Source organism: Phocoena sinus, chromosome 8 (assembly GCF_008692025.1).
Source record: "Phocoena sinus isolate mPhoSin1 chromosome 8, mPhoSin1.pri, whole genome shotgun sequence".
NCBI classification, from domain to species: Eukaryota; Metazoa; Chordata; class Mammalia; order Artiodactyla; family Phocoenidae; genus Phocoena; species Phocoena sinus.
This window is the reverse complement of record NC_045770.1, coordinates 46250840-46794199: the sequence shown is the minus strand read 5'-3', so window position 1 is coordinate 46794199 and position 543360 is coordinate 46250840. Positions and strand designations below refer to the sequence as shown.

At 42.8% G+C, this 543360-nt stretch overlaps 5 protein-coding genes and 1 long non-coding RNA gene across 14 annotated transcripts; 5 read left to right on the top strand and 1 right to left on the bottom strand.

Moving 5' to 3' along the window:
• Positions 1-16103: 16103 nt before the first annotated feature.
• On the top strand, positions 16104-48728 carry HIKESHI (heat shock protein nuclear import factor hikeshi). Of its 3 annotated transcripts, none has more exons than XM_032640936.1 (5): positions 16104-16988; positions 18551-18788; positions 41752-41903; positions 47601-47719; positions 48649-48728. In XM_032640936.1, exons 2-5 carry the CDS (start codon positions 18638-18640, stop codon positions 48701-48703), a joined length of 477 nt encoding a protein of 158 aa, XP_032496827.1. In that variant the 5' UTR covers positions 16104-16988; positions 18551-18637; the 3' UTR covers positions 48704-48728. The 3 variants fall into 3 exon arrangements, with proteins under 3 accessions (XP_032496827.1, XP_032496825.1, XP_032496826.1); XM_032640934.1 differs by having other exon boundaries at positions 16128-16383; XM_032640935.1 differs by lacking the exon at positions 16104-16988 and adding an exon at positions 31930-32065 and having other exon boundaries at positions 18595-18788.
• LOC116758182 lies at positions 34334-36317 on the top strand. The gene is made up of 2 exons (XR_004351156.1): positions 34334-34792; positions 36004-36317. It is a non-coding gene; the product is annotated as an uncharacterized LOC116758182 (long non-coding RNA).
• Positions 48729-75948: 27220 nt separating the features above from the next.
• CCDC81 (coiled-coil domain containing 81) lies at positions 75949-113044 on the top strand. Its single transcript, XM_032640759.1, is given in 16 exon segments — positions 75949-76046; positions 82296-82357; positions 83745-83901; positions 87873-88129; positions 90812-90891; positions 92946-93067; positions 94770-94893; positions 97667-97760; positions 98181-98327; positions 99142-99246; positions 102134-102306; positions 103508-103586; positions 103812-103995; positions 103998-104031; positions 110317-110442; positions 112751-113044. Coding segments are annotated over 16 exon segments (1917 nt in total). The 5' UTR covers positions 75949-76015; the 3' UTR covers positions 112893-113044.
• Positions 113045-121690: 8646 nt separating this feature from the next.
• On the top strand, positions 121691-125752 carry LOC116757968 (protein tyrosine phosphatase type IVA 1-like). The gene is made up of 2 exons (XM_032640513.1): positions 121691-123131; positions 124666-125752. Exon 1 carries the CDS (start codon positions 122195-122197, stop codon positions 122711-122713), a length of 519 nt encoding a protein of 172 aa, XP_032496404.1. The 5' UTR covers positions 121691-122194; the 3' UTR covers positions 122714-123131; positions 124666-125752.
• A 4148-nt stretch (positions 125753-129900) lies between these two features.
• On the bottom strand, positions 129901-427010 carry ME3 (malic enzyme 3). Of its 6 annotated transcripts, none has more exons than XM_032641778.1 (15): positions 329821-329906; positions 329247-329444; positions 232295-232428; positions 229177-229326; positions 195393-195468; positions 184754-184915; positions 175033-175136; positions 151786-151895; positions 139298-139395; positions 138684-138797; positions 136944-137049; positions 136216-136358; positions 135485-135658; positions 131613-131711; positions 129901-130225 (listed from the first exon to the last, which is right to left on the bottom strand). In XM_032641778.1, exons 2-15 carry the CDS (start codon positions 329427-329429, stop codon positions 130064-130066), a joined length of 1815 nt encoding a protein of 604 aa, XP_032497669.1. In that variant the 5' UTR covers positions 329430-329444; positions 329821-329906; the 3' UTR covers positions 129901-130063. The 6 variants fall into 6 exon arrangements, with proteins under 6 accessions (XP_032497669.1, XP_032497668.1, XP_032497671.1 ...); XM_032641780.1 differs by lacking the exons at positions 329247-329444; positions 329821-329906 and adding exons at positions 401813-401962; positions 426950-427010 and having other exon boundaries at positions 129988-130225; XM_032641777.1 differs by lacking the exon at positions 329821-329906 and having other exon boundaries at positions 329247-329738.
• A 33120-nt stretch (positions 427011-460130) lies between these two features.
• Positions 460131-470519, top strand: PRSS23 (serine protease 23). 2 transcript variants are annotated; one of them, XM_032641660.1, is made up of 3 exons: positions 460131-460278; positions 469008-470064; positions 470139-470519. In XM_032641660.1, exons 2-3 carry the CDS (start codon positions 469021-469023, stop codon positions 470190-470192), a joined length of 1098 nt encoding a protein of 365 aa, XP_032497551.1. In that variant the 5' UTR covers positions 460131-460278; positions 469008-469020; the 3' UTR covers positions 470193-470519. The 2 variants fall into 2 exon arrangements, with proteins under 2 accessions (XP_032497551.1, XP_032497550.1); XM_032641659.1 differs by having other exon boundaries at positions 469008-470519.
• The last annotated feature ends 72841 nt before the right edge of the window (positions 470520-543360 follow it).

The window sequence follows — 543360 nt, the reverse complement described above, 5'->3', positions numbered from 1 at the left end:
CTGTATTGTTTCCCTCAAATCCCTGAAAATAGCTGGCTGCAACAGGGTTTGTAACTCTTGGAAGTCAAAAAACCCTTTGTGAAGGGCCTTCTAAAATAATTTATTACCTTTGCCTTAAAATGTGAGCTCCTAGTAGACAGGAGACAATCACTCATTTATAAACTTAATTGGCCAGGTGTGCAAAGCATAGCATTCATTAGGTCCCTGTATAAACCTGTGCTTGCAGTGGTTCCCAGATGCTGGTCAGTGGAAAGAGTGAGTGCACCAGAATCGTGAGCATATGACTGATCTCTGGGCCCCAACCTGAGAGATTTGAATTCGGTATTTTTTTAAAAACTCACCCAGATGATTCTGCTGCACAGATGATGCTTATCTTAACCCAGCCCCATACAACTTTCCACAGTCATTTGAAACTTCCTCTCTGTGGCTAACTAGTACCTCTCAAACTCATGTTCAAGGCTACTGGTGGGAGTGGTGGAGAATTCTTAATACTTCTGTCTGTTGGGTCACCTCTGTGTCTGGGATTTAGCATTGTTTCTGTCCCAGTTCTCAGACTGGGGCCTGATTCAGCTTCCTGCCAGGCCTCCCCTCTTTCTACGGCCTTTCTCTGTAGTCTTCTCGGCCACAACCAAGATAAGGACATCCAAGAGAGACAGCTGTGAACAGACTGGGACTTGACAGGGACTGTTCAAGACCCGACATAGACTGGAGTCTCTTCTTCCTGGCCAGGGCCCCTCACTTAGCCAATGCCCTTTCTCTTTTCTTCTGGTGGCCTTGCCAGGCTTTGGCAGAGGCTTTCCAGGTAGCTGAGCTGTTTTCTGTATTCACATTGTAGGGGCTCAGTTAAATGTCCTCCGGAAAGAGTTTCTACGTTTCCCAGTTACTGCCTTTCTTCCACTTCCCTTCATAATATCTCTGGTAGAAACTCATTTTGGTATCCCACTGAAATGCGTGCACTGTTGTGTTTTCCTGTTATGAAATCAGTGCCAGAGTAAGAGCTATTGAAACAGAAGTGTTTCCTTCTGTTTTTAATCTCAATCTCAACACACTGGCTCACAGTAGGCACTCAGTGGGATGTTGAATGAATGAAAAATGAGCTAAGAAATCTTTGCTTAGATGAATTTCTGATGGGTTTTGGGCATATGGACTACAAACACACACACACTATGAATAGAGAGATGAACACCACTAAGCCTTATGTAAAGTCCTGGGAAAAGGGAAGATTTGTGCCTTATTGGCCTTGATATTCTTAACCCCTAGCACATACAGTTCCTGGCTTCTTATATTCTCTTTAGTAGTGTTTTCCAAATTCTAACATGCATCAGAATCATCTGGAAGGTTTGTTAAATCACGCATCGCTGTGCCCCATCCCAGAGTATCTGATTCAGTAGGTTTGGGGTGGGGCACAGAGAATCTGCATTTTTAACAAGTTCATGGGTCTGTTGATGACACTGGCCCAAGGACCATACTTTGAAGACCACTGAATTTTCAGTAGTAGTAGCTATACTATTAGTTGAGTACTGACCATTTTATTCCCTACCAAGGAACTATGCTAAGTTCCTTATATGAGTGATTTTATTTACCATTCAAGAACCTCATGAAGTATAAATTATTGTCCCAATTTTACAGAGGAGGAATCTGAGGACTAAAGCTGTTAAATGCCTTGCCCAGTGTCGTAAGTGGCAGGGCTGAGATTTGAACTAATTTCTAACTGCAGGGTCCCTGTTTATAGCCATGGTGATAGACGAAATAGTTTGTGTCTTAAGTAAATACCTGACAATGTGCAGGCCAGTAACTTCTCAGATGGATGACCAGTCATATCTACCCCAGATAGCCACTAAACATAAGCTCTGAGAGCAAGGGGCCTGATCATCCTTATTTCTTGTTTTATCTCTAGAGCCTAGAAACAAGCTCTCACATAGTAAGTGCACAATAAATGGATAATTGTTAAAAAAAATAGTGCATATTTAAAGTATCTAGTTTTGGCAAAAAACCCTTTTGTGAATGAAGGAGGAACATGTTCACATGTACAGGCTGAGTGTTGAGATTCTTGAGTTGAGCTGGTGGGTATTCTTTCCAGCTTAAGACCTCTGAACTAGCAGAGCTCCAGTATGTAAGAGATTATACAGGTCAGTGTTTCTCAAAGTGGTTCCTGGACCAGCAGCATCAGCATCTCTTGGCAACTTGCCTAAGGGCTGTCAGACTTAAAGTACAGGATACCAAATTAAATTTGAATTTCAGATAATAATGCAATACTTGGGACATACTTAAAACTAAAAATTATTCACCATTTAACTGAAATTCACATTTAAGATATACGGGGCATCGTGTATTTTATTTGGCAACCCTAACTTCTTAGAAATTAAAATTCTCAGCCCTACTCCAGACCTACTGAAAAACTCAGGTGAGGCCCAGCCATAAGTGTTTTAACATACCCTACAGGTGATTCTGACAAAGTTTGAAAACCACTGCCTTAGGCAGTGCCTGTTTACCTAAAGCAGGACTCAGCCAACTCTGGCCAGCTGTCTGTTCTTGTGGTTTTCTTTTTTTGGCTGCGTTGGGTCTTAGTTGTGGCACGTGGGATCTTCACTGCAGGATCTTTCGTTGCAGCACACGGGCTCTGTGTTGCAGTGCGCGGGCTTCTCTCTAGTTGTGGCGCACGGGCTCCAGAGCACATGGGCTCAGTAGTTGCAGTGCACGGGGTCAGTGGTTGTGGTGTGTGGGCTCTCTAGCTGCGGCACACGGGCTCAGTAGTTGTGACACACGGGCTCTCGAGTTGTGGCTCGTGGGCTCAGTAATTGTGGCACATGGGCTTAGTTGCCCAGCAGCATGTGGGATCTTAGTTTCCTGACCAGGGATTGAACCCATGTCCCCTGTGTTGGAAGGTGGATTCTTAACCACTGGACTACCAGAGAAGTCCCCGTCTGTTCTTGTTAATAAAGTTTTTAGGACAGAGCCACAGCCATTCCTTTTACTTATTTTACTTATTCTTTTATGTATGTACTTATTAAGTTTCCTGCCCTCTTGGAATTTTTATTCTAGTTGTGGGTAGTTAATTATATCTTCAGCTATAATTAACAATGAAGCCAGCTAAAACTGGCTTAAACAATAAAGGAATATATTATCTTGCATAACCAGAAGTACAGAAGTAGGGCAGTCTCCCAGGCTGGTTGGTTCCACAATTCTTGGTGTTATAAAGGCATGTCAGCACAGAGACCTTACGGCTTAGGAAGCCCAAAACATGTACTATTTGGCCTTTTACAGAAAACATTTGCTTGACCCTGACCTAAAGAGAACTTTCTCTGTTTATAGAACATGTTCTCAGCTTTCTCTAACAGGTGCTGGAAGCTGGGACAGGACAGACACAGAGGTTCTGAATATGGAAAAGCCCCTTCTCCTGGGCTTCCCCATAGGCATTGCTGTGGTCTTTAGCTCCTTGTGGGGAAGGTGGAGGGGAAGGTGGCAGAGGAGAGACTGGTGAGCCGATAAAGGAGAGTGCCTAGCGCCCAGAACACCTAGTTGTGTGCACCCCCTGCTGGAAAGTTGGCAGAATTCAGTATCATAGAACATTTATTCAACAAACGTGTAGAGAGGATCTACTGTATGCCAGGTACTTGGGAGCAAACAGAGTCCCGTTCTTGAAGGGCTCACAATCAAGAAGAGTCAGGCTCCCTAATTAGATGTTTATACTATCTAGTCAAGTGTCAACCGCAGATGTATTTAATGATCATTGATATCCTTTCATTCATTCAGTAAATAACTATGAAATGCTTACTAGGGGGTAGATGCTGGGCTTGGCACTGGAGATACAGTAGCAAACAAAACAGACATGGTCCCTGCCCTCTCGGAGCTTATATTCTAGTAAGAGTTGTGTTAATTATAACATCAGCCATAAGTAACAACAAAGTCAATTAAAATTGGCTTAAGCAATAGAAAAAAATATATTATTTTGCATGACCGTATGTACAGAGGTAGGACATTGGCTCCAGGGCTGGTTGGTTTAACAGCATAAGACATTAATAAAGACTCAAGTTATTTTCATCTCTTTGCTCTTCCTGAGTGTGCTTTTTTTCTTAGGTTGTTCTCAAGATGATTGCTACAACTCTAGGTGTCACTTTCAGATATATCAATGTAGAGGGAGAAAGTGACCATCTTTTCGTGTGACTTTCTTAAGACCAAGAAACCTTTCTCAGAAGCCCCCAGCAGACTTCCTCCCAAGTGCCACTGACCAGAATTGGGTTATGGGACTGATCCTAAACCAATCACTACCAAGGGAGTGGAAATTTGTTGATTAGATCAAGCAGGGTCTTCTTCTGGGGCTCCTGAGTCTCATGGAGGAGGGGTGCCTTCCTGAACAAAATTGGGGTTAACAAGGAAGAAGGGGGGAAATGGATATTAAATAGATAACTACCGGTATTTGTTACAGGGAAGGAAAATTAATAAAATGTAATCACAGACAGTGAAAGAACTACACAGAAGTTAGCTTTTGCTGCATAACAAAACATCTCAAATTTATTTATCTCATGATTCTATTTGGGCTGAGCTCAGCTGAGTGGTTCTTCTGGTCTTGACTGGGTTCATTCATTCATGTGTCTGGTAAGCTTGCAGTCAGGTAGCTCCGCTCCGGGGGTTTGACTGGTTGTTGGCTGAGGCAACGGGGCCAGGTGTCTCTCATGATCCAGCAAGCTATCCTTGGCTTGTTCCTGTGGTAGATTGGCAAAGTTCCAAGGACTAGAGAAACCACTTGCAAATATTTTTGAGGCCTGGGCATGGAAATGGCACAACATCACTTCTGTTGCATTCTTTTGGTCAAATCAAGTAAGAAGGCCACGAGGGTAAAGAAACAGAGTCCGTCTGGAAAGTCACACTGCAAGGTCATGGACACAGGGAGAGGAAGGATTTGTGCTATTTCTGCAATCTACCACAAATGATAAGATGAGTAACAGGAGAAAGCCATTCAGATCTCCCTTCAGGACAGAACTATCATTTGGAAAGTTTCAAATCACCAATATGTCTTTTTCTGAGCTGAAATTCTTGTACCGTATGATTGTTATTGATGATTTTCTGACAGCATTGGTTAGAAGAGGATTTTAGCTATCTACACTTCCTCTTCCTTTTTTCCCATCTTCCTCTTTTTAAATTTATTTTATTGAAGTATAGTTGATTTACAATGTTGTGTTAATTTCTGCTGTACAGCAAAGTGATTAAGTTATACATACATGCATACATATATATGTATATTCTTTTTCATACTCTTTTCCATTGTTGTTCCATCTTCTTAATGTAGTTAAATAATTTCTAGTTAACCCACATTTGGAGTTTTTATTAAGATAGTGTTGGGAGGCTAAATAATGCCCTCCCCAAATAGTCAGGACCTGTGAATGTTACTTCATATGGCAAAAGAGATTTTACCAATATGATTAAGCTAAGGATCTTGAGATATGGAGATTATTTTTAATTATTTTGTTGGACTTTAAATGCAATTACAAATATCCTTATAAGAGGGAAGGAGAGTGATATCTGACAGAGAAGAAGGCAAAGTGAGGACTGAAGCAAGATGCTACACTGCTGACTTTGAAGATGGAATAAGCAAAGAACTCAGCTCTAGAATCTGGAAGAGGCAAGAAAACAGATTCTCCCCTAGAGCATCTGGAAGAAGTGCAGCCCTCATGGCAACTTGTTTGCAGCCAGGTGAAACTGATTTCAGACTTCTGAATGTATGCTGTTTTAAGCCACCAAATTTGTGGCATTTTGTTACAGCAGCCATACGGAACAAATACATTCATGTAAATATTGTTCTGTACTAAGTCATTTTATTGGCACTGGCCTAAGTAATGGCCCCTTTTTTGGCTTTAGTTTGAATATCTGACTTAGGTTAAGTCTTCATCCATCCACCAGCTCCATGAAACACCTCTCTGTATAACTTTTGCATGTTGTCAGACATGTCAAATAATCTATTCATTTTTTTTGAGGATTCCTGAATTGGGTGCTCTTTGCATTATTTCCTGGGACTTCTTTTTGCCATTACCTTTGAAATTCTATCACTCTCCTTAGTGGAATCTCTTGTGTTCTGAATCTTGTCTCATGTCTTCCTCTTTATTCCCTTGTTTGGAAGGAGCACATCCAGTAACTTACTGAGAAAGGACATATGGGAGGTAATTTTTTTTTCTTAGACTTTGCAGGTCTGAAAATATCTTTAGTTTGCCCTTTACTTGATTGTAATTTTGGCTGGATATTTAATTCGATATAGGAAATAATTTACACTCAGAATTTTGAAGGCACCTTTCCTTTGTCTTTCAGTGTTCAGTGTTGCTACACAGAGGTCAATTCACTTTGGCCTGCAATCATTGTACATAATTTTTTCTTTTAGCTTCATGGAATCTCTATTTAGTTCCATATTCTGAAATTGCATAAGGATGAGCCTTGGTGTGGGTTTTTTATTCATATTGCTGGGTAGTCCGTGAGCCTCTTCTTTCTAGAGACTCATGTTCTACAGTTCTGGGATTTTTTTTTAAAGAAAATAGTATTTATTTGACAATTTATTGTCCAGTGTTTTCTTTATTCTCTCAGGAATTCCCACTAGGTCAAATATTGAAACTCTTGTATTGATCTTCTAATTTTATCATTTTTCTCTTCATTTCCCTTTCTTTCTTTCCCTCACTTCTCTGGGAGAGTTCCTTGACCTTATCTTACAACACTTCTAAACTCTAAAAACTGTCTTTTCAGCCCTCATGTTTTCAAGTTCCATGGGTTCTTTCTTGTTCTCTGATTTTCCTTTTATAGCATTCAATTTTTGTTTCAGTGACACACTCTATTTCTCTCTCTGGATAATACCTACAGCGTTTTATTTTTTTTGCTCCTTGTACTGTTTTGTTTCTACTGAATTCATTCCCCTGCCCCTGCTGCCCCGACTATTTATTTGCCTTGGTCTTTCTCTTTCACGATAGTGACTTTCCTCAAATGTGTGTTGATCCTTAGTAGCATGTTCCATTTACAAGCAAACAATGTGGGGAATTCCATGATGGTCCAGTGGTTAGGACTCTGCACCCCCATTGCAGGGGACATGGGTTCGATCCCTGGGCGGGGAACTAAGATCCCATAAGCTGCACAGCACGGCCAAAAAAAAAGCAAACAAACTGTGAGGAGGCTGTTACTTGTGAATAGCATGTTTCACTATTATTAGGCAGCCTGTCAGTTTTGTCACTGGAGATTTCAAGATATCTGTAGCTCTGGGGTGTTCACTTTTTCCTGAGAAGGATGCTTCAGTCTCCTACCTGGCAAATATGAGCCTTGATGTCATTGTTGTGGAGGAGGGGGAAGACTTTCATGTAATCCCCCTGTCCCCACTCCAGCACTACCCACTTGCTCATAGGTACTTTTGCATGAGTTTTTTTTTTTTTGATACTATTGTAAATGGTACTGATTTTAATTAATTAATTAATTAATTTCTTTTAACGTGAAAGAAGGTTTATTCAGGGAGATACATACTCCACAGACAGAGTGTGGGCCATCTCAGAAGGTGAGAGGCCAAATGGTACTGATTTTAAAAAGAGTTTTCTTGAAATATAATTCACATACCATACAATTCATCGAAGATGTATAATTCAATGGGTTTTAGTATATTCACAGATATGTGCAAACATCACTAGTGTCAATTTCAGACCATTTTCATCACCTCAAAAAAGTCTAGGGGTGGGGGAACAGGGCAATTGTTCAACAGGCATAGAGTTTCATTTTACAAGATGAGAAAATCCTAGAGATCTGCTGCACGACAAGGTGATATTGTTAATACTACTGTACTGTACACTTAAAAAATAGTTAAGATGGTTAAAAACAACCATGCTCTTTAGCTATCTATCACCCCCACCTCCACATCCTCACCTACCCCAGCCCTAAGCAATCACTAATCTACTTTCCATCTCTATAGATTTCTCTATTCTAAATATTTCATATGGGTGGAATCATATATAATAACATATGAATAATTTTCCATTGTACGATATACCACATTCTGTTTATCCATTCATCCATTGATGGACATTTGTCTCCACCTTTCGGTATTATGAATAATGTCGCTATAATCATTCATATACAAGTTTTTGTGTGAACATCTGTTTTCATTTCTCTTGAGTATATACCTAGGAGTAGAATCACAGGGTCATATGGTGGCTTTATGTTTATCTTATTTATTTTTTTATAATCTTTATTGGAGTATAATTGCTTCACAATGCTGTGTTAGTTTCTGTTGTTCTGGATACAAGTCCCTTATCAGATCTATGGTTTGCAAATATTTTCTCCCATTCTGTGGTTGTCTCTTCGCTTTTTTGATGGTTTCCTTGGAAGAGTTTTTAATTTTTATGAAGTTCAGATGATCTATTTTTTTCTCTTTTTTCCTTATGTTTTTGGTGTCATATCTAAGAATCCTTTGCCAAATCCAAAGTCATGAAGATTTACCCATATGTTTTCTTCAAAGAGTTTTATAGTTTTAGTTTTTACATTTAGACCTTTGATCAATTTTGAGCTAATTTTTATATATGGCATGAGGCTTTTCTTTTGCACGTGGCTATCCAGTTGTCTCGGAATCTTTGTTGAAAAGACTCTTCTTTCCCCCGTTGAATTGTCTTGGCACCCGTGTTGAAAATTCAGCGGACCGTAGACGATATAATTTATTTCTGGACTCTCAATTCTATTCCATTGATTTACATATTTATTTCTGTCTCAATACTACACTGTCTTCATTATCATTGCTTTGCAATAACTTTTGAAATTGAGAAGTGTTAATCATCTTAGTTTCTTCTTTTCTTTTCATTTTTTTCCCAAGATTGTTTTGGCTATTCTGGGTCTCCCTTCTTATACATTTTAGAATCAAGTTGTCAGTTTCTACAGAAAAGTCAGCTGAGATTCTGATAGTGCATTGAATTGATAGACCAATTTAGGGAATAATGCCATCTTAACAATGTTAAGTCTGCAGACCCATGAACATGGGATGTTTTTCCATTTACTCAGATCTTTAATTTCTTATTTTTTATAGTTTCCAGAGTATGAGTTTTATGCTTTCCTTCTTAAATTTATTCCTAAGTATTTATTTTTTGGGTGCTATTATTAATGGAATTGTCTTCATATTTTTATTTTTGGATTGTTCATTCTAAGTGTTTAGAAATACAACTGAACTTTGTATATTGATCTGGTATCTTACAACCTTGCTGAACTTGTTTATTACTTCTAATAGTTTTTAGTGGATTCCCTAGGATTTTCTATATGCAAGCTCATGTCACAAATAGAGATAGTTTTATTTCTTAATTTCCAATCTGGATGCCTTCTCTTTTTCTTGCCTCATTGCTTTGGCTGGAAGCTCCAGTACAATGTTGAATAGAAGTGCCTGGAGAAGACATCTTTGTTTTGTTACTGATCTTAGGAGGAAAGCATACAACTTTCACCATTAAGTATGATGTTAGCTGTGGGATTTTTATAGATGCTCTTTATCAGGTTGAGGAAGTTCCCTTTTATTCTTGGTTAATAGAATTTTTTTTTTAATCATGAAAGGGTTTTGTATTATTACATGAGTTTTTAAAAAGTGACCCTTATCCCTTGTGGATGACTTAATAAGAGATAACCCTCTCTGCATGGATGATATAGAAAAAGGCACCTCCATCCTCCAAGTGGATGTTTTAGAAAAGCCACCCCCACTTTGGGTGGCACAGTACTGTTAGTGTGTTTGAGCAGGTGAGCAAAATGCTCCTCTCTCACCCCGGCACTCTTATTCAGGACCTAATCTGTACATGGAGGCCTTGCCCCACAACCATTTTCTTTTTCAGTATCTGGTTTCCTAGTGCCTGGGGCCTCTCTGATTCACTTTTTTTCCAGAGATTTCATACCAATGGCTGAGGTGTTGATGAGAGTCAGACACAAAATCTTACATCAGTTTTAAGCAATCTACATGTTTCAGTCTACTGCCTTACCCCTGCCTTCTGTGGCTCCTGGTGTCTCCAATTCCTGAACTTCTCCGGTACTTATTATCTTTCTCTATAGGTACTTGAGTTTGACCTTCCTCTGCTCTGCTAAGTCACTTGTCTTTCTTCTATCCACTTTCCACTGATATCTTTGTGATTTGGAGTTATAGATATCACTTAGGTCAAAGAAGATAGAGTTTGTGCTCTTATTTCTTTCTTCTTTTTCTTAATTGTATTTTAAAATTTTTTTTAATTTAATTTTATACAGCAGGTTCTTGTTAGTTATCATTTTATACACATCAGTTGCCCAATTGCCCAATTCATCACACCCCCACTCCCCCAACCCCCCCCCACGGCTTTCCCCCTTGGTGTCCATATGTTTGTCCTCTACATCTGTTTCTCAATTTCTGCCCTGCAAACCGGTTCATCTGTACCATTTTTCTAGGTTCCACATATATGCATTAATATATGATATTTGTTTTTCTCTTTCTGACTTACTTCACTCTGTATGACAGTCTCCAGATCCATCCACGTCTCAACAAATGACCCAATTTCGTTCCTTTTTATGGCTGAATAATATTCCATTGTATATATATACCACATCTTCCTTATCCATTCGTCCGTCGATGGGCATTTAGGTTGCTTCCATGACCTGGCTATGGTAAATAGTGCTGCAATGAACATTGGGGTGCATGTGTCTTTTTGAATTATGTTTTTCTCTGGGTATATGCCCAGTAGTGGGATTGCTGGATCATATGGTAATTCTATTTTTAGTTTTTTAAGGAACCTCCACACTGTTCTCCATAGTGACTGTAACAATTTAAATTCCCACCAACAGTGCAAGAGGGTTCCTTTTTCTCCACACCCTCTCCAGCATTTGTTGTTTTTCTGATGATGCCCATTCTAACTGGTGTGAGGTGATACCTCATTGTAGTTTTGATTTGCATTTCTCTAATAATTAGTATGTTGAGCAGTTTTTCATGTACTTCTTGGCCATCTGTATGTCTTTTTTTTTTTTTTTTTTTTTTTGTGGTACGCGGGCCTCTCACTATTGTGGCCTCTCCCGTTGTGGGAGCACAGGCTCTGGATGTGCAGGCTCAGCGGCCATGGCTCACAGGCCCAGCCAGTCCACAGCCATGTGGATCTTCCCGGACCGGGGCATGAACCCGTGTCCCCTGCATCAGCAGGCGGACTCTCAACACTGCGCCACCAGGGAAGCCCCTGTATGTCTCCTTTGGAGAAATGTCTATTTTAGGTCTTCTGCCCATTTTTGGATTGGGTTGTTTGTTTTTTTAATATTGAGCTGCATGAGCTGTTTTTATATTTTGGAGATTAATCCTTTTGTTTGTTGATTTGTTTCCAAATATCCTCTTCTGTTCTGAGGGCTGTCTTTTCATCTTGTTATGGTTTTCCTTTGCTGTGCAAAAGCTTTTAAGTTTCATTAGGTCACATTTGTTTATTTTTATTTCCATTACTTTAGGAGGTGGATCAAAAAAGATCTTGCTGTGATTTATGTCAAAGAATGTTCTTCCTATGTTTTCCTCTAAAAGTTTTGTAGTGTCTGGTCTTACATTTAGGTCCCTAATCCATTTTGAGTTTATTTTTGTGTATGATGTTAGGGAGTGTTTCTAATTCATTATTTTACATGTAGCTGTTCATTTTTCCCAGCACCACTTATTGAAGAGACTGTCTTTTCTCCATTGTATATCCTTGCCTCCTTTGTCATAGATTAGTTGACCATAGGTGCTTGGGTTTATCGCTGGGCTTTCTATCTTGTTCCATTGATCTATGTTTCTGTTTTTGTGCCAGTACCTTATTGTCTTGATTACTGTGGCTTTGTAGTATAGTCTGAAGTCAGGGAGTCTGATTCCTCCAGCTCCGTTTTTCTCCCTCAAGACTGCTTTGGCTATTTGGGGTCTTTTGTGTCTCCATACATTGTAAGATTTTTTTGTTCTAGTTCTGTACAAAATGCCATTGGTAATTTGACAGGGATTGCATTGAATCTGTAGATTGCTTTGGGTAGTATAGCCATTTTCACAATATTTATTCTTCCAATCCAAGAACATGGTATATCTCTCCATCTGTTGGTATCATCTTTAACTTCTTTCATCAGTGTCTTATAGTTTTTTGCATACAGGTCTTTTGTCTCCCTAGGTAGATTTATTCCTAGGTATTTTATTCTTTTTGTTGCAATGGTAAATGGGAGTGTTTCCTTAATTTCTCTTTCAGATTTTTCATCATTAGTGTATAGGAATGCAAGAGATTCCTGTGCATTAATTTTGTATCCTGCAACTTTACCAAATTCATTGATTAGTTCTAGTAGTTTTCTGGTGGCATCTTTAGGATTCTCTATATATAGTATCATGTCATCTGCAAACAGTGCCAGTTTTACTTCTTCTTTTCCAATTTGTATTCCTTTTATTTCTTTTTCTTCTCTGATTGCCATGGCTAGGACTTCCAAAACTATGTTGAATAATAGTGGTGAGAGTGGACATCCTTGTCTTTTTCCTGACCTTAGAAGAAATGCTTTCAGTTTTTCACTATTGAGAATGATGTTTGCTGTGCGTTTGTCATACATGGCCTTTATTATGTTGAGGTAGATTCCCTCTATGCCCACTTTCTGGAGAGTTTTTATCATAAATGGTGTTGAATTGTGTCAAAAGCTTTTTCTGCATCTATTGAGATGCTCATATGGTTTTTATTCTTCAATTTGGTAATATGGTGTATCACATTGATTGATTTGCGTATATTGAAGAATCCTTGCATCCCTGGGATAAATCCCACTTGATCATAGGGTATGATCCTTTTAATGTGTTGTTGGATTCTGTTTGCTAGTATTTTGTTGAGGATTTTTGCATGTGTATTCATGACTGATATTGCTCTGTAATTTTCTTTTTTATAGTATCTTTGTCTGGTTTTGGTATCTTTTTAATTGTATTTGTCTCACCTTTTAAAAAATTATTTATTTGTTTGTTTATTTATTTATTTATTGGCTGTGTTGGGTCTTTGTTGCTGTACGTGGGCTTTTCTCTAGTTTTGGAGAGTGGGGGCTACTCTTTGTCGCGGTGCGCAGGCTTCTCATTGCAGTGGCTTCTCTTGTTGCTGAACATGGGCTCTGGGTGCGTGGGCTTCAGTAGTTTTGGCGCGCAGGCTCTAGACTGCAGGCTCAGTCGTTGTGGCTCACGGGCTTAGTTGCTCTGAGGCATGTGGGATCTTCCTGGACCAGGGATAGGAACTGTGTCCCCTGCATTGGCAGGTGGATTCTTAACCACTGCACCACCAGGGATGTCCCTGTGCTTTTATTTCTTGTTCTCCTTGTTTTGAAGAGAAAAAATATTTCTGCTCTTGAAATCAGAATTCAATGCCCTCATTCTAGAATGTGAAAACCTAATGCCTAACAGGATAAAATAAATTACTTCATCCCTAGGCTAGTTAATGGAAGAGTTAAAACCAGTATTCAGTTCGTGATTCCCTGGCCAAAACTGAACTATGATTTGTTCTTTCTCCACAGAAGCAAATGTAGTCTGAGAGCTGGTAGGTACCTTTGAGGTCCTAGGTAAATTTTCCCAAGTTTTCCATGAATCTCCTTAACAATATAAGTGGATTTCAGCTTTGGTTAAAATATCAATGTGAATGGGAGAATTCACTATTCTATATCTACCTATTCTTATTTCAGAGAGCTCTGATTATCGGAGACATATTTTCCTCTGAAACGCTTTTCTTCACTTCCATACATTGTATCTATTTCTGCTCTCTTTAGTTACAAAGAACTTTTGTATTTAAAAATAATATAGTTTGGTGAATAGAAGTCTGGCTTTCATAGTCTGGAGAAAGGTTACTAAACTCACCGCCTCCAATTCTTTGTCCAACCTGAAGAAAATATTTGAGCCAGTTGGGAGAATGTAAAAATTTCCAGGTGAATATTACAGGCAGATAAAACAAGTTGCATAAGCACAGAAAGGTGGAAAAATACAAGTTGCTCAGAGAATACAAATACATAGAATACATAGTTACAGTATGTAAAGGAAAAATCCCTGTCTTCTTCCCATGTTTCTCCTTTACTCTCACACTACTACTGTACTCACAGTACTTCTAAAACCAGATGTGTGTGGGTTTTCCCTACACTGAGCAATTCTGTGACACCAGCTTGGTGTCCTACAATTGAACTCAATCCTGACACTGTCAACCTGGAGACAGCACCTGGAGATAGCATCAGATCCCACAGGTTAAGGGCTCAGTCCCACAATACTGCCCCTACTTCAGATGCCAACTGCAAGTAGTTAAGTGCCCAGGTTACCTACAACTTCTGTCCAACACAGCTATAATTGGAGGTTCCCATGACCTCCCCCCTTAGATTTGATTATTGGCTAGAACAACTCACAGAACTCAGGGAAACATGTTTACCAATTTATTAAAGGATATGATAAAGGATACAGATGAACAATCAGATGAACAGATACATAGGCAAGGTCTGCGAGTGCAGGAGCTTCTCTCCTGGTGGAGTTGGGGTGCATCATCCTTCTGGTACATGGATGTGTTCATCAACCTGGAAGCTCTCAGGTTGGGATTTTATGGATGCTTCCTCATGTAGTCGTGATCAATTAACTCCATCTCTAGCCCCTCTCCCCTCTCTATAGAATGTGGGGAGGGGCTGAAAATCCCAAGCTTCTAATCAGGCTTCATCTTTCTGGTGACCAGCCCCCATCTAGGAGCCACCCAGAAGCCCACCAGAGTCCCCTCATTAGAACAAAAGATGCTCTTAGTGCTCTTATCACTTGGGAATGTACAGGGGTTTCAGGAGCCCTGTGTCAGGTACATGAGGCAGAGACCAATATATTTATTTACTATTTCATAGTAAGGTGGGTATGAAGACATGAAAAGTTAGTCAGGAAAAGTAATAATGCTAAATGCTAACAGTTTATTAAGCTATATTCTGGCTACTACTTAGTACTTTACATGTAATAACCTTCATTACAACCTTATTATTATCCTGTTTTACAGAGGGGGAAAAGGAGGCATGGTAGTGTTAGGGTAACTGGCCTAATATTATACAGCTAATAAATGACGGAGATGGGCTCTGAATCCAGGCAGTTTGTATGCCCCTCATGAAATGGTCTCATAATGAGTGGCCTTTTTATTTTGAAGATTCTGGCACTTCTTAGGTAGAAAGTTGGAGACATTGGTAGGAAGATCCTCTTCTATCTATTCATCTTTGGCTTTCTCAAAGGAGAATCTAAGACAAGATAAGTGGTCCAAGTTTATGGAGCCAGAGTGGAGACCAGAGGACTGTTCCAACATTCTGATCTTCCACATATAACCTGGGGTTAGGAGGACAGACTTGCTGGTGGCTGGTGGACTAAGCTCAGATATTTCAAGTTGGGCAGAGACCTTCAGGGAGGAGATATCTTACCTTCCTATCAAGAGGAAAGGGAACTGAAGCTGTGAAAGGGAAAATGAGTAGTGTTGGCAGTCAGTACTTGATGCCAGTTCTTCTTTTCTGCAAATGCATAGAGGGAAAAAAAGACATTTTACAATTAAACAGCCATTAGTTAAGTACTGCCAGGTTCTAAGTGGTTGTTTATAAATTCATCTGAGCCTCACAGCAACCCTAGGGGACAGGCACAATTATTATTCTTATTTTACAAATGGCGCCATTAAAGCACGAAGATATTATATAACTTGCTTAGTGTTATTTGTTTTCGGCAAATAAATGGAGGTGTGAGGCTGGAAAGAACTACAATAAAGTTGTCATTAAGTACAAAACAGCTGATTAAAAATCAGTACTTTTCAGCTACTGTGTAGCAGAAAGAACCCTGGATTAGAATCAGGATTTGGATTCAAGCCCCATCCCTGAGTGCTGTGTAAAGATTTGGGGCTGGTCACTCTGGGCAATTTTATCGCCTACAAAATGCAGATAATAATACCTACCTCCTAGAGTTTTTGTAAGGATCTAGCGAAATGACTGTAAAAGTGCACTGTAAACTCTAAAATGTTAGACAAACGTGAGAAACCTTTCCTCCCGGCTCTGGATTCGTAAATTTGGGCTACGGACTACCAGTCCCAACAGGCAAATCCTCCGCGTTCCCTTCCCGGAAACCCGCGCAGGCCCCTCTGGGACTTGTAGTTTTATACGGGATCTGGCCCGCCTTTCCCGTTTAGTAAGGGCGGTGCGGCGTGAGACCCGGAAGTACTCGTCGCCTGAGAGGCGTTCTGGTTAGGAAGGCGAGGTTAGAGGTCGCGGGTGCAGAAGGCGTTCCTGCCGCTGGCCTAGTCGCTATGTAGCGGAGGGGTAGGCACCCTCCGCCACGTTCTGGAAGGTTCTTGGGCTCGACTAGGGCAGTAGCCCTAGGATTTCTAGTCCCCGGCTTCGGGTCCTTGCCGGCTGAGCGGAGCCGCCGCCGCCATGTTTGGCTGCTTGGTGGCGGGGAGGCTGGTGAGGATGGGGCCGGGTGGTCTCGGGGAGGGGGCAGGATGCCGAGGGCGAGGCCCCGGGAAGGGGAGGGTTCGTCGGTGCGCGGGATGCGGGGAAACCCCCTCACCTCTAGTTGACTGCTGAGAGTGTGAGGGTGGGCAGTGGGACGCTGGGATGTTCGCTCTCCTTTCCCCACAGCTCTTTTCAGAGCAGCAGTCACACCATTAGCTGCCATTTATCGAGTGTGCGTTATCCTAGGCAATGCACGCCTTTTGTCTGTTCCTAGTCATCTCAGCCATCTATGTAGCGCTTATTTGGCACTGCACACTTGACCGTAACTCGTGAGATGGTGGTTCTCATTCTCATTTTGCAGTTGAGGAACTAAAGCTCAGTTGGTAGTATAAATACTCGCCTGAGCTCATAAAGTGAGTTCGAGGTAAATGTGGTGTTTGAATCTAGTCTGTAGCGTCCTGTTTGTCGAAGATGAAGGTACTCGGGCAAAGTATAACTGCTGGGTCCTTTTGGAAGGGCCCTAATAAAAATATGCTTAACGTAATTGGAAATGGGCTGATAGAAACGCCTGCAACTTAAAGCGTGAGCGATATCTGTGATGACCCCAGAAGGAGGTGAGCAGTGAATTTCCTTATTGGTAAAAAGAGATTACCTTCCTTGATGAATTGTTAGGTAAATGAGTTAAGTACCTGGGATTGTTCGAAGAATCTGGAGGGTGAATCTTGCTTGCCTCCGTAGAAGCCACTCAGAAATACATTTCAGACCTGATTCCTTTCACCTAGAATTCTTTCTCTTTATTTTTTTATCCCTCCTTTATTAAATGTTGCAGCCCCTTTGCTGAATTTTTTCATCAATTTTTGATAATGTAGTGTGTACACAGTTCTAAGGAACCACAGAGATAAATTGGAGATGGCTATCCTCAGAAGATTTATTGTCTGTCCCTTGAATGACTGGGAGGCCCCTTTTGGTGATGGTGGTAATTGATAATACTGGTGGAATAACTTTGTATTGCTTCTGCTCCGGATAGGAAGAATGAAAGGACCAGCCTGGGATTGAGTGTGGGACGAATTTCGTTAACGAACAACATTTAAAATGTGTGTGTTTTTCTAAAGAATAGAAAGGCCCTATGGAATCCGTGTTGTCTACTAATTTGGAAGGAATTTAGTTATAGCAGTGCCTGTGTCTATTTACCTAACACCTAACCTACATAATGGATATACAGTAGGGGTTCCTTCATGACAAGATTTTCTTTGACGGTGTTTGACTTTTTAATTCTGGAGTATTTGAACATGTTAACCAAATGAAGGGCAAATAGACCTAGCGATGCCTCAACGTTTAACTACATTATTCTTTGACTAGAAAAATTCACCAAATCTAAAGTTATGGACTCAGTAAGATGTACCCTTTTTCCTAAGGTCGAGGATTAGGGTGTCATAATACAGATTAACAAAATGTCTGGTGCCTTTGACAGAGTTGACATTTAAGAAATATTTATTTTACCTGATGATTATTTCAAGACTTGTAGATACCATGATTTTATGTGCCTTTTAAGATTATGCATGCCAAAAACTGGTAAAATTGAATTTAATACTAATAGGCATTTTGGTTTATATTTATGTTCTTCCTTCCTTTGTTTTATTCTCTGTATTTAAACTGGAGGGTTTAATAATTTGGGGGTTACAAATATTTTTCAGTGAGTAGGCAAAATGACAAATAATGAATCTGCAAATAATGAGGATTGACTGTAATAACTTCTGAACTGCTTACCCATTTTAATTACCCGAGGTTCTTTACCTTCAAACTAGAAGATAAAGCTTTGGTGGCATGGTGTTTTGAACAACCTTTCATTTTTATAACATTCTGAAACTGTAGTGATTTATTTATGTAAGTAAAATCCTTTCAGGGCACTTCTGAAATAATTTAGTTATGTTTTTGAAAGATTACATTCATTAAGTCATTTTAAGGCTAAATGTATATTTTTAGATTTTTCTATTAAAATAAGCACTCTTTTTGGTGTATTTGGTAATTCCATAATTAGAGTATCAGACTGATCCAATGTTATACTTGATATAATGACTATAATTGACTATATTTGGTAACAGAGCTTACAGCAATACTAAAAGGGCTATAGAAACTTACCAAACCATTTCACTAAGGCGAGTTTCTTATATTCTAGGTGCAAACAGCTGCACAGCAAGTGGCAGAGGATAAGTTTGTTTTTGACTTGCCTGATTATGAAAATATCAACCATGTTGTGGTTTTTATGCTGGGAACAGTCCCATTTCCTGAGGGAATGGGAGGATCTGTCTACTTTTCCTATCCTGATTCAAATGGAATGCCAGTATGGCAACTCCTAGGATTTGTCACAAATGGGAAACCAAGTGCCATCTTCAAAATTTCAGGTCTTAAATCTGGTAAGAATAATATATTAAAACAGTTTCATAATTAAACTTTTTTCTTAAATAGCATAACACAGAATGTGGCTTTTTTACTTTTCATTATATTTTTCTGATTGCTGAAGTAATATGTAACATTATTCAAAAAAAAAAAAAAAAATCAGGGACTTCCCTGGCAGTCCAGTAGTTAAGACTCCATGCTTCCACTGCAGAGGGCACAGGTTCCCTCCCTGGTCAGGGAACTAAGATCCTGCATGCTGTGAGCATGGCACGGCCGGAAAAAAAAAAATCAAATGGTACTGACATATTTGAAAAATGGTAAGTGAAGAGACTTTACACTTACACTCCCATCCATCCTCTGCCTCTGGAGAGAACCACTCACTGTGGTTTTCTTTGTATGCTATATACCTTTGTAAAGGGATTTTTCTGAATTAGTGGGTGTTTTAATAAAAATGAGAGGAATCTTCTCATAATTTGTAATATGCACATCAGTGTTTAAATAAACAGATAAACCAAGGAGACTTGTATAGGAAATACAATGAGAGTCCTTTTTTTCTACGAAGATCTTTTGAGCTCTTAGATTTGATTACCCCTTCAGTGTTCTTCTGTTTGTTGTATTGACATTGCAGGTGTTATATCTTACAGGGACAGTCCTTGCTTTGATGCTTGAGGTATTTTGTTTAGAAATTGAGAATGATACTAGGTAGCATTTACTCCCATTGAATATCTGGTTCCTTTGAAAGTCTAGATAAAAGCAGACATGAAAAGTCTTAGATTATAAATATGTGTTCTCCTGGAAATAGTCTGTAAAGTCCAAGGCAAAGTTATATTTAGGTAACATGTTTATATATTTAACAAACATTTTGGTATCTACTATAATGATTAAGTTCTTGCCTGAGATCACTCATATTCTTACAAAGGAAGATAGTTCTATGGACCAATATTTAGAAGGGTGAAAAGTAATTGCGGATGTTTGTACAAAGTGCTGAGAGAGACTAAGTAAGGGACAATTAACTCTTAAGTAGGTTGGGGAAATTTTCTGGGAGATGATATTGGACCTTTTGAGAAGATAAGTAGGAGTTTGTCAGGCCTGTGAGAGGCCTATTGGGCAGTCTTTTCTAGGTAGAGGTAATATGGATATAATGATTAAAGTTTGAAATCGTGGTATGCTCAGAACGGCACAAGGTATGGTGTATAAGATAGGCAGGCACGTATCATGAAAAGCTGAAAAGCTTATGTATCACACTGACTCATTTGAATTTAATAGGCTAGCAATTTTTAACATGCTTAAATCACAGACCTATTTGATAGTGTCATAAAAAGTATGTGTAATATAATATAAACATAATGTAAATACTAAAAAATTTGCATGTACTCTGAAGCCCATCCATGTGTCCCTCCCCATAAAGAACTGTCCCTGTATGTATAGAGGAGCCAGTGAACAATTTCACGTAAGGGAATGATATGATCAAATTTAATTTTTGTCCTGAGGACTGTGAAGAATGAACTGGAGCAGTTCTGGCCAGATGATGAACTGTTAGCTGCTGTTATTTATGTAGTTGGAATTCTACAAGAAGAAATGGGAAAGAGTAATATTTAAAGCTAAAAATTGTTGAGTTTGATGATAAATACTAATCTCTAGATTTAAGAACCGGGACAGATTCTTACAGTCCTTCTCAGTGGGGGTTCCCTGAGTTAATTATCCCTAATCCCTAAGGCAGTGGTTCTTAAAGCCAGAGTCCCTGACCAGCAGCATCAGCATTACCTGGAAACTTGTTAGAAATGCAAATTTGTGGTAGGACCCCAGACCTACTGAATCAGAAAACTTGAATGGAATCCAAGTATTTAAATAGGTTCCCTAGGTGTTTTTGTTGCCTTCTGAAGTTTGAGAATCATTGTCCTAGGGCATCCACCGTATGTAATGAATTAATACTTGTACATATAGCATAGTATTAGTTCTGAATAGTTTTTGGGAGAATTAAGAAAACAGTCATTATCAAATCACTTTTTCTCTTTTCTGTAGCTGCGCCTAAATAGAAAAAATAAGTAGAAAAAAAATGTGGACAATTCAATACACTTTAATGAAGTTAAATATAAAGAGAAAGTAATAAAGACACCAGAGAGGGAAGACAAGTCATTAATAACTGAACAGCAATGAGTCAGTTTAGCATATTTATCAACAGCATGAATAGAGGTCAAAAGTCAATAGATGAGTATCTTCAAAGTGCCAAGGAAAAATAAGATAACCCTCAAAGCTATCATTGTAAAGTGAAGGAGAAATAAATGTGTTTTAATGTGGAGATGTAGAGTTTACTACTAATAGCCCATTACTGAAAGAACTACTGAAGGTAGTTGTACTTTAATAGGAAGGAACTGAATCCCTGAATGTAGAAGGGTATGCCAGATTCAAAGTTAGCAAAGAAATTGGTAAACATATAGACAAATCAGGACAACCTGATTACATAAAACAATACAACAAATAAATGCACAAGAATTAAATACTGTACTGGAAAACAGTGCATATGACAGGAGGGGTAGTGATCTGAGTAAGCTTTCTGAGGTCCTGTGGTTTAGAAAGAGTAATAAAATTGATTCTACTTTCAAGTAATCCTGTTAAAATTTTAAGGAAAACTTAAAAAAAAGAAAGAAAAAGACGGAAAAATACATGGTATGTGAAAAACAAAATGAGATGGTAGAAATAATTTCACATATATCAGTTATCAAAATAAATCTAAACCGACTAAACTTACCAGAGAAAGCATGGAGACTCCAGGATGGGTTTTTGTTTTTTAAAGGCAGCAAACTAATAATTATAGTGATGTTTATCAGTAACATGTCTAACACAAGGAACTCCCCAAAAAGCTGTCATAGGTGTGTTTTAGAAAAATGGGACTAAGGCAAAAGCATTATCAAGGATTAAGAGGTTCATTCACTAGGAATGAAATAATTCACTAGGAAGACTTAAATATTTCTCGGAAAAAGTGAATGTCATGAATTTGTGTGTATATAAAACATAACTTCAAATATATAAAAAAATGACTTTACAATGATAAGTGGACAACCTTACAATCAATATTTTTTTTTTTTTTGCGATATGCGGGCCTCTCACTGTTGTGGCCTCTCCTGTTGCGGAGCACAGGCTCCGGCTGCGCAGGCTCAGCGGCCATGGCTCACGGGCCTAGCCGCTCCGCGGCATGTAGGATCCTCCCGGACCAGGGCACGAACCCGTGTCCTCTGCATCGGCAGGCGGACTCTCAACCACTGCACCACCAGGGAAGCCCACAGTTAATATTTTAATATACCTCTTGATAATTAATACATCAAGTAAATAAAATACTAGTAAAGAAGGAAAATTTGAATAAAGAATTAACAAGCTTGAGCTAATGGACACTGTAGAACCCTGAAACTAATAATTAGATCATACACACTTTTTAAGTACACAGAACATTTATGAAATTTGACCACATGCCAAGTCATGAAGCAAGCTGTAGCAAATGGAAGATTATCAGTATGCAACCCACAATGCAGTGTAATTACAAATCAAAAGATAAAACATTGCCATGTTTAGAAATTCAAAAATATTTTAACTAATGGTTCATAGAAGAAATGACTGTGGAAATTAAACTTCCACAGAAACCAAAGCAAAATAAAACATCACATATCAAACCTTTTGAATGCAGGTAAGGTAGTACTAAAGAGATTAACTCTTAGCCTTAAATGTGTGTATATGAAAAGAGATTGAAATGAGTGGGTTAAGTATTGAACATAGCAATGCAAAGAGAGTAGATGAAAAATGGTAATGCTAAGAATAGAAATTAGTGACAAAGCAAAGAAATGATAGAGGGCCTTAATGAAATAAAAATTTGATTCTTTGAAAAGACTAATAAAATGATGAGCTATTGAAAAGATATATTTAGGAAAAAGAGAAGACAATGTTATTGAAAATGTGAAAATGGAGACATGACTATAACTGTAGTAGAGACTAAGTAAAATTTACAAGAAGTTTTATGCCAATACATTTGAGAACAACAAAGGAACTGATGAAATTGGCTATTTCCTGGAAAAATATACTAAAGAAAACTGACTCAAGTAAATTTAGGGCTTCCCTGGTGGCGCAGTGGTTGAGAGTCCGCCTGCTGATGCAGGGGACACGGGTTCGTGCCACGGTCCGGGAAGATCCCACATGCAGCGGAGCGGCTGGGCCCGTGAGTCATGGCCGCTGAGCCTGCGCGTCCGGAGCCTGTGCTCTGCAACAGGAGAGGCCACAACAGTGAGAGGCCCACGTACCGCAAAAAAAAAAAATTAAAAAAAATAAATTTAAATCATGAATAGATACAATATCAATAAAGAAATTAAAATGAGTAATTAAAAATATACCTCTCCCGATGTGAATGGACCTAGAGTCTGTCATATAGAGTGAGGTAAGCTGGAAAGAGAAAAACAAATATATATTAATGCATATATGTGGAATCTAGAAAAACGGTACAGATGAAACTATTTGTAGGGCAGGAATAGAGATGTAGACGTAGAGAACGGACATGTGGACACAGTGGGGGAAGGGGAGAGTGGGACGAATTGGGAGACTAGGTTTGACATAAATACACTACCATGTGTAAAATAGATAGCTAGTGGGAACCTGCTGTATAGCACAGGGAGCTCAGCGTGTGCTCTGTGATGACCTAGATGGGTGGGATTGGGGGTCTTGGGAGGGAGATCCAAGAGGGAGGGGATATACATATACATATAGCTGATTCACTTCATTGTACAGCAGAAACAAACACAACATTGTAAAGCAGTTTTACTCGAATTAAAAAAAAAAAAAAACCTCTCCCTTTCACATACAACTATTAGACCCAGATGGTTTACAAATTTCCACTATACCTTTATGAAACAGATTGTTCATATCTCATATAAAGTGTCAGAGAATAGGGAAAGAGGCAGAGTTACCCTAAGTTTAGATTTTGAAGCTAATATAACCTTATCAGAAAGGACAAGGACAATATGAAAGAGGAAATTTGGCCTAAGCTAGTTTTATTTATTTTGGATTTTTATATCTTTGTACATATACAAGTTAAAAAGTGAATTTAATAAGATATCTTTATTTTTAAAAACTTCATTATAGAAAATTCAAGATGTACAAAAGCAGACCAAATGGAATATTGAACCCTTCTCTAGTCATCACGCAGCTTCAAAAATGACCAACTCATAACTGAATCACTTTGTTGTACACCTGAACACTTAAAAACAAATAATTTCTTAATATCGGATTGAACATTTAATCAGTGTTCAGATTTCCAGTGGTCTCAGAAGTCTTAATGTTTATATATTTTAAAGTTTTAAAATATTTTCAGTCAGCACCTGCATAGTAAAGTCCCTACATTGCAATTAATTGGTTGATAGATCTCTCAAGTATCTTTTATAAAAATCAAAGATTTAATGTATTCTGTCTGTATTTCCAGTAAATTATCTGGATTTAGAGGTTTGATCAGATTTCATTCGAATGCATTTAAAAAATTTTTTGGCAAGTTTATTATAGGCAATGGTGTGTTCTTTGATCAGGAAGTGTATTTTATATATATGTATACACACACACATATAGTTATCTCTTTGGGAAATTAGCAGCCATTTATATGCAATGCTTAGATTCGCTAATTCAAAATGATAATATTCTAATTGTCATTTATTAGCTGTAAAGAGACATTTGCTATGGGTAGCGTCATTATAAGGCAGGATAAATGCTTGATTGTTAATATATCAGTGTTCAAAAAAATGAGTTGATACTCTAACGTACTCTGGAAGTAATAAGGTTTTTTTTAAAGAATTATATCATTGATGTGTGTGTGTATTTATTTATATTTGACGTGTTCTAACCATTTGTGTATCATCAGAATCCATTGGACCTAATTTTAATTTTTCAGTTTCTCTTTTAGGCAGATATTGGTATTTCATGACTTTTGTTCTTTCTAAAGAAATCCCCCAAATAACAGAGAAAGTTAAGGTTTTTTTTGTGACTAACAATTTTAATAGCTTTATTGAGTTATAATTTACATACAGTAATCTGCATATATTTAAAGTATACAGTTTGGTAAATTTTGGTATATGTATACATCTGTAAAACCATTACCGCAATCAAGATAATGAACATATCCATCATCCCTAAAAGTTTCCTAGTGCTCCTTTGTAATCCCCTCTCCTATCTCTTCCTCCACCCCAGGAAACTACTGATCTGCTTTCTGTCACTATAAAACAGTTTGCATTTTCTAGGGTTTTCTTTAACTCAGCATGATAACTTTTACAGTCATCCATGTTGTAGTATGACTCACTACAATAGTAATTATTTCCTATTTATTGTTGGGTAGTTGTGTGGTATACCACCATTTGTGTATCCATTCACCTGTTGATGGACATTTGGATTGTTTCAGTTTTGGGCTCATAAAAATAAAGCCGCTGTGAACATTTGTGTATAAGTCTGTATGGACATGTGGTTTCATTTCTCTTAGATAAATATTTGAGAGTGGAATGGCTGGTACTTCTGTGTTAAACTATTTAAGAAACTGCCAAACTATTTTGCAACGTGGTGGTTCCATTTTACATTTCAGTCTGCAGTATATGAAAGTTCCACTTCCTCCCTGTCCTTGTCAACACATGGTCAGTTTTACATGTTCTAATAGATGTATAGTGGTATCCCATTAGGTTTTAAATTTGCATTTCCCTAATGACTAATGATACTGAGCATTTTAGTTTTTGAAGTGCTTATTTGCTTTCTCTGTATCTTCCTTGGTGAAGTGTTTATTCACATCTTTTGCCATTTTCTTTAAATTGCGTTTTCTTATTGAGTTTATTTTTTTATTTTATTTTTTTGGCTGCGCTAGGTCTTCGTTGCTGCTCGCGGGCTTTGTCTAGTTGCTGCAAGCCGGGGCTACTCTTCTTTGTGGTGCACAAGCTTCTCATTGCGGTGGCTTCTCATTGTGGAGCACGGGCTCTAGGCCTGCGGGCTCAGTAGTTGCGGCACATGGGCCCTAGAACATGTGGGCTTCAGTAGTTGCAGCACACGGGCTCCAGGGCACACGGGCTTTAGTAGTTGTGGCTTGCAGGTTCTAGAGCACAGGCTCGGTAGTTGTGGCACATGGGCTCAGTTGCTCCACGGTGTGTGGGATCTTCCTGGACCAGGGATCGAACCTGTGTTCCCTGCATTGGTAGGCAGATTCTTAACCACTGTGCCACCAGGGAAGTCCCCGCTTACTGAGTTTTGAGAGTTCTCTATGTATTCTTTTTTTTTTTTTTGCAGTACGTGGGCCTCTCACTGTTGTGGCCTCTTCCGTTGCGGAGCACAGGCTCCGGACATGCAGGCTTAGTGGCCATGGCTCACGGGCCTAGCCGCTCCACAGCATGTGGGATCTTCCCAGACCGGGGCACGAACCTGTGTCCCCTGCATCGGCAGGCGGACTCTCAACCACTGCGCCACCAGGGAAGCCCTCTATGTATTCTTGATACAAGTTATTTATAAGATATGTGATTTGACATGTTTTTCTAGTTTTTGGATTGTCTTTTCTCTTTATGTCTTTTCTCTTTATGTCTTTTATAGAGCATATGTTTTTGTGTGGTTTTTTGTTTTGTTTTTCTGCAGACATCTTGTATATTGATTTGTTCCCTTGCATCTTTTTAAAAATATTTTATTGAAGTATAGTTGATTTACTTAGAGCATGTTTTTAATTTCAGTGAAGTTCAGTTTTTCAGTTTGTTCTTCTCTGGATTATGCTTTTAGTGTTGTGTCTAAGAAATCTTTGCCTAACCCAAGGTTACAAAAGTGTTCTCCTAGATGGTTTTAGTTTTAGATTTTACATTTGTATCTGGGGTCCAATTTGAATGAATTTTCGTATTTAGTGCGAGGTGTGGATTGAAGTTCGAATTTTTTTTTTTTGCAAGTGGATATCAAACTGTTCCAACACCATTTGTTGAAAAGAGAAAGTAATATATAGATGTTTATATGAATATATATTGATTTAAAAATGAAAGAGAAATGGAAATAGATACCGTTATACAGTTTTTTAATCAAATTACTAGTTGGAAAGCATGCTAGAAAATTAAATGGGTACTGGTAGATATTAATAGTAATAAGCAGTATAGGCGGAGGAGCAACTAACTTGGGACAAGAGAGAGAGATTTTTGGTTTGGGTGTGAGGAACCTTTGGAACACGATAGCAATGCCTTAAACATAAAGTGGTGGGTTTTGTTTGTATAGCAATAGGCTAGTAGCCAGCCAACTATTAACCTTTGCATAGTTGGACAGTGCAGGCTTATTTTGTACCCAGACTCATATGCATTGATTAAGGTTAATATTGGCCACCATCTAGTATACCAGGACCCACTGGTTGTTTTTGGAGACATACTAATTAAATTGTCAATTTAATTGTCCTTACCTTACCTTACCTTCTCTTCTCTTTGCTCTAGCTTTGCCAACATTTTGAGTAGGGAAAGGGGTGCAACATCTCTTTTTCATTTATGATCATCACTATATTCTGTGAAGGAGATGCCTTGGAAATAGTGAAAAGTGCTTTCTTCTGTCATTTTTGCACTGCCTTTGGCTGTCTTTTCCCTTTTCTTTGTGACACCCAAAAGGTTGGGGGCAGTGGGCATAACATTCTGAGATCATAAAAACCCAGACATTTCCTTATTGTGTTATCTCATCCAATCTGGAGAAAATTCAGCAATCAAAAATGAGTTAATACAGTTGCTCTAACCAAAACTTTAACAATAATAATTACTCAGTGACATATTTTCTGTGGAGTTAGCTAAAACAGTCCAAAATCCAGTCCCAGAGTGATATGTAATCCATTATGGGAAAATGGATTTATTTCCATTATGAAAAAAGTAATTCTTTTATTCTCCTGCCTTTAAAAAAATAATTTCTCATCATTTCCATTATAACATGGCTTTTGATAGCTTTTATCTATGAAAACAAAATGCAATTTCAAGGCAGTATTTTTAATGAGTAAAGCACAATGCTTTATTAAAGGAAAAACAGCTTAAAATATTTAGAGACTTATTGATTATCAACATTAAACAAATGATAAAATGCTGTTAAAATGTTTTGGGTGGTTCTTTCCTAGTGTGTTTGGACAATGCGCTTTTCGGATGTTTAAAGTATTAGAATTCTTAATTTATATAGAGAAGATTAGACTTTTTATTCATATTAGGGAATTTTGTATTATTGAAATATAAGAATAGGTGGACTTGTAATGGATTTATATTTTTGAACCTTTGAGATGCCCTTTATAAGTTTTATTACATTGAGCAAACCTAGGTAACTAGCACATCAGGGTGGAAGAGAGACTTGCTGAAGTAACTTTAGGCAGTTGTGATTGAACTGAGAATTTATTAAGTAAGAAATCTAGAAGAAATTTATGGGAGTAGGGAGGGTAGACGGTTAGTTGAAGTGAAGCAAATTTCATGTTAAACTTTGGCAGTGTTTGGTTTTCTGCTGGTTCGTGAACAGATTTCTTAATTTTGCGCAGAAAGGTTTTGGTCAGAGAGGGTCAGGACTGCTCTCTTGAGAGAATTGCAGTTGGTAGGACATCTTAAAACAAGTTACTGTGAGTTTTATTTTGTTTGAGAGAAGATTCTTTGTAGCTCTTGGGTTTTGAAAAGGAGTTATACGATGAATATACTTTTCGGCTGATGATGGAACAATCTGGGGTGATGGTTGAGAATTAGGATGGGACTAAACTTGAAAATATAGAAGGGAGGGTTTGATGTTAAGAAACAAGAAGAAACTTCCCTTCTTCCTTCCTCCCTCCGTGGGATCTAGAAATCCTAAAAAAAGTAAATAAATAAAAGGCACAAGCTTAGATACAGTTTGGTGGTTAGAGACTTGGGGAAGTTTAAATGAGTCTCTTGCAATTTTTATCTTTAGATGCTGTGCTTGCTGTTTAGTGTGGAAGAGACATTTAATCAAAAACTTAGTAAAAATCATGAAATACTGGGAGTATTATATAAAGAGATTCTTTGCTTTACAGAAATTGTATGCAAACTCAAATTAGCACATAAAAGGGAATATTAACAAAATTAAAATTTGTTTGTATGGAACTTATATTTTAAAAAGTGGGTAACTATGTCTTTTGCTATATCATGATTTTTAAGTTGTCTGTTTACATTGTGAATGCTTGGGAAATATACTAGAAATTACATTTCCATTAAACAAGTTACAGAAGAAAAAAGTACTTGCTTATGTAAAGACTTTGTTGTATATCAACTTCATTCTTAGCACATATATTTCAAATTGATGATTACTTTCATTTAGGGTCTCTGTATCTGTGTATGAATATTAAGATCACTCCAAGACAGTATTCAAAGGAAGCAGGTTACTGAGCTGAGATAATTGAAAGTGGCTCTATAGAAGATTAGACTGGAGCATGAACCTGAAGTATGAATAGGTTTGGATGGGATGGAAGTGGGAGGATGGGAATTGCATTTGGAAATCATCAGTCATGAAAGTAGTAGTATACACTGCACCTTCAAGTGACAGTGAGGAGGAGACTTTTTTTTTTTTTTTAAATATTTATTTATTTATTATTTATTGTTGGCTGCTTTGGGTCTTCATTATTGTGCGCGGGCTTTCTCTAGTTGCGGCGAGTGGGGGCCACTCTTCATTGCAGTGCACAGGCTTCTCATTACGGTGGCTTCTCTTTGTTGCAGAGCAGGGGCTCTAGGCGTGCAGGCTCAGTAGTTGTGGCACACGGGCCTAGTTGCTCCGCGGCATGTGGGATCTTCCTGGACCAGGGCTCGAACCCATGTGCCCTGCACTGGCAGGCGGATTCTCAACCACTGCGCCACCAGGGAAGTCCCGAGGAGGAGACTTTTAAAGGTAGCTTGATAGACTTCTATTTGGGACATGTGGGGCAAGGGGTAAGGTTTAAAGGTAAAGTGGAGCTGTTGTGTGCTGGTTATGCTATAGGGGGTTTACTTTTTTTCTGGTAGGCATGTGTTTGAGCAAGAGAATGATATTTTAAAAAATGATGTTTTAGTAAAATCATTGTCTAGGATGGGTTGGAGAATCTTGTTGAGATTAGAGCCAGAGCAGACAATTAGGAAGATTTTATAATGTTTGAAGGATGAAGGAAAGGGTAACATTGAATATCTGCTCATGCAATGCATTGTACTAGGCTTTCATGTGTATTATCTATTTAATCTTTATTATTAGCTTCTGGTTTTCAAGAGACTGGATTTCAGAGAAATTAAATACTTTGCTAGCATTTGGTGTTGTCATACAATTGATTTTTGTATATTGACTTTGTATCCTGGAGGATGAAGGAAAGGGTAACACACTGAATATCTTGCTAAACCCCCTTATTAATAGTTCTAGTTGCATCCTAGAATTTTCTATATAGATGATCATAACATCTATGAAAAAGACTTTCATAGATTGGAAAGACTCTCTTTCCAATTTTTTGCCAAATTTTATGTCTTTTATTTCTTTTTATTGCCTTATTGCACTGCCCAGACCTTTGAGCATCATGTTGGATAGAAGTAGTAAGGGTGCAGTGAGGCAAGAAAAAGAAAAGAAACATAACAGTTGTTCTCTCTTCCTCTGTTTTATGAGTGTCTAAGATTGAAAATGAATTGCCTTTCATCAATATGAAATACCCCTTATTATGGTAATGCTTCTGTCTTGAAGTCTACTTTGTCTAAAATTTATGTAGCTTCTCCAGGGTTCTTTCTCTCCAGTGTTCACATGCTATATTTTTCCTGTATTTTTACTTTGAGATAAATCTATGTATCTCTTGTAAACAGTGTATAGTTAGGTGCTGCCTTTTTTTTGGACCTCTGTCTTTGCCTTTTAAATGAGGTGGTTAGACCATTAATATTCAGTGTTACTGATATGGTTAGGTTTAAGTTTTTATCTTGGGTTTTTTTTTCCACCTTCTTTTGGATCGAGTATTTTTAAAATCCATATTTCTTCTATTGGGTTTTTACTTTTACCTTTGCATTTTTTTTAGTGGTTCCTCTATGGATTATTATATGAATCGTTAACTTTTTACACTGTACCATGAATTAATATTAACAAAATAAACATCTGTATTTGACAACTATGAACCTGGATTTGGTCATTTTTATAGCGTGTCATCTCCACTTTTCCTTGCTATGTCAGCCCACTTAGTGAAATTCTGAATATAACAATGAAAACTTTAGGGCAAAAATCACATTTTGGTAATTTATTTTGAATTAAAAATATTTATCTCCATTCTCATCATCTTCATACTGAAGTTAAACATTGCATCTCTTAGTAGCATGTGGGAGAATCAGATATGTGTAATAGGAAGCCAAAAGATCTGTTATAAATACTCTACATTTTTTCCCCAAAGTTCAGAATTTTCACATCCTTCAGAGTTGAATAGCAGAGGCAAAAGGATTATTTGCTCACCTTTGCTTTGTCTTAATCTCATCCAGAGAAACATTTCATGGTTTGTACTGGGAATTTTCTCAGTGGACTGCATCTTTCATTTTCTTAATGAAGTCTTTTGGGAGATAGGCTGCTTTTTTGATGTATGTCCATTTTTGATGTATGTCCATCTCGTTAACACAAAAGGTATCTGTAATTAGAATTAGAAACTCATTTTCCACATAATTTTAGTATTTCTTTCTAGTTCTATGATATTAAGTATTATCAGGTCTCACAGTACTTTTTGAATTTTTTTCACAGTAATTTTGGAAAGTTTTTCTTAAAATGTCTTACCTGAGTTCTGAAGTTGATATCCAGCCTTAGTAGCATTATTAAACTGTAAGATGCACAAAAAAACTCAGCATTCATATAGTAGGTCAGCTGAGTGCTGGTGTTGACTTATAACTTAAACATCTGTTAAAACCTGTTATATATGAATAATGAGATGCCAGGTAATGTGAACATGAGCACACTATCTTTTAAATTAAGGTTTAAATTTTTAATTCTGAACTTGGAAGGTGGAAGCAGTTTCTTTTACCAAAAATATGTAACTGAAAGAATTTATATTATTCATATTTATACATGTTTATATGCATATGTCTGTCAAAGGTAATTATTTGTAGAGTTCATATCCTATTTGAAGAGTTTGTTTAAGCCACATCCACATATTCTTTCATACACATACTTAAGTTCAACTTAAAACCTTCCTTTTCTCTGTAGGTTAACTATTTTAAAGTGTTTCAAGATACAATGAGGAAATGGCTCAATGCCTCAGTCAGGGAGAATTCCAGTGACATCTACAGTGGAGAATTATGTGGAGAATGGGCAACGGAAGAGGCCAAGATTGGAAGAGCAGGTGGGGGAGTAGGACATTAGGTCAGATATAATAAAAACACTTATGTGGAACTTAAATACTTTTTTGTGTGTCTTTAGCACTTTAGTATGTGATTGTACTTAGTAGAAGAAAAAGAAATAGTTGATTAAATTTCCTGTGCTATAAAGAGGGATTATATATTTATATGAATAAAATAGAGTAATGAATGCAGTAGAGCTTTGTAGAATACTCTTGTTATGAGAAAAGGCTGATACTTTGTGTTTTAGGCACCTGAACTATGCACCTTATGGTGGGGTTTTACCTTTTTTTTTGTTTTTTGTTTTTTATTTTTTTGGCCAGGGCCCTACTGTGAGGTAGTGTTAGTTTGGAATGAAATTCTAAAAGTATCACTTCTGATACTTAAAAAAATTTTTGCATTAGGGAATGAGAGCAACTTTATTTTGAAATAATTTTAAAATTAGAGAAAAATTACAAGAATAGTGTAAAGAATTTTTTATATTCTCCCATATTCATTAATTTCGTTACTCTTTATCATTCTCTGGATATTTTTTTTTTCCTGAAACTTTTGAGAATAAGTTGTAGATATCATACCCCCTTACTCCTAAATACATCAGCATACATTTCCTAGAACAAGGATATTCTTTTATAATCACAGTATAATGATCAAATTCAACAAATTTAACATTAATACAATACCTTGTCTGATATACATTCTACATTAAAGTTTTGCCAGTTTTCCCAATAATGCCTTTTATAGCAGTTTCCTGCTCCCTCCATCTAGGATCCAGTCAGTATTGTATGTTGCATTTAATTGTCACACTTCTTTAGTCTTTAATCTGACACATTGCTCAGCCTTTCTTTGTCTTTCATGGCAGTGACATTAAAAATATCTATGAAAAGAAGGCTTAGCACCAAAAAGGAATTTTTAAGAAATGTTAAAATTAGAGTTTGTCATAAATCATCACTTAACTTTCTTCTTTATAGTTCTGCTCTTTTCTTTTTGGGTTTGCTGCCATATTTTAATGTCATTGCTTTGGCTTCTACACATGACATATACAGTCTCTCATTTCATCTAGCTCAGTTGCCAAGAAGAAACTTTTAAACTTATTCTAGTTTTCATTTTAAGATTGGGTTGAGCTTGTCAAGGGGATTAGAAAGGACAAAACAACACCTCAAGATACTACGATTAGTCTTTTTGCATGCGGTGGAACTAGAGCCAGAATGGGAACCTTTTACTTCCTGATGTTTCTTGATTTCCTTTCTTGAATGGCTTATTGTGAAGTAAGTAATGAATAAAAAGCAGTTAAGAGTTCATACTACAGAATTTGGTGTAAACAGGTAGGATAATGGATGGGAATGAGCATCAACCTTGGAGTTTGCTAGACCCGTTTGAATCCCAGTGGTACTCATGACTAGCTGGGTAGTCTTGACCAAGTTCTTTAAGCCTTAGAAGAGAATCCAGGTAAAACGGGGATAATAATACCTACAGTGCATGTGTTTTACGGAGCATTAGAGATAATGCAAAATGCATAATAGTGCCTGGCACGTAGTTGGTGCTCAAGGAATGGTTATTACGTTTTTATAAAATCATAGAAAGACAGCTGTACGAGGGATCTTAAAAATCACCCGGATAATGAAATCTATTCAGAAAGGTTAAGTAATTGTTACTGACTTATTAGAGTGTAAGCTCCTTGAGAGTACGGACTGTTTATGTATCTTTTACCTTGTGTTCTTTAGAGTGTATAGAGCACAGTGATGGACTTTAGATACTCGGTAAATATTGATAGTTTAAATACATTTCAGACAAACAAATTCTAGACATATTACAATGTCAGGTAAGTTATTTTTGTCTGGTTTAAAGTACTTATTATTGATAGACCTTTGGAAGTCACATAGCTCTTAGAATATGCATGAGTAAAAAATGTAATTTCAGGCTTGTCAGGCTATCAATAGAAATAAAGCAGCGGTTTTAAGGATATATATACATATATATGATTTCTAAATATATTCAATACTAAGAGGATTTTCAGCAGACATAATTAAGTTGTTTTTCTGTAGCTTTTTTTTTTTTTTTTTTTTTTTTTTTTTTATGCGTTACGCGGGCCTCTCACTGTTGTGGCCTCTCCCGTTGCGGAGGACAGGCTCCGGACGCGCAGGCCCAGCGGCCATGGCTCACGGGCCCAGCCGCTCCGCGGCATGTGGGATCCTCCCAGACCGGGGCACGAACCCGCGTCCCCTGCATCGGCAGGCGGACTCTCAACCACTGCGCCACCAGGGAAGCCCTTCTGTAGCTTTTTAGCATATGTCATGTTCAAATGCCACTTCATAGTGAATTGCTTATTTTTGGCATAACAGTTTTCTTTAGTCTTCATCCCTGCTGCTGTGCACACCAAAAGTATCTTAACCAGTGGACTCACTTTTAGTTTTTTGGTTTCTTTTGGGGGGCTTAGAAAGATTGATATTTCATGAGTTTTATTCTTCTGTAGAGGTCTTCCAGAGAAAACATTTACTTATATATTTTTTAAACTCATTCTATCTTGCAGTTACCATATGGGTCCACTGGACCATTTTATAAATTTAATGTGCATTTGAGGATATTAGTGATCTTATTTTGTCTATATCTTGAAACATTTTGCTGTTTCATCCAAGGAATTATTTCATCGTTTCTCATTAATTCTCAACTATGGAAGAAAAGAAAGGCTGAAACAATAAGAAAAAGGAAAAATGATGGAATTACTTGAAGCAGAGGTTGGCAAACATTTTTGTAAAGCTTAAGATAGTAAATATTCTAGGCTTTGTATACTACATATGGTCTCTGTGACATATTCTTCTTTAAACAACCTTAAAAATGTGAAAACTGTTGTATGACCTATCCTAGGTCATACAAAAACAGGTTATGGGCCAGATTTAGCATGTGCACCTTAGTTTGCTATTGCCTTATCCTATGGTTTTCATATTGCATTGTCCAAAGGATTATGTCATGTTTCAAGAAGTATAAAAGGAGACTGGAGACACCATCTTCATTGTCTGCTTTTTGCTTTTATTGGACAGAATTAGGAATTAATAATTTTTCATATTTTGTTCATGATGGCAAAGAGAAGAAAATTGACAGGGGAACAAGTTTCACAATTTTGTGTGAATCAGAAAATGAATACAGGGACTTCCCTGGTGGCACAGTGGTTAAGAATCTGCCTGCCAATTCAGGGGACACGGGTTGGAGCCCTGGTCCGGGAAGATCCCACATGCATGCAGAGCAACTAAGCCCGTGGGCCACAACTACTGCGCCTGCGCTCTAGAGCCTGCGAGCCACAACTACTGAGCCCGTGTGCCACAAGTACTGAAGCCTGCGTGCCTAGAGCCCATGCTCTGCAACAAGAGAAGCCACTGCAGTGAGAAACCTGCACACCACAACGAAGAGTAGTACCCACTTTCCGCAACTAGAGAAAGCCCGTGCACGGCAACGAAGACCCAACACAGCCAAAAATAAATAAATAAATTTATTAAAGAAAATGAATACAATGAGGCAGATAGCAGCATTCTACAATCATGATGGTGGTGAAGTTGATCATATAAGCAAAATCTCAAGATTGAATCTTCAGATGATGGTCTCTTAGGTGAATTTTCTCAAATAAAAAAATGGATGATTGAACAGTATATTTCTAAGGGCCAAAAGAAAGTATGGTATTCTTATCCATTTAGTCATCCAGCAAGGAGGAATTAATCACGTAGTATTTTGTGACAAAATCTTGGACATGTGGTAAAAGGATGTGTGCTGGTATTCTTTCATCTCTTACGTTTGGTCTCCAAATTTGGATACAGTTTGTAAGTGGATATTGCTGAAAGTGGGTGTGTATACAAAGGTGATGAGAAGATAATGTAGAAATGAATGAAACTAATTGGATTGATTATTCTAAATAATGTTTATAAGTCTAAAAATGACAATGTTTTGCAAATTACAGATCAAAGAAGATGCCCATTCTTTCTTCAATAAATTATGAGCCATTAAAAGTTTCAAAATTTCAAGGTTTCAAGTATTGCACTTTGACAATGCAACTGCCAGAAGAAAGACCAGAAGTGATGATAAGCTCGAATCTATTAGAGATCCACATTTATTAGTGACACTTGAGGAACAGTTGTATTCAGAGAACGTGGCCCATTTTGGCTATTTATAACTTAAAAACCAGGCAAATGTGGGAAATCTGGAATGGATGTTTGAGTTTGCTGTACTTTAGTACTTACTAAAATTCTAATAAAGTTTTTTAATATCTCTTCATTCTTTTGAACATTTTTTGTGAAATGAAGTGTATATAGTTTTAAAAAGAGTCACACCCAGATAGTAAATGATGATGACTGCTTTTCCTTGTATACTGACAGTAAAGCACTAGTTTCCTATAGGATTTTCTCCTCTGAGTTGTGTTAGGCTAGTGAAGAGGGATACTTTGAGAAACAACCTTAAAAGATTTGCTGCTTCTTTTACTATTGGAATGTTACTGAGAACTTTTTGTAATGTATGTTTTTTTTTAAAGACCAGGTCAGATGTTTTACTTTCCCTGCTCTTTTTGTTTTTTAATTTTTTGGTTATAAGACTCAGTGTAACTGATCATGTTTTTCTTTTTACTTTGGCTGTCAAGAATTCATATCCAAAATTAGACACTCACTTTAAGTTTGTACATTATGTTCCAGTGTTTCTTTCCAATATTTTATGGTTTGCAAACAAGAACCTTTGTACTTGGAAGGTACCAATTACTGTGTCAAGCCCGTTTTGAGAATAAGATTGACTAAAGGAATGGTTTAACTGCACAGTGGATTTCTTTGAAAATATAGATTAAAGATTACTGAAGACTGAGGGTTTTTTTGTTTTTCCCATCTTAAGTTGTCTTAGTCCCAGAGAGCTTTAAAATGAAAGAGTCAGAATATTTCCTTAGCCCCAGTTTTTTACAACAGATCTTAGAGAGTTTTCCTTAGGGCTTCACTTATTTGCCAAGAGCTTGTATGTGATAAAGGATGGAGGTTAGAGATGACAGGGCTTTCTGCTTGGGCCGATTACTCTCTGGGTAGTTACAACTAAGGCAGTAGTAGGTTGTATTGACACTACTTTCCTTGATTGAGATCATTGGAGCCTGTTATACAGGCAAATAGCAGTACATTTTCTGGACTTAGCATAATTCTAGGCTTAAAACAATTGAAAGGATGGAGTAAGGAACTCCAGAAGTTCATCCCTCCATAAAAGCAACAACAGCAAAAACTGGCAAAAACTCTCAGAATCAACTTTTTCAGGACTCTGGAAACTAACCAAAGGCTTGTCACAACCAGAGGGACATTTAATCAAGAAAAAACACTGAATCTCTGTAAGAACGGTGAGCTTTGTGGTAGTTAATCTACCCTGCTCCCAACCCTTGTTCCTCAGCTCAGTGGTAGCCTTGAAAATAACAGACCATGTTCTTGGTACTGGTACTGATACCAGAGGGAGTAGAATGGACCTTATTCACAATTAATTGTAATTAACTTGTTTTGTTCTGTGGTTCCCTGGAAGACTGATTTAAAAGGCTCACCTTTATCTTTTTTAACTTGGAACTCTTCCACTGCTAAAATGACTTTCTGCATATGTTTGTCAAAAATGTTTACAGGTAAATGTATTAGTCACTGCTGCCTGAGGCAGTGACAACAGTTGGGGCAAATAACAGACTAACCAAAAAGCTTGGAAGGAAAGGCTGGGAATAAGATACTTTGGGGAACAAGGGTTTTGAAATTCTCCTGGAGATTCCTGGGAATCTAAAAGACCACATCGGTGTCCAGGGCTGTGCACATGCTTGGGAAAGACCTAAGAAGGTCCTAAGCTCTTCCTGCTGGCTGACCTTGAAGGCATGAGTATTTTTTAAAATAAATTTATTTATTTATTTATTTATGGCTGCGTTGGGTCTTTGTTGCTGTGCAGGGGCTTTCTCTAGTTGTGGTGAGCGGGGGCTACTCCTTGTAGTGGTGCGCGGGCTTCTCATTGCAGTGGCTTCTCTTGTTGCAGAGCACAGGCTCTAGGCGTGCAGCCTTCAGTAGTTGCGGCATGTGGGCTTCAGTAGTTGTGGCACACGGGCTTAGTTGCTCCGTGGCATGCGGGATCTTCCCGGACCAGGGCTCAAACCCGTGTCCCCTGCACTGGCAGGCGGATTCTTAACCACTGCACCACAAGGGAAGCCCGAAGGCGTGAGCATTGAAGGCATGTCTCAACACACAAAGCCCACCTGCAAACACTGGGAGAATTTTTTGGTTCCAGGCTTCTAAGGAAATCTCTTTCCATTCACTAGCTAACCACTAACCTAATAGAACAGAGACTTCAGTGGTCACAAATGACAAAAAATACAGACTTTATAGTATTAGTTCAGAAAAATCATTAAACAAGGAAACAACCACAATAAACAGTAGCAATAAACCCTAAGGAGAGGTGAAATATCTGATTGCTGGAGTTGCCACATTATTCAATATCCAGTTTTCAACAAGATGCTATGAAGCATGCAAGAAACAAGGCCCTTTCACAGAAGAAATGAATAGAAACTGTTCCTAAGAAGTATAGACATTGGACTTAATAGTCAAAGACTTTAAGGAAGCTTTCTCAAATATTCTTGAAGAGCTAAAGGAAATCAGGAGAATGATGTATCATCAAATAGAAGATACCAATAGAAAAAAATTTTAAAGGAAATAAGTTATGGAGTGGAAAAGTACAGTAACTGAAATGAAAATTTGACTAGAGGGTTTCAGAAGCAGATTTGAGTAGGTGCAAAAAAGAATCAGTGAATTTGAAGATAGGTAAAATACCTAATTTGAAGAGCAGAAAGGAAAAAGAATGAAAAATGAACAGAGCCTTAGAGACCTGTGAGACACCATCAGGCATGCCAACATATGCATAATGGGAGTCCCAGAAGAAGAAGAGAGAAGGGGTAGAAAGAATATTTGAAGAAATAATTGCCCTAAAACTCTAAATTTGATGAAAAACATTAATCTACACACTTAAGTAGCTCAACAAACTCAAGTAGGATAAACTTCACTCCAAGACATGATAAACTGCCAAAGACAGAGCATCTTGAAAGTGGCAGGAGAAGCAGCTCATCACATACAAGGGTTCTTACTAGATTATGGCTGATTTCTCATCAGAAACATTTAGACCAGAGGCAGTGGGATGACATATTTAAAGTACTGAAAGAAAAAAGGTCAATCAAGAATTATCTAGCCATCAGAAATGGAGAAGTGAAGACATTCCCAGATAAACAGAAATTGGAATAGTGGCTAGAGGACTTACCCTATTGGAAATGCTAAAGGGAGTCCTTTAGGCTGAAATGAGAGGACCTGGGATAGTAATTCGAATTCATGTTAAGTAAAAAAGAACACAGCTAAAGGTGACTATACAGGTAATTATGAAAGCCTTAATACATACTTTGTAACTTTGCTTTTTTTCCTATGTGATATAAAAGACAATGGCATAAAACAAAAACTCTTAAGTCTGCTTATGTGCATACTAGGTATAAAGATGTAATTAGTGACAATAACAACATAAGGGAGAGAAGCAGTTACATAGGAGCAAAGTTTTTATATACTATTGAAATTAAATTGGTATTAATCCAAACTAGAGTTGTTCTATTTTAAGATGTTAATTGTAATCCTCAGTGCAACCATTTAAAGACTATAATAAAAAATATATATATAGTAAAGGAAATGATAAGGGAATTAAAATGGTACACTGGCATGTATCTATTTAACATGAAATTCAGCCCTTCAATTAAAAGGTAGAGGGCTTCCCTGGTGGCGCAGTGGTTGAGAGTCCGCCTGCTGATGCAGGGGACACGGGTTCGTGCCCCGGTCCGGGAAGATCCCACATGCCGCGGAGTGGCTGGGCCCGTGAGCCTGCGCGTCCGGAGCCTGTGCTCCACAACGGGAGAGGCCACAGCAGTGAGAGGCCCATGTACTGCAAAAAAAAAAAAAAAGAAATACCAGAAAAGGTAGAGATTTTCAGAATGGATTAAAAAACATGATATAGCTGTTGATTCAAAGATAAAAATTGGTTGAAAGTAAAGGATGAAAAAAATTATGCAAACCGAAACCAAAGTGTCACTCTCAAAAAGATACAATTACAAACTTTTGTGTACCTAATAGAGCCTCATGAAGCAGAAATAGAGTTGAAAGGAGAAATAATCAGTTCAACAATAATAGTTGGAAACTTCAATACCTTACTTTCAATATGGACAGAACAACTAGACAGAGGATCATCAAGGAAACAGAAGACTTGAAAAACACTATAAACCAACTAGACCTAATAGACTTATGTAGAACATTCTATGCAACCAAAGCAGGATATACATTCTTCTCAAGTGCCTATGGAACATTTCCTTGAATAGCTGTATGTTAGGCCACAAAACAAGTCTTAGTGTATTTTAAAGGATTGAAATCATGCAAAGTATGTTCTCCAACCACATTGATAGAAATTAGAAGTAACAGAAGTAAACCTGGAAAATTCACAAATATGTGGAAATTAAGTAAAACAAATAATTTAAAAATACCAAAAATATCTTAAACCAGTCATGTTTAGTGAAGTGTGTGTATTTTTAAAGCACAGAAAAATACAGTTATGTTTGTATTCATATGCTTGAAAATTTAATGAGTCTTGATACTTGCAGTAAGTGTTCTAGTTATTAGGGATGTGTGTTGTCCTAGAGTTCTGTAGTATTTGTTTAGACATAGTCATATAAAAAGAGCAGATAAACCAAAAATCTATTCATTGTATGATTTTTTTTCTTAGACTAACTTTTCTGATTATGTCTTATGTGGATTAATAAAACTGGTATATTTTTTCATGTATAAGTTAGCTGACACTTAGAGGCTCAGATATATCAAATACACATTTGATATATTTTATATATTTATGATGTATTATATATTTTACTTGTAAATAAATATATTGTAAAGGCGAAAATTACTATTTTCCGAATAAGCTGCAAATTTCTTTATTGCCTATTTGATAACAGATCATCAGGTGTTGAGTGGGGTGATTTATGACATTTAGTAAAATATGCCATGTCGTTATCAGTATTAATGGCAATGAAATCTCTTTCTTTAGTGGAATAATCAGAAAATATTAAAACTAATTCTAAAAATTTTTAAAAATATCCTTCCCTCAGAGTTAGCATTGAGAATCTGTTATCTAATTAATGCTCATTTATTTATTTTTCTCTTAATTTCCATTTCTAGCTGCAATAATTTTGTAAGTTTTAGAAAAGTAATAGCTATTTTTCTGGTGAGGAAAACTTCGGTTTTCTTAATTATTAATATGGTAAAAGCTAGGCATCCTTTTACATTTATCTGAGAAGAGACAAACTTCCATGTAACAGAACTTTTTAGTGCATATAGATCAGAGGTTCTTCACATATTTATATTATTTTTTTTTTTTAATTTATTTTTTGCGGTACGTGGGCCTCTCACTGTTGTGGCCTCTCCTGTTGCGGAGCACAGGCTCCGGACGCGCAGGCTCAGCGGCCATGGCTCACGGGTGCAGCTGCTCCACGGCATGTGGGATCTTCCCAGACCGGGGCACGAACCCGCGTCCCCTGCATCGGCAGGCGGACTCTCAACCACTGCGCCACCAGGGAAGCCCCACATATTTATAAAGGAATTTGTGTGTATACAAGTTAAATTTAAAATATGTGGCACATGTTAATTTTTTTCAGGAGAAGGAAGCCAGCACCCTTTTGGAGCCATGAATATTGTCCGAACTCCATCTGTTGCTCAGATTGGAATTTCAGTGGAATTATTGGACAGTCTGGCTCAGCAGACTCCTGTAGGTAATGCTGCTGTGTCTTCAGTTGACTCATTTACTCAGGTAATGGAATGTACATTTCATTATTTTCTAAAATAATTTAAAAATCACATTCTGTACTTTAGAAATTAGCTTGGTGGTAGAATTCATGTAAAAATGAAGGTAAACACATATGATATAAGTTATTGGCTTCCATGTATATTTTCAGTTTGTCTTCCTCTCTATAGGTATTTTAAAATTTATAAATGCTTTGATGAGACTTAAGTTTTTATAGTGATAAAATAGCTCAAAGTGATTTTTTAAAATGGGTTTAAATATTAACTTTACCTCTTTTCCTCCCACAATTAGTATGCTAGGCTGTGAGTATACAGTTGTAAACCTGATGAGCAAGATCCTTGTCCTCGTGGAGCTTAAAGTGACACAATTCCATAAGGGTTGACTTTTAACCTGTCTGGCAGAGGCCTGAAGGGGAGAATGATCTAGGCAGAGTTATAGCTATTACAGAGGCCCTGTTATGTTTGAAGAATAAAGTGAAACTTTGTGTCTGGGGTAGAGTGAACAAGGGTGAGAGATGGGAAATGAGGTTGGAGATGATGGGGGACGTGGCTGCAGGATAAATCATATGTGACCTCATTGGCTTTTGTAAAGACTTTGGCTTATATTCTGTTTGGAAGAGAAAACATAAGAGAGTTTTGAGCAGGAGAGTAATATGATCTAACTTACATTTTTAAAGGATCACTTTTGCATCTTTGGAGAGAAACTGTAGTGAGGCAGAGAGGAAAGGAGGAAGATCAGTTAGGAGGCTCTTGTGAAAATCTAGGTGAGAGGTTTTAATGACTTGAACCAGGAAGTATGGGGAAGTAGAAATGGAGGTGATGAAAAGTAGTTGATTTCTGGAGATAATTTGAAGATGGGGCCAATAGTATTTCATGGTGTGGATCACATGTGAGGTCTGAGATAGAGACATCAACTATGGCTCCAAGGGTGTTGGATCCAGGAACAAGAACACAGGAATATTGTGAAAAGAACAAGTATGGGCTGGGAGTGGAATCAGGAGTTGTATTTTGATTGTACTATGTTTAGGATGCCTGTTAGATATCCAGCTGGGGAAGACAAGCTTAGAGTCCAAGAGAAGTAAAAATTTGGGAGTCATCAGTGTAGAGGTGGTATTTAAAGTTGGGAAGGGGATGTGATCACTGAGAATTAACTGTAAATAGAAAAATTGGCCAGTGACAGAGCTTGGGGCCATTTCAAAGTTGAGACGCTTAAGAGATAAGGAGAAATGAAAGGAGCAGCCTGAAGTAGGAGGAGACCCCAAAAGTGCTGTTTTGGAAGCCAAGCGAAGACTGAATTTTAAGAAGGAAGAAGTGATCAATAGTATTCACTGCTGATGGGTCAAGTAAGATGAAGGCTAAGAATTAACCATTGGATTCAGCAAGGTAAAAGTTATTAAAGATTTTGACAAGAGTTCATAGAGGTGGAAAGGGTGTTTGCAGCAAGGTTGAGTGAATTGGAGAGGAGGAAATGGAAACAGTGAATATAGATGACTCTTGACGAGTGTTGTCATAAAGGACAGCAGGTGAATGGTCTGGTTGCTTGAGGGGGCTATGGGGACAAGGAATTTTTTTTTCTTTCTGTTTTTAATCGGAGATATTATATCATGTTTGACAGGAATGAAGCATTAGTGAGAGAAAAATTGATGATGCAGGAGAGTGGGGAGGCTTGTGAAAGTGGTGTCCTTGAGTAGGAAATAAGACCGTATTGGGAGGTTTTCGATAGGATAATGGACAGTGTTTATAGTAATGGATATATGGGCACAGACAGACACAGGAGGTTGGTAAATGTGCTGATGAGAAGTTGTGCAAGTTCTCTCTTAATTCCTTCTCTTTGCTCAGTGAAATAGGAAGCAAGGTCATCAGCTAAGATTGAGGGGAAAAGAAGTATTGGAAATCTAAACCAAAAGGATTATTAAACAAGTCCTCTAGGAGAGGAGGAGGGTGAATGGACTAGGGAAACCTTTTGGGCTTGCTAGGAAGCACATTTTTGAGGATTGTGGCCATGAATTTAAGCGCCGACTTGTCATATGATCTCTTGAGAATGGGCCAAATTAAAGAATGGCAGAATCTGGGTGTTAAAAATTTTGTCAGTAATTTAAAAAATAAACTATACTGAAAAAAGCAAGTTGTAAAACAATACTTATAGTGTCCCATATAGATTGTATTTGAAAAATGTCTGGAAAATACATGACAAAGTGATGTTATCCCTGGGGAGGGGCAAGAAGACTTTTTACTCTATAAGTTATTTGAGCTTTTTAATGAAGCATATTTTTTTTATTAAATGTTTTATTATGAAATATTTTAATATATAGAAAAGTGCATTCCACAAATATTTATTGTATACCTATTGTGTGCGAGGCATTTTTTAAGAACAAACAGATAAAAATAGGTAGACAAAATAAAATAATACCCATCCTTACAGAGCTCTCTTTATAGTGGGGTATATTTGAAGACTTCCATATGTCTTCCACCTAGATTTAACTGTTACATTTTGCTATATTTGCTACTAATTAAAAAATTATATAAAGTGTTACAGATACAGCCCACTGCTCTCTGCTTCTCTTCTTCCCTTTCCTCTCCAGGTAGCTACTCTTCTAACTTTATATATCTTTCCTATCTGTATTTCATTACTTAAAAAAATTTTCATATTTGTTCACAAAACATGTATAGTACTATTTGTATGTGTGTTTAAATGTGTTTCTAATTTATGCTTAGTTATTCTTACTTCACTTTAGTTTTTATCAGTAGTACATGGTTTAGAAAGTCAAATAGTTTTACATGTAAAACAGCTGTCCTCTATTATACCTTTTATATTCTGCTTTATTCTGCCTCTCAGCAGCAGTCACTTTCAACCTCCCCCTCATTTTTTTTCCCTCCTTCTCCTTGTATTTATTTCCATGTGTCAGAAGAAACTTGCTTAATCTTTCTTTATTAATTTATTTATTACAGGTATTTTCCATTGACATACCGATACATAACATGATTTAGCTCTCTTAATCCTCTGTTCTCCAAAATACACAGATATCTTTTCTCCCCACCTTTCCAGTATAGATTTTCATTAAGTTAGTATTCAAAGTTTTCAGTATTATGACCTGGTAAATGTTTTTCAGAACTGAGCCATGTGTAGTGCTATGATTATATTTCTTGTTCTGTATAACTTTTCATTTATCCTGGTTAATAAATTTCTCATTTTTTTCCTTTGCATGGATTTCTGTATTTCCATTTCTAATAATTTATGCCCAAACTCTGCCAATTGTAAATTCCCATTCAATATATTTAAATATAGCAATTTAAAATTTGTCTTGGAAACATTTCTCTTGGAACTCTCTTTTTTGTTCCACTGTGGACTGATTATTCTCTGGGTCTGTTGCATAGCTGTTGTTAAGGTATGGTTTTCTTTCACCATTACTCCAGAAATTCCTTTTATTTCTCTTCTGTGTTGAATCCCTTTTTTTCTGGTTCTTCTATTTTTACTTCTTGTTATTTACCCTTTCGTATGTTTTTAAAATGGATATAAATGTTTGTATCATACTGCACAAACTTCTACAACTTACTGTTGTTCACTCAGCATTATTTTTAAAGATTTATCTGTGTTGATACATGGAATCGATTTAGTTTGTTTTAATTGTCATATGTCATATGTACGAATGAGCCGCAGTTTGTTTTTCCATTTCCAATGGTAGATGTTTTTATACATTCTTAGTAATATTTATCAGACCTTAAATTTTTGCCAAACTTGATAGGTGAAATTAGAATATTACTATTGTTTTGGGGTTTTTTTTGGACTGTTGGTGAAGTTGAACATTTTTTCAGATTTTTGGCCTGCATTTGTATTTTCTTTTATAGGAATTGACTGTTTATATAATTTTCCCCAATTTTCTGTTGTATTAATTTTGGCACTTTTTAATTTTAGCTTTTTGGGAAAAGGCCTTTATGCGTTCTGGATAATAATCCTTTGTTGTATATGTTGTAAATTTTTTCCCCTACCTTGTCTTTTAGTATTGTTTATGGTGTCTTTTGCATACAGACATATTTTTCTGTAGACAAGTTTTATCAGTTGTTTCCTTTATGATTTGTGGGTTTTTTGTATTTGAGAAATTCTTCCCTATGCTGATATGTAAAGATGTTACGTTCTCTTATAGTTCTTAAAGCTTTTAACGTTTTACTTTTTGAATTGTGTTTGTGTGTGGTATGGGAAGGGATCTAAAGTCATATTCCCCCCTATGGAAAACTAGTTGTTCTAGTCCCATTAAATGAATAGTTAGTCCACATTTTTTTTATTGCGAATAATAGCATCTTTGTTATATATCATGTGTCGCATATGCTTAGGTTTGTTCCTGGGCTTTCTCTTTTATTCCAGTTAATTTGCCTGTTCCTCTGCCAGGAAAAATCTTAATATCTGGAAGGCCAAGTCCCTCCTCCTAGTCATCAAAATAGGCTTAGGTATTTTTCATAATAATTTTAGTATCAGCTTGTCAAGTGCCATGAAAAATCTTGTTGGAATTTAGTTGAAAATAACATTGGATTTATAGGTTTAATGTGCCTTTATCACATTAAGTATTCCCATCCGTGAACACATTGTATCTTTCCACTCGACATGGTATATAAGTCCTTTCATTTGTTTTCTTTCTTATCTCTCAAGACAGTCTTAAAATATTTTCCACAAAAGTCTTACTATTAGCTTGTCTTAGCATTTCCCCTAGGTATCTTACAGACTTTGTTTCTGTCATGAATTGGATCTTCTTAAAGTTACATTTAAAAATTTTTCTTGCTTGTATGGAGGGTTGCTGTTGATTTTTTTTCTCCTGGTACTGATCTTTTAGTTAGTGATCTTATTGGTTCAACTCTGATATTGGTTCAAGTACCTTAACAGTAGAGTCTCTTGGACTAAACTACCTCGATATTATTAAATAAACAAAAACCCTAATAAGATGTTTCTTCCATGTAGAAAAGAGACAGCAAGAACCTTCATGGCTAGTTTTGTGTTTTGGAGAAAGTGATGTTGGGAAGATTATTTTTGAGTGAATAAAAGGTAGTATTATCGTTAGTAGTTCATTAATTTTGGGGTTTAGTGCTTAAACCCATTTGATTCTCAAGAAATGTCAATCAGTTTACTTCTTGCTTCTACAAAGGAGTCTTGGAGGATGTTAGTGGATTTGCCCATTTGAGGGTCAGTGAGAACGAACAGACCAGGAAATAGAAATGAAATAGTGTTACCTTTCTCTTCTTTGTAATTGATGGTGAGTAACCACCATCAGTTGTTCCTTTTTTATACTTAAGTTTTTATCTTTCTGGTAAGAAAAAGACTTCTTGGATATGGTTACTATTTTATATGAGAAAATAGGTTGATTTGATGAGGGTGGTATTTGAGGAGAGGGGCATCTCCAAAGGTGGAGATAAAAGAAGATATTTTGAATGAAAAAACATTTTTTCTTTTTTTTTCCCAAACTGAATATGTTATAAACTTTAAAATATTTGATAATCATAGAAATTCTTTGAGATATAAAGAAAGTACTAAAGGCAGATTGTTATGATTTTGTGGCATAATGTCATTTTATGACTTGCCTTAATGTTCAGCATTAGATTGTCTCAGAACTCACAGTCCTTAAACCAAGTTAATATGACAACATTTTAAATTAAAAATATTAAGGTCTAAATGGAGTGTTTAGTATAATCCATTAATCTATTTATTATTAACTTTTAGTTCACACAAAAGATGTTAGACAACTTCTACAATTTTGCTTCATCATTTGCTGTCTCTCAGGCCCAGATGACACCAAGTCCATCTGAAATGTTCATTCCGGCAAATGTGGTTCTGAAATGGTATGGGGCATTTTGTAGCTCTCATATTAAGGCTTCTAGTAGCCTACAAAAGATGTGTGTTTTTTGCTTGTGAATGTATTTCTTCTTTGACATTTAAACATATTCTTTTATTGTGGACATCAGAATACATTAACATTTGCATGCAATTAAAAAGTATGTATTTTAGAGTTCACATTAGGAATAATTTTTACCCCAAATAATATTTTGTTATATAGTAGCCATTTTGGCTGTATAAAGACAGGAAAATAAAATTGCTTATGTTTTAGGGACCACAATTAAGGGCTGTACATTTTTTTATATTTTGAATTGTAAGTACTGTACATGAGGCTTGAAATATCAATGAACTTCTTTTTCACTAGTAGAAAGTCTTGATCTAAAATAAACATGTATGAAACATCAGAGTGGTTTATACTGCACCCTGTACATGAATCTATTTCTTCAGCTTTTCTGTGTTTCTGTTTTATAGATATTTCTTTTCACTTTGAATATCCCAGTGTTGGGGAGATACATAAGGAGAGTTTGCTGAGAAGTGGTAGCATGGTATAGCATGGATTGTACTAGAATGTATTAGGTTTGAGCTTTGTAATAATGTAGCTATGTGACCTTGAGAAAATTATTCTCATCTATGAAATGAGGGAGGAGTTAGATTTCATTTTTTCTTAGGTCCCTTCTAGCTCTCAGATTTGCAAAAGATAAAAAAATTAATAAAATTTATTATGATTTGTGCTTTCTGATACAGCCAGTTAAATCACTATGCTTGCTGTCTTTTATAAATTAATAATTAAACTCCCAGATTAACTTAACTTTCTAAGTTTTTAATCTTAGCATTTTAGAAATGACATGTAAAGTTATTTGCTTTTTGATGAGTCATTTGTCACATTATGAAAGATTCTAATTAAATTTCTTATAAATATGTTTTTCTTTTGTAGGTATGAAAACTTTCAAAGACGACTAGCACAGAACCCTCTCTTTTGGAAAACATAATTTGAATAAAATAATTTTTAATGGATTCTGAAATTTGTCATGTTTTGAAGATAATCATTCTATTTGAAAGCATGAAGTCAAAAGGATCATGAAACCTAAGTTTAAAAACTGCTTAGTGACTATGAAGGTTAATTAAAATCTTTATAAAAAATTAAAAACACTGAAAAATGAAAATATGTTCATCATTAATGACTTTTTTCCCTTAAGCTGGAAATATTCAGAGGCAAAACATTTTGTTTTGGCTATGATTCATTTTTTACTTAAAAATAAAGCATAGGGGCTTCCCTGGTGGCGCAGTGGTTGAGAGTCCGCCTGCCAATGCAGGGGACGCGGGTTCGTGCCCCGGTCTGGGAGGATCCCACGTGCCGCGGAGCGGCTGGGCCCGTGAGCCATGGCCGGTGAGCCTGCGTGTCCGGACCCTGTGCTCCGCAACGGGAGAGGCCACGGCAGTGAGAGGCCCGCGTACCGCAAAAAAAAAAAAAAAAAAAAAAAAAAAAAAAAAAAAAATAAAGCATAGTCACAATATTGTGCCAAATGCATTGCATTTATAATCTTTCATTTATATTTACAGTGGTTTGCTAGAATAGTTAACTTAAAATCAACTATATCAAAATTTGGGGACTTTTGGAAAAACATATCAAATATACATTTTGACATATGGAGAAATTATTTTCAGTTAGTATTTCTTTAGATTAAAAGTTTTTTCAGAGGAATTCCCTGGCAGGCCAGTGGTTAGGACTAGGCGCTTTCACTGCCGTAGCCTGGGCTCTATCCCTGGTTGGGGAGCTAAGATCCCACAGGCTGTGTGGTGCGGTCAAAAAAAAAAAAAGTTTTTTCAATCAACAGATTTGTTGTCACTTTTTATATTTGCAAATTCATATGTTTTTTATTAATAAAATTGCCATAATACTGATCAGGTTTTGTTTAATATTGGTAATGTTACACATTTGTGTATAGACTATAGGATTCATTACTTCTTTGTATGAAGGTAAAGCCTTTGTGTCTCATTCAAAGGGAGCCCTTTGACTTTTACTGGTGATGCCCATTGACCAGAAACCACCAGGATCTCACCTGTCCAATGATCTTTATAGAGATACAACAGGAAGTATTAACTAAAAACAAAGTGTCCCTTGGCTTGCCAAGAGGATATAAAGACAGTGTGATTGTTCATGACAGTCCTGGGTAGTGGTTTTTTTTTAATTAATTAATTATGGCTGCGTTGGGTCTTTGTTGCTGCGCACGGACTTTCTCTAGTTGCGGTGCACGGGCTTCTCATTGTGGTGGCTTCTCTTGTTGTAGAGCATGGGCTCTAGGTGTGCAGGCTTCAGTAGTTGTGGCTTGTGGGCTCTAGAGCACAGGCTCAGTAGTTGTGGCGCACGGGCTTAGTTGCTCCGCGGCATGTGAGATCTTCCCGGACCAGGGCTCGAACCCATGTCCCCTGCATTGGCAGGCGGATTTTTAACCACTGCACCACCAGGGAAGTCCCCTGGGTAGTATATTTAAACTGGTTTGTTGGGCTTTCACAGCAGAGGATGAGGCAAAATTTGGACCACTTTTCTAATTGTATTCTTGCTGCTGGAGTAGTAGTCTTGCACAGTATGCATAAAGAGGTTCAGTTATCACTTCTGAGAGCTCTCCTGAGCAGCCAATACCTACTTCATTTTGGAAGTCTCTTGTTACCCTTCTAAAGGATACATGCTACACTGGAGAGAAAAGGGCTTTAAATATCAGAAAGCCTCTTAATTATCCTATACACCCAAGATAGGTTTGGGTGTAGGAGGTGGGCAAAAGCCTGATTGTTGTTGGAATTCCTGGTGAGTTATAGATAATATCAGGAATATAGATTTTTATCTCTGTTTTATTACAACAGGAGTAAGCCAATAATTGTTTCCTTGTGGTGGGCACATTCTCAGTGGAGCTTAGTTCCTTCATAGACGTCTGGAAAATCTTGGAGAAAATAACCAGTACAGTGAGAATAACTCCAGCATTTGTTCCTCCCTTGGTGATGTTGGTTCTGCTGACAGTGCTATAATGATTATAGCAGAAGTATTTTGTTGACCTGGAGTAAAGTTCCAGTTTTTACAATAATGAAGACTGGGGCTAATGGTATGAGGAAAGCTCAAATATTAGAAGGAGCCTTTGGGAGGAAATTTGTCTCAGGAGTTTAAAGGAACAACTATTAAATCTTCTGCAGTGGAATTTAGCAGGTTCAGAGTCAAATTTCACCGTAAAAGATTTAATATCTATTCTTTTAAACTCCTAGGAGACCAATTTTCTCCTAAAGGTCTGTCCCTTCTGCCATGTGAGGATATATGGAGACCTCTGTTACCTGGAAGAGGGCCCTCAGCTGACCATGCTGACACCATGATCTTGGGCTTCCAGCCTCCAGAACTGTAAGAAACAAATTTCAGTTGATTATGTGAGTCTGTGGTATTTCGTTATAGCAGCTTGAAGGGACAAAGGCACATTGAAGCATTTTATTAACAAATTTTACTTGCACACAGTTTAACCTAGGAAGGCTAAACTCTGGATTTGTCAATCTCTTTTTCTTTTAAGTTTGATTTTTTAAAAGGGCTTTTAGAATAGTTTTGAATTTATTAAAATTTGGAGAATGCCAAACTTAATTTTTCCTATTATCATTTTTTCCATAAAGTGAAGGAAACTCAAGAGAGTTTAGGCAAAAAAGACATCTTAACAGTTTTATTATGCCTCAATATGGGAAAGGCAAAATCATAGTGGTCAGAGGAGACAAGATATGAACATGAGTGAAAAATATCCAAAGGCAAGAAATAGTCTCAGCCGATATCTGTATTTAGTATACTGGGAAAAATAGTAACACCATTTACCATCTGTGCCTAAAGGATCCACTTCTAAAAATGCTTCTGAGTCACTTTTTGAATAATTTACTGAACAAAAAAAAAGGATAGTAAGGGACTTTATTAGAATGTTAAATAATGAGAAAACAGCAAGCTCAAATATGTGTTTCATAGTTTCATGATATTTGTACCTGATAAGGGCATTGTCTTCTGAATTTAACTAACTATACTTGAGTTGTCATGTATGAACCGGGAACATATCCATCTTGTAAATGCTGATTCTAGATTTCAAGTACATGTCTAATAGGTTCTACCTTATTACGTTTTGGTTCTTGTATTGTCAAAATGCAATACATGAAGAATTAATTGAAAACTGACAGCCAATAATTTTGTTGAAGAGAGGATAGCTGTCTTAGGTCAATAGTTGTAAGCCATTTTCATTTTTAGATTTGTGGATTTATTAGAATGATCAAATAATTTTTTATTTCCACATCTTCTATTTCCATAACTTTTCTATATATACCTGCTTTCAGCATTTGCCTGCTTACAAATCTTATTAAGATATAATTCACATAACATCAGATTCACTCAAAGTGTACAATTCAGTGTTTTTTAGTACAGTCACAGGATTGTGCAACCATCATGATCTAATTTTAGAACATTTTCATCCCCTCAAAAGAAACTCCATACCCATTAGTATTTAATCCCCAGCCTCCAGAAGCCCCATCAGCTCTAAGCAACTATGAATCTACTTTCTGTCTCCATGGATTTGTCTTTTCTGAGTATTTTATATAAATGGAATCATATAGTATAGTGGTCTACTATAAGGCCACTATAGTATAGTGATCTACTATCTAAGACCACTGTAGTATAGTGGTCTTTAGTGACTCACTCCCTTTACTTAGCATAATTTTTCAGGATTCATCCATGTTATAGCATGTATCAGAGCTTCATTCCTTCTTATTGCTGATAATATTACATTGTATGATTATACCACATTTTATCCATATATCAATTGGTGGGCATTTGGGTTATTTCCAGTTTTTGGCTATTATGAGTTATGCCCATATGAATATTCATGTATCAGTTCTTATGTGGGTATATGCTTTCATCTCTCTTGGGTAATATACCTAAAAGTGGAATTACTGGGTTACATGGTAACTATGTTTAACTTTTTGAAGAATTGCTAAACTATTTTTCAAAGCTTTTACTTTCCCATGAGTGGTGTATGAGGGTTTCAATAGCTCCACATCCTTGTCAACACTAGTTTTTTTCTTTTGATTGTAGCCATTCCAGTGGGTGTAAAGTGGTAATCTCCTAGTTTTGATTTGCAGTTGTCTAATAACGATATTGAGTATCTTTGTGTGTGCTTATTGGCCATCTGTTTATGTTTGGAAAAATGTCTATTCAAATCCTTTGCCCATTGTTTGGTTATTTGTCTTTTTATTGTTGAGTTCTAACAGTTCATTATATATTCTGGATACAAGTCCCTTGTCAGATATATGATTTTGCAAATATTTTTCCCATTCTGTGAATTGTCTTCATTTTCTTGATGAGAGTAATAGTCGCAGCATAGACGTTTTTAATTTTGGTGTAGTCTAATTTATCTTTTTTCTTTTGTCACTGATGCTTTTGGTGTCATATCTAAGAAAAGATTTTTTCTGTCAATCTGTAAAGGTTTATTCCTATGTTTTCTTTTAAGAGTTGTATAGTTTTAGCTCTTACATTTAGGTCTTTGATTTATTTTGAGTTAATTTTTGTGAATGGTGTGAGGTAGGGCTCCACTTCATTCTTTTGCATGTGGATATCCAGCTGTCCCAATACCATTTGTTGAAACATAGTCTACTTTTGTTAATTTTGATGCATAAGCATAAAAGATGAAAGAGTATGTGACTGAGATTATTAGGAACTTTAATATTTTCAAAAGTGGGGAACTTTTTTCAAAAATGATTTGAGTATATCAAAATGTTCAGAGTGGTATTCTTTAATAATGAGAGAAGACAACTCTCAGCTGAGCACAGAGATAGCTTTGCTGTTTTACCAGAAGAAAAAAAAAGTCTAAATTATAGTTTTACTCTTTCTGTTTATCTTCTATGTAACAACATCTAGTAATGGTTTCATGAGCCTATCTTTGTGAATACATTCATCATACTTAACCAACTTTGTCAACAGTTTTAACATATTTATTAATCATTCCAACCTATTATTTGTAGCTCATTATGAACCCAGACAAAGTTCACCCTTCAAACGTTCTACATTTTCTGTATACTCTTAGATTTGTCTTTACAAAAAGTACTCTTGTATTCTAGCACAACCAGACACTTTTTGTTTTAAGACAAAAAAAATTTTTTTTAATCTAGGTAGAAAAAGTGTTTATTACTCTGCATGGACATCCCCTTACCTACACAAAATCTTTTATATTCTTTCAAAATGTATATGCATACCAACATAATATAAGGGCATCTGAATATCCTTTTGAACCTGGTAGCTAAGAGCTACTCCAGTTATTAAATAAGAGCACATGTATAGTAAAATTATATTGTCTCTTTATCCAAGATTATGTTTCAATTAAATTGATGTTCATTAATACTCTTAAAGATAACTAAGACTCTGGAAATTACAAATTAGGCTGACAAAAGAAGTCCTTATGGCAGTCTTATGGAAGCATAAGAATTCCACAAATTTAAAACCTCTCAAAAGACACTTATGGGGCTTCCCTGGTGGCACAGTGGTTGGGAGTCCGCCTGCCGATGCAGGGGACACGGGTTCGTGCCCCGGTCCGGGAGGATCCCACATGCCGCGGAGCGGCTGGGCCCGTGAGCCATGGCCGCTGAGCCTGCGCGTCCAGAGCCTGTGCTCCGCAACGGGAGAGGCCACAGCAGTGAGAGGCCTGCATACCGCAGAAAAGAAAAAAAAAAAACCCTAAAAACATTGTTTCTTGAAAGTATATTGTGATATCATTTTGCATTATATTGTAGCCTTGTAGAGTTAGATGTTCTCAGGCATTTTTTACTTCCACTGATTTTTTAGCATATATTCCAGACTGATATTCAGTCCCCTTGTCCCATTCCTTTTCTATCACCTGTACCAGAAAAACCTGAGTTCTGAATAAGTTCAACCACATGTACTTTTTTATTATTATTATTGGTAAAAGGCCACTGAGTATTGCATTAAAAAAATCCTGTAACCACAATCTCTAACTTCACCTTGGTTGTCAGAGCTGCTCAGCAATCTTATGTTTTTTGATAAGCTCTTCCATCTCATTCACCACAACTGTTGTTTTTCCCTTCTGGGTGCCTTTAAGATTCTCCCTTTGTCTTTTATTTTCAGCAGTTTGAAAAATGATTTGCCTTAAGTGGTTTTTGTTTTTTAATCTTACTTGGTGTTTTCTGAGCTGTTTGGATCTGTGATTTGATGTCTGTCATTAATTTTGGAAAATTCTTGGTGGTTATTTTCTTCCAGTTTTTTTCTGTTTCATTCTTTCTGTCTTATCTTTCTTTAATTCTAATTACATGTATGCTTGACCACTGATATTGTGCAACAGCTCTTTTATTTTATTTGTTTTCTTCTTCACATTTTTCCCTCTTTGTGTTTCAGTTTGATTATTTTCAACAGACCTATATTCAAGTTCACTAAATTTTTCTTTGGTTGCGTCAAGTCTACTGATAAGTTGGTGAAAGCATTCTTCATCTCTCTTACTGAGTTTTAAAATTTCTAGTATTTTCACTTGATTTTTTTTCTTATGGTTTCCATCTCTCTGCTGAAATTACCTATCTGATCTTACATGTTGTCCATCTTTTCCATTAGTGCCTTTAACATATTAATCATGGTTATTTAAAATCCTCTATCATGGGCTTCCCTGGTGGCTCAGTGGTTAAGAATCCGCCTGCCAATGCAGGAGACATGGGTTCGAGCCCTGGTCTGGGAAGATCCCACATGCCACGGAGCAACTAAGCCCATGCGCCACAACAACTGAGCCTGCTCTCTAGAGCCTGCGAGCCACAACCACTGAGCCTGTGCGCCACAACTACTTAAGCCCGCGTGCCTAGAGTCTCTGCTCCGCAACAAGAGAAGCCACCGCAATGAGAAGCCCATGCACCGCAACGAAGAGTAGCCCCCACTCGCTGCAACTAGAGAAAAGCCTGCGCGCAGCAACAAAGACCCAACACAGTCAAAAAAAAAAAATCCTCTATCAGTTCCAACATATATATGTCATATCTGAGTCTAGTTCTGATGATTGCTTTGTCTCTTAGGAATATGTTGTTTTTTTTCTTGCCTTTTCCCATTCTTTGTCATTTTATTATTGAAAGCCAGACATCTTCTTTAGGTCTAGAGTCTGAGGTAAATAGTTTTTGTGCTAGGCCTTTATTCCAGGGTTAGTAGTTGTCCTGGGTTTGAGGCTTTGAGATTACTGTCACTGCACCACAGGCTTAAAATTTCCCTAGCTATACTTTGTGTTTTAGGTGGGGGTAGTTTGCAGAGGTTTTCTTTTTAGTGTTTCTCCACCCTCACCTTTAGATTTTCCCTTTGTGTTGCACCTTAGAGAGGGTCTCTCTTTCAATTTGCTTATTGCTTGATGCTAGTTAACTGGCAGTAGGGATTGGAGATTGAGGGGTGGAGATGTTCTCTGTTTTAATGAAGCCTCAGTCTTAAGCAGTCATCACGTTCCTGGGTCTTGGGGATGTGGTCTTAGTGCTCCTACCTCTGCCAACATAGTTCTGAGCCCAACACATATTTCTGCCTCTGCCCTTGGGAACAGATTTTTATTCTCTCAGCCACAGTGAGTTTTCACCAGTTCCCTAAGAGTGACAGCTTTTGTCTGCCACAGATTAAGGCTTTTTTTCCCTAGGCAGGTAGGAGTGAAGAGTCCCAGCAAAGTATTTTCTACCTCCAGCAAAGACTGTTGTTTCTGTCCCTGAGTTTTGCACAATGAGGACTTTTCCAGTACTCTCAAAATCTTTTATGTGAGCACTCGGTGGGATTCATGAGGAAAAAGCCTGCACCAGGGTGGAGACTCTCCTTTTTTCAGTAGCGGAGACTTCACCCTTTTTGCCAGTCACCCTAGCTGAACTATTCTTTTCTTTGTACACCTATGCCTTTTCTATGTAAGCCACTGTCACACCTGTTTCCTTGGTTGGTTGCCCTACAACCTCAACACTCGGATGGATTCAAGAAAGTTGTGAACTTGCTCCTTTTGCACATTGTAAGTTTGGCAGCATCTGTTTATCCAGCTTTCTTCATCCCTAAAAAGAGACCAAACGTCCCACAACAGTTTAAAGAATCCCCTTGTTCTCTTTTTATAAAATTCCTGCACACTACATCCCTCTCATCAGGTGGCAGTTGGTCACTTTCTGCGAAAGTAGACACTATCAGACGGGAATGCTTTCCACTTCCTGCATCCCAGCATCTATAACTATCCTCTTCTCCATTCTTCCGCCTGTCACTGTGGATGAGGTATTTGTTCCACCTATCCAAGGCTCATCTCTGTACTAAAGGCCATACTGAGTTAATTTCTCAGGGATCTCCCTTTATCAGTATTCCCTTTCTCTTGTATATCGTATCCCTCTCTTGGCACCTTTCCAACAACATTTAAACAGATTCAAGTCTCTCCTCTCAAACAAAAAGCCCTCTATGACACATCTGTACCCTTTCTTGGTCCACTCTTCTTCGTAGACAGATTTTTCAGTGGAGTTGCTATCTCTACTTCCTTACAGCTCAGTGACTCTTCAACCTCTTGCAATCTGACTTTAGTCCGCACACTTAAATTAATCCACAAAGTCATTATTGGCCTCTTTGGACACTTCCATCTTAATTTTACTTAGCATTACATGTTTAATCATATCCTTCTTAAAATGATTGAGCTTTGTTTTGACTGTCTACTTATGGCATCCCTTGGAAACCCATGGAATTCTATCCTAGTCCCTCTATGTTTCACACTGTATACTTCTAAAGCAGTGCTTTCCAATATAAATATAATGTGAGCCATGTATATAATTTAAAACTTTTTAGCAGCCACATTAAAAAATAAGTGAAGTTAATTTTAATAATATATTTTTAATCCAATATATGCAAAAAATTACCATTTCAACATGTAATCAATTAAAAAATTAATGAAATAGTTCACTTTTTTTGTACTAACTTTTCAAAATCTGGTGTGTATTTTGTATTTACAGCTCATCTCAGTTTCGATTCCAAATTTTCAAAGGCTAAAGTGAAATGTAGTATTACCAAAACAATGAAGTTGTATTTATGGGAAAACATTTTACTCTGCTTTAACTTTTAAATTTAAATTCATTAAAACCAAAATTTAAAAATTCAGTTCCTCAGTCACACTAATCCCATTTCATGTGCTCAATGTGCTAGAGGCTACCATATTGGAAAGTACAGTTCTAGAGTGATCTAATCTATTCCAACACATTTTGATGATTCCAGATCTCTTTTCTGAACTCCTGAAGAGCCTCGTGTCCTATAAGAACTTCAAAATCAATATATACAAAACAGAACTCATCTCTTTCTTCTGCCTCTTCCCATATCCCTTATCTTAGGAAATGACATTAAGGAGTTCCCTGGTGGTCCAGTGGTTAGGACTCTGTGATTTCACCACGGAGGGCCTGGGTTCAATCCCTGTTCAGGGAACTAAGATCCCACAAGCCGGGTGGTGCAGCCAAAAAAAAAAAAAAAAAAATGGAAATGGCATTAGTTTCTATCAAGCTAGTTGCCCACAGCTTAAATATCACTATTGATTTCTCATTCCTTCCCACCTTATCCATTCAATGATTATGCTAAGTACAATCACATCTCGCTCCAAATAGTTCTTAAATTCGTTCACTAGTCTACTTCTGCATCTACTAGGCAGTTTAGGCCAGTGTTTCTCAAACTTTACTGGACCAACTAATCATTTGGGGAGCTTGTAAGTGTAGATTCTGATTCAGTAGGTCTGGGGTGGGTCTGCACTTCCAGCAAGGTTCCAGGTGGTACTGCCATTGCTCCTGCTTCTCCATTAACCATATTTTGAATGGGAAAGGTTTAGCCTGTCCTTGAAAGAGTCTCTTCAAGAATCTCTTTGCTACTTTTTTTTTTTTTTTTTTTGCAGTACGCGGGCCTCTCACTGTTGTGGCCTCTCCTGTTGCGGAGCACAGTCTCCGGACGCGCAGGCTCAGTAGTTGTGGCTCACGGGCCCAGTTGCTCCGTGGCATGTGGGATCCTCCCAGACCAGTGCTCAAACCCATGTCCCCTGCATTAGCAGGCAGATTCTCAACCACTGTGCCACCAGGGAAGCCCCTATAAACATTCTTATACAAGTTTTTACAGACATTTGCACTCAATTTGTTATTTGGGGGAGGATATACTTAGGAGTGAAACTGCTGCATCATAAGGTAGATGTATGTTTAGCTTCCTTTTTTAAGAAGTTCATGTTCAAGTATTTTGCCAAATTTAAAAGCTTTCTTATTGATCTGTAGAGTTCTTTATATAAATATTATGGATATAATCCTTCATCAGATATATCAGATATATGTATTACAAATATATTCTCTCAGTTTATGATTTGCCTATTCAACTTTCTGCTGATGTGTTGTGATGATAGAAGCTCTCAATTTTAATGAAGTCAAATTTATCAATTTTGTCTTTAAAGGTTTGTGCTTTTTCTGTCATGTTTAAGAAATCTTTACCTACCCCAAAATTGTCAAGTTGCTCTCCTGCATTTTCTTCTAGAGCTTTATTTTTTTAGCTTTCATGTTTAAATCTATGATCTACCTTGAATTAATTTTGGGGTTTGATGTGAGGTAGGGTTTATTGCTTTTCCTATATGAAATTGTTGAAACACCTTTTAATGAAGAAGACTATCATTTCCCTGCTGAATTGCAGTGATACTTTTGTCATAAACCAAGTGACTCTATAGGTATAGGTGTATTTCTGAACTCTGTTTTGTTACATTGGTCTATTTGTCTATCCTTGCACTAATACCCCACTGTCTTAATTACTGCAGCTTTACAATAAGTTTTGAAACTCTGATAGTATAAGTTCTCCAATTTCATTCATCTTTAAGATTATCTTGGCTATTTTAGGTTCTTTGTATTTCCGTATAAATTTAAGATTCAGCCTGTCAATATGCACCAACTATTCATGCTGGGCTTTTGATTGCATTTACATTGAATCCACACATCAAATTGGGGGAAACTGAAATCAATATTCAGCCTTTTGATTCATAAACATGATGCAGCTCTCCATTTATTTAGGTCATCTTTAATTTCTTTCTATGGTAGAAACTTGCAATATTTTGTAGTTTTCAATATTAGCTTTATGGAACTTTTCTTAAACTTGTTTCTAGATATTTGATTTTTTTCATTCTACTATAAGTGGTTTTTTTTTTTTTTGCGGTATGCAGGCCTCTCACTGTTGTGGCCTTTCCTATTGCGGAGCACAGGCTCCGGACGCGCAGGCTCAGCGGCCATGGCTCACGGGCACAGCCGCTCTGCAGCATGTGGGATCTTCCCGGACTGGGACACGAACCTGAGTCCCCTGCATCGGCAGGCGGACTCTCAACCACTGCACCACCAGGAAAGCCCGAAGTGGTATTTTTAAAACTTTCATTTTCTGATAGTTTCTTGCTAGTATATAGAGATATGTTTTTTTTGATATGTTAACCTTATATCTAGAGAGCTTGTTGCTAAATTTACTATTGATTTTAACTGCTGATATATTTTCAGTTTTTCTTTTTTTACAATCATGTAATATGTAAATGAAAATTGTACTTTTTGTTTCCAGTGGTGTACCTTTTATTTCTTTCTAGTCTTACAGCACTGTCTAGGGCCTCTAGCACAATGGTAAATAAAAGCTGTGGTAGTGGACATCCTCATTTTGTTGGGGAGAAAGATTTGACCATTGTACCACTGAGAATGATTTAGCTGTAGTGTTTTATTACTAGATGACCTTTTTAAAATAAAAGATTTTTCCTTACATTTCTACTTTTTGAGGATATTTTTCCCCCTGAAATCGTGAACGCATGTTTAGTTTTATCAAATGTGCTTTCTTCATCTATTGAAATGATTGTGCTTTCCCCCCATTTTTAAAATTCTGTTACTGTTGTGAATTACACAGATGGAATTTTTTTTTTTTAATTTTTTTTTTTTTACTTTATTTATTTATTTTTTTGCGGTACGCGGGCTTCTCACTGCTGTGGCCTCTCCCGTTGCGGAGCACAGGCTCCTGATGCGCAGGCTCAGCCGCCATGGCTCACGGGCCCAGCCACTCCGCGGCATGTGGGATCTTCCCGGACCAGGGCACGAACCTGCGTCCCCTGCATCGGCAGGCGGACTCTCAACCACTGCGCCACCAGGGAAGCCCTACACTGATGGAATTTTAAAATGTTAAACTGTCCTTTTATTCCTGGAATAAACCCCTCTTGGTTATGATGCATTATGTATTTTTTTATATCCCTGGAATCCTATTTATTAATATTTTGTTAGGATTTTTACATCTACATTCAAAGGAGACACTGACCTGTAATTTTTCTTTTTTGTAATGTCCTTTTTAGGTTTGATATTAATGTTTTACTGGTCTTAAAAAAGTGAGATCAAAAGTATTCCCTCTTTTTCTATTCTTTGGAAGAGTTTTTGTAAATTTGGTATTATTTTGCCCTTAAATATTTGGAAGAATTCACCATTAAAGCCATATGGGTCTGCTACGTTTTTTGTGGAAAAGCTTTTTAAAAATCTGGAAGTAATTTGTTTTGGGTCAACGCATCAGATTTTAGTCATGGGTCATTTCCTTTTTCAAGATAAATGTTATATCTTAAGTGATGAATTAAAAGTTTATATAAAAATAATAAGCTATAGATATGTCTTTATATTAAGAAAATAAAAAACTGGTAATCCTCAACTTAGTTTTTGCTTCATGTATTTTGAAGCCCTGTTATTAAGAGTATAAAAGTAATAGGATAATTAGGATATAAAAATTAGGATTTTTATGTCTTGTTCATAAATTGACCCCTTTATCATTATGAAATGACACTGTTTATCTCTGGTAACATCCTTTGCTCTGGAATCTAACTTGTCTGATGTTAATATAACCACTCCAGTTTTCTGTTGATTAAAGTTAGAGTGGTATACTTTTTGCCAACCGTTTAGTTTGTTCCTATTTGTTTATATTCCAAATGTGTTTCTGGTAAGCAACCTATAGTGGGGTCTTGCTTTTTAACTAACCTGACAATCTCTGCCTTTTTATTAGGGGTGTTTGGATGACTTAGATTATGTTTAACATGATTATCGATATGGTTGGGTTTAAATCTACCATCCTGCTGTTTTCTATTTGTCTTACCTGGTTTTTGTTTCCTTTGTTCTCTTCTTCTGCCTTCTTTTGGATTAACTGGTTTTTAAATTCCATTTTAGGGGGCTTACTTGTGATAATCCTTTGTTGTATTATTTTAGTGGTTAAGTACAGGATTTATAGTATACATATTTAACCTATCACAATCTATCTTCAAATGATAACATACCACTTCACGTATAGCATAAGAACCTTACAAGTGTATAATTCCATTTCCCCCTTCCAGCCTTTGTGCTATTGTTGACATACATTTTACTTTCATATATTTTATAAATCCTGAAATACATTGTTATAATTTTTGCTATAGACAGTCAATTTCCTTTCTAAAAGAAGTATCAGTCTGTTAAATTATGTAGAAAACTAAAAGTGAAATCACAAACTGTTGTTACAATAGTACTGTGTTGTATAATTGCCCATGTATTTACCTTTACTGAGATCTTTATTTCTTCATATGGCTTTGGGTTACTTCAAATGTCCTTTCATTTCAATTTGCAAGATTCATTTTAGCATTTCTTGCAGGGCAGGTCTAAAGGTAATAAACTTCCTCAGCTTTTGTTTATCTGGGAATATCTTGATTTCACCCTCATTTTTTTTTTTTCCTGCACTGCACAGCTTGTGGGATCTCAGTTCTACAACCAGTGATTGAACCCGGGCCCTTGACGGTGAAAGCATGAGTCCTAACCACTGGACCACTGGAGAATTTCCTCTCCTTCACTTTTGAAGGACCATTTTGTCAGTTAAAGGATTCTTGGTTGATTGTTTTTTTGTTTGTTTTTTCTTTCTTTTAGCAGTTTGAATATACTGACCCACTGCCTTTTGGCCTCCAAAGTTTCTGATGAAAACTCTTTTAATTTTATTGAGAATCCCCTGTATGTGATGTGTCACCTCTCTCTTGTTGCTTTCAAGATTCTATCTTTGTCTTTGTTTTTCAAAAGTTTGATTACATTGTGTCTCAGCGTGGGTCTCTTCCAGTTCATCCAACTTGGAGTTCGTTGAGTTTCTTGGATGCTTATATTCATGTCTTTCATCAAATTTGGGATGTTCTCAGCCATTATTTCTTTAAATATTCTCTCTGCCCCTTTCTCTCTCTCTTCTCCTCCTGGGACTTCCAAAATGCATATGATGATCTGCTTGAAGATGTCCCACAAGTCTGTTAGGTTGTGTTTACTTTTCTTCAATTTTATTTTCTTTCTGTTACTCAGACTCAATAATTTCCATTGTCCTATCTTCAACTTCACCGATTCTTTCTTCTGCCTGTTTAAATCTACCTTTGAATCACCATAGTGAATTTTTCATTTTAGTTATTTTACTTTTCAGCTCCAGAATTTTTTTGGTTTCTTTATAGCTTTTCTATCTCTTTATTGATATTTCCATTTTGTTCATACACTGTTTTCTAGACTTCCTCTATGTCTTTCTTTAGTTCTTTGGGCATCTTTAAGACAGTTAATTTAAAGTCTTTGTCTAGTATATCTGCCATAACATATTTTCAGGGACAGTTTCTGTTGATTTATTTTTCCCTTTCAATGGGCCATACTTTCCTGTGTCTTTGTATGCCTTGTGATTTTGTTGTTGTTGGAAATTGGATACTGACTCTAATAAAGTGGTAACTCTGGAAATCAGATTCTCCTCTTTTATCAGAGTTTGCTGTTTTTTGTTTTTGTGAGTTGTTTTTGTTTTTTTTCTTGTAGGCTGTTTCTGTGCCAAGAATCAACCTGAGGAGAAAACTTAAGATCTTCTATGGTCTTTTCTGAGTGTTTGCTTTTCCCTGGGCATATGTAGTGACTTGCTGATTTCCCCCATGTATGCAGTTGCCTTTGAATGTCCTAGTCTTTAATGCATGGCTCCCAAAAGGGGAAAAAGAGAAAAATGAAGCAGGGAAACAGCATGCTGGCCCTTAAATCTCGTGGAAGTCACTTCACCTGGAGGGAGAGGGGCTTGTAACAGTGGGGTGGAGGAGGTGTAACAATGATTGGTTGCCTCTTTGTCAGCACCTTTGTGATCAGAAGCAGCAATCAGTGGTCAGAGAACAGAGCACTGATTTTTGAAGGACAGGTTCCTTTTTGCCCACCCTGACTGCTGCAGGAACACAGGTGCCTTCTATGGGATGGGGGGGGGGGGTGTAGATAGCAGCTACTGTGCTAAGAGCTAAAATTGACCAAAATTAACTGCATTTTACCGTCCAAGCCTTCACCTGGTAGATGCAAGCACTTAATAGACTCCAGATTTCCAAAATAGAGATAGATTCTGAGATAGATTCTGCATTGTCTAAGTGAGGAGACAGATTTCTGGTGCTTCCTACTCCACCATCTTCCCAGAATTCTCTCCAGCTGATTGCCTTTTAAAGAGATTTAAATAATAAGAAAAAAGTCTTTATGTTTACCCATGTAGTTACCATTTCTGTGCTCTTCATTCCTTTGTACAAATTCAGGTTTCCATCTGGTATTATTTTCCTTCTATTTGAAGGACTTCCTTTAATATTTCTTGTGGTGCAGGTTTTCTAGTGAGGATTATTTTAACTTATCTAACTCTGAAAAAAGTCTTTATAGTTACTTAATTTTTGAAAGTTATTTTTGATGGGTAAAATATTTTAGGTTGACAGATTTTGGTTTTAGCATTTTAAAGACATTGCTTTAACTTCCATTGTCTTCTAACTTACATTGTTTCCAACAAGAAATTTACTGTCATACTTATCATTATTTGTTGTGAGTAAGTAGTCTTTTCTCTTTGGCGGCTTTTAAGTTTTCTCTTTGTCATTGGTTTTAAGTAATTTGAATATGATATACCCCAGTGTAAATGTCTTTGTTTCTTGTGCTTGATGTTCACTGAGCTTCTTGGATCTGTGGGTATATCATCTTCATTAAATTTGGAAAAAAACTGCTAATTATTTCTTAAAATATTTTTTATGTCCCTACCTTTCTTCTCATTCATGGACTCCCATTATATTTTTCTGCTTGAGGTTGTCCTACAGCTCACTGGTACTCTGTTCACTTTTTTTTCCAGCTTTTTTCTCTCTGTACTTCATTACGGATTTTTTTTTTTTTGGCTATGTTTTCAAATTCACCAATCTTTCTTTTAATGTCCTTGTCTTTTAATGTCCTTGTCTACTAATTCTACTATTTTTGTCACTGCTGGGTCAGTTTCAGTTATGTGATTTTTGGCCTCATTATGGATAATATCAATATTTTCCTGCTTCCTTGCATGCCTGATAATTTTTTACTGGATGTTAAGCATTGCAAATTTTACCTTGTTTGGTGCTTGAGACTTTTGTATTCCTACAAATACTGAGTTTTTTTCTGGGAGGCAGTTAAGTTATTTTGAAACTCTTTGGGGTCTTCCTTTTGAGCTTTTTTGGGCAGAACCAGAGCAGCATTTAGTCCAGGGTTAATTTTCCCCAGTATTGAGGCAAGACTCTTACTACTCTACCCAGTGCCCCATGAATGATGAAGTTTTCTACTCTGACTGTTGGGAACAGGTACTTTTCCTGCGCCTGTGTGATCTTTGGACACTGTTCCCTCTGATCCTTTTGGTTGGTTCTTTTCCTGGCCTCGGGGAGTTTTCTCACATGCATTCGCTAATCACTACTCAACTGAATACTTCAGGGGATCCTCTAAAGATCTCTGTATCTCTCTCTTTTTGTGGCTCTCTCCCCTTTCTGCACTGTGGCTTGAAAACTTCCTGCAGGAGGTTAGCTGGGGCTATAGTTGAACTTACCTGATCTATTTCCCATCTCTCAGGGATTCCTTTCTTACCTGATGCCTTATTTTGATTTTCTTATCATATATTTTATTTCTACATGCTATAAAACTCAGATGATATAGCTATTAATTGTTTCCCTTAACAGTCAATAATCTTCTATTTTTTTCCATTAATTTATCCTCCCTAGGGCTGTTCATTCCTTCTTGAACTTTCATGGGATAATTTTCCTTTAATCAGAAGTACATCCTCATTTTTTTCTCCTAGATTTTATCTGAGAAACTTTGGAAATTTTGTTTTTGATTTTGAAGGATATTTCCTAGGTATAGTATTCTAGTTTGGCAGTTTTTTCTTTCAGCACTTTAAAGCTACCACTCCATTGTTTTGTGCTTTGATGTTTTTGTTGTGAAATCAGTGGTATTTCTTGCTATTGTCTTTTTTGACTGATGCTTTTAAGGTTGTCTTTTTAGCTTTAGTTTCATCAGGTGTGGTGTCTGTGTATTTATCCTTAACCTTGGAGCTGTGGTTAATATCTTTCATCAGTTTGGTTATTTCTTACATTGTTTTTTTTTTTTTTAATTTAATTTTATTTATTTATTTGGCTGTTCTACATGCGGGCTTTCTCTAGTTGCAGCGACTGGGGGCTATTCCTCAGTGCGGTGTGCGGGCTTCTCATTGCGGTGGCTTCTCTTGTTGTGGAGCACAGGATCTAGGTGCACGGGTTTCAGTAGTTGTGGCACATGGGCTCAGTAGTTATGGCTCACAGGCTCCAGAGGGCAGGCTCAATAGTTACGGTGCACGGACTTAGTTGCTCTGCGGCATGTGGGATCTTCCTGGACCAGGGCTCGAACCTGTGTCCCCTGAATTGGCAGGCAGATTCTTAGCAACTGTGCCACTAGGGAAGTCCCCATTGTTTCTTAAATAACTACATCTTTCTCATTCTCTCTTCCTAGAACTTATTTGCCTAACATTTCTCATACTATGTGAGGTTCTTTTTACCCATTTTCCTTTTGAGGTTCAATTTGGATAATTTCTTCAAGTTCATTAATCCTGACATATGCTGTTCTGTTTTCTGTCTGCTGTTAAGATCCCCCAATGAGTTCTTTATTTTGAGTTTACTTATGAATTATTTATATAAGCTTACTTATCCCAGAACTCTGGGCTACTTCTCATTAAAAAACCCTCATTGAGATATATTTTATGTACAACAAACTATACCTATTTAGAGAGTACATTTTGATGAGTTTTGACAGTTGTATACTACTGTGAAAGTATTACCGTACTCAAGATACTGAATATCTTCATTACCACCAACCCAAAAGATTTCTCATGCCCATTTGCAATTCACCTCTGCTTCTGATCCTGGCCCCAGCCAGTTATTGAATTGCTTGATCCCTCTAAATTAGTTTGCATTTTCTAGAATTTTATACAAATAGAGTCACACAGTAAGTACTCTTTGTATCTGGTTTCTATCAATCAATATAATGATTTTGAGGTTCATCAATGTTGTTGCCTGTACCAGTAGTTCATTCCTTTCTATTACTGAATAGTGTTACATTGTATGGATATACTACCTGTTGTTTATTTATTTACCATTTAATGAACATATGGGTCATTTCACAGTTTTAGCTATTGTGAATAAAGCTGCTGTGAATATTTATGTATAACAGTTTGTGTGAACATATTTTTTTTTTTCCTGTTGAATGCTTAGAACCAGAGTGGATAAGTCATATGGTAGATGTATATATTTAACTTTGTAAGAAGGGGCCAGTTTTTCAAAGTACATTGAACCACATGACATTCTTACCTGCAGAATATAAGTTCTAATTACTCCATATCTTCATCAGCACCTGTGTTATCAGCCTTTTTAATTGTAGCCATTCTAATGTTGCAGTGGTATCTCATTGTGGTGTTAATATGTGTTTCCCTAATAACCAGTTATGTTGAGAATCTTTTCATCTGCTTATTGGCCATTTGTATATGTACTTTTGTAAAATATATGTTCAAACATTTTGTCCATTTAAAAAATTGAGCTGTTGGGCTTCCCTGGTGGCGCACTTATTGAGAGTCCGCCTGCCAATGCAGGGGACACGGGTTCGTGCCCCGGTCTGGGAGGATCCCACATGCCGTGGAGCGGCTGGGCGCGTGAGCCATGGCCACTGAGCCTGTGCTCTGCAACAGGAGAGGCCGCAACAGTGAGAGGCCCGCATATTGCAAAAAAAAAAAAAAAAATTGAGCTGTCTTCTTATCATTGAGTTTTAGGAATATTTAAAAAACATATATTTTGTATACCAGTTGTCAGATATTTGCATTGTGAATTTTTTTTCCTGTTATGTCTTTCCTTTTCATTTCATAATGGTGTCTTTTGAAGAGCAAAAGTTTTTAATTTTAATAAAGTCCCATTAATGAAATTTTAAACTTTTATTATTAATGCTTTTTGTGTTCTAAGAAATATTTGCTAAACCCCAAGATTGCAAGATTTTCTCTTACATTTTATTCTAGAAGTTTTATAGTTTTTACTTTTAGATTTAGGTCTATGATCCATTTTCAGTTAATCTTTGTGTATTATGTGAAGTGAGTTGGCTGACCAATTTATCACACTGCCAAAATCAACTACATTTCGGTTCTTTTCAGAGTATGTTCATTTATCAGTAGTCTCCATTTAAAAAACAGTCTAGAAGTATTCTTTTGTCTATAGAAATTACATTTTGTTTTGGTATGCAGAATGGTACAATATAATGGTAAAATTGGGTGAGTAACTGCGAGTTTAGTATTTTTGGAAGCCAACATTTTTTTCTCATTTAACTTTTCCCAATGTTTCTTTAAGCATACTGGAATTTCCTCTATTAGCATTATTATCATTTTTCCTATTTTATGAATGAAAAACTGAAGCTATGAAGTATTAACATTTTTTTCAGTCATACAATTATTTATGCTAACATCAGGTATAAACTCAGGTCTTCAATTGCAAAATTTTTTATTTTAGCTTATGTGAAATGGAAAAAAGGTGCAATGTGTTTATAAGAATGACAGGTCAGATGAGTATAGCATAAATATTAACTTAGTATTCATAAATAGGTAATATTATATACATGGGTATCATTATCATATTTATTATTCATTGAGGTCACATCTATTAAACATGGGAGAGTCCTATTGTATGACTTTTATCCTGCAGATTGGCCAGGTAGAATGGTGATAGTGTGCTATCTATTACTTGAAATATTTTCTTTTCTTTTTTTTTTTTTTGCGGTACACGGGCCTCTCACTGCTGTGGCCTCTCCCGTTGCGGAGCGCAGGCTCCAGACGCGCAGGCCCAGCAGCCATGGCTCACGGGCCCAGCCGCTCCGCGGCACGTGGTATCCTCCCAGACCGGGGCATGAACCCACGTCCCCTGCATTGGCAAGCAGACTCTCAACCACTGTGCCACCAAGGAAGCCCGAAATATTTTCTTTTTAAATAGTCTGACTTGATGAATTTTCCTACATTTCTCCCTTGGGATATCATTCTATAATTTAGTCTTAAAGTATTCTCATTTGTCATATTATCTAATTTATCTTTGGTCTGTTGTGTTACATCTTTGCCATTTTGTCTGTCAAAAGTTTATAAATAGCAGTCACTCCCAATGACATTAATCATTCTGGGGCCAGTCTTCCCAAGACTAGCACTTATCCTTTTAGTTGTTTGGTAGCTTCCCCTCATCTGTCTCAGAAATATCTCTGATTGCAGTTGACCCTTGAACAATGGGGAGAGGGTGAGGTGTGGAGTGCCAACACTCCCTGCAGTGGAAAATCCCCCTATAACTTTACAGTTGGCTCTCAGCCCCCACCCCACCCCCACCCCCGCCCCCATATCTGCTGTTCTGCATCTGTGGATTCAACTATCCCAGGATCTATAGTACTATAGGATATGTTTAGTGAAAAAATCTGCATGCAAGTGGACCCGGGCAGTTCAAACTCATGCTGTTTGAGGATCAACTGTTTAATTGCCTTCTGACATATGGATTCTTTATGCCATGTAATGAAATACCAACTCCATTTTAATACAGTACTGAAGAATATAATAGTCTGTGTGAGTGATCAAGTCATCCTCTTATTCCAGAGCCTTCAGGAACCATCTACACCTTCCAAGTAAATCCCAAACCTCTTTACTAAGCATTCAGACCAATCATCTCAGAAGTAACCTCCCTCCCCTTGTACTCCTATTACATTGTCTTTATACCTCTAACATGAGAGTTAAACATAGCTTTACAATAGAGTTGCAGTGCATAAGTGCTTAATTTATGTGAATTCAAGTCTTTGTAAAGCTGAAAGAGAATAATTTGATTTAAATATTTCAGTTTTAACCACCAGTCCTTTGTCAGTTAGGGTTAAATCAAAGAAACAGAACCTCTATAACTGATAGAAAATATGGGATTTATCATGAGCATTAGCTCTTACAATTATGTAAGAGCTAGTTAAGCAGACTGTGTCTGGTGTTGGGCCTAAAGTCAGCAGGGCAGTAGTCAGGAAGGAAAGTGGTCATAAAATGGGATAGAGTAAGGAAAGATTGAAACTGGAGAGGACAAGCTGGAACCACAAGGACAAAGTGGAACCTGCATGTGTCTCTCATTGCATCCAACTTCAGTGATATGAATGACCTGTAGGATAACCTGGTACCTTTGGCCACACTGTTGAACATGCACCTAGTTGAGGATTCAGAAAAGCTGAAGGAGAGACCTGGTGGGAGCTGGATCGCTGCAGGACAGGCTGCTTGCCCATGCCAACATGGTGAGCCGCCATGATTAGTGCCTGGCCCTAAAGTGATTTTCAGAGCAAAATAAGTCTTCTGCTTTACTTCTGCCTTCCAAATCTCACATAAATTTATCTTTTAACTAACCCTAGCCTAGAGTCATACAGGGAAGGGGATTCTGAGAAATGCAGTTCCATCTTAGCTAACTTGACATACTACAAAGTCACCATAAACCCTTGAGTTAGCAAGGGGTTGAAGATATACAACTGGTAATTTTCTTTCTTTCTTTCTTTTTTTAATGTATAAGGACATTCATTCTATTTTTTTAGTGTAAATTTATTTATTTATTTTTATTTTTGGCTGTATTGGGTCTTCATTGCTGCACGCGGGCTTTCTCTAGTTGTGGTGAGTGGGGGCTACTCTTCATTGTGGTGCGCAGGCTTCTCATTGTGGTGGCTTCTTTTGTTGCAGAGCATGGTCTCTAGGCATGCGGGCTTCAGTAGCTGTGGCATGTGGACTCAGTAGTTGTGGTTTGCAGGCTCTAGAGTGCAGGATCAGTAGTTATGGTGCACGGGCTTCATTGCTCCACGGCATGTGGGATCTTCCCAGACCAGGGCTCGAACCTGTGTCCCCTGCATTGGCAGGCAGATTCTTAACCACTGTGCCACCAGTGAAGTCCCACATCTGGTAATTTACAATCTGTCTCAGTTCCCAAGTACCTCTCATAGTATAAGCATCTCACCATGCTGAGTTCAATTCTACTACTTGGTTGAATTTTTCAAACAAGACTGCTTTCCTAATCCCCAGCCAACTGCTTCATTACATGCTCACCTGAAGAAAGTGATCTGATCCAATGCTGAAGAGAAAGACTGGCTGTATTGGGTTTATGAACCAAGAGGTGGTATATGGGTCTCCAACATGGTACTTTCCTAAAAAGGTATTTCTAGAGTAATTTTGCCCATATTCAATTTTCAATTTATGCTTTGTCTTTGGAACTAAATCCTGGTTTTAGAACCATCTTCAATAAATATTTATTAAATATGAATGAATTGTATATAAATTGTGAATGAATTGCAGTAGGGATTTTCTACTGCTGTATTTCTCTTAGCAAATAGCAAAGTACTTGATACAAATTAGATATTCAGTAGATATGGATTAAATTATTTATTGAAGATTTTTATTCTGGTGCTGTGTAATATCAAAACAAGAGTATGTATTTTTTTTTCAGTGAAAATAGTGTCTGTATTTACATTTTTAAAAATTGGGGTAAGACTTACACTTAGTGAAATGCACATGTTTTAAGTGTACAATTCTGTAAATTTTGGCAAAAATATACACCTGGAACCGACACCGCAGTCAAGATATGGAACATTTCCATCACTCCAGAAAGTTCTCTTATGTCACATTGCAGTGAATCCTTACCATTCATAACCAACTACTGCTCTGATTTCTATTACTGTAGAGTAGTTTGATCTGTCTTGAACTTCAAAAAAATGAAATGATATAGAATGTACTTTTTTGTGTCTGGCATCTTTCATTCAACATGTTTTTGAGATTCATCCACGTTACTGTATGTGTCAGTGGATTCATATTCCATTGTATTCTTTTGCATAAATGGTTTTCCATTCTTCTGTTGATGAACATTTGGGGTTGTACTTAGCTTTTGGCTATTATGAATAAAGATGCTATGTACATTTGTGGACAAGTTTTGTGTGGACATAAATTTCTCTTGGGTAAATGTCTAAAAGTGGAGTTGCTGGGTCATGTGGTAAGTGTATGTTTAAATTCCTAAGAAACTGCTAATTTTCAGAGGTTGTTTCCTTTTTAACCTCCACAAGCAATGTATGTTGTTTTACATCCTTGCCAGCATTTGGTGTTGTCAGTTTTTTAAATTGTATTGTAAATGTTTTCTTTTTCAATAGGTTTCTAAGTTGCCCTGAATATGAGCCACTGAATATTGTGTATGCTTTGGGACCTGGGTAAAAGCGACTGCTCATTCAGTGTGGGTTTTGCAAGGCAAGTTGGAGCTTGCAGAAAAGTATATGTACATTGAAGTACTTTGGAAAACTTTGGCCCAGTTTGTCTGTTTCAGTGTTTACATGAATCTCTACACTCTGCCTGTACCTCTCTCTCTCTGTCTCTCTTTCTTTGGTAAATTATCTCTAAAATATTATTAAAGTAATCCATGTTCTTGGTAAACAGTAAATAAAGGAGAAAAGTGAAAGGTTTTCTGAACTCTTGTACTTCTACACACAATTTTATGGTATCCAGAAATAACCATTGTTAATATTTTTTGTGTATCTTTTCTCAAATTTTCTATGCATTTACTAATATATATATATAAATATGCATGTATAATTACATATATATGTGTTTTTGGAACAAATAAGATCATATTATAAATACTATTCTGCAACAGGTTTTTACTTAATAATCTTAAAACTTTTAAAATATCAGCACATAAATGTAATCTTTCTTTTAAGCAAACTCTTAAAACTGTATTTCAAAGTACAGATTTATAATTTTACCAGTTCCCTATGCTGGTTATCTTAGGTTAATTCTAAGATTTAGCATTACAAACAATGTTGCATACACATTTTTTTTTAATGTATCATGCAGGTATATCCAAAGAGTGGATTATTAGCAGTGGAATTGCACAGTTTGCTCAAGCTTTATTTTCAGCTGAAGTGTATGTAGTTTCAGGTTATGAACAGCTCATTGGAAGTTGCTAGTAAACACAGGGTCGTGTGTGTTTCCACAGCCTCTTTTGTCAAGAGACCTTTGACAAAAGGAAAAGATGACCTTGAAAGAAAGGTCTTTGTCTTTATCTTTTGTAGATCCTCCTTTGGCCATCTACAATTCACTAATAATTAGCAGTCATTCATAACTGTCTTCTGAAACTGAAGACAGCTTTTCTAGAGACTAAAATTGTCATCACCATAATTCACTCAAAATCTAATCTATTATTCTAGGAAACTAATATATTTTTACAATTCCATTCTTATCTTAAGATAGAACAATAATGCTGATATTGCCACTAAAAATAGCTGGCTGGGCAACTGTTCAGACAAATGTCACAAAAGAGTTTGTCCTTTGCTTGCTGCTGATCCATTTAGCAATCTTCTCTGCTTATTTCCCCAAAAGATTTGAGACATCTATGCTGCAAGGACAAGTGCTTCAAGACACAACACCATAAGCAGACTAAAGGACAAAAGGCAGATTAGTAAAAGGGAGGGTGAGGGGAACTTATTTTTCTAAGAAATTAGCTTAAGGCCCAGAACTTAGTTCTGAGCTTCTTAGTAAACTAGGTAGAGAGAGAAAGAGGCTGAGTTATAGAGCTTGCCATTTTCTAGCACAGAGGTTCTCAGTTTTATGAGATAGAACAATTCTTCTTTTTATTAATTAAAAAAATTTTTTTAATTTAATTTATTTATTTTTGGCTGCATTGGGTTTTCGTTGCTGCGTGCAGGCTTTCTCTAGTTGGGGCTACCCTTCGCTGTGTTGCCCTGGCTTCTCATTGTTGTGGCTTCTCTTATTATGGAGCACGGGCTTTAGGTGTGCCGGCTCAGTACTTGTGGCTCCTGGGCTCTAGAGTGCAGCTCAGTAGTTGTGGCGCATGGGCTTAGTTGCTCCGAGGCATGTGGGATCTTCCTGGACCAAGGCTCGAACCCGTGTCCCTTGCATTGGCAGGCGGATTCTTAACCACCGCGCCACCAGGGAAGCTCGCTTTTTTTAATAACAAATGCCTTCTTATTATCCTGAAATGAGGTTTATGGGTAATATACCATATAATACAGCATACCATTTAAAATGAATATAAAGTCGTAACTCTAGTATATCAGAGAAATTAAAGGTAAGTACTGTATAGTAAAATAATTCATATTTTAACACGTATATGTCCAGGCATGACTATGTTGGAAGGCAAAGTTACCACATGCTTTATCTATAGGAAGAATCACTTTGAATGCAACAGCTACAAATGCAGCTTAGTTCAGGTGTGTTGGCTACTCAGCTACCACCAGCCTAACTGATGGTGATGATATAATTTTCCTAACTGCTGAAGAATTCTTTTTAAATTCTGAAAAAGAGCATAGTCTCCTCCCAATTTACTTGGGTTTTAAATTCTTAGGAAATTAAGTGATATTGAAATTGAACAAAAATCTCTTTGTATTTACATGTAAAGTGGATTTTTTTTCTAGGCTCATAAGCAGCCTTTTTATTTTTTTCCTTCTTACATGGAAGTCTGATGAGATATGAAAAATGGTGCAGAATGTGGAACAATTTTCACTGTGCAGGACTGCCCTGTGCATTGCAGGCTGCAGAGCATCTATGGTCTCTGCCAACACTACGTGCCAGAAGTTCTTCCCTCCCACCATTGGGACAACAACTTTAGAAATCCGTGTGGCATTATTTGTTAAAATCTGCATTTCTCATAACCCAGTCATCTACTCCTAGTTATATACATATCAGAAATGAGTACATATGTGCATCAAAAATTGTGTTCAAAAATGTTTGCAGCAACATTATTCCTAATGGCTCCAAATGGAAACAACTTACATCCCCTCAACAGAGGAATGGATAAATAGTGCCATAGTCACACAAAGGAATAACATGCAACATTGAAAATGAACAAATTGCTACTGCAGAAACCACGGAGAAATCTCACAACGTTTAGTGACAGAGCCACACACAGAATACATACTGTATGATTCCAAAAGTTCAAACACAGGTAAAACTAATTTATAGTATTTGTTGGAATAATACCTGGTGGGGGAATGAAGTGCGTTTCTGTGGTACTGATGGAGTTCTATTTCTTGATCTGGATGGGGTTTACATGCGTGTGTTTGCTTTGTGATAATTCATTATCAGCAGAGGAGAGAGTATGAAAACAATTCTACAGGATGAGATTGGTTAAGTGTAAAAGAAAGGGGGAAAAATGACTGTAATGAAAAAAAAAAAAAGTCAACTCCCTCCCCAAACCTCCTGCCCTCCATTTCCTATGAAGGGAGCCTAGGAAAAATCAAACCCGAGAAAAATTCCAGCTCACACTCAAACCGTCAAACAGACCCAGAGATTCAAAAGTCCATCACTCGGGGCAAAAGGTTTTCCCAGATTTTGTCCAAGGTGATTACAAAAGCGACCAAGTCTCTTCTCTGCTCAGGGTAAGAGGGTAAGGAAAAAAACAAAGTTTAAAAACATTAAGTTACTTCCCAATCTCTTCCCAGGATCACCCGGGCCACCTGGCACCCGACCCGATCCACCTAAGGGGGCGGGGCCGAGGCCCTACTCTGACTCCCTGGCAACGGAGCAAGCCTTTGTCGCGTCCTAGCAACACGCTCCTCCCTCCCCTTGACTGGCCTGCCCTCCCTCGGTCCCCCTACCTTGCTCACCGCTCCGGCATACACTCTCACTGGGCCACTTGGTGGTCCCGAGGGCTTGGATTTGCACTTTCTGATTCAAGCGCCAGACAGCTCTCTGAGTTCCTGTAGTGGGAGCCTTTCTGGGAGAGCCAGAGTGGGGGAGGGACGGCGAGAAAAAAAAGTTTAAGAAAGAAAAAAAAAAATCAAGATTTGGTAATTTTTATTTTTAAGACATAGCCAAATTTCCCAGGAGCGTGGGAAAATCACATTTGTGTAAACTCCATATAAAGAAGGAAGAAAAGAGACACTTTGAAGACCCAGCCGACTGGGGACTGGAGATTTTGGACACCATCGTCCCTTCCCTGCAGGACCTAGGCAGGCACGTGATGCACACGCTGCCCTCGCTGAGCAAGGAGGGTAAGCGACATGGGGCAGGGGGCCCTGGGAATGAACCTTTACCTGCTTGGGGGTCAAGGCGGAGACCTTCCTTATCCCTTGTCTCTGGCAGGCCTTGAGTGGCCGTGTGGCCTTGGCAGCCTCATGCTGGACGTCCAAATACACTTTCTTTATTGACTTCTTTAATGAGAGAAAGGGGCCAGCTGAGGGTTTCTATAAATTTATTTATTTTACTTTTGGCTGCCTTGGGTCTTCGTTGCTGACAGCAGGCTTTCTTTAGTTGTGGTGAGTGGGGCTACTCTTCCTTGCCGTGCGTGGGCTTCTCATTGCGGTGGCTTCTCTTCTTGCGGAGCACAGGCTCTAGGTGCACAGGCTTCAGTAGTTGTGTCTGGCGGGCTCTAGAGCGCAGGCTCAGTAGTTGTGGTGCACGGGCTTAGTTGTTCTGTGGCATGTGGGATCTTCTGGGACCAGGGCTCGAACCGGTGTACCCTGCATTGGCAGGCAGATTCTTAACCACTGCACCACCAGGGAAGCCCCAGCTGAGGGTCTTAGATTAAACAAGATAATGTATACACAGGGCTTAGCTCAGGGACTAGCACAGAGTAAGTGCTCAATAAACGTTAGCTAAAACAACCACCCCAAAGGGCTCCTTCTCAGAATTCATGCAAAGACAAGGCTACTTTTGTTGCCAGTGGTATCTTGGGGTTGTGTTAAGAAAGTGAGATAAAACAAAAAAACAAAAAAAAACTGGGTGTTTGGAAGAAGACCCGACATCTTCTCATAGAAAACTTACTAGGCTTGGTTAAAAACATAGTTTCTTAAAAAAGTGACCCTAAAGTGACACTGAGATCTGTCTGCAAGCAACAGGAGCCCTTGGGAAGAAAGGTGCTCCAGAAATGCAAACTATTATTGTTATTAAGTCATTGTAACTTAGGGATGATGCCTAGGCTTTAACCAAATGATTTTAGGAGACAAAATAAATAGGAGTACATGCATCTTCTTTCTCTTTCCTCTGTATCCCTCCTATTTTTCCTGTTAATTCTAAAAGAAGTGTTTAAAATAATGGTTTTATGGATTTTTAAATATTTGCCATATTTGTAAATTTATATATAATTTCTTCAATTCAAGTATTTTGAGAACTTACTATGTGCTGGGCACTAGAGTACTGATGTTGAGCAAAACCTTGGAATTTACAATCTAATGGGGAAGATACACATTAACCAAGTAGTCACAGAAATAAATATAAATTTACATTTAGTCAGTGCTCCTAAGGAGGTGCATGGTACAATGAGAACTTTTAATGAGGGTGAGGATGCAGGTGTGTATCAAGATTTGCTGAAGAAGGGAAGATTTGAGATGTGAAGAATGAGTTGGAATTGTTATGAAACCAACTTGGGTCCATTTGCCCAATGTGCAGCAAAGTCAATCTACTGACACCAGGTTGTGGTGAAGGAAAGTATAGCCTTTATTGCAGGGCCAGGCAAGGAGAATGGGAAGCTCATGCTCAAAAGAACCGAATTCCTCGATGGCTTTCAGGGAAGGGTTTTTAAAGACAGTGTGAGGGAGAGGGTTGCAGGGTACATGATCAGCTCGTGTATGATTCTATGCTTCATTGATGTTGAGGTAACAGGGTGATGTTTCAGGAATATCAGTCACCAACCTTCTAATTCCAACCTGTCTGGGATCTACATGCTTGTGGTCTGCATGCAGTTAACTTCCTCCACCTGGTGGGGCTTTTAGTATCTGCAAAACAACTCAAGGATATGGCTCAGGACATTATCTTTAGCCCTTGAAGAGGAACTGAAAGTTCTTGACTTTGCTTTATGGCTAAACTCTTTTTTTTTTTTTTTTAATTTATTTATTTTTGACTACATTGGGTCTTCATTGCAGTGTGCGGACTTCTCATTGTTGTGGCTTCTCTTGTTGCGGAGCATGGGCTCTAGGCACGCGGGCTTCAGTAGCTGTGGCTCGTGGGCTCTAGAGCACAGGCTCAGTAGTTGTGGCGCACGGACTTAGTTGCTCCGTGGCATGTGGGATCTTCCCGGACCAGGGCTCGAACCATGCCCCCTGCATTGGCAGGTGGATTCTTAACCACTGCGCCACCAGGGAAGCCCTATGGCTAAACTCTTATTATTTTGTCTTGCTTGACTGTTTTCCTTCGTTTTTGCATTTTCTCACTTCTTTGATTAAATTTGCTCTTTGGAACTCGGGGAAGGCCTAGGAGGCTAAAGCTTTCCTACAAGCAATAGGCAGGGGACACAGAGGGTGGGGACTTTGTCCCTGGGAAGGCCCCACAGCATCCTGCTAAGCTTCAGAATTTAGTAGGTGAAATGGATCAGTTGAATAGGGAGTGGAGGGGAGGTGAGAGTGTTCTTGGCAGAGAGAATAGCAAGAGCAAAAGCTCTGGAGGGAGGGAGCATGGTGTGATTGAGGAGCTGAAAGAAGGTCAACATGCTCTATAGCGCGCTATAGCTGCTAGGGAATGTGTTCGTAAAGGAGGCTGGAGGGAAATGGAGGGGTCAGGTTAGGCATGGCCTCATAAGTCACGTTAAGGATGTTGGCTTTTATGTTCAGCCTGAGGGAAAGCTGTTAAGTGTTTTGAGTGGACCTAAAGGAGGAGCTGAATGACATGGTCAAATTTGCATTTTGAGAAGACTGGTCTGGTGGCAATGTGGAGAATGAATTGGAGGGTCAAGAATGCCTATAACAGTAACCTAAGTGGGAATGAGTCATCTGAATTCACTCTTGGTTTGAATTGGTAACAGTAAAAATGGAGAGAAGTGGGCAGACTGAAAGGCTATTTGGAGAAAAACTCTACAAATTATAGTGATGGCCTGGATATAGAGGTGACAGAGAAGGGGAGTTTCAAGGATGCCTTCTGAGTCCCCAGCTTATGTAACTGAGTAAGTGATGGGACCGTTTGTTGAGATTGAAACCCTGGGAAAAGGACAACATTTAAGGGAAGGAAAAATCCAAGTTAAAGTGCCTTTGTGAGATATCCAAGAAGGCATTTGGGTACACAGGTCTGCAACCTCAAAAGACCAGAGGGCGTCTGGGCTTCTAAGTAAACATTTGGGGTCATCTGCATATTGGTGGTCATTAAAGCCCTGGGCATAGATGTGACTGCTTAGGCAGAAAGTATAGAGTGAAAAGGGAAGGCGGCTTGGGGTTGTGTCTTGAGAAACTCCAACATTTAACATCTCCTGGGTTGAGGAAGGTAAGCTTGCAAGGGAGACTGAGAAGAAATACCTAGAGAGGTAGGAAGAAACCCCAGGAGAGAGTAGTGTCTCACAAAAGCCAAAAGGACAGGGGCTTAAAGGAGGAGGGAGTGGTCAGAGAGGTGAACAATTAAACAAGTCCGTTGAATTTATTGACAAGGAGACCATTGGTGATTTCAGCAAGACCTTTATTGATTGAATGACAGAAGCAGAAGTCAAATGACTATTTACTTAACTTTCACAAATGACCCACTGTAAAGGAGATGAAGATAAACTCCCAGTATCAGCAAAACACACAAATTAATTTTTCATCATTGTGTGTGTTAAGGCCTGCTGCTTTCATATGTTTCACCAAAGTCTAATATTATGTAGTTATAGTACTTAGAGGGTACCATCATCATTTTACAGATGTGAACTGGTTGAAACTATTGAAGACTACATAGCCAGCAATCCATGAAGGCAGGAAGGCTGTAGGTCTTCAGACACACAGCACACTGGTGTTTCCACTGTACTGTGCTCTGGGAATACGTTTCCTTGTCCAAATCACTCTGCAATAATTTGCTTGTCTTTTCGTATTAATATCTATTTCAAGTATATATTATTCTATAATTTACATAATGGGCACTTGGCCCTTTTTTTATAATGATATATAAGGTACAGTATTCCTGTTTGGAATACACTTGGCATTGTGTTTAAAACTATGGTCTTGAATGCACAAAATGTTTAGAATTTGAAGTCAGATGAATGTTGAATTGAATATAGAAGGTATGTTCAGGGATTATTTCTTGTGATTCTTGGTATTTCAGTATTTGATTAAAATAAATAATAACCTCAGCTTTCCTAAAAAGCATATGCTTTAATTTGCTTTTTAGACTGGATTAAAATTATTTTTCTTTTGAGATTTAGTGATACCTTTTCTGACACTTTGGGATATAGAAAACATCAAAGTTAGAAATCACAGTCTGTAAGATTTCCACATCTCTTCCATTTGAATTGCAGAAGTCTAAACCTTTCTAAAGGAAATCTTGTACATGTTTTCCTTTTCCTTCAGTGAAAAATATCAGATTTCAGTTTAGAATAATAACTCTGCTCTTATATGACTTTGCCTATTAGATTTTATAGAGTAAAAGGACACAGGGGACTTGAATGTATCATTCAAATGAGGAAAGACAGTCTTCAAATTTCTAATTAAGTTCAGTCAAGTCTTTCCACTAGGGTTTGGTTGCAAGCTATCTAGTTTCTCCTGGCCCTAATTAAATCATTTCCTTTGGTTAGATTGTTTTCCTGAAATTTGAGCTTCATATCATGAGTCTAGGTGAAAGCCTTCACAGTTTTGCTTTGAAAAGTCTCCATGTACGTCTGGATATTGAGATTCTGTATCATTAGTGAATTAATAATATTTTTAGTCATGATGAAAATTTGAACTCAGAAAACAGTTGGGACTGTTTGAAATCCCTTCTTAGTTCTTAGCAGCCAGCAGTAGAATCCTTTTGTCTGCGGGGGAGGGGGAGGAGCAGTGGGAAATGCAGTAGGATGGGATGGAATAGAAGAAATACCTGATTATCGTAAACTGTATATCCGTGGTTTGGAGTGAAGGGCAGAATCTTGGCATTTGGCTCACTGTAGCATGCAGCCCTAGTTTTCTTGGTGACTGAGTAAGTTTCCATCACCCAACTTGTTCCTAGATGCTCATAAGAGTCACTGCTACTTCTTGTTGCCTAACCTGCTCTTTCCCTGGCATATTAAAAATATTTATAACCCTGATATACTGGATTAAAAGACTGCAATTTTCTGCTGTAGGTAGTGGTTTGAACCATTAGGGAAAACAGTTATACCAATAAATCCAGCAGTTTCTAAAATGGGGAAAGAATTGGTTTTTGTCTCCAACTGCATCTATGACCTGAGGTGGCAACCTGGTAAATGCCACTGTTCTTGATCCTTTATTTTGAGAATTAAAACATACTACTCTTTTCGTTTGTCAAGAGTTCATCAGTGAAATGTATCTGTAATAAACTCCTGACTAGGTTTGGAATGGAAATGTCAATACAGACATAGATTTCTATATTTATGAATATTAGTTATAACTAGAGTATACCTTCATATCATACATTAACACTTGAGTTATTGGCAACTACTTATTTTTCTACCACAGTTTTTTGGGAACACAGCTCAGAACAAGAAAATAAGCCTAGAAGGCCTCCCTTTGACCATTCAAAAGCAGAAAGTGCAAAGTACTAGTAGCAGAAAGAAGCAACAGCTGGAGGCCAACAGTGACAAATGAGAGTGAAAAGCAGAGTCAAGAATTTAGCCAAAATAGAAGTACAGAAACAGTTAGTGTACAGACAACAGCCTTTCACGCCTTCGTGGCCCCTGGCCGTCTTCCTGTGTTATAGAATGGTGCAAGAATGAATGTTCATGTTAATCAGATACTAGAGTAGACCCTTAGAGGTTTGTTGAATGGGTCATTAATAAAAGGCTATATTATACTTGGTTAACTCTATTTATAGAATAAACGGAAAGGAGTTACAGATTTCCCTTTATTCTAGGAAGATTTTCTTCAGAAATTTCTTCTTCTTCCCCTCCCCCTCCTCCCTTCCTCCCTTTCCCCCATCCTCTTCCTCCGCCTCCTTCACATTTTGGGAACTTAAAGGGGTAGCTTTACTTACCAGGAAAATTAACTTTGGAGAATGACCTTATTTTCTGTTAATTCTAAATTAACTAGAAAGTACTGTTATTGTATTCTGGATTTACATTTTTTATTTTATTTATTTATTTTTTTGCGGTACGCGGGCCTCTCACTGTTGTGGCCTCTCCCGTTGCGGAGCACAGGCTCCGGACACGCAGGCTCAGCGGCCGTGGCTCACGGGCCCAGCCGCTCCGCGGCATGTGGGATCTTCCCGGACCGGGGCACGAACCCGTGTCCCCTGCATCGGCAGGTGGACTCTCAACCACTGCGCCAACAGGGAAGCCCCCTACATTTTAATTTATTAACACTAAGATACTATTACAGGGGTGCTCTCATAAATTATTTTTTCTTTCCTTTGAATTTCAGAAGTCTCTACTATTTGGGGGAATGTGTCAGAATTTGTGGAACGGCAGCTATCCCTACACAAGGTAGGATTTATACTTTAATTTTAATGTAGGAGGTCAAAGAACCTTTCCTCCTTTGTCTGGGAGAAGGATAGCAGACTTTAGAGCCACTCAGTTTAACTTGCAGTTTTGGGATTTTATGATGCTCACACTTAGGACTTGTGGGTAGTAGATTTAACAAACATGGATTTCACCCTTAGGTAATGAATTTGAAAGTTCTGCTCCCCTGGTGATAGGAAGTATATCGCTGGTCAGCCTGGGTGCATGTAGATGAAGTAGGTGAATTCTGTTCATCTGTGATCTGATAGTTCCTGGCGTGGCTATAGAAGGATATGATGCTTTTTGTTTTGCCTCTTTGCAGGGGATGGATTTTAATTGAAATATAAGAAGGCAGTCAGGAACTGAACTCAACTTGCCAAAAGTGAGAAACTTTGCCCAGGGCTGGGCTATTTCCTCCCATCAAGTCTTAAGTTTGGATACCAAAGAACTGATCGGAGATTTGGGGAGTTTGGAGGGAGCTGGAATGTTGTGAAAGTTTTATACCCTGCTCAGAGGTCCCAATATGACAGCTCTTGAGCTGAATTCATCCTTGAAACCGATTTTATTTGGTCTGATAATTTGAATTAGTCCTGAGCACTTAAAATTGGAAGAGTTTATACAAAGGTTTGTATTTATTTTCTCAAAAAATCAGCAGATTAACGATACCAGTTTTCCTTCCCTACATGTGACACTTGGCTGGAGCTGACAAGGGGCTTTCCCCTTTAGATGAGACATGCACTCCTTAGCCATCACATTCTCTGGCTTGATACCTTCACTCCGTTGCATTCTTTCTTTGCTCCTGTAGGCATTTGAGTTTGTAACCCTTGATGTATGATATTTCCAGGGAGACAGAGACCCAGTGTGAGAGCCAGGAGTGTTTGCTTCTACCCTCAGCCAAGATCACCACACTGCAGCATGTGTCTTGGATGTTTTGTGTTGTCTGATTTTAAGTGAGGGACATAAAACCTAAAAGAATGAGAAAGCAGAGATTCTCATGACCCCTTAAATCCCCCTCTGATGGCAAGGGATTAAAATTTAAAATGTCACACAATTTAGGACAAGAGTAATCTTAGATATAGATTAAAAGCAGCTATGGCATCCATACAAGTTTTCTTAGTCCTCATAGCCTTTGAATGATATGGAGATGAAGGATCAGAAACGCACCGTGGATTGATATGTTTTATACTTATTTGAAAACTTAGAGTCATAAAATACTAAAGTAAGTAAGTAATCATAAAGATCATTGAATTTTAAGGCTCACGCCTTAAAATTTTCTTCATGTTTTTTGGGATAACAGTGCTAAGGATTATTTTTCTTTACATTTACAGTGAATTCTCTTTGTTGTTCTTTTTCCCCTTCTTTGTCTGCTCAGGGAGTTCAGATTCCAGGACTTGGAACTTTCACTTTCACGAGACAAAAACTGGACGTGGGAAACAACAAGTTTATTCTAATTCAGAGGCCCATATTTATCATGGCGGAGAAGTTAGTACAGACCCATGGACTCAAACAAAACAAAGTATATACTCCTGGTAAATATATTTCATTTTTAAGACTTTCCCAGAAGGTGACCAGCCTGGGGATAAAAATGAAAGGGCAAAGCTTGCCCAGTTGCTGCTTTATTGGTTTCTGATTTGAGGAGCTCTCTTTTCACGTGGTACATTTGGCAGAGCGAGCGGCCAAGGTAGGAAATTATATACAGTCTTCCTGCGGGCCATTTTAAACCTCAGTAGCTTAAAACCTGATGTGACATCAAGGCAGATTTATATAAAAGCGACATCACCAAGTCATACAGATTTTTATTCATATTTCAGATCGTAAGAAATTAAAAGTGGTTATAAAGAAGAGAAAGTTAGGGTCACAGGTTGGAAGAATCACAGTTAATATCAGCTAGGAAAAGATTACTGTGTTTCTATTGTATATAATCTAAATTATTAAAATTTAAAAGTTATTAGAAGCTTAATAATTCCGTAAAGACTTAATACCATATATACCTCTCACACCCTAAAATCTTCCTTCTTTCTTCCCTTCCTTGTTCCCTCCCTCCCTCCCTCCTTCCCTTCCCTCCTTCCTTCCTTCCACAAATATTTACTGAGGGCCAGCTATGTGTCAGGCCTTGTTCCAGGTGCTAGAGACATAGTGGGAGACATGATGCCTGCCACAGGACGCTTGAATTCCAGCTTTAATGTGTGGCTTTGTGACACCTGCCCTGGTTACTTAGAGGCTTTTGGGGGCTTCCTTCCTAATTTCTGGTTGTATTCCTTTTGATCTTCCTTATCATGCCCTTGTGCATGACTCATATATGGATGAAGAGAGATCGTCTATCCCCAATGCCAACAGGTGAAAAGGCTGAAACTTTCCTTTATGTTAATAACCCTGAAGGTCAATTTTCAGAGTAACTTTCCACCAAAAAATGATATATTGGAAAAACAAACAAACACCAATAAACTATACTTAGAATTCATGATGCATATATTCTGTATGGTGAGTTTGACGGATTTTCCATCCTATTTTTTAACCTAGAATTTTATGACAGAAGAAATATAATATCCTAATTCATCAAAAACCTACCAAATGAAGTGAAAATAAAGCCAATTTTTTTTGCAAAAACATTTGTGCTTTAGAACAGGGCTTATTTTGCATCTTGGATTTTGTAGTGTGGTCCAGAAGAGTACTTTAGATTTATAATTAATTTTTTAACGAGGTGGAGGAAATTTCAGAATTAAACATGTACGATTGAACTCATTCATAAGAACAACGACAGGGCTTCCCTGGTGGCGCAGTGGTTAAGAGTCCGCCTGCCGATGCAGGGGACATGGGTTCGTGCCCCGGTCCGGGAAGATCCCACATGCCGCGGAGCGGCTAGGCCCGTGAGCCATGGCCGCTGAGCCTGCGTGTCCGGAGCCTGTGCTCCGCAACGGGAGAGGCCACAGCAGTGAGAGGCCCGCGTACCGCAAAAAAAAAGAACAACGACAGTTTAGCTTTTATTTTTGGCCATGCTGCACGGCTTGTGGGATCTTAGTTCCCCAACCAGGGATAGAACCCGGGCCCTTGGCAGTGAAAGCATGTAGTCCTAACCACTGGACCGCCAGGGAATTCCCGACAGTTTAGCTTTGGGGTGACGATTCTTCATCATTAATTAGGTAACTAATCAAACATTGTACAGTGATTCTTAAAGATTATTAAGACATGGTCCTTGCTTTGAAGAGCTCAGAATGTAGCATGGTAGATAAATATATAAGAAAATGATGCAACATGATTAAGTCCTGTAAAAGCAACATTGATCGAACTGGATCATTGATCAGAACTGGATCAATGCCACGGGAGCCCAGAGGGGAGGATGCCTTACTCTGCTTGGGGAGATTTAGGAGGATGACATGCCAGGAGGTCTTAAAGGATGATAAGATTTTGCTGACAGTGGAAGGCATTTCAGGAACAGTATGAACAATTCAAGCATAAGGGAAAGAGTGAAGCCTGTTAAGGGAATAACAGGTGCTTCTGTGTGGCCAGGGCATTTGACTGTGGAGGCAAGTAGAGGGAAGTAAGAGGTTTGTAAGTGTGAAATTGTGAGGAGCCTTATATGGTTTGATAACGACTATGGAATTCATCCTCTAGGCACTTAGGAGCCACTGACATTTTTTGAGCAGGGTATTATCTGTACTGGTCCAGTTTTTAGTTTAGGAAGGTAGCTCTTTTAAGTAAAGTAGTTTGGTAAAATATGTGAAAGCCTGAATGAAGGCAGTGGCAATCAGGAGGAAGATGAGGGAATCTACTCAGGAGATATTTCAGATGTAGAACTGGTGGGATTTGGTTACCAGTGGAGAGCGGTGGGTAGCAAGAGGCAGGAAGGTATTTAGGATGACTCAGATTTCTCAGAGAATAGATGGATACTCATGCCATTAACTGCCATAGGGAATGAAGGGGAAAGGCAGGCTGTGGTGGCAGATAAAATAATGAGTTTGCTTTTGAACATGTTGAATTTGAGATTCCTGTCAGGATGTTTTTTGTTTTCTTTTGTTTTTTTTGGTGGTACGCGGGCCTCTCACTGTTGTGGCCTCTCCCGCTGCGGAGCACAGGCTCCGGACGCGCAGGCTCATCGGCTATGGCTCACGGGCCCAGCCGCTCCACGGCATGTGGGATCTTCCCGGACCGGGGAACGAACCCGTGTCCGCTGCATTGGCAGGCAGACTCTCAACCACTGCGCCACCAGGGAAGCCCTCCTGTCAGGATGTTTAGGTATAGATAATTTCAGAGGTCAGGAGAGGGTTGGATACTAGAGGTCAGGATGAGGATAAATTTACCCAGGAGACAATATAAAGTAAGAAGAGGAGACCGACAAAGACAAAATCCTAAGATGGTGTTAAAACAAACACCATCTTATAAGAAGCAGAAGGGGAAGGAAGCCAGCAAAAGAGACCAAGGAGGAGGAAATTGGAGAGCCAAGAGTGGTGCCATGGATACAAGAGAAAAGTGACGGTATAGCCCACAGAAGTTACAGAGAAGTCATGAGAATGAGATTTGCAACGTCTCTGCTGGCTTGTCCATCATGAGATGACAGCATCCTTATATAAATGGGCTGGAAGACAGATTGCAGATAGGCGTTGGGCAAATGGGAGGGGAGAATCTAGGGGAAGATGGTATAGAATCACCATTAAATTGTGCAGGAGGCTGTGGGCTGATATAGGGAAACTTGTGTACTGTAGAGCTGGTAATTCTCATCATCCAGCAGTAGTAGACATTGGAAAGGCTCTAAATTAATGTTTTGCTGAGTGAATGTTTAGAATGTCCCTATCTTCTCTCTGTCCTGGTCCTCTATCAGTGGACCTTGTCTACTGTCTCTCTTTCAATTTATCATCTTGATCATCTTTCCTATTTTCCCTCTTTTCTGACTTGTGGACCGTGCATAGCTCCTATATCTGTTCTAGTTGAATAGACCCTGTGCTTACTTTCATGCTAGATATAACCATATTCCCCTGCACTGCCATTTATGGGCTCATTAGAGAGGAAAAGCTGTCTGCAAGTCACTCAGACTGATACCCTCTGATAAGACCCACTTTTGTTTGAAAGGTGACTTCTAGTGGAGATAACTATCTTTTCAAAACAATGTTTGTAGATATTTATAATCATTTTAAAATGTTATGATAACTGGAGGAGAGAGGCAAATATTGCTGCAGCATGTCCTGAAAGGGGACTGAAAATTTCAGAAAACCCTCTGATGAAGAGGAACAGTTAGTTATAAATATGTCTCCAAGAGAAAATAAAAATCTTGTCTGGAGTATTCCTTAGGAAGCTATTTGTTCTTATTTTGAGCAAAAAACATTCTACTTTTAGGGAAAATTGTATTGATTAATATCTATTAATAGGGTACAACTGAAGGCTTCACATGGACAGTTCTATTTTTGAGTATTAACTGAGAATCAGATAAATATTTGTGAGTGTGTATATGTCCTTGTTGTAATTTCCACTTCTTTCCCCTCACCCCAACTGTCTTTTTCTCCTCTAGGCGATATCCCAGTTGTTCCACTTAATTTTGTCATGATATCCCTAGAGGGTCCATTTAACAGAGATACGGTGGAAAGATGTGTGAAGGAGACGTCGCTTTTTTTATCACGATCCATTTCCACCAAACAAAACGTGGAGTTTACATTCAAAGGAATTGGGGTCCTCGTGATCAAAGGTGGCAACGTGAAGATGAGATTTTATAAGAACTTCCTTTTTACAATGGATGGAAGTGGGGCTTTGGCGAAAGCCCTAGCAAATGTAAATTAATATTTTCCTTCTCCTAACCCCTTTCCTGATTGTAGCTCTAAATCATCTGTAAATGGGTCATCTTTAAGAAAAACTAAGGTTGACATATTTTATTATTATTATTATATATATATTTTTTGCGGTACGCGGTCCTCTCACTGTTGTGGCCTCTCCCGTTGCGGAGCACAGGCTCTGGGCGCGCAGGCTCAGCGGCCATGGCTCAAGGGCCCAGCCGCTCCGCGGCATGTGGGATCTTCCTGGACCGGGCAACGAACCCGTGTCCCCTGCATCAGCAGGCGGACTCTCAACCACTGCGCCACCAGGGAAGCCCGACATATTTTAAATGGCAGTTACCCCAAGTCAAAGAAGTACTTGTTTATAGATGATTAACTCTCTGACAAAAAAAGTTAGAGGGGGCTAAGGAACTTTAAGTTTTAAGGCAATGCCACCTGAAAAATGTAGTGATAGAAACTCTTATAATTCTGAACATTTTATAATACCTTATGGTTTAAAAAATTCTTCCACATATATTATTTCACTTGGGTCTCAAAACATTATAAAACCAGAATTATTATCCTGATTTTACCAATGAGAAAAATGGGGACTCAGAGAGGTTATGTGGGAACCTGAAGTCTGGGTGCCCTGCCGTAGAACTGAAATTCAAGCCCAGACTTCCTAATTACTCTTTTTGTGCTGATTACACTATTTTATTTCAGTGAAAGTCTACAGAAAAGTCGCATTCAGGTCATGGAAATGTATCTTTATCTTCCAATTTGCATTGTTGTAGAAGAAATTTCATAATTGGCCCATCAATGTTAACCGTTAAGTAGCTGGTGTGACCTTCATGCTAAGTTGGACGTAGCAGACTTTAAGAAGGCAGTTAAACAGTCAATCAACAGGACTAACTGAATCTTAATGTACTAAGTTTGTATGAGCAAATTGGCTTATCATGAATTTTATATAATCCTGTGTCCCATAGAGCAAAAGCCAGACTTTTAAATGAAAAGGCTATGAAAGGAAATGTTATAAATATGGTTTAATTCTGCCCTCTAATTTCTCCTTTCGTGGTGCTCTGGGATGGGTATTTAGGAGACGGAGTTGTGCATAATGAAGCTCTTGATGTTTTCTCCACACTCTGGCTTCATACAGGATTGCTAAGAGGGGTGCCAAACCTGTGTGTGCAAAGTGGAAACACACACACAAGTATCACCCTCTCTTTTTCATAAAAACATAGGCAAGATTTGCAAAACCAGAAGCAAGGCCAAAGTGCTGCTTCATCTCTCACCCTCAGGGATTCTACAGAAATTTGTAATCTTCAATATGTGTTTAAAAGAAAGGATAATGTTTTAATTGGACTGCTGCACTCTAAGATGTACCTTTTAAGAAGCATGTTCCAAAAGAACTAGTCTTGAGAGATATTCTATGAAAAAACGATCTGGAGGCCAAAGCACATGGGCATGTTAAAGGATCTGAGAGGTCTGGCTGGAAAGAAGCTGCTTTAACTGCCCGAATGTATTTAATCATGGAAATTTAGGTTGAGTCAATATTCATTAACGTCTATAAAACACATTTTGGGAAACTGCTATAAAGTTGTGAGAGTGACTGTTTTTCTCCTAAATGTTCCATAATGTAAATCTGAGTGCTGTCCTGCCGAAGAGTTCTCTTGGAAAGCTGTGTGCTAACTTCACTGATGCTGCTTTTCTTGAAATATTTTTAAAACTTCTACTTTTGGAATCCCCTTCAAAGCCTTTTATAAGCCATATCATTAATCCAAAAAGAATAATTTTATATATCATTCTATACTAGTATAATTTAATAATGTGATTATTATCTGTTATATATTTTATAACTTATATATTATAATTATATAATTATAATTTAAGTCATATATTATATATTAGAATATTATTATATATAATAATTATAATAGTCACTATTTGTGGAATGCTTATATGTGCTAGCCACTTATATACAGTACCTCATAAAAATCCTGTGAATCTGATCCTATTATTATCCCCACGTACCTAGGGTCTAAGGCTATGTGGCTGTTAACAGTGTGAGGATTTAAACATGAGGATGCCTGACTCCAAAGCCCTTCTCTTAACTACCCAGTTTTAGAGTTATTTGGGTCATGAGTGGAATTAGCTAACTTGCTCATTTTCCTAAGAGTTTTAGTAAGTTGGCTGTCCTCTTAAAGATGTCTGAAAGGAGCTGTCAACTCTGAGGGCAGTTTCCAAGGAGGAAATGGTTTGAGAAAAGGCAGCATCAATGGAATTGGTATGCAACAATGCAGGGTGACTACTTTGATAAATGAGATCATTCCTCATTGCATTTTTTTTTTTTTTTTGCGGTACCTTCTCACTGTTGTGGCCTCTCCCGTAGCGGAGCACAGGCTCCGGACGCGCAGGCTCAGCGGCCATGGGTCACGGGCCCAGCCGCTCCGCTGCATGTGGGATCTTCCCGGACCGGGGCACGAACCCCGTGTCCCCTGCATCGGCAGGCGAACTCTCAACCACTGCGCCACCAGGGAAGCCCGTTCCTCATTGCATTTTAAGCTCTGGGCTTTGAGTACTAAACAAAAATAACAGTAGAGAGTATCATGGTAGTCTGAGGCTTCTGAGCACCCTGTGGCTCTGATTTTTCTGTGTCCTGGACCACAGCCCAAGTATAACCTGTCTCTGTCCCTGTCCCCAGAGGCCTGGCACCGTGGACTCAGTGTTGTCTAGCAGAGAATCCTCGGAGAAGCGGCCCAACAGCATGCTTTCATTTCCGAGGTCAGTGCTTTCCTCCGCAGTTTCCTCCAGGCACAGGAATCCTTGGGGACCTATTGATGGAACTGGACCGTGTGTCACATTTGAGTTTTCTAGCTCATGCTCTCTCTCTCTCTCTCTCTCTCTCTCTCTCTCTCTCTCTGTTGCTCTCAGTGCTCCAACAAATAAGAGTTTATTGCATACACTTTCCGTAGTTAAGTTAAAAGACAACGGCACTTAGGATATACTCTTTTTTTAAGCTATTCTTGGTTCCCTGGAAATTTTCATACTACCTCCCACCAACCTTAGTCCTTGCAGTATTAGTAAAATTCTTCTCACCTGCTAGGCTTTGTTCTACCTTTCACCCCTTCTCTGACCTAGTTTCTTCCTTGTCCTGCAGTCTAGACTACCTCCTCTCTGAGCTCTGTTTTTTACCACTGAAGCAGCTAGAAAGACAAGATACAGCTTCACTCCAAGAGCACAGTGGGCATTACCAGCAGCTGCTGCTGACAATTATTACAATAATGATAACGATAACAATAATAGTTATCTATGGAGCACTTACTAGATGCTAGGTATTGTTAAGCACTTTCTCAGTAGTCTTGTATTTAATCTTTACTACAACCATTTGAGATACATATTATAATTTTATTCATTTTATAGAGGAGCAAAATTAATTGTAATTTTAATTCTTTTTTTAATTTTTAATTAAAAATTTTTATTGGAGTATAGTTGATTTACAATGTTGTGTTAGTTTTAGGTGTACAGCATGTAATTTTAATCCTTTTTTTTTTTTTTTTTTAACAAAGGAAGTGACAGGATGCAGTATTAAAAGCACTGGAATAGGAGTCAGGAGACTTGGGTTTTATTTCCAGTTTGTTCATTACTTACCCATTATTAGCTCTTAATCATGTTTTTAATCTTAATTACTGTGCCATTAACTACTATGCATTTTGGGTAAAGGAAGTTTAGGAAATAGTAACCAGCTTCCCAAAGTATTATTTTCTCTCTCTCTCTCTTTTTTTCTTTCTCATGTTTTTGAGTCTGTGACACCCTCTTGTGTTTGTTGGTTTGGAACAAGTCCCTCCTGGAAAAACTGTATGCCACAGACCTCAGCAAAATCAGTGTAAGGGGGAGAATAAGCCTTAAAGATTAATGAGTCCAGTCCCCTCATCTTACAGATGAAATGGTTACAAAACTGAGGGGCCAATCCAGAAATAAAACCATGGCTCCTGACTGTTTCAGTGTTGTTTCCATTGTAGCATGTTGCCTTATTCATTAAATATAAATCAGTGGTTTCCAAATCGCTTTATTTTGATTATATTTTGGAAGGCAAATTTGGCTGTCCTCTTGGACATAGTTTGGTTTAAGCAATCCAGGAGGGAAATAATTGCAGTTAGTTAAGGAACAGAGATGGAAGTTCCTTTCAAATAGAGAGCCTAGAAATGGACATGAGGACTCAAATATTCAAAACAACTGTAGGTGTTTCATTTATTTGAAGTTTGGCCCTTGAATTTACTGCAAGTACCACCTCTGCCCCACCCTTCCTTCCCAACTCTAACCCAGCAATCTGTTCCTGAGATCAAAGAAAATCTACAACTACATACACCAACTAAACGAACCCCTTCCTCCCTTGCCTTTGCAAGTCCCTCACTTTTGCCTGGGGAGAGGATGGAGAAGTGGGGAGGAGAAAGAGGGAGGAGAGGAGTGGTTTTTTTCTGGGCGTACCCTGCCTGCCAGGCTGTGAATCCTTGCCTTCAAGCTATCCAATGACTACCTTTCACTGTTTCAGGCCTATGGCATCTGGTTACAGAACTAGAAAAGACAAATTCAAGCTGATATAAAAAACAAAACTTAAATCCAGGTCTTCAAAGCAATTTATCTATATAAAAAGGGGGAGGGTCGTCGTTGGCTCCCAAAGAGAATGAGTCCATGATTTGTACTTAGTAAATTAAAGCACTTGCCTCCTTGAGAGAAGTAGACTTATTTCATTCAGAATCAGTGAGCAAGCTTAGCTGCTTCTCAGAACTGAGAGTTTACACAGTCACCTGTGGACAAGTATCTTGGTTCATTCCTAGGATTGAGCTCAAGGAGATGGAGAACAAACTGCCTATGGAGACCACTGCAGAAGAAGGTGGACAGAATGGACAAAGGAAGAGCAAGTTAAAAGACCAGTCAAACAAAGAAGAAGGCGTCCGAGGTAGGTCGATGATTTCTGGGTATAATCTGTCCCTCTTTACTACTTATGAGCCAAGCCATACTGCTTAGCAGCTCCTATGGCCAGAGTAAATAAAGTTAGTTTCATGAATAATCACTGTATTATTCTCTCTAACAAACATCTTCTATCCCTGGAATCGTGTATCTCACCTTAACCGCTTTATGACTCTCAGACTCTTGAACTGTGATCTCTTTGCTGGCTCTGCACGGCTCAAAACTCAGCTGCCTACAAGGTCCAGGCAGCTAACATAAATGCATGAACTGGGCTGGGTGTCACATGATAGGGAGACATGTTAGGATAAATAATAATTTTTATGAGAAATGAAGAGACGTAGTTTTATATCTTTGATATCTGGCTTTATAGAAGATAGTGGATTCTTATATCTGCATCTTCATATAATCTGGTGTGATATGTTGTTTTGGTTGAAGCATGTGAAGAAAATCTTAGGACTTCAAAGACTTTTTGAAAGGGTCCTAGGGATCCCCAGGGGTTGCCAAACTACCCTTTGATAAAGTAGTCTAGCAGATTATTGATTTGTGGAAATGTGGGCCAAGTGGAAGCAAATTTTCTGATTCCTCGAGAGAAGCAGATATCCTGACATATGAAATCTATTGACAGTTAAATTTTGGCAACCAATTTACATTGAAACAAAAATGCTAACTGGGCCAAACAAAATATATATCAATGGGTAAACATTGGCTTGTGAATGTTGGTTTTGTGACATGTGGCCTACAGGATTACATACAAACTTTTAGCCTAATACTCACATGCTTTCATTCTTTAGCTTCATTTGTCACTGTTCCTTACAGACTCTTTCTTTGAGCAAAATTGTCTATTTATGCTCTTCTAACATGCCTTGCCCTTCCTCAACTTCATGCTTCTGTTCACTCTTTTTCTCCTGCCTGGAATTCCCTTCCTTTTTTTACAGTCTATCCCAATCCTACTCTCCTCTTTGTACCCTTTTCACATCTCACTTCCTCCATGAAAACTTCTCTCATCAGTGGATTCTGAAGTGGCTTCTCTCTTCTCTGAACATTAGAGATTGCACCATTTATTTGAGATTTAGACATTCTGCATCATTGTCCTGAGTTGCTATTTATATAATATGTGTAAATCATTTAGTACTGTTGGCAGGTGGTAAGACCTCCACAAATGGCAGCTCTCATGTTTTCTGTTTATATCTTTTTTTTTTTTTTGCGGTACGCGGGCCTCTCACTGTTGTGGCCTCTCCCGTTGCGGAGCACAGGCTCTGGACGCACAGGCTTAGCGGCCATGGTTCACAGGCCCAGCCGCTCCACAGCATGTGGGATCTTCCCGGACCAGGGCACGAACCCGTGTCCCCTGCATCGGCAGGCAAACTCTCAAACACTGCACCACCCGGGAAGCCCCCTGTTTATATCTTATTTTTCCTCTTCAACTGTATTTATTGAAAGATCTTTAAGGGCGGAGACTTGCCTCTTTGTATTTTCTAAAGTGCCCAGCCAGAGCTTTGCATGTAATAAGTATACAGCAAAAAATATATATATTTTAACCACGCTAGGGCAAGGGACAATATTTTAAAGATAAGAAAGTGTATCTTATGTGAACTATTTCCCTAGTAAAATTATGAGTTTTAAAAAATCTGTGTTAAGTACAAACCACCTATGTAGAGTTGAAAGGAAACTCACTTTCATTCATTCTACAGAGATCTTATCACCCAAGGTAATTCAAGATAGACAAGCTATGTTCCCCGCCAAAGCAACAAATGTCAGTTTCCCGCACAAACTGGAGCAGAATGGGAGTGGTGGGAAGAATATGAACACTGAAAGGTAATGCATTGGGTATTTTCTTTCTTTCTTTCTTCCTCCCTCCCTCCCTCCCTCTATCCCTCTCTCTCTCTTTCTCCCTTTCTTTCTTTCTTTCTTTCTTTCTTTCTTTCTGTCTTTCTTTCTCTCTTTCTCTCTTTCTTTCTTCCCTTCTCTCCCTCTCTTTCCTGCATTGGGTCTTCATTGTGGCACGTGGGTTCTTCTTTGTTGCGGCGTGTGGGCTTCTCCAGTGCTAATTGTGGCACGTGGGCTCCAGAGTGATCGGGCTCAGTAGTTGTGGCACGTGGCCTTAGTTGCCCCATGGCATGTGGGATCTTAGTTCCCCGACCAGGGATCGAACCCACATCCCCTGCATTGGAATGTAGATTCTTAACCACTGGACCACCAGGGAAGTCCCTGTGTATTTTTTGTGTTGTACTTTACTAAGTATATTTTCAAGTCCTATCTTGATGCAGGGAATTTTAAATAAGTGTTCATTGATTCGTTCCTTCATCCACTATTCTTGATGCTACATTCTAGGTGCTGGGGATAATCAAGACGACCAGGGCTCACAATCTGTGGGAAAGCCAGAGTGATAAATTATGATTCAGTAGGATAAATGCTGTGACAGAGGTGGAAACAAAAGAGCACAGAGGAGGAAACATCTAACTTTCCTTGTTGGTTTTGGGAAAACCTGTGTTGTTTTCTCAGTGTGTGGATATTAAGATGTGACACAGGTTCATATTTAGATCAAATTGGAAAGCATTTTTGCCAAACATGGCTGGCACTCAATAAATGTTCTTTGAGCAAAAGAATGTACTACAATTTATGATGGTCCTGTTTTCTTCTTATATCAGAAGATTTCTATTTTCTCCTCTCCCTTTGTGTAGGATACTTTTTAAGACCTCAGATCAGACCTTATGGTTCTGATAAGTATCTATTGAGCATCTACTATATATCTTTCACTGTGCTGTCAACTTTCAATTTATTAATGTCACAATATATCAGCTATCATATGTGTAATTTAGGTGCTTTGTGGATTCCTAAAGTCATGTTCAAAACCCTGGGCATGCTTCTTTTGAGTAATCTCGTTATGAAAGATAATTGAGAATTAAATGTCTAGTACTTTGGAATTTAGCTGAATCCAACAAACATTGAGCACCACTGTGTGCCGGGCACTATTTGGACACTGAAGCTATAAAGCTATGAGACATAAAAGACGTATAAACCAACTTTCATAAACTTAGTCTTGTAGAGAGATTGAGGCTAAAGAAATAATGTACGTGATGAAGATAACAAAAGAAAGTACAGAGGCTGCAAAGAGGGAGTAATTATTAGGGATTCCTAGTAAAGGCTTCCTATGGAAGTTGACCAAACAATGGTTTTTTTTTTGGTTTTTGGTTTTTTTCTGATTACTAAAGTAATACATCTTTATCACAGAAATTTTGGAAGAAATGAGAAAAGCAAGAGATACAAAACAATCACCCATAACCCCACTAAATAGAGGAAACTTTCTGTAACGTTATGGGTGTACATCCTTCATTTCAATGCATATATAATATGTACATATATTTATACTCGAAACATATAGATACATTTTAAACAAAACTGAGATCGTATCATATGAACCTTTGGTACACAACAAAAAGTGGTGAAAATTTCCCTATGGCTTTAAATATTCTAAAACATGAACAAATGTTTGCTCATCATCTCATTGATTAAACCTTTTGTTTAGCCCATCTCCTGTGGGATACTTAGATGGTTTTTAGTTTTTTATATTATGAATAATGTTGTATCAAGTATAATCACACATAATTCTCTGCACACACCTGAGTATTCTGTAGGATAAAAACTTTGAAGTGAAATTTCAGAGATAAGGGATGAGCCCGTTTTTCACGCTTTTGATACACATTACCAGTTATCCTCAGGAAGATTGTACCAAATTATCTCCCCAGTAGCAGTAATGTGAGGGACTGCTGTGTTCTCTACAGCTTTGCTAATACTGGACACTGTACCCTCCACGCACCCAGGGTAAAAGCTAAAGTCATTACTGTGGCCGTCAAGGTCCTGCCTGATTTCTGACCTCTCTCCTACTTTTTGCCCACTAACTCATCTTCCTCAAGCCATACTGAACACAGGCATGCTCCCACTTCAAGGCCTTAGTGCTCATTTGCTCTGCTAGGTCCTTTTCCATCAGATATCTGATTATTATTATTCCTTTACTGCCTTCAGGTATCTGCTCAAATTTCACCTTTTTGGTGAAAACTCCCCTAGCCGTTCTATTCATGATTTAATACTCCATTCCTCCAGCATTGCATGGCATTTATCATCACTGAACAGACTATAGAATTCACTCATTTACCTTGTTTATGGACTGTCTACCCCCATCAGCATGTCAATTCCATGAGGACAGAGCTTTTTTCATGTGTATTTTGTTCTTTGCTACCTCTCCCATGCTTAGAGCAGTACATATAGTAAACACTCAATAAATTTTTGGAGAATGAATAAATTTTATCCCAGTTTCACTGAACTGGTAACTGAGACTTTGTAAGATTACCCAGCTTGTCTAATGCCAGTCAGCTTCTAATAAAGAAAGCTGGGCTTTGAACCCACTCAGGTTTATCTGATATAAAGCCTGGGTTCTTAACCTCTATACATGTAGATGCTCTAAAGAAAACCACTGAGATATTTCTCATTTTCTTATATTTATACTTGTTTCTAAAATTATCATTAATAATTGATGATAATTGATGTCAGACTACATTAACATTAATTAATGTTACATTGTTTTTTATAGGTTACGATCTCTGGGTGGTCTGAAAAATGACAATGAAATGAAGCCTAAAATTTCTCCAGCCATTTCTTGCCAGGATCATAATAGGGCAGGACAGGTACAGTGTCTTCATAGAAACAAAACCCAGTCAGAATCTTCCTCTGACTTCTGTTTCTCAGAGAGAATTCTGGGAATTGCTCTTTCTTTAAAATATGGGTATGGCTCAAGTACTCAGGACCCATAATTGGACTGGGATAAATCTATCTACTAGTCAAAATCTACTAGTTCACAGAAATAGGGTTGGAAAATCTCCACTTTCTAGTTGCTATAAACACATCTGTTCAGGCAAGAGTTTATTAAATGCTCTGGAATATTTGTGGGGTCTTCTCTGAAAATCTCACTTGGCTAATACCTTTAATACTTCCTTTTATGAAGTGTACTTCTTGATACACCTAGCCTTTGGAGAGCTTGGAAAGGGAATGCACAGGCAAAAAGGTAAAAGGTAAAAATCAATTTGCCCTGAAACTTGGTGTTACAGGAAATGTGTTATGTATGCTGGCAACGAGCACAGCGGAATTCCCCGTTGTACTACAGTGAGGAGAGGAAAAGGAGAGAGATGGAAGATGAGCGACTCCTACAGCAGTATCAGATGCTGAAAGATCAAGAGTCTGTCTTCAAAGAGCAGGTAGGTCAACACCTCGGTTAAGGAGCGTTTAACATGGGACAGGAGAACGTGATTATAAAACACCATTTAAAAAGTTCCATCGTGTGTCTGTACTATAACATATTGAACCATTTACTTACTGCTGAACTAAAGCTTAGGTTGTGTCCAAGTTTTCACTAATAGTAAACAGTCCTGGGATGAATATCCATGCAGCTGATGTTTGTACGTGTCACTGATTCCCCCCACCCCCCCCCATGAAGACTGAGTTTTATTATTTATTTATTGGCCAGACCGTGCAGCTTGTGGGATCTTTGTTCCCAAACTAGGGATTGAACCCGGGCCACTAGCAGTGAGAAGGCCAAGTCCTAACCACTGGACCACCAGGGAATTCCCAAGACTGAGTTTTAAAGGTGGAATTCCTGGATTATATAGCTTTATTTTTTATTTCTCATAAAATATAATCCAAGTCAGGGCTTTTCCCTTCACATTCATGGCCTATCTCAAGTAAAGAGACAGAATGGCACCTTTGCATTTGCTTTATCCCAATTTCTGTGATCTCCAATAAACTGGCCTTACTGCTTCTTCTCCTGCATTTGTGATATCAGAGGTACCACTCATGAAATCTTCCGTTCCTTCTTACGATCCCTGTAGAGGTGGTGCCTGAGCCCAAGAATGGGAAACAAAAGCCCACTTAAAAAAAAAAAAATCTATGACACATCAGAAAGTATTTACCATTGCCTCCAAAAGGCAGGTTTCTACCTTGTTGGGTTACCTTAATACAGTAGAATTAAATTTTTAAAAGCTCTATTTCAATATGTGATTTTTTTTCTCAAAGATGCAAAGTCTGGCTAGTAGAGAACAGAATCAAAAAAATGCTGCCTATAATCTTGGAGTTGCTGAAGCCATAAGAATCCACAAGAATGAGAAACCTGAATTTCATGTAAGAGTCTTTTCGAAATTTCTAGGGCTGATACCTGCCCTACTTGTGAGCATTTGGATCCACTCTCCGTATTGCACCAATTTTTAAAAAATGGTAGAGGTAAAAGAGGCTTGTGCAAGGCTGAAGCTTCCTTCCAGGGCAGGAGTGGTCCAGGATCTGCCTCCACAACAATTCACATTCATAATACAGTTCCTACTAGTCATGAGAGCATTTAATGATAGTAATTTTCAACCAGGACCTTGGAGAGGTGGGGATAGGGACAGTATATTAAATTCCTGCCCCAGGATCAGATGATCTAAGTAGAGAACCAACATCCCCTGGGGAGCTTGCTGGAAATGCAGAATCTAGGGTGCCACCTCAGACCTCCAGAATGAGAATCTACGTTGAACAAGATACTTAGATGATTTGTAGTTTCCTTAAAGTTTGAGAACCCCAGCTCCAGAGGGACGTGAGCCACCTGTTTTGCCACTGATTTAATGTTTCCAATCATGATGTGCCTACCTTTATTTCTGCCTGAATCTTCCTTCTTTCACCTCACTATCTAGGCAGTGTGACACTCTGGACATACACCTAATAAAACAGATTTTCTTTATTCATCATCAAGCATTCATTGAATTCCTTTGTGCTGGCCACTCTGCTAGTGGCTAGGAATACAAAGGTGAATAACACAAGGCCCCTCCCCCACTCAGGATAGTGGGGGAAAGAGATTTAAAGAAACAAGAGTGTGATACACTAAATTCTATGATAAATCTTTGAACAGAGCAAAGAGGAGAGTCACTTAACCCAGACCAGAGATCTGAGAAGACTTCCTGGCATACAGGAGTTAGGTAAAGAAGTGAATGGAGGAAAAAACCTTCCAGGCAGGGGCAATAGGGAATGAGGAAGAGGGGGCACCATGCTTTTGAGCTTTAGGTACTCTCTCTCTCTCCTCTTAGATAGATATAAGGTCCACATTATATATCTATTACTGCCTACTTTGTATCTCCTCTTTGTTATAACCGTAGGTACCTTAAAGTGAAAAGGCCAAAACAGAAGTTTTGATTCCCCTTCTCAAACTGTTCTTCTCCCAGCCTTCCCATTTTAGCAAGTGGTATCACCAGCCAGACAGTTGTATGAACCCCATACCTAAAAGTGATCCTAGACTACTACTCCTCAGTCACCCACATCCAACCATCTGCAAGCCACTTGCCTTCACCTCCAAAAAGCTATCCAATATCTCTCTATGTCTCTTCATCATCAATGTCACCACCCTAATCCAAGTCACATTAGAAGGCTCAACTTTTTAAAAAAAAAAATATTTATTTATTTATTTTGTTGCATTGGGTCTTAGTTGTGACAGGTGGGCTCCTTAGTTGTGGCACGTGAACTCTTTTTTTTTTTTTTTTTTGCGGTATGCAGGCCTCTCACTGTTGTGGCCTCTCCCGTTGCGGAGCACAGGCTCCGGACACGCAGACTCGGCGGCCATGGCTCATGGGCCCAGCCGCTCTGGGCATGTGGGATCTTCCCAGACCGGGGCACGAACCCGGGTCCCCTGCATCGGCAGGCGGACTCTCAACCACTGCGCCACCAGGGAAGCCCCACGTGAAACTCTAGTTGTGGCATGCATGTGGGATCTAGTTCCCCAACCAGGGGTCGAACCCAGACCTCCTGCAATGGGAGTGTGGAGTCTTAACCACTTTGCCACGAGGGAAGTCCCAGAAAGCCCAACTTTTGCACTACTTCCCTAGTCAGGCTCTCTGCTTGCCCTCCTACAATCTGTTCTCCACACAGCAGCCAAGGTGATCTTTTAAAACTGTTACCAATGGGCTTCCCTGGTGGCGCAGTGGTTGAGTCCGCCTGCCGATGCAGGGGACATGGGTTCGTGCCCCAGTCTGGGAAGATCCTACATGCTGTGGAGTGGCTGGGCCCGTGAGCCATGGCCGCTGAGCCTGCGCGTCTGGAGCCTGTGCTCTGCAATGGGAGAGGCCACAACAGTGAGAGGCACGTGTACCGGAAAAAAAAAAAAAAATTATGTAAAACTGTTCACCAAAACAGATCATTCTCTGGTTTAAAGCCTCTAATGGCCTTCCACTGAATTAAAATAAAATCCAAACGCCTTACCTTGACTTATCAAGTCCTCCTGGTTTGGCCTGTCTCCCTCTTTGAGCTCATCTGCTCTACTCTCCCCTTGCTCACTATGCCTCAGCCTCATAGACCTTCTTTCTGCTTGTTTCCATCTAGTGTCTTTGCACTTGCTGATCCTTCTGTATAGGACACCGGTCCCCTGATATTTGCAGTGGAGGTGATTCAGTCACCTCCCTAATAAAAGCCTTCCCTAATAACCAGTTTAGCCCCATTCCCACCTGGACACTCGCTATGAGAAGAGCTTCATAGTACCTATCACTACCTTAAATTATCTGTGTGTGGTTTGCTTGTTGGCTGTCTGTCTCGTGCACCAGCATGCAGGCTCAGTGAGCGTGAGGCTCTCTGTGGATCGCTGTTCTTGATCACGGCTGGGTTCCCAGTGTCTAGCGTGGCTAGGCTCAGAGCAGGAGCTCAGTTTTCCCTCTTCCACTTCCTCGCAGTCCCTGCTCATGCTTCTGCACTCACTCAGAATTCCTCCTCCTTTCAGTATGCAAGTTGTAAGTACTAGCGGAGGGCCTACTCCGTGAAGTCCTTTTTCATCTCCCTCTCAGTGATGGGGCTTTGGTCAGTTCTGCTCAGATTCATCCCTGAGCGTACTCATATGATTCTGTGGGTCACTAGCTGGTCAATGTGTTGAGGTCTGGGCACACATTATCAATTAATCAAGGCTTTCTGATTGATTTTAGTCTTCTGAATGATTACCCTTATTCTTTGTTGCTTTTCAGTATTCTAGAATAAATGAGTTGCTTCTCTTTTATTCTAGAAATCCTTCTTGTTTTATAAACGGCCACTCAGTCCTGAGATTAATGCTTTTAAGCAAGAGGAATATTCCCAAAGTCTCCTGAAACAAATTGGTCACAGACGGGAAAAGGACATGAAGCAAAGACAAAACAGAGAGATGATGGACCGCCTGGAACAAGTGCAGCTGGCAGAGGAGTGAGTCTAGCCAGACGTGCTCTGGAAAATGGATTCGGAATGTTCACGTGATGCTTCTTTCCACGTGGGATTGGATCAGCGTTGGTAGTTTCATTAGCACAACTGTAACCAACTGAGCAAACCAACCCAGCTAGCAGCCAGTACCATAGCCTAACACTTCGTTAGAAACATGGAAAAGCCAGCATTGTTAGAGTAATCATTAGAGTAATGATTGCTGTCTATAATCATTTTAATTACACAGTATCATTTTGTATTGTTTTGTGATCGCTAATCTTGGTAGACGGAGGAAGGGACTTGTCTTGAGCAGGCTTCATTCCCAGCTATTCCCAGGTAACCTCAAGGCAAAACTGAGTTGTATTATAGGTATGAAGGGTGTCCTATGGAACCTGAGGGCAGGAATGTATGGGGGACCCAGGAAGACTGGAACCAGGAACTAAAACCCATATAAAAAAAGCTTTCCGTCTGCTCACACCCCAGCTCCTTAGCTGACATTGTCTGTATTCCAGCTCACAGTTGGACGAATTTCAGTCTCAATTCCAAATTTTCAGGAAAGAGAATCTGATTGGTCCTGCTTGGGTTATCTGAGGCCTGGGATAGGGTCAGGGCCACAGAGTTCAAACATGCCTAAGTGGGCCATACTTCTGCTACTGAGGTCAGGAGAGCAATTAAGGAGGCTACTGTGGTGTGAGAGAAACTCCTAAAACAAATAAGAATCTAGTTTCTGTGACCAAAAAGCTATTTCCATAAAATGCATATGTTCCATTATATTCACTTTACAGATCATGTGGAGGTTGCATATAATAGATTCATTTTATAATAGGAAAGACCGCTCTTCTTAAAAAGGAATCTTATGATGAGTCATTGTATTGCATGCAGAGACACTTCCTGCTTTCCTATCTAGATTTTTTTAAGCATGGGGGGAGGAGGGGTGCCTGTCTCAATGGTAGTGCATTTGGACTGTATGGTTGGTCACTTGCTTATACCTGCCCATCCATCCCTGTCCAACACATTGTCCACTAGCCTATGGATTTGAATTACTCTTTTCTTTCTTAAAATGAAAGCTCCTAGAAGGAAATATCACTTTTCATCAGGCTCTTATTCCTATTAATATTTATTAAACATGTTTTGTTGATGTTAATCTGTATTACTAAACACTCTATAACAAACTGTGGTCCCACCTTCTCTTATTCATAACTGCCAGACTTGCTGCGCAAAGAGCCAAATATATAAAAGATAAGATGGAAGAAACACAGTGTTACAAGAGAGCTTTGGATGCACAGGTAAGGGCCAATTATTCCTTTAAACTTTTTTGGGGTTTCAATAGCATTCTAAAAATATGTATAAATCCTGTAACGTTACGAATACTCTTATGTGTTATCCATTTGGTGGTTCTGAGGCCCTTGTTCTTTCCTCTGAGGTGCTGGTTTTTACTATGCTACGGCCTTGTGCATTAAGTCTATTCCCTGGTATAATTATCATGTGCATTATGTGTGTCCCTGCTTCAGATAAAGAACAAACGCCCCCAGCTGCCCATGTTTGAGCCAGACTCTTCTGAGCCCATCTTTGGTAAGGAGGAGGGTGAGCCGATGGTGGAAAAGCGAAAGAGAGAGCAGAATTACATGAAGCACCAGATGGAGGCAGCTGCTAACCACAAGAAGACAGCCATCTTGAACCAGCTGGTGGACCAAAGTGGGATTTGTTGATGCTTCAGAGGGCACACAAAGAGTAAGACACCCTGGATCCTTCCTCCTCCTCCCCTCCCCTCCAGAGAAGCAATCATGATAGTGAACACATTGAGGACTTACTATGTGCAAAATATTATTCTAAGCTTATTATGTGCTTTATCTCGTTTCATCCCCACAATTCACCCTATGAAGAAAAGTTATTAAATTAGGCCTTCCCTGGTGGCGCAGTGGTTGAGAGTCCACCTGCTGATGCAGGGGACACGGGTTCGTGCCCCAGTCCGGGAAGATCCCACATGCCGTGGAGCGGCTGGGCCCGTGAGCCATGGCTGCTGAGCCTGCGCGTCCGGAGCCTGTGCTCCGCAACGGGAGAGGCCACAACAGTGAGAGGCCCCCCCCAAAACAGTTATTAAATTAAAAACAAACTCATTTTTAAAAGAATATTATGTATTCATGTGTATATAAACATATTTATACACAAATATAATGTAAGATAAACAATAATTAATTCCAAATGCATTATCTTATTTCATATTCTTTTCCATTATGGTTCATTATAAGATGTTGAATATAGTTCTCTTGTTGTTTATCGATTTTCTTTATAGCAGTTTGTATCTGCTAATCCCCAACTCCTAATATATCCCTCCCCCACCCCCTTTCCCCTTTGCTAACCATAAGTTACAAACAAACTCTCTCGATCCCACTTCTCCCTTTACTTACCTTTCCACAGTTCTCTTTCCCTTTACAGGACAATGTCTGAAAAGAGTTGTCCACCCCAGCACTGTCACCTGGAAATACAATGTGAGCCACAAATGTGCTGTCCTGCTCAAGTGGACACAAACATGAAACTGAGGCCCTTTCTCAACCTCCTCTAAACCCCTTCTTCAGAGAACTGCGCATGTAGTAAGCTGTGCTGATGTTTGCTGGTGCAGGGGTGCCGAAGGTGTCAGGGTAGGCAGAGGAGGACTTTATGCCATAGCAATGCACAATACCTTTAAACTCAAACAACAGACATCCACTGTTTTAAAGTACCCGTTGGTTACCCCACAAATGGGGAATGTTTTTAAGATCCTGACCAGCCCTCAGCCTTGTAACATCTCCTGGGCTCCTCTTGTCTTCCCATTTCCCATGTTTCCTACTCTCCCGCTTCCACCCTCTGATTGCCACAGAGAACTACAGTTTCTTCTTTGTAGATGTTCAGCAATTTTCAGATACTTGATCAAAGTTCTCAGGAGTTCCAAGAGGGCTTCTCTTCAAAGGAAACTCCTCTTTTAGAAAAGCAGTTGTACTTATAAAAAGAAAAAAGTTATTACATTAAAATTTTATAAATTTTGTGAAGGGTCAGTGGGATGGTGCAAAGATCTGTTATATTCTATAGCAAGTAGGTTCAGACCGGAATATATGAGTAGAATAATTGGGTGAAGGTGGGAGGATATTGTGATAAGGGTGGGGTTGGATTGGGGTAGAGAGGTGAGAGTAGTTAAATGCATGGCTTTTGGAGTCAAATCAGATGGGGGACTGAGTCTTGCATCAGCCCAGGGCAATGTATACTTGTATGTCTGTACTGTTTGCTAAAATACTGAAATATTTCCATACTTCTTGATTAACAGCTGTTGCCCCAAGCCCCACAAGTGCACCCCTGCTTCCCAGGCTGCTCCTGCCCCTCCCTGGGATCCCCCTTCCCACCTCTCCATGATCTTTCACCGAATGGATGAATACCTGGGGTCTCCAAGACCACTTCCGGTCTCCATTCTGATAGATTGATATGTGGTTCTGCCATTTTACTAGTTGTGTGGGATTGGGCAGGTTACAGCCCCCTGAGGGCATTGGTTTCCTTATCAGCTATTAGGGAGAATACTAATATCTACCTCCAAGGTGGTTAATATCTACCTCCAAGGGTCAAATGAAGTTCTTGTAAGGAGCTTGTTTCATAGCAAACAGCTGCCCCTTGCCCGGCAGTGGCTCTGCCTTTCCGAGCATGCTGCCACAGCCAGATCTGGGACCCTTTGCATGTGTTGCGGAGATTATTGCAGTTTCCTCCTCTGCTCCTTAGCTTCTTTGGCTGTTCTCCTGAACATGGAGTTAGGAGGGTTTAAACTCTGTCACTTCCAGACTGTGTGACCTGGACCATATCACACATGGGGTCTTTGAGCTCTCTTTTCCTCATATGAAAAATAAGGATATCACACCCACCCTGCCTATCCTCACTATGACGATTAAATGAGATTATGTGTGTGAGAGCATTTCTGGAAACTTCAGAGCTCTGATCAAATACAAACTATGGTCGTTATCTGGTGATCTCTTTTGTTGGAGTTCTGGTTGTAAACCCCCGTTTTTATATGGATTAGATCCTTGTCTTTTGTTTCTATATCCTTTACTGATTATTCCATATTCTCTTCTCTTTTCTTTCCCAACTTCCCCATCCTCGGTCCATCTCAAGATGTGATCTTAGGTCTTCCTGTGGCAACTAGAAGGTCACTTTCTTTCAGAGGGAATGACGTAGTCTGTGTGATCCAAACAGGCCTGCTGAAGTATTTTTACTTGTTTTACTTTTTTTGCTTTAAACTTTTCTGCTTCTGTTTAAAAAAATATTACAATTCATGCTCATTAAGTCAGTTAGTGGAGAGATTAAAAAAATAAGGCTAATAATCTCCCCTACTGAGTAGTCAGTGTTAAGTTTAGCCTTCTACATTTTTTCCTGTTCTTTATAAATATATTCAAACATTATACACATATATATTTTTCCTTCCATTTTTGTAAATGAAAATGAGGCCCGTGAAATCTTACATACTACTCTGCAACTCAACCTTTCTTTAACCTAATAATGTGTCATTAATTTGTATTTAGGTCAGTACCTATATATGAAATTCATTTTTCTTTAATAACAGCATACTATCTATAATATGGATTATATAGTTTAACTTTTGCACCATTGATGAACATTCACTTTCTTTGCAGGTATTTTGCTATTACAATAATTCTGCATTAAGCATTTTTCTTATTTTTCCTTATACTGGTGGTTTTGTTTCTACTGGATAAATTCCTAAAAGTGGGGTTGCAGGATCAAGTGTATGGCACATTTTAAATACTACCAGATACTGACACTTTGCTTTCTAAAAAGGTACAGCAATTTGCTTCCACCAGCAGTCTTGGGAGAATCCTAGTTGCTTCCCCTCTAATCTTACTTCGTGTTCTTACTTTCTAGGCATTTAAAGTAAACTGACTTTTAAACCTATCCTTTAAAGAATTGTATAACAATGGCCAAAAAGCATATGAAAGGATTCTCAACATCAGTAATCACTGGGGAAATACAAATCAAAACCACAGAGAGTTAGCTGCTCATTAACAAATGGTTTCCATGCTCTGTGAGAGTGTGGGGGTGACCCTTATTCAACTGTCAGCTGTCATCATTTGTGCTGTTGGAACTAGAGGTCATTTAACATTTAACTCTATGTGTGCCTCTCCAAGATAAGAGGTATTCCATGTTTTATTGAATATTTACTTATGTAAACCTGTGACACAGGGATTCTCTACTCCAGTGAATAAAGGTGGCAGGGTAGGAATGTGAGATTTAAAATACGGCTGTGTTTATATTACACAATTTAATAATTTAATTCCAGTAATATAGAATGCTGGAATGCCAACTCTATGGAAGTCCGAATGGAGTAAGCAGTCAGCAAATTGTTCATGTTTTCCCCTGCAAAACACCTATGCAGATGTAAGAAAATGTCTTTCACTATTTAGGATATATATATCAGTGTGACATACATGGATAAGATGGCTATCTTTTTTTTCTATGTTTTTTTTCTGAAAAGAAAACATTTATACATTTGCAGAATAGTGTAATAAGATTTCATAAATACAAAGATAAAATGTGTTATCATTTATCTTGGATTATAATATCTGTGGTTTAATTGCCTTGTGAAATGTCCAAAACAAGAACAATTATATATTTTTCTTACACCACATACACCATGAAACATTTAACAAGTACTTGTTTTAGACCATTCAAAAGATTAGGAAGGAAGAAAATTGTCTATTCAGTATTAGTTAAAACCATTAAGATGTGAATATATATGATGTAAAGAGGAACGATAAAGGAAACTAGAACTGACAAGGAAAGAGGGAGAGAGAGAGAGAGAGAGGGAAAGGGAGAGAGAGAGAGAGGGAGACTACCTCACATGTGTTAGGATGGCTATTATTAAAAAAAAAACAACAACAGAAAATAGTAAGCATTGGAAAGGATGTGGAGAAATAGGAACCCTGTATGCTGTTGGTGGGAATGTAAATTGGTATAACCACTATGGAAAACAGTGGTGGTTCCTCAAAAAATTAAAAGTGGAATTACCATGTGATTCAATAATTCCACTTCTGGGTATATATCCAAAAGATATGAAAGCATGATCTTTCAGAGGTATTTGCACACTTATGTTCATAGCAGCATAATTCATGATAGCTAAGAAATAGCAGCAACTCAAATGTCCAACCACAGATGAAAGGATAAACAAAATGCAGTATACACATACAATGGAATATTACTCAGCCTTAAAAAGAAAGAAAGTTCTGGCACATGCTACAATGTGGATGAACCTCGAGGACATTATGTTAAGTAATAAGCCTGCCACAAAAAGAAGACAAATACTGTATGACTTTATATAAGGTAATTAGAGTAGTCTAATTCATGGAAACAAAGTAGAATGGTAGTTGACGGGTTGGGGGAGGGAGAAATAGGGAGTCGTTGTTTAATAGGTTTAGAGTTTCAGTTTTGCAAGGTGAAAAGAGTTCTAGATATTGATTGCACAACAGTGGGGATATAGTTAACACTATATATCTGCATGTTTAGAAGTGGTTAAGATAGTCAATATTATGCGTTTTTTTTCTTTTAATTTAATTAATTAGTTTATTTTTGGCTGCGTTGGGTCTTTGTTGCTGCGCACAGGCTTTCTCTAGTTGTGGCGAGCGGGAGCTGCTCTTCATTGCGGTGTGTGGGCTTCTCATTGTGGTGGCTTCTCTTGTTGTTGGAGCACGGGCTCTAGGTGCCTGGTCTTCAGTAGTTGTGGCATGTGGGCTCAGTAGTTTTGGCTCACAGGCTCTAGAATGTAGGCTCAGTAGTTGTGGCGCACGGGCTTAGTTACTCCGCGCATGTGGGATCTTCCTGGACCAGGGCTTGAACCTGTGTCGCCTGCATTGGCAGGCAATTCTTAACCACTGCACCACCAGGGAAGCCCCTATGCATTTTTTTTTTTTAACTACAATTTAAAAAAACGGTGAAAAGATAAAAAAGGTTATGAAAAAATATATATAATAGGTACCATTCCGTCGTTGAACTCCCATTATGTGATAGGCATTGGCGCTTTCTGTATATTATCCTACTTAATCTTTATAATGACCGCACAATAGCTACTGAATCAACGCTTGTTAGAGGATAATGGGGCCATGCTATTTTAGAATAAGTGAACCAGCACAGAGCACATTACAGTATTTTATCGGCGGGTCCTGACACCTAGTGGCGGTTGGTACCTGTAACACAAGACCCTTCAGAGCAGGCAGGCTAAATCAAGGGTCACATTTAGTGAAGTCCCTTCTAGAATTTAATGAGAACTGACTGTAAGAGTTTCAGTTTGGCAAGAAATAGACACATTTATATTGAACCAGGTTTAAGGTGATTCATAGAGCAGTGACTACATGTTTAGAGACCAGTAATAGAAACACTTAACATTGGGAATGCTGGAACACTGTGCTTGAAGAGAGATATTATACTGCAGTCATTTCTTTGATGATGTGACCTTCACCAAACATGTTTTTTTTTTTTTTTACTCTTCTTCACAACGTTAGATATTTTATCGATTTCATTGTCTTTTGCTTAGTCATTTCTGTTTCTTTCCCCCTTTCTAACCATTCATTCATACACCTGTCTGCTTTGTCTTGTAAAACATCTGGCAGAACTGGTGGGCGGACTACTGACAGCTGAGAGGCTGGACTGAAAGGAAGGAAGCAAAGTATAGGAAATCCATTTGAGATGAATCTTCAGATCAGTTAAATTAGTCTCAAAGGAAATTGATGGCTTTAAAGGCTGAATGTGTTAATTGGGAAAAGGTTTTAATCCTGCTAATTTAAACCAGGATTGAAGATGAAAGGTCCTAGACCCACAAATTATTTGCTAGGAGTTTCGCTATGTTTTTACAGTGTTCATGCCCCTTAGTCTAAGAGTGGCGAACAAAACCAGGTTTTCTGTTTAACTTAGCATGAAAGGAATGGGGCTCCTAAGGTTGGTGCACGCCCTTCCCAGTATTATGAATGGAATCTCAGACTCTTCTGTTCTCTCTAGGCACTTGGCAGACAGAAATGCTGAGCTTGAGCGAGTGAGCAGAATCTACCAAAACTTACAGGATGACTGGGAAAGGAGTGCTGTCTTGAAGAAGCAGCGGGACCTGGAGGAGAAGGCTTTCGAGCGGTAGTAGCTGATTGCACCTGAAAATCCCCTCTGCATCTTGTTAGTTTCCTCTAATCAGGGATGGCAGATAGGTTTTAAGTGTCAGCGTCAGTTTATTAGGGGTGGCTGCCTAGAGACCTTTGTGAGAAAAGAATTCTGGGTTCAGTGGGAAATACTGCTATGGTATGTCAGAAATGTCTGTTGTGGACATGGGATGGAGAATGCTGTGTTGCATGTTATTTATTTGCCATCTCTGCCCTAATCATTGCCTCTGTGTAGTAGCTTCATTTTCGCTTTGTGGAGGCTAGGAAGGCCTGGGGCTGTGTGGGAAGGAGGGTGGGAATTCTCTTTGGAGATAATTAGTTGGAAATAGGAAGAAAGTGTTTCTGTCTGAACACATCTAAGGCTTATGGGATGCTCTCGTAAGAGCAGAGTCAAGGGGTTGTGGGTAAGATTGGCAATTGGAAAAGTGAGATGCCCAAACAAGAAGGTCTTCCTGAAATGTATTATATCCATGCTCACTTTCCCCAACTATCTATTTACAATCTAGAGTTGGGGAATCCAGATGTTTTGGAGAATTAACACTAACTTTGGAGAGGCAGCTAATCTTTTTGCCTAACTTTTCTTATTTCTAAGATGGGGAAAGTAAACATTTGCCTGGCTTGGCTAACACAGGAGTTTGGGGGATCAAATAAAGAGTTGGAAAATTATTACACTTTAAAAAATTAAAATACTTTTCAAATGGAAGGTATGATTTCATAGAATGTTGAAAACTTGAAGAAACAAAGTCTAGGCAATCAAATGTTATTAAAACCTGAATATACCAAAATCATATTTAATATGCCAATTATCAACGAATTTTTATCATAGAAAAAATTGTTGTAGTGGATTTTGATCTGAAACTCTCCTTTTCCTTTTAGATTTTAAGGCATTGCTCACCTGTCTTTCTAATGGGTAGAACCCATATTTTGTGACAATGAAAGTATGACAGATGATGTGGAAAATAAGTTCCAAAGGAGAAGTGATGTTGTTTGGCCTAGGGAAGAGGAAGGGAAATTCTCATGGGTATTTCAAGCCATTTTCTCAATGTTGTGGGAAAGAAGGTAGAAGGCAATGAGATTAGTGTCAGGGAGGGAGATTTTAGTTGGCTTTTGGAAGAAGGCTTGGCTAACATGGTGATAAAGGGTAGAGGAGACATGACATAACCTTGAGTGGCAGGATAGCCCAGCTGTTCCACGGACACAGCAGAGCAGTCCTCTCACCTGAAGACCTAGGCCAAGTTGTGGGCAGGGACTCAAGCGGACAGCACATAGGAAGGAGGAATAGGTTGGTGTTAAAAAGAAAACAAAGCAGAAGCAAAAACAAGGTTCACCTGTATGCAGTTTAGCTCGATACTCGGTCCCATCGCCAAGGCAAGCCAGGTAGGTCTTGCCCTGCCTACTGCCAAGATTGTCCTTTTTCTTTTTTCTTTTGAATTTTATTTTATTTTTATTTTCTTTATACAGCACGTTCTTATTAGTTATCTATTTTATACGTATTAGTGTATATATGTCAATCCCAATCTCCCAAGATTGTCCTTTTTCCTTTGAAGGCTGTCATTGATGCTTCTTTTTACAGAATCCCACCGTGTAGAAATTTTGATAACGTAGGGGAACACATCAGGGATTGTGCACATCCTGCACAATCAAGAAAAACTGTTGAAGTGGAAAACCAGTCACTGTCATCCCTTCATCTCTGCTTCTAGCTGCTTTCATCCTCTTTTTCTACGGCTTCACTTCCTCTCCTGCCCTTAACTCTCCAGAGGCCTCTGGCCCCCTGGGACTTTCCATTGAAGTCTACGCTTCATTGTCTGCTGGGGTGTTAACCAGCAGCTTAATGGCTTGATCTCCCTCTCAAATGCTGTCTCCTGGGGAAGCCTGACAGGTAAAGGCGCATCCACGGGACAAAGCCACAAATACTGAGGCTTTGGAGTCACCATCCCATTCACGCTGGCTGAGTGACCTTGGGCAAGTCCTGTGTTCTCTGAGGGTTTACGTGGGTGTGGGGGGAGGGCTGGGGTCAGACTGTTGTGAAGGCACCACGCAGAGCCTTTAATTCACTCGGGAAGGAGGAGAAGCAGGAGACGCCCGGCCTGGGGCGAGCAGCAGGTAGCAGCGTAGAGGGGAGAGACTGCAGGTGGGAAATCACAGGTGGGCCGTAAGCTCTTGGCGGGCAGGGACCAGGTGTGACTTTTCTTTTGTATCCCTTCCATTGCACCGGCTTCCAGGCGAGGCGCCCAGTAAGGACTCGGGGATGCCGGTGAATGACCCCTTCTTCTGCCTCTCCACAGGGCCTCCAGCAAGCTCTTCCTCCTGGACCAGTGTGAGAAGTATCGGCGGTGCAAGCAGTGCCAGAGGCGACCCTCCAACGTGGGCACGAGCAACCTGTGGCCCCTGAATAAGTACGTGCACGGCTCCCTGCTGTTTGTATAAAACCCAACGTCTGGGCCTGCCTTTCCTAGGGAAAGTTTTTCTTTTTTAAACGTGCAGGGGTGATGGTGAAACTACATATTTGTACTTTAGAGGAGAAAAAATTATTGTGCCATTTGGGTGCTTTCAGGGGTAGAGGAATTCCTACAGACAGGTTCTCCCCACCTGTCCTCCTCCCATCCCGCCCCAGACAACCGCAGTCAGGCCTGGGAGGCGCGCCCAGCTTCATTCTGGCTGAGGGGGTGTTGCTGACTCAGCCCTACCACTCCCTCTGTGACTTTGTCTAAGAAACTTCATCTTTTCCTCACCTATAATGAAGTGTCGTAATAAATACTTTCTCCGTGTTTGGGAATAACGATTCATAGTGGTGAATTTTTTTTTTTTTTTTTTTTGGTGCGCGGGCCTCTCACTGTTGCGGCCCCTCCCGTTGCGGAGCACAGGCTCCGGATGCGCAGGCTCAGCGGCCATGGCGCACGGGCCCAGCCGCTCCGCGGCATGTGGAATCTTCCCGGACCGGGGCACGAACCCGCGTCCCCTGCATCGGCAGGCGGACTCTCAACCACTGCGCCACCAGGGAAGCCCCATAGTGGTGAATTTTACCACCCCTCCCCCAACCCTCGATTTTTCCAGGCCTGGGGATGTGTGACCCTCCCAAAGGTAGGTTAGGCCATTTGCCTCCAGTGGCCAGTGCAATGCTTGTTGAATTTTATAGCTGATAACACACCCGGGACTTGTTGGGACCTCAGGGAATATTTCTCCCTTGGTGATCTTCCGGCCAACTGTTCCACCATCCAGGCATTTCTGCACCACGATCGATTGTAGGTTTGTTGTGTCCTGTGAGGGGAGCCTGGCTGCCTTGCCAGGGTCCATCTTCTTCTCTCATTGCTTCCCTTGCATCTATTCTTAAGCTGTATGTGTGGTGGAAGAGGAATAGCTTCCTGTTGAGGGACTGGTTTTCAGTTCAGGTGTATGTGTTCTCAAACACAGCTTGCTTCATTTGCCTCCACCCTTTGTCTTTCCTCTCCCTGCCCTGTCCTACCACCTCAGGTGCAACAGTTAACAAAGCAGAGTGATGTCTAGATTTCTGAGATACGAAAGCTGGCCAGAAAGTCCCTTAGACGCTTTGCTTTCTACGTGCCATATCGAGACATTGTTTTGCCCTACTCCAGATACAAAATAGGAATGTTTTGAGCCCTGAATGGTTAAGGGGAAAGTAGTCTACTCAAGTTGATATTGGGCAAATTTTGTTGCTAATGTTATCTTTTTCTATGGAAACAAGTATGCTCCCTGGTGACTGGAATTGTCTGGAACCTGCCCCCACCACTTCCTACATTACTACTTCCTTCCATTTCCTCAGAAGATCCCTCCATGCAGGTCCCATCCCCACCAAGTCATATTTAAAACAATAGCCTTTCCCCACGACTGCTTGATTTGCTTGAAGTTCATCCCTGCTACATCCTTGGAGTATTTCTCTGTCTCTAATATATAATAAATCACTATAATAGTATTGTATGAATATTTTTTAAAAACGTAGACCACCTTGTCAAAGAAAAAAAAGACTTTAGGCAATTTTGATATGTTTAGGTGGTGAAAAGATCTAACTTCATAGACGTTTTTACTGTAGGAACTGACTTATAATTTATTACCACGGGTAGCAGTACTGACTCTTACTGTGTGCCAGGCACCAAGCTAGTGACCTGGAGATTAAGACCTCATCAGTCCCTGCCTGCCTTCAGAGCATTCACCATGTAGTGCAGAGGGGAGATGGGACTAGAAAATCTCCCTGTAACAAGGTAGATACCTGATAGCGCTTTGCATTTCTTGCTATGGAAGAGTAAGGTGGAGTCCTTGCGGTCAGGTTAGCCTGACAGGGAAAGCTTTTGGAAAAGATGAGGCCTAAGCTGAGGTTTTAAGGAGAAATAGGTTAAGACACCGTGCTTCCACTGCAGAGGGCCTGGGTTCGATTCCTGGTTAGGGAACTAAGATTCCCACATACCGTGCAGCCAGAAGAAAAAAAAAAAAAAAAAAAAAAGCCCTGTGCTCCTGTCTATTGACGCTAAGATGGAGACATGGTTATGTGAGTTAGGTTATAAAACCTAATTTTAAAAAATCATTCAACCATTTTAAGAATCAAATGTTATTACAGTCTTTCATTAAAACAGTTGATTTCATACAATAAAGAATGCACAGTCTTTTTTGTTTTTTGAGCAAGTCTTCCTAATTTGATATCTTTTTCACTGATCTTAACTGCTAATATTGTTTTAGCTCAAACTTGTTATGAGGCCACACTCAAATTAGAATGTCTTTTTCTAAATCAATTTGAATTACTATGATCAAACTCTGTCATTTCTGGAACTGTGGCACTGCCAGACCAGCTTAATGTATCAAAGGATGCCCAATTTCAGTGGCTTTTAATGTTTTGGACGGTCACAGACTCTTTTGAGAATCTGATGGAAAATCTGGACTCTTTCCTGAAAATATGCACATTTTCATATACAATATTTTGCATATAATTAGAGTTTTCCTAGATCACCTGGACCACAGGTTAAGAACTTCTGCTCTGGATGGCTTTCCTTCAATGTTATAACAAGCTCAAGTTATCAAAAGTGAGCAAAGTGTAGGACTTTGCTTTTGAAAATGCCCTTTCAGTTCTAGAGAACTATGTCCACTTTTGCCTTCCTTTTTGATTCTTCATAAAAATAGTGAGATGAGAATTGGAATGGCTGTTAGAAAGCACATACTCCAGTAGTTTTCAAAACTTTTTGAGTAAGACTCAGTAAAGGAAATACATTTCATACTGAAACACAGAACCTATGCCCACACGTGTAATTGAGACAAAAGTTTTACAGGGTTATATTTACCCATCTGCAATGCATTTTGATAATTTCTATTTTATTTCATTAAAAAATTTCTGATTAGACTGAACAAAATTGATTTAACAACCTACTAGTGTAAATAGATAATTTTCAGTTTGATAAACACAGTTTTAACCTATTTTTTCCCTCTCACAGTACTTCATAGTTTGCTGGAATTCATTAGTGGTTAAGATAGTATTATAATGGTATTCGACCAGGGGATTGAGGAACGTTTAGGTCCGATCTTGCCGTAACCAGACTGTCTTGTTCTGAGGTACCCCAAGAAACTAAGGTAACTATTTGCCCCACCTTGTTAAAATCCGCTGGAGAATGTTGATCTTTATTTATTTATGAAGTGTTTATTTAGAGCAAGCAAAATCTTGACGTTCAGGACGCAAGTGCTATCTCACCTTCTGTGGGTAGTCGTTGTGATGTCAGTTCAATTGTCAAAGTCTGTGTTTCTTTGGATCTGTTTTTCACGTGTGCCGCTTGGGAGTAAACCTGAGACTTGTACTGATTCGTACACAGAATTAGGGGATCTCTTTCTCCAGTTTTCTCCTCTCTGGAATTCCTTTCACATTCTCCAGTCTCTTATTCCCAGTCGTCTGGCTTTAAAGCCAGAGTTTCTCTTGGAGTTTTAGCTCCCTTCGCTCTCTCCAAGGGGAGCTAGTGGATGACAAGACAGAAACAAATAACAGAGATTCCTCCCACACTCTTCTGACCACGGGGTCCCTTTCCCTGCTTCCTCTGGCCAGGAAGACAGGACCTCTCAGGGTCTTAGGTGCTCGAATGCCACCACCGCTGCTATTCCTGTTGCCACTGTGTAGCTTCGTGACTGCAGTTGGTCTTGGGGCATACCAGGGAGGGCGAAAAAAGGGCGTTCCCTCTATACTCTAGTTCATATGGAACCCTCTTCCTGCTTCTCTGGCTAGAAAGAGGGGCTTTCTCTTGAGTTTAGGCTTTCTGTGTTGTTCTGGATCTTAGATTGCTTTCAGGTCAAACCAGAAGAGGAATAAATTCCCCAGTAAATTCGTCACTACGCCAGTCATCCTTCAGCTTTTGATTTACGTACACAATCCCCCTGCTAGTGTTTCCTTTTCAGAGTCCTCGGGTAGTTGCTTTTTATAATCTGTTCAGTTAACGTCAGTTGAAGAGAAATGCCGTAGTGCCCTTACTCCATCTTGGCCAGCACCAGAAGCATTTTATTTTGGTTTTGAGTCTTTATTTTTCTTCCATTCCCCTTTCCCCCAAATCAGGTGGTACCTCAGTCCTTTCATTTACATTTTATTAGTTAGGGTAGCACTATAACAGAGATCAGATACTAGTAGCTTAATCAAGACAGAAGTGCATTTTTCTCTCAAGAAACAGTCTAGAAGTACATAGACCCAGACAGTAGGGTGGCTGTACCAGCTTCTCCTGTGGTTTCCACCACTGGGTCAAGACAACTGCTCCAGGTATCATCTCCTAACTAGCAAGTAGGAAGAAAAGGGCAGGAGAGCAAGTGTGCTTTTTTTTTTTTTTTTAAGTAGTATAACCTGGAAGTGGTACCATTATTTCTGTCCACGTCCCATTGGCCAAAATTTAATCACGTGGCCACACCATGCTGCAAGGGAGCTTGGGGAATGAAGTCTCTAGCTTGGTGGCCGTGTGTGTAGTGAAATACTCAGGGAACACTGATACTAAATATGAGGGAAATGGATAGTAGTGGACAACTGCCAGTCTGCCATATCCTGAAATTTTGGGGGGAAGAATCTACAAAATACCTAACAATGCTAGCTAAGATATTTTTTTAAATCTTAAAAAAATGTAAAGCTGCAAAACAAGTCTCTAGAGGCAAACACAAAGTGGGAATTCAGAGAAGCAAACATCAAGCAATTACCTATGATCTAAGCCATTTAAATTAATGCTAGAGATAAATTTTTATTTTTGAAATAATTTCAAACTTACAGGGAAGATAAAAGAATGGTAAAAATATCACCCCCCCATCCCCAGAACTAAGTAAGAGCAAGTTGCTGACATTTGCCCTGTCACTTCTGAATACTTTAGAGCATAATGCCTTACAAATAAGTATATTCTCCCATAAAAACCACAATATAACCACCCAAATCAGAAAATTAACACTCATTTACCATACAATCCAAAAACTCAATTAAAATTTTGCCAGTTGTCCCAGTAATGTCCTTTTAAGCAAAAAGATCCAATCAATGATCATGTGTAACATTTAGCTGATACGTTTTTTTTTTCCAGGAATATCACAGATGTGATGCTAGGTTCCTTGCACTCCATTATATCAGGCGGTACCCAGTTCAGTCTGTCCCATTACTGGTCACGTTAACTTTGATCATTCGATTAAGTGATGCTTGCCAGGTTTACCACTATCAAGTTGTTTTTTCTTTTGTAACGAATTGGCATTTCATGGTAGGTGTTTTGAAAGTAACATCCCATTCCTCATTGAGTATCATCCACTAGTTTTAGCATCTATTGATGTTTCTTTGCTAAATGCATAATTATGATGATTGCTAAATACAGACTTTTCTAATTCCACCATTGCTGCTACTTTATTAGCTGGCATTCTACTATAAGGCAAAGTGTTTGCTTCTCCCTATTTATTTATTTATAGCAGTATAGACTTAAGGATTTTTATTTTATTCAATGACTAATAATACAGTCCTATCATTGATATAAAAATTGTGATCAGTGGGAGCTCTTTAAGCTGGCTTCTATGTTTTTTGTTTTGTTTTAAATAATTAAAAAAAAAAACTTAGAATGGTTTTAGAGAGTTCCTCGTACACTCCTCACCCACTTTCCCCCATTGTTAACATCTGTTTCTATGATACATCTTTCATAACTAAGGAATCAACATTGGTACTTTACCATTAATTAAGCTTCACACTTTATTCAGATTTCACTTGTTTTACCCCAATGTCCTTTTGCTGTTCCAAGATCCCATCTAGGATACCGTATTTCATTTAGTTGTCAGGTTTCTTTAGCCTCCTTTGGTCTGTGCTCTTTTTGGTCTATGTCCTTTTGTCATATTCCTATCGTTTATTGAACACTTCCATAACTTTGTCATATTAAGATGTTCCAGGCTACTCATTTTTTTCTGCCCCACCTCTGGAATCAGCCATTTCCCCAAGGAGACGTGTTTTTTTTTTTTTTTTTTAACATTTTTATTGGAGTATAATTGCTTTACAATGGTGTATTAGTTTCTGCTTTATAACAAAGTGAATCAGTTATACATATACATATATCCCCATATCTCTTCCCTCTTGCGCCCAAGGAGACTTTTTAAATGAAGAATGGTATTAACAAACCATGATCTGAGTGCTATTGTTCTCATCATTGCTATTGGGTTGTCATTGCTTCAGGCCCTCTCTGCTCTCTGTAGATAAAGCTGAGGAACTCAAACACACACACACACACACACACACACACACACACACACACACTCATACTCATCTGTATTTCTTTATCTGTATATTGAAATGATGATTTCACACAGATACAACCAATTCCAACCCCAAATCCTACAACTAATTGTACTTTTTTTCCCTTTCCATATTTATAACTCCTGTCCGACAGTGAGATGCCTGATTCCCATTATTCTCAATGTAGTACTGGATAAACTCTTATGTAATCTTACTGGATAAACCCTTATGTAATCTCTGATCGCCACTGCTGTCTCCCTATGTACATGTCCTCTGCACCCTGCCAGGGACCTGACAGCTGGTACTAGGCTGCAACTACCTCCCCCACACCTTGCTTGAATGTCCTCCTCACCCTCTCCCCCGACTCCAGTATCTTCTGTGTCCGCACCTACTGCACAGACAGCTACCTTGCTCCCCTCCATGTAGTGGACTGAGTTATTAAAGAAGAAATGAAGGATGGAAAAAAGAGCAAAGAAGGAAGGAAAAGGAAAGAAGGAAGAAATAGGGCTTTATTGTTATGGACCAAGTATAGGCCAGGAAACAAAGCCTAGACATTTTAGAAAATTCTAAAGTTGTTAGAAAGGAAACCTGAAGACAAGGAATATCTTCAAAGGGCTATCTTCAAATATCTTCAATATAGAATTGTGAACTCAGTGGAACTATTAGAAATGAAAGCAAAATAAAAGAATTTTAGAAAAAAAGTTTATTAAAAAAAACAAAAAAGTCTACCAACAATAAAATGTATTTTTCAACAGTGAGAAAATGCATATTTTCAAGATCATATAAAACATCAAAGTTGATCATATAATAGGAACTAAAGGAACCTCCAAAAGATGCTCTTAGATAATGGAGAATAATCTTAGAAGAAAGAGTTGAGATGCAAGAAGAAATAGTGAGCAAAGAAATTGCTGACATATTGGGCAAATTTAAACAAACACTGATTTTTAGAAACAATGTAATTTGTGGGGTTAAAAATATACTTGACAACATTAATAGTTAAAGCATGTTGAGTTCTTTCAAGAGGTGGGAAAAGATTTAAAAAAATATTTACTTGGCTGCGTCGGGTCTTAGTTGCAGCACGCGAGATCTTCGTTGTGGCATGTGGGCTCTTCATTGTGGCACGTAGGCTTCTCTCTAGTTGTGGCGAGCTGCCCTAGAGCACGCGGGCTCTCTAGTTCTGGTGTGCGGGCTCAGTAGTTGTGGCTGGTGGGACTCTCTAGTTATGCTGCATGGGCTCCACAGCACATGGGCTCAGTAGTTGCGGTGTGTGGGCTCTAGAGTGCGCAGGCTTAGTTGCCCCACGGCCCGTGGGGTCTTAGTTCCCCAACCAGGGACTGAACCCATGTCCTCTGCGTTGGGAGGCGGATTCTTAACCACTGGACCACCAGGGAAGTCCCGGGAAAAGATTTTGAATGTTTGAATTTTTCTAAGCCATTTAAGTACTGAAAGTATAGGAATAAGGTATATAATAAGACATACATATTAGAGAGAGACTCTAGGTCCAGAATTCCAGAATTCCAATCTCAGCCCTGCCAATTACTAGCCGTGTGACCTTGGGCAAATAACTTTTCTGTGCCCAGGGTTTAAAAGTTGTTTCCATCATAACAATGGAAATACTAGTATCTAATTCATAGGGTTGTTGTATCAAATGAAATTATGTAAACCTATTTAGATTTAGAACAGTGTCTAAACTATAATAACTGCTAAGAAGTTTTAACCACAATTACAAATTTCCAAAACAGTGGAAGGAAAATATGGATTTAGGGGAGGAAAAATCTTAATCCAAAAGAAATCAAAAGATAAAAAAAGAAATATAGACATAGGTCAGATAACACAAAATATGAGAAAAACAGATGCAGAGATAGCAATAACATTGTAATATAAAAGAATAAGACAATATAATGTAATAAAATGATGTAAATGGACGAAGTTCTTCAGTAAAGACAAAGTTGGTCAGACCGAATTGAAAAAAAGCCTAGCAATATGACATGTCTAAAACATGAAGCCAGTGGAGGAAGACATAGCAGAGTCAATGGGCGGGATTCTTCCACTACCTTCCCTTTTCCGCCCGTTTTGGCCCCCTGCGTCTCTCTTCAGCCTCTTCCAGGCTTTGTCCCCCACCATTCCCATCCTCAAGTCCGTCCTCAGCCTCTTTCCTCCCCAGCAGGAGGCGGGGAGGCGAGAAGGTTCAAGCTGCAGCCCTCCTCCCTATGCCAACAAGCTCAACCCTCGCGGCGGCCGTGGTGACGTCCGCGGGGGGCGGGGGGCGGGCCCCACGCCCTTGCTATCAGGGTTTTGGCCCGCCCCGCCGCGATTGGTGAAGAAGGAACGCACGTCCCGCCGGCTATAAAAGGCAGGGCTTGCGCTGCAAGAGAGCTAAGGCGCGTGCGCGTGCGGCTGCGCGCGCGGATTGGGTCTCCCGAGGCCGGTGCTGGGTAGAGCTCGGAGCCCCGCTGCAGCCGCAGCTCTGCGACGGTCACTACAGCTCCCTCCTCAGCAGCCGACGCCACCGCCGCCAGTACCGCGGAACCAGCGGTATGATTAGGCCACAGTCTTTAATGAGAAAACTAAGTCCCTCCTGTGGTGTTCTTGGTCACGCATTTATGGAGTTTCTGAAGGGCCCCGGAGAGTACCGCCAGGCTCAGCACGACCTCTATGAGGACAAGTGAACTGTAGAAATTCGTTGCTACTCCACCAAGAAGCCCCCGTAGGCGCGGTCATCCTGGACACGGAAGTGTGGGATTGAAATCATCAGAGCATTTTACAGGAATTACGACCTGGATGGGGTAAACCTCGGTGCTCTTCCTTTCCATTGACTCAGTATTATGAACTGAAGGATGGCTTCTTGTTAGGAGGTTCATTTCATTTCCGGTTACTCCCAATTGCATACCCAGAGCATTGAGAATTTCGAGTGGGGCATATTGGAGTAGACTTCTGTTTCTTTACATCATTTCTGCATTCAAAAATTTAATTTTTTTTTTCGTAACCGTATCGAGTTTTTTTTTTTAAAAACTAAAATAACATGGCTCCACTGAACCGCCCAACCCCTGTGGAGGTCACATACAGGAACATGAGATTTCTTATTGCACACAATCCAACCAGTGCAACCTTAAACAAATTTATAGAGGGCCTTAAGAAATACGGAGTTACCACAACAGTAAGAGTATGTGAAGCAACTTATGACACTGCTCTTGTGGAGAAAGAAGGTATCCAGGTTCTGGATTGGCCCTTTGATGATGGTTCCTCACCCTTTAACCAGATTGTTGACTGGTTAAGTCTTTTAAACATTAAATTTCGTGGAGAACCTGGTTGTTGCATTGCTGTTCACTGTGTTGCAGGTCTTGGGAGAACTCCAGTGCTTGTTGCCCTGGCACTAATTGAAGGTGGAATGAAAAATAAAGATGCAGTACAGTTTATAAGACAAAAGCGGCGTGGAGCGTTTAACAGCAAGCAACTTTTGTATTTGGAGAAATACCGTTCTAAAATGTGGCTGCGCTTCAAAGACTCTAGTGGTCATAGAAACAACTGTTGCATTCAATAAAACTTGGCTGCCTGCCTCATGCTGTTGCCTTGGAAGTCAAACTTGAGACAGGACTTAATTTATCGTACATATTAGCCAACATATTAGGCTTAACGAATGACAAGTCTAATGAAGCCTCCATAGGAATACTGAAAAGCCACAAGCTTGACGGAATTGCAGCCTCTCTGTTTGGCTTACTACTATCCCCATGCCAGAAACAATATATAAGAAATTGAGAGATTAGGTGCCAAAATACTCAGCACAATACTTGTATATTTTTAGTATCATACAGAATTAAAATCCTAGGATTTAGGAACAGCACTGTAAACCGTATGTGGTTTATTCCTCCAGTCATCTCAAACATTGCAAGTAAGACCTATGTGGTTATTTGTCTGCTCCTTTATGTTTACCACCCCACACGTGTACCGGTATGCATCAGGTTTGTATAACAAATGATTTTGTTGAATTCTTACCAAGACTTACGGTGATTATTTAATGTCTTTCTATAAATCTCATTTTGTGCTGTTATGAAAACCTCCAGTTTGGAAAAGATCACACCTCTGGTTGAAAGTTCATGTAAAATATACACCATAGAGAAGCATATGTGTGTAATATCTTCAGACAAAAAAGCCTTACAGTTACTTTGTTTACACTTGGGATGCAGTTTTAGAGGGGAGGGCCTGAAGACAGAATGGAAAGAGGCTATGGAATATTTTTAGGATTCCATACTAGAAATTCCATGTTCTCTTTGTCTTGTGCAGGATGTATAGAATAGGTCCTTTTATTTAGTAAACTTTAAAGGTAAAGATATTTTGTAGCAAAAACATTTCAAAAATTTCTGAAGTTCTTATAATTCTTCGCCATACCTATTGGAAGTTACTATTATTTTTGTTTTAAGTGTGATATTTTTTTGTCTTTCCAACCGAAACAGAAGAGGATTTCTATTAATGAACTGATCAGACATCTAATATTTTATATAATTTTGAACTGTGTAACAATATTTGGATATTTGATACTTTGTTTTATTATGTAATTGATAAAATGGTGGTATGTATTTGTGTTAGTTCAACCATATATTCATAGTGTCTGGAAATGTAGTTCTCTGGGAGAAATAATTTGTCAGTATTCACCATTCTCCAACTAGTACAAGAACTTAAACATCTAAATAAGGAATTATAGGAGAGACAGAGAAAAACTAAGCAAGATGGTATAGCTTTGTTAGTATTAGTAAAAGTAGAAGCAAAGGCGTTACTAGAGATAAAGAAAATCATTACTTAAAGTTTCAAAAGTTTCAATTCACCAGGAAGTTATAACAATTCGAAATTTTATGTATCAAATAACATTGGTTCAAAATCCATAAAGCAAATATGGAGAGAACTACAAGGAAAATTGACAAGTTTACCATAGTGATAAGTTTTACTATTTTTCTTCCGGAAACAGATCAAGTAGACGAAAATCAGTAAGGCTATAGATTTGAACAGAACAATTAACAAGTTTGATCCCATGAACGTAAGAGGGCATTGCATCCAACAGTGAGAATCCATATTTTTTTAAGAGTACATGAAATATTTTATTAAATTTGACTATATATTAGATCATAAATAATTTCATCAAAATTCTAAAATATTTGAATAACACAAGTAAGTTTTCTGACTACAATTCAATTAAGTTAGGGAAAAAAAGTGAGTAGTATCATTTGGAATTTTGAAAATCTGTGTCTAGAGACTTCCACTTCTAGACAGGATGTAGTAGGTCATGGCAGCCCAGCACCCTCCCTGCAACATCCAGAAAAATATGGATAAATTACAAAAATCATATGTTTAAAGATATATGGGAGCTGTGAAAGCAGCAAAGACTAGATGAATAGGAATTCCAGAGAGGAAGGAGCTCTCCTGAGGTGAGTGGCCATTTTGTTTGCTGGGGGTATTTACCGATTCTGGACATAGACTAAGGATCTGGCTTTGTTCTTGCAGAGGGTCTCTACTGAGGGAAAGAGAAACCCAGCAAGGCTTTAGATGGTCATGTGAGGCTGGTGCAACAGATTGGAAAATTGAGAAGCTTGGCTGGTTTCATGTTGCAAGTTGAGTTCCTCAGGAAACAGGTACTGAATCTGAGATTTGCCTTTGGAAGCTTACTGGGGAGTCATCTCAACAACACTTGAGAGGGCGCAAGAGAACCAGGATGCTGCAGAAGTTGAATGGTGATACATACAGTTTCAACAGTGACCTTAGCCAATCTCCCAGGGAGCTCTGAAGCTGGGATGGCCATGTAGAGATGTCTACCATTGTGGCAAGGGGGTTGGACCTTTGGACTCGAATCAACCAGTCATTGGATGCAGGCTGTCCCTGGGGATGAGGGCATAACCTTGGATGAAGCATCTTTCTTCAGTCAACTGCAACTCCCAGCGGGGGATGCAACTGTGAGCCTTCAGCTGATAATACTCCTGGCAGCTGGCCCTGAGTAAGTGTTTCAGACCTTTAGAGGGATCTGGGTGGTACAACCACAGCATCCACTATACTAAATGACACTTGCTGAGTTCTGGGACTATGTATGAGAGGCTGGGGAGTTAGAATGAAGACTTTTCAAAGACAGAGGGAAATTTCCCTTAACCTCATACTGCTTAGGAGACAAAGCCCTGCTAGAAGAGGTTTTAATTCTCTCCAACACTTACTGTCTGTCTTTTTTATTACAGCGATTCTGGTGAGCGGGAAGTGTTATCCCATTGTAGTTTTAATTTTACTACAACTAATGTTGTTAAACATCTTTTAGTGTACATTCTCTCACATATCTTTGTTAGTACTATGTCGATTTAAATATTTTGCCCATTTTTTCAGTTGGGTTTTTTTGTCATCCTACTGAGTTGTAAAAGTTCTTTACATATTCTGGATCCAATGCCTTTATCAGATATATAATTTGCAAATACTTTCTCCCAGTCTGTTACTTGTCATTTTTTTCCTTATTGGTGTGTTTCAAAGTGCAAAAGTTAAAAAATTTGGTGAAGTACAATTTATCAACTTTCTCTTTTATGAATCACGCTTTTAAATTGTATCTAAGAATGCTCCTCAATCAGTCACAAAGATTTTTCTGCTATATTTTCTTCTAGAAATTGTATAGTTTTAGCTCTTACATTTAGATCTGTGGTCCATTTTGAGTTAATTTTTGTACATGGTGTGAGGTAAATGTCTATATATATATATATATATTTTTTTTTTTTTTGGCATGTGGATATCCAGTTGTCCCAGCATCATTTGTTCAAAAGACAATTCTTTCCTCCATTGAATTATCTTGGCAGTTGAAAGGTCAATTTACCATGAATATAAGGACTTATTTGTGAATTCTCAACTCTGTTCCATTGATCTATATGAGCACACTATCTTGATCATTGTAGCTTTATAGTAAGCTTTGAAATTGAATCATGTACTTCATTCTTTTTCGAAAATTTTGGCTATTCGAAGTCCCTTGCATTTCCATATAAGTTTTAGGATCATCCTGTCAATTTCTACAAAAAAAAAAAAAGCCTCCAGGGATTTTGATAGGGATAGTGTTGAATTTATAGATAATTTGGAGAGAACTGCCTTGACAATATTGAGACTTCAATTCCACGAACATGGAACATTTCTCCATGTGTTTAAATCTTCAGTTTCTATCATCAGTGATTTGCAGTTTTCATTGTACAAGACTTGCACCTCTTGAATTGCTTATTTTTTTCTTTTTGATGCTATTGTGAATGGAATGTTTTCTTAATTTGATTTCTAGATTGTTTGCTGCTAGTCTATAGAAATACAATTGATTTTTGCATATTGACCTTGCTTTCTATGACCTTTCTAAACTCATTTATTAGGAGAGAGAGAAAGAGAGATAGGGAAGAAGGGTGAGAGCGAGAGCAATGCAAGTGCTCTTCTATTCTTTGGCATTTTCTGCTTATAGGATTATGTCATCTGTGAATAAAGGCAGTTTTACTCTTTTTTCCCCCCCAGTCTGGATGCCTTTACTTTATTTTTCTTTCTTTATTGAACTGGCTAGACCCTCCATGTTGACCAGGAGTGGTGAAAACAACTTCCAGATCTTAGGGAGAAAGTATTCATTCTTTCACCATTAAGTATGATGTTAGCTGTTGGTTCTTGATCGGGTTGAGGACATTCTCTTCTATTCTTAGTTTGTTGAAAGTTTTATCTCAAATGGGTGGTGGGTATTTTAAAATGCTTTTCCCACATCCACTGACATGTTCCTGTGGTTTGTATCCTTCATTCTAGTAATATCATGTACTATGTTGATCAATTTTTAAATGTTGAAACAACCTTGCATTCCTGGGATAAATTCCACTTGCTCATTGTGTTTAATTCTTTTATGTTGATGGATTTGGCTCGCTAATATTTTGTTTAGAATTTTGCATCTGTATTCATGAAGGATATTGGTCTATAGTTTTCTTGTGTTGTTTTTTTAATCTGGTTTTGATATCAGGGTAATACCAGTATCATGGAATGATTTTGGAAGTGTTCCCTCCTCTATTTTCTGAAAGGGTTTGTGAAGGATTGGTATTATTTATACTTTAAATATTTGATAAAATTCACCCATGAAGAATTCTGGGCCTGGGCTTTTCTTGGTGGGAAGATTTTTAATTACTAATTCAACTTCTTTATTTGTTATAAGTCTATTGAATTCTACTCTAATCTTTGCTTACTTTGAATTTTGTTTGCTTTTCCTTTCCTAGTTTCTTTTTTTTTGAATTTTATTATTTTTTTATACAGCAGGCTCTCATTAGTTATCTATTTTATACCTATTAGTGTATATATATATCAATCCCAAGCTCCCAATTCATCCCACCACCCTCCACCCCCCCCTTTCCCCCCTTGGTGTCCATACGTTCGTTCTCTATATCTGTGTCTCTATTTCTGCCCTGCAAACCAGTTTATCTGTACCATTTTTCTAGATTCCACATATATGCATTAATATACAATATTTGTTTTGCTCTTTCTGACTTACTTCACTCTGTATGACAGTCTCTAGGTCCATCCACATCTCTACAAATGACCCAGTTTTGTACCTTTTTTATGGCTAATATTCCACTGTATATATGTACCACATCTTCTTTATCCATTCATCAGTCAATGGGCATTTAGGTTGCTTCCATGACCTGGCTATTGTAAATAGTGCTGCAGTGAACATTGGGGTGCATGTGTCTTTTTGAATTATGGTTTTCTCTGGGTATATGCCCAGTAGTGGGATTGCTGGGTCATATGTTAATTCTATTTTTAGTTTTCTTTACTAGTTTCTTAAAGAGAAAGTTTATGTTATTGCTTTGAGACCTTTTATTCTTTTTTTCCCCCGATATTGGCATTTAAAGCTATAAAATTTCCCTCTAAGCACTACTTTAGCTACAACTCATTAATTTTGATTTTTCTTTATTCAGCTCAACATATATAATTTATCTTGTGATTTCTTCTTTGAACTGTGACTTACTTAGAAATATATTGTTTAACTTCCAAAGAGTTGGAAATTTCCCATTTTCTTTTTTACTGTTGTTGATTTCTAATTTCATCATTAACTCTGTCCAAGAAGACTTCCTGGATCCAAGTGCATTTGCACTCCAATGATAAATGATGTCTCCAGGCAGAAAGCTGGGGTGAACTGAAATTTAATTGGTAAAGAGCAGAGAAGCAGAGGGAAGGGCTTTCCAGGTAGAGACCAAGCACGTGTAAGGGCCTGTGTAAGTGCCAGCAGGATGTTCATTGCGCTTCGAACAAAGGAAATGTAATTTTTATCATCTTTCTTTTTGTCTTTGTCAGTATAGCTAAAGCTTGTTAATTCAGTTGATCTCATCAACCTGTTTTGGTTTCATTAATTTTCTCTACTATTTTCCTTTTCTGTTACATTGAGTATAAAGGAGGTATAGTTGGGGTACAGAGGAAGTTGTGGGACAGGACGTAGAAAAGATCATGTAAAAGACTCCCTGGTGTTCAGTTCCAGCTTCACTCTTCAAGCCCTCTTCTGAAGAGGTTCTCATTATCCGTGAGTCCACGGATTTACAGTACAGGGATGCTTCCTCAGGATACCCTTGGCTGAGCACCAGCACCAAGGAAGCAGAGGTTGGAAGAATAAGACCTAGGCAAGGGGTGACTGATGTCTCTGCTAATTACTCTTCTAGGATCCCGGTCATCCACCTAGCCTGTCACGGAGGTGGTCATATAGGACCTATTCATTGTGGGCAGTGCGGAACCTGAGGCGGAGCTGGCAGTGGGGGTGGGCAGTGGTAGGTCTCTGGGCATGGATTGTTGCTTCCTGTGTTATACAATGAAATTAGAGGCTGGATGCTGCCATGCCAACAGATGTTAGCAATTTAGCAGGGTCTTCGGTTGTGAGGGCTGCAGGCTCGTCTCCCCCCTCCCCAGCCCCATGGTGTGTGCTCGCTGGACATGAGGGAGGTGAAGGCTATGACTGAACTTGTTCTAAGAAACAGGACAGACTGACATCATTCTGTAAGAAAACTGCTCCAGTTTGCTAAATGACTTCAGAGAGTGAAGGGTGGAAGAGAGAGAGTGTTCTAGAGCCAGGAACATGAAATCAAGTCTTCCCTAGAACTCCCCAGGGTGTTTTGCCCCTCACAGACTCTCTTCCTCTTTCCTCTGGGTTTGCTGACACTCTCCACCCACACTTCTCTGGTTTTCCTTTTAGTAATGACCACAAAGGAATGCCTAACACTCAACAGCCCACAGGACGGAGACCCGTCCTGACTTGTGAGTTGCCTCCAGCCATTCAGCCCCCACGCCCATCTGAGTCTTAAAGGTTGTGTATTCCTCCAACAGGGACTGAACTCCTTGATGGGTGGGCCATGCTTTCTGGCCAGTGGCTGCCCTGACATTCCTCATTTCTCCATTAACCCTACCCATCCTTCACTCTTGGACTCACTGCAAACACTGCCCCCCAAGAAGCCTTCTTTTATGTCCTCATAGGAAGTATCCTCTCCCTTCTCTGGGTACCCTTGACCTTTTTCTACAGTTCTTCCATGGACTTACTACTTTCTCCCTTGTGGCAAAATGAATTGTGTGCATATCTCATCTCCTCTACTAGACCCCGGACCCTGTAAAGGCAGAGTTCCAGGCAGGACTCTAGATTTCCACAAAGTCTAGCCAATAGTTTGGTAATTCACAGATGAAGAAATTCTTGGGAAGGAAGCCTGAGGAGGGTTACAGAAAAGTGAACTCAAGGCCTTCAGGGACAAGGCTCTCATTCACCATATGCCTGGGCATCTCCCCTCATACCAGAAAGTTCAAAGGAAAAACACAATGACAAGCATGGCCATTTTGGAACCCATTTATATTGTCAGTGTTACTCTGGGCTTCATTCAGCCCCACACCAGCCTCTGAGATTGCATCAGACATTCTGAACATTCATGGCTTCCTTGGGCCAAGTGTAGCTGTCCAGCGTAAAGGAGTCATAGTCTGGAGTATAGACCAGGGATCTTACAAAAGCCTCCTTGTCCTTGGGCTCTGGGTAGTAGGAGGCCAGGTTGTGTTTGTAGGCGAAGTCGAGGACCTAGGGAAAAACACGTTTGACTGAGGAACTGGATCTAAGGAGGAACCTGTCTAAAGGCCCTTGCTTGGGAGCTTGTGGAAGGGGAATATACCCTGAAGCAGCAGATGTGTTCCTCTCATGAGCTGAGGCCCAGGAAGCCACTGGAGAGGAAGGATCTTGAGTTTTCTGCCTAGTAAGGAAGCTGTGACACCATGGAATAGACACTGGGCCAGGGTCAAGAGGCCTCAAAGTCTGCCTCTGCTTCCAACTGCCTGTGGGTCCTCAGCAGTGACATCATCCTTGCTGAGCCTCCGTTTCCTCATCTGTAAAGTGGGGGTCACGAGGGCTTTCTCTGGCATGGTGTGAGGATAAAATTAGGTAGCAGGTATAAGTGTTCAGTATCTGATATTTTTTTCTGTCTTAAACGTGGCTTGAATTGGACATTGTTCTCTGGGTATTAGATTCGGCTTCAGAAGAGGATGAATCTAAATACCCCCAAAAGGAAGGAACTGGACAGGGTGGACGTGGACTGTAAGCTGCACTATTGGTCTTGAGGGCTGACTCTGGATCCTGCACTGGACAGCTCATGGGGAGTGCATGCTGTTGTGCAGTGCGTTTTCTGAAATTATTCTTCAAACTTATAGAAAATGTAAAATGTATATTAATGGAAGTAACAGTATAATGAACCCTCATGAATTCATCATCCAGATTAACAATTATCAATGTCAGGCCAGTCTTTGCTGCCCCATGTTCTGGTTCTTTGAAAAACCATCATCTCTGCATCGTCTAGCGGGTGACATTTTTACGTAGAATATCCCCTGAACTTGATCACCCATGCATGGCCCAGCCATTCTGAGAGAAAGGGGAGGCATGAGCGTCTCCTCTGGCCAGAAAGGTGCCGAGTGTAGAGCTTTTCCACTGTTCTCTTTTAATGTCCTCCAAAACTCTGGGAGAGAGGAATTACTGGCTTCTTTGTAGAAGGAGGAAACTGCTGAGGCTCAGGGAAGTGAAGTGATTGGGCTCAGGTAACTCTGCCGCTGATTGGCAAGAGCTAGGACCCCGCAGCCTGAGCGCTTTCCAAGTCGACCTTTCTGTGTAAATGGGCACTTATGATTCATTTTTAAATTCCACCCACATTCTGGTCCACAAAACTAGGGCCTTTGGTGAGCTTTCTGCCTGGTGTTTGAGGGGAAATCCAGGAGCTCTCCCAGAACTGCCCTGAGTGGGGTTGAGGTGGGGCTCGGGCTCCAGGCAAGAGTGTGTCACCCAGCCTCTGGGGCGCATGCAGTGCAGCCCAGGGAGCTCAGCCTGTCTCTGCAGCTGCCACCCCCTTCGTCCTCCTAAAGTTACACAGAGAGGAAGCTGATGAGCCCCACTCCCCATAGTAAGGGGGTAAGACATCCCTTACTTTGATGGCGATTCTCAGAGACACGTCTCGGATGGTGCTGAGTGGGGGGTACAGTCTCCCCTGTGACAGATGCTGCTCAGAGACCTCTTGGGCGATTTGCTGGGGAGAGAGAACAGAGAGGAACAAGCTGAGTTTCCACCTTCCCAGAGCAAGCCCAACCCAGTACACCAGAAACTCACCTCGCCCCTCATACGTGGCCCGTAAGTGCAGTTTCTACTCCTGTCTCTGCCACCTTGTGGCCCCAGGGGCGCTTAATGCTTGGGCTTAAGCAAGGACACATCCTTTCTGTCCCGTGAGACTGGCCGAGGCTTAAAACAACATGAAGCTGTCTGAATTCTAAAGGAAAATCACTAAGGCCAAGATGACTAAACCTGTGAGTTACAAAGCAGACTCTGGGGTCTCCCCCACCCCGGCTGACCTAGCCTGTTGTATAGGGATCCCTGAGTCCCTCGCTTCCGGGTTCCAGCCTCTCCCACATGCTTAGGAGCATCCGGGCTGTCCCCCAGGCCATCTTGTGTCTCTGTATTCAGGCCTCCTTGGGCTCTCCTTTCCGGCCCTGGCCCCAGTGAGGAAAGAAAGGCTGCTTCTCCAGTGACACCACGAATGGGCCTTATGCGGTACCTGAATAAATGCCCTAAAAGCACTTTCAGCCCAGGAACAGCCTCTCCTACAGCTTCTCTCCCTGATTCAGAGCCCGTCTCTAAGGGCCAGCTCTCTGCAGCCAGCCTCATCCTCCAGCCTCAGGCACTGGTGCTCAGCCAGCCTTGCAGAACAGCCTCTTTAACGGGGCTCGGAATGCACTCCCACCCAATCTTCTCGTGTCAAATTGAAATCTGGGAAAAGCCACAGTGCTCTCTGAGAACTCTGTGTCCTGGGACGGACAGGGAAAGGAGCTGGTCTTGCCTCAGAGTTTGGCAGACATTAGGAACCTGGGCTCCCCCCTCTGCTACCTCGTTCTTAAATTCCTCTCTGTCCTTTCTGTTCATTCAAACATCCACTGAGCTCTACGATATGCCGGGCTCTGTGCTAGGTGCTGAAGAGCCATGGTGGAGAAGCCACAGTCTTTTCCTTCCTGGAGACTGGTGTCAGTGGAGATGAACAAACAATAGTAACGATTATAGTGATTTCGAGGAGAGGGGACATATGGGCACAGAGGAAGGCAGGGCCCAGTCTGCCATGTACAGGAAAGGCTTCCCAGAAGAAAAGACAGAAGCTAAGACCTGAAGGACAAAGTGTGAATTACTTGAAGAGAGGAGAAGGAATAGCACACGCAAGTTCTTAGAGGGAAGAGAGAGAACGACTGTAAAAAGAAGGCGGGATAGGTTGACGGCAGGGGGAGGCTAAAAGGCTGGAGAGGAAAGGAGGGCCTTGGATGAAGTGCCTTGTATGGAAACCATGTGAAGGAGTTTGGCCTTTCCTGGGAGCACCAATGAGCCATAAAAGGTCTGAAATTAGGAGAGAGATGGCCTGTTCTGGGCTTTAATTCTCTTTGTGGAGGTGTAGAAGGTGAATTGACTAGAGGGAAGCAGAATTTCCATGGCTAGATCTGCAGCTAGAAAGGCTCTCCTGCAGTGACGAGTTATATTACGGTATGTATGGCCACTTCTGAGATGCTGGGCACTGCTAATGCTCTGCTGTGTCTCTGAGTCAAATTGCCTGGGGCCATCCTGGCGCATCCCTCACAAGCCAGGTGACCTTGGGCAAGTAACTCAAACTCTCTGTGCCTCAGTTTCCTTGTCTGTAACGTAGGGATGATCACTATATTTTACAGGGTTGTCAAGGTGAAATGAGATACTGCATGTACATCTCCTAAAACTTATATTCCTTTTTCCATAGGAAAATCAGTTTCAACTTAAATTATCTTAATTTAAAAACACCCTTTTCAGGGACTTCCCTGGTGGTCCAGTGGTAAAGAATCTGCCTTCCAATGCAGGGGACACAGGTTCAATTCCTGGTCAGGGAACTAAGATCCCACATGCCCTGGGGCAGCTAAGCCCACGTGCCACAACTACTGAGCTCACGTGCCTCGACTAGAGCCCGCATGCCACAACTACAGAGAGAAAACCTGCACGCCACAACTAGAGAGAAGCCCGTGCACCACAATGCAGAGCCCGTGCGCCGCAGCTAAGACCCGACGCAGCCAAAAATAAATAAAAAAACAAAAACCAGCCAAACCAAACCAAACCAAACACCCTGTTCAGAAATATAACCTGCCAGGCCTTTGAAGACCAGACTGTCAGCTCCTGGAGGGGAGGGGCCTTATGCTGCCCAGAGCAAGTGAGTGAGAAGTAGATTGAGGAGAGGTTCCTGTTTACTTCATGGACACGGTTCATGAAAAGATGGAGCTGAAATGTCCCATAGCAGAGGCTGTGGGTTGTGCAGATGTTTCTGGGGTCGCATAGGAAGGCTTTAGCAACCTTGTTTCTGCACAACAGGGGAATGTGCTTTCGGGTCAACTCCAAGCAGGAAGTGACTCTTCCCATCCAATGGGGGTTTCAGACAGCTCTGCCCATGGCCACAGGACACCACCACCTCCAATCAAACGCAAAATACTCAAGAGGGACAGAGAACTACAGCATGAAGCCAGAGCTGGTGTGCACAAGGCTTGGGGGAGGCTGACAAAACTTCAGCAGACATAGGAAGAAGGAACTTGGTGCATGAGACAGTTCCTTGTGGGACTCACAGAAGCAGGGCTGGGTAGGGCTGCATGGAAGCCCTTCTTGTGGCTTGCTGGTTTGGGGCTCTCACCAGTGCCGTGGTGAGGGGGAAATGCAGACACATGCCAGAAATCACAGCAGAGCCTTTGGAGCCCACTGGGGATAAATATGTTTAATATTTGTTTATAGTTTTGATTAGCTTAACTTCTCAACAGAAACATTTCTACGCCTTGGTTCCGCAGAGTGAAGATAAATGTGAAGTGCTTGGCACTCGGTAAGCATTTGTTAAATGGCAGCCACTGTAACTGTTATTATTAACAACCATTATTATGAATGTGGGCTGTCATCCTTAACAAATCCTTTCCTTGTTTTCAATTCACCATGCCCAGTAAAGAACGCTTGTGGGAGCTTTTCTGATAAGATGCCTGGAGCAGGTGCACACCCACACCCCCCATCTGTGCTCAAGACATGGGTACTCAGAGCAGGCAAACTTGACGTGCAACCCATCCCCTTTCTAACAGAAATCTGCCCTAGTGGGGCTTTTTTTTTTTTTTTTTTTTTTTTTTTTTTTGCGGTACGCGGGCCTCTCACTGTTGTGGCCTCTCCCACTGCGGAGCACAGGCTCTGGACGCGCAGGCTCAGCGGCCATGACTCACGGGCCCAGCCGCTCCGCGGCATGTGGGATCTTCCCGGACCGGGGCACGAACCCGTGTCCCCTGCATCGGCAGGCGGACTCTCAACCACTGCACCACCAGGGAAGCCCTAGTGGGGCTTATTTTGCTACCAGTTACCCAGTAACGTGGCCAAGACCCATGGCTGGAAAAATCTACTGCTTGTCACGGTCGGTGAGCCCACAGTTTCAGGTGGTTTTGATGGCACCTCCATTCTTGGCATGCATACGGGTTCTGCTAGGAGACAGGGTGCAGTACAAGGTATGTGCCCTCACTGCCAGCGCCTCCTGCCAGCACCCCTCCCACTGACTATTCCTTCCCCCGCCACCCCTGCCTTAAAAAGCCTGTGTGTGTTTTCAGAGGAGTTCAAGCCTCCAGGTGATCTTGAGAGAAGCTTGACATTCAAGCACTCTGGGGAACCACTGAAGGATTGGGGCAGGTAGGTAGAAGAAACAAGAGAAGGAATCTTTGGGGACCCGGTGTAGGAGCTAGTGGAGCTCACAGGCCCTCTGGGGTGTATTCGGGGCAGCGGGGACAGCAATACCTCTGCTGTCAGCAGGAAGAGCCCGTCTGGGATGTGTCGGACCCCACCTGCGATGACTCCCAGAGCCACTCCAGGGAACACGTAGGCGTTGTTTCCCTGCCCGGGAATGAAGGTCCTGCCATCTTCCAGAGTCACGCCTTTAAAGGGACTTCCACTGGCAAAGATCCCTCGGCCCTGGGGGCAGGAAGAAAACCAGAGACGGAGCTTGGAGCTAGGTTTCAGGGGTCATGGTAGCCTAGTCGTTTCTCCCGGAAGTTGACCCCTTCCTCATCATCTGCTAAATGCCCAGCACTGTGCTCAGGACGTTGCAGGTGCTGAAAGCACACCTGTTCATCGGGCCAGAAAGCTCAGCTCCCACTGAGCTACCTGGCAGCCACAAAACCACAGAACGGGGAAGGTGTAGCTTTTAACCTGTCACCTCCCCGGAGGGCAAGCCAGGTGTGCAAATGGCCTAGAGTCCACAAGTGCCTCGAGTTCTGGTCAGAGCTCTATGTTAGGGGAACCCTGAGCAGTAAAGCCTACTGGTAAGAGCCCGGGCTTTGGAGCCGGACCTGGGTTTGAGGGCCAGCTCCACTCCTTTTTAGCTCTGTGACCTTGGGCAAGTTACTTCATCTTTTTGAAACTCAGTTTGCTTATCAGCAATGTGGGGATTCTTTTCACCCTCATAGGGCTGCTCATGGTTACTGTTACTATGTCCTCTCAGTCCGGGGAAGGAAGGACTCCCCGCTGACCTCGGTGACCTGGTAGCACTTCTCAGCCGTGCACTCGGCCTTGCTGGTGGGGTTGCTCAGGGCAAAGATGATGGGGCGCTCGTGGAAGGAGGCCATGTCCCTCAGGATCTGCTCCGTGAAGGCTCCTGCGATGGCGGCAACACCTATGGGGAAAAGGGGGAGGTAGTGGGGTGCCGACTCTTTACATACACCCCATTCCTCTCCCGGTGGTGGTGGTGGAACTAGGTACAACACGGAAGACTCAGGAGTCTTGAGGATGGCATCTGCCATAGGGATGAGGGAGGATAGGAGAAAAGGGTCTCCCTGCTTGAGTTGGCTGAGACCCCCTGTTAATTCCACTGGTCCACTTCGGGCCCCAGCTCAGTTAAGATGCACCTGTGAAGCATGCCTGGCTACTGTCCTTTAGAGTGGACTGCTCCCACAGGACAGGGAGTGATGCCAGGGTCCCCCCACTTGGGGGAGGAGTGCTCATGTCATCCTGGTTAGAGAGACCAGCCTGTGCTTTTCCACTTTACTGTATCATTCTGCATCACGCAGCCCAGCTTGGTGCCTTAGCTCTATGGTTCTTATACAGTAATAACTCAATAAAAGTTTGTAGCATTGAATTGGAAATGAGGGGAAAGAGCTGTGTTTCCAAGGGTGGCTTATGCCTCCTTGCTAAGCCTCAGTCTTCCCCTGCAAGTCAAGAGGATTAGCTGGACTGGGAAGTGGGTCGCCCTTCCTCCTACCTATGATGGCCGTGGGCTTCACCAGCCTCACCACCTCCTCCAGGGAGTTCACTTCAGGGTGGTCCTGGGCAAACATCTCCTTCTCATGGTTCAGGTGGCTCCTCCCCTGCAGGGAAAGGAAGAACATGATACAGCTGTGGTGGTGAGAACCGCTGGGCAGTGCCTGGATGCATCTGTGTGCTCTAAGAGCATTCCCTGCAGAGCCCTGTGCTTTGGTCTGAGCTGTCAGAACCTTGCGCCCTGTCCTTTTGATCAAAATCTACGATGCAACCTAAGAATTTTAAATGTGTGTGTGCGTGTGTATTTCTTTCTTTAATCCAAACCACATATGGAGAACCCGTAAGGCCTTTCTTTGAGCTGCTGGGGTCATGGCTTCCTGGGCCAGGACAGAAAGGCTCCGAGGAAATGCCTGAGTCTGGACCAATACTCTTGGCCCCAAGACATATAGCACAGAGGCCCAGTTGAGGGATGGGGGCCTGAGTCACCCAGGGTCAGGGCGCTAATTTGAATGTATTTGACAAGAGCCATTAACCTCCCGATAAATAATAAGCTGAGATCCAGGACAGGCTTGTAGTGGCTGTCTGCTCCCAATGGGGTCCAGATTCCTTCCATTTCTTCAAATAGGAGTCAGTGGGTGACAGGCTGGTCAACGTTTCTGATGACTCCTTTGGGTCAGCTGGCCTCACGAGAACCAGAGTGAAAACACCAGCTTTGAGAGATCTTTGAGGAGGGGTGAGCTCAATGGGGTGAGCAAAGGTGATGCTGAAACGTGGGAAAGAGGCAAGCGTGGCAGCCTCCACCTGTGCCTGGACCGTGCTCTGGAATGATCTGGGGCAGAAGGAGGAATCTCCAGGTCCCAGTTCTTTCCGGTGGGAATCTGCCCTTATAGGGAACAATAGGAAGGTCTGTTGCTTCTGAGGGGGGTCTCCGCTATTCTTGGTTGAGAGCCTCGTGTTCCTATCTCTTGTCGTTTTTTAGGCTCTCACTGTCACAGTCTATGTTAGTGAAATCTCAGGATTAAAACATGGAGCTCTGAGTGAAGTCCTGAGGGAGAAGGTCACCCAACTGTGCCCCTCACCACACTGCAGTCAGAAGCTGGACTGTCTCTCTCATTCATTCCTTCATTCATACCTCAAACATCAATTACGTACTTATCACATGCAGGACCTCGACATCAAGACTATACAGCCTCACGGGGAGGGAGGCAAGTAAAGGGGCAACAGCCCTATCACGGGATAAGTGTAATATATGAAGGGCGGAAGGCTACATGAGCATAAACACAGGGAACTAATTGAGACCCAGATGCTCAGGGAAGCTGCTTGAAGGAGGTAACAGAAGACAGGGAGGAAACAGATGGGGTTGAGGGCTGTGAGTGGGCGTGTGGAAAAAGAGAAGGGCATTCCAGGCAGAGGAACAAAATATGCAAAGATGTAGAAGAGAGAGAGCATGTTACTTTTGGAGGATTATGCTTCAACATGGCTAGAGGTGAGTACAGGGCAGGACGTGGGGGGAGATGACACTGGAAAGAGCACACGTACACACATTTGCAAGCACATTCAAAGCTTTTGGACAAGAGCAATTAAGGCTACTTTGGGATGAATCTTTTGCTTTGGGGATTAGGACACTGCCCTCCTTCTGCTCTCTCTTCTGTCTGAGCAGTTTACCCCTTGAGATCTCTTCCAGTCCAGTTCCAATAGCTGTAGATATCAGGTAACCTCCAGGTCTCCAGACCGACAGTACCTTGACAATGAGCCCCTTGGAGTCCACCATCCAGATCTTCCTTGTGGCCTCTGCCTTGGGTACGCCTTCTTTCTCTAGGGCCATGACAAGGAGGTGGGCGATGCCCATGGCTGCCTGCGAGGTGGGTGTTTAGACAAAAGGCAAACGCTGCTCAGGATTTTATCAGATGCTTCACCAAAATCCTCGTTTCTTCCCCCACTACTCCCAGGAGGCCCAGTTAAGTCCCTGCCTTGAGACACCCAAATGTTGGGGCCCAGGCAGCTGCAATGACCACAACGCATCTGTGCTGTTTCCTCTCCTCAGAAGCCCAGAACACCGCTCCTCCTTGCGGCTCCTCCATCCATTCTTTTTTTTTTTTTTTTTGCGGTACGCGGGCCTCTCACTGTTGTGGCCTCTCCCACTGCGGAGCACAGGCTCTGGACGCGCAGGCTCAGTGGCCATGGCTCACGGGCTCAGCCGCTCTGCGGCATGTGGGATCTTCCCAGACTGGGACATGAACCTGTGTCCCCTGCATCGGCAGGCAGACTCTCAACCACTGCGCCACCAGGGAAGCCCCTCTACCCATTCTTACTCTCCTACTGGAACAACAGCAGAGAGCCCCCGACGGCACTTACTTCACCAGCACCTTGGAAAACAAACACGTGATTGGAGAGCTTGTTCTTGGTGATTCGCAGAGCAGCCAGGATCCCTGCCACGGCGACGGAGGCTGTGCCTGCAACAGAGTGGACGGAGATCACCCTCTGGCCACCGGGTCCCACCCCCAAGACCCTTGGCAGAGTTCTCCACACCTAGAACCTGTGATGGAACATGCGACTTCCCCTCGCCCTTACAGAAGTCAGCCCTGTAGGCACGCAGGTTGTCGAGCAACTCTCTTTTGCGTGGTACTCTCCATGCATTCTTTTGCAGATAACTGTTAGTTTGAGAAATAGCTCCTGGATTGTTACCCTGGGAGAGAGCATCAGAGGGTCGGGTGCTGCTACCACCATCATTCATAAATGAAACAACAAGGACAAATACAAGGGAAGCCAAAACGAAGGGTGAGCCTCATAGAATGATTTGTTTAAGGGGTAAATGGATAAAAACATATTAAAAATGAGGCCACAAACTAACCATGAAACCTTACCTGACCGTGTGACCTGAGCTGCTTGTCTTATCCAGCAAGTCATAAGGCTATGCCCAGTAGCATAACCAGCATCGAATGGCTTGAATACATCTGAAGGTACAGGTAAGCTGCACAAGCAGGTGGCTCAGACTAGTTGGACAACTACTCTTCCTCTCCCTCAATCCACACCTAAGGCCGCACTAGGAATCCCTATGACCGGCTGACCACGGAGGAAAAAGCAGGCTTGGCTTACAGATCGTTCTTTTTTTTTTTACATCTTTATTGGGGTATAATTGTTTTACAATGGTGTGTTAGTTTCTGCTTTATAACAAAGTGAATCAGCTATACATATACATATGCTCCCATGTGTCTTCCCTCTTGCGTCTCCCTCCCTCCCACTCTCCCCATCCCACCCCTCCAGGCGGTCACAAAGCCCCGAGCTAATATCCCTGACAGATCGTTCTTAACAGTATGCTGGCATCAACTAGAAGCGTACGGTTGCAGTTTCACAGCCCTAATAAAAGGTCACCCTAAAGGGAAATAGGGAAGTAAATCTTCCCAATGGACATGACCTCCCGTTGTAAATTTTGTTGTCCACTTTGGTCCAAGAGATGGCTAGACCTACATCAATTCGTGGGCAGTTGTTAACGGTTTAGCTAGATGGTCAGGGACTTAGAAAGAACCGAACAGTAGGACTGGTGATGGGGAAGTCTAGGGAAGGGTTTGCGAATGGACTTCTCTGAATAGGTACAGGGTGTGAAGATATTTGTGCCCCATGTGAAAGCTCACCAAAGGGCAGAATGAGAATAGTTTCTCAATCATCAGGTGGACAAAATGGCACGGCTTGTGCGTGTCGGTCAGCATCTTTCCCACGCCATCTAGGGTTTGCTCAGTTTCCATATAGAGTAGCCATGGTGGCAGGGATGGAGGCTATGCATGGACTTCCTCACGGAGGCTGCCTGCTACTACTACTGACCTGTCAATGGCAGAGACCAGTGTGGAGCTCCTGCTATGGCACCGTCCTCTGGGAGGACTATCTACCCGGCAGGAGGACGATTACACTGGACTCCTTCCATCAGAGACAGGGGAGAGATGTGTCCTCACTGGAATAAACACAGCTTCTGGATATGGCTTGACTTTCCCTGTCTATAATGTTCTGCCAGTGCCATCATCTGGGCATGTCTGAAATGCCTAGTCACCATCCTGATATATTCCAGGCTTCTAATCAAGGAATTCATTTCAATAGAAGTGCGGCAATAGGCTCATAGCCACGGAACGCAGTGGTCTTAACACGTACTCTACCACCCAGGAGCAGATGACCTAATAGATCAGTAGGATGGGCTGCTGAAGACTTAAGACTCAGTTGAGGAGATGGTGAGGGTCTATCTTATAGGATGCAATATGTGATCTGACTTAGCAAACAATACCTCGTGCTCTTTCTCCACAGCCAGAATACTTGGGTCTGGAAATCAAAGCGTTGAAGTGAGAATGGCTCCTCTCACCATTTCACCTAATGAATCACTTGCAGGGTTTCTGCTTCCTGTCTCTTCAATTCTGTGCTCTCTGGATTGGAGGTCTTGGTTCCAAAGGGACAAATGCTTCCATTAGGATTCCCAACATGGTTCTGTTGACTTGGAAGTTGAGACTGCCACCTGGCCATTTGCCACAAAACCAGTGGGCAAGGAAGAGGGTTACTTTACTGGCTGTGGTTACTCATCCTGAGTTTCCCAAGGGGAAACTAGGGACGGGGGAAGACTGTGTCTGCGCCTAGGGGATCCTCTGGGGTGTGTCTTAGTACTCCTGTGCTCAAGAGTAAATATTAATAAACACTGTTACAGCTAAAGAGAGGCAGGGCTGCGGAGGCTGCAGATCCTTCAGGAATGAAGGTTTGGGTCATCCTACTAAGGAACCCTGGCAAGCTAAGGTCTTGTCTGATGACAAGAAAACATGGAATGGGAGACCGACGAAGAAATTCATAAACATCAACTATGGCTTCATGACAGGTTGCAGAAATGAGAAATGTAGCAGCCATGCAAATTTTCTTCCTTGATTATCATGTGATTACGGATGATGGTTCGTATTAGCTAATTTATTCTCCCTTCTCCTTCCGCTTATTATTCTATAGAAGTTTTGTTGGAGGTTAATTCTACAATTTAGCTTTTAGATAACAGAGTTTTCAAATGTGACTGTGACTGAGATTTAAGAGTAGTTAGTCCTGCCCGGAGATGGGTGGTGCGACTATCTTCCAGAGATAAATATGTCCAAAAAATGCACAGTGTGACAGTTGTGAGTTAAGTTTTATTTGGGGCACAATGAGAACTATAGCCCAGGAGACAGCCCCTCAGATAGCTCTGAAGAGGGGTGTGGGTGTCAGTGTATATGTGATATTGGTGAAGGGCATACGTGCGATCAAGCACACATTTTAGGAGAAGGTTGCTGCTGGTTACAAGAAGGTTGTTGCTCGTCACGAGGAGTGGATGTCTCCGTTAATGATTTTGGTGTTTTCCTAGATATGAGAAGATGCAAGAAACTGGGCTCATAAAATCTTCTGAAAATATCTAAGTATCTGAAGGCCCGTTCTGCCAGTTTTTCCCAGAGCACAGAGTGCCTCATGCCTGATCTCTGCCTTGAACTCCTTTCAGGGTGTGTTGAAGGTCGGTGACTGCAGTGGCTAGTGACTTCATTCTTGTAGAACCAGATGATGAGTGACATTCTTTAGTTGGCAAATAACTGTAGACACTTTGCCTCTCCCCGTTTCAGGGAGAAGGCGAGAATGTCTTCATTTGTTGGAAAGATAGTTGCATTTTATTAGGCATTTTGTTAGAGTTTGTTGCTGTTGTCTGGAAGTACCAATGTGCAGGACGGTATGTATGTATCGATGCTGAACAGCCAGAAGGGTGGACTCTGCCGATTACTGGATAATCGTTTCTCCTTTGTCTGCAAACCACTTTTCAGCTTTACCAATTGGCCCTATGGTGGGCTCTGCCAATAGGGGGCGCCAGAGGGCGACTGAAAGACTAGATGGGCAGGGAAAGAAAAGTTTTTCCAGCACCATTCCTACTTTGTAAGATCGCTGGGTAAAATGTAGGACGTTCAGTTAAATTTGAATTTTAGGTAAACAAGAAATAATTTTCTAGTGTGTGTTCCATGCAATATTAGCATAAATATTCTAAAAACTGTTATTTGTCTGAAATTCAAATTTAGCCTGATCATCTGCATTTTGTTTTTGCTAAATCTGGCAACTCCAGAGCCTTGGCTTTTTAATCTTACAGCAGCAGTTTGTTCCACAAGCAGCAGTTGAATCCAGTTTGCTCTTTGTCCGTCACTTACAGAACTAGCCTCGTGGCGCGTGCCCCTCAGAGGCATGAACGCTAGCCAGCTGTCACCTGTCTTCCCTGTGTTCCCCCAGCCTCAGGGGTGGTAGCAGATCCTTAGTGTTTCTTTCTGGCTTTTCAGTTCTTTAATGCAGAATTCACAATTCTTTATGTCGAGTTTTCTCTGTTAAAACGACTGGTGTGGACCCTCACAGAGTCACAATAAAGTAATCGCAACTGGCAACGCTAAGCCTCTATGACGGTCAAAGAAAAGGAAATTAAAGTGTGACTGTTTATGGTCATTACAATTGTGCAAATCAAAGAAACTGATGTTATCTATGGCTGGTGAGGGAGCAATGAAAAGGGCAAAGTTCAGCACACATTCCATTTTAAAGAGCTACAACCCTTTTTGGAGAACTATTTCCCAATATAGACCAAAGGCATAAAATGTTTTTGCCCCTTGACCTCATGCTTCTATTTCTGGGAATCTATGTATGAAAAAATCCAAAAGGTATGTGGTAAGATATTTATGACAGTGTTATTTATAATGTAGAATGACTGGAAATAACAAACACCTAACAAAAGAGCATTGGTTAAGTAAATTAGCTAGTGTAGGCACTCAGTAGGATACTAAAGCTATTAAAAATATTCATTATGAAGATGGTGTAGCAACACAGAAAATGCTATGAAATTAGTAACTAACATCACATATTGTTCTAAGTGCTTTATATGTCTTAATGTAAAGACATTTATTTAATCCTATCATCATCCCCATTTTACAGATTGGGAAAATGAGGTACGGAGCAGGTTGCTGAGTTGTCCAAGATCACACAACAGAGTGAGGCTTTGAACTCAGGGAATCGGGCTCTAGGGCATGTGCTCTTAACCCCTGAATCATGCTTCACTGAGTTAGCTGGAAGGAAGAGAACATTCAACAGTCTACATACTATGATTCTAATTGTAACAAAATATACACACAAAATCCGAAAGGAGCTACAAAATACTAATGGTTGCAGGGCGGGAGCAGGAATGAACTTTCCGTTTTCTGTTTCCAGTTTTCCATTGGACAGAGAGCACCTTTTCCCCCCGCATCTGATTCTATTATATTTCACGGCAGCCTTCTGCCTCCTGAAAGGAGCTGTACAAAGCATGCGACACCAGGTGGCGCCAAAGATATTTCATCAGAGAACCTCCCAAAGAGACCGCATTCTTGATGGGTCTGTTCCATCCTGGATGTCAAGTATCTTTTGTGGTTAGAACCTACAGGCTGAATAACAGCTTACCTGCAGAAATTCAGTGCTGGATGGAGAGCGTGACATCCAACAACTGTACAGATGAGGAAACTGAGGCCAGAGAGAGGCAGTGGCTTCTGCCTGTGAGTCGCCAAGTTAGAAGTAAAGCAGGTAAACCTGGGTTGCTGCTTCCACCCCTTCCTGGTCTATGCAGCTCAGACAGCCTTTCCTGACTCTGGAGTTGAAGGCAGCAGGAGTGGCCTTATGGGGTTTCCCTGGGGGAGACCTGAGGGGCAGGTGGTAGTGGAGGTGGAGGGAAGTGAACTTAGGTGGTGGATGTAATTGTTCAGTTGTGACTCTGGAAGGGGTTGGAAAACACAAAGCATTGGGAAATCTGGTAGAACAGAGTTGAAAATTTCAAAAGGATACAACAACTGCCGCTTATTGATTGCTCTCCCCGTGACCTTGGCTCCGTGCTATGTATGCGCTTGCCTGCATTTATTTGCTCATTTAATCTTTACAGCAACTCTAGGAAATAGGTACTACGGAGCTCCCATTTTTTTCCCTTTCAGAAGTGGAAAGTGAAGTTCAAAGAAAGTAGAAACGACCAGGAGAGAAGTGAATCCTCTCACCACCAACTCTATAAAACCTCTGCCTCCGGTCCATATACTTTGCCGTTTCTCCTCTTATGTGGATGAATGGTCCCTGCTCTTAGCTAAAGCCACCTCCGGCTGTGTGCTGGATCCCACCACGTTTACCTACTCAAGAAATTTGTTTTATAATTCTCTCCCTTTTTTTCCTGCATCCTCAACTGATCCCTCTCTAGTGGATCACTGCCATCAGCATACAAATGTCATCAAGTTCCCATCCTTAAAAAGCCTCCTCTTGACCCTATGTCATTCCCACCCTATTTCTTACTTCCCTCTATAGCCAAATTCTTCTAAAGAGCTGAATATACTCATTACCTCTATTTCCTTTCTTCTTGGTCTCCCTGAAACCCAGTCCCATCAGGCAACTGCCCCACCTCTTGTCAACCTCACCAGCACCTCCATCTTGCCAAGTTCAGTGGTCAGTCCTCAGCCCTCCTCTTCCTTGACCTTTCATCAGCATTTGATACTGGTGTTCATTCCTTCCTTTGGGAAACTCTGCATGTGGCCTCTGGAACCCCACGCTCACTGGCTACCTTGCTGGCTACTTCTCATCCTCCATTCTGGGATCTTTCTCTGAGGCCATCCTCTGAAGTGGCAAGTTGCCGTATTCACAGCCCAGAACTCAAGAGGAAAAACAGCAGTTCTTAAATCCTATATTATAAAGTTTGGCAAAGAACGCTATCTCCATCATCAACTTTCATTTTGAGGAGGAGGGTCTTGGGTAATGTATTAGGGATTTAAAAATAGAGAGGAAGGAAGCTGCAGAGGTTTCTGGAGAAGCCCGGGGGTCTAGGGATGTGTTAGAACACGTGCCCGTGAATGCTGAGGGCAGCTGAAAGCATGACTGTTTGTTCCTCATTCACGATGAAAGAAAAACAAATTTTCCTTTTCAGAGGGAGCTTTCCATAATTGCATTTCCTGCAAACTGAGTACTGGAGGTTGTAGGTTCAGGAAATAGCACAGAGGGACTGAAAATGTAGTTTCTATTCTGCTTTTAATGGTCACATTTGACAAAGTTAAAGAAGTTTCCATTCGAAACCACACACTATCAGAGAAAAGGGAAAGAACTAGCTGCTTCTCAGGTGAGACAGTGCTGCTGTCTTAGGCAGCAAGAAGCACAGGGAGTTAGGCTCGGCAGGGTCCAGCCAAGGTGGCTTTGGAGGCCTGGGGCCATGGGGGATTGGGCATCCTCTAGGATTAGGTTGGCCCCCTTTCATGATCCGCAGAATTACCTTCCCACGGCAGCCAGCGGCTGCTCATTTGTTCATGAGCGTGTACTGAGAGCCTGTTCTGGGGCTCCACTGGGTATATGGGTATATGAAACCTTAGATTTATGAAGATGAATACAACAGTCTTGGGCACAGGGGTTAGCAGAATAACTGTTGAGAAAATTCAAGTTCCCCTTATTGGAAACCAAGCAAAGGCCTTCTAGATGACTTCAACCCTGTTTCTGTGTCCTGAAGGGAATTTTCTGGAGCCCTTGGACTCTCAAGAAGGCAGTTCCCGGCCCATGAAGGAAGCAGGGTTAGACTATTCTGCTGCCGGAGGGAATAATTACCATCTTCTTGGCTTCTTTGGGGATTTAACTGATGCAACAGGCTAAGGGGGAGGTCTCAGAGCAGCCAGGATTAGACGTGCGAAGAGACCCACGAGAATCTCAGGGCTGGGAAAGCCCTGTACGGGAAGAACAGCCTCAGAACCTAGGACTTAGCGAAAAGGAAGGTTCTGGGGACTGGGGAGAGATGAGGTTGAAGCGGCCGGGGGAGGTTTCACTGTGGGAGAGACACGGGAAGGGCCAGGAACTGCTGCTTACTGTGTGTGGTAGGAAAGGAGCAGCAGACAGCTGACAGCTGGAAGTAACCCCTGGTGTCTTGTAAACAGGACAAACCAGCTGGACAGACTTCAGAGCTGGGCCATTCCTCCCCATCTGCCCCCTTCCTATTGTGGCATCTGAGCCCCGGGGTACTTTGAAATATTCTGCAAAGCGGGTGGCCACTGCCCAGTGTCACTCCCAGGCCCTGGGGAAGGGTGGGGTCATCCTGGGGCCTGCGGGAACGGGTTTGGCCCTGGGTGCGGTATCCTGGGGGAGGTGAGGTTTGAGTCCTCAAGGACAAAGAGAAATTAGCCGAGAGCAGAAGAGAGTTCTAGGCAGAGGGACCAGCACATTCAGAATCAGAATCGGCAGGAAACTCACAGAACTAATTCAATGGGCTGGAAGAATAGGCTGGATGTGGAAAGAGGAAAGAGGTGAGGTGGGCCCCTGCCGCCCTTCTCAGGCTTTCCCAGGCCGGCGCTCACACTGGTGCCTCTTCTCACCTCCACCAAAGCCTCTCTGTTTTCGGTCTCAACACTTCCTCCTCCCCCCTGGTGCATGTGTTGGGAGCCTCCTGTGCACCAGAGGTATCAGTACCCGGTACCAGAACTGAGTGCGGTTACATGCCTGTTCCCGCGTTACATCACTGCAGCCCTTACAACTACCTGGTGCCATAAGCAAGGGTGATGATGAAAACACTTAACGATGAGTTAGCAGAGTGCCCATCCAGCCAGGATCAACGCTGGCCTTAGAAAGGCATCCTGATCTTTCTGGCAGTACTGGCTGAGCCTCCCTCATGGCTGTGAATACTGTCATGTCCATTTTACAGATCAGGAAAAGAAGACTGGGAGGATTTAAGCCACCTGGCCAAAGCCCCAAAGCAGAAAAGTGGGGATTCAGACCTAGGCTTGTCTCAGTCCAACTTCTGACTGTTAAGAACTCTGGCTCACAGATGAAAACTTGGAAGTATGAGGGGCGACCATGGCCTGACATACCACACAGGCACCCTGACTGGCCGTCTGCTCTCGGGAACGTGGCCGGACTCGAGGGCAGTGCAGGTCCAGGGAGGCCTGCTGGGCTGGGAGGATGCTCTGGAGCTGACAGGCCAGCTGGGCTTTGCTGTCCCCAGCCACACTGCGGGCAGCTAGCCGTGGAGGCCGGGGGCCTGTGCTCACCAGGCCAGTGGTATCCTGGACCTGGCTTCTTGGGAAGGACACAGCTGGCCAGTCCTCCAGCATGGCCATTCCTAGCGCTGTTCCCCTTCCAGGCCTCTCTCTCCTCCGCTAAGAGCCGGGATGCTTCTGTGATCCCAGCTGAAACAACAAAAGTCACCTGAGCCTCTGCCTTTTCCAAAACTCCTGAAGAGGCTTCCAGCGATGAGTCAGTGCACGGGCAGCCCTGCTCACCGAGAACCAGCCTGGGGAGGCTGAGGCTTCCCACCGGTCTGAGCGGGGACTAGGGCCGGGGCTGGGGCGGGGGGTGCACGGAGGAGACCATGGCAGCCCTGGGGAGCTCTTTACCCTGCCAGTGCTGGGGCTTCAGAGACCCAACCCTGTGGTCGGCCACGTGGGGTTGGTGATTCCCAGGAGTGTGAAACAGCAGGACTGCCTGGGAGACAGTTCCAATCTTGTGCCCGAGCTTCTGCTCAGCACCAGGCACGGCCCTGCCCTCACAGAGCTCAGTCTGGTGGGGACCCTGAGGCCTTCAGTCGTATCTTTCCTCACTCCACCGAGGATGTGAGGCTGCGCTGGTGTTCATTTCATGTGGGCAGCCTGGGCCCATCCCCCGCCATTCTGGGGTGTTGCCTGACCACGAGTCCTGTTGGGGGGGACCGGGCCTGTTCCCAGCAACCACGTGCGGTTTGGTTTTGGTGTCTGTTTACCACTGTGATTCCTCCCACCCTCCCCCTTCTCCCAGCTCTCTCCAATTCTGTGCATGCAGGCGTTCCTTTCTATTTTTGAGCATGGCTATGTCTTTTCATGTTTCTTTTTCCTCTGCTCTCTACCTTGTATTTGGAGGTAAGGGGGTCAATTCTAGCATAAGCTTAATCTTCCACGTTGCCCCATTAATCCCGGAATTCCTCACCAGTCTGCTAATCGTCCACCCAGCACTGAGAGTACACATCATAGGCTTTTGGTTCTGGACCCATCACTAACCAGCTGGCGACTGTGGGCCAGCCCCTCCCCGTCCCCAGGCCTCATCGGGGGGGTCTGTGGACTGTGGGAGTTAGAGGAGAGGATGGGAGGGGTGAGGAGAGCGGTGACACCCACACTTCCGTGGGGTCCGGAATTTAATCCTCACCAAGGAGACTCACGGCACTGCCTCACCTACGAGGGATCATCGGCAGCCCGACGTCATGGACAGACAGTGAATTCCGAGTTAGAAATGACTAGATTCTAGCCCCAGCTTTATGCCTGTTAGGCTGTGGGACGTGGAGCAAAACTTAAGCCTTGAACTTCAGTTGTCTCATCAGTGACGTGAACAGCAATGTCCATCCTCCCCACAGGCGGAGGGGGTGAGGCCAGGAAGCTGTGAAACAGTGTGGATGGAAAACACTTTTCTAGCCTAAAGTTCTGTGCTCACGCCAGCTGGATTACTTGGCACAGTTTGGGTTCCCCGGGAAGCAGATTCAGAGAGATGTGAAGTGTTCAGGATGTTATGAAGAAGTGGCCTTGGGATCAGCACACCTGTGCCAGGGAGGGAGTGGAAGCAGGATGGGGTCGAGGATGGGGAAGTAGGAGAAGCTGAGCCGTGATGCGGTCCCCAGGGCCTCAGCCAGCCCCGTGGGGAGCCCTGGAGTTAAATGTGCCCTCAGAGCTATCCTGCACTGGGCCAAAATGGTTGAGCTTCTATATTCCCTGATCACCTGGTGATGCCGTCCTGGCAGGGCAGGACCGTGGTCTGCTTGATGCTCCAGCCAGCCCTGCCGCCAGCTGGGGCAACAAGTCCTTTCTTGAGGGAAGATCTGGGCGGTGCTGTTAATCACATGGCCACGCCTAACGGTCAGGTTGTCCCGATCAAAGACTCGATATTATAGGGCTCCTGCCATTCTAGTACGATTTGCCAGCTCTCCTCATGCATTTTAGTTTAATGACTTTAGTCTCTCATTTCTGAGAAAAGAATGGGAAATTCCTCCTCTGTTTGCCGTGGGACCCAGAAAACCATTCCATCTGGCTTTGCCTGGGAGTGAAATAGACTCTACTGGAACTGGGTACCAGCAGGACCTAAAAACTAACGAATTGATTTAATTTAAGAAGTTGTGTGTGTGTATACATGAGGGCGTACACACGTGAAGATGTATATATGTCTGCGTGTGAGCACATGTGGGGTGCATTTCTGGGTGAGTATGACGACCTGGACAAGAGAGAGGCTTCGGGGGCAGGTGTCCAGTGTAGACACACCCACAAGGACAGGTGGGTGCTTATGAGAATCTCAATTTGTGCAGGTGGACCTTGTTCATTCATTCCTCAAACATTAATGAAGCATCTACAGTGTGCCAGGCGCTTGTGCTGGGGCTGGGAAGTGAGAAGAGAAAAGATGTGGTTCCTGCCTCTGGGAGCTTATTGTCTCCTGGGGAGACAGACAACTCAATGCAGGCATGTGGGGTACAGTGTGGTAAGAAAGTTGACAGAGGGGGCACAGGAAGCTGTGGAGGCACCCGGTGTGCACCCAAATCAGGCTGTCCCTTCCCTGGGACAGGAGACCCTGGAGCTGAGCCTTGAAGGGTGAGTACGAGTTACTGAGCCAAAGATGATGGGGAAGATTGTCCCAAGCTGAGAAGCAGAGCTTTCAATGTGCAGAGGGAACTGACCCAGAGGGAGGTCACAGGAGTACAAGTAAGACAGGGTTGGTGATATCTGGTGGGATTAAGCTGTGAAGTGCTTAGAACCCTGCCTGATGAATAACAAGTATTCAGCTCTAAACCTTAGCTATTTTTAACCTGGGCTTGGATCCTCCTAGGTCTGTCTTACTCACTTGATGAAAACTGTGACCTCTTTGGGCCTCATCTGCAAAATGTTGGCCCATCTTTAACTCCCAGGGACCAATACCTGTCCCCTACCAACCTGTTCTGTTTTACATGACATGGTTCCTTGATTTGAAAAGATCTTGCTTGCCAAACTTCATTTTTTCAATAATAACCTACATGTCATCAAGGTTTCCCTTGGGCTTTATAAAATGCTAGGAATAACTGGCAATGCTCCTTCCTGAGAGCTCCTGGATCAGGTGAGATAATCGCTGAGAAGCCACCCCTCCTACTCCAGTGTCACATGCTGGCATCTCCACAGCAAGAAGCAAGGACCTTCAGATATTTCTGGTCCACAGAACAGGGAGCCAAGCTGACCCTGAACTAGAAGATGCTTCCCATTGACTTTTGGAATGTTCTGGGGCCTCGGTTATCATTGTGAGAAGCACTCATTCCAGCCAAGTTAAGAGAAGGCCTTATCCTGATTCCCTGACAGTGATATGCCTTGTGTTTGGAAAATCCAAGAGCGAGCTATTGTGGCTGGCGAAGGCCACTTTTATGGCGATTGATGCTTTGGTCTGATGAGTCCTATGTGCTGGTACTTTCCATATATTAGCTCTTTAAATTTTCACAATAATCTTCCAAGGTAGTTACTATCATTCCCAATGAATAGATGATGAAACTGTGGCTCAGAGATGTGATCTGCCCATGTTCAACCAGCTAGTAAATCACAGCATTGTTTAAAATTTCTTTCGTATATCTAATAACCAAATTCTTACTTTTCTCTGAAGCAGTAATCATCTCCATTTTATGAGTGAAGAAACTGAGACTTAGCAAAGTTATGGGACATGTCCAAGGTCACAGAGCTGAGAATTAGCAAAGTGAATCTGGATTTACTGCTCTTTCTTCAACAGCTCCTGGCAGCAAACCGGCTATGAGGTGGCCCCTCCCCACCTGGGCACCCAGGTGAGCCTTTGTGAGAAGGCATTCGTCCTCAGGGGCTTTGTCAGGAGGGGTGGAAACTTACCTTGGATGTCATCGTTGAACATGCAGTACTTGTTGCGGTATTTGTTGAGAAGGCGGAAGGCATTGGCATTGGCAAAGTCTTCAAACTGGATGAGGCAATTTATTCCAAACCTGTGGAGAGGGAGAGGAAAGAGCATGTAATTGCCTCCCCGAGCTGACGCCTGGCAGGTCCCAGCCTGCACTGGGGAGCAGGGCGGTGCAGCCCAGGGGTGGGTGTGGGTGTGGCATGGCTCATTCACTGGGGTTTATGCCACCTGGCTGGCTCCTGGACTCCTGGCTCTGCCTGCCCCATTATGATTTAGTTATCTAGTTTTAATTGAAGTAGAGCTGATTTACAATGTTGTGTTAATTTCTGCTATACAGCAGAGTGACTCAGTGACACATACATACATTCTTTGTTTTTGAAGATTTATTACTCGTTTGAAAATACTTCCCATGTAATTTAAAAAAACAATATATATATACATATATTTATTTATTTTTGGCTGCGTTGGGTCTTTGTTGCTCCGTGGGGGCTTTCTCTAGTGGTGGCGAGCAGGGGCTACTCTTCGTTGCGGTGCACGGGCTTCTCATTGCGGTAGCTTCTCTTGTTGCAGAGCACGGGCTCTAGGCGTGCCGGCTTCAGTAGTTGTGGCACGCGGGCTCAGCAGTTGTGGTTCACGGGCTCTAGAGCGCAGGCTCAGTAGTTGTGGTGCACGGGCTTAGTTGCTCTGTGGCATGTGGGATCTTCCGGGACCAGGGCTCGAACCTGTGTCCCCTGCATTGGCAGGCGGATTCTTAACCTCTGCGTCACCAGGGAAGTGCCATACATTCTTTTTTATATTCTTTTCCATTAAGATTATCCTAGGAGATTGGATATAGTTCCCTGTGCTATATAGTAGTAGGACCCTGTTGTTTATCCATTCTAAATGTAACAGTTTGCATCTACTAACCCCAAACTCCCAGTCCATCCCTCTCCCAACCCTCTCCCCCTTGGCAACCACAAGTCTGTTCTCTATGTCTGTGAGTCTGTTTCTGTTTCATACATAGGTTCATTTGTGCCATATTTTAGATTCCACATAAAAGTGGAATAGTATGGTATTTGCCTTTCTCTTTCTGACTTATCTCACTTAGTATGATAATCTCTAGTTGCATCCACATTGCTGCAAATTGCCTGCCCCATTATGGACGAGGATGGGGCAGAGAGAGTAGGGGTACGGAGCCTGGTGGTCAGCCAAGCCCATATCATTGTCTCTAATGTGGGCTGGTGACTCCCACGGGCTCTGGATGGCAGACCCCAGGGGTGCTGGAAGGGCTGAGATGGGGCCCTGTCTCTCTGTGGCCTGTGGCCATCTGAAATCCCAGCAGAAAGCTCACTCCAAACCCAAGCGCATGCAGAGAGCCCGGCTCCTCTGCCACTCAGGCTTGGGGAGCCTCTGCAGCCTCCAGATATCTCCCTTGGTGGATCTTGAAGTCTCAAGTCCCTCCACCAGAGACTCTTCTGGGTTCAGGCATTATTCCCTGATAAGATACCGGGAAGGCTGGGAAAGGCCACTGCATGAAGCCACTGTCATCCACTAACACCTTGGTGAGGGTGTTCTCCATGTACAGGTAGAGCAGGATCAGTTGGTAAGCTGGTTCAAAATGCAGAGCACTGGGCCCATCTCCCAAAGACTCACCCAGTGAGTTTAGGGGTGGGGCTCAGGAATCTGTATTTTTTCCTCCATCTTTACTGAGGTATAATTGACAAATAAAAATTGTATGTATTTAAGGAACACAACAGGATGTTCTGATACATGTATACATTTGAAATGATTACCACAATATCAAGCTAATTAACACACACATCACCTCACACTGTTACCATTTTTTTTTTTTTTTGAGGGCTGAGGACACTTAAGATCTACCGTCTTAGCAGACTTCAAGTGCGTGATACAGCAGTAATTATGAACTTCGGTCACCACGCTGTACAATGCATTTTCAGTGAGCACCCCAGATCGTTCTGATCCTGTCTGGAGAACTCAGAAACACTGCCTTGGTGGGTAAAGACAAGGCCCATTAAGCGGCTTGAGTTGTCTTATTTAAAATCTACACTAGAATTGCCTTCTAGATTTCAAAGTCAGGAAAAAGTTTGTGTTTCCTAAAAAGTGACTGGATTGGTAACCTGTGTTTCCTGTTAACACTGGGCGTCAGGAAGCTGAGAGCTGTCTTCTTCCCTTTAACGGTAGGTTCCCTCAGCTGAGGCTCTCTGCACACACCCTCCCCTGACTCGATTCTGGCTCTTTGATCCTGCTTTTTTGGGTTGTACTGTGTCTCTTTTTTTTTTGCGGTATGCGGGCCTCTCACTGTTGAGGCCTCTCCCGTTGTGGAGCACAGGCTCCGGACGCGCAGGCTCAGCGGCCATGGCTCACGGGCCTAGTCGCTCCGCGGCATGTGGGATCTTCCCAGACCGGGGCACGAACCCGCGTCCCCTGCATCGGCAGGCGGACTCTCAACCACTGCGCCACCAGGGAAGCCCTGTACTGTGTCTCTTATTGGAGTCTTTCTGGAAGCAAGTGTGATGTGAATTATTAAAAATTACTTAATCCATGGGCAGAAAAAGGGTTTCATCTCATGGACCAATTTGTGACCAACAGTATCTGTGGTCATGTTCATTGAGAAAAGAAGTGCCCTGATTGTTCAGCACAGAGTGTCTGGGCATGTGGTAGGGAGAAGTGCCTGCCATTCCCAACTGTGTGAACTGGAGGCCTGGGACCAGCTTGGGACCAGCTGTGGAAAGAAAGACGTACGACCTTGTTGGAAAAAGTGGCTGGGGCCCACATGTGGTGGGCTTCCTGTGCTGTCGGGGCATCTGTCTGATGAGGCTGGTGGCTGTGAGGGGGTGAGTAGCACTGAAGTGGCCCAGAACACATTTTTTTCCAACCTCTGAATTTTGTGCATGGCATATCCTTTTTTTCTTTTCAGAAAACGTACCCATTTTTTGGATGCATTGCAACTGCTCTGCATTTGACTATATTATGTAGAAAATACTGAAAGTACAAACTACTTTGTAAAACCAAAGACAAACATCGAATCCAAAGATAAACTATGTTTTACACAATGGACACTTTTCCCGTAGTTAGTATTAAATTTTAAATATCTATTCCTTTTGTTAAAATGATTACTTTACATACTCCCTGAGTACATCTGCATTACAAACATAGCTCAGTGATTCTCAGAAACCGTTTATAGAGGTTTGTTGTAAAAGGAAGCGCACCACCAGAAAAGGGAGGAAGCAAAAAAAGTACAGTAGAAATGCCAGTGGGTAGGCAAATATTTGCTCCTGCCATGGTCCTTCCAGTTGCAGCTGTTGGTGGGGGGATTTGGAGACAGGTTCATGTCACAGGGGCCGAAATGGAGAGGCAGCAACTTGCCTCAGTCCAGTGTTGAGCTCTGGGCTTGGGTCAGGAGGCATCATGGGCCTGACCTGGGTCTGCCACTGCAACCGAGTGTCACTTCTCTTCTCTATTCTGCCTCAGTTTTCCGTCTGTCAATGGGCATAATATTTGCCTGGCCAACTTTGCGGCTGTGGTGAGGATTAAAAGCTGGGGGTGATTTTTAAATTGTAAAGTGCTAAACACGTGTCATCCTGGCCACAATTCTTATTCCCAGTCACAGAGCAAGTGCTGGTGCGGGTAGTGGTAGGGAGCTTGCAGTGTCTCCTGACCCACCATCCAGCCCTCTTCTCCTTGTACAACGAATAGAAATGGTTTAAAAGAAAACAAAAGAAACCCCCTTCAGTGCACAATTATAATGCTATGTTCACCAAACCAACATTTACTGTGAATTTTTGTTCAGGGTGTGAATTTCAAGTATTTGGATGGGGAGGGAGGAACAGAATGTCTTTGGTTGTCGGTGACCTTTTGATATATAGAATCCTCACAAGACTCTCAGTGTTGCTCCCGCACTGGCCTGGAGCTAAAATGCTGAAAAGGTCAGACGACAAAACAATGTGATGCACGTCGTTTCTCCTTTCTCTCACTCTCTGTCTCTTACATACACACACACACACACACACTTGACCTTTAAGCAACACCACTCTTAGGTTAAAAAACAAGGCAGGGATTATAAATAAATACCTTTGTTCAGTGCACTATTATTCTTTCATGGCAAATTCAGTTTCACGTAAGAGAACCTTCCCAGGGAGGAATTTGATGAGATACAGAGTAAAATCTCATTCATTCAAGTCACTTTAATCCTAACTTGGAATTGGATAAAAGGCTATGTGAATCTGCCATCCAATAACCTAGACTCAGAATTTCTTGACCTCCTTGTATTTAATGACCTCCAGGACCCCTACCCACCTTGGATGCCCTCCCCATGGCTGCTCCCCAGACCTTTCGTCACCAGGAGCCGCTCCTACTAAAATTTCACACTGTGCGTTTCAGTCTCTGACCACAGCCTCTCCTTCCACCTCCCTTCCTTTCACTATACCTCTTCTTCATCTCCAGGGAGACCTTTGGGCCCTTTACCACTTTTTCCTGGTCCCTTGGCTCCTGATTTATGGCTTTTCACGAAACCACACCACTAACTATCCAGTCTGAACCAAGGCTGGTTACTTCAATTGCTCTATTTGCATCATCCATCCATCCATCCATCCTCCATCCATTCCCTCTGCCCATCCATCTGCCTGTCCATCCATCCATCCAAAAGCATCTACTGAGCACCCATGATAAACCAATACTGTAGTTGTTCAGTAAATGTTTTAGGAAGAGCTGGGTACAGGAAGGAGTTGGTGGAATTTTAGTGTGAGTTTTCCTGCCAACTTGTTAAACTAATTAAAAGCCAATTAAGAACAAAAAAAAATTTCAAAATGAAAATTTTAAAAGCTTAGGTTACAAAAAACCTTTTCCCAATTCATCCATGTATATCCAAATACAGGATGCTGGACTTTCATCATAACACCAATTTAAATGTTAATTATAACTGCCTTACATATTCATGAAAATACTTCTACTAACGATAACAGTAACAAAAACAGCTAATGGTTATCGATGGTGCTGGGCATCAGGCTGAGTTCTTTGCATGAATTATCTCAACTAATCTTCCCATGACCTTATGACATAGGTAGGCGCCATTTCAGAGAAGGACTCCTGAGCTACAGGACATTCAGTTATTTGCCCCCGGGGTTATTTATTCTCCTGCAGTTGGAAAGGGGTGGAGCTGGAATCTGAATCCAGCTCTGTCTGACGCCAGAACTTAGTTTAGTTTTAACAGCAATATGATTTTGTAAAACATAAAGTGAAGTAGATGTTAAAGTTAGGTTTCTTCCTCCAACGAGAAAAACAGTGCCATGTGGTGAAGAAAACGCTGAACTGGGGGACAGGAAAATCGTATTCTCCTTCTGTCTGATATAAGCTCTGAGTCTTGGGTGAGTCCCCTTTCTCTCTGGGTCTTAGTTCCTGATCTGAGAGCCTCGCGGGGGAAGCAGGAGCCCCTTAACGTAGGTTTGGATAGATACACTAGGAGCTTCACTGAGATGTAAGTCCAAAGTAGGGAGGTCTGACCATTCCTGGTAAGAGCAACGTATGACAGGAACATCAGTATTTTCGAGTCCTCCTTGAGCTGACCCAGAGCAGACCGGCTGAGCGAGCAGGGCGGAGGCAGCCACTGTCCGGGTCGTACAGCTGGAGCAGCAGCCCCTCCAGAGGGGCGCCGCTCAGGCCCCCTACTCAGGGCTCTGGGCCGTTTCCTGACTTCAGTGCCGGCAGTTCATCGCTGACATTCCATCCTGCCAGAAGCTGCCCCTCACCCGGGCGGCTCCTGTTTGTCCCCTTCTGCACTTTTGAACTCTTCTCCCTGAATTCCTGGCAGGGGCTGAGGAATATCTGCTGCTTCTCAGGGGAGAATTCCTGTAATGGAGAAAGAGGCGCCTTCCCAGGCCGCACGCGGAGCTGCCCAGACTCCTCCACCCTGGGGACTCGGATGGGAAACGGCCTTGGCGCTGTCATAGAAGGCATTCTAAGGCAGGGGCTCACTTAAAGCCACAAGGCCGATGGGTGGATGTTAAAAGGTTTCTTCCTCCAGCCCTCAGGCCAAGAGGAAGCCTGAAAATGGCGACCTGTGCCTGGGAGCCCTAGGGAGCTGTGTGTGACAAGGTGACGACGGAGCCGGGTACCTGCCACCTGGGATGCAGCCTCCCCAGGGTAAAGAGATTCTGAGATGGTTGCTCTGCCCTTCCCCCCAGCAAACTGACCAAAGGCTGCGTGAGAGATGTGGTGAGACCAGAACATTCCATGGGCTGTAGACCTGGTTTCTTTGTTCTGAAGGTCAGGACCTGCCATTCTTTCAAACACTTGGGTCTGACCTCTTTCAGGCCTGAACAAACACAGGGCACCTGGGAAGAGCAGGTGAATTTGCTCAGCCTGCCTCCAAACAGAATGACTAAAACCTACCACTCATTTCCATGGCAGCCCACTCCATGCCCCTAACAAAACACACACACACACAAGACCCCCCAGCAGAGTGCATGGTGAGGACATCAGTTATACTCAGTGGAAGACTATTTCTTTTGTTTATTTTGTCCTTCCAGGAATTAGAGCTGACAGAATCGCGAAAGCTCTAGGTCTTTGTTTTTATTTTACACATTCCATTAAACTCTAGTCCCTTGAGATGCTCTCAGAAAGAGGTTCCATGGCTCAAACCATTTGGGAAACTGGATGTTCATATAACATATACAATGTGTATGAAAGATTCTGAAAAGTCCTGCATTAAGAAGGCTGTTTAACTCAGCATTTTCTAAACTTAGCTGACTAGAGACCTCACCCTTCTGTGTCCCACCCTCTCCGTTTATATGATAGAGCACAATTTGACAGACACAGCTCTCTGCAGAAAGAACTTTGCAGGGGCTGGGTGGACTCAGGGCGAGGCCATCTCTCCCTGGGATTCCTGCAATTGTTACTTCTGGCCAGGATCCTATAATAACGGATCTCACCTCCTCCAGCTTTATTTCCCTTCCCCCAATCCATCCACTGTATCTTTCTAAACACAAATCTGTGCAATTTCTTTTCTTAAAATCCTTACAGCGCTCCCACTGCCTTTGGGGTTGTGTTCAGACTCCTTAGATGGCGTTCACTTTGGCCCCAACCTTAATGATCACCCCCTTCTCATGTCTTCCGTCGCCCTGGGCATATCTTGCTGCTTCCCAACCACTGTGGGCCCTTGCACTGCTCCATGTCTTTGCTCGGGTGCCCAGAGGGCCTCATTTTACCCATGCCAACTCCTACTTAAACGGTAAGGCCCTGCTGAAATGTCATGTCTTCTAGGAAGGCTTCCCTGACCCATCGATTTCCTTACCCAGGGTAACAGTAATTCTTCTCTTTCCTGGGCTGCCTTGCTACTCTGGGCGTATCTCTGTTAGGATACATCACATTGCATCACAATTATTTATTGACATTTCTGTTTTAATTATTAAAGAAATGTATCGAGCAGGGTCTCCCCTTTGTGCCAGGAACTCTCCTAGGTATGATATAAATGTTCAATTCAGCAAACATTTCTAAGTGTCCACTGTGAACAAGGGACTGTCTTCCCTGCTAGATTACAAAGGCAAGTTCAAGAATTTCAAGTCTGACGGGGACACAGGAAAATCAAAAAAGCAGTTGCAACATACTGTGACAAGGGTAATAATGAAGGTATGTCCCAGGCATGTGGGAGGCCTCCAAGGGGGCAATCAGCTCTTCTGGCAGAGGCACTGAGGGCTCCACAGAGCAGGAGACCGAGGCTCGGCCTGAGGGAGAGCAGAGGTTCAGGGGCAGACTGTGCAGGTGGGGGGGTGGGGGGGAGGGAGAAGGGCACCTCAGGCAGAGGGAACAGCACATGCATCTGGAATGAGAATGCGGGGGCCTTCCTGGAGCTGCAGGAAAATAACCAGAGCTGGGAGAGGGGTGAAGAAGGGGAGATGTGGGGAGAGCTGAGGCTAGGCGGATTTCAGGGTCCACCCCTTTACATGCCTGTGTAAAAGAGCCTACACAGTCGGGGGACGATGGGGACCCACCGAGGGGCTTCGGGAAGGAAAGTGGCCTGTGTTTTAGGACGTCCATTCTGCAGCAGAGTGGGTGATGGGATGGACTAGCTGGGAGGACATGCTGGAGGCACGGAGCCCCGGTGAGAGACCGTGAAGTGCTGGGGCAAGGCAACGGGGACCACGAATGAGAGGAGGGCGGGGTGACAGATGTGAAGGCAGAGGGTGGGCAGTGGAGGGAGCTTTGGGGCTGCGCAGGTCTGGAGCCATCACTTACTAAACGTGTGACCCCAGGCGAGTTATTTAATCCAAATTTCAGTCTTTGCTGTTAAGACAGCGGGATGATAATACCTCTCTTGCAGTCCTGCTGTGAGAATTAAATGAGATAATGTAAATAAAAAGCCTGGCACGTCGTAGGCACTGAGTCCATGGAGGTGATTGTTCTTAAGGGCAGGATTTAATCACGTGCAGGACGTGGAAGCTGAAAGAGGAGGAGCCCGGGATGGGGGTGGCGGCATCTGTTGGTCGCCAAGGCTGGGGACAGGGAGGGACAGATAGACTCGCTCCGCAAGACAGGCTTGGCCCGTGCTGAGTCTGAGGTGCTGGCACGTCCAAGTGGACGTGTTCACGAAGAGCAGACGCTACATGAGGCTCAGCAGAGAGGAACGGGGAGTTCAGGGTGTTGTGAAGGTCTCAGGCAGAGCGTGTGCACTGAGCAGGGAGCAAGGCCAAGGACAGACCTCTCGCACACCTGCGTCCAGGGAGCAGCAAGGGGCGGAGGAGGAGAGTCTAGAGAAGGAAAGTCAGCAGGGGGACCGGCGAGGTGGATGGCGGCAGCTGCCACAGGAGCCGCATGACAGGCTGTGGGCAGTGTCAGATGCTGCGGAGATGTCAACGGAAACAGGGATCTGGAAGTGTTGGCGGGGGGGGGGGGGAAGTGACGGTCAGAAGATCACTTGTGAACTTTGCCAGAGCACTTTCGGTGGAGTCGTGGGGAGGGAACCGTTCTGCGGGGGGTTAAAGAAGAGGCTTGGCTATGAAACAAGGGTAGGGAGACAGCTGGTGGTGGATGTGGGACTGAAGGATGGATGCGTCTTTGATGGGAGGTGTGTGTATGAGATAGAGAAGCCAGTAAGAGGGGAGATGCGAGGAGTGATGATGGGGGATCGAGGTCCTAGGGAGATGGGAGCAGACAGGGGCCAAAGTCCAGTTGGAATGTGAAGAAGACATGGTTCCTCCTTCTGGGACGTCACAGCCTAGTGGAGGGACAGATGTGCAGCCTTCACACCACACATATGTAGAGGGAGTGACTCACTCTGTGCGGGGCGGGAGGGGTGCTTGGGAAGGGACTCACAAGGATGACAGGGAAACTCTTCTGTAGGTGAGGAAACTGGAAACCGTGGATTGGGGAAAGCGGGAATATTGTACCTGAAAAAGAAATCTCAGTGGAATGAGGCATAATGCTTATCTTCAAAGACACGAAGGACCGTCCTGTGGGCAGGGAATTAGGGTAGACTGATCTATGCGGCCTTAAGAGAAAAGCAGAGCCGACAGGCGGAAATCAGGACAGAGATTTCTGTGCCACATAAGGCAGAGATCTCGAACGCTGGATGGAAGACGCTGTCCCTGTAAGTGATTCCAGGGCCCCCAGAACTTCACTTGGCATTGAGGTTGTGGAAAGGATTCCAGCCACGGTGGACGTGGTGTATGGACCTCTGAGGCCCTTCCCTTCCCAGGTTCCACACTGGGAGATTCCCCTGGTGTGCCGGGTGTGGCAGCTAGACTGGCTGGCTCCTGTGGCTGCCATTCCGGCCTAATGGGGGAAAACTCCCATCGTGTCAAAAGACAGTCAAAGGAAGCAGGAACTTCTAAGCAAAAGTACCAGAATAATGTGGCCGTTCCTCAGTCACTGCTCTGACGGCAATCCCAGGCCAGACAGAAAACACTCCAGGAACAGTTCGTATTTCCTCCTCAATTTCCCCGTTTGTCTGACTTCCTGGGCAAACGCACAAATGGCGCCAGAAATCCCAGTGCTGGGAAGAGGATGGTGGCTGATCTGCTGACCTCTCGACCCCTCAAAGGTCAGAGGCCAGTACTGAGTTTTTCCTCTAGGTCACAGCAGCTCACACCCCAACCTTCTGCTCTTAAAGCCTGGGCACTTTTCCTAGCCTCCGACCCACTGGCTGACCTGGGGCATTGGCATTCACACCGGCTCTGATCTGCCCACAGGTTGTACGTTTTAGTTGTCATGAGGTGACTAATGTTCTCTGATTAGTTTGGCCTATTCTGATCTCTCTATTCAGGTGTACTACTGTAGCATTTGTACCATACAGTGTGCCACACAATTGTACCTTGGACTCCCGAAGCATCTAAGCTGTCCCTCTCTCGTGCAACTGGCTAACGTCCACCTTGAATGTTGACATTCAGGTGAAAGACAATAAGGTTGGAAATCGCAGTCTGTGTTTGTGGCCTTTCAGGACCAAAGTGAGTCAAAGTCAGGGAGGGGAAGAAAGGAAAGACTAAGCCAGGTTAGGGGACAGACGAGGTCAAAACAGGCACTTGGCAGGGTCCTTGAGGGCAGGGGAGGTGTCTCACTTACCACGTGGGGCATGACAGCTGAAGAAGGAGTTTTAACTGACCCCCTCTCCTGCCCCCTGCTCTGGACAAATCCGCTTCAGACACCCAAGTTAGAAGCCCAAACAAACCTTCTGCCGTATGCCCAAGGCCCTGTGCTTGCCCAGCTCAACCAGCCTTGGTGAACAAATGGTAGCATGAATGAATGCCTGCCAGAGCACAGTCCTTCGATAGGGGTGACCGGTCACACACAGCCCACGTGACTCCCGGTCCCCTGGAAGCCCCACTGTCCTCTTCTAGAGGCCACTGCTGCAAAGTATCTTTGTATCACAATAGCTCAGTCCCTTTCCTTTACCCCGAGGAATCAACACAAATGAGGCCGCAAGCAGGGAAGGGTTTCCAGCTAGGCTGGGAGAGCAGGCAGCAGAGGCTGTAGGAAAGCACCTCTGATTTTGAAGTCAGATGGATTTGGGGTGAGCCCAGACTCTTCCATTTCTAACTGGGTGATTTGGGACAAGTTACTTAACCTTTCTGAACCTCAGTTTATTTATCCCTAAGGGTTGCTGTGATAATTAAAAGTAAAGCACCCAGCACAGAGTAGGTTCTTTGTAAAAGTGAATTGCTAGCTCTTTCCTGGGAAGAAGGCCATGACTTTGAACTCCAACTAAATGCCCCAGGCCTTTGACCACTGTATTCCCCCATCAGCCTTGACTGACGCTGCAGGCGGGGCCATTAACTAAGTAGACATTAAATCTACACAAACTCAGCAGTAATTATTTAAGCATATTTTAATTTTTCCCAGTCAATTATAAGCTTCTTGAGAGCAAAGTCTATTTCTGACTTATTGCTACATTCAATAAATATCTGTCCATTGAATGAATTAAAGTATGGGTGAATACAAGAATAACTAGATAAAAGAATAATTGAATGCGGCCTTGAACTATTTTCTGATTATTTTATGTGTCCATATTACAAGCTCAAGGGAGAACTGAACTCTAGGACAGTTGAACTCTAGGTCTGAACTCAACTGAACTCTAGGTCTTTTTGTTTTGGCCACACTCTGGGGCCCAGAGAAAGCATATGATAAATACAGGCTAAATGGAAACTTGGAAGAGATTTCATGAATTATGCGAATGGGAGCAAACAACTGGATAAGTTCCCCTTAATTTCCCACTGCTTTTTATCATTATCTGACTCCGGGGAAAGAACTTTCTTTCTGGGTCTCAGTTTCCCCACCTATAAAGTGATGGAGTTGGATCAATGAGCAAGTTGTTTCTTGTTCAGGTATTCTAAGATGTGTGTTACAGTCCTAGGGAGGGCCAGGTGGGAAAATGAAGTAAGACACAGGTTGAACTGCAAAAGGCATTCCTAAAATTCAGTGTATATGAAAATACTGAGCAGTGACTGTCTCTGCCGAGAGGGACTCTGAACGCTCCTGTGAAACATTACAATCAAGATTCAGAGCTAATGGTTACACTCTTTCAAAATTAAAATAAAATCTTGAAACTTGCCTTGTAGTCTGGATGCCATAAGCTTAGGGCTTTTCCTTTGTATCGTTTAAAACCACCAGGAGAAGCTTGGAGCCAATGAGCCTCAGCTTTTCCCCTGGGGCTCAGTGACACTGGTTGGGTTTGCAGTTTGTGGAGAGGCCTGCAGGGGGCGCGCAGCTCTGGTGAATGATGGGGCAACTGGACCACTGTTAGGTAGTTAAGAAGGAAGAACCAAGTGCCAACTGACTCAGGTGCTGGGGCATTTTTCCACCACAAAAAAAGGAAATGATAACAGTGATGTGATAGAAGGCTTAGCTAACGCGGTGGTGGTAATCATATTGCACTATATTAATGTGTACCGTACGCTAACGCATGTACATGGAATCTAAAAAAAAAAAAGAAAGTGGTACTGATGAACCTAGTAGCAGGGCAGGAATAAAGAGGTAGACATAGAGAATGGACTTGATGACGGGGTGGGAGGGCGAAGCTGGGGCGAAGTGAGAGTAGCATCGACATATATATGCTACCGAATGTAAAATAGCTGGCTGGTGGGAAGTAGCAGCGTAGCACAGGGGGATCGTCTCGGTGCTTGCGATGACCTAGAGGGGTGGGAGAGGGAGGGTGGGAGGGAGGCTCAAGAAGGAGGAGATATGGGGACACGTGTATGAATATGGCTGATTCTCTTTGTTGTGCAACAGAAACTAACACGGTATTGTGAAGCAATTATACACCAATAAAGATCTATTAAAAAATTAATGTGTCAAATCGACACGTTGTACACCTTAAACTTACACAATGATACATGTCAATTACACGTCAATAAAAATAAAAAAATAAAAAAGAGGATGCGTCCCTCGCTGAGAAAGGCTAGAGAGTTTTGAAAATGGGAGTCGATGGCTGGTCCCTCCATAGCCTCCCTAATGGTGAGGACTGGTGGGTCACTAACCCTGCCCTAGAACAAGCTGGAGAGAGGAGACATGAGTATGTGAAGTAGACTCGTTTCCATAAGACCTTCCTCCCATTTGTCTTCCTTGCCTGCTGCATCAAAAAAGGTGTCTGGAGTATGTTGGACTGTCTTTTCTTTCACGTAGAAGAAAAGAAATAGAGAGTATCCAAGTTAGAAGGTGGGTTCTGGAGTTAGACCATGTGAGTTCAAAGCCTGGCTCCACCACTGCTAATGGTGTGACCTGGGACAAGATCCCTAAGCTCTCTGTGCCTCAGTTTCACCTGTAAAGTGTGCATTCATTCAATAAATGTTTATTGAGAATCCATGCTGCCATTAGGCATTGTTCTGAGCGCTTGAGATACAGCAGTGAACAGAAGAGACAAAGATCTCTCCCTGGAACTTATATTTCAGTGGGATGGGACGATAACTGTATCTACTTAATAGGATTTTTGTGAGTATTACATGAGTTGATGGATGTGAATTACTTTATTGTCTGTAGGAGCCTAGGTTAGACCAGTACTCAATTCACCAGAGGGTGAAGCCTGGGATGCTTGCTTGCTTCTTTGTATCATTAGTGGGTTTTAAAAAAAACGCAAGGAGCTGTCTCTGGGAAAGAACTGCTGCCTAACTCGTTATTTTAAAAAATCCATTGTTTTTTTCCTAATTACAAAAGAAATGCCTGCACACAAACAACCAAACATTATAGGAATGACTGGCTTGGAAAGCAAAAATCCCAGCAATCTCATGCCTTAACTGTCATCACTGTTAACGGCGTGGTATATATACATCCAGACATTTTTTCTTTACATAACTTATCTTGACAGAGTCGTTCGCTTTTAGGATTTTTTCTCCATTTTAATAGGCTCAAGCACATTAAAAAACAATGTGCTTGAGCCTAATAAAATGAATGCAGTAGAATAAGAAGAGACTGCATAATATGTGTGAATGAATGAGTGAGACAGAGAAAGAGAGGCAAAGAGAAAATGAGAGTAAATGTACCATGGGGTTGCCTGGAATTGCTACATCCTCTCTGGCGTGGAATGATGCGGCTTGGATTTGGGGGCTGCGGTCTTATCCATCCTTTCTTTCCCTTGAGAGAAATGCTCTTTTTCACAAGCAGCTCAGAGAAATCTTTCCTGATTAAAACACCTGGTGTCCCAGTTCTTTCTGGATCATCAACAGTAGGACTGGAGGGTCTCTGAAATGCCTGCAGGCAGTGATTTTTAAGGATTTGGGTTTTCTGACGGTGTCTTGAGCTAACATTAGTATACTCTGCTGAATGTCCATGACTCTGTTTCTCATTTTCAGAAGTTTTATCTGTTTCTTTTTCAAGTCTGCCTGCTACTTTTTTTTTTTAAAGTGTTAGGTACTTTCCTTATTCCTTCATTCTTATAAACAATAGCTCTTTAATACATCTAAGTATAACCACTTTATAGTCTCTCTCAGAATATTCCTTTTCCTTGGGGTTCTAATTCTTCTATTAGTTTCTGATTTTCCCACATTGTGGACTGTTTCTCTGTGGGTTACTGTGAACCATGAGTTTATTTTCATTGGGGAATTGCTTTTCCCTTCAAGGAATTCCACACGGCATGGGTTGTGGGAGTGACCCTATAGAGTTTTAGTTTTCCCTCTGCCAGGTTCTCCAGCCATGTCACTGGTAGGGGACACTTTTATACTCATTTCTTCACTTGGGAAATGAGCTTCTTAGCTCTCAGAACGGCGGGTCTGTAAGGCCCAAATAACGCTCATCTGAAACAACTACAGAAAGTATGAGATCTCACCCCCGCGTGTATACATGGATACACACAATGCCTCTCCACTTGGGCGAGGGTGGTGGTGGGCAGAATTTAACTGAATAGGTGTAGAGGGCAAGGACCAAACATTTACTAATTGTACAAACCCGGGATCTGAACATGGAGATGGATCACACCCAGTGCTTCCAGAACAGTTCTTTTTATTTCTTCAGGTTAGCACCAGGGAAGAAGAATTGAGTAAGAGAAGGACGCTATTATTGGAATGGCAGGGATGGATGAGTGGGGGACTAGGGAAGGAAAAGATGAATATATTAATGGCTAATTTAACTGACTGCATGAATGGAGGCAGTACTAAAGCACTGCTTAAACGACAGTGGCTTTGGAAACTGCCTAAGTTATTATTATTATTAATAATAGCAAACATTCATGTTTACTATCACTCAGGTATAATGGTAAGCATCTTACATGGATTGTCTCATTTATTCAGCAGAAGCGTTCTACAAGTTAAATATTAAAAATGCATCTTGGAAATGAGGACACCGAGGCACAGAAAATTAAATAGCTTGTTAATAAGTGGCGGGTGATACTGGAGAACAGACTTGAGGATATGGGGAGGGGGAAGGGTGAGCTGTGACAAAGCGAGAGAGAGGCATGGACATATATACACTACCAAACGTAAGGTAGATAGCTAGTGGGAAGCAGCCGCATAGCACAGGGAGATCAGCTCTGTGCTTTGTGACCACCTAGAGGGGTGGGATAGGGAGGGTGGGAGGGAGGGAGACGCAAGAGGGAAGAGATATGGGAACATATGTATATGTATAACTGATTCACTTTGTTATAACGCAGAAACTAACACACCATTGTAAAGCAATTATACCCCAATAAAGATGTTAAAAAAAAAAAAAGTGGCAGGTGAGAGGTTCAAACTCAGGCAGTGTAGCTCTAGATATTGTGCTTTTAACAACTGTTGTTAGTGGGTGGGGTCTTAATAGGGTTCTCGTTCTTAGGGGGGTTACTTACACCTTATAAGCTTCAGTTTCCTCATCCCTTAAAATGAAGCTAATAATAGTACCCACCCCAGAGGGTTGCTGTGAGAATTAAGTGAATTAATGCTGTATGAAGTGCTTATATTAGAGTCTGTGCATAGCAGGCAATTAAGTAAAAAAGAGTTGTTATTATTATTAATCCATTGAGAAAAATCAGGGGGAAAAACCCTTCTATCCCTCCCTCTCCTCTGCTGTAGTATGAAACTTTCAGGTCTGGGCATGATTTTGTTCCTGCTCGGATACCCGGTGATGCAATCTGCTTCTTGGGGAAAAATGAAGTGGAAACAGACAGCTGGCATCACTGAATCCATCCCCCCAGTTAGTGAACTTCCTCCATCACATTTTGGCCTCTCAATTATTCAGTCCGCTCGGTCACGATGGAAACAAATAGGTCCTAGAGAGTTGGGTGCTGGTTTGTGTTTTTCTACAGCCTCGCAGCCCTTTCTGTGACCCAAGATAGAGTCTTCACAGGCACGAGAGACTGTCATTTTGCAACATCTGGCTCCTATTCTGATGGGAACACGTAGGAGCTGGACTGTCAACAGTTAGCCACGGCAGGCTGAGACTGGGAAACTGATCTGTTTTTTCAGAGGCCAGACAAGCTAGAATGGGTCCCAACATTCCTTCCTCTGAGCTTCCTCAGATGCCATCAAATTCATAACCTTCAGTCCATTCTAACTGATAGCTAGCCTGGTGAAGGCTTTCAATCCCTCAGCCAACCAACCCAACCAACCAACCAACCGTCCAACTCCCACCCTTACTATTTACGGTGGGTCCACCGTGAGTAAAATCATGCTCCCTGCCCCCCAGGAACTGCCAGTCTGGTAGAGATGTTACAGAGTTACAGGACCTGAGGAAGGAATGTTCTTCAAAGTCCATCTAGTCTGGGCCAGGCTGATACTTGAACCTCTCTACAATAGTCCAGACACATCTTTGCCCAGTCTCTGCTCTGACGATGAAAAGTTAAAAGACCAAAAAACTTTAAAGAAAAGCTCTAGACCATTATAGAAAAGATGCCGTGATGCAGTGCATGATTAAGTAGCAAATGAATTATACAGCCAATAAGTTACGCTACGACTACAAACAGCAAAAGAGTTTCAGGCCAGGCTGGCCAGGGCAGACCTCTCTGCGGAGGGCAGAATTTGAGTTGGGGCATTGCTATGGTTGCTGTTCTAATCTTCTCCCACGTCCTGTCAATTTCAATACTTTGTTGTTCAAGAACCTACCGTGGCTCCCTATTGTTCTCTGAATCAAGTCCCAAATAAGCTTTTGTGTGGATTGATAGTTTTCAAATATTTTTAGTAGAAGAATTTTTTAATGAATGAAATCTTGAGCAGAACCCTGACACAGAAAGCGATTAAAAATAATGATGTTTTCCTTCAAGTGGTTTCAATCTTGTATGGTTGGTGGAAAATATTCATTTCTAGCACTCCTGATGCACCTCTGTGAATGCCTGGGTTTCGGGGAAACTTGGTTTAAAAGCACTGGATTAGATAACTGAAGCCCTTTCCACTTCTGAGCTCTAATAATTGCAACCTTCTGCCTGGGTTTCGAGGCCCATCACATAGCCTGCTCTATTGCTACTTAACCTTTTTTGGAACCAGTAAACATTCACCTCTAGTGGGACCAGTCTTCCAGAGTCTTCTGAGTACTCCTTGCCTTGTCCTTGCCTTTGCTGTGTCCTTGCTTTTCTCATGATGTATCCTCCATGTGGAATGTGCTTTCTCCTGTTGCTTAATCACATTTGGCCCTGAATCTGTTTACTTTCCATCTCTTCCCAGTGATCCCTGATTGCTTCTTTCTCTGAATTTCCACTGAACTGAAAGTCAACACCAAACAGTTGAGTACTTAACACTTCTCTAATCAGTTCCTGTTCAAAATGCTGTCTTTTGGGAAGGTCTGTAAGATTCATGAGGACACAGGGCATATGTCTTATTTCTTTTGAATCTCATTACAGGGCTTAGTAGAGTGCTGGGCATGTAGTCCTTACTCAAAAGCCCTGGAAAAGCATGACTAGATACATTGTTTGTTTGTGCTGCTCTTAGCTTTCTTGGAGCTTCCAGAATGAGTTTTCTCACCTCAGTGGTGAAATAAAGCTCAGTTCCCAGGAGCACTCGATGCGGTACTTGCTGCTCCTGTCTCTTTGCCAGAAAAATATATTCCCTCATGGAACGAGTTTGAAAAGTCAAATTCCATGTTGGGAGGGTGATGTGACTTTCTGTATTTCCATGGGAAGCATTTTGTAAGAAACCCCCTGAACGAGGCAGTCACGACTGCCTTTACCTTACCAATGCATTTGCCATCTCCCTCTTCCACGCTCATCAGCCCTCACAGAGTCAAGGCTTGAGGCCGGGGGATCAGGCTTGAGCTTGCACCTAGTTGGTGGGGAAAGGCGGGCCTGATTCCTCCCCGTGACGAGTCTTCTGGGAAGGGGTGCCCAGATGTGTGTGTGTGTGCCTTCCCCATATGTGGAAATGCAATCATGTCAGGCCTGAAAGCAGCTCAAGTTCCTCCAGGGCGAAGGGGATACCAGCAGAAGCAGCAGGCACAGCCTGGCCTGGCGGGTTTTCAGACCAGAAGGAAACTGTTAGAGCTGCAGGTGTGTTGTCAAGATAGACTGCCTGGGAGGGTGAGCCCAGAGAAGGTGCTGGGCCTTTCTCCATGCAGATCCCTGGTGGGCAGATGTGTGGAAAGCCTCTCAATACTGACTATCAATTGTATGTGACGTGTATTGGTCCTTAACCCTTGCCTCAGGCTCCAGTCTGACTCTGAAAGTAGGGGGAGCTGGGGCTGCTCAAAACATGCCTCTACTGGGAATGTAGTCCATCTGAGCTTTTTAGATCTCAACCTTTGTGTGGCTCTAACAGGAGCATCAAGAAAGCTTCAAAAACAGAGATGCCCAGGTCTCAGCCCAGGCCTACTATGGCATAGGAGGCTGGAGTCTATATTCTTGATAACTCCCCGGATGAGTCCAATACCAAGCCATGCTTGGGAACCACAGGTCAGTATTCATATGCTTATGTTTATTTGATCCACTGCTTTGTTCCAGAGTGGACTGGGCTGGGCCTGAGGGTGGAGTGTACCCATGGGAGCATATTCCTGCATGTTTCTGTGACTCAGAAGAAGGAGATGCAGTTTCATGTGGACCCAACAGACAGGCTTGGTGTAGCTCTTGAAATACCCTGAACACCTAGCTATGAGAAATCTTCAGCCTTCAGGTTCCTTTGGCCTCTGAGTTTCTGCTGACTGTAGGAGTTGCAGAAGGACCGGTGAGGGTGAGGGCTCATGAAGTCGCAGATGCTTAGGCCATAGGCTCTTCACAGATCCAGGATGGCGGAAGCATGGCACATATGCTGCCACGCTTCACTCCCCTGCAGGGCAGACATTGCTCATCAATCATCATTTCCTGCCGCACCTAGAGAGGCCTTAGGATCCTAGCAATCAGAGCAGGTACGAGGAACGAAACCTTTTACCCTCCTTGCCATTTCTACCAACAACATCCTAGTCTAATCCTCAATTTTGTTGAGCATTTTAAGTTGCAGTTATTCACGGGGCACGGTTCCGAAAACGGTGGTGAGCCATTCTCTCTTCTTCCTCTACTCCCTTTCCCTAGGTGAACCCCACCATGCCCTTGACCTTACCTACCATCTATGAACTGGTAACTCCCAACTTTATGTTTTCTCCCTAGAATTCTCCTTAAAGAGACTCCGAGGCCAAGAAAGCTTAGAGGTCGGGTCTGAACTCCAGTAGGTAGATAAAAAATGTCTCTGAATGAACAGCTCCTTGAGAGCTGTACTGTTTATTTCTCCGTGGATTTCCGCCTACATTTGACACAGCGTCATATATACCAGCAGATACTCAATAACTGACTATCAATTGTATTTGATGCATCTCCCTGTTTCCATGTGTAATGATGCTATGGTTTTCTCCGCCCTTCTTGCATTTTCAGAGCGCATCCTCCTGTAATGCTGGCTGCCCCATTCCTTACCCCTCCCAGGCTGGATGGTGTGTGGTAGTCTGTTACCTTGGTGGCTCCCCAATGAACCATGCCTCCTGGTGTTTCGACCCTTGTGTTATCGTCTCTCTTGGAATCTGGTATGCACCTCTGATTTGCCTTAACCACCAGAATGTGATGAAATTGTACTATGCCGGTTCCACTATGGCATAAACCTCAGGGATCTGGTGTAGGATGGTGCGTGTGTGTGCGTGTGTGTGTGTGTGTGCGCGCGCGTGTGTGTGTGTGAGAGAGAGAGAGAAAATCAGAGAGAAAGATGGAGAGACTCAAAAGAAATTTTCCTGGAGCTAAAATGCAGATGCTTTTTTTAAAAGTCAGGTTTTAAAAAAAAACTATTATCTCCCTTCTTGTTTATCACTCTTATCTCAGGAGCTTAGCAATCTCTATATTTAGGGTTTGGTGAACTAGAGAAAGGGGGTGGCTTCCTCTCATGGCCTGCCTAAAGTTTGCTGACGTCAAACTTCTGTCCAGCCCAGGCCAAGCATCAGACAGAGCTGGGGCTCCAGGTACAAACTTAAAATGAACCATTCCCATCCTTTCTTCTGTAAGTAATAGAAATGAAAAATATAAGTGGAAACCCTGACTCACCCAGCGCTGCCCCGGCCGGGCATTCCATCACGGGGCTACTATATTCCCAAGAGATCCTGGGACACTGGCTCACTCCCCAACTACAGTATCCACAGAAACATCTGCTTTAGCTTATTAGAAAGTTAAAACAACCAAGTGTCAACCCCTGTCTTTTCCACCTAAGGACACATTCCTCTTGGCTGACGCACACTCTGTGAGTGTGTCTGTGAACTGATTTTAATGATGATTTGAAGAGCCTCTTACATCCTAGTTTATTTAACCTTCTCACACGAATAGCACGGCTTCTCTGTGGGGAATCACGGAATGACTACTGACTCACTAGATATGCAACGAGCCCTGGAAACAGGAAGGAAAAAACCAGCTCTCTAAGCCAAATTCATTCCCTTCTCTTGTCAGCCACAGGTAATTGTAGAAAGCAGTCTGGCCTTGGAGTCAGCAGACTCAGGGTCAATTTGTAGTCCTGTCGGAAGCTGCGGGACCTGGGACAGGTTCCTTGGTTTCTCAGAGCCTCAGATTCCTCTTCTACAAAATGGGAATAATAAAACCTATCCTGCCAGCCACGCAGGGATCTTAAGAGGTCTGAAGAGAACACTGGGGCCAGGAGGCATCTTAAAGGACAACGGATGCTTACGTTTTCTCCTGTGACAGTGGCTTCCCCCAGAAGCCACTCAACCTGAACTTGAACTCAACACAGAGTCCGCTGCACTGTGGGATAGCTTGGATTTACTTTGAGCGGAAAGCCTCCTTCTTTAGCATTCCATCAATGGGTTCTTCTCCGGCTGGGTATACAGAAACAAGTCCAGTCCCTCCTCTGGAAGAACAGCTTTCAGACTTCTGGAGGGAGGACCGCACCCCCGGTACCCACAGAGCAGTCCCTATGTCTTCTCCCCACTAGGCTGAGCCTCTGGCTCCTGTCACTGCCGTGGCTATGGTTCTCCAAAGGCACTTTAGGTAATTTACCAGCCTCGAAGTATCTTGTCTGGAACTGAATGTCATATTCAGGATGATCTAAAAGGGGGAGAATTAAGCAGGACAGTCACCTCTCGTGTTCTAGATGATACGCCTCTGTTCACGTAGCCGACCCTCGAATTGGCTGTTTTGGTGGTCACGTCTCAACAGCAGCCCTTCCTTCACAGTCTCAGCTTCCAACCCCTGACTTTCTGATTACCTCTTTTCTTTCCAGCTTATTCCCTCTGGTACCCAACTCAGTAATTCTCAGGCCTCACCAGGACCTACTGTCCATTGCTCACACCATTGTTCCTCACCCCTCCTCTCCAGCAGGGCCTTAGCTGTCCCTTCTCACCCGGCCTAGGCCTCATTATAATCATCCCCTTGAATACACTCTCAACTCCTTTCTCTCTCTTGCCTGGCAAAATCCCAACCCTGATTAAATCCTACTCTCTGTCTCTTCCTGCCCTGCATCCAGACAGTGGAAACTGGCTAGAGAAAATCACAGAAAAGGTTTAACTGACCTAAGTTAAATTCACGATCAGTAACCTCCAGGAGGCCAGCAACCAGCCTCTAGTTCCCTAGTTTGGACGTGCCAGCTCTCACCTCTTGCACCTTAAACCTCCACAACCTCTGTCCCCATCCTCGCCCTCAGCAGATGACCCTGTCCTCCAAGGGGGTTCTCACGCACACCCCCTCAACATCTACCCACCCGCCGGCATCTGCGCCTAGAGCACGGCCTTCCCTCTGTGTGGACGGGCTCTGTGCTCCCACCTAAGACGAAGCTCCCAGGTGTGCACTGGACTCTTGGCCACTTGCTTATAAGCATGCCTACCTCCACACCCCACACTCCATTACCAATTTCATCCTTCCTCTAGGACCATCCCCATCCCGTATAACTTCAGTGTTACTTTCCCTCATCCTAACAAACGAAAACAAAAAACACAACAACGATCGAATGCTTTCCTCTTATCCCCAGATAAGGAATCCAGGTAAGGAGACTTTAAAGTTTAGTAACCTGCCCAAGGTCAATGGCCTGGAAGTGTGGGGCTGGTTTGCCCACCCCCAAAGCCCACCCAGATGAGGCTTCCTGGGCCGCAGAGGCCACAGCAGCTCTCTGTCCGGCCCACCGCTCTGGTTCAAGTGGCTGAACTCAGACAAGGAAGTACTTTGCCAAGGACGTCCAGACCAGCTCTGCCTACCTGGGCACTCTTGGAACAGCAAGAAAGGCTGGAGGTTTTCAAGCGAGAAGGGGACCTGCTGGGTCTGCAGAGGCCTGCTGAGCTGCTGAGACAGTTTTGACTGACTTCCCTGTCAGACGCAGCGTGGGAGAGCGGGGGGCTGTTTTGAGAACAGCCAGCATGTCACCCCAGCCTCAGCGGGGGAAGCGGGGGGCAATGATGGCAAACAGATGGGGCAGGCCAGGGCGGTAGGAGCTGTCAGTGTGGTGCACCCCCGTGCAGAGACGACACCTCATAAATCTCGCAGGCCCAGCCCGTGTGGCCTGCAGTGGTGGCCCATTGATGCTGCCTGGTCCTTGGAGCTGGAAAATGACAACTAAGGTGGCCAGCTGCCTTCCAAGCCATTCCATCAGAAGGGCACACTTCTCTCCCCCGCTGCTAACAGCGTCCCTATTCCTGCCAGGAACCCAGAAGAACTCGGCCCAGGGGGTTTTCCTCCTGGGACAGCAGATACTTAACTAGCCATCATCCCCTCCCCTCCCTTCTCTGCTCCCAAAGACTCTCCCAGAGAACGAGCCCATTTGGCTTTGAGATTTCCGCGTATACGGCGTCAAGTTGGAATTTTTGGACCACCCGGAAAAGCATGCATCTCTGCCAAAACCCATGTTGACTTAGTCATGCTATCTCTTAACAGTCCTCTTTCACAAGGGACAGGCTGACCCACTTACTTGTCCGTCACGGCCTGCATGAACTCGTCCAGAAGGTCGTCGTACTCCTGCCCACGCACACGCCGGTGCTTCAGGCCAATGTACAGAGGGTCCCTGAGCAGCTCCTGCAACAGACAGCATCCGTCCCATTAAGTGTCCTGGGTTAGCGGGAAGGAGGGGGGGAGGGGGGGAGGGAGGAGGCTGCTCCCCACTCCCCAGGTGCTGTCTCTGGAAGGGTCTGGAAGCCAAGCCACTGATGGAGGGTAGACCCCCAGGGGTCCACACTTTAGGAATCAAGGATGCTTTGAACAAGCAAAACTCTCTGATACAGTCTTCCAACCTCTGGCTGCAGCTCTGGGTTCATTTCAGGGTTTCTCAACAGTGGTACTATGGACATTTTGGCCTGGACAGTTCTTTGACCCGTATATTGTATTGACAGAATACTTAGCAGTGTCTCTGGGTTCTTCCCACTTGAAGTCAGTAGCACCCCCAGTTGTGACAGTAAAAGAGATCTGTAGACTTTGCCAAATGTCTCCCTGGGGGATAAAATGGCCTGTGCTGAGAATCACCCCAGGCGACATCTGGATTGAGGTATTGGGTCTTGTCCAAAGTCACTGACCTGGACTTAAATTAGAAAACATTCCCTCCCTCCCTCCCTTCCTTCTGTGAAAGCTTACTGAATACCTACCACGTGGCTGGCATTGTGTTAGTCCCTGGGGATACAAGGATAGACTGATACAACCAGAACTTTCCATTCAAGAGAGAGGCCCACCTTAATGCTGGCCTGCGTTAGGTGACCCCTCCATTTCACCTCCTGCAGCTCTTCTGTCACAGCTTTCACACGCTGTTTGGTCATCCTCCCTGTCTGCCCTGGTCTGATGACCACTCCCGCCTCTCTGTACCCCTCACACACACCCCTATGCAGAAATCAGCGGGCTCATTCGTGCACGACACATTTACTGACCCTCTACACCTGCTGCCGTCAGGCCTGTCGGGGAATTTGTAGGTAAGGGATGGTCACTGCCTCTAAGGTGCTCATGGCCTAATGCAGGTGGCTGATGAGTAAGTAAACTCTATTACAGATTAGAGACATTTCTTCGGCACAAAGCATGGCACCTGGCAGCACAGAGAAGGAGTGGAGTAATTACCGCCGGGGAACGGGTGGGGATGGCGACACGGAAGAAATGGTCAGGCTTTAAAAGATGGGCAGATGTTGCTCAGTGGGCTGGGCTCTCCAGGCTTAGAAATTGGCACAAAGAAAGGTTGGGGGCTGGAGGTAGAAGTACCTGGTGCCCTGGTGCGTTTAAGAAACAGGAAGTAATTTTATGTTTTCGGGTATTTGGAAAGTATCTATTTTTGTATCTCCGCCGCCACAAAGATGAGCTCCTTGGGGTCAAGGTTTTGTGTTATCGTCATCTCCATCCGGACTGCTCCTACAGGATTCAGAGGCAAGGATGTCATGGGTCCTGCCCTCAAGGGGCTCAGAGTCCTGTCTCACCTCCACCACTGACAAGCTGTGTGACCTCAGGCAAATTACGTGACCTCTCAGAGCCGCCTTCTCATCTGTCAAATGGGGACAGAATACCAGCTGCAAAGGGCGATCGTGATGAGGAAGTGAAATAATACACGTGAAAGAGCTTTGGGAATCATAACGTGCTGTAAAGTAATGGCAGCAGCTTTGACTCTCACAGCGTTTGCTAATGTGTCAGGTACTGCTGAGGGAGGGGAAGCCACAGCGAGGTTAAACAGCCGCCTCTTTCCTGGGCTAGTAAGCGGAAGAATCTGGATTCAAACTCACGGCTGCCAGCTCCAGAGCCCACAGTCTTAACCACCGAGCCAGGCTGCTTAGGTGGCTCATTCTTGCTTAGGACACCATTCTAGCTCCATATTGCCTTATAGGAGGTGGCAGGGCAAAGGTATAGTGGACAGAAAAGACCAGGAAGTACCTGCCTTCTCAACGCCTCAACCCCAATTCTGGGTCCACAGAATCTGAGGTGGGTTTAGCGCTTTCTCCAAGGAGCCACACGGCTACATCGGAAAGACAGTAAGGTCTGAACTTCTTTTCTCAATCTCTTTGCCTCCTGGGTTATGCATCCTTGAGATTGTTTAGGACCCTGCCGTGGCAGTTGTGTGTGTGTGTGAGCGTGTGTGTGTGACCAAAGGATGAGAGTGGGACATATATGGTGCCTACCCTTCCACAGGCCACTTTCAAAGTGATCATCTAAAAGTCACTTAGAAGCAGCAAACATCCAGCCAAGGGGGATCAAGGAAGTAAATGATGATGTAACACCTAGATGGACAACTAGGCAGTCATTGAAACTGGTGGCTTTTAAGACTATGCAGCCACCCGGACAAATGTGTATGAGATTATTCAAAATGAAAAAAGCAGCATACAAAACTGCACAGATATCACAACTTCAACTGTCTGACACATACAAACAGCCTGCAAAGGGCATACACATAAATGATAAAAATAGTCTAACTCTTGGCATTTGCAGAAAATATTCACTTTTTAGTTCTTATAGAGGTGAAAGGGTCCACGGTAAATTATAATCTGTAATGTTTCCAAGTCACAGATTGGTTCAGTGGTGCATTAGGCTGCCAAGAGTGGATTTCTCAGTGCTGCATACACGGTTTCTGGGGCAGGTCCAATTCTCCAGTGGTACTGAAGAATTTTAGGATTTTCCAAAAATTTCTCAGTATATCTGCACTTAAGGTGAAAGGTCAACACTAATGAGGTACTACTGAGATATAAAGGTGACCATAAGAAGCTTTAAAAAAAAGTCCTGATATTTTATAATATTTATTTTATTTATAATAAAATGTTTTATGTCTGAAATACTTCAAAACTAAGCACTCCAAAAAACTGGGAAGAAAGTTTCTATATGGAGGTGACACGAAAATATAGCTTCTCATACTTGTACAGAACTTTCAGGTAATTCACTCCTTCTGAATCAAAAGTAGTTTGATCCTTCTGTCTTACATACTCTAATGCCCATTTTACAGTTGAGGAAGGTAGAGTTGTTCAAGGGTTTAAATAAATTGCCCAAACTCACACAGCCAGAAAATATCTAAGCTGAAACTGAGCCTTGCTTTGACTGGGTCTCATGACAGCGCCCTTTCCACCCCATCATTTGACATTGTGGGGACCAGGGAATGTGGGTTTGGCTCCTGACCCCCTCCCTGGTCCTCCTGGAAGAGTCCAGTAGTGGCTGGAAGTTCCAGCTGGTCCTGTAGACCAGGCTGGGGAGCAGTGACAGCCTGAATGGGGTCTGGGGAAAGACCGTGTCCACATCTCCAGCCAACTGGCTTTCCTTTGTCAGGAGGGAAAATGACTTCTCAAAAACAGCAGAGGGTGGAGCTTCCACACTGTCTTGGTACCACATGGAACAAGAAATCCACATTCTTCCCTGTGTCCCACCGAGTGATTGGTTATAAGAATGACTGCCACCAAGGCATGGCACTATGAACTGGCCTGGGCCCTCCCCTGGCAACTCTCCTCTATCCTGGACTTCCTCACATAAATGTTAAAAAGAGAAGTTTTCAGAAGGCAGTATTGCCAGATAAAATACAGGACACCCAGTTAAATGTGAATTTCAGATAGGAGATATATATATATATATATATAGATAGATAGATAGATATAGATATAGATATATACATATATATATTTAGTATAAATATGTCCCAAGTTTTGCATGGAACATACTTACGTTAAAAAATGATTAGCTATTTATCCGAAATTTAAATTTAACTTGCATCCTGTATTTTTCTTTGCTAAATCTGGTAACCCCATCAAGAGAGGCAGAAGGAACCTTGAAGCTGGGAGGCAGTGTGCCGCAGAGGAAGGGGCATTGCCAGGCCCAGTGGCCCTGGTCAGATGCTCTCCTGGAGCACCCTCAGGACAGTGCGGTTTTAGAATCAGAAGGGGCTCTGGGCTCTGGAATCGGACACACCCGGGTTTGAATTCAGGCTCTGCCACTTAACTAGCTCTGCGACTTTGGGTACTTGTCCCTGCTTCATTTTACTTCTCTGTCCAATAGGGATAGTAACGATCTCCATTGCGTAATGCAAGCTCTTTGAGGAAAGGGTCCTTATTCATGTGCATCTCCCTAGTGATGTTTACATTAAAAAGTGTTTACTGATGTGAGTTGCATTTATTCTAGGACTGGGCTAAGGAGATGCTGAATTAAGAACTAGGAAAGTCTTAGAAATCACTTGGTTCGGCTTCCTCCAAACGAGTTTTCGAGACCCAGAAAGGTTAAATGAACTGCCTAAGGTCACAAAACGAATTTGGTGGAAGCAGCTTCTAGAGCAGGGGTCTTCCCGGGTGGGATCAGCTTCCTCACCTCTGAGCCTGCTGCTTCCCCTCTGCTAGGTAGTTGCCAAGCTCCCGTTGGCACTCAGTAAGCCTTCAGGTTAAGTAAGGCTCTAACCAAAGCAGATGAACCAGAGCTTCCTCCTCTGCTGTGGGAGTTGAATAGACCCTCCGTGGCTGTGTGCCTGGCTCTTTCTAAGGTGAAGAATCTGGCAGACTAAACGTCATGGAAAGCAAAATGGCTGGCTCGTCTTCGCTTGCCATATCATTGAGCACTGGGTTTAAGCTGGAGGAGAGACGAACCTCTTGGTCTGGAAAAGTATTTATCTTGCAGAGCAATGGGCACATGAAGATGTTACTCAGAGAGTATCTGGGGGTCTGGGGAGGTCATGGGATTGGGTTCACGGTGTGGACACGGTGCACTTTCCCCCTCTGGGTGACAGTTATGCCCACCATGTACTTCTCTGGAAGCTCAGTTAAGCCCAAGGGTAAGCTACAAAGATCCTAGGAAGGGCCCCTTCACCGGTCACATGTGCACAGAGAGCCTGCGCCCGATGGCAACATGGGTGAACGCTGACTATTTATGAGCTGCAATAAAGACAGTCTTGCCAGGTGGAAGGAACCCTTCCATACCCAGCTCTGTGGGCGATCCCACGCTGCTTCAGCAACCAGTAACACCCAAGGCACAGCCTACCAGACTCTGTTGATGATCTGTCCCCTCCATCCCCCTCTTCAGTCATTTCCACAGAGACTTTCACATCACCTCTTTGAGAGGAAAATCCATTGAGGCTCAAGACTTCTGCAACAGAAGCCAAGCCCTGGGTTGTCCCATAGAACCTTTAGCACAGAGTGGGCCAAGCACTGGGCTTGGACTCAAACCTGGCGGAAGCCATTTCTGCCCTGGGGCCCCTTTTCCCATGTGAAACGAGGGGGTTGAGTGAGAAGTATTTATATATAATATCTAGGAAGTATGATATCTAATGTGAACAGTCTGTGACTCTGCTGTGTGTACATGAAACAAGATGGACAAACCAATCCACACACAGACACAAGGGAAGGAGGGCCTGAGCAGGTGCCCTGTCTAACTGGGCGGGGCTCCCTCCCCCTGGCCCTTTGGAACTTCATCACGGGATGTCCCTCCTTCCTGGGATCACGTCTCACATATTTATTTTTCCAAACCTCCTTGGTGTCAGCAGGTAAAAGTGACTCAGAGTTTCAGGGCTGTAGATAGCAGATGTTTTCCTTCAACAGGAAACCTGGAGGGGTGTTTTCTTTGACTCTGATTAAAGCCCCTTTTGCCTCAGAAGTTTTTTATAGAGACATACACACAGATGGTCTAGTTGTTCTGAAACTAAAGCCTTCACAGCAGCAACCCTCCCTGCACTGCCACGTAAGACGGAAGCTGCAAGGCAGAGCCTCCCTCTCCTGTTGCTGTGTCTTGCTCTGGGTGAGAGATGTGCCCCCAGACTTCTAGGGGAAAAATCTTGCAAACTGAGTATTTTTTAAAAAGAACTCTAGTGTGGAAGATCACATAGTCAATGCATTTGAAAAGACAGAAATCATTGTCTTCCGTCTTCCCAATGTTGGCCTCTTTGTAACTTTCTTGAAGAAGGTCTGGCGGGAGTTCACCTTTCTTTGTGGGGGAGGGCTGTGAAAATGGCATCGGTGTGCCCTAGTTTGATCCTGAGTGCCCATGGAACACAGACTGTGTGAAACACCTACTTTCTCAGTCTTCATTACCCAGTCTGTGACACAAATACTTGACATCTTGGAGCAGTGTGCCACCGTAGACAAGGCCACTCTGGTGCCAGAGAGACCAGGGTTCAAATTCCAGCTCCAACACTTAGAGCTGTGTGACCTGAAGTAAGTAGTTAACGTGTGTCAATCTCAGTTCCCTCATCTGTAAAAAGGGGAGAACAATATCTCATACAGTTGGTGTGAGAACGAAATGAGATTGAGGGACTTCCCCGGTGGTCCAGTGGTAAAGAATCCATCTTCCAATGCAGGGGAGGCGGGTACGATCCCTGGTCGGGGAACTAAGATCCCACATGCCACGGGGCAACTAAGCCCACGTGCCACAACTAGAGAGAGAAAACACTCATGCCACAACTGGAGAGAAGCCCGAGCGCCGCAACAAAGAGCCCATGCACCTCAACAATAAAGATCCCGCATGCCGGAACGAAGATCCTGCGTGCCCCAACTAAGACCCGACGCAGCCAAAAAAAAAAAAAAAAAAAAAATTAAATAAATAAAATAAAATAAAATAAATATTTAAAAACAGAGAGATCGAAATATACAAGGGCCCAGAACTATGCCTGGCCATTGCAGGTGCTGGCATAGGTCTTACTGGACGTGGTGAACACTACTTTCTCTCTCGTCTGTGGTGTTGCATGGCAGGTCAGGCTGTGCCCTGTCCCCTCAGCTGGGGAATCCTCTGGTCCTTCCAAAACTCTCTCCCTTCCACACCCAGGAGGGAGAGCTGAGGCAGAGGGCGAAAGCCCCAGGGGGGAGAAGCAGACACTCTGAGGAGACGTAGCACATGAGCCATTAAAATGATCAATTAGGTGACAGTGTTGAAACACTGACAACTAAAAGATTCCACCCACGCCTGGCTCTCATTTATCTCCCTCAGCCTAGCAGAATGCCTGACACCTACTAAACACTTCATAAACTTAAAAAAAGATAAGTAAAGAGAAAGTGCTCACAAAATAATCTTCATTGAAGAAATCAGAACAAAATTAGGGGTACAGTATGATTCATTAGGTAATACTGTATCTACAGCTACGTATACGCACAGAGAAACATCGGACAGGAGCACAACTGTAGCATAGTGGGAGAAACGCCATTTCCTTCTCCTTTTAAAATTCTGAATAATGTTTTAAAGTTACTTTAGTAATAAAAATTCTAAAAGTCAAGACATAATCTTTACTCATAAAGCAACAAAAACCCGGGCAGGCAGTGCGGTACGGTGTGGGGAGAGGAGCGCTCATGTGGATTAGGACCTACTCCTGCCACTTCTAGCAGATCTTCTTGGGCCTATTAATCTCTCTGGGCCTCAGTTTCCTCAGCTGTAAAAAGAGAGTAATAACTGAGCTCCACTCACAGAGTTATTGTCAGGCTGAAACAGGGTGGTCTGTGAAAAGGGCCTGGCCCTGATTACTCATAGTTTCTCACCATCTTTTCTGGTGGGTTTGCTACAAGTTGGCACTAACTCTAAACTTTAGCACATCATTGCTGAGTGCTGGACCTTCAGTGATAAAGGATCTAAGGCATCTGCTAGAGGCAACCAACACCCTTCCAAGGGATGCAATGGCCTAAGAATCAGTCTCAAGCCGTTCCACTTCTTGCCTAGAGCCAGCTTTTTGGAGAGAGAGAGAGAGAGAGAGAGAGAGAGAGAGAGAGAGAGAGAGAGAGAGAGAGAGAGAGGGAGGGAGGGAGGGAGGGAGGGAGGGAGGGAGGGAGGGAGGGAGGGAGGGAGGGAGGGGGGGAGAGAGAGAGAGAGAGAGAGGGAGAGAGAGAGAGAGAGAGAGAGAGAGAGAGAGAGAGAGAGATGGTCTCAAACAAATCCAGTTGGAACATGGCAGGAGGTGATGGATGGGAATAATAACTAACACAAAGTTTGCTATACCCATCCACGTTTGCGCGGTTCCACACATGTCCTTGTGGCTGAGGGACAATTTCAGTAAAACCCAGGCGTGTGGCTGGGGAGGGGAACCACAGTGCAGAGCAGACCTTGAAGATGGGTCTTAATGAGCAGCTATAAGGCTGTGCCACCATGCAGCCTCCCTTCTCCTAGGCTGGTGGGGAGGCATATAGAGAAGAGATTTAGCGGTGGGAGAATACCTAGCAACTTTCTGGTCCAGGCCCTAATTGTACCAGAAGGGGATGGTATCTAGACAGGTACAGGGACTCACCCAGCTGTCAGGGGTACCGGGACCAGGGTCCCTGCTTGCCGGGCCAGCACTTTGCGTGCTCTTCTTGTCCTCCCTCCTCCCCCTCCCACCCCCGTGAGTTCTCAGCTCTGAAGCCAGGTCTGTCTGCTGCTCCTTCATTTGACCGTATCTGTGGATGAAGCCTGAATAAGCATCGCTTCTCATTAGAGGCTACAGTGCTTGTTCTTGTTTAGAAATGAGGATGTTGTGTGGCATCCAGGGAGGAAGGAGGCCATGCAGAGTCACAACAAGCTTTCTAGAGAAAGATCAACTCAGAATGCAAATAAGTATAAGCTTTTTGACGATATGAATCGAGAATCTAAAGAATGACCATTCCCTTTGCTTCAATATTTCCTTTTCTAGGAATTTATCCTTGGGAAATCATCAGAGATGGAAAGACTGATCTGCAAAAACGGGTATCACAGCACAATTATATTTGCAAGAAGACTAGAAACAACCTAAACGTCCAAGAGTGGAGGGTTTCTTACGTGAATTGTGATACACCAGGCAGCTATGAAAATGACCTTGTGGAATAATGGCTAGTGACCTGGGAGAAAACTCATGACATACATTACACTTAAAAAAGCAGGATACAAAACTGTATATGCAATATAAACTTAATTTTGTTTTTAATAAACGTTTCAGAGGGATAAGGCTGGAAAGAAATATCCCAAATTGTAAACAATGATTATTACTGGCTTGTGTGACTAATATTTTATTTTTAATACTTCTCTGGAGTTTTCTCAATGAACATGAGAAAACGTTTTTCTCAGATGGACATGCACTGTTTTTAAACCCAGAGATAAATATCACCAAGAAGAAATTCTTTTATGTTCATGATACAGAGACACAGAGCTGAGAACTGCAGACATGCACAAACACCATGACACAGCGTGGTGGTACCCAGAGCAAACTCTTGGCTGGGGTTTGAGCTCCTTAAATCCTAAACCTCCTGGAAGCCTGCAGGTGGCTCTCGGCCACAGCTCGGGTCAGTTTCTCTCCCTGGGTTTGCAGGATTGCTCATCTGCCTGATCCAGACATTTCAGCCCTTGGTCCTGGTGCTTTGAGTTTTAATCCTTTTACAGGGGTAGCTGGCCTCTAAAATGCTGAAAAAACACAGCCCAGCAGCCACTCTCGCCTCAGCGGCTTTCTTCACTAACAGATCAGAGAGAGGCCATGAGGGCAATGGAAGCTGCCTAGGGACACGGGACAAGGAAGCACAGAAAGCCCGCGCAGGGGATACCTTGGCAGGAGGTAGGGGAGCAAGAAGACCCAGCAGTGGCTGGGGGGAGAGGATGGGACTGGGAGAGTGGGATGGGCAACCAGGGAGGAGAGAGGTCCTGGCATCACAGCCATGTAGGGGAGGTGTCCTGGCAGCGGGGACCCCAGAATGAAATGGCCTGATGCTTTGTAAACAGAACCACCACACAGAGGTGCTCCCCACGCCATCCCAGCTGCCACCCTCTGGCTCCCGGCCCAGGCAGCGCGTTACCTCGTTGTTGGTGCCCACATCCAGCAGGACAGGGAGGCACTGCTGCGGGTTGACGCCTCCGCACGCCGTGTACAGGGCCAGCTTGCCCACGGGGATGCCCATGCCGTAGCAGCCCAGGTCTCCCAGGCCCAGGATGCGCTCCCCATCAGTCACCACCACAGCCTGAAAGACAAAGCAGGACGCCATCAATCAGGGACAGCACCTCCTGTGACAAAGTGCTCGTTTGTACAGCACGTCAGGCCTGTCGACTGGACGTCCACCGCCTCTGCGGCGGGATGAAACAGCTTGTCTGGGATAAGGCCAAAGGATGCTTTCAACTGCAGGTGGCGGGCCCTTCCCCCATCCCCTCCCCTTTCTGGCAGGGCTGGAGAGAAACCCCGCCGAGGTGAGATGATGGAAAGACACCGGTCTGCATTCCGAGGTTCTGTTCCTGCAGGAACAGCTGGAGGGAACCCACACCGAGTCATTCTCCCTCAAAGAAATTAAGCAGACTCTCTCAGCTTGAGCTCTGGGGCTGGGGACAGGGAGGGAAGGCAGAATGAAAGGAGATAATAAAACAAGTGTTTATGCTGCTACTACAGCCCCGGGGTTTAGAGACCCATATATGTGCTCTCCGCCCTGTTCCGGGGTATAATAAATCCAATCTTCAAAAACCAGAGCTCCTTGTGACATCTGCTAGGGTCACTATTCCACGGGAAACCAGGAGGGTTCTCAAGCTGTACTGGGATTATCTTTGTGTTTTGGCAAAAAATCACAGAAGGCATAGTAGGCACTAGACATAGTACTAGTTCCAGGCTTACCTACTGTGAATTAACAGATGCTGATGGAGCTGATAGCGATGACAGAAATAGTCATATGATAATGATGGCTATTCATTCCCTCATTCATTCATTTAATACATCTTTATGAAACACCTGCTTTGCAGAAGACAGTGTGCCAAATCCCGGGGGAAGGAGGTTCAGTTTGCTCATCTATAAAAACAAGAATGCGTGGACCCAGCCCTCTAAAGGACTAATGGGCAAAAGAGAGATGGAACATGTATAGTTATACTGACTCTGGGGGGAAAGTGTGAGGGCAGCAGAACGGCTCAAGGGCAGCAGAGACCGAGAGAAGGGAGAGGTACTTCCTGTAGGATAACCTTTCTTAGGTGAGGGGACACACGTGCCACATCTTGGACAGGTGGAGATTATCCATCAGGGGTACAGCTGGGGAGAAAGGTATTTGATGCAAAAGGAAATTAAGGTTCAGGGTAGAAGTGGGGGGGATGTAGGCTGTGTGTGTGGTTTCAGGTCCCACGAAAGGAGAGAATGGAAAGTCAGACTGCAAGGGGCCCTGAATGTCAATCCAAGAAGAACCCACCAGGGTGACAGTGAAGTTGTTTATAGGTCACCTCAACTGGCTCTCCAGCACTGGTTCCCTCCATCCCTAAATGAGTGGAGTTTATGGGGCCACCCAGCCCTCCACCGGAACCAGCTGTGGGTCAGGACTTAGGACCAGCTCTGAGCTGTGGCTGTCCTGGTTGGCCCCAAGCGTGGTGCCTTGGGCACCGCAGAGGTCAGTTTACTCCACGCAGGTACAGTGGTGGGCTGGGCACCGGCGATAAAGAGACGAAGACCCACTCCTACTGGGGAGGGTTTATGATCCAGCACCCACAGGCTCCGTGGAATCTTCTCTCTCCCAGGGTGAGAGCACACAGGGCTGTGCTGCCTTTTGGTAGAAACAGGTGTAGAGACTCGTAAAGCCACACCTCCACTGCTGGAAAGGGGCTCTGGAGAGTGCAGCGGCCCCATGAAGGTCGTGCTGTCCCCCCTAGATTGGTCTCCTGCCTCCTGGGCGAGTGTCCCCGTCCTGCATCTCACTTGCTCCTCCCCAACCCTGGCAGGGAGGCCCGTCTGGGATAGTTATCTGTGTTTCACAGGTGAGCAAACTGAAGCTCCTGGACCTTCATGCTCTGTACATATTTGTTAAGTATCAGCCAACCGCCAGGCACTGTGCTGGATGTTTCCACATCAGTTATCTTAGAAATATTAGATAACTTACCACGGGCACCTTGCTTGTATATGTGGCAAGTCGAGATTCTAATCAGGCTTTGGGTACCTGGTTCAGGGCTCTTTCTACAACACGGCTGGGCTGGGAAAAAGCACCTGTGCTCTTGGCAAAGTCCTGTCCCGCCTTGGTGCTGCCCTCTCCGCAGCCTCTGACCCGCTGCTGGCAGCTCTCCCCAGTGAAGCCTGTGCCTTCACGTTACCCCTGAGTGCCCAAACTCTGGGCATTTCTCTACCATCTCTCCTAATCAGAGCCTCCCTATTCTGGTTCCCATTCTCTTAGATTTCTCTCTGCTGAGGGGCAGTGAGTGACACGGAGTTCAACAGAGGAAATCGGCTACGACTCCAGGGTGTTCTCCTTATAACTCTGGGGCCTTTCAGGATGGTAGCGGGGGGACTTCCCTGGCAGTTTGGTGGTTAAGACTCCACGCTCCCAATGCAGGGGGCATGGGTTCGACTCCTGGCTGCGGAACTAAGATCCCGCCTGCCGTGCAGTATGGCCAAAAAAAAAAAAAAAAAGATGGTAGCGGGGCTCTGCAGGGCCACCCTCCCAGCCTGGGGATGGATGTCCAAAGGTGTTTGACTACATGCCTGACTCCTCCGAGGGAATGTCTCACCTCCATCTGTCATCCACTCTCCATCCTGTAGTGCTAAATGGCTGGGTTATTGCAACAGCTTCACAACCAGGCTCAAAGGCCTTTAGTTACTTCTAACTGTCCATAAAATAGAGTCCAAAAGGCTTATCTCTTTAATGACAGGAACCCAACATACCTTCTGAAACTCTACACACAATTGCCCCCTCTAGCAGAACTGGCCTCACTCCCATCGGACACACTCTGAATTCACCAATAATCTCTAGCCTCTCAGCCTCTATATTCCTGTCACTTTCTGCTCTTTCTCCAGCAGTGCAAATCCTGCCCGTTACAACCCAATGTGATTTCTCCTGGCACTGGCTGTATCTACCACACACCTGGCCTGCTCAACCTTCCTGTCTGCCTGCCTGCCTTCTGCAGACATTTATTAAGTACCTACTGCTTGCCAAGCCCTGCATAGGTGCGATTTAAAAATCTGATGGTGACAGCATTTGGGTTCTTATTTAACATTTTAAAAAATGTCCATTTAATCTCACCAAATAGCCTAAAGGTTAATGGCAGGGGTTTGGGCATCTGATAACCAGTATTCGGATCTAGGTTCCTTGATAACCCGCCAATATGTAATCTTGGGTCATCAGATAACTTTTCTGAGTTTTAATTTTCCATAAAATGGGAATAATAATAACGTCTAACTCGTCAGCTTGTTGTAAAGATGAAATGAAATAATAAGTGTCTCATTTTAACCAGGTGCCTTGTGATTGGCAAATGGCCGCTGCTTGTATGATTACATTGATGGTTAGGACTGGGGGCAAAGATTACATAGTAGAATTTTTAATTGTTTCATCTGTCTTTAGTTCAACCTCACCATAGAAAGGCCATGCAACAATTATATCTGTTAAATGAGTGAATGAAAAGGAAACCAAGGGGAGACCTTGGCAGCTTTTAAGCAAGTCTGGCCATGAGAAACTCAGCCGCATTCTAACCTTGACATTGTCATTCATTCCAATGGCAAATACTGTCACCTCTCAGCAAACACTTACAGCTCACCATCTGCCAGAGATTGCCACTTGGATGTCCAACAGTCCTCTCCAATCCTCCAAGCCCTTTACCAAATGAATCCGCTTTTCCCCTTCTCTCCTTCTCAACGTTCCACTTCTGCTGTCCTCCCTCACTCTGTTACCTCCTACCTCCCGGGCTCAAAACTGCCCAATCTACTTTGACTTCTTCTGTCATCAGTCAACCACAGTCAATTGGGCACCAAGTTCTGCTGATTTGACCTGCTTCCATTTTTCTCACCTGTTTCATGATCTTCATCCCTATTGCTAACCTTAGACCAGCCCATCTGCGTCTCACTTGACCACTTTAGTGGTTCCCTGATTGGTCTTTCTATTCTTGGATTCTCCCTACTCCATTTCATTTTTCCAAAGCACACTCAGATTTGTCATGTTCTTGCTTCCAAACCTCCGATGGCTCCTGATGCCTATAAAATAAAGCTCAAACATCCTCGACTGGCATTTGAGGCCTTCCGTGGTCTACGCCCAATCTGCTCTTTGAATTTCCCCTTTATCCACTCCATGCTGCATCCAAACTGAAAGGCTGTTAATCTTTATAAAGTGTGTGTTTTCTTGACTATACACCATCTTACACCTCAATCCCTATACTTCCTTGATCCAAACCCTACCATCCTTGCACGTTTCAAGGAACAATTCAAAAGGCACTTCCGTCCATGAAGCTTCCCTTCTGGAAGTTATCACTCCCAACTCTGCATTCCTATGGCATTTTCCTCTCCCACAGCACCTATCCCTTTCTTCCTTGTATTATAGTTATATATATTTCCTTGTCTTTCATAGCAACTCTTTAAGGGCAAGTAAAGGGTCTTGTCCCCTTTGATTCTTTAGCGCTTAGCTTGGGACCTGCAATGTGATATGAACTCAGTAACCGATGGACAAGGTCATAGATCCAACACAGAGAGCAAAGGCTCTTCTCCATGGGACTGAATTCAGAACTGGAGTAGATGAGCAAGTTCAGAGAGAAGATACTGCATCCTGTTTCTCGTGACGTCAGTGGAGCCAGAGCTGTGGGTCACTGGAGAAGTCGGGGTCAAAAGGCTGAGGGCAAACTTGAGCAGCACCCTGGGGTTTTAGAGCCCAGCAACAGCTACCAGTGGACTGGCTCACAGTTTCCTTGTTCGGATGGCTTTTACAACTCATAACCCCTCTGTAGTATTTCAGATGGCGAGGAGGAGATTGAGATGACTGAGGGATGGTGCGGCCCATTCTTTCTCTGCCTGCCTAGCTTCTGACTTACTGCCACCTCCCTCAGCCTGGGTGGACCCAATGGGGCTGACCCAGGACTGATCGGAGGATCACGCCTCCTTGCTTGCTCTGGCTCTGGTTTCCCTGGACTTGGAGCTCTGGGCATGGGCTGCCCATAGCACTGTGTGTGAGGCCCTCCCCTTCCTCCTGCTGTGCCTTCCTTCCTGCTTATCCTTCCCTTTCCTCCTCCTTTTTTCTCTCTCTCCACAACATAAATAATGCACAGTCCGTGGTCTCAAATCTTGGTTCCATCCCTCATGAGCAAAGCTGAGCTAACCTCTCAGCTTCTTTGTCTATAAAATGGGGATGACAACAACCCCTGCCTCTTGGAGGGTCACTGGGAGAAGTCAGTGAGTTAGTCTGTGTGGAGCACTTAGCAGAATGCTGGTGAGGTGGACAGGGTGCTGTGCCGCCCAGATTCCCCTTTTAGGAACGAAGGGGTTATTCCCCCAGTGGTACCCTCAGCTATGAGCCTATTCTGAGACTTTCCTCAACTGAAGAGAGCCACCTTGACCAAAGTCACACCCCATTCCCAGGGCAGCAGCCCACAACCAATGAATGATGGATGTAGGGGTACCAAGGCCCAGATCCCTTGGCCCAACTCAGGATGACTCTGAAGGACCATCCCTGTTCATGAGCCTCCTAGCACACCCAGCTGGGTCTTCCGATGGCTCCCACTTAGCCCAACCTCTCTCCCTTTTTCCTGTCCTGCTTCCTTTCCTTCTAGAGGTGTCGATCCCAAGAGCACTGCCTAATATGCCAATCTTCATCTCAGAGAATGTTTCCCAGGAAATCCAACTGCTGACACCGAGTGGGGTTTAACCTATACTGGGCGTGTGCATGACAGGCAGGCACTTAGCACTAACATCTGGTCCAAGTTTAAAGGCCCAAGTGGCTGGTGCCCAGAGGCAGGGGATGCTCCTTTGGCTCCAATACTCGGCCACCTCCCAGCAACTCCTTCCCAAAGCTGCTGGGACTGGGATGAAGGAGAGATTTAGGACCTTGGGAAGGCTCTTGGGGAGGAGGGCTTTTCTGAGCTGACCATTCCTCCTGGCTCCGGGAAATGGTCTCTGTGGGAAAGAGTCAGAAAAGCAGTTCTCACTTCCCTTTGTGATTTATGCTGGAAAGCTCTGGGTGGGCCAGGCTGGCCCATCCTCCCTGAGCAAGAGGGGCCCACAAAACTTCATGGTCCCCAAGACCTGAGCTTTGGCCTCACTTTCCTCACAGCCTACTCCTATTACATCTCAGTCTGCAGTTCCGCTTTCTGGCTGGGAAGCCACAGAAACTCAGCTTTTATCTTCTGAGTTGTTTCAGAAGCTTCTCTGAACTACCCCTCCCCTCCAGCCAACAACATCAAGGTCCAGAGATACCTGTGCCTTGCAAAACTCTGCCTGCCTGCCCTATTCAGAAGCTGGGGAAGCGATGGCTCAGCAGCAGGGCTCTGGGTTACTTGTGGATGTACTTGTGGATGACCGTGGGTACCGCTTAACACCAGCTTGCTCATCTGAGAAAAGTCACGCCCCTACCCTACTGCTTCTCCAAGACCCACCTGGAGGGTTTCAGAAGCACTCCTTACTCCACTCTGGTCACAGTGTGAAAATCAAATGAAATACTGAAGGGGAGTCTCCCTTAGCACCAGAGTACCATGAAAGGGTTAATGAGCAGAGATTCCCTACTTAGGGAAGGAGTTCTTCATCTCCTCTTTTAAAGGTAACTGGAGAAAACACCAATAAACAAGAAAAACTGTGGCTTAGAACATTCTGAACCTTTGAAAGGGCAGCCCTGGAGTGAGAGAGAAGGACCGTCCTGAAAAAGGCCGGTGACGGGGCAGGGTAGAGACTAGGGGCAACCTGATCAGTCCTATTTGACTTGTACACATGCCAAACTATGCACCCAATATTCAGAGCTCCTGGTTTTTCTAGAGAAGTCAGAAATCCAGGGTTTAAAAAAAATTTTTTTTTCAAATGAAGTCTCTTAATTTTAAAATGTTGTCCACGAATTCAAATTTTTCAAAAGTCACTTTATTTATTCAACAAACTTTTATTTATTATCTTTTGTATATCAGTTGCTATGCTAAATAGGTTCTGTTGATCCAAAGATGAATAAAAGAAAGTACTTCCCCTCTAAGACAATTTAAGAAAACAGCCCCCACAAACACCCAGGGAATTTAACAGAAAATACTTCTACCGATTATATGACTCTCAATGTTTTTAAAAATTGTATTTGCAAATAAGACGATCAAATTTTAAATGGGACAACTGCTCTCACTTGAGCTATAGCATATAAAATTAATAACATTAAAAAGTAATATTAAAATTAAAGTGAGTTTTTTTCAAAGAATTCCTTTTCAACTGCTAAAATTTGTTTCATTTTTTAAAAATTGACTTTATTGCTAATAAGACCAGCCAATGTGCCAGAAGGAATCTAAATAGGATGCCAATACATACTGTTCACAACACAGATTCAGAATTAAAAACTCTTGGCCTTTTTTGGGTCCAGGTCTCCTTAGACAGTTTTCCCTCCAGCTTTGCTTTGACCCCAGCCACTGTGAGAAGAGGATATAAAACACTGTGGGTTCCAGAATGTTCTGTGCCTGGAAGATCTCCATTCAGAATTTTTGGCCAAATGTCCCATTAATTCCCCTTTGACTAAGGCACTTTGGGGTCAGATGAACTTGGGGTCTATGAAGATTACAGAAAAGGGACTGGGTCCACAGTTCACACCAAGGCTACATGTTTCTGAAATTTGGGGTGAGGCCAGACTCTGCTGTAGGGATTTAGGAGGGAGTTAGCCCGGGGCAGCCTTTCCCTAATGAAAGAATTTGTTTTTCAAAAGTCACTTTAAATCAAACATCTCTAGGGACCAAATCGACTGGCTGCCCTTTTGTGGTCTGTGGTTCCCTGGTAAGGGGACCCCCTCCTCGGCCAGCCTTAGGCGTCTGCAGTCTCTTCCCTGCACTGCTGTGTGTGCTACAGCCGCCTCGTCCACCTCCAGCAATGACAGAGTCCATTCAAGTGCCCTTCAGTGTTGTACAGAATTTATCATAGTTAATCCTCACAATTTCCTGTTGTGAGATCAGAGAGGTTATCCGAACACACAGCAGGTAAATGGAAGATTCAAGACCAGAACTCAGGTCTGCCTGGTTGCAAAGCCAGAGCTGACTCTTCTACATAGTTTCTGAGACTGACCTCTGGCCTCCTCCAAAGTGAAACAGGAGTATAGGGGTGGAGGGGGAGAGGTGGCCCCAGGCATTCACCCGTCCACTCTGGGGTACTGCAGGGTGAGTGGCCAACAAGTCACCCTGTTTGTTCCTCATCCTCAGGCTCCTGTCTTCGGCAGCACAGACAGTCTACTGTAATTGTTTCCAGGTCAGTCTCTCTAACTAGCCTGCAAGCTCCTTGAGGTTGGGCCTGTGCACCTTCTTTAACCCTGAGCCCCCAGAGAACTCTTACAGAACAGATGTTACTAAATGGCTGTTGAATGCAACTGAATTAGATGCACTGGCCCAGATATCTACTCACGAAACTTATGCTTTTCCTGGAGGCTCTGGATACTTCGCCTTGTTTGAGGCCTGCCGAGTTCCACCTCTCCCAGGGTGACCCCAAAGCCCTCATTTCTCTTTCTCTAAAATCACAACAGATGCATCTCCATCTCTCTGGAGACACTTAGAACTTAGAAGGTTCTCAGAATATGTTGGTTGAAGTCCATGGATACTTAGCATTCAAGGTTCTATTTTGAATTCATATCTTGATTTCCCAGTCAGAGTGAAGCAATGTGGGGTCGGGGTCTGTGTTCTTCTCATTCTACACTCCTCAAAGCAGAGTCCTGGGTGCAGTTTTGTAAAGTTACGCCCTGACAAGAGGAGTGATGGGGACCTGAAATCCAGCCCATGAGCCCCTCACCAAGGCCCTGTGCCAGCCTGGAGGAAGCAGTGCTTTTCTCTTACTGGTTAAAAGGGGGTGTCTTTTCATCTTATTTTTTAATTCCTCATAGCTTGCACAGAGGCACCATAGATGTTAGTGCAGACCCCATCTCCCTGCTCCTGGCACAGGGCCTGATACCTGGAAGATGTTCATTGTGTCCACCTACTGAGTTCATTCAACTCAGCAAGCATCTACTGAGTGCCTACTGCGGACAAGTTTCACCACGGCTGAACCGTCCAGGAAGGAGGAAAGATTAGTCTGTAGGACCTCAGAGCACGGGAAGGCTGGAGTTAACTTCCCATCGAGTGAGCTGGTTTCCCTTAATGTGCTCAAGATTTTATTATAGATTCATCCTAGACACACCTTGGAAACTTGCTTCTTCTGGGACTGGGACCAAAAGTTGCAGGGCCAAGGCTTGCATGTAACCAGAGTCTAAGCAGATAGGCAGGAAAGAAGAGCACAGGGCACATCACACCCAGACAGAGATGTACGAATCGAGCTCTTCACTGAGGCCAGGACTGGAGTCCAAGGGCCTCAGCTGTGGGCTCAGGCCTGGCTGCTGAGAGCCAAGGTCTTGGCCTACTGGCTCTGGTTCTGAATGTCCCCGAGAGGGACAGAAGTGGGTGGGACACAAGGAGAGGTTGGTAGAGAGAAGCTGTACTCAATGCCTGGTGGATAGAGGTGGCCCAGGGAACTGGCAGGGATGGAGGGAGGGAGGGCCTGAGAGCAAACAACTCTCAGCCTTCCAGCATTGCCCCGAGAGGTACATATACTGGGCTTGGTCAGGTCCAACCACTCCCCTGCTCGAGTGCCAGAAACGCCCTCACCAAGCAGCCAGAAGATGTTCTGTAATTTTGCTTCACCCGTTTGTTTGCAGAAGTGACAATGATCTTAGAATCCAGAGTCCCTGAAACTCTTCCATAGAAGTCCCCATGACAGGAGGAGATCTGGGGACACAGCCAGAGGCTAACACGTTTCTACAAAGCTTCACCAATTTTGCATTCTATATTATATCCTGTTTGTTACATATAAAAAAGTTTCCTTAAATGTTTCAAGTAAAATTGATGCTCCAGGAAACAGTGCCAGGTTCATTTTTGCCACTCTGCATATGCGTCCCGTCCCCCCCGCCCAACACATACACTGCAGTGTACGGCCAGGTGTGAAGACATCACTCATCATAAACCTTTTCTCTTGGTGCAGAATGTCCCTGCCCTCTATCTTAGTCCCTCCAACGCCAGACCGTCCAAACTCTACCCCTCAACTCAAGGCCTTGCTCCAATGTCACCTCTTCCACTAAGTCTTCCCAGATCCCCTTCAGGCTAAAAGTAATCTCGGCCTCCTTGAACACCCCCAGCTCTTCAGTGTGCCTTGTTTATCTCTGATCAGCTTCCACCTGTTAATCTTTTGTGTCTCTGTCTTATTTTCCTCATGAAAAGTCAGCCACTTGAGAAGAGGGTCTATGTTGGAGTTTTCCCTGAATCCACCATGGAAACTGGCAGTGTGTATATTCATCAGGTACGCAATACATGCACTACTACTACTACTACTAGACATTTTCACACGGATGCTTGGTTAATGCAAGCCTTTACTCCGTGGTGCATCTGTGCTCGGCTGTAACTGGTCTATGGTCTGGGCCTGGGGAAGGGATGCAGTGTCTTGCCTTCAGTGTTGTAATGGCCCATTTCATAGCTGAGAATGACTCTAGTCCAGGCTGAAAGGATTCATCCAACAATAGAGCAATATCAAAGAAAACAGGGCCATACCTTAATATTATCTTCTGGCCAAGAGTTCAGCATTGTTGCAAGATGGCCCTTGTCATGAATGGTGATAAACAGCCCACTGGGAAAAGAAAAACACATACACACAGAGAAACCAGTCAGACTAGGAACAGAGCAAAGACTACAAGTACTGTGTATCATTGCATCAGTTAATTTTAACCATAGACCTGGGCAAAAGGGGTCCCTGCCCAAAGCCCCAGCAATGTTAGAGAGCCCTGCTCTGGTTTTCCTCCAAGTCTTCCCCTCCAGAGGGCAAAGAGGTCCACGGGGCCGAGGGATGTACCCACCCGGAGCCTGTGTTCACAGAGCCTGTACCTTCCATCCTCTCTCTAGATCAGGCACACAGGACCCCAGAATTCTCTGATTGAGTGGTCTCAAGGCTGCTTTTAGGGACTCTGTGAGCCTTTTCTCTGGGTCCCTCCTTCCAAGTACAGACTACACTGCAGTGGGTGGATCCCTGAGCCTGGGGCTATGACTAGTACTTGGACGTGTGGGTTGTGATGTCCAGACACTCATACACATGGCCTCTTGCAGTGGGGGATGGAGCTGGGGATAGGAATGGGGGGGGGCTGCCAGCCTTGAGCCAGTTTTAGGGTCTGAGAATTCTAAATTCAAACTTGGCCTTCCAGACCATCACGAAGGTATATTTGTAAGGGTAGGAGGACGAGACATATTTTACTCAACAGTTTATTAGCAGTTAACAGTTATTAACAGTTACTGAATTTTGTGACCCATTATCTAAGTCATGCCCTCGTCAATAGTAAACACCCATGGCCCTGCTCTTTGGTCTCACCAGGCTTGTAAAACTCTCACCCCTTGAGGAAACCCACTTTCTGTTCCCTGTGCATCTCCACCCAGGCAGCCGAAGGCAGATGGAAACAATCCTACTACAGGGCAGACTGATCGGTGCCACCATCCACTCATCCCTGTCAGCCCACGTAGACTCTCAGTACTGACCAGCCTCTGTGCCCACAGAGTTTCTCTGGTCAAAATTCACTCTTTTCACTCTTTGCAAAGACTGTTTCAAAATCCTCTGTTCTCAAACCTCCAACTGCCTCACCCTTCCCCCCGCACTGCCCTTGTCTCTGATGTCACAGGAAGCATCTCTGTCAGTTTCCCACCAGTGAATCTACAAACTTCTGCATCCACAGCCAACCTCTTCATTCCTCTTGTTCCAGTGAAAATTACAGAGCCTCACACCAGTTGATTATCCCTCCTCCCTCTCTCTGTCTCTCTGAATCTCTCACTCTACTAGATTTTCCATTATCTCTAAAATATGCCCAAGTCCATCATCTTAAAAGCTTCTGACTTCTGGCAGTGACAGAGTCACTTGGACAGAGTAACATTTCTGCAGATAACAATGATGAGATGGTTAATCGTTAAACAATGTATTGTTATTGTTACGTTACAAAATTATTTTAAATTAAGGCAATGGAAGTTGGCCCAAAACAGGCAGACACTGGACGGGAATCTACCTTCGAAAGCAGGAATTAGATCCTTTGAGATCTGCAAATTTGCAGCTTTTTCCTGAGAGCAGTCTAATCTGCAAGTAACTTGGGGAAGCAGAAAGCCAAAGTCTTACTAGCCTGAGGTGTCAGAGAAGTGAGCTGGAGCTGGAAGAGCAGTCAGGAAGTGAAGGGGAAAGTTCTGGAAGGGAAGGAGATGCAGAGAGGATGAACTTCCAAGTCTGTGTGTAAAACCTGCCCAAATCACTGGCTGACCACTCAGGTATGCATACCCAAGGGCCTGGTAAAAAAAAAAAGAAAAAAGAAAAAAAAAGCTGCAGCTGAACGCTGAAAGAACCCAGCAGAGATTTCCATTGCTGCAGACCCGTAGGGACAGAGTTTGGAATTTGAGTCTGGCCAAGTTAAGTCCTTCCTAGAACAAAACTTACTCTTCTGAGGAACAAAACAATCTAGAGTTCATAGAATGTAGGGTACAGAGAGGTCCATTATAATAGTCTGCTTACTTTATACATGTCAGACATTTTCCATAATAAAAAGTGTAAACAAAACAAGAAAAATACCACCAAAGCCCAAACTACTCTTGACTTTCACGCTCCTTGTCGAGACTGTTCTCTCTCTCTCCTTCCTTCCATAGCCAAATTTCTTGAGTATTGTCTACGCTGGCCATCTCCATTTTTACATCTTCCCCTGAAACATGTCTTTTCTTAATATGGTGCTGCCAACACTGCTCTTGCCAAGGCCACCGATGACGTCCACGTCCCTAAATGGCAGCAGCTTTCTAGTCCCCATGTCCTTTGGCTTCTCAGCAGCATCTGACACTTTAAACCACTCCCCACCCAACCTCTGGCTTCTGCGACTCCACTCTCTGTGAGTCTTCTTCTGCCTCTCAGGCCGGTTCTTCTTAGTCCCTTATGCTGGCTCATCCCCCTATCAGGTGTTACAGCTCCTCAAAAACTTGCACTACCCCACTCTCCTCCTTACTCTTATTCTTTCTCTGTATAATCTCATCGGTGCCCAAGGCTTTTGGCCAGTGACTCTCAAAGATCTGTAGACCAGAGATTCTCACCCTGGGCACTGTTCACATTTCGGGTTGGATAACCCTTTGCTGCAAGGGGTGGGGATGTCCTGGGTGCTGTAGAACGTTTGGCAGCGTCCTGGTCTCTACCCACTAGATGCCAGTTGCACCCCACGCCCTGTTGTGACAACCAAAAATGTCTCCAGACATTCGTAAATGTCTCCTGGGGAGCAAATGTGATGCTGGCTTTAGAGCCATGGCTCTAGATCCTTATATTTAACTGCCTGCTTGACATCTCCACTTGTGTGTCTCAAAGGCACCTCAAACCTAACCCGTCCGGAACCAAATTTACGATCTAAACTTGCATCGCTATGACTCAAAGACAAGACAAAACGAAAATCCAAGACAGACCTGATTCTTTTCTCTTGCTCCCTTTCTCAGTGACTATCACCCCCCTACAGCTAGTTTAACAACCTCAGACCCCTGGAAGCATCCTTGACACTGTCCTCTCCCCTTTTATACAACCCCTTGCCAAGTCCTTCCTTTCTACTCTGTAATTAGCTCCTGGTTCATACACTTTATTTCATCCACCACACCACCTACCTGGTCCAGGCTCCCAACAGCTCTTCCTTAAAGCACCAAAATAACTTTGTAACATCCTCTCTTGTCTCTATCTAATCTATTTTCTACACAGTAGAAAGAGTGATGTTCTTGAAATCAAAGCCTTACCGTGCGATTTATTTTTGGCCGTGGCTTGTGGGATCTTAGTTCCCTGACCAGGGATTGAACCCGTGCTACGGCAGTGAACGTGCTGAGTCGCAACCACTGGACCACCAGGGAACTCCAAAACCTTACTGTGTTATCCCTTGTGATAAATATCCTTCATGTCTTTCCATGGTTCTTGGAATGAAGACCCAAGTCCTTAGCATGGTCTACCAGCAAAGCCCTGTGTGGCCTGGCATTTGTCAACGTCTTCATCCTTATTTCATTCTCCAGTCATCGGCTGCACTGGCCTTCTTCTTTCCATTCCTCCATGTGCCATGATTTTCTTACTCTAGGGCAAGTTCACACACTGTTCCCTCTGCCTGGTACCCCCTGCCTCTCTTCACTCTATGTTTAGTTAATTTCTACTTATTCTTCTGATGACTTCCAAGTCAAAGCCGGGGCTCCTTGGTATATATTCTCAAAGTACCCCATACCTACATACACAAACCTGTTACAGTGATTTGTGTGGCTATTTGGTTAATATCTTTCCCCCGTTAGTCTGTAAGCTTCATCAGGGCAAGGTGAACATTTATTCTGTTGTTGTTGACCACTGTATGCCCAGACATAGTCCATAATGGATGCTCATACATAATTTCTGAATAAGTGGAGAAGTGAACTATAAAGATGGTTGAAGGTTGAGGGATGAAGATGAAAGGTGCTGAATAAAGTTGGAGCGAAGGAAACTTTCATGTGTGTTATGCTGTATCATGCTCAAGGGATCAGTGTGCTGAGCTGGGTGGTGCTGGGCTGTGCCTGTGGCTTAGAGCGGGGAAATGCACGTAGGAAGGCAGTGGACAGGCCAGTGGGGAGGAAAACCCCAGAGCCTACGACTTGGGAGTTGCAGGGCTCTTTCCAGCATGTTGATTGGGGGCAATGTGGGTCTTTGAATTAACTTATTCATTAGGTTTGAGAAAAAGTTCCAGGGGTTTGTCGTGCCATTCTGAAATGATCGTGGGGCACTCAGTTGTATCAATCAAGACAAAACCAAGTATCGGATTGGCTTTTTGGAACTTGTCGCTAAGGATCATCTCCAGGCAGTTTGAGTTTGGAAAAATCACACTGTGTTGATAATAATGAACTCCAAGGACTGAAGTTCAGGATGCTTCAAGCCATCCTGAAGTTTAAATGGTGGTATCTGTCTTGGTGTCGGTAGAAGGGTAAGTGGGCCAAGGTGAGCCTATACATCTGGACACTTTCAAGGAACCACCCCCTGTACCTCCAAACCAGCTGCTGCTCTGAGGTGTGGCCTGAGGAGGTCTTGTTAGGGCTGTGACTCTTCACCAGCTTCTATTTTTCCACAGCTGCAGCTCTCATATTCATAAGCAGCTTCCCCTCAGGTCATCCAGAGCTAGTCACATGGAACAACAATGCTAACAAAGAGGCCAGTTCTTTCCAGATGGAAAAACCAGGTCTCAGCCCAAGGCTCACTGATGACTCATCTGTGACCTTGGGGAAGTCATTTACCCACATTAATTAATCCCAATGACGCACTCCTGGCCTTTAGCAGCTCTTGACCCTGACCTGTTTTGGAAATGTACCTCAGCCAAACGACTCCTGTTCTCAACTTTGCCTTTACCAGATAGAGGCTTAGTAATGATATTCAGCAAAAAGCTCACATGTTAAGGGGTAAGACACAGGCACCATTTTAGACCTTAGCAAAGCTCTGATGCAGTTAATTCTAAACACAGGAAAAGTGTGATTGTGGAAATAATCTGGTACATTAAAATAGGCTCTCTTTGTTGAAGATAAGAAGAGGGCAGAGGGACACTTCAAAGGAATATTTTTACAGTTAAATTTGAGCTATTAAAATTTCAAAAGACTCCTTTCTTTTTTGCATATATAATTTTATTCTCAGAAGAGATCACACTGCAAAAATAAAACCTTTTGAAATGTATTAACAGCTTTTAATCACTTCTCAAAGTACACTTCCGTCTATCACATAACTTGCGGCTACAAATCATCCCAAAAGGAATGCCCTGGATGAGGATTCTGAGATATCTAGTCCAAAGACCTCACTTTATAAATGAGGACACTGAAGTCCAGAGAGGTGATGTGACTTGTTTGAGGTCACACAGCTCATAAGCACCAGAACCTGCTTGAACCAAGGTCCTGAGTCCAGGGCTCTCTCTACTGACCCAGATCGCCTGTTCTCTCCATGGATCTAGTTCCCAACAGACAGCTAGGGATATGGACTGAAATGTACCAGAGATGCACACTGGGGCCACTAATGAAATACTTTTCTCTGATGCATGTTCGTGAGGAAGTAAAATGTGCAGAGTGAGGGATTATGATGATAAACGAATGGACTGCAGGTTCCAGTAGGATCCTAGGGGGTTGCTTGCCAAATTTCCTGGTGGAACTGTATCTAGACCAGCTCAAGAAGAAGATACTTCCAGGGAAGAAAACTTCTTAGATGTCCTCAGCAATCTACTTTCAGGTTAGACCACTTCCACTCGAAGAGTGGGGCACTATTTTCTCCAGCAATCCATGGTGATGGGGTTGGTTCTTACCTCTGCTGCCATGGTTGGTTCTTATCTCACTTTCTCATTTCTCAAGTGAGAAATGCAGACACTCATTCCTCTGCATTCCTTCTTAGCGGCTTCAGGAAGAATATCTAGGTGCCATGGGAGGCACAGCTACCCACACCTGCTTAGTCTCACCAGAGACCTCAGGCCCACAGGAGTCCCTGAGGCTGGCGTGGGGATTTTCAGGGACTACTTCCCATAAAACAGATCACTGAAAGTGAGGAAGCTGCAAGCGGCTCAAGTGAAGTTTTAGAGGAGTGGCAGAGGGAAGGTAGCATAGACTGGGGGTTAAATGTACGTGCTTTGCAGCCACAGCACTGGGTTCAAATCCTGCCTTAGCTCCTCGCTAGCTGTGGACAGGCTGCCCCTTCTTCAAGCTTCAGTTCCTCATCTGTAAAATGGAGAACTTGACATCAGTTGCTTCATGCCTTCGCTGTAAGGATCAACTAAGACAATGCATATTTAAAGAGTTCACCGTGGTGCCTGCTGGCATGTAGTTAGTGCCCAACAAATGGCAGCTCTTAGCGTTGCTGAGTTAGTGTAGTTCATGGTTAGGAGTGCAGGCCCGGCAGTCAGACCGCCTGGGTCCAAATGCTAGCAAAATGTCCAGTGAGGAACCTGGCTTATAGTAAGTGCTCAGTAAACACTAGTAGCTAATCATTAATTTGTATTTTATACCAAGACTTATACCAAGTTAATGTGCACGTTTGCCAGGAACTAGGATTTACAGTTATATGTGCTTTTGGTGAAACAGGAAGGCAGTCAAAGTTCGGTAGAAAATCTTGCAGTATGAAGGTCACTGAGTGAGGGCAAAATAGAGTCCTTTGGTGATGCACAGTTGGAACTAGCAGTTTTCCACATTCCCTGCAAGAGCTTGTATTCAATAGGGTGAGATCAAGGGCAGCCTGAGAGGGAATACAAGTCACAAAAGGGCACTATTCACTCACTCCTCCATCCATCCATCCATCCGTCTATCCACTGGGCTTTTGAATATTTCAGGAACCCTGTTTGTGCCTTATGCACATTATCTTAATTCCCATGCAACACTCTCAGACAGGCATCATCCCCATTCTACAGATGAGATTAAGATGGAAGAGGTGTGAAGGTAGAGGTGAGGTTTAAACACACGTCTCTTGGAGCATGGAAATGTGGCTCCTTTAGGTGTGGGATTTGGGACAAGTCTCTTCAATTCTCGGTGTCTTCGTTTTCTCTTCGGTAAAATGGGCACAATGGCTTCTCCATTATGGAGTGGCCGTGAGGATGAAGAAAGGCAAGTTCACACGCACTCTGCACACTGTAAAGCCCTGTAGACATGTGACTCTTCATATCTATCTGGCCTTGACCAATATGGTAAGTCTGAGAGGGGGTGTTAAGTGTGCCAGTCTCTCTGGTTTCCCGACGGCCCTTTCTGGGTGAATGGGGTAGTAATTTGGGTGCCGAGGAGCTCTCTGTATTCCACAGTTGGGTCTGTTTTAATCTTTTCTCCATGAGAAGGAGTCAGACCCTTCCCCCCACCCCCAAAATGAAAGCTGCTCTGTGAGACATTGGCTCTAACAGCTGGTGGCATGTTCTACCACCCCGTCCTGAGGCACAAAAGGAAGCAGGAAGGTGGGAAGCTCCAGGAAGTGCTGGGTCTGGCTTCGCACTGACGGGGAAGCATTTCCAGCTTCTGACTGAATTATAGGCTGCCCCGGGGATCCCGAGGCACTGAGCATCCTGCAGTGAGCTAACACAACCTGAGCATTCATCCCGGCTAATGACTCCTTTGAGTAATTAGAACGGAACGCCCTTGGCACTCCTGGTGCTGTGAAGATGGGCCTCTGGGTGAGAGGCTGTCGTGGGAATCTCTCATTGTTAACAGCCGTTAACTGGAACAGGAAAAAACAAAAACCAAAAAAAACAGAAATAACTGTAGCTACTGATACCTTCCCCCAAGTTTTTCCTGTTTACTTCAGGGAAGCAATTTTGGAACTTGAGGGAAGAAAAAATATATATAGTAAATATGATAAGCTGCCAACCTATGGAATCAGGGCTTAAATGAATGTCTTCCCTGCTTTACAGAACATTCCTGAAAAGTCGTGAGTTAATAAAATATATCTAAAATAGTACCATATGTGTACTCGGGAGGCTGCTGTTTAAAGGGAAGCTGCGGAAAATTGTTCGGGAGCATAAATCACTGTCCCCTGATTTATGGCTTTCACAAATTTGAACTTTCCTATTTTGGTTTCTAGAAACAGAACCCAGGTTCCTTCTCAGCTGACGCTTGGACATCAGGGCCTGAGAAGGAGGGACCAGAGAAGGGGGCAGCCCCCTCTCACATGGAGTTCTGGGGTAAATTTGTGGCCAGGGAAGGGAATGGATTCACGCTTAACAAAACTAAACACCTACTTTATTCTTTCTCATACGTAACTCATTTGGCCTAAAAGACATATTTGTTCCAGGCTGTTCATCCTGCAACAGGGCTGACCTGACACATTGGGCTGGAAGCGTTTAAAGGCCAGTATGTGATTCACCATCTTCTCTTTTTCCTTTGCCGCCGCCATCTGTACTGTTCCAGACGAGGCTACTACCTCAGGACCTGGCTCTGGAGTGAGGAAGACGCTGAGCACAGCCCCCAGCTGACCCACGGGACACGATACAGAAGCACAGAATAAGCTTTAAGGGATGTTTGTTCCATAGCATCATGTAGCATGGTAAACCCTGTTCCACAAAACCTTTCAGAGATGCCCATTATGTTAAACGAGATATTGGCACTCTGGTTAAAGCAGAGGTGAGAGTCTTCCTTCTTGGAAGGTCTTCTCACTACTCTTCATCTCAGTAGTCACTGTTCCTACAACGACCTCAGGCAATGACAGCAGAGGAAAAGAATTCCTGATGGGAGACGGTGCTATAGCACTGCGGGTTAGTGACTGTTACTTAGAAAAGTATATCTTTAATGCATAGGTCCTCCTACTAGACTATATGTCCTATGAGGGCAGGACGACATCTGTCTTGTTCACTGCTGCAACCTTGGGGCCCAGCATAGCACCAAGCACACAACAGGTGCTCTAGAAGCAACATACGTGTTGAGTATGCTGAGTGGTGCAGAATGTGGGTGCTGAAATGAGACACAGCTGAGCCTTTATGTTTTCCGTTATAAGTTGGGCATATAATAACACCTACCTCAATGTGCTTCTGTGAGGAGTCAATGAAATAATAGATCAGGTACCTGGCATAGTGCTTGGCGTGTGGTAAATGCTCCATAAGTGGTAGCAGGTATTGGTTACTTATGCTACAGAGCAATAACATATCCAAATATTTTCTGGGTGACAGAAAATTCCAAGGCAAGAAAATGAAACAGCTCTGAATTGAATTGTGTCCCCCTCAAAAGATACACCGAAATCTTAACCCCTGCTACCTGTGACCTTCTTTGGAAATAGGGTCTTTGCAGATGTCATTAAGGTGAGGCCATCAGGGAGGGTTTTCATCCAAAATGACCAGTGTCTTTATGAGAAGAGGTGAAGACAGAGGGAGACACAGGGAGAAGATGGCCACGAGGTGATGGAGGCAGAGACTGGAGTGAGGCATCTATACAGCAAGGAATGTCAAGGACCACTGCCAGACAACAGGAGCTACGAGAGGCGAGGAAGTCTTCTCCCCTACAGATCTCAGAGAGACCTCAACTCTGTCGGCACCTGGATTTCAGACTTGCAGCCTCCAGACCTGTAAGACAATAAACTTCTGCTGTTCTAAGCCACCCTGTTTGCGGTATTTTGTTACAGCAACACTAGGAAACTAGTACACCAACATCCAATCTGTGTGCAGTGGCCATGAGCAGTGGTGATCATGATTCCTTCCCTGAACCTGTCTTAAAACTCAGTCTGTTGGAATTTCAGAAGGGCAAGCCCTGGTGAAGTGTCCTCCCTCCCACAGAGGCCTGTAAATTACACACTATCTCCAGTTTCCATCAGGAGCCAGAAAAACCCCCTTGAATTTTAGAATTCAGTTACAGGAGAGAGAAAGAAAAACAAAGATAACGTTCACTTAGGAGAATGTTATTTCTTGAGAAAAAGACTCTTAACCCTTATCTCCGCCTGCAGAGGAGGGACCCTTAGAAGCTTCCAGAATAGAAGTGAGAAAAAACCCCCAACAAAACCCACTCAACAACACAAGATTCATTCAAGCTTCTTGGCACCGAGTCGAACAAAAAAGGAGGACTTAATTAAAACAGGGTCAGCGACATCAGGCAAACCACCGAGGCCGGGCTCAGGAGGAGGGACGTGAACTTTCAACTTTGGAACAAAGGCTCGCTGTTGCCACGGAACCACCATTCTGCACATTTTTGGCAGCCAGGGAACCTGTCCTCTGAAAACAGGCAAGAGGCTATTTTTAAAACCCAGCAACGGCCTCCCGGACTCAACAGCACAGCAGGAGAAAGTAGGTCTGAGAAGTCCCAGGGCCTGGCTGCCCAGCACCTGGTGAGGCAGAGCCTGACGATGCAGCGAGGTAGCCATCGTGCCTGGGAGAAATTAGGAATCACGTTCTCCCCTGGTCCTGTGAAATGTCCTCGGGGGAATGCGAATAAAGCGGGGCGGGCACCTGTTAGTGGTAGGTCACTCACCATCCTTCTTTGGTTTTAGTTTCTACCTTGAGGGACATTTTGATTATTTTTAACCCACTGAACCACAGCTAATTTCCTGGACCTCGGACGGCCCCTCCTGTTTCCCATTCTGTCTCCTCCTAGGTGGGCACGTGGCCCCTCCCACCCCAAGGAGGCCCCCTTTCCTTCCGACCCTCCCAGATGACACTGAGGTGGAGCGTGCCTGTCTTTGGAGTGAGACTAAAGGTGAGGACGGTGGTTCCGCCCGCGTGACTCCCGCAGCGGGGCCTCGGAGTGGGCGGGGCTTCCTTGAGAGTACTGACCGCCTTGCCCCCTGCTCCGGCTTCTTGCATCCTGCTTTAGGCATCCAGCACTGTGCTGGGCACATGGGAAACAAGGAATATAATGGGGTATAATGGAGACATGATTGGAGGATGGGGAGAACCATGGAACGAGAAGCACTAGGGTGGCTAAATCACAGCGAAAGAGCAGCAGAGCTGGGCCTGGAGCCTCCACTCTAGGGCACTCTGGCCCTTCCCTCTCACCCTCCCTCCTTTTGCTGCTGTTGGACAGTTTTCCCCAAGAAGCCCTGAAAGCATCTTAAGAGCAGTTCCACCTCCAGTGAGTACCATGGGTCCCCAGTAGAGCCCTATAAACATCGTGTCCACTTCAGAAGGGAATCTCTGAATAGATTTCTTTCTCTCCTTCCCTGTGTTGGAATGGAGTGGTTGGGAAAAGGGCACTAGAAAATTTCTGCTACTATAGCCAGCTATGTGAGTTTGCAAAAGCTATCAGACCTCTCTGAGCTTGTTTCCCCATCTGAAAAATGTAGAAGGTAGATCGGATAACCTCTAAAAATCTATGATCCTATGACATAATCTAGCAAGACCTGCAGACTAGACCTAGAACAGTTGCAAGAGCATGAACTTACAGCTAGACAGACCTGGGCTCAAATCCCCAATCTTACCCTTATTTGCTGTGCAACCTTAACAAATTACTAACCTCACTGAGTGTCAGTTGCTCATTACTAAAGTGGGGCGCTAATTAATAGTTAATTTAATAATTAAATCCATCTCACTAAGCTGGTGTGAGCGTTAAGTAAAACAACACAGTGTCGGTCACAAGTAGCCTCTTGAAAAATCTTAAGTTGGAACATAAGATGTATTTCTCAAAGGAATGAATTGCGGTTTCCCTCCAAGAGACACAGAAATTCATGCTGTGGTTCCCAGGTAGGGCGACTACATATTCTGGTTTGCCTGTGTCTTGAGACAACTATTGTTTGTTTTTCGTTTTCACTCTCAAAAACTTACTGATGTGCAGGTCCAGCCTATTAAATTTAATACTGCAAACGTTTATGGGGAGCCTAGTATGGAAAGACAGGGTCATCTTTTTGGTGGCATCATTTTGAACCCTTCCCCTGTGTAGTCATTAATTTTAATCCTACTTGCCACATAAAGTATCTGTGAAGTGGCTTGTAGCACCCACAGTCTTTTGCTATCTATGACTTTTTGGAACAGTCTACAACGTACCCTGTGCCAAATTCTGTAGAGCTGGTGTTGAACCCAGACAGAGGATGGAGCCTTGAAGTTTCTAGACCTGTAAATTTCAGGCTTGTCTTGGCTCCACGAGGGCCTGATCTTTGGCCTCAAGTAAGTCATGTCATTTTTACCTCAGTTGCGGCAAGTAAAATGTAGGAAAGAGAGAAAGAGAAGAAGCCAGCGTTTGTTTAGCTCCTGCTATGGTCTGAATGTGTCCCTCCAAAATTCTTATGTTGAAATCCTAATGTCCAATGTGATGGTATTAGGAGGTGGGGTCTCTGGGAGGGGCATTTGGGTGGAGCCCTCATGAATGGGATTACTGCCCTTATAAAAGGCCCTGGAGAGTTCCCTAACCCCTTCTGCCATGTGAGGGTACGAGGACAAGTCTGCCACCAAAACTGAGCCCTCATCCCACCATGCCACTGCCCTGATCTCGGACTTCCAGCTTCCAGAACTGGAGAAATAAATTTCTGTTGTTTATAAGCCACCCAGTCTGTGGTATTTTGTTATAGCAGCCAGAATGGAGTAAGACAGCTCCCACTGGGAGCATGTTACAAATGCTACACCATTTACTCATCACCACGAGTCATGGAAGCTAGGAAATTCTCATTTACACCCCGGAGAACTGAGGCTCCATGAGGTAGCAGCGCTGAGACAGGAAGTAGTGTAAGTAGTAAGTACAGGCAAGCCTGTAAGAAGCCACCGAACCTTCATGTCTCTCTTGTTGAAGTTTCGGGAGATAACCTGTAAAACACTAAAGTCCTTCAGAAGACAGGCTCCTACTAACATAGAGAAAACCTGGAATAGGTTTCTAATTGTTTCAACTATTTTTTTTCTTCCTGGAATTTGCAAATATCACTTGTTGCTCTAGTGTTTTTGATTATGAGATGCCTTTTGGCAGGAGAAAATTGTTCCAGTCGAATTCCAAGGGTTGGGGGAATTTTTCCGTCTGTTCTCCTCGAATAAGAAGGAGCCTGATAAGGTGTACAAACCACTGTAGAAGAAAGTGTGGTTTTCATTTTTAAGAAAGCGTCCGTACATGGAAAGCTGATGAAGAGTGCCCTGGTTACCATCACATCATTAGCTGACTAAACAATTTATAATTGGGAGGAAAAAAAAAAGGCCGCAAAGATGAAAATTTCCGCCAAAACTGACACCCCTGTCCAAATAGCAAATCACTTAAGAATCTGAAAATTCTAATTTTGCAACTCACAGGTGCTTCCAATTAGAACAAGGAAGGTTAGTGTGGTTTCAGCTGCTACTTGAAAATATTAAAACATGCCAAGAAAACTCAGGCAGAGATGGTACAAAGGAGTTTCTTTTTCTACTGAAATATTTACTCCTCCAACAATAATAATCACAGAGGCTTCAGGCCCCGTTTTCCCTGAGAAGCCACACTTAACACTCTTCACTTTCTTTTATGGCTGTGAACATGGCACAGACCCACACATGCCTCCACTTTATAAAACAAACACACACCTTCCTGCCGTCTAGAAGGTCTCTAGTTAATCTGGGTCTCTGGGCAATAAGTTTTTGGAACGTGGCTCTGTTCTAACATGAACTTCTGATGTATCCAAGCAAATAATCGTTAAACCTGAGAGACTGAAAATGCTATACCTCTGACTCAGAGGCCCTGCCAACGAGTCGTTTGTTTACAGGTATGTGCCAGATCGGGAGAGAGAAACATCCTGTTTTTCTGAAGCAGGTTTGAGAAGTAGTCCCACATACTTTTTCCAACTGAGTCATAAATCTCTGTAGCCTCAGCTTGAGAAACAGGCTAGGAGCGCAGGACCCTGTTGAGACCCACTGAAACAACAGGCCCCTAAGCCAAGGGCAAAAGCTGAAGTTGTAAAAGCTCGGATCAATTTTATGCTAGCACTTATGAGACAATTCTATGGGTAGACATCTGAGCCCTATCTTGAAGCAATTTGTAAGCGGAAGATTCTGCCCACTTTAATTTATCGTATAAACATTTCTGGAGCTATCACCGTATATTAGTCATGAAAGCTGGAATTTAATAAAAGAGAACAGAATGCAGTTTTCAGAGAGGACAAAAGTTCACTGGGAAAACATATGTGCAAACCTCAGGGACCCTGATCACTGGAAGCAAATGCAAGAGACAGCTAAGTGCCTGGAACCAAATGTATGAAAGGGCTACTCATCAGGTATAATTAAGCTGGGGTGAGGTGGGTGTGGGGCATTTGATGTCATTTGTCATTTTGACTGAGTTTAGTCTTCAAACTATAAATCTCTTTAAAGGAAGAAGTCTCAGAAAACTCAAGATCAGGAAGGTGAAGGCCAATAAAGTATTTGCTCTGAAATGACTGGGAAACGACGTGTGTTCCAGCGGGACCCACTGAATTCAAAACACCAGAGTTACTGTGAAGCTCAAGAGCAGAAGCTCAGACAGACTTAGGCTCAAATCTCATGTCTTCTGGTTAGTAGCTGAGTGACCTCGGCAAAGTACATCTGAGCCTCAGTTTCTTCATCTGTTAAATAGGGACAATAAAACATTTCTAATCAAGTTGCCTGAAAATGATGAAAAGAGATAATACATGGAAAGCAGTTAGTACAATGCCTGGCACATTTAGTAAGGGCTCAATAAATGGAAGCTATTTTTACTATTACTCCATGTAAAGTCTCCTAGAGAATCATTGGTATCCGAGGCTTGCCATTAGTAGCAGAATGTGATGAGGAAGGCTGAAAAAAGTTGACTTGATCCGATTATGTAGGTATGAGCTATATGCTTGCAGTATTACTTCTGTTTCTCTATTAGAATACCTTGGGTCTATACAGCTAAACCCCAAACTATTAGATGCCAGAAATATCAAATGGGGAGCTCAGTCATGACCTGTTCATGAGACTGTGCCACTATGAAAAATTTTTACTGTTATGCTGAGAAACACAGCAGGTCCAGTCTTTCTTTTCTACTGGCTGTGAAAGCTAAGCACTCATTCATGAATTATTTCAACAATTACTTATTAGACCCCTCTTTGTGACAAGACCTGTTCTAGGCATTTGGAATATTCACGTCAGTTAACAAAACAAAGATCTCTGCCCTTATAGAACATTCATTCATTCATTCATTCTAGTATATGGGAACTGCCATACTAGGAGTTAAAGAAAGGGAAAGGGCAAAGTTACAAAGATGAATGAGACACACTGTCTGATAAGCTCCGTCAGATAGAGGAGAGAGTGATGGAGCAGATCTGTAAATAACTACTGGATAACAATGTAGTAAGTTCACTAGCAGAGGCCACTGTGGACAGACATAGAAGAAGGATCAAAATATTCTGCAAGCAAGAGTGTGGGTACAGAGACTAAGGAGATGGCAAGAGATGAAGACATTTGGGATGATTTTAAAGGGTACATGGGAATTCGTCATTGGGTAAGACGGGGAAAGGCCATGAGGCAAAGCGAACATCTGCTGGTTTCTGTCAATGAGGGAAGCATTTGGTAGAATGTAAGTTTAAAAGAAAGTATAATGTATAAACTAAAGTAGCTTATTTCAGAAATTCAACTGTTATCAATCATGGAATAATTAAACTCTGGTTTTTGTTTTGTTTTAAAACTAGGACTAAGTAGAAAACAGCTTTTATTTTCCCCTAAGTTTTCCCATCAGATGAGATGTCAGCTCAGGCTTGAGTTTGATTTCTGATGCTCTGCTTACCCAGAGGAGAGTTTATGAAATTATGATCCATGTGCTACCAATATAGTCCATAAATTTCCTGTAGGATAATGAGTTTGGGTAGTTTTTTTTTTTTTTTTGCGGTACGCGGGCCTCTCACTGCTGTGGCCTCTCCCGTTGCAGAGCACAGGCTCCAGACGCACAGGCTCAGCGGCCATGGCTCATGGGCCCAGCTGCTCCGTGGCATGTGGGATCTTCCTGGACCGGGGCACGAACCCGTGTCCCCTGCATCGGCAGGCGGACTCTCAACCACTGCGCCACCAGGGAAGCCCCAAGTTTGGGTAGTTTTAAAATAGAGATTCGTGTGCCCTACTCCTGACACAATGAAACAGAATCTTGGGAAAGGGAGCTAGAGTCTGTAATTTTTTAAAGTGGACTCTTATGAAAGTTTCAAACCACTGGCTTGGGTAGAGGTTTACTCTCAAACACCCCCGTTTCTGGTTTGATCATCAAAATCATTTCATTACCTATCTACCCTAATTCTAGCCAGCACTTTACCTGATTTTGCTCTACTATTACTTGAATTCAAATTTCCTGCACCGTCTTTGTCTAGAGAGAAAGAGAGAGAAGTTTCTCTGCTCCTTACTACTGGTTACCCCACTCCCACCCCCATAATGAGCCAAGGAGGTTCACTCCAGCTTCATCTATTCTTCCAATCAGTGAAAAAGTTACCATGACAACCTCACATCCACGTCCCTCCACTTGGCTGCACACAAGAAGCACCGCTGGCTCACGCAGGGTCCATCCTGCACCGGCAGGCAAGGGCAATCTATTGCACCTATTTGTGGTGAGGACTGGACATCGTTATTAATCCTTTGGAACCAAAGATTCTGGAAATGCAGCTCATGATCTCATTCCATTCTTGTTGTTGGTTTCTTCCCAATTGATAGGCCTGGATTTGGAGATAAAGTTATTTTGCAAGTAATAGATAGTCTGTTCTTTAATCATACCAGTAACATAGAGGCTCTTTGCAATTACTTTTACCTCTCCAGCCTCGCTTTTAAATTCAGTTAAATTCCAGAAACGGTTATCGAATGCCTACTATGTCCCAAGTCCTGGGCAAGTCTTCCTGCTGAAGATTCTTAAAGGAACCAAATGTAATTTACATTAACATTAAAAAAATTAGGACATAATGAATTTTAAACAAAATTACAGAGTTAAAGCTCTTTGTTTTTATGGAGCCATTAATAATAGAAGCTCACTCCTCAAAGATCTATTAGAAGTCATCAGGAAAATAAGACTCTAAGTTTCTTCTCTCCATCGATCCTATTCTTCTATCCATTGATCCTTCCATCCATTCTTCCTTCCATCTAACAAGGAGTGTATCCAGGCTCTCTGTTGGGTGCTGGGTATCCAACGGTGAGCTAAACAAATATGGTTCCTGCCAGTCGGAAGCTTATAGTCAGTCCAGTAGTGGAAAGAGTCCTGAATGACAAATAGAAAGCTGCCAACTCTAGGTGCAGTTCTCTCTCTCACTATTTGTAGAGAGCCTGAGGGAGTCAACCTCTGGATCCCCCATTTCGTCACGTGAAAGGGGCTGCCCTGTGTTTCACAGAGCAGTTGGCAGGATTGTATTTGAATTCACCTTCAAACTTCAAAGTGTTATATAAATGTAAATAATAATTACGAATTAAGCTTGATTCAAATGGCGGGGGAACACCTACCTATCTCTCTGCACAGCAGTAAGGGAATAAAGAGTCAGGAGACCTTAGTTCTAGTCCTACTGTTTCCACTGATTTGTACCCCCGGTGGGGAAGGTGTCATGTCCTCTCTTGGCCTCGGTTTGAGCTCCATGATCCTGTCACTGTAGGATGCAAAGAGAGGCAAACCGACAGAAATGCTTAGTTCAAGGGTCTCTTAAGAGGGAATCTATTCCATTTCTTTACAGACAAGGCCTCACCTAAGACTTCCTGGAGAGATGTGACTCTTCTCAAAGTCCTCTTAGGAGGCAAACGTCTCAGCCTGTCTTGGAACGTGGAGCGGGGAGCTGTCTGGGAGCTGTGGGGAGGGAGCTGCCGGGGGCACACAGGTAGCATCTGTGTTGGCTGTGCAGCGGGTGCGCTTAAATGTGGAGCCATCGAATAACCTGATACCAACTCAAGGACATATCATGGGAGCAGGAAGTGCTTGGTGTGTCCTTGCTATGTGTCTGAAGGGCTCTGCCTGTGCAGGTGTGAAGATCCTGCCAAGGTGCAAACCCTGGCTCTCTTCCCGTGGCTCTCTAACCGGGCACCTTGACACGGCCCCACGGCCCCCGTCTCCCCGCAGGGGACTCCAGCCGAGACTGATGCACGCGGGCTCCTGCAGATCCCTGTGGCTAATTTCATTCAGTCTAAGGAACGTGTTTGCTTAGCTGTCATTTTTTTTCTTTTATAAATTTACTTATTTTTGGCTGCGTTGGGTCTTTGTTGCCGAGCGCGGGCTTTCTCTAGTTGCGGCGAGCAGGGGCTACTCTTCATTGTGGTGTGCGGGCTTCTCACTGTGGTGGCTTCTCTTGTCGCAGAGCGCGGGCTCTAGGCCCGCGGGCTTCAGTAGTTGTGGCACGTGGGCTCAGTAGTTGTGGCACACGGGCTTAATTGCTCTACTGCATGTGGGATCTTCCTGGACCAGGGCTCGAACCCATGTCCCCTGCATTGGTAGGTGGATTCTTAGCCACTGCACCGCCAGGGAAGTCCCGTAGCTGTCATTTTGAGGAGGACATATGTGTGGGACACATGACTCAGAAATGCTGAGCAATGCAGGACTAGAGGGAGTTCCAATGTGGAAGGAGGGAGAGGCCCTGGAACAGAATAGACTTGGGTTTGAATCCTGCCACTTACTAGCCCTTTGGCTCCAGGCAAGTGTCCCATCACCTCTGAACCTCTCCTCTGTGACATGGGGACAGTAACATATTCTGATTTCTCAGGGCTGTTGTGAGACTCAAAAGAGTAAAGGTCACCTGACTATCGTGGTCCTGACCCCTCAACAGAAGGCAGTGGCAGCTGTTGTTCTGATCCAGCTCACTGTTCCAGTTCTGGAGCCCAAGCTCAACTTTCCATGCCTGCCACTGCACTGCAATGCAGTTCACATCTGATGTTTCTTCTTCTCTCTTTCACCTTCACATCCCACTAGTCTTCATATCCCTCAGGCTTCTCTTTCTCAATGTCCTGCATTTTCACCCTTCATTTCGGCATCTCAGACTCTGTCAGGCTCTTGTCTCATTGTCCTTCAGCTAACACAGCAGTGCTCTGTGGACGCTCCTCTTTAGTCCTCCGAGAACTATCCTCCTTGGAAAATGCTTTCAGTGTAGCCCCCCTCTCAGAAGTGTACTGTGATCCCTGATGAGCGAATCCAAAGTCCTCACTTGGCCTCACGTTGGCCTTACCGTCCCCACCCACTTGATGGAGTGATCTCCTCACACATGCTGTGCACACGGTGGTGGTGAGTCCTCTGTCCTGGAGAAGCTCCATCACCAGGGAGAAGAGGCTCAGAAGGACATGATGATGGGCAGTAGCCAAGGGTGTGTGCTTTGGAGCCTGGGTTCGAATCGCAGCTTGACTGTGTGCTAGATATGTAACTGTTTTCAGGTTATTTAAATCTCGGTGCCTCCGTTTCCTCTGCACCCCAGACACACTCTTCCTCATCTGTTCCTTCTCGTCCCATTCACACAAAACCTCTCCTTCCTAAGTCCCAGTCCCTGAGTCTGTTTCTGTGAGCAAACACAAGCTTTCGTGCATTTTACAGGTTAATGAGAGATCAAGGTTATTTACGGAAAGGTCTACTCAACTCCTGATTGTATGTACGGATTTCCTTCTCAGTAAGGAAATTCTCCCACACCTATTCTTTTGATCACCATGGTTGGGATTGCTAGAGACAAAGGAGGAAAAGTACAGAGTCAGATAAAAAAGAAACAAAAATCAATTTGTTTAAATTGCCAGGGAAATCTGCCTTCGGCTAAAGGAAGTCAAACTCAGAACATCCTGTTCTAGTTAATAAAGCTCATCTGCTTCCAGCTTGAACAGAAAAATAAAATCTTTCCATCTGTGTGAGGCCGCTCAACCTTTTCTACCTTCACTCTGAGCCCCCTACACCCAGACTCATGGGTGCCGGTTGCGGGTGAGGGTTCTCTGTCCTCCCCACACGGCAAGCTGCTCCTGAATGCTAAAGGCAGGTCACATGCAATGAAGTACAAACTCACTTTTTCGTCTGTAAATCTTTAAACTTCCTCTAAAAAAGACGCCACTTCCCTCAGTTATTGAAACCCATGTAATTCAGACACAAAAATAAATGACCCTCAGTGGTTTCCAGGAGTGGAGTAGGGGAGGGAGAGATGAATAGGCAGAACACAGGGTTTTTAGGGCAGTGAATATACTCTGTATGATACCATATTATACATTTGTCCAAATCCATAGAATGTACAGCACCAAGAATGAAGCCTCACGTAAGCTATGGACTCTGGGTGATAATGATGTGTCACTGTAGGTTCATCAGTTGCGACAGATGTAGCACTGTGGTGAGGGATGTTGTTTATGGGGAGGCTGTGCATGTGTGGGAGCAGGGGGTCTATGAGAAGTCTCTGTACCTTCCCTTCAATTTTGCTGTGAACCTAAAACTGCTCCTAAAAAAATAAAGTCTTTACTAAAGAAAAAATAAAAATTAGGAAAAAAAAAAAAAAAAAAAAAAAACCAGGTCCTTCTCTCCTCCATCTCTCGGTCTCAAAGTGTTTCTGTGATGTGGGATCCAGATACAATTTAACTTACACCACATGACATTCATGTCAAATGACAGCTGAACAACCTCACGCTCTGGAAGGACTCCCATGCCACCTTCCTCAGATCCATTCCAGCATCAATTCCCAATCACTGGCACCAATCAATCCATGACAGACCCTGGCCTGCCCAGCTGGTCTGTCTGGGAAGATGCCCACATGTGAGTCAGAAGTCTCAGCAAAATGATGCTTCTGCAGATAAGCCTGGCAAGCTTTTTCTTGTCAGAAACTGAAAGCCATGTGTTTTCATCTCCTTTTGCATTTATCTGCCTTAAATGCCAGGAACCTTAGAGGCAAATTCACAGCCACAGTGCGTGAATGACTTTTCACCTTTAATTCAGTGGTTTTCAAAGTGTGGTCCCTGCACCAGCAGGCACTAGTAGCGCCTGGAACTTGGTGGCTCAGTCAACTCTCTGAGTCTGTTTTCACAAGCCCTCCAGGTTATTTTAGTGTGCCCTAAAGTTTGAGACACCCTACTTTAATCTGTTAGCTCCACCCACCCAGTTAACAAGGGGATTGGGGCACTAATCAGAACCATCTAATCTCACAGCTCTTTTTCAGCCTGGCTCTTCCACTGACCTAAAGCAGAGGCTCACATAAGTTCCCTCTGGAGAAACAGAGTTCATTGTAAATTTGTGAACAGGAACTGGAGTGGAACATGATCATGAACTGTGCAGTTCTGGGGACCGTCACTCGCTCTGCCTACTTTTCCCTCTTTCTTTCCCATCTGCCCTATTCTCTCTCCACAGATCTGATCCTCTACTCCCTATTCTTTTCTTTTCTGCTCCATCATAGCTGGCATTTGCCTTTGGCCTACCATGACCCAACTCTAAAATCTAAACCATAGCAACCTTTTTGCCCTAATTTCCCTTCCTAACTGGAAAATTCTCTCCATATACCTTTTCCCGTTTGTCAGTTCAAATTCCTGGAAAGGACTCCAATTGGCCCATTTCCTCTTTTGAGCCAGGCTACCCTGAATCACGCCTTCCTCCAAATGATCAGTCACCTTTGGTCTGATGCTTTTTCCTGTCTAATGAACTACTGACATAGGATAAATTGCAGCTTGGGAGACGGGTGACTTCTGTGCAGTGATAGAGGCTTCAGGAGGAAATTGGGGGAGGGTGGAAACACATATGAGACTACCCCCCCCTCCACTACCCACGTAAATGAGACATGCGGGAACTTGGCAGTGAGGTTCAACAGTTTGGTTGCTGAGGGCTGAGCTGGAGACAAAGTTTCTGTTACATTATCATGACCCTAACCCTCAGTACACTGCCAGCCTGGGGAGGCCTGGAAGATATGGGCTGCAGGCTACCGACTCCTGACAAGTCAGAGAAGATCCAAGCTGGAAGGAACTTCGGAGATCACCCTGCTCAGCAATTACCCAAGAGCATCCCTGGGGAGCTCCTGAAAACTAAAGCTGCCGGGGCCCCACCTCTGGGATTCTGATTTAAACCACTGCAGATGCTTTTAGTCACAGCTGCCACTGAGAGCTACTGCTCTAACTTGACCTCTTAATTTTACAGGTGGAGAAACTTCAGCTCAGCTCCATAATGCGACCATGGCTCACTTGAAGATCCCACTTGTAACTAGGTTATAGAGTTTGAGTTACTAGATCCTACACGGTTAGAGCTGGAAGAGATCACAGAAGCCATACAACCCAACGCCACCACCTTTGCTTTAGCCTAAGGAGCTACGTGACTTGCTTAAGGAGTCATGGCCAGAAAGAGGGTAGCAAGGGCAAGAACCCAGGGGTCCTGACTCCTAACCCCGTGCTCTGCTCAGAACACCAAGGCTGGGGGACTAAAAGGGCCAGATGTGGAAGTGAAGACAGGAAGTGAAGCAGACCCAGCTGCAGCCCTGTGCTTGCTCTGCTGCAGGGAGCCTTTCCAGCATCACAGCTGGAAGAGTTTGGCAGAGGAACCTGGGCATAACTGGACGTGGAGCGGGCTCTAGCAAAGGAATCAGCACTTGGGTGCCCTGAGGACGGAGAGGAGACCGCTGGTCTGCTGAGGCTAATCCTTGCTTTCTGCCTGCCTCCCAGTTATGCTGGGAGTATGTGTGTGTGTGTGTGTGTGTGTGTGTGTGTGTGTGTTCCTGATGAACTGACAGATGGGCTGGAGTCCAGATTGCAATGTGATCAAAGACGGTGTCCTGGGTGTCAGCAGTCTTCTGACTTTTGCTGAGATAAAGTTGTCTTTGTTTTCCAGAGTGGCTTTGGTCAAGGTGTTGGCAACATCAATCTTGTATGTGGCTAGAAAATGGCTTCAGTAGGCATTTAAGAGGCAGAGAGGGGTGTGTGTGTGTGTGTGTGTGTGTGTGTGTGTGTGTGTGTGTGTGTGTGTGTGTAGATAGTAGAGGTGGTTGAAGATAAAAGGGTCCCAGTGTAAAAAATGAGGCAAGGGCTCGCCAGACATTGACAGTGGCAGGCAGGAAACCCCAAGGGGGTGAGTGTCAGCTTTAATCACATCCTTTTATGGGGGTTGGGGAGGGAGAGGAAGAGATGAAAAAGTAAACCACCTTCAAGCTTTTGAGAACCTTTACAACTGATAAAGCACCTTCACACACATTTAGCTCATCGGACCTGCACAACATCCCCACGAGGTGCACAGTGCCTGTGATCTAGGCTCAAGGGCTGGGAGCAGCCAGGCTTCAAGGCCACACGGTTGTTACCGGGGGAGCTGACCCACTCTTTCTAGACTCCAGCTCCGGTGCTCTGACCACCATGGTATCCTGCCCTCCGGGTGTGTGTGTGTGTCCCTCACGTGTGTCCCTCAAGAATGCAAGTGTTTGTGTCTGTGAGGCGTCATGTTTACCAGGGCCACAAGAAGCTGGACGATAAACACAGGAAAAATACAGGGAACTGGCTCTGGGTCCGCTGCGATGTCTTAGACAACTTAGTTTTCATCTGGGTAAAGTAACAAGCACCTTGCAGGGGTGCGGTAGGGCTCAGAGATCAAGTACACAAAGAACCTAACCTGGGCTCTCGAGGAGCCTGGTAAAATTCAATAAACAGTAGCTGTTAATATCCTGTGTACCTGTTACTGGCCTGTGTACAGAAGCCCATCCACCTGCAGGTAAGAGAGACAAGAGCCTGGTGCAGGGCCAGGGGCTGCTGGCTTTGTCCAAATGCGAATTTGTCCTCAGGTATCTGCCACAGAGCCTTGACTGGGGAAACCAAGTCCCACTTCCTACCCTCACCTTTCTAACTCATCATGGCCCCGTAATTCTGCACAAGTACTTGCTGGTGGATGTGCCAGTTACGCACAAGTACAGATCGCGCAGGTCTGAATCAAACAACAGAGGGGCTGGCATTTCGAGGCCTGCAGTTGAGACTCTTGGGTGGTGTGACTGTGTCAGACGACAGATCCTAGCGGAGATGGGTCGGGCAGATCACAGCTGCCGAGCACGGACAAGCGCCCTTTACGTGTGGCAGTTCAAACAGAAATCATCTTTTTGAACTGGGATTCAAGGTCAAGTCTGCCTGGCTTCAAAGGTCGTGCTCCTTCCAGTACCTGCAACCCAACCCTCATCACCCACACAGCTGGGACCCCACATGGGGGCCGGGAAGTGTTAGGCGTACAGGTATGTGTGTGCAGAGCGCTTGGAGCTCGAGAGGCCGCGCAGGGTGAGGACCGGTCTGGTCCACGGGAGGTGGCCTCCTGAAGGGAGAACATTCGCTTAACACTGGACAGCAAACCACACCATACTGGCTTCCTCTCCACACCTGCCCCGTGGTTGAACTGTATGCCTCTCGCCTGGCCTCTCCTCTGGCTTCCACCTCTTCTGAGTCACACACTAATGACCTTGGGTGCATTCCTTCAAGCTAGGCTAGCCAGGACCCATGGCCCATGGAGGCACACGTAGGGGGTGTGTCAGGGGAGACGCGGGAAGGGGCAGAGGAGGGCTCCACAGAGCCCAGAACCTTCTGCTGTGTCTCATCTGCCCAGGGGTATTCAGGTGTCCTTGACATACTCTGGCATCTCCCTCAGGGTTGCGAGGTGATGCAGAGCCCCAGGGGTGTCGAAGGGTCAATTTTAGCCTCCGCTAGATCTAATTAGCTTAGGTTGGGGGCCAGGCCCTTTCACAGAGGACTCCATTGTTCCCAAGAACCTGGCAGGAATGTTTATCATTTCAGAAACTGAGAAGGACCTGGCTCTCTCCCTCTTGGCCCTGGGGCTGCCCTCCCTTCGGATCTTAATGCACAAAGCCATTCCCAGCCAGGCCTCAGATGAAGCTCAGGGCTGCGGTGGAGCCCAAACTCTCCTTTCCCTAAGCAGCAAGGCAGGTATGCCGTCAACACCAGGAAAGCAGCCAAGTGCACACCTGGAGCAACAGCTCAGAATGTCACGTGTCAGATAACTTAACTGGGTAATCATCTGAAGAAGTGAAGTCTGTACCAAGAGCGTGAGGGACGAATCCAAGAGGACGGTTCAGTCTGCCGGTGCCTGCCTCAGCCCCACCCAGTGGTCCTGATCGTGGGGTTCATTCCCTCCCAGGAGAGGCTCTGGAAAAGTATATAGCAACCCTCACCTCAGACCCCCGGGCAATCAAATTCCAGGAGCTGCAAGGGCGCCCCATCCCGAGTACCCACCAAATGTGCACAGCCCCAAACTCTAGCAAGCAGCGCGGTGTGGAGGTTATCTGTCCACACTCTGGTTCAGACTGCGTGCGTTTAGGTCCTGGCTTTGCTGGTTATGAGCTGCCTGACTTTGGGCAAGTTTTCTTTGTGCCTCAGTTTTCCCATCTACAAATACGATGATAATAGTACCTATCTCTTAGGGGGTGATAATTAAACGGGTAATCTGTATAAAGATTTTAGGATAGCACCTGGCCTTTAGCGAGCAGTTATTATGATGATGCTTTTCTCCTGGTTCTAGTACGACTGCAGGTCTCCTGCCGGGACCATCACACATCTGTTTTCCATGCTACGTGTCCAGCTTCTGCAGCACCCTCTCTACACCCACTCAGGGTCGACCTGGCTCTCTGGGATCAGGTGGTTGGCAGGGCCCTGTTTCTACCCACATGGACCTCCACTCTGCTGTCAAGACCCTCTCCATGGCTGACCCACTGGAGAACCACCAGTGAGTCTAGGATGGGAGTGTGAAACAGCTCCCCATTAATCCAACCGCCTTGGGTGGTGGGGAGGAGACTAAGTATTGGTCAGAACCACTGTTCAGTTCTCCTACCCAGCCCCTCTAGTCTGCTGTTCCACCCTCCATGAGGTCCCAGAGGCCTTGCATTCTAGCAAGGGGGAGGTGGGTGTGCTTGGGTCACTGTAGACAAAGACGTTTTTTTTAAATTTTATTTTATTTATTTCTTTATACAGCAGGTTCTTATTAGTTATCTATTTTATGCATATTAGTGTATATATGTCAATCCCAATCTCCCAATTCATCCCCCTGCCGCCCCCCGACTGTCCCCCCTTGGTGTCCATATGTTTGTTCTCTACACCTATGTCTCTCTTTCTGCCCTGCAAACCAGTTCATCTGTACCATATTTCTGGGTTCCACATGCATTAATATACGATATTTATTTTTCTTTTTCTGACTTACTTCACTCTTCATGACAGTCTCTAGCTCAATCCATGTCTCTACAAATGACCCAATTTCATTCCTTTTTATGGCTGAGTAACATTCCATTGTATATACGTACCACATCTTCTTTATCCATTCATCTGGCGATGGGCATTTAGGTTGCTTCCCTGACCTGGCTATTGTAAATAGTGCTGCAATGAACATTGGGGTGCATGTGTCTTTTTGAATTATGGTTTTCTTTGGGTATATGCCCAGTAGTGGGATTGCTGGGTCATATGGTAATTCTATTTTTAGTTTTTTAAGGAATCTCCATACTGTTCTCCATAGTGGTTGTATCAATTTACATTCCCACCAACAGTGCAAGAGGGTTCCCTTTTCTCCACACCCTCTCCAGCATTTGTTGTTTGTAGATTTTTCTGATGATGCCCATTCTAACTGGTGTGAGGTGATAGCTCATTGCAGTTTTGATTTGCATTTCTCTAATAATTAGTGATGATGAGCAGCTTTTCACGTGCTTCTTGGCCATCTTTATGTCTTTTTTGGAGAAATGTCTGTCTATTTAGGTCTTCAGCCCATTTTTTGATTGGGTTGTTTTTTTAATATTGAACTGTATGAACTGTTTATATATTTTGGAGATTAATCCTTTGTCCGTTGATTCGTTTGCAAATATTTTCTCCCATTCTGAGGGTCCTCTTTTTGTCTTGTTTGTAGTTTCCTTTGCTGTGCTGTGCAAAAGCTTTTAAGTTTCGTTAGGTCCCACTTGTTGATTTTTGTTTTTATTTCCATTACTCTAGGAGGTGGATCAGAAAGGTCTTGCTGTAATTTATGTCAAAGAGTGTTCTTCTTATGTTTCCCTCTAAGAGTTTTATAGTGTCAAGTCTTATATTTAGTTCTCTAATCCATTTTGACTTTACCTTTCTGTATGGTGTTAGGGAGTGTTCTAATTTCATTCTTTTACATGTAGCTGTCCAGTTTTCCCAGCACCACTTCTTGAAGAGACTGTCTTTTCTCCATTGTATATCCTTGCCTCCTTTGTCATAGATTAGTTGACCATAGATGCGTAGGTTTATCTCTGGGCTTTCCATTCTATTCCATTGATCAATATTTCTGTTTTTGTGCCAGTACCATATTGTCTTGATTACTGTAGCTTTGTAGTATAGTCTGAAGTCAGGGAGTCTGATTCCTCCAGCTCCATTTTTTTCCCTCAAGACTCCTTTGGCTATTCGGGGTCTTTTGTGTCTCCATACAAATTTTAAGATTTTTTGTTCTAGTTCCGTAAAAAATGCCACTGGCAATTTGATAGGGATTGCATTGAATCTATAGATTGCTTTGGGTAGTACAGTCATTTTCACAATATTGATTCTTCCAATCCAAGAACATGGTGTATCTCTCCATCTGTTTGTGTCATCTTTGATTTATTTCATCAGTGTCTTACAGTTTTCTGAGTACAGGTCTTTTACCTCCTTAGGTTTATTCCTAGGTATTTTATTCTTGTTGTTGCAATGGTGAATGGGACTGTTTCCTTAATTTCTCTTTCTGATCTTTCATTGTTAGTGTATAGGAATGCAAGAGATTTCAGTGCATTAATTTTGTATCCTGCAACTTTACCAGATTCAGTGAGTAGCTCTAGTTGTTCTCTGGTGGTATCTTAGGATTCTCTATGTGCAGTCATCATGTCACCTGCAAACAGTGACAGTTTTATTTCTTCTTTTCCAAATTGTATTTCTTTTATTTCTTTTTCTTCTCTGATTGCCATGGCTAGGACTTCCAAAACTGTGTTGAATAACAGTGGTGAGAGTGGACATCCTTGTCTTGTTCCTGATCTTAGAAGAAATGCTTTCAGTTTTTCACCATTGAGAATGATGTTTGCTGTGGGTTTGTTGCATATGGCCTTTATTATGTTGAAGTAGGTTCCCTCTATGCCCACTTTCTGGAGAGTTTTTATCATAAATGGGTGTTGAATTTTGTCAAAAGCTTTTCCTGCCTCTATTGAGATGATCATATGGTTTTTCTTCTTCAATTTGTTAATATGGTGTATCACATTGATTGATTTGCATGTATTGAAGAATCCTTGAATCCCTGGGATAAATCCCACTTGATCATGGTGTATAATCCTTTTAATGTGCTGTTGGATTCTGTTTGCTAGTATTTTGTTGAGGATTTTTGCATCTATATTCATCAGTGATACTGGTCTGTAATTTTCTTTTTTTGTAGTATCTTTGTCTGGTTTTGGTATCAGGGTGATGGTGGCCTCATAGAATAAGTTTGGGAGTGTTCCTTCCTCTGCAATTTTTTGGAAGAGTTTGAGAAGGATGGGTGTTAGCTCTTCTCTAAATGTTTGATAGAATTCACCTGTGAAGCCATCTGGTCCTGGACTTTTGTTTGTTGGAAGATTTTTAATCACAGTTTCAATTTCAGTGCTTGTGACTGGTCTATTCATATTTTCTATTTCTTCCTGGCTCAGTCCTGGAAGGTTATACCTTTCTAATTTGTCCATTTCTTCCAGGTTGTCCATTTTATTGGCATAGAGTTATTTATAGTAGTCTCTTATGATGCTTTGTATTTCTGTGGTGTCTGTTGTAACTTCTCTTTTTTTCGTTTCTAATTCTATTGATTGAGTCCTCTTCCTCTTATTCTTGATGAGTCTGCCTAAAGATTTATCAATTTTGTTTATCTTCTCAAAGAACCAGCTTTTAGTTTTATTGATCTTTGCTATTGTTTTCTTTGTTTCTATTTCATTTATTTCTGCTCTGATCTTTATGGTTTCTTTCCTTCTACTAACTTTGGGTTTGTTTGTTCTTCTTTCTCTAGTTCCTTTAGGTGTAACGTTAGATTGTTTGAGATTTTTTCTTGTTTCTTGAGGTAGGCTTGTATTGCTATAAACTTCCCTCTTAGAACTGCTTTTGCTGCACCCCATAGGTTTTGGATCGTCATGTTTTCATTGTAATTTATCTCAAGGTAGTTTTTGGTTTCCTCTTTGATTTCTTTAGTGACCTCTTGGTTATTTAGTAACGTATTGTTTAACCTCCATGTGTTTGTGTTTTTTACGTTTTTTTCCCCTGTAATTGGTTTCTAATCTCATAATATTGTGGTCGGAAAAGATACCTGATATGATTTCAATTTTCTTAAATTTACCAAGGCTTGATTTGTGACTCAAGATGTGATCAGTCCTGGAGAATGTTCTGTGTGCACTTGACAAGAAAGTGTAGTCTGCTGTTTTTGGATGGAATGTCCTATAAATATCAATTAAATCTATCTGGTCTATTGTGTCATTTAAAGCTTGTGTTTCCTTATTAATTTTCTGTCTGGATGATCTGTCCATTGGTGTAAGTGAGGTGTTAAAGTCCCCCACTATTATTGTGTTACTGTCGATTTCCTCTTTTATAGCTGTTAGCATTTGCCTTATGTATTGAGGTGCTCCTATGTTGGGTGCATATATATTTATAATGGTTATGTCTTCTTCTTGGATTGATCCCTTGATCATTACATAGTGTCCTTCCTTGTCTCTTGTAACATTCTTTAAAGTGTATTTTATCTGATATGAGTATTGCTACTCCAGCTTTCTTTTGATTTCCATTTGCATGGAATATCTTTTTCCATCCCCTCGCTTTCAGTCTGTATGCGTCCCTAGGTCTGAAGTGGGTCTCTTGTAGACAGCATATATATGGGTCTTGTTTTTGTATCCATTCAGAGAGCCTGTGTCTTTTGGTTGGAGCATTTAATCCATTCAGGTTTAAGGTGGTTATCAATATGTATGTTCCTATTATCATTTTCTTTTCTGGGTTTGTTTTTGTAGGTCCTTTTCTTCTCTTGTGTTTCCCACTTAGAGAAGTTCCTTTAGCATCTGTTGTAGAGCTGGTTTGGTGGTGCTGAATTCTCTTAGTTTTTGCTTGTCTGTAAAGCTTTTGATTTCTCCTTGAATCTGAATGAGAATCTTGCTGGGTAGAGTAGTCTTGGTTGTAGGTTCTTCCCTTTCATCACTTTAAATATATTGTGCCACTCCCTTCTGGCTTGTAAAGTTTCTGCTGAGAAATCAGCTGTTAACCTTATGGGAGTTCCCTTGTATGTTATTTGTCGTTTTTCCTTTGTTGATTTCAATGATTTTTCTTTGTCTTTAATTTTTGTCAATTTGATTACTATGTGTCTTGGCGTGTTTCTCTTTGGGTTTATCCTGCCTGGGACTCTCTGTGCTTCCTGGACTTGGGTGGCTATTTCCTCTCCCATGTTAGGGAATTTTTCGACTATAATCTCTTCAAATATTTTCTCGGGTCCTTCCTCTCTCTCTTCTCCTTCTGGGACCCCTATAATGCGAATGTTGTTGCATTTAAGGTTATCTCAGAGGTCTCTTAGGCTGTCTTCATTTCTTTTCATTGTTTTTGCTTTATTCTGTTCCACAGCAGTGAATACCACCATTCTGTCTTCCGGGTCACTTATCCGTTCTTCTGCCTCAGTTATTCTGCTATTGATTCCTTCTAGTGTATTTTTCATTTCAGTTATTGTACTGTTTATATCTTTGTTTGTTCTTTAATTCTTCTAGGTCTTTGTTAAACATTTATTGTATCTTCTCGATCTTTGCCTCCATTCTTTTTCCGAGGCCCTGGATCATCTTCACTATCATTATTCTGAATTCTTTTTCTGGAAGGCTGCCTATCTCCACTTCATTTAGTTGTTTTTCTGCGGTTTTATCTTGTTCCTTCATCTGGTACAAAGTCCTCTGCCTTCTCATTTTGTCTGTCTTTCTGTGAATGTGATTTTTGTTCCACAGGCTGCAAGATTGTAATTCTTATTTCTGCTGTCTGCCCTCTGGTGGATGAGGCTATCTAAGAGAGACAAAGACTTTTTGTCTCAATTCTTTGCACTCATCTTTCACGGCCCAGATCAAATGTCATCTTCTTGGTGTGGGTTTCCCCTGATTCCCACTGTCAGAATTGTCACTTTATATATTGCTTGCCAAATGTGATCTCAGACCAGTTCCTTTCCTTTGGCCACCCCAGTTTCCTCATTTGTGAAATGAATGACACTGTTTACAAACTAACCTTCCAGGACTTTGGGAAGGTCCATTATAAGCCAATGGATATAAAGGCTTAGGTTCCCTCCCATTGCCCTCCTTGCCAGGCGGAGGAGGTGGGGAGATACCCAAGGTAGCTGACTGCCAGGCTGTCTACAAAGCTGATAAAACCAAGCCCTTTCCTGGAATGGCCGCTCCCTCCTTCTCCACCCATGGAATTCCTATTCAGCCTTCGAGGTGAAGCATTCCTGCTGCCCTCTGGGAAAAGAAATATTCCTCTCCCTTGTGCTCCTGTAATCCTTTGTCCCTATTAAATCTCTTATTTCCTTTTAACTTTTATTGTATTCAACTTACATTAGTATTGCTTGAGGTCAAGAACTGTATTTTGTTCTTTGGGGGTAACTGCACAGTGTGTAACATGATGCTCAGCACCTAGTAACTGCTCCAGAATTGCTCATTAACTCAAACTCGTGTTTCCTGGATTCTGCAGTGGACCCTGGAGGCAAACTCTACCATCACCAGCCTGATACTAGTTTATCTGAGGCCAACAGCTGAATTCACAATCTAGTCCATAGTGCCTGTGGAGAAGGGCTCCCACACAGCCTGGGAGTGGGAGAGGGGAGTGGGATGGCCGTGTATTTCCATGTGATCTCAGCTGCAAGCCAGTGGCAGCAGTGAGCCATGCCTTAAGGATTAAAGGACCTCTTCAGGAAACAGTGAGTCTGGAAGAGCCAAATTGCATCCTTAGTTACACGTTTGTTCATTACATGTTCAACGACTCAATTGTTTTTGCAAAAGTTTAAAAATGCAGACATATAGTAGAACTCTGCACTTATCAGTCCTTCCTTCCTCCCAGCAGTTACTGAAGGAAACAGACCCTAACATTTATGCCAGGTACCTGACCACACTATCACATTGTACCCTCACAAGGATTATTTGAGGTAGGTAGCACTATTACCTCCATTTGATAAATGTGGACATTAAGGCTGAGAGAGGTTAAGAAACTTGCCCAAGGTCAAGGAGACTAAACCACGGGGCTGACTGCGAACACCTAGCTCTTTCTTCTCACTCAGTACACAATGCTACCTTCCCATCTGAGGGTTGATTACTCGAGAAATGGATCTGATGCATTTCCTGCCCCCCTCCAGAAATTTGTGTTCCAGTAGAGGAGGCTGATACACAAATAATTAAAACATAAAGCACCAACAATAAAACTATGGAATAGAAATATGTGTAATGGATTGTGTGGGAGGCTGAAAGCAGAGTGATCAGTTCAGGCCGGCGTGGACCAGGGAGGGCTCCACAGAGACTCTTGGAAGGGGAGTGTGTGCAGGATAACTCGCATTTTGACGGGTAGAGAATGAGGAAAGGAGAGAATGCAGGAGTCTGAGGCAGAGGGGACTACATGTGCAAAGGCATGCAGAGAATGCCAGGCATACTTGGGCAAGGAGACTAGATCGGGGAGCCAGAACATGGGGTTTTTGAGGACGATCTGGGCTGTGCCAGGCTTAGTTTTGTCAAAGTGTTCGACTTGTTTCTTTAAGCCCCAGGTGGCTGCTGACAGCCTCAGAGGAGAGAAATGACATGAGCTGAGCTGCACTGTGCAAGAGGAAGGACCTGCAAGGACCATCTCTGAGTAGGAACTGGGAGGTAAATAGGGTCCTGCATCCTTCAGATATGTACCCTCAGCTTCCAAGGTCTCTGCCAGTGTTGGTTTTAGGGATGAGAATAAGAGAACAGGAGTCTCTTTCCTGTTGAAAGAGGCAGGTCAAAGACCAGAACTGCTGCGGGGCCTTGGTGCACTGCCTTGCTCCCCACACACCACCCCTACCCCATGCCTCAGAATGGCAGAAGTGTGGCTGCTCTGAGTAATGAGGACGAGTCTGCTGCAACAGCTGGACACCCTCCCCCAGACGAGGTGTGACACGCTGCCTTCTGCCAAGGGTAACTCTGGGGACTCCCTGGGCTCAGCCTGCAGTGCTCATCCCAAATGCTGCCTTCAGAACCGGAAGACTGTTTTTCCAAATTAACAAAAGATGTTCTGGATCCATGATTACATGTTCCCCACATAGCACATGATTTATAAACACAGATTTATAAATTCTATGTAAACGTAAATTACACATCTGTGCACAGTATGTTGTAAATTTAAGTATTTTAACACAGACCGAAACAATGTTCCATGACATATAATAAACCCAGGAGCTCTTTAATCATCAGTGCTAGAACTACGTGTTGACAATTACCTTGCACTGAAGACTTAAAAATCCTCCCATTTTTTCCTTTTTAATTTTTAGGAAATGTATATGCTGAACTCACCGTGAAAAAAACCAGGTGATCTCTTTAGAAAACTGCCCCCAAACTCTTTGGCTCTGAAAGAAAATGCAGTGCCAAATTTTTGCCTAATAAAATGACGATTTGAGTGGAATCTGAGTCAAACCCAAATGAAGGAATACTGGTTCTTTGAATCAGCAAAAGAATTCAGTCTCTGGCATCCAACACTCCATTATTCATGGGCCTGAATTGGCAGGAGAGCTGTTGGCACATTGGAGATGACCAGGAAAGCAGGGTTTGGAGGGACAGAGGGAGGGAGGAAGTTGGAGGTAGATAAGGAGAGAAAAACAATCTGAAATACCTCTCAGGCCAACTCTGAACAACATGTCGGGCATTTACTATTCCGAGGTGAAGAAGTTCCACTATCCCCTTGCTAGACACTCTCTCAGCTCATTTCTCTGCACATGGGGTCATTTCACTGAGCAACTGCTTAAAAACAAATGCCTCACTGGGCCACTGCCCCAATCAGAAAGCGCTTCCGGAGTCCCAACAAGCAGGGCCAGCAAGAAGATTGATTCCCCTCCATGAGACAGCCCCTCCCTGAGCCCTTGTCCCAGAACCGCTCACCGGGGCCTGCGGAAGGTCAGGCCGTAGTGCTGACAGGCCAGCCCCACGGTGGGCGTGTACACGATGGGCATGAATTTCTCCACGTCCGACGTCAGCACTCGGTAGAAGAGCTTCTCGTTCCGGTCTTGGAGCGTCATGAGGATGATGTACCTCGGGAGGCGAGACAAGAACCAAGCTGATCACGTGAGCACCATCTGCGGCAGCACGGAAGGCCCCTGATGCAAAGACCCAGGGCTCCCACTCAGCTACTTTCAATTGTACCTTCGTGGGCAAGTCACCATCTCCTCTAAGCACGTGTCTCATCATCTATGAAATGTGGAGAATAGTACCTGCCTTACGGTGCTTATTACTACACGTGGTGTAGGTGCTATTCCAATTTTTTTCATTAACTCATTTAACATGGGGAACATGCCTCCCAATGACTTGGAAGGTGGGTACTATAATTCTATTTTAGAGACAAGGAGATCAAGGCACAGAGAAATGAAATAATTCACCCAAGGGATCTGAACCTAAGCAATCTGACTCCAGAATCTGTGCTCTCAACCATGATGCAGGACGGTTAGTTACACTATTATTATGTGGACATTAATGAAGGACAACAGAATAACGGTATTCTGGGGATGGGGGAGGGTCAGGGAAAATACTGGGTGGACCAGTGATATATGAACTGGCCTTTTCTACCACAAAGGGCTGGTTCCTGTCACAAGCAGTGTTCACCAGTGGTTGAGTACCAAGTGATCTCAGGAAGCGTGTTCCCCCCAAAATCTCTCTCTTACTTAGTTACTGAAGCTTGAAATCACTAAGCCAGGAATAAAAGCCTTCCATTCACACTCCTAAAAATGCAAAAAACGTCTGGGAGAAAAAAACCAAGGGATTGAAATTCCCAGTGAGGTGTAAGTGACTGCTGATATTGCAAACTTTCGGGACAACAGTTTGGGAGAGATAATGAAGGCACGTGAGGTCCTGGCATGGAGTGGGGTGACAGAGATGCTCTGACAGGGGAATGATCCCTGGGTGTGGTGTCAGGGTCCTGGGTGTGAATTGCGGCTCTGCTCTTCACTAGCTGTGTCACTGTGAGGAAGTCTTGTGACTTCTTGGGGCGTCAGCCTCTCCTTCTTCACCAAAGACACTGGTTCAGAACTAAAAAACGTGTTTTAGGAGGCACTTTTCGGAAGGGAGGATTTATGCTTAGAATAGCCAGGAGCTCAGCTCAGCACTAGTGTAAGGATTCCCTTACTCAGTAGCCATTTGTACACATCACTTCTCAATTCTGCATTCAGTGATGTCAAGTTGGTGAGTTGAAATTGGCCATGGTGGGAGTATTTACACCATGGAAACCGGCAAATGCTCTAAATTCCCACCCAACGGCCCCAGAGCCAGTTCTTAAACATTTACTAGCACTCCACTGTCCTTACCCATAAGAAGCTGGGGAGTGTCCTTAGCATTTCCCCCTAAGCACCTGCTGAAATGAGGGACTCCAGGAATGAGTGGGTCAGAGTAGTCAACAGGGCAAGTGTCAGTAGCAAACCCTCTAGCACTTCCAGCATCAGGCCTCTGCCCCCTGAGCCTGACACATCTTCCCAGGCATATGAGTGAGGCCCATCTAGCTGGAAAGAACTGGAAAGGGAAGGATTTTGGATTTTGATTTTTAGGGCTTAATATCTTTAAGAAAGAGGATTTCACCTTGGACTTTAATTCTTCTTTGCAAATTTAACAAACGAGAGAAGTTTGGATTGTTCAAAGTTAGGGCACGTTTAATATTGTTAGCTGGAATCAATGTGTACTTTATGGTTTGCTCTTCAGGGTGACGAGGCTAGACCCAATCTGAGTGGAATAAACAAGAGGGAGAGAATGTTTGGCTTGGGCTGCAGTATGGCCTTGGAGTTAATGTGAGCAATGACCATAGAGGTTAGTGCTGCAGCGGAGGGGGAGAGGGGAGGGGGGAGGGGGCAGAGGCTTCCTTACCCACTACCGCTCAGAAGTGATGGATGGTACTGGGGGAACGTGGGAAGATCCTGACAAGCTGCTGCACTCAGCCCCTAGGGGGATAGCCACACCCTCAAGGACCCAAAGTCTTGGCCATTAAGCTCTATGGATATGTAAGAGGAACACTTATCTTCTCCCTACATTTCTGCTGGAGCCCATGGCAAGACGACACATTTATTTAACAAGCTCTCACATAGTGCCCACTATGGGCCAGGCACTGTTCTAAGCACGTCACAAATACTAATGTATTTAATCCTCATCATAACCCTATGAGTTAGACACCACTGATATACTCAATGTACATATGGGGAATGACCCAGAGAGGCTAAAGAACTTTTGCTGTTAAGTGGTAAAATGAGAATTTGAACTCGGTCTAGGACTAGAGTCTAGTCCTATAGCCACTAAGCTTCAACGCCTCTTAGCTACGGTGTAGCAGAGAGGTTGAAAGCACGGACTCTGGAGCTAATTACCTGTGTTTAAATCCTGTGACCTCTGAGGTCACTACCTGTTCATAGCCATGTGACCTGTGAGGTCACTACCTTCTTTAGTAAGACTGATAAAGTTGACCCTGTGATCCCCCATTGGCCTTTCATGTCTACATCCCCACTGGGGAGGAACCAGAGGGGCAGCAGGGTTGTTAACTACTCCCCCTAAACCTCCAACATACAACATCCCAGGTCCTTCCCAAGGTGCCCCTGTCCATTTCCCCTCTTTTCCACCACATTCCCCTTATTCCAGGAACCTGGGCCATGTACCACTTCCTTAACATACGTGTCCCTACATTTTTGCCCCACTTCTTCCCGCTGAGTAAAATGCCTTCCGTGAACCTCACTGCTGAATGCTGACGTCCTATTGGTGCTTCCTGGGCTGATTCTGCTTCCATCACTTCCACTGGTTGGAATTCAGGCTCCCTTCCCAGTCCTCCCAGGACACATTGACTGTGCCTTGATCATAACAAGCCCTGGTCCTCAAGGAGACCATCACCCTATGAAAGGAAGGGCTGGATCTGGGATCTCTCAGGGCTCTCAGCCTTTCCTGGCTAGAGAGTATCCAGAAAACCCTCTGTGGACCACAGGAAACAAACAGCTAAGCCCGGGGCTCTGGGGAGAGAGAAGAGACTTTAGGTACTAACTTGTCCAGGTCACTCTGCTGCCGCTCGTAGTATCTCATAATCCGGAGGAGCTGGACGTCCTGGCTCAGGAAGCAGGGAGGTATTAGGCCATGGATCCCAAGCTGCAGTCTTTCCTCAAGGGTAAAGGCCATGCCCTGGGGAGAACAAGAAAGAAACACACACACATAAATGGATACGCAGGAAACCAAGGAACAGAAGAGTTCCATCCACAGACAGGCCAAAGTCACTGTGACTCAACAGCAAGGACCCTGGACTCAAATCCCACCTCTGCCACTTAAGTAGCTGGGCAATCTGTGCCAGTTATCTTGACTCTTCTGGGCTCCAGCCTCCTCTTAGAAAAACATGGAAAATATCTATATCATCAGGGGTTCTTCTGGTTTATTTTTTTAAAAATGTATTTTATTTTTAAAACAGTTTTAGATTTACAGAAGAATTGAGAAGATGGTACAGAGAGTTCCCACATATCTCCTCACCCAGTTTCCCCTATTATTAATATCGTCCATCAGTATGGAACATTCGTTAGAGTTAATGAATCAACAGTGATACATTATTATTAAGTAAAGTCCACAGTTTATTCAGATTTCCTTAGTTTCCACCGAATGCCCTTCCTTTGTTATTCCAGGATCCCATCCAGGATCCCACATTACATGGAGTCATCATGTCTCCTTAGGCTCCTCTTGGCTCTGACGTTCCTTGGTTTTGATGACCTGGGAGCATTTTGAAGAGGACTGGTCAGGTATTTTGTACACTATGCCTCTACTGGAATTTGTCTGATGTTTCTCTCATGACTGCAGTGGGGTAATGGGTTTTGAGGAGGACGACCACAGAGGTGGATTGCCATTTTCACCACATCAGATCAAGGCACATACTAGCAACATGACTGGCCACTGTCGATGTTGACCATGATCACTTGGTTGAAGTAGTACTTGTCAGGTCTCTCCACTGTAAAGTTACTTGGAATTCTGCATGGGATATTTGTCTCATTTGTTTGTTCAATCATTCATTTATATTAGAATGAACTCGTGGGTATTTGTTTTATACTCTGGGTTATAATCCAATACTGTCTTATGTATTTTTTTTTGCTCAAATTGTTCTAGCTTTGGCCATTGGAAACTCTTTCAGTTGGCTCTGTGTCCCTTTAACTCCTATAATTTTGCTTGTCCCTTCCCTTCCCTTCCCTTCCTTTCCTTTCCTTTCCTTTCCTCCCTTTCTCTTTTTCATTAGTACTTCTTATTTTCTGCCACTACAAGATGCTCCAGGCTCATCTTGCACATTGCCTGCCCAAGTCCTAGAATCAGCCATTTTTTTCAAAGAGGCTGGATTCCTTTTTGGAGCATGGTATTAGAAACCACAATCTGGGTTCTACTTATTCCTTGTGCTCCTTGCTACTGGAGTTTCTTTGTTTTCAGTCCCTCTCAGCTGACAGAGTAAGGAAATGAATCTATACTAAGCTAAATACCAGTTCATACTAATGTCTCTAACTCTAACCCATTACCACATGGATCTTTCTAGCCTCATCACCTTGCTGGTCTGTCAGTTCTGATTCCAACAGTGAGAGACTTAGCTCCCATCATCTGCCATCTACATGCTTAATTACCCAGTACTGTAATATATATGTAGTGGTATGTTGTTATTGTTTTAATTTGCAACTCCCTGTTGACATATAGTAGTATCAACACTGTTAACCTGTGCTACAGTGGGAGACAACTTGATGAGCTAGAGTATAGTGCTTAAGTGTCATTGTTTTTGCCTTTACTCTTATAAACTCCACACATTTCCGAAGCCACTTAGATCAGCACTTTTCCTTGAACCCCCTTCACTGACAGTTAGATTCTCTTATCACAGTCTGCATTCCTTCCTGGGATCCTCCAACCTATTAAATATTTAAAAATAAATCCGAATACATTAAGGTCCATTGTTTGTACTGTAAAGTTCCATGAGTTTTGACAAAGGCATAATATCACGTATCCATCACGACAGTATTGTACTATAGTACAATACTATACAGTTTCAGTGTTCTAAAATCCCATGTGTTTTACCCATTCATCCCTCCTTCCACTCCCTGAATTTTGGCAAGTACTGATTTTTTCTTTTTTCTTTTTTTTTTACTGTCTCTACAGTTTTGCCTTTTCCAGAACATCATACAATTGGAATCATACATTATGTAGCCTTTTCAGACTGGCTTCCTCTCACTTGGCAATAAGCACATAAGGGTCATCCATGTATTTTTGCGGCTTGATCACTCATTTTTTTAAAATCACTGAATGGCATTCCATTGGTTGTACCACAGTTTGTTTCTCCATTTACCTAAAGGACACCTTGGTTGCTTTCAGTTTTGGGTGAATATAAATAAAGTTACTGTAAACATTCATGTGCAGGTTTTCGTGTGAACATACATTTTCAAAACAGTTGAGTAAATACACAGAAGTGCGACTGCTGGATCACATGGTAAGATTCCACTTAGCTTTTTCAGAAGCTGCTAAGCTGTCTTCCAAAGTGGCTGCATCACTTTGCATTCCCACCAGCAGCAAATGAGTTTCTGTTGCTCCACATCCTCTCTAGCAATTGGTATTACCAGTTTAAAAAATTTCAGTCATTGTAACAGATATGTAGTGGCATGTTATTATTGTTTTAATTTGTAACTCCCTATTGACATATTATGTTGAGCATTTTTTTATATGCTGATTTTTCACCTGTATATCTTCTTGGTAAGGTACTGTTCAGATCTTTCACCTATTTTTTAATTGTTTTTTTCTTATTGTTGAGTTTTAATAGTCTTTTGATCTACAGTTTTAATGCAATCCCTATCAAAATCTGAATGGCCTCTTTTGCAGAAATAGGAAAGCCAATCCTCAAATTCATACGGAATAGCAAGGGGCTTTGAACAACCTAAACCATTAAAAAAAAAAAAGATTTCAAAACTTAACATTAAACTGTGGCAATCAAAATAGTGTGGTGCTTTAAAAAAAGGAAAAAAAACAGTGTGGTACTGGCATAAGTACATATAGATCAACAGAACAGAATCAGAAATAAGAGTCCAGAAATAAACCCATACATCTGTGGCAAGTTGATTCTTGACAAGGATGCCAATTCCATTCAGTGGGGAAAGGACAGTTTCTTCAAGAGATGCAGCTGGGCCAACTGGATTTCCACATGCAAAAGAATGAAGCTGGACTCCTAACTAACTCAAAATAGATCAATAGCCTAAATATAAGAGTTAAAATCATAAAACTCTTAGAAGAAAACATAGGGGTAAGTCTTCATGACCCTGGGTTTGACTATGGATTCTTAGATATGACACCAACAGCACCAGCAGCAAAGAAAAAATTAGATAAATCGACTTCATCTGAAAACTTCTGTGCATAAAGGGACACTATCAAGAAAGTGAAAAGACAATGTACAGGGGCTTCCCTCGGGGCTCAGTGGTTAAGAATCCTCCTGCCAATGCAGGGGACACGGGTTTGAGCCCTGGTTCGGGAAAATCCCACATGCCACGGAGCAACTAAGCCCGTGCACCACAACTACTGAGCCTGTGCTCTAGAGCCCACGAGCCACAACTACTGAGCCCACGAGTCACAACTACTGAAGTCCGTGCACCTAGAGCCCGTGCTCCGCAACAAGAGAAGCCACCGCAATGAGATGGTTTCGTTCTCTGCAACGAAGAGTAGCCCCCGCTCGCCACAACTAGAGAAAGCCCGCACGCAGCAACGAAGACCCAACGCAGCCAAAAATAAAATTAATTAATTAATTAAATTTATATATAAAAAAAGACAACATACAAAATGAGAGAAAATATTTGGCAATCGTAGGTCTGATAACAGTTTAATATCCAGTCTCTAAGTAACTGCTACAACACAACAAAAACAACCCAAGTAAAAAATGGGCAAATAACTTGAACAGATATTTCTCCAAAGAAGATATACAAATGGCCAATAGCATATGAAAAAATATTCAGCATCATTAGTCATTAGGGAAAGTCAAATCAAAACTACAGTGAGATACCGTTTCACACCCACTAGGATGGCTGAACTATAAACCAAAAAACCAAAAAAAAAAAAAGAAAAGAAAACAAAAAACCAAAACACCCCCAGTAAATAACAAGTGCTGGTGAAGATGTGGAGAAACTGGAACCTTTGTACATTGCTGGTAGGAATGTAAAGTGTGGCAGCCCCTATGGAAAAATGGTTTAGCATTTCCTCAAAAAGCTAAACACAGAATTACCATATGACCCCAGTATATAATTCTACTCCTAGTATATGCCCAAAGGAACTGAAAGCAAGGACTTGAACAGTTACTTGTACCCCAATGTTCATTGCAGTATTATTCACTATAGCCAAAAGGTGGAACCCAGGTGACCACCATGTGAACAGATAAACAAAATGTATATACGTACAATAAAATTTATTCAAACATAAAAGAGAATGAATTCTGATACATGCTACTTCATGGATGAACGTTGAAAACATTATGATACAGAAGGACAGATACAAAAGGAAAAATATTGTATGATTCCACTTACATGAAATATCTAGAATAGGCAAATTCATGGAGGCAGAAAGTAGATTAGGATTACTAAAGGCTGGGCGGTGGGGAAGTGGTGGGTGAGTTATTACTTAATGGTTACAGGGTTTCTATTTAGGGCAATGAAAAAGTTTCAGAAACGGGCAGTAGTGACGGTGGCACAACATTATGAACGTACTTAATGACAATTAATTGTACAAATGGTTTAACCAAATTTTGCTGTAAACATATATATATACTTTACCACAACTTAAAAAGTTAATAATGGATTATCTCCCAAACCACTGAATTGTGTACTTTAAATGAGTGAATTGTGTGGTATGTGAATTACAACTCTATAAAGCTGTTTTAAAAGAATTCTTTGCATATTTCGGATACAAGTCCTGTATCAGACATGTGTTTTGTAAATATTTCTTCCAGTACGTGGCTTGTCTTTTCATTCTCTGACTGGTGTCTTTCACTGAACAGCATTTTCTGGTTTGGGCACTGGCAGGGAGAGATGGGGGACAAGTAGGACGTCATGGAATCTGCTCCCTGGCCCAGTGAAGCCCTCTGGGGACAGTGTCTGCTGGCAGAAGTTGCAGGACCTGTTCTCATAAGGGATACTGAGGGACATGGGGACCCCAGCTGCCCTGCCTTTAACCTGAAATGATAATGTACAACACACTGTGAAAAAGAGACACCTTTTCCGTGTAGAACTCTGGGTGGCTCTGCTGAATGAGGGCTGCCCTAGCACTGCCTAGAAGCTCCTGGTGGAGGCTTCCTCAGCTTCCCCAACCTTCTCACTGTGGCGATGGCCACAGTGGCAAGCCCCAGAGTGGCTCCATGGGTGGCACACATCAACAAGGAAAGGACCAGAATCCCCATGGCGGGGATTGTGTAGGGGGCGGAGAACAGTTTTTAATTAACTAATTCATTAATGAATACTGTTATTATGACCCCCATTGTAGTCAAGGCTGATGATACCTGGGGCAACGCTGTTTAAGCTCCCTATTCATAATAAGCCCCAAGTAACGCAAGGTTCCTCCTAGAAGTGAAGGCTGTGGGGTGATAAGTGAGAATTAAATGACGCTGATGGCTGTCTAGCTTCCCCAGACTCCTATGGGGAGGGGAAGCTTGAAAAGGTAGGAAGCATCAGCTCCACTCATTCCTCCACCAGCTGGAAAATACCTCATCTACCATTATTACAAGTGTTTTTACAGGGAGTTTAATAATGACAGGGCGATTCAAGCCCATATATTGATCAATCCCACCTAGCTGTTGCTATCATCAGCTCTAAGAAAAGGACTAATAAATACCCAATCTCACTCCATCCCTAACAATCACCTTGTGAGGAAGTTTTGCAGCCTCTACTGTACAGATAAGACAGCTGAGCATGAGAGGTTATATGATGCTCCTGAAGTTGCATAGTTATTACCCCATATTTTATTGCTTGCTAAACCAGGATGCATCTTTTTTTTTTTTTTGCGGTACGCGGGCCTCTCACTGTTGTGGCCTCTCCCGTTGCGGAGCACAGGCTCCGGACGCGCAGGCTCAGCGGCCATGGCTGACGGGCCCAGCCGCTCCGCGGCATGTGGGATCTTCCCGGACCAGGGCACGAACCCGCGTCCCCTGCAACGGCAGGCGGACTCTCAACCACTGCGCCACCAGGGAAGCCCCAGGATGCTTCTTATAATCAGTAAGTCCGTTCGGTGTGATAATCTCTTCCCTGATGATTTCTTTGACTAGGGATAAGTCACAGTCAACATTTGATCACAGGCTCTATTTTTGCCACTTATATAGTGTACACCCTGCCAGGACCTTGGTGAGATGGACCTCAGAAAATGTGAGTTGGGATGGTGAGGGGTGAAAGAGGAGTGGAAAAAAAGAGAAATAGAGTGAAAAAAGCGAATATTGGCTATTCCCTATTTCCTCTTCGTTTTTCTTTGTAACCTCGGAATATCCGAAACTATGAATTCTGGCTCCTATTATAATTCTGGCTTTTATAAAGTAATAACGATCACTCAGCTTATCAAAATCCTGAGGAATTGTTCCTCCTCTCAGAAGAACTGCTGGAACTGTTAGAAAGACCTATCGGGATACGCTCGACTCTGTTTGAAAGTATGACTCATGGAGCAAAGTACTCTCCGCACATAAAATTCCCAACGTTTTCTTCATCAAAGCCCAAAGTCACCAGTTCATAAATTCCCTGTGCTGGCTACCAGCTTTGCAAGCATGGTATGACACCTAGGTCCTTGATCCTTTTGCAGGAAACAGCTTGCCCTGGAGACTGGGCACTCTCACTAAACACCATCAAGCAGGTGAGTCTTCACTGGCTTAGTAAAGACTGGGTTTGTCTCTCCTTGGCTGTAGGATCCCAGGCAGGCCCGGCATTTAATTATGACATCATCTTTGTTAATGACCACTGTGGCTTTTAATAAGAGTCTGCTTCTTTCTACAAGAACTAAGTGTTTCTCTTGTCTGACTGCCACCAACTTCTTTTGTATTTCAGGAAAAAGTATGACTGTTTAGCAACTGGTAATTTCAGGGATTAAAAAAAATACTTCTAGAAACTTCTTTTCTTCCTGCAGCTAATGTTAAGGCAACTTCAGATTTACAAGTTTGCAAAGCAGAAATGCAGGCACTTTAGCTTTACCATGGCTTCCAAAATAGGATAGGCACAAGACAATTCAATCGGGTGTAAGGGAAAAGTATTAGAACTTACATTTCTCTACGAAAAAAATAAACTTTACTAATTGGCACTCAGGCTCTTGGTCTGTATGTCAAAAAGTCACAATTCCCATAAGGTATACCAGAAGTCCTAAGGTAAGAGTAGGGTTTGTACAACTTGGAGGAGTTGACAGTGGGGGGCCTTATTCATTCTTACTACATTGAGAATCTACAGTTTCTCTATGCCTAGTTAAATAGAGTTTGGGGTCATATTATCTAGTTTTAACAAAGTCCTCAAAATAGGACAAATGGCTTTTAAAAAATGGCTGACTTTCTTAGCAGAGAGCAAGCTTGTGGTGTTCAGCCAGGACACACCAGTAAGGACCTACTAGTTATGACTCTTTTGAAATATCTGAATCGCTACAGAGCCACTGCTCTGACTACTCCCCCCAGTCAGGTGCCCCTCCCAACCTGCTCTGGCTTCTCCCAGGGAACCTTTGGAACCTCCCCAAGATCCAGCAACCAATGGGTTAATGTTTAGCAAAGCAGGTGGCTTCCAGATCCTGCTGCAGCACTAAAGGCCTGCGACTGTTTTGATTGGTCAGTGCCTACGCTGAACCAGTGTTAATCTTTTAACCATCAACCTATTTTATCATCTTTACTGAATGAGCATCCCTGGCTCAGCCAGTAAATTCCACCCATGGGCTCAACCCTGGACAAAACTTACTGGCATCAGAGAGAAGATATTTGAACAGATCCCACCATCAAATGGCACGGGTCAAAGGCAGCGAGCCCATCAGCCTCCTGCTGTCCAGAGACCCAGGCTTCCCAGTGCTTCTCAAAAACTGACCTTTCCCGGCTTCCCTGGTGGCGCAGTGGTTGAGAGTCCGCCTGCCGAGGCAGGGGACATGGGTTCGTGCCCTGGTCCGGGAAGATCCCACATGCCGCAGAGCGGCTGTGCCCGTGAGCCATGGCCGCTGAGCCTGCGCTCCACAACGGGAGGGGCCACAACAGTGAGAGGCCCGCGTACCACAAAAAAACCAAAAAACAAACAAAAAAACCCTGACCTTTCCCAGCCTGAGGTCTCCCAAGCCCCTCTTGGTGATCTGCCTATTGCCTCTGGATCCAGAGCCTTGCTGTACGCTTGACAATCTCTTCTCATTCACTCTTCAAACATTTATGAGTTCCTACTTTGTGCTAGGTGTACCCTGTTAGGCACTAGGGAGTCCTGAAAGGAACAGGAGCCGGTGACTGTGCTCCTGAGTCTTCTGGCAAAGACACGTGGATTAACATGTACTGGTGATCCTGGGCCTCTGCCTCGGGCAGGCCACTTCTCCAACCTATGAAATGGAAAGCTGCCTGTTTCATGTCTGTGGGATTAAATGAAATAACGTGAGTGAAATGCTCAGCACGGGTGCTGGCACACAGGAAGCGCTCAGTGAACGCCAACTGTTCTCCTTATTACCATTACTATTTGTTCATGGGGCAGGGTGACACAAGACAGCTCATTAGCGATGCATGAGATAAGCCCTGAAGGGTGGTCAGGGGCTCATCCTGCAGAAGGGGGCTGGAGGAACAGGGGCTGAAGTGCCGTCGCCACATCCAGCGTAACCACTTGTCTGATGGCCCAGGCAAGGCTCCATGCACTTGCTCCGTCCTCCACCCCACCCAACAGGCACACTCACTCTGGCTGCCATGCCCTGACTCACGTCAGGACCCCTGTCCTCCTTGTTCTGACTGCTTCCTCCGTCCATCCATCTTCCAATCCCCAGTAGAGGCTGCCCCTCCAGGAGGCCTTCCCTGATGCCCCATCTCACGCAGCTCTCCATCTTCTCTAAGAGTCATTGTCATACAGTTTAGCACATGAAGGGCATTTCCTGTTTGATTTCTTGACCGTTCATTAATGACCAGATAATAAACTTGAGGTAATGGGAAGCAGACACTCTGAAGCAGCTAACAACAGGATGGAGCACAAAAATATCGTCACCAATAACAAGAGCAACTGTTAGCTTTCACTGAGCATCCGCTGGGTTGGGTCAGGCACTGAGGCAGGCACTTCATACTGGTCATCTCATTTAACCCTCACGGCAACCCTGAGGTAACAATCTGAGGATTATTATCCCCATTTTATGGACTAGGAAACTGAGGCCAGAGGGGTAACTTGCCCAAGGTCACACAGTAGGTCGATGGAAAAACCAGGAGTAGAACCCAGATCCATACGCTTCCAAAGTTCATACTCGTTCCTCTGTGCTAATCAGCTGCTCCTGAGACTGGACAGATTAAACAGGTTGTCGACTGAGTTGGCTTTGATTTGACTGGAGATAGAATAATTCTGCTTCTGCAAATGGAGCCAGTTACCTTAATGGTTCAGCCACTGCTAAGTGCTCCTCTGTATTAGCACCAGACTGGTCAGCCTATCTGCAAACAGGAGTGTTTGTACATCTGCGATTATGTACTTGGTCCATGACATACACGTAGCCATGTTTCCTCAGAGCAGCGTCGTTACTGGAAGGAAGGATTAGCAGGCACACGTGTACCAGTAAAGGTTTCTGTTCCAGCACCGTTACGTCATGCTCTGAGCTGACTGCTTATGCCACAGCTGGCCAGCTTCTTCCCTCAGTCAACGGCAACAGCAGAGAGGAGCCGCTGCCGGGACAGAGCTGGGGGCAGTCAGCTCCGAAACTGTACAGTGGAAGCTGACCAGCTGTTAGGGGACCGGAAGGCATTTCCTCCTCCTTCTGCCTAGTCTTGGGACTTTTATGAGTTAGGGTGACATGGACTCCAGTTGGAGACAGGAAGTGGGATTACTGAGGCTGCTGTTCTCTGACTGAACCCCAGGTTTATGAGGGCCCCTGAGCACACGTCTGGGATGGATATATGGGGGTCTTAGAAACACAGGCATCGGGAAGTCTTAGCAGACACAGCCCTGAGAATGGCCTTCCTCCCAGACATACTTCTGTGATCAGGTGCAAAATTACAGATCCAGAAACACAGTGTAAATTCCCGAAAGGAGAGTGGACGATACGCTACTCCTTACTGCCCAGAACCAACCCGAAACAAGTTTTGGGTTCAGAGACTGGGCTTTGGTGCTGCAAATGTATGGAGGCTGCCTGTAACCGTTCCACCTATGATGTGCACAGTTCTTGTTCTAGTGGGATTACGCTTCCATTTTCCTTCCATCGGATAACCAGCAGGATGCAGAGGTGCTGCCCTCACACAGCCCGTATGGGGGAAGGGAACCATAAGAAAAAAGCTCTACATTCAGTCCCTCTACTTTCTGGCTGTGTGATTCTGGAGAAAGTGGCTGCACCTCTCTGAGTTTGCTGCATTCACTGGGTGGTTGTGCCAGTCGGATAAGAACATTGAGATGCTGGCATCTCTTTGTAAATTCAAAGACATGGCAAAAAGATTTTTCAAAGGCTGTGACTAAGCAGGTTAGCAACTGCACTTTATGGTATTTATTTCCTTTCTTGTCTGTTTTCCCTGCAAGACAATAAGACTTTTGCGGGCAGGGACGATGTCTAATGAATCGTGTGCCCCTCTGCCGAGCACGTCTTGCGTATTTTTACGCTTTATTGTTTCTAAAATGGTCTCATGTGGTTTACGTCATTTGACCCCAAACAGGGCAGGTGTTATTATCCCCATTTACAGAAGAGGTAGTTGAGGCCCAGGTGGGTCAATGTCATGCTGAGGGCGTGTGGCCAGTACAAGCCAGTCAAAAGCATGTGACAATAATGGCTCTTTCAATTGTTTTGCCATTGGAAGACTAGTTTACACAAAGTTGTTGGATAAGGGCCAACGTGGAAGAGAAATGGAGGAGTCTGCTCCTGAAATGCTTGGTGACTCTAGGATTTTGTCCTAAGTGAACAAGGTAACAGAGGTGGCTAGTTGGAAGGCTTATGAATCATTCTGTTGGCAAAATTCCCCGCGGCGGTTTGAATGCTTCAGACCCTCTCTTCCCAAGAGGCTATGATTTAAAACTTAAATAATATTGTTCTTGGCACCCTGAAGGCCCTCTAACTCAGCTGGACCTCCACAGGGTAATGGGACAGGAAGGTGATGGGCAGGGGAGCCGCTGAGGACAGGGGAGTACCGCTTCCTTCCTCCAACAGCTAGACGGCTCCTTGACGAGTCCAGCCTGGGAGGACTGGGTCAAAAAGTGAACTACGACCAGGAGGAATAAAGCAAACAGACACTGAACAGGCATTGTGCATGCATGCCTGGTGCGTGCCGTCAAGTGGGTAGGGGTGCCAGCGCTGGACGTGAGGCCGACCAAGGACAAGTTCATCTTACAGGGCAACTGTCCAGCAAATTGTTGTTAACCTGTTCCAGCCCTGATGTTATAATCAAATCCTCCTCCTCCTGGGCCTTGGCCTCAACTCCGCTGCCCCATCAGGTGAACCAGAGAGGAGGTCATTCTGCCCAGGAGACAGAAGACCAATGTGCATACAGGGGATCAGGGTAACCAGTCTCCTTCTCTGTGGTGACAGCAGGAGGCGGGGCTGAAAGTTAAAAGCTGAAGTACTGGGAATGCTTTCTGAACTGTATTTCCATTTTTAAATTAGATTTATATTAAAAGAAAGGGAAAGGAGAAATGTAGAACCTCAAACCATGTGAGTTTTTCTTCTTACCAGTGCTTAGTTTACATCATCAACATTAAATGGTTTCATTATTTCCTCCTGAGATAGAGTCTAATCCTTGCACTTAATGAATCTGAGAATCTCTTTAAAAATTTCTCAGCTCAGAAACATGATCGGCTCTGGGACCTCTGTGCTTAGGGTCCACAGGTACTTAGTTAATCAAATCATTCTTTCCTATTGGTGATTTCCTAAAAGGTCACTGGAATTCCTACAATCGTGGCTCGGCTATTCTAGAGTGACGTTGTGTCCTCTGAAGGAAGCGAGGTTGACATTCAAAGAGAACTGCAGGGTGACCTCTCCTCCAAATGTCTCAAAATAAACAGCTCTATGCCCAAGGCTATATTTAGTGCCATTAGCTACCAAGCTCTTGTAAAACCTCTATCCTGTGATAAGTACAGTCAATATTTAAAGTCTTCTTTAAAGGACAAAGGAACAGCTTATTCTAAATTTATTCTGATTGACTAAATACACCACTGAATGACTGATTGGGTCACTGTTGAATAGTCTGGAAATTTAATTTGCTTTTACAGATGAATATTCAGTTTGTAGGCTGGTTTATATCTTATAGCTTCTATTAAATTAATAAAGATTTTAGTACCATTTTTTAGTGCCTACTAAAGGACAGGCTGTGTAGATATTGAATGAACCAATTTGAATTTTAGCCTTCTACAATATCCATATGAAGTATAATATCTGCCCAAGGTTATACAGTTAATAAGTTGTGGAGCTGGAACACAGACTCAGGTCTGTGTGCCACTAAAGTCCATATTTGTAATCACTATTTTGCACACATCGTTTTGCATCCTTTGTTGTGATTTGAACATTTTGCAATAACGTTTGTCAGCCACGTTAAAGACAGTTTGATCAGTCTACTAAAGTGAGACTTTCTTGGCTCGCCTTATCCCACTAGACCCCAGCCTATTACCTTTAACACCTTCTCTAGAGGGAAAGGGGAAAAGCATTCAGCAACATTTAGTGTTCTTTCCCCAAAGATGGGAGAACGACAAGGGCTGGGAACAGAAGAGAAATATTCACCCCAGGAGAAATAAATACGGCTGAGTCTATCAAACCAGCTCTGACTGTGAAATCAATTTAACAGGGAGCAACCAATATTTAAAAAATGATGTAGACTTGAGCAGAAAATACCAGGTTGTATCACATTTGGCATGGACAAGTATCGTTTTGCTAAACTTTTGCTTAATTTCAAGTGTATGTGTGTGCATGTATGTGTGCGTGTATATTGTGTACTGTGTACTGGCTTGTGATGTAAAGTGTATTTTTTGTGTGTGTGTGTGGTACGCGGGCCTCTCACTGCTGTGGCCTCTCCCGTTGCGGAGCACGGGCTCAGCAGCTATGGCTCACGGGCCCAGCCGCCCTGCGGCATGTGGGATCTCCGCGGACCGGGGCACGAACCCGCGCCCCCTGCCTCAGGCAGGCGGACTCTCAACCACTGCGCCACCAGGGAAGCCCCTGTAAAGTGTATTTTTAACTGAAGGTTGTGGTTTAAACGTTGTGAGAAACACCGTAGCACAGGATAATGATTACGAGTGATGGAGTCTGACTGCAAAAGACTGAATGCCAGCTCTGACCCTTACTAGATGCACCTGGGTACGTTACCTAACTTTTCGGGTTTCAGGTTCCTCCTCTGTAAAACCGGGCTGATAACAGTATGCACTTCATAATGTGTGTCACACGTAGCAGTGTATCTGATGCTTAGTAAGGCCTCACTAAGTAAATGTCAGCTATCGTTATTTCAAACAAAGCAGGTTGGGTGATAATTTGTTGGCAAAAGCAATGCTTTGTATTATGTCTCCAGAATCATTTCAATTCCAGACACAGACATCCATCTGCTTCCTGGGCATCCCGACCTACATGTCTCATAGGCCTGTCAAACACCACATGTTGCAAATCAAACTCATCTTCCAGGCCAAACCTCCCTCCCACACTCTCTACTCAGCAATGGTATCACACGGTAGCTCATTAGAAATTTGAATCATCCTGGATTCCTCACAACTCAGTCCAAATTTGCAGTCATTACCAAATCTAGGTGATTTTCTATCTCCTGAATAGTTTGAGACAGAGTTTGAGATTCCTCTTTTATCCACCTTCCTCATTCTCATCCTCCTTTTTTTAAGATCGACATCATCCCCGGTCTGCTCATAAACGAATGGCTCTGCAAGTCCTGGCCTCCAGTCTGAACGCCCCCCATTCCTCGCTCTCATCGTCCCACCCCTGGAATACACCTTTCAGAACTTGCCAGACTGACATTTTCCAAAAACCAAATTTGATAATTTCACTCTCTAACTTAAAACATCTTTATCTGACCTAGAGATTATCATATTCAATACTAAGTGATGTAAGTAAAACAAAGACAAATATATATGACTTATATGTGGAATCTAAAAAAATGATGTGAACTTATTTAAAAAACATAAATAGACTCACAGACATAGAAAACAAACTTTTGGTTACCAAAAGGGAAAGGGGGGTGGGATAAATTAGGAATCTGGGATTAACAGGTAACACAATACTATATATAAAATAGATAAACAACAAGAACCTACTGCATAGCATAGGGAACTATATTCAATGTATCGTAATAACCTATAAGGGAGGGACTTCCCTGGTGACGCAGTGGTTAAGAATCCGCCTGCCAATGCGGATTCGGGCCCTGGTCCGGGAAGATCCCACATGCTGTGGAGCAACTAAGCCCGTGCGCCTAGAGCCCGTGCTCCGCAATTAGGGAAGCCACCGCGACGAGAAGCCCGCGCACTGCAACAAAGAGTAGCTCCCACTCGCCACAACTAGAGAAAGCCCACTTGCAGCAACAAAGACCCAACACAGCCAAAAATAAATAAATAAATAAAATAAATAAATTTATATATAAAAGAAAATAACCTATAAGGGAAAAGAATCTGAGCAAGAATATATGTGTGTGTTATGTGTGTGTGTGTGTGTGACTGAATCACTTTGCTGTACGCCTGAAATACTGTAAATCAACTATACTTCAATAAAAAATCTTTATCAAAGCCTGCAGCGCTTTTCGTAAGCTGTGCATCATTCTTGGCTTCATCTCCTGCCAACCTCCATGAGAAGCCCTCAACATAGCGAACTCCTTTACCATTCCCAGAGGAAGTGGGCATTTTCGTGCCTGTGTGTGTGTCCACGTGCTGGTGCCTCTGCTGAGCATGCTCTTCTATGCCTGTCCACTAATCACTCTAGTGCACAGAAGGATGAAAGGTTATTGACCTAAACTTACAATTCGCAAAATTCAGTGTACCTGGGGAGCACCTGGGTTGCTGGTTTAAAATTCAAGTCCTAGGCCTGTACCTGTGAATGCTGATTCCTGCAGAGTCGGGGCTTTTCACCTGCACCCCCGGTGATAATGAGGAACTGCCCCAGAAGAGGAGACAAAAGTTTTGCCCAAATTCTAATCCACCGCACACGAATTCAGGAGTATAGGTGAGTATATTGTCCTGGGGAAATATCTCAGTAGAAACGCAATCATGAGAATTTCTGAAGGAGGTGGGGCTGAGGCGGGTGGAGGCTGACTTATTAGTAAAGATTTATCTTTCGGGATGTGCAGCAATGACAAGAAGGAAAATGCTTCTCTTTAATATAATTATCTGTTAATGCTATTGCCTGAAAATACGAAGACTGCATACGGCCAAAGCACAACGATGGCACTAATCATCACACACTGTTGTCTAGCAAGGTCTCTCTTTGTCCCTAGTGGAAAACCCTGATGGGAGTCCTGACACTGGGTAAGTTTATAACAGAGAGAAAATCGGCTGCCACACCTATGCACAAGACAGGAGCCGAGTTCTTTCCACTGGGTCTGAATCAAAGGGATTTCTCCGTTATTTTCCCTAGTAAGAAAAAAAAGAAAGAAAAGAAGAGAGAGAGAACAGAAGCTTCAAGTTAAGTATCTGGGCATTCTGGGTAGTTACACGTTGGTGAGAAATCAAGATCATTAAACATTGGTGAGAAATCAAAACCAGTGACTGGCTTTTTATAGGGAACAAATCTCTGAAGTATTTTTATGGATGAAAGTTAATGCAAACCAGATAACCTGAGGCTTGCAGATAAGGACCTTAGGAAGCTTTTCTCACTGCTGCCTCTGCTGAGCTGTCCGCCACCTGGTCCACCCTTCTTACTCATTCACTCATTCACTCATTCAACTAGCAGGTACTGTGTGACGTACATAATTCTAGGCGCAGGTGAGAGATGGCAAAGCAGTAGGGAAAATTAACACAGATGACACAAGACAAAGTGATTCATCATTCATTCAAAGGAACAAAACAAGGGGGTGCCACTCATTTGGCAAAAATTTGTTAAGTAGCTACTTTGTGCAAGGAAATGTGCTAGGCATGGGGATGCAGCTGTGTGAAAGAGAAGTGCCCATCCCCATAGGGAAGACAAGTAGTCAATAAATAATTACCACGTAATTATTTCATGATAAGAAATACTACCGAGCAGATGCAGAGGATGCTATGAAAGCATGGAAGGAACTGGGAGCCCTGATGTAGTTTCCTTTGGGGGAAGGGTGACTAGGAGAGCCTTCCCTAAGGAAGCAACCTTTGAGATGTGATATGAAAGACAAAGAGTTAATTAGGCCAAGTGCCAGGATAGAGTTGAGCAGAGAAACATCCTAAATGGAGAAGAAACAGCATGTTCAACGTTCAGAAAGGGGAGGCAGGACCAAGATGGTACAGTGTGTGGGCAACTTTGCTAAGGACTTGGGTTTTCAGCCTCAAGGATAGAAAGGTTTTAAACAGAAGAGACATAATTTGCTGTGTGTGTGTGTGTGTGTGTGTGTGTGTGTGTGTGTGTGTGTGTCGGGGGAAGATCACTATGGCTACAGCAAAGAGAATTGGGGCGATATCACTGCCATGGTAACCGGGTGGATGACTGTGGTGGCTGGGAGATGGGACGCTAAGCAATGAGGATTTTGCAGTGGAGGAGGGGCTGGAAGGAAAGGAACGCATCTCAAATTGAACTTGGTACACGATGAGTTTGACAACCTTTGAAACATCCATCTGGAAATGTCAGGCAGTCAGCTGGGTATCTGGAAATCTGGGTAGGGCTAGAGAATGAATTTGAAAATTTTTAGCAAATCGGTGGTATCAGAAACCACAGCGGGGATATATTCCTCTATGGAGAGAGTTCAGAGTGAGAAAGAATCCTAGGTCTAAGCTTTGAGAAACTCCAGCATTTGAAGGCTGGATAAAAGGGAATAAGCCAGGGGAGCAGACTGAGAAGAAGCAGCTGAAAGGTAGAAGGGGAACCAGAAGATGGGTTGTCACAAGATGGCCCAAGAGAACAGTGTTTCAGGAAGGCAGGAGTGGTCAACTCTGCTGAATTTCTCTGAGAGGTCAAGTAATACGAGGACTGAAAACTGTCCGCTGGATTTAGCCAAGTGGAGGTTCCCTGTAAGCCAGGGAAGGTCGGCTGCAGTCGGACTTCTGTGGTTTGAAGAGAGAGCAGGACGGTAGGAAAGGGAATCAGCAAATGCACACAATTCTTACAAGAAGGTCAGCTACTAATGAAGAGTGGTTTACGGTGGAGAGACGTGAGCATGTTTAGGTGCTGATGGGGTGGATTCCTCAAGAAGGGAGAGAATGGGAGCCACAGCCTGGCCGGCGAGGACTGGCCATAGACAGAGGAGGCCACCTCAGCAGCTGTAGCAGAAGGGAAGGAGGGATGCACAAGTGAAGGTGCTGTGTGCTTACAGGCTCAATGGGGAAATTATCTGCCGGGAGTGAGGATTGGGGATTTCGGAGTAGGGAAGTTTTGAAAGAAAAGTTGTGAAACGGTGAGAGCAAGGTGGTCAGAGAAACAGGAGACTTCTGAGCACTGAAAAGGGGGTGACAATAAATACAGAGTTGTACACTTTTTCCTGCTGCGTGTTTTCTTCTAGCATGGCATGGAGGAAGCAAAACTGAATTCTTTGCTTTCTCCACGCCATGCTGTGTTATCGAGGGTTGTGATTTTTCTCAAAAGAGTTCAATGAAAAGATATAGAGGCAAAAAGTAGAGGGTACTGTCAGGAAGAGCAGGAATGATGGACCATGGACTTGAAGCAGGACTGGACGAGGTCCGTGGGCAAGAGCGATGACCGGCATAGGCAGAGGGCTGAGTGGCCTGGAGACTGTGGTGAGTTCAGAGGGCGTGGCTGACCAGGCAGCATCTCTGGTCAGAGAGTGTTGTTAGAATCACTGATTTCTATGATTTCAGTGATTCACAGAGAGGAATTTCACATGATGCCAAGGTCCAGGGTGTGACTATGGGAATGGCTCAGGGGAAATGCAGAGGGCAGTTATTCCAGTTGGGAGAGGCCTGGGTTTTGGAGGAACCGGCCTTTTTTTTTTTTTTTCTGTACGCAGGCCTCTCACTGCTGTGGCCTCTCCCGTTGTGGAGCACAGGCTCCGGACGCGCAGGCTCAGCGGCCACAGCTCATGGGCCCAGCCGCTCCGCGGCATGTGGGATCTTCCCAGACTGGGGCACGAACCCGTGTCCCCTGCATCGGCAGGCGGACTCTCAACCACTGTGCCACCAGGGAAGCCCCGAACCAGCCCTTTGATGCTGAAGTCATCCAAGATGACGGCAGGATTGGGGTGGAGAAAGTCTATAAGCTGGTGCCAAGGTCCTCAATGAACGGAAGGTGGTAGACGACAGTGATGAAAAGGAGAAAAGGTCAGTTGCTCTCTGAGTAGCGCAACTCTTAGAAAAGGCACAGAGAAGCGGTTTTTGCTGCTGTGGAAGTTATTTGTTTAAATAAGAGGATGGGAAAGGGCAGTTCTAAAAGTTTCTATTCTTGAGAAATAAAAGGCTATCCACCTTTGTCCTGACTTGGAAGGTTGAGGAGTGTGAAAGTAGCATGGGAAGGGTTTGGGAGAAACAGTCAACTCAGGTTGGGGGTAGGTTTAAGTTAATAGATGGAGGTGGAGATAACGTCCTAGAAGGGACAGAAGATGTAAGAGAAGGTCATTATTCCTGAAATCCAGGTGGAAGGGTATGGGGTGGAGAATGGAAAGCTGGGTCAGGGGCAAGGATGTACGGACATGACAGTTTGACAGAGAAAGAGACGCAAATAAAGGAGCAGCTGGGAATGTGAGGAGAAGGGGGCTGATCGCTTGGCGTTACAAAGGAGGTAGACAGGAGGGCTTTGCAAAGGAGGTCATGTCTAGCTGAGATCACGTAGAAGTTCCGCCGATGGGCGAGGGGAGGGGAGGTACTCCAGGTAAGAGAATCAGCGTGCGCAGTGATGCAGAGGCCTGGGAGGTGTGCTGCACAGGGCCAGTGCAGCTTGCTTCAGTGGGGCTGCTGGGCAGAGCAGCGGTGGAGATCAGGCCAGAGACCTGGGCAGGCACAGGGCAGGCAGGCCCAGGTCATGGAGGGCTTTGGGGTCCAGCTGAGGGCCCTGTGACTTAGGGAGCTCCTGCAGGCTTTTAAGTGGGGACAAGGCATGATCCCTGGTTACGTCTGTTCCAGACAAGTGGGTCTCTTGGCTCTCCTCATTGCCCCCTCCATGCTTTGGCTCATACGGTTCATGGGGAGTCCAGCCTCAACCCTCCTACTCATCCCTGAGAACTAACTCAAGTCTTAGCCCTGGAATAAAGCCTTTCATGACTACTCCAGTCCACAAATGTTTTCATTGTTACAGTCAGAATCATACCCCAAAAGAAAGGCAGTGGAAAAGGCCACCATTCACCATTTGTGTTAGCAAGTGTCTTCCTCATGCATTTAGAGGAACACCTGGTAAGACATAAAATTATAATTATGAGAGAGTAACCTGTCTCTCTTCTAGAAAGAAGGCAGAACAAGAGTCATTCCTAGAGCACTGGAAAAAAGGATTCCTTCTCTTTTCTGTTTTCCTAAGCAAAAAAAAAAAAAAAATAAGTGAGTACTTTCAGGTTCAAGTATAGACAAGGGCTCAGTTTGAAAGCCCTGGGTTAATACTCTCAGAGATAATGACTGTGTGACCTTAAGCAAGTTACTCAACTTCTTAGACTCTCAATTTATTAATCTGTAAAAGGGGTTAATAATACCAATTCCACAAGATCATCAGAAGATCATATAAGATCATTCGTGTGTTCGTTCAACCTATGTATTGCGTGCCTTACTGTGTTCCAGGCACTGTGCTAGGAGCTGGACTGTAGCAGTGCACAAGAGGGGCACAGTCCTTGCCCTCCTGGAGCTTGCAGATCACAGGGAGAGAGAGAAACATTGCATAAATAATATCTCAATAATTGCTAGTATGATAATCTAGGGAGCCTGGCACGCCGCTCAGTGCCTGGCTCAGAAGGCACCCTTCATACACATTACGTAACTCCCTCCCTTTCTTCACTTCTCTCAAAATAATATAACAAGTGCTGTCTGCTAGTATATACTAATTATCTATTACCGAAATTTTCAGGGGCTCCCACTATAAGTAGGTACTATCTCAGTCCCACATAAACATAGATGGGTTGCCGAGGAAACCCAAGGTGACTAAGTTCATGTCCTCTCCAGGCTCCTAAATCAAAGGAGACCAGCAGAAAATGACCGCATGAAGTCACATAGCTCATCCTCAAAACCTGTGGCTCAGCAGAACAGAAAGTGCGAACACATCAAGCTCCAGGGTGAGCATCGTCCTGGGACTCTGGGCTGCGTGCAGGCAAAAATGGCAGCTCTGAGTGTGAAGGCCTGGCCCTCTCCACAGCCTGTCCAGGCACTAAAATATGAAGGGGAGGGCAGGGCCCTTTCCTCTACTCATGGGCTCAATTCATTTCTGGTGAAAGAAAGCCTGGGCTTCCCTAAGGTTTACTCGTGAGTGACAATGTTATTTAAAGATCTCTGGGCACAATGGCTTTCCTAACTCCCCAGTGGCCTGGGACAAAAGAACCAGGGCCCAAGCACTGGCCCTGCTCATTGTGAAGCAGCAGCTGCGGGTCCTGAGGCTGGAGAGAGATTTCCTCTTCCTGCCCTCCCTCCCCTCCCAGCGCCTGCCTTGTGCTCTCTGCACGGCTGGTGCTGAGCTGGCCGGCCCCGGGCGGTGCACAGGCTCTTAACAGAAAAGCTTCCTCTTTTATTCCTTTAGCGGCAGCTGGGGTAGGGAATAAATCTCACTGGCTTGGTAATTCAGGCAACCTTATTTTGGGCACTGACTGGAGATCAATTGCTCTCTCCTTTCTTGGTAACCTCGCTGTCCCCTGCACCGTCCTGGAGCTCTAAAAATATTTGTCAATTTGCTGCAAGTGTTTGTCTACAAGTCTGTCTCCCCATTTAGATACCTAGGTTTCCTTATGGCAGGTACTGTGCCCTACTTATTTTTACCTCAGTGCTTGGCTTGTAGTAGGAGCTGAATAAATGTCTGGAGAAAGAGAGAAAGGGGAGAGAGAGAGAGAGCACGCGAATGGATGAATGCATAAATATTAGTCTCCGAGGTTGGACAACTAGATTAGGAGATGCCAGTCTGGACTTTGAAGACCCTAGTGGGTCCTCAGAGGTTCCACAGAGGTGTTGAGTGGGGAGTGTCGTGAGAATAGGTGTCTGTCTTGCTTCTCCAATGCAGCTTAACTCAGCTTTTATGATATTCATTGAGCTTCCTTATTTGAGATTTTGTGTGAATAAAAGGTTCTGTGGCTAAGAAAATTGTTTGAAAAGAACACTGGGCTCAATTTTTCTCCCTTACATCTCTTCCGGCTTTGCTCTTTTCCGTGACAAGGCAAGTACTTGTATCTCTTCTGCTTCTGACCACTGGTAGAACATTCTCCTGCATCTTATTCTTGGAAGGCAGGAGGAATGACACGGATGAGGGCATTCACTTGCCAAGTACTCACACTGTGTTCTACTTGGGCCAGAGTTCCAACAGTTAAGCTGCTGCCGCCTGGTCCCCACACGTCCTGGTTCTCCTTACACATCACATCGCAGCGATAGGGCTCCTGAGGTGAGTGGTGTTTGCAGCCTCTATCTCCAGCTCCATTTTCTCACACCTAATTTTAACATAACTTACACTGCACTTCATAGCACTTCTGCTGACTGTCCCAAATGGGGAGGGAGCCCAGCCCCCAGAGAACAGAAGTGCTGCTGCAGATGGGACGGTCATGGACACTGTCTTGGAAGAGCTCGTCACTCAAGTTTGAAAAGGACGTCATCAGAGAACCTGACAAGCCCGAACCATCATAAGGTCATAGAGAGACACCCCCCGACACACACCCTACAACTTCGTCTATTTACTCACTAGCAAGGGTCTATAGAGCACCTACTATGTGCGGGGCTGTGGGGATATAGGGATGGATACGAGAAAGTCCTCTTGTTAAGGAGCTCCCATCCTAATAATGGAGACAAAGTAAAGAAAATGAAACAATTCAAGATGACAAGCACAGACACAGAAATGTATCAAGTGCTAAGGGATTACAGAGCGGGGAGAGAACAATGCTCCTTGAGGGCTGTGGGAGCAGTGGTGAAGGCGTCACTGAAAAGCAACATCTGAATTAGACCTTGACTTTGGACAGTTCTTCAAGCCTGGAGGCAGGAGATGGAAGCAGGGCAGGCACGGAGCACCTGAGGGAAGTGGAGCAGATGTGGGGTGCTGGACCATATGGGGGGTGGGACTGAGGGGCAGTCAGGCTGGAAGGATAGAGTTGACCAGACTGAAGTGGTGTTCGCAAGCTTTGCTAATTGTATTACTCTGCGGGCGGTGAGAAGCCACTGGGGGTTTTCAAGCATGGTCTCACGTGTCCTGTTAAGGAATGCTAATGATCCTGTAGGCGATGGGGAAGGCAAGCCCACAAGTACTGACCCAACCTTCACAGTGAAGAGCCCTCTGGCAGGTGAGTGGACGGATGGCGAGGGGCAGAGGCTGGAGGCTCGAGGCAGTGATAGGCTGTGGCCGTGGTCCATGTGAAGAAGGAAGTTGCTCTATACCAAGCAGAGCGGAGGAAACGAAGTAGAAGAGAAGGGATAGCTTCAAGGTACATTTCAGAAGGAGAGGACACAAGATGGGAGCCTCCCAGTGTATGGAGCCATGTGGGGAAAGGTAGAAGACCTTCCCCGGGCCTGGGAGACTGGGGCCAGCCCCCATGTCTGTTACTCAGCGTCACGTGGGCATCCATGAGGCCGGGGTCCTCACAGTCTTTGCGATGCCGTTCTGTTCCTGGGGTGTGGTGAGCCACTCCAGCATCAGAGTTGTTGACATCAGCCCTTGTGGTTCGGAATGTGCTAAGTGATTGCTCAGTTCTGGTTGTTCTATTCCAGTTTTCTGCAGGCCCCCTGTTATGTTGTGTCCTCCAAAATCCATATGTTGAAGTCCTAATCCCTGTACTTCAGAATATGGCTGTATTTGGAGCTAGGGTTTTTTAAGAGGTAATTAAGTTAAAATGGGGTAGTTTGGGTGCACCTTAATCCACTCTGACTGGTGTCCTTAAAGAAGAGGCAATTAGGACACAGACTCAGAAGAGAGAGTCCATATGCAGACACAGGGAGAAGACGGCCCCATGCAAGCCAAGAAGAGAGACCTCAGAAGAAATCAAATGTGCCGACACCTTGACCTTGGACTTCTACTCTTCAGAACTGTGAGAAAATAAATTTCTGTTGTTTAAGGCATCCAGTCTGTGGTACTTTGTTATGGCAGCTCCGGCAAACTAATACACCTCCTGTGAACAAAATCTCACCCAGGGTCCAAGCCTGCCTGAACCCACCTGGGCAGGACCTGGGACCACATTCCCTCTTTTTATTTCTCCAGCCAGTCCAGCTTCTTCACTGGCCCATCCCTTTATTAGACTCACCGTGACAGTGGGTGGGCAGGTGAGTCCGGGGAATTTGGTCACTCAAGCAAGAATGGCACTGGGTTATTACCCGCAGGGGACTGCTGCTTTTCTCTAAAGAGCCAGTCGATTGGATCACAAAGCTCACAATAACCCAGCTCTCAGCATACTCTCAGACCTGGCTTCTCAGGCATTAGGAGGGAGAATATTCCACTTATACCAGGATGACTATTGAGCTTTGTCGAACAAATACCACTTGGAAGAACAACGTAAACGGACTCCATCTTCAAGAGGTAAAGCCTATGGTAGAGGTCAAGGAGCACTTCCCCAACTGTGACGACTTCCTCACTACATCCGAGGAGAGAGAAGTGGGAGACCTGTGGCCTTCAGCAGGCAAACACAGGGCATTTTACTGTGACTGATGGGGCGACACGGTTTTGCTAGACAATTGTTGGATGTGGCTATAGCTGAGCCCCGACATCTGACGTAAGCCACGTATCTAAGGGTTGCTACTGAAACCCGTAACAAAGGAGCATTTTATGCAGTTCCTCTCCAGATTTGGAGATGTCGGGTTCTCTCCATTTCTGGCTGGCAACAAAACAGAGAAGCTTAGAGCAGTGCTGTCTGGAATGTCCAAGGAAGTCCCCCCAATTCAGTACGACCTGGAGAATATACTTTCTAGTCACTCCGCTAGAAGGAAATCCAGGAAGGGGAAGAGTACAGAACTTATGACCCAAAGAGACCTGCATTTGAATCCTGGTTCCATGGGTGGCTAAGTCTGTGACCTTGGGCAGCCTGTTTACCCTTCCATTGGCCTCAGCTTTCTCATCTATAAACCTGGCATAATACAGACCCCTTTGCACACGGTTATTACGAGGATTCAGCGTGACTGTGTGTGAAAAGAGAACAAAGAAGCTGCATGGAGATGATGATGGTGGGCTAGACTCACATCCAGGAAAATGACTCACTCGTGTACACAAGAGTATAGATCACTGTTACCCTGACAAGTTAACATGGCAGGTCAGCAATTCCTCAACCTTTCTTTTTTTTTTTTTTTTTTGCGGTACGCGGACCTCTCACTGTTGTGGCCTCTCCCGTTGTGGAGCACAGGCTCCGCTCCGCGGCATGTGGGATCTTCCCAGACCGGGGCACGAACCCGTGTCCCCTGCATCGGCAGGTGGACTCTCAACCACTGTGCCACCAGGGAAGCCCCCTCAACCTTTCTTTACTCACGCGGTAGAAGTCAGCCGGCACCTTAATTGCCAGGCACCATAATATACAAAACAGACAGTGTCTCCCCCACTGTAGGAACTGACGATGCCTTTCCCAACCTGCTGGGAATTTTAACACCGGTCACAAAAGGATATTATAACACTCTGGACACATTTCTCAAAAGATGGTACTTTGCTACAACGGTCGTAAGAACAACAGCTATCATTTCATACATTAGTTTTATGCTTAGCATTTTGTAAAACAACACTTTTACATACATCACATGAACCACATAAAGTCTTTGGAACATCAACACACAACCAGCAGGTTGCAGAGCTGGGTCACAAGCCTGGTCTCCATCTGACTCTAATCTCAATAGGGATTTTGTAATGTATCTTTTTTTTTTTTAAGTTTAAAAGTAATATATGCTTATTGTACACTGAAAAGTTAAGAAAACTTAAATAAAAGTCACACCTAATAGCATCACTCAGAGATAACCACTGCATTGTTTTGCTCTATTTCCTTCCTTTATTTTTTCTGTGCTTAAAAAAACCCCCTTGTTTTAAACAAAGTTGAGATTATACTATACATAAAATTTCATATATATATGTATATATATATATACATATATATGAAGTTTTTTCCTCTTAAAATTATAAGACAAGCATTTTCCCACATACTAAAACTTCAACCTAAAACATCACTTAAAAATTGAAAAACAACTCCAACTGATTATCTAATAATTCCCCTGTTTTCTATAATATAATTGTTTCCAAACTTTCACTATTATAAATTATGCTGTGATGAGCACACTTAAAACTTTGTATTTCTGATTTTTCTTTAGGTTGAACTACTGGACTTAAGAGATTGATGACTTTTTCATTCATTCATTCATTCAACAAATATTTAATGAGCACCCGCTAGGTGCTGGACAACATTCAAAACTGGTAATGTAGTAATAAGCAAAAAATTTAAAGACAGACAAAAACCCTTGCCTTCAAGAACCTTATGTTCTAGAGAGATCTAAACATTTTTAAGTCTCCTTAGGCATATTGCCAAATCACCTTCTGAAAGGCTGGAGCAACTTACAATCCCACTAGCAGTACATCAGTAGCTGTCTTACCGCATGATCACCAGCACTGAGTATTCTGCTTCAAAAATTTTTGACAATTTCATAAATTGTCATGGCTATGTTGCATTCCTTAAGGACATTTCCCCTTCACTCTCTCCCCCGTTTATTCACCACCTCACAAAACACAAGTAAACTGAAGAGACGTTTAAATTCCCATCCAAATGGTAAGTTTCAAAGTTGTTTTTTTCCCGCCAGTGAGAAAACAATCCCAGCCCCAAGTCAGGGATGGCAACAGTGGAATCACCTCCTATACTTTGCAAGGTAGCCAGAAATAATGATGACAAATCCATGTTCTGTTAGGGCTTGATGTGTCTGGGAGAAAAGTCAGCAGTGAGTTTCTCCAGCCAAAGGCCAGATTTCTTTGGGGGATCAGCCAGAACAAGCCAGGTGGGATCCCTACAGGTAGGGGCTAGGGTCAGGATCAAATGGGAGTCTGTCACCAAAGTCTGTCACTTGGTAAGCTACAAAGCACTGAGCAGTAGAAAGGAGTTTTATTCTTTTTCATGGAGGCCTTTGGAGGATGTTGAAGACTTTGGCAGGGCCTTATAACATGTATGGAAATATATAAAAATAAGTCAATAAAGTATCAATAAAGAAAGTGAAAATATTATATACATAATATTTTCGGAGTGTTAATCATGTGTTAGAAATTTTCAGAATTCTCTTTTTACAATACATCCATACATAGTGCTTACTCTGTATCAGACACTGTTTTAAGAACTTTTGACTCCTGTGGTCATCATAATCAGCTTATGATGTAGATACTATCATCTCCATTTGACAGATGAAGAAACTGAGGCATAGAGAGATAAAGTTCTTGTAAAGCAAGGATCAGATCTCAGTTGTTCTGCCTTTAAAGCCTGTGCTCTTAAAAACTATCTTATAAGAAGGAAACTGATGATCAAATCAAGTAAGTAATCAGCATGGTTCAACAGTTCAGGTCAAGAGGGATTTACTGAATGCCTTCTATGAACCACGCACTGTGCTGGCCCAAGGTCACAAAGCTCACGAGCGTGAGGGCTGGGAGCTTGCATCTGGCTCAAGGTCTGTCTGACTCCAGGCCCTCACTGTTTCTACTACACCTTGCTTAAGGGAAAATGTTTTCTTGTTTGGGTTGATGTCTAAGAGGTGAGGATGGCACAGGGCACGGTGCTCTTGGAACAAAATGCCACAGCTACAGGAACAGAAGCTCAGCTGTGCTGTTCGAAGGCAGATCTGGGTGAGCCCCTCTCTATACCTTTGAGGCCCCAGATATTCTAATATGGTCCAGATGGTTTAGAATTTATCTTTTTGGTTCAGATCCCTCCATGCAATGAAAACAACAGTCTTTAGAATTCCAAGAAGTGTTCATAAAATCCTGGGCCTTGGCATTAGAAATGGTTGGACCTTCAGTTGTTGAAAACTCTCTTATATGTTTCCCCTGACAACTCACTCTGTGCCCCAGACCGCTTTGATAGCTCCCTTAACGGTTGCCTTCACATTTTAAAACCTATGAAATTACATATTTGAAGGGATTATTCATTTTTTTCCTATGGAAAGCGTACACACCCCATAATGCTTTAATAATGATAACCAGATGTATTGAGGGTTCTTTGACAAGGGGTTTCTTTAGCTAATTTGAGAACATACTGAATTTCAGTCTCTTCTGACTCGTGCAAAAATGAGCAGAATGTAAAGTGCCCTATACATTTCCTACTTGTGCGATTTTAACACTTTCATCATAGTCAAATGAAATATATTTGAAGCCAAGTCTCCCCTTTCTCCATTTTGAAAGTACAGGTTTTGGGCTTTACTCAGTAAAGCCCAGGAAAACGTTTAACCAGAAGGACTGGCTACTCCTACTAGTTCCCACTCAAAATTCATCCCATAATACCTCCCAGTCATGCTTATGCTCTGACCTCCTTCTTTCTTACTCTCAGAAGAGCCTGAGAGACTTTAAGAAAGTTTATTACCTACATGTAGAATCGTAAGATACCAGGGATGGAAGGGACCTCAACGATCATCTGGTCTACCTCTTTACAGCTGAGGAAACTGAAGTTTCAGAAAGGTTCCATGATGTGGCCAAGATCATGTGTGTAGGAAGTGGCAGAGTTTAGACTTGAACTTCATTCTGAGTGCAATGTTCATTTATTATATCACTTTGCCTCTCTCTTCTGCTTTCATTTTCTGTACTTTCTCTCCTTTTTCTTTATGTTTTCTATTTCCCCCATCAGAACTAGGTCTTGGATGGTTGTGGGAGGGGTCAAACCATCCTTAATGGGCGTGAAGTGGTATCTCATGTGATTCTGATATTCATTTCCTTAATGATTAATGATGTTGAGCATCTTTTCCTGCACTATTGGCCATCTGTATATCTTCTTTGGAGAAAGGTCTATTCAAGTACTTTGCTCATTTTTTAGTTAGCTTTTTGGTTTATGTTTTTTGTTGTTTTGTTTTATTTTCGTCTTTTTGTTGTTGACTTGTAAGAGTTCTTTATATATTCTGGACACTAAATCATTATCAGGTATATGACTTGTAAACATTTTCTCCCATTCTGTAGCTTATCTTCTTATCTTAAAGCTCAGTGTCTGTTGCTTACTCAGAGACTTCTTATGATACTAAAAAGTTTGTTTTCATATGTCTAAGTACAGCTGTCTTATACCCTTGAAACTATAAATATTTGTTATGGGAAACTACATTTGTTAAAATTGGTAATAGAAATTCATTATTAAACTTTGTGGTTTGTAGTAGAAAAAAATAACAAGTATTTAAGCATCTACTGTGTCTCTTGTCCTCAATGTATTTTGATTTAATTTGGAGCGGAAGACTTTTACTACTGACATGGTTACACCATACATAATCCAGTGCAATGTACAAAGAAAGTACTGGAATTAGCACCCAGCTTCATGCCCAGTCAAGTTCAGACAAGCTGCTTTACCTCTGCCCCTCTGTTTTCCTTATCTGTAGGATGGGGGTGATAATATCCTCTTTGCCTCCCTCTGAGGGCTGTTGTGAGGATCAAATGAGAAGAATGAGAACCTGCACCAAGGAATCAGAGACTCCAGTGGAACAGCCTTGCCGACCCCCAACACATACACACAAAAGTACTTCATAAACTGTTATCCATGCATGGGTGTTGTCCTGGGCAGGCCAGGCCAGACGGTGTCCTCACAGTACTGCTGGAATGAGTTTTCTAAAACACAATGCTGGCCGAGTTGCTTGCTCTGTCTTCTAAAACCCTACGGTCTCCCCCTCTTCTAAAAAAGACTTGGTGATCTGACCCTATGGCCTCTTCTCTGGCTCTGAGCCACAGGCCCCTAAGTCTGGCAGTGCCAACCTGGCTTCCAGTCTGTACCACCCTCTGCCACTGTTGGAGCATCTGCACGTACTGTTCCACAAACACACAGTTTGAAGGCTGGATATGCCCCTGGGTCACGGAATCTGACACCTGTAACCAGGTGTCGGTCCTGGGAAGTGTCTCAGAAGTGTGACGGAGAAGAAATGACTCTATCCTTTGAAGACTTTTTTGGGAGCTCAATTCTGCCACCAATAGCTGTTTGACTCTGGGCCAGCCTCCGGGGGCCTCAGCTTCCATATCCATTAATTTAGGTGAGCTCAGAGTCCCTTTCAGTCTATGACCCGGCATTTCCTCTATGACCACTAATTTTTTTAGCTTTGTTGAGGTATAACTGACAAATAAAACTATAATATATTTAAAGCGTACAATATGATGATTTGATATACATACACATCGTGAAAGGATTCTCTGCATTGAATTAATTAATATATCCATCACCTCACATATTTACCCTTTTGTGAGTATGTGTGAGAACACTTAAGTACTATTCTCTTAGTAAATTTCAATTATACAATACAGTATTATCAACTATAGTCACCATGTTATACCTTAGATCAGATCCTTATAACTGAAAGTTTGTACCCTTTACCAACCTCTCCATCCCCAGCCCCTGGCAACCACCACTCTACTCTTTGTCTCTATGTATTCAACTTTTTTAAAGATTCCACGTGTAAGTGATCCCATGCAGTATTTGTATGAACAAGTATTTTCTGTTGCATTATACTGAAGTCAGTGATCCTTAATAATAGTCATTATTCACTGACATTTACTATTTAGGCTTTATTTAACTACATTATTTAAAATCTTTGTTATAACCTTTTAAAAATAGATATATAAAAATCATGCCTGTTTTACAGATGGAACGGACAAGTAACTTGCCTGAATCATACAGCCAGAAAGGGAGGAGCTAGCTAGGGTTCAAACCCAGACAGTATGACTCCAAAGCCCATAGTCTTTTCAGCTCAAGTCCCTTCCTCCAGGACTCTTTCAATGATTTTCTCTTCTCTGAGTTTGCCTCCCTGCCCCACCTCATGGGCCTCCCACAACTGCCCAGTAACATTTGACTATTTCTCCACTCTACCAATTTTCTAAGGGCTTCCAAAGCCCACAGGTGTCCCTCCCAGAGAAGGATCTGGGAGTCCACTCCATGCATCAGAGATCTGCCCCCCAAAGCTATCTGAGCTCATTTGAAAAGAACAATAACTGCAATATCATGTGACCCTTACATAACAAAGATCAATTTCTCCCTTGCTATCTATTATCTTTTTGTTGTTGTTGTTGTTTGCGGTACACGGGCCTCTCACCGTTGTGGCCTCTCCCATTGCGGAGCACATGCTCCGGACGCGCAGGCTCAGCGGCCATGGCTCACGGGCCCAGCCGCTCCGCGGCATGTGGGATCTTCCCGGACCGGGGCACGAACCCGTGTCCCCTGCATCGGCAGGCGGACTCTCAACCACTGCGCCACCAGGGAAGCCCGCTTTCTATTATCTTATGAGACTGCCACAGCAATTCCATAAGTTAAGTGAGGACTGATTTGATAGATGAGGAGACTGAGGGTCACAGAATTCATCTGCCCGTGGTAACATACCTAGCTCCAAGTACATCATTTCCCTCCTGGGCTAAGCTGGAGTTTGGGGAAATATCTCAGGGACATGCCTTCCTAAGGTTCTCTTTGTGGACAGAAAAGGGGAGAGGGTGTCTCTGCCCACTTATAGCTCCATACCCAAGTGCCACTCAGATGGAACCCTGGCTTTGATCCTACAGAATCAGTCAGTGGCAGTCTTTGGTAAAGCTATTTTCAGGGCCCTTTCAGTGCTCTCACATTCCACCTCACAGGCTTCCCTTGTGTTCCATGAGCTTGACAGTCCCCCCAAATATCCCTGACAACCCCAGTGACTGATGTTCACCAGAAGCTGCTCAGGTCTCACATTCTCACATGGGGATGATGGAAAAATCCACCATTACCCAACGGGAACTGACAGTCCTTGGTGTTGATGACTATTCCCTTAAGGAAAAATGGAGCGATTTCGGTGCAGTGGTGGAGTGACTTTTGTTGGCTGACTGGTTTTGAGTTGGAGGTCATTTGTCTGGCTTTAGATCATCTGGTGTTTACCCTTCCCGTTTTAATCATCCCTATTTCTTTTTCTAATCCAAGTGTCACCAGGAGGATGAAGTGCAAACATGCGAGGTTGCTGTTTTCAGCAAATTCACTCAGTAATCAATGCCAAACCAGGGTTTGCCTGAAAACCAGTCTGGCACTGACAGGAGGAGGAGATAGGGTTACATTTCTTGTAAACCAGCAGCTCGGTTTTCATTTTTGCACATGGTGGATTTTGTTGTTGTTATTCTGGACTGAGGGACAGGCTGATTTTTCATAGCTGGGTTTACAGTTTAGTGTAGCACTGCTTCTTGCAACTTGCTGAATAAATTCTAGTCAATGTACATTCCCAGCCTTTAAGAAGTTTAGCAATCCACCCCCCTCTCAGAGTGATCTTTCTAAGTTAGAGATGTGATTGTGCTACTCCTTTTTGGGCATATTCTGGTCAGAAGTTACTTTTCAGATTTATTGATCAGGCTGATATTTACCTGGTATACCAGCAGCACTGTGACATGGCTGGCCTCTGTTCTGACTCTTTTAGATCCATGCCATACAGGTCATTAAATATTTTGAATATTACTTCTATTTATTAACCTCTACTTCTACCTTTACAGCACCAAGTCAAGCCATTATAGAACACACATCATGCATACACTACCAAATGTAAAATAGCTAGTGGGAAGCAGCCGCATAGCACAGGGAGATCAGCTCGGTGCTTTGTGACCACCTAGATGGTGGGATAGGGAGGGTGGGAGGGAGACGCAAGAAGGAGGGGATATGGGGATATATGTATACGTATAGCTGATTCATTTTGTTATAAAGCAGAAACTAATGCAACGTTGTAAAGCAATTATACTCCAATAAAGATGTTAAAAAAAAAAGAAAAAGAACACATCATGCTTTAAATAAACCAAGATCTCTTATTTTCTCATACCTTTGCCTTGAATCCTCCAACCTTCCCTTACTCTTCTTATCCTTCAATGTTCTCAGGTTGTGAAACCTTCCCCAACCCCTTCCCCTCTCCCTTTTCCCACCATGCACATTGTTAGTCATTCCTTCCTCTCTGATTCCATAGCACTGTCTAACACCAAAGAGTTATATAAGACACAGTTGTCTCACTACAGGGAAAAATATTCCCCCAAAGTGAAGTCAGTATCATCAGAAGAAAACAAAGTAGGGGGCTTCCCTGGTGGCACAGTGGTTGGGAGGGGACACGGGTTCATGCCCCAGTCCGGGAAGATCCCACATGCCGCGGAGCGGCTGGGCCCGTGAGCCATGGCCGTTCAGCCTGTGCGTCCGGAGCCTGTGCTCTGCGACGGGAGAGGCCACAACCGTGAGAGGCCCGCATACCGCAAAAACAAACAAACAAAAAACAAAGTCAAGTCCGTTGTTGCCATAGAGATTTACAGAATCTTAGATTTGGAAGGGATCTAAGAGGGTCTTTCCTAAACCCTTCTGAAGTATCCTTGATAGATGTGTTTTTAGCTTCCAATCAAGTGCTTCCAGAAATGGAGAAGTCAGTGTGTTTTGGAAAGTTTTTCTTTACACTGAGCAAAAGTTGATCTCGCAGTAAACCCTGCTCATATGCCCTTCTGCTTTCTGGAGATGTAGAGCAAGTCTACTTCTCACTGTACTTGATGGCCCTTCAGATATCTGAGGAGGGCTCTCATCTGCCTTCTGTCCTTCAGAAAGAGACTGGGGTCCCAAAATCATTTTTCCCTGCATGTTAGAATGAGGATCGTGCCCTGAGTGTCCCTGTACCTGTCAACCGTACCTGTCAGGTTATTTCCCAAATGCTTGGCACCAGGTTGTTTTCTGGGGGGAACATAAATGTTGCACACATTGTATTCAGAATTGATTAAGCATAGGCAGTACACACCTTAAATATAAGGTTACAAATGAAGAAAATATTTAAAATAACAGAAGGTATTTCTTAGAAAAAGTTCCAAACATTCTGCAATGGAGCTAGCAGATTGAAGTTCAGCTGCAGCTCATTATTTGTGAAATGTTATGCCTATTTCTTGCAGAGGAACAAAGAGGCAGCCAAAAGATAAGGCTATGTGTCTCTCAGAGTCCACGCATGCTGGCTTCACTTTGGAAAAAATTCCTAGGCGGGGCCACTGCGGGGAGCTGGAGACCACTCTGAAATGAAAGCTAATTCTAGTAAAATTAAGTATGCATGTGATGGAAACAATCTGGGCAGTGTCTGAATCTATTTTGGGAAGTGATCCTGGAACTTTTCTCTGAGAAGCCACTCACAATAGTGGTGTTTTCAGGCATGGTTTAAATGCAGTTTTGCCCAGAGGCAGAGCCATGGACTCAAATACCCTCTAAGCTCCCTCTAGAGGTTCACGTGTGTAGCTGCCAGCAGAGCTCCCGGGTTTGGAAGCCTGTCCCAGTGCCCAGAGCAGCATCAAGAGAGACACAAGGAGTTGCTGATCCTTTCTCTTAATTAGAGCCAAATCTATTGATTGAAACAAATTAGAAAACAAAACAAAATTCCATTCTCCAAAAAAAGTAAGGCTGAGATCAAATACATTGTGAATATACATTCATACAGAAGAGGCAGTAACTGGTAATATTCTAAAAGTTCAAATTAGGTAATAGGCTGGTGGTTCACAGAACAGTGAAAAACGTAAAAGTTTTTAATGATTTCCTAGATGTGCTGATGTCTAAAATGGCATGTATCTTTTGGTTCACAGGTGATTTAATCAAGATGATCATCATTACAGCCACCAACTTATGTGTCAGGCACTGCGCTGAATACTTTGCCTGAATTTTCTCATGTAATTTTCACAAGTCCCCCCTTTAGACAGATACTGTTATTAGCACCATTTACAGATCAGGAAGCAGGGACTTATGGGAATTAAATCCTTTGTACAAGTTCATGCAGTTCATATACGGTGATGCTGGGATTAGAACTCTGGTCTGTGCTCTTAGACACAATAAAATAATGCTTTCTCATTGGAGGAAACTGAACTCATCAAGATTAATGACTAGCCTCAGGCACCCAACAAGCAGTGGTGCCATTAATGAAGGGCTTGATTGAGAGACTGTACATACAATGTCTGGTCCATTGTGAATATTCAGGAAAACCTTCCCTTCTGAAATGATCACCAATCTGATTTCATGTGTCCTGTGTCTCCCAGAGCACAGAGACCCCTGGGAGATAGTCCATGACAGTTAAGCTTTGCATCCTGTCACCTAGACCTGTATGCTGCCTATAATGGGTGCTGAGTACACATTTGTTAAATGAATCAATGAATGATGGAATGCCACTGCCTGTCCTCTAAGAGCTTACGATCTGCTAGAAATAAAACTTGTGCATACAAACACACACACACACACACACACACACACACACACCCCAGTATAATTATAACACTAGCCAGAAGTGAGTTAAGATATATAAAAGATATAAGCCAGCAATTCCACACTCTTCATTTATACGAAGCCAGAAAAAAACTTGCCCATGTACAAGGAGACATACAAGAACGTTGATTGCAAAATTATTTCTGATAGTAAAAATTAGGAACAACTAAATTTTCATCAACAGAGGCATGGAGAAGTAACTTCCACTTTACAGATACAATGAAATGTTATATATAGTAATTTAAATGAATGGTCTAAAACTAAATGTATTATATAGATAACTCATGAAACACAGTAAGTGAAAAAATAATGATAATAATAGCTAACATTTATTTAACATTTTGCATGTATTAACTCAATTTAGCCCTCACAAAAACTCTTTAAGGTTAGATACTATCACCAAACCCATCTTAGAAATGAGGAAGTTGAAGGATACCTACATCTGATATAACACTAAGATGTTTAAAGATATGCAAAAGACTCTAATGTAAGAATATATCCATATGAATAAAGGTATTAAAACATGCAGAGGAATCCCAAGATTATGACAGTGATTACATTAGAGGTAGCAAAAGGGAGGAGACCATGATCAGGGAGGGGAATAGAGCAAGCATCAAATGTATTTGTTTTTTTTTTGTTTGTTTTGTTTTTTTTTAAACATCTTTATTGGGGTATAATTGCTTTACAATGGTGTGTTAGTTTCTGCTTTACAACAAAGTGAATCAGCTATACATATACATATGTTCCCATATGTCTTCCCTCTTGCGTCTCCCTCCCTCCCACTCTCCCCATCCCACCCTTCCAGGCTGTCACAAAGCACCGAGCTAATATCCCTGTGCCTTGCGGCTGCTTCCCCCCAGCTACCTACCTTACTACGTTTGTTAGTGTGTATATGTCCATGACTCTCTCTCGCCCTGTCAAAACTCACCCTTCCCCCTCCCCATATCCTTAAGTCCGTTCTCCAGTAGGTCTGCGTCTTTATTCCTATCTTACCCCTAGGTTTTTCATGACATTTTTTTCCCTTAAATTCCATATATATGTGTTAGCATACGGTATTTGTCTTTTTCTTTCTGACTTACTTCACTCTGTATGACAGATTCTAGGTCTATCCATCTCATTACAAATATCTCAATTTCATTTCTTTTTAAGGCTGAGTAATATTCCATTGTGTATATGTGCCACATCTTCTTTATCCATTCATCCGGTGATGGGCGCTTAGGTTGTTTCCATGTCCTGGCTATTGTAAATAGAGCTGCAATGAACATTTTGGTACATGACTCTCTTTGAATTTTGGTTTTCTCAGGGTATATGCCAAGTAGTGGGATTGCTGGGTCATATGGTAATTCTATTTGTAGTTTTTTAAGGAACCTCCATACTGTTCTCCACAGTGGCTGAACCAATTCACATTCCAATGTATTTGTTTTTATTTCTCAAGCTGGATGATTGTTACACAGATACTCTTTATATTTATACTTTTTTAAAATGTCTGAACTATTTCATAATAAAGAAAGAGATCAACAAAAAGAAACTAAATACCTTGAGGGCTCAAAGGAAAGAAACATGATTCCTGATACTGCCCGGAGAAGGGGGCATTTAAATGAGACCTAAACATTATGGGTACCACTAGCAAATACAGAAATCAGAACATGCGCAGAGTGAAAGACTCTGAGCACAAAGGTGGGAGGTGCAGGAGAATTCAGATTGTTAGAAAGACATTCCACTTTCCATCCCAAGGCCCCCAGGAGGCCCAGCCTGCGGGACTCAGACTCCAGAGTTGGTGGTTCCAACATTTACTTGGCCTTTTTCTGTGGCTGTAGAACTGGGGGACTGGGAAGCCCCAGCCTCTCTGCCAGGGGTAACCCGGCTGGCTGGAAGTGCTTGAATCTGCTGGCATCCTGTGGCTCTCTCTTGGATGGAGTGGGAGGGGGCATGCTTGCCTGATTCTCAAAGGCAGATTGGCTGGATGTGGAAGTCTGTTCACAAGCATGAATAATGACCGACAGAGTGTCTGCTTTGGAGTTTGGGGAGGAATGATGGGAACTTGCTGCAACTCAAAATCCAGACACTGACTGGCTGACAATTCACTTCACTTGCCAAGCCCTTCCCTGAATCAAGTGTTCTGGAGATTAAGCTTTTCAATAGCTTCTCTGTATCCACTAATCTATGAACAGGTCAAGCCACTGAACCGACTGTGGGCCAGAAAGACCAGAGCACTTTGGAATACCCCAGACAGTCCAGTTTTCAGGCAGCTGTGGCATTGGGTCTGGACAGCCCCAAACTCCAAGCGGACTTGCTCGACACTATCCTGAACCTGGGCCTCAGCCTCTTGCTCACCCGACCATCTGTGCCTATGGGGACTGGCCACACTTCTGACTGGTTCTCACCTGCTCTTTAACTGTTTGTGGTCTGGATCAGAAAAACTGGGATGCCATAACTCAGAGCCTTAGACCATTTTGCCAGAGCCTCTGGGGGCAATAGCTGGTTTCCCAAGTACACACTCAAAAACAAGTAGCTGCTCAAGGGCTTCCCTGGTGGCTCAGTGGTTGAGAGTCCGCCTGCCAATGCAGGGGACACCGGTTCGAGCCCTGGTCCGGGAAGTTCCCACATGCCACGGAGCAACTAAGCCCGTGCACCACAGGTACTGAGTCTGCGCTCTAGAGCCTGCGAGCCACAACTACTGAAGCCTGCGTGCCTAGAGCCCGTGCTCTGCATCAAGAGAAGCCACCGCAATGAGAAGCCCACGCACTACAATGAAGAGCAGCCCCCGCTCGCCTCAACTAGAGAAAGCCTGTGCACGGCAACGAAGACCCAACACAGCCATAATTAATTAATTAATTAATTAATTAATTAATTAAAAAAAGAAGTAGCTGCTCAAAAGACACTTGTTGTTTGACTGACAGAAATGAGTATCTGGTTCATGTTGCATTCAAAGGAAGGAAGCACCTTGTCCTGCGATGGGAAGACCTAGAAGTTAAGTCTGAAGATGAGCCTTGGATGTTGGCACTTCCTCTGCTTCTGTATGTCTGATCTTGGACAAGTACTCAGCTTCTCTAAGCTGCACTTTTCTCATCTGTAAAACAGGGGCCACAGCAACAATTACCTAAAGAGTGGCTGTGAGGAACAAAGACAATACACTACTGGCCACCATTTACTGATATTCACTATGTGCCTGGCTCTGTGCTTAGCGCTTTGAAACAGAATCTCACATTAGCTTCCCAGCATCTCTAAGAAGAAAGCTTAAGTCATCTGTACCAGTCTTAAATTCATAAACTGTGGATCTGGGATTCAAACCCAGGTCTGCCTGGCTCCAAAGACTATTACAGCACTAGGAGCTGCAAAATGCTTTGCAAATGTGTTTCCACTACTCATGTAGAAGTTGTAAACTCATCGCAACTGGGTTAAAACATTCTCTCTTGAAATGACTTGATTTGGGATTAATTTGATTTGGGATTACATTCTTGCTGTGAGTCCAAGACCCGCTTTGTTCCATATGAGCAGACTGGGCAACTTTTTCCTTTCTGTCTTGGCCCTCAGTGGGCCAGGTCAGACACTAAGGGCTCCCCAAAGCAAGAACAACCATCCCTGGGGGACCCCAAATCTCCCAATCTCCAGGGTGGGGCTTTCACCTTGGACCTCAGTTCTCTGTCTTCACAGCTTCTTGGCAATGGTCACCAACCAGGTGCCTAAGGATGTTTTTTGGTAGTGTCCCAAAGCTAAGTCCTCAAACCCAAATATTCACTTCACTTGCCAAACCCTTCCCTGCATCAAGTGTTCTGGAGATTGAGCTTTTCAATAGCTTCTCTGTATCCACTAACCTATGAACAGGTCAAGCCACTTCCCTTATACTGATATTATTCTTAATACTGTATTAAATATTGAGGGCTTGGCAGTCCTAGTTCCACAGCACTTACCACTTCAGATAAATTAATGAACTATTTCTCTATAAATGTCCAAATGTTGAATGTCCAAAATGTTGAATCATGTCACTTGTGGCCACAGGAGAACTTTTAGAGTTTTTGGCTGTAAGAACTCATCCATGCCGGCAGAACCAAATTCTTTTTTTTTATATGATCCAGCATGAAAAACCAAGAGCTATGGCCTTCAGCTGGAAGTCCTTTTGGGACGTGCTTTTCTGACTTTTAGAAGTCAAAGCAGGAGTTTATACACTATTCTTCCACATGAATAGATGTTAGAGAGCTTTTAGCCACATTTAGACTGTACATATTTTTCAGAGTCACAATTTGAGAAGCTATATAGCCTCTGGATAACTGGAATCATGGCATTTTAGAGCTGGAGGTTACCTGAGAAATCATCTAGTAGAGGATTCTCAAATTCATGGTGAAAAAAAAAATTAACTGTTCAATCACAAGCCATCATATTAAACACCATTCATTGAGTTCTTACTATGAGCCATGCACTGTTCTAAGCACTTTACAGGTATTAACTTATTTTGTCCTCTCCCAAGTCTCATAAAGTAGATACTGTTATTATTCTCATTTTATAGATGAGGAAACAGAGGCACGATAGTTAAATAACCTGTCCAAGGTTCAAATCCAGGCAGCGGGACTACCCTTCACCACCTCTTTACACTATCTCTTGATTCAAGATCACAGAGCTAGCAAGGGTCCACCTCTGTCTCAGTCTATAGTCAAGTTGCTGCAGGTATGCCTTTTGCCTTTGGAGGGATGTTGAGGAATTGGAAGTGGGTACATGGGGCTGTTGGGTGTTGGTAGTGTCAGGTAGTAGTGGTGGAATACCTCCTTTCTATTCTCAACTCCCCATACTCAGAGACTGTTAGCATTCTGACCTGCAGGGGTGCTATAGCTTGGGGGGTGGAGACAGAATGAAGCCTAATTCGTATGTCTTGCTCTCAAGGATTCTTCTGTGTAATCACCTCTCTGAGGTCACAAAATATTCTTTTGGTAGTATAAGAGTATATTCCTTTGAAAAAATATATATTTTTTAAACAGAAAAAATGTAAACATCCTAATTGCATGGAATGTATAGAGAAGTAGAAGAAAGTAAAATTTATAATCCCACCACCCAAAGACAATCACTGTTGACATTTTAGTATATTTTTTAAATTAAATGTAATTTTTTTATACAGCAGGTTCTTATTAGTTATCTATTTTATACATATTGGTGTATATATGTCAATCCAATCTCCAATTCATCTCACTACCACCACGCCCCGCCCCTGCTTTCCCCCCTTGGTGTCCATACGTTTATTCTCTACATCTGTGTCTCTACTTCTTTTTTTATGAATTTTATTTATTTTTTTATACAGCAGGTTCTTATTAGTCATCCATTTTATACACATCAGTGTATACATGTCAATTCCAATCTCCCAATTCATCACACCACCACCCCCGTTGCTTTCCCCCCTTGGTGTCCATACATTTGTTCTCTATGTCTGTGTCTCAATTTCTGCCCTGCAAACCAGTTCATCTGTACCATTTTTCTAGGTTCCACATATATGCGTTAATATATGATATTTGTTTTTCTCTTTCTGACTTACTTCACTCTGTATGACAGTCTCTAGGTCCATCCACGTCTCTACAAATGACCCAATTTCATTCCTTTTTATGGCTGAGTAATATTCCATTGTATATATGTACCACATCTTCTTTAACCATTTGTCTGCCGATGGGCATTTAGGTGGCTTCCATGACCTGGCTATTGTAAATAGTGCTGCAATGAACATTGGGGTGCATGTGTCTTTTTGAATTATGGTTTTCTCTGGGTATGTCCCCAGTAGTGGGATTGGTGGGTCATATGGTAATTCTATTTTTAGTTTTTTAAGGAACCTCCATATTGTTCTCCATAGTGGCTGTATCAATTTACATTCCCACCAACAGTGCAAGAGGGTTCCCTTTTCTCCACACCCTCTCCAGCATTTGCTGTTTGTAGATTTTCTGACGATGCCCATTCTAACCCGTGTGAATTAGTATATTTTCTTCTAGGCATTTTTGGACGATTCATATATTGTTAGCTGTGACTATTACAAATATGCTGTGCTGTATCTTGCTTTTTCCACTAAATACTGTCTATACTATTACAACAGGTTGTATAATATACCATTATGGGGATATGCCACAATTTATGTGAACATTCCTCTGTTGTTAGGCATGTAGGCTCTTTTTAAATGTTTTATCATAAATAGCACTAAAGGAAATTTTTCTGAATAGAGCTTTTACCATATTTAGGGTTACTTCTCTTGGAAAGATTTCCAACATGAAAATATTGGAACTTCTCTTCATCTGAAACATCATTTCATTAGGAATTTCTCAGTGTTAACATTAATTATCAAGCTGTCAACTGTCAATATGGAAATAAGCAAGTCATCATGAGACTTTTAATTATATCATATTCTTAAATGAACACCCCCTTTTTTCTCCCAATAGCACACTACAGCTACAGTTCGTTCTTTGGTAGAATGACAAATAGAAATACTCTGCCCACCTATAATATATGCACGTATGAAAATGACACAGAAAGTGGTTAAGAAAAAGGGTTCTACATCTGTGATATTCTTTCAGAAAAAACTCATAACCCCAGTCTAATCATGAGAAAACATCAGAGAAACCCAGTTGGGGGGCATTCTACAGAATACCTGACCAGGACTTCTCAAGACCATGTCAAGGTCATATCAAGGTCATGAAAAATAGGCAACGACTAAGAAACTGTCACAGACCAGACATAATACGGGGATATGGTAACCAAATGCAATGTGGTACCTTGGATTGGATCCTGGAACAGAAAATGGGCCTTAGTGGAAAACCTGGTGAAGTCCAAATAAAATCTGGAGTCTTTAGTTAATGGTAACGTACTAACATCAGTTTCTTAGCTTTGACAAATGTACCATGGAAATGTAAGATGTCAACATGAGGAAAGACTGGGTGAAAGGCATACATGAACTCTCTGTAATAGCTTTGTACTGTTCTGTAAATCTAAAATATTTCAAAATAAAAGTTTATTTTTTTACAAAAAAGATGAAGAGCAAGGGTTCTGGAGTCAGTCTGATTTGTTTCTGAGTCCTGGATCTGGCATTTGTTACAGCTGAGTGACCTTAGACAAATGACTTCTTTGAGCGAGGTTCATCTATTTTGTATGAAGAAAATTATTTACCACAGCGGGTTATAGGTCTTAACTAAAATAATACAGATAAGGCATTTAGCTATTCCTGACACAAGGTGAGTGCTTGACAGATGTAAGCCATATGATTATTTTATTTAGTTTGAGGGCTTCTTTGTCCAATTCTTTGTTTCCTCTAAGGTAAGAAGGAATTTTTATGCACAGTTATGTTAAAAGTGGAAAATTAAATAGCCTCGTTAAAATTGCAAACTCAACACAAAGGAGACAAACTGTTACATGAATCTGGAAATGGTAACTGGTGTGGGCTTTTGGGTCATTGTTTTTGTTTTCTGTGTAGTTATTGGGTCGCTTCCTAAGGGTAGGTGAAGTGAGAAGATACAAGGTTATGAAAAGAGACTACATTCTAGCACTGATTGCCCAAAATAACCAACTTACAAATGCCCATTGTAAGACACAGGAATTCTTTCACTTGAACTGCTTAAGAAAACAGTCTTGTAGAGAACAGAAAATGGTCCATGCTTGGCCTCTACCCAAAGGCAAATTATTTTAGTATGAAAGTCTAAGGAAAATCATTTAACCACAAGCTATGTGAGTAGGAAAGGAAAAATAACCAAAGGATAAAGAAAAATGCACTCTGGCTCTATCATACATAAAACTTCTTTTTTGGGTGCTAAACTGCAGAACAGATGTGAAACTTGATCTACAAGTTAGGGTCCAAATGACAAAAGGAAAATAAAGAATCCAAGATTTAAAAAATATTCTGAGATGATATTAGACTTCAGGAGAAGACTAAGGATGGGCATGGCTAAAAGCCAAGATTCAACACAACTGGACCTAATGTCCAGGACCTGAATTCAAATCCACTGACAGGATGTGGAATCATCAATTTCCTAACAAAAATTACCTACCTTCAGTTTCCTCACTCCCAAACGTGTGAGAATAAAACCTATATCACAAGGTTCTTTAAGAGACAATATAAGAATTAAATGAGCTAACATGTGAAAAATGCCTTGCATAGAGCTCACATATAGGAGACAATGAATAAATATCAGCTAAGTCATGCATGCATAGCACTAACATGCTAGCACTAACCTGGTCACACCTTCATGACCTCGTTTCTAATGTCAAGGAATCTGCAATCTGGTTGGTGAAAAAACTGTTCATACGAAAAAGTGTAGAATAATACTGAAACTGCATTAACAGAGTGTTAATTTGATTGTTAAAAATATGGTACTGGACTTCCCTGGTGGCGCAGCAGTTAAGAATCTGCCTGCCAATGAAGGGGATGTGGGTTCAATCCCTGGTCCAGGAAGATCCCACATGCCACAGAGCAACTAAGCCTATGCACCACAACTCCTGAGCCTGCACTCTAGAGCCCGCAAGCCACAACTACCGAAGCTCACGCGCATAGAGCCTGTGCTGCACAACAAGAGAAGCCACCGCAATGAGAAGCCCGCACACGGCAACGAGGAGTAGCCCCCGCTCATGGCAACTAGAGAAAGCCCACGCGCAGCAACAAAGACCCAACGCAGCAAAAAATAAATAAATAAATTTATATACTAAAAAAATAGTATTGCACTGTAAAAAAAATATATATATATGGTACTAACATCAGCTTCCTTTCTGCTGCTGAATTCAACCTTACTTGTCAACATGATACCTTTTGGAAGTGGAGAGAAGGAAGAGTTTGAATTAAATATCATACATTAATTAGGGCAGCACATTTATCCCTTTGGTGGAAGCCTAGTTAGCTGACTAACCCTCTTCTAACTTTGCGATTCACAGTAATTCATAGCAACAAATCATTTCTCCAGGGAATGAGCTCTTCCATGTAAGTAGATTTCCCAGTGTAATTAATTCTACCTTCTTAAGTGCTAAAAAATTCAATATTTTTGGACAAAAATTAAAAATAAAATTATTTACGTTTTCTGTTTCACATTCAAGACTACAAACATGTATCTTCCCTTAAATCTCTAGCACTAAGCACAGTGCCTGGCATCTTCTAGAGGTTCAGGAAATGTATTGCTAAACTGCAGTGTATGACATGTATTCCTACCTTCTTAAGTATGTTTAATGAACATGATCCAACCTTATCTTAATGGCCACCATCATTATTCTAAACACAATGACTGTACATCATCTCATGTGAGTCAAGTCCTCTGAGGCTATCTGCCTTCATAAAATGGTTGCAGACATGTGATCTTTAATTTTTCCAGCTTGTTTTAAAGTCTTCCATCTCCTGTCTCATCAAGGTGTACTCTAGCTGTTATCATATTGTCACCTTTCAGGGTCTTCTCTTTTCCAATCTGTTGTGAGCTGGGAAATGACAGAGTCTATTTGTTAGGAATGACATCTAAAAATAAGAGTCGACAAGCTCTCTGCAAGGGACTCTAGGGCTGCCTTCAGAATAAACCACACAATTTGTGTTCCATGGGCCCTTCTGGTTGCTTGGAGGCTCAGCTTTCATTTAATCATTAAAAAATATGTATCAAGGGCCTTTTTATGTGCCAGTCACTGTTCTAGGGAAAGCATTAAATTAAAAAACTGGCACAAAGGTCTTCACTCTGAACGATATTCCATTTGGGAGACATAGAAAGTAATAAACATTGTAAGTTCGCAAAGAGATATCTTAGCAATAAATGCTAAGAAAAAAAATTCAAATGGGATATGAAAGATGTGGAGAGAGACATGGCAGGGAGAGTAGGTCACAGTATTAAAAAGGTTGGTCAAGGCTGGCCTCTGAGAAGGTGAGACTTGAAAGAGGTAAGGGAGTTTGCCGAGCAGCTATTGGGAGGAACCAGGGTCCAGGCAGGGGGTAAAGCAGAGAAAAGCCCATCAAGCCAGAGAAGAGCAAGGAGGTCAGTGTGACCAGAGTGGCATGGACAAGAAGAAGACCAGGAAGAGAAGAGACTGGCCTGTGGAGAGACAGAAAAAGTAGGGTCTTGTAGGCCATTGGATTTTCCTGGTGAGGCAGGTGAGGCAGAGGCCATCGCTCCATTTTACAATGAACCAACACAAGATCAGGGAATTTAAGCATCAGTTTAAGGCATCGGTGATCACTGTTAGCCATTGTCACACTGCTTCCCTTTGGGGGTCTTCTCTTTTCTAATATGTTAGAATACAGATCTTCTCTTTCCTAATATGTCAGGCTTTATGCAAGGGACTTCGGAGCTAGTGTCTGAAGTCAAAGCTTTGGATTAGAAATACACTCCTCTTCCCATCATGCCATACAGCTGCAGGAAGAATGTCGATCACATGTAAGTGAACAATCATTTAAGGAAATTGACACATGATTCATTTGTACATTAATGCTACTGATTACAAAGGAAGGGGTCACCTTATAGGCACCTCCACCAGGCAGTGCCCTTTGAGGAGTTAGATTCAGCTACTTGTGTACCTTAATATAATACATCTTTCTTCTGGTTAAGTATTTTATAATTCAGACATTTTGCTAATTCAGCCAATCTCTGCTCTCCAGGGCCTTAGTCCAATTTCCTGAGGTTTTACAAAATGGGCTCCATCTGACCGAAGGCCACTTGTCTGAGCACATTTTCCCATCAGAGTGTGAGGTTTCTCAGGCCTTGTGATTGGTTAAATAACGCAACACAGTCCAAGCTCCTGACTAGGCCTCCTCGGAAGTAAGGTCTGGGTTAGGATCCAGGGCACGGTGGATGCCAAGGGAACTCTTCCAGACCTCACAGAGAAGTGTCCAGAACCAAAATGTTTCTGTTTTGAGTCCAGCTCAGGATATCAAAACCCACCTATTTGTGCCAACTCCCAACTTCTCCATAATTGCTTTGGGAAGACTGTCTGCCTACTTGAAATACTCATTTCCCATCCTGACACAGTGTTCTCTGAGGTTAATAAAAGGAGCGAAAACACCATTTTCAACCATTTCAACCCAGTGCCAATGGAAAGAAAAACAATGGTTTTATTGGCACAGAATTCATGGGACTTAAGAACAATAAAGGTCAACTGCATCATATTTTCAAACTTTATTTCTCCTTAGTCTTGGCTAATTTGTAAGCAAGATTCTCAGATTTCTTAAACAAAAATGCAGAACTTTGAATTATTTACAACTGGCCTGAGAATTTCTCTTGGGTAATCAATATGCCAGGTGTGGTTTTATCACTTCTGAAAGTTTTTACTTGTTTTTTACCCTAAAGTACTTTAAAATTCAGGGCTTTCTTTCCTTATTTATTCATTTTTTAAAAAATAAAATAGCAAATTCCCAAACTTTAAACATGTATTTTCCAATAGGGATGTATTCAAGTTCAAGTTGACCTAAAACATGTTTAAGGTCAAGTTAGTCCAACCTCTTAGCGTAATTTAATAATGAAGATTTAGAGGGTTTCAGAACAAGCAACATTCAAATCATAATTACAATCTAGATTGGCATAACTGGGAGAGGGAAGATCTGCATGAAACTTAAAGAAAATCAAAATATTAAAATATTTGTTGAATGAATGTTTATACAAATGAAAATGAATACTTTAAAGCAAAAAAAAAAAAAGAAATTACTTTTTTCCTTTAAGAAAGCTATGGATTTTAAGAATTTACAAGGGCTTTGCAGATCATCTAGTCTAGAGATAACAAGTATGTTTTAACTGGAAGCCAATTTCAAGCAATGGTTAGTGGGTGCCTGGGGTGCTGAGATAAATATTGGGAAGTCCCATCTGAGTTCAGCCAGGAGTGTCATGATTGATTAACAATGTCTGCCACGGCCAGGGGAGGATGTGGAAGGTTGCAGGACATATGAAAGGACATGTGTGGAAGGACATATTCCAGATATCTTTCATTGATCCAGTCTAACCTACGACCTTGACAAAAGAGAAATCTGAGACTGCAGAGAAATTAAGTGTCTGCCAATGGTCACAACTGCTAGTTTGTGACAGAGCCAGAATTAAAGCTTAGCAGTTTGGGTTCTCATTTGAGATCCTCCTATCAATGGAAGTCATTAAAAATGTATTACACATTTTCCTGCCTTAGTCAATAATAGATTAAAGGAAGACACTGCCATATCCAGTGATGCCTACAGGGTGGTAGGGGTAAACAAGGCTGTGTGCCGCTCACTTGGTGCTCTCCTGAGCTGAGAATGCCTAACAGTGTTTGTTAAAACAAGTGGCTTTCTGGCAGACCTGGTAGATTTCTGATTCAGTCCAGAGTGGGGTCCAGGCAACTGCATTTTTATCAAGAGCTCAGAAGGTCTATACACCACAATCCAAAAAACAATGAGATGGTATGTTTTCCTTCTGCCGATTCTGTTCTACCGTTTTCCGTTTCACACTGTCCTTCCCACCACCTCTTTGGTCTAGTCTATTTCTCCTTCCGTCCATATTATTTGATGTTTTCTTGTCTCCTCACTTTTTGGTGCAGCTACTCTTGTTCCTGGCTCCAGCTGCCATCATCAGCCTCTTTTTTACTTGGTAAATTGATCCATCCCAGGATGTCCTCCCAGCTTTGTCTGTGGAGCCCTTCAGCGACTCCCAACCCCACCCGCTGGAAGCACAGACTCTGAAGTAGTCTCCTGGGATTCAAATCCTGACTCTACCTCTTACTGACAGCGTGACTTTGGGTAAATGACTTCACTTCTCTGTGCCTCAGTTACCAGATCTATAAAATGGAACTAATAATAGTATCTACTTCCTGGTATTGTTGTGAGGATTAATTTAAATGAATTAACAAAAAGTAATGCTTAGAACAGGGTCTGGTATATTAAAGTGCTATGTAAGTCTTTGCTATTATTATTATTATTAATGTCATACTGTTTGAGGCTACCAGACAATCAAGAGTCAAATAACCAAGACATTGTTATAGAAATAACAAGTTAACCCACAGCTCAATCAACAGATCATTTCACAGGTACCTCTGAGGGCTCTTCCAGTTCAACAGCAGGCAGTTATCAAGCATTCTGTGTACCCAGCTGTATCACGGACATACGTTTCCCTCTGGGGGTTATACATACCTTTTTCTTAATACAGTAGATATCTTTGAAATGCTTGCCCAGCTCAAAATTACCCCCTGACCAACACATGCCCGTTCACTCCCCAGCAGCCCTGATGCACAGTGTGATCCTTCCCTCCAGCCACTGACTGGACACCTGACTCAAGCTCGACCGATCCATTCTTTCTCTCGTAACTTAGTATTGAGACTAAGAGATGGCTTTATGTCTTTGAGGCTGGAAGTTTAATATAAACTTGGGAGCTGCGGAGCAGTCATGTTTCCCACAATGAGAAACTGTGAAGTAGAAGAAGTTGGCTTATTAGCAATAAGAGAACAGAGAAGCTAGAGGATTCTGAGGACCTCCCAGCCTCTGGTTCCAGTATTCCCTCGGGCCTGCCTGAATTCCATCCACTGGCTCTGTCTGACACTCCCATAACCTTCGATTCTCTATTTTTCTTAATCTAGACCCAAGTTCGTTTCTCTGCTTGTCTTAACTAGCAGAGATCTAGCATCACCTTTCACTAGCGGTGGCTGTAAAATCTGTAAATTCTCAGATGAATCCCTCCAATCCAATAAACATAGACTCAAGTATTGAATAAAAATAATATGCTTACCATACAAATAGCTTTGAGACCAGTCCCCTATTTCCCCCCTCCCAATGCCCCATCCAACCAGATTACTGCCCTGGACCACATTTAATATGGAGCTGCTACTGTTTATGGGAATATCTGAAACGACCAGTACAGGAAACTAAGATTTGCCCACGTGGAAAACTAAGCTGATTACGTTGAGTGATTCCATTTTATTGATTGGTTAAAAGGTGAATTGGATAAATGAATGTTTGTGAAATCTACTGCCCTTCTGCCTTTCTCCGTTATTTCCCTCCAATTCCTCTGAGCTTCCATGCTGGCACCAGACAGAGAAAGGGCACATGGGCTGCTCTGAGGGCACACCACGGAGCGCTTCACATACTATTGTGGGGATGTTGGGTTTACTCCGAGTGGACGGTATTGCAAAGGTACAGAGAAAAGAGAAAATACAGCCTGTGGAGTCTGGCAAGTATGTGAGCTATGTGGGGTAGAGAGAGTTAGAAGATGACATGTCCCCACACCCCACTAAAAGAGGGAGTTCCCTGGTCCAGTGGTGCGCTTTCACTGCCAAGGATGTGGGTTCAATTCCTGGTCAGGAGATTAAAAAAAAAAAAGAAGAAGATGGCATGCTAAGGGGCAAGAATGTTGTCCTGAAGTCATGAACACCGTTCAATTTTGTTCAAATTTCCTAAAAGAACCACTGTTTTTTCAGTATTTTAAATAAAAATATTTTCTTTATATGCTCGTTGTAAAAATAAAATCCAAATTCTTGAACAGTATATGGAATAAAAAGTACAAGAATCCCCTACCCACACTGCTAAATGTCTCACCAGACATAACTATAGTTAGTTAACGTGGTATGTATCTGAAAAAGCTTTACTAGAAGACCCAGTTCTCTGGGTTTGGGGACTGTATTTTCACAGCACAGTGATCTGTCTCATGCAGCATGACCAGGGAATGGTGAATTACACACGCATAATTCACACATTCTGGATAACCCAAAGACCACAAGGAACACTATCATTTGTTCAAAACACAGAGAACAGTGATGCCTCTAGGCCATCATCGTGTATCACCCGCTGGCAAGCACTCATCCACCAGCTCATGACTGGGAAGAATATGGTCTGCAGAGTCAAACAGACCTGGGTTTGAATCCCAGCTCTGACAGTTACCAGTTGGCTTAACTTTTCTGTGACTCCAATTTCTCATCCATTTATTCATCCATTCAAGAAATATTTATTGAGAGCCTCCTGTGTGCCGGATCTTGTGACAGGCACAGCGGATGCAATGGTCATCAGGAAGAGACCCAACGCCTGCTCTCAGGAAGCCAGTCTAATTCGGAAGACACACGTTGAATCAAGATTCACAAACAAAGCTGAAACCGAGGAGAAGTACCGTGTAGTTTAGAACCCAGACCCTGGAACAAAACTGTCGAAGCTCAAAGTCTGGTTCTTCTACCTACTGGCTGAGTGTAACCTTGAGTAAGTTATTGCACTTCTCTATGCTTCAGTTTCATTAGCTGTAAAGGGGGAATAATATGGGTATCTATCTCTACAAGGTTGTTGTGAGGATTAAATCTTGAAACTGTGGTTAAATCTTAGAACTGTGCTGGCACACAGTAAGTGCTATCTAAGTGCTTGCTATTATCATCATTAACTGTGTTAAGTGCTACGGAGAAAAGACACATAGCCCAATAACGATATGATGAAGGGCACTGAGCATGTCATGGAGTTCAGGGAAGTCTTCCTGTGCCAGTTATTAAATTATTAAAAAGGATGTATATATGTATATGTATAACTGAATCACTTTGCTGTACACCTGAAACTAACAGAACATTAGAAATCAACTAGACTCCAATAAAATTTTAAAAAAAATTATCACCCTCCAAACCTCCTCCTCTACAGTGTGTGTTGTGATTTGGAGGACTGGCAACTGCAAACAGCATCTTTGCTTTGCAACTTGCCTTTACGTTGGGCTCTACCAAGAGGGTCCAATGGAGGGGACTGAAAGCCTGGAGGGGAGAGACAGAACCTGCCCCTTCCTGTCTACTCCTGAGTGATTTCTGTGGGCTTTCTGTACCCGTGGGTGGCACCCATGCAAGGCCAAGGCTTCTCCACCTGGGCAGCAGTGGTTCCTTCCTGTGTGCAGTTTTGCTACCACTCGTGGAACCAGCTTCATCACAACGCACCTCGAGACAGCAGCACCAGCTGCTGGTGCCCCCTCCTCAGAGGTCTGGGCTGCAGGCCCTTGTGTCCCTTCTTTAAGCTTCTAAGTTTTAATCATTCCAACTTGTGTTCCCGCAGTCCCAGAGGTGGTAGCTGCGTCCCACAGTTGCTACCTCTGTGCTGCCAAAGAGCAGGGGCTGTCAAACTTCTTCTGTAGAGGCCAGATAGTAAATATTTCAAACTTCGTAGGCCACATGCTTTTTTTTTTTCTTTAAACAACCTTTTACAAATGTAAAAACCATTCTTAGCTCACTGGTCACACAAAAACAGACCCTGAGCTGGATTTGGTCCATGCGCTTTAGTTTCCAACCCCTCTTCTGTTATCTAGTTCACCCTTTCTGTTAACTAGTTAATAACTCGGCACTTATTTTATAATATATTATATTATATCCCCTTGGTTCGAATAACTAGTATGGTTTCAGTCTCCTGCCTGGACCCTGACTGTTACACTTTCCTTGGGATCTGAAGGAAGAGGTAAAGGGTGACTGGAGGCTATGGAGTGGAGAGTGGGAGAACGCGTTCCAGGGGAGGGGAGCACGGGTATAAGTGCCCTGCAGTGGGAGGGAGCAGAGCTCACTCGAGAGTGGCCATGGTCAGAGCAGAGAGACCACAGGTAGCGTGGGACCAGCCTATGCAAGGCCTTATGGGCCATGTCAAGGTTCCAGTTTTCTATTCCAAAAAGCTCTGGAAAGTCACTGAATGGCTTTAAGCAGATGGGTTACAGTCTCATATTTGTATTTTGAAAATATCTTCTTGGGTAACATAGAGTGTGGCAAGTATCAAATGATCTACCCTTTACAAAACAACTTGTACAAATCAAATAGATGCTCAGCAAATTTCAATTTCTAACTTCTATCCCCTTTCTGTATCATGGCTACAAGGCCTGTTGCTGGTTTTCTGACCAAACTGTGAGCAAATCTGCTTGCCCTTTGTGATCTTCAACTTTGGAAGGACAACTTTTTCAAACTGTGAAAGTTTCTCTGGGGACCTTCCTGGTCACCCAGTGGGTAAGACTCTGGGCTCCCAATGCAGGGGGCCCGGGTTTGATCCCTGGTCGGGGAACTAGATCCCGCATGCAGGCGGCAACTGAGAGTCCGCATGCCGCAACTAAAGACCTGGCGCAGCCTAAATAAATAAATACATACATACATACAAAAATATTTGAAAAACAAACAAAAAGAAAGTTTCTCTGCCCATATGCATACAAATATTAAGTGTATTATTTCTTTCTTTTTTTTTTTTTTCTTTTTTTGCGGTACGCGGGCCTCTCACTGTTGTGGCCTCTCCCATTGCGGAGCACAGGCTCCGGACGCGCAGGCTCAGCGGCCACGGCTCACGAGCCTAGCCGCTCCGCGGCATGTGGGATCCGGACCGGGGCACGAACCCGTGTCCCTTGCATCGGCAGGCAGACTCTCAACCACCGCGCCACCAGGGAAGCCCAAGTGTATTACTTCTTTATTCTTGTCTTGCCCAAGACCACAAATACGAATTTTCAATCAGACACAGTGAAATTACCAAGCTTCTGAGAATCATGTACACAGCCATTCGGCACGCATATTCTTGGCAGCTTTTCTGCTGACTTGTGAAATCTGCCCTCCTCTCCTCACTCTGAAGGATTTAGTTACCACCCTCAAAATCACAACCCTCAGGACCCAGTCAATCTCCTTCACGCTTTTTGGCCAAGGCCAGTCTCACTGGCAGCAGAAGCCTGTTGACCTGCACCAAAGGGAAAGCACAGGAGGCCGAACCTTGTGGCAGAGGTCGACGCACTTGCCAGGCAAGGGCAGCTTCAGTTACGTGCTGCATAAGCACATCCCCAATTTCAGGCACGAAAGCAGAATGGCTTCCGCAGCGAATCGATGCGAAAATATTACCGTTTCCGGGGATGACCGTGCCTCCAGCTAAAGTCCCCCCACACACCATCCTCTGTGCCCAGTCAGCACGTGCTGTGCGCCGCAGCCTGGGAGACTGTCAAGAAGAATAACTATAGGTCCTGCCCTCCAGAGCATAGCATTTAATGGGGAAGATGGTAGACCTCTTTCGGGTACTGGCGTCTGAAGCTCTAAGGGAGCTTACAATCTATTTGGAGAGTTCAGATTTAAGTACATAAAGTAATTACCAGCCAGCACACAAGAGTCAACCCCTTGGCTCCCACAGTGATTACCACGGGCGCTCAGCTTGACGGGTTGGCTCCCAGCCTTGGCTGAGCACTGCTGCCTGTCCCCATGTCCATCTCTCTTCCTGGTACTGCTGGGGTCACTAGAATGCCTTCCGGGTCCTGTGCCTGGTGCAGCAGACATTCAAGCAGCTCCAGCCTCACTTTCTAAGATACCGTTTCTGTCTTTCCTAAGCAGTGGTTCTCAATTTTGGCGCACATTAGAATCACCTGGGGAGGTTTAAAACATTCTGATGCCTAGGCCATACCCTCAAGAGAAATTTTTTCAGAATCTCTGGAGATGGGACCTGTCATTAGTATTTTTTAAAAAATTCTCCAAATAATTATAAAATGTAGGCAAGGTTGAGAACCGGTGTCCTACAGGGGGTCTGCCCCTGCCCTTGGAGACTATCTGAAAATAGTGCTTCTTCCTTGATCCAGAGACCAGTCCTGCCTGGAAGTTTTAATAATGTTTCTGTTCTGGTTGCCTGCCTAGGATTCCCAACTCCTTTTCAGGTAATGTGTTAGGTAACCAAGACAGGAGCTGGAAAAACAGACTTTGCATTTATGTAGAACAGTGTTCCAACCCCTCCATTGTGCGGACTTGGACTAAATTATGGGTTCCTGAGCCTCCGTTTCACAGTCTTACTTAGAGAAAGCTCTCTATGATGACAGAGGAGAAACTTCACCTGAGAGAAACTTCTAGATCTAGTATTTCTCATTGGCAAGTATGGGATGAAAAATATCAAACAAAGTAGGTGACTGGTCGTCATCTGATTAGCCCAAGCATGGAGCCAGTCCACTTTCCTTCCTTGATGTTCTGCATGGACACACCCAAGTAAAAAGTCTCTGTAGAGAGAAACCAGTAAGCCTCTTGCATACCTCTTGCTCCTGTAAGAGCTACCTGGTGATACGGAGAATTCAATGGGCCTGAATGATGATCTGTCTTTGGGGGAAGGAAAACCCAAGCCTGGAAACTGGAGCCCTACTATCTTTCTCACAGGGGTCATGAGAAGGTCTAGCATCATGAGTTCATGTCCCTGAACTTGTATTCCTTTGCCATAACATTTAGAGCAGCTGGACTATTCCCAGAGGCATGGCTTTGTCTAATGCAGGGCTTATACTCATTTATTTGTTTTCTTAAAGAAGGCTTTCACTCTAGAAAATAGTTTTTTAAAACTGAGGGAGATTCTCTAAAGCTGAAAAAAGAAGGTTGACCAAATGTCAAGCTTTGGATAAGACTCCTTCCCTCGCCCACCCCCTGCCCTATAGACGAAGGACACCTGATTTCCTGTTGCCTAGCAGAACTGGTATACTTAGACAGAACTGGTATTCTTAGATGGGTTGCAGCTTCATTCATCAACTGGAGCCTTAGGCACTGTATGAAGATAAACCATTTAAAGCTTTTCTTGGGAGACCTTCAAGATGGCAGAGGAGTAAGACGTGGAGATCACCTTCCTCCCCACAAATACATCAGAAATACATCTACATTAGGAACAGCTCCTACAGAACACCTATTGAATGCTGGTAGAAGAACTCAGACTTCCCAAAAGCCGTGTGGCTGAGAGGGTCTTCGTGCTCCAGTCGGGTGTCAGGCCTGTGCCTCTGAGATGGGAGAGCCGAGTACAGGATATTGGGTCACCAGAAACCTCCTGGCTCCACGTAATATCAAATGGCGAAAGCCATCCCAGAGATCTCCATCTCAACGCTAAGACACAGCTCCACTCAACGACCAGCAAACTACAGTGCTGGACACGCTATGCACAACAGCAGGCAAGACAGGAACACAACCCCACCCATTAGCAGAGAGGCTGCCTAAAATCATAATAAGGTCACAGACACCCCAAAACACACCACTGGACATGGTCTTGCCCACCAGAAAGACAAGATCCAGCCTAATCCACCAGAACACAGGCACTAGTCCGCGCCACCAGGAAGGCTACACAACCCACTGAACCAACCTTAGCTACTGAGAGCAGACACCAAAAACAACGGGAAGTACGAACCTGCAGCCTACAAAAAGGAGACCCCAAACACAGTACGTTAAGCAAAATGAGAAGACAGAGAAACACACAGCAGATGAAGGAGCAAACAATGAAGAGGAAATAAGCAGTCTACCTGAAAAAGAATTCAGAATAATGATAGTAAAGATGATACAGAATCTTGGAAATAGAATAGACAAAATGCAAGAAACATTTAACAAGGACCTAGAAGAACTAAAGAGCAAACAAACAATTATGAACAACACCATAAATGAAATTAAAACTTCCCTAGAAGGAATCAATAGCAGAATAACTGAGGCAGAAGAACTGATAAGTGACCTGGAAGATAAAATAGTAGAAATAACTACCACAGAACAGAATAAAGAAAAAAGAATGAAAAGACTTGAGGACACTCTCAGAGACCTCTGGGACAACATTAAACACACCAACCTTCAAATTATAGGGGTCCCAGAAGAAGAAGAAAAAAAGAAAGGGACTGAGAAAATATTTGAAGAGATTAGAGTTGAGAACTTCCCTAATATGGGAAAGGAAATAGTTAATCAAGTCCAGGAAGCGCAGAGAGTCCCATAGAGTATAAATCCAAGGGAAAACACACCAAGACACATATTAATCAAACTATCAAAAATTAAATACAATGAAAAAATGTTAAAAGCAGCAAGGGAAAAACAACAAATAACATACAAGGGAATCCCCATAAGGTTAACAGCTGATCTTTCAGCAGAAACTCTGCAAGCCAGAAGGGAGTGGCAGGACATATTTAAAGTGATGAAAGGGAAAAACCTATAACCAAATTACTGTACCCAGCAAGGATCTCATTCAGATTCAAAGGAAAAATTAAAACATTTACAAACAAGCAAAAATTAAGAGAATTCAGCACCACCAAACCAACTGTACAACAAATGCCAAAGGAACTTCTCTAGGCAGGAAACACAAGAGAATGAAAAGACCTACAATAACAAACTCTAAATAATTAAGAAAGTGGTAATAGGAACATACATATCGATAACTACCTTAAATGTAAATGGATTAAATGCTCCAACCAAAAGACACAGACTAGCTGAATGGATACAAAAACAAGACCCATATATACGCTGTCTACAAAAGACCCACTGCAGACCTAGGGACACATACAGACTGAAAGTGAGGGGATGGAAAAAGATATTCCAGGCAAATGGAAATCAAAAGAAAGCTGGAGTAGTAATTCTCATATCAGACAATATAGACTTTAAAATAAAGACTATTACAAGAGACAAAGAACGACACTACATAATGATCAAGGGATCAATCCAAGAAGAAGATATAGCAATTGTAAATATTTATGCACCCAACATAGGAGCACCTCAGTACATAAGGCAAATGCTAACAGCCATAAAAGGGGAAATTAACAGTAACACAATCATAGCAGGGGACTTCAACACCCCTCTTTAACCAATGGACAGAACATCCAAAATGAAAATAAATAAGAAAACACAAGCTTTAAATGTTACATTAAACAAGAAGGACTTAATCGATATTTATAGAACATTCCACCCAAAAACAACAGAATACACTTTCTTCTCAAGTGCTCATGGAACATTCTCCAGGATAGATCACATCTTCGGTCAGAAATCAAGCCTTGGTAAATTTAAGAACACTGAAATTGTATCAAGTATCTTTTCAGACCACAACACTATGAGACTAGATATCAATTACAGGAAAAAGTTTGTAAAAAAATACAAACACATGGAGGCTAAACAATACACTACTCAATAACCAAGAGATCACTGAAGAAATCAAAGAGGAAATCAAAAATACCTAGAAACAAATGACAATGAAAACACAATCACCCAACACCTATGGGATGCAGCAAAAGCAGTTCTAAGAGGGAAGTTTACATCAATACAATCCTACCTCAAGAAACAAGAAACATCTCACACAAACAACCTAACCTTACACCTTAAGCAATTAGAGACAGAAGAACAAAAAACCCCCTAAGTTAGCAAAAGGAAAGAAATCATAAAGATCAGAGCAGAAACAAATGAAATAGAAACAAAGAAAACAATAGCAAAGATCAATAAAATTAAAAGCTGGTTCTTTGAGACGATAAACAAAATTGATACACCATTAGCCAGACTCATCAAGAAAGAAAGGGAGAAGACTCAGATCAATAGAATTAGAAATGAAAAAGGAGAAGTAACAACTGACACTGCAGAAATACAAAGGATCATGAAAGATTACTACAAGCAACTATATGCCAATAAAATGGACAACCTAGAAGAAATGGACAAATTCTTACAAAAGCACAACTTTCTGAGACTGAACCAGGAAGAAATAGAAAATATGAACAGACCAATCACAAGCACTGAAACTGAGACTGTGATGAAACATCTTCCAACAAACAGAAGCCCAGGGCCAGATGGCTTCACAGGCGAATTCTATCAAACTTTTAGTGAAGAGCTAACACTTATCCTTCTCAAACTCTTCCAAAATATAGCAGAGGGAGGAACACTCCCAAACTCATTCTACGAGGCCACCATCCCCCTGATACCAAAACCAGACAAAGATGTCACAAAGAAAGAAAACAACAGGCCAATGTCACTGATGAGCATACATGCAAAATCCTCAACAAAATACAAGCAAACAGAATCCAACAGTACATTAAAAGTATCATACACCGTGATCAAGTGGGGTTTATCTCAGGAAAGGAAGGATTCTTCAATATATGCAAATCAATCAATGTGATATACCATATTAACAAACTGAAGGATAAAAACCATATGATCATCTCAATAGATGCAGAGAAAGCTTTTGACAAAATTCAACACCCATTTATGATAAAAACCCTCCAGAAAGTAGGCATAGAGGGAACTTACCTCAACATAATAAGGGCTATATATGACAAACCCACAGCCAACATCGTTCTCAGTGGTGAAAAACTGAAACCATTTCCTCTAAGATCAGGAGCAAGACAAGGTTGCCCACTCTCACTACTATTATTCAACATAGTTCTGGAAGTTATAGCCACAGCAATCAGAGAAAAAAAAAAGAAAGAAAAGGAATCCAAATCAGAAAAGAAGAAGTAAAGTGGTCACTGTTTGCAGATGACATGATACTATACATACAGAATCCTAAAGACTCTACCAGAAAACTACTAGAGCTAATCAATGAATTTGGTAAAGTTGCAGGATACAAAATTAATGCACAGAAATCTCTTGTATTCCTATATATTAATGATGAAAAATCTGAAAGAGAAATTAAGGAAACTCTCCCATTTACCACTACAACAAAATACCTAGGAATAAACCTACCTAAGGAGACAAAAGACCTGTATGCAGAAAACTATAAGACACTGATGAAAGAAATTAAAGATGATACAAACAGATGGAGAGATATACCATGTTCTTGGATTGGAAGAATCAACATTGTGAAAATGACTCTACTACCCAAAGCAATCTGCAGAGTCAATGCAATCCCTATCAAACTACCACTGGCATTTTTCACAGAACTAGAACAAAAAATTTCACAATTTGTACGGAAACACAAAAGACCTCAAATAGCCAAAGCAATCTTGAGGTTGCTGGAGCTGGAGGAATCAGGCTCCCAGACTTCAGACTACACTACAAAGCTACAGTAATCAAGACAGTATGGTACTGGCACAAACACAGAAATACAGATCAATGGAACAGGACAGAAAGCCCAGAGATCATCCCATGCACATATGGTCACCTTATCTTTGATAAAGGAGGCAAGAATATACAATGGAGAAAAGACAGCTTCTTCAATAAGTGGTGCTAGGAAAACTGGACAGCTACATATAAAAGAATGAAGTTAGAACACTCCCTAACACCATACACAAAAACAAACTCAAAATGGATTAAAGACCTAAATGTAAGGCCAGACACTATAAAACTCTTGGAGGAAAACATAGGCAGAACACTCTATAACATAAATCACAGCAAGATCCTTTTGACCCACCTCCTAGAGAAATGGAAATAAAAGCAAAAATAAACAAATGGGACCTAATGAAACTTCAAAGCTTTTGCACAGCAAAGGAAAACATAAACAAGACGAAAAGACAACCCTCAGAATGGGAGAAAATATTTGCAAATGAAGCAACTGACAAAGGATTAACCTCCAAAATTTACAAGCGGCTCATGCAACTCAATATGAAAAAAACAAACAACCCAATCCAAAAATGGGCAGAGGACATAAATAGACATTTCTCCAAAGAAGATATACAGATTGGCAACAAACACATGAAAGGAGGCTCAACATCACTAATCATTAGAGAAATTCAAATCAAAACTACAATGAGGTATCACCTCACACCAGTCAGAATGGTCATCATTTAAAAGTCTACAAACAATGAATGCCAGAGAGGGTGTGGAGAAAGGAAACCCTCTTGGTGGGAATGTAAATTGATACAGCCCCTATGGAGAACAGTATGGAGGTTCCTTAAAAAACTAAAAATAGGGCTTCCCTGGTGGCGCAGTGGTTGAGAGTCCGCCTGCCAATGCAGGGGACACGGGTTCGTGTCCCGGTCTGGGAAGATCCCACATGCCGTGGAGCGGCTGGGCCCGTGAGCCATAGCCGCTGAGCCTGTGCGTCCGGAGCCTGTACTCTGCAACGGGAGAGGCCACAACAGTGAGAGGCCCGCGTATCGCAAAAAAAAAAAAAAAAAAAAAAGTTGAACTATCATATTACCCAGCAATCCCACTACTGGGCATATACCCTGAGAAAACCATAATTCAAAAAGAGTCATGTACCACAATGTTCACTGCAGCCTTATTTACAATAGCCAGGACATGGAAGCAACCTAAGTGTCCATCGACAGATGAATGGATAAAGACGATGTGGCACATATATACAATGGAATATTACTCAGCCATAAAAAGAAAGAAAATTGAGTTTTTTGTAGTGAAGTGGATGGACCTAGAGTCTGTCATACAGAGTGAAGTAAATCAGAAAGAGAAAAACAAATACCGTATGCTAACACATATATATGGAATCTAAAAAATAAAAAATGGTTCTGAAGAACCTAGGAGCAGGACAGGAATAAAGACGCAGACATAGAGAATGGACTTGAGGACACGGGGAGGGGGAAGGGTAAGCTGGGACGAAGTGAGAGAGTGCCATGGACTTATATACACTACCAAGTGTAAAACAGATAGTTAGTGCGAAGCAGCTGCATAGTACAGGGTGATCAGCTTGGTGCTTTGTGACCACCTAGAGGGGTGGGATCGGGAGAGTGGGAGAGAGACGCAAGAGGGAGGATATATGGGGATGTATGTATACGTATAGTTGATTCACTTTGTTATAATGCAGAAACTGACCATTGTAAAGCAATTATACTCCAACAAAGATGTTAAAATAAATAAATAAATAAAGCTTTTGTTTTCCTCTCTGTTAGAAAAAAATATTGGCTACAATCTACACTGTCCTCCAATCCTAAAGTCAATTCTTACTCTCCTTAGTATCTGCTGTGCCCTGGGTTGTCGGACCTGTCGGACCCAGGGCAGGGGTGTCTGAGGTTCTGAGCAAAGCAATCATTCTTACCTAAGAAGGCAGCTTACAGAAATTACCCTGCTGGTTGGGCTTCTCACCCACCCACCCAGCACTGTCAGGAGCCTCCCTAGACAGCTTTGATGCGTGAGGGACTGTGATTGAAGCTGGATGTGAATAACAATCTAAATTGGAACTGCTTAGGTTTAATTCTGCTAAACCTGCAGCACGACAATGAGACAGTATGAAGCACGCAGAAGAGGAAACTGCGTCTGAACAACGCCCACACAGGTGCTTGCCTCAGAGCTGCAGAACCCGGGCAACTTCACGGGGTCCACAAACAATGGCGTGCAATAAAGATCTAAATCCCCTAATGAACCTTTCATTGCTTTGATCTGTTTTCGGTACAGGGTTTCCCCAAAGAGTTCTTTGACAAAGAGAGTTCAAGGCCATGCAAATAGCATATGAACAAAAGGTTTGAGCCGCATGGATTCACCTCTGTTATTAATAAAGGAAAAAGAACACAGCAGCAGAAGTATGGATGTCTGTCCCAAGGCCCTGATGGAGAACATTTGGTTGAAGTGCTTTACAAATGCAGCCAGATTTTGCATTTGTAAATGCCTCCCACCCCAGGGGCCTGAGCTGGACACCTGAGTGGGTTTGTCCCCACTGACTCCCCTGTGTCCCCCATAATGCCATGGATTCTGCTCTCCTTGGGTTTCTGTGAAACAGGCCACTGGGACTGTGTTTCTGGCGTTTTCTTTGTTACAGAGCTCACAGCGTGACTTGGTGCTTTACACACAAGATTCTAAGCCCAAAAGCAACACTAGAATTTTAGGTAAAAAACCAAACCTCCTGCAGTATTTACCTCAGACAAGTCCAAATGTGAAGAAAAATCAACAGGATGTAACAGATTTCATCAAATCAGGCCTTTGGCCTGAATTAAACACACTTGTTGGCATCATCTTGGAATACCAACCTCCAGCATTTCTCCTCAGAAACTGTTGTTATTTTGTGAATAATCTTGTTAATACGTATGAGGAATCTGTTGGAGACCTGAGTCAGGATTTTCAAAGGATTGTTCAGGCCCAGGTTGCTGTCCGTCCAGCGCTGCACAAGTTTGCAGGCAAAGGGTTTGAGAGGAACTGAAAGTTGATCAGGAGCCCCCGAGGGGCAATGATCTGGGGTCACCCAGAACTTGGAAGGGGGCGGGGCGACGGACTGCAGGCTGTTAGAAGGTGCTGGTGGGTGCCCCCATTCCAAAAGAGAATGGACAAGACGCAGGAGACGACGGACTGACTGAGTCACGGATGAGCCCAGGTCACTGTGGCCCTGGGAAACAGGATGCCCAAGAACTGATGGTTTGGGGGAAAGATACTACGTACTGAATTACAGGTGCTGGGCAGCCCAAAACGCTTAACAGGCAGTTCGCAAATGGTGGTCCTGGGGCTTGGTTTGGGGGGATAAAGCAACTTGCCAAAGGTCACACAGTCCGTAAAAGACAGACCTGGGATTTGAACACTGGGATTTCCAATTCCGAAGCCCAGTGTTTTCAATCCCTGTGCTCTCCTTCCTGCCTCCGGAGAGAACAGAGCCCTGTTCTCTGCACGTCAATGTCTTGGTGGGATGTAGCTCATTAAGAAGGACAGACAAATTAGAGACTGAGTCAGAACTTTCCAAAATTAAGGGCAGCCCACGTACAAAACTGGCTTTAATTTGTAGGGAATGAAAAAATGTGAAAGAACTAGAGCAAGACTCAGAATAGGAAAATTGGGGGCAATGTTCCCAAATCCAAGCGCACATCAGAATCCTCTCCATAAACTTTAAAAAGGTCCCCAGCCCCATTCCAAACCTACTAAATCAGGCTGTAGCATCTACAGAGCTCCTTAGGTGATCCTGAGGCATCTGGAACCACTGGCGTAATAAAGACGGTCTGAGAGAAGATCTTACAGATAGAAGGCAGTAACAAATAACAGGCTCTGCACGTTAGATGCCTACTCCACGCCAGATGCTGTTCTGAGGGCTGGCTCGCATGAATTCATTTAATTTAGTGCAGAAGATTTCAGAAGGAGAAACGGAGGCTCCAAGGGGCTAAGCACCTTGCCCACGGACCCCCCCAGGGGCCTGCCTGAGGCCGAGGTCATGGTGTGAACGGGGGTACCTCCAACAGGGACATGTTTGAGAGATGCCGGGACCATGAGTGGGCCGCCTGGGCAGAGCCTCTTTCCCAGGAGGGCTGCTGCACCAACCTCACAGCTCGCTGAGGAGAGAGTAAACAGAGGAGCTGGGTAGTGAAAGCAGACAGCTGGCTGGAGCCTGGCAGAGCAGCCTCTGCTAAGCTGTGCTCCTGGGACTCGCTCGCCTGTACCTGATTCTGCCCACTCCTCCCACCAAGGCCGAGCAGATTCATCCTTTCACTTGAACAAGGATTCCTGAAAAGAACACAGACTTGGGAATCAGTCCTTAGGGTTCCAGTCCTGACTGTCCTGCTAACTCTCCTCCGACAGCAGTGTCCATATCTGCACGGTGAGAGGCTTCCGGTCCCCAAGCTTCTTTCTGGCATCAGTTGCCTGTGACAACCAGCTGTCCCACTGCGAAAGGGGTACAGAGGAGATCAGGGGGCAGAGCTGCCCTCCGGGGCCTCGGGCCGGCACAGGAAGTATGAGTGATGGTGGAGGCAGGTGGTTTCCTTCAGGGCACCCAGGTGCTGGGCAGTCACAGGAAGCCCCCCTTAGGCATCGCTCCTCCATGGAAGCCCCAGGTCCCAGAGCAGGGCTGTACTGACAGGAAACCCACAAGGAGGTGTGGGCTTTCCAAGTCTCCATCCCTCAACCCTCTCATTCGTGAGTCAGTCACCACAGCTGAACAGCAGCACTTAGTCACTGTCCTCCCAGGCACCACACGAGCCCAGTGCCCAGGGACGCAGAGTCAGGATGTCGAGGGTTCCCACAGAAGAACGCTGTGGGTCTCAGCTACGCATTCCAGCGATGACCACTGAGTAACCACCGAGTGTTGTGTGGTCTGGCTGAGGGTTTGGTTTCTTATTCTTTGGCCAGAGAAACTCGCCTCTGCAAAGTAGGAGGTGGCTTCACGGTCCCCAGTCAGCTTGTTGACGCACAGGACAGATGTGACCCAGGACAACTTGACATTTAGTCACTTAGCGTGCGCCAGGCACTGTTCTGAGAGCTTCACGGTACTAATGCATTTTGTTCTCATAACAACCACAGGAGAGCTGCTCAACCCTATTTTATCAATTAGGAAACTGAGCATAACATGCTTAGACAATCTGCCCAAAGTCACATAGTTAGGGGAGGCAAAGCCAGAATTTAAACCCACATAATGCTAGTTCTAAAGCCCCTATTGTTAAATGGCACATTCCACTTCCTACATTAAAATAACTAGAAAATAAGGGCATGAAGGAGAAATGTAATAAGAGAAATAAAAGGGGACCAGACAGGACACTGAGACTCCATTGCTCTGGGAGAGGTGGACGTGAGGGAGAGGAAGGTATTTGCACAGGTATCGGGGACACAGATCCAGGTTGATCTGAAACCAAGTGCATGCTCTTCCCTAGGCCAAAGGGCAACAGAGAACAGTGCTAGAGGGGCCCAGAGGAGGAAGACAGCACGTCCGTCAGATGCATCACGAAAGGTTTCTCAAGAAGACGCATCTACCACAGGCCTCAGGGTTTCCTAGGCACAAATGAAGATGGAGGCTGGTGCAGAGAGGTCCTTTCAGGAGGTGGGACAGCTTGAGCAAAGGCAAAAAGGCAGGAATGCCAAGGCACTTTCAGGAAGAGTGGGGAGTTGTGTTTTCCTGGGTCACAGCATGTGTGAAGGGAAGTAATGCGGGGGGAGCCAGGCTGGAGAGGTCTGATCACAGGAGACCTTAAACGAGAGGCTGAGGAGGTTGAGTTGTCAGGCAATGGGTGGTTGAATCTTTCCAAATAGGACAGCACAAGACAGAGCAAAGCCTTCAGAAGCTGTCTTGGTGCAGGGTGTGTGGCCGACAGAAGCAAGCAGTCAGGACGGCGCCATGACAGACAGCAGCACACAATGAGACCTGGACAGGGACAGTGGCACCAGGAATCCAAAGTGAGAGACACACTGGAAAGGAAGAATCAACAGGACTTCAGGACAGGAAACATTTGTATGTGTGGCAGCGGGCGGAGGGTTAGGGGGTAGAGATGGAAGAAATCAACAGCACAGAGGCGCCTACACTGAGTTTCTGGCAGAACAGGAAGGAGGTGAATTTTCACTTGACACAGTCTAGAATCCTGGAGATGGAGCAGATCCCAGCAATGCGGCAGACAAGATGGGCTGCGTGGAGGATGGGTGGCTCCCAGTAGAGAGGAATGAGGCCACTGCCCAAAGGGAAGCCAAGGGACAGTGCAGACAGGAGTGGGGCATTGTCTACTCTACCAGGACCCGTGCATCTTTCTCCTTGTAAGACTGTGGCTAATGTTTATAGAAGAGTGATTAAGAGCATAGACCCTGGAGCTAGAGAGCTCTGATTTGAATCCCAGCCACACCATCCACTAGCTGTGTGATCTTGAGCAAGTTACTTAATTCTGTGCCTCAGTTTCAAATTCTGTAAAATGGGGTTAATAATAGTACCTACCTCCAAAAGTTATTACGAGATATAAAAGAGTCAGTATACGTAAAAGGCTGTGATCAATACTTGGCACACAGCAAGTGCTATGACTCTTTCTTTTTTTTTTTTTTTCAGTACGCAGGCCTCTCACTGTTGTGGCCTCTCCCGTTGCAGAGCACAGGCTCTGGACGCACAGGCTCAGTGGCCATGGCTCACGGGCCCAGCCACTCCACGGCATGTGGGATCTCCCCAGACCGGGGCACGAACCTGTGTCCCCTGCATCGGCAGGCGGACTCTCAACCACTGCGCCACCAGGGAAGCCCGCTATGACTCTTGATGTTATAATTAATGTAAGTGTTATCATAAATAGCACTTTCAAGCCGTATTCACATTGGCTATCTCACCGGCTTATCACAGTGATGCTGTGAGGTTACATCTCCCCATCTAGATGGGGAACTGGGACTCAGAGCAGTTACATGACTGGCCACCCACAGTGACAGAGCTGAGATGGGAGCAGCTAACTCTGCCATCATGTTGCCTTTGGAGTCCAGAAGAGAAGAATCAAAAGGGGCCAGCATTGCCCTCTTTCACCTATTCTCCTTTGACTGATATGTTCCACTAATTCAGTCTCCAAATCCCATCCAAAATACACCCACCCTTCTCCTTCCGTGCCAACACACAACCATCCTGGGCATGAAGAAGGGAAGGAAAAGAAAAGCAGGAGGAGTTAGAGAGGGAGGAGACACGTGGAGGATCAGAGACAGGGGGGTCAGGGGAGTCTCTACCTGTCAGTCAGAGGTGGAGGCCCTGATGTAAATCCCCCAAATGAACCAAGGAATATGGGGGCCAGAGCCTAGGGCACATGCCTCTACATGCGAGTCACCTGCACCAGTGCCAGGGCTGGCTTCTCACCACTCTTAACCCCCAGCAGCCTGGGCAGCCACGAGCCTCCACACTTGCCTCCTGATGAGTCGTGTCAGTTAATTGGCAGCATGACCTCTGGGAGTGCAGACTTACCAGTTTTCTCAACTCAGTCAGATCCTGTGCTGACCTGTCTCTCGGCAGAGCCGTGGCTTTGGATTTGAAATAAATGGTCATGCCTCCAAAAGACAATTATCCAGACGATAAAGGGTGACTAGTAGCATTTTAGTCCCATATCCGAGGCATTGTCTACCGTGAGTGAAAGCTCAAGAAAGAAGATCACGTTTATGGGCTGGAAAATGGTTCTGGGTTCTGTGTGGTTTTTTATTTGTTGTGTTTTTTTTGTTGTTATTGTTGTTGTTCTTGAAAAGAAGGGGGCATAGATAGCAGCTGATGTGTCCGTCGTCATGTTTCTGGGAAACCTTTCGGCAAGTTTCTTTAAATACTATCTGTTGCTTGCTCCCTTAGGACACACTGAAACTGTGATGGATGATAAGGAACAATAAAAGTTAATTTAGACAGATTCTCCGCGGCAATTGTTGAGAGGTGAGATTCTATCTTTGCCCCACTCTGGATGTCCCCAGGCACTGTTAGAAAATTAGGAACCTCCCATGGACTTGAGGCGTGAGAGTTTTGCAGGTGACCTTAACGTGTCCCCCAAACTCAGAGGTCTCAGTGGCTGGCCCTACAATCATCTTCCTCTTCCTCATTAACATCACGATGACGACTACTGCAGGTTGCGGGCTGTCAAAGGATGGAATGTTTGTATCCCCTCCCCAAATTCATATATTGAAGCTCTAACCTCCAGTATGACGGTATTTGGAGGTGGAACCTTTGGGAGGTAATTAGGTTAAGATGAGATCATGAGGGCAGAGTTTTCTCTCTCCACGGGAGCACGCTCCCAGGAAAGGCCACGGGAACACACAGCGAGAAGGGAGCGGGCGGCAAGCCAGGAAGAGGGTTCTCAGCAGAGCCTGACCATGCTGGCACCCTGATCTTGGACTCACAGCCTCCAGAACTGTGAAAAATAAATGTCTGTTGTTTAAGCCGCCCAGGCTACGGTATTTTGTTCTGGCAGCCCAAGCTCACTGAGACAAGGGTTTATTGATTACCTGTGTCATTTCCCAGAACAACTCAGGGATATTGCTACCTCATTTCACAGGTAAAGGAAACTGACTTAGAGGTGGAGGGACCAGCACAACCTGGTTAACTGGTGGAGCCACTATCGGAACTCTGGTCTTTCAACTGGATTATTTCCCTCCCTGGTTCTTCGGGGGCTGTTTTGTTCAACCTAGTCCCCATGTCCTGGGAAGGCTCAGGGGTAAAGTTCCCACAGTGTCAGGCAGAGGTGGCAGAGACCACTTACCAGCCTACCAGGGTCACAGGGAAGAAACCTGGGTCCTTGCAGAAGCCTGAAGCTTCTGAGGGTTGAAGGAACAGGAGGCAGTTCTGCCTGGGGGTTAAGAGCGCTGGAGGGCAGGGTGAGGGAGGTTTGGCCTGAGATTTTGTGGGTTTAATTCCCTGTAAGACCTTAGGGATGACAATTACATCCTGTGTGCCTCAGTTTTACTTACCTATAAAATGGGGCTAATTATGGTATTTACCTTGAGAGATTTGCCTAAAGGATTTTTATGAAGCATAAACTGAGATAATGATTATGAAGCGCTTTTAGGAGGCTGCCTGGCAATAGAGTAAACACTCATAAAGAGAGAGATCAAGGTCATGGCCTGGACTGAAGAGCAGTGGCTGAGCATTGCCCAACCACTGCAGCCAGACCTGGTTCAGGGGGAGCATCACCCAGATGAAAGGCCAGAGCAACAACTCTCCCCACATCAGGAGACCCGGGACGACCTGCAGAGCACTGTACAGCCTCCTTTCTTCCTCACTCACCCAACAGTCCTGGGAGGCTGCAGATGGGGAAACTGAGACTCGAAGGGGATAAAGCTGTCAAGCGCAACACACACAGCTTCGGGAGCCAGAGCTGCACGCGTTCTCTGGCTTTCCTGTGTGCTGTGAATGGGCTCTTGGGCAAGTTACTTAACTTCTCCAATCCCAGTTTCATCGTCCTAAACAAAGTGAATAGATAAATGAGTACCTCCAAGGGTGTTGTGGGGAATTAAATGAGAAAGGTATGTGAAGGTGTCCCTAAAAATGTTAATTTCTGTTTTTACATTAAGTGCTTTGCTTGTAGTTACACAGAGGCTGGTAAGCAGCAGAGCAGGGTCTAAAATCTAGGCTCTCTGATGTCATGAGGCCATAGGAGTGTATCTATGCAGGAAATGAGAAGCTCAAGATCCTCTATGTCAAGGATTTGCTGTTTGCTTACCACTGTTCTTGCATCTACATAAGGACTAAAAGAAGTATAAAATGGAGTCCCAAATGAGCACTGATGGTATCTGTATCCAGTATCCTTAAGGGGTGCCAAGACTAATAATAGCTGGGTCTTATCCACAACTAATATCTAGGCATGCACATTCAGTGCATGAACCCATGAACTCCTAAAATCAGTAAATATTAGGAAGCACCTGCTATGTGTGTGAAGCCCTAAGCCAGGCTCTTGAGACTACAAAAACTGACAGAACGACATTCACAGAAAGACAGACAAGATGAAAAGGCAGAGGGCTATGTACCAGATGAAGGAACAACATAAAACCCCAGAAAAACAACTAAATGAAACGGAGATAGGCAATCTTCCAGAAAAAGAATTCATAATAATAATAGTGAAGATGATCCAGGACCTCGGAAAAAGAATGGAGGCAAACATCGAGAAGATGTAAGAAATGTTCAACAAAGATCTAGAAGAATTAAAGAACAAACAAACAGAGATGAACAATACAATAACTGAAATGAAAAATACACTAGAAGGAATCAATAGCAGAATAACTGAGGCAGAAGAACGGATAAGTGACCCAGAAGACAGAACGGTGGAATTTACTGCTGCAGAAGAGAATAAAGAAAAAAGAATGAAAAGAAATGAAGACAGTCTAAGAGACCTCTGGGACAACATTAAATGCAACAACATTCACATTATAGGGGCCCCAGAAGGAAAAGAGAAAGAGAAAGGACCCGAGAAAATATTTGAAGAGATAATAGTCGAAAACTTCCCTAACATGGGAAAGGAAATAGCCATCCAAGTCTAGGAAGTGCAGAGAGTCCAATACAGGATAAACCCAAGGAACAACACACAGAGACACATAGTAATCAAATTGGCGAAACTTTAAGACAAAGAAAAATTATTGAAAGCAGCGAGAGAAAAATGACAAATAACATAAAAGGGAATCCCCATAAGGTTAACAGCTGATTTCTCAGCGGAAACTCTACAAGCCAGAAGGGAGTGGCATGATATACTTAAAGTGATGAAAGGGAAGAAACTACAACCAAGATTACTCTACCCAGCAAGGATCTCATCCAGATTTGATGGAGAAATTAAATCCTTTACAGACAAGCAAAAGCTAAGAGAATTCACCGCCACCAAACCAGCTCTACAATACATGCTAAAGGAACTTCACTAAGTAGGAAACACAAGAGAAGAAAAGAACCCACAAAACCAAACCCAAAACAATTAAGAAAATGGTAATAGGAACATACATATCAATAATTACCTTAAACATGAATGGATTAAATGCTCCAACCAAAAGACACAGACTCGGTGAATGGATACAAAAACAAGACCCATATATATGCTGTCTACAAGACACCCACTTCAGACCTAAGGACACATACAGACTGAAAGTGAGGGGAAAGAAAAAGATATTCCATGCAAATGGAAATCAAAAGAAAGCTGGAGTAGCAATACTCGTATCAGATAAAATAGACTTTAAAATAAAGAATGTTACAAGAGACAAGGAAGGACACTATGTAATGATCAAGGGATCAATCTGAGAAGAAGACATAACAATTATAAATATATATGCACCCAACATAGGAGCACCTCAATACACAAAGCAACTGCTAACAGCTCTAAAAGAGGAAATCGACAGTAACACATTAACAGTGGGGGACTTTAATACCTCACTGACACCAATGGACAGATCACCCAGACAGAAAAATAATAAGGAAACACAAGCTTTAAATGACATAATAGAGCAGAGAGATTTAATTGATATTTATAGGACATTCCATCCAGAAACAGCAGATTACACTTTCTTCTGAAGTGTGCACGGAACATTCTCCAGGATAGATCACATCTTGTGTCACAAATCAAGCCTCAGTAAATTTAAGAAAATTGAAATCATATAAAGCATCTTTTCTGACCACAACACTATGAGATTAGATATCAATTACAGGGAAAAAAACATAAAAAACACAAACAATGGAGGCTAAACAATACGTTACTAAATAATCAAGAGATCACTGAAGAAATTTCAAAGAGGAAATCAAAAAATACCTAGAGAGAAATGACAATGAAAACGTGATGATCCAAAACCTATGGGATGCAGCAAAAGCAGTTCTAAGAGGGAAGTTTATAGCTATACAAGGCTACCTCAGGAAACAAGAAAAATCTCAAATAAAGAATCTAACCTTACACCTAAAGGAACGAGAGAAAGAACAAACAAAACCCAAAGTTAGCAGAAGGAAAGAAATCATAAAGATCAGAGCAGAAATAAATGAAATAGAAACAAAGAAAACTATAGCAAATATCAATAAAACTAAAAGCTGGTTCTTTGAGAAGATAAACAAAATTGATAAACCATTCACCAGACTCGTGAAGAAAAAGAGGGAGAGGACTCAAATCAATAAAATTAGAAATAAAAAAGGAGAAGTTACAACAGACACCGCAGAAATACAAAGCATCATAAGAGACTACTACAAGCAACTCTATGCCAATGAAATAGACAACGTGGAAGAAATGGACAAATTCTTAGAAAGGCACAACCTTCCAAGCCTGAACCAGGAAGAAATAGAAAATATGAACAGACCAATCACAAGTAATTAAATTGAAACTGTGATTAAAAATCTTAAAACAGGGCTTCCCTGGTGGCGCAGTGGTTGAGAATCCGCCTGCTAATGCAGGGGACACGGGTTCGAGCCCTGGTCTGGGAAGATCCCACATGCCGCGGAGCAACTAGGCCCGTGAGCCACAACTACTGAGCCTGCGCGTCTGGAGCCTGTGGTCCGCAACAAGAGAGGCCGCGACAGTGAGAGGCCTGCGCATGGCGATGAAGAATGGCCCCCGCTCTCCGCAACTGGAGAAAGCCCTCACACAGAAACGAAGACCCAACACAGCCATAAATAAGTAAATAAATAAATTTATTAAAAAAATCTTAAAACAAACAAAAGTCCAGGACCAGGTGGCTTCACAGGTGAATTCTATCAAACATTTAGAGAAGAGCTAACACCCATCCTTCTCAAGCTCTTCCAAAAAATTTCAGAGGAAGGAACACTCCCAAACTCATTCTATGAGGCCACAATCACCCTGATAACAAAACCAGACAAAGTTACTACAAAAAAAGAAAATTACAGACCAATATCACTGATGAATATAGATGCAAAAATCCTCAACAACACACTAGCAAACAGAATCCAACAACACATTAAAAGGATCATACACCATGATCAAATGGGATTTATCCCAGGGATGCAAAGATTCTTCAATATACGCAAATCAATCAATGTGATACACCATATTAACAAATTGAAGAAGAAAAACCATATGATCATCTCAAGAGATGCAGGAAAAGCTTTTGGCAAAATTCAACACCCATTTATGATTAAAAACTCTCCAGAAAGTGGGCATAGAGGGGACTTACTTCAACATAATAAAGGCCAGATACGACAAACCCACAGCAAACATCATTCTCAATGGTGAAAAACTGAAAGCATTTCCTCTAAGATCAGGAACAAGACAAGGATGTCCACTCTCACCACTATTATTCTACATAGTCTTGGAAGTCCTAGCCACGGCAATCAGGGAAGAAAAAGAAATAAAAGGAATACAAAGTGGAAATGAAGAAGTAAAACTGTCACTGTGTGCAGATGATATGATACTATACATAGAGAATCCTAAAGATGCCACCAGAAAACTACTAGAGCTCATCAATGAATTTGGTAAAGTTGCAGGATACAAAATTAAGGGAGAGAAATCTCTTGCATTCCTATACACTAATGATGAAAAATCTGAAAGAGAAATTAAGGAAACACTCCATTTACCATTGCAACAAAAAGAATAAAATACCTAGGAATAAACCTACCCAAGGAGACAAAAGACCTGTATGCAGAAAACTATACAACACTGATGAAAGAAATTAAAGATGATAGAAACAGATGGAGAGATATACCATGTTCTCAGATTGGAAGAATCAATATTGTGAAAATGACTATACTACCCAAAGCAACCTACAGATTCAATGCAACACCTGTCAAATTACCAATGGCATTTTTTACAGAATTAGAACAAAAAATCTTAAAATTTGTATGGAGACACAGAAGACCCCGAATAGCCAAAGCAGTCTTGAGGGAAAAAAATGGAGCTGGAGTAATCAGACTCCCTGACTTCAGACTATACTACAAAGCTACAGTACTCAAGACAATATGGTACTGGCACAAAACCAGAAATATAGATCAATGCAACAGGATGGAAAGCCCAGAGATAAACCCACACACCTATGGTCAACTAATCTATGAGAAAGGAAGCAAAGATATACAATAGAGAACAGACAGTCTCTTCAGTAAGTGGTGCTGGGAAAACTGGACAGCTACATGTAAAAGAATGAAATTAGGATACTCCCTAACACCATACACAAAAATAAAGTCAAAATGGATTAGGGACCTAAATATAAGACTCGACACTATAAAACTCTTAGAGGAAAGCATAGGAAGAACATTCTTTGACGTAAATCACAGCAAGATCTTTTTGGATCAAACTCCTAGAGTAATAGAAATAAAAACAAAAATAAACAAATGAGACCTAATGAAACTTAAAAGCTTTTGCACAGCAAAGGAAACCATAAACAAGACGAAAAGACAACCCTCAGAATGGGAGAAAATATTTGCAAATGAATCATCGGACAAAGGATTAATCTCCAAAATATATAAACAGCTCATGCAGCTCAATATTAAAAAAACAAACAACCCAATCCAAAGATGGGCAGAAGACCTAAATAGACATTTCTCCAAAGAAGACATACAGATGGCCAGGAAGCACATGAAAAGTTGCTCAACATCATTAATTATTAGAGAAAATGCAAATCAAAACTACAATGAGGTATCACCTCACACCAGTTAGAATGGGCATCATGAGGAAATCTACAAACAACAAAAGCTGGAGAGGGTGCGGAGAAAAGGGAACCCTCTTGCACTGTTGGTGGGAATGTAAATTGATACAGCCACTATGGAGATCAGTATGGAGGTTCCTTAAAGAACTAAAAATAGAAGTACCATATGACTCAGCAATCCCACTACTGGGCATATACCCAGAGAAAACCATAATTCAAAAAGACACATGCACCCCGATGTTCACTGCAGCACTATTTACAATAGCCAGGTCATGGAAGCAACCTAAATGCCCACCGGCAGACAAATGGATAAAGAAGATGTGGTACATATATACAATGGAATATTACTCAGCCATGAAAAGGAACGACATTGGGTCATTTGTAGTGACGTGGATGGATTTTGAGACTATCATAAAGAGTGAAGTAAGTCAGAAAGAAAAACAAATACTGTATATCAACGCATATATGTGGAACCTAGAAAATGGTACAGATGAACTGGTTTGCAGGGCAGAAGTTGAGACACAGATGTAGAGAACAAACGTATGCACACCAAGGGGGGAAAGCGGTGGGGGGTGGGATGGTGGTGTGATGAATTGGGAGATCGGGATTGACATGTGTACACTGATGTGTATAAAATGGATGACTAATAAGAAAATAAATAAAAATAAGTTAAAAAAACAAACTGTTCTAAGATGACAAAAAAACACAGAAAAACAAAAAACTGACAGAATAGTTACTGTCTGTGGAGGATCCTATTAGAGTGGGTAAGGTAAAAATAAAAGCCAAAAAAAAACCTCATCAGGAGTGTGATAAAAGCCATGGCAGTGGAATAATCATGGGGATACAATGGAAAAAGCCTATATTTGGTCTGGAGCTGTCAGGAAGGCTTTTCAGAGGAAGTGACACTGGCGCTGTCAGAATTAAGAGGAGCAAGGGACCAGCAGGCACAAAGACCTGGGCTGAGAGACAGCCTGGTGTGCCCTGGAGATCTGTAACGCATTTGGGGTAGGCAGGCACAGAGCACACGGTGGAGGAGAGATGAGGCTGCTAGGTTGAGAGGCCCCTTGACAGGGGCCATGGACCTTGCACGAAGGAGTGTGCCGTTTGTAGTACAGGTGAGAGGAAGCCACAGAAAGCGTTTTAAGAAGCAGAGTGTCCATGTTTTAAAATTTTCATCTGGTGGAGGCTGAAATAGAAGTTGGACTGGGGGGGAGGAGAAAATGGAAAGAAGGCAATAAATAAACGTCCAGGGCTTCCCTGGTGGCGCAGTGGTTAAGAATCCACCTGCCAATGCAGGGGACACGGGTTCGAGCCCTGCTCCGGGAAGATCCCACATGCCACAGAGAAACTAAGCCCGTGCGCCACAACTACTGAGCCTGCGCTCTAGAGCCTGTGATCCACAACTACTGAGCCCACATGCCACAACTACTGAAGCCCACATGCCTAGAGCCTGTGCTCCTTGACAAGAGAAGCCACCACAATGAGAAACCTGTGAACCGCAACGAAGAGTAGCCCCTGCTCACCACAACTAGAGAAAGTCCATGTGCAGCAACAAAGACCCAACACAGCCAAAAATAAATAAATAAATTTATTTAAAAAAAATGTCCAGATGAGAAAGACAAGATCGTGAACTTCGCACACACGCATGCACGCACACGCACACACACACACACACACACACACACACACACACCTGGTTCTGCCTGGACTGAAACACCCTGGCATGAATCACACCTGGTTTCCAGCTCCCAAAGAAGCCAGGTCTGGCTCTGCCAGGTTACCTTAGATATGCCCCATCCTCTTACTTCTCAGCTGTGGGAAACCCAAATAGCTTTTCATTTCCAGACTAACCTCAAACCCAGAGTTTGAGGTTATTAAACACTGTCTGTGAGGTTGTGGTCCTGGAACCTTCCTCCCAAACGATGTGAAAAGTACAGGGAGTACTACATGCCTGGACCCACACACAGCACAGCCAGGGCCATGCGGCTGGAGGGCATCAGGGCTGCAATGGGTTCCGCAATCAGAACTTTAAATTAACACAGCAATTACAGCCCCCAGGGGAAAGGGAAACTGGCATTGACTACTGACTTTATATACAAATGCAAAAAAAATCACAACCCACAGCATGCACAAAAGGAAATAAGTGTTTAATGTGCCTTTGTTGAAATAAAAGCTCTTACTGGGAAAAAGACAGAAGCTCCTGTGGAGGGTAGGGTGAAGGTAGAGGACATATTGTCTTTCAAATTTCTTGAACTCTTATTAATATGATGTCAATGTCAGTAAAAGGGTAAGAAGCTCACTAGCATTTACTGGGTGCCTACTATGTGTCCGATACTGGGTTAAGCAAGCACTTTAGATATATTTCGTCTCTTTTAATCCTCAAAATGACCTCAGGAGGTTGGAACTGTTATCCTCCTTCCATAGACTTTGGGAGGCAAAGATCACCTAGCCTTCCCGAGATCACACAGCTAGTAAGCGGCAGCGGCAAGATACAAACTCATGTCCCTCAAATTCCATTCTAAAGCCTGAGCTCCTCCCACTGTACCCCCTGTTTATCTCTGTATGGAAGTGTGAACAGCTGTACCTCCACAGCTGGCTGGGAAGTCACTGAGGAAGTCACTCCCCTAGTGTCCTGTTCATATCTCTAGGGAACGTTAGACGGGAAGGAGCCTTGGAAGCAATCAACTCCGATCCCCCAAGATGGGGATCAGAGATGAATGGGGATCACTTGCCCACGACCCGCAGCTTGAGAGGAGGGCCATCAGTCTATAAGTAAGGTCTCCTCTCTTCCTGGCCAGTGTTCTCTTTGCTATATCAGGCTGAGGTCTCCTGTCTCAGGAGTCAATGATTTCCTGCGAAAGTTTGCTGTTCTTGTTTTTTTAGTAATGAGATTTCTATTTTCGCCTGTGTCTAAAAAGGAGGTAGGGAAGTAAGTAATAACGCCTTTTCCCCTAGCAGATTTACTCAATGGAAAAGCATGATCTGTGTCTCCCTAATGTACATAATCTGCTTCCACAAGATCCTACAAGAGAATGAGTAAGAAGTGATTAAATCACAGTGAAATGGTTTCATTTACAATTAGCGCTCAGTGTCTTGAAACACAAACCTCCCACCTAAATATTTATCCCAAGATAAACATCTCCCCCACACGTTGCCATGACCAGCTCCTGCTGCCACAAAAGCATACATCTAAACACACCCGTATCCAGAATATAAAAGCTTTCTATTGGGTCTGGATTCAAATCTAATTTTCTCCCAAAGGAAGAAAGAATTCATAAACTCAGTTACGCTGATCTCAGTGATGTCCAGAAATCTCTCTTTTCTATGAGTTCATAGAAAAATGTTAAAGGGAATAAAAGTGGAAAAGCAGAAAACTTTAAGGTGAGAGAAGCCTGAATATTCTTTCAAATTAAGTGATAAACAGGTTTGTTCTAAGAGTCAGATGATTCGAAGTCTCTAAGATGGGCAGATAACTGGGACACAGTCCACCAATTATGCTTGGCATTGGTGGGTGACTGGAGACTGGGTGCGGTTAGCTGGAAGGGGGAGAGAACTGAATGAGCAGAGCTGATAGGAATCAGAACCCACCTCTGGGCATGTGATCTGACCATCTACTATCAGACAGAGAGAGTGGACGTGAGGCCAGAACCGACCTTTGGCCTCAGGTCAAACCTTAGCCACATACAGGTTTCTGCCCCAGCCCCCTCTATTCCCCCACCAGTAAGAACCATGGTTAAATGAGAACCATTTGAGAGGTCCTTGACACAGGAAGAAGAGACAACAAAATCAAGACTGCATGACAATCTTTGGTGCTTAGGCCAGACTCCTGCAAGGAAGTCTCCTGGTACATTGGATCCTGCCACGGAGGAGATCAGGCTTGGTGGAGTTCCACAGAGCATATTAGCTTCTGGCACTAAAGGCCACCCCAGTTTGGAAAGTAAGAGAGTATGGGGTTTCCTAAGCTAGAAGGCTTCTGAGTCTTATTTCCTTGAACCCCAGGGGCCCTGATGTCCTTCAAGCTGCAGATGTATAGAGTGACTGCCATGTATGCAGAGGTCTCACCTCTCATACTCACTGGCTGTGTTCCCAGTGTTTGGGTCAACAGCTTTAGCATGTAACCACCATATGCTCAAATGACACTACTGGGATCCCAGGCTTCTCGCACTGACTGGGCAGGTGGCAGCCATCCAGCCCATCTTGGTTTTCTTAAGGTACTGCCTTACCTCTGCAGAGGCGTCAAAACCCACCAAAACAGTAGTGTTCCATAGGTACCTAGAAGTCATGCATTCCGATCCTGAACTATCTCACCCCACCTACTGCAGACCTTGATCCTCACTCTTCTCTCTTTTCACCTCTTTTCCGATCTGTCACGTTACACCTTCAGTCATGCTCTCCAACACGGTACACAATCCAATTCTTCTTGGTCTCCACCACTGGCCCACCTCCCCGTCAGGTTCTCCTCTCTCCTTCTTGGCTTGGGGTTTCCACCACTGATACTGCAGGATGCATCTCTCCCTCTCGATTCAGCTGCAGGATCTCACCTCCAGGATTAGAGCCCCCAGACTTGAACACTTACTGCTGATGGCAAGAAATGGGGGAGAAAGTGTTTCTGACTCCCCAGAGGCTTAACATCATCATGTTCGACAACTGGGAATCCAATTAAGTGAACACAATATACTCTGTTTCACTGGGGTAAAGAAAGGCACGTGTTAGTACATCCTAGAAGAATGAATGCATAGTATATATTCAAATTTAGTATAATTTTCAATAACCCTTATGCGACTCTAATGGACTGGATACCATGTCCTGACACCATGCAGAAAAGAAGAGAGCTGGAAGAAAGTGTTCTCACTCACTTAGTAAGGAAGATAAGAAAGCAATAGCAAAATTAACAAGACAGTTTAAGGCAGACCAAAACCAAAATAAAACACAAAAACCAAATAAAAATTCCTCAGAAAAGGTTATTTGACCAAAGATGCTAACGAAGCCCTTGCTCTCTGAGAGAGCTAGTGGGAACTACATTTCAGAGGCAAAGCCAATGGAATACATGCTTTCCCCATGGAAAACAGAGACCTAAGAGTCCCTCAGATCTACAAACCACTGGCTAAATGGATGCAAATGTGTTTACAACCCTCCTTCTTTGAAGCTACAATATTATGAAATGTTTACAGTGTTAAGACCCCTTATAAAAACTCACTTTTGAAGAGGATGAATTAAAGACCACTGCAGTTATATTACACAGGGTAAGTTACACAAGATCAAAGACTTGGGACACCCACTGCATAAAACCAAAGATTTCTTACAATTTTGCAAGAACTGTAAGACGACTAGCCTCCCAAGAATTTTCATTCTGGGAACCTTGTTTTCATCATTGAACTTTCTATGTTGTCCATGGCTTCATGGTTAGAGTCATATCACGTGACTGATCATCTTGCCCAGATGACACCAAAAAATGCAGAGAAAACAAGAGTTGGCTTACTACGGTATTCTTATTGCTGATTCTATTACAACTTTACCTCTTCTTAAAAATCTTTCCATAGTTATTTACCTAGACAAGTGACTGATACTGGGTCGAATTAGCCAAGAAAATCATTCCTGTAAGCTTCTGACTTTCTATTTTCCTTCTCCGGGAATCATGGTTCGTAAAGACAAACCAGGACTCAGCAAAGAGAAAGGCAAGCGAAAACCCAATCCAACAGAGAAAGTGACAGCACTTGTCTATGGAGGCCAAATCTGTGAAAGGTTCATATAGCATGAACTTCAAATTCTTGTTTCTATTCCACCTAAGTCTTCTCAGAAAACAAAAGAGAGGAAGGAAGGGGAAAAAATACCTAAAGGAAGGAAATTCTCATCTAGAAAATATACTTCCAAACCATGAACATTCTTTCCATTTTCGGTGTAAGGAATTACTGTTTTTCCAGGGAACTGAGAGAAAGCACTGAAGAAGAAGGAAGTCCCATAAACTCCTACAGGTGTTAAAATAGCGTCTCACCCACGTCTTTGTGTTGGGGGGCAATGATGTTAATTACTGCCTGGGAGGCTGAGCAATGTCCCCATCATGATAAAAACGCCAGCAAACGTGAGCACGACTCAGTGCATTCTCTCCACTTTCGGAGATAAAATTATAATCAGAGTGTTGCTTTGTGAGAGGAGAGCCAGAACAAGGATGGTTAGTTAGATAAAGGTCAATGACAGCAATATTCACAATAAAACACTTCAGAAAAACAGAGCCCAGGTCAGTAATTCATCACATTTTCACCAGTCCCGAAGTACTCCTTTGGGAAACTCCTTTGGAATTTCATGTTTTGAAACATCTTGCATTTATAATAAATTTATTTTCCAATGTTTAAGATACACATAACTGGCAGACAGAACTTCTGCTACTAGCATGAGATCATCAGTATTAATAGTTTTATCTGGTTTAATTCTAGGCGAAGACAGAGGAATGTGACACAGTGATTAAGCTGTATACATTTATGGTAGAAACATATAAGGTTTCCATTAGGGTTTTTTTTAGAATATTGGCAATAAACCTTGGATTCCTTTTGCTGCTACCATGGAGCTCAAGGAATTCTGTAAGGGACACAGTCGTCCACTTCCTAAGCACCTCTCACATCTGTGTCCACAGCACCACTGGCCACCTCAGGTCCTCCTCATATCCCTCATGGGAGCTGAATTCCTTGTTCTCTAGTCTCCCCGACTCTGCTCTTGTCTCCTTCCTTGGGCCGGAGTGATCTGTCTGTAGCTTGAATCCCACTGTGTCCCTTTCCAGTCACCTTCAGGACTAACGTCCAAGTCTTCCCCCAGGCCAAGAGCAGCCCCAGACCCCTAGGCAGGTCTGGCCCCTGCCTGCTCTCCAGCGCCATCCCTCCACACACCCTGCCTTCCTTCAGAATCACCGCAGGTCCTCACAATACCGTGCCGCTCTGCTGTATTTGCTTGGAATATCTTGCCCCACTTCGTCCACCCAGGGAATCCCTATATATCTTTTAGGTCTTAGCACCAAGAAAAAACAAGTAGTTACCTCGGAAAAGAGGTCAGAGCAAATTTTTTTTTACTTTATGCAACACATTATCTGTGTAATTTAATATAAGGACCAAAGGTCACCCACTTAAAGAAATGTCACCTTGTTTCTCCCCACCAAGACAAAAATTACTTGGACGTTATTAATAACACACTTTTAATACAATATAAAACCTATTATACTGCATTACACTGTGAGCTTGCAAATCTTTCTCTTCCTCTGAACTCTAGGTTCCCTGACAGCAAGGACCATGACTGATTCACCTCTTCATTTTTTGAACCCAGCACAGTGCCTGGAACACAGTAGGTGCTCAATAGATGTTTCTGAATAAACCACTGGATGGTCTCAGGAAACCTGGACTGAGTCCTGTTGCTGTCCCTTACTATCCAGGAGACCATGGGCAACTCACGTAGGCTCTCTGGGTCCTGGTGTCTCCCCTATAAAGCAAAGGTAGTAACGTCTGCCTTGTGAGCATCAAATGAGATGACCAGTCAGGAAGCCCCAAAGGTAAAACACAAACATTCCATTTCCTTGTTATTATGAAGGGTGCGGAGGAAGGACAGGAAGTAACTGAAATAAACAGTGGTGATTAACTATGGCCGGGGGCGGGGCGGTGACTCGGCAGGGAAAATACATGCTGAGTCGGGGTGAATCTGAAGGTGAAGGACGCAGGGGACTCGTCCTGTTCATTCTACACTCAAACCTGATTCCCAGTCCAACCACCCCCCTCCTCTCCCTGCTCCCTCCCTCAGCCCAGCCGCTGCCCTCTCACGCTCCCACTGCTGCAGGGCCTCTAACTGGGCTTCCCAATTCCACTCCTGCCCCCTCCAGTCTGTTCTCCACATGGCAGCCAGAGAGATCTTTCATGAACGTAAAGCCGATCACATCCCTTCCTTGCTTAGAACCATTTAATAGTATCCCGCTTTCCGGAGTACGGAACCCAGCCCATATCCCACAAATGCCAAGGTCCTGCACATAACTGAGATCCCCGAGCCATCTCCACCCTGATTTTAGGCAATTCCCCCCGCTCACTCCTACTGGACTGCCTGCTGTCAGTTCCCAGAACCTGCCATGCCAAGGTGTTTGCGGCCTCCGGCTGTTGTCTCTGCCCAAAGCACTCTTACCCTGGCTTCTCCGCCCGCTGGCTCCTCTTTCCCTAGGTCTTTTCTCAAATATCACCTCTTAAGAGGTCTTCTCTCACCACTGAAGTAGACCCTCTATTATTCCCTCATGCCATACACTGTTTGTTTCTTCTCTACCACTAATAACCCATCTGTACACTTTTGTTTACTTACTGTCTTTCTCACTAGGTTACATATTTGATAAGAAGGATCGTAGCTGTCATATCTACTATGTTATTCCCAACACCTAACAATGCCTGGTAGATGGTAGGTGCTCAATAAACATCTGATAGTTGGATGGATGGACAGATGGATGAACACATGAACAGATGGACGGACGGATGGATGGATGGATGGATGGATGGATGGATGGTTGGATGGGGAGGCAGAGAAGGAAGTAAAGAAAGAGATGAGATCCGGGTCAGGAAGCAGGATTCTGTGCGATATAAAGGTCTGTTAGGTTGGCAGCCCTAGACATCCTAGCGATACCATGAAGACCCTCAGGATGTCTTGGATAGAGATCTGTAAAGGAGAGGAAGCCATGGAAACAGGAGGTGAGGGAGCTATAGGCAAAGTTTACCTTCTTCATACTTTTTTTCTCTGCTTGGGAATAATAAATACAAAGCACCTATAAGAGGACCTGACATGCAAGGCATTAGGTAAGTGTTTATTATAATAATAATTAATTAGAATTTATTATTTCTAACATTATTATTCTAGCAATTATGAGTCCCAGAGGAGGCAGCTGACTCTGTGCGCATTTGACGAGTAGAAGGTCACAGAACATTGAACAGCTCAGTCAACAAAAAAGCAGCTGAGGATGCTCAAGACCCTGCAGCCCCACAGCCAAGGCTGGTTACTGGAGGCTGCACTGTCCCCCTGCTTGGCATGCCCTCCCTCCTGGCACCACCTGGCCAGCTGCCCCACTGGCACCCATGCCATCCTCTCCCACAGGCATGGCTAGGCAGATTCCGAGGCTCCTCAGACACGAGGGGAAGCTGCTGCCAGCTCTTGAAGTGTGAGAACAGGGGAAATCTTTCAGCTCCGACAGGCAGATTTAGAAGGCTGTTTCTAAAAATGGCTGTTAATAGGCTTTTCTTCACACCATCTCCCTCTGCACCTGCTTTATCAGGAGGCAACTGCATTGCTATTCACTGTCCTGTGACCAAAGTGATTTCACCAGTCAAAACAAATAATTATGGGCTAGAAGAGCCCAAAAATAAAAGATAAGGGAGGGTCTGACAGGAGGGCTGAGCTTGCTGTCAAATGGTTGGTGGACTGTCTTCAAGATCATGTTACTGCAGAGAAAAACAGAAATCCCAAGATGAAGGTGGGCGTCATGAACATGTCCGTTCATCGGAAATGGACACACAGGAGTGATAGCACGAGCTGGGTCAGCAGATGTTTAGGTTTGCAATATACATTGTTTAACATGAACACGTGGGCTTCCCTGTTTCCATGTTTTGGTTATTGTGAATACTGCTGCTATGAATATAGGGGTGCACGTATCTTTCTGAATTATAGTTTTGTCCGGGTATATGCCCAGGAGTGGGATTGGTGGATCATAAAGTAATTCTATTTTTAGTTTTCTGAGGAACCTCCACACTGTTTTCCATAGTGGCTGCTCCAGTTTGCATTCTCACCAACAGTGAAAGGGTGTTCCCTTTTCTCCACACCCTCTCCAGCATTTGTTATTTGTAGACATTTTAATGATGGCCATTCTGACTGGTATGAGGTGGTACCTCACTGTAGTTTTGATTTCTCTAATAATTAGCGATGTTGAGCATCTTTTCATGTGCTTTTTAGCCATCTGTATGTCTTCTTTGGAGAAATGTCTATTAAGGTCTTCTACCCATTTTTCTTTTTTTTTTTTTCTGCCCATTTTTCCAATTGGGATGTTTGTTCTTTTGGTATTGAGTTGTATGAGCTGTTTGTATATTTTAGAGATCAAGCCCTTGTCTGTAGCACCACTTGCAAATATTTTATCCCATTCCATAGTTTGTCTTTCCATTTTTTTATGGTTTCCTTTGATGTGCAAAGGCTTGTAAGTTTGATTAGATCCCATTTGTTTATTTTTGGTTTTATTTCTATTGCCTTGGGAGACTGACCTAAGAAAACATTGGTACAATTTATGTCAGAGAATGTTTTGCCTACGCTCTCTTCTAGGAGTTTTATGGTGTCATGTCTCACGTTTAAGTCTTTAAGCCATTTTGAGTTTATTTTTGTGCATGGTGTGAGGGTGTGTTGTAACTTTATTAATTTACATGCAGCTGTCCAACTTTCCCAGCACCACTTGCTAATGATACTTTTTCCCATTTTATATTCTTGCCTCCTTTGTAGAAGATGAATTCACTGTAGGTTTATGGGTTCATTTCTGGGCTCTCTATTCTGTTCCATTGAAACAGATTGGAAGGGAAGAGGTAAAACTGTCACTATATGCAGATGACATGATACTATATATAGAAAACACTGGGCTTCCCTGGTGGCGCAGTGGTTGAGAATCTGCCTGCCAACGCAGGGGATATGGGTTTGACCCCTGGTCTGGGAAGATAACACATGCCGCGGAGCAACTGGACCTGTGAGCCACAGCTACTGAGCCTGCGCGTCTGGAGCCTGTGCTCTGCAACAACAGAGGCCGCGACAGTGAGAGGCCTGCACACCGCGATGAAGAGTGGCTCCTGCTTGCCACAACTAGAGAAAGCCCTTGCACAGAAACGAAGACCCAACACAGCCAAAAATAAATAAATAAAAAGAAAACGCTAAGGACTCTACACAAAAACTACTAGATCTAGTAAATTAATTCAGTAAAGCAGCAGAATACAAGATTAACATTCAAAAGTTGGTTGCATTTATTTACACTAACAATAAAATATCAGAAAGGGAATGTAAAAAAACAATACCTTTTAAAATAGCACCAAAAAACCCAAAATACCTAGGAATAAACCTGACCAAGGAGGTAAAAGACTTACATGCTGAGAACTGTAAAACATTAATAAAGGAAATTAAAGAGGATTCAAAGAAATGGTAAGACACCCCATGTTCTTGAATTGTAAGAATTAATATTGTTAAAATGGCAATACTACCCAAAGCAATCTACAGATTTAATTCGATCCCTATCAAAATACCCATGACATTTTTCACAGAACTAGAACAAATAATCCAAAAATTTGTATGGAACCATAAAAGACCCAGAATTGTGAAAGATATCCTGAGGGGGAAAAAAAAGGCAAGATGCATAACTCTCCCAGACTTCAGACAATACTACAAAGCTACAGTAATCAAAATAGTGTGGTATTGGCACAAAAACAGACATACAGATCAATGGATCTTATCTGCTCAAAGACAAAGGGCTGGACAAGATGACCTCTTCATAGTCTTTTGGGGAATGCTCATCCTGGGTTCTTATAGAGGAGAGATGCTCATTTAAAATATGCATATGCAATTAATTTATTCATTACCCAAGGCAGAGTGTATGGAGGCTGGAGGACTATCTAAACTCCCTGCTAGGTGAGGTGGGCCCAGTCATGCCCTCTTTAGCTGGATTTGAAGCAACTTTTTAACTTTAATGCTAAACTACCCTAGCAGACATTCTCTTGTCTTGCTGTCTTGCTATCATGATCTCACAAGACTGGGAGTGTTGTAGTGATGGTTGGTAGATAGATAGATAGATAGACAGATGAGAGACAAAAAGACAAGTTAATGGATAAAAAAATCCAGCTACTTTGGATCAATGTTCCTTTCAAAAACTTTGGTTAGAATGTGCCAAAATGTTGGGGCAAAATCCTGAGATTCCTTTGGGAATCTCCCTTCAATACCAGCTTTAAATTCTGGAAGTACCAGGTTTTCAAATGGCACTCTGTTTTCTGCTGCTGAAGTCTTTTTAATTTCATTTTCTTTCAGACAAACATCTACATCATCCAGCTTAAGATCCATCAAGTACCCAGAAATTATTTGTAAAGTCTCTATTCAACCTGCCTCTTCCTGGATTCACTCCTCTCTTATCAAGTCTCTGCCAAAATCCGATGTATCCACACCCATGGAGAATGAGTTTGGATTCCTCAGTCTTCCCCTCTCCTTCTGGACTGGATTCTCCAGAAGGGCAAGGACCATGTCTAAACCCTATTAAGTCTGTGCCCTCTTCTGAGGCCCACACAGGGCTTCACACTATGTTAGAAACGGAGCAAAATTTTTAGAGCTCTGGATTCGCTGAGAATTAATTGAGCACTTACAATGTGCTTACATACATTATTTCATTTAATCATTATAGCACCCTGTGAAGTGGTTATATTTTGTTATCATCCCCATTCACAGATGTGGAAATTGAGGCTTAGAGAAATGAAGTGCCCTTCCCCAAATCCCACATATAGTGGATGGCTGAGCTGGAACCGGAACCTTGGGCTTTTCTGACTCCAAATCCCTAGATCATAGCCAGTGTGCTCTGTTGCCTACTATCTGGTCACAGGCTGTGCCCTGGTGATGGGGGGAGGGGGAGGGGGCACACACAGCTGATTCTAGCTGACAGCTTTCCTTCACCACCAGAATCCTTTAACCTGTTACTAGTTACAGAGGTCTAAATCTAGGGTCTTAAGCAGCCTCAAGGATGAGAATAAATCATCTGATCATAAAGGTGCTGTTCTTTAGATGAAATGCACCTGGTACAGCATCAGGGCAGAAAACTCTCTTAAAGAAATGGGTTCCTGGGCTTCCCTGGCGCAGTGGTTGAGAGTCCGCCTGCCGATGCAGGGGACACGGGTTCGTGCCCCGGTCCGGAAGGATCCCACATGCCGCAGAGTGGCTGGGCCCGTGAGCCATGGCCGCTGAGCCTGCGCGTCCGGAGCCTGTGCTCCGCAACGGGAGAGGCCACAACCGTGAGAGGCCCGCGTACCACAAAAAAAAAAAAAGGAATGGGTTCCTGAAATTTTTATGACCAAAATAAAATATTTCTCTTGGCTTTCAAAATCCTCCAAGCCCCGTGGAGAGATCTAAGCATAATTATATTGTCACCATCTTTTTAGAAGAGATGGCAGATGGAGTTGTGTACTGTCAGTGTTCACCAGAGCGGTTTCTGATGTGTCCAGGAGGCAATGTGAAAGTAATTCACATCACTAACTTTTATTGAGAGTATACTATGAAGAAGGCATCGTGCGAGCCATGCAGTGCCTAAAAGGGGGTGCTGGCTCTGAAGCTGACATCCAGATGGAGACAGACACATGCGTTATGAGTATATACTGAAACCAAATGTAGAAAAGGGCCATGACTACACAGGCTACGTGCCAGAGGAGTGCAGAGGGTGAACGAGCCACTTGCATGGGGCATTATCAAGGAAGGTGGCATGGCAGAGGTGGCCCTGGAGAGCTGAACCCTAAAGATTTTGATAAGTGAACCCACTGTGAATGGTACCCCCAGGAGTTGGGAAACACAAAAGGAAGGAAAAGAACAAAATAAAAGGGCATGTCACAGTCCTAGAGATCTATCATTAACTCTGCTTGTAGATTAGAGGTTTTGTAAAATTATTTAGCTCTCTGAAAATGGGGCCCCTTACAAGGTATGGGCCTACTGCTCAATTTCTGCACATTCAACCACTAAAGGTGGCTGTTCTCAGAGAGAAAGCCATTCTCTCTCATGGTTTGACCTAGACGACTTCTCCTCCATCACCTTCATCTGCCGACTGCTCTTCCACAGAGTCAGTGATGACAGAACTACCAGAGGGAAGAGTGTTTCCGCACCCCTCTCCCAAGCTCCCGTAGCACTAGTACACGTTCTTCACATCACACCGCCCTTCTGAACTGAAACCGTCTGCTTACTAACTGGTCCCCACCTCCACCCCCTCACACATAAGCTCCTGAAGGCAAAAGAAGTGTTGTATCCACCACTGAGGTTCCACTGCCTAAAATATATAATAGACACTCAGCAAATGTCTAATGAATAAATTTAATAAATAAACAAATGAGTCTTGGGAGAATTACACAAATTTAGAGGGCCAAGAGGAGGTATCCAGTGATTTTCAAAGTTCCCTCCGAGTCCCAGATTCTGATTCTAACAGAGCCAGCGGGTATGGTCATAGCCCATCAGAGGACCACAGCAGGGACTGTCCCCCGTATAACTGGCAAGGCCCCAGAGCATCAGACTTTATATACCAGTGTAAGTGAGAGGGCACTTACATACTGGAAGTGGCAGTACAGCAGAAGGGGTGAGGATGTGGGCCCTAAAACAAGATGGCCCAGGTTCAAGACCCAGCTCTGCCACTACGAACTGCCAGACCTCCAGCAAGTTAGCTAACCTCCTTAAACCTCAGCGTTCTCATCTGTAATACGACAGTGTATGTCAAAGCACTGTGATATTGTATTAAATGAGTTAACGTGTAGAAACTGCTTAGAACAATCCATGGCACATCGTATGTCCAAAAAGATGCCAGCTCTTATCGTTATGACTTGGATTCCTTCCATAAGGCGTTCTGCTACTGAAGGAAATTCAGTATAATATGAATCTAGGTTGGAATCCTCAACACCTCCTTCAGAAACCGGACAAAGTGGGGATGGGAACCGTCTACTGTGAATGGAGACCCAGCTCCACTGAAGTCATGAGGGAACATGACAGCCTTTGTCTCATGGGGAAAGTCACTGCACAGATCGACAACTCAGAAGAGGTGCCACCTTGTGCAGATGCTGCCTCCCTCCTGCTCTTTTCTGAAAGAACAAGGCAAAACAAAACAAAGGAACAAACAGGGTCTGCCTTCTCCAGAGTTCCACACCACAGGGGAGTGTGTTTCAGGACCATTATGCTACGGGCTTCATGGAGATTACTACCAAACAACGATACAGAATCCAGACAAAATGCTTTAAAAAGAATAATATTCTCAAGTTGCTAATCATTCAACTCTATCCCCTATGGTCCCTCTAGCTTTTCATATCACTTTTGAAAGCAAAGCAGCTTTAATTTTCTCTTATTCAAGTTCCTCAAAAGCTGATGATCTTTCTACCCCAAAACCCTCTCCTCAAATGACTGAGTACTTTTTACTCTTTACTTTGTCCTTTGGGTAGGAGCTGTGTTTTCACCAGGCTGCCAAGCAACCATCTGGGTACAGAATGAATGCATGCTTTTAACTGCTGACCCTGGCACCCCCAATCATGGGCTAGCCCTCAGATTTTCATCACACAGTCATAGAGCATCTTTTGTGCTCTGTGTCACAGAGGCAGTGAGACACCACCCCAAGGATTTCCCAATGTATTATACTTTCTACACATCAAAGTGAAGATCTGGAAGCTGACTATAACCTCGTCTTTGCAAACAAAAGTGCCTCACACCATTGACCCCTTTGCAATGGCCACATGAATCAAAACGCCTTCTCCCCCTGCCCTTCACTATAAGACTGGCATTGGAAAGGAGAGAGTAGATGATAAAAGAAACCTTTGGTAGAAATGACACAAATGCAAAGTAAAATAAAGCCGTAACCCCCAGAGCCTACAGAGGCCCAAGAGGACCAAGAGAAACTGGAAACAGAGGCTGGAGATGAGGCTGAAAAAGCATCCACAGAAACTCCATATAGAGAGTCCAGATTTAGATTGACTTTGACACCATTTGGCCCGTCTGAGCCAGACAACATGAATTTCTGTGTGGGATTTGCCCTCCAGTGCTGCTGTTACAGTCTCTAGATACTGCTGTTTACCACTGTTTTCAGGACAGGTGGAGGGTTCTCATGTTGACATTTTATTACATGAATCTAAACACATTGCCTCTAGAAGATAAGAAAATATATGCAAGCAAATCTTGAAATAAGACTATTTTAGAGGCATTTCCACAGGATCAGAGTGCCACCCTTGTGTTACAGATGGGTCAACTTCCAAAAGTTGATCTGTTATTTACTTGGCTCTAGAAACTCAATTTCCAACAGAAACCGTAACCTAAAATTGAAAAGACAATGGACCATTAAAGAAAATTATATAAAGAGGAAATAAATCTCCCATAATTCCACTGCCCTAACATGATCATTTTCACACATTTAGTTCCCAGTCTTTTTATAGAGCTACATCTTTCTACAGTAATGCTCATGGATATAGATTCCACTTAGTGTTTTGCATTTTGAATTAAGCATTCATAAACATAAGCCAACATTTCTGAAATCTTCATAATGATCACACAAATGCTAATCTAACACATAATATACTTTCTTTGGAGAACAATTCGACTGTTTATAACAACATGTTTATGAGAAATCACTTTCTGAGCATCCGTTTTGGGTTCTAGGAGTAGCAGATCTTCCTCCTGTGCTCCTGCATCCCATCCCACACTTCCTTGATTTCCTGACCCCGAGATACGAGGCAGTTCCTCGTCTTAAGGCAGTTATGATGTCTTAGCCCAGTTGGGCTGCTATAACAAAATACCATAGACTGGGTGGCTTACACAACAGAAATTTACTTCTCACGATTCTGGAGGCTGAAAGTCCAAGACCAAGGTATGGCCGATTCAGTTCCTGGTGAGAACCAACTTCCTGGCTTGCAGATGGTCATTTTTCTTGCTCTACTTTCACATGGCAGAGAGGGAGAGGATTAGTGGCCTTTCTCTTTTTATTAGGACACTAATCCCATCATGAGGGCTCTACCTCCCAAAGGCCCCCCCTCCAAAATACCATCACATTAGGGAGATAGGGCTTCAACATATGAACAGGGGTGGGGGTCACTGAATCTATAACACGGTTTCCCGTATCTTCAGCAGGGGTGCTGCAGCACGGGGAAATCAGAGAAGTTCAGAGCAGGGATGGGGGCTACCAAGACTCAAAGTAGAGGGTGGGAGTTCTAGGAAGTTGGAGATGCTGACAGAAGCCGGGGTTTCCAATCTCTGGCCCACAGCCTGGACACCCCCCACCCTTTGTTTTTTTCTGTGAGCCTCAAGAATGTCTCCATCCATCTCTGCTTTCAAGGTACCATCTGTGTCTCCAGAATAGGGTCTCCTTTTCCCCAGGCTTGGCTGGTAAAACTGGAAATAACAAAGGGTGAACATCTGTGTTGTGCTTCTCCAGTCTTCACAGTAAGTGGGCCTCTGGGCACACAGAGGTCTGATGTGAGATTTATCCACATTCCAGATACAAGTGATCTTGGGCATATAAACCCCATAGAGGAGGATACCGGGGAAGGAAAAGCACCAGAGGAAAAGAAGGGGGGCTTTGGTGAAGGAGGAGGGGGAAGGGAAAGGATGAGAGGAAGAAGCCTCAGTAGATGTCTCTCTGAATGATTCACTCATCCAATGACTGTTTACTGGGTACCAAACTATGGACCAGGCACTGTTCTAAGTACCTTGGATACATCAATGAACAAATAAAACAAAAATCCCTGCCTAAATGGAGCTTACATTATAGTGGGGAAATGCACATAATAACCAAGAGGTATGGTAAGTAGGAAAATTAAACAGTATGTTAGGAAGTATCAAATACTATGGAGGAAAAGTAGACCAAGAAGGTTGAAAGGGCTGTTTACAACTTCCCATGGGTGGTCTGATAGGTCTCATTGAGAAAGTGAGGAGCCTTGAAGAAGGTGAGAGAGTTAACCACATGGTTATGTAGGGGCTATGTGCTCTACAAGAGGGATTAGCCAGTGCAAAGACTCCAGGTAGGAGCATGCTTGGAGTGTTTGAGGCCAGCATGTTTGGGCAGCACGTGAAGCTGAGGAGTAGCAAAAGATGAGGTCAGGGAGGGTCAAATCATGCAGGGCATGGTAAGAACTTTGACTCTGCAGGGTTTCCAGCGGAAGAGTGACGTTGATCAAATTTCATTTTACAAGGCTCACACTGGCTGCTGTGTGGAGAACAAGAGGAACACAACGAGAGCAGCTAGGGGGACACTGCAGTCATCCAGCAGAGAAATAGTGGTGCCTTAGGTCAGGGTGGGCCCCGTGGTGAGAGCAGAAGGTGGATTCCAGATCTAGTCTGAAGACAGAGCAACAGGACTATCCGGTGAATTGGACATGGGGTCTGAAAGAAAGAGAGTGGTTAAGGATGTGTGCAAGGTTTTAGCCTCTCAAGGTGTGGTCAACAGACACAGAGAAGCAGATTGAAAGAAACAGGACTGCAGGTTGGAGAGCCACTGGAAGGCTCCTGCCTAATCTAGACACAAGACGATGAAGGAGTGAACAAGGCTGGTGGTAGAGGGGATGTAGAGAAATTGATGGATTTTAAAGGTTGGGATAAAATTGACAGTAAATCAAATTAAAATTTCAGATAAGCATTTTATAGCAGTTTCCCCAATAGCAATTCTTTCTTTCCTTAGTGGTACAGAATTTTTAAGTGGATATATGGGTGCCCGGCTAAAGATTACATTTCCGAGATTCTCTTGCAGCTAGGTGTGGTGTATGACCAAGCTCAGGACAACTGGATGTGAATGGAAGTGATATTTGCAACATCCAAATTGCGTATTTTCCCTTCCGACTGGCTTCTGTATGGAATTATGGCAGAGCCTAGAAGCAACCATCTTGGACCACGAAATGTAAGATGCACACTGAGGATGGCAGAGCAACAAAATCAAGCCACATACCAACCTGCGATTGCCTACCCAGACTTGTTCATGTGAAAAGTACACTTCCGGGCTTCCCTGGTGGCGCAGTGGTTGAGAGTCCGCCTGCCGATGCAGGGGACGCGGGTTAGTGCCCCGATCCAGGAAGATCCCACATGCCGCGGAGCGGCTGGGCCCATGAGCCATGGCCGCTGAGCCTGCGCGTCCGGAGCCTGTGCTCCGCAACGGGAGAGGCCACAGCAGTGAGAGGCCCGCGTACCGCAAAAAAAAAAAATACACTTCTATCTTGTTTAAGCCTCTGAGTCTGGGGTTTACCTTGTTGAAGTTGCCTAACCTTTAGCCTAACTAATACAAGTTCTTTTAGCTGTTCCAAGCACAAAGCCCTAACACCAAGTGTTATCAATCCCATGAAGCCAGGACAGTATTTGACAGGGAAGGATTTTTTTTTCTTTCTTTCTTTGCGGTACGTGGGCCTCTCACTGCTGTGGCCTCTCCCGTTATGGAGCACAGGCTTCGGACGCGCAGGCTCAGCGGCCACGGCTCACGGGCCCAGCCACTCCGCAGGATGTGGGATCTTCCCAGACCGGGGCACGAACCCGCGTCCCCTGCATCGGCAGGCGGACTCCCAACCACTGCGCCACCAGGGAAGCCCCAACAGGGAAGGATTTAATTCCAACCTGCCTCTGCTTGTTTGTTCTTAAAATATCTGAACAGTATTTGAGCTTCAATGCCCTGAGTCACTGCACAAGAGGCTTAGATCTAGAGCAAACTGCTGCTTATGGAAATAATGTTCCCTTAATGCATTGCTTCTTTATCAATCAAGGAGGCCCAACCCAACATCACGTCTGAAGCAGAGGTCTCAGGAAGACACATTATGTTATCGGCCTTTGGGACACAAAACAGCATCTGCAACAGACTTCTAATTCAGTGTACAACCCAGCCAGCACCTCCTGATTGATCAGTAAGCCAAGTGTGTGATGACAGACTCCCCCCAACCCAAAGGAGGCAGGATCCAGTTCTAAACTGGCACCGAACAAAAACATACTTTAGTCAAAGGCAAATCCCAGCTGTGTGGGAGTCTAATAAATTACCACTGCACGTAGAAGGATTGAGCTAAAACCTGCGTGGCCTCACATGTGCAGCCAGCACTGTAGTGCAGGCCCCCAGGCCTTAACACGTTTACTAATCTACATGCATCTAGTCCACATGTGAAGGCGGTCACCACGCCTTGCAGTTTATGAAGGCCCCGCTGCATGAAATGCACTGGTCCATATTCACAGTGACTGGACCAAGTACGCTTCATTCATTCTTTCCCTGACCATCAAGCTGATGGTCTTTCCCAATCATCAAGCTGATGATTAAGGTCAAGTAGGTGTATTTCCTCCCAATAGGCTATTTGTAGACATTTCTCTAGACAACAAGAGCATGAGGCTAACTGTAAAGCAGTGACATTAAGATCCATAAAATTGAGAGGAAAGGGGTTAGGACTCGATTGAGATCATTCAAAGAGCAAATATTTATTGAGCAGCTCAAGTCAGGCATAGAGAATATTGTGTGACAAGACAGTCTCTGTCCTCAAGGTGCTCAGGATCTAGTGTGGGAGACAAATCAACCAGCCATGACAACAGGGTGCTCAGTGCCAAAAGGAAAGAAACATGGAGTAAGAAGACAAATGGGAGGGGACTCAAGTCTAGTTTGGGGAGTGGGAATAGAACATCCCTTCTCAAAAGAGGCCAGAGATAAGCTGGGGCCAGCAACGTTTTGATGGCTCACTTGCTACTACATGAATAGGATGGGGATGATTTGTCCTATGAAGATACCCTATAAAATGGGGTTGATAATTGTTTAATGTAAGTAAAATATGTCTGATGTCTTGTAATATGTAATCAGATTTACTCTGTTGCCACAATCTACATGGATAACAGAAGAGGTCATTATGTAAATTTTAGAAGAAAGGCACAATATTAGTTTTGTTTTTTTTTTAAAGGGAAGTTGAAATTGATGTATTGCTGAATTTGCATCAATCAGAAAATCTAGACTCCTGTAGGGAACCTGGAATCATCCAGTTCCAGTTCTGTCATCGTTCTGAATGTGCCTGAATCAGTCAAAGCAGATGTGAATGAGAACTGTCATTGTGATTCCGTGGACTGAAAATCTGGAGGGGGGCTTCCTCTGCCTACTTCTGCAACAAATGACAATCTCTGTGGCATCTGACTTTCTCTGCCTGTCTCTACATCTGAAAATGAGATGCTGGATGAGAACAGTGGTTTTCAAAAGCTTTTTTTTTTTTTTAATGACAATCCACAGCAAAAACTGGCATTTCACATGGTGACTTGGTATAATACTTATCTTTATTAAGTTTAATACATTTACTATTTTTTCATTCTATTCTAACCCATTTCTTTAACATAAAAGTGCTGGTTAGACCCAAGCTAATTTCACGTCCAACAATTCCAGACTAGGCCATATCTAAGGGAGCTTCCAACCCTGATTCTGGAACTTGTCAACACGATCATCTAATACTTAGTGCCGTACAGTTTTCAAAATGATTTCACCCCTGCGATCCTCATAGCAGTGGTGTGACATGGGCAGAGAGGCTAATGAGATTCAGCACAGATCGCACGGCGAGGTTATGGCAGAGCAGGGACCAGACCCTGACTGCACAAGAGCAGTGATGCTTGGCCTGTGCAGCAGCTCTTCTTCTCTCAGAGAATTCCATCTCCTGACGACCCTCTGCCCTCAAGCTTCAACTGAAATGCCTCTCCTGATCTGTCAAAAGCGGGAGGCAAACCCAGAGAACATGTTCGAAGAATGTAATGTTAGCTTTCATGTTCATGCCCTTGTTACACCCTTCAGGAACTACCCAGTGCCTGCCACAAATGCATGAAACTCAGTCCCTGCCCTGGAGGAGCTCGGAGTCTAGCAGAAAAAAATCCACCCACAGACCCACCCACTAAGTACTGGTCCCTTTCAAAGCTGCCCTTCTCTTGTTTTCTCAGTGATAACCTCAGTTGTTCTGTTTAACTCAGCAAGTCTCCCCATCTGGCTGATGGAAAGTGCCAAGCGCCAAGCCTTCCCTGGACACTCTCTGAGTGCTGGAGGTCAGCAGGACAGCAAGAGGGTGGCACCTCAGTGGGAAGAGAGGGGCAGCTCCTAGGCAGTGATGCTCCCTCCATTGTCTCCCCTCCTTCCCCAAGGGCGAATGCTGGAGGCCAAGAGCCTCTCTCAGCATCACTCCAGATACCCTCCTCACCCCAGACCAGCATCAGCTGACTTCAGGGATACACAAAAAAATCTTTAACATCATGAAAAGTTCGGGCCCCTAGATTTATGGATAATGACCCATTTATATTATTTAGGAGGAAAAAATTACATCAAGAACAAGGGCAAGGGGCAAGAGTGCTTTTAGGGAACCATAAACTTAGGGCTAAAAACAAAAAAAGAGACATTCAAGTCCTCCTTTTATTTTTTTTTTAACTATTCATAAAGCATTAAGTGCTAACTATAATATGCCAGTATTTCTAAAGCAATGATCGCTCGAACAATCACGGTCAGTAGTGGGAATTTATTATTTTGCTTTCCAGCATCTATCCCTCCTCCCTCTGATGACAATACACAGATTTACTGGGGGGCAGGGTGGGGAGCCATATTCCCTTTATTCTAAGCCAGTTGGTATGGGTGTCCCTAACCTAAACTCTCTCTTTAAATCCAGGGGTGAGCCCTGACTTACTTAAATTATGGTGACCGGTTTGGGGATGGAAGGGAATCCAATCAGAGTCCATGAGACAGAAAGACTCTTTTTCTGAGGCTCCAGAGAAAGTGTCCTTTCTCTTCCACAGGAGCTACCAGAAGAAAATGTCTTTCTATCCCTGGATGGTGTGGTATGAAAAAAGGAGACGGGGGACTGTGGCAGAATCCGGGTGAAAGACTCTACTGGATGGAGTCTGAAGGTGCAGCTGACCTTGCAAAAGCAGAGCAGAGACCCAGAGAGAACCTGCACCCTTAAGGATGCCATCTGGACTGCTGGGTCAAACCCTTCCTTCCTCTAGATATTCAGCTAAAGAAATCTCTTATTTCCTAAGCCAGTTTGAGCTGAGTTTTCTAACATTTGCTATCAAAGTAAATTTAAATTCGTAAAACACCTTACCTATCCCAAAGTAGTAATATACAAAGGATCTCGGGTTTCTCTGGGGGGAAGCAGGGATTGTAGTGTGATAGATGGAGGCTGAGAGAAAATTTTCTTTCTTAGTTTCTATTAATTCTGCAGGAAATAATCACAATACTTAGTATCTATATAATTGCTCCTATTTCTCAAAAACACCTTTTTCACAAGTACTTCCTCACTTGAATTTCACAATCCTGATTCAAAGAAATTATTCAAACTTTTATTTTGTAGTAATTACTTATTTACCAAGCACTTTATATAGTTTAAAATTTGATTTCAAGTTCAGTAATGCATTTGATTGTCACAATAACAGAATGTGGTAGGAATGGTGGGTCTGTCATAATATCCACTTTAAGCAGGAGAAAGTTGAACCTCAGAGAAATTAAACGAGATGCCCAAGTTAAATCAAGGAGGTGCTGGGAGACAGGCCTCAAATCCAGGTCTCTTGGTTTTAACACCAATGATACTAAACTCTACTCCCAGAAACAAGTGTGTGTGCTCCTAAACACTGGGTTAGCAGTGGGCTGAACTTGACCCAAGCACCTGAGATCCAGACCCAGATTCCAGTGGCAGAGCCAGAACTAACTAGCTGGTGACCTTGGGCAAGTTCCCTTTGTCTTGTTTTCTCATTTGTAAAAGGAGAGGTTTGAATTAGGATCTGTGATGCCCTTTCAAGGTCTAAACGTTCCATAATTCTAGACTTTCTTGCCCTTGCTCAAATTAAAAATCTTTTCCTCAGAATAATTATAACCTTAGCTGACATTTGTTCTCACTGGATGTCAGGTACTGTGCGAAGAATGCTACCTCCATTTTCTCTTTAAATCTCACAACGCTCCCGAGACGACTGCTTCGCTTTTACAGACAGGTAAACTTGGACGGACAGAGGTTAAATGAACTGCCCAAGATCAACAGAATCAGCAAGCATCAAGGGGAGATCTGACCTCAAGTCAGACTGGCCATGAGGACCTTAACCCAGTCTATATTTGTTCTTACAAAAGAAATTAGGCTTCCTGCATTACTGATTACCACTTTCCACGCAGAAGAGGTGTGGTAAAAAAGCCAAACCGAGTTACACCAAGCCTCCCCAAGGCAAAAATGTAAAGCCGCTGGAAGGCCCTCTGGAAGGATCCTCCCCTGGCCCAGGGGCGGGGCGCCCATCCCGCGGGCCGCAGAATAGTGGCTTGGGCCGTCCTACCCTTCCGGACCTTTACCTTGTTGAGATGCGGGTTCCTGGTGACATCGTATCCGCGCTTCTTCAGGGGCACCGGGCGCGCCGGGCCGGCCTTGGAGTGGCAGCCTCGGGCGGGCGCGGGGGGCTCCCAGTGCCGGACAGCGCTGCAGGCCCGGCCGGGTAGGAGAGCCAGCCGCGCGCCCGTGCCTAGCGCGGCGCCCATGGCCCTTGCGCAGACCTGGCACGGGGAGACACCAAGGTCAGGGGCGCCTTCCGGCCAGCCAGGACCCACGCGCGCCGCGGGGCACCGAGCCGGTGCCAGGGACGCGTGCTCCGGGAGAAGGCAGGGGTCTCGCAGGGTTTAAGGCGCCAGCTCCCCGCCCCTCCCGCGCGGCCACCTGCGCGGCTCTCTCTGCTCGCTTGCGGTGCTCAGGCCTCGCCAAGCCCCCGGCAAAGCGAAAGCAAGCTCAGGAAGCCGATCCGGTGCGGGCCACAGCCCGCGCCACCCACGCCCCCATCCGCGAAGAGGAGAAAAGGCGACTGCGCGCCGAGGGGTCCCCGAACCTCCAACCCCGCTCGGTAGCTCGCCTAGGTCCCCTGCTTCCCCAGCCCACCTGTGCTGCGCCCGGAGCTGATGTCTACGCGGCCGGGCTGCGGGGCAGGCGGGGCGAGACGCTGCGGGGCCGTTATACCTCTCCTGCCAATGGCTGGACCGCGCCGGCGGCCGCGAGAGCGCACGGTTGGTGCGTCCTGGATAGAGCGGTCCAGAAACCTTTGTTCGCAGTGTGGGGCCTCCCCTGAGGGCGCGCGAGGAGCGGCTCACAGCCGTGTGCACTTACCTCCCCGGTGACCTCCCCGGTGAAGCGTAGGATACTCCCTGAGCCTGTCCGTCTTGACAAGCCATACGCACAGAGGGGGCTTAGCATTTAGGGACCAATGTACCCTCTTACAGTCCCACCATTTGGAGAAGGCCCTGGCTTCTGGATAACGAGTAGAAACCCTCAGGCACCCAGCGCTGTGTTGTGTTGCGTTGTGCTGCCCAGTACAACAGCCATTAGCCACACGTGGCTCCATACCTTTAAACAAATTACTTTGAATGGAATAGTATTTAAATTCCAGCTCCTCCGTCACACTAGCCACATATCACGTGCTCAAGAGCCACTTGCACATAGTAGCTTTGGGACTGGAGAGCCCAAGTATGGAACATTTCCATCTTGGCAGAAAGTTCTATCAGACATCGCTGATATAGGGTCCCCAGTTACTAAGCAGGCTCCTGGGGACCCCACGGAGCCTGCCATAAATTGTTGGGACCAGGCAAGAACCTTGGAGTCCATCTAGCCTTGAATTTAATTTTACCCTTTTTCCACACAGTAGCCAGGAAGTTCCTTTTAACATGAACATTTCATTGTGCGTGGAATAAAATCCTGACTCTCTTTGGTGCCCACAGGTTACCCTGTAGTCTGGCTGCTGCCAGCTTCCTCAGCCTCATCCCACTCCAGTCTCCCTCTCACTGAGCTCTGGCCACACTTGCTCCTTCCTGTGTTTCCACCCCATCCCATTCCCTCTCACCTCAGGGCCTTTGCACTTGCTGCTATTGCCTCTGTTTGGAATGCTCATGCTCTCAAGTCTCCACTAAGTTGTCAACTCGAAGGCCTCTCCTCCACTCCATCCAATGTCAGCCTCCACTAGGGACTAAGTAGTGAAGGATTTTTTTCCATTCTTAAAACTTAACACAGCCAGTAGTTAGCTCGTTTTTCTAATTGTTTATTGCCTGTCTTCCCCTAGAATGTAAGCTTCGTGAGGAAAGGCTCTTTGCCTATAAACCTGTATCCTCACTTCTAGCTCGGTGCCTGGTACATAGTTGCACAAGAAATAGTAGTTGGGTGAAGGAACGGAAGTGACAGCCACTTTCATGAGGATTGTGAACCCTCAGACTGCTGGACAAACGACATGGTCCTCTACTCGTTCCCCTTCAAACTTCCAGTGCAAGCAGCCTTCAGAATGTGCACTCCGGCTTTGTTCTAAGTACAAAGCAGGTATCGTGGCACTCGGGGCTGCCCCTGCCTGGACTCGGGATTCTCTCCTCTCCCTCAGAAACAATCATCTCCTCCTTCACTCTCTCCCCTTTCCAGTCTAATCTCCAATACGCAGCTCAAGTATCTATATAAAACATTACTTTCCAAAACAGAATTGAAATTACCTGGTGGGGGGATGGAATGGGGACCAAGATACAGATTTCCAGGCCCCTGCCACAAAGATTCCAGTTCAGTAGGGTTTAAATGCCTGAAGTCGGGTTTACTCTTGGACTGTACACTTATATAAACACATTAATGATCCTTTTTTTTCTTAAACCAGTTTGAGTCAGATTTTTGGTCGCTTACGGCCAAGAGTATTAACTGATACTTTTCCTCTCAACACTGTTTTTATATCTGCCAAACTTCCCACCAGTCGACAAACATCTTGAGGGTAGACTGTGTGTGTGTGTGTGTGTGTGTGTGTGTGTGCGCGCGCGTGCCTGTGTGTATGTATGTGTGTGCTTCCATCTTTGGTACCTGACACATAACAAATCGTCCAGAACTTTTGAATAGTCTGCCTTTCCTCGATACAATGACCGTTGTCTCACCTGGAGCACATTTAATAGGTAACCTCAGTCATTTGAAACTTAACTAGAAACAAGGATGTAATCAAAGGTTCCCAAATAAGCCAATATAATTTTTATACAATCTATTCACTAGAGCGCATACAGCTTACGTCTAAGATTCTCTCACCTGTGGCCTATATTCTCTTAACCCAGATGTAAATCTAACAATATTGTTTTTCTTTCGCATGTGTTTGATCTTTGGCCAAGTTAAGGAAAGGTTCTAAACGCAGGTTCACCAGGTGGGGCAGCGGAAGGCAGTGACAAGAGGAGAGGGCTGCTCTGTTCTACAGACCCAGGTTCTTTCTCCAGGGTGTTGGTCTCCTCTCCACGGAAGCACGAATACCACCACAGCAGCATCCCAGCCAGTGGAAAGGGAAAAGAGGAAGTGGAGGGCACTCCTTTAGGGAAATGATGCGGAAATGGCACACATTACACCTACTCACGTTCTGCTGGTGAAACCTGTCACACAGTCACAGCAGCTACAAGGAAGCCTGGAAGTATTTTCTCTAGCAGGAAAGGCATATATCCCCTCTGCTAAAGCTCAGTAGGGGAGTCTACTACTAAAAGGAGGAAGGGGAGAATGATTCCTGGGGACTAGTAACGACCAGTCTGGATATAATACTCATTTTATATGAAAGTGCTTGGCGTGGAGTGGATGCTCAGAAACGGTTAACTATTATTATTGGCATGTGTGGTTTCCATCTCTGGTTTCCCTGGCACATTCCTTACTTTTAGACCTCAACACAGGATTACAGAGGCCAGGTTCAGAGCCACGGAACTATTTCAGAACTTCTTCAGCTCCATGCTATTCTGACTTCCTTAGCAAGCCAGCCCTGTGGTCTGGTCCAGCGCTAGACAGACCTGATGAGTCTCCATAATTTGTCTTGGTCTCTCTGCCTTCACATCCCATCTACTGACTTCTACTATGGTTGTAATGCTGCTTCCTGGGGTGGCAGGAAAGGAATCCCATTCCCATCCTCCCTGGTCAGAGTTCCCATATTCCCCTTGCATTTAGTACAAATTTGGTACATTGGTAAAAGGGCAGGAAAGCAGCTTCAAATTAGGGTTTTAGCTCGTTTGACTGCCTTGAAACAAGACCACTGGTCTCTTGTAAGGAGATTTTAATGAGCCTCCCTATGCATTTTTAAAAATGGAGGTGCATTAAAATAATTATTTTCCAGCTAATCCCATTGCTTCACAAATGTATAATATTCTACGCAACGTGTTACGAATGTGGCGAACTCTTTAATTCACATCGCTGCTGGGAATATTTGGAGACACTTCAACTCTGTTGTTTACACAGAAAGCGGATGGTGAGAACATTTACTTCCCCCCGGTCCTCATACTCGCCACTCCGCATACATGCCCTGCATTCTGGGTCTTTGCTCAAGCAGTTTCTTCTGCTCCCAACACCTGCCAGTTGAAGCCCCGCCCTTCAGCTTCAGTCAAACACCACATCCTCTGGCAAGTCTTCTCAGATTCCTCAACCTGCAGCGGCTCGCCTCTCCCCCACGTGCTCCCCAAACTTTATCTGTATACATCTCCTCTTGCACTGTTATAGTCCGTCTCAATGGGAAGTGATTTATTTATGTGCCCTTTTTCTCTGAGCCTCACAGGAGACTCACAGAAGTCAAAGCAACAGCTTTTCATTCAGATAGTCCTGAGTTCACCAGTGACCAGCTTGTGTGACCCTGGGCATTTTATGTGACCTCTTTAAACCATATCATTTTCCTGGATTAAAAACTGGTATGCTAATATTATTTCCCACATTGGTTTTTGGTGGAGCAATGTAGTCATCTGTTTTTTTTAAAGCTCATTGTAATGCACTTATCACATGCCAGGCGCAGTTCTAGGAGTTTATAAACATTAACTCACTTAATAGTTAATAGTTAATAATATGAGTGATACTCTTTTTGTGTTTCTATGAAATACTGAGCTGGTTAGTAAGCTATCTACCTCGGCTCCGGATCTACCTTTCTACACGCTGGTTTATGGCTGGAGTTGGTACTCTGCAAACCAGTTCTTTGGGAGCAGCGGGTTTTCTATTAATTCCTGTCAATAGAGGGCAGTAGGGGGAGACTGAGGCTGGAGAGGGGAGATGTCCTCCTTTCTGTTTGCTTGCCATTATTTCCTTTCAGTATCCCCTCCAGCCACAGCCTTTCACCCACCATCAACCATTGGTCCCAGCCTCTTCCACGCTCTAGAACCAGCCTCACCAGGCTGCTGAAAACTCAGCAGTAGGTCACTTCCTCCATGTGTCCAGTTTCTGATGGTCCCAGCCTCTTCCCTTTTCTCCAGCCTTAGAAATGGGAGCTGCTTCCTACAGTTACTCTCTGTGGTTGCCCTTCCCTCTCATTCAGCCCTGTAACACCTGTGAAACCAGTTCTTTCTATTAAATTCTTTCTGTTGAGCTACACCTACTACAGTTTTCTTGCCTGGTACAATTATTATCTCCATTTTACAGATAAGGACATAAGACCTGGAGAGGTCAAATAACTCACTGAAGTGGGCCAGGATTTAAACCCAGATTCCAGAGGCTATGGTGGTGACTGGGACACGAAGGGCTTACATTTGGGAAATGCTTAGCCTGGCCCTGTGTGGGCAAACACTAAAGGAACAGTGATAATCTGACCTCCAATCATCATCCTCATCGTTACTCTCACCGTTGCATTCTACATGACAACTAGCACAAGGGTGGGTACAATAAATGCCCATGGAACTGAATTTGATACACCTGAATAGGGAAGGACAACATGGCATAGAGGGACCACAGAGCCTCTGCATCTGATCCCTCTGACTCCCTCCTTTGGAGCTGTTTCCAGGGTAACTGATTCTCCTTCTCTTCTTATCCCTCTCTCCACCTCCCTGCCACCCTCTCCCTGTCCCTTAAGTGGGAATAAACAGTCCTCTGACATTCTGAAAAAGTCACAAGGAGAAATGAAAGAGTAATTTTGTCGGGTAGCAGAAGAAAAGATGTTTCTTATTTTTCTATTGCATTGCATTCTATTTCTCTAGTCCTCTGTTGCAGTGCCATAATTTTGTGATAGCTAATTTTAACAAGAGAAGAGTATCTTTGAACTAACCACATTTCTAATAGAGGTGGCTGTCAGATCCAGTTACAGCTTCATACTGTTATCACAAAACACTTTGAAATCATTATTTATAAACTCATTCAGCCTTCTGTTCAAGCAATTGTTGTACCAAACATAATTGCTTCCAGATAGAGGGATATAACATACTGCATTTTTTTTCTCATTTAGTTTTGCATTGCCTGATTCTCATCTAGTTTTGCACTAATCCTGAACAGGCTCGCTTCCCTTCCTGGCCTGACCTACAGGCCAGTCTTTATTTTCATGGCTGGTTTAGGCACAAACAATTTATAATCCATTTCATACATGCCCCCGCTTCCGTCCTGCAGCAAGAATGCCAAAAGGAAAATGTTCTTGATCAGGGTGACCAGGGAGAGAACGAATAACCAGCACTCCTTGTGTATTCTCTAGGCCTCTGGGTTTCCCAGAGGTTGTTTTTAAAAATCTATTTTCTGCCCCTCTTGAAACACTCTGTTCAATCACTCAGTCCTCTGACAGCCACCAGGCCATCCTTCCCTTCTGCTCCCAGCCCCTTGACCTCACACAAAAGTTAGACAAAGATGCAAGAGGGAGGAGATATGGGAATATATGTATATGTATAGCTGATTCACTTTGTTATAAAGCAGACACTAACACACCATTGTAAAGCAATTATACTCCAATAAAGATGTTAAAAAAAAAAGTTAGACAAAAGCAACTGCTTGAAAAAGGCAAGATACGGAAACAGAAATTCATGGCAGCAGCTGCTAGGCTAAGCAGATGATAAAGGGGAACAAATTTGTGCCCTGGGTGTTTGTTCGGAGGTCAGGGCGGTGGCTCAGCGGGGTGAGGGGCGGGCTCTTTGTCCGCGGTGTGATTCGCCCATCTGGCCCATTCAGCATCCCCTGCACCCGCTGACCCCCGATTCACCAGCTCAGCTCCTTCCCATCTTCGGCTCTGAGCTTGTTAAACTGTAATGAGCATAGCCTCCTGCTTCCTCGTTGACTTTGCAACAGTCCGGACATACTTCCATAATGGGGGGGCGGGGAAATGGTTTTCCCTGTTGACAGTCTTATTTCTCAGTGGGACAAAAATCATCAGCTTTCTGGAGGAATCAAGGATCTCACTAGAGTTTGGGTTATTTTTGCTTTCAGTGTTTTTCAAGTAGGTTTTCTTTATGTATATAATTAGTGAGATTGACAAGCCTAGTCAATTCCTAGTGAACAGTGAGTGATAAGGTTCTCTTCAGCTCCTTATCGCTTCAGTTGGCTTTTGTTTTCCCTTTGCACAAGATGTAACCACTCGACCCCTCCCCTCAGCTCTTATTCAGCCTTAAATCCCCCTGCCCAATTCACTGAGCCTTTCCCCGAAGAGATGTACTTTGTTTCCTTTGTGGATTCACAGGTTAGAGCTTCAACTTGTATGGTTTATTATTGCTCTGGATGTTATCTGTGTCATCAGGCAGCCCACAGAGCAAGCATTCACTGGGCTGTGAAACCAAATGTGGATTCTGACCAAAAGGTCAGTGTTTCTCCCTCCAGGTCATACCAATTATTCCCTGCAGGCCACTCATTATCAGGAAAATGCTTCTCAGAACAGGCGGATTCAGTTCTCCTCAGCTTGAATTTGGGGCTTGGTTTCAAATCTAAAAGACTGGCTTACAAAGGGTACATGCGGAGACTGATCCAGCAGCATCCAAGTGATATGGACGGGAGAGACACCTTTTTGCTTTTCAGGCATCAGAATTAGCTCCACTTCGTTTTATGTTTTTGCAGGCTTGACCCTGCTGTTTCAAAGCAGGTTTTGAGATTTGAGCTCCATCAACATGTTATTTAACACCTTAATTTGCACAGTAAAATAAGGGATAGAAACCATGGTCACCATTTCAGGCTGTTGTCTCAGATTTTTGCCAATATAAATTTCAACTTCTTTGTATAGTAGCTGAGAGCTTTCTCTTTGGAGGCAGATACGTCTGCGTTTGGATACTCGCTAGCTGTGTGATCTTGGGAGATTTACTAGATCTTTCTGAACCTCAATCTTCTTATCTATAAAACGAGGATGATAGTAACAGTATTTAACTCATAAAATGGTTGTGAGGATTAAATACCTGGTACACAGTAAATCTGCAATAAATAGTAATTATTGCTATTTCAATGCTTCCTCTGTATTCCCACAGAACAATTCTGGGTATATCATAATTGCTAACTAAACATTGGTTAAATTGCACTTGACTAAATTTTCAAAGATCCAGCTTTCAAAGAATCAGTGTGAAATATTGGTATATCTCCAAGGTGGGTAATACCCAGAGTAGAGGCTGAATGTTCAGTGAGTTTTAGCTGTATTTTAATTAACATAGAAAATACACACAAGCGCGCGCGCGCGCGCACACACACACACACACACACACACACACACACACAGTATAAACTTTTCAGATACCATTTAAATGGATGTTGAATGTCCCCTGGGCTCCCCCATCTCACGGTGCAGGTAAGGTCACTTGCACCACTAGCCTTTAGTTTGCTAGATCTATGTCCCTCCACCTATCAAATGCCAAGGCCTCAGCTCACTCCAACTTTGTGCATATCTAGGATTCTGCCCAGCAGAGAGGCAGGTTTTATAATCTGAATTACACCCGTGGCTCTGCTGCTTCCCTTCTGCTCACTGGGCTGTGGCCATCTGTTCCAGTCCCCAGCACTGCTGCAACTCTGCTCAGATCCCTGGCGAGTGACACTGACCACTGTAACTTCTGAAGCTGCTTTCTTGGCTGGTACTGCTTGAAACTCTGCTATTTCTACCTGTCTCTGCATTTCTGTGGTTCCCCACTTTTTCTCTTCTGCTGGAGAGTCTTCTAGAGTCTAGCTCTCTTGGTGGTGGCAGGGGAAGGTTGAGATGAAGGTCTAGGACACCTCTCAACATGATCCTTTCAGATTTACCACTCCCTTGGAAGAGTGCAGATCCCTGGACCTCGACAGATTTGGTCATTACATCTCTCCCCTTCTCAGAGCACACAGATGGTCCTGGGGGGAGATGGGACAAAGTGGATTCCAGGACAACCTCATATGTACTCTGAACCTCTGCTTCCTCCTGGCCAGCCTATACTGGAAACTGTTTAAGTTTTTCTGGAGGAAAGGCATTTTCCCTATCTATGTTCAAGCTTCGGTAGGTCCACCTGGTTTAGTACACACGTATATCAATCAGTTGTAATCAGGTTCAAGTTTTTCTTCATGAGACTCCAAGGCCACATGCAAATCAGCAATGTGCCCAGACAGTGATTTAAATGTCCCGAGCATCCTGTCACATTTAAGACATTTGTCCGCCTGGAGCATACAGAGGACTGACCTCCACTAGGAGCTGTGTAAATTCAACAGAACTGCCTCCAAATCCAAGCTCTCACCCAGTCGAGATGCCCTGCCACATGTCCTTAAAAATATCTGCTTTAACAAGATGTGTGACAGAAATGAAGGGAGGAATTGGAATTTCTTTACAAGTCAGGAGAATTATCAAAGTGGAGCTGGGAGCTTTCTAAAACTCCTGGTAATTACAGAGTACATGAAATTACATAATTCTCACATTGGAAGGGACCTTAGAGATCATCTAAGTTTTATAATAAATCAGTGATGGTGCCAAGAATAGAAAGTTTGCTCTCCGCGAAGAGCTTTCTGGATGCGAGAAGACACTTAGCATCTATGCAGAGGGATTTCTAATGAAATGGAGAAAACCCTCTCCTTTGAGGAAGAAGACCATTCCTTATGATGAAAAAGAATGGTCACGTTCAGCAGCCTTATTTTTCAGCTCTCATCAAAGCCTCATGTTTCAGAAAGAAAATTTCTCCTTTATAAGAAGAAAGTGAGAGACTGGATTGATACATAATCCACACGCTGAGCACTGGAGCTATCACAGAGAGAAAATTCATGGCAATTAACAGACTCTAAGTCAGGGATGTTTGATCTAATCACAAGTTCCAACTAGCTCTAACCAAGCCAAAAAAATGAAAATCCTGGATAGAATAATAATTGATTGATAATAGATGAGAATTAGTAGAGAAGATATCAAATTGGAACAATATGTTTACATTTCTTAAATCTTGCTTACTGTCCTATATATTGTACAACAGGATATTGAATGGGATTCTTCTTATTATGTCAGGATTTCAGCTAAAGCCCCAACCTAAGGGCAATAGGTGGTACCCCTCATTCTGTAAAGAAACCAAGGAACCATTAGACATGGCCTCCAGGAGAGCTCTGAGGATCCAGAAGGATCCTCCAGCCATCACCCCCGTTGGCAGAAGATGAGAGCCCAGGGCTCCTTTCTTGTTGCTGGTAGACAAAGAAAGAAGCCTCCCAGGGGACCACACCTGGAGATGAGTGCTGCTCTAAGAGGGCGGGCTAGCATCTCAGTCTCTGGCTAGAGGCTTACTGAGCAGCCCGTCTCTCTCGGTGGCTCATGAGAGAGCCTGAGCTGTGGCCCCAGGAGGTGGAAATTCTGTAGCCAGAGGCTGACCAAAGCAGTCAGTGATGGTGGGACAGGAGAGAGACCAGTTGCATGGTGCGGTGATCTCCACTCTTCACACTGACCAGGATGAGTGGAGATTCTTGAAGACCAAAGAGATACAACAAAAAGTAGCTGGGCCTGAGTCATTTGAGGGTATAACACCCCTGAGGGTGCTGTTCAAGGGAGGGGACTGTAGCTGTAAGAGGCTGTAAGGTTTACCACCCTGGTCAGGAACTGGGCAGAAAGTCGTGGGAGGTCAGCCAGGGGGCTCTTCACCTAAGTCAGGTTCCCGTAAGGGCATCCAAGAAAACTTGCTCTTGTGTCTAATGACACAGCCAGCTTTGGGACACTTGCCACACAGAGGGCTTCAGCAACCATGAGAGAACTACAGAGAATACACTCAATATAAAGGCTTTCGCTCCTTGTATTAGGTTCATAGGGCTGCCATAATACATTACTATAAACTTGGTGGCTTAAAACAATAGGAATGTGTTCTCTCACAATTCCGGAGGCCAGAAGTCTGAAATCAAGGTGTCAGCAGGGCTGGGGTCCCTCCAAAGGTTCTAAGGGGACAATCCATTCCTTGACCCTTCCAGCTTCAGATGGCCCCAGGTGTTCCTCGGCTTGTGGCTGCATCACTCTTATCTGACTTTATGGTCACACTGCCTCTTCCTCTTCTCTCTCTGCGTTTCTGATAAGGACATGTCATTGGATTTAGAACCCACTTGGATAACGCAGGATAACCTCATCTTAAGATCCTTAACTTAATTATATCTGCAAAGATCCCTTTTCCAAATAAGGTCATAATCACAGGATCTGGGGATCAGGAGGTATCATCTTTGAGGTAACAATTCAACTCACTACATTCCTTGTCCCCCTTTCCTCCTCCAACCAGGTAGAGACCAGAAATTTCAAGGGGAGGGGGAAGAGGAGGGAAGAATAGACTAGATATGCCTTTTTCTTCCCCAGAGATTTCCCACTGCATGTGAAACAGGCCCAAGCTGGGAGAAGAATCTTTGAAGTGAACATGAGGTTGAAATTTTAAATTGTACCTTACTAAACTTTCATTACTTCAAGGTAACTTTGAAGTTTTGAGATCTGTCTGAGACTTTCTCAAGGGTCATGAAAAGGAGACCTGACCAAATAGAACCAAAGGCCCTGATGGGAAGGGATAAAATGGGCGTTTCCTGTTGTACTTCATTGAAATCAGTATATTCAATTAAGTGGCTACACTAATATTAGTTAATAGTTTATGCTTTTCTAACTCAAATGTCCATTGACAGAGGAATGGCTAAAAAAGATGTGGTACATATATGCAATGGAATATTACTCAGCTATACAAAGGAACAAAACAGTGCCATTTGCAGAGGCATGGATGGACCTAAAGATTGTCATACAGAGTGAAGTCAGAAAAACAAATATCATAAAATATCACTTATATGTGGAATCTAGAAAAATAGTAAAGATGAACTTTTTAGCAAAGCAGAAATAGAGTCACAGATGTAGAGAACAAATTTATGGTTACGAAGAGGGGAAGGGGAGGTGGGATGAATTGGGAGATTGGGATTGACAATATATACACTACTATGTATAAAACAGATGACTAATGAGAACCTACTGTATAGCACAGGGAACTCTACTCAGTGCTCTGTGGTGACCTAGATGGGAGGGAAATCTGGAAGGGAGTGGATATATACATGTGGCTGGTTCACTTTGCTGCACGACAGGGGCTAGCACAGCACTGTTAAGCAACTATACTCCAATAAAAATTAATTAAAAATAGTTTATGCTTTTCTACTGTAAGGTCTCTAAGGTTTTTTTTAAATAAGAAAAGTAAAATTTAGAGGTGGAGTGTGCTAATATATGTTCTCAGTAACCATCATATTAAGAAGAGACTATTGTTTGGGACAAATATCCATGGAAACCCAAACTATAACATTGGACTAAACATCAATCACTGAAACAGGAAGAATGAGAACAAGCAGTTCTCTTATTAGCAGATTTCTCACACACCTACCTGACCACCAACTCCAGATACGGACTGATCAGGAAAGTACCTACCCCATCCATCAAAATTCTAATAATGCAGCCTCATATCACTTGAAATTTGTAAGAGCTTTGCCACAATGCTGGCTAGGCTGAGTTGCTATTAATGGAAACCTCAAGGTCAAATGAACAGCTAAAAAGGCAATTGTCTATTTGAACAATTGGTTTTTTTGAGATTACAGAAAGTTTCTAACCTAAATACCTCTCTGTTCCTTCATGGCTTTTAACTATCATTTTATTTATTTCAGCTGTTTTCAGCTTGTTGAAATCTTTGTGATGTTGACTTTGTTACTCATGTGTTAGGTTTCACTCATTGTTTTGCATCATGCACACATTGGCAAACTGGCGTTCTGGGATTGCATTAACAGGAACTTTGGGACGGGGTAGAGCTCTGCGGTGAGCCAGTGGAGACCACTGTTCTAGTATTCAGTCAGCTAGAAGGTCAACACTCAGAAGCTCTCATTTAGTTATTTTTGCAGTCCTGGACTTCTTAGAGAAAGAGAAACACCAACAAAATAAGAAAATATCAAGGTCAGTAAGGAAAAAATTACATGGTAAGCCTGGACTCAATCACATTCTGCCCAATATCCTCCTACTTCTACCTCAATAGTTACTGGTCTGCAAAGTTAGAATTCATGTTCAGTTTAATGACTTTCAAAAATGTTAAGGCAAAAACAAAAAAGGTGGTTGAATTCATTTCAATAAAATGTGAAAACCCACAAGGATCCATTTAATCCTGAGTTAACTGGAAATATCAGTTGTCCAGTTACCACTATTCTCTGAGTTTTGGTATAATCAACCTATTCTCCTTGTCTCTACCTTAAGTGATAGTTGAGGTTGAGGATGGGAAAGCGGTTGGAGGGCAGACAGAATTTAGTAAGAGAAAGAGCTGACAAGAGGAGAGGGTAATACAGAGTTCAGAGAGGAAGCAACTCTGGAGCACAGGCATCTAGCATGTAGCTCATGGACCGAATACCATCACTCTGATAGAGAATTTTAGCCAAAACAAAGAATGCTCCCTAATTAGATGACACATCTGAACTAGAAAGCCGGAGTTCTGTAACTACCCTGTCTGGGTCTCTATTGTATAGAGATGTCACCCCAGCGGGTTTTCATTCATTAATCATTAGGAAGAAAGTGGATGCTATTATCTAACTTGGGTTTCATTCATTAATACTAGATCATGATACCAGGGCAATAAAACGGATTATTCAGTATAGGAAATAATGACTTGGAATAAGCTTTCCTAGGCATATGACTCACCGCGATTTCATTCAATAACCCATGCCAAGCGTGGATCATCTTGACTCATTTTTGTCAGTAGTGAAACATCACACAGACATGAAAATTCCCGGCTGCCTCTGCCCTGGACGTCCTGACAGTGCCTGGGATCCTGTCCCGCAGAGCCTTTTCCAGACAGTCTTGGTTCCTTGGGGAGCCTGAAGCAGATTTGCTCATGATCCTGTCTGACTCTTAGGGCCAGTATGTGGCGAGTCCCAACAAGCCAAAACCACCCAAATGCCAAAATCAGTAAAACAGGAAAGATGAGCATAAAGTGACTTAACTTCCTGGGTTGCCACAATGCAATGCAGTGCGTGTTTTCTGTGCTTAAAAATCACAGGAAACGGTGTCCTCTTTACAAGATTAAAACAGTTACTTGGTTTTTAGAATATTATAAAAGCTTAGGAAGAAACTAAAGCTTAGGACTAAAACCAAATCTTAACACTGGATATATTTAACCCCAGTTTATCAATCACAGTGGGAGTACAGCTTGTTTGATTTCTTGGAGCAAATATACACATCAGTGCTTTGGTGACAGAGTGTTTAAAAGCTAACAAATGTGTGTGATGCAGAAAAAGAAATGATATATAAACAAGCTGTATATTATTTTTGTTTCTTTTCATTGGTTTTGTTGTAGGTATAGCTTACATTATTAACAGCCCAAAGCATTGATAGTAGCTGTCATCCACATAGGCATAAGATGCAGAATAGGAAATAGATATACTCTTGTACTTGCTTTGGCATTCATAATTAGCAATTTAGATTCATCAGAAAAGTGTATACTGGAAAATGTTGTGGAGCTCCTCCTCTGAGGCAGGAATATCAGAGATGCATTGATGCTGGCCTCTCTTACTGGCTGACTGAGGATTACGGCTCTGGATTGCTCTAGAAGCGCTCTCTCTCTCTCACTTTGCGCTTCGAAGGGCCTTCTTGCTTTTATTCAAGCAGTTCCCTCCTCCTGGAACACTTTTTACTCATCAATGTCTAAATCACAGATATTTTGAAAGGCCTGGTCCATAAGTCTCCAAGCCTTGCTTAGTACATCTTTCCTCTCTGAACTCCCACCACTCAAGGTCACAGTCTGCACTTTAAGTGGGTGATTTCCCAAATCTTGATCCCCAAAGACCTCCCTTCTCCCTTCTATGAATGCCACCTTTCGAAAACGTGCATCTCCCAAGTAAACAATATTTATTAAGAAAAAAATCCATCTATTCAATCAGTGCTTTTTGCTTGGGCAGTTATTGTGTAACTGTCGATAATGTCATTTCAATTTAGTATTACGAATTGCATAATCACATGAGTCACTGTCATGGTTGTGGCACTCATTATAATAATGAGGGAAAAGTTAACTCAGCAGTTAGTGGCCTAACTCCAGCTGTTGCACTATACTTGTGTCCAAGGTCATGCCTGTACTGGATGTGTTCCGTTGGACTACTGAAATCACCAAATATGTGGCTGTAAAGACATGTCACCCACCGATTGATTGCATGCTAGAACTTCCAATGATGTCATCAACAAGCGATCACAGCTACTGGTGAGCGTGAGCTAAGCAGCATTAATGCAGCGGTGGTAATATTGCAGCCTGAAGAAACTTGACCTTTTATTTTAACGGGTGTGGCAAGCTTGCTCTTTCTGCAAAGCTTTATTTAATTCTGAAAATAGCTCTTAAAACTTCAGCTTACTGTCTAAAAGCCCTAAGGTTCCAGGGAGGCTAAAGTGAGAATGAGGAACTCTTATTCTAAGCCTCTCTGATTCTTTTACCAAATTTCAGTTGTATTCAACATTGCTGTAACTTCAAAGGTTCTGGTTCCAGAAAAACACTGATCATAGCTGACTAGCCAAAATGTCAAATAGGAACTATTAAAGGGAAAAGCTTAGAGTCAATTATAGTGTCCTGTGTATCCAAACACACACTTGGCTGAGCTTGGAAGGAACACTTCTTAACTTTAGTCTCATAGAAATAACCTTTGAAGAAGAAATTATAAGGGTATAACGTATTGCAGCCCTACTGTGTGCTAGGCAAGTCATATTCATTATCTCTAGTCTACCAACAGCTTTGCATAGTAGGTTTTATTGTCTCAATATAATTTATATTGGGATTTATATTTTTATAAATTTATATATTTTTATATAAAAATTTATATTTTTGTGCAATCAATTTTTCTTCTTTAAACCCGGTGCCCTTCTTCTGTTCAAACTCGCCTTTGACACTGGTTATCCACAGGGTAAAGTCATTACAACAGAAATGAAAAGAGAACCAAACGAATATGGTTCTTGTCTATACAGTCTAAATAATAGACTTAGAAGAACGCTTTCAAGGTGAATTTTGACCACAACAGAAAACATACAAATTCTTGGGCTAAGAGTCTAAAAGAAAGAAAAACAACAAATTCCTAATTTCATCTTTTATAAAGAGCTGTGTTGTTTCTAGTTCACCCCTGTGTCTAGAGTATAGCCCTTTGGAGCCCCACTGAAGATCTGGAGTATCTGTTTGTATCCCTCTTCCTTAGAGGGCCTTGAACTTTAATTTTTGTCTTTCAAGTAGTCAGCCACTAGGGCAAGCTCATCTAGGCTTCTCAGCCTCCTATCAACCGCTTTCTGCTTGGGGACCACTCAGGACTTGGCAAATGCCTCAAGGACTCACTTCTCTGCACTTTCCTTCCTGAGAGGTTCTTGGCCTCTCAAGTGCTGCATGCTTTGGTGTCTTGGTCAGTTCGGGCTGCTATAACAAATATACCATAGACTGGGTGGCTTAAACAACAAATATTTGTTTCTCACAGTTCTGGAGGCTGGAAGTCCAAGGTCAGGGTGCCAGAAGGGTGAAGGCCCTCTTCCTGGTTTACAGGTGGCCATCTTCTCGTTGAAACCTCTCATGGCAGAGAGAGAGAGCAAACTCTCTCATGTCTCTTCTTATAAGGGCACTGATCCCATCACGAAACCTCCACCTTCATGTCCTAATTACTGCCCCAAAGCACCAGCTCCAAATACCATCACATAGGGGATTAGGGTATCAACATACGAATTTGGGGGGGATACAAACGTTCCGTCTATAGCACATGATAAACTTAAACGCTAATTTGTGAATGCTGTCTCCCTAAGACTGTAAAGGCTCTGCTCAGCTGCTGCTTTCTGCTTGTTTTCTGCTCATATCTTTTCACATCTCACTGCTTTGGAATGAGTAAATGCCTCAAAGGGAAAGCAATGTAGCATAGGACTGTGGCACGTGCAGAGTCTGTATGCCCCTCCATGTTCCTATGAGAGCAGCAGAATGTTTTCCCTTGTGCTGCAATCAGTGTGGAGGTGGCACTAGTTGCTGACAGACCCAAGGGACCTGGTAGTCTAGAGGGAAGGACACAGTAGCAGATAATGACCAAGGACCATTGTCCTGTGCCTGCCCCAATCACATACTTTAAGGCATGGATCTCCTTAAACCCACAGGTAAAAAAAAAGAAGAGGAGAGGGGTAGAAATCCTACACTGAGTGTGATTCAGTTTTCATCATCTCATCAGGTAGAATAGAGACTTAAGATAGAACTAAAGCTCAGTCACAGAAAAATAAAGACAATTATATATTTTTTGCATATCTGAGTTTGTAGTCCATGCAGGTCATTCCTGTTAACGGGATCACACCATAAATATTGCTCTGTGACTTGCTTAACTATATATCATATAAAACTCCCCAGACAACATATATAGACCTATATTTTTCCTTTCATAGCTGCATAGTAGTCCCTAGTAAGGTTGGATATAATTTATTACTCCATTCTATACCATTAATGAGTGACTAGGAGATTTTTCATTATTTATATTATAAACTGCATTATCATATTCTCATGCTTTTATCATTGAACGACAAAAACTCTAGAAGTGGAAATGCCAGTTTAAAATATATCTACATTAAAAATTTTAATAGATGCTGCCCAATTAATCTCCTCAGTTACAGCAATTTATATTCTCATCACTGGTATACAAACATGTCCTATTTTGCACACTCACAAAACACTGATGCTATCAGTTTCACTATTTTTGTTAATCAAATGGGAAACAATAATACTTCATTACTGTGTTAATTTTTACTTTCCTGACCAACAGTGAGGGTGAGAATCTTTTATATCTATTGTCTAGTTATAATTCCTTTTCTGTAAACTATTTGTTTCATTGATTCATAGTTTTCTGATCCTTTTCTTAATAATTTATAGTCATTCTTTTTATTGTATGCCTATTAATCCCTTTTCTGCTACATGATACTTTTTAAAAATTAATTAATTAACTAATGTATTTATTTATTTTTGGCTGCGTTGGGTCTTCATTGCTGCACGTGGGCTTTCTCTAGTTGCAGTGAGCGGGGGCTACTCTTTATTGCAGTGTGCCGGCTTCTCGTTGTGGTGGCTTCTCTTGTGGTGGAGCACAGGCTCTAGGTGTGCGGGCTTCAGTAGTTGTGGCATGCAGGCTCAGTAGTTGTGGCTCACGGGCTTAGTTGCTCTGTGGCATGTGGGATCTTCCCAGACCAGGGCTCGAACCCGTGTCCCCTGCATTGGCAGGTGGATTCTTAACCACTGTGCCACCAGGGAAGTCCCCTACATGATACTTTTAATAGTTAATATTTATTGAGTGCTTATTTTGCCAGATACAGGATTAAATGCTTTAGGATATTATCTTAATCTTTATAAAAACCTCATGTTATTACTACACTCACTAGAATGGCTAAAATAAAAACCACTGACAATACAAAGTGTTGGTGAAGAAGAGGAACAAAGGAGTTCATACATTGCTGGTGGGAATACAAAATGTACAACCACTTTGGGAAACAGTTGGACAGTTTATTATAAAGTTAAACATATGCTTACTATATGACCAAGCGATCCCACTCTGTATTCATCCATGATAAATAAAAACATATATCCACAAATATATTTACTTGCATGTTCATAGACTATTCATAGTAATCAAATAGTTCCATATTGAAAAGAACCCAAACATGGTTTTAATTGTGGTTTTATCAAATTCTTCCAATTATAAAAGTTTTTATCTTATGCAGTTCACTCTTATTTTGTTTGGCACATAAGAATTTGTAGCAGAGATATATTCCTTTTACCATTCAAAATATCCTTTTCTGTCTTATTGAATATTTTACTCTGAATTCCACTTTATTTAGTATTAATTTTGTCTCCTTGTTGTTGTTTAGTTTTTTTATATCTTGTACATTTTTCAGTGTTTCTCTGACAGGGCTAATAGGAAGTTGGTATTCACAGATGCTCAATAATCAATTGCTTATAACAAATATCTGTTGTGATTGGTTAGTTCCCATGCCATATTAGCTAACTATTTTAAAAATCACTTTGAGGGCATTTTTGTTTTCTTTGGTTTCTTATAAACAGCTGGATGGACAGATTTTAACTTTTCTCCCAATTTGTGACCCTTTGTCATTTGATGGGATAATTTCATTTATTAAATTTATTATTATAATTTATATGTTTAGTTTTATTTTTTTCATTATATTTTACACGTGCTATTTACTACATTTTGCTGCCACTTCTTTATTTTCTTCTTTCTGCTAGTTTAAGTTTTAAAACTTTCCTCTTTTCTCTGTTATTTAATATGGAAGTTTCACTATGTTTTTTTCTGATAATGGCTACCTTTCTATTTTTAGTCATATTAAACCTATATTATTTTATTGATAAAAATATATACTATTGTCCCAACCAAAAGTAGAGTGTTTATATGCTTTAGCTTCCCTACTCTTATTCCCCCTACTCTAACAAAAATGAAACCTGGAATATGCTTTTTATTTCCCCATTTCATTAGCTCTCCATCCAAAAATAGCTTAAAATTTCTTGAAATAAATTACAATTTATTTCAAGGCTACAAATAAGTTTTTCCTTATGGATGTCTCTCTGTATCAAGGATCAGTTCCCAATTATATTTTACCAAAAACTACTTAGAATTAACTGCTATAAAGTTTTAATAGATGAATTCTTTCTTTTTGCTTATTCTTTCCTCATTTTTGGTGTTATTTGATATTCTGCTGCCTTGAATATTTCTAGAGTAATTTCCTCAGTAATTGTACATGAGTTGTACATAATTGTACATGGTGGACCACTGTGGTTTTTGTCTACCCAGCATCCCTTTTCCCTTCTTATAGTTTAAGAGCCCTGCTTCCCTGTGACAAATCCATTTCATTTATTTGGGTAAGGCCTTACCCAACTCTACCTAACTCTTCAACTTCCCAGGAAACGGCATATGACCCAAATCCTGGGCTCTTTCCTCAAGAAGCATCAGAGAGCATCACTTTCTCTTTGAGGATTTCTAAACTTATAGAATGGGAGTCAAGGTGTTGGTGGCCTCCTGCTGCTATGTCTAGAGAGATGGTAAAACCAAGAGGTGGTGAAACAGAGCCCAGATGACATCACTGATCCATGACTGAAGTCTGCCAATAGACATGGAAATAGTTTAGTTGAGCTTCTGTTAGTTCCAACCAAGATTTAGATTAATACAGGTGATATACCTTTTTAATCACTGCATGGCTAAGAAATTTTGTACTCTTGTACTAAACAATCACATCTGTAGGATTCTTAGATTATAATCATTTTGCCTAAATTGTGAACTTTGTTCTACTAGCTACTAGATGTTGCAAATGAGAAATCCAACACCAATCTAACGTTCGTTTGCAATTCACCTTTAGAAGTTGTAGTCCAAAGTCTTATTGACTTGTACCCCCCAAAAAAATATACCAAGATTTTGTTATTGGCATGAAGAATTTTACTGAAATACCAACCTACCAATGAATGTAGAGTGAAATTTAAATTTTTACGATAAGTTTTTAGTTTCAATATTTTAATAGTTTAAGAACTGATACAAATAACTGATTTGCCACAGTGTGCATTGAGTGTCTGGACAGGTGAGGAGAGGAATTACTACCTGAAGAGATTATGGAAAGTCTTGTGGAGAGGTTGAGGCTTGAGTTGAGATGGATGAAACTTCAATAAACAGAGAATTTGTAGGTAGGATATTCCAGTGAGAAGTTAGGCATGAACAGAACAATCAGGTCCGAACATTGAAGAGTGTTTAGAAAATGGAAAGGAGGCTATTGGAATTGAGTGAAAAGTGATGAGAAATTTTATAAGAAAATATTCTGGGATCAGATTGTACAGGTCCAGGAATGACCAGCTGAGGAGTTTCAAGGTTATTCTTTCTGTAGAGGGCAGCCTGGGAAGGTTTGTAGCAGTGGAATGGAAAGAGGATAAGAGATGGGAGCCATTTCTTTGACCCTGGAGAAATACAGTGAAGCCTGTGTGTGACAGTGGCAGTGAGATCGAAACCTAGGCCCTCCACGGTGTTAGCCAAATTAGGTTCAGCATAGGATTTGGAAGAGTTTCCCTGCTAACTCTGTTTTGATTTCATGGAAGATCAGAGTAATAAAGGTGGTGGTAAAGACAGCCCCTGGGCATGAACTTGCAACTAAGTGAGAGGTTGGAAGCATGGGAATGAATTGTTTTTATAAAACTTCCATCTGCTTGATCATTGCACAGTAAATCATGTAGGTTAGCAATAATAGTTTCCTATTGTAACAGGCCTATTTGCACTTCCATAAATTCTTGTTTAAAAGCTTAGATATGGGGAGACCTTCAAGATGGTGGAAGAGTAAGACGTGGAGATCACCTTCCTCCCCACAAACACATCAGAAATACACCATGTGGAACAACTCCTACAGAACACCTTCTGAATGCTGGCAGAAGACCTCAGACCTCCCCAAAGGCAAGAAACTCCCCAAGTACCTGGGGAGGGCAAAAGAAACAAGAAAAAACAGAGACAAAAGAATAGGGATGGGACCTGCGCCAGTGGGAGGGAGCTGTGAAGGAGGAAAGGTTTCCACACACTAGGAAGCCCCTTCGCGGGCAGAGACTGCGGGTGGCGGACGGGGGAAGCTTCGGAGCCACGGAGGAGAGCACAGCAACAGGGGTGCGGAGGGCAAAGCGGAGAGATTGCCGCACAGAGGATCGGTGCCGACCGGCACTCACCAGCCCGAGAGGCTTCTCTGCTCACCCGCCGGGGTGGGCAGGGGGCTGGGAGCTGAGAGCTGGGGCTCGTGCTTCGGTCGGAGCGCAGGGAGAGGACTGGGGATGGTTGCACGAACACAGCCTGAAGGGGCTAATGTGCCACAGCTAGCCGGGAGGGAGTCCGAGAAAAAGTCTGGACCGCCTAAGAGGCAAGAGACCATCGTTTCAGGTGCCCGAGGAGAGGGGATTCAGAGCACCGCCGAAACGAGCTCCAGAGACGGGCGCTAGCCGCAGCTATCAGTATGGACCCCAGAGACGGGCATGAGACGCGAAGGTTCCTGCTGCTGCCACCAAGAAGCCTGTGTGCGAGCACAGGTCACTCTCCATACCCCCTTCCAGGGAGCCTGTACAGCCCGCCACTGCCAGGGTGCTGAGATCCACGGACAACGTCCCCGGGAGAACACACGGCACGCCTCAGGCTGGTGCAATGTAATGCCGGCCTCTGCCGCCGCAGGCTCGCCCGGCATCGGTGCCCATCCCTCCCCCCGGCCTGAGTGAGCCAGAGCTGCCAAATCAGCTGATCCTTTAACCCCATCCTGTCTGAGCGAACAACAGACACCCTCAGGCGACCTACACGCAGAGGCGGGGCCAAATCCAAAGCTGAACCCCGGGAGCTGTGAGAACAAAGAAAAGAAAGGGAAATCTCTCCCAGCAGCCTCAGGAGCAGTGGATTAAATCTCCACAATCAACTTGATGTATCCTGCATCTGTGGAATACCCGAATAGACAATGAATCATCCCAAATTGAGGAGGTGGACTTTGGGAGCAATGATATATATATGTTTTTTCCCTTTTTCTCTTTTTTGTGAGTGTGTATGTGTATGCTTCTGTGTGTGATTTTATCTGTATAGCTTTGCTTTTACCATTTGTCCTAGGGTTCTTTCTGTGCGTTGTTCTTTTTTTTAGTATAGTTTTTAGTGCTTATTATCATTGGTGGATTAGTTTTTTGGTTTGGTTGCTGTATTCTTTCTTTTTTTTTCTTTTTTATTACTTTTTAATTTTTTATTCTTAATAATTATTTTCTATTTTAATAACTCTATTCTGTTTTATTTCTTTCTTTCTTTTTTCTTTTTTTCTCCTGTTTCTTCTGAGCTGTGTGGCTAACAGGGTCTTGGTGCTCTGGCCGGGTGTCAGGCCTGTGCCTCTGAGGTGGGAGAGCTGAGTTCAGGACATTGGTACACCAGAGACCTCCCAGCTCCACGTAATAATCAAATGGAAAAAGTTCTCCCAGAAACCTTCACCTCAACGCTAAGACCCAGCTCCACTCAATGACCAGCAAGCTACAGTGCTGGACACCCTATGCCAAACAACTAGCAAGACAGGAACACAACCCCACCCATTAGCAGAGAGGCTGCCTAAAATCATAATAAGGTCACAGACACCCCAAAACACACCACCAAATGCAGAACTGCCCACCAGAAAGACAAGATCCAACCTCATCCCTCAGCACACTGAGGGAGGAGTAGTCCCCTCCACCAGGAAGCCTACACAACCTTAGCCACTCCGGGTAGACACCAAAAACAATGGGAACTACAAACCTGCAGCCTGTGAAAAGGAGACGCCAAACACAGTAAGTTAAGCAAAAGAGAAGACGGAGAAACACACAGCACATGAAGGAGCAAGGTAAAAACCTACCAGACCAAACAAAGGAAGAGGAAGTAGGCAGTCTATCTGAAAAAGAATTCAGAGAAATGATAGTAAAGATGATTCAGAATCTTGGAAATAGAATGGAGAAAATAAAAGAAACATTTAACAAGGACCTAGAAGACTAAAGAGCAAACAAACAATGATGAACAACACCATAATTGAAATTAAAAATTCTCTAAAAGGAATCAATAGGAGAATAACTGACGTAGAAAAATGGATAAGTGACCTGGAAGATAAATTAGTGGAAATAACTACCACAGAGCAGAGTAAAGAAAAAAGAATGAAAAGAATTGAGGACAGTCTCAGAGACCTCTGGGACAACATTAAATCCACCAACGTTCAAATTATAGGGGTCCCAGAAGAAGAAGAAAAAAAGAAAGGGACTGAGAAAATATTTGAAGAGATTAGAGTTGAAAACTTCCCTAATATGGGAAAGGAAATAGTTAATCAAGTCCAGGAAGTGCAGAGAGTCCCATACAGCATAAATCCAAGGAAAAACACACCAAGACACATATTAATCAAACTATCAAAAATTAAATACAATGAAAAAATGTTAAAAGCAGCAAGGGGAAAACAACAAATAACACACAAGGGAATCCCCATAAGGTTAACAGCTGATCTTTCAGCAGAAACTCTGCAAGCCAGAAGGGAGTGGCAGGACACATTTAAAGTGATGAAAGGGAAAAACCTACAACCAAGATTACTCTACCCAGCAAGGATCTCATTCAGATTTGAGAAGTTAAAACCTTTATAGACAAGCAAAACCTAAGAGAATTCAGAACCACCAAACCAGCTTTACAACAAATATTAAAGGAATTTCTCTAGGCAGGAAACAAAAGAGAAGGAAAAGACCTACAAACCCAAAACAATTAAGAAAATGGTAATAGGAACATACATATCAATAATTACCTTAAATGTAAATGCTCCAACCAAAAGACATAGACTAGCTGAATGGACACAAAAACAAGACCCATATATATGCTGTCTACAAGAGACCCACTGCAGACCTAGGGACACACACAGACTGAAAGTGAGGGGATGGAAAAAGATATTCCATGCAAATGGAAATCAAAAGAAAGCTGGAGTAGCAATTCTCATATCAGAAAATATGGACTTTAAAAGAAAGACTATTACAAGAGATAAAGAAGGACACTACATAATGATCAAGGGATCAATCCAAGAAGAAGATATAACAATTATAAATATTTAGGCACCAAACATAGGAGCACCTCAGTACATAAGGCAAATGCTAACAGCCATAAAAGGGGAAATCGACAGTAACACAATCATAGTAGGGGACTTTAACACCCCACTTTCACCACTGGACAGATCATCCAAAATGAAAATAAATAAGGAAACACAAGCTTTAAATGATACATTAAACAAGATGGACTTAACTGATATTTATAGAACATTCCATCCAAAAACAACAGAATACACTTTCTTCTCAAGTGCTCATGGAACATTCTCCAGGATAGGTCATATCCTGGGTCACAAATCAAGCCTTGGTAAATTTAAGAATATTGAAATCATTTCAAGTATCTTTTCTGACCACAATGCTATGAGACTAGATCAATTACAGGAAAAAATCTGTAAAAAATAGAAACACATGGAGGCTAAACAATACACTACTTAATAAACCAGAGATCACTGAAGAAAACAGGGAGGAAATCAAAAAATACCTATAAACAAATGACAATGACCCCAAACCTATGTGATGCAGCAAAAGCAGTTCTAAGAGGGAAGTTTACAGCAATACAATCCTACCTTAAGAAACAGGAAACATCTCAAATAAACAACCTAACCTTACACCTAAAGCAATTAGAGAAAGAAGAACCAAAAAAACCCAAAGTTAGCAGAAGGAAAGAAATCATAAAGATCAGATCAGAAATAAATGAAAAAGAAATGAAGGACACAAGAGCAAAGATCAATAAAATTAAAAGCTGGTTCTTTGAGAAGATAAACAAAATTGATAAACCATTAGTCAGACTCATCAAGAAAGAAAGCGACAAGACTCAAATCAATAGAATTAGAAATGAAAAAGGAGAAGTAACAATTGACACTGCAGAAATACAAAGGATCATGAGAGATTACTGCAAGCAACTATATGCCAATAAAATGGACAACCTGGAAGAAATGGACAAATTAAAAGCACACCTTCCGAGACTGAACCAGGAAGAAATGGAAAATATAAACAGACCAATCAGAAGCACTGAAATTGAGACTATGATTAACAATCTTCCAACAAACAAAACCCTAGGGCCAGACAGCTTCACAGGCAAACTCTATCAAACACTTAGAGAAGAGCTAACACCTATCCTTCTCAAGCTCTTCCAAAATATAGCAGAGGGAGGAACACTCCCAAACTCATTCTACGAGGCCACCATCACCCTGATACCAAAACCAGACAAAGATGTCACAAAGAATGAAAACTACAAGTCAATATCACTGATGAACATAGATGCAAAAATCCTCAACAAAATACTAGCAAACAGAATCCAACAGTACCTTAAAAGGATCATACACCATGATCAAGTGGGGTTTATCCCGGGAATGCAAGGATTCTTCAATATACGTAAATCACTCAGTGTGATACACCATATTAACAAACTGAAGGATAAAAACCATGGTCATCTGAATAGATGCAGTAAAAGCTTTCGACACAATTCAACACCCATTTATGATAAAAACCCTCCAGAAAGTAGGCATAGAGGGAACTTACCTCAACATAATAAAGGCCATATATGACAAACCCACAGCCAACATCATTCTCAATGGTGAAAAACGGAAAGCATTTCCTCTAAGATCAGGAAAAAGACAAGGTCGCCCACTCTCACCACTATTATTCAACATAGTTTTGGAAGTTTTAGCCACAGCAATCAGAGAAGAAAAAGAAATAAAAGGAATCCAAATAGGAAAAGAAGAAGTAAAGTGGTCACTGTTTGCAGATGACATGATACTATACAGAGAGAATCCTAAAGACTCTATCAGAAGACTACTAGAGCTAATCAATGAATTTGGTAAAGTTGCAGGATACAAAATTAATGCACAGAATTCTCTTGCATTCCTATACACTAATGATGAAAAATCTGAAAGAGAAATTAAGGAAACACTCACATTTACCATTGCAACAAAAAGAATAAAATACCTACGAATAAACCTACCTAAGGAGACAAAAGACATGTATGCAGAAAACTATAAGACACTGATGAAAGAAATTAAAGGTGATACAAACAGATGGAGAGATATACCATGTTCTTGGATTGGAAGAATCAACATTGTGAAAATGACTCTACTACCCAAAGCAATCTACACAGTCAATGCAATCCCTATCAAACTACCACTGGCATTTTTCACAGAACTAGAACAAAAAATTTCACAATTTGCATGGAAACACAAAAGACCCCGAAGAGCCAAAGCAATCTTGAGAAAGGAAAATGGAGCTGGCGTAATCAGGTTCCCTGACTTCAGACTATACTACAAAGCTACAGGAATCAAGACAGTATGGTACTGGCACAAAAACAGAAATATAGCTAAATGGAACAGGATAGAAAGCCCAGAGATAAACCCACACACATAGGGTCACCTAATCTTTGATAAAGGAGGCCAGAATATACAATGGAGAAAAGACAGCCTCTTCAGTAAGTGGTGCTGGGAAAACTGGACAGCTACATGTAAAAGAATGAAATTAGAACACTCCCTAACACCATACACAAAGTAAACTCAAAATGGATTAAAGACCTAAATATAAGGCCAGACACTATAAAACTCTTGAAGGAAAACACAGGCAGAACACTCTATGACATAAATCACAGCAAGATCCTTTTTGACCCACTTCCTAGAGAAATGGAAATCAAAACAAAAATCAACAAATGAGACCTAATGAAACTTCAAAGCTTTTACACAGCAAAGGAAACCATAAACAAGATGAAAAGACAACCCTCTTAATGGGAGAAAATATTTGCAAAGGAAGCAACTGACAAAGGATTAATCTCCAAAATTTACAAGCAGCCCGTGCAGCTCAATATCAAAAAAACAAACAACCCAATCCAAAAATGGGCAGAAGACCTAAATAGACATTTCTCCAAAGAAGATATACAGATTGCCAACAAACACAGGAAAGAATGCTCAGCATCACTAATCAGTAGAGAAATGCAAATCAAAACTACATTGAGATATCATCTCACACCAGTCAGAATGGCCATCATCAAAAAATCTACAGGGGCTTCCCTGGTGGCGCAGTGGTTAAGAATTCACCTGCCAATGTGGGGGACATGGGTTCGAGCCCTGGTCCAGGAGGATCCCACATTCTGTGGAGCAACTAAGCTTGTGCGCCACAACTACTGAGCCTATGTGCCACAACTACTGAAGTCTGCATGCCCTAGAACCCATGCTCCACAACAAGAGAAGCCACCGCAATGAGAAGCCCGCGAACCACAACGAAGAGTAGCCCCTGCTCCCTGCAACTAGAGAAAGTCTGCGTGCAGCAACAAAGACCCAACGCAGCCAAAAATAAATTTTTTTTAAAAAAAGATGATTCTTTAAAAAAAAATCTACAAACAATAAATGCTGGAGAGGGTGTGGAGAAAAGGGAACCCTCTTGCACTGTTGGTGGGAATGTAAATTGATACAGCCACTATGGAGAACAGTACGGCGGTTCCTTAAAAAACTAAAAATAGAACTACCATATGACCTAGCAATCCCACTACTGGGCATTTACCCTGGGAAACCATAATTCAAAAAGAGTCAGGTACCACAATGTTCATTGCAGCTTTGTTTACAATAGCCAGGACACGGAAGCAATCTATGTGCCCATTGACAGATGAACGGATAAAGAAGATGTGGCACATATGTACAATGGAATGTTACTCAGCCATAAAAAGAAATGAAATTGAGTTATTTGTAGTGAGGTGGATGGACCTAGAGTCTGTCATACAGAGTGAAGTAAGTCAGAAAGAGAAAAACTGTATGCTAACACATATATATATGGAATCTAAAAAAAAACAAAGATGGTTCTGAAGAACGTAGGGGCAGGACAGGAATAAAGATGCAGACGTAGAGAACTGACTTGAGGACATAGGAAGGGGGAAGGATAAGCTGGGACCAAGTGAGAGAGTGGCATGGACTTATATATACTACCAGATGTAAAACAGATAGCTAGTGGGAAGCAGCCGCATAGCACAGGGAGATCAGCTTGGTGCTTTGTGACCACCTAGAGGGTGGAATAGGGAGGGTGGGAGGGAGACGCAAGAGGGAGGAGATATGGGGATATATGTATATGTATAGCTGACTCACTTCGTTATAAAGCAGAACCTAACACACCATTGTAAAACAATTATACTCTAATAAAGGTGTTAAGAAAAACAAAATAAAGCTTAGATGTGGAATTTGGCAAGTCCACAGATCTATATTAGGGTTCAAGATCCTAATATTTTCATTGTTTATGCATAACGATCTTTGGTTTTCAGGACTGCAGAATAAAAAATATAGTCCCATAAAACTGAAACTCAATAACCTTCATATCAGAACTTCTATCTATTTATCTAGATGTATGCCTTGATGCTTGTAGCCTCTGATAAATGGAGTGATGTATTGTTACTTTATATACATCCATCCATTCATTATTTATTGAAGTTTCTTTGTGAAAGGTACTGTGCTAGAATTTATATACAGACCTCAGAATACAGTCCTCAATCCTCAGACTAACCCTTTGGGTTAGGTGGTGTTATCTCCGCCTTACGGATGAGGAATCAGGCTGAGAGGTGAGACATTTGTTAGCAGAGTTCTCTCTCTCTCACAATCTCTCTCTCTCTCTCTAACTCCCTGTGGAACTGAGCCCACATCTACAGGAGCGGGCCTCTGGAAGCTTTTTTTGGACAGAATCTTGCCTACTTTGTCATTTTTGATTGGGACCAGCAATGAACATGTGACACAAAGCTTAGCTAATCAGATTCTTTCTCCTAGAAATTTGAAATTGCAATTCAGAGACCGCAAGTCCCTGCTTGTGGCTGGAACACATAGACTTGACAGCCTGGGGGAGGCAGATTCCAATAATATGTTTAGAGAAGCATAGGAAGCAGAGAAAATTAGGATGAAGCTACTACAAAGAGAGAAGCAGAGATAAGAAACAGAGTCATGGTAGCCTTCCAGTTCCTAATTTACATCTCTTCTTGAGCTCTAGCTGTATTTCTACCCATGGTTTCCATACGATACCCATATACCTTTATAATAAATTCCCCTTTTAGCATAAACTAGCTCAAGTTTATATTTGTTACTTTCAATTAGAGTCTTAATTAATACAGCTAACATATGACAAAACTTGAACCCAGGTATAATTCCAGGCCATGTTTATAGCCACTACATTATATTTTCTCTCTAGGCAAAGAATTGTTTTAACTCATGGACAGTGTATTAATTCTGGGCGAGGATATGAGGGTTATGCTGATGACTGTTTACCATTAATTTATTTCAATGGTAAAGGAAGGATTTTGCCAATTTATACACCCATTCATATACAGATTTAAAGAAGCAAGACAACTGACAAAGTTTTGGTGGTGAGTTCATTGGCTGATCAGGACCTCTTTGATGCATCAACAGCCTTACTCTCATCATCCATTATCATTTTATTCAGCAAGCTACACTAGATAGGACTATATACCTTGGAAGGTCTCCAAATATTTTGCAAATCACTGGTTTTAGATCACTGACATGCAGTGACTTCAGGGAGTATGGCAAACCTGTTTCCTCTTCTTCCTGGGCACAGGGTTTTACTACATTTCCCAGGCACCGAAGTTAGTGTGGCCATAAGATCAAGCTCTAGGCAATGGAATGTGAACAGAAATGATCTGAACTACTTGAGGCCTGGCCCATAAAAATACCTAACTGCCATCCTCTATGCTCTCTCTCCCAAGTCAATGATCTTGGAGCCCATGTTTTGAAGATGGAGGAGCTCCAAGTTAGAGGACTCCTGGGCTCTTTAATTATTACTTGGAACAGAACCAACCACTAAGATGGAAAACCCCTTTGAACTTTTATATTTTGCTAAGCTACTAATATTTTGGAGTTTATATGTTATAGCGGCTAGTACTAGCTTAACAGGATTATCTCTTTGGTTTATGACTAATTAGCACATATCCCAAGGCAGGAGAACTTCACTAATAGATCTTATAAAATGGAAAAGTTCTCTAGTACTAACAGGCCCTGTTTAGAATTTTTCCTTTTAAGTCCTGACTACATGCCAGGTTTGCCATGGAAATAGGATGACTCTGGTTGATTAGCATCCTGGGCATCTGAGTGATGAAAGAGGCCAGTGTTCCAGCCCTTAATTGATTAATCACATTTCCAGCAAGAAAAAATTATCCCTTGGCTTTTAGCAGTCACTATGGCCATAGAAGAAAAGCACCCCCATGCCAAGACCCCTATTAGTTGTTTTTGCAAGCATGAGCTTTCTTCAAAGACCCTGATTCACAGATCAAGCCCTAAACAGTTAAGCAGAGATAGCTCAATGTGATCGCTTCCTGACAAACTGTCTGATGGGGAGAGTGGAGCAATTCTGCGGCTAATGTAATTAACTAAAGGGCCAACACTCCAGATAGTTTAGGCCACACACAATGGATTACTTTTGTTGCTATTATTGTTGTTATTAATTTATTTTTTACACACTGAGGACCAATGAGCTCAAACAGAATAGGCTGTCAGTCTAGCAAGAAACACCCCTTTCCTCTCTCTGTCCAGCATCTCTTTAATCTGGAGTCAGAGTACGTATACCTGACTGGTTACCTGCGCAGTGCCAGTTCATTGGAGAATATACAGTTCTCTGCTTCCCTGATATCCTTTCTCTCTACCCTGATATCTTTGGTCTGGGTAGGCAACCCCAAACAAAACTGGGGAGAGACAATGAGTTTCATACGTTGGAATACGGCATCTCAGGTAACACTGGATGGCCAAGACTGAAGTAGACCTAGAATGAGAGTTGAGTCAAGCGGCTAAGGGAGGGAGCAGAGATCTGGGGTGAAAAACTGGGAGCAAAGTTCAGGGGCCATTGTTCCAATGTAGCTGGTTAGACCTGACTATTCTAGTCCAGGAAGGTCTGTAAGCAGACTTCAGGGCCCCAGGGGCTCAGTCACAGGGAGGGGTGGTTGTCAGCCACTGGAGCAGAGCCTTCTTGCTTCCCCAGCACCTTGTGCACACCCCGTTCTAGCTTTTCTCTTAAGGTGCTGTTATTATTACTGTTTCCCTCTGGAGGTTTTTAGCTCCCTAAGGCCATGAACCACAGCTTTCATGAAAGTCAATTTTTAAATATGTGGAAAGGGGGAGGGATAAATTAGGAGTCTGGGATTAACAGATACGCAGTAATATATATAAAACAGATAGGACTTCCCTGGTGGCGCAGTGGTTAAGAATCCACCTGCCAATGCAGGGAACGCGGCTCGATCCCTGGTCCGGGAAGGTCCCACATGCCGCGGAGCAACTAAGCCCATGGCGCCACAACTACTGAGCCCCCGAGCCACAACTACTGAAGCCGGAGCACCTAGAGCCCGTGCTCTGCAACAAGAGAAGCCACCGCAATGAGAAGCCCGCACACCGCAACGAAGAGTAGCCCCCGCTTGCCACAACTAGAGAAAGCCCACGCGCAGCAACGAAGACCCATTGCAGCCAAAAATAAATAAATAGTTTATTTTAAAAAATAAAATAAACGGGGCTTCCCCGGTGGTGCAGTGGTTGAGAGTCCGCCTGCCGATGCAGGGGACATGGGTTCGTGCCCCGGTCCAGGAAGATACCACATGCCGTGGAGCGGCTAGGCCCGTGATCCATGGCCACTGAGCCTGCGCTCCGCAACGGGAGAGGCCACAACAGTGAGAGGCCCGTGAACCGCAAAAAAAAAAAAATAAAAAAAAAAAAAATAAAATAAAATAAAATAAAATAAACAAAAAGGACCTACTGTGTAGCACAGGGAACAATATTCAATATCTTGTAATAACTTATAATTGCAATGAATCTGAAAAAGATTATTATACCTAGATAGATAGCTGAATCACTTTGCTATACGCCTGAAACTAACACATTATAAATCAAATATACTTCAATTTTTTTAAAAAGATGTTAATTGCTAGTGCAAAACTCTGGAGGAAATATGATAGTATTTTCAACAAATTGTTTGGTAACTGGACATCCCTAGGCAAAAAGAAAAAAAAAAAAGAAACTTGACCTAAACTTTACATCATATATAACCATTAATTCAAAAATGGATCATAGATTTAAATGTAAAATACAACCTACAAACTCAACCTACAAAATTTTTAGGAAAACATCTTCAGGACCTAGCGCTAGGTGAGGAGTTATGAGACATGTCCTCAAAAGCATAATCCATAGAAGAAAATACTAAGTTGGACTTCATCCAAATTAAAAACCTCATTCTGTGGAAGACCTTCTTAATAGAGGGTGATAAGACAGCTAGAGACGGGAAGAAAATATTTGCAAAATGTCTCTCTGACAGAGATCTTATATTTACAATATATTAAAAAAACCTTTTAAAACTCAACAGTAAAATGACTCAAACAATCCAGTTATACAGTGGAAAAAGACATAAACAGTATTTCACTACAGAGGAATACAGATGGCAAAAAAAAAAAGCACATGAAAAGATTTTCAACATTATCAGCCCTTCGAGAAATGTCAATTAAACTACAATAAGATGTCACTACAAACCTATGAAAACAGCTAAAACAAAAAGCATGAATATACCAAAGGCCAGCAAGGATGCAGAGAGCTTGGATGTCATACACTGATGGTGGGAATGTACAAAGGTCCATCTACTCTTGTAAGCAGTTTGGCAGCTGCTTACAAAACTAAACATGCACTTGCCATACAACCTAGTTAATTGCGCTCTTGGTCATTTTACCCCAGAGAAGTGAAAACTCATGTTCACACAAAAACCTGTACACACATGTTCATAGCAGCTTTATTCATGATAGCAAAAAAAAACTAAAAACAAGCTAAACATCTTTCAAGGAGTGAATGGCTGAACACATTCTGGGGCATCCATACCACACAACACTGCTCAGCAATAAAAAAGAACAAACTCTTGATACGTGCAACAACTTTGATGGGCTTCAAGAGAGATACAGGAGCTGTGGGACCCTACACGGAGAGATCAGGTAATTTGGCCTCCCTGAGGAAGTGATGCTTAAGATGAGATGTACTTTCCTTTGCACCCCAGTGCCTAACAAGGTGCTTAGCTTCTCTGAGGAATGAATGAATGACGTACAAAGCAAAGGGACCAAGGTGACTTCAAGACAAACAACAGGAGTGCACGTTACGAAGACAGAGAACCACTGCCGCGGCATTTTACATTTCCCTAAACCAGGGAGATTGATCACAGTGCTGGGAGCTGTTGAAAACAAGAGAACTGGGATTCACACCTGTAAAAGTTAGGGAGGCCCGAATGCACAGTAGGGCTGGGAGCCAGGCAAAAAATGCAGGATTACCATCTTTCACACTGTTTTCCATGTTACACATTTAGCACTTTTTTTTTTTTTTTTGCGGTACATGGGCCTCTCACTGCTGTGGCCTCTCCCGTTGCGGAGCACAGGCCCCGGACGCGCAGGCTCAGTGGCCATGGCTCACGGGCCCAGCCGCTCCGCGGCACGTGGGATCTTCCCGGACCGGGGCACGAACCCGCGTCCCCTGCATCGGCAGGCGGACTCTCAACCACTGAGCCACCAGGGAAGCCCCATTTAGCACTTTTTAATACACTGCTATTATTTCTAAAAGCCTGTTTCAAACAATCAAATAGTTATTAATAACGACATATATTAGAATTCGACATATTGTCAAATTCTTGTTCATAAGTGGTTTGATAGTTATATATACATTTACCAATACACACACACATATATATGGAGTGTTCCATTCTAGTTAACAAGGGAAGATATTATTTTCTCTCATTAGGTAGATGGGAACCCTCTTGTGGGCAGGGTTTTTAAAAAAAAATGTTCCTTTACACAGGGCCTTTGTCACAGTGTTTTCTTTGAGAAAACAGTCACACATTTAAGCTGGACTTGGGAGATAGTTTTGCTCCCTGCTCCGCTCCCTACTCATTGTACAAATAACGAGCCCGAGGCCCAGAGCCAGAACTGTCTTGATTGCTCAGCCTCTTACACAGTTGCATGTGCACGTTGTTTCCGAATCACGATTATGAAGGTGTTCATATCAGAGAGTATTAGACCTGGAAGGCATCCTCAAAGCCAAAGTCACACAAGTCATTGATGACAGAGTCTCCCAACTCTCCCAACTCCCAGTCTGGTGCTTCTTCCATGGTCCCAGCTTCTCTCTCTGGGCGATCTCTATCACGGTTGACTGACTGTAGATTTCCTTGAAATGGGGGACAATTCTTTCCAGCAAGATAAACTTCCTGTCCCAAATGGGAAACTCGTAATGCAGGCACCCAGAGCCACTTGTTGAGTTCTCAAGTTCAAGTTGTTTTTACTACTGATGGAAATTTTCAGAGAGATATATGCAGGTGTGATGGACCTGTGCTTTTGAAAGCCAAGGCAGGTTTCAGCAGCGATCATTCCTGGGATTTCTGGCTTCCGGGACTCTGGTCTGGCACACGTGAAATCCATGTGTGCACATCCACAGCCTCATGTCAGGTGCCTATAGGGTTCCCTTGCTGTGGGAACAACAAAGAAAGGCTTACACTTACAATTACCAATGTGCCTCACTCCACGTGTCTCGTCAGGATGTTTCCCCTGAAGATTTGTTTTCTAGGTTTTAATGGTGAAAGAAAGAGAGGCTACATACTTACAGGATTTAGAATAAGCCAGACTTTCACTCGTGAAGAGATGCTTTTATGCAAATCAATTTTCCATTTGCCTGGGTTTAAAGCTCTTCCTTCCTGGACAGAGCTCTCAACCAGGGCCCTTAGAGTGAAAGACTGGTTCAATTAAAACGAAAAGCTATTGTGACCGCCTGGAGGGGTGGGATAGGGAGGGTGGGAGGGAGGGAGACGCAAGAGGGAAGACATATGGGAACATATGTATATGTATAACTGATTCACTTTGTTATAAAGCAGAAACTAACACACCATTGTAAAGCAATTATACCCCAATAAAGATGTTAAAAAAAAAAAAAAAAGCCTCAGCACTTAAAGTTTTGCTGTGGCCTTAGCCGTCTCCCTCAGACAGAGTTACAAGCAGGAGATAGAGATAAAGGAGAGAAGGTTCCCAAGATGAAGAGGACACAGGGCCCACATCATTCGCTGACTTAGTGATACATCAGTCTTCTTTTAGGAGCAGCTGATTGGCAAATGCACACATCCCTCTGCTTTTCGGTTTGATTACCACTTCACGGGCCAAAATTCATACGAAAATATCATCTTTCAGAAATCAATATGAAGCTTCTTTTAAAAAAAAGACAAAACGAAAAGCTAAATATTAAATGGGTGAAGGGGTGTGTGTGTGTGTGTGTGTGTGTGTGTGTGTGTGTGTGTATTACATACAGTGAATGAACTTGCTGAGGCTAAAAAGCAACTATGTATTAACTAATATGTATGAACAGTTCTTTTTATCAAATTAATCAGGTGTGAACGGTTTAATTGGACATGTTAATTAAGAAGGCTACAATCCCAAACTGAAGTTATGTTTAGATCTCAAATGAGTGTGGTGTTTTTCTTTATACTGGCATCAGAGACAAAAGAAATGATTTAAGTTGCAAATATAAATTTTTTCCCTTCCTTTATTCCTCACCTCCCCAGAAAGGGCTCTTGCTTGCTGGATCAGCTTTTTGGGGGGAGGGGGAAGGGAGAACAGTTGGAGTTATGACAAAACAGGCAAAAGAAAGAAACCAGAGAGGTGAAATTGACCTCCATAACATAGAATTAAGATAGAGAGAGGAGTGGATCTATCAGAGTTTAAATGCACCGAATTGGGGGAAATTTTAGAGCTTGGAGTAGGGGAGGAGAAATACTTTGGAGCAGGTTCCACGCATGAGAGATGATAAAATAACATGAGATAGGAAACAATATCAAATAATTTTTGCTTTTGATTATTTTCCATTCGGTGCCGAGAGACTTCAATACAAATTTACGTTTCTCTTCGATTATTATGGATGTAGGACCAAATTTCTTTCAATGTGAAACCATGGAAAGAGTCACTAGGCTGTTGAAACTTATATGGGTTACATACTGAATGTTAAACTAGAGGCATTTTTTTTTCAACATTACCTATTGCTTATACACCCCATAAGCTTTCATGCACACACACATCATTTAACATCATCGACTATCTAACAACTGCTTTCTGATATTCCAGGGGAACTGCCAGGTGAGAGTGATCGTGTTAGAGCAAGACCATTTTCTCTATTGGGGGAAAAAAATCAAAATACCACCTCTACACTGTATCTCAGCAACAAAAGGAAGAATTATCATATAATATTAAAGGCATAGATAAAATATCAATGACAAAGGGCTGAACTTGGAGAATCTCAGAGAGAAAAAAACACGTGACTCACAAACATGGACCATATAATTTTTTTCATACTCTTTTCTTTTTTTTTTTTTTTTTTTGCGGTACGCGGGCCTCTCACTGTTGTGGCCTCTCCCGTTGCGAAGCACAGGCTCCAGACGCGCAGGCTCAGCGGCCACGGCTCACGGGTCCAGCCGCTCCGCGGCTTGTGGGATCTTCCCGGACCGGGCACGAACCCGTGTCCCCCGCATCGACAGGCGGACTCTCAACCACTGCGCCACCAGGGAAGCCTCTTTTATAACACTAATTTACATAGAATTATCGTCAGCCCTCCATATCCCGGGTTCTGCATCAGATACAACCGTCCTTGAATCGAATTATCCACAGTAGGATGAACCGTGTATGCGTGGGCCCGTGGATGTGAAGGGCTGACTGTATGACATCATTTTATAAGGGACTTGAGCATCCACAGATTTTGGTATCTGTGGGGTCCTGGAACCAATCATCTGTGGATACCGAGGACAACTGTACTATAATACATCCAGCTATAAAGAGTCTCTCTATTGTTCCACGTATTTAGTTAGTTATGTCTCTAGAAATTTCTGTAGCATAGCTGTGATCTTAAATTTGGTAAGGTCAAGAACATCTTTGAGACTCAGTTGAAAACTATGGGCCCATCCTAGAAAAATGCACATACATAACAAATACATACTACTTGCAACCTTATGGGTTCTCCTGGAGACTGGCTTAAAAACTTCTAGATCTTTCTAAAACGTCAAAAGCCTGCAACAGAGATGCCTTTGTCCTGTAACGAGACAAGCTGGCAAAGCAACGGGACTCTTCTCTCCTAACTCTTCTGTCACATATGAGAGAGGAGAGAGTTCTTGAGCAGAAATGCTGCTCACCCAGTTCCAAATGTTACTAAACTAAGGACCAGTTTTTCAGTGGTGTAACATATGGAGTCAAAGAGAGACTCATTAACACTCCTAAATAATTGAAAAGGAAAAACATGCCATCCTTCCCTACCCCACACATAAAGAGGAAGCAGGCCAAAAATCATGAAATAACATTTGTGCATCTTTAAAGCTACAATTAATTATTTCACTGAAGCTTTCAAATTCATATTTCTTTGTTCCATAGCCTTAGGGAGCACTTAAGCAAATTCTAGGGTTATGGATCAAACTACAAACCAGCAGCAGGGTTAGATTTTGCCAACTGAACTTAAGCACAGAAGTTTTTTTAATGAAAAAATTTTGTCTTCATAAAGTTGAAATTTATAGCTCTCCATTTAAAATCATGGAGTCGTAAGTATAACCTGATGTGTATCTACTGGCTCTGCCACCAGAAAACGTTTGTTATAGGACTTAAATGGGATACTGTATATAAAGCTTTTAGCAAGGATTTGGTATTCAGCAAGGGCTTAATAAAGAGTCATGTTAGCAGGCTCTCCTAAGGCAGCAGGGCCCTTTATTGCTGCTGCTCTACAGATGCTACTACCACTGCAGAGGATTTTGGGTGGCTTGGCTGTCCCAATTCAGCTTCTGACCCATGGCTGAAGCAAAGAAATCCCTAAACGCTAATGCTTGATTTATTCATACCCCTTGGTATCTGGTCATAGCAGGAAGCATACAGAATGGTGGCAGGGCCTTATACCTTCTTGCCGCTAGTTGAGAGAACAAGTTTATATACCTAGGAGCAAAACTGGTTCTCTACTCACAACACACTTCTGACACCAAAGGTGTGGGCTTTTTGCCATGCAGCAACTAGTCCTTCAACTCTCGGGACATCAACTGGGTGCCCAATGATTTGACTTAATTCAGACCCTAACTACCAGGACTTAATGCAGACTCCACAGGTTAAGGGCTGAGTCTCACAGGACTGCCCACACTTCAGATGCTCATCGCAAGTCTGGACTGCTGGCACTGCTGACCAACTGGCTGTACGTTGGAAGTATCCATAGCCCTCTCCTCAGGTTTGATTATTTGCTAGAACGACCTCATAGAAGCCAACTTGGGGCAACAGTTTAGTTCCTGTTACCAGTTTATTATAAAGGATACAACTTAGACACAGCCAAATCTAAGAGATGCACAGGGCAAGGTATGTGGAAAGAAGTGCAGAGCTTTCATACCCTCTCTGGGCATACCACCCTCCCAGCACCCCTATGTGTTCACTAACCCAGAAACTCTCCAAACCTCTTCATTTAGGGTTTTTATGGAGGTTCCATTACACAGGCACGATGGATTAAATCACTGGCCCTTGGTGATTAAATAAATCCCCAGCGTCTCTCTTATCCCCAGAGGTGGGGGTAATGAGGCTTAGGGCTCAAAGTTCTAACCCTCCAATCACATGCTTGGTTTCCCTGGCAATCAGCTCCCAGTCTCCAGAGTCATCTCCTTAGCAAAAAGTCAGGTAGGCTTGAGCCAGGCTTACAATAAATAACAAAATATGCTCTTCTCACCCCTGTCACTCAGAAAAGTCCAAGGGTTTTAGGGGCTTTATGCCAGGAACCAGGGAAGAAGATCAAATATATCATTCTTATTACATCACAATATCAAAATACTCCTCTTAAGATCACCTGCTGTGTCTTTACATGATTAATTTCACATTCAATTCCTTCAAAGCAGGAGATAGACCCTGCAGGGAGTCTGTTTGGTCACTACGTCATCATCTTCACCTGTTGATGCTCCCTTCTGTTTTCCTTTGGAGGGAGGGGCTCAGTGGAAGAGAGCTGGGATGCATGTAGGCATCCGGGAGCCCTTATGCTTGGACATACCAAATCTGAAGGCACATGACTTAGGCACTTGTTCCCAACCCTAAGTGCTAACCCTCACATCTACTCTGGTCTAGCAGGTACATAAGTCATCATCATTATCCTCATCTTCCTCAAGGCTTAGAATGTATCTTTCGCTTTTAAATCCTTTAACATGCTCTCCCCAACCTACCTTTCCAGCCCTAAATTCCACTGCTACTTTCCCACACTTTACAGTTCAGGTAAATGAATATCTATCTTCTCAAATTTTAGTCCCAGCCTCAATTTCTCTCCAGAACTCCACCCTTATATATCCAACTGCCTACTTTAATAATGCCACCTGAATGGAAAATAGATAATCCCAAACTCATCATGTTGAAAATTAAACTCCTGATTTGTTTTTAGTTTTCTATAAGGTTCAGCCTGTATTCTGGGAGAGTGAAGCATCCGGCATGTTTTATTCATCTCCTGTTCAGTCTTAGAATTGCAGTGTGAGTCTTGTTCAGTATAAGAGGTTTCTCCGGTTGAAGTAATGTGGACTGGCGTCCACTCTGGTCACTGACCTGGAATGTGCTTCCTTCACTGGCTGGCCAAATCTGCCTGTTCATTATGTCCCAATCTTGATGCCACATCATCCATTCATTCCTTAGATGTTTATGTCACTGCCTCCTCTCTCCAAGGACTGTGAGAGCTGGAACTGTATCTGTGAGCTAGACAAGCATGGTCTTGGACCTCATAAACTATATACACTAGAGTGGGGAGACTTTTAGAATAAAAGTAAAATAATAAATAAAATCATTCCAGACCATGAAAAGCAATAAGAAGGATCAGCACAATAGATATGAGTGTTTCTGGAGATAGAGCTACCACTCTCTCCTCTAAGGTCTATCTTCAATTTAGGTGCAACACTCAACCAAATTTAATAAACTCTAGGGACTTCCCTGGTGGTGCAGTGGTTAAGAATCCGCCTGCCAGTTCAGGGGACACGGGTTCGAGCCCTGGTCCGGGAAGATCCCACATGCTGCAGAGCAACTAAGCCTGTGCACCACAACTACTGAGCCTGCGCCCTAGAGCCTGCGCACCACAGCTACTGAGCCCGCGTGTCACAACTACTGGAGCCCACGAGCCTAGAGCCTGTGCTCTGCAACAAGAGAAGCCACTGCAATGCGAAGCCCGTGCACCTCAACGAAGAGTAGCCCCCGGTCCCCGCAACTAGAGGCAGCCCACGCGTAGCAACGAAGACCCAACGCAGCCAAAAATAAACTTTCTATATCCCACTCCAAGTGTACCACTGAATATCTCTTATTTTTATTTAGATGAGGAGTCTCGGCAGTGAAAGAGGACCTATGTAAAGGGCATTCACCATTTGTAATTTGCCACAGATTAGGGAAACCAGAGGCTTCTCACAGATTTACTCCCTGTGCTTTTGCTGCTAAAATCCCTGCTAACTTCGTGTAGAAGTTCAAATGGAAACTCTGTTTCCATTTGAATGAATCTATTTAACAGTTCTTGAATTCTGGTGCAAACTCTTGCCCATCTTTGTCTCTAACACATTGTCTAATTATTTGTTGAGTTTGTTGTATCCATTTTTCAAATGTTAAATTGTTGACCCAGGCTGCATCCTTTCCCTTCCTCCTTGAAAAACTTCCCTTTTGCTAAGTGTTTTTCTTCACTGTGTCTTTTTTCACTACAGGTGCTTTTGGCTTGTCCCAGTGCTCCTAAACTAGCACCAATTTTATCTAGTCCTTACTGAGGGTATTTTGGCCTGCGTTGGGTTTTCTACCACATATGCTGCTCTAAGTGTATTAGTTGTGTGCAATTTGGAAATGTATTTTCTATCCAGAAATGTTGATTTCCCCAAAATAAAGTCATGTGAGTGTAAGTCACTCTGAAATATAGCTTATTCTGAGTGTGCCAGAAAGCTTCCCGTAGCTACCCTTGGCAAAAGTCAGGGATTTCAATGAAATCCCACCATGTTACTCCTAGCATTAGCATTACTCTTGATTTCCCACTAAGGTTTGCCATGGCTGAATTCTTCCAACCCATTCTGCTTTGGTCCTTTCTAATCATGGGGTGGTCAGATAAGGCTTCTCCGACCCTCACCCCACCATACACGCCCATGGAATCCTGTATTTCTCCTTCACAGCACTTCACTCGCTTGAAATTATTTGTTATTGTATGTATGATAAGTTAAGGTGTCATCACTGCTAGACTCTAATTCCAGTGAGGATAGGGACTATGTTCTTCTCATTCATAACTGTATCCCCAGAGAGTCAAACAAATGGCCTGAGGCAAAGTAAATGCCCAACAAATACAAGGTAACTAATCGACTTAACTTTCATGTCACGAGATAGTGAAAAGAGCTGGTGGCTTTGGCCATCTCAAGAGCACAGTGTCATTCTGTAGATCATGTCTGTAAACTCTGCAGTGATCTTTCATCAATGAAACTTGCTAAAATCCAATGACTTGGAGGAACAGGCACACATAGGCTTTCAACAAGGATGGTTTATATGCCTACCTACTGCAATCTTGTCACTCTCAGGTTTTTGGCTACTTGACTCAAATTCTCTTTTCAAAAGCATGCTGTCCTTATCTTCTCCTCGTGTGTTTACAAGAGTGCCCATCATCTGCTGTAATTAGTTCCAAGGCTTTGGGGATTTTTTTGGAATTCTTCCAACCCGGCAGAAAACAAAGAGCAAATCTGGTCAAAACTGTAAAGTAGAAAAACTTCATTGTTGATGCTGCCTTCTTGTGAGCCATCTCACTCATCTGGGGTGTCTCCCCACTTGGGTCATCCATCTTCTCCATGTCACCCTCAGGTGATCAGCTCCCTCATCCTGAATCCCAGCTCTCTCCCCACTCAGCATCCCCTAGTTTAATGCCTCATCTAGAGCTCTCTATCCCAGAGGGCACCCACCCCGCTGTGCTGTCCTGGCCGCTCAGCACTAAGGTGCTGCCCATCTCAAATGATGAGTTTGCATTTCAGTGAAGCCTCAGAGGGACACAACTGAACCTGAGTAACTAACTCCACTGATAGGAGTGCCTGGGTTCCAGAACGAAGAAGGAGAGATATGGGGACGGTCAGAGCCCTAGAGCAGTCAGGATAGAAGACGAGAAACACTGGCAGAAGTGTTAGAGCCTGACAGACTTGCAGAGCTGGTACCCTCATGCATGAAATCCGGAGCAGATAACTTTTTAACACTCTCCTCTGTATGAAAAAATTATTTGCAGTAAATAGCTTTAGATTAGCTCATTTTTATTCCTTATTCTTTAATAAGCATTTTGTCTTCACAGTTTCCTAGCAGTTGACAATCATTCAAGCACCCTTTGGGTACGGTTGATGCTTCCCATCCCTGTGAGAGCACATATTCCCTCGATGAAACATTAGATTCAGAATAAACAATGTTGGTACAGTGACTGAAAGGCAAAGACATGGAACTTGAGTCGCTTCAATTCTGTCACCCTGTGTAATCATTTGGAATGTTTATCTGTCTAACATTTAAAACAGGGAAACAAAGTGGCCAGAGGGATCATTTGAAAACTATGTTCTGATGAATGGGATCCAGCGGAGGATCGGTTTCTAGTTTACAGTGTGTGCCGGAGGACCATGTGGCTTTCATAGGTATTAAAACTCAACGGTAACCAAGCAGCAATTGTTTAGAAATTCTTAGAGCAACAAAAAATATTGGAGGGAGGAGTATTTTATCACTGACAATGTTTGGAATCCTCTACACTTGACAATAATGGAAAGCAGACCAATGGCTTATTCAGTTTTATGATAGTTTTAAAATTCTCTGTGGAGCTTGCACACACCCCTTGCTGGCATCCAGGGCAGGTCATTCCCACTGTCACCCTGGGTGTTCACTACCAGTGGGTTCAGATCCACATTTTGCCATTTACTGTACAATCTTGAGCAAATTTATACATTCTCTAAAAGTTAATTTCTATCATTATCTATCACTATCAAGTGCTTACAATGTGCTGAAACCATGTTACGGGCTTTGCATGCCTCATTTAATCCTCACAGCACCCCATTGGCTGGGTATTGTCATTATTTCTAGTTTGCAGATCAGGGAACCGGGACTCAGAAGATAAACAACTTAGATGTTCACTCGATGAGTAAGTTGTAAACTTGAGACTTGAATTTAGGACTGTGTGACTTTAAATCGTGGGCATTGGATCCCCCCTCTCTAAGCATCACTTCCCTCATCTGCGGATGGGGATACTCACATTACTCTGTTACCAGGCCCCTGCCTTTCTCTCTCTGGCTTCATTTCCAGATCCTCCCCAGCTCCCACTGTGGGATCTGGCAAGACTACACTATGTATCATGCCCTCAACCCCACATCTCCACTCGGCCCTCTCCTACGCACTCTTTAAGATTCAGCTCAGACATCATCCCCAGGAAGCATTTCTTGACTCCTTCCTTTGCCTGCACCCAAGCAGCCCCCTGCACTGGGCTCCCATAGTGCCCTGCACATAAACTCTGATGCAGCACCTCCTCTTCCGATCTAAATAGTCTATTTGTGTGTTGGTCTCCCCAGCCATCTCTATGCTTCTGAAGGGACTCTGTCTTCATTTTTATGCCACCAGCACCCAGCACTGTGCCTGGAATATAGAGGAAGCTCAAGAAAGATTTCGGAATGATTTAGAAACACTGGATCTCAGTTTTCCTGACCTGGCAGGATACAAGGAACCTCATCATCGGCTTGGCTCCCTCTAAAATATGTTGCTACCCCTTTCCTGGAGACTCATTACTTCTCAAGACAGACAGACAGACAGACAGGTAGAACTGTGGGAAAGTGCTCTGTATATTAATCTTCACCTTGTCTCGTTGTATCCTACAGAATTCGCCTTTTTGTAATATTGGCCATTCACCTGAAAGGCTTTTTCCAGACTTGCCTACCAATGCATTTGACCTATTCATGGGTGATGTGTTTTCCTATTTTAGCCAACAGAAAACCATGAGGATTGAGGGTTCTAACTCAATGATCAACTGGCTACCCTCAAAATTTTAGTGCAATTAATTAACAATCATTGAAGAAGCTATCTGTGCATTAACACGTTTATTAGCTTAGATGGGTGTGAAGGTCACAGAGGTAATGTGTACTGGTGAATGAGGGGAGAGGATTTCCTCCCCCCATCTCAGAGCCTTTAGTGGAGGCAGACTCTACCCAAGGAAGTCCCCTGGGCAAAGAGTCCCCAGGTTTCCATTTGTCCAGGTTTCAGTAGTCTGAGTTTTCACTAGTCTAGAGCAAGTTACTCTGAGCGTTGCCCGTGGACCTCAGCAGTTAGGAGCGCTTTGATTTGATATTCGTCTTTATTTTTTTAACCCACCCAGGATCAATGTCAACATTTTAGATGTTTTCATCTTGGATGCCAAATTGTAATATGACCAAACAAAGGCCTCTCCAAGCGGCTTTCGCTGCTCAAATTGTAGGCTAGGCCAAAATCAGTGCAGCAAGTGCCTGAACGAGGCAAAGCTGGGCTTCCCGGGTTCCAACCTGCCCCTCTCCAGGGAACCAGAGGTTCAGGCAGATGAATCTCTGGGTGTGATTGGCAGACTTTCCTCAGACCCATCCCCTTTTCCTCGTCTCAGCACCATGTTTGCTTTGCTGTGTTTGCCGTCAGAGATCTGTGTGTGGAGCCAACATTCCAGCCTGGGGATGCTTGTATTTGCCCTGCTCTGTTTCACACTGAAGGACTATTTACATTCTAGTCTTCAGCACTTCTAGAAAACTGGAGAAGGTTATGAGTCCTGGGCCTCTAGGCTAGAGAAGCTGTTTTTTTCTGTGGTCAAGGAAATGCAGCAATTTCTAGGGTTGAGAGCTAATGAGAGCATCTTAGAGCTTCTGGAATCACGATGTTGTCGTATTCTGGAAGACAGCAAGGAATTCTGAGAAGTTGCCAGTGTTTTGTTTTGTTTTTTCAAAATAACCATAATGAACGGGCCATAAGCAATCCAAAAGCAAAGAGCCCATCAGTGTTCTGGTAACTTCTGCCACCACACAAGCTAGAATCTTGGATCGGCTGCTTTCTTGCTGTGATTCCTGGGAAAGTTCCTGAAACTCAGTTTTTCAATCTCTAAGTGGGGCTAATAATACCTACTTTTGGGGTTGTTGTGACTAGCAAATAAACCAATAAAAGTAAAGCATGTAGCAGAGCCCCTAGCACTTAGTAAATTCTTGATAAAGTAGTAATTATTGTTATTGGCTTTTTTTTTTTCTAATTTAAAATTCCTCTTTACACCAAAGTTATTTTCCTTTTTCTTTCTTATATTCTTCTGCTAGAGCAGTGCTCAGTTTGCTATTGAGAATACAAAAGCTTCTTTACTGTAATATATACTGATCTTATCCTTTTGACTATGCAGGAGCACTATTAGATAAAAATCTTCCTGTAGCATATTGCTGGCAATCATCTTTATATTGCCATGAATGCAATGAATACAAACTCATACACAATATGAAGGTTAATAGTTTTTACATTCTGCTTTCTTCTTTTTTGTTTCAAAGGATTTGTGTCCTACCCAGAGGTCTGCAATGCATTTTAGATGCAATATTGACTTTGAAATTTATCATTCAGAGACGACTATGTAAACTTATTTCACCTAAGCCTCACTTTCTTCATCTGTGGAGATAATACAACTTTCTATCCATAAGGGTGTGGTGAAGATCTTATAAGATGAAGCTTACCTAAGGTCTAACATATAGTATGTACTTAGTGTGTGTAGCTATACTAATGAAATTTTTGCTTTGATCCATTGATTCAATCATTTTTCCTTTTTCTCAGACTAAGACTAGTTTATTACCTTATAACTGTGCATGCATTTGACTAGTGATGCATGAAAGAAGTTCCTGAAACTTTCTAGGCTTTATGTACGTATTTGTTTATTTATTTATTATTAATAAGCTTAGGAATTGCCATATGAATCAGAGAAGCAGAGGGAGAAAATCTGCAAAGTGGGAGGAATGAAGCTGAGGAATAGGGAGAGTAACAGGGAGGTAGAAGGCTCAGTGGCTTGTGACTCCAGTTCCTTCCAGAGGCTAGGTTACGCGTCTCATGTATGACCTTGGAATCTGAGCTAGTTGCCTAAGCTAGCTCAAGTTACTTTTTGCTACTTGCAACTGGACAGACCTAATATAGTTAATCATCATTAAATGGTTAGTAACTAACCATTCATGGCAGCCTCGATATCAAAAAGATCTTACATTAAAAAAATCAGAAAATCAATATCGCTCATGAACACAGGTGAAAACACTTCTAACAAAATACTCCCAAATAAGACACAGCAATGTTTAAAAATGGTAATACATTGTGACCAAATGGGGTTTATCTCAGAAGTGCAAGGATAGTTCAACATTCAATCAATATAATTAATGTATTAAGAAAATAAAGGAGGGACTTCCCTGGTGGAGCAGTGGTTAATAATCTGCCTGCCAGTGCAGGGGACATGGGTTCGAGCCCTGGTCTGGGAAGATCCCACATGCCGCGGAGCAACTAAGCCCGTGCGCCACAACTACTGAGGCTGCCCTCTAGAGCCGCAAGCCACAACTACTGAGCCCATGTGCCACAGCTACTGAGCCCACATGCTGCAACTACTGAAGCTCACGCCCCTAGAGCCCATGCTCCACAATAAGAGAAGCCACTGCAACGAGAGCACGTGCACCACAACAAAGAGTAGCCCCCGCTCGCCGCAAATAGAGAAAGCCCATGCACAGCAACGAAGACCCAATGTAACCAAAAATAAATAAATAAATAATTTTTTTAAAAAAAAGAAAATAAAGGAGAAAAACTATGTGGCCAAGGAAATGAATGCCAAAAGATAGCTGACAAAATTCAGCACCCATTTATTTTTAAAATACTTAGCAAAATAGAAAGAGGAACTACATGAATATAATAAAAGGCATCTATGAGAAAAACCTACATTTAACATAATTATTAATGATAAAATGCTGAGTGCTTTCTCCCTGCAATGAAAGACAAAGTAAAGCTGTCTGCTCTTATCACCTCTATTCAGCATTGTTCAGAAGGTACTAGCCAGTGTCATAAGGCAAGGAAAAAATAAAAGTCATAAAGATTGGAAAGAACAAAGTAAAACTATCTTTATTCAAAATAGAGTCACAGACATAGAAAACAAACTTATGGTTACCAAGGGGATAATGACTGGGGGCGGTGGGGGGAGAAGATAAATTAGGAGTTTGGGATTAATATTACACACTACTATATATAAAACAGATAAACAACGAGGACCTAATGTATAGCACAGGGAAATATATTTAACATCTTGTAATAACTTATAATAGGAAAGAATATGAAAAAGAATAGATATATATATGTATAACTGACTCACTTTGCTGTATGTCTGAAACTAATACAACATTGTAAATTAACTATACTTCAATTAAAAAATAGTTGTAAAAAAACTGTCAATACAAGGTTGCCCACTCTCACCGCTATTATTCAACATAGTTTTGGAAGTTTTAGCCACAGCAATCAAAGAAACAAAAGGAATCCAAATTGGAAAAGAAGAAGTAAAATTGTCACTGTTTGCAGATGAAATGATACTATACATAGATAATCCTAAACTACTAGAGCTAATCAATGAATTTGGTAGAGTTGCAGGATACAAAATTAATGTACAGAAATCTCTTGCATTCCTATACACTAATGATGAAAAATCTGAAAGAGAAATTAAGGAAACACTCACATTTACCATTGCAACAAAAAGAATAAAATACCTACGAATAAACCTATCTAAGGAGACAAAAGACATGTATGCAGAAAACTATAAGACACTGATGAAAGAAATTAAAGGTGATACAAACAGATGGAGAGATATACCATGTTCTTGGATTGGAAGGATCAACATTGTGAAAATGACTCTACTACCCAAAGCAATCTACACAGTCAATGCAATCCCTATCAAACTACCACTGGCATTTTTCACAGAACTAGAACAAAAAATTTCACAATTTGTATGGAAACACAAAAGACCCCGAAGAGCCAAAGCAATCTTGAGAAAGAAAAAGGGAGCTGGCGTAATCAGGCTCCCTGACTTCAGACTATACTACAAAGCTACAGGAATCAAGACAGTATGGTACTGGCACAAAAACAGAAATATAGATCAATGGAACAGGACAGAAAGCCCAGAGATAAACCCATGCATATATGGTCACCTTACCTTTGATAAAGGAGGCCAGAATATACAATGGAGAAAAGACAGCCTCTTCAGGAAGTGGTGCTAGGAAAACTGGACAGCTACATGTAAAAGAATGAAATTAGAACACTAACACCATACACAAAAATAAACTCAAAATGGATTAAAGACCTAAATATAAGGCCAGACACTATAAAACTCTTGAAGGAAAACATAGGCAGAACACTCTATGACATAAATCACAGCAAGATCCTTTTTGACCCACTTCCTAGAGAAATGGAAATCAAAAATCAACAAATGAGACCTAATGAAACTTAAAAGCTTTTGCACAGCAAAGGAAACCATAAACAAGACGAAAACCCTCCGAATGGGAGAAAATATTTGCAAACGAAGTAACTGACAAAAGATTAATCTCCAAAATTTACAAGCAGCTCATGCAGCTCAATATCAAAAATAAACGAACAACCCAATCCAAAAATGGTCAGAAGACCTAAATAGACATTTCTCCAAAGAAGATATACAGATTGCCAACAAACATATGAAAGGATGCTCAACATCACTCATCATTAGGGAAATGCAAATCAAAACTACAGTGAGATATCATCTCACACCAGTCAAAATGGCCATCATCAAAAAGTCTACAAACAATAAATGCTGGAGAGGGTGTGGAGAAAAGGGAACCCTCTTGCACTGTTGGTGGGAATGTAATTTGATACAGCCACTATGGAGAACAGTATAGAGGTTCCTGAAAAAATTAAAAATAGAACTACCATATGACCCAGAAATTCCATACTGGGCATATACACTGAGAAAACCATAATTCAAAAAGAGTCATGTACCACAATATCCATTGCAGCACTATTTACAATAGCCAGGACACGGAAGCAACCTAAGTGTCCATCATCGGATGAATGGATAAAGAAGATGTGGCACATATATACAATGGAATATTACTCAGCCATAAAAAGAAATGAAATTGAGTTATTTGTAGTGAGGTGGATGGACCTAGAGTCTGTCATACAGAGTGAAGTAAGTCAGAAAGAGAAAGACAAATACCGTATGCTAACACATATGTATGGAATCTAAAAAAAAGTGGTTCCGGGCTTCCCTGGTGGTGCAGTGGTTGAGAGTCCACCTGCCGATGCAGGGGACACGGGTTCGTGCCCCGGTCCGGGAGGATCCCACGTGCCGCGGAGCGGCTGGGCCCGTGAGCCACGGCTGCTGGGCCTGCATGTCCGGAGCCTGTGCTCCGCAACGGGAGAGGCCACAACAGTGAGAGGCCCGCGTACTGCAAAAAAAAAAAAAAAAAAAAAAAAAAAAAAAATAAAAAAAAAAAAAAAGTGGTTCCAAAAAACCTAGGGGCAGGACAGGAATAAAGATGCAGACGTAGAGAATGGACTTGAGGACACGGGGAGGGGAAAAGGTAAGCTGGGACGAAGTGAGAAAGTGGCATGTACATATATACACTACCAAATGTAAAATAGATAGCTAGTGGGAAGCAGCCGCATAGCACAGGGAGATCAGCTCGGTGCTTTGTGACCACCTAGAGGGATGGCATAGGGAGGGTGGGAGGGAGACACACGAGGGAGGGGATATAGGGATATATGTATAGGTATAGCTGATTCACTTTGTCATACAACAGAAACTAACACACCATTGTAAAACAATTATACTCCAATAAAGATGTTAAAAAGCAAACCAAAAAAACACCCAAAAAACTGTCTTTATTCATTGACAACATGTTTACCTAGAAAGTCCTAAGGAATCATCCCCTCCTATTGTGCCTGGCAATGCTGGATACAGGGATAACCTGTGACCACGTCAGGCATAACGTGCTCCCAGAACTCACAGTCTTGTAGTAGAGGGAGAATTATGATAGAGTATAGTAGATTCTGCGGAAGAGGAAATACAACAGTGAAAGGTCAAAAACCATGCAGAGGCGTGAAGAAGAACCAGCTTTTAATACAGGTGAACAACAATTAAGATGCATGAAAGTCCTGAATATACTTTCATATCTTAAAAGAAACAATGCTGTGAATGCATGTGTATACCATTTAGGTTACTTTACTTTCCTATTACTGAGCAATGAAGAGAATTGCAAAGATGTGGGGTCAAATAAAAATGGCTGCTTTACTACTGTGACCCCTTCTATTGTGATTTTCCATGTAACACAATTCTCACCTCCACCCCTACCCCACCTCCATGATAAGTGATGTCAAAACTGATGAAAACAAGCCACTGGACTCTGCATCCTAGAGGTTAATAGTTTGCACAGTAAGTTTTAGGAACTTATTTCTGCCCAAGGCCGGATCCTTCTTTCATCTCCACTCCCAGCCACGGAAATTGCTCTTTCCATCACACTCTTCTTTTCCATGACTACCAGAGGGTGAAGCATGGTGCAGAGCACTGGCTGGGCCAGAGGACACACCCCAACCAGCTCTCGAGGCTGAGAGTGGGTATGAGAGAGGCCAATCCCCGAATGAAAGGTGAAGATCCAGCTGGCCACCATCACAGTGCAGAGTACTGAAGGCGAGACACAGCATCTCAGACTGGCAAGTGGCAAGGACGGGTACTCCACCCACAGAGGAGCAGGCAAGCTAACTTGGACAATTCTAGAAGAGAAATCTGCACACATCAGAACTCAGACTAATGAGCTGGTGAGCCCTGAGGGAACTCAGGAGGGAAAGAATACCTGCCATCTAGCAGCCATCAGATTGCAGTCTCTCCCTAAGGTGAGCCCTGAGGAAACTCAGCATGGGAAAACACAAGATACTGGCCCCAGAGAGCTGAGATGCACATCAAAGGAATGATTTCAGTGAGCGCAGACCCTTGCATCTTTCCCATACATAGAAAAACACTAAATGCTTTAGCTTGACATATCTGGTTTTCTTTAATTAACAGTAATCTTTTGATGTTCCCGACTACCTGCCCTTTGTTACAAAACTCCTATATATCCTAGCTCTCCACCTCACCTCCTCAGAGCAGTTCTCTCAGGGTTACTGGAGATGCTGCCTCCCAGGCTTGAAGTCTTAAAAGTTCCTTGCTGAATAAAACATAACTCTCAGAAAAAAACAAAAAAAACTCAGACTAACTGGTATTGTACTGGGTTTCATTAGTTCCTGAGTGATGAAGTGGTGGAAGTGTCTTTTAAAACCCAAAGTATACCATCTTAAGTTGTATATTTAAGGATTTCTAAGTGAGCTGTTTAGTAAAATGCATCTAGTTCTAAAAAAAAGAAAGACAAGAAAACACAAAGACTAAGGAAACTGCAAAAACCTACTAGAACTAATAAGTAAATTTAGCAAAAGGCCACAGAGTCAATATACAAAAATTAATTGTATTTCTATATATCAGTCAGCAACAAACAGTTGGAAGATAAAATTCAAACATATGTTTTGCAATGTACATTTACAATAGTATCAAAAACTACAAAATACTTTGAAACAAATGGAAATTTATGGGAATTTAATGGAAACTGTGCAATAGTGATACACTGAAAACACAAAATATTGCAGAAAATCTGCATTTTACTGAACTGCTCACTTAGAAATCTTTAAATACACAATGTAAGATGGTAATCCAAAGAAAACCCAAATAATAGAAAGGACATACCATGTTCATGCATTTGAATGAAGTTTGAAAAATACTGATCGAAATCAATCTTCTTACAGATGAAGACAGTAAAATATAAAGCTTTTAAATGATTTGTCCAAGTCACCCAACTAAGTAAGAACAGAACTAGAAACTTCAGAGTGGAGTCTGGATATTTCTTGTGAGAAAGCAGGAACACAGGAAAGCATCGCAGAGTGTTACTGAGGCCCAGCAGCTAGCTTCAGAGGCTGTGGATCTGTCATAGCACTAACCGGCGTGGTCAAGGGCTTCTCTCCAATAGCACTTCGAGAGCAAGGTGGAGAGCCGAGAAGGTGAAACATACGAGCAAGCTGAAGCTTGGGGTTTATGAAGATGTGGACAGCAAAATGATAAGCCTTTTGGGATGTGGAGGGGACAGCAAGAGCACTGCTAGTGATTCGCTCTGGGGGTTCAGGTCTGATCTAAACAAGAGTGAAGCCTTGAGGAGCCATCACAGGACTTGAGCTCCTGATGGGGCTGAAGAGAAACCGTGGGAAAGGAAAAGGATGGGAGAACTAAAGGGATCAACTGTTGTGGTCAGAGCTTGGTCTCTCTTTGGAGAATCCATTACTATACCCACTGTACGTTCTTTTTTTTTTTTTCCACTTTAAAAAATACTTTATTTTTTAGAGCAGTTTTAAATTAATAGCAAAACTGAGGGCAAGATGCAGCTATTGCCTATACGTCCCCTCCCCCATACCTCCAGCCACTCTCACTATCAACCTCTCCCACCAGAGGGGTACATTCGTTACAATCAATGAACCTACACTGACACATGACTATCACCCAGGTCCACAGGTGACACTAGGGTTCACTCTAAATGTTGCACATTTTATGATACCCACTGTACTTTCTAAAGCAAGATTTTTGATGAGAGTTAAAATTTTTAAGGATTTTGGGCATAACCCTATCTGCCTGAGAAACATAATAAGAACAATCCTTTGCTTAATCAATCTAGTTATTAGTTACTTTTGCAACGTATGTAAGTGGAACCAACTTGGAAGTGTAATAGGTTAAAAGGTGTAATGTGGTGAAGAGCACAGCGTCTGAAATTACGGATTTGTATCCTTGAGCAGGTAATAACACCTCCTTCCTTCTTAGTTCTCTTACTTGTAAAATGGGGATAATGCTAGTACTTGCCTCATGAGGGTGTTGTGAAGTTGATGAGTTAAAACCATTCGTAAGACATGCTTTGCCATGTGTTTGATTTAGATACTAAAGCCTCTTTATTGGTTCAATATTTCAACAATTCATGGGGGAGACAGTGAGGGAGATCACAGAATCTATAGAGTTGAAATGTCTTCCTAGAACAAGGCAATCAGATCTCAGTAGTGAAGCAAGACTCTTAAAAACATGCTTGGGGGCTTCCCTGGTGGCTTAGTGGTTGGGGGTCCGCCTGCCGATGCAGGGGACACGGGTTTGTGCCCCGGTCCAGGAGGATCCCACATGCCACAGAGCGGCTGGGCCCGTGGGCCATGGCCGCTGAGCCTGCGTGTCCGGAGCCTGTGCTCCACAGCAGGAGAGGCCGCAGCAGTGAGAGGCCCACGTACTGCAAAAAACAAAACAAACAAACAAAACAACATGCTTGGGCATCGATGGATGAGTGAATAAAGATGTGGTCTATATATACCACAGGGGATATTATTCAGCCATGAGAAAGAAGGAAATCCCATCATTTACAACAACATGGGTGAAACTGGAGGACATCATACTAAGTGAAATAAGCAGACAGAGAAAGACAAATATTGTGTGATCTCACTTATGTATGGAATCTTTTTAAAAAAAGATCAAATAGAGAAACAGAGTATAGAATCATTGCTGCCAGGGGTGGGGTAAGGGGGTAGGGGAAAATGGGGAGATGTTGGTCAAAGAGTACAAAGTTACAGCTATGTCGGATGAATAAGTCTAGAAATCTAAGGTACAGCATGATAACTATAGTTAATAACATTGTGTTGGATACTGGAAATATGCTTAGAGTAGATATTAGGTGCTTTCACAACACACAGAAAAACAGTAACTATGTGAGGAGTGTATGTGTATGTATATAAGTATATATACATACACACACACACATATATACATATGTTAATTAGCTTGACTGTAGTAATTACCTCACTGTATATGTGTATATCAAGTCATCATGTTGTATATCTATCTTAAATATATAAAATTTTTATTTTAAATAAAATGCTTGGACATTTTTTTCCTTCAGACTTCCATGTCAAGGTTGAAGTTGCTTGATAACAGACGTTGTGGTTAATTCCCCGTGTTTCCCGTAACCTCCACATCTTTTCTCATAGACAAAATTAACTAGAATTTGGCTGACATGTATGAGGCTTGGGAATCCAGGATTCCTCAACGTATAAAAAACTCTTAGATCAGTGCTCGGCAAATGGTTAGTTCTTAATATACGTCTGCTATTATTACTATATGACTTATTTATAAATAAGCCCTTGCCTGCAATGAGAGATTGTTCATACAACGAGGAAAGAAAGCTATTTTGGTTATTTATTCAGCATAATTTATTCTTGAATACTATTGCATACTGAAGGTAGAGATGAAAATTACAGTGTTTGCCTTCAAGGTGTTTTCCTTTAGTTGGGCAACAGACACATAAGGTGGCAAGAATAGATTCGTGTATTACATGCAACGATGGATACATTTCTTCCATGTTTTCAGAAAAGATGGGAGGGAGAAACAGACCAAGAGAGCCAAGGGTGGGAAATCGAAGAGAAAATTGGAGGAAGACTCTACACTGCTCCTCACTCACTGTGAGGATAAAGGAACCCAGAAAGGGAAATCCCAGGGTTGAGAACACACATTTTTAGGCAGTGCATTCTTTTCCTTGGGATAGCTCTATGGCAGAAATAAATTGGATGTGTGCATTAAATCTATTTCTCTTGTACTCTGGGCAGTAATGTACGGAGAGTTGGTTTTTTTCAACTTAACTGACTTTAAGGACCTTTGCTCAGAGAGGATTCATCAATCGAGGTAGCCATGTGCCATCCACTGTGGGAGGCCACCCACCCCTGGGCCTGAAACGTGAATATGGTATCAGTTGACAAAGGATGCCTGCCAGTCCACTGGCTGTGGAGGATATTTTCTAAACAATACCTGGGAGTTTGGTCAAGATCATGGGGTGGATAATTTAGTGGGTCTCAGCATTTTACTACACACCTTGGGAAATGGCACAGGGCAGGGCAGCATTCTCAGTTGAGGTATTATGACGTAGAAGTGGATTGTAGTCTGTGGAAATCATCACAAGTAATCTATTAGAAATAGTAAATAATGTTTGCTAGTTATTTTCTTTCTTTCTTTCTTTTTTTTTTTTTTTGCGGTACGCGGGCCTCTCACTGTTGTGGCCTCTCCTGTCGTGGAGCACAGGCTCCGGACGCACAGGCTCAGCGGCCATGGCTCACGGGACCAGCCGCTCCGTGGCATGTGGGATCCTCCCGGACTGGGGCACGAACCCGTGTCCCCTGCATCGGCAGGCGGACTCTCAACCACTGCGCCACCAGGGAAGCCCGCTAGTTATTTTCTTTAAAAATACATTACAGTGGATAAAAGTGTCTCCTTATAATAACATCACTGTCACACACTGTTTACTAATATGCTTTCTTCAGTCAAAAGAGACGGGTTGTCAGGACTTCCCTGACAGTCTAGTGGTTAAGACTCTGTGCTTCCAACGCAGGGAGCTTGGGTTCCATCCTTGGTTGGGGAAATAAGACCCCGCATGCTGCGAGGTGTGGCCAAAAAGAAAAAAAAGAAAAAGAGAGGGGTCGTGTCATATATAGTAGGCAAGAAATATGTAGCTCATGGGAGCGTGTCACACACTGAATATCATTCATCATCGTTTGAATAAATAGTGGGTAAGTCATTTGACCTGTGTGATCTTCCAATTTTCCGTTTGTTTGAAAAAAAGAGACATCTCATAGAATAACCTGAAAACTAACAGTATGTGATGAAATTTAGCACAACGTCTGGTAAGCCGTGTAGGGAACTGCTCAGACCCCAGCGTGAGTATATAGATTATTTTAAAGTGAAAACATTTGAGCTAAAAAGATGCAGAAAGAAATCTTACCTGAATGCCTCATATCTAACTAAAGCAGAGCCTCCCAAAAATACAGCTGCAATTAGCCGCCTGTAAATAAACCTTGTCTTTTCTCCTGTTAATTTGCCTATGGCCAGTTAATTTGCAGGCCCCAGTCACTGGACCCAGGTTGGAAGAGGAAACGTTTGTCCTCCCCGACAGACACTTAGTTTTCTTCCTTCCGGAATGATCACTGAAAGTGGTGAATAAGATGATGGAAATTCACAGCAAAAGCTTTAAAGGGAAGAAATAACTGTGAATACTTAAAACTTAGTATAACCCCAATGTCTTCAAGCCCCACCAAGCTGAGAGAATGAATAAATTCTCACTAGTACCCAAGTTCTGCAAGCTCACAGCCCCACCTGCAGGATCTCAACTCTTTCTCAAAGATCCCTCTTATTTTGGTGGAGTCCCTAGATCTCACCAGAACTTAAGAACAAGTCCAAAACTGTCCTACTGCCTTAACCTCCTCGCTGATGTCCATTGCTCCAAGACACCCAAATGTCTCCACCACTGCCAATGCCTTCCCTGACTATCCTGCTTCCCTCCTCAAATCCCCAAACCCTGGCGTGCTGATGCTTTACTGTGCCAGAATCATGCACGTTGGGTCGTGCAGAAATGTAAAGAAAGATAGGTCCTCACATCAGTGCCTTGCCACACCCTGCCCATCCTATGGACGACACGAAAGCCAGTAGGACACGCAAGCAGCTTCTGCTGAGGCCAGATGGAACAACAGACCCTGGGCTAACCCCTCTCCTGTGCTGCCATTATCCTGCCACCAATCCATCCATCCGTCCTCATGTCCACTCCAAATCACATCCTGATATTCAGCCACCCAAATGGAGAACTTCCTACTCTTCCATTTTTCTGTGTTCCTTGAGCCCTTGTGAATCCTTTGCAACTCAAAATGTCCTTAATATTGAATATAAGTATCAGGCATCTTACTAAATGCTTTACATATATTATCTCTTGTAATTTTTTGACACTTTGAGGTAAGCACTAGCCTTAACCTCATTGGACAGATGAAGAAACTGACACATAGCTATTAAGCAGTTTGCTCAAAGTCACACTGGTGATTAGTGACAGAGCTAGGATTTGAGCCTGGATTTCATGTCAATCAATCTCTCTAAATCTAGAACGCTTAATCTCTATATAACCCTGCATCTCTAAGGGAAAAAAAGCTGCCCTATTATAGGATAACTACTTTCTCTTTTTTTTACTCTTTACTCTCCCCCAAACAATGAGCACATTTAATTTTATCCAGTCCTATTCATTTCAATAGATATTTATTAAGCACTTCTTGGGATCAGATTCTCTGCTGGCCACTCCTTACAAGGGAGGACCTGTTTCTTAGGCTTCTGTGTAGCCCCAGTTCCCATCAGTGCTTGGATCTGTAGTGTCTTTGACTGACGCATGACAAAATGACTAAGCACACACAATGCCAAACAAAATCCCTAGACAAAGAAGGAAATCAAAGAGAAGTGCAGGTAATAAATAAATTAGCAAATCACAATTTCTCCCAGACATTCCTTCCCTCCCAGTCACCATAGGTCTCCTCCTTGTTAATAATGATTAATCCTGCTTCGGTGGGAGGGAGAAACATGAGTCTTAGATGTGAATATTTTTCCCTCTAAATTCAACACGGTGTTGGATTCCAAATTGGCCGTTTAAACTCCTGCAAGCACCAACACCACAGTCAATCCTCAAGGTGATTCACTGCCTTTAATCCAGAACTTGAATTGATTAATGCATGAATACGTGTGGGAACGTGCCTGACACTCTAGAGCAAAGTAGCTTACTCTGCCGGGAAAGAAGACCTTGCAGACTGCCCTCGTGGCTCTAAAGGCTCCTACAGGTTCATAGACCTTACAGGCCCCCAAAGGAATGATGACGCTTATTCTTCTAAGGACTAACAACCATCCCAAAGAAAAGACTAGCATTCTCAGTTCCCTGAAATACTCAACAAACACTCTTCTTGATCAACTGCATGGGTTTACGTATATACAGTAACATCACTTCCTTTTTTGTTCTCTTCTTTATCTTCTGACGCGGATGCTTACAAGCAAAGAGATAGATAAATTAGGGCTTGAAGAAGCTAGGGTTAACTTGTCTTTTTTTTTACACTGCATCATTTTCCTGTTCAGTTGTGAGATATCTTTTTTTTTTTAAAGGGGAAGATCAAACAAAAGTTTAATAACATGTATACATGGGAGAAACCCAGGAAAACTGAGTAACCCACCCTAATGGCTAACACTCTCACCTGAAATATCATCTTCAGCTAAAGACAAAAGAGGATGTTAGGGAGGAAGGCAATTTACATGGAAATGGAAAAGTAAATGTTTGGTAAACAAATGTTTTCTGGGTCTTGCAAATCAGTACAATACCCACAGAGCAAAGTGTGTTAAAATTCCTCTATGGGTATCATATTGTTTTGACTAATATGTTTTAAATGGAGTAAACAAAATCCTTAGACTTCTCAGAGAGCTGAGGCTGCCACAGGACATTTGCACAGACTATTATTTCTGTGTGGAATGCTCTTTACTTGTTCTTCATTTAGCTCCTATTAACTTCAGATCTCAGTGAAGTAGTACTTCCCAGAGAAGCCTCGCCTGACCTATCTTACCAGTCAGATCACGTCATTATTTACTCATAATGATGCAAGTCCACCTTCTACCATTTATCACAATTCTAATTTTACGTGTGTTTGTGTAACCACTTGATTAACATCTGTCCCTCCCACAAGGAAAGGGACTACATCTAATTTTTTTTTTGCGGTACGCGGGCCTCTCACTGTTGTGGCCTCTCCCGTTGCGGAGCACAGGCTCCGGACGCGCAGGCCCAGCGGCCATGGCTCACGGGACCAGCCGCTCCGCGGCATGTGGGATTTTCCCGGACCGGGGCACGAACCTGTGTCCCCTGCATCGGCAGGCGGACTCCCAACCACTGCGCCACCAGGGAAGCCCGGGACTACATCTAATTTTGCTCACCACTTCTCATCAGTGTTTTGCACAATGCCTGACACAGAACAGAGGCTCAACAAATATTTTTGGAATATATGAATAAATGAATGAAACTCTATTTTTAAAGCACTCCATTTCACCATAGCAATAAATATGTAAAACAGAAAGAGCACAAAATCTAGAATCAGGCATGCCATTTTATGTCTGTAATATGCTTGTTAGTAATACTGTGACCTGGGCCCTACTAACAATTCTGACTTTCTGGGTCCCAGAGTATCACCTACCTATAGGATTTTGGTGAATGTAAAATAGCACAATAGATGAGAAAAGGTACTGGGTAGACTCTAGTACTGTGTACAAATGTTAAACTACTGTTCTGAATGCTACAGATACAGAAGTTCACAGAATACTTGCTGCCCTCAAGGAAGATGTGTTTTCCTTGAGCTTTCAAAACACACGCATACAAACACACACACACATACACTGATTACAGAGACTGTCAAACACACACACACACATACACTGATTACAGAGACTGTCAAACACACATACACATACAATGGTTACAATGATTACAGAATAGTATAAGACAGTCTGGCATAAATGTGAGTGCTACAGTTCTCTGGGAACATTTGAATGCTTCTAGAAGCAATGTGGCAGAGAGGAAAGTACGGTGAGTTTGAATTCTAATCCTCATTTCCCATTTAGAGGATTGACATTATAATTCCAACTCTGCTACTGACCAGCTGTATCGCCTTAAATAAGCTATTTAACCCCTTTAACTTTCAGCTTCTACATTGAAAACGGGGGGTAATCTTAACGCCTCTATAAGGCTGCTGCAAGAATTTGTGAAGGCTGTAAATTCCTATATTAAGAAAAGAAGAAAGACCTCAAGTCAATAGCCTAAACTCTACCTTAAGAAACTAGAAAAAAAGAACAAATTATACCTAAAACAAGGGAATAATAAATATCAGAGTGGAAACAAATTAAATAGAGAGTAGAAAACTAATAGAAAATCAACAAAACCAAAAAATGTTTGTTTGGAATGATTAATAAAATTGATAAGGCTTTCGCTAGATTGACCAAGGAGGGAGAGAAGGAGAGAGAGAGAGAGAGAGAGAGAGAGAGAGAGAGAGAGAGAGAGAGAGAGAGAGAATCCAAATTAATAAAGTAGGAATGAAAGAGGGCCTATCACTACCAACCTTACAGAAAGAGAAAGGATTATAAGGCAATATTATGAGCAACACATTTTGTATGCCAACAAATTAGATAACCTTTGATAAAATGAACAAACTCCCGGAAAGCCACAAACTACTGACTCAAAAACCAAAAAAATCTTAATAGACCTATATCAAATAAAGAGGTTGATATAGTAATCAAAGAAAAGTCCAAACAGAATAGATTCATTGGTGCCAAAACTTCTTTAAAGAAGAATTAACACAAATTCTTCACAAACTCTTACCAAAAAATAGGAGACACTTGACTTATTCTATGATATCAAAACCAAAGGTATCACAAGAAAAGAAAATTACCAACCAATATCCCTTATGAATATAGATGCAAGAATCCTTAACAAAATATTAGCAAGCTGAATCCAGAGATATATAAAGGACATCATACACCATGACCAACTGGTATTTATCCCAAAAATCCAAGTTTGGTTCAACATACAAAAATTGAACAATGTCATGCATCATATTAATAGAATAAAGACCAAAAACCATGTGTGCATTTCATTGATGCAGAAAGAGCACTTGTGAAAACCCAACATCCTTTCATGAAAAAATATTCAACACACTGAAAATAGAAGGGAACTTCCTCAGCCTGATGATGGACATCTTATGAAAATCCTACAGCTACCATCAGACTTAATAATGAAAGACTGAAATCTTTCTCTCTAAGAACAAGACAAGGATGTCCAATCTTGCCACTTTCATTCAATGTTGCACTGGAAGTTCTAGCCATGATAATTAAGCAAGGAAAACAAATAAAGTGCATCCAGATTAGAAAGGAAGAAGTAAAACTATCTTCATTCATAATAAAATGAACTTGGTTATAGAAAATCCTGAGGAAACTATAAAAAAAAAAAAAAACACCCTATTAGAGACAATAAACAAGTACAGCAAGGTTGCAGGTTACAAGATCAACGTACAAAAATCTATTGTATTTCTAAATACCAGCAATGAATGATCTGAAAATTAAATTAAGAGAACAATTCCATTTATAATAGCATCAAAAAGAATAAAATATTGATACTTAGGAATAAATTTGATTTTAAAAGTGGAAGAAATATGCACTAAAAACTACCAAACTGTTGAAAGAATTTTAAAAAGGTGTAAATAAAGGTAAAGACATCCCATGTTCATGTATTGGAAGACTTTATATTGTTAAAATGTCAGTACTCTCCAAACTGATTTACAGAGTCAACACAATCCTAAGAAAACAAAAATTCTAGCTGTCTTTTTTACAGAAATTGACAAACTAATCCTAATATTCAAATGGAAATGCCAGGATCCAGAAAAGGCAAAGCAATCTTGAAGAATAAAGTTGAAGGACTCACACTCCTGATTTCAGAACTTACTGCAAAGCTATAGCCATCAAGATGGCACGGACTGTCATAAGGTAGATATATAGATCAATTAAATAGAATTGAGAGTCCAGAAATAAACCTGATTAATTGATTTTGACAAAGGTGCCAAAATACTCAATAAGGAAAGAATAGTCTTTTCAACAAATGGTGCTGGAACAACCAGGTATCCACATGCAAAATAAACTTGGGCTCCTACCTCACACCATATACAAAAATAAACTCAAATGCCTCAAAGTTGAAAATGTAAGAGTCCAAATTATGAAAGTCTTAGAAGAAAATATAGGTGTACATCTTTGTAGCCTTGAATTAGGCAATTATTTCTTACCTATGGCACCAAAAGCACAAACAACAAAGAAAAAAATAGAAAAAATGTACTTTATCAATTAAAAATTTTGTGCTTCACAGGATACTATCAAGAAAGTATCCCACAGAATGGGAGAAAATATTTGCAAATCATATATCTGATCATATATATATCATATATCTGATAAGGGAAGAGTAATATATATATAGAACTATTACCAGAATATATAAAGAACTATTATACTCAACAAGAAAATGACAAATAATCCAAATAGTAATGAGCCAAGGATTTATATGCCTAGTTCTCCAAAGAAGATATATACACACTTCCAATACATTCCATCGTTCAGAACTTATCGACACAGTCACACTTAACGCTAGAGGCCAGGGAAACTTAGCCCCTGATTACAAAGCTACAACTCTATACAATGAAAGGAAGAACACAGATTTTTGGTGGAGACTTAGCCAGATAGGCCTCAGTATCAATTTTTAATCATATTATTCCATCATTTGAGGCAGAAAGTATGTAATGCCTTAAGAATCCTTTCAATCTCAAGGTCACTCCAGTTTGGTGAAGCTGACCTTTGGCCTCTCCGTGCTCAGGTTGTTATTCTATCCTTGAAGCCCGAAACTCTTCTCATCCAAGGCGCTTAGTATGGTGACACTGGGTTTCCTTTGATCCCATATGGGATATGTAAACTCAGAACAAGAAAAATATGTGCTTTGTGTCATTTGTACATAAGTCATTTCCCCTCTTGGCATCTCGGAGGCTAATGAATGAGACTTTTCATCCTCTATAAATACTCTTCATGCTTCATGAGCTGTAATGAATAGGAATGACATTCTCTGAATCCATTTGATGTAGGTGCATGCAGATTGAATGTCTTGTCATTGATTATACTTTTTGCTTTGTGGTAACCCATGTGATAATAGCATTTCCTTGTTATTGTAGAAAGAAAAACTTGGGGGGAAAAAGCAATGCAAAGACTCCCAGCTCAGTTCGGTTACATTTGGATTAGTTAGCTATGTGCCGATGCCAGTAACAAAAGATTGACCCAAATCCCAAAGCAGGCAAGCACTCAGAAAGTTATTTTATTTTGAGAGTGACGTGATCTCAACCTTATTTGATCCCAACCCCCAAAAGTAATAAATCTGATTTTCTAAAGTCAACAAAAAGATAATACAGTTGCAAAGCCCTTTCCAGCTTTGCAAATAGCTCTTATCTTTTATTGCAGTGTGGCAGGACATTTAATATGTATTTAGTGAGTGCCTACTATGTGCAAGGCACTGCCTCAGGTGTTGGGTTTTTTATTTCCCTGTTACTTATGAGGAAACTGAGATTCAGACATGTAAAGTGACTTGCCCAAGGTCACAGCCAGTGGGATTAGAACCTACTTTTCTTAACTCTGGTTCTCCTAAATTAACAGTAGGCTATAATAGCAACTGTTGATTATTTACATGCGCAGGCAAAGTGGTAGAAACTTTACATACTGTATCTCAACTAATCTTCTCATCAGCTGTGAATAGGTATTGTTTCCCTCATTTTACAGATGAAGAAACTAAGGCTCAGAGAAGTAAGGAGCCTTGCCCGAAGTCACACACCTGTAGGTGGCAAAGCTGGCATCTACATGTAGGCCTGTCTATGGACAGCTCTCCTTTGCCTGTACTACTCTTCCTCTCTGTTGATTGGCTGTGGCCAGGAGACCCTGCTGTGGCCACACTTGATTGGATAAGGTTTGACACCTGATACGCAGGCACCTCTCCTGACTAAGCCCAGGGCTTTGTGTGCCTTATCACCCGCAGCACACTTCAAGACATAGCCCTACTGGGGTATCAGCTGCTGCCACGGCCCTTGCCTATTCAAGCTGGGTCACTGACCTCTGCCTGGCTCTATTAGGTTCTAAAATCACTTGATGACTGTCCCTGCTGCCTGCCCTGATAACCAGGGGGCATCACTACTTCATCCTTCCCTTGTTCTTCTTGCCAGCTTGTATTTCTGGAAATGAGTCTTTGGTTCAATTCTCCCTGGCCAGGACCAGCAGCATAATTTTCAAGGCCCAGTGCAAAGCTGAAATATAGGGTCTCGTGTTCAAAAATTCTTAAGAATTTCAGGGATTTCCCTGGCTGTCCAGTGGTTAAGACTCCATACTTCCACTGCAGGGGGCACGGGTTCAATCCCTAGTTGCGGAATTAAGATCCCGCGTGCCATGCTGTGCAGCCAAGAAAAAAAAAAATTTTTTTAAGAATTTCAATATATCAACAGCAGAGCACTGAGGCAAGCATGGGACCCTTTTGAGTGTGGGACCCTTTGCAACCTCACAGCTCACATGCTCATGAAGTCAGCCCAGGTCCTGCAGGTTTTATTGAAATTTTTGGAATGACCTAGTTTTCACCACAGATTCTCCCTTTGTTTTGGGTTTTTTTTTTTAATTTTATTTATTTATTTTGGTTGTGCCGGGTCTTAGTTGCAGCAGGGGAGCTCCTTAACTGTGGCTCTCAGGCTCCTTCAGTTGTGGCACATGTGCTCCTTAGTTACGGCTCGCGGGCTCCTTAGTTGTGGCATGCGAACTCTTAGTTGCGGCATGCACGTGGGCTCTACTTCCCTGACCACGGATTGAACCCACATCCCCTGCATTGGAAGGCGGATTCTTAACCACTGCGCCACCAGGGAAGTCCCTCTCCCTCTGTTTTTGCCACACATCTCCCTGCTCTAACCTAGAACAGGCCTGCCTTCACCATGGCTGTTAGGACTTGGTATCCATCTGTTGGCCCCTTCCCCCATTTGTCTCTAACTTCCCAAGATTCCAGTGACCTACCTCCCCCGCCAGACCAGCATTTACACTGATATTCTCCAGAACACAGCTCACGCATTCAGCTTTCCAGGTAATGACTCTGCAGTGTGTACAGACAGGGGACTGATGGGGAGAGAGAGAAGGCTGTGTATGTTTGGCAAAGTATTTGTTTATAACAATTTCTGGCATCCGGAGTAATTTTTGCTTTTTATTAAAATATACCTCTGCATTCTGGAGTTGACGCTCAACTTGGCCTGAGTTTCTTGAGGGAAATTTTGGGAGTGTGCCAAACGACAACACAGAGCTTCATATTTATGTTGTAAAAGCCAGCAGTGTCGTCATAGACAACTTCATTCCTCTGTTGGAGCAATTTTCGAAAAACCAGATCACAGCATTATTCAGTACAGTAAACCACACCTTCCACCCCTTTAATGTTATTGACAACGGCAAGGCAGAGCAGGTAAGTCATATCCAAATGGAAAACACTGGCTCCAGTGCATCCTGTTGTGAAATCCTCAAGCACTGGGTTACAGCACTGACAATAAGGGAGAAATTAACAAACATCAAGAGGGGAAAGAAAAAAAATTCCAAATGGAGAAAGACAGAAGAGGGAGACGTTCAAAAGGCCACAGGACACAATGTCCTGTGCATACCCAAGACTCTGGCTCTCTTAAATCAACACTAGCTGACAATAGCAACAATTTATTGGGCATTTGCCATGTGCCTGGTGTGGCTTGATTACATATTTATCTGGTCTTCCTAACAACCTTGGGAAGTAGGTATTATTTCCCTCATTTTATGGATAGGGAAACTAAGGTTCAGAGAAGTATGAAGCCTTGCTCAAAGCCTTGCTCAAAGTTACATGTCCTGGAAATGACACAGCTGGAATGTATAGATAGATACTCTTCAGGCCAAGAACCTTCCATAGTCTATTCTCTCTCACTCCCTGCTAACTGACTGCAGCCTAGAGACCCCGCAGTTGTGGCCACAGCTGATCACATAAGGCTTGGACATCCGACACAAGGGCAGCTAATTCAGGGGGTGGCCAGCAGCCTACGGCTTGTGCCGCCAGGCTTTAAAGTGTGATCTGGGCCCATCTGGCTCCTTTCTTATGATTTTAGAATCTAGAAATATCACAGCCACTGAGCTACGGAAGCTGAGCTGAAGACTGGTGAGATGCACTTAATACAGGGGCAACAATTCTGGGTCAGATGCGAACTATAGTGAGTAGAACAGAGAGAGGGGAAGACAGAACAGACACACAGAAAGAGCAGAGATGTCAAGAGAAAGTGAGTGTAAAAGCAGAGAGATACAGAAAGAGACATGGAGAGACAGAAAGAGAGGAAGAGATCAGGGCAGGGGCACAGAGCCAGAGGGAATGGAGGCTGGATTCCTCACAGAGCCCTGACTTTAGGCCCCAGGAGTCTTGGCTGCACTGTTGGGTTCCTGAGAGGCCTTTGGAGGCTCATAATAATCCTTTCGACCTGAGCTCAGGAGAGTGGACCTCTGCGGCATCTCCCCAAATTCTGACTTCAACAGCCTGCCGTCAAAGCTGTTTTACTCCACCTGACTACATGCCCCCCACCCCCTCATTCCCAATAAGGGCGACACCCGCCGTGTGTCCCAAGGACAGCCGAGAAGCCAAAGATTCCCGAGGCCGAGTTTCATGTCTCATGTGGCTTTGGTTAACCTTCCGCTGCCACCATCCCTGAATAAAGACTGGGTCTCTGCCTCCAGCCCACTCCCGACCAGTCCCAGCTTCCCCTCCAGGGCTGCTCTCCAGGCCTCCTGCCACCATGGTTACGGCCAGCATCTTCTCAGGTCACTGGCCTGGAGCTCGAGCGACACCAAGGCAGATGGTCAGCCCTCAGCATTGCCTCCTCTTTCCTATACGTCCTCTCCTCCCCCAGCGCCCAGATGTGGGCTTTGTAGAGTCTAGGACTTTATGTGGATACAGAGTAAACAAAAGCAGAGACAGTTTAGTCTAGAGATTAAGATGTGAGCAGACCCTGGCTTCTTGTCTGGATTCTCTTCCTAACTGGCTGTGTCACCTTGGGCAAGCTGTTGGCACCTCTGGGTCTTGGATTACTTGGGTGTCTATATAATGACACGGAGGGTGGATGACACGAGCTGAGGCCCCTTCCAGCTCTGACTTTCAAAAATCCCCATTTAAATGCCATTCCCTTTGATTGGCGTTTAGAGAAGGGGACCCTGGATCCTTTCTGGAATCTGTGCTTAATCATCACACCTGTTCTGGCTATAAGTATCAAAAAAGCACCAAGAGTAGCACTGACCAGATTACAGAAAAGGAACCACATTGGCAGAGAAGATATGGAAACAAACTAACTGAAGATTCAAGCAAAAGAAAGATCTCACACCTAAGAGACGCCTTGTCACACCAACAGCCCCAGGAACTTGTGGGCAACTGTGTGAACGGCAGAGGTGCAAGGGTGTGTGCACTGCTGAATTAGCAAATTTCTAAGACATCTATCACAGCAGGCCCACTTGCAGGCTTTATTTAGGTAAAACTCCCATTGAGCTTCGGCTCTCAGGGCCCAGTCTGACTCAGAGCTTCAGAATCTTGGCCTGTGGTGCGATGAGTCATGGTGATGAAATTTCAACAGAAAAGGACATTCTTAAAATTAGCCTTGAGACAGCAACTGGCTGTGCTTTTGCTCTGTAAGTGCCTTTCCCAGGTTATTTTAGTTGGTGTCCTCTTTAAGGGGACCCAGAATGGTTGGGTGAAGTCTGCCTCTGGTTCTCCAGCCCTCGGTTCCTCAGATTCCCATCACTCCAGACCCTCTCTGTGCTCATTCCTTCCAAGGAAGCAAGCGCAGGACCCGGACACTGACCCTCAGGCCTGGTCTGACCTTCACACTTCCGCCTGTGATCTTGTGGTGCTTCCAAGCTGGGCTGGAGTTCTCAGAAGAGCCTCAGGCGAGGGCTGGGCTGTGCTGGCTTGACCACCCCAGTGCTAGAACTTCCACCACCAAACAAAGATGGAGTGTGAGGGTCTCCTCTCACCCAAACTCACAATTTCTCTGACACTTCACAGGCCAACTTTGTGCCTTTTGACCAAGCCTCCTCCCAGAGCAGTAAATCAAAGCTGACACTGACTTTGCAGTCAGAATATTTCCGTGAGCAATGAGATGTGGACGAACAATTTCTCCTCTGTTCCCTGTACAACAGAGGGTTCTGTTGAAATCAGGCAGGCGTGGCTCAACTCCCATTCTTTATTTTCCCTGATGGAGATCTTGCTCTCTTCAATGTCTCCATCCCTCCTTAGGGACATTCTGTCTTATGGGGATAATTGGGATTTCCCTCAAAAATCCAAATGGGCACAGGGCTACCCGAGTTTTCAGGGAACATGATTGGAGCTACAAGTAGAAACAATGGGCACAGCGCAGCTGGTGAGATTTGAGGAGATCCAAAAGATCTAAATAAATATACCTCCCTTTTGCCACGTTCTTTCTATCAACATGCTTACATTCATTTAACCATTCACGTAATAAGAATTGACTGCAAACCAACCATAGCACATCATGATGCTGCTTTACAGGGACTATTGCTATGAATAAGATACAGTTGCTGCCCACAAAGAATGCACCTTTTATATGATGGATACTGGTAAATAATCAGTTATAGTACAAGGTGGTATACTATCACAGAGGCTTATACAAAATATTATGAGATACAGAGAGAAGGAATGGAAGGTAGGGATGTGGGCAGGCTCCAAGAGAAAGGTGAAGATGTTTATTATTAATTAAAAAAATAAACAAAAAACAGGTAACACCTTTTCTGGTTTGTGTAACTAGTATGTTAAACAAGCATGACTCATGGCACATTAGAAAATGAAGCTTTATCACTGACTCCCCCTGTCCTGGTTCTTCCCCACACCACTCTCCCTCTCTGCTGTTTCAGGTCAAAGCCATGAGCAAGAGGAAAGGTAAAGAGATAGGACAGCTTTGATTTGAGCCTGGCCTTTGGCCAAAGAAAGCATCCCTGGTTGGGCCAGAGCAGGACTCTTCTCCTGGGGTCATGCCGTGAGTTCTTCCAGGATCCCTTCTGAGACCTCTGTCCTATAGTTCCCTTGACCCTGACAGATGCGATTCCGTTCCTGAAGGCACTTGAGGCAATGGGGAGTAGCACGTCTTGTCTTCCTGCCCAAATCCCTTCACTCCTCCCGAAGGCACTTTCAGACAAGATCTAAATGACCCAACCACACAATTGTTATCTGTTTGGTATGGCCCACATCTTGTGCACAGGAAACAACGGCATCTCTTACCCTGAAAAACTCTGGGGGTTCAGTCCAAAGCCCCGCAGCACTCTCTTCTGGCTCCTGAACCTACACAGCAAGTCACCCCTCTCTCATCCTCTACCTCTTGGGGGAAGGAGCCAGGGGCCAGTCACGGTGGCTTTCTTGGGCGTGACTAGGGCACTGGTTCTCTGTGTCTCCCTTCCGTAAGGAATAGTTTTTGGTGTTCTCCTGCAGCACCTGCACCCCTCCCCTGAAGGGAGAGAACAGGAACAGCTCCCCCCAAAGGAATGTCTTCTCTAATCGTCTCCCTGTTCCACTCTCTCTGACCCTTTTTCCTATCCTGGAGCTGGATGAAGAGCGAAGATACCTGATCCCTTCCCCCTGGAAAATCTGCATCCTGTGATGTGTTATCATACTCATTTTTGAGTCTTCATGTGCATCATAGTGGGGTCTCAGGTGAACCAGTGGCAAGAATCCCCTTCCAACACCTTGTTAATGTCCCATCACTGTAGCAGCCTGTTCTGGGTATGGCATCTCCAAGAATGCTCAACCAAGTAATGGCCTGCTTGGATACAGAGGCAGGGACCTCTCGAAGACCCAGTCATTTCCATCACCTAACTTTCTGAGCTCCTTGCACACAACCCAGGTGAATTCTTTCTATCCTAGAGTTTACCTGGAGGAACTATGGGGTCGGGCTGTAGCCCGGATTAAAAACTGAAGTGTTTTGAACAGCGTAGTTAAGAAAGAACAGGTATGAAGTGAATCCATGTTTCTTCACACGGAGGATTTCTTCCTCTACGGGGTGTTGTCTCGCGCTGACAGACCACTGTCACGCTGACCTCCACCCACCGAGTGGAGGATCCACACTAGGAGTCCACACAGCAGCATCAGAAATGGAAGTTGACCTCACTGGTGAGGCCACTTCAGTGACCTTGGTCTTGGCCAATCCATGAGCACCTCTGACAGGTTAAAAGGTGCTCCTATGAGCAAAAGGAAAGAAGCAGGGCCCAGGATCCCTGGCTCACCAGCACATCACTAACCTTATGTCACCTCCATGTAAATCCATCCCCAGGATCCCAACAGCCAAACTCTGAGCCCTGAGTAAGATGTGAAAACTGAGTCACAGGTTGGTGACTCACCAGTGAGAAAGAACACAATGAGTCAGGCAGACAAGCCCTGGGGACAATCTTTTTAAATCTGAATTCTCTGGACTGCCTCTAGAGAAACACCCTTGAAGGAGAGAAGGCCCCACAGTAAACAGGTGGGAAGGCAGGTCAAGACACCAAACTCTGCTCTGAGAACAATGAAGTGCCTTGGCTTTTTGCATGGCTCCCTGAGAGCTTGGGGTTTTGTGCAATAAGATTCTAACGCTGTTCTGTAAGCTCCGACCCCACTTACTGATAACAAATTTATCAACCACCTCAGGTCTGCTGCCTGCTCTCAGTGACTCATCACTGTTCGTTTCATTATCTATGACCCTGGACACAGAAGGACTGTCAGGGACGGGGCAGTGACATAGAACAGCAGCTGAGGACACAGCCTTGCTTACTACACAAACCTGGGTTTGAAACCTGGCATCACATTTAAAGGGATCTCGAGCAAGCCACTTGCTTCCTTTTTCTCCATCATTAAAGCAGAAATAATAGTGCACTTGAAGAGCTGCATGGAGGAATGAGTGCGATGCTGTTTCTAAGTGGCTCAGAATGTAGTAAGTGTGCTATAATTGGATAAATATTATGTTATTCACTAAGGATTTGTGTTTTCATTGATGATTTCTCTTCCTCAGAAATTTGCTATTTGCTTGCAGAGTTAGATAACTATTTATCATTTATTTGGGGGCAGAAAAAAAGAAAAAAATGTGCCAATATACTCCCTTCCCCCACAAAAAAATCAAACAGCAGGAGGGATCTAAACAAGTTGGAACACACAAACCCTTGAGACAAGGGCTGCATTCGGTCCATTTTGTATCTGCAGGGCCTGGCTAAAGGTGCTTGGGCAGTGGCTCTAAATAAACACAAGACTGAATGGTGTGTATGTCCACACTGAACGTTTTTGGAGTTTACGTCGTGGGTATCTGGACACATTCATTCATCAGGAACCTATGTGCACAGCTCTGCCTCCCACATTATGTGAGACACAACTTGGTCATCCACGCACAGAATAACAAAACAAGCACGTGCCCAGGTGTGGGGAATTCAAGGTCACGGAGTGACTAGTAGGGTGAGGGCAGTCCTGAAAAACATTCCTGAGGCAGAATTGGGAGCTAGGACTTGAAAGAATGGGTGGAATCCTCCAAAAAGCAGGGTCAGGAGGGGCACCGTGAAGGGGAGAAGTACTAACTCACGAGGGGCGTGGCAGCATCCCGCCTTGGGTAGCAGCTGCAATGTTTGGCAAACAACCATCAGCGCTGATTCTTGGATACAGTAGCATCCCTGGGGCTTCTCAGAGATGTTTCCGAGGGGTTTCTGTCAAAGACTGTTCTTCCTACCTTCAAACAGGTTGAGGCTCAGTGCCCTAGAGACTTGGGTATTACACGTAAACGTGATTGCCTTGGTAACGCCTGGGAGGGTCAGATCATAGACATAAGATTGGGAACAAGGTTCATTTAATAGGTAATCTCTGGCTGCTGCTTTGTTATTTAGGCTTCTCTTGGTTTAGTGGTTACTCCCTACAAGCGGTAACTGGTCTGCAAAACAAAAGCCTGGTTCTCATGCCAGCCACTGAGGAACTCACAGGCGCCATCTCTTTTTATGTCCCTTAATCTCAGGGTGATGGGAGGTGCATCCAAGTGAACCTTCCCTCTCTAGCGCCCCTGCCCTCTCAGATGGCTTCTGGTTTCCCAGGTAACGGCTGCTGTTTAGCTTCGGAGTTGCAGGAGAGACCCTGGGGATTGATTGCAGTGGATTCCACTGGGCTCAGAGGCATTCTCCCTCTTGTTTTGCCAACTGGGGTCCACGCAGGCATTTGGTGCAGGCAGCTGCGGAATATGTGGTGTGGCAGCCCACAGTATTCTTAAACTTCTGCCACAAAGGTGTCAGGGAGGCAGCACAGAATTGCTGAAATAATGCAGAGTTTGGAACCTGAAAGGTGTGGCTCTGAATCCCAATTCTGACACTGACCAGCTGTGCAGCTTTGCACAAATCACTTAACCTCTCTGAGCCCCAGTGTCACCATCTGTCAACGGGACTTCATAACTCTGCCTCACAGGGTGGTTGTGAGGACTAGCAATAGTGTATGCGAGGTGCCTGGCACAGTCATGGCTCAGGCGATTAGGGGTGTTAGGGTACCAGAGAAGGAGGCTAATTTCACAGCCTGCATCACAGGACCGTGTTTGTATCCCCTCATTCCCAGTGTACCAGGCATCGTCCTGGCATGAAACTCACCTCCTGTCCTCCCTCCAGTGCGCTCAGTCCAGTGACTGTCTGGTCTCCTTCCCGGTGGCACAGACTGTGTCAAACTCTTTCTGCCTCTGCGTGGGGCCCATTCCGGATACCTCTGACTCGTGTTGTGTTGGGAATGAAAGTAAAGTGGCCCTGGAACATAAACAACAGATTGGTGCGGGGCTGGGAAGCCAGCAGCAGGCATGTGAAAATAAGATCTTAGTTGAATAGCTGTGGCAAATACTCTTGAAACATTCTCCCTCTGTTCTTAGGGTGAGAGGCACTCTCACCCCTGATTGTGGGGCCAGAAAAATCCATTCCTCATTAGGGGCATCAGTTCTTCCAAGCAACCCCATGGTGACAGCCTGGGTGCTGAGAAGCCAGGCCAGCTCTTCCCAGCACGGAGAACCAGGCTCCAGGGCACTGGGGGGGCCTCCAGGTGCCAACAGAAGTGGCAGATCTTTCTGCGCTTCTCTTCCAGTCAAAGGCATGTTTCTCACTATACTCTCCGTAAGCAGAATGGGAACGATCCTCCTATCACCGCCACGTTTATTGAACACCTATTCACCAGACATTGAGTGAAGACACCCCATCATCTATAACCAACCTTTTCTGTGTTTTAAGCTTTGCTCCCCGCCCCTTTCACCTTGTATCTTGCCTAATCATTCATTGAGAAAACAGACCCCGTGGGGCAAGTGCATGTCACTCATGGCAGCCGTCAAGTGTCCAGCCAGAAAACAGAACCTCCCTAAGTATTTAAGACAGAGAGAATCTAATACCAGGAAATGCCTATGGAGAAGAGAGAAGATGGGAGAAACCATAGGGGGGATGCGGCAGTCCAGGGGTTAACCTCCGCAGGAAGCTGCTGCAAAGGCGAAACAACTGCTCTGGAGGTTTTACCCCAAGAGGGAGGGAGGAGAAATACCCCCTCGTCTCTCTTCCTCCCACCAGCACCTCCCATTTACTACACCCAGAGAGGTGCCAGCTGGTACGGGAGCTGGGAAATGCAGGCGCAGCCCACACCATGCAGAGCCAAGCAGGGGAAGGACATGGAAGGAACATCGTCAAGGGCCAGCACACCAGGGACAGGAACATTCGCATTCGTTTATTTAGTCCCCACATAAACAGTCGAACTCTCAGGTAGGAACCACTGTTAACCTATTTTTCTGATGGGGAAATTCAGCCACATAAGGATTCAACAGAATTGCCCATGGGCTGTTAGAGCTGAGATATTTGGGCATCCGAACTAATCTAAGGTCTGAGATTTAAACTCGCAAACCTTGTTCTCTCTCCTGACAGGAGAGCTGGGTAAGCTTTGATGAAAGTGAGCCAGATCTATCTTTAAACTCAATCAAAGGCTTTTAATTTAATTTTTGAAAACCACGATTAATAGGAAGTACATTTGTTCCAAAAAGCAAACAATGAAAGGAAACAAGCCTGTGGCTGGCTGGAGCTTGAGAGCCAGTCAGCCTTGGAGAACAAGCATGGGGTCTTCAGGGACCGCAGTGTGGCTCAGTCACGTGGACAGAGCACCGCCAGGGTCAGCTCTGTGCCCGGTCAAGGCTGCCTGAGGTCTCACCAAGTCACATGAACCTTTCTGCCAGTGTCCCTGCCTGGCACCATTGCTGTGGGGTTCCCACAGCTGTGTCGGTGACCCATGAAGAGCCTGCGAGGAAGGTTATTCCAGGCCACTGTCCCTTCCTCCTGGGGCTCTGACCCAAGTCAGGTCATCTGATGGCCGTCCTCACTATCCCCTCAGCATTCTGAGCTGGCCTCCATCATGGGACTTGATGCACTGCTTTGTAATGGTCTATTTCCTCACTGATCTGCCCCAGTGGATTGTGAGCTCCACCAGGTAAGGCCCTGTATGCACCGCAGGCTTAGCACAGCACTCAATACACAGTGGATATGCAATATACATTTGAGGAATGAATGGGTGAAAGGACATACAAGAACCCAGGATATTCTTAACAACATGATTCAGCAGAAAGAATGTGCAGTCTGGTGTCCATTCGACCAAGAATTACATCCCAGGTGTGCTATCCACAATAGGTAGTCATGTAGGGTCTGAACTTCAGTTTTCTCCTCCATAAAATGAGATTAACATAATCTTCCTTTAAGAGTATGTTAATTATGTTGATTATGTTAATTACGGCTATGTGGCTATTCAAAGCTTACACCTGCTCAATGATTATCACTTCCTTTCTCCCTTGATGTTTTGCAAGGAAACTATTCTGTTCTCCCCTAAAATGTTTTCTGGGTGATGAAAGAATTAAATATTGGGATAGTTAGGCCGTGATTTTGAAGTGGGGTAATGATATGAACTAAGATTCTGTACAGAGAATAGAAATCATTTTGACTAATTCAAAAAGAAAGTGATTTAAGGCAAGGAATTAGGGAAATTAAATTGCCAAAAAGGCTGGAAGAGTGGATGTCAAGAACCCAGCACAGACTACTGAGTTCAAGGGCATCCATCCACCATAGCTGCCACGCTCACGTCAGGAGGCTGTTGCCATCACATGTGCTGCCACAATGGCCAGAACATCTCCAGGATTTGTAACCTCATGTGTTAGCTTTCTATTGCTGATGACAATTTTACCACAAGCCTAGGGGCTGAAAACAACACATATTTATTATCTCATAGTTACTGTAGGTCAGGAGCCCAGGCATAGCTTACATGGATCCTCTGACTCAGTGTCTCATGAAGCTGCCACCATGATATCAACTGGGGCCGCAGTCTCATCTGAGTCCTGCCTGGGGAAGGAACTGCTTCCAAGCTCACATGATTGTTGACGGCATTCATTTTTTTGCAGGGCCTCAGTTTCTTGCCAATTAGTATTAGGCCGAGGGCATCCTCAACCCCTTACCACGTGGCCACTAGCTTCTTCAAAGCCAGTAAGAGAGAGAGCATCTCCTAGCAAGATGGATGCTACAATCTCATACAACATAATCATGTACATGTAATCCCATCACCTTGCCACATCCTATTGGTTGGAAGCAAGTTACAGGTCCCACCACCCACACTTCAGGGGAGAGGATCACACATGGGTGTGAATGCCAGGAGGAGGGATCATGGGGCCACCTGAGAGTCTGTCCACCACACCTTGTTTGCCAGCAGCCTTAGCAGCAGGAGGGTGGCTTCCCCTCACTTCTTTCTGCCTTCCGTGTTATTCACAAATGCATCTGATCGCAAAGCACAATTTACATTTATAACCCTAGCTGCAAAGTATTCTAGAAAATGTCATGTATAGTTTTTCAACTTCTCTAACTAGATGGAAGGTAGAATTGCCACTGAGAGAGTCAATTCAAAATATCATCACCAGTGGCACGTGATACTGAGTATCTGCTCTAGTGAACAATCTTACTAATATGTTGACAAGACATGTATTGAATACTTGCTGCATTAAGAGTTAGTGTTGCAAAATGGCAAAGAGTGTGGGCTTGTAGTCAGGTTGCCTCGATTTGAATTCTGGTTTTGTCTTAAAAATCCTCATCTGTGGGACTTCCCTGGTGGCACAGTGCTTAAGAATCTGCCTGGGGGAAGATGGCGGAATATCACCAGAAGATAAGACGCGGACATCACCTTCCTCCCCACAGATACACCAGAAATACAACTACACGTGGAACAACTCCTACAGAACACCTACTGAACGCTGGCAGAAGACCTCAGACCTCGAAAAGGCAAGAAACCCCCCACGTACCCGGGTAGGGCAAAAGAAAAAACAGAGACAAAAGAATAGGGATGGGACCTGCACCAGTGGGAGGGAGCTGTGAAGGATGAAAGGTTTCCACACACTAGGAAGCCCCTTCGCGGGCGGAGACTGCGGGTGGCAGAGGTGGAAAGCTTTGGAGCTGAAGAGGAGAGCACAGCAACAGGGGTACGGAGGGCAAAGTGGAGAGATTCCCGCACAAAGCATCAGGGCCAACCGACACTCACCAGACCGAGAGGCTTCTCTGCTCACCCGCCGGGGCGGGCGGGGCTGGGAGCTGAGGCTCGGGCTTTGGTCGGAGCGCTGGGAGAGGACTGGGCTTGGCGGCGTGAACACAGCCTGCAGGGGGTTAGTGCGCCACGGCTAGACGGGAGGGAGTCCGGGGAAAACTCTGGACCTGTCGAAGAGGCAAGAGACTTTTTCTTCCCTCTTTGTTTCCTGGTGCGCGAGGAGAGGAGATTAAGAGCGCTGCTTAAACGAGCTCCAGAGACGGGCGCGAGCTGCGGCTAAAAGCACGGACCCCAGAGACGGGCATGAGACGCTAAGGCTGCTACTGCCACCAAGAAGCCTCTGTGCGAGCACAGGTCACTATCCACACCTCCCTTACGGGGAGCCCGTGCAGCCCGCCACTGCCAGGGTCCCGGGATCCAGAAACAACTTCCCCGGGAGAACGCACGGCGCGCCTCAGGCTGGTGCAACGTCACGCCGGCCTCTGCCGCCGCAGGCCCGCCCCGCACTCCGTGCTCCTCCCTCCCCCCCAGCCTGAGTGAGCCAGAGACCCGAATCAGCTGTTCCTTTAACCCCATCGTGTCTGAGCGAAGAACAGACGCCCTCAGGCGACCTACATGCAGAGGCGGGGCCAAATCCAAAGCTGAGCCCCGGGAGCTGTGCGAACAAAGAAGAGAAAGGGAAATCCCTCCCAGCAGCCTCAGAAGCAGCGGATTAAAGCTCCACAATCAACTTGATGTACCCTGCATCTGTGGAATACATGAATAGACAACCAATCATCCCAAATTAAGGAGGTGGACTTTGAGAGCAAGATTTATGATTTTTTCCCCGTTCCTCTTTTTGTGAGTGTGTATGTGTATGCTTCTGTGTGAGATCTTGTCTGTATAGCTTTGCTTCCACCATTTGTCCTAGGGTTCTATCCTATCCGTTTGTTTTTTTTCTCTCTTAATAATAATTTTTTATTATAATAACTTTATTATATTTTATCTTACTTTATTTTATTTTACTTTATCTTATTTTTTCTTTTTTCATTCCTTCCCTCCTTCCTTCCTCCCTCCGTCCTTTCTTTCTTTCTTTATAACTTTCTTTCTTTCTTTCTTTCTATATCTACTAATTCTTTCTTTCTACTTTTTCTCCCTTTTATTCTGAGCCGTGTGGATGAAAGGCTCTTGGTGCTGCATCCAGGAGTCAGTGCTGTGCCTCCGAGGTGCGAGAGCCAACTTCAGGACACTGGTCCACAAGAGACCTCCCAGCTCCACATAATATCAAACGGCGAAAATCTCCCAGAGATCTCCATCTCAACACCAGAATCCAGCTTCACTCAACGACCAGCAAGCTACAGTGCTAGACATCCTATGCCAAACAACTAGCAAGACAGGGGCACAACCCCACCCATTAGCAGAGAGGCTGCCTAAAATCATAATAAGTCCACAGACACCCCAAAACACACCACCAGACGTGGACCTTCCCACCAGAAAGACAAGATCCAGCCTCATCCACCAGAACACAGGCACTAGTCCCCTCCACCAGGAAGCCTACACAACCCACTGAACCAACCTTAGCCACCGGGGACAGACACCAAAAACAACGGGAATTATGAACCTGCAGCCTGCAAAAAGGAGACCCTAAACACAGTAAGATAAGCAAAATGAGAAGACAGAAAAATACACAGCAGATGAAGGAGCAAGATAAAAACCCACCAGACCTAACAAATGAAGAGGAAATAGGCAGTCTACCTGAAAAAGAATTCAGAATAATGATAGTAAAGATGATACAGAATCTTGGAAATAGAATAGACAAAATGCAAGAAACATTTAACAAGGACCTAGAAGAACTAAAGATGAAACAAACAACGATGAACAACATAATAAATGAAATTAAAAATACTCTAGATGGGATCAATAGCAGAATAACTGAGGCAGAAGAACGGATAAGTGACCTAGAAGATAAAATAGTGGAAATAACTACTGCAGAGCAGAATAAAGAAAAAAGAATGAAAAGAACTGAGGACAGTCTCAGAGACCTCTGGCACAACATTAAACGCACCAACATTCGAATTATAGGGGTTCCAGAAGAAGAAGAGAAAAAGAAAGGGACTGAGAACATATTTGAAGAGATTATAGTTGAAAACTTCCCGAATATGGGAAAGGAAATAGTTAATCAAGTCCAGGAAGCACAGAGAGTCCCATACAGGATAAATCCAAGGAGAAATATGCCAAGACACATATTAATCAAGCTGTCAAAAATTAAATACAAAGAAAACATATTAAAAGCAGCAAGGGAAAAACAACAAATAACACACAAGGGAATCCCCATAAGGTTAACAGCTGATCTTTCAGCAGAAACTCTGCAAGCCAGAAGGGACTGGCAGGACATATTTAAAGTGATGAAGGAGAAAAACCTGCAACCAAGATTACTCTACCCAGCACGGATCTCATTCAAATTTGATGGAGAAATTAAAACCTTTACAGACAAGCAAAAGCTGAGAGAGTTCAGCACCACCAAACCAGCTCTACAACAACTGCTAAAGGAACTTCTCTAGGCAAGAAACACAAGAGAAGTAAAAGACCTACAATAACGAACCCAAAACAATTAAGAAAATGGGAATAGGAACATACATATCTATAATTACCTTAAATGTAAATGGACTAAATGCTCCCACCAAAAGACACAGATTGGCTGAATGGATACAGAAAAAAGACCCATATATTTGCCGTCTACAAGAGACCCACTTCAGACCTAGAAACACATACAGACTGAAAGTAAGGGGATGGAAAAAGATATTTCATGCAAATGGAAACCAAAAGAAAGCTGGAGTAGCAATTCTCCTATCAGACAAAATAGACTTTAAAATAAAGACTGTTAGAACAGACAAAGAAGGACACTACATAATGATGAAGGGATCAATCCAAGAAGAAGATATAACAATTGTAAATATCTATGCACCCAACATAGGAGCACCTCAATACATAAGGCAAGTACTAACAGCCATAAAAGGGGAGATCGACAGTAACACAATCATAGTAGGGGACTTTAACACCCCACTTTCACCACTGGACAGATCATCCAAAATGAAAATAAATAAGGAAACACAAGCTTTAAATGATACATTAAACAAGATGGACTTAATTGATATTTAAAGGACATTCCATCCAAAAACAACAGAATACACTTTCTTCTGAAGTGCTCATGGAACATTCTCCAGGATAGGTCATATCCTGGGTCACAAATCAAGCCTTGGTAAATTTAAGAATACTGAAATCATTTCAAGTATCTTTTCTGACCACAATGCTATGAGACTAGATCAATTACAGGAAAAAATCTGTAAAAAACAGAAACACATGGAGGCTAAACAATACACTACTTAATAACCAGAGATCACTGAAGAAAACAGAGAGGAAATCAAAAAATACCTATAAACAAATGACAATGACCCCAAACCTATGTGATGCAGCAAAAGCAGTTCTAAAGAGGGAAGTTTACAGCAATACAATCCTACCTTAAGAAACAGGAAACATCTCAAATAAACAACCTAACCTTACACCTAAAGCAATTAGAGAAAGAAGAACCAAAAAACCCCAAAGTTAGCAGAAGGAAAGAAATCATAAAGATCAGATCAGAAATAAATGAAAAACAAATGAAGGACACAAGAGCAAACATGAATAAAATTAAAAGCTGGTTCTTTGAGAAGATAAACAAAATTGATAAACCATTAGCCAGACTCATCAAGAAAGGGAGAAGACTCAAATCAATAGAATTAGAAATGAAAAAGGAGAAGTAACAACTGACACTGCAGAAATACAAAGGATCATGAGAGATTACTGCAAGCAACTATATGCCAATAAAATGGACAACCTGGAAGAAATGGACAAATTAAAAGCACACCTTCCGAGACTGAACCGGGAAGAAATGGAAACTATAAACAGACCAATCACAAGCACTGAAATTGAGACTATGATTAAAAATCTTCCAACAAACAAAACCCTAGGGCCAGACAGCTTCACAGGCAAACTCTATCAAACACTTAGAGAAGAGCTAACACCTATCCTTCTCAAGCTCTTCCAAAATATAGCAGAGGGAGGAACACTCCCAAACTCATTCTACGAGGCCACCATCACCCTGATACCAAAACCAGACAAAGATGTCACAAAGAATGAAAACTACAAGTCAATATCACTGATGAACATAGATGCAAAAATCCTCAACAAAATGCTAGCAAACAGAATCCAACAGTACCTTAAAAGGATCATACACCGTGATCAAGTGGGGTTTATCCCGGGAATGCAAGGATTCTTCAATATACGCAAATCGGTCAACATGATACACCATATCAACAAATTGAAGGATAAAAACCACATGATCATCTCAATAGATGCAGAAAAATCTTTTGACAAAATTCAACACCCATTTATGATAAAAACCCTGCAGAAAGTAGGCATAGAGGGAACTTTCCTCAACATAATAAAGGCCATATATGACAAACCCACAGCCAACATCGTCCTCAATGGTGAAAAACTGAAAGCATTTCCACTAAGATCAGGAAAAAGACAAGGTTGCCCACTCTCACCACGCTTATTCAACATAGTTTTGGAAGTTTTAGCCACAGCAGTCAGAGAAGAAAAGGAAATAAAAGGAATCCAAATCGGAAAAGAAGTAAAGCTGTCACTGTTTGCAGATGACATGATACTATACATAGAGAATCCTAAAGATGCTACCAGAAAACTACTAGAGCTAATCAATGAATTTGGTAAACTAGCAGGTTACAAAATTAGTGCACAGAAATCTCTGGCATTCCTATACACTAATGATGAAAAATCTGAAAATGAAATCAAGAAAACACTCCCATTTACCACTGCAACAAAAAGAATAAAATATCTAGGAATAAGCCTACCTAAGGAGACAAAAGACCTGTATGCAGAAAATTATAAGACACTGATGAAAGAAATTAAAGATGATACAAATAGATGGAGAGATATACCATGTTCTTGGATTGGAAGAAGCAACATTGTGAAAATGACTCTACTACCCAAAGCAATCTACAGATTCAATGCAATCCCTATCAAACTACCACTGGCATTTTTCACAGAACTAGAACAAAAAATTTCACAATTTGTATGGAAACACAAAAGACCCCAAATAGCCAAAGCAATCTTGAGAACGAAAAATGGAGCTGGCATAATCAGGCTCCCTGACTTCAGACTATACTACAAAGCTACAGTAATCAAGACAGTACGGTACTGGCACAAAAACAGAAAGAAAGATCAATGGAACAGGATAGAAAGCCCAGAGATAAACCCACGCACATATGGTCACCTTATCTTTGATAAAGGAGGCAGGAATGTACAGTGGAGAAAGGACAGCCTCTTCAATAAGTGGTGCTGTGAAAACTGGACAGGTACATGTAAAAGTATGAGAATTAGATCACTCCCTAACACAATACACAAAAATGGATTAAAGACCTAAATGCAAGGCCAGAAACTATCAAACTCTTAGAGGAAAACATAGGCAGAACACTCTATGACATAAATCACAGCAAGATCCTTTTTGACCCACCTCCTAGATAAATGGAAATAAAAACAAAAATAAACAAATGGGAGCTAATGAAACTTCAAAGTTTCTGCACAGCAAAGGAAACCATAAACAAGACAAAAAGACAACCATCAGAATGGGAGAAAATATTTGCAAATGAAGCAACTGACAAAGGATTAATCTCCAAAATTTATAAGCAGCTCATGCAGCTCAATAACAAAAAAACAAGCAACCCAATCCAAAAATGGGCAGAAGACCTAAACAGACATTTCTCCAAAGAAGATATACAGACTGCCAACAAACACATGAAAGAATGCTCAACATCATTAATCATTAGAGAAATGCAAATCAAAACTACAATGAGATAGCATCTCACACCAGTCAGAATGGCCATCATCAAAAAATCTAGAAACAATAAATGCTGGAGAGGGTGTGGAGAAAAGGGAACCCTCTTGCACTGTTGGTGGGAATGTAAGTTGATACAGCCACTGTGGAGAACAGTATGGAGATTCCTTAAAAAACTACAAATAGAACTACCATATGACCCAGCAATCCCACTACTGGGCATATACCCTGAGAAAACCATAATTCAAAAAGAGTCATGTACCAAAATGTTCATTGCAGCTCTATTTACAATAGCCCGGAGATGGAAACAACCTAAGAGCCCATCATCAGATGAATGGATAAAGAAGATGTGGCACATATATACAATGGAATATTACTCAGCCATAAAAAGAAACGAAATTGAGCTATTTGTAATGAGGTGGATAGACCTAGAATCTGTCATACAGAGTGAAGTAAGTCAGAAAGAGAAAGACAAATACCGTATGCTAACACATATATATGGAATTTAAGAAAAAGAAAATGTCATGAAGAACCTAGGGGTAAGACAGGAATAAAGACACAGACCTACTAGAGAATGGACTTGAGGATATAGGGAGGGGGAAGGGTAAGCTGTGACAAAGCAAGAGAGAGGCATGGACATATATACACTACCAAACGTAAAATAGATAGCTAGTGGGAAGCAGCCGCATAGCACTGGGAGATCAGCTCAGTACTTTGTGACCGCCTGGAGGGGTGGGATAGGGAGTGTGGGAGGGAGGGAGACGCAAGAGGGAAGAGATATGGGAACATATGTATATGTATAACTGATTCACTTTGTTATAAAGCAGAAACTAACACACCATTGTAAAGCAATTATACTCCAATAAAGATGTTTAAAAAAAAAAGACCAAAAAAAAACCCAATGCTTTAAAATTCTGATGAAAAAAGAAAAAAGAATCTGCCTGCCAACACAGGGGACACGGGTTCAATCCCTGGCCTGGGAAGATCCCACATGCTGTGGAGCAACTAAAGCCAAGAGCCACGTGTACTGAGCCCACATGCCACAACTACTGAAGCCCGTCTGCCTAGATCCCATGCTCCGCAACAAGAAAAGCCACTGCAATGAGAAGCCCGCGTGCTGCAACGAAGAGTAGGCCCCGCTCCCCACAACTAGAGAAAGCCCGTGCGCAGCAACGAAGACCCAACACAGACAATAATAAATAAATAAATAATAAATAAATTTATTTTAAAAAATCCTCATCTGTAAAATGGGCATGATAATCATACTTATATAATCATATAGTCCGTGAGTGCTTGGCATAGAGTCAGCATTCAATCAAAGTTAGGTATCATCATTCTTGTGGGACAAGCAATTTCCTAAGTGTTTTCCACACATTATCTCATTCGATTTTCACAAGAGCCTTATGAAGTTGCTATTGTTATTCCCATTTCACAGGTGAGAAAACAGTCTCAGGGAGGTTATACAATTTCCCAAAGACGAGCAAAGACAGCTATTAGCAGAGTTCACAGCTCCTAGTCATTGGGTTAAACTGCTTCCTCTTTACAATTTGAAGATAGATTTGATTTTTATAAATGGCCATAATCAAAATAACAGGAATAATAATAATCCCTTAAAATTATGTAGGACTTTACAACTTTCAAGGTGTTTTCTCACTTGAGCCTTCTGACAGAATGTTGTAATGTGTATTTGTTGTTTGGTTTGAAAATACTCAATTCTGCAACAGAGAAAAAGAAAAAAATTAGATAAGTGAAATTCATAAAATATGTTAGAAAATATGGCATGTGTATATTTAACATAGAAAGGGATGGAAGGATCAAGAAATACCTAATATTTATAAGGCACTAAATATTCATGAGGCACATATATTACATAGAAGTGATATATAAATATGCGTGAGTCCTATGAGGAACTAATATTCTGGGTGTACTACATATACATGAGCAATCAATATTCATGAGACCATAATTCAGCCACACACTGATTGACACCCATTCTCGCTCATGTGTCCTCTGCCAGCTCATGGCTGAAACTCATGGCTGCTTAGCAGGTGAGCTGCAAGCTACAGCTATTAGCCTGGTGTACTTGTCCTGTCTCTCCAATAGTTTAAGTGTGTCTTCTTGGCCAGGGCACTTTCCATTTGCGAGCCCCTTAGCTCAAATCTCAACTCTGGTCCTGTAACCAAACCATCAGCGGGGAAGGCTGATGTGGCAGAGAAAGAGACAGGGCAAATGAACACTGCCTACCCCAGGATTCGGTGTGTCCTTCCACCCTGATCACACCCTACCTCAGAGTGCTCATCTCTTTCCTCTTGCCTCCATTATGTGTTTTACATTGATTTTATAGTCCACGTGATTCGACATCCTAATTCAGTTAGTGAGACTTTCTGTTCCATGACCTCTGGTAGGGTGTACCAGTTTGCCTGGTAGTGACCTTAGAGGCTACCACTGCATCATGGTAATTTCCCATGTAATGAATGATGGGAGATAGGTAAGGATCATGCTTCCCACTTTATGGATAAGGAAATCAAGAAATATAGAGGATATGTGACTTATCCAAGGACACACAGCTAATAAGTAGATTAACTGGAATTAATAACACAGGTTTCTCCAACTCCAAATCTAGTTCTTTTTATTCTAAACAAGTCCACATACCAAAAAAGAAAAAATCAGAAGGTACTATAAAAAATGAAATAGATTTTCCTTGTGGGCCTCTAAAGAAAGTTGGCAAAGAAAAATTCCAAGGCTGTTCTGAGCAGTGGTTCCTGGGCAGAACAAGACATCGCTCTGGCGAAGCCCTTATTTTGATGACGCCACACTCACACTCATGCTTGTACTGGGAGCAACCTTAAAAGGGGCCTGTTGTTTAGATTTACAGCCACCCTTCCTCTGTTCCTCATTGATTCTGTAAACACAGCCTCCTTATGTGCAAGACCCCAGCCAACAGGCGCATGGAGGCTCTGATGCTATGAGGAATTATGTCCAGAAAGAAAGGAGGCTTGAGCCAGAAAGGGTTCAGTCGTCTTCAGGTCCTTCCCAAAGCTGGATCCCTTGCCAGATAGTATCACCCTCAGAGATTTGACCTGTTTGCTCTGGCTCTTTTAACTGTTGGCTTTTGAATCAACTCTAGGTTGGCTGGGGTATGAAACTTGCTTTCCTCAAATTAATAGTTACTTGAGTAAGCACTTTTGTTCTTCCTTCCATTCCCTTCCTCACTACCTTTGAAGCCATGTGTAAATAAAGGTTGCTGGCCAAAAGGATTTGGGGGCTGTGACTAAGGCTCTTGGGTAAGGACCATCTGTGTCAATTCCCAAGCTTTTGTGGGAGACGTCAGTCTTTTCAGGGGAGAAAATGGGTAAGCCACAATGGAACCTTGCAAATAATTTTCAGCAATCATTAGGCACCCCAAATGTGTAATTTTTTCTGCAAATCTGCGCTGGCTTTGCTCTTGTTTCCATTTCATCATAACCATATTACCTCCTTCAATTGCTTTCAAATCCCTGGGTTAGAAAAACATCACAACTGCTATTCATGGATATGAAGAACTCAAGGTACTAACAAGGAAAATGGACACAATACAGTCCTGTATTTTTTCAATCATGTTTTTGTGCATGTGTTTGAATGTGTGCAGGCACACATAGAGACAGTAAGAAAAACATGCGGAAGGAGAAATAACAAAATGCTTAAGTGTACTTATGGAGGAATTATAGGTAATTTGTACTTGATTTTTTAAAATAACTCTCCATATTGCTTAAATTCTTATAATCATCTTTCATTGCTTTTACCATTAAAAAAAAGCTTGTCTATTTCCTTTCTGAATAGAAATAACAATACTTAACAAGGTCTTTATTGTTATCAAGGAGTTTTTTAAAGCTAAACAATCTCAGCTGAATTTCATAACATCCCTGGGAAGTCAGTATCATCTTTATATCCATTTTATAGATGGCTCAGACATCCTGTTGTATCCAAGGTTACACAGCTACTAAACAGCAAAACTGAGAGGCAAAGACATATTTTTGACGTCAAAGCCCATGTAATTTCCACTCTGCCATAGCTGCTCTCTGTAAGTACTTTCAGCCATGTGTTCCCAGTTTCAATCAACAATTGTTCTCTGGAATGGCACTCTGGAGGGGTGCAAAGATAAAAATTCTGCCCCTCCAGGAATTCACGGTCCAGAGCAGGGGTTCTCAGCCCCAGTTGCTCACTAGATTCACCCTGGGCCAATTTAAAAACTCTTGATGCCTGGGCCAACCTCAGATGGTCTTCAAAACTCCTCACAAGATTCCAAGGTGCAGCCAAGGTGAGACCAACTGGTCTACCAGGGAGCTGGCACATCTGTAAACGCACAGATCCACCAGAGACAATATATATACTCAATTATGATAATTCACTGTCTTGTTTCCAGTAATTACTTCCTTCCTGGCATTTTATGGGTACTTGGCATATGGATCTCCTTGCATGGATGTCACAACAATTGAAGACTATAAATTTAAGGCTATGTACTATAAACAGGTTTTAGTGTTTATCCTTGAAATTAGTCAGAAATAGCTTTTACACTCTCTTACTGCAGTGTAGTTGGGCAATGTTGTGTAGCAAAGAGAATTCTAGATGTGGGGCTCTGAAGACAAGTTTAGTCTTGTCTCAGGCTGTAAAAACTGTGATTTGGGACAAGTCACTTCTCCTCTATGGGACAAGTGTCTTCCTCTATAAAATAAAAGGGTTGAACCTAGGAGCAGGACAGGAATAAAGATGCAGAAGTAGAGACTGGACTTGAGGACACGGGGAGGGGGAAGGGTAAGCTGGGACGAAGTGAGACAGTCGCATGGACTTATATATACTACCAAATGTAAAATAGATAGCTAGTGGGAAGCAGCTGCCTAGCACAGGGAGATCAGCTCAGTGCTTTGTGACCACCTAGAGGGGTGGGATAGGGAGGGTCGGAGGGAGACACAAGAGGGAGGGGATATGGGGATATATATATATATATATATATATATATATATGTATAGCTGATTCACTTTGTTATAGAGCAGAAACTTGCCCACCACTGTAAAGCAATTATACTCCAACAAAGCTCTTTAATTAATTAATTTTTCAAAAAGACACAGGACAAAAGCAGCAAGGCCATAGCAAAATGCAAGAAAATTCGTCTGAAAACTTTAATTAAAGAAACACTGTTTTTTCAGACATTATCAAAGCCTGACTATATCATTCATAGATTACATAAAATGTCAAAAAACAACATATTCAAGTGATGATCAATATGCCTTGTTTGTAATTTATAAATAATAACATAAAAAAGTAAATAAAGGGGTTTAATTAGATGCTGTCTGCCATTCCTCTAGCTCAAATTTCCCATCATTCTTATCATGTAACCCTAGATTGCCAAAAAGCAGGGAGTCCAAGATTGACAATGAATTTAAAACCTACCTATTTCAGTTACATATTGCTACATTATAAATCACCTCAAAAATCTAGTGGCTTACAACAATGGTTTCTTATTTCTGATTCGGTAGATTGACTGGGAGGTCCTACTGGTTTCACCTGGGCTCACAGGTGCAGCTGCAGGCAGGGGGAGCCAGCTGAAGCTGGAACATCCAAAAGGGTTTACTCAACTTCCAACTGGGCTGGCTGTGGGCTGGAGAGCCTTCGTTCTGCTCCACATGACCTCTCATGCTCCAGGAAGATAGCCTGCACTTTCTCCTAACATGGCGGTCTCAAAATTCCAAGAGGGTAAGAGTGATACGAGTGTAAGCTGCAAAGCCTCCTGAGGTCTAGGCTCTGGAACTCCCACAGTGTCACTTCAGCCATCATTATTGGTCAAAGCAAGTCACAGGATTAGCCCAGATTTTAAAAGAAAAATTTAAAAGAAGGTGGAGCAATAGATTCCACCTCTTGATGAGAGAGGCAACAATGCCAAGTTGCAAAGTGGTGTGGACACATGAAGTATGATTCATGGGTGGCCGTTATCATAATAATCCTCTGTGGTATTTTTGCCTGGAGGTGCTATATCATGTAGTGGTTAAAGGCACCGTCTTTGGACTCAAACAAAATGGTTTCATATCCTGCTGCTTCCACTGACTTGTGATATAGGTCAAGAGACTTAAATCTCTCTGTGCCTGTTTCCTCGCTGGTAACTTGACAAGGATAATAACCGTGCCCACCTCATGAGGCAACTGTGGTAAATAAATGTGATTATGTCTGTAAAGCCTAAAATGTGTCCTAAAAGCTCTCTGTTCTTGCTACTGCTCCTGGTTTTCTACAGGAGGTGAGGGAGCTGCTGCATCCCTCAGGTTAAGGCAGCAACCCTTATTCCCCTCTTTCCCAACATTACATGGGTTAGACTGACTGTAGTCACTTGTTGCAAACCTGAGGGGTTAAAATGCATTTGGTACTGGTTATCACTGAGCTCATTCACATACAGCATCTCTTCTGTGAAAGGTCCAGCTCCGAGTACTGATCTTCAAACAAGAAACGTGACTTTTGGCCTCAGTGGGAGGCGTGTGTTTCCGGCATGAACAGCTCTTGTTCCCCGGTAGCCCCTGACTCCTGACTACCTGGCTGAGTGCAACTCCAGGTGAGAGAGCCCTCTGCCCCTGGGAACCTCAGCCCCACCTGCACAAAGCATGCCACCACTTGCTGACCTTGGCTCTCACTTGGAGGGCTGAAAGGGCCTTCAAGTCACTGGTGTGGTCCAGCCTGCCATTTAGTACCCGAGGTGCACAGGCTCCCTAAGTCAAGACTTACCTGTGACTTGTTCTCTGGGATACATGACCTAAGTTTTCTCCAAGGCAGTTTAACTATACTCAGCAGTCTGACTTGGACTTTGGAGTCAGACAGACCTGGGTTCGAATCCCTATACTGATACCTACTAGCATCATGACTCAGGACAAGTGGGATAACCTCACTAAGGCTCAGTTTTTTCCTTTGTAAAATCATCTACCTTACAAGGTTGCTGTAAAGATTAGAAATATGTATGTAAAGCACTCAGCTCAGACTCTGGATATTAGTAGGATTAAAGTAGATAATTTGTTCAAAGTGCCTACGAGCTCAGGGTACACAATAGGTCCTCAGAAAAAAATTCTTTTTTCTTCTCTTTCAGTATCAGGGTGAATCTAAGCCTGAAGATATTTATTTATTAATTTATTCAACAAACCACTGCAAATGCTGCGAAGAATACAAAAAGAGAATATAAAAGTATATCAAATTCCAAACTGGGAGCCCCATGAAAGCAAGGATCCCACCTTTTTGTCACTCGTTGTCTAAAAGGTATCTAGGACAGTGCCTGAAACACAGTAGGTGTAAAATAAATGCTTGTTGAAAGAAAGATATCCCTGCCATCCCTGAGTTTGGATTTAAAGAGAAGATGAGGAATATACATAAATAACTGCATTTTCAGGTTGACTGATTCAAGTGATCAGAGAGGAGCAATGGTTGTGGAAGAAATTCCACCCTCCTGAGGGTTAAGGTAAGGCTTCAACGGAGAGGTGCATTTAGAATGAGCTTTGAGGAAGGGGAAGATTTCAAAGTGCAATATGAGAAAGAAGACTGAGAATAAAAAGGAGGACCACGTTTAACCTATGGCTGAAATTTAGAATTGAAGTTGTAAGTGGCTCTCTCTCTGTGTATGTTTATATGTCTGTAATTCAGAAAGGCCTCAGAAAACCTCTCATTATCTGATTGTGTTGTATTTTCCCATCTCTGGGTGGTATTCCCAAACTATATTATAAAATATCTTAAAGGAGTTCATTGTATTCTGACTGGCTTAGAGACAAAAAAGCTCATATATAAATTGAATATTCCTAAAATTCTCAGGAATAAAGGAAAGTGAGCCTGAAATACTTTCAATGTGGAAAAGGTATTCTTATAGAAAAAAACTCAGAATTTTTTTAAAAATTCAAGTTCTCAAGATGTAGGTGAATCTTTGGCAAACAAGACTAGGTCAGTAATTTCAGTTTAATAAAATAGCTCTGTTTTCTCTGAGTTAAAGTTAAGCATGATACAAACATACGTTTTTTACTTTACATAAATATCTCCTTCCTAAGCTTATCCAGAGTTACTGATAGAGCAGGTTAGCATTACTTCTACTAAATATATAGAATTTTTTTAAATTTAAAATTTTGTTTAACCATATCGGATCATTATTCTGACAAACTTTATTTCAACAGTAATTGAAATTACATCAGCTTGAAGATAATTTCCAAGATCTTTAGGTAACTTAAAACCTTGGACTGATACTAAACTGAGTTAATAAATAGATATTCATTAGATACTAAGATCATTTCTAAGAAGATACAATACTGAAAAAGTGTCACTAAGTATAATTTAAGATTGTATACTTTTCCCTCCTATTTTTATATGCTATGGAGAGGGTATATGTACATATTTGGGTCTGTTAATGAATGTGTTTCTGTTTTTATCACTTTGAGAAGTTGTGATAAAGGGGGTGCAACAGATACAGAAAATCGTAGAAGGTTCCTGAAAGGGGATTTAATTGCGGTCAGAGCTGGCTACATTTGTTGGGTTTATTTATGAGATTTTCATTGTCTTTGAGCTATTTTACACCTCTCTATAAATTGTAGATGATGAATATGCAAACTCTGTCTTGTCAGGTAGAGATTAATTGACTTCCTTCTTCCGCTTAGAGAAACCAGTTTTGGTACCTAACCTGCAAACTGAACCAGATCCTGTTTCCTTGCCCAAATTGTCAATTTTCCCCAATTTCTCAGTCTTCCAGATTCCTTCAATATCTGGCTACAACCATCCAAACTAACTTTTCCAATTTATCTGGCTTCTGCCTGGTGGCATTACTGAGAACTATAGCCTGACTGTCCACATCCTTCCTGGGACTCTCTGTTGCCTTGCAGCTGGCCATTTTCCCCAGGCCCTGAAGAAGGCCTGGAAGCTGAAGCTCTATGGCTTGATATAAAGCTCGAAGGACTCACCATTGCAGTAGACCATGCATGAGCCCGAATTCTCTCTGGACAAGCCACTGTCTGGATTACTAAGTAAGGCCGATGAAATACTTGGGTCACGCATGCCCGTATATGAGGGGTAACCTTGGCTGCGGAAAATAACACCACCAAAAGCATTGACATCCTAGCTCAAGAGCTTCAAGAAACTCAAGGAGTTGTGCTGCATTACTGGATGTTTTCCTCCACTGGCCTGTTGGAATCCACTGGACTGGTTACCCTTAGAGTTCAACTCCTGGTTCTTTACTTTAATACAACCTTTTATGTTACTGTTTCCCTTTTTTCATTTTAAGCATACTTCTCTTAAGATGCCTGATCTCCAGAACTCTAAAATAACCAACTTTTGCCACCACGTCTCTGCAGATGGTTGAACTGGTTTTGCAGGAATAGAGGCAACAAAACATCCTCGAGAGACTATTTCTCAGACCCTGCTTCACTCCATTCAGGGGTTTATAAATTACCTCTGAGTTGTTCAGTGACAAGTGATATTCATTCATTTTGAACAAAAGGGCAGACTGACAAATGTTGAACTTTACCTGAGCCCTGTGCTCTCAGAAAGCAGAGCTGGCTAAGAAATTCCCCTACACCTTTGTTCTCTGGAATCCCTCCTCTCTTTTGTGTTCCAAGAAACAGCTACCAGCAATGCTCTCCCATGTACTAAAAGAAGACCCATCTCTATCCTTCTTCGTGACTCTTGTAAGACTGTGGATGACCCCCTTGTTGACCTGCCTTTATTAAAATCCCAGACCCCCTTCCCTTTCTTAGAGAACTTTCTCATTCATGAACATTCTCCCTATTGCAATAGCTTGAATAGAATCATCTCCTTATTTGACAAACTGTTTTGTCCGTTACACTTTCCAATTTAAAAAATAAATAAAGATATAGGAGGCTTGTTTCCTGCCTTTGGAACAGTTGTGTGAGAAGGTGATGTCTGAGACAGTTACAGCCACCTCCAACCATGGAACAAGCCTGAGGATGGCCGTCCACATGCTGAGGATGACAGAGGGAGAAGTGGAGAGTACCTGGGTCCTTGATTATTTTGTTACGTTGCTGAAATAGTCAATCCTTTTACTCCCTGTCACTTCTGGACTTCTTGTTATGGTAAGTAACATATAGTCTTATGTTTTAAGTTATTCTCTGTTGGGTGTTCTGTTCTGAAGCCCCAAATACCCCAATAGGATGCTTGTTGGCTTCAGGAATAAAGAAAACTTGTGCCCAGAAATCTTGAAAGGTGTTTGTTTGAGAAGAAATGATTGCTTGTTATGTGTAGGCTGTAGAAAGACTCAGTTTCCTGTGTCCTTCTGTGGCACTGGAGTTGTAGAATCATTCCTGAGGGGCCAAGACTGCCACAGACCCAAAAGAAGCTTTCAGGTGTGAATGAAGAATGATTCAAAGGCAACCTGTGTGGATAGATGATTGAGAACCCAAAGAGCTGTTGGACACCTCAGCAGATGCCAGCACAGGTGCATAACCTCACGGATCAAATGCACTCTGTACTTCCCCTATAGCACATACAAGTGTTTCCAGGGAAAAGTGGGAATGTTCAAATGGACTGAGATGAACTTTTATCCACACGCAATTGCCAGACTCATGAGGCGAGGGCTTTGAAGATGACTATCTAGAGGGGTGGCCTTCATACTGAACCCCTTCAATCTCTAGAGTTCCCAGGAGGAAACATGGAGTATTGGCATGAGTTGGGGAAAGGGGCAGCAACATAAGGGATGGCATCCCGACCCCCTGTTGCAATTCAACCAGAGCAATCTAATTTTATGTTTTCTGTTTTGGGGTTGAAAGTAAAATTTTACTCAGGACAGAATTCCAATGCTAGAAAAAATTATTTTGAAACCTCTGAGCTAGAGGATGCATCTCAACATCCTTCTCCCATCCCCATCCTCAGGCAGACCTTGAGGCAGCAGGTATATGGCTGGGGTTGGAGGTGGGTGTTGGGCACACAAGTTTCCAGAACTTCACTGACATGAAGGCCTATCTTTACTATGGGTCAGAAATAGGAGCGAGACTGGCCCAGCTGTAGCAACCATATTTTGATAAAGAAGTTTACTGTTATGTTCTCCCAATAAAATAAAACTCAAATCCTCCAAAATTTAGCCTGGAAGGAGAATCTCCAGGTGGAGGATGGGAGTTGGACCTAGAAACTCTTCTTCTGTCCCTCTGGGTTCCGAGCATTCTCTTCCTCTTTGGATTTTCTCAGTTTGCTTGCTGCCGCCATTTTTTTTTTTTTTTTTTTAATTATTTGTTTTTATTTTTGGCCGTGTTGGGTCTTCGTTGCTGTGCGCGGGCTTTCTCTAGTTGCGGCGAGCGAGGGCTACTCTTTGTTGCGGTGCACGGCTTATTGTCGTGGCTTCTCTTGTTGCGGAGCACGGGCTCTAGGCACGGGGGCTTCAGTAGTTGTAGCACACGGGCTCAGTAGATGTGGCTCACGGGCTCTAGAGCACAGGCTCAGTAGTTGTGGCACACAGGCTTTGTTGCTCTGTGGCACGTGGGATCTTCCCGGACCAGGGCTCGAACCCGTGTCCTCTGCATTGGCAGGTGGATTCTTAACCACTGCGCCACCAGGGAAGCCCACTGCCTCCATTCTTCAATGGCTCCCCACCTTCCTGGGCAGGAAAGGTGCTGCTCTCCCAACATCTTTCTATCTTTCTTCAAACATCTTTCTATTTTCCCCTTAAAATGGCAATGAGTCACTTTCACAGATTCTTCAGCTAAGACTGGAACTTTCAAAAAAAACTGAATGCTACGGAAGAGCAAAAGAGGTAAACAGAGAGTATAAATCATTTAAATGATGCAACTTCCAAAGCACAGGCTCTGATTCCACTTGAACTGGATAGGTCTCAGGGATTTTACCTCTTCCCATTTCACACAGGTTCCATGAATGGCAATGAGCTAGTTATCCAAAGGGCTGACATCACTTCCCAGAGCCTTTGCCTAAGTCCTCACTTCAAAGCTCCCACCTGTTGCCCATGGGTGATGCCGTATTGATGGCCACCACCTAGGATCTTCTCTTAAACATCTCGACTCCTTCCGTTGACAAGATCAAAAGAGATTCTCTCCCCCTACCTATCTAAGCTTGGTTCTGACACATATTTTTCCCCCCAGGATTGACGGGATGATTCATTCTTCAAGGGAGATTGCCCAGTACAAACAATGGTATAGCTTTACACTTTTGGATCAAAGAGTCTACTGTTATCTTAATCCTTTTATAACCAGATAGGAAAAATTATGCACCAGGATTTCTCTTATGAAGAACATTGTATTTTGGCCTGAAGGTTGTGGGATATGGGGTGGAAAAGCTTTTATAAATACTTGGGGCTTGAAATTTATCTTAATCCCTGGGTCTGAGTCCAGGTCTGTTCCTGGACTGGGGTAACAGATGCACTTTTCAGTAATAGAAGAATTTGAAGTTTCAACAGGTAATCCAGGAAATGAGGAAAGGTGCCTTGGGCTGGTGACTGCATGAAGGAGGAATTTGGAGAGAACAAGAATGTCTAAAAGTGGACTTTGGTGTGACTGCTGTAAATTCTTCCTCTAACTCCCCTTAGAAATCTTTAGTAAAATCTACAATGCTCATTTGTGCTTTGGTGTGAGTGAATTCTTTTGGATATTGACTTGCGTGTCTGGTTGGGGTCATCCTTGGTGCAACACAGGGCTGGAGGAAGACAAAATCTAGAGACAAATGGGCCATTAGAGAATAAGTCCTCGGGGAACAAGTGCTGGGAGAGACAGGCTGTGAAATTGGAGTTGTGAGGCGAGTTTAGCTGGATCTTGTAGGTCAAGGAGGCCCTAGGTGACTTCACAGCCACAGTGTGATAAATTAGCATTGTAATCCTTCACTGATCCCCAATATCTAAAGTCCACACTCCTTGGTGGGAGAGGGGCTACTCCTCCAAATACCTTTCTTTCTAGGTACCTTCTAGCGGTACCTAGCTGGAATTTAACACTATGGATTTGTTCAGTTCCAATCTCTACCTATATAGTGCTCTTTAAGTTTGGGAAAATCATTTGACAACAAACTTCACTTTCTTTATTTGTAAAGCAAAGGTAATAATGCTTACTTCATTTGTGAGTATCAGCATGTATTTACTCTAAATACATTTGCTGAGAGATTGCTGTGTGCTGGGTGGCCTGGTGGAATACAGTGGTAGACCAGACAAATGAGACCTTTGTCCTCATGGCTCTTCCAATCTAGAGGTAGATATAGATCAACAAAGAGAGGATTCATTTATATAACACGGTAAGCCCACTGGAGGCATCCAGGATGCCTGGGAAACAATTAAGAAGGACACCTAACTTGACTTGGGGGTAGGGGTAGTCAAAGAAGATTTCTTGGGAAAAAAATGGCAGCTCAACTGAGTTCTGAAGACCTATTTAGTCCAGAAAGAGAGGAGGGAACAGCATGTGTAAAGATCTAAGAGGCAAGGGGCACTGAAATAAAATATGCTGAGTCCTTAGTATAATGTCTCGAACACAGACATTTTTCAAAATGGCCAGCAGCCTTTAGAACTGTTATGTGCTTGGCCTCAAGAATATCAGATTTATCTCTGTACCTCAGCATGAAAGCAGTTTCTGCCACATAGTGGATGCCCAGTAAGTGCTGAAAAGTGAATGATTGAATAAACAAATAAATGAGTAAATAAATGAATGAATAAATAATTGTTAGTTATTTCTATCTGCTCCTAGAGACCAGTCCATATCACGAGGCATATTCTTACTCGGCCCTTGCCTAGAATTGTCCGATTCCCAGCACTGTAGAGACAGGAATCCCGCAGCCTGGTTTGGACTTGGGACTTGGGAGATTTTTGCTGGATTCATCTGGCTTCACATGGCCTCCCTTACCTCTAACCCAGGAGGGGCTGTGCTTTCTCCTCCTATGACACTGATGCTACTAACTGAGACCCACATAGCTGCTTTCCTTCAAAAGGCATTGTGTCTGAATGGCTCTATTTGTCATCCCACAGAACTAGGCAACTTGTCATACTGTAAAAACAACATGGCTGCCTTATCTTCTGGGACCACACCTGATTGTGGCTCATGGGCCAATGGAGCAGCTTAGCAGGTGAGAGGGCATTAAAAAGGAGTTAAGGCAAGTCAAGCTAACAATAATAGTAAGGAGAAACATTTATTGATCACCCTTGGAAATGGATACTGATATTATCCACATTTTACAGATGAGAAAACTGAGGCTTGGAGAGTGATGTGATGGTGTTTAGTCAGAGGTAGCTGGGATCAAACCCCATTAGTGCAACAGAAGAGCAGGTACTCTTAACCTCAACCGTGTTAACACAAGTAAACAAAGCAAAACAATACTTGCACATGCTGCCCACACCTGTCAACACCAACAAAATCAGGGACATGCCAATAAAATCTATGCCAAACTTTGTTTTTGTTGACTTTGAGAACCTACTAGGACACTGAGTAAACATTTATTTAGGGAAATGGGGAAAAGATAACAAATAGATTGACCAACCAATCCCAGTCATGCAATCATTTTCTCTATTTTGAACCACATCACCTCAGATTGCACTTTATCAGTTCAATATTTCTTAACTTGCGGTCACTGCAGCAAAAGGCTCAGACTCTGAGAGCAGAGTTAGTTCTGCCTCTGGAATTATAACATGGCCTCCGAATTCTCGATTTTTCCTTTCTTTGTAGAACTAGATCTTCTTTGCAAATCTCAACACCCAGATGCTGGAGAGCAATACACAAACTACTAAGAAACTCTTTGCTTTAGACATCTGCCTTCCAGTCCCCCTTCCCCACCTCCCCGCACTGTAGGTATTTGGCTTTGAGACCCATTGCTGCCTCCACCCAGGATTTTGTCCCTTTGACATTAGTTAGGCCCTGAATATGTTCCTCAAGATTCACCTCGAACATGGATAATTTTCACCATTTGTTTAGGGCCTTTACTAGCCAGGCCCTGAGCAGTGCATCGTCCATGCATGACCTCATGTACTTTCTGCAGCCCACACAAGTCCTGAGCTCCTCTCCAATGCCCCTTCCATGTGACCTCCTTTTTCTATCTCCACCATTTTCCTCACTCCCCATTTTCAGCAGATCGCCATGCTGCATACTTCATAAAGACGATAGAGGCGATTAGACAAGATCAGCTCTCCTTGCCCCTCCTACCCAAACCCACCCCCTCCCATCTCGAGGGCTGTATGCAATTTATCTTTTCTTTCTTAAAATGTAAACCTGTCCCTCGCCTGACAGCCTCTATGTTAGAATCTTTCCCTTCCTTAAACACACATAGTCTCTCTTGAAATTCTGATCCATTCTTGCTTTTATCTTTTTTTCTTTTCTACTGAGCCAAAGTTTTCAGATTCTCTTTTTACTTTCTCCCTTACCTTCCAGCCCTCTGTGGTCTGTCTTCAGTTCTCACTGCCCCATCAAAACTTATTTTGCGGGCTTCCCTGGTGGCGCAGTGGTTGAGAGTCCGCCTGCCGATGCAGGGAACGTGGGTTCGTGCCCCGGTCCGGGAAGATCCCACATGCCGCGGAGCGGCTGGGCCCGTGAGCCATGGCCGCTGAGCCTGCGCGTCCGGAGCCTGTGCTCCACAACGGGAGAGGCCACAACAGTGAGAGGCCCGCGTAAAGTTGTGATAAAGCCTGTTGAATAAAAAGAAATTCATTAAAAAAAAAAAAAAACTTATTTGGCAAAAGTCACATGGGACCTCCTAATTGCCAAGTCTGTTGGTGAGATTTTTGAAATTGTCTTATTGGGCATCTTTAGGATACCCAACACTGTCAATCATTCTTTTTTCTAATAACCTCCTGGCTAACCTGACTTAGGAGACTGTACTCTCTCCTTTTGCTCTTTATTTCTCTGATCCTGTTCTCTCAAGCTACTTCAGAGGCCTCTTTTCCTCTGGGTGAGGTCCTGGCCCACCTCTCCAGCCCCATCTCCCACCAGGCCCTCTGTTCTACTTGACCCTGTAAAGACACTCACTCGCATGTGTCTGTCTATACATACCACATAGCCTCAGGGCTCCATGCCTTTGCTCCTGCAGTTCCCCCTTTCTGGGATGCCCTTCCCCCCTACTTTGCCTGGCTCACTCTTACTCATCCTGTAAAGGTGACCTGGACTGTACCTCTGGTTTGGAAACTAGCCTGTCCCCTCTGGCTTTCTCTCCTCAGCTCACCCCCTCCTTTGCTCCCAACAGCTCAATGGCACCATTTATCTATGTCCTTTGTCACACTCTTATGGTTTTAGTTTTTGTTTTGGCCTCAGATACTCTCAGTGGATCTCCTGGATTCATCTCTATGAGGCCTGAGAGATCCATGACAACCACATGGTGGCGCAAGGGGCACAGGGCAGAGCAGTGCAATGGATTCCTAATCAATTAACTGAATTAGGAAGCTCAGTTGGTGTCCCTGAGGTCCAACGGGGAACACTGGACCCCATAATCCGAAGCCTCCCATGCAGCCAAGCCCTCTCTTTTCTCTCTGCTGGCTTTGCTCTCTGTTCCCAGGTTGCTCCATGTCACAGGAAAAAGTCAGGCCACTGCTATGATTAGCATGACTACAAGCCCCATTATCTAATCTCCGTGGCACTGAGGCCACTCAGAAAGCCTCACTGATGCTGGCTGTCTCCCATCACGTTCCTCAGACCACATTTTCTTCCAACTGCTTCCATTTTTCTTAAGCCCCCGCACCCCGCTCCAGCCCCCTTGCCCACGGCTCCTTCTTTGCTTGGAAGACTGAGGTCCTTGACTTCCTTCTTCTCCCATTAAAAACCTCCATGTTTCTTCCCGGCCTCTCCTCCCTCCTCCCGGCCTCTCAGGGACACCCACGCCCTGGGCTTGAGGAGGTACTCCTCCCCCTACCAGTCCTAGAGATCTGACTCCCCAAGATCTTCTCCTGGTTCCTGCATCATCTTCTTCAGCTCCCCCAGGCCCATCACCTCAGCTTAAAAAGAGGCTCCAGTGCTCCCCACACAAATACATACATAAATGGATAAACGAGCAACTTTTTTTTTTTCTATGTGCTTCATTCAAAACACCATCCCACCTTTCTCTTTAATGGCTGCTTCCTCTCCTTCACCTCTTATGGCTTTGAATTACATAAGTAATCCATGTTCATGGCAGAATAGTTAGAAACTGTATGTAAGCAAAAAGGAAAAAAAAAAATCTACTATCACAACACCTCGGAAATAACTCTATTATTATCTGGAGTACATCTTCCAAACTTTTTTCTCTGCACCTATGTAAGTAAAGTTAAACAGATTTTAAAGATAAAATCATATTCTATGTTGTGTTCTGTAACTTGCTTCTCTTATTTCACAGTGTACTTGGAGCATCTTTTCACTGAGTTCGCCCAGATAATCCAGGATCATCTCTCATCTCAAGATTCTTAACTTAATTACACCTGCTAAATCCTTTTTGCCATATAAGGTAACATATTCGCAGGCTCCAGGGATTAGTGCTTGGACTTCTTTGGGGGAGGGAGGCATTATTCTACCCACCCCAAGTAGTCAATAGCCCAGAGACATGGGAAGGGTTGGAGTGATAGGTGGGGGGATTCCCGGCACAGGAAACAGCAGAGCTCTGATGAAACCTCAGTCTTTCCCCATCACCCGAAGCCTCCATGCCCATAAAGGTAGATCTACACAATCTTTTTAAGAAAAACAAGTTCACAATTATAATGGTACCTCTTTTCTGGTCAATTCCATCTTCCTTCCTTTTGGAAGACACCTTTCCCCCACAGCAAGTGATTCTGGTGGGTTTGTCAAGGAAGGTACATGTGCTCCGGGCTGACCAATCACAGTACTCCACGCCTCTGCGCACAGCAGCTGAAGGATGGGCAAACGATACAAATGGCGTTGGTAAGATTCTTGGGGGAGGGGCCTGGCCTGGATGCGGAGACCAGGAAATTTTCTCTCTTGTGGAGACGGTGAGTTCTAGAAATGCTGGAACCGCAGGAGGCCATCCTTCTCATCATGGAGATCCTGTGTAAAAATGAAGCCATTCCAGAGGAAGGGAGAGAAACATGGTGTTGTGGGGCATGGAGTGGAGAGAGAGAGAGAGAGATCTTAAAATCAGAGGACATCATCTGAGCATTTCGTTCCAGACCTGCCTAGGGCCAGGCAATTTCTGGACTCTTCAACTGCATGAGCCAATAAATTCCTCTTACCTTTGTTTGCATGAACTTTGAACTAGTCTGATTCAGGTTTCTGTTACTTAAAATAAAGAATCCTTACTAATATAATATTATTCCACCATATAGATGCATTAAAATCAAATTAACCAAATTCATTAATATTTGGCCTTTAGATAGTTTCCAATTTGTACTAGTACTATTTTAATAAGACCATAGTTAACATCCTTGTACATCTATCCCCATGCATATGACTGATTATTTAGAAAACTTTCAAGGAAATACAGTTAGAATACATTTGAATGTATTCTTTAGAATACCGTCAAAGAAACCCATCAACTTAACCCGCTGTGATCTGGCTACAACCCCACAGCTCTCCTTAAACTGCCCTCTCCTAGGTCACCAAACATTTAATTGCCTATTCCAATAATCCTTTTCTCCATCCTCATCCTATTCAGCCTTTACTCACTCCTTCCACCTGGAAAATCCTCTTAGACTTCAATGAGCCTTTCTCCTTATCTTCTTTTCTCATTTCCAGGATTGAACTCGGATGCCAATTCAGAAAAATTGGTGAAAAATTGGGAGTACTAGGTTGAGGTGGCGTTTGTTAGTTTGTTTGTTTGGGTCAGGAAGAGGTGATGTATTTCACATATAATGGAAAATAATATAAAAATGAGTGGAAGCGTCTTTTAGGAAAATCACTTGACTTCTTGTGACTGCTGAATAATTTCTAAGAGAGTACTTTCTTTTTTCATGTTTTATTGAGAAATAATTGACATACATCACTGTATAAGATTAAGGCATACAGCATGATGGTTTAATTCACATTTATTACCACATGAAATGATTACCACAATATGTCTAGCTAACCACAGCCAGGATCTGCAGAATGTGTGATCAATTAGCGATGTTTACCAATTCACTAAGGCACTGCAGGGGAGGGCCGGGGGCTGAAGTGGGAGGTGGTGAAGACTGTAGCAGGAGTCAAGCATTTGCCATTGCTATAACCAGAGGTTCTTAACCTGGAGGATACAGATCAGCAGATTCCCTGGGGGTTCCAAAGTGACCCAGGGGCTTCATAAAGCCCCCGGAGTTGTATGCAAATGTTTGTCTGATTGTGCATTTTTCTAGGAAGAAAAAACCATAGGTTTTAATCAAAGTTTAAGACTCCCAAAAAAGATTAACAGCCATCTCTGGGATGGTTTCCTATCCTGTGTTTTCCTCAAGTGAGCTTATGGCACTCAAGGTTTGGAGAAGGAGAATCAAGTAACCCACTAATTACCATCCAACCTAACACATGCAATGACTTCATGAAGTTATGGGAGGCCCTGAGAGATTCTTCAGGGAGAAACACAGAGGCCACTTAACACTGCCCTTTGGGCCAGCCCAGAATAACTTAACTGAAGGGGAGGGTGGGCAGGCAGTTAAGAGGAAGTGCAGCTGCTCTTTGTGACACATATTCATCCCTTTTCTAACCTGTTCTCCCAACCCTCTCCCAGCCTGCTCTGCCTCTGCTTCTCCCAAACTACTCCTAGCTCTCTGGTACCCAGGAAGCCAGCTCAGTGCATGACCAGGGGCCTCCCTCCAGCTGTGCCTCCAAAGCACAGAAGTTTGTGACATTTGGAATTTTGCACGTTTGGGAAACAGTTTTCAAGACAGCTACCATATTTCACTTTCAATATAATTTCCTGTCTCCCCTTTCTGTCTATTGTAGGCCTCTTAAATCATGGTGGCTCCATCCAGACCTTATCTTAGTGACTATCTATGTTTTGCATTCCTTTCTTCCTCTGCCCACTCCCCCCCATCCACGTTTAATGGGAAATGTTTCCTGTCAACTTTTCTTCTGTCCTTTCTGGTGACTGTAACTCCAGCCATTTTGTTATCTTTGGTGAATTTCATTAAAAAAGGATGAAGAGCCCATGTTCCAGGATCACTAGTGTAGATATTAAGCGAACTAAGATTGACCCTCAGGCTTCATCACATCCTCTGGAGACTTCCCAGAATCCAGCCTAATAACTGTGTTTTTATGTAGTCCATGGTCATAGTTCCATACTGTGCCTTGACAGACCACACTGGATTCCTTCCAAGAAAACAATTTCTTGAGACCAAGTCAATGTCCCATTAAAATTTTAATCTGCCTTCTGTTACCCATAAGTATTTGTAAGCCAGGCTTTCCAAATACCACTTGATCTTCCACAGAGAATTTATATTTTACGTATTTTCTCCTCACATGATTACGTGGAGCATTGCTGCACACAAAAAAAGGCCCATGCATCTCAAGGCCCTACAGCTTGATGCCTTTTCCTTCTAGACATTTGTCCACTACAGGAGTATAAGCTCTTAACTCAGAGGACCTACGTTCAAATTCCGCCTCTTATATTTCCTAACTGTGTGACTTTGGGCAAGCTGATTAGCACCTGTGAGTCTCAGTTTCCTTATAGAGTGACTGACTGGAACCTGAGAAGGAAATGGGGAGATTATCCTGAATTATCGGGGTGGAGCAAGTTTAATTTCATGAGGCTTCAAAAGCAGAGACCTTTCTCTGGCTAGAGGCAGAAGAGAGGCAGCAGAAGGAGAAATCGGAGATTGGATTGGAGCTTTTTTGTGTCAGGCCCTATGCACATTAATTATTGAATTTAATTCTTCTAAGAACACTATGGGGTAGATAGATATATACCTTTTTATAGGTGCCTCAGTGAAACAAACTTGCCCAAAGTCCAACAGCTGCAAAGAAGGAAAGCTATGATTCGACTTTCGGTGAATTCAGGTCTGCCTGATTTTAAATTTATGTCGCTTTTCACTGTCTTATGATGTTTTGCATAAATACCACTTTTGCATCATCACAGCGGATATCCCTACAGCCCTGTAGAAGCAGCTAATGCTCACAGCCACACTTTGAGGCAGGTTTTATTATCCTCATTTTAAAGATGAGAAAATTAAAGCCCAGGGAGCTGAAATGCTTGAGTGCACACAGTCCCTGAGAGACACAGTTAGATTTAAGCTCAGGATCCCTGACTGCAGAAATACTTCAAGTGTTCTTTCCACCACCCCACAGCTAGTTCCGGTCAATGCTGACGAATTCAATGTTGTGTAGTCTCAAGCTTGCTCTCTCTTTTCTAAAATTACTGCAAGGCAGTATTTCTAGCACCTCTGAGTCAGATTTCGGTTGCTTCTCTGTCTTGATTATACGTGCCACACCTCCCAGTGCCGAGTCAGCTGCAAATTACATCTGTGTCACTCTGACTTCTCCAGAACACACACACAGATGAGGAGTGAAACAGATTCTGACGCCGGCTCCTGAAGTCTCTGGGTCCCACCTTCTCTCCCAACACAGACAAACTGGCTCACGCTCCCTTTTGTTTAAGGTCTTTTGGTCAATTTTTAATCAGCATGACTTTTTTATTTACTTATTTATTTTTGGCTGCGTTGGGCCTTCATCGCTGCACACAGGCTTTCTCTAGTTGCGGCGAGCAGGGGCTACTCTTCATTGTGGTGTGCAGGCTTCTCATTGCGGTGGTTTCTCTTGTTGCAGAACATGGGCTCTAGGCACACAGGCTTCAGTAGTTGTGGCACGTGGGCTCAGTTGTTGTGGCTTGCGGGCTCTAGAGCGCAGGCTCAGTAGTTGTGTGGCACACGGGCTTAGTTGCTCCGTGGCATCTTCCTGGACCAGGGCTCGAACCCGTGTCCCCTGCATTGGCTGGCAGATTCTTAACCACTGCGCAACCAGGGAAGTCCAAGCATGACTTTTTATAAGTGAATTTTTATTTACTTTTTTGTCTCAAAAATGACACAACAACTGTTAAAAAAGAAATTGAACATCACATTTAATCCCATCACCCAGAAAACCAAAGGACTTTTATATTGAAATGCTCCTAAAGGTAGCTTATGGATTCTATACCTAATACTGTAAAAACAGATACATGAAATAATGTCTTCCTTTGCTTATTTAGGAACATAGTATTTTAAAAGCAAGTTCTTTGGTGTGATACATTTTCTTTCAGGAAAGCAAAAGAAACTTTATTGAATTGTGTTGATCATTATGTTTTCCCCTTAAGGTCTCTGGGTTTACCTTCTAAATTCCATAGTTGTTTCATTAATTTTACTACTTGATGAAAGAGGAGCTACATTCCACCTTGAATATAAATCACCTTTCTGATTCTGACCTCTAGAACTATCTTAGTTTTTCTTTACACACATTAATGCAAATACCCACTTCTAATACCCCTGGGAACATGCATCTAGCTCTGCAGATTCTGCGGAGTTCCTGTTTGCTAAGGGCTCCCAGCCTGCTTTCCATCAAAAGTTATAACAGTGTTTTTATTACCTCCTAATTCTCCTTGGCTCTGGGCTCCTTGTGAACGGAAGCAAATAATAATCTGTGTAATGGTGCTTTCCATTATTTTGGCTATTTCTTCATCTATAGAATTTGACTTAATGCAGCATTTTCTGTTTCCATAATTCTATATAACATTTTCTCAAAGCCCTCAGCCTCATGCTATGGACTCCCTCAGTTTTCAGCAATCCCTGACCTTATTTCAGGATGCTTCAACTTAGGTTACTAGGTTTTTTTCACATTTCTCCTTTTCATAAAGTGAGAGCGTTGTTTTTTTATGCTAATTGCACTCATATGGTCCTGTTTTAATTACCTGAAAAGTGAAGCATTTAATCAGATTTTATTTGTAGAGGGTATGCCTATGTGTTTAGCCACAAAGGAGTTCATTAAATAGACCATTTGATATTTATTGGTGATCCAGCCTGAGTTATTTATCATTTATTAAAGTATTCCATGTATATGAACTACATGCCTAGTAATAATAACAACAACATTTTCTTTTTAAAAATTAATTAATTATTGGCTGCATTGGGTCTTCGTTGCTGCTCACGGGCTTTCTCTGGTTGCGGCGAGCAGGGGCTACTCTTCGTAGCAGTGCACGGGCCTCTCACTGCGGTGTCTTCTCTTGTTGCAGAGCATGGGCTATAGGCACGCAGCTCAGTAGTTGTGGCTCGTGGGCTCCAGAGCGCAGGCTCAGTAGTTGTGGCGCACGGGCTTAGTTGCTCCACGGCATGTGTGATCTTCCCGTACCAGGGCTCGAACCCATGTCCCCTGCGTTGGCAGGTGGATTCTTAACCTCTGTGCCACCAGGGAAGCCCAACAACAACATTTTCTGAGTGCTTACTACATACCGGGCATTACTCTAAGCATTTTACACATATTAACTTACTCATCAGAACAAATATGTGATAAGTTAACAGTCTTCATTTTACAGACAAGGACACTGAGGTACAGAAATATTAAGTATCTTGTCCAGGGTTACACAGCTAGTAAGGGACCCAGCTACAACTGGTACCCAGGCAATCTGGATGTTATGTTAGGTGTTAGTTCACAGGACATGTCAGTGGCTGTCTAGGAAGATGCACGGATTTTCAAATAAGTATTTATTATTTCAAGAATTAATTAGAGAATGTATTCAATTTTTCAAAAAGCACCTACTAAATATTGACTCTCTGCCTCCACTAGAGTAGATACTATGGAGAAGAGAATTAGCAAACTGGTCCATATATACTGAGGGAATTTAAACCTAGCTGAGGAGATCTGGGATACAGATACGACACAACTAAATAGTATTGAATATAATCAACATCTGAGTAACAGATGATATAGAACAGTTTATCTGTGACAATGGAAATTATAAAATGGGGACATTAATTGTGGATCCATTGTGTCAAAGGAGTGCAATGGGCTAGCACTACAGTGTGAGTAAATTAAAAGGCATAAAAGGAAAATCTTGATACTGTGAATTCAGTCAATTAATTCAAACAATATTTATTGGGAACCTACTATGTGTCAGGTAGTATATAGTTATTGAGCATTAAACCAAGGCATGAATTACTGAGAGAAATTATAAAATTACTTTCTCCTGGGGCACTTTAAAAAGTAGGACAGTCTATATTTAGCTATGCCCAGAGGCAGGGAGATGAACTGGGTGATGATAACTGTACCTAATAATACCAGGTTGACCTAAAAGAGGGTCGCCTTCATGTCTCTCTCTTGCTGCCCCATAGCGGTACACAGGGAGAAGTGTCTTCAGGTCATCTCAGGAGCTCACAGAAGTTCAAGACTCCTGCTGCATATTTTTCATCATTCAATCCAATCCTTCACCCCTCAGTTTCCTCCCAAACCCTTTTCTAGAGCTCTCTGGAAAGAGACCTGTGATCAACAAACTTCCCTGTGTCCTCATTGCTCTTGAAACAGAAGGAAAGGGGGCAGGACACAACCTTTAAAGGAATGACATAGCCATAGGACATGACAAAAACTGGTTAGAATCAACTAGGTCCAAGATGACAGAAAATTTGACTTCCAGTGGACCTTGAGCCTCATTATATGCTCATTGTAATACATTAGCATGCTAAGTGACACACCCACCAGCACCATGACAGTTCCAAGGCCGACCATCAAAGATCAAAAAGTAGGCGGTGGCCCAATTCCTGGAAATCTCCGCCCCTTCCCCCAAATAGTTGGAATAATTTTCCCACTCATTAGCCTATAAAATTACCCAGTCCATAAAAACTAACCACCCCATATTTCAGGGCCTCTCGTCTTCTGAGATGGCACACACTCTGACTGCAGAGTGTGTTTCTCTCTAAATAAATCCACTTCTTACCTATCACTTTGTCTCTCACTGAATTCATTCTGTGAGGCGACATCAAGAATCTGAGCTTCAGTAAGTCCTGAGACCAAGTGTGTGATCTCAATTAAAAGTCCCCATCTGGGGCTTCCCTGGTGGCGCAGTGATTGAGAGTCTGCCTGACGATGCAGGGGACACAGGTTCGTGCCCCGGTTCGGGAAGATCCCACACGCCGCAGAGTGGCTAGGCCCGTGAGCCATGGCCACTGAGCCTGCAGGTCCGGAGCCTGTGCTCCGCAACGGGAGAGGCCACAACAGTGAGAGGCCCAAGTACCGCAAAAAAAAAAAAAAAAAAAGTCCCCATCTGGGTTGCATGGTTTCCCTCTGACCACTCTCTCATCTCCTGGCCTTGTTGAAACCTGGCTTTTCCCCCAGACACTGCTTCCCCTACAGCCTCTCAAGGCCCTGTTCTCCCTCACACCAAGTGCATCTCAGTGCTCGGAGGTGGGGTGAGCATCCTCTTTGCACATGCTCCAGTTTAGACCATTTCTTCCGCTTCCTCTCTCAGAAACTGCAGCTCCTTTAAAGTTCCTGCCTTCAGCTCACACAAATGCCTTGTAGTTGTCAACTGTCTGCCCCCCCAGTCACCAGTCACTCACCCCCCTTCTTTAACTGAAGGCTTTGGTTATGGGTTCTAGGTCTTATTCTACCCCTGTCATCTTCTGGATGCTCTCAACATGCCTATAAATGGACTAGCCAAATCCCTGGCCTCTCTGTTCCTTGCTTTTCTCACCTTCTCAACCACAAACATCCACTCCCACGGTCACACCCTAGACCTTGCCATCGTGGTAGCTCCACCCTGATTTCAAATAGCCCACTCCCTGACAACACTTTATCAAAACTTGCAGTCTACTGACCCCATCACTTTCTTTATATCCTTCTCTCCATCACATTCTTCTTACCCAGTTTAAACAGCCACTCCCTGGCAACAGTCACCCTCAACTCCTTTGCTCAAGTCTACTCCTTCTCTCTCCACCTCTCTCTCTCTCCATCATATTCACCTATAAACCTCAGCAGTCAGTGAACCAAGTTCTCAGCTATTCTGTGCCTGCACCCAAACAGGTGAATATTCCCGGAAAAAAAGCACAAAACAAAGCCAATCTCTTTTTTTTTTTTTTTTTTTTTTGCGGTACGCGGGCCTCTCACTGCTGTGTCCTCTCCCGTTGCGGAGCACAGGCTCCGGACGCGCAGGCCCAGCGGCCATGATTCACGGGCCCGGCCACTCCGCGGCACGTGCGATCCTCCCAGACCGGGGCACGAACCCGCGTCCCCTGCATCGGCAGGCGGACTCTCAACCACTGCGCCACCAGGGAAACCCCAATCTGTTTCTTTTTAAACTCATGCTCACAAACCTCAAATGAGCACTGTCTGGAAAACTTACTGTGCTTCTCCAGCAAATCCACTTCCTACTCTCCAAGTCAACTAGCTCATGCCTTTTTCATTCTCCTTAAACTTCCCATATCCATTCTTACCACTTTTCCCTCTCAGCTGAAGACCTTGATTTATACTTCACTGAGAAAATACATGTTATCAGAGAGGAAGTGCCTCAAATCACTTCTAATAAAATGCATACCAAAGCCATTAAAAGAAAAAAAGAAAGAAAGAAAAGACAACCTACACAATGGGAGAAAATGTTTGCAAATGATGCGACCGAGAAGGGCTTAATTTCCAAAATATACAAACAGTTCATACAACTCAACAACAAAAAAACAAACAACCCAATCGAAAAACAGGCAGAAGGCCTAAATAGATGTTTCTCCAAAGAAGACATACAGATGGCCAACAGGCACATGAAAAGATGCTCAACATGGCAAATTATTAGAGAAATGCAAATCAAAACTACAATGAGGGGACTTCCCTGGTGGTGCAGTGGTTAAGAATCCGCCTGCCAATGCAGGGGACGTGGGTTCGAGCCCTGGTCCGGGAAGATCCCACATGCCGCAAAGCAACTAAGCCCGTGAGCCACAACTACTGAAGCCTGCGCGCCCTAGGGCCCATGCTCCACAACAAAGAGAAGCCACGGCGATAAGAAGCCCGTGCACCACAACGAAGACCCAATGCAGCCAAAAATAAGTAAATTAAAAAAAAAAAGAAAAACTACAATGAGGTACCACCTCACACTGGTCAGAATGGCCATCATTAAAAGGTCTACAAATAACAAATGCTGGAGAAAGTATGGAGAAAAGGGAACCCTCCTACACTGTTGATGGGAATGTAAGTTGGTGCAGCCACTATGGAAAACAGTATGGAGGTTCCTTAGAAAACTAAAAATAGAATTACCATATGATCCAGCAATCCCACTCCTGGGCATATATCTGGACAAAACTATAATTTTAAAAGATACATGCACACCTATGTTCATAGCAGAACTATTCACAATTGCTAAGACAGGGAAGCAACTTAAATGTCCATTGAGAGATGAATGGATAAAGAATGGATAAAGAGATGAATGGATATATACATTATATTCATAATGTACATTATGGATATAGAATAAAGAAGAATGAAATAATGCCATTTGCAGCAATATGGATGCAACTAGAGATTATCATACTAAGTAAGTCAGAAAGAGAAAGACAAATACCATATGCTATCACTTGTATGTGGAATCTAAAATATGACACAAATGAACCTATCTACGAAACAGAAACAGACTCGCAGACATAGAGAACAGATTTGTGGTTACCAAGGGAGAACCTTGGTAACCACAGAGCGTGGGGTTAGTAGATGCAAACTATTATATACAGAATGGATAAACAACAAGGTCCTACTGTATAGCACAGGGAACTATATTCAATATCCTGGGATAAAGCATAATGGAAAAGAATATAAAAAAGAATATATATATGCATATAACTAAGTCCCTCTGCTGCATAGCAGAAATAGGCACAGCACTATAAATCAACTATACCTCAATTAAAAAATTTTTTAAAAATGTATACCAATCTTCTTGCCTCCTCACTTATGAAAATGGAAGAACTGTCATTTTCCTGTCAATGTTCAACCCCTTTACCTGTGCACTCCCCCGCATTCCCTCTGGTCCTCTGAAGGACTGCACTCCTGTTGTCCCCCACATCAGCAGTTCTCAAAGTGTAATCTGCCCACCTCTGGCGATTGCTGAGACTCCAAACCTGGTCTTTCCCCAGTCTTCCTCCCACCCACCCATCAGCTAACAGCACCAAGCAAAAACCTACTAGTAATCCTTTGTTTCTCCCCTTTCCCCACCCTGCTTCAAGCCTATCATGAATACTTGCCAATTCTACCATCATAATCTGAACTCTCCTCTCCATCTCTAATCTAAGTCACTATCATCTCTACCCTGAACTGGTTTAACAGTCACCCAACAAGCTTCGCTGCTTCTGCTCATAACCCTTGTAATCCATTCTCTACACACCAGCCAGAGTTATGTTGCAAAAAAACCCGTATCAGAACATGTCATTCCCCCAAATGAATCAGTTCATAGCAATTCATTACTCATAGAAAAAAACACGAGGTGTTGCAAACTCTGGTCCCTGGGGCCTGTCTCCACAATCCCAGGGCATTTTATTCACAGAGCACAGCCACTTCGCCTTCCTTTCTTTGGAGCATTCTGCCCTTTCCTTCCCCTGGCTTCTGCGCTTGTTTTCTTTGCCTGGAATGCTTGCCCACCAGCTCCTCAGATGATTGGCACATTCTCATTCTTTTGGTCTCAACTCAAACATCTTATTCAGAGAGAACTTCCCTGACATCCATATCTTAGGTGGTCTCCTCAGATTGCTTTCTATCTTATTCCCTGATTATTTCCTTCATGACATTTATTACAACCCACAATTATCTTAATTGTTTCCTCATTTATCATCTGTCTCCCCAACTAGAGTGTGAGCTTCATGAATGCAGGGACCTTATTTCTCTTGGTCATTCCTGGACTTCCAGCACCTAGGACAATGCTTGGCAGAAAGCATGCACTCAATCAACATCTGTTAAATAAACAGGGTGAATGAATGAGTTTTTAACATTCATGTGCTGGTCCTTTGGCTATGTTCTTCGAATGCATTATCTCAGTTAATCACCATAACAATCTTATGAGGTAGGATTACTATTATTTTCATTTGACAGATGAGGAAAAGGAGGTTCAGGAGAGTTATGTGCTCAGTCACATAGCTAGTAGCAGCTGTATGAGTCAGCTTGGGCTGCCATAACAAAATATCATAGACTGGGTGGTTGAACACTCAACGGAAATTTATTCCAGCTGATTCGATTTCTAGTGAGGCATCTCTTCCTGGCTTGCAGACAGCTGCCTTCTTATTACGTCCTCACATGGCCCTTCTCCTATATGTGCATGGAGAGACAGAATGAGCTCTTTGGTGTCTATTCTGAAGACACTAATCCTATTAGATCAGGGCCCCATCTTTATGACTTCGTTTAATCTTAATTACTTCCCTAGAGGCCCCATCTCCAAATAAAGCCATACTGGAGGTTGGGGCATCAACATATGAACTTGGAGGGGGGAGGGATACAAACATTCAGTCCATAAAACTGACAAAGCCAGGATTCAAACCCAGACTTGTCCAATTCCAAAGCTCATACTCTTAATTGCTGAATTATATTGCCATGTTGCTTCCAGGTCCTTAGCTCCGTCCTTTCCTGAACCTCTTCATGCCTGGCTTCATACATGGCCAGGGATTGCTTGTCTGGTTCTCTTGTGGTACACACCTGACTTGGAGTTGAGAGCCAAGATGCAAAGCCTGGCTTTACTCTTCACTACCTTTGTGATCTGGAGCCAATAGCTTAATGACTCTGGATGTGCCTCAGTTTTCCCATCAATGAAATATGGACAGTAACAGAAAGTACTTCTAGGAACTTCCTTCAGGTGGTGAGGGAGAGAAGGAAACAGTACTTATGGGAGTCCAGTGAAGGTCTTGGAGCAAATACACTGCATGATCTTGTTGTTGTAAATATTTCCCTGAGTAACGTTAACAGGTGCATAGACAGGGGTGCAAGAAAGCGGCCTCCGCTCCAGCATGGTGATGTAGCCTGTGGGAAGGGCCCTTACATGGCTGTGACCAGTATTTTTCCTTTCCTCCTCATGTTCAGTCATCATTGTGCTTTTGTTTTGTTTGAATTAAGTATTTTTCTATTTCGCTTATTTGGTCTCCAGGCTGGGAGGGACTGCCTCAAGGGGATCATGCCAGAAGGCAGCCTGATCCCACGGAGATGGGTGTCACCCTGTCTGCAGGTTCTCGGGAATGTAATTTATCTACTTGAGATTTGATGGTAGATGAAATAACAACAACAACAAGGATCATAGAACAACATTTATACGGCACTAACTGATCTGAGAACTACACAGATATGAATTTATTTACTCTCCCCAGTAACCACACCTAGAAGTAGATGATAGAACTAGTTAGATACTATAGTAATCACTCCCACAACTAGTAAACACCTGGGCTGGAATTTGAACCAAGGGACTCTGGCGCTACACCCCATGCTCTAAACCATACTAATACTCTATAAGGCCTCTCCTGGCACCTATTATTTCTCCCTGCCTGGCCTGTAGCCCCAAGTGCTGGGAGGTGGATCCATCCCCCAGGACAGGGAAAGGAAGCCTCCCCTATGGGAGGGGAGGATATCAGGGGGCATCCTTCTAGGATTGTCTGGGTACAGTTGCCAACTAGTGGGATATAGTTGATGGCTCTGAGCGCTCCCAGATCACCCTGTGCTCTCCCTCTCTCTAGCACTAACCAGCCTGCATCCTAACTATTGGCCCATTATCTCCTCTAGGAGGCTGGGAGTTCCGCCAGGGATGGTGTCTAGGTGAGCTCAGCGGTTCCTCAGCAGCATGAGGGCAGGAACACTGCCCATCACTGAACTGTTGTGATCCTGGGCCTGACACAATGCATTATGGAATAGATACTCATGAATGAGTAATGAAGTAGGCCCGCAAACACCACAACGAGCGCTGGTACAATGGTTTTCAATATTTGGAATCTTTTGTTTATTTCTGCTTAGTGCAAAGGCCCTGAAACTTGAGTCACCTGAGGAGTTTGGTAAGAATGCATATTCTCAGGCCTCGAACCTGAGATTTTGATTCATTTGGTTCAGGTGGTTTTTAAAAACATTTCTACTGGAATATAATGTACAACCAGAAAAGTGTACATAAGTGTACAGCTTGCTGAATTTTCACAAACTGAATGCATCTATGCACCCTGCACCAAGGTCAAGAAAAAGAATATTATTAGAACAGTTTGGGGAGCTTTAAACATATAATCCTGATAATTCTCAGGCAGTTCCCCTGAACAGCAAGAAACACTGCAGGAGTGATTAGCACTAAAACTCTTAAAATGGAAGCAGCCCATGTGTGCATCTTTGAGGATAAAAGGACAAGAGAACCGGGAAGCGTTGTTCGTTGGCCACCAGAACCCCTAGGGACACAGCGGGTGGCACTGCTCCTGGAGTTGGGAAGTGGAGAAGGGCCACTGAGTCACCAACTGGCTTTCTAGATATAAGAGAAGCACAGCTCATAAACTCCCAGCACCTGGTGAGAAGCCCTGAAGACTCAACGGGAGAGAAGTCCATGGATGCCAGGTTCAGGCCTTCAGGTTATTAAGCCACTAAAGCAAACAAGCTTTCAGAGCAAAGACAGAGGGGCCCCATGGACAGTAATCATTGAGTCCCCCATTTCCAAAAGGATGAGAGTCCCTCCTACAAGTTCTATCTGAACCAGAATGGATGAGGCCTTCAGAAATTCAATTTCAACTTCGATCTCTTTTACACACACACACCCCCAACCAAGGCTTGCTTTGTAATGTTCTCCCCATGCTTCCAATTAAGGTCTTTCACTATGGGTCAGGCTCATTCTCTGTCTTTTTCCTCCTATTTTTCCTTTCTTCAACATTTTTTGATTCCTGATGTTTGGACTAGAAGTTATGAACCTGAACCTCCATAAAAATAAAGACATTTGGTGATGGGAAAAGAAGAGAAGGCGTTATCCTGGTTCTCTCTTGATTACCCACCAGAAGATTCGTGGAGGTCTGAAATCAGCCTGAGTATTCCAAGCTGTATCTCGAGTTTTCCTCCAGCATTTAACATCCTCCAAAGCCTCGCCTTTTAACAGGTATAGACATAGATGGGGGTGGTTGCGGGGGGGGGGGGGGGTGGTCTTGTGCAGAGAAGGGAAGTCATTTTGGCATCAGACAGTTTCTCTAGTTTTCCGTTGTTAAGTCACTAACAATTTCCCTAACTGTAAATGTTTTTCGAGTGTTGTACATTCAACAGAGGGTTGGGCTTCTTTTGTTTGTTTGTTTACTGTATTTGGTTTCTGAATTCTTTTCCCAGAATTTATTTTCTGTGGGAAATAGAGTTTGAAACATTTCCAAATAAGTTTGGAAAGGAGTTGCCCGGATCCTGTAAAGATTTAAGATGAGTTCGTTTTCTGCATAACTCCTTGTCTCCCAGCCAATCAATAACCAAAAGGACAGTCTCCATCCTGGTCCTAAGGAAAGCTCAAGTGTAGCCCATTCCCAGAAAAGTCACAAAGAGGGAACTTTTCATAGTCTACTATTAATTCATCCAATCACTCATTCATCCACTTATTTTTTCAACGGATTGTCATTCTTGAGTGTATACCATATGCCGGGAATTTGCGAAGTACAGATCACCACATGCAAGCTCCCTTCTCTGGCCCCTCCTTTTATTTCTTGGTCGGGGGGAGGGTGGGGAAGCACTCAGATAAAAGCAGGGAATACGGGTCTCCTAAATCATCTTTTTCCTCTAGCTGCCTCCAGGCTTCCCAAGCCCCAGTTAGAAAGCTGCATAATTTAGGTAAAAGTGATTCTCTCCCAACCTGGGTCTCCTCTCAGTGTTGTTAACACCTATGCTTGTTTCAGGATGGCTCTTAAGAGCCTAATAAGGGCCAAGAGGATCCCTGGGCTTTGCAAGTCCAGCTGCCATATTGCAGCAAGCCCTCAGCCTCGGAGGGCCTGTTGATGGCAGGATCTGTTGATCTCCTGCCAGACAACCAGCTCAGGCTAGACCAGTGCTCTGGTCTGCTTTGCGAAATCAAAAATCAAGTGTTCCACCCAGATTGTCTTTCCTAATTTTCAAACTTTTGATCTCATTCCAAATTACATGTTACGGCAATCTGCATCTGTGGGATGATGATCATTCTGGAAAGCTGAAAGAGCAGCTCAGCCATATGTTTGAAAATGTGTCACCAGCAGTGTGACTGTCAGTAACAACTCGATTCAGGCTGCACTTTTCAAATTGATGCTTTCTCCTTCATAAAAACAGACCCCCAATTTAAAAGTCTTCTAATGGAATTTAAGATTTTTCCTTAATGCAGTTGACGTGCATGTACCTGGTTTTAAAGCAAATCCAGTACGTGAAAATGGATGTATACCCATCAAATCAAGGGGAAAGAGAGGCACTTTCAGATTGAGGGATTCACTTCACAGAATGATTCTTTTCTTCACCAAAGGAATCTCCATACAGTTCTCTGAAAGGAGTTAGCTTTCCTAGCGTACTTAAACACTTTGTAAAATTCTAATTTAAAAACACGGTTTAGACATCACACATACTGTGTACAGAGAAGACTGCTCAGATCAGGCAGATGGCCTCATGCTATTTCTAGAGCCATTACCCCATTTCAAATGGAATCCAAATGACTTGTCAACATCTCCCTGGCATTCAGGGCCCTGCCTAGATGGCACTGAAGCAAAGCTTATACTTGCTACAAGACTTAGATCAATAGTTACTCCTTTGTCGAGCCCTCTCAGACAACGCTCACCTTTTCCCCAGAGGTGAAATCTTTCTGGCACCTATGTAGCATTTTCACTGCCCAATTTGAAGACTGCCCTAGAAATGGTCTAGGTTTTATTCATTTTATGAGTTCAGATAGGTGCCAGGTCCTCAAGAAACTTGCCTCAAAAAATTATTGCAGTTGATGTAATTGAATGAGAAGCAGCCATCACTCTTCTGAAGTAGTGTCTTTCAGTTAGCAAGAATTCCTCAGAGTGAGATCTCATTTTGGTCACAGGGAAATGTCTCATACTGGCTTAGAGTTAGGTTGTCTTCGTGAACAAATTATCAAAATTACAATAGAAAATAAAAGACCACATATAGGTCTAAGCCGGTCAGCAATCATCTCTTGCAGCCAGAGGGACTGCTTCAGAAATGTGCGATGGAAACCAGATCTGGGATGTTTGTTGGAACTGATGGGGAGACAAGCTCTCTCTTCTACTGGATTTAATCCTCCAAAAATATAAATTAGTAGCTTCTGGGGGTTGCCTTATCAACCAGCACAGAAGAAAAACTAAGTGGTAGAGAAGCCCAAGTCTTGATGATATCATTTGAGACCTGGGATCCAACAGCTCCTGAGGCTACACCTGTTTTCAGGACTTTTCAGTTAAGTGAACAGGTAAATTTACTTTTTTTTTTAACTTTTTATTTTATATTGGAGTATAGTTGATTAACAATGTTGTGTTAGTTTCCGGTGTACCCCAAAGTGATCCAGTTATACAGATACATGTATCTAATCTTTTCCAAATTCTTTTCCATAAAAATTTGTTACATAATATTGAGCAGAGTTCCTTGTGCTATACAGTAGGTCCTTGTTGGTTATCTCTTTTAAATATAACAGTGTGTACATGTCAATCCCAAATTCACTTCTTTATTTAGATAAGTTTGCACTGACATTTTGTCATCTTCAAATAAAAGACTCCTGACTCCCCCTTTCCCAGCTGGTCTTTATATCAATTACCAAGACCTATGGTTTCTCCACCCAAAGTATCTCACATCTGTTGGCTTATCTCCAGGCCAATGCCCATAATCTAGTCCAAATTCTCATGGCCTCTACCTTGAACATGCAAACTCTGAGTTTTGTCTCTCGGCCTCCACTTTCTCCCCTCCTGTCTAGCTTCCCAGAAGCTGTCCACTTAATCCTCATAAAGCACAGATATCATGAAGGCACTCACTCTACTGCTCCAAAACTTTCACTGACCCCTACTGCCCCCTGAATTAAAAATCCTACAGTCTTTCCCTCTTGTGTGTCTCCTTTACTACTCACAAAGAATACCTCACTTCTGGTCACCAAATATGTGGAGGGGTTTTCCCCACACCAAGGAATTTTCCATAATACCAGCTGGGTGTCCTACAGTTTAATTCAGTTCTGACACTATCTACCTGGAAATAGTGTCAGATCCCACACGTGTCAGTCCCACAAGACTGCCCCCCTCCCACTTCAGATGCCAATTGCAAGCAGTAGTTCCTCAGGTTACCCACAACTTCTGTCCAATTTAGCTACAAATTGGAGGGACCCATGACCCTCTCCTTGGGTTCAATTAATTTGCTAGAGTGGCTCACAGAACTCAGGGGAGCACTTACTTATGTTTACCAGTTTATTAAAGGATACGGTAAAGGACACACATGAACAGCCAGATGAAGAGATACACAGGGTGAGGCCTGGGAGCGTCCTGAGCACAGGAGCGTCTGTTCTCCTGGAGGTGAGGTGGGTCAACCTCCCAGTACATGGATGTGTTCACCAATCTGGAAGCTCTATGAGCCCCACACTTTTGCAATTGTATGGAGGCTTCCTCATGCAGACAATGAACAATTATTAACTCCATTTCCAGCCTTTCTCCCTTCAGAGAATGGGGGCAGGGCTGAAAACTCCAAGCTTCTAGTCCTGGCTTGTTCTTTCTGGTGAGCAGCCCCCATCCACAAGTCATCCAGGACCCCAACCAAAGCCACCTCATTAGAACAAAAGACACTCCTAACACTCAGGAAATTATAAGAGTTCAGAAGCCCTGTGTCAGGAACCGGGATCAAAGACCAAATATTAGAACTAGATGCTCCTAGCGCTCTTATCACTTAGGAAATTACACGGGTTTTAGAAGCTCAGTGCCAGGAACCAGGAGCAGAGACCAACATATACATCTTTTCTATTATCTCACACCTACTGAATAAAGTTCAAATTCCTTAGACTGGTATTCCAACCCCTCTATAATCTAGCTGCAATCTCTACCTTTCCAACTACTATTTTCTGCTATATCTCTCATATAATTTATACTCAAGGATTATTGCATTCTGGTTGAATATTCAAGTTCAGAGCAAGTTTGATGTAGAGCCAAGGTGAACTAGCTCTTCCCATGTCCAAATCTTCCAACTCCCAGGTCAAATGAAGCCTTCTCCTAATGCCTTCCCTAACCCCACAGCTGGGAACCTTCTGAATTCTTACAGCCCTTTATCTCTTCACACCTTGGGACTTTACCTATCACTTCCTCTTATCTTTCTATATTTTGTTATAGCTACTTGTGGATATGTTCTATCTAGTCTGCTCTCTAGACTTCTTCCCTTGTAGGTAGTTACTCTCCTTCAGACAGAGTCTGTTTCGGATTCTCTTATGTGTGCATCCCACCCCCTCCCCCCATATATGTTTACTGAATTGATATAAAGGAAGGAATGAGAAAGGTTGTTTAATAGATTCTTAGGAAACTTGCTTTTTATGAGTATAAAAAATAACTTATTAACAACCTATCCATATATAAACAGATACTATTGGAGCTACGAGGATGCTTGGAATTGGCTTTCTTAAGTACTAAATTTCACACTTTCCCCCTGTTTTTGCACTGTTAATTTTCTAACACAAAAGTAAAATTCAGATAATCTTTGGCAAAACTTTAAAAATTCTAAATTATCATCTTGATGATGATCAAGAACTACGAGTGTAATTGAAAAAGTATCTCACGACCAGAAGTTCTCTCTGAACCATATTAATAGAAGCCATAACATGGTTTTATATCATGTGGCACAGTTTACAAAATACTTCTACAGACATTACTTCATTCCTGTTTTACAACCCTGTGAGATCAGTAGGACAGGAATTATCAGCCCTGTTCTACCAATAAGGAAAAGGTAAGGTCTAAGAGAGGCTAAGCAACTAGCAAGTTTCCACAACCAAGTAGATGACAGAATTAGAACTAAAACCCAAGGTTTCTGAGCCCTAGTCCAGAGCTCTTCCAATTATTCTGTGCTACTTACCTTAGGCTAACAGATAACTTCTTCCCTGGCCTGTGATTGATTTAGCAAAGGACTTAATGACCATTGAATCCCCACCTCAGTGATATGAAGAGAGGTCTGGGAAGTGGTATTACTGTCTTGCTCCTGAGAGACATAGGAAGAGAAGCTCCTCTTTTTTTTCCTCTGGATGTAATTGGATATGGTAATTGCAGAGCCAAGAGAAGCAGAGCTGGAGCCTTGAGTTCCCCTTACCTGAAATCACCCTACCCTTGAACTTCTTGACGTGTGTGATAATCAACTTCCTTATTGTCATTTAAGCCAGCGTAAGTCAGGGGTTTCCATTACTTGTATCTGAAACCATTCTAACAGGAACAATATGGGAAACTTTATGATACATGGATTTGGGGTAGAGAGTCCTGGGTTTGAATCCCTTCTCCAACATTTCAAACTGGGAATTTTACTTAACTATTTAGAGCCTTGCTTTCTTACCAGCAAAAGGAGGGATATGTGTTCCTACTGCTCAGAGCTATTTGGTCCAATACAATAAGCAGTGGGAAGTGTCTGGTACCTGGTAGATAATAAATAGCCATTATTGTGAAAATGAACTTTATACTAATGCTATAAATACTTTTACCAAAAAAACTTTTTAAACTCTAAATTTACACAAAACAATTTTATTGGTTCACTCATGCTTTCTACTCTAGTCAGGCAGGTCTTAGAGTAAATACAAAGGTTGATTCCTAACAAGCTCAGATCAAGAATACTCAAACTCTGAGTGAACTTCAATTCCCTGAAGATTTGGGATCATGGGGCAGGGATGAAAGTGTTGATAATAAAATTATGATTGGGGCTGAGATTGGAGGGCTGCTACCAGGACTGGAATTTGCCTTGAAGTCAGCAATCAACTTTTCAGAGTGGTCTAACAAATCAAAGACTTGTCATTTATTTGTTCTTAATTTTCCTGCAGGAAGGGTTTTAAGCATTAAATAGTTTGATTTTATTGCATTGCTTTAAAAAACAAAAAAGAGGAAAAAAAAGAGAGACATTGCCATCTCTTGTTCTGAAAGAGAAGATAGTTTGGATAACCTCACTTTACCGATATGCAATTTACACAACCATGAGGTCATAATGGTTTAGCACAGGGCTGGGCCTTCTGGGTCTTCCTGGATTGAAGCGAAGTACCTTTTGCATTTCAACGTTAAAACAAAAAAGTATCATCTTGGGATGGTGTCACATTGCTAAGAAGAGCTAATTTTTTGCTTGTTTTTATTTTGCTTTATTTTGTTTTTGCCACAATTACAAAGAATATATTATATAGGTTAACTTTCAAATCTGTTTCTTGAGATTTATTATATGACTATTTTATTTCTAAGATCTTCTTAATGGAAACTGTACTGTTAATTGTAGCAATTTGGAAACACTGTACCTTTCTTAAAATGTCTATTTAAAAAAAATTTTTTTACGTCTTTATTGAATTTGTTACAATATTGCTTCTGTTTTATGTTTTGGATTTTTTGGCCACAAGGCCTGTAGGATCTTAGCTCCCTGACCAGGGATCGAACCTGCACCCCCTACATTGGAAGACGAAGTCTTAACCACTGGACTGCAAGGGAAGTCTCTCTTAAATTTTTTATAGAAGACAACAATCACCTAAAAGGGCTTACCTGGTGGCGCAGTGGTTGAGAGTCCGTCTTCCGATGCAGGCGACACGGGTTCGTGCCCCGGTCCGGGAAGATCCCACATGCCACGGAGCGGCTGAGCCCGTGAGCCATGGCCGCTGAGCCTGCGCGTCCGGAGCCTGTGCTCTGCAACGGGAGAGGCCACGACAGTAAGAGGCCCGCGTACCGAAAAAAAATAATAATAATCACCTAAAGATGGGGTCAGAAGCAGATTGGAGGGTGTCAGAGTTTTAAAGGAGGAGCTAATTTTTATTGATGGCATAATCCCCAAACTACTCTGTTACCTATTACTCTTCTGTTTAATGGAGTGAACCTACTGCTTATGTGGCAAGTAAGGCCTCGCTCTGGCTGCACACAGTTGTCCAAACAGGCCCTCGGCCAGCCTTGAGTAAAGAGATGAAACGCTCGTGTGCTCTAGGAAAAGCCAGAGGACCCACGCTTGGGCCACCAGGGCAGCATGAGGCTGGCGGGTGGAGCAGCTTCAGAGCCATTTCTTAACAGTTCTGGCTTGGGTCTTGATTTTTCAGGGACGGGGACAATAACGTGAGCAACTACTTACAGATCCCACAAGATCTGGGAGCTAAGTGTCCTCACTAATTTTAGTCTGCTGGAAACCCGGATAAAGTCACTCCTCCTTGAAGGGAGTCCCCACCTGCAGCTGCTGGTGTCAGTACGGGAATCTCCTCCCAGCGTGACCTTCATTGCTCTGTCACCCTGAGAACTCGCCCTTCCCCCAAGAGCACAAGCTGCAGTCACCGGCTCCGACACCCACTTGCCTCCATGTGGGTGAGTCCCCACCTCACACCTCACCCCACCCCCAGCTCCTGTGAAAGGACTTTCTCTGGAATCGGCCTTTCTGGTCTCAGGTGAAGAGTCAGTTGGCTTTCCAAGGCGTTCTGTGGGCTCTGAAGTGAAAAGAACACGGATGACTATTCTTGTGGTTTCCCTAATCTGTGTACCAAGGGGAGCAGAAGCCAGTTGATCCTGTGTTTGAAATAAACCAGGTTACTGGTCTGAAAGAGCAGGAAGCAAATGGCTTCCATAGATACAAACCTGCCTGCATTAAACCCTGGGCTGGCCATCCTTGCTTTGCTTTCAAAATATGAGGAATCACTACCATTCCCAGGGATGGCTATGGAATGCCAGTCCTGGTGAGCAGGCTTGTTTTTCAGTAACTCTCCCCTCTGCTGAGGTAAAGAAAGACTAGAGGCCTCGGACTAGGTCTACGAAGTGCCCAAAAAGTCTGCTGAAAACTAAAAATAAGTCTCAAATTTATCTCACTGTTGTCTGTTTTCAAGGTCAGATTGGCTGATGATGTCAGTCCAAACAGCCAAACAATCTTCCCTGTTACCCCTGTCCAAAAGGCCTCCTCAATTGGGATACTGGGATTGACATATATACACTAATATGTATAAAATGGATAACTAATAAGAACGTGCTGTATAAAAAAATAAATAAAATAAAATTTAAAAATTAAAAAAAAAAAAGCCCTCCCCCATCACCTACAAAATGCCATGTATTTTGGGTCATGCTACAACAGTGTTTTGGGCTGGATGTGTAAGGGCTACAAAATAACCAACACACGGCACCTTCCTCAATTAGCTTTTACACTAGGCGTATCCAAAGAGTTGTTTTTGTAAATAATAATAATAAGTAGCTAATGAGTAGAATCAGGCACCACATAGGTTGAGAAGTATTTTGATGCATTTCCTAATTTAATCCTCACCATAACCCTGGGAGAAGGGGACTGTCACTACCCTATCTTGCAGATGAGGAAATGGAGCCTCTCCCAGTGTGCTAGTTATTCTCTGTCTGCCTCCCAGCAATTCTCCACCCTTCACTGCCCTGCCCTGTGCCCAGGAGGCTGAGCCTTACGGACAGCACAGCCCAGCTCCCTTGTGAGCTGACTTTGGCAGGCTCCAGAGATCAGAGGGTGGGAGAAGAGGTCAGGGTGTTTCTTTCCCACTCATCCCCTTTTTCCTGCAGCGGCTGCATTGCTCCATAGACACACGGCTCCTGGCAGCAGGCCCTGGACCTGGGCGCTCACTCCCCCAGCTCTGCTACAGCCTTCCCTCCCTCTACTTCCCATCCCAAGAGCAGTGATGGCTTCCGCCTGTTGCTAGACACTGGGTGCTCTGTCCTTGCTTGTTCCCTCCACCCTGTCCTCACCTCCACAAGTAGCCACTTCAATAAAATCTCCTCATCTGAACCAATCAAAGGCAAATTGGGTTTCTGTCAAGATCCCGACTGATACATCCAGCAAAAGAGATGCAGACCAGAGATTCAAACCCATAGTATTCAGTGGTAAGGGAGAAGAGAGGTAAACTGATAATAAAAGAAATAAAATTATTAGAGCCATGAGAACGTTGTAGAAAGTGTTATGGGAAATCAAAGGCCAATTAAAAAAATACTTTGTAGGGCTTCCCTGGTGGTGCAGTGGTTGAGAGTCCGCCTGCCGATGCAGGGGACACGTGTTCGTGCCCCGGTCCGGGAAGATCCCACATGCCGCGGAGCAGCTGGGCCCGTGAGCCATGGCCTCTGAGCCTGCGCGTCTGGAGCATGTGCTCCGCAACGGGAGAGGCCACAACAGTGAGAGGCCCGTGTACCGCAAAAAAAAAAAAAAAAAAAAAAACTTTGTAGAGGATGTGACACAGTGTTAGGCCTTTTAAAAATGTATAGAAGTAGATTTAGAAAACAAACTAGTGGTTACCAAAGGGGAGAGGGAAGGGAGGAGGGACAAATTAGGGGTATGGGATTAACAGGTACAATCTATTATACATAAAATAGATAAGCAACGAGGATTGACTACATAGCACATGGAATTATACCCATTATCTTGTATAACCTATAATGGAGTATAATCTGTAAAAATACCAAATCACTATGCTGTACACCTAAAACTAACACAATATTGTAAATCGACTATACTTCAATTTTTTAAAAAAGTAGAATTGAGACAAGTGGATATGAAGGAAACAGTTTCAAATACAAGCAAAGGTAATGAGGCAAAAAAGCACAAACCACGTGTTGGGAACAGAGGTGGTTCACTCCTGGAAGTGGGGCTAAGCTTATGGATGGTTTTTCACAAACTGTATCCTACAGAACTCCACTGTTCTATGACATATTACTACCATATTGAAAAACAAGGGGCTTCCCTGGTGGCGCAGTGGTTAAGAAGCCACCCGCCAATGCAGGGGACATGGGTTCAAGCCCTGGTCCGGGAAGATCCCACATGCCACGGAGCAACTAAGCCCGTTCACCACGGCTACTGAGCCTGCGCTCTAGAGCCCTCAAGCCACAACTACTGAGCCCGCGAGCCACAACTACTGAAGCCTGCGCTCTAGAGCCTGTGCTGCGCAACAAGAGAAGCCACCGTAATGAGAAGCCCACACACTGCAACGAAGAGTAGCCCCCGCTCAACAAAAGTAGAGAAAGCCCGTGTGCAGCAACGAAGACCCAACACAGCCAAAAATAAATTAATTAAATTTAAAAAGCAAAAGAATTTTGCTCATTCATCATTCAATCGTTTATTAAGTAAAAATTAATGGAGCCTTTATCCTGAGCCAGGCTCTGTTAGACTACAGAGGGAAACCATAGGGACTAGAAGAACAAGACAGAGTTCCCACTCATCAGAAAATCTGGACCGGGACTTCCCTGGTGGTCCAATGGTTAAGACTCCATGCTCCCAATGCAGGGGGCCCGGGTTCAATCCCTGGTCGGGGAACTAAGTTTCCAGATACCGCAACTAAGCGTGCAGGCCACAAGTAGAGAAGCCTGCGCACAGCAATGAAGAGCCCACACAGCCAGAAGGAAGGAAGGAAGGGAGGGAGAGAGGGAAGGAAGGAGGGGGGAAGGAGGAAGAAAGGGAGGAAAGAAAGACTGTATAACAATTTTTAAGAAATAAAAAGCTCTGGACTGCTTGAGGTTGAACATGAAATGAAAATATATAGTTACAATGTAAGCTATAATTTCAATACAATTCTCTGAAAACAGAGAATGAACTCCTTATCTAGCAATGAAGGGTTTGGAAGCCTTCAGAAAAGAGCTGATGTTTAAGCTTAAAGGATGAGTAGAATTTGCCAGGAAAAAGGAGAAACCTCATGAAAAGACACTGAATTTGAATATCCAGACCCCATACTTAACTGCATAAAAGATTACTCCTTATAAGACAGAAAAGAAAGAATCCAATATATATGGATAAATATGAACATAAATTAAAAACGAAAGGATTTTCCAAAAATGCCTTTTAAAGTTATAGAGATTTGGAAGAAATTTTAATAACGTAAATGTAAAGAGAATATCAAAAGGTTTTTAAAGTCTATTTCAAGGCCAGCAGCTCTGCTGCTTCTCCTTGAGTTAAAGGAAGAAAAAAAAAATCTTTTTTCTCTTTTGTTCTTGATCATGAGATCCAGTATGCAAGTTACAGTACATCAGAGAAGTCCAGCACTGGCCTCCGGAGACTTTCTGAATTTGAACAGAGAAAATAAGAAACACACAGTTATTTCAAAATGTTTCTAATTTTTCAGTCTAGAACACTGCCCACGGTATACAGGAAATTGCCAAAGCCTGTTTTTCTTCCTAATAATTTTAGATTGCTATATGTAGGATTAGAGTAAAGCCTTCCTTTGCCTTTTTTTTGTTTTTGTTTTTTTGAACAGCTTTTTGTTTTTTTTCTTTTTAGGTTACCATATGTACCAATGTGACAATTTAACTCTACAACTACTTTATATTTTAAGGTTTTATATAACTTTACATATTTATATTCATAGTGTACTGATTACTTATATTTCCAAATGAGTAATCTATACGTAACAAAAACAGGAATTTTTTTAAAGTTTTAAGTGCAATACAAATACATTTATTTTGTTTTATGAAGTGCTATAAAGATGATTTTTAGTGGCTCTTTTTGTTAGCTTTTTCTTTTTTTTAAATTATAGGAGTTTGTTGTGGTTTTATTTTTTATCATGCAAGGTTTTAAATCCCACCATCATGAGACAAAAATCTGGTTTTGCCCTTAAAACACTGACAAATATATAGACCTGACATTGTTAGCGTTCAGTAGATGTTTGTTGAATAAATGAACTGATGGTGCCATAGGGAGATTGGAAGAGGAGACAAAAATCCAACCCTGGCTCCCATTTGAATCTGTAACTCTTCCTAAATTCAGTACAGGCAGCCCTCTGTATCCATGTGCTCCAAAGATTCACCTAACCATGGATCCAAAAATATTTGAAAAAAAAAAAATCCATAAAGTTCCAAAAAGCAAAACTTGAATTTGCCACACCAGCAACTATTTACATAGCATTTATACTATATTAGGTATTATAAGTAACCTAGAGGTGATTTAAAGTATATGGAGGATGTTTGTAGGTTATATGCAAATACTATGCCATAAGGAACCTGAGCATCCTTGGACTTTGGTATCTGCGTCAGTCCTGGAACCAATCCTCCATGGATACCAAGGGATGACTAAACTAGGAAACTCTTTGTTGCCTACAAACCAAACCTATGACAAAAGACTTGGGGTTGAACAAAAGTCTTAAGATAGTTTTTTTCTTGGAAAGCCTGGATTAAACTTTTTAGCATTGATACTATAACAATTTGATTGATTCATTCACTCATTCAACAAATTTTAAAACATTTATTAAGCACTTAGAGGAACAGTAGTAATAATTAACAATAGGTAATACCAATTCAGAATTTATTTTGTGCTGGCCCTGTACTATGTGCTTTGTACTGATTATCTCACTGAGTCCTTACAACAGCCTGAAATAAGCTCCATTGTACAGAAGAGAAAAGTGAGGCGCAGAAAGTCACATAACTTGCCCAGGATCACCCAGCAACTAAATGAATTCTAAATTGAGTCCAAGCCAGTCAGACTCCAGAGTTCCACATGCTTTGCTACCCTAGGACTACATGCTGGGTGCCCAAAGATAAAAATATATGTGGATCATGCTTCCTTAAGAATTACAATGTTGTAGACTCAAAGACTGTAAGAGCAGGTCATCTAGGCTCTCTTTTTACAGATGCGAAATCCAGGTTAAGTGAGGTGATTTATCCAAAGTCACCCAGACAGGTTGAGAATGCCTCTCTCCCAACCCTGTGTTGTCTCTCACTCCATTTCTCTTTTCACTCACTACACAGAGCTAGAAACCGCCACTTACTGACTGAACTCCTAGAGCCATATTATCACCACAGAAGTAAGAAACCAGATGGAAAGGATTTTTAAATATGTAAATTTATCTCCTTAGAAATAATCCTCATTGATACCTTTCAAACTGGCAAATTGTTGAAGCTGCACGCGGATCTCGGCCTCATGAAACATAAGCACTAAGGGGAGGGATAAATTAGGAGTTTGGGATTAACATATACACGCTACTATATTTAATATATAAAATAGATAAACAACAAGGTCCTACTGTGTAGCACAGGAAACTATACTCAGTATCCTGTAATAACCTATCATGGAAAAGAAGCTGAAAAAGTATAGATATATATGTATTACTGAACACTGCGCTGAACACCTGAAACTAACACAACGTTGTAAATCAACTATACTTCAATTAAAAGAAAATCAGCACTAACATTGAGTTTAGCAGTTTATAGAGTGGGCGTTGGGTCTTCCCCCTCCCTGCCACACCCTAGGTTTCTAATTATCTTTCAGTCCCATCTTGTCTCCTGCACTGAGGCCATGTAACAGGTCATTACTAAGTGATTGCATAACTGGAACAAAAGCAAGATAGAATCAAAAGGATATTTTGAGCTCAAGAGACAGCAGCCACTGATTCAACCTCCTGATTGTTAGCACAAGAAAAGGCAGGTCTGGGAAGCAATATAACACAGCAGAGCCTGCTGAAAGAGTAGGACAGACTGGGCAGAACTCACAGCCACATTTCTTAGTGGTACAGCACTGGGTAACCCATTTAACCACTTTGAACCTCAGTCTCACATGTAATAAAGTATATTCCACACTACCTGGCACATAATATACATTCAACAAACATAGCTATAATTATTACAATCCCATCCTAGTTCTGCCCTCTTCATTCACCCCCAGATTGCCCTCATTTACACAGTGGAGGAACCCAATGAGATGTTTGTTGAAGCTTGCTCAAGTCTTCATCCTCTGAGTTGCAGCTCAAATTCTACCACCTCATGGGAGACTTTAGCACCTGCCGGAGTGGGAATTAATAATTCCCCCTTCCATGCTCTCTAGCTGTAGCCTGATCCAGCCTACATCTCACTTTCTCCTGTATTTGATTTTGTTTCGTTTCTATCCAAAGCATAAATTCCTTGAGATGAGGGATATTTGCTTTCTTTCTCACAGCCCCTGTACCTTATACAGCACTCGCTAAATGTGTGGGCCTTGCCCTGAATGCGTTTTTAACAACTCAAGTGCCATACTCATGAAAAGTATTTGAGAATTACGATTATAGAGTTGAATTGAGTTCTTAAGCAGTGAGGGTTCTGCTTTATCTGGTGGTATTTTTTTTTTCAGGTAGCGGAGTGGGGCAAATACAAAAAAATAGCAAATATCTAGGCTCAGCCTGAGGACTCCTGCTACACAGGGCATTTCTCTTTGGCGTCAAAGTTCTCTACAGATCTGTTGTTGTTGCTGTCCTTATGGCAATCGCAGTGACAACCTTTGAGCCAGGTAGCATCCTCTCGTTTTACTACTGACAGCTCCAGGAAACAAGAGAAGTGGGTGGAGCTTGTTCAAACCCACAGTTCCACAGGTCATCTGTAGTTGGAGCTCCTGTCTGGGTAGGGGGCGCTAGGCCTGAGGCTGGCTCTGGGAGTGGAGCTAGGAGAGGGCACAGTGGGCCCTTCTGCGCTTCAGTTGCTCTCTCTGAATGATGGGAATAAAATCATCTTGTTCTCCAAGATTCTACTTCCCTAAATTGGTGACACTAATTTCAGAAACCACCAGGACAAATGAGCAATGAATGTCTAAGTAGGTTGAGGTGCTCCTGAAGGATGGTGCTCCAAAGCAGAGAGAAGGCACGTTCTTTTTACATAACAGATGTGACAACAGCTAATATTTATTAAGGGCCTACTGTGTGTCAGGCCATGTGCTAAGCGTTTTATGTGTATTAATTCATTCATTTCTTCAAACATTGCTATGAAGTAGTCGCCATTTTACTGAGGAGAAAACGGAGGCACAGAAAGGTCAAGCCAAAAGCTACACAACTAATAAGAGGCAGAGCCTGGAATAGTACTCACATAGTTGAATGCCACTGGCATACTCTTAATTATGTTGCTGGACTGTCTTCCTGTGGCCATCTCTTTATTTTGGTGCCTAACACAATGCTTTGCATGTAATAGGTGCTTTGGGAAGTCTCTCCCTTCTTCCCCTCCTTCTAATTCCAACCCCGCCTTCTCTATTAAGTTAGGTATTTGACTTTCAATGGTGTTTCTCCAAATGGAAGCTGGAGAGCCAAAATTTATTTTTTTCATAGTTATGATTAAAAAAATGAATATGAACACATTCTGGATCATTGGGATAACCATCTGATACCAAGTACTGCCTTGTGATCTCAGTGCCTGTGTGAGCTATGCCTTGCCACCAACACTTACCCCTTTACTCGTTATGCTAATAAGAAAGGAATAGCACAAATTTAATCTCTAATTATGTATCAGAGTCAAATGAAAGCCAACTATTACAATAATATAGAGTGTGAGCAGAGGAGGTGTGGTACCTGGAAGGGAGGAAAGAGATGAGAAAATCGAGTCAATACAGGGCCCTTCCCACACCATAAGAGTCGTAGAGCCACGCAGAGCTCAAATGTACTCACACCTGGGCAGTCAGTACCACATGTTGCTAGTAGTAGTTGTGTAAACATTAGTAATTTAAATTTTACAGCTCTGGGAGGAGAATTTTATATTTAACTTATAAATTTGTTTTGGTTTTATTCCAGAGTTGTTCAAAAGCTATGACACAAGCTTATATCTCGTTTTATGTTTATAGTAATGCAACGTTTTAAAAGAAAATAATTTAAGCCAGGAGTGGGTTGGTTTAAGAAAATTTTGCCCTTAAAATAGTGCCCTCGTATTTGAGAATCACCACAGAGCGACACGTGTTGGGGCTTTCCTATTTAAAATCGGTGGCAAACACAAGCACCTTGGTCTGTCGTTAACACGTTGGTGTGAAACAGCCTGTTAAGTCCTCTCTTCTTGAGAGCAGACTTTGGTGGGAGACAGGCAGGCTAAAGGGCTTCACAGAAAAAAAAATGCGGCCTCAGTGCATTGGGGCAAGTCATTAAGCCCTGAAAAACCTCCTCCCCTGCCTTACCTGTCAAAGACGGGTTATCTGTACCTTCTTTGCCCGTTCTGTGGGCCGCTTGCCCACTGGGTGAGGAGGTGGCTCCACCCGCTGGTGCCCTGATAGAGAGAGCTGAGGCCTGTGGGCTCCCTACCCAGCCGGTTACTGGAAGCTGCCAAGTCCCTGCCCTGCTCCGGGCCCCAAGCACCGCACTGGGCGCTGCTGCAGGGGATGCAAAGCATTGGCGGTCCTGCCACCGGATCGCGGGTTTCCGCCCCTTTGAGGGCCCCGAGAGACTGGGTGAAGCGGGAAGGAACTCGGGCATCACCTCAAAACTTTGAAAACTCTCAAAGCGCATGTGGGGTGGGAAGCGCACAGGCTTCTCTCCAACTCTTCAAACTTGCGGAGGGGCTTTTCGCGCACCAGGTGTGGCCCGCGGCCCCAGATCTCGGCCGTCGACTTTAGGCGCCCCTGGTCTTTGCGAGCAGGCGGCGGACCGCAGGCAGCGAAGGCCCCAGGCTCGCTCAGGAAGGGTTGCGCGGGTCCCCAGCCAGGGCGGGCCCTTCCCCGAGAGCCGGCGCGGGCTGGCACGGAGAGGCCGGGACAGGCGATCGGCGCCGGGCCACCTGCGCGGGGCTGCAAGGCCGCGCGTCCTCCCGGCTGCGCGCCCGGCTCGGACCGGTTGCGGGCGGCGAGGGGCGGGGGCGCGGGCCGCGGGCGGGGGGCGGGGGGGGCGGGCGGGTGGCGGCCGAGCGGCTTCCCCGAGAGCGGAGGCGGGGCGGGCGGGCTCCGGAGGCGCGGGGGGCGGACCCGGCAGCCGCCGGCACTGCTTGCCCGCCCGCCCGCTAGCACTCAGTCGCGCCGCCAAGCCGGCATGGGAGCTGCGCGCGCCCTCCCGGCCCCCACACCTGTCTGAGCGGCGCGGCGAGCCGGGGTCCGGGCGGGCGACCCGGCGCGGGTGAGTGAGGGCTCCGGCCCGGCGGGGGCCTTGGAACAAAGGGCCGGTGGGCGCGAGGCGGGGGGACCGCGGGCTGCGTGGCTGGGGGGACGGCACCGGAGACCTCGCCTCGGCTACCCTCGGGGCTCGAGGGGTGCGACCGGCGGCCTGGGGGAGCTCCGCGGAGACTCAGGAGCTGCAGGGCATTTGGAATCACGCAGTGTCACCCGTGGATCGGGTGGGGAAGGAAAGTTTTGCAACTACCATCTCGGATGCTGGGTGGGAGTAAAGAAAGAGCCCGCTCTGGGCACGCTGTCCTCCGGCTGGAAGATGACAACGCCGGCGCCTCTTACGTGCACACACAGACACACACACACGCATACCCTCACTTTTTCCCTTGAGTTTTGCACATACGTATTCCAACAAGATCTGAACATTAATTTTTAAATCCTGGGCATGTGATTGTGAACAAACCCTAGCAAGCAAGGAGACTGCAGCAAAGAGGCTCTTTTCTCTGGTGCCTTGATTGATAACCCTGCGCATCCCTAGAAACTACTGTCCGTGAACAATCAACAGTTGCTGGAAGCAAATATTTCTTCCTGAGCCTGTGGACATTCATCACTAGTTAACGTTTAAAAAAACAGTTTGAAAAAAGTTTCAAAAATGTTTTAAAAGAGGAGGGAGAAAAATTATTTAGATGAAGGAAAACTACCACTCCCCTCCGGAATACAAATTAGGTTTGCTTTCGAACATCTCATGAGAAAGCGGCTGATAAAAAAGCCTGTTTGTTTAATTCCCTTTTGGGTGACATCCATGAGACTTCAGAAACAGCCCCTGGCTGATGGAAAGCTCCTGGTTGTTCAGGATCAGTGTTGGCTCAGGGTTGCCTTCTCTTAGCTTCTGAAACTGAACTTGAGGGGTCCCTGTGCCATCCTTAGGAGCAGGTAGGCCAATGCCAGAATCGTTTTGACGAGGCCCTGTGGTAAGGAGTTGAATTTATGGTTTGAAGTCAGCTGTGGCCAAAAGCTGAATTCCAAATTAATATCAGGCTATTTATTGCACTTGTTTCAGAATCATACCTGTGCACAAGAGGCATTTAAAATAGACCTTATAACTGCATCTCTTAAGAAGTCTGTCAGACAGGAGTGGATTGGAGGTGGAGTGGGCAAAAGGAACTTAGGAACTGCCACGAAAGCCACTATCTGTACTTGTGAAAGTGTTTGTGATCATATGTACACCGTCTGCATTTGAATAGATTGTTTCACTTGTATTTTTGCCACTTAAAGTCAAGAGATAACTTGTCATCCTTTCCATTGCCTGAACTGGAAAGGAAGCATTTTTCCAAGGTAACTAATATGGATCTCATTTTTGTAACACTGACAATTTATTCAGGTAGATGGTGAATGTGGGTGCATTTTTCTGTCTGTAGTATAAGTGCCAAAGTGCCCATTAGTGGGTCTGAGAACACTTCTGGCCCCTGTCTGCAGTGTTTAAGAGTCTCAGGTTCTCCTGCACATCTTTTCTCATAGATCCCTTAGGATTTAATCCACCAGCCATTATTCATGCCTAACTCCCCTCCCCCGCCCCCAACTCCAGGGAATTCGTTTCTCATGGTCTCACCATTGACAGTTTTATACTCTGCTCTTGTTCTGCTGCCAGGTTTGTCCCAGGCTCACTAGGGTAGTTCATTTTGCCTAAAATCTGATAGAGAAGAAGTTAAACTTCATTTGACCACAAGATTATGTTTAGGGTAGCTGGGCTTGTAAATACCCTGCATTTCTTTCCTGTACAAGACTGTAATTCTTAAACCATTATGTGATTAGGTTTGTTTCCCTTTAACAGGTTCTGTGCCTCAGGAAAATGAGAGCATGCCTGGCTGCAGAGTATTCCCAGAGCTTTGTTCATTTCTAGCTATTTGCTTTAGGAATTAGCATGGTTTCACTGTTCAGTATCCCTGGGCAGAGAGTCCATGGAAAAACCCTTTGCCATCCTTCCAGATGGTGTCCAAAACTTCTGTCCTCACAAACTTCCCTACTGTTTCTTCCTGTCATTACCGTTTACAGTGGTCACAGGAATTCAGATGTTGTACAACAGAGAACTTATATCCTGAGGATTAGATTTTCCCTGCCAGCACTTCTTTGCTATAGGAGTTAAACCATTATCCCAAACACTTGCCCTCTTGAGGAGACCTGTGTTGTTGCAGTTTTCAAGGTGTAGAACTGGCAGAGAGCCATCTCAGTGCCACGGTCTCCAAGCAGTGATTGTTGTCTGCACATCTGCTAATATGCAGTGTCCCTTCACTGTAAGGTTATTAGTGGGCTTATGAAGTGGCAGCATCTTCATAAGGTATAAATATTTTTAGACAGTGGACAGAGGGACAGCGGCTCATGGTGAGTGTTGGGACATGGAAAGTGTAACCCTCTTGTGAGTCAGATATACTGAGCTGGAAAAGGAATACTGTTTCCATATTACTAAGCATGGCGAGAAAATATTTGCTTACCTTCATTTTCCATTCTTTGTCATTTAGGTGAAGTGATGCATGAAAATACTTAGTTGGGAACTTTAAAAGATAATTATGTATCTAAGGACTCCTTATCCAGTAAAGGCTTATTCCTAGAAATGAAATGTTGTAGACCTGAATTATTTTGTCCAGATTTTTTTTAATTAATTCATTTGTTTTTAACTTTTTACTTGATATTGGAGTATAGTCGATTAACAATGTTGTGATAGTTTCAGGTGTACAGCAAAGTGATTCAGTTATACATATGCATGTATACATATGCAAGAATTTGAATTCTTTTTCAAATTCTTTTCCCATTTAGGTTGTTACATAATATTGAGCGGAGTTCCCTGTGCTGTACAGTAGGTCCTTGTTGGTTAATAATAAGGATAAGATTTGGAAATGTTCATTCCTTTTTTAAGGTGTGAGTTTTCCAGACAGTTCTATAAGGATAAAATGATTCATTTAAAGGCAGGAGAGAATTAAAAATTATGTGACCCATTAGTTACTTTTCCAGTAGTGAGATTATGACTGTTTTCATCCTAGAGTATTTATGTTTAAATAAACTTAAATGGGCATAGCTAAGGTTTACCAAGAGTTTATAAAAATGGAAACAATAATTGTCTCCTGGGGAATTATCCTAGTATCAAGTGAATTGGGAAATTAATGCAAAGCCACCCACCAAATTTTAAGGTGTTTTATTAATGGGGAAGGGGTCAGGGCAAGGTATAAATGCCTTAGGAAAGGCCCTGAGTTGAAGTAGGGTGTGTCCCTCCCTCCACCCCAAGACTTTGCTAAGGGCTTTCTCACCTAGCCATCCTCTACTCCATTCTTGAAAGCTGCCCTCTGCTGGAGGCCTTTGTTTCCTTTGCAAACAGATAAGGGAAACCTTGCTGTCCAGACAGGCAAGAGATTAGCATGATAAATTTTCCTTTTCCTTTCCCCTTGTGCCTCCGCCTTCCACAATTCTTTGAGTAAAAGCTCCTGAGCAGTAAATGACAGTGCAGACGCTGTCTATAAACAACATAATGCCTGACCTGGACTTTTGTGTCCCTGGAAAATTATAAAATGAGAGAATCTTGGACCTGGAAAGACCAGAGCTAGAAGACTAAGAGATCATTGTTCATAACAATTTCTAAATCACCCTAAACACACATTCGGTAAAGGAGTGAGTAACTTATGAAGCTTGTAACTTTAATACCGTTGTCAGTTTAAACCCAGGTGGGGACCTGAGAACATACAACTTTCTCTTCCAATTTCTGATCAGGTATTTAAAAACCAAATCAATTTGGAATAATTTGACCTGCATTAATTTCTAAATCTGAATTAAAGTTTTTTTTTAAATACAGTTTTGTAGCTTTCAGAGTTAGATAGAAACTTTATTTATTTTAAATTTATTTAACTTATTTCTTTCTTTTTGGCGGTGTTAGGTCTTTGCTGCTACGCGTGGGCTTTCTCTAGTTGCAGCGAGCGGGGGCTGCTCTTCTTTGAGGTGTGTGGGCTTCTCATCGTGGTGGCTTCTCTTGTTGTGGATCATGGACTGTAGGCGCGCAGACTTCAGTAGTTGTGGTGCACGGGCTTAGCTACTCCACGGCATGTGGAATCTTCCCAGACCATGGCTCGAACCCGTGCCCCCTGCATTGACAGGCAAATTCTTAACTACTGCGCCACCAGGGAAACCCTAGAAACTTGAATGAAGATATAAAATGTTCTCAGAATAAGGTCTTACCACACAAAATAATGAATAGAGTTGAAATAATAATATAGAGAACTTGTAAGCGATGCTTCAAACTAAGAGAATTAGTGTTTTTGACATATCTGAAAAGTTTATTTTTAAGGGATTAGAGCTTTACCCTGCCCTGTTGGTTTAGCAGTTTTACTTATAGATGGCTGACTTCTCCTAAACTGGTTGACTGCCCAGAATTTCAGTTGTGAAGGCTCTGGATTAGATTAGATGCTATTCGTCTAGAGTCTTAATATTCTAGCCATAGTCTGCAGTAGGCTCTTTACTGCCCTCTAACAGCATCCTGTGATCTGTAAGTGGTCCGGGAGGCCCTTGGCAGAGTCAGCCCTCATTTTGCTGAAGAACAAATTCGATTATGTGTGTTGAGAGGCTGGAGTGAAGCTGTGGCCAGTGAGAGCCAACACGCATACCCCAGAAAAAGACTTGTTCCTGTGTCTCCACACCCACTAACTGGTTTCTAAAAACAGTGTTTACTTTTTGAAAGGCAGACATTTTTCAAAAAGGTATGCCATGGTGACACATGTGAAATGAGGCATGCTTCAAGGCCTTGGAAAGTATTTTTTAAACAGGGCTTTACTATACAGGGGAAGCACTTGGAAAGGTGAAATTAGAATCAATTTTGCCTGAGAGGGGGTTAATTCATTAAGACAAGGTTCCTATATGGATGTGGGGGTTTTTGCAATTTTAGTACATTAACAATGTTATTTATTTATTTATTTATTTATTTTTGGTTGCGTTGGGTCTCCAACGTTGCTGCACACGGGCTCTCTCTAGTTGCAGGGAGCGGGGGCTACCCTTCGTTATAGTGCACAGGCTTCTCACTGCAGTGGCTTCTCTTGTTGCGGGGCGCAGGCTCTAGGCGCGCGGGCTCAGTACTTGTGGCACACGTGCTCTAGAGCGCAGGCTCAGCAGTTGTGGCGCACGGGCTTAGCTGCTCTGCGGCATGTTGGATCTTCCCAGACCAGGGCTCGAACCCGCGTCCCCTGCATTGGCAGGCAGATTCTTAACCACTGCACCACCAGGGAAGTCCCTACTTCAGCTTATCTTAAGAAAGAACACACAGAATCCAGAGGTCCAAGCTGCCAGGTATTCCTATTTTCAAAATATTATTCTTGGGAGAGAGAGAGGAGGAGATGAGATAGTATGATCTTTATATTATCATAAGTTGTAGATATTTTCAAGGGGCAGGAAGAACATGACAGTTAAAATATGCTCGTATTATCAACTAGAACATGCCTTTTGAAATTCTAAATCTGAAATTTGTATGTTAATTGGATCCTAGGAGTACAGAGTGCAAATTATTTACTGCAGTAAATAATTCACACTCTGTAAGACTGTGCCAGTGGCACGTGTCTTTAGCTTTATCCATTCGTCCAACCGTTGACATTGTCTATTGGCTGGGGTGTCAGGGAAGAGAATGGTAGGAACGAGTCTGAAACTAGTTCAAATACACTTTTAAAAATCCATCTAGGGGGCTTCCCTGGTGGCGCAGTGGTTAAGAATCTGCCTGCCAATGCAAGGGACATGGGTTCGAGCCCTGGTCTGGGAAGATCCCATGTGCTGCGGAGCAACTAAGCCCGTGCACCACAACTACTGAGCCTACGTTCTAGAGCCCGTGCTCTGCAGCAAGAGAAGCCACCACAATGAGAAGCCCGTGCACCATAACAAAGAGTAGCCCCCCGATCGCCGCGACTAGAGAAAGCCCGCGGGCAGCAACGAAGACCCAACGCAGCCAGAAATAAATAAATAAATAAATAAATTTATAAGGAAAACAAAGATAAGCTGAAGTAAACTTGGCTTAACACATCAGTTGCTCAGTGTTAACAGGCATTAATGTTCTCCATGTTATAGTCAAAGTGAGGAGGGTGTGGTATGTACGGGTCCAAGATGAAGCCCTGTGGGAAATACATGATTCCTCCTAGTACATATCACACGTGGCAGGGATTCTGGTGTGGTGGGGCATTTCGTCACCTACACAGCAACTTATACAGAGAAAAGGCTGTCCAAGCCCTAGGTATGTCCAAGGTCTGGGTCCTCGGCTAGGAGATAAGAATAATCAGAGACAACCATCCCCTGAAGTCTCCTGAAGTGTTGTCCTCACCACACCTAACCCACCCCCAAAGTCCCCCTTAGGGAAGAGGGCTCTACCTGCGTTAGCATCCCCTCCCTCATCCATTTAGAACCTTTAGTCCTGGCAGTACCCTCAACCAGCACAAACACTTGTGTGCACATACACTTGCCCCCCATGATTTCAAGGATTTAGAGAAATAATTAGATATATTTCCTCCATGCCAAAGGGCCCAGGGACCCTTCCTATTTGGAAAAATGGAGAGAAACAGTTTCAAGGAATCAGGAAGTCCCAAGGAATTGGCTTTTCCAGGACTTCATTTCTTTCTTTTCCAGCCACGCACTTGACAGAAGTGGAATCAGAAAGTCAAGCAAACAGATCCCAGAGGCAGGTGGGGCAAGCACATACTGGAAAACATAATGTGTGCATATTGGGAGTATGGCTTGGCATGCTTGGCTGGACTAGATCAGATCAATGGGATTTTCCAGTTTTATGTAAAAGAAAGCAAAAGGCACCCAGAAGTTGCTAGCAGCTCTGTATTCTCAAAGAGGAAGCGTGAGAAGAGTGAAACAGTTTCTTCCTGACTCCCACTCCCACTATGTCCCACTAGCTTCTTAAGACCTAACCCCTCCTTGTCCTTGTTTTGGGGTCCTTGATTGCGAATGAATTAACCTACCTGCTATTCAGCTTCTCTTGAACAGAAGGTTCGGAGCCAGTCTGAGCCAACTGATGCTTCAATATTTATAAGAGTACTGCCAGTCATCTTTGTTGTTGTTGTTTCTCTAGTGGGATGATTATTCTGGGTCTTTAAAACATACCTTTCAGGATAAAATCCAAACTCCTTCATCTAGTATACACAGCCCTTCATAACGTGGCTCTCACCTGCTGCTTCCACCATGTCCTCTGTTCCACCCTTGCTGAGCTTAGTGTGTTACTGAAGTGACTTGTACTGTTGCCTGTCTCCTTGCCCTTGCATAGATGGTTTTTCCCTCTAAGAGTCCCCTTCACTCTCTTAGCAAATTTCTGTTCAGCTTTAACACCCATCTCAAGCATCACCTCCCCCGGGATGCCTCCCCTGTACTTCTTCTCCCCCACAACTGGATTCCACACCCTTTCTCTGAGCTACCACGTCATCCATGTGCATCTCTGTCATTAGCACTCAGCGTGCATCATTCAAAATATTTTTTCACAGATGTAGAGAACAAACATATGGATACCAGGATGGGGGGGTGGGATGAATTGGGAGATTGGGATTGACATATATACACTATTGATACTATGTATAAAATAGATAACTAATGAGAGCCTACTGTATAGCACAGGGAACTCTACTCAATGCTCTGTGGTGACCTAAATGGGAAAGAAATCCAAAAAAGAGGGGATATATGTATATGTATAACTGATTCACTTTGCTGTATGGTAGAAACTAACACAACATTGTAAAGCAACTATACCCCAATTTAAAAAATGTATTTTTTTGAGCTACACTAATCATTCATTCATTCACTCTTCATAAATACAAACTATCCATTCAATAAATCTTTGTTGAGTTGCTAGCATAGGCCCAAGTTCAAGGCATTTAGACTAGCTGGGAACACAGATGCACAGACCTGAAAAAGTAACCAATAGTTACTTGAAATAGGAATAGAAATAGTCACAGTGTGATACTTGATGCAATATTAGAGCTTTAGATCTTTGACAAAGACCCTGGTAGTATACAACAAAATCCAAAGGATGAAGGAATATTTGGTTTGTCAGAGACCTGGTTACTCTGAAACTAAACTTATAATAGTTAAAGTTGTTCTAAATTCAAAGCAAAGCAAAACAAATAAAACAAAAAAAGTCTCATTCCCTCTTCTCAATCACTCACCATTTAAAAGCAATCAGAGTCCCAGTAAGTGTGACACTGTGGACCCATCCCTCCTTGATGCCTTAGTCATTCAATAAACTGTGTAATTTAAATTTACCCTCGAGATGAGCAAGTTACTCTGAACATTTTCGAAGTACCTCCTATAATGAGATTGAGAGGAAGGAAGGAAAGAAAGGCAGGGGGACCAGGAAGGTAGGAGAGGATGAAAGTATAGAATCAAGCACAAAGAAGGCTCAAAATTGTATGGATATCAGGGCTGGTCAAGCAATTCATCTGTGAATTAATGACTCCATGCACCTGCCCTGCAGCAGGCCGTCCTTAGGGACACCTTAAACATCAAGGGGAATGAATACCCAATTTCATTTTGGGCACCCAGCCACAGGAACAAACAAGGTCAAGCCCTTGCGTTGTGAGTGAGACCATTACCTAGGGATTCCTCTCCACACCCCCGATTAATGAGCAGGGTTCACAGTCTTAAAACAATGACAGGCATGCCCCCAGGCTGCCTCCCCAGCAAAGGAGAGCTCAGCCCCTTGCCCTCCTGACCTGCCTGTCTTTGTTCCTGCAGGGTGGTGCTCAGCATGGCGGGGACCCCAGGGCTTCTCCTCCTCTCCATCCTCCTCTGTGCTGTTGGGCAGGTGAGCCCCTACGGTGCCCACTGGAAACCCACCTGGCCTGCCTACCGCCTCCCCGTGGTCTTACCCCAGTCTACCTTAAACTTGGCCAAGCCACACTTTGGGGCCGAAGCCAAATTGGAAGTGTCCTCCTCATGTGGCCCCCAGTGTCATAAGGGAAGTCCACTGCCCACTTATGAAGAGGCCAAGCAGTACCTGTCCTATGAAACCCTCTATGCCAACGGCAGCCGCACCGAGACACATGTGGGCATCTATGTCCTCAGAAGTGGTGAGGGTGAGTCTTCGGGAAAGTCTCGAAGGAAGCGGCAGATTTATGGCTACGACAGCAGATTCAGCATTTTTGGGAAGGACTTCCTGCTCAACTACCCGTTCTCAACATCGGTGAAGTTATCAACAGGCTGTACCGGCACCCTGGTGGCGGAGAAGCACGTCCTCACGGCTGCCCACTGCATACACGATGGGAAAACCTACGTGAAAGGAACCCAGAAACTGCGAGTGGGCTTCCTGAAGCCCAAGTTTAAAGATGGTGGTCGAGAGGCCAACGACTCAAGCCCAGCCGTGCCCGAGAAGATGAAATTTCAGTGGATCCGGGTGAAGCGCACCCATGTGCCCAAGGGTTGGATCAAGGGCAATGCCAATGACATCGGCATGGATTATGACTATGCCCTCCTGGAACTCAAAAAACCCCACAAAAGAAAGTTCATGAAGATTGGGGTAAGCCCTCCCGCCAAGCAGCTGCCAGGGGGCAGAATCCACTTCTCCGGTTATGACAATGACCGACCGGGCAACTTGGTATACCGCTTCTGTGATGTCAAAGATGAGACCTATGACCTGCTGTACCAGCAGTGTGACGCCCAGCCCGGGGCCAGCGGGTCCGGGGTCTACGTGAGGATGTGGAAGAGACAGCAGCAGAAGTGGGAGCGAAAAATTATTGGCATCTTTTCCGGGCACCAGTGGGTAGACATGAACGGTTCTCCACAAGATTTCAACGTGGCTGTTAGAATCACCCCTCTCAAATATGCCCAGATTTGCTATTGGATTAAAGGAAACTACCTGGATTGTAGGGAGGGGTGACACAGTGTTCCTTTCTGGCCGTTCTTAATGGTCTTCTATTCTAGGAGAGGCCAAATTTTGTCATTGGTGTGTGTGTGTGTGTGTGTGTGTGTGTGTGTGTGTGTGAAATGTGTTATAATATCTTTTACCTAATTTTTTAAATTGCAAGATGACTGGCTGTATTATTTGAAAACTGGTTTGTGTATCATATATCATTTAAGCAGTTTGAAGGCATACTTTTGCATAGAAATAAAAAACATACTGATGTTTGGGTCAATAGGGAAGATTTCGTGATTAAGTTAATCTTTCACCTTTTGAGAACTTTGATTTTTATTTTACCTGAACTTGTTTCCAAAGCTTATATTAAATACGTGGCATATGGGAGACACAAATTCTTATGTGTGTGTTTGCGTGTATTTTCTCCTGAGGTTCAACTTGCTTCATTTTGTTCCTTTTAGTACCTAATCATTAATGTTTCCAGGCAGTGTTCCCCACCACATACAACTCTTAGGAACTTTCACAGTACTTTTTAGACAGGCAGTTATAATATTTTGGATTTGGGGGCATTTGCACAGAAGTCCTAGATCAGTAAAATAATTTATTGATTACATTGGTACACATATTAAACTGTATCCTACAGTAAGTATTCCAAGCATCTTTCAGTTTTGAAATAGTTTCTCTTCTGAAGACTCTTGCTGTTCTTTCTGGGAAGCCTCGGCATGTGGCTCTGCCAGCGTTTGTAGTCACACCAGAGTAAGCAAGATTGTTTACGCCAATCCTTCCACTTAACAGGATTTCACTCACATTTCTTGAACTAGCTGTTTTCCAGGAGACAATAATCAGGGCCTAATTAGAACAGGCTGTATTGCTTCCCAGCTAACAGTTGTGGTCACACTAAAAACAATCATTGTATTTTACCCCTGGAGTGTAGCACATCTCATGTTTTATCATTTGGATGGAGTCATTTAAAATGAATTAAATTCCAGAGCACAATGGACACATTGCTTGGCAGATGTCACAACAGAATAACCACTTGTTTGGAGCCTGGCACAGTCATCCAGCCTAATCAAAATTATTCTGCATAGTTTTCAGTGTGCTTTCAGGGAGCTGTGGACTTGTGCAATTTGGAAACTTTTCTCTCTTACTTATTTTATAGTAAAAATATTTGGAAAATGCTTTAAGAAAAACGAATATGGCTTTTTTTTTTTTTACTAGCTTTAAAAGGGCCTCTTTTACTAGAATTCTCCAGGCTACAGACACCCATAATCAAGTACAAGAGTAAAAAATGAAAATTGGGAATGCAGAATGGATCAGAATCACCACTTCAATAAATGTCTTTATGAATGTTTTATCAATACGATCATCACAGTATATAAGGAAAGGATTTAGACTCATTTTATGTTTTCATTCTATGCCTCTCAGCCCGAGCACTTCTTTCTAAATGTATCAGTAGAGACAAAAAAGCAAATGAATTACAAGGCAGATATGTGGTGTGCGTGCACCCCTGACATTTCCAGCCTGCATTGTGACTATTTATTTGTGAGGACATTGAACTACAGCACTGATGCTTAAACCTTCTCCGGGTGACTTTTGGCTTATGTTCCTCGAGCTTTTCAGAAGAATAATCCTGATAAAGCACTCAAGAAACTACAACCGTAGTGCGTTCCTCAAATCACGTAAGAAATACTGTGCATAGCAGAGATGCAAGGCCACCAGGAATCTTTGGATTTACACTACAATATGCTTTGGAATCTAACAGGAATCTAGCCTGAGGAAGAAGAGAGGTCTCCATCTCTATGTCTGGTATTTGGGGGTTTTGTTTGTTTTTGCTCTTGCTTGGTGCTAAAGGAAGTTTGCTGGACACCTAGACCAGAACTGATTTTTTTAAAATATATAGATAGGGCTTCCCTGGTGGCACAGTGGTTGAGAGTCCACCTGCCGATGCAGGGGACACGGGTTCGTGCCCCGGTCTGGAAAGATCCCACATGCCGCAGAGCGGCTGGGCCCGTGAGCCATGGCCGCTGAGCCTGCACGTCCGGAGCCTGTGCTTCGCAAGGAGAGAGGCCACAACAGTGAGAGGCCCGCGTACCGCAAAAAATATAGATAGATAGATAGATGCTCCTTTTATGAAGCACATTGATTTCTTGATTTTGATTTTTTGCAATGTTGAAACTCAACAAGGGTGGGCAATGGCACAAAGTCAAAATAGTACAATATTTAGTTCACAAGTAGATGTAATTTACTAAGAATATTACCCACAGCCTATATACAGCATAATTCATAGAATTGTAAAAGAAGACTATATAATACTTCAACGTGTCCACCTTTTCAGTGGTAATAGAAAGAATCATCGTATTGAAATATCATGGAAGTTGAAATAAAGAAAAGGCTCTTGCAATATTATTAATATAATTAGTGCTTTACATATATTAATTGTACATTGTAAGGATATACTCCTAGTAAGGCTAGTAGAACAACGTTTCCTGAAGTGTGTGCCTTAAACACCTATCCTTCCAGATTTTCTACCAAAAATAAAAATGGCACCATCATCAAGGCGGGGGGGGGGGGGGGGGGGGGGGGGATGCCTCACAATATTCCCTCTCTTTATTGGGGATTCACTTGCATGTTTGCACATTAAAAGCGTTAAGAAGTCCTGTAATAAAGAGACATGTTTTAAAATCTGCATTTCAATAAGCACCTTTGATCACGGAAACCTTGTTTCCTCATATAATACCTACGAGTGATTTAGTGTTCTAATGAAGACATTTTGGGGATTGCCGTAACAGCCTTCTGGTCTAGGTGGCGCTGCAGAAAGTATGAGTCCCGAGTGGTGTCAGGTACCGGTGCCTTTTGGGTTCACCAGAACCCCGTATCCAGATCTGGCAATGTCCAGAAGGTGAAACAGGAGACAATAAACTTGAAACATCATTTGTTGTTGAGAATCAGAAGGTTGTGGCAGAACTGGGGACACATATTTTCCGTAGACTATACAAAGTTTTGAAGCCAGTCCCAAAAAAGCGGGGGGAGGGGAAATAGGGCTAAAAGAGATACAGAAATATAAACTGGCCAGTGGCAGAGTTGTACCTGTGTTCTCTCGTTACCCTTTTTGGACCAGAAAATGGATTTGTTAAAAAAAAACCTGTTAAGTAAAGCGGAACCCCAAGATCCTGCTCTTCACTCTTGTGTGACTCATTCTACCCGCTCAGGGGGAGGGCAAGCCCGCGATGACACCTGGGTCAATGTTTAATGATGTCTCTCTAACACCTCCGGGGGGCTTTAGTTTCGAACTAGTGAAGGATGACAAGCCTTCACTGGAGTGAAGACTCCGGTCTTTCCGCCCTGTGCTAGCTGAAGGGTAAGTGGCAGCCATCCAGTGTCCGAAACAATTTCGACAGCAGTCCTCAGCATTTCCTCTCTCACGGCTGGTCAGAGCTCGCGGCCAAGGAGGCTAGTGGACCGTCCCTGCACTAGCCTGGATTTCCCTCCTGCTTTCTCTGAGCTTTACTGCTCATGTCTGTCCTTTTTCTTTGAATCAGCTCAAGGGTGCCTTGAAATTGCCTCCCTCAACTGATTTTTATGAATATTTGGTAGAGTGGCCATTTAATTTATCATACTTTTTTGAGACTGACTGAAAGGGAATTCCATTAATAATGAGGCTAGGGCAGCAGGCACACCACCGGTAGGTACTGGGAAATCCAGCATGTCTGGTCACCTAAACTGGTAAGCCCTGCAAAGCCCTGTATGGAACGCGGGCCGACAGCATCTTCGTGAACCTAGGAACACAGTGGGGCTGCACGCCTTCTTTGCCTAGATCAGCATTCTGAGGGCCTCTGATAGGGGAAGGGCATTTAAAAATCCTTCCAGTGGGATGGGGTCTAGAGTCCCTAGGTGGTAAACACAAACCATTTCTAGCAGATGAACAACCCATCTGTTTTTAGTCTTCTGTTTCCCCAGAGAAGGGAATAAACCAGCTTCCAGAACAAGAGTAAATAAGACTGAGAGCTAGGGCAACAGACTGGTGTTGAGGGGGACGACAGCCTTGGAGTTGGGCCGACTGATTCCATAGTTGCCTGCTTCCTTTTGGTGAATAAATCTCAATGCACTTCAATTTATTGTGTTTTTTTTTTTGCGGTACGCGGGCCTCTCACTGTTGCGGCCTCTCCCATTGCGGAGCACGGGCTCCGGATGCACAGGCTCAGCGGCCATGGCTCACGGGCCCAGCCGCTACACGGCACGTGGGATCTTCCCGGACCGGGGCATGAACCCGTGTCCCCTGCATCGGCAGGCGGACGCCCAACCACTGCGCCACCAGGGAAGCCCTCAATTTAAAACGTAAAACCCTCCTCTCTGATTTAAATATCCTCTCTCTCTGGGCTCCTACTCCTCCAGGGGGCTGGGGTAGAACAGAAGAGGAAAAGGGCAAACATCTGGGTCCGCTCATCAGTGGTTGCTGCTTCTTAGATAATACCAGCTCTTTCATCCTCCTTGGCTCTTTCCTCTGGTGATGTAACCCTCTGCCTCCTGCTGCCGGCACACTCTTACCTGGAAGACAGGCCTCTCAAGTGGTTAACCAGCAAAATATCCCAAGTCCAGCCATACTCTTCTAGGCTGACATTACCCATGAGAAACTCACAGGCTTGCTATATACCCAACTATGAGCTAGCTGCCCATTGAAGATCTGGGAAGAAAATATTCTAGGCTGAGGGAGCTGGAGTGCAAGGGCCCCTGGCAGGATCAAATTTGGTCCGTTCAGGAGGTGAAATGGGTGGAAGGGTTAAAAAGTATAAACTTTCACTCTAAAATAAATAAGTCATAGGGATGTTATGAGGAATATGGTGACTATAGTTAATAATACTATATTATATATTTGAGAGTTTCCAAGAGTAGATCTTAAAAATTTTTATCACAGGAAGAAATTTTTGTAACTATGTATGTGACGGATATTAACTAGACTTATTGCGATGATCATTTCACAATATATAGAAATAGTCAATCATTATATTTTATATCTGAAACTAATATAATGTTATATGTCAATTATATGTGAATTTTTTTAAGAAAAAGAATGACACTTAGGTTTGGGGGCTGAGCATCCAGGCAGATTGCAGGTGCCATTTGCTGAGATGGGAAAGAGGATTAGGTTTGGGATCAAGAATTTTGTGTTCTGCTGGTGGGAATGTGAACTGGTACAGCCACCATGGAGAACAGTATGGAGGTTTCTTAAAAAACTACAAATAGAACTACCATATGACCCAGCAATCCCACTACTGGGCATATACCCTGAGAAAACCATAATTCAAAAAGAGTCATGTACCAAAATGTTCATTGCAGCTCTATTTACAATAGCCCGGAGATGGAAACAACCTAAGTGTCCATCATTGGATGAATGGATAAAGAAGATGTGGCACATATATACAATAGAATATTACTCAGCCATAAAAAGAAACGAAATTGAGCTATTTGTATTGAGGTGGATAGACCTAGAGTCTGTGATACAGAGTGAAATAATTCAGAAAGAGAAAGACAAATACCGTATGCTAACATGTATATATGAAATTTAAGAAAAAAAAATATCATGAAGAACCTAGGGGTAAGACAGGAATAAAGACACAGACCTACTAGAGAATGGACTTGAGGATATGGGGAGGGGGAAGGGTAAGCTGTGACAAAGCAAGAGAGAGGCATGGACATATATACACTACCAAACGTAAGGTAGATAGCTAGTGGGAAGCAGCCGCATAGCACAGGGAGATCAGCTCGTGCTTTGTGACCACCTGGAGGGGTGGGATAGGGAGTGTGGGAGGGAGGGAGACGCAAGAGGGAGGAGATATGGGAACATATGTATATGTATAACTGATTCACTTTGTTATAAAGCAGAAACTAACACACCATTTTAAAGCAATTATACCCCAATAAAGATGTTAAAAAAAAGAAACTAACACACCATTGTAAAGCAATTATACTCCAATAAAGATGTAAAAAAAAAGAAAAGAAAAGAATTTTGTGTTGGTCATGTTGTGTTTGAAATATCTAATGGACACCCAAGTGGCGATGTCAAGTGAGCACTTGAATTGCTAAGCAAGGACCTCTGATAGTGAAGCTCAGTAGAAAGATCTTGAATTGGCATGTAGATGGCACGTAAAGCCACAGAGTGAGAGAGTATCACCTGGGGAGAGAAGGAGCGGAATGAGGCTTGAGGAGAGGGCCGAGGATGGGATCCTGGTCCACCATCATTTAGAGACGGGGCTCATAGAGGAAAAGGAGGAGGAAGAGGCAGCCAAGAGGCTGAGAAGAGGCAGCCAATGAGGGCAGAGGAAAATCAGGAAAGTGTGGCCTCCCAGAAGCCAAGAGAAAAAAAGTTCAAAGCCAAGTGGGGGAGGGAGGAGGGCAAAGGGGCAGGATCAGAAGAGGTTGTACCCAGAAATGTCCTTCTGGCTGGTGGGCAAGGCAAGAGGTGGTAGGCAGGGGCCCAGTAAGGAGCCACCTGGTCCTCCAAGCAGAACCTCGCCTCGTGCAGTTCTGTGCTCCCCACTGCATGAGCACAGGCTCTGCTTCCTCGTTGCCTGTGATGACTGATTAACCGAATCCTCAGTGGAGCCCTCAGGAAGTGCAAGGATCCAGGGCCACACGCTCCCTGGGGGAGTCCAAGGGCAACAAAAACAGGGGCTCAGGGAGGCCCACGGCCATCCCCTTCTGCCCAGCCTGATATTCTCTGAGGATAGAAAGCGCAGCGTGACTCTTCGGTGTGGGGTCTGTGTGTGTGTGTGTGTGTGTGTGTGTGTGTGTATCAAGTGTGTAAAAATACCAAGTGCTCTCTTAGTCTTGACTTATCACTGTCTCTCATCTTCAGACTTTAAAAGGACTAAGACACGCTCTTTCATAAAGGGTGAGGACAGGTCTGAGAAGGTCGAGTTCCAATCCAGTGAAGCAAGACTGAGGTGTTTACATTGGAGAGAATGAGGAGAATCTCGGAAAACGAAATAAACAGAGCGCGTGAGTGGAACTGGAATAGCAGCCTTGGGAAACGCAGCTCAGCCTTGCCGTCAACTGAGCTGTCTTCTCAGGAAGGCCTCCCCTGACCATCTTCTCTGAAAGGTCAACTCTCCACAGCCCCCGCCTCAGACTGGTCTGACTTCCCTTCCCTGCTTTAATGTCTCTACTTAACACTAATCAATATCTCACATACTCTATATTAATTTCTCTTGTTTGTCCCCCACTACTAGAATATAATTTTGTGAAGACAGGGATTTTTGTCTGTTGTATCCCCACACTTAGACCAGTGGCTGGCCCTTCCCCCATCTCTTCAATTATTCAGCCATTCAGTTATTCTTTCAACAAGAAGCCCTTCTTGGTGCCAGTCACTGTGCTGACACTGGAGTTGCAGAGACAGATGAGACACATCCCTGTGCTCAAGGTGTTCCTGTGTCTTCTCCTTTTGAGGTCACTGTAGTCCTGACTCTTGCTCTACTCCCCAGAGAGGTAAGGCTCAGTCACTACCCTGTCTACAAGAATATCTTGGTGTCAGAGAAATGGAATTGCCACTTTGTAAATTGAACTAATTGAACGTTCCTCTCACATTTTAATAAACCTTTGAGTTAGATCGTCCTGCCTGGTTAGTGCCTTTCTTTTCTGGGATTTTTTAATACTGCTCTGCATCCAGTTTCCTGACGGAAAATGCCATGTTTGGTAAACCAGTATAACTCAGGCATGACTAATATCTGCCTCGCTTGGACATAAGGACATTGTCCTTTAGCATTGACACATTTAATCACTCCAGGATGTTTGCTAGACCAGATTTAGAAGATCCCCCAGAAATGTCACCATTTTTTTTCTATCCTCATGGGGCAAATGTGTTTGTTGATTGACTCTAACATAATATCAGGAAGAATTCATTCAGTTCCCCCTTTTTTTTGATCAGCTTCTTTATGCCTCATTAAGTTCTTCAAGTTGTTTAATGTCCCACATTCTCTTCATTTGCATTCATCTGAGGACTTAAAATGGTAAAATGTTATGGAGAATCACTCATAAAAAATAATTTGACTTGAAATCCAGTTATTTATAATACTCACTGTGTGAAAGGATAAAACATAATTATGATTACACTTGAGTCTATACATCCAGACATGAACATTGTAATCAGATTTCTTTTCAGTCCATATTTTTTCAAATGGCTCATTTTTGTTGAAAATATAGCTCTTCGGAGTAAGAAAGAGCCTTTGATTTGATTTTTTTTTTATGACTTTCTTACTGTGAGCTCTGTTTCCCTAGACATTTTCTTTTTAATTTATAGTGTATTGAATTATGTTTTTCTTGACTCTGGAGCTCCATAACCCTTTTACAGTGTTTGTTTTAGATGCCATTTTAAAAACCTAATCTTTTGAAATGTTATCAATCTGCCTAGAGAGTCAAGCTGGTGCTTTGGCAAATTTTAAGCTCTTTAGATGGTTACAATTGAAAAGATAAAAAACAAAGTAAGAAATCCTGTGATTGCAGATCAAACTTTTCTAAGTGGCTGGCCAGCATTTTTAAAACAAACTCTATATTTTATTAAAGTGCCCTATATTTCTGGCTCACTGATTATCACCATGTTGTAGAGGTGAGACAAAGAGGCTTATGTGATAGACCTGAACATCAATTAGAGTTTCTTTTGTAGAGGGTATTCACCATTCAACTCTCCTGTTTGCCATCGGCTTGTTGACTTTTTATAGCCAGTGAAAACCCATCCAAGGATCTTACAATTTCCCCATGAATTTGCTCTTATAAAGAATTTATATTGGATTGAGGCAAGTATCAGGCCATTCGTTCATGAAATCAACAAGCATTTATTGAATACCTCCTATGTGCAGACACTTTTCTAAGTGTTTTACATAGATTAATTCATTTACTTTCCACTACAAACCTATGAAAGAGGCATTGATTTTATCTCCATTTCAGAGATGGGAAAATCCAGGCACAGAGAAGTTAACTTGACAAGAAAAAACATTTAAAATTGGGATTCATATCCTAGCAGTCAGCCTCCAGAGCTCACGCTCTTGTTCTACTTATAGCAAGGTGTCCTGGAACTACTGGGAATGTATCAACTTAGCATACCTCCCTGGTTGGGGGAGGGGGCTTCAGGGAATGCAGCACAGAGAAAAAGATGTTTGATCTTTGATGAAGCATCAACTTAGTCCCCGTGAGCAACTGGTTAGCATATACTGAGTTATCTGGAAAGAAGATGCACTAGAAAAAGGATAAGTGCCTGTATCTGCAAAGCTGCATTACATACCTAAGAACATGTAACATCAGTAAAAGTGGAATACAAATCATGCGTGATTCCATTCATTTTATATGCGAACGAAGTATTCTAAGTTATTTTTACGCTTGTCAAATTTTACGTATATCTTTCATTAAAATCTATTTAAAATGGCTAACATTCAGAAGTTTCTGAAATGCCTCAGAGAAGAGATTCAAGTGTTCAAGATACACTGTGATTCTAATTCTGTTGTTTGTGATGATAACATGATTCTTTCCTTTTGTTTTTATTAGCATCTTTATTGGAGTATAATTGCTTTACAATGGTGCGTTAGTTTCTGCTGTATAACAAAGTGAATCAGCTGTACATATACACATATCCCCGATAACGTGATTCTGAACAACTCTTTTTTTTTTTTTTTTTTTAAACATCTTTATTGGGGTATAATTGCTTTACAATGGTGTGTTAGTTTCTGCTTTATAACAAAGTGAATCAGCTATACATATACATATGTTCCCATATGTCTTCCCTCTTGCGTCTCCCTCCCTCCCACTCTCCCCATCCCACACTTCCAGGCTGTCACAAAGCACCGAGCTAATATCCCTGTGCCTTGCGGCTGCTTCCCCCCAGCTATCTACCTTACTACGTTTGTTAGTGTGTATATGTCCATGACTCTCTCTCGCCCTGTCAAAACTCACCCTTCCCCCTCTGAACAACTCTTATTTAATAAATGTTTCTGACCATTTAGGAAGACCTTTTTCTCTAGCTCAGAAAAGAACCTCCCAAAATAAATGACAGTTTGAAATACAACCTTGGTCTGCAGATTCATACTAAACGAGCTCAGATTTCTTCAAGCTTTGAAAAACATACTAAAAAAAAATCCTCTCTCCCCAAGTGAACTTTCCCTGGCCAACTGGGCTGTTTGCTCATTCTTGGGTCGCCCCCTAGTGGTGTATTCAACTTACGACTATTTCTCAGATACTAATAGGTTGCTTTGTGTATTTGTTTTTCATTTTGTCCCTTCCACATTTTTTGCTTTTGCCCAGAGAAACCTCCAAAGACAGAATCTTGAAATGAAAAGTGTACAATGTGCAAAGTGTCCCAAACACTCAGTGGTGATCAAGACACTACTGACGCTGATGGTGGTGAAATCCTGCCTTCAAGTTTGTACTCTTGCTTTTCCTCTTTGTACCATGGTACCATGTTTTTACTTGTCCACCCTTCACTCTCTTCCCTTTGCCAACATCCCAGTGGAGTGGTGCCAGGTAGCCTAAGGATATGACAATGACTTACAGGCAATGCTATGCCTTGAAAATGCCAATGAAGCCCACTGAATGCTGCTGGGTGGGAGCCCCCTCCTCTCACCCACATAAACAAGCCGGCCCTAGGGGCCTCAGTCAGTCCCAGACTTCTTGACTCCTGCTGGGCAACTGGAGCTGTGACTCGCTGGCTCAACCACTTGACCACCATCCAAATAGCATGAGAAGGGTGAGGCCCGGCCCGTGTCATGGACCTGACCCTCTGCAGAACGCTGGGTCCTGGCCAATTAGTCCAGAACCAGGAAACTCAGTGCACACACATCATTACTTCAAACAACCTTCGTGAATAAGCAAAAAGCCAATAATTTGTTGGATTCAATAAGTCAGAGTACCAATGAATGTTTTAAAGTAAAATGGTTTTTAAAGATTTTGAAGAAAAAAACCACACTCCGATTCATTTTAATGGAGCAAAGCTCACTCACAAAGCTACACTGAGAATTCAGAGCAGGGGGCTTTGGGGAAGGGAGGGTGACGCTAAAGAGGACCCTTGTCCAAGAGAAAAGAGGGGAAATTGAGAACAGTGGGCCGGAGTGGGGGAAATATTAGCTCTGAAACTATGAAGGAACCCACTCTCTTCTCTGGAGTGCTTGAGCCCACAAGACACCCTGAGCAATGGCAAAGGACCATGTGTGGCCATCTGACCCTATTTTAGAGGTGCTTGGATTATTTACTTCATTGTGATTTAATCTCACCTTCTTCTACCGCATCTCCCCTCCCAACTCCTACATTGAACTAGTGGGTGTATGAGCAATGAACTGAGGCAGAGACTTGGGTGCCAGTCCTGTCAGGATGCTGATCTGACTATATGTGGCTCCTCGACCCTGTTTGTGATCAAAGTACCACTCACCCAGTAAACCCAGAAAGGAGCCTCTCTGCCGAGCAAGGTAGCGGGAAAGCATCACTTCCCTCTGAGGGCATGAGCAAATGGGGCTGAGATTCCACCTAAATGTCTACGTGAACAGAACAACTCTGCAAACAGATCGGCATCACTGAGTTTCCAAAACAGGAGAAAGTGCGAGCATCTCCAGTCTCTGTGAATTGTGGTGCAAATTCTTCTAGGAGTAACAGCTCCACGGCATCATCGAATCTGGAATCTAAATATTTGCTTTAGGAGATTATAGGAAGGCTGTTAAATCATAAACCATGTCCTGATTTTGTACTCCCACATACAGGTCATTCTTTACATTTATTGAAATGGGGGAAAGGGTTATGTCTCTATCACTCTTTATTCCTTAAAATAAAGCCTTCCCTTTCTTTGAGTCTATTCATTAATTTTCATAATTTAATATCTGGATTTTATAGAATCCTTTACAATTTAACACCTCTTTTGCTCCCTTCTCATAACAGCCCTGGTCATCACTTTCATAATTATATTTTCTTACAACTATATATTGCTCTTCACGGTTCATAAAACACATATTCATGATCTCATGAACCGCCCCCCCAGAAGCCCCAGGAGGCCGGTAAAGCAGTTGCTATTATACACATTTTACAGGTGAAAAAACTACCAGCTGAAGAAGTTAAATCATTTGCTCCAGGCTGCGAAGCTCAATGGTTGAGTTAGGAATGGAACCCAACCGTCTCACTGCTTAACTTAATTTAGACTCCACCCTACATCAACAAGGTCCCACACTTGGGCTGTGACAGACTTTATTCAAGACTTAGATTTTTCTTTCATAAAACTTTTTCTTAATTAATTTTTATTGGAGTACAGTTGATTTACAATGTTGTGTTAGTTTCTGCTGTACAGCAAAGTGAAGCAGTTGTACATTTCTCCACTCTTTTTTAGATTCTTTTCCCATATAGGTTATTACAGAGTATTGAGTAGAGCTCCCTGTGCTATACAGTAGGTTCTTATTAGTTATCTATTTTATACATAGATATATGTATATGTCAATCCCTTAAAAATGTAAACAAGTGAATTGTGTGATTTATAAGGCAAAATGTCTATATTTAAAGACAGTCACATATTTGGATGCTAAATAAACATTTTATGGTGCAAATTACCACTATGCCCGCCAGATTTCCAAAATGGATTAGCATCCTTAGTCATTATTCAGCAGTAGGTACTCAATAAACATTTTGTTGGATGGATGGATGGATGAATTGGTGGGTGGATGGATGGATGGATGGATGGATGGATGTGGTGCTGGCCCCGTTCTGGGTCAACACTGAGCAAAACAGGCAGGTGCCCTGCTGCACATCATTCACAGGCAAGTGGAGAGACAGACTTCCCACACGCAGTTTTAGTTATGTCTGATGAGTGTTATAATGTTAAATGTTAACTTTATTCTAGGCCAGGGTTCAGGTTGAACCCTTAGGCCCATAGGTACAGTGCCTGAGGCCCCCAAGCCTTTTAGGAAACTATAAAGACATTTGAATCCTGTGAAACAAGAAGAATGCAGTGATTCTAAAATACTGCAGGGAGTATGCAAAACCAAAAAGAAAAAAATTTTAAATATCTGTAAGATGCAATGTATTGACTTTGTTAAACCAACTTGAAACCAACTTGATTCATTTTTGTTTTTATTATTTGTTGAAATTTTCATTACAGTTTGAAAACAATTTAAGGTTAGAATTTCTCACATCACAAGGCTTCCAGAGACGGCACAAAGATTTCCAAGATATTACAAGCAAGCCTAAAGTAAATAAGGAATTTCAAAAGCATAATTATAAAAAAACTTTCAAAAACCTTACATGCAGTACCAGGGGAGGTGGCACACACAACTCCAGCCGCCATCACCCACAGCAGTGGTGCTGGTGAACACAGCAACCTGCAACCCCTGCTGTTCTCCACCGCACCCCCAACGGCGGTGGAGGGCAGGAACCAGGCAACCCTGGACATGATGGAGGTACCCAGACTGGGATGGCAGCAACCACAGCAGCAGCAGCGAGGCAGCAGCAATTCCAGAAACAACAAGCAGCGACAATGAGGCTGACCACTCTGACAGAGGCGGTGGAGGGAGGAAAGTGCCCATTTTCAAATCTAGCCAGAGGCAACTCATGTAAAAGAAACCAAAAACTTGTGCTATAGCACCACTGAAAAACAAAAGAAAGACCTCTAATCACTAACTGTTGAATTGTTAGAATCGAGTTAAAAAGCTTTACCTAAAGAAGACAGGTGTTCATTACTTCAAATGTGCCAGCAAAGGAGCAACTCCTCAAGCACCATGAAAATCAACAGTGATGTGATGTCACAGAAAGAAAATGACAGTTCTCTAGAAACCAAATTTAAAGTCGTGGAATGTTTTGATTTAACTGATAAAGAATTCAAAATAGCTGTCATGAAGAAACTCAGCAAGCTACAAGAAAACTCAGAAAGGCAGTTCAGTGAACTCAGGAATAAAATTAATGAACAGAAGGAATAGTTTACCAAAGAGATTGAAATTCTAAAAAAGAATCAAACAGAAATTCTGGAGCTGAAGAATTCAATAAATTAGATGAAGAATGAATTAGAAAGCATTACAAATAGAGCAGACAGTATGGAAGAAAGAAATAGCAAGCTCAAAGATATGATACAGGTAGAAGAGAAGAAAGAACTAAGATCTAAAAAAAAGAAGAAGAAGAAGAAGAAATTCTAAGAGAAGTATCTGACTCCATTAGGGAGGGCAAGATAAGGAAAATGAGTATCCCAGCAGAAGAAGAGAGGGAGAAGGGAGCAGAAAGTTTATTTAAAGAAGTAATAGTGGTTAGGATTCAGCACTTTCACTACCATGACCCAGGTTCAATCCCTGGTCGGAGAACTGAAATCCTGCAAGCTGCGTGGCTTGGCCAAGAAAGAAAGGAACAATAGCTGAGAATTTCTCAAACTCAAGGTAGGAACTGGATATACAAGCCCATGAAGTTAAGAGAACACCTAATTACCTCAATGTAAGACACATTATATTAAATCTGTCAAAAGTCAATGACAAAGAAAGAATTTTAAAGATAACCAGGGGGAAAAAAAATAAACATGGTAACCCAGGAACCCCCATTAGGCTATCAGCAGATTTCTCAGTAGAAACTCTACAGGCCAGGAAGGAGTGGAATGACATGCTCAGAATATTGAAAGATAAACAGTGTCAGCCAAGAATACTCTATCCAGCAAAGTTATCCTTCACGTATGAAGGAGAAATAAAAGATCTCCCTAATAAGTGAAAGTTGAGAGAGTTCACCACTAGACCTGCCTTATAAGAAATGTTGAAAGGAGCTCTTCTACTTGAAACAAAAAGGCAAAGGTACACAAAACTTTGAGTAATGTGATACATAGAATCAGAAAATTGCAACTCCATATAAGAATAGTTATTAAGCACTAAATTATAGCATAAAGATTAAAAGCGGAAAAGCAGTAAAAATAGCTATAGCTACTTCAATTTGCTAACAAGCTCACAACATAAAAAGGGATAATTTGAGACAACAAAAACATAAAAAAAGAAGAGGAAAAGGATGGAATCCATATAGACAAATGAAGATAAGATGTTATCAGCAGAAAAAGGACTATTTATCTATGAGACATTTTATACAAACCTCATGGTAACCACAAAACATAAAACTAGGGCACAGACATGAAACATAAAAAAGGGGAAACTGAGAAAAACATCATAGAAAAATACCAAAGAAAACTGGCAAACAGAAACACAGGAAAAAGAAACAATGGAGGGGACTTCCCTGGTGGCACAGTGGTTAAGAATCTGCCTGCCAATGCAGGGGACACGGGTTCGAGCCCTGGTCCAGGAAGATCCCATGTGCCGCAGAGCAACTAAGCCCGTGCACCACAACTACTGAGCCTGCGCTCTAAAGCCTGTGAGCCATAACTACTGAGTCTGCGTGCCACAACCAGTGAAGCCTATGCACCTAGAGCCTGTGCTCCCCAACAAGAGAAGCCACTGCAATGAGAAACCCACACACTGCAATGAAGAGTAGCCCCTGCTCACCACAACTAGAGAAAGTCTGTGCGCAACAACAAAGACACAACGCAGCCATAAATAAATAATTTTATTTATTTATTAAAAAAAAAAGAAACAATGGAGATATAGAGCAACCAGAAAACAAAAGATAAAATGGCCATACGAAGCTCTCATTTAGCAATAATCACCCTGAATATAAATGCTTTGAATTCACCAATCAAAAGACAGAGTGGCTGAATGGATTAATAAAACAAGAGCCAACTGTATGCAACCTCCAGGAGATTCACCTCAGCTCTAAAGATAAACACAGACTCAAAGTGAAGGGATAGAAGATGATATTCCAAGCAAATGGCAGCCAAAAGAAAGTAGGTGTAGCCATACTCATATCAGACAAATAGACTTCAAGCCAAAAAAGGTGACAAGAGACGAGATGGACATTATATAATGATAAAGGGGACAATTCATAAGAAGATATCAGTTATTAATATAGTTATTAATATATATGCACCAACATAGGAGCACCAAAATATATAAAGCAATTATTAACAGACTTAAATGGAGAAATTGACAGCAACACAATAATAGTAGGGGACTTTCACACCCAACTTACATCAATGGACAGATCATCCAGAAAGAAAGTCAACAAGAAAACAGCAGCCTTAAATGAAACATTAAACCAGATGGACTTAAGTACAACATGCACAAAAAAATTACAGGCCAATATCTCTGATGAACATAGATGCAAAAATCCTCAACAGAATATTAGCAAACTGAATACAGCAACACATTAAAAGAATCATACAGAATCAAGTGGGATTTATTCCAGGGATGTAAGGATGGTTCAACATCCACAAATCAATCAACATAATATATTACATTAATAAAATGAGAGGCAAAACCATATGATCATCTCAATAGATTCAGAAGAAGAATTTGACAAGATTCAATACCCATTTTTGATAAAAATTCTCAATCAAATTGGTATAGACGGAACATACCTCAAAATAATGAAGGTCATATATGACAAACCCACAGATAACATCATGCTCAATGGTGAAAACCTGCAAGATTTTCCTATAAGATGAGGAACAAGACAAGGATGCCCACTCTTGCCGTGCTTATTCAACATAGTATTGGAAGTTCTAGTCAGAGCAATTAGGCAAGAAATAGAAATAAAAGGCATCGAAACTGGAAAGAAAGAAGTAAAACTGTCACTATTTGCAGATGACATGATTTTATATACAGAAAAACCTAAAGGCTCCACAAAAAAACTGTTAGAAATAATAAATACAGTAAATTGTCAAAATACCAAATCAATATGCAAAAATCTATTGCATTTCTGTACACTAACAATGCACTAATGGCAAAAGAAATTAAGAAAGCAATCCCATTTACAATTGCAACAAAGAATAAAATGTCTAGGCATAAATTTAACCAAGGAGGCAAAAGACCTATATGCTAAAAACTATGAAACATTGTTTAAAGAAATTGAAGAAGACACAGAGGAATGGAAAGATATTCTGTGTTCATGGATTGGAAGACTTAACATTGTAAAAATGTCCATATTATTTAAAGCAATATACAGATTCAACACAATCCCTATCAAAACCCCAATGACAATTTCCATAGAAATAGAACAAAAAATCCTAAATTTATATGAAACCACAAAAGACCTCGAATAGCCCAAAGCAATCCTGAGAAAAAGGACAAAGCTGGAGGCATCACACTCCCTGCTTTCAAATTATACTACAAAGCTATAGTAATCAAAACAGCATGGTATTGGCAGGAAAACAGACACGTAGATCAATAGAACATAATCAAAGAGCCCAGAAATAAACCCACACATATATGGACAACTAATTTACCACAAAGGAATAAAGAATGTACAAGGATAGTCTCTTCAATAAATGGTGTTGGGAAAACTGGACTGCTACATGCAAAAGAATGAAACTAGCCCACTCTCCTACACCATACACCAAAATCAACTCAAAATGGATTAAAGGCTTGAATGTATGACCTGAAACCGTAAACTACTAGAAGAAAACATATGTGGTATGCTCTTTGGTATTGATCTTAACAATATCCTTCTGGATATGTGTCCTCCGGCAAGAGAAACAAAAGCAAAAATAAACAAGTGGGACTACATCAAGCTGAAAAGCCTCTGCACAGCAAAGGAAAACATCAACAAAATGGAAAGACAACCTACTGAATGAGAGAAGATATTTGCAAATCATATATTCAATGAAAGGTTAATATCTAAAATATATAAAGAACTCATACAACTAAACAACAGCAAAAAATGAACAACATGATTTAAAAATGGGCAGAGGATCTAGATAGACATTTTTCCAAAGAAGACATGTAGATGACCAACAGGCACATGAAAAGTTGTTCAATAGCACTAATTATTAAGGAAATGAAAGGGAAAACCACAGTGAGCTATCACTTCATCCCCACTAAAATAGCTATTAACAAAAAAGCAAGAGATAACAAATGTTGGAGAGGATGTGGAGAAAAGAGAATCCTTGTGCATTGTTAGTGAGATTGTAAATTGGTGCAGCTACTATGGAAAACAGTATGGAGATCCTCAAAAAATTAAGTAGAAATACCATATGATCCAGCTACTCCACTTCTGGGTATTTATCTGAAGAATACAAAAACACTAATTAAAACAGATATATGCACCCCTACTTTCATCACTACATCATTTACAATAGCCAAGATATGGAAACAATCTTAGTGCCTATCGACAGACGAGTGGATAAAGAAGATGTGGAATATATATACGATGGAATACTACTCAGCCATAAAACACATGAAATCTTGCCTTTTATAACAACATGGACCTTGAGGGTGTTATGCCAAGTGAAATAAGTTGGACGGAGAAGAAAAACATTGAATGCTTTCATTCATATGTGCAATAAATAAATAAATAAATAAATAACCAAACAAAACAAACACAAAGATACAGAGAACAGGATAGGGATTATCAGAAAGGATGAGAGGTGGGGGGATAGCGAAATGGTTAAAGGGGGTCAACTGGGTCAACTGTATGGTGACAGATGGAAAATAAACTTTTGGTGGTGAACATGCAGTAGTGTTAAAATATACATATGAAACTTACATAATGTTATAAGCTAATGTTACCTCAATTCTTTAAACAAGGAGAGGAACTGGAGGATGGAAGTAAATAATCAAATAAAGTTTTTAAAACCTATATGTTTGTATGTGCATTTTAATATGCTTGATACCAGCTACCAAAAATGAGGAAGCCTGGGTTCGGCAGTTGTTAAAAACAGGCCCTGACTGGTGGAACCAGCCCAGCTATGAGCTCATTTCAGAGAATCACTTGGTTTTGTTATTCAGTTAAAATATTTATAAGATGATTTTTGAGCTCAGATCGCTTTTTTAAAAAGGAAGGGAGGGACGAGGGAGGGGAAGAAGTTGAGAGAGAGAGAGATTTTTAAAACTTGGCTTTGGCATGGCTGCTGCTGGCGGTGGCAGTCTATACCTTTTGCCAAGTCAAAAGAAATGAGCTGCTAAGATATGGGTTTGTTCTCAAATAGGTATGGCAAATCCATAATTTACTTTTCTTAGCTCTAGCACCCAGTGCCCTGGTCATTGACACACCTCATAGGCACTGGCATTAACCCAGCACCTAAGTAGCAGTCCCACTGCAATACCCAAAAGGGTGTTGCACAGGGTGATTTATTTCTCTGAGTTCTTTCTCCATGACTGAGAGCAAGGAAGGAGGGCTGTAGTGGAAAGAGCAAAGGGATTGATCATCGGCTCTGTGTAACCTCCAGATTAAAGGAGGCTAAAGAAGTGACAGCTAAAGGCCATGCATAATCTTGGATTGGGGTCTCACAATGGTGGGGGGAGGAGGATAGTCATGATGGACATTATCAGGGCAATTGATGAAATTTGAATGACTATAATTTATAGCATTGTAGCAAAGTTAGTTTACTTATGTGGATAGAGAATATCCTTGTTCCTAGAAAAAGTGCTCTGAAGTATTTAGGGGGGAATTGGACCTGTTTGTTACTATAAGTGATAATAACAATAATAACAATAATAATGGTTCTTGTAAGAAAGTGGACACCCTCTTGTTGGAGGCTGGGGACATGGTGAATACTTCTCTTTGTGTCCAAGAATTCTCCCCCAGAGGCTTCCATATCCACAATTGCAAGAGAGCAAAGACTCAGCAAGTCCTAATGCTTCTCATGATATAACTTGATGATGAGGGTGAGTGGGGATGTTTCAGAATTTGAGGAGTTGTGGCTAAAAATTCAGACATTCAGGACAGTAAAAGTAGGTCATTTGGCCCTAACAAGGCAGGACTGTCAATGCCAGGGACTTTTCTGGGAGTGGAGGGCAGGACAGGCCATCTTAAGCAGCACCCCCTGTAAGGAGATAAAAATCTCAGAGCCCTCAGTATTTAAATGGAAAAATCCTTGCTAACTCATCCCACTTAAAAAATTGGGACATAAGGACTCTAACCTTCAATATCACTTATGGCCAATGTGATGGTTAATTTTATATGCCAACTCGATTGGGCTAAGGGATGCCCAGATAGCTGTTATAACACTATTTCTAGATGTGTCTATCTCTAGAAGAGATTAGCATTTGAATGGGTAGACTGAGTAAAGAAGATCTCCCTCACCAGTGCAGGTGGGCGTCATCCAATCCTTTGATCCTAAATCAAATCCTAAATATTGGGTTGGCCAAAAAGTACATTTGGGTTTTTCCATAAGATGTTACCAACCCAACCCAATAGACCAAACAGTCAGAGGAAGGATGAATGTGATCTCTGCTTGAGCTGGACATCCGTTTTTAGGACTTGGGTTAGGACTGGAATGACACCGGTGGCTTCCCTGGACCTCCAGCTTGCAGAGAGCAGACCGAGGGACTTCTCAGCCTTTGTATCACATGAGCCAATACCTCATAACAAGTCTCTTTCTATATAATGTACATATCCTATTGGATTTACTTCCCTGGAGAACCCTGACTAATACAGCCAGGTATTGTGCTAAACACTGCACGTGTATATCGCTTGATCTTTACAACCTCTATCTCACAGATGAGGGAACAGAGGCGCAGAGCGCTTCAGGAACTCACCCAAGTTCACACGGCCAGTGGGTAGCAGAATAGTGCTCTAACCCAGCTATGTGAACTCATACTTCTAGTGATTTTATGTGCAGTGAAAAGCAAGAAGCGGCTAAATGAATATTTGAGAAACGGCCTTCAAGTACCATGGCAGGGGCCCAGAAAGTTCTTGGAAGAAAAATGGAGCTGGGATTTCCCTTGCGACTTTGAAGACTGTCTAACACCGAAGCTAGCAAACTGAGTCCACAGCGATTGTGTCTCATGGGGAGAAAACAAACCCCAAACACTGGCTGAGATGCCTGTGTGATCACTGCTTGGAGGACATCCAACCCAACAGAGTAAACAAGAGCTTGGGTAAGTCCTTTTACCGTGAAAGACAGTGAGTGCATTGTCAATAGCACGAGGTCTCTCTCCTGCCTGCTCGTCCTCTGAGAGGACCAGGTTCACCCATCTGCTGACACCCAGCCGGATGGCCTCGGATGTCAACCATTAGAAAGCTCTCGTAATCTGACTGCATGGCCAGCACGAACTCACTCATCTGTCTCTTCATTAATACGTTCACCAAGTGTTTACGGAGTGCCCAGTTGGTGCCAGACAATGAGATAGGTGTTGGCATGAAGCGTAGCAATACCTAAACTGGGGCCTTTGTGCATATTTAGGGGTGGAGGGTAATAATTACAGAACCACTAAGTAAGAATCAGATTTAATCTGTGACTCTGAGGTAATGAGAGCTGCATTTTATTAAGAGCACACTGTTGCCAAACATTTTACTAATGATAGTCATAGATCACTGTATAATGGTATAATTACATATATATACATCACTATATATCATTATAAAATATATAATTTAAAACTGTCTACAATACTCTATGTTAGAAGCTGTTATCTTCTCTGATTTATGAATGTGGAACTTAAAGCTTGCTGAGTGAGCCTAAGATATTTGTCCAAAGTTACATAACTGCTAAATAAAAAAACTAAAATTTAAAGCAGGTCCGTTTCACTCCAAAGCCCAGGGCCTAGCACTATGCCTATGGGCCTGAGAGATGATGTAAAGAATTCATGCTCTCAACCGTGTAATTCACGGTCGAGAGCATGAATTCTGGAGGAGAACCACCTGGGTTTGGAGGCCAGCTCTGCCACTTTCAGGTTGTGTGATCATAGGCAACTTACCAACCTCCCTGTACCTTGGTCCCCTCATCTGTAAAGCGAGGGAGACAGCAATGTCTGCCTCATGAGATTATTAGAAGGTTGAAGTGAGTTAATAAGTGCAAGATAGTCTAAAAGTGCTACAGTACAGAGAAACCCTGATCTGAACAGGAAACCTCAAAAGCTAAGCAGGGCAGAGACCAGAGCTAAAAGAGAAATCAGGACTGGTGAAATAGGACAGGCATCAGGAAATGGGGATAAGGGCCACAAACGCTAGGCAGTTAAATTCAGATCGGGAAGGACAAGGCAAGTAGAGGTTAGGAATCTGAGCTAAGACTGGTCTTACCGCAATGGATAATATTAAAGTTGTTAGAGAATATGTGAAAGTTTTTAGAAATATTTTCCCCAGCATTCTGGATATGTCCAAAAAAGCGCTCGTTTGGAAGAAGGAACCCTCATTTGGTTGAGCAAAATCTGTTGTATATGCAAAATTTCTTCCTGGGCTTGTTCCCCGTGCTGAGTTACCTGGGGATGGACTTGAACTCCCGCCATAAACAACCAGAAACCTGAACACAGTGTATGAATCAACTGTTTTAGGACATTGGGTAATAGGTACAAGGCATGTGACCCCTAAAAAAGGGAAACAGATGAGATGAGCCCTGCTATCATGCCTCTTTCAGACCATCGTGCTGACGGGAAGCCTAAGTAAAGCAGGGCCGTCATGCTGAATTGAAGAGACAGAGATCATGGAAGCTGAAGTGGCTGGAATTATGGGACAAAGTACCAGAACATTGGATGAAGTGTAGAAGAAGACCCACTGAAGTTTTCTACAAGCTGATACGGCATCATTTCCATGATATATTTTAAAGTGAAAAGAGCAAGAGGCACGTGAGTATATGTAGTATACTACTTTTGGTGTAAGTGATAAGGGAAAATAAAGCATACGTGTATCTGGGTTTTTTTTTTTTTCCAAAAAAAAAAACAAAGATCTCAGGAAAAAAGCACCATAAATCTGTACAAGATTGCCTTGAATCTGTTACTGAACTCTAAGCCATGCATGTGTAAGGAGAAACTCCAAAGGTAGGGAAAGTACAAGATAGCCTGGAATATCTTGTGAGGCCAGAAAGTAAGGATGTGTTCAAAATAATAATAGAAGCAGACCAAAAAGGCACAGGAATCATAGCCTTTACTCATTTATTATGATGCTCAAACTACCGAATCTGGGACACTTTGAGTAGCATGAGAACTAAAGACAGTAAAGGCTTATTATAATTCATTGACTAAAAACGAGAATCTATGAGCTCATGCTGGTAATAAGTAGATAATATGCAAACGAATCAATTAGTAAACATGGGAGAAAAGAGTGCTTTCTTGTAGCATAAGCTGAGTGCCAGTTGATAAATGTGGAAGGGGGGGTGAAGTAGGAAAAATAAATCACCATTTTACAACATCGTAGTATATTTCAAGCAAGATCATAAATAGATTCTAAATCTACGAGTAAAAGTTTCATGACACACAAAATATTTGTCTGGTTACAAAATGGCTCCCCACAGATTGCTTATTAGTTACAAGAGAAAAAAATAGTAAGCATACAGTGGAGACGCTACACAACGTTGTGACCAGGCCCCCAACATGAACCTCACAGTGTGGGACAGCCAGGGAGTGTGTGCCTCCGGGTGGGACACCCAGGAGGAGCACATGACCTAGGAAAGCCAGCAGGGGATTCATAACCTGAACCTAAGCCTAAGAAATCACTAGACAAACTCTAACTGAAAACACTTCTGTAAAATAACTGGACTGTATTCTTTAAAAATGTCAATATCAAGGGCTTCCCTGGTGGCGCGGTGGTTGAAAGTCTGCCTGCCAATGCAGGAGACATGGGTTCCTGCCCCGGTCCGGGAAGATCCCACATGCCGCGGAGCGGCTGGGCCCGTGAGCCATGGCTGCTGAGCCTGCGCGTCCGGAGCCTGTGCTCTGCAACGGGAGAGGCCACAGCAGTGAGAGGCCCGCGTACCGCAAAAGAAAAAAAAAAAAAAAGTCAATATCAAGACAGACAAAGAGAGGCTGAGGAATTTTTTAAAAAATATTTTATTTATTTATTTGGTTGCACTGGGTCTTAGTTGCGGCTCGTGGGCTCCTTAGTTGCGGTGTGCATGTGGGATATAGTTCCCTGACCAGGGATCAAACCTGGAACCCCTGCATTGGGAGCACAGAGTCTTAACCACTGTGCCACCAGGGAAGTCCCTGAAGAATTTTCTTATATTAAAAGACACTAAAGGGACAAGTAAATGCAATACTAGATCCTGGACTGGAGGGAAAGAAATGCTATAAATGATACTATTGGGACAATTGACACTGTTGGAGTATGAACTATAGATTCGCTTATATAAATGGAATATAAACTGTAGAGAGTGTTGTATAAATGTTGTTTCCTGAATCTGATAATTGCACTGTGGTTATGTAAGAGAATATCATTGTTCTTAGGGACAATGTTGAGGGCAGCATATGCAGCAACTGCTTTCAAATGGTTTGGAAAAAATTAAGTGTGTGCATGTGTGTGTGTGTGTGTGTGTCTTTAGAGACAGAGAAAGAAAGAAAATATTAAAATATACAAAAAAAATTAAATTGATGAATCTGATGAAAGGATATGTGGGAGCTCTCTGTACTATTCTTTCAAGTTTTCTGCAAATTTGAAATAATCATAAAACAAAAAGTTAAAAATAATAGGGGCAGGTCTCTTGCCTCAAGAGAGGACAGATCTGTGGTCTACAGTGCAGTGTATGCTCCAGAGGCCACTCCCTGTGGGTCAAGCCAAGACGAGATCATGTGACCCCATCCTTGCTTGGCTGTCTTCTTCCTGTCCCGCTTCACTCCCCACTTTATAGGATTCTCTTGAAATACATCATGTGTGCCTAAATTCCTGTCTCAGGCTCTGCTTCTAAGGATTCCATCCTAAAAACCTATTCCGACCATCTGACTTCTTCTTCATGCTTAATTCCTCTTACTCCTGTGCTGAATAATGACCCCCCAATATGTCCACATCTTAATTCCTGAAAGCTGTAAATGTTAGCTCATATGGCAAAAGGGGCTTTGCAAATGTGATTAAATGTTTCTAGGTGGGGATATTATCCTGGACTATCTCTGTGGGCCTGATGTAATGACAGGAGTCCTTATAAAGAGGGAGGCAGGGAGGCAGAAGAAGGCAATGTGATGATAGAAGCAGAGATGGGAGTCACGCACTTTGAAGATGGAGGAAGGGGCCACAAGCCAAGGAATACAGGCAGCCACTCGAAGTTGTAAAAAGCAAGGAAACAGATTCTCCTCTCAGAGCCTCCAAAGGGAACCAGATTTCCTAACACCTTGACTTTATAGCCCAGTGAAATTTGATTGATATCTGACTTCTGACCTCTAAAACTACAGGAGATCACATGTATGTTATTTTAAGAGACCAGTTTTGTGATACTTTGTTACAGCAACCATAGGAAACACACACTTCCCTCCCTCTTCCTTTTTCTATTGCACTTATCACCTTATATTATGCTATAACATTTACTTGTTATGCTTTTACTTTCTTACCTTTCTCCTCCCACTGGGATATAAACCCCACAATGGCAAAGATATGGGTCTGTTTTGCTCATGGCTCTATTCAAGCACCTAGACCAGCACCTAGAATAGAGCAGGTACTCTGTTAAATCTGGTGAATATCTGTTATTCATGCCTTTCCTCATTGCCCTCCTCTCCATCTATCTAAATTCTAGCCATCCTTCCAGGCTCAACTAAAACGATGAGCTCCGTGAAGTCTTCACTGACCTCTTCAGATCACAACTGTCTGTCTCTCCCTCTGAATTCCAAGAGCATACACTCTCTGTTCCATGTATTCATACTTAATCCTAGTGGCTGGCATGTGGTGTTAGCACAGAATCTGAAATCAGACAACCAGGTTCCAGATTCTGGTTCCATCAATTACTTGTTATGGGACATGGGCAGAGAGCAAATATGTGAGATAAATAGGTCATGGGGGAATGTTCATAGCAGCACTCTTTTCAATAGCCAAGACATGGAAGCAACCAAAGTGTCCATTGTCAGATGAATGGATATAGAAGATGTGGTATATGTACATGATGGAATATTAGTTATAAAAAAGAATGAAATAATGCTATTTAAAGCAACAAGGGGACTTCCCTGGTGGTGCAGTGGTTAAGAATCCACCTGCCAATGCAGGGGACACGGGTTCCATCCCTGGTCTGGGAAGATCCCACATGCCACAGAGCAGCTAAGCCCGTGCACCACAATTACTGAACCTGCGTGCCATAATTACTGAGGTCCGCATGCCTAGAGCCCGTGCTCCACAATAAGAGAAGCCACTGCAGTGAGAAGCCCACGCACCACAACGAAGAGTAACCCCCGCTCACCACAACTAGAGAAAGCCCGCACACAGCAACAAAGACCCAACTCAGTCAAAAAAATTAAATAAATAAAAACAAAAACTACACAAATACCATTTTAAAAAAATAGATAAAGCAACAAGGATGGACTTAGAGATTATCATACTAAGTGAAGTCAGAGAAAGACAAATACCATACGATATGTCTTATATGTGGAATCTAAATTATGGCACAAGTGAACTTATTTATGAACCAGAAACAGATTCACAGACATAGAAAACAAACTTATGGTTACCAAAGGGGAAAGGGAGTGGGGGAGGGATAAATTAGGAGTTTGGGATTAGCAAATACACACTACTATAAATAAAATAGATAAACAACAAGGTCCTACTGTATAGCAGAGGGACTTATATTCAATATGCTATAATAAACTGTAATGGAAAAGAGTATGAAAAAGAATATTTATATATATGTATAACTGAATCACTTTGCTGTACAGCAGAAACTAACATAGCATTGTAAATCAACTATACTTCAATTTAAAAAGTAATACATTAAAAAAATAGGTCATGGGGGTAACATGCCCGGGCCATAGTGGATGTTCAATAAATGCTAGTCTCTATAGTAAGCGCCCAACAAATGTTGTTAAGAGTATGCCTTGTGATGTCTCTTTTGATGCTTTTAAACCCTCCTCCCTTCCTATAATCTTTTCTTCCCTAGATCAGGAGCTTCTAGAGGAGAGAATTTTGGCTTCAAACATCCTGGTACTCCCGTAGTACCCAGCAGGATACAAGAAATGCACCAGGTGCTCATAGAACCCAATGGGAGACTTCCTGATACGTTAGCCTGGAGTCAGGATGGGAAGCCAGGAAGTAGAAAAGATTGGGGTAACTCAGCCCACCATGCACGCTGCCTCACAAAGGGGACACCTGGGGAGCTTTGAGTATTGAAGGTCACAGGAACATTTCTCATATGGCAGAATCCTAACTTGCAGAATTTATTGTCTCCCAGAGCAGCTCAAATGCCTACAACACTGAGTCCTTTCTCTCTTGATTTTCCACTTACCAGATTTTCCTACACCTGTTTTCTCTTCTACAAAATCCCCTCATAGACTTCAAATACTTCAGCAATCCCTCCCAAATATTTTTAAATTTTTGACTTCCTAATGAGTAACACAAAAGGAAGAAAGATAAAGCCACCAGCTGTGGGCAGAAGGATTAAAATCCAAGTTCAGTTCTGAATTATGGAGTAAAGCTTGCATTGTAATTCATATTGCAGTGCCTGACACCAAGGGATCACGTGCTTTCCAAATACCTGCCTGGACGTTAAACCCGAGGTCTCTTTGGAGCTCATGTCCATGACTCATGTTTAAAATGTATAATCATAACAATACAGCTGTCACTGAGGGGGAATTGACTCAGTGCCTCACACTGTGCTGTGTATTTTGCATAAGTCACCTGAATTTCCCCCACAACAGCTCCATGAGGTACGTGTTCCTATCCTCATTTTACAGATGAGATCACCAAGGTTAAGACATTAAGAGTCTGGCCTTGAGTCTGTGACCGTAGCCATTACACATACTACACAGCCTGTAACAGTAATTATTTTAGCTGGATTCTTTTTCTCTAATGCCTGGTGTGGCTGGTCTGACACAGGGCCTGGCGAAGGTGGAAACAGAGTGAGTGGCAGAGCTAAGGCTGGAAATCAGGCAGCTGCAACAGGCTCACTCCCTGATGGAGCAGCAGGGTCACCGTAGGGAGCCAAGCCTAACACTGGGAGTTCCTGAAAGCTGAGCAGCGGAGGGGCTGAAGCCATAACCCAGAGGAAGCGTCACGCAGCTATGCCTGAAAAGCGTGGCAGGTGGCACCACAAATGCTGGTCAATGTCATCGTTGTGTCCAGGGCTGCCTTTCATAATCACCAGCTCTCATGGTGGCTCCTGCCCAGCAGTGACCCTAAAGGGGTCATCTGACAATTTGTAACATCTCCCAGGGTGTATTAGTTTCGTATTGCTGCTATAACAAATTATCACAAACTTAGTGACTTATACAACACAAATTTCTCTTCTTACAGTTCTGGAGATCAGAAGTCCAAAAATGGGTATTATAGACTAAATCCAGGTGTCAGTAATGCTGTGTTATTTCTAGAGGCTCTAGGGGAGAATCCATTCCCTTACCTTTTCCAGCTTCTAGAGTCTGGCCTCATTCTTTGACTAATGGCTCTGCTTTTCATCTCCAAAGCCAGCAGCCTAGCATCTTCCAGTCTCTCTGATCTGCTTCCATTATCACATTGCCTTCTTTTACACGGACCCTCCTGCCTCCCTCTTATAAGAACTCTTGTGATTACATTGGGCTCACCCAGATAAGCCAGGATAATCTTCCCATCTCAAGGTCCTTAGCATAATCGCATTTGTAAATTCCCTTTTTCCATGTAAGGTAGGATATCCATGGGTTCCAGGGATCAGGACGTGACCATCTTTAGTGGTGGTGGAAGCGGACAGAGCATTTAGTCTGTCTCCCACACAAGGGAAGTAGCAGGGGCTCAGTGGAGATTTTTTATCTTGGACCTGACACTCCTGCTCTAAGGAGGCATCATGGTGCAGTGAGGAGGCCAGAGGCTTTGAAGCCAGACAGATGTGAGATTCGATTTCCAGCTTCACTCTTTATTGTGGTCTTGGGCAAGTTACCTATCTTCTCTGAGTGTCAGTGTCCTCTTGCAGGAATGACTACATCACTTACCTCCTAGAGTTATGGTGTGGCTTGCAGATAATGGATGCAAAGTGCATAACTTAATAAATAAGGGGCCCTCGTCATTGTCATTCTGATGTTTAAGCAAGTTCTGTGAGTGTTGTGATGGAAATGCTAACTCCAAATGCTTTGAGGCAGGATGGCTCCCTGCCTGGACCTCCATCCCTATGCCATTATAGCCTCTCTTTACCAGAAGACAGGCAGACAGAGCAGCAGGAGGGAGGCGGTGGGCTGTTTTACAAAGCTCAGGGTATAGTCAGACTCTCTCTGGCCATCAATTAGCAAGTCTCCACTCATCCACTTGTTGGCAGTTTCTACTTAGGTAATGGACTAGGGTCCCTGCTTTGGGTCCCACGAAGTGATCTCAGCTGGCCTTGGCCTGCAGCGGCTTGAAGCCTGGTTTCGGTTCTCGGCCAGAGATTAAGGTGGGGTCACAGTGACAAGGCTCTGGTCCATTAGCTGTGTAGAAATGAATTTCCACATAGAGACGGAAAGTAGTGAATCACATAATGTGTTTATTAGGAAGAAAAGAGTACAGTATGTGTCAATAGATACATGCGCGGTCTCAGAGAGAGAGTCCCGCCCTCGTGGTAGTTTGAATCACTATTATGGGGCATTTCTTCCGGGTTTCCTTTGACGAATCATCTTGTTTTGCCTGGTTCTGAGTCCGTATTTGGTATATCTCAGGGTCCTCCCCTGTGTGTGTGTGCATCTCTTAGCCAAGATGGATTCTAGCAAAGAGGCCTATGGGGAGTTGACATCGCTTACTATGGAGTGGCGTCCCCTCTGTTTTTGACCTCCAAGGAGCCTTTCTGCGCATATGTAGTAGGGGAGGTCTCCTTGATTTCGGGAATGAGGAATATGTGGTCTTTTATCTCTTATCTGGGCAGGGCCCAGCCTCCTCCATCATCCTGCTTTTATGGAGTTTCTACTATTATGGAATTTCTACTATTACGGAGTTTCTGTCCACAGGTGAGAAACTGTTCAGCCTGGGCCCCATCTATCTCCTGCCTCAGAAGGACTCCATGAATAGTGCTGGCAGCTCAGGTACCTCCTCCCATCCACCAAATGATGTCAAGGTGGTCTCACGTTCAGTGAAAAAAGCAGTGTCAGGCTGAGAAGACTGCTCATTGCAAATTCATTTTCCGTGCATGGGACAAATGGAAAAAGTCAATGGATTACAATAGTCCTTTGAATTGAAGTCACAAATGCTCCCTACAGAAATCCACATGGTGTTGAATAACCATAGTCATGGCTGGGAACTTGGTCAACAAGCATCACTTCTTCCATTTTACAGCCGAGGATGTCTGGGCGTCACGTTCCACACTGTTGGAAGACAAGAGAAGCCTTTTCTCCTCACCTCTTGCATGGCTTCCTAGATCTAAACTGAGCAGGAATATTCCAAAGGTTGAGGACCAGTCTGATGTCTTTCTATGCCTTTCTCTTGCATTTAAAAACAGAGCCCCAGAGGGGTGGGATCCAGCCTTTCAAAGTAGCAAATTGTCCAGAGAAGCATATGACCAAGGAAATGTGAACAAAGTGGTCACAGTGCTTTCAGTACAGGAATGGGAGCTGTGGTCACTGGGAAGAACGGAGTCAGGGTTAGTGCATGCAGATATGGGATGAGATTAGGAGAGACTGGGCTGTTACAATTGCATAATGAATTCCCTGAACATTTAAGCGATATTGCCCCACAACTAAACTCATTTGTTTAAAATTCATCCATCTACTCATTCATTAATAAGCCCTTCAACTCATATTTATTAAGTACCTTCTATATGGCAGACACTGCATTGAGTTCTGGTCTTTTGTTTTTAATTGCAGTATAGTGGCTGTACAATATTATGTAAGTTACAGGTGTACAATGCAGTGATTCACAATTTTTAAAGGTTATCCTCCATTTATAGTTATTATAAAATAGTGGCTATATCCCCCATGTTGTACAATATATCCTTGCAGCTTATTTTATACCTAATAGTTTATACCTCTTAATCCCCTACCCCTATGTTGCCCCTCCCTCCTCCCCTCTTCCCACTGGTAACCACTGATTTGTTCTCTGTATCTGTTTCTCTTTTGTTATATTCACTAGTTTGTTGTATTTTTTAGATTCCACATATAAGTGATATCACATAGTATTTTTCATTCTCTGTCTGACTTATTTCACTGAGCATAATGCCCTCCAAGTCCATCCACGTTGCTGCAAATTTCATTCTTTTCTATGGCTGAGTAATATTCCACTGTATACATTTACCACATCTTCTTTTTCCATTCATCTGTTGATGAATGCTTAGGCTACTTCCATATCTTGGCAATTGTAAATAATGCTGCTATGAACATTGGGGTGCATATATCTTTTCAAATAAGTGTTGTTGGTTTGTTTGTTTGTTTGTTTTTCAGATATATACCCAGGAGTGGAATTGCTGAGTCATGTGGTAGTTCTATTTTTAGAACTACTGCTACCACAAACTAAAATTGAGTTCTGGTCTTTTAGGAATGATCAAGACACCCATGGTCATTGGTGCACTAGAGAAGGAGAGCCAGTACATCAATGGTGTGGCAGATACAGAGCCAGGGTATCTAATTTGCCCTTGTTGCCAGAGCAGAAATGTTTCCACATGAACTCACAAGTTTCTACGCCTCTGTTTACTACATTCACACCCCCTTCCCCACAACGTCTCTGTGATAAAATCACCTTCATCCTTGAAGGCCTGGCACAAAGCCTCACCTTAAAGCCTCCCCAAGCTGCCCTCAGAACTATTCTCTCTTCCTCTGTGCTCTCACAATACCTTGCACCTGACATTTAGGCTCTATCAAGGTTGACTTCCATGGGAACCGGGGTTTACCACTGTCTCCTAGATCAGGTCCCCAGTGTCTTAGGCGCAGAGAGTACCATAAGGAAAGGGCCTTGCCTTTATCGTCTTTCTAGAGTGTATATACAGAGGAGGGGTGTGATAAATGGATGGCAGGATGTTTATTTTTCCCCCAGCTCTCTCCTGGGGTCATAGAACATAACCATCTTCCTTCTGAGGCCCTTCACACCCAGCTATGGAAACACAGGGAGGTTTTTACAATGCAGTGTGAGGTATGGAAAAGCAGAGGCCGGTTCAGCACAGCTCTGAGGAGTTATGCTAAGAAACTATTCGTCTCAGCACCTCCTTGACCCTAGGGACCCTCCTACAGCTCCACAGAATGGAATGAATGACAACTTGAGCTAAAGAGCAAAGAGGAAAAGAAGTGAGGCCTGGTGGGGTGAGGAGAGGAGAGTGGGAGGCCGAGCAGAGAAGTCTGAGATCACAGGAGGCTGTGGGAGGGGATGTGAAAAAAGAGGCGCCCCAGAGACTCTCATGGGATCGTGAATGGGGGCACAAATCTCAGCCACCCTGCGGGCTGAGCAGAGTAGAAGAGGCCCTGCTGATTCCCTAGCTGGCGTGGGATCTGGGTGGGTTACTTGAATGAGAAGAAAGAAAACTGTGCTTCTCATCCTTCTGGCTTCCATTCCACATGGGATACACTGATAGCATCTAGATGGTGCAGTGCACTGATCAGCCCTCAGTGGCTAAGGACGTAGAGGGGGGGTTGTAGATGTGGTTGAAAAAGTGAGGGATGGGGGCTTCCCTGGTGGCGCAGTGGTTGAGAGTCCGCCTGCCGATGCAGGGGACACGGGTTCGTGCCCCGATCTGGGAAGATCCCACATGCCGCGTTGAGGCTGGGCCCGTGAGCCATGGCCGCTGAGCCTGCGCGTCCGGAGAATGTGCTCTGCAACGGGAGAGGCCACAGCAGTGTCATCCACATAAGGAGGCTTAACTGATGCCAACGGGAAAAGTGAGCATCCAGCCACAACAGGCGCTGGCACCCACCAGCTCATTAGTATCATCATGGGCCCAGACACTGCCAAGACTGCTTCTCAGTCCCCACTGACTCCAGAGCAGCCAAGCGAGCGCCCTTGAGCGCCCTCTGGCTACAGGTCTTTGTGTGCCATGCCGCGGAGTTCCTTGCAGCTGCCACATTTGTACTCCCTGGATCCAGCTAGCTCTGAGAGCCCCGGACACAGCCTGTACAGAGGGAAGCAAAACGCTTTGGAGTCAGGACACCTGGGTTGGAATCTTGCTGTCATTTCTCAACTGTATGACTTTGGACGCGTTTTTTAAATCGCTCTGAAATTCATCTGGAATGTAAAACAGCCGTAACGTCAGCTGCTGCAGGTGATTACTATGAGGAGAAAAGTAGATGAACAAACGTATCAGATTTGACAGAACATTGCCTGGAACGTGAGAGACATTCAATAAACGGCAGGTATTACCATGAAGGAAATTCGAGTGCCGTGATGGGACCTTAGACTCCTGCTGATCTGAGAGCAGCAGCCGTAACACAGGGCATCCAGTGAAGCCATTTCCGGCTTCCCATCTCAGCCATCTATTCAATCCTTCATCAAACATTAACTGAGCACCTACTAAGTGCTACACACTGCATTAGGAGCAGGGGATACAGCTACGAATAAGACCGACATGGCCCTGCCTTCACGTTGCTCAGAGCCCAGTGAGAGAGGCAGACAGGCGCTGAAATCTACCATGGTGAGTGCTAATGGAAGAGCCGGCATTGTCCCTGAGGGCATCAAAAGACAGGGCTTGACTATTCTGTGAAGTGGGAGAAAGAGAGAGGCTCAGAGAAGTTAAATGACTTGCCCAAGGTCACACAACTGGACTAATTTCTGCAAGCCCTCTGGGAAGTGGAGGTTTAGCTGCCTCAACAGGCTCATACTATCACAGCACTCACTACCATGAACTGCATTTGTCTCTAGGACTGGGGCCCAAGAGTCTCCTGGATGTTTGCTCAGCACCTGCCTGACTGGCCACTGTGAAATAAGCCCTGGTTCCCCCACCGGACTGTGGGCCCTTTGAAGACAAGGGCCACATCTCTTTCATCTTTATATTCCCCCAGAGCCTAACTCAGGGTTTGGAACATAGTAAGTCTTCAATATTGAACGCTGAATTAATGAGTGAACGGTGCTCAGAGAGGTCAATTGACTTGTTTAAGATCACTTGGCCAGTAAGCAGCAGGGCAGGGACAGAATCCAAGCTCTCTGACTCTGGCCCTGGGCTTTCGCCTCCAACACTGAAGGAAAAAACTCAGCCACCAAAAGGTGAATGACCCGCCTAGCCCTGGAGTCCCTCGTTTCCATCCACTAGAGCTTGTCAAAAAAGAGAAGCATATACCCATTCTCTATAAAACTCACTTCCTTTGCTTTCTCTTTAATTCTCTTCCTCTTACTCTCTTCCCCCTCCTTCTCTCTCTCCCTCCCCTCCACCTCTCTGCCTCCCCTTATTTTTTCCTTCCCTCCCTCCTTATTTTCTCCCTCTCTCTCTATTTCCCCCCTCTTCCTATCTCTCCCATCCTCTCCCTCCTTCCCCCTCCCTCCCCCTTTTCTCTCTATATATACATATGTATGCATACGCATATACATATACATATACATATACATATACATATACATATGGTGAGGTCCTAAGAAAGACCATAGGAGCCCCAGGGGAGGAGTATCAAGGGATTTAAAAATATGAAAAGGGCAAAAGTCAAATGATTCCCTGCTCCCCACCCTAGTTGTTTCTACCCAGCATGATATGGCTTCATCTAACCAGCAGAGGGCGGGCTCGGATGGCCAGAGCGTCCAAGTCCTGCTGCTGACAAGTCTTCACCCGTGCCTTGGCTCTGCAGAGATGATGAATTTTTTACAAAGAAGGGAAAGAAACACCAGAGCTAAACGTCTTTCCCAAATTATCCCACCTGTGTCAATTTCACCTGTCCCGTTTCTTGGACAGTCGTCAATAATAAAGTTGCTCTTTAATAGGTGAATAACGGAAGGAAGTGTTTACAGGAATCAAGTTCCTTTTTCTGTGTACAGATTCTGAAGCCTGAAGCCTAAGCAGTGGCATGGTTAACTAGCTGGTCCTAAGGAAAGAAAGCTGTGACCGTATTTTTAATTTTAGAAATTGGAACTGGAGGGACCTTAAAAATTGTCATTTGACTGAGGACTAGAAAAGTTCGGCTGACATTGCACAGTAGATCACGGGCTACGGTGGACATTGACCTGGCTGCTAAATTGTAGACAGTCCAGATTATATTACAGTAAGTCCCCTACATACGAACCTTCAGGTTGCAAACTTTCAAAGATGTGAACATGGAGCTTACTAATGAAGACCTGATGGAATTGGAAGCCCAGAGAAAGGACGAAGAGAGACAAGAGGAAGAAGAAGTAACGGAAGAACCAAAGAGCATCACAATGCAGGAAATGGCAAAGGGATTGGCTTTATTTGAGGAGGCACTGTTAGTTTTTGAAGCACAGGTCTCAAGTGTAGGACGGTACATGAAGGTTGCAGCAGCTGTTCAGAATGCAATCCAGTGCTACCGTGTCATCTATAAAGAGAAAAAAAGAGCTACTACCCAGACATCACTGGATCGTTTTTCCAGGGGAGTAGATAGAATTGAATCCAGCAAGGAACCAGAACCTGTGCCATCAATGTCAGGTGTGAGTGAAATTGCAGCTTGCCCTCTGTCTCCGATTGCTGACGGTCCTTCAGCTCTACCATCTCCTACCTCCTCTCCCTCGTCCAGTCAATAACTCTTCTTGCCTGTTTACTCGATGCCAGCACCTGTAGGCCAGCTGTTGTACTGCACTACTGTGCTTTTCAAGGTACTGTACTGTGAGATTTTTTTATTAATTTGTACTGGAGTATGGTTGCTTTACAATGTTGTGTTAGCCTCCACTGCACAACAAAATGAATAAGCCATACACATACGGACATCCCCTCCCTTTGGGACTCCCCTCCCATTTAGGTTACCGCAGTGCATTAGGTAGAGTTCCCTGTGCTATACAGTATGTTCCCATCAGTTATCTATTTTAGTACCTAGTATCAATAATGTATATGTGTCAATCCCAGTCTCCCAATTCCTCCCTCCCCACCCCTTTCCCCCTTGGTATCCATACATTTGTTCTCTAAGTCTATGTCTCTATTTCTGCTTTGCAAATAAGTTCATCTATACCATTTTTCTAGATTACATATGTATGTGTTTTTATAGGGTATTTGCTTTTCTCTTTCTGACTTACTTCACTCTGTATGACACTCCCTAGGTCCATCCACATCTCTACAAATGACCCAGTTTCATTCCTTTTTATGGCTGAGTAATATTCCATTGTATATATGTACCATATCTTCTTTATCCATTCCTCTGTCGATGGGCATTTCGGTTGCTTCCATGTCCTGGCTATCGTAAACAGTGCTGCTATGAACATTGGGGTGCACGTGTTTTTTTGAATTATGGTTTTCTCTGGATATATGCCCAGTAGTGGGATTGCTGGGTCATATGGTAATTCTATTTTTAGTTTTTTAAGGAAACTCCATATTGTTTTCCATAGTGGCTGTATCAATTTACATTCCCATGTACTGTAAGATTTAAAATGTTTTCTTTATTTTTTGTTTGTTTGTTTGTCATGTATTATACGTGTGAAAAGTATTATAAACCTATTACAGTACAGTACTATATAGCCGACTGTGTTAGTTGGGTACCTAGGCTAACTTTGTTGAACTTACGAACAAATTGAACTTACAAACACGCTCTCGGAACTCATTCATATGTAAGGGACTTACTGTATTTTCCTTTGAAGAGTGTGGAGTTTTGTGTCAGCAGGCGGTTAAGTTACTAGCAGATCGTCTTGATCCTGCTGAGACTTGGTTTTGCATGTTGTTAGAATCCATCTGGAGTTGCCCTAACTACAGGACGCAATCGTTATTCCTAAAACACGGCCTCTTGATGTCTCAACTAAATTCCCTGAGTTTTCATGACATCACTTCTCTCAGAATGGTTGAAAGTCCAACATGTCCAGCGGTCACACAAGCACTGTGTGACCTCTGGAGTCTCTGTTCAGCTCTCTGCCCCTCAGGTATTTTTCTCTGCCAGGCCTTCTGGGGTCTTATCCTGCACAAAAGCAAACTGGTATTCAGGCAAAGACCCAAGAGATTCTCTATGCATATTTCTAAAGCTCCTTTTCTGCAGTGTCCTCCTCTCCAGGACCCTGCCCCATACATTCCAGCCACCTCAGAAGCCCAAACACCAATATCTGTTTCCTCTACTTGGCAGACTTCTGTTTCCTGTTTGGGCTTCCTCTACCCAGCCGGACCCCTATAGGGATTAAACGTGATAATGTGATAAATATGTAAAGCATCAAGCAAAGTAATAGAGTAAATCCTATATGGTGTGTTATTATTATCCATTCTTTTGCAAATGTTTAAGTAGTGTGCAGAGAATGGAACATAATGGATAGTATCCTGGGCCACGTGTAAAAACCAGAAAATATTTTCCAAATATAAATATCATTTTTCTGAGTTGTTTAAAGTTCTGGAAAACCAAGTGGTTCAACAGGAACAATGGAGAGTTTGATGTCCATCCCACACTTAGCACGCTCCTGACCCTAACATCCTCTCATTTTTTTTTAATGAATTTATTTATTTATTTTTGGCTGCATTGGGTCTTCGTTGCTGTGTGTGGGCTTCCTCTAGTTGAGGCTCGAGCAGGGACTACTCTTCATTGTGGTGCGCGGGCTTCTCATTGTGGTGGCTTCTCTTGTTGCGGAGCACGGGCTCTAGGTGCGCAGGCTTCAGTAGTTGTGGCTCGTGGGCTCAGTAGTTGTGGTGCACGGGCTCAGTTGCTCCACGGCATGTGGGATCTTCCCAGACCAGGACTCAAACCTGTGTCCCCTGCATTGTCAGGCGGATTCCCAACCACTGTGCTACCAATGAAGTCCCTCTCATTGTTTTATTTATAAACATGTCTATACACCATGCTCACTGTCTACCCTTATCTTAGACTGTTAAGCACCTTTGAGCCCAGAGACCAGTTTTATTCCTATTTGTCTTTCTTACAGACAGTGGCAGAGCACATAGTAAGTTCATTCAAATATTCTTAAATTTTTAAAATGGAATAAAAAAGGTAATTTTTCACACAAGAAAATAAAAATTGAAGTTATGCTCATACCACACCAAAGCAATGTTTTGTAAAGGTGAAAATACAATTACCCCTTTACTGGCTCCAATTAATACTGAATAACCAGCTAAGAGTAGTGGAAAGACCTGGGGAGATCAAGATCTGGTTTTAAATCCTAGCTCCTGGCTGTTTACTAAGTGAATGACCTTGAGTAAGTTACTTAATATTCTGAGCTTCAGAATATTATCTGTAAGAAAGGAATAATAACTCTACCTCCTGAGTCTGTTACAAAGATTATAAAGAAATAATATACCTAAAGCCTCTACCACACATTCTCCGTGGTACATTGTGGAAATTCAGTTCCCAACATTTAATCGATTCAATCAACCATTAGTTTAACTCTGGAGTTTTATGTATCCCAGTAAGTTCGGCTGACATTACGCAGTAGATCAGGGTGTAAAGTGGACACTCACCTATGATATTGTCTATCCAATCCTCTCTTTGGGGGAATAGTTCTTCCCCCAGTTGCAACCATGTGATTTGCACAGGAATCTCTGTTCTTACAGACCCCACCCCTGGCCATCGTTGATAGATCCAGAAGTGGGCACCTAACCCAAGCCAGGCCAATCGGAGCCCTTCCCTCAGTTTGTCAAACTAAAAGCAAGGAAGAGAGTAAACATCCCTCTGATGGTGAAAGTTATAGGATGTGGAACTTGGGAGTTTCCATGAAGGAAGCCAGTCTGTGGAGTGAAAGAATGAATGGATGGACAGAGAGAAGCAGAAGAAAGCACTAGAAAGGGAAATGGAGGCTTTCAGGTTCCTGGTGCTCAGCTGCATCACAGCTCTGCCTGTGATTTGGTTACTCAAACTTCTTTCATTCATACAAGTTTCCTGTGTTATTTCGGGTCCTATGAGAAGTAAGTTCTGAAATGAGATTAGAAGGGCAAGGCATTGATTAGGGAAGGTGCCTGTGTGGGAAAACGTGGAGGGAGACAGAGGATACTGAGAGACCTCCTCAGACCAAGATGCAAGTCTAAACTTTGTGAAGAGAAAAACGGGGGGATAGTCTTGGATGGCAGTAAAGCTCTAAGAAGTTCAGCAAGTCTGATGGAGAATCCTTGAGCCAAAGTCACCAATCAGAGGGTTCCTGTGTCTCCCAAGAGCAGCCCACCACAGAATCCCACCACATCCAGTCACTACACAGCTTGTGTAGGGTTGCCCAATTCATATGGGACACCCAGTTAAACTTGAATTTCAGATACAAAGAGTTATTTTTAGTATACATATGTCCAAATCTTGAATGGGTATCCCATATTTTTATCTGCTAAATCTGGCACCCCTAAGCTTGTGAGGAGCTTGGACTCAGTGTGAACACAGTGATGGATCTCAGCGTGCAGCTGCTGGGACCATGGGTCAATCACGCTCCTCCCACAGGTGATCTGCAAAGCACAGGCTCATGGCTACCACCACACTCTAGTACCTTCCAGCAGATTCTCTTTTTCCTAAGCTAATCTGAGTTGTGCTTTTATCACTTGCAACCAGAAGAGTTCTGACTGATTGCTGTAGTTATCTTCTGATGTATAACAAACCACCCCCAACTCTGTGGTATAATACAAAAACCATTTTATTATGCTTGTGGATTCCATGGGTCATGATTTAGGACATAGTATAGGGAGGATAGCTTATCTCTGCTCCACAATGTCTGAGGCCTCATCTGGGATGCAAATAGCAAAGGATGCACCTGTGGCTGGAGAACTGAGTCATCCGGAGGCTTCTTCACTCATGTGTCTGGTACCCAGGCTGGGATGACTTGAAGGCTGGACCCAGCTGGGACTGTCAACCAGAATGCCTATACACGTCTTTACATGGCTTGAGTTCCTCACAACATGGCTGCCTCAGGGTAGTTGGACTTTTTACCTGGTGGCTTGGGCTCCAAGCAGGATTGATCAGGTAAATAAGGCAGAAACTGCATGGCCTTTTATGACTTAGCCTCAGAAGTCATACAGCCTCATTTCTGCTGTTTTCTACTGGTCAAAGCAGTCACAAGTCACCCAGGTTCAAGGACAGGGGACCTAGACCTCACCTTTTATGTGAAAGAATTCAAAGTCATGTTTTCAACAGGCCACACTAATGAGTCGACCAGGATGAGAATGTCATTTTTAAAAACTCATCTTCAGGGACTTCCCTGGTGGCACAGTGGTTAAGAATCCGCCTGCCAATGCAGGGGACATGGGTTCGAGTCCTGCTCCAGGAAGATCCCACATGCCGCAGAACAACTAAGCCCATGCACCACAGCTACTGAGCCTGCGCTCTAGGGCCCACTAGCCACAACTACAGAGCCCACGTGCCACAACTACTGAAGCCTGCGCGCCTAGATCTCGTGCTCTGCAACAAGAGAAGCCACCGCAATGAGAAGCCCACGCACTGCAACAAAGAGTAGACCCCGCTCGCCACAACTAGAGAAAGCCCATGCACAGCAATGAAGATCCAACGCAGCTAAATTAATTAATTAAATTGAATTTTAAAAAAACCCTCATCTTCAGACCCTCCTCTGTAAGGAACTTTGGCTCACTCACAAAGTAAAAAAAGTCAAATACTTACTGAGTCCATGGCATAAAATTCTTTTCCAAATATCTATTCAGACTTTCTTCAGAAGCACTAACAGGACTCTGCACTATTTCTTGACTAAATCTTTGGTTTAAAATGTAAGCAAATGCATAACATAGCAAGGACATCAGAACAAGCGTATTTCCTTTATAGACAGAGACCTCCGACTCCATCAATTATCCTCCGTCATTTGGTGTAAAGCTGCAGATGGAGGTTGCAACAGCTGTGAGGATATGCAGCAGGAAAATGAGAACAGCTCTTCTCATCTTCAAAGGTCTTGGGCAGATCAACTCTCATTCTCACGATCAAGTTTCTAAAGAGTTTTGACAACCTGCATATCAGTAATAAAGAGCTGATGGAGAAGCATTTCTTCACTGTATGATACATGCACAACTTCATCACTAAAAATAAAATGAAACACCATGGGCCCCTTTAGAAGGCACACATGGATTTAAACTCCTTTTTTTCCCCACTTCTGTCTTGGGCAAGTCACTCTACTTTCTGAGCCTCAGTTTCTCCACTGTACAGTGCAGATCATAACTCTGAGAGAGTTAGTGTGAGGACTATGTTAATACATATGAAACAAAGCAGCCAGAACATTGCATAGTTGCTACTGGGAGATAAAAATGAACTGTGGAATAAACCATCATCAAATGCTTGCCATCTACCAAACATCACATTAGAAACTTCAGAGGACACGGTGATGACTGAGGCACAGTTCTTGTCACCAGCGATCATAGCTGATTAAGGGGGTACCGTATCTGCTATGAAGGAATCAGACAGTCCGAGGCTGAGTTCCAGGTAGGGTGCTTTCTAGATTCCTCTGGCTAGCCAGCATGTGCTCAGTTTACATCTGTTATCGATACAACGGGAATAATAATAACCATCCCCTCCCTACCTCACAGGGTTATTTTAAATATTGCTTAAGATGGAAGGTATTAAAGCGCTTTGTAAATGTTAAAATATTAAAGATTGGTCTTGGCTCACAAGCAATGTGTGGCCCACGGACAGTAGGAACCAGCATCACCTGGGAGCTTGTTAGAAGAGCAGACTCTCAGGCCTCATCCCAGACCTACTTAATTAGAATTTACAGTTAACAAGACCCCCAGGTGACTCCTATGCATGTTAGTGATTGAAAGGCAGTGGTCTATAAGAGTATACATTAGTTTTTGGGGGTTTTTTTGCGGTACGCGGGCCTCTCACTGTTGTGGCCTCCCCCGTTGCGGAGCACAGGCTCCGGACGCACAGGCTCAGTGGCCATGGCTCACGGGCCCAGCCGCTCCGCGGCATGTGGGATCTTCCCGGACCGGGGCACGAACCCGTGTCCCCTGCATCGACAGGCGGACTCTCAACCACTGCGCCACCAGGGAAGCCCAGAGTATACATTTTGATGAAATAAAAATAAGGCTGTTTAAGATCCATGGCAAAGCAACCTATAGGCAACATGCAAAACGATCTAGTAAAAACTAAAATCCTAATTTCTAAGGATATCAGTTAAAAGAAGAAAACAAACAGGGTTAGATATGGAAGAATTCCCAGGGGATTCTGGGATATTGAACACAAGCTTCAGTCTTATCACCCAAAGTCCAACCTGAAGAGGCTCCGTCTGAAAAAAGGAATTGTATAACCCCTCTTCCATGCCTGCATATCTGAGCCTTGGCCAAACAATCATTTTTGCCACGTAAGTTATCAGGACACCTCAGTGCACTGGGCTCACCCATGCCGATTGCAATCAACCAATCGGAATCAAGCCAAGACGGCCGCCCGTGTGTTGGTTCAGGAGTGTACAGTACGGGTGTCTAACTTTCCCAGTACTTCATTTACTCCCCAGTCACAACGTTATCCATTTTACTCTATTATCTGTCTTCAAGTTTGTCTCCTCCACAGCACTGTAAGCTCCTTGAGGTCAAGGACAATATCTGTCTTTTCTCTAATCCCCAGCTCTCCTCACAGTGCCAGAGGAAGCCTTAGCGAGAGGCGAAAAGAAAAGGAAGGGTCCCCATTCTGGTGGGACCCAGTGTGCACACCCTTCCCTTCTCCTTACACAGTTCCAGTTCTCCTGATCCCCTTCATCTCAAAAAGTTCTAATTCTTTACCTGTGCAAAGGCTTTGGATTCATTTTAAACTCAAATATTTTATGAACATATTACTACTGAGGCTTCTCTATCCTTAATCATATGTTTTTTCAGTGTTCAGTTAAGAAAAAATACACTCTATTTCCACAAGAGTCTAAATATACAGTTTGAGATTACAAAATTGCTGGAAAATTGGAGGAGTGTAAAAGGAAAGGTGATGTTTCTTGGATGAGGCGCCACAAAAGACCTGCTAACACCGCTAATGATTAATGATACTGAGCATCTCTTCATGTGCTTGTCATATGTGTATCTTTGGACAAATGTCTACTCGAATCCTTTGGCCATTTTTAAGGTAGGTTATTTGCCTTTATAGTGTTGAGTTGTAAGAGTTCTTCACATATTCTGGATTTGGGGTATGGATTTATATATTATATATGATTTACAAATCTTTTCTTCCATTCTATTGGTTGCCTTCTCACTTTCTTGATACTATCCTTTGAAGAACAAAATTTTTTAGTATGAATGAAGTCCACTTTACCTTTCTTCTTTTCCTTTTTTGCTTTTGTTTTGGTGTCATACTTAAAATGCCATTGCCTAATCCAAGAACATGAAGACTTAAGCCTATGCTTTTTTCTAAGATTTTTATAGCATACAATTCTTACATTTAGATCTATGATCCCTTTTGAATTAATTTTTTAAATAAATTTATTCATTTATTTTTGGCTGCATTGGGTCTTCATTGCTGTGCACAGGCTTTCTCTAGTTGCGGCGAGCGGAGCTACTCTTCATTGCAGTGGCTTTTCTTGTTGCAGAGCACAGGCTCTAGGTGCACGGGCTTCAGTAGTTGTGGTATGCGGGTTTAGTTGCTCCGCGGCATGTGGGATCTTCCCAGACCAGGACTCGAACCCTCGTCCCCTGCGTCAGCAGGCAGATTCTTAACCACTGCGCCACCAGGTAAGCCCTGAATTAATTTCTGTACATAGCGTGAGGTAGGGGAAGTGTTCAACTTCATTATTTTCATGTGAATATCTAGTTGTCCCAGCACCATTTGTTGGAAAGACTATTTTTCTCCTGTTGAATTATCTTGGCATCATTGTCAAAAATCAATTTACCATAAAAGTAACGGTTTATCTCTGGACTCTCAATTCTATTCCATTGATCTATATGTCTAACCCTGTGCCATTACCTTACTGTCTTGATTACTGTAGCCTTGTACTATTTTAAAACTGGGAAGTGTGCTTTCTCCAATTTTATTTTTTCAAGAAAAGAAAAAAATTGTATTGGCTAGGTGAGAGTCCTTGCAATTCTATGTGAAATTTTGGATCACCTTGTCCATTTCTACAAAAAAAAAAAAAAAGACGTTGGGATTTTGATAGTTATTGCATTGAACTTGTAGATCATTTTGTGGAGTAATGTCAATATTAAAATTTCCAATTTATGAACAAAAAATGTCTTTCCATTTATTTAGGACTTTAAAATTTTCTTTCAACAATGATTTGTAACTGTGCAAGTTTGCACATTTTGTTAAATTTATTCTTAAAATGGAGGTTTCCATTATTGATTTGAGATTTTCCTTTTTTTTAATATAGGTGTTTACAGCTATAAATTTCCTTCTGAGCATTGCTTTAGTGCGTTCCATAAGTTTTGGTATGTTGTGTTTTCATTTTCATTTATCTCAGAGTGTTTTCTAATTTCCCTTAGAGCATACAGTTTGAGTAGAGGGAGGGTAGACTCCCTCAAAGTGTACAGTTTGATAAGTTTTGACATAGGTATGAACCTCTGAAAACATCACCCTAGTCCTGATAATGACCACATCTGTCATTTACTTCATGTCTCTTCTTCTTACCTTTCCCACTTCTCCAGGTAACCATTGGTTTACTTTCCCTTACAATAGATAACCTTTGCATCTTTTTGTATTTATATGATTGGAATAATAAACTGTTTATTTTTTTCCGATTTCCTTCATGTTCTGTTATGATTTTGAGATATGGGTAGCTCATCTCTTTTTTTTTTCTGAGTAATATTCTTATCTTTGGATATGCCACTGTTGATTTACTTATCCGTCTCTTTATGGGTCTTTAGGTTATTTCTAGGTTGTGACTATTGGAAATAAACCTGTTACAAACATTTGTGTCAGTTTAAAAAAAAACTGACACAAATGTCAGTTTGAGTGTGAGTTTCTTCTTCTATCTATTGGTTATTTAGGAGTGTGTTGTTTACTTTCCACATATTTATGAATTTTAAACATCTAGATGCTCCCCAAGTACCTCAAATTTAGCAATCAAAATTAAACTAACTTCTTTTTTGTTTTCCTTTTCTACCTCACCTTCCTCCTCATCCTACATTCCTTAATTTTCTTGTAGAGACAAACCCTGGAGTCATTCACCTCTCTCTTATGACTATAGCCAATAAATAAATCATCTAGTCTTATTGCTTCTCAATCCCCCACCACCACCAAATTTTGGCGTATATCATGTTCTCTGTTTTCATCTACACCGATGTTATTCTAGACTAGGTTCTTTCATCTTCTCTCTCCTTGACTATTTAACTATCATCTCTTAACCTCTAGTCTTCAACACTTTTCACTCACCCTCCACATTGCCAACAAAATATCCTTACACTCAAATTTAATCATATCAGTTCCCTGCTCAAAACCTCATTACCAGTAGAATAATCTCTACATTACCTTGTATGACATACAGGCTTCAAGATATGGCCCCTGCCTCCCTAACCAGCTTCATCTCCCACTAAACCGTCACATCTTCCTCTATCCATCCAGAACAGGTGTAAATTATTGAACATGTGTTGTATCTGTCACGCTTCCATGACCATGAATACTGTTACCTTCTTCCCCAGAGATCTCCTCCCTACTTGGCATTCTACCAACTGGCATCTTTCAAGTCTCAGCTCAAATCTGCCTCTTCTGGAGAGCATTCCCTGTTCCCCTAGAACAACTTAGGTGCTTCTCCTATGCTCAAAATATACTGTATCTACATCTCCAGTAAAATAATTATTTTATAGTATTGTGTTCCAATTAGAAAACAGTTTCTTGAAGGCAGAGCACGTATTTAATTTAGCTCTGAATTTCCAGTGCTAGGGTACATCTTGGCCCAAACCAGGTGTTCAGTGATTGAATCTCCCATTGTTCAGTACACTGCCACATACTACATAACAGCATTAAATTTCTTTCACCACCAGTGACTCAAGAATGTTACTTACTTAACTACTACATCCCAAGTACTTTACAGGCAAAATTAACAAAAGCAAAGCACAGAGACCTGAAACCTATTCAGGCACTGTCACTGAATAATGTTATACACACCATAAAACCCTCTTTGTCTAATTTTGATTCTACGAATTAGGGGTGAAATCTGCTACCCACTTCCTGTGAGGTTAATTTTATGTGTCAACTTGGCTGGGCCATGGCGCCAAGATATTTGGTCAACATCCTCTGGATGTTTCTGTGTGAGTGTTTTCTGGATGTGATTGATATTTAAATCAGTGGACTTTGAGTAAAGTAGATTGCCCTCCATAGTGTGGATGGGCCTAGTCCAAGCAGTTGAAGGCCTTAATAGAACAACACTGACCTCTCCTGAGCAAGGAATGTTGCCAACAGACAGCATTTGGACTTGAACTATGACACTGACTCTTCCCTGGGTCTTCAATCTGCCGTCCTACTATGCAGATTTTGGACTTGTCAGTCTCCATAATTCCTTAAAATAAATTTCGCTTTGTATATATATATATATAAAAATAGATATATGTGTATATATGTATAAACAGATGTCTGTTTATCTGGAGATATATGTATAAACAGATACATGTGTTATATATAACACATTATATGTTTTATGTTTATATATGTTATATATAACATATGTTATATGTTTATATATCTGTTATATATGTATAAACAGATGTCTGTTTATCTGGAGAACCCTGACTAATACAAAAGAATCTTTTCTACCAATATGGAATACAGTATGGAGTTTCCTTTAAAAAACTAAAATGGAGCTACCATGATCCAGCAATCCCACTCTTGGGTGTATATCTGGAAAAGACAAAAACTCTAATTTGAAAAGATACATGCATCCCAATATTCATAGCAGCACTATTTACAATAGCCAAGACATGGAAGTAACATAAGTGTCCATCAACAGATGAATGGATAAAGAAGATGTGGTATATATATACAATGGAATATTACTCAACCATAAAAAATGAAATATTGCCATTTGCAGCAACATGGCTGGACCTAGAGAATATCATACTAAGTGAAATAAGTCAGAGAAAGACAAATCATTTATATGTGGAATCTAAAAAATAATACAAACTTATTTACAAAACAGAAAGACTCACAGACATAGAAAACAAACTTATGGTTACCAAAGGGGAAAGGGAAGGGGGAGAGGGATAAATTAGGAGTATGGGATTAACAGATACATGCTACTATATATAAAATAGATAAGCAACAAGGATCTACTCTATAGCATAGGGAACTATACTCAATATCTTGTAATAACCTATGATGGGAAAGAATCTGAAAAAAAAATGCATGTATATATAACTGAGTCACTTTGTTATATACCTGAAACTAACACAATATTGTAAATGAACTATATTTCAATTTAAAAAAAGAATCTTTTCTATTGACATATGCATTAGCTCTATCATGCTTCTGAGAGGTCACAGGTTATTTTAAGGGAAGAATTCAGAAAACGGGCCCATTGGTTCCTCTCTGTAAGCAGAGCAATGTATTATATTTTTCCTGGCAAGATGGTGGGTATGGGATATCTGGTGGTGAATGATGATGATAGCAGCTAAAATTTATTGAGTGCTTACTCTTTGACAGGCATTGTGCTAAGTGTTTAAGTGTTATCAATCTGTGTAATAGATATTTTTGACAGTGTCACTTCACAGTGACAATTTTCCAAAAATTACCCTCAGCTGGAAAGAGCTGGGTCATCCCAGGTCACATTCCCTTGGGAGAAGGGGATAACCTTCTTCCAATAACAGGTCAATTCAGGAAACCCCAGCTCCCTTCCTATATTTCAAGACAATTCTGAAGGGCCATCCCAGCTTCAAGCTGTCCTATAAGATTGGCTGAAGCCTTTAAGACTATATTGCAGGGCTTCTCTGCTGGTGCAGTGGTTAAGAATCCTCCTGCCAATGCAGGGGACACGGGTTCGAGCCCTGGTCGGGGAAGATCCCACATGCCGCGGAGCAACTAAGCTTGTCTGCCACAACTACTGAGCCCGCATGCCACAACTACTGAAGTCTGCGTGCCTAGAGCCCGTGCTCTGGAACAAGAGAAGCCACCACAATGAGAAGCCCGCGCACCGCATCAAATAGTAGCCCCCGCTCGCCCCAACTAGAGAAAGCCCGCACGCAGCAACGAAGACCCAACATGGCCAAAAATAAATAAATAAAATAAACTTTTTAAAAAAGACTATATTGCAGCTCAGCTTTTCCCTTTTCCCAATCCTGCATGTGTCCCTCCTCTCCGCAGGTGTTAATCCCTAAATTATTCCCTAATAAACTTCCTGCAGCTAATCTCCATCTCAGAATCTCCTCCTCAAAGAACCTAACCTGCAACAATTCTGCTGTGGGGATTAAATGAAAGAGTCCATATAAATTGCTTTGCCGGAGGCCTGACAGAGAACAAGTAGTCAAACAATGAGATTATTATTAACCACCCAAAAAAATAGGTACTATTCTTACCCCCACTTTACAGATGAAGACATCGAACTTCAGAGAGGTTAAATAACTCACCCAAGGTTACTCCATATTAAAATTAAAGATGGGGCTTCCCTGGTGGCGCAGTGGTTTAGAGTCCGCCTGCCGATGCAGGGGACACGGGTTCGTGCCCTGGTCCGGGAAGATCCCACATGCCGCGGAGCAGCTGGGCCCGTGAGCCATGGCCGCTGAGCCTGCGCGTCCGGAGCCTGTGTTCTGCAACGGGAGAGGCCACAACAGTGAGAGGCCCGCGTACTGCAAAAAAAAAAAAAAAGAAAAATTAAAGATGGATTCAAATCCAGGTATGACTGACTACAAAACTGTACTCATCCAAGCTTTATTATTTTTCCCATTTTCCACACAAGTCAATAGAGTCTCAGAGGGACTTCCCTGGTGGTCCAGTGGTTAAGAATCCACCTTCCAATGCAGGGACGTAGGTTCGACCCCTGGTCGGGGAACTAAGATCCCACATGCCGCAGGGCAACTAAGCCTGCATGCCCTAGAGCCACAACTACTGAGCCTGTGTGCTCTAGAGCCCATGCACCACAAGTAGAGAGAGGCCTACACGCCGCAGTGAAAGATCTCGCATGCCCCAACGAAGATCCCACATGCCGCAACTAAGACCTGATGCAGCTAAATAAATAAATAAATATTTTTGAAAAAATAGAGTCTCAGAGTGATTAATCCAGTGAGAGGTCAGTCACACAGCTGGTAGAGGGTAGAGCGCAGCTCTGCCTGCCTCGGAGATAAGTCTGGCCCGTGAGTGACTAAGTCCCATTTCTCTTAAATCCTTACATAGTGTCCTTTAAAAAATAGGATGCTTGGTCCTTCATTCAATTTATGTTCATGAAACTGAGTTGTTTTCAGTAGTTACAAATTTTTACGACTTTTTTTCTGGTTATTACTGACAATGTGCTTTTCCTACAGTGCCTTGGTAGTTAAACCCACATGTTACTATCTGTCTGGCCTCTTAATAGAATGTACTTATTTGCACAATCAGTTCCCTGTATGGTTGTTTATTTCTTGGCCCAGCTGTAGATTAATTATAATACCCGTGTTTATGTTCTTATGGGTGCTGTTCTAAAATAATTTTTAAGTCAGTTATTAAAAATGCTAGATGACATAAAAACAGTTGTTCTTTTTATTTTTCATGAAAAAAATCTCCTCGTTTAAAACTCCCAAGTTCTAATCCAAGGACAGAAATTAATTTTGTGGTGTGAAGTTGGGGATAATTTATGGAATCTAGCAAAGATAAATAAAACATTATTATTTTTCCTAAAAAAAACAAAAAAACTCTGCTCATCCTTATTAGGCTATCCTATCTTCTTTTAAGTAATCTTTCTAGAGATTTTATCCAAATGCAATTATCTGGAGGAAGGCACATGGCAGATGGAGATTGGGTTTGTTCAAGCAAAGTGCAAGACCAGGCTGGATTGGTAGTGAACTACAAGTAAGTGGCAGCTCTGTCCAAGATGGGAAACAGCCAATGGGAAACAACCAGAAGGGGACAAAAAGCGTCAGGAAGAAAAACCAGAAACAGGAAAGTTCTGCTAGAAAACCCAGGGCTGTTCTAGAAGGAAGATTTCATAGCACCAGAGGCAAATATGAGGGAGCAGATAAAAATGTTCAAGAAATACTCCCTGCAGAGGACTTGGAACACAACTTTACGGAAGTGCCTGGAAGAGTCAAATAGCCCTGACACCCACTGTAAAAACAAAACAAATAAACAATAACAACAAAAGATCCTGAATCAGGAATCAAATTGAATTCCCCTCATAGTATTTACTGGGCACTTCCCTACGTGATCCGTATCTTCGAGGAGCTCACAATCTGTCCTACTGGGAATGGAGGTGGGAGTGGAAAGGACGCAGCACACATACTAAACAACTAACTGTTATAAAAAGCAGCTGAGTGTCCGGTTACTAGGAAAACTGAGCTGCCACATAAGGTGTGGTTAATTCTGCCCAGGAATAACCTGGAAGGCTTCACAGAGGAGGTGACATTTGAACAGGGCCTTGAAGGGTAACGGAGCTCTCTGTAATCACAGAGAATTTTGAGAGACTAGACTATTTTCTAAGGGGAAGAAAAGACACATGCTTTTACTTGCTTTCCTCCAAGGTGTGGAGAGCACTCCTTGAGGAATAATCACTGTGTTGTCCTGCAATAAATCAGGGGCACTTGGTGTTTTCCATATTTCAACAACTGGGGGAATTACTGTAAACCCAAGCACTTCACCCTTTGAAAAGCTTGTCATGGTGCAAAAGAAATGGTCTTTTGAATTCACATGTCATAAAAACCCTACAGGAGCAGCACGTGTGTGGGGAAGGCAGCTTAGGTTCAGTGGAGCTATGTGGAGGAAAAAGATGTTTTGCTGTGTTCAGAGAGATTGTTGACCATTCCTGAGAGATTGCTGAGAGATGGCGCCGTCACTTCTGAGCTGTGTTCCCCCTAAGATGTAAAGGAGAGCCCCATTTGTAAGCCCTGGTAGCATTTGTGTCTAGACCACAGGAATTCTCTCCTCAGGCTCTGACACCTTGCCATTTGAAACCAAACCGAGAAGGTGGCTTCACGCTGACAGCAGAGTTACCAAACAGATGCTTTTAGCCAGAGGATCGAACTGCATTGCTTCAGAAGGAAGAGTTTTCTAGTTCTCAGTACTGCCTAACAGATGGCAGGTTTGCACTTGGGAAACATTTGCCACCAGGATGAAGTAACGTCTTTTAGCAGTTACGGTCTCGTTAATTTTTTTTATTATTATTATTTTTTTTTGCGGTACGCAGCCCTCTCACTGCTGTGGCCTCTCCCGTTGCGGAGCACAGGCTCCGGACGCGCAGGCTCAGCGGCCATGGCTCACGGGCCCAGCCGCTCTGCGGCATGTGGGATCTTCCCGGACCGGGACACGAACCCGTGTCCCCTGCATCGGCAGGCGGACTCTCAACCACTGCGCCACCAGGGAAGCCCACGGTCTCGTTGTTTTTAATGACCATTGGTGTGATGCACTGTTGTACCTTAGAAAGACCTGGTAACTCACGGAGGGGATTGTGTCTGGTCCTAATCCTTGGGAAGGAAAGTTTTAAAGAATTCAAAAGAGGTGGAAATGATGCTTTCTGCCCATCTCCATTAATAACTAGCTGTGCTTTCGTGGCTTTGACAAGTCCTTCAGTTACTCAAACAAGCTCTGGTGTGGAGAGTGGACACCGCTGGCCCCTCCTGCTTTTGTTCAGGAGTGGCGGATGACAGCTCGCAGGTGCAGTGAGCTCCTCCCTTGCTGTTCAGACCAGGACACTTGGACACCCAGGGATGAGGGCATTTGGGGCCCTTTCCACCTGGAACTCTGGGGAACTGGCTGAACAGCCAGACAGCTTCACCTGTTACTCTGAGGCTTATCCGTCAGACACCTTAAACCCCAGATACGATCCTCCAGTAACAGAAATCTGCCTCCCCTCTTTCAATCTTTCTCTGGCACGCAGTGGTTCTGCCCCTTAGAATCATCTGGAGAGCTTTTAAAAAATAACCAGTGTCAAGGTCCCCCACTCCAGAGATTCAGATTAATTGGTCTGGGCTGGGGTCTAGGAAATCCTCTGTTTTTTAAAAGCTCCTCAGATGAATCCCATGGGCAGCTAATGTTGAAAAGCACTGCCCTGGAATCTCATACTTCTGCATAAAGCATAAGTTTTTTATCCAGTTTTATGCCAGAAAAAAAGTTTACGTCAGTTGATAACACCAGCAACAAAAAATATTATTAATAAGAATTGCTTAAAGTGTACTGGCTAGCAATTTCTAGTTTACCATCCTTAAAATGGCCTTAGGCTCAGTGAGGTAAATTAGCCGGGAATAAGCAGGTCATTGCTGCAGAGCTTGGTCGAAAACACCCAGCGTTTCTAATTATCTGAGCTCAACCCCTTTCACTGTTTCACCCTGGCTCCGAAATTACCAAGTCTGTTTTCAGTTATCGGACTATTTGAGGCCCGTGAGACATTTACACCGCTGGACCGAATTGGAACATTGAGGTAATTATCTGAGTAATTCAGGCAATGACGTTTACTTTTCCTGAATTACCTGGATCATTACCTCAAGCCTAATGAGATGGAAAGAAGCCAGAGCCGCATTCTGATGGTTTTATTGCTCCCGCAACAATGCATTCTTTTTTTTTTTTTTTTTTTTTTGCGCATGGGCTTAGTTGCTCCATGGCATGTGGGATTTTCCCGGACCAGGGCTCGAACCCGTGTCCCCTGCATTGGCAGGCAGATTCCTAACCACTGCGCCACCAGGGAAGTCCCAACAATGCATTCTTATTGAAAAGGTCCTGATTTGAAGAAATAAGCGGTGGAAGCTTGCATCACCCTCATTTGCCACGGGATGGCTCATTAATCGTCTGCGGAAGATGGCAGCCGCTTCAGGCTCCTGTGGCTGTTGACTGCTCCTCCAAGCCAAGGAACACAGCCAACCTGGATTCCCGACCTCTTCTCCGAGTCTCTGGGAGTCACCTCAGCTAGTGAGGTGACAAAGAGGAAGGCTTCTGGGTGTTGGGTGTTTCTGCTTTCCCACATTTCTTTCTTAAACAGTGTCACCAAACAGTCTGCAATACTTCCTTATTTTCCCAGGTGGGGTTTGGCCTGATCTGTAAAATGGAGCACCTCATCCACGTGGCAAGGCCTCACCTTTCACTTCAAGGCTCATGGCCAGAAACTGGAGAACTTATTCCAATTAAAGGGACAGGGACCCCCTGCTTCTACTGCTGTCACTACCCTGTTACGATGACCAAATGTCTCAGAGGAAGAGGTGTCCATTCTATTTCCAGCAAAGAATTCCTCCTCCTGGCACTTGGTCATCTTTCTGGAGCCTCGTTTCATCAGTCATTCTCTCTCCTTCATCTCTCTTCAAGCTTTGCTCTCTACTGGCTCCTTCCATTCTGCCTACAGATAGCATTAAGCCTCTCCATCCCTGTAAGTAGAAAGCAAGGAAGCCAGGGAGATTGGGAGGAAGCAGGTGAAAGCCAGAAGTTGATAGAGTGACAATATTAGGAGATGGGAAAAAGAAAATAGAAGCCAGAAAAATGGAGTCAAGTCAGAGACAGATTGATGCCTCTGGAAGCCATCGATGCCAATGTGGAAGCTAAGGGAGAAGTGAGTTTCCAAAGAAACAAGTGGTGGAAAAGCATGGGTTTGGAATTGAATCCTGGCTCCTTCACTTTCTGGCTACACGATAATCTTTAAAACAGTGATGTTATTCAAATTCACTTCCTAGGGTGTTATGAGATTGAAATGATTTGTTGCATATAAAACTACCTAGATAAATTTTATGCTAATTAATTAGTACTATTATTACTGCAAATGGGAAGGGCTGGCTAACAATGATAAATGCTTCTCTGGAGTCAGAGTGGAAGAGGTAGTGGGGGTCTTCTAGTCCTATCCTTTAAACTTTTTAAACCCCTTCCCATGATAAGAAAAACATTTTATAAAGTGATCAAGAATATTCATTCAATATAATATATATGTTATATATATAATATATATATTATATATAGTGGGTTGAATAGTGTCTCCCATTTATTTGGCGATAGGGTCTTTGCAGATGAAATGTAGGTAAGCATCAAGATGAGATCATCCTGGATTACAATGGACCCTAAATCCAATGAATGTGTCCTTATAAGAGATAGACAAGGACACACAGAGGAGGCGATGTGAAGATGGACCCAGAGATTGAAGTGATGCTACTACAAACTAAGGAACATCAAGAGTCTCCAGAAGCTGAAGAGTCTAGAAAGGATTCTCGCTTAGAGCTTTCTGAGAGAGCATGGCCCTGGACACCTTGATTTCAGACTTCTAGCCTCCAGAACTGTGAGAGAGTACATTTCTGTTTTAAGCCCCCTGGTTTGTGGTCCTTTGTTATAGCAGCAGGAACATCATACATGTACTTATATGTATCTGAATCCAGAGCTTCACAAAATATCTGTACCATGTGTGATGTGCAGGTAATATTTTACAGATGTAAAATAATAATAGATTATTTTCTGTTAACGCTGATTGTGACCCACTAAATTGCTTCTATGACCCATTGATGGGTTGTCACCTACAGCTGGAAAAAAAACACTGTTCTACTTTTTCTCTCATTGAGGATGAATGTTGACTGAGAAAAGATATTTGATTTAGTGATTAAGAGTCAATGCTGGATCCTCATTAAATAAATACAAATGAAAAGAGGGAAAAACATCAATGCTAACTTGCAAGGAAATAAATAAGATTGTGGGAGCTGTTAGTTGGGATAGAGGTTTGATCATTATAACAAAGACCCAATGTAGCAGTGGCTTAAACAAAATAGAGTTTTATTCCTCTTGTTAAAGAATAATTTTTTTAAAATAAAAGACAAAATTTCAACTCTCATGCCAATATAAAATGAATACATGTCAAAGATTTTAACTCATTAAGTAAGGAAGGAAACAGGAAGACGTTGCTACCAGTTCAAAAGAGAATTCAAAGTATCACACTTATGTAGGTCAATCACAAATGCTGGAATGAATGTACAAATAGATGTAAAACTGGCTTTTTCCATGGGGCAGGAGAGGGGGAGCAAGAAAGAGGGGAACCCATTGTACCTCCACTAGACAGAAATTATTTGCCTATGGAACAGAAATAATCATTTGCACTGCTGTCAGTTATGCACAAGTTACAAAGTTATAAAACAGTTCAAAGACAATGAATGGTAGCGATAACCTGGCTGGGTAAGCTCCTCAGGACACCCTCGAATGTTTTCATTGCTCACTTCCAAACCTTTCACAGTTTTCCTAATACTCCCTTACATAATAACGTGAGAAAAAGTATTCTAGAACTACTGTGGCAGTTCCTAGTGCCAGGGGACCTGCTCCTTCTATCTGGCTTATTTTTCCTCCATCCCTAGGGTGATACTTTCATCTGCATGGACCAAGACAGCTCACCAAGGTCACAACCACAATCCCATCAACAGGAAGGGGGGAAGGGGAAAATTATACCCCTTTCCTTTAAGGGTATAACCTAGAAGTTGCACCCATCACTTCCAATCTTATTCTGTTGGCCAGATCTTACTCATATGCCCATTCCTTGCTGCAAGGGAGGCTGGCCAAAGTAGGCTTTATTCCACGTGGCCTGGATCATGGGTTTATGGACTAGTAAATAATAACGAAATGAAGACAGAACATCTTGATTTTTCTTTTGAGAACTTTGGCAATGAAAGGAAGAAGTAGACTAGGAACAGGAAGGGAAAGTCAGGCTAAAGGAAGGAAGGAAGGACTAACCTTCCTTCACTGGTCTTTCTGAACCAGAAACTCACAATGCAGCAAATCCCTCCATGCAGCCTTGCCTAATCCTCAGGGTTAAAAATCTCATTCTCTGGGCTTCCCTGGTGGCGCAGTGGTTGAGAGTCCTCCTGCCGATGCCGGGGACGCGGGTTTGTGCCCCTGTCCGGGAAGATCCCACATGCCGCGGAGCGGCTGTGCCCGTGGGCCATGGCCACTGAGCCTGCACGTCCGGAGCCTGTGCTCCGCAACGGGAGAGGCCACAGCAGTGAGAGGCCCGCATACTGCAAAAAAAAAAAAATCTCATTCTCCCCTTAACTCCCATATCCCTTGACGTACGCTCTTTTTCCTCATCACCGACTATTTGTGCGTGTGTCTCATCTCTCCTACAGGCTCTAAGCATCTCATTTATCTTTCTAACTCTCAGCACTTCTAGTATACTGCCTTGCCCAAAGCTGACATGCTTCTCGTTTATCAACTTCCTCCCTATTCTCTCTTTAGCATGAGCAAAAGAGTCTAGTGTTTCCCTTCCTTTCTCAACAGGGCAGAGAGTTAACAGTGCTCTTTGAACAGCACTCTTTCCATCTTGCACTCAGGATGAATGCAGAAAATGACTGGTCACAGACCTCAGGGATGGGAGCACCATTGCTCAGAAGTGACAAGTTGCTAATATACAGAAAGCATGGGTGATATTTCTTGCTTCTCATGTTGCATGTTTCTGTGTGTTAATAATTTGTTGGGTAGGTACTAGAATTGATAAATGTGTGCAAATTCATAAAACTGGTTATGACTTTTAAAAAAGTGAGACTTCAGATCCTGAGTTTGAAAATCATGGCTTTAAATCAGATTCTGTTTTGATATACGGTAACACGCAAGATTCCATTAAAGAGTTAAGTGTCTGTTCTACCCAGGAGAGTCTAGCATATTGGAAAGTATTTTGAATACCACAGACAAAGGTACATATCCTGGTCCTGCTACTTCCTAGCATATATGACCTTGGGCAAGTCAGTTAACTTATCTGGGCGTCTACTTTCTTATCCATTAAATGGGGATGATAAATTTACCTTGCATGGTCATTGTGACATATAAGGCTATTGTATGTCCATTGTCTATCATAAATTCGATGCATTTATTATTTTTTAACACTAAACTGAGAGTATTTGGATTTTTGACTGCATTCATCTTTTTCAACCAAATTTATGATATTATTATATAGACGTAGCTAGTTAGCAGAAGAAAAGTCATATTTATGTCAGTAATAGGCTATATACAAAGATGAATTAATAAATGCCTCTGTTTCGTCCATCAATCATTTCAGGCAAATTATCAGGAAGTATCACAATAATTTGTATAACACAACTAACAGTTTATCTTTCTGTGAAGTGGGTAAGGTGGGGAGGTGGGGAATGGTTTATGGTAATAGCTCTATAGCTTTTAAACTCTACCTTTGTTTCTTATTTACTTTGGGTGAAGGATCTTTTTAGACTCTTTAAAACGTCAAGGACTTCCCTGGTGGCGCAGTGGTTAAGAATCCTCCTGGGGCTTCCCTGGTGGCGCAGTGGTTGAGAGTCCGCCTGCCGATGCAGGGGACACAGGTTCGTGACCCAGTCCGGGAAGATCCCACATGCTGCAGAGCAACTAAGCTGGTGCGCCACAACTACTGAGCCTGCGCTCTAGAGCCTGCAAGCCACAACTATTGAGCCCGTGTGCTGCAACTACTGAAGCCCCCGCGCCTAGAGCCTGTGCTCTGCAACAAGAGAAGCCACCTCAGTGAGAAGCCCGCGCACCGAACGAAGAGTAGCTCCTGCTCGAAACAACTAGAGACAATAGCAACGAAGACCCAACACAGCCAAAAATTTAAAAAGTAAAATAAAATAAAATAAAAACAGCTGTCCTTGTTTAAAAAAGAAAAAAAAAAAAAACAACTTCTAGTAAGTCTCAGAGACCCCAGTTAAAATTATCAATTAAGTTTGTACAGAAAATATTTTTTCCAAATGTAGTTATATGGTAAATATTTCAGAATGGATATAAGTGATGGTATTTTAAAAATTTTGTTGCGCCTTAAGGTATAGTATCAAGTTCTGCTCATTCCTTCCAGTGGGGGTAGAAAAATGGAGAAGGCAGAAGGAAATTACTTACTTGGCCCTCCTATTCTTTAATAAGGCATTGACCCTTGTCAAAGAAAACACATATACACACGCACACAAACAAGGACCCCCATTTACCTTATTTTCAAATTTAAATTACAGGATCCGGTCATTCATCTTTGTCACAATCTGCCAAACAGTTTTGCAAGAGCATGTTTCATAAACAAGCTCTCCTTTCAGCATCAGCCAGGAAGGTTAAGGTTTAGATCCTGTGTGATAGAAACGCTTTTTGTAATTCTCCCCCAAACATCTGTTCAGTCGCTCATCAACATCTGTCACCCATTTCTAGGCTCAACCCAGACAAAGCTATGTTCTTCTAACACTCCATTCCAAATTGTTACCAAGTGATTCCTACTCAGACTAATCTTACACAGGGATTGAGAAGATGTCTTACTAGATCAAATTCATCTTCTACTAATGAAGCATCTACCCTACAGCCTTGGCATAAACCCAATGGCTCAGAGGAAGGGAAATTCCTCATAACATGCTAGCACGTTTCTGCCTCAAATTGGTAGGCTGAAAACTTTTAATTCCCTTCAACCCTTCGGGGTTAGCAAACATTATCCTATACATCCTATACATGTGTGTATCTTTAACTTCAGCCCATCTTTTACCCTATTCAAGCCCCAGTGGTGCTGCTTTGCAAATTAACTGAAATAAGAACGTATGAAATGTTTTCTAATACTTGACCCAACTGTTTGCATGAAAAGACAAGAAACGTTGGCTCGTTTGGAAAGACAGCACAGTGGTTAAAAGAGCATGAAGAAAGACTTGAAGTGAGATCTAGGAAATGTCACCTCTAAGGCAGGTAACCTTGGTTGCTTTAGTTAATGACCCTGGGCCTTCAACTACTTAGTGGGAAAAATGGGTACCTCATAGGATTATAGAGTTTAAATTGTACATGTACGTTGCATGTAAGGTGCTAGACACCGTCACTGGTACATAGGAAACAACTCAGTCAAAGATAACTCTTGCTATCATCACCATCACCATAGTCATCACCACCATCGTCATCATCATCAAAGTAGAGAAAGACCAGAACGGCTTTACCTTACTCTTTTGCTCTCAGCCTGTCTTTTTCCTTTCTGTTCAACCAGCATTTATTGAGTGCCTCTTATGGGCTCTCAATTACGTGTCAGATGTCAACATGAATCAGGTAAATTCCTTGTTCTCAAGGAGCTCTCTCCTTAGTACAGGGAGACAGATAGACCTCCACTCTGCTCAGATCAGACTGTGATAAGTGCTATAAAATTATAAGTAAAGCTCCCCACAGTTTATTTGAAGATGTTTTAACACCAAATCTCTGTTTTTCTTATTAGAAGACTTGAATGGGGGCTCATCTTACAAAGTAACTTAGGAATTTAAACCGCAGGGCAGAATTTTCATTTCAATGGGAACCTAATGGTTATAATTTAGGTCAATGTTTATAATGTCAATAGTTCAATGGGGAGGAGGAGAAGGGTTTTCACCTCTGTTTCCATGGATGTTAAAAAAGATAATAATGAAGAAGTCCCCTAGAACCAGATGGAGCAACTGACTTATTCTTTTTAATTTCCTTCATGAAGTATAACATAAAAAAAATTGAGGAAGCGGCCATGACTCATTAAGACCAATCTGATATGGTAAGGGTACCAAATATTAATATCTGTGTATGTACATAGATATCTATATGTAAAGATATAGAGAGAGGTATATAGAGAGAGATTTTAATGGAGATCCGAGTCCCACAGACTCCATTTTCCATTGAATGTAATTATGAGGAAAGAGTCCCTTTGGGAATTCCATCCTGACCGTAGCTATGAGCCCCTTTTCCATGTTATCCGGAGAAAAGGCAAATGGAGCTGAGCACCTTTCAGATCTATATCCCTCTGCTGTCGTTCCCTCATGGGTCCCTGTCCTAGGGGCCTAAGTCTTGTGTGGGAGATAGACATGTCATACTGAGGACGTGACATTATATGCTGAGATCAGCAGAAAGAATCTGAGTTCCTCAGCAGAGGGAGATGGGGCAGGCAGAGACTTACCAGGCAGAGAGACCTGCTTGTGGGGAGGGATTGGGGCTCCTAAGAGTAGGTCTGGAGGGGAATGCAGAATTTGGGTGGGGAGTGGGGTGACTGAGACTGGGAGGAATGGGCCAGAGGCAGCTGTCTCAAAGGAGAGCACAATTTCGTGTTTAACAAGACAACTTCCTAGAAACGGGTGAGATCCAAGGCCCATTCTAGAGACCCCTCAAATGTATTCACGGAGGCTTTCATCGGCCATGTAAGGCCGCATGTCTTCATGGAAGTTTCACAGTGGGTAAATTGCTCCCCTAAGGCTTTATCATCCAATGTTATCCTCCTTTAACAGATTGAAAAATTGAAGCTTACCAGCTGTGTGTCTTTGGGTGTTTTACTTAACTTCTCTGAACCCTCATCTCCTTACCTCTGAATGGAGAAAACAGTGCCCACCTCTCTGAGTGTCTGGGAACACTTATGGACATTGTCTGGTGGTAACAGGCACGCATCCATTAACTTTTTTGTGGCCCAGAGTTATTAACTAGGAAGTGACAAGAAATCAAACCCAGGTATCCTGACCACTACATCACACATATTCCGGGGCATCACTCCACTTCCAGGCACACCCGGCAGACAAAGTACACACCTAAGTCCCAGCTGAGCGGTCACCAGGTTTCCGTGTGAAGTTGGGAGGCATTTGTCTCTCACCCTTCAACTCCCACCTACTTCAACAAACCCTGGCCCTGCTGACTCCCACCCCAACCGCAGTCCCCACTGATGGGGAGTTGAGGGTGAACAAGCAAGTCAAGAAAAAATATTACCCCAAGGGAGGCATCAGCCATGAAGTAAATTGGGAGGGGAAACTAATGACAAGTAACACTAAAAAGACCCAATTTATCAAGATGTTTTTACTTGTCTTTAAACAAAAATTACAAAGGAAAATCAGATAACCAAAGAATGCATGGGCTGTGAGGGAGAAAACAAGGAAATTGAGCTAGAAAAGGGAAGGGACTGACCAAACACCACTTTGAAAATAGAGATGTTTCTAAATCAGTGGGCCCTAAGGACATGTTTCCTGAGACACTTATAGCCAAATGTATTAGTTTCACTGAAAATCAACCTAAGACTGGAATCTTGATCTTAAGTTGGTGAGAGCTTTAAAACTTGATTTATTGTTTCCCCCTCAAAGCCTTCCTCTGCTGCTACACAGACACTTTGTACTTTGTCTCAGGGTCTGGAAGCCACATTCTGCCTCCCAGGCAGGACCCTTGGTAGGGCAGGAAGGTGGAGAAGGTGATCTGTCTGTGTCCAGGTGATGCCCAGCTTCCCGTGCCCACCTGGCCATAGACCTTGGAAAAGCAACTGGCCCAGGACACCATGCAGGTAAACCAGGCACACAATGACTCAGGCTGCGTCATGTGTTTTTCTTAAATGTATATCTGATCCATTCTACACACAGAATTCACAGGTATTTTTTTTTTTTTTTTTTTTTTTTTTTTTTGCGTTACGCGGGCCTCTCACTGTTGTGGCCTCTCCCGCTGCGGAGCACAGGCTCCGGACGCGCAGGCTCAGTGGCCATGGCTCACGGGCCCAGCCGCTCCACGGCATGTGGGATCTTCCCGGACCGGGGCACGAACCCGCGTCCCCTGCATCGGCAGGCGGACCCCCAACCACTGCGCCACCAGGGAAGCCCCACAGGTATTTTTTAATGTAAACAGATCACCCTCCTTCCCTGCTTACGACCCTTCTGTAACTTCCCATGTCACCAGAATGAAACTCACACTCTTCACCAGAGGCTACGAGGCCCTGCAGGGTCTGGTTCTGAGCCACCTGGACGTGCTCGTTTTGTGTCTCTCTTTCCCACCACGACTATGCCACAGCTGCATTTTCCGGCTGACCCATTTGTAAGTGACACCCTCTTCTTTCCAGCTTATAGTCTGCGCACGCGCTGTTCCCTCTGCCTGGAATCTCTTCCCCGGCCTCTTTGGCTGACTGGTGCCCACTCTTTCAAATCTCAGCATTATTGTCTCTTTCTTAAAGAGGCCTTCCCTGTCTCTTAATCCAATTAGCTCAGCCCCTTTTTACACTCACAGTAGCCCAGTCTCTTCCTTATTGGCGCTTATTAAAATTTGTGGAGTTATTTGTTTAATGTCTGTCACCACACCCCTCATAGATGGGGGTGCTGTCCACAACTATTTTATGGGTATTGTATGCCATGAATACAGGACAGCTCCTGGCTCAGACTGCTGTGTGACAAACATTTGGAGAATCAGTGAATGGCTGCCTTGGTGAGAACTACCAGATTATCTGCTCCTGCAGCTGGCGCAGAAAGGGTACATGTGGCTTCCGACCAAAATCAGCTCACAACATAATATCCAATTATTAAAAGTGCTTGTCGGGGCTTCCCTGGTGGCGCAGTGGTTGAGAGTCCGCCTGCCAATGCAGGGAACACGGGTTCGTGCCCCGGTCCGGGAAGACCCCACATGCTGCCGAGCGGCTTGGCCCGTGAGCCATGGCTGCTGAGCCTGCGCGTCCGGAGCCTGTGCTCCGCAACGAGAGAGGCCACAACAGTGAGAGGCCACAACAGTGAGAGGCCCGCGTACCGCAAAAAAAAGAAAAAAAAAAGTGCTTGTCATCAAATTGAATTGAAGGCAAAATGGTAGGTTGACAGACTGTCTTCTCCTTCCAGCCAAGGAACTATTGTCAAGGGAGGTTACTGGTCTGAAAACTTATAAAGAACTTTGAGAAAAATAAGGGCCATTTTCTAAAACCGGGAAGCCCCTAATCAAAAGTCTCCTGGAGAACTGGTCACTCAGGTCACACAGTCACTCATGTAAAAGCCAAAATGTCAGAATGTGAAGCTGATATTTGAAAGTGAAGCAGCTGCACCTCCAGAGAAAACTGGGTCCCGCAGATCCTTGCCCACGTGGTGCAGTGTTTGCCCGTGTTATCCCGAGAAGCCCAGCTGTTCCCATAACTAAAGGCAATTTCCAGGCATTCCTCTGGTTTTCCACTAATTGTAAAATATTATTATAAAGGCATAGCATGTCAAGCCATGGTCATTTATGAAAACCAGGACACTTCCTGGGAAAAGCAGATAAAGAGAGAAACTCACGACGCATGTCTGTCTCCCTCTACTGAACCAGGACTGGGGGCTCCTTCCAGGCCAGAAACTGTATGCCCCTGCTCTTTGTTTACCTGGAGCCCAGAACAGTGCAGAGCACAGAGTAGATCATCGGTTAATGTCTACTTGAATAACAGATGGATGAGAGTGTGTCTATGCAGTTTGTGGAGTTTTCTTCCACTGAGATGAAGCTGCCCCTCCCAGTAGCCATTTAAGAAGATGCTGTACCTTTAACCTGACCCACCTGTGCTCAGACCCTGTGGAGACATACGCTACAATCCCCAGAATCCCCTTCTTTACTCCCAGCTTCTCCTGCTCTGTTTACGCTCAGTCTGTGTCCTGACCTTTGACAATATCTCCCAGCTGGAGTCTTCTCTCCCTTAACACAAGGCATTTGTACTCAATTTTCCACTCCCTAACTACTGTAACTCAGGCTATCTCATTCCCATCTTTGGCTACTTGGATAAGAGTCTTCATCCAATCTTCAGCCAGTTCATGTTCACTTACCTCCCCTCAGCCCACTCCCTCTGTGAAATTTTAAAGAAACTGGATAAATTGGCTAGCTGCCACCAGATGGCAGGTAACAGGCCTGGTGTCATAGGGCCAGCTATTAAACTACCTCCAGCTATGAATGACTAAGGAGAAAAAGATTAGTGCACGTGATGCCACTACCTATGTTTTTTCTACAAAGACAGTAAACTACCCAAAACAGAATAACATCAAAGCATAGATTGGCGCTTATTTTTTCTAATCTTAACTAATTCCAAACTGTTTCTCTCAACCCCCTTATGCTTTCAGGCTTGAGTTGGAAATTTCTTCCCTTTTCTCCAAGGATAAAAGATGTACTTAATAGTTGTTACGAGCTTGGACTGAGGGTTCTGGGAAAGCAGTATGGAAATTCTGGTTCTACCTCTGAGTAGAGTGAGCAAGATATGTAACCATTTCAAACCTTGGTCTCCTTATTGCCAAGATACGGAGAACAACAGCACAGAGCAAGATTACTCACTGAGCTGTCTGAGACTCACCTGCCTCGATGAATGAATGATATTTCCAAAGTATAGATACCTCATCTTCACAATAGCTTTTCTTGGGCTTCCCTGGTGGCGCAGTGGTTGAGAGTCCACCTGCCGATGCAGGGGACACGGGTTCGTGCCCCGGTCCAGGAAGATTCCACATGCCGCGGGAGCGGCTGCGCCCGTGAGCTATGGCCGCTGAGCCTGCGCGTCCGGAGTCTGTGCTCCGCAACGGGAGAGGCCACAGCTGTTAGAGGCCCGTGTACCGCAAAAAAAAAAAAAAAAAAAAGCTTTTCTCACTACCGTTTGATCCAGCTCCAGAATCTTTTAGATATATTTCCTCCTCTGCCTCCCCCTCCTCCTCCTGTTCTCTCTCTCTCACTCTTTCTCTGTTCTTATCTATTATATGGATTAACGGATGAATGTCTAATGTCAATTTGCACAATTACAGTTAAAAAATGTAAAACATGTGCTATCCACCAAAATATAAGCAAACAAGAATCCCAGCTTCTTGTCTTACAAGGTAACTGCCATCATCTGTCCTGATTCATGCCATCTATGTTGTATGGACTGAGCTCCTCAGACATGCCTACCAGTCATTTACATGTCAGCCACAGGCACCACTACCGTACCAAGTGGTTACTCAATTACTGTAACTTTTCATGCATAATTTTTAAAAATATTTTTAGAACAATTAAAATACTTATTTCCAGGGCTTCCCTGGTGGCGCAGTGGTTGAGAGTCCGCCTGCCGATGCAGAGGACACGGGTTCGTGCCCCGGTCCGGGAAGATCCCACATGCCGCAGAGCAGCTGGGCCCGTGAGCCGTGGCCGCTGAGCCTGCGCGTCCGGAGCCTGTGCTCCGCAACGGGAGAGGCCACAACAGTGAGAGGCCCGCGTACCGCAAAAAAACAAAACAAACAAACAAACAAACAAAACTTATTTCCAGACTCCTGGGTAAATGGGTAAACAAATTTGGGTAAACAAATTTGACTGTTTTGTATTAGTCTCCAAGATAACTTCTATACAACCCACGGGAAATAGAGAAGATCATTAAAATACATGATTACTGAGAGATAAATGGAGTGATGGAATAGTAATTAATATCACTTGAGCTCAGATTGCCCCTGTAAGATCTGCAGGAATTGCATGACAGGACAAGGTTTTGCAGAACAATATTTCATCAGGAGACGATGGCAGTATCTCATTAGGCTAACGGGAGAGGACGGATGATGGAAGACCACTTTTCATGACAGCTCTTCTCTGATTGTAATAATACCTTGTGCTGTCTCCACAGGACAGAGACGTAAATTCATACTGTATCTAAATAACACCAAAACAGTGAGTCAATTCAGGGTTTTAAAAAATTAATCAAAAATTGTTTCGCTCCATAGAGAGATCCAGCCATAGACTGAACCTACATAGGGTATATTTTAGCATTTTACTGGTAAAATAAGACCTATTTAACTATAAATAAAGTGCCTAAATGAAAGATATTTATATATTATTTATTTATTTATTTATTTAATTTATTTATTTTTGGCTGGGTTGGGTCTTTGTTGCTGCGCGTGGGCTTTCTCTAGTTGTGACGAGCGGGGGCTACTCTTCGTTGCAGTGTGTGGGCTTCTCATTGCGGTGTCTTCTCTTGTTGCGGAGCATGGGCTCTAGATGTGCGGGCTTCAGTAGTTGTGGCACATGGGCTCAGTAGTTGTGGCTCACGGGCTTAGTTGCTCTGCGGCATGTGGAATCTTCCTGGACCAGGGCTCGAACCCGTGTCCCCTGCATTGGCAGGAGGATTCTTAACCACTGCGCCACCAGAGAAGCCCAGAAAAATATTTATATATTTAAACTTTGCTACTTCATTTCTAAAGTATCTAGAATGAGCTAAAATTTTTTCAATGAAAAAGAAAAGATTTCCTGTAAGTACCCACTTTTAACATTCTAAATATTCTCTCTCTTGTTCTGTTTTGTCCAGAAACACTGACTTTTTTTAAATTCCCACCTTGGGTATTAGATTACACATCTATTTGTTCATTTTCATCTTGTGTGTCTCACCTACTAGAGTGAGTGCAAAGATTTTTTTTTTTTTAAGGCTGTGTTCCCAGTACCAAGGATGATCCTTGGCACATAATTGGTGCTCAGTGAGTAATTACTGAATAATGAATTATTTTTACCTTTGCTCTCCTATATCTTCTAAATGTCCTATGCATTATTTTGTAATAAGAAATAAAAATGTTGTTTTAGAAGTAACAGGATCCAAGAGTGACCAATATGGATCACTATATGGTGAGTTCTGAAGTTGCTTTCTCCTTTCTTAGATCTCCCCTCATCCCCCCACCCCTCCCACCCCACCTCCACACCTGCCAATTTACAGCGGCTAGGGTTACTGAATGCTTTCCTCTGGTTCTTCTAACTAGTAAGACTGCATGCTTCTGAGTTTTAGCTGTCCTGCTGAGTACTGACTGGAGTTTTCCCTCAGGTAAAAATCCATAAAAAATGCAAAATTCACACATGACATTTCTTTCTTCCAAGCGTGACTCTTGTCCACCATGTCAGCTTTGGTTCCTCTTTAATTGCCTCCCCGTGATTGGTTTTTATATTTTTTTCTATAGCTTATACTTGTTACTTATGGGAAGTATTTACAGGAGCAACTCTGCCATTATCAGAAGTGGAACCTCAGATTTCCACGTTTTAGAAAGCACTCGACAGGAGTGTTGGGAATGGATTGGAGGTGAGACTAGGGATAGGGAGAGAAGTCAGGATGCTGTGGTAAGATGCCCAGGGTAAGGGGATGAGAGTTCATAGCAGCAGCATTTAGGTGAAAAGGAAAGTTTGTATTTGAGAGTCCCAGACTCTAAACTCCCAACTCTTCAGGAAAATGGTCAGCTTTTGAGTCTGAACTAAAATGTCAAGAGTTTCTGGTTAGGGAATGCAGGTTGTGGTGAGAGTCGATGCGATGATCTTGGGTGGTGTTTTCTCAGGAGAGAGTGGGAAGTTCGAGAAGGGAAAGGGACCAGAAGTTGAACCCTGGGGAAGATGCAGAGAGTGATGGGCAGCACAGTGGCTAAGAAGAGTAGGAGATGTTGGAGAATCAGGAAAGTGGTAGTGGTGATACTGAGAGCTGAGAGTGGTTGTTGGTTAATAACATCGATTAACTCAAATTAATCCAGTAAGCTGAGGTCCAGAAAGCTCCCATTGGACTTGGTAGTTGGAAAGTCACCAGTGACCTTTGTGAGGCAGTTTCAGTGGAGGTTGGAGAAGCCAGATTGGAGAGAGTTAAAACGTGAACCGGAAGTGAGGAAGCACAGATCGTTCTGCATCTATGGATGCCTTTGAAGCAATTCCACTTGTTCTCCTGTGATCTTTGTCTACACACAAATTTTACAATCATGCACCACCTAATTTTTTTTAAAGTGTAATTATATCAAGGCATTTTTGGTTCCCTTTTTTATGTGAATATCCTTGAAAAAATTGCCATCTGGTTACACTTTCAAAAGCATTTAGGGGGCTTGAGAGTCCCCTGCCGATGCAGGGGACACGGGTTCGTGCCCCGGTCCGGGAAGATCCCACCTGCCGCGGAGCGGCTGGGCCCGTGAGCCATGGCCGCTGAGCCTGCGCGTCCGGAGCCTGTGCTCCGCAGCGGGAGAGGCCACGGCGGTGAGAGGCCCGCGTACCGCAAAAAAAAAAAAAAAAGCATTTAGAAGCAAACAATTGGCAAAGAGATTGCAATGGTGGCAGACACTTCCAGTAATGTCCATCAGTAACTTTCCCCTCAAAAGATTTCATAATTTCACCTACTCTAAAGTGGAGGTATCTTTGGAAGGCAGCTATGCTCACCACCGTACAACCAATGCTGCGCTATGTGGAGGTGTCTTTGTTAATTCGCACCTCTAGTTGGTTGGGATCCCAGGCTGCCAATTACTAGCTATATGACTCTAGTCTTCCTGAGCCTCGATTTCTTGGCAGAGATAATGATAATAACAACAACAAGACCAGCTAAGCATTTACATAATGCTAACTACTTGCCAGGCACCATTCTAAGTTTTCACATGTATAACAATAACAAATAATTTAATTATTTTGGCAACTCAACTAGGTACTATTATTATCCCCACTTAAGATGAGAAAGCTGTGGTACAGAGAGGTTAAAACACTTGCCTAAGCTCACAGAGCTAATAAGTGACAGAACCAAGATTTGAACACGCAAGCAAGGACCTCATTCAATGGCAACGGATACTGTTGTTATCACAGTTTATTCATTTACTCAATATATATTTACTGAGCACATATTCTAAGGCAGGCAATGTACAAGGACCTGAGTATATAGTGGAGAGTAAAATCTTGGCCTTTGCTAGAAAAGATTCTAATCTGATCAGGGAGACAAGCAATTAAAGGGTGAAAATAAATCAATAAATATGTAAAAACAACTTAACTATAAGCTTAATGCATAAGGCGTTAGCTTTTGTGCCTTGTTATGGAGAAAACAAACAAGATGTGGTACAAAGAATAATGGGGAGGGACTTCCCTGGTTTTCCAGTGGTTAAGAATCCGCCTTCCAATGCAGGGGACGCGGGTTCAATCCCTGGTCAGAGAACTAAGATCCCACATGCTGCAGGGCAACTAAGCCCACACGTCGCAACTACTGAGTCCTAGCGCTCTGGAGCCCAAGTCACAACTAGAGAGAAGCCCTCGCGCTGCATCGAAGAGCCCGCATGCCGCAACTAAGATGTTGCGTGAGCCCAACGCAGCCAAATAATTAATTAATTTTAAAAAAAGAATAATGGGGAATTTCTTAACCCTGGGTGGTAAGGAAGTCCTCTGTAAGAAGGTAGACATTAAAACTGACATCTGGCTGACAGAAAGGATCCAGCCATGGGGAGCAATAGGGGAAGAGTATACCGGGCAGAAGGATCTGCATTGTGAAGACTCCAAACATGTAAGACCTAGGGGACAATTTGGACAAGGGCAAATTGAGATAAGCACAGTCTGGCAACATGGAAAGATGGCCAGATCATGCAGAGTCTTGAAGGCCATGGTAAGGAGTTTGGATTTTACTCAGAATATAATACAGATTCCTTGAAAGTTTTGAAGCAGGGAACCTAGCATGATTCCGATTGTATTTTTAAAAGCTCACTCTGGCTGTGATGTGGAGAATTATATTGGGGAGGGGGCAGGAGTTGGAGAGGGGAGATCAATTAGGAAGCTGTTGAAGTAGTTCAAGTGAGAGTTGATTGGCATCTTCGATTGGGGCGGTGGTTGCATAGATGGGGAGCCCCGGGGAAGAAAGCAAGAGACACTCAGCTGTAGGCCCAAGTTGCACCAGTGGAAAGCTGGTAGAATTTTGCAAGTAATTGGTCTCCACAGAGGTGGCTAGAGTAAGTAAGCAGTGATCCAAGATGACTTGAAGTGTTACATGAGAAATGTCTAATGCAACCTCTCTTTCATCTCAGCGAAAATGTGCACCTAGAAATTCTCTAGCAGACTTCCTTTCGATCCCACTGCCCACCCTTGCTGGAGTCCAGAAGCAGGAATACCCAGCGATAGGGCTGAGATTGCTGTGATGGGCTTAGACCCATGTCGGTTCAACCCTTGGTCTGGGCACATTGTCCCTGAACAAAATCAAGGTTCTGTGAAGTAGAAGGAGGCAGCGAAAGGTTACTGGCCAGACAGCCCACACGCCTACCAGAGACAGGTCTGAGAGGAAAACATCAAGAATTCTGATTTGAATAGAGTAAGTTTCAAAACACCTGAGAAACGGTGTCGATTAGACTGTTGGATATACAAGTCTGGAATGAAAAGAGAGGTTTGAGCTCCACGTATCTTCTTTTAAGTTTAGTGTTCTGTTTAAAATGTGCTGAGTTGTTGAGGTCACCTCAGATCTTGGAAATCGTTGCGAATATAAATGGGAATGGGAATGCAGCACAAATAACCGTGAGGGCTTTCTTGAGTGTATCAGGATTCAGTTTTACAACGTGAGATGTGATTAACCTCGCAGCCGGCCTACCTGAGAACAGCTGAGAGCGAGGAGGGCAAGAACATATGGCGCAGCAGTTGGGAACCATCAGTCGCTGCAGCCCAGCTGCCTGGGAACTTTCGAATGGAGAGTGTTTCATTGGAAAGGCTTCAGTCATACTAAGGGACCAGGGTATCCAGGGGAACACGAAAGGAGTGAGACCAGGGTTAAGAATTTGGGCAGAGGAGAGTACAAGAACACTCTCCCATCCCAGGCATTGATGCTCTGTGAAGACAGAAAACAACGTGGCGAAGACAGAGCCCAGCACGCCCAAGGTGTGATAATGGGTAGGGCTGGCTCAGGAGTTAGAGGGACCTGGGTTCCAAACCTGGCTCTGACCTTGGGACAGCTCTTTACCCTCTTTGAATCCCAGTCCCTTCGTTTCTAAAACAATGTGATGCCTACCCTGGAGGCCTAAGATGAGGAAATGAGATAATGTAAGAAAAGAGACCAGTGGTGCCTCTTTTTTTAAAAAACATAAATTTATTTGTTTGTTTTTGGCTGCATTGGGTCTTCGTTGCTGCACGCGGGCTTTCTCTAGTTGCAGCGAGCAGGGGCTACTTTTTTTTTTTAACATCTTTATTGGAGTATAATTGCTTTACAATAATGTGTTAGTTTCTGCTTTATAACAAAGTGAATCAGTTATACATATACATATATCCCCATATCTCTTCCCTCTTGCGTCTCCCTCCGTCCCACCCTCCTTATCCCACCCCTCTAGGTGGACACAAAGCACAGAGCTGATCTCCCTGTGCTATGCGGCTGCTTCCCACTAGCTCTCTATTTTACATTTGGTAGTGTATATTTGTCCATGGCACTCTCTCACTTTGTCCCAGCTTACCCTTCCCCCTCCCCATGTCCTCAAGTCCATTCTCTAGTAGGTCTGCGTCTTTATTCCCATCCTGCCCCTAGGTTCTTCGTGACCACTTTTTTTTCTTAGATTCCATATATTTGTGTTAGTATACGGTATTTGTTTTTCTCATTCTGGCTTACTTCACTCTGTATGACAGACTCTAGGTCCATCCACCTTACTACAAATAACTCAATTTTGTTTTTTTATGGCTGAGTAATATTCCATTGTATATATGTGCCACATCTTCTTTATCCATTCATCTGTCGATGGACACTTAGGTTGCTTCCATGTCCTGGCTATTGCAAATAGAGCTGCAATGAACATTGTGGTACATGACTCTTTTTGAATTATGGTTTTCTCAGGGTATATGCCAGTAGTGGGATTGCTGGGTCATATGGTAGTTCTATTTGTAGTTTTTTAAGGAACCTCCATACTGTTCTCCATAGTGACTGTATCAATTTACATTCCCACCAACAGTGCAAGAGGGTTCTCGTTTCGCCACACCCTCTCCAGCATTTATTGTTTGCAGATTTTTTGATGATGGCCATTCTGACCGGTATGAGGTGATATCTCAATGTAGTTTTGATTTGCATTTCTCTAATGATTAATGATGTTGAGCATTCTTTCATGTGTTTGCTGGCAATCTGTATATCTTCTTTGGAGAAATGTCTATTTAGGTCTTTTGCCCATTTTTGGATTGGGTTGTTTGTTTTTTTGATATTGAGCTGCATGAGCTGCTTGTAAATTTTGGAGATTAATCCTTTGTCAGTTGCTTCATTTGCAAATATTTTCTCCCATTCTGATGGTTGTCTTTTTGTCTTGTTTATGGTTTCCTTTGCAGTGCAAAAGCTTTGAAGTTTCATTAGGTCCCATTTGTATATTTTTATTTCCATTTCTCTAGGAGATGGTTCAAAAAGGATCTTGCTGGGATTTATGTCATAGAGTGTTCTGCCTATGTTTTCCTCTAAGAGTTTGATAGTGTCTGGCCTTACATTTAGGTCTTTAATCCATTTTGAGTTTATTTTTTGTATGGTGTTAGGGAGTGTTCTAATTTCATTCTTTTACATGTAGCTGTCCAGTTTTCCCAGCACCACTTATTGAAGAGGCTGTTTTTTTCCACTGTATATTCTTGCCTCCTTTATCAAAGATTAGGTGACCATATGTTCGTGGGTTTATCTCTGGGCTTTCTGTCCTGTTCCATGGATCTATATTTCTGTTTTTGTGCCAGTACCGTACTGTCTTGATTACTGTAGGTTTGTAGTATAGTCTGAAGTCAGGGAGCCTGATTCCTCCAGCTCTGTTTTACTTTCTCAAGATTGCTTTGGCTATTTGGGGTCTTTTGTGTTTCCATACAAATTGTGAAATTTTTTGTTCTAGTTCTGTGAAAAATGCCAGTGGTAGCTTGATAGGGATTGCATTGAATCCGTAGATTGCTTTGGGTAGTATAGTCATTTTCACAATGTTGCTTCTTCCAATCCAAGAATATGGTATATCTCTCCATCTATTTGTATCATCTTTAATTTCTTTCATCAGTGTCTTATAATTTTCTGCATACAGGTCTTTCGTCTCCTTAGGTAGGCTTATTCCTAGATATTTTATTCTTTTTGTTGCAGTGGTAAATGGGAGTGTTTTCTTGATTTCACTTTCAGATTTTTCATCATTAGTGTATAGGAATGCAAGAGATTTCTGTGCATTAATTTTGTATCCTGCTACTTTACCAAATTCATTGATTAGCTCTAGTAGTTTTCTGATAGCATCTTTAGGATTCTCTATGTATAGTATCATGTCATCTGCAAACAGTGACAGCTTTACTGCTTCTTTTCCAATTTGGATTCCTTTTATTTCTTTTTCTTCTCTGATTGCTGTGGCTAAAACTTCCAAAACTATGTTGAATAATAGTGGTGAGAGTGTGCAACCTTGTCTTGTTCCTGATCTTAGTGGAAATGGGGGCTACTCTTTGTTGCGATGGCTTCTCATGTTGTGTAGCATGAGCTCTAGGTGTGTGGGCTCAGTAGTTGTGGTGCACGGGCTTAGTTGCTCTGCGCACGGCATGTGGGATCTTCCCGGACCAGGGCTCGAACCCTCGTCGCCTGCATTGGCAGGGGGATTCTTAACCACTGCGCCACCAGGGAAGTCCAGTGGTGCCTCTTAATGAGGCAAGAATCTGCTTAGAGTTGTAATAATATAATAACCAAAAATTACGTGGGGATGTGAATGTCCAAAGATAGATTAACCACCTAAATCACATGGCAACTGCATAGCAGAATGTTGCGTATCATTTATAAGTATGTGTTAAAGAACATAATTAATGGGGACATATTTACCATATAAAGTTATGTGAACAGAGCAGGATGTAAAATGTATATAAATATTATTTTTGAAAAGGAACTATACACATCAAAATGTTAACAGTGGTTGTTTGAACTGAAAAAATATAGATTTGGGTTTGTTTTTATCAAAAAAGCACCCAGATTTTTGTCAGTTTCTGAGTTTTCTATGAGAATGAATTGCTTTTATAGAACATGGGAATTTAATTGGAGATATTAAATGGTGGATGATTTAATGTCACTGTGGTTGTTACTCTTATTAGTGTATTGTTC

What these genes read in the sequence shown, in the direction of transcription:
- ME3 (XM_032641778.1), bottom strand. Translation starts at nt 329,429, where the DNA reads ATGGGCGCCGCGCTAGGCACGGGCGCGCGGCTGGCTCTCCTACCCGGC. An exon ending in CAGCAGAGTGACCTGGACAA is followed by an intron (nt 229,327 to 232,294) that starts GTTAGTACCTAA and finishes TCGCCTCCCGAG; the next exon opens with GTACATCATCCTCATGACGC. An exon ending in GGCCAGAAGATAATATTAAG is followed by an intron (nt 184,916 to 195,392) that starts GTATGGCCCTGT and finishes TTTGTCTTTCAG; the next exon opens with GCTGTGGTGGTGACTGATGG.
- LOC116757968 (XM_032640513.1), top strand. Translation starts at nt 122,195, where the DNA reads ATGGCTCCACTGAACCGCCCAACCCCTGTGGAGGTCACATACAGGAAC.
- HIKESHI (XM_032640934.1), top strand. Translation starts at nt 16,354, where the DNA reads ATGTTTGGCTGCTTGGTGGCGGGGAGGCTG. An exon ending in AATTTCAGGTCTTAAATCTG is followed by an intron (nt 18,789 to 41,751) that starts GTAAGAATAATA and finishes AATTTTTTTCAG; the next exon opens with GAGAAGGAAGCCAGCACCCT. An exon ending in CAGTTGACTCATTTACTCAG is followed by an intron (nt 41,904 to 47,600) that starts GTAATGGAATGT and finishes ATTAACTTTTAG; the next exon opens with TTCACACAAAAGATGTTAGA.
- PRSS23 (XM_032641659.1), top strand. Translation starts at nt 469,021, where the DNA reads ATGGCGGGGACCCCAGGGCTTCTCCTCCTCTCCATCCTCCTCTGTGCT.